Consider the following 505,000-nt stretch of genomic DNA (forward strand, 5'->3'; position numbering starts at 1 on the left):
AGTGAAAACACCTGGGTTTCAACTAATGCTAGGCTCGTTATTGAGTTCATTTCTTTTGAAAAAAAATAACTAAGTAAGAAAAATAACAAGCAAAGAATAATGCAAGCCTGGAGCTGTTTTTAACCCTTTAAGGGGATTTGTTTAAAACATAGATACCGTTTGTATATTATACATATATAAACACGCTAAGAAAATCCTGTATAAAACGATATTGCTTACATTTTCATCACATGCTTGAAGCCTTTCAATTATAGAGCAACTTTAATTAAAGTAAGTAGTGTTTAGAGGTTGTATAAATATGACCGAGTAGTTAATTTAATTCATTCTCCTTCCAAGGCTTTAAAGCGATGTCCTCTGCTTCTCTTAGCTTCTGTTTTGGTTCAACCTATCAATGTCCTACTGACCCGGAAGCAATGCAACCACACCCTAATAGCAATGCAACTACACCCTAATAGCAATGCAGCTACACCCTAATAGCAATGCAACCACACCCTAATAGCAATGCAACTACACCCTAATAGCAATGCAGCTACACTCTAATAGCAATGCAACCACACCCTAATAGCAATGCAACTACACCCTAATAGCAATGCAACCACACCCTATTAGCAACGCAACCACACCCTAATAACAATGCAACCACACCCTAATAGCAATGCAACTAAACTCTAATAGCAATGCAGCTACACCCTAATAGCAATGCAACCACACCCTAATAGCAATGCAACCACACCCTATTAGCAATGCAACCACACCCTAATAACAATGCAACCACACACTAATAGCAATGCAACTAAACTCTAATAGCAATGCAGCTACACCCTAATAGCAACGTAACCACACCCTAATAGCAATACAGCTACACTCTAATAGCAATGCAGCTACACTCTAATAGCAATGCAGCTACACCCTAATAGACCCTTTTCACAGAGGCATGATTGTAGGATAAACACAGGTGTCGCTCATCACGCTAAGTACGGGTCTGCTGCTTTACAAGGGCATTGTGGGTAGACTAAACTAGAGGCTAAAAGGAGCAGACCCATAATTAGTGTTATGAGCGACACTTTTGTTGGTCCAACGATGGCCCCTTAATGAAAAGGGTGCACATCGCAGAAGCAAACAGGTTGACACCTACTGGAACAACTTTCACCATTGGGGTACGCAAAGCCTGGGGATAGGGTTGTGGGGCTAGAGTACAGGGACTCATAACACCAAAAGGTATTGGGTTCGATCCCCAATGTCCGCTGCCTATAGAGCCTATAAGATGACTAACCCCTACCTGCTCACTAATACATCTACTTTGTGACTGTATGCAGTCGCTGTGGATAAAAGCCCTTTTGAATGACTGGATTGAAGAGAATGCTGCAAGTATATGGCATCTCGTCATTTCAGTGGGTCAAAGGGGATATTGATTATAGGTTTTAGGAGTATAGGTTTATAAGACATTATGGGCAGTGGGGACAGTAACATGAAGCATCTCTTCAACATTGTTTTGGGCTTGGAATCCAACTCATTTATCACAGCTTTCTCTACAGCAGAGTTCAACAGGAGTTCATCCCTCTCCACAGGGTAGAGGGTGGAATAAATAGAAGGGTCCAAACTAAATGAAACATAACTTCAAGATGATATAGCGCCCCCGCACACCAAGCAAAGACATTTTTGATTTGGTAATTAGAATTAGAATCGATTTTTTTCTCTAATGGCTGGTTTGTTGTTGTGATTTTAACACAACTTGTCTTGAATGAATAATTACATGATAAACCAGCAGCAGTGAACTACAATCAATACATATGTTACAAGCCTGACAGAAGTGCTATGTTAAGCAAACAACTTATTCTTTCATTGCTGTTACAGTTTCCAATTACTTAATTAATACCTCTACATCGTGATACCTGTGGAGGGATTTAATGACTTGAGATTGATTAGCCTCCATGAAAATTGAATTCAGAGAGCGAGGCAGTTCATCTGGATACACTTCAGATTAGCTTTGCACGCGGCGATTTTTTAATCCATACATTTGATTTGGTTAAATGCGTATAAATACGATTTCAGCCATAGAAAAATCACAAAATAAACGTAGCCTTTAAAAACACCTCTCCTATCAAGAGAAAGTTGAGTCCAAAAAAACAAAAACAAACAAACAGCAGCTGCAGATAGCCTAGCCTAGCGTCAGTGGCACTCTGGTGCGGTGCTACCAACCTTTGGCTCTTTTCCCGCTCAAACTGTCGGCCTCCTGCTTCTTCTTCTGCTGCCCTCCTGGGCGGGACAACAGGTTGAGGTGGGGCTCCTGGAAGCGCTCCGCTCCTGGCACCTCCTTGTGAACGTGATAGGACAGGTTCCGCAGGATGCATACGCAGTTCTCTACGGACTACAGTTAAGGGGAAAGATAGAATAAACAAATAGAAGATGGGAATATTACTTTAGGCACAGGGCCAATTTTAGGATTGTGCAGGATTGCAGCTTGATTATTTTTGGAGCACTATTTGTATATGATCTTGTGTGTGTGTGTGTGTGTGTGTGTGTGTGTGTGTGTGTGTGTGTGTGTGTGTGTGTGTGTGTTGTGTGTGTGTGTGTGTGTGTGTGTGTGTGTGTGTGTGTGTGTGTGCGTGTGTGTGTGTGAGAGAGAGCCTGCCTGTGTCTATGACACAATTACAGACAATTACAGAGTACAAAACCTACTGTGCTCAATAGAAATAGAATATGTTGTAGGCCACCATTAAAGTTAAAAGCATCCCAAATAACAACAAACAACATAATAGCTCAAAAGCGCAATACAAAACATCCCACAAAATAATCCCAATACAACAACACTGTGTTCTACGAACAACAAATGTAAAGTACTTTCACAACGCATGTAAATACTTTTACAACAAATGTAAACTACTTTTACAATCCAACGAAGCAGCTGCAGTCTGCAACTGTAAAGCCATCACAATTCTGTGCTGCTACACCCCTGTTACCCCATGGCATCGGTCACTCTGTTCTACTCCCATCAGTGTCCACGCCGTTTACAAATCGTCCAAGACAACAGTATTTGTATTAAATAACAAACTCCATAAACTGATCCATAAATCGCCAACGTGCATAATGCATATCATATCGCTACCCAATTGAGTCACATCCCCAGCATTCAGGCGTGTTCCGACTGAGGGACATCTGGGAAAGCAGCTCAGTGTTTTGGCTATGCCCACCCATCAGCGTCGACTAGTTAGGAGCGGCTCAGAAAGCTCCTACCCCAAGGCAGGTACTACCTGGGCCACTGACTACGCCGCTAAACTGTGAAGTTGGGCGGGTCCTCTCGCCCAAGCCACACCCATAGGGGGTGTGGCTTGTCACAAATAAAAAAAAGTCCCTCAGTTGGAACGCGCCTTATGTCTCCCGTTCTACCCAAGCCTATTCACGGGTCGTCATTAAAAAGTCCTCCAGAGTCAATTAACGGGTTGGTGGCCGGGGGGGGTAATCCCGGGGGCTGACCTTGTTGTCGGTCTCGCCGTTGACCACGGCCGAGTGCAGCGCGTGGAGCAGCGCATCCACCAGCCCCTCACACTCACGCAGCCGCTGCCGCGCCTCCGCCCCGTCAGAACTCACGTTCCTATGGAAACAGCTGCGTCAGCCGTGCGTCTGGATCTTTTCTTTTTTTTCCGCTTGGCTCACTTTATTTCCATCGCATTGTGGACTCGACCGTGTGTGTGTTTGTTGGGGGTTGAATTCCTCGTTTTTTATATGTTGTTCTAAAAATGTTCTGGAGGGGGAAAAAGGACTTTGGTCTGGAACATTGTGTTTGGAGGGTGCTATGGAAACCGTTTATAATATGATTAGGGATTATTATAATGATCGTAGGACTATATTATTATACAATTATTATAGGTATAATTATTATTAGACAGAGTAGTTAATATAATAATAATAATAATAATAATAATAATAATAATAATAATAATAGTAGTGGTCAGTTCATATAATTATCCTAACAACAACATCATCACCATCATTGCCTTCATCATTATCATCCTCATCCTCATCACCATCATCCTCATCATCATCCTCATCATCATCAACAATGACAACATCTTCATCATCAGCCTCATCACCATCTTCATCATCATCAACTGCATCCTCATCATCGTCACCTTTCTCATCCTCAGCCTCATCATCAGCATCATCACCACCATCCTCATCATCATCATCACCATGTTGTGAAGAGCAGAGCTAGCTCCGGTAGCGGCAGTACCTCAGGCACCCCGAGGTGTTCCTGAACACGGTGGTCCACTGGGTCTCGGTGGGGGCCGACGTTCCGCCCGGGTCCCGCCTCCAGCCCGACTGCGGGATGATGACCTCATCAGTGAGCGTCTGCAGGCCGTTGTTGATGACGGCCATCTTCAACGGCTCATGTGAAGAGAGGTTCCACAAAGTCCCTGCATTAACCAAAAGGCATGTCAAGGTGTAGAGGGGTTACCACGGTCAGATATGTGACGATTATAATCACACTGGTTGACCGCGATCGTTGACCGGGACTGTCCTTCAGCAGACTAACGTTCGGCCCGCATAGCAACGACACCGTCGTCGCTATGCGGACAGAACTGTGGGTTGTTGATGGACAATCCCGGTCTGGGCGGTCAAAGCATCATAGCCGTCTCACCTGGCTTAGCTAAAACATCACAATTTCTTCCTTGTATTGATTCGGCGATTTTATCAAGCCGACTGCTATTGTTGCTTAAAGAAAGTAATAAATAAATTAAAAGTGTTTGACCCCCCCCCTAACAAAATGTTGTGGCTTCAAAGCCCAACGTCTCCAGCCTACCTCTACACATCCTCGAGCCAGAACCCCTAAACCCTACCTGCCTCTGTGCTACACCGGTGGTTGTCAAGCGGTGAATGGAGCAACGTTAAACGTTCCCTAAATGTTAACGGCTATCCCATTTGGCAAAACGCGAAATCAATCGCTTATTTTTTACTGCACAGAAAACCCCGGGCCAGAATCAGCTCCACCACAGGCAGACACTCAACAACAAGCCTCCCTGGTCCCCACGCCCTCACATCTCCCCCCTCCTCGGGTACCTGTGACCAGCTCGCGGACCTCCATGTTGCTGGACTTCCTCAGCAGCCGCACCAGCGCCGGGATGCCGTCGCAGATCTTGATGGCCACCTTGTTGTTGTGGTCCCGGCCGTAGGAGATGTTTCGGAGCGCGCCGCACGCCTTCTGGTGCACCTCGGCCCGCGGGTGGTCCAGCAGCTCCACCAGCAGTGGGACCCCCCGCAGCTGCCGGACCTCCTGCTTGATGCGGTCGTTCTCGTAGCACAGGTGCTGCAGGTAGGCGGCGGCGTTGGACTTGACGGGGTCCATGGGGTGGCCCAGCATGGAGATGACCTCGTGGAGGTTGGGGTCCCGCCAGCAGGGGTCCCGCCGGGCGCCGTCAAGGCTGACCATGCTGCTGCGCTTGGCGTGGCTGCCGCTGTGGGGCAGCTGGAGGGTCTGGGCCCGGGACATGGTGGGGTAGAAGGGGGGTGGCTGCACGGCGGCGGCGTCCTGCTGGACAGGCATGATGCCGTCTTCGTAGCCGCCCCTGGAGGAGGAATGACAAAGCACAAAAACACTTGTTTATTGTTTGGGTACATTGAACCCTGAAATATGATTACCGGGAACTACTCCCGGGCTTCAATGAAAACACTGCGTCAAGGCATCAGGGCCTCATCAGATCACCGGAATCGTGCTCCACAGGGAAGCTTCACAAAGCGTTTCTTTTGTTTCAATAACAATCAATGCGGAAAGGGGGATTTCATCGCTTATGAGTGAAAGTGGTGAGTTGGAGAATTGAAGCGTGGTCATTTTTGTTTTTGGACGGAGGCTGTCGGACCCAATGTGTCTGGCGTCCGTGGAGGACCTTCTGTGAGTCATAACGGGAATGTTTCCCAGGCAATTAAAAAGTGGACAGGAAAGTCGTTAGATGCGGCAGTGATGGAACAGAGCGATGAGTGCAAAAGTTGTGCGAATGTTACTTTTTTTAATTCGGACCGTCTTTCACCACAAATGGTGGCTCAATGCTGGAACTGTGTCCATCCTAGACCCCCTTTAAGTGTCATGGCTACTTTACTGCATTGCCGTCCCATATCTCACTCGGGTTGTGTTGTGAACTGTGTGTTTGCGTGTGTTCTTGTGTGTGTGTGTGTGTGTGTGTGTGTGTGTCCGTGTGTGTGTGTTGAAGCCTGAGGGGGATGAGATTGAAACCAAAAAACAGCCAGACAATTTTCAATTAAATCCTAAATATCGGTAATTAAAACTGTTCAGCAGTATCATGGGATGTTACCCCGGGCTGTGCCTGGGACAGTATTATTTTCTATTATTTTCGGGGCATTAGGAATAGGCGTGTGCCGGGCAGACGCAGGTAAAAGCTTGTGCTTTATCGACGTTGCAGCAGTGTGCCATTGCTGATTGATTCCATGGGCCTCTGAAGCCCCGGCCCATCTGTTCACTCAGAGACACAGGGCTGACTCAGCTATTAGACACAACAGAGGATACACTCGTCTGTCTGGAGGGGGGAGACATACTTCTGGAGTGATTTGGGTGTTTTCGGTGGGCTTTCAGGATATATTCTGCATTCATGAAGCCTAGCTAGTCGTATTCGTATTGACAATTATACATTGTATTCATATGCTATTTTCATAGAGGAAACCAATGATGAACAGACCCTGCAACACAAAGGCTATAGCCTCAGTCAAAGCTCAAAGTCAATGTTGAAAAGCCCACAGTCCAAAAGCCATTAAGTATCCCTTGTTCCCAAGAATATACAGACACTTTTATGTTAAAGGTGCTCTAGGCAAGATTCGGGAGTTTTCAAAGAGCAGAAGAGAGCAGAAGAGGGCAAGTTTTGAGACTTGAACTCTCTCCTCCTTCTTAAGTTTCTCCGCCATTGAGAAGTGCCATCAGGCAAGACATGCAAGATGGATTCCCGGAACCAATCAGTGAAGAGATACCCTGATTGGTCAGTAATGGGCCAGGGGCGGTCAAATATCCAAATTGTCTCATACAGATGCTGTCGCAGTCTCCTCGAGACATTCAGATGTTCTCACAGCACATTGCACTGACTAATAGCTGACTGGTGGCTCGTCCATATTTAACTAATTACTGAAGTAGCTGTTAAACCTTACCTACAGCATCTTTAATCAAAGAGCTAATTTTATTCTGCAACATAACAGTCACTCACTTCTGCCCCTAGTAAGTTAACACTTTACAAGACATTTTACAACACTTCCGGCAAAACCTGCGCGGTAGGCCTATAATTCAACTGGAAGAAAACGACAGTAGCAAGTACTCAAATCAAGTGATGGATATTCCTCCAGTCGCCATGGTTACCACAGTAGCGCCAGCAGCGTGTGTGTGTGTGTGTGTGTGTGTGTGTGTGTGTGTGTGTGTGTGTGTGTGTGTGTGTGTGTGTGTGCGCGCGCGCGCGCGCGTGCGTGCGTGCCACAATTACCTGGTTCTGGACGGTTCTCTCAGAAGCTCCATGGTGGTGATGGGCCTGAAAGGATAGTTTCCTCCCAGGGTTTGATACCCGGCGGACGGTGGGTGGTCCACCTTCACCTCCGTTCTGTTCTCCTCGGCCCGCTTCTCCCCGAGCACCTCGCCCTCAGGCTGGCTCCGCAGGCCCATGTCCCGGGGGAACGGTAAGGTGAAGTGACCCCCGGCCTGGTAGTTCCTGGAGGGCCAGTAGCCATGGAGGCTTCCCCGCGACAGACTGCCGTAGACGCCCGCCGAAAGATCCCCCCCGAGGCCCTTGAAGTTGTCGTTGGTCGAGGGCAGGTTGAAGACGCTGCCGCTCTGGGCGTCCGCAGCGGCCAGCTGCTGGATCTCGCCGGGCCATGGGAGCGTGGAGGCGGAGGCGGCAGGGGCGCCGGTTCTCGTGCTGGCGATAGCGGTACCAGGCGGAAGGGAGAACTGGGTATGGGGCATCTGACTGGGGGCGTCGGGGGGAGCATCTGGTCCCAGGGGAGTTAGCGTACCGCTGTCGTCGGGCGTGGCGGGGCTCAAAAGTGGAGCGGATGATTCGGGAGTTTCCGCCGACTCGCCATCCTGCTCGACGACGTTGGGGTCCTGAACAAATCACACAAGGTTTGCTAACGTATCAGAGTTGGCCGTTGTTTTAAATGAAACAGTCAAGCTGTTTTTTGTTCAGTCGTCACTGCAGATATCCTTTCCACCGTGGCAGAAAGTACCAGAGCTCAAAAGAAAAGACTGATCTGAATCATTTTCTTGAATTGTCATTCCATCATTAAAAGTGTAAACCCCTTCTCGACTAGCCGTGATCCATCACTCGCTTTCTAGCACATTCCTGGCTGTGTACGCCAGCATTAAATATTGCATTCTCCTTGCCTGCCTTCGAATAATGAGTTTCCCCCGTTGGAAATGAGTTTATATTGGACTGTGATGAAACAAGATGAGGTCCAGCCACTGTTGAGAGGTGGAGTAAATTGCGGGAAATTTAATAGCCCGGTTGAATGGATTTACATTTTAACTCTTGGTGTGAATTGATTTGTTAAAGCACATAAATTAAAGATAAATAGTGTGCCGCTAAAGTAGATTGTTTACATACAGAACCACACGCAAGCACGTATACAGATGTAATATGGATAGGCCTGTATATGATTTGACATCATAGTCTTTTTATGACAATCTAGTTTCTTATTTGATTTATTTTTCACTCCATCTCATTGACACACGCACCAACATACACACACACACACAGACACACACACACACACACACACACACACACACACAAAAATGCAGACACTAATCTACACATAGCTGCACACACACACACACAGACACCTCTACAAAAAGCTACACACACACAAACACACACCGCTACACACACACAAGCAGACACATCTCAACACATCCCCTCACACACCACGCAAAACACAGCAGGAATGCACACACACACACACACACACACACACACACACACACACACACACACACACACACACACACACACACACACTGTGAGTGTCCGACCCTCAACAGTGTTATTTGTTCCATAAAGACTTCATATAATCTATTAAAATGATCCACCTCTGAGTCTGTCTGGTGTGGAGTGTCATTCTCAGCTGAGCTGTCGTTGGTGACCGTAATCATGGAGGTGTTGGAGGTGGGGGTGTCCAGCTCTTCATTGGCTGTCGGGTGGTCGAGGTCCTTAGCCTCAAGCAAGGTGAGCTGTGGTGGACCCTCGGAGCTCTGCTCCTACACACACACACACACACACACACACACACACACACAGAATACATACGCACACACACACACGGCATACATACACACACACAAACACACACATGGCATACACACACACACACACACAAGACATACACGCACACACACACACACAAGACATACACACACACACACAGCATACACACACATTCACAGACAAGGCACACACACATTCACATACAAACGCATTCACACAAACGCAAACACACACATACACATACACACACACACACACACACGGCATACACATACACACACACGCACACATGCACACACACACACACCCACACAGAAAAGAGAAAAAGAGAGAAATGAAGTGGAGCCATGACGGAATTTGAACTGCCAATCCTTTGCGCCTGAGGAACGAGGTGACGCAGGGAGAGACGATCACGGTGTGTACAGCACCACCCCCCCGTACCATTCATCCACGAGGGGAATGAGGAGAGACACGTAAACACTGTGATCCCGCCGCCGCAGCCCGGCACATTATAGAAGCATCAGCATCTGTGAGTCATGCTTTCATCCACACCGTTATCATTCATCTCGAGGAAAAAAAGACCTCTAACGTCGTACGTCACTCTGACATGACGTGGACGTTCAGGCACCATGTCATTACTCCCAGGGTTATGTTGTGTCTATTGAGGGTCTATTACTTCTGTTTTGGATTGCTTCCCCCTAGGTGCTATTGGTGTTATTGGTGCGTTTGTGTTATCTATTCTTATTTATTGTGTGTCAAATTATTCGGTTTGATTTCTTGATTAGGTGTGATATTTGTAGTATAGTGTGATATTGATTTATTTTGACACTCCGGCATTTCAAAGGACACTTAAACAGTATAGAGGCAGGAGCATTCAACTTGAAAGAGATATTCTCACAGTGCATTTCACTCTCTAATAGCTAAAGAATGGCTCGGCCGCTTCTAACAAAATACACTCAAATGATAGCTGTGAAATCTGAACTACTAGAACTCCGACCATGGTTGATTTTGTACTTCAACACAGCCATCAATTACCCCTGCTAAAGTAAACCTCCCAATGTTTCCGTTGTTAGTCTACATAATACCCAACCGGCAACAAATAAAGCAAAAATGATTAATATTGATTTAATTTGAGACTGGACATCTCAAAGTGCAACCAAGCCATTAAAGCTGCAGTGGGTACGATTTATGCGTTCTGTGTGTGAGAGAACAGGAAAGAGTGGAAGAGAGCCAAATCTTTAAACTAGACTACCAAAAAAACACCCACTCCCTCTCTGCTCCCTCCCATCCTGCTTTTCCTGGCATTGTGAAAATCGGCATTTCCCGCACATCTGATTGACCGGCAAGATGGATTCCCTGAACCAATCTGATAGGAGACGCCCCGATTGGTCGGAAAAGAGCCGGGAGCGGTCTTAAATCCGAATTGTCTCATGGTAGGCGCAGTCCATTTGAAGACAGATGTTCTCAAAGTGCATTTCACTGGCTCGTAACTGATGGATGGCTTGGCTTTTTCTAACAAAGTACACTCAAATAACAGCCTTTGAATTGTACCTACAGCACCTTTAATGAAAACATATCTAGATAAAATAGTAAAATAGCTGAAAAAAAGAGAAACAACACAACTATATCGACCAAAACTTTTGGCAGATATAATTGTGTTGTTTCTCAAATGGGGTGTGAAATGGGGTGTGAAATGTGGTGAGTAAACACTTGTCTATTTGGACAGTGGGGCCCCTCCATTAGGCAATAAAGAGCACCAGAACAGCCTTATCTATCCCTAGTCAAACACCCAGTGGTAGCCTGAGTCTGAATGTACTACCTCCCCAACCCAACCATTCATTCATGTTAACAACTTCCATTTCTAAATTCCTTTTGATCCACATTTACATTTGAGGCTGCAGGCTTTTTTTATATATATATAAAGGCCTTCAGTGGGGCTTCTAACAACTCAAAACCTAAGAACAATCTAAGCGATCCCGACTTTCATATTCCTACCGATCATTGATTGCATCAAGAGAGAGGGGTTGGGGGGGGGGGGGGGGGGGATACAGAGCATACAATAGGTATGCAAATACCCGGACACCTATTGTAATCACGTTGATAATCCCTTATCACCGTCATTTCAAGGCGGCTGAGAAAGGCATTGAAAGAACACAAGGAGGAGACAGCTAATCCCTCTCTGGTAGCACTCCAGGTCCACAGGGCAGCCCAATTTGTTATCAATCAGCATAAATTAGTCCCTCCAAAAACAGCCACTGCTTGTTTGTAACCAAAACGACGTGTGTGGGGGGGGGGGGGGGGGGGAATAAATAAAAACACGATGTCAGCCAAGTCGGAGCGGGGAAAGGGATGCGGTTACTACGCTGCCACGCACGCCCCATCAATCCATCTCACTTATCCCCGGGCTGGGACGGAGGAGTTCCGACGGGCCAGCCGCTGTCACTCGAGGGGCATTTCATCTCACAGGCAGACGGACCAGCGACCCTCCTCCGTCCGGACGCAGCACTCCGGCTCTCCGCACTGCAATGCAAACTTGCCGTGCACACTACCGTCTCCTATACCGGGTCCCTTCCCACCCACTAATGCTGATCACTTCCACTCCAAAACTGTCATTCACGTGACTTGGCTCCGGGCCAGCCTTTAGACGTATGCGTGCAGATAGCATGTAAATATCAACAGCAACCGTGCACAACGCGTCTCCCGTGCACGGCGCCACAGCGCACACACAACACAGTGCCTTGTGTGTGCGTTCACACCCCACACAGAACACGTCCGGATCCACGGCGTGCACTCAGCACAGTATTAACATGACATCATTTATTTTCTCTGGAAGCCTGCAATGTCTGCACACACACCACACGCGCACGCACGCACAGACACACACACACACACACACACATTAATTGATTCACACACTAATTCACACACACACAGACACACACACGCCTCAGACACATACCTACTCAAGTGCACACCTGCTAGAGATATTGGCACCATGCCCCCTACCCCCCCCCCCACTCCTACTATCCCCCCACACACACACACACACACACACACACACACACACACACACACACACCCCACACCGTATCCCCATCCCCTGCTTACAAGGAGACTGCGCCGAACAGCAGTAAATGTGAAGGGGGGGGGGGGGGGGGGGGGGGGGGGGGGGGTGACAGAAACAGCACATTGCTGGGGATGGCTACTGCTCACTGCAGATAAAAAAAAATACCATGCACACGGAGGAGAGGAGAGGAGAAGAGAGGAGAGGAGAGGAGAGAGGGGAGGACGGGGAGAGAGGGTCCGCATTAAAAAACGAACCCCCCCCCCCCCCCCCCCCCCTCCCCCTTGTCCACAAACACACTTACCCCCTTCACTTCAGCAGGCATGGCAAAAGAGAACAACAGACAGCGGGTGTCCCGTGCGTGTCTCCAGGCGGCGGTGGACCGGGTACGGCGTCCGGCCCGGGCAGCGGCTCCCCTCGGCACGTTCTGCGGTCACTCTCCCTGGAAGCCTCCAGACCGCGAGTTAAGCGCACCACGGCATGCTGCGTGCCCGCACCCTGCTAGCTAGCGCACGTCTAAAACGCTTTTCCCTCTCTTTCCTCGCTGCTCGCTCGCTCCCTCTCGCTCTGCCTCTCGCTCTGCCTCTCGCTCGCGCTCTCTCTCTCTCTCTCTCTCTCTCTTTCCCTCTCTCTCTCTCTCTCTCTCTCTCTCTCCCTCCCTCCCTCACACGCTCGCCCTCTCTCGTTCACTTCCTCTCTCTCTCTCTCTCTCTCTCCTCTCTGTCTCTCTTTCTCTATCTTTCTCTTTCTCTTTTTTGGTGTCTCTCTGTTTGGCTCACATGCTCTCTCTTACACACACGCGCACACACACACAAGCCAGACACACAGGCATGCTGACACACACACACACACACACACACACACAAAGAGACACACGTTAAAACAGAGTGATTCTGGATGATGCCTCTTGCGCTGCGCTCACGAAAGAGATGCTGAATCAACAATTAAAATCAGACAGCCCCATCACCCATTACCCCCCCCCCCCCCCCCACTCCATCCCTCTGCCCCCCCCCCCTTTCCTCCTCTCCTCTTTGATCTAGGACGGTACGGAACTCCGTCCTCTGGTGCATGTTTGTTTCAACGTGTGTGTGTAAGGGGGGGGGGGGGGGGGGGGTTGGTCAATCAAACGGAGCGAGTGACGGTGTGACCAGCGCCATCTCTGAGGGTCACCACCTCCTCCTCCCCCCCAACGACAGAACCTATATGCACCACCACCCCCCACCCAAACACACACATGCACACACACACAAGCACAAACACATGTGCACACTCACACACGCACAAATACACACACTCTCTCTCACCCACGGATACACACACTCAGACACACACACACACACACATATGGGCACACGCACTCACACACACACACACACACACACACACACACTCTCTCACTCACACACGCATGCTCTCTCTCACTAACACACACACACACACACACTCTGTCCCACTCACACATACATACACAGGCCATTCCTCTTTTTGACTCCAGCAGCAGCAGATGCAGCTGGGTGAGTGTGGAGTGTGGAGAGAGAGAGAGAGAGAGAGAGAGAGAGAGAGAGAGAGAGACAGAATCCTGCACTGGCTCGGTTCTGTGTCGACCACGTGCACCACTGACAGGGGCTGGGGCTGGGAGGGGGGGTTTAGAGGCGTTGTGGGTGACATAGAAACAGAGAGATGCATTGTGCGATAGCAGGGCCAACAACGGTATAACACAACACAGAGACAACACTCAAGGCGGACAGGGCTGTCGCTCAGCTTTGTTTGTGCCAACCCAAAAGAAAAACATTTTTTCTTTGGTTTTTGTCTGTTTGTTTGATTTGTGTTCCTTTTGTTGGTGGGGGGACAAGAACAAGCATCATTGTCTTCGTCTGGGGTTTGTGGAGGCTGCTGGAGCTACACCACAGGTAACTGCAGGTCAGCGGACGATGGGTGAAGGGAAGTACTAGACTTTAGGAGGAATGTAGGCTTTCAAATTCACTTAAAGGACGATGGGAATCGCGGATCTGATTAAAAGCAATGCAAATAATTGTCTTTTTCTTTGGATAGCCTTAGTAGTCCCGTCTTTATTGCACAGCGTACCATTCTCTTACCCTGGGGAGCCAACGAATCAAAGTATAGAAACAATGTGTAAAAACGGCTGCTTTGTTTGAGTGTAACACGATCAACTCTACTTTCTGCCTTAATGTTAACTAAAGCCTTGATTTTATAACTCCACTGCAGCGGTTTCAGCTTAATTGCTCATATCCAAAGTCACCATTGTACTCCTAGGGTTGCTGTTCTTGTAATGTGCAGTGTGTGGATGTTTGGTGCGCTGCCATGAAGTAAAACTATTGCTCTCGATTTACTACTTACTACTTTAGCTACTTTAGTTCACTCTATTGGGACTCTCTGGGAATCCATCATTCGATTCATAAATCCAATGACGCGTTAAGGTCCTAAATACATCTTATATATGGGTGATTATGCCACAGTTGGGGAAAGTTGCAGTACCCCATCAAAATCAAGACTAAATTGTTCAGACTTTAGATACGTAGAAAGATTATTTCTAAGATTATTAACATAATTATCCTAATTTATCAGTGATTCTATCTGGAGGTCCCTGCCCCTGATTCGAGTTTGTAAAAATACAGAGTTTTATTTACAACCTGAAATAGTCTCTGAGGTCTGAGCACTCCTGTGTCTGGTGTGTTGCTGCAATTTTCTCCACTTGGGTACCCTCACCATGATCATCATTTCTGTTGAAAAACCACTCGGAAGAGGAAATGAAAAGTCCAAATACAGTCTACACAGGTGTGCAGATGACAAAAGACATCCCCTGTTGGCTGTATGAATTCAGTGAGCGCACGTGAATAATAGGTCATTATGAAATCTACTTGGGGTTATTAAATATATAGCAAAATGCAAAGTATGAATAATACAATAGAAGGTCGTAATCCATTCTTTAATCCTCTCCCCCCTCCTGTGGTTTGATTGATCTAAAAGGCTAATATTGTCCAAAAGCAAATTGGCGAAATGCAAATGCATACGCACCATTTGCATATGTTTATTTATCCTCTTTTCTATTCACGCCACCCTCTCATTTATTGTGCAGATTATAAGGCAGCGTACCATAAGTGAACGACTATCAGTGTGATCAAAGCTGACCTACATCAGGAGAGCCAGAGAATGTACATGGCAAAGTTTAGAGTTTATAGCTGCATAATCCATGACCACGCACAGCACAGCAACTTCACAAGTACTTGAACATGATGTTTTTCATGATCATCCATTCTGATCCCCAGAAAATGATGTGTTTTACAAACCACGCAGAAAGATTAATGAATTCCAGCTTGTACAAGGTTTTTGTGAACCCCATACTGTGTGGTACGTTTTTTTAGATCGGGGATGTGTATCTGACGACCCATTTGTGTGAATAAAGGTTGATTTGACACAGAATTAAATAAAACATATTTCAAAGTTAAGTGTTGTACTACACTGACATCGGATGAATATCAAGTGAACTAAAACCACCACAGGACCAGAAATGGAGAAGTGACGGCGGTAAGGAAAACCTAAGAAGATGTAAAACTAGTGATCATTAAGCTCGACCGATGGCGATTAATAAGTACAAAAGCACATTCTATTCAAACAGACAGGAAACGGTGGGATGTGCGATGCGCTCGGCACACACCTTTCTCCCTGTCGTAAAGTGGACCTGATCTCCATGTGAATGGTTGGGGTCTGGGATGAGGGCCAGCCACCTCCTACAGAGAGTGTTAGCAGACTACTAATGCCCCGCAGAGCCCTTTGATATCTGACTTTGAGACCAAGTTATGTACTGTACACACGCGCGCGCACACACACACACACACACACACACACACATAGACACACCGACCCGACACTCGTACACTCACATGCATACATACAGACACACACACTCTCTCATACACTCACTCATACACAAACACACTCACACACTCTCATACAGATACAACCATGTGCACACACACGCACACACACATACACACTCTCATACAGATAAAACCACACACACACACGCACACACACAGACCCTCAAACACATACAAACACCTGCATACACACACACACATACACACACACACTGTCATACACTCACACAAACACACACTCATACACTCACATGCACACACACACACACACACACACACACACACACACAATCTCTCATAAACTCACACACACAAACTCTCATACACACAATGACGCACGCACATACACACACTCATAAACATATGCACACACACACATGACATAACACAGAAAACAAAATATGTTTATATAGACACACAAACACTCATACAAACACACACACGCACACAAAATCACACAAACACCATAGGGTACTGTCATGGTTTTCTTCCTTTCTCTAAGATCCGGCTCATAAAAGTTATATCATCCATACACACACTGACACACACACTAACAAAGCATGGTCACACAGACACACACACGCACAATGACAGGCTCCCCCACAGGGGACAGTCATGCTCGTATTCCTTTTTATTTGACACAAAACCAACTATGGACGCATACACACACACACACACACACACACACACACACACACACACACACACACACACACACAGCCACACACACAAACACACCCACACACACAAGGCTTTGATGAGATAATATCCGAGCGATACGTTTGGCCTGTGATAAATCACGGGTGTAGAACCCCCGGTCCACCACCTGAGGGGACCCACCGGCCCGGGCTGCTTTATCCAGATCCTCCTGTCAGCCGTCCCTGCAGAAGCACTTCATCATAACAAGCAGGACACAGATACAGAGCACACCCTGCCGCAGCACCGCCACCGCCACCGCCACCACTATCACTACTACTGCCACCGCCACCACTATCACTACTACTGCCACCGCCACCACTATCACTACTACTGCCACTGTCACCACTATCACTACTACTGCCACCGCCACCACTATCACTACTACTGCCACCGCCACCACTATCACTACTACTGCCACCGCCACCACTATCACTACTACTGCCACCGCCACCACTATCACTACTACTGCCACTGCCACCACTATCACTACTACTGCCACCGCCACCACTATCACTACTACTGCCACCGCCACCACTATCACTACTACCGCCACCGCCACCACCATCACTACCACCGCCACCGCCACCATCACCACCACCGCCACCGCCACCGCCACCACTATCACTACTACTGCCACCGCCACCACTATCACTACTACTGCCACCGCCACCACTATCACTACTACTGCCACCGCCACCACTATCACTACTACTGCCACTGCCACCACTATCACTACTACTGCCACTGCCACCACTATCACTACTACTGCCACTGCCACCACTATCACTACTACTGCCACCGCCACCACTATCACTACTACTGCCACCGCCACCACTATCACTACTACTGCCACCGCCACCACTATCACTACCACCGCCACCGCCACCATCACCACCACCGCCACCGCCACCGCCACCACTATCACTACTACTGCCACTGCCACCACTATCACTACCACCGCCACCACTATCACTACTACCGCCACCGCCACCACTATCACTACTACCGCCACCGCCACCACTATCACTACTACCGCCACCGCCACCACTATCACTACTACCGCCACCGCCACCACCATCACTACCACCGCCACCGCCACCATCACCACCACCGCCACCGCCACCGCCACCACTATCACTACTACTGCCACTGCCACCACTATCACTACCACCGCCACCGCCACCATCACTACCACCGCCACCGCCACCGCCACCACCATCACTACTACTGCCACTGCCACCACTATCACTACTACTGCCACTGCCACCATCACTACCACCGCCACCGCCACCGCCACCACTATCACTACTACTGCCACTGCCACCACCATCACTACCACCGCCACCGCCACCGCCACCACTATCACTACTACTGCCACCGCCACCACCATCACTACCACCGCCACCGCCACCACTATCACTACTACTGCCACTGCCACCACCATCACTACCACCGCCACCGCCACCATCACCACCACCGCCACCGCCACCGCCACCACTATCACTACTACTGCCACTGCCACCACTATCACTACTACTGCCACTGCCACCACTATCACTACTACTGCCACTGCCACCACTATCACTACTACTGCCACTGCCACCACCATCACTACCACCGCCACCACTATCACTACTACTGCCACCACCACCACTATCACTACTACTGCCACCGCCACCACTATCATTACTACTGCCACTGCCACCACCATCACTACCACCGCCACCGCCACCATCACCACCACCGCCACCGCCACCGCCACCGCCACCACTATCACTACTACTGCCACTGCCACCACTATCACTACTACTGCCACCGCCACCACTATCACTACTACTGCCACTGCCACCACTATCACTACTACTGCCACCGCCACCACTATCACTACTACTGCCACCGCCACCACTATCACTACTACTGCCACCGCCACCACTATCACTACTACTGCCACCGCCACCACTATCACTACTACTGCCACCGCCACCACTATCACTACTACTGCCACCGCCACCACTATCACTACTACCGCCACCGCCACCACTATCACTACTACCGCCACTGCCACCACCATCACTACCACCGCCACCGCCACCATCACCACCACCGCCACCGCCACCGCCACCACTATCACTACTACTGCCACTGCCACCACTATCACTACTACTGCCACTGCCACCACTATCACTACCACCGCCACCGCCACCATCACTACCACCGCCACCGCCACCGCCACCACCATCACTACTACTGCCACTGCCACCATCACTACCACCGCCACCGCCACCGCCACCACTATCACTACTACTGCCACTGCCACCACTATCACTACTACTGCCACCGTCACCACTATCACTACTACTGCCACTGCCACCACTATCACTACTACTGCCACTGCCACCACTATCACTACTACTGCCACTGCCACCACCATCACTACCACCGCCACCGCCACCATCACCACCACCGCCACCGCCACCGCCACCACTATCACTACTACTGCCACTGCCACCACTATCACTACTACTGCCACTGCCACCACTATCACTACTACTGCCACTGCCACCACTATCACTACTACTGCCACCGCCACCACTATCACTACTACTGCCACTGCCACCACCATCACTACCACCGCCACCGCCACCGCCACCACTATCACTACTACTGCCACCGCCACCACTATCACTACTACTGCCACTGCCACCACTATCACTACTACTGCCACTGCCACCACTATCACTACTACTGCCACTGCCACCACCATCACTACCACCGCCACCGCCACCGCCACCACTATCACTACTACTGCCACCGCCACCACTATCACTACTACTGCCACTGCCACCACTATCACTACTACTGCCACTGCCACCACTATCACTACTACTGCCACTGTCACCACTATCACTACTACCGCCACTGCCACCACTATCACTACTACCGCCACCGCCACCACTATCACTACTACTGCCACTGCCACCACTATCACTACTACTGCCACTGCCACCACCATCACTACCACCGCCACCATCACCACCACCGCCACCGCCACCGCCACCACTATCACTACTACTGCCACTGCCACCACTATCACTACTACTGCCACCGCCACCACTATCACTACTACTGCCACTGCCACCACTATCACTACTACTGCCACCGCCACCACTATCACTACTACTGCCACTGCCACCACTATCACTACTACTGCCACTGCCACCACTATCACTACCACCGCCACCGCCACCATCACTACCACCGCCACCGCCACCGCCACCACCATCACTACTACTGCCACTGCCACCATCACTACCACCGCCACCGCCACCGCCACCACTATCACTACTACTGCCACTGCCACCACTATCACTACTACTGCCACCGTCACCACTATCACTACTACTGCCACTGCCACCACTATCACTACTACTGCCACTGCCACCACTATCACTACTACTGCCACTGCCACCACCATCACTACCACCGCCACCGCCACCATCACCACCACCGCCACCGCCACCGCCACCACTATCACTACTACTGCCACTGCCACCACTATCACTACTACTGCCACTGCCACCACTATCACTACTACTGCCACTGCCACCACTATCACTACTACTGCCACCGCCACCACTATCACTACTACTGCCACTGCCACCACCATCACTACCACCGCCACCGCCACCGCCACCACCACCGCCACCGCCACCGCCACCACTATCACTACTACTGCCACTGCCACCACCATCACTACTACTGCCACCGCCACCACTATCACTACTACTGCCACCGCCACCACTATCACTACTACTGCCACTGCCACCACTATCACTACTACTGCCACCGCCACCACTATCACTACTACTGCCACTGCCACCACCATCACTACCACCGCCACCGCCACCATCACCACCACCGCCACCGCCACCGCCACCACTATCACTACTACTGCCACCGCCACCACCATCACTACTACTGCCACTGCCACCACTATCACTACCACCGCCACCGCCACCATCACTACCACCGCCACCGCCACCGCCACCACCATCACTACTACTGCCACTGCCACCATCACTACCACCGCCACCGCCACCGCCACCACTATCACTACTACTGCCACTGCCACCACTATCACTACTACTGCCACCGTCACCACTATCACTACTACTGCCACTGCCACCACTATCACTACTACTGCCACTGCCACCACTATCACTACTACTGCCACTGCCACCACCATCACTACCACCGCCACCGCCACCATCACCACCACCGCCACCGCCACCGCCACCACTATCACTACTACTGCCACTGCCACCACTATCACTACTACTGCCACTGCCACCACTATCACTACTACTGCCACTGCCACCACTATCACTACTACTGCCACCGCCACCACTATCACTACTACTGCCACTGCCACCACCATCACTACCACCGCCACCGCCACCGCCACCACTATCACTACTACTGCCACCGCCACCACTATCACTACTACTGCCACTGCCACCACTATCACTACTACTGCCACTGCCACCACTATCACTACTACTGCCACTGCCACCACCATCACTACCACCGCCACCGCCACCGCCACCACTATCACTACTACTGCCACCGCCACCACTATCACTACTACTGCCACTGCCACCACTATCACTACTACTGCCACTGCCACCACTATCACTACTACTGCCACTGTCACCACTATCACTACTACCGCCACTGCCACCACTATCACTACTACTGCCACCGCCACCACTATCACTACTACTGCCACTGCCACCACTATCACTACTACTGCCACTGCCACCACCATCACTACCACCGCCACCGCCACCATCACCACCACCGCCACCGCCACCGCCACCACTATCACTACTACTGCCACTGCCACCACCATCACTACTACTGCCACCGCCACCACTATCACTACTACTGCCACCGCCACCACTATCACTACTACTGCCACTGCCACCACTATCACTACTACTGCCACCGCCACCACTATCACTACTACTGCCACCGCCACCACTATCACTACTACTGCCACTGCCACCACTATCACTACTACTGCCACTGCCACCACCATCACTACCACCGCCACCGCCACCATCACCACCACCGCCACCGCCACCGCCACCACTATCACTACTACTGCCACCGCCACCACCATCACTACCACCGCCACCGCCACCATCACCACCACCGCCACCGCCACCACCATCACTACCACCGCCACTGCCACCACCATCACTACTACTGCCACCACCATCACTATCACTACTACCGCCACCGCCACCACTATCACTACCACCGCCACCACCACCATCACTACTACCGCCACTGCCACCACCACCATCACTTGTTCTGCTGCTGCTGCTGCCACAGCCACCAACACTCCTCCACCACCACCATCGCCACCACCACCACCATCACTACTACCGCCACTGCCACTCCGACTGCCACCATCACTTGTTCTGCTGCTGCCACAGCCACCAACACTCCTCCACCACCATCGCCGTCGCCCCACCCACCCCCACCATCAACAGCACTACCACCCCCCCTCCACAACCAGCGACTCTCCTCCTCCACAGCCACTATCACTACTACTGCCACCGCCACCACTATCACTACTACTGCCACTGCCACCACTATCACTACTACTGCCACCGCCACCACTATCACTACTACTGCCACCGCCACCACTATCACTACTACTGCCACTGCCACCACTATCACTACTACTGCCACTGCCACCACCATCACTACCACCGCCACCGCCACCATCACCACCACCGCCACCGCCACCGCCACCACTATCACTACTACTGCCACCGCCACCACCATCACTACCACCGCCACCGCCACCATCACCACCACCGCCACCGCCACCACCATCACTACCACCGCCACTGCCACCACCATCACTACTACTGCCACCACCATCACTATCACTACTACCGCCACCGCCACCACTATCACTACCACCGCCACCACCACCATCACTACTACCGCCACTGCCACCACCACCATCACTTGTTCTGCTGCTGCTGCTGCCACAGCCACCAACACTCCTCCACCACCACCATCGCCACCACCACCACCATCACTACTACCGCCACTGCCACTCCGACTGCCACCATCACTTGTTCTGCTGCTGCCACAGCCACCAACACTCCTCCACCACCATCGCCGTCGCCCCACCCACCCCCACCATCAACAGCACTACCACCCCCCCTCCACAACCAGCGACTCTCCTCCTCCACAGCCACTATCACTAGCCTCCACTCCCAGCACCACCCAACGTCGCCACCAGCCCCACCGACCACCCTCAGCCCTCAGAAACCGCCTCCTCCCCCCCCACCACTGTGTGTATCTGTGTGTATCTGTTTGTACCTGTGCGTATCTGTGTGTATCTGTGCGTATCCGTGTGTATCTGTGTGTATCTGTGTGTATCAGTGTGCATCTGTGTGTACCTGTGCTTTAAAGTCGGGGGCGAAAAAGAAAAACTCACTAACTAAAGATGCGATCGATGGCACGTATCTGGGTCAGGCCGGTGGAGGTGAAGCGTCTGTCGCAGGGAACCCGCGGTGACGCGCCGCCCCTCAGTGAATAATGAGGCAGCAGACCCCCCCCGCCCCGGGGGGGCAGCAGGAGTTATGGAGTACACTGCCGATGGTTATCTAGAGGCCCTATGATAAGCGCTGGCGTTGGCGGCCAGACATCCCTCATAATAAAGCCGGCGCCAGATAAACAATGATCTTAACCGGCGTCCCGAACCCTCAGTCAGCATCAGGGAGGACATTAAGACACCACCTCAGAGACAGCCTTTAATTACATCCTTTAAGGTAGAACCACATATTGTAAAGCATGGTGGTGTATTGAATAGCAAAATGTAGTATAGTATAGTACAGTATGGTAGTGTATGACTAGTACCATATAGTATATAGTACAGTAGTGTAAAGAATATTACCATTTAGTATAGTATAGAATAGTATAGAATAGTATAGTATAGTACTGTATAGTATAGTATAATACCGTATAGTATAGTACCATATAGTATAGTAACGTACCGTACCATATAGTATAGCATAATATAGTACTGATGTGGTGATATTGCGTAGTATAGTATAGAATTGTAAAGTCAAGTGCAGTATGGTTAATATAGTTGTGTCTATTGATTGTATGTGTGTTTTTCAACCTTGAAGCCTCCAGGTATTGTCCAGTTTCTGGGGCCGCAGCAACTGAGCAGGAGAAGCTGTGAAGAGAGCAGTAGAGCAGCATTGGCTGCTTTCTCATAAGAGAACGTGTGTGAAACCAAGGGACGCTGTTTGATGTTAGACAGAGATCCCACATCAGGGTGCAGTGATGAACTCAACCATCCTAGCTGATTACCATTGAGCCCAGGATTCAGGGAGAGAGAGAGAGAGAGAGAGAGAGAGAGAGAGAGAGAGAGAGAGAGAGAGAGAGAGAGAGAGGGAGAGAGAGAGACAGAGACAGAGACAGAGAAAGAGAGAGAGAGAGAGAGAGAGAGAGAGGGAGAGAGAGGGACAGAGACAGAGACAGAGAGAGAGAGAGAGAGAGACAGAGACAGAGAGAGAGAGAGAGAGAGAAAACTGCAAAATATACCAAATAGTGAAAATCCCTAGCTACACTATATTTACATTAAACACCCTTGTGTATCAGCAAGAGTATCCTGGAATTGATTTCTATCTCAATGACAAAATCCCAGATGAAATTTATTCAACAAGCCAAATTACATTTAAGGAAATCCCTCACCTCATTTCTTATGTATAGTAAGGATCTGAGACATTTATATATGTATAATATATATACATAGAGAGAGAGAAAGAGCGAGAGAGAGAGTGGGATTATATATATGTGAAATTGGCAGGACTCAGCAACATCACAGTGGTCTCCTTCAATATTCAATATATATATATATCTGAATCTGTGGCCATGGCAACGATGGCTACTCGTTCAACATGGCCACGCTACTATCAGATCTGCAGCCTCATAATCTTGAGGGAGCACGTTTGCCACTTTGAACATCATCACCCCTTCCCTGTACGGCCTCATGGTGTTCATTACCAGGGGACCCTCTGCAAGGGCCACACGAGGCAAGGCCCTCTTGTGGCACATACACACATTTGTGCATACACATGCGCACACAGAAGCACACACACACACTCACATAGAAACACATGCACACTTACACACACACACACACACACACACACACACACACACACATAGACACATGGATGTACTTGCAGGAACACAAATGCATACACGCCCACACTCACTCACATAGAAACACACGCGCACTTACATACACACACACACACACACACACACACACACACACACACACATGCATAGACACATGCATGCACATGCAGGAACACACATGCATACACACTCACATACACATGCACACACACACACACACGTACACACCCACACACACACCCATATATGGTACTAGACACATGCATGCACATGCAGGAACACACATTCATGCACACATACAAGCACAGGTGCATATACACAAACACTCCAAAAAAAAGAAAGAAAAGATAAATACATGGGAACAACATGCTTGCGCCACATGCGGAGGGAGTGCGGCGGTAGAGTGGAGGTAGCATGCTAGTTAGCGGGCTCCCATCCATCTCTGTGGTCTCTGCAGCCTCAGATAAAGACTGTTGGCTGCTGCACCTCCGCGCTGCCGCCGCTTAAACAATTAGCTTAATTATTATTCTGTCCCAATGGATATCACAAAGTATTGATTTAATGGCCATTCTTCATTTGTGTTTGCCAGGGGGCCAAAGAAAGGTTTTAAAAATAACTCAACCTTGATGTTTAAGTATTCAGTCACTGTTCACTGTGGGTCCATACCGTGCGGTGGCTATACGTAGGGTACGGCTATATAATGAGACAGCATATATTGCAGGATTTCATTGTGATGAGGCAGAGGCAGTGTGTGAAAGAAATAACATTCCCGTGTATGTTTAAAGCCTGTGTTGATCTCACTATGGAATAAGTGTGCCTTTGTGCAGTACAATCAATTATTTTTTTCACATTCATTTTAATAGTGATTGTAAATAACCAGTTTGAGAGAACAAATAAGTGCTATTTTTGTGATGGTAATGTAAAGTAATTACAGTAGCCATTGTGGCGACCTGTTGCGCGGGGTTTTGACTGAGCTTAAACAGACCCATTAATTAGTGCTGAGAGTCACTGCAGCAGCATAACTCCCTGCTACCATGGAAACTCTGGTTTAACCGTTTGAGTGTGTGTGTGTGTGTGTGTGTGTGTGTGTGTGTGTGTCTGTGTGTCTGTGTGTGTGTGTGTGTGTGTGTGTGTGTGTGTGTGTGTGTGTGTGTGTGTGTGTGTGTGTGATTATATTTACGTATTTATTTTGACAATAATGACATTATTAGACAATATTTACATTGCTTGCAAAGTGCTTTGTAACTGGAAAACGTTCTAATATTGAGATACATGAATAACTGAAAGACAAAGATAGATCAAATAACAAATAACGTATTCATGAAATGAGACACACAAAAGATATAATAGAAATGTTAACAAAGAATAGCAGAGATGATGAATCAGAAGAACCCATGACAACAGCTCAAAGTGAGTTTGAAAGGTATCTAGGAGGCTACTGGAGGATCAAAAACCCCCCTCTGGTCAGCAGAATGTCCCCTGGGGCTTGTACATCAGAATGCATCATGGGATTTTCAGTCTGCGATACTCTGCCATTTTGAGAGGACTAAAGAGAGTCTTAGTGTTGTAAAATCCCACATTAAAGTAAATGGACCAAAACCTAGGATAACTTTTGCCAAGTCTCTTGAGAAAAGCTTTTGCAGTTTCAAACACAACAGTGTCTTCCCATGAAGATAAATCATTTCACGATTAATTACTAAACATTAAGATGCTCAAATGCTTCCAAACTGGAGGCAGTCTTTGTGATGTGACAAATGAACTGACAAATGTACTTACTGTAAGTCGCTTTGGATAAAAGCGTCTGATAAATGCCCTAAATGTAAATGTAAATGTAATGATATAATAGTCCTAAAGCTGTGTTTCGATAGAACTCCCTGGAAAGAAAGCAGAGGCAACTTGGAATATGTCCTTCTTGTTTTTTTTGAATATTGGTTCTGAACCATTGCAATGACTAGGCCCGCCTTAATACAAATATGTTGAATCAGAATACCTCCTTTTTTTCAATTAAATAAAATCAGGATACCACAAGTTTGATAGGTTAGGCTCGATTGAGATTAAGAGACATTGGTGAAGTGCAGCACAAGCTCATATTTCTCACTAAACTGTTAGTGTTTGCACTCATTTAATGTTCATGTTCACACCAAAGAACATACACGCATAAATTATTTATAATGATTTCATTTTTATGTTTTGTGCTGGTGGGAGTACACAAAAAAAAAAGTTTGAACCACTGAAACTGTAGAATCCTGTAAAAACTACTACTACTGAAAGGGTAGGATTTGGGGGTAATGCAATGTCATGTGTTAGAGCAGTGAGTAAAGTCTCGACCTCCATAATGAAGACACAGGGTGCAGCCAGAACCAAATAAACTGCAATTAAAGGTCCATATTTCACCACACAAATTCAGCAGAAAGCGCTAATAGACATCAATGTAATTAACGTATCAATCATTTTTATATTAGAAAAAGGAAAGATTGGAAAATACATCAGCAATATTAGATAACCACCAGATTTAGTTTATTTAATCTAGTCGTACGCTCTGGGCAAAGGCTACTGTAACTTCTCTACAGTGCATTCATCAACTCAATCAGGTTTGAACGCAACAGTGACATCTACTGGACTGCCCCTTCTGCACCCTGCATAGTCTCTGTAGCCTACATAACTCCTGAGTTCTCTCCAGAACCTTTATATCCACAACACACGCGAGCATGGATGAAACATCATGTCATTTCATACATCACTGTATCCTCTCAGAATGCACTTGTTAAATTATGCATAGGCCTCCACTACATTCATTTTATGTGAAATCATCCGCCTCCACCACGAGTACGTTTTTCCTGTTACGTTGTCCCATTTAGCTGGTTGTTGATCGGTCGTTATCGTAGTTGCAACGGGAATGCCTGCGTTCTCGCAGATTATAGAATAACAATGTCCCTGACTGTGGTGCAAGCGAAGCGATTTCACTCTGGATCAGCGGTGCATTGAGCACAACATGCCATAGAGGCTTTCAGTCTGAAATCCCGTTAGAGACAAGAGTTTTGTTTTCAACAGCTGGCTCTATTGAGACAAATTTCACATTATAAATGTTTTTCTTGAACTGCAGCGATAGTCGAACAAGAGCTATGCACTTGATGAGATGAATTGAGTTAACTTGAGAGAACAATCATGTAAAAAAATCCAAGTGAATCCAAATTTGTTTTATCTAAAATTGTATTGCTTTTATTAATATAAACCACTACAAAATATTACCAAACAGATAGTGTTTCATCGACAGGCAAACAGTATAAATAGTATGATTGTAACATTGTTCCACAAAATTCCTATCAAAACACATAAAAACGAACAGGTTAGGTCGTGTTCACAGTATCTCTTTTCCATCCAGTGACTTCTCTCAGAGAGCTTCCACTATCCTGAGAAAATCTTGTTTTGAATGTAGCGTTTTCCCTCACCAAGTCACCATCACTTGTCATTCAACACACACTCACACACACACACACACACACACATGCGACCCCCCCCCCCACACACACACAAACACAATCACACACACACACACACACACACACACACACAGGCATAAACACACACAAACCGCAGTCTTGTCAGGGCTCAGGAATCAGTGAAAAAACATTCACACAAGAAGAAGAAGAATGTGTATCCTGAATGCACCTTCCTCACACAACCCACCCCCCAGCCCACTCCGGAATACTATTATTACGATCATCATAAATATTATTACTTTTACTTCTCTGTAGAACGGCGAATCGGGACTCACTTTGCATAGCTGTGTCGTTTAACACCCCGGCCATTAATCATCCCCTCATCACTGGGAGATAAGAAAATATGAAACAGATTTTAATCATCTACTTCATGGGGCCCGGGTCCTTCCCGCCGTCTGGGTTGAAGCTCAGCGAGGAGCGCTTGGTGGTGCCGTAGTGCGACGCGTAGTTGGAGGTGGAGGAGGCGGAGGAGCCGGTGGAGGAGGACAGGTTCCGGGGCAGCGTGGAGGTGGAGGAGGGGTGGAAGGGCGGGGTCCGTCTCTCGGGGCCCCCGCCGCTGTAGTGCGGCGAGGAGGAGCGGCCCTTGCTCTGCAGGCTGGAGCTGCTGCTGCTCTGCAGCGGGGAGCTGGAGGTGTTGGGGCCCCGCGTGAGGGACGAGGTGGAGGAGCTGGACAGGGGCCCGCCCCGCGTCAACCCGTAGCCCAGGATCCCCGTGCTCATCAGGAACTCCCGGGAGCCGTAGGCCGGCGGGGTGGGGCCGCGGGCGGAGGGGCCGGCGGGGGGTCTGCCGCCGCCGCCGCCGCCGCCGTCGTCGTTATCGCCGCCCACGGCGGGCGGGAGGCTGCGTCTGCTGGGGATGTCGTAGACCCCCAGGTCGGCGCCGTAGAGCCCCGGGTCGTGGGGGTGGGCGCCCTGGCTGCGGGCGGACTGCGTGCGTAGCATCCGCTCCCTCTCCTCCAGCTCCCGCCGCTCCTGGATGGACGCCATGATGGTCTTGGAGAGGTTGTCGTAGCGCGCCGCCGCCGACCGCAGCGGCGTCAGCGCCTGGGGGGCGGGGTCCCGGGGGCCCGTCCCCGCCGCGGGGGACGCTGCCGCCGCCGCGGCCCCCCCGGGGTGATGGTAGGAGGGCGAGTGCTCTCTGGGCGCCAGCCCCTGCATGGAGGGAGACGGTTCCCGCGACGACAGCCCCTTGAGGGAGGGCGAGGGGTCCCGGGGCTGCGGGGAGCGTCCGGGGGTCCCGGCAAACACGGGGCTGTAGGTGAGCCGCGGCGTGGCAGGAGGGGGCCCCTGCGCCTCTGCCAGGCAGCCCTCGGCCGCCAGGGTCATGAAGTGGGGGTGGTAGCTCATGGAGGGGATGCCCCGCTGGGCCAGCCACTGGGAGTCCCCCTGGTGCGGCAGGTTGTCGTAGGAGAGGCTCACGCTGCGGCCGGACAGCGGGCCGGAGGGGGCGGGGAACGGGAGGGCGTCGGAGGGCGTGGCCGGCGAGGGAGGGACCTTGGGGCCGTGGCGGGAGCCGTGTCTGAGGGTGAGGGAGCGGGTGTTGAGCGTGAGGGAGTTCAGGGAGGTGGGGCCGCCGCCGCCGCCGCCGCCGCCGCCGGGGGTTTGGAAGAGGGGCTGGAGCTCCTGGTAGACGGACCGCCCCGGGCTGGTCTTAGAGCCCGTGGGGGAGGGGTTGGGGGCCCTCAGTGTCCGGTCAGGGGGCCCGGCGGTCAGAGCCAGCTGGACGACAAACACACCGCGCAGACGGTGTAGGAAGTGAGTACACCTACAATGGCTTGGTTAAAGGGGACAGATTCTACCACCAGGTGTGAGTGTGATTAGCCATTACAAGCCGTTGAGAAAGTCTGCCTCTTCTGACATCACAAGTCCACCTAGATGTGTGCTGGATAGATCAGTCTACCAGTCTACCCAGTGGACTGTAGCAAACGTTGCTCATCTATCCGTCATACATCTAGGTGGACACGCCCACTTGTGATGTCAGAAGAGGCAGATTTTAAAAACAGCATGTAACGGCTAATCACCCTCACACCTGGTGGTATAATATGTCCCCTTTAAAATGATTGGGTTCTATACAAACAAAAATCGAAGCACACTTGAATCTCTCGTTAGCGTCAATGTCAGGTAACTCGGCAGAGCATTAAGCTGGGAGACCGTTATCTGTTTTGTGAGTGTGACAAACGGGACTGATCCTCTGAGGGACTCAAACCTGCTCAGGGGAGATGGGCGAGGACCCCCTGGAGACCGCCTCCAGGACCGGTCTCAGCTGGGGCACGGTGGGGATGGACACGGGGATCATGGTCTTGGTGTGGTGTCCCGTCTCTGGAAGTCAGAACAGTGTCACTCCAACCACCTTACATACAAGCCTGATTCTGAACTGCACTGGGTGGTGCTGTTACAAGTAGGGTTGAACGTTTTGGGGAAATAATCTGCCAATATTGCGAATTGCGATTTAGTTCTTTATGTTCTGTATAATTCACTAAACAAACAATAAATCATTCTATAGTACGACCAGCACAACATTGGAAGCAGTCAACATATAAACTGCTTTTTCCATTAGGCCAGGGCTATGTTTGGAAATGAATTGATGCATGAATTGATATTTATAACCTCTTTATTTAACTATTACTATAACTATAATATGAATCTGATCTCCAGTCAGTAACAGTTGCAAAAATGTGCAAATCGCGTTTATTATATTGCGACGTCAGTTTGAATTTGATTAATCGTTCAGCCCTAGTTGCAGAATTGAAATGGGGTTCAAACCTCCGACCTGGAGCCATTAGCGACCTCTAGTGGCTCAAGAATTAGCTGTAACTGTCGCCTGAAAACGCGGGACGCTTCTGAGCGACATCTAGACTAACCAAGACAACACACTCGGCTACCAGCCAGCCGGTGGACACTGTGACGGCTTCTACATGACCCGAAGTACCGTCAAACTAATCTAGCGTTGAGATGTCCCCGCCCCCCCCCCCCGGTGTGGGGGTCCAGACTATGTGGTCCGTTGTGTTGTAGTGTACGTACTGAACATCGTGTCGGACGGGGGGGTACGTACCAGCTGTCCGCCTGCCGTCCAGGTGGCTAATCAGGGGACCGTGGTCCGGTTTGGCGAGCAGCGAGGGTGCAGTGGTGATCCGGTCGGAGGCCGCTTCCTCCAGAACCAATCCTGAGTAACGCTGCAGGGAGGACACACACACAAACAGACACACACACACACACACACACACAACCAAACAAAAAGGGAGTAAGCCACAGCCCTGTTAATATGCAGAGGGTTATGGGCTGTGTAGGTGTGTGCGTGTGTGTGTATGTTCTTTCAAAATTACTCTTGAGTGATATTGCGGGAAAAACACACACTAACAAACACACACACACACACACACACACAAAACCACTCAAACATTGAGTAAGCCATGGCCCTGTTTATATGCAGAGGTTTATGGGCTGTGTAGGTGTGTGTGTGTGTGTGTGTGTGTGTGTGTGTCTGTGTGTGTGTGTGTGTGTGTGTGTGTGTGTGTGTGTGCGTTAGTGCTTGCTTGAGCGTGTGGGCATGCATACTTTAATTTGGACATTGTGGCCCTGGATGCCATTATCCCGGACTTTAACTGGCATCTGAAGGTCCATCCCGGGCCTCACGAAAGGAGGGCGAACGTGGATGTTAGTTTTCTTGCAAGGCCTGGATGTGTATCTGGTGTGGGAGGCAGGGAGGCAAGGGCAACATTATGAAAGGGAAACTGAAACTTGAAAGTGAAAGTGAAGCTTGAAAGTGAAAGTGAAACTTGAAAATGGAAGTGAAACTTGAAGGTGAAAGTTGACCAGGAGAGGGTAAAGTGATACTAACGTACTGGGGAGTGATGGGACTGCAGACCAGGTATTCCAGGTTGCTGCAGCAGCCTTGTGTAAAAGGGTTCACCCCGCCTTGGAACTTGCCGGTGACCTGAGGAACAGCAAATATAGTGGCTTTATCAGTAGGAGAGATAGGAGGGGGCGTGGCTCTGTCTGTAGAGGAGAGATAGGAGGGGACGTGGCTCTGTCTGTAGGGGAGAGATAGAAGGGGGCGTGGCTCTGTCTGTAGAGGAGAGATAGGAGGGGGTGTGGCTCTGTCTTTAGAGTTGAGATAGGAGGGGGCGTGGCTCTGTCTGTAGAGGAGAGATAGGAGGGGGCGTGGCTCTGTCTTTAGAGTTGAGATAGGAGGGGGCGTGGCTCTGTTTGAAGGGGATAGATAGGAGGGGGCGTGGCTCTGACTGTAGAGTAGACATATAGGGGGTGTGGCTCTTGAACCCTGCCCAGGATCCAGGTGAGTCAGTGTCAGGTGTTGTCAATCACTAATTAATTCTCTTTAAATACGGCAGTCGCTAAGTCTTCCTGGTCTCTCTGAGTTTGATAAACTTCAACATCTGTTCAGCCACCATGCAAGGCACACTCTTGCTACAGTGAACCCAGGGTGCATAGAGTCTTTTTGCGCACACATCTACGCACAACATCTACGTAGAACATGTATTAAGTTATGTATTATGTTATGCATTATATTATGTATTCATGATATGTGTTCTGCAGGGCCAGCCCACCTGCTCGTTGGTGGTGCGTCCTCTGGACACCAGGAAGAGGTGGAAGCCCGTCAGGCCCAGCACGGGGAGCAGGAACAGGCCCGAGATGCTCACCGCCACCAGACCAGGAACACCGTCAAGGAGCTCAAACGCTCAGACACTCTTAGTCCGGTGTACATGAGGCCCCGGAGCGGAGATGTCCTCGCACACAGAGTGGAAGGGGCAGTGCGGGAAACGAACATGTATAAATATCACCTGCTAAATCTAGAGACGCATAGATTTAGCAGGTGTAGTCTATAGGGGGGTATGCATCTCGCACACACATAGGCACACCCAAAGGACATTCATGTAGGTAAGATTTAACAGCCGTTATTTTAGCGCCAGTTAGCTTTAAATGGCATTGAGATGTGCCAGCTATTAGTGAGTGAAATACTCTGTGGGAATATCTGTTTATCATTGACCGCGCCCTGCTTCTGTATAAGACCATTTGGATTTGAGTCCCCTCCAACCTCTGTTTTGACCAATCAGGGGGACGGATGCATGTGCTTGAAATGCAACACTTCTCATAGGCTCGGACAAGTAGTGAGGGAGGGAGCATAGAGGGAGGAAACATTTTAAAACATTTTGTGGTTTCAAAATCCTTCACTTTTCTGCTCTCTCTCCCTTTAAAACCCTTGAATCTTAACAACAAAACTTTTAAGTGCACACAGAAGCAAACGCACACACATAAAGCACATGCACACACACACACACACAAAAACACAACACCGACTGCAATAGGATACGTGACGACGCAGTGCAGCTCCTGCAGGTCTTCCCGGTGGGCGAGGACGTAGAGGAGGCCCGAGGAGAACACGGCCACCATGTGAACGGTCAGAGACAGCAGGAACAGGAAGAAGTAGCGGTAGTTGCGGCGGCCGATGCAGTTGTTCACCCAGGGGCAGTGGTGGTCAAAGTCCTACCGGGCGGGACGCACGGGGGAGAAACGCATGGAGAACAGATGGAGAGAAACTACGAGGGAATTTGTAGGACGTGTATGAAGGGTTTTTTACTTAAATGAAAACGGACACGCTAACAAATAAATACAAATAATAATACAAAAATAATACCAAATTACCTGTGAAATGTTATAACAATTATTTAAAAAGCAACAAAGCAAAAGACTATCCCTTTGTGATTGTGGAACAAATTAGTGTATGGATTAGAGACAATTAGGGGTGCCGTTGAAAGCAGTCCAAACCGACAGAGAGAGCAGGACAATGTATGTCTTTAAGGATCAAGAGGGGCCAGCCATGGTGCAGTGTAATTAAACTGTGTGTAACCCAGCCTGTCCGGGCTCTATTCCCTCCGATTTCATTAGAACAGAGACCACAAAGGATCTAGGGGGACAGGGATTAACCTGATTAATGGGATTTCTTTTTTCTCTCTCTCCCCCATCCTCCCTCCCTCTCCCTCCCTCTCCCTCCCTCCGCCAACCACTGTCCATCACTCCCTCCCCTCCCTCCTCAAATCCCCTTTTATTTACTCCTCCCCGCGTGCTGTTACATTTTCACTTCTCTTCCATCTCTAATCCCCCTCCCCCCCTGCCTTCTTCTTCTACACTATTAATCCTCGTTTCAGATTTCCTCACCGATTCCAGCCAATTTCCATCTTCATTTCACACCCTGTGGTTTAACGTTCGTATTTTTCAAACTCGGGCCCCTGCCAGTTCCTCTCACGGTCAAACTAACGTTGTTGTTATGCTATTGATTGAGTGTTGAGTGGAATTCACCGAATTTGAATTTTGATTAATATTTTTGCCCTCCCACTGACTACTTTGCACTCTGTCCCAGTTGTCTCTGGTTAAGAACCCGGTTCGTCTGGGTTACAATCGTCGTGTCTTCACTCACGACATCGATCCTCCCGCATCGATTGTTCTCTCCGCCTCACCTTTTGTAGGGCAGCAAAAGGTCTGCTAACTGAATGGCTCTCTCCTGGTGCATTACAGGGCTTTTGCCTCAGTGTCTGAGTGATGTACAAGGACAGGCTGCCTCCCCACCACACCCTCCCCCCGTCCCCACCACCACCTTAAAGGTGACATATTACACCACCAAGTGGGAGTGTGATTAGCTGTTACAAGCCGTTTTGAAAATGTGCCATCACAAGTGGGCGTGTCCACCTAGATGTATGATGGATAGATGAGCAACATTTGCTACAGTCCACTGGGTAGACTGGTAGACTGATCTATCCAGCACACATCTAGGTGGACACGCCCCACTTGTGATGTCAGAAGAGGCCGATTTTAAAAACGGCTCGCAACGGCTAATCACACTCACTCCTGGTGGTGTAATATGTCCCCTTCAAGTCTCCCCCAGACTCCCTGTCCGCCCACTGACCTCCACGCAGTGGTCACAGACACTGCAGTGGGAGCAGCGCGGTGGCCGGTAGAAGTGGCAGGATGCGCACCACTTCATGCGCACCTGCACGCCGTTCACGTCGGCGTTCTTGTACAGCGGCGCGCGGAAGTCGTCGTCCTTGTCCTCGTCCTCGTCGGCTGTGGGAGCACGGGGGTAGAAAGCGCTCGCGTTTATCAATGGCCGACCGTTGGACAGAGTGTCTTTTCTGAGTTAAAGCCCGGTGGAAAACGGTGTAATAAAAGCAAAAGGGTTTGATCTTTTGTGAACTTTTGCCAAAGAAAACAGTTGCATCTGTCCAATTTCTAGGCTTCTTCACCACCATTTCCTAACCGAAAAAGCAGCAAACTTAACCGTTTTTAATTGTGCTACAGTAACAGTGATAGAAACGACAGCAACAACAACAACCCAAGTGAAAGCAAAATGTTGGTCTGGGCTTTAGATGTAGAGTGAGCATGTTAGCTGATAGCTTGACTACTGTACCCATTGGGAGTATGCCCGCATCCATGAAGGTTGCCATGGAGAAGTTGGCCAGAACGAAGACGAAGAGGATGGCACAGCATGGCGGCAAGGCTGGGGAAATAGTCCGGGCCAGCCACGGGCACCTATAAATACACACAAAGAAATGGTGTTAAAGGAGCATGTGGAGGCATTTAATGGTGGACCAATGTTTTCAGTTGACAGTTTAGAGCTAAAGTAATGGCTTTTATAGAGAGGCCCCAGCATGTAGCTCATTATAGTCGCTTGCCCAGTTGCAACTGCTTTCCTCTGACAAGTTGATGGTGTTTCTGCAGAGGATTTCCGCATGCATCTATAAAATTCACACATTTGATATACCCTTGGATTGCTGTGTCCATGGTATATGCTATCCTACCATATAGTCAAAGATAAGATTTTCTTGTTGTGTATCATATTTCTCTATATAAACATGGTCTATCTTGGTTGGTGGATTTATTGTCAATTGGATTTGATAAACATGGTTATATACAGTAAGTACGGCTTTTGGAAATCTATTTGTAATGTAAATCAGCTCATTTCCTAAACCATTGGAAAATAGTAAGCGGGGGTTTTCAATTATTGTTATTATAAAACTAATTCAACCATGATACAATAGAAAATGGTGAAACTCAAACCAACCACCAGCTATGCTTTACTAGAAAAAATAATATTGCTACTTTTTAATAATGACTTTAAATTTTCTTCTACCATATAGTACCCTATTATTTTCCTATCGCCTTTCATTTCCCTCTCACAGCGCCACAAAAAGCCATGATCAATGTGCGGTTACCACCTGCTAAATTCAATATTTCATGCTGTTATCCATCTTTTGAAACCAAGTTATATTTATCACCCGAGTACACTTAATATAACAAAGTTGCTAACACCGCCACAAAGAGAGTCTTGGGAACTTCAGGAGTAATATTTCAAAAAACGCTCCAAGTATTCACCGGTTGGCTCTGAATTATGTATACACTAGTTCCCCCTTAAGACTCTAAAACAGTCACCGGTGAAAATATACAACGTATATATATAAAGTCAGCATCTACCGGGCCCAGGGCCTTGCAACAGTGGGCTTCCTATAGAACAAACCGTCATGTGTATGTTTGCCCCAGAGGCTCACGGAAAAAACACTCTATTGTTCGCCCGACAGCAATTGCTGTGGTTCGCTTTTAAAAAATCATATAAATAAATGCTGAATGAAACCAAATGGGGGACATGATTCTCTGTAGTCTGCTGTGTGAGATTAGATACCAGTGTGCTACTATAATCAGACTCTGCGGGACCGACCAGACGAGACACGGTTGACTGGATTATGGTAGAATACTAGAATAATAATATGATATCATGATAATGATAATATCAATCGTTCAACACATGATCCCAGGTCAGGATTGATCTACCTGAGTTACGTTGAAGCGACCCCTCCCTCTCACTCAACACACATAGAACACACACACACACACACACACACACACACACACACACACACACACCCCTCCCCCATGTGGGGGTGGGGGAGGGGTACCCCCAGAGAAATGCCTGGTGATGCCGCGCCAGATGCAAACCCACTAATCCCAGGATTATGAACTCTGGATTACAGATAGACCAAGGCACTGTGGACCCCTCCCACCTCTCTCCATCCTTTCCCTCCCCTCCAACTCTATGGAGACACATTGCATGCTATTATAGAGAGAGATAGATGGACAGATAGAGAGAGACAAAGATTGAGATAGAGAGAGAGAGAGAGAGAGAGAGAGAGAGAGAGAGAGAGAGAAAGAGAGAGAGAGAGAGAAAGAGAGAGAGATTGATGGATAAAGAGAGATGATTGATAAGGGATGAAAGTTGAATATAGATAGAGAGAGAGAAAGAGACAGAGACAGGTAGAGAGATAGAGATAGAGAGAGATAGAACAAGGTAATATAAAGATAGACAGATGGATGGATATAGACAGATTGATGGATAAAGAGAGTTGAACATAGAAGGAGAGAGAAAGAGAGATAGAGGGAGAGAGATAGAACAAGCGATAGAGAGATAAATAGATGCAGATATAAATGGATGTTATAGGGTTGGATGATATGGATGGATATAGGTGGATGAATACATGTAGGGATGGATATAGGGGGGGATGGAAGGGAGGGATTTGCATCCAAGTTCACTTACTATTATGGGCACGATTGACGTGTGCTTAAACTGTCATCGCTCATATAATTTACATTAAGCTGTGCAACACACACTTTGTAACCCACACTCTGTAACCCACACACACACACACACACACACTTACACAAACACAATAATGCATTCTGTGTGGCGGCCTTTGAGTTCATATTCCAAAGCCGTCCACAACATCTGAATAACAAAACATAGAAAACGGGACTTGGCTTAATACACAACGGTAAACATAACACAAAAATAAGGCTAATGATTGCAAACAATGGTTTTATGTTACCCAGTTTTCGTAAACAAGCAAAGGAGGTGATGTAGTTTAAACTACACAAACTGTTTTCTCCCATTATGCAGAACAACCCACATGGGAATGTGATTTTGCGGAATTGAATGCAAAACACAAGTGCTCTCTCTTCTAGTATCCTCTGATTGATCCCTGAATGTTCAACAACCAGGTCCAGCTAACCGGCTCACCCCGGCCCAGCCGGTCCCAGGGGTGTGAGTCGCTCTGTACCTCACTCTGGGTCACGAATGATTCAAAATCAATTCTTGTTTCAAAACGATTCCCGATCAAAAAACGACTCCCGATTTGGTACATAGTGGTGCAAAACGAGCCTGCTTTGAGTGCAGCGAGGAGAGGCCTTCAAATGATGGCATGAAAGCAGAGTAGTGTAACCTTATGCACACTTGCATAAGGTTATGTCATTTTTATATTTCAACAGAGACTTGTAAAAACAGAAAAGCAAACCTAAGACGAAATAACAAAAGCGAATTTCGGAAGTTGTGAATCAATTCAGAATCCTAGAAGGTAAGAATCGTGATTCTAAAATGAATCAATACTTTTCCCCCTGCCTCTAACAGGATCTATTACATTACATCTTTCTACATCTCTCTCTCCCTCACTTTCAATATATCTCTCTCCCTCACTCAATATCTCTCTCCCTCACTTTCAATATCTCTCTCCCTCACTCTCAATGTCTCTCTCTCCCTCACTCTCAATATCTATCTCCCTCTCTCTCAATATCTCTCTCCCTCTCTCTCAATATCTCTCTCCCTCACTCTCAATGTCTCTCTCTCCCTCACTCTCAATATCTCTCTCTCCCTCACTCTCAATGTCTCTCTCTCCCTCACTCTCAATATCTCTCTCCCTCTCTCTCAATGTCTCTCTCCCTAACTCAAAATGTCTCTCACCCTCAACATTAAAGTGAGACGTCAAATATATTGCATAAACAGTAAAAAGTACTCCACTCTCTCCTTCTCTCTCCAACGGTACACAACACTGTAGAGTACATGTACAGAGCTCATGCAGTCCATCTGGACTAGTGCTGTGTGTGTGTTGGTGGGGTGGGGGGGGGGAGGTAGAGAGACAATTCATTACACTGCAGCGCGGCGAGACGGAGCCACAGCAAATGAAACCGCAGCAGTGAGCCGAGAGCTGTGCATTAAATCACCCGCCCCCCCACCCTCTCCCTCCCTCCACCCGCAGCCCCCCCACTTCTTACACTGGATTGCTAAGCCGCTCTGCAATCTGCACACCGCCCTGCAGCCACGCAGTGGGTCAGTCGGTCAGGCGGGTGGCCGAGAGACATGGACCTCTCACATCGCTCGCTCTCTCTCTCTCTCTCTCTGTGATGGGTGATCTCATTACCGGGCCCGAAACATCCCCACTGCAGTATTTATGTGTGTGCCGTTGTGTGTGTGTGTGTGTGTGTGTGTGTGTGTGTGTGCGTGTGTGTGTGTGTGTGTGTGTGTACCGGTGTGTGTGTGTGTGTGTGTGTGGGGGGGGGTGTGTGTGTGTGTGTGTGCGTGTGTGTGTGTGTGCGTCAGATTTATATTCATTTGATAATGGGCCAACATAATTTTTTTCGCTGGAGATGAGGAATCAAGGGATTTATTAGCCACATTATTTATCAAAATGACATTCATTCTTACTCTATGCATTTATAGATGAGGTTTTTTGGGTCAGAACAAGCAAGATCTTTGCTATCCACGGCTGTGTATATTTCAACCTACTGTATTATAACATATCCCCCCTATGTGATGAGATGGGCTGTTAATGAGATGAAGGTGCATGTGACAAACATCCATCCCTGCTCTAAAACATCCATCCCTGCTCTAAAACATCCATCCTTGCTCTCAAACCACAAAGCACCAGAGGCCTGTTCCAGCTGGAGGATTTGGACACGTGGAGGCTGATGCCTGTGACTGCTTGTAGGCTGTTCTCATGACCTGATGGGGGACTGGAACCAGGAGGTGATATTTTGGATGATAGGCATTCCAGTGCACAGAAGAAGCTGTTTGTCTTGATCATATCTGCTCTCATGAGAACTGCTAATTCACGTTAACATACCGTGACTTCTTTGTTTTATCTATTGCCCTGGGAGTAATGTCCCACCTTTTTATTCGTTTGGGTTATGTTCTGCACCCGACTGAACCACGTAAACCCAATAAGGATGCTAGGGTTAATCTGGAAATTTAAAGATTAGATGGCGGATAATCAACAGACATCAACTAAGCAGCAGCATAAACATGTATTTCAGCCAAAACAGAGAATATATAGACTCCACACATTGCTCTTTGGTTGATGATATGACTATAGATGATTGATGATTCTACCCAGATTATTAAGCTTGTAGAAAAAGGGAAAGAATAACATAAGAGAAGTTTCCCTTTACTAACTTTAAATATTATAAGGACTTTAAGATGACTTTGCACTTACTTTGTCGTCCTGGTAATATGCATCATTGTAGGTAATATTACAAATGATTGAATGCACCCCTATAACTATTGACTTATATCCTATAATGCCTATAATATCGCTAAAGTCAGGTCTAGATAACTGAGTTAGGCCTATATATGACTTGCAATGTATTACATAAATACTACAATATAGAATAAAAAGTTAATCCTAAATATAGGTAAACATTATGTCCCATAAACGCATGCATTAATCTCAGTGCACTCTGCAACCCCTTTATTTTTTTTGCATGACAGCATCTGGACAGTTTTTAGGCTGAGGTTCAACTCTGAGCACAGGGTGCTACAGGCGCTCACGCTTCGACTCTGATTGGTCCCAAGTTACAGTTTTACATTGTATGGAATTTTTGTTTGAGAACGTTTTTCTAGCATGATTAAAATAAGAATAAGTAGGCTCAATTGGACAAATAAATATTTTTTATTCCAGCTTTATGATGCACAATTGGGCTAGAATATCACACCCACGTGTTATTTCGGACATGGCCAATTCGATTATCCAAACGAAAGTTAATAAATCCATCATATTTGCGATAACTTACGTGAAGACGAAGAATAAAGTGGTGGAGCCGACGAGGAAACAGGCGGCTGCGGAGACCGGAATAAACGCGCCTGGCTTCATCCTCTCGTCCCGTCCCGTCCACACTCATCAGTCGATCATTCCAACCGACACATTTGTCTCGATGTACACAAATCCCTGTCGTCTTTCATTTCTCGATAGACCAAATCCAGGCGATAACGCATAATCCAAAAGAGACACATACAATGAAAAACTGCACACTCACTCTTACTTTAGCATTTTATCGTCCAGAAAGAAACAGCCGTGGATCGACCCTCTAGGTCTGATTTAAAGGTGGAGCTTTTGAATGACGCGCACTAGGCCTACTCTCTTGAACTCTTATCCCGTATAATGCGTCTCCATATAAGGGAAGGACGATGTGTTTATGAGAATGATCAGATTAATCTGGCCACTTGTTTGAACCTGATTGAAGCATTTCTTGATACTTAAACATGAGGCTTTCAACTTTTTTTTGTTGTTTAAATGGTATTTTCCTCATTATCTTCTCCCAAATCTAATTTAGCCAACTTGTTTTAAGGTAGCGCTCGTCTTTAGAGTAGCGTCGGTCAATTATTCATGAAGTTATAATTGAATTGTTGCTTAACAATCCGTTAAATTTCCACATCACACATTGTCTCGGACCGCCCTGATACAACTTTCTATGTTGGGTGAGCTGGAAAATCTGAATTCCTGTGGGACCTCTGAATTAGACCCATCCGTTTAATCACCCCCGGCATAATTGCTAGGGCACAAACGAGGCCCCCAACCATTACGCCTGAATAGCTCGTTACCCGCCTCCCTATATCATTTCAAAAGCCAACCCAAAGACAGCCTTTACCTACAGTACAATCAAACTGTCAAGGTGTGGCCACACACACACAGAGACACCACCACCACCACCATCAAACCACTACTGCTCCTGGTGGTGCCGCTCATCTGGCAGATGGACGTCGACGACATCATCGAGTCCGCCGTCCGTGCCCTCATGTTCCTGTTGGGCATGTTGGGCAACAACTGGCTGGCCGTGCGCTCCATCCCGTCCCGCCTTTCCGCGCTGCGCACCAACGAGCTGCTCTTCCTCAACCTGGCCGTGTCCAACCTCATCACCAACTACCTGGTGGACCTGCCCGACACCATGGCCGACATCGCCGGAGGCTGGTTCCTGGGCGACGGCTACTGCGGCGTGTTCCGCTTCTGCGCCGACCTCTCCGAGACCAGCAGCATCTTCTCCACCCTCTTCATCAGCGTGTACTGGTACCAGAAGCTGGTGGGCTCCCTGAAGCGCGGCGGGGGCCCCGTGCAGCTGGACAGCCTGCGCCTGGTGGGGGGGCTGCTGGCGGGCAGCTGGGCCGTGGCCGTGGTCTTCAGCATCCCCCACTACTTCTTCGTGGCGGTGGAGGGCGGTGGCGGTGAGGGCGGCGAGAACGGGAGCTCCCTGGAGTGCAACGACGTGTTCCCCAGCGAGGAGGCCAAGCAGACGTACGAGGCGCTGTACCTGACGCTGGCCAACGCGCTGCCCGTGGCCGGCATCGTGTACGCCACCGCGCGGATCGTGGTCACGCTCATGCAGAGTCAGAAGCGCATCCAGGGCCATGGGGGGAACCAGGCTGCCTCCGAGGAGGGCCATGCAGCAACCGCTGCTGCAGCCAGCATCAAAGCTGCCGGTGGTGAAGAAGGGGGTGGTGGTGGTGGTGGTGGTGAGGTCAGGGTGGCCAAGCCTGCGCCTAAGCCCAGCCCGGGCTCCAGTAATCAGGTGCGGGCGGCCAAGAGCGTGGTGGCGGTAGCCAGTATATTTGTGGTGTGCTGGGTGACCCATCTGCTGCTGCGCATCTCCAGCAACATCCAGACCTCCCCCATCGTGGTGGAGGTGGCCAGCTACATCGCAGCCTCCTACACCTGCATCATCCCCTACATATTCCTGTACGGCGTCAAGAAGCTCTCCTGCTCCTGTTGTGGGGCCAAGCAGTAGTAAGACAGAGTGCTGTTATCGGTTCAATAATGGCACTGATTTTTCTTGTTTAGGATCTTTTGTTTGTTCGAGTCTATTTTTTATATTTAAAAAACATTTTGAACATTAAGCACTTTTATTCATAGCTCATAACATAATTACTGATATTTATGTACTGTTGAACATAACACATTCCGCAGTTCAAGAGTCAACTCTTGTGAAAGTTGCAAGGGATTATTGTTTATAAGAAATAAAGGAATGTTTGGCATGAGAACGTGTTTCTAGTTTAAAGGAGGAAATTTAGCAACATAACATCAAGACCTAATAAGCTAATTGAGCATTTTAAATTAAGTCAGCGCTTAGTCGACTCAGTAACTCGCAATAACCAGCAGTCTACTGCTTGAGAACTGTTTGAAATATAAAATAAAATCGTTATTTATTCAAGACCCTCTTAAGAGTTTTAAGAGCACAATTCAGAAAAGGGCAAGGAGACTCAAACAGGTTGTAATTATCAACACTGAAAACTTCAAACAGAAACTTTATACAGAAATGCAACAACAAACACAACCTAAAAATGTTAATATGCCTCATCAGAGAAGTAGAAGCAGAACAAACACATTTGAGAGCTCGACTTGGCCGTACACTCAAACATAATTATCCAAAGCAGCTATTCACAAGGGCACTTGAATTCATGAGTCACTTAGAAAAGTATCACTATATAAAAAAACAAAAGTTGTATATAAAGAAAGCGTATTGTCCTGCTTGGAAAAGCGATCAAAACAACAGTTGAAATTGCTTATGCTATTAAACTATTGAATACTTTTCTTGTTGTTGCCAATCAATAACATTGAAGTCCAATCAAGGATGATAAGACTAAACATCATCTTCGATTAACGCCCATGTTGATGTTCATTCCGAATTATGCATGATTTTATTATGACCTTGTATACCTTAAACAATGTTGTTTGAAATCAATGCAGTCAGCAGTGTCTTATTTTCCAAAGCGATAGCCGCTTACTTCTCTCATACACACGCTTCATTGTATTTATAAAACTGGATCGACACAACAGCCTTTCAGTGTGCCAACTGAAAACCCAACTTGGTCGATGACAACTTAAGCATTTTCGGGAAAAGTGAAGTAAAAATGGAGAGAAAAAGTCCTTTGTGCAAGATGTGGGTAACCCATCGAGAACAGTTTATTGTACTTTGGGGACCGGGCCCCCCAGGTCCGCAGGGGTCTCCTCGCCTGCGTGTTCTGCGGGAGGGGCGGGGGCTCACCGGTCAGTGCACCTTCTGCAGCTTGGACTGCAGGGCCTTGAAGTTGCCGATGGTTTGCTGCAGAGCCGAGTTGGGGCTGAGAGACTGCAGCTCCACCAGGTAGCCGCAGATGTTATCCAGGCACACGTTGGTGAAGCGCCGCCTAGGGGTGGAGACGGGGGCGGACGGATGAGGGGGAGTTTAGGTCGGAGCCCCGGTATGACCGAGTTCTCAAACATCATTTCAATGACATGATATCTATTTAGAAGTAGATGCATTTAAAAATGAGGATATAACCCAAAAAGTGCAAGAATCATTGTGTAAACAATGATTCAAAATACAAAATAAAAAATATATATATATGATTTATTTGTCAATATTGCATTGTATGCAATAAATGTTTGAATTTTAATCAGGAGAGGCCAATATCTTATCATTTATACCATAAAACACGAGGAACCTATAGAAAATGTTGGTTTAATACAATCTAGCTAAGTGACCATTAAACGTGAGGCTCTTTCTTTGTGAGTCTCTGGGGTCTACTGCAATAGAAACAGCAGTACATCTCTAGTTGCACAGTAAAACTTTATTGATCACTTATAAAAAAAAACAGGAAAAACTATCACAAGGGGAGTGCATGGTGGTCTGCGGGCCGATGAGTTTCAACCAAGCAATCCCTCTGATTAAGCAAAATAATTAGGTTCTGGGTGAATCGAACGGCGCTTTTCCATTAGAAATGTGGCTTTAACTCAGTCTACCGCAACGCAATTTCCCTTCTCTTACTTCCTATGAGCTGTGTACCCGGGTACACGGTCCCCGGAGAGAAGTAATGAGAAAATTATAAAATGAACAACATAAAGTAAAGGAAATAAATATAGATTTTTTTATGAAGAATTTGACAAAGCAATATCCAAAACATCAGAAGGTAGCAGATATCTCTCCCTCCGGAGTCCCGCCCCCCCCTCCAGAGTCCCGCCTTCCCTCCCAACCCAGTCTCACGGAAATACGTGGCACCGTCACGTCACGTCATTTAATCTATTCATTCGTGATCTGGAGCATGTAATTTCAATTCTTTCGTGCCAAAAGCACAAATTTCAAACTCATTCTAAAAAGTAGAGATGAAGCAGCTACCTTTTTTCCGTCGAATTGTCACAATTTCTCAGAATCAAAAGGTGAAAGTAGATACGGGTGGCCAAAAGCTGTCAGTGTTAGAAATTTGTGCTTTTTGGCACGAAAGAATTGAAATTACGTGTCCCAGATCACGAATGAATAGATTAAATGAGGTGACAGTGTCACGTATTTCCGTGAGACTGGGTTGTCTCTCCAGAGTCCCGCCCTCTCTCCAGAGTCCCGCCCACTCTCCCTTCAGAGTCCCGCCCACTCTCCCTTCAGAGTCCCGTCCACTCTCCCTTCAGAGTCCCGCCCACTCTCCCTTCAGAGTCACGTCCACTCTCTGGAGTGCCGCCCTCCCTTCAGAGTCCCGCCCTCCCTTCAGAGTCCCGCCCTCCCTCTCGCCAACAACAACCATGTTCGCCCCCCCCGTTCCAACAGTCCCGCCATGTGACGATGCCACCGGGAGCGAGGTGAGGGAAGGTACCCCGTGGTTACCTGTCAAAGGCGGGCACTCTGCTGGGGTCGTCCACGTATCCAGACAGCAGAACGTGGATACACTCCACCAGGTGGAGGGGCTTCTTCAGACGCTGCCAGCAGGGGTCCTGCACAGCCAATCAGAGCATTAGCAAGTCTGCTCAAACCCACAACCCTGTTTTTATCAAATCAGCAGCGATCAGGGTCCAGAATTAACACACCAGCCAGAGCAAGACACATTTGACCAATTGGCAGGAACAAAAATGTGCAGGTCATTAAGTAAAACACTAGATACGCCGGTGATTTGTCTACTCTGGCAGGTCAAGTTTTTTAGGGGGATAGATATAGAAAAACTAAAGTAGGTTGGTCGGTACATTTTTTCACTCCGACAGGTAAAATATTTCAGCGTTCTAAATCAAAACAAAAGCTTTGCCTGTAGATTCTAACAAAAACTGACACTTTGGGATCTAGGCGCCGATCTGCACAAACGCTCACGGGAAAAGGTTTTGAACACGCGTCCCGCGAGCGTTTGTGGGGATCCAAACGTCGCAGTTTGTATGGATAGCGCGTGGCGTCGCGTCCCCGCAGACGTACCCGCGTCTTAAACAGCTGGTCGTAGACGTCCAGCAGGCGCTGCAGCTGCACGCCGATCTCCAGGGTAGTGACGATGACGAAGCCCACGTCCCACTGGAGCCGACACACCTCCTGCTCCAGGTGCATAACCAGGAACTCTGGGGAGGGGAGAGGGAGCCATTAGCACACAAAACACACGGCGTCTCAGCACTGAACGGTTCCTGCGAAGCGATTCTCCACCCGCGGGATCGAGTGTCAACGAGTCACTAAAGGCCCGAAAGGTGATTAAGTCAATTACAGAACAATTGCACCGGCTTGCTCAAATTGCCCTACGGAGAGATGGCATGGACAAAAAAATAAATAAAAGAGTGGCGATATCCGACACCAGGGGCTGGGTTTAATCGCGCTAAAGCGATTTGTAAGAGCGAGGAGGAGGAATGACATTTGGAAAGTAGTGAGGAAGTGCGATGTCCTCTTTAAAGAGGCCGGTGCTCACCTAGAGGGAAGTATCTGGGCGTCCCGGCGTACAGCTTTCCCAGAGACACCAGCTTCAGGCTGAGGGACCGCATTCTGTCCTGGGGGCTCATGGCCTGGCTGTCTGCCAGCTCTGCAAAAGAGGAGAATGAATTGATGATGGTTTTCAAGTCCCACTTCTTCCCCTGAGGCTTACGGAGGAGATTGGACAGGCGAAGGCGTACCTTTCTCGATGATGTCGCGCCACAGCGAGTGGATCAGGATGGTGTCTGAGTGGCCCGCACAGTGGACGATGGCCAGCTTGCACTCAGACAGTTTGAAGTACTCGGCGTACCCTGCAAAGAGCTAAGCACAGGAGATAAGCATCACACTCACTGTATAACCGAATACACCGATTAGATATCATTTTTGACAGCAGAGGGTCGATATTGATGGTAATGGTTTTCCAGACACCACTCTCACCTTAGAGATGTGTATGATCTCCAGATCCAACTCGGATATGGCCTTCTTGGCTGACGGATGCTGGGAGTACTGCCTGGCCAGCGTCTCCTGGATCTGGGCTTGGATGCGCACCACCTTTCATGTGTTCATAGAGGGCAGGACGATGTCATCAGGTAACGATGTCCTCATCATGATATGACATCATAAGTGTAGCCTTGACTTTTTGTATTAAACAATTCAGGACATTGAGCAGAGTCTTTTATCTTTCAACTTGTAACAGGGAGTATGAAGTTCACGGCATAAATGACAGTCGGGAGCAGGTAGAAGTCAGGTGCTCCTTGCTCAAGGATGCTCACGGGTAGACTGTAGAGCGTTTTGGTTTCGAACCCACAACCCTTCTACTGGCTGGCAGTCGATCACCCCCTTACCACTAGACTAGCCCTTCCCCCACACTTCTACTTCCCCGCCTACCTCCATCTTCTCCTCCAGCTGGTGGAGGAACTCCCCGTCGGCCCCCTGCGTGGAGAGGGTGGAGGAGCTCTTGGCCGACAGGATGGCCCTGGAGACGTACTCCAGACGCTGCTTCAGGGAGATCTCCGTGCTGCGCGGCCCACAGTCAACAGTCACTTAATCCCGCATTCAGATGCTCACCGCTCAATAAAAGCTCATAGATTTGACACCCATTTGTTTTTCTAAATTAAATCGCAGAGGCTGTTGCAGTCATATTGGTGGGATTAATTGTATTATAACAAAACTGCTTCACTCAGTGTACCACTATTCTGAGTTCTAATGGAAACATAACAAATATATAGGAAACAGGACAGCACCATCATTTAAAATCATATCAGTGCCAGAGCTTTACAAAGATGTACCACCAACACAAAAACAAATGAGTCTTTATTGAGTACCACTTGCCTCGGATTGGTAACAAAGTGTTGAACACTCTAAACGAGTTCGGGGAACGAGGAACCCACCCTTCAAAAACACGGTGTAAATGAGCTCAGGGGTCACCACCCTTCAAACACACCGCGAGGGGCTTCAGAGGGAGACACGAAGCCGTCTCTCACCTGCGCATCTCGGCCAGGTGCGCCAGCACGTGCGCCGCCTTGCCGAAGCTGCGGCTCTTCTCGTAGTAGCGCCACAGCAGGTCCATGTGGCGCACCTCGCTCTGGTCCTGCTTGTTCATGCGCTTCAGGTGGTCCTCCAGGTAGGGCGAGTTCACCTGGGGACCAAGGGATGACCAATCATGATCGAGAGAGGGAGGTCCTTAGAATGAGGAATAACCATGATGATGGCGACCCACAAGTCTTTATATGCAAGTTAAAACGGTGCTGTAGGTGAGATTTAAGAACCGTAACACTTTATAATAAGGTGCCATGATAAATAGCAAAATAGACATTACCTAACCCTTTGTGAATACTTGTTAATTGTTACTAAAATATCTATTTGGCACAAGTTTGGCACACTATTAACTTGTGCCAAATAGATATTTCAGTAACAATTAACAAATATTAACAAACGGTTAGGTAATGACTAGTTTGCTATTTATTATGGCACCTTAAAGTGTTACACGTTATTTGAGTAATTTGTTTGAAATTGACAAGCCATCTGTCAGCTATTATTTCGTCAAATGTGCTGTGAGAATATCCATTTCAGGTTGACTGCCAAGATGTTAGATCACTCCAGGTTCATTTCTGACCAATCAGAGCATCGCTTCACCGATTGGTTCATGGAATCGGTCATGCCAGTCAATCACAAGTGAGCAAAACCCAACCCTCCTCACTTGCAGAGAAACTCAGGGCAGGAGGGTGGAGTTTTTTTTAAAAGCTTGCTCTCTTCTGCATATCTCTCAAATCGATCCTACAGCCACTTTAAACAAGGAGAGAAAACACATGTTTACCTCCAGCAGCTTCTCCGTGAGGTCGGCCTGGATGAGCCAGTTGTACAGGGCGATGTGAAACAGCTCGTCCTGGGACCTCTGGGCCAGGTTCAGCATCTGTTCGAACTGCAGAGGACAAGGAGAACAAAAGAACCGGAGGAGAGGGGTCAGATTCTGCTGGATACTTAAAGGGCCAGTGAAAGCAAATTTCTTGTTTATTGATTTTTAGAAACAGGTTAGTATGTCTTCTGGGATCTTAGACATTGTAGTATCAACTAAAATGAAGCCGTTAGTAGAATATTAGCGAAAGGAGAACTAACGGATGTCAAACGGTTGTTTTCATGACTTTATAGTGACACTGATTCAGAGAGGGAAGAACGCCTACACCTCGCTGTGTGTGGATGTGTAGAATGTCTCCTCCTGGAGAGTGGAGAACGTCATCGGCTGCATCCGAGGGAGGGTTAAAGTTCTCGGACACTCGTATTGCATTGTGTGTGGCGCATTTGAAATACAATACATCGGTCGTTACAGCGCCCACACTCAACGTTGCATACTAGCTTTAAAAAAAAAAAAAAGAATCACAAAAAGGCACAGTGGGCCGTAACCATGGCGATAACACCTCCCCCCGCCAACCCAATAGCCAATTACATTGTTTTCGAATTTGAGCAGAAACAGATTGTGTACAGTTGTGTACACAGACCAATAGCAATACCCCATGCACCCCCTTCGGTACTCACGTGAGCGGTGGCATCCTCATTGCTGAGCATGTTGGGGTCGGAGGTCATGACGGGGGGTCCCGGCTGCTTGGGCACGCTGGGGGACTGGGGGGCGGCCTGACTGTGGGTCACCAGCTCCTGCATGGTGTCCGTGATGCACTTGTAGCACAGCAGTCTGGGGCGGGGAGGGGGACAGAGGTCGGAGGTCAACAGGCGCTGCGGGTCACCCAATGCGTTTTACGTTTCGTAAGAAGAATGTGAGCCCATTGCTGGATACTGAAATGTGCGAAACAAAACTGGAGATAAGGCGGCAGGTGTCCGACGGATCGATGCAAAACCCTAAATAGATGGTCAAAGGTGATGTCGCTGCCCGCACCTCTCCTGGAAGGCCAGGTGGCCCACGTTGTCGTCCTCCGGCTCCCCGTTCTTGTAGAAGTGCGGCCCCAGGCCCTGTGGGTCCTTCTTCTCGGCCGCCGTCAGACACAGCTCCAGCACTCCCTCGTAGAAACGCACTGGAGAAGAGGGAACGTGGCGTGAGCATGCACCCCTCCAGCAACGTGTACATGCGTGGCTGCAAGAGGGAGTGAGTGTGTCCCTACCCACTGACCAGTGGCAGGAGCCACTGAGCGAGTGAGAGAGGGTGTCCCTAGCCCCGTCTGTACTCTGAGCAGAACAGTGAGTAGAACCCTCTCTGTTCTGGGAGCACACCGATGGAGGGAGTGGGTGAATTGAGTCCCTAACCCCATCTGTTCTGGGATCAGATGAGTGGTTTAAGCGGGTCTGCCCTTACCCTGTCTGTACTGGAAGCAGACCAGTGGCAGGTCCGTGTGCTGGCTGATCTGCTGGTAGAGCTGCAGGGACTCCCTCAGGGTCCTCTCCTTGTCCGCCTTGTTCTGGATCTGCCTGGAGCCCTGCAGCAGCTCGTTGGCCTGGGGAGGAAACACGGAGACCCCGTTAACACCGTCCGCACAGCAGCAGAGGAGGTCAGGGGGCCGTCCGGGTACTCTGTCTGAACGTGTGTGCAGGGCTGATGGGAAGTGAAATTATCTGTGCCTGAAATGATCATACATTCGAAGACACCATAGAGGATTGCCTTTCTTGACAACAATAAAAGGAGCGGAACTCGCACACCACGTAGCCGATGCAACAAGTTTTTATTGCATAAAAGTGTTAAGTGCTACCCAAAGTGGTGTGCAAAACGTTTTCAGTCCCATTGAGACCATCCTCAGTGCAAAGATACAAAGGTAAAAGACTTCCTTATATAGACTACGCCTAGTTGGGGGCAGACATGTCAATCAAAAGGTCAGGTAGGTTGACTTGTTGAGTAGACATTTTAAAAAAGGCACCGTTCACCTATTTTCACTTTTCTTTAACATACATGGCCGAGCTCACGCCTGAACTCTATCAGGCCTGTGTGTGTGTGTGTGTGTGTGTGTGTGTGTGTGTGTGTGTGTGTGTGTGTGTGTGTGTGTGTGTGTGTGTGTGTGTGTGTGTGTGTGTGTGTGTGTGTGTGTGTGTGTGTGTGTGTACCTTGGAGCAGACGCTGTCGTCGCTGGTGTACAGCAGCGGGCAGGTGTCTCGGAGGTGGCGGCTGACGGCGTCCACGCTGGCGTTGTCCTTGATGTAGACGTTGATGAGGGCCGTGATCAGCGCCCCGCTCAGCTCCTTGCCGCGGATCACCACGTCTCGGAAGATGGCGCCCTTCATCTGGTCCTGGTATTCCTGAGAAACACACACACACACACACACACACAGTTTACGGCAACATAATAAAAGGCATGCTCATACGGCCGCGGGATTGCAGTACTTGACCCGGATATAATTTTTTATCTCGGCAGGTCCTTTAATAGGCTGTATTATAATACAGTTATGCATTACATAAACTGAATTTAATGGTACGTAATTTTTTCAAATGAAGAAAAGGGGACAGGATGGTCTAGTGGTTACGGTGTTAAGGCTCCCAGCTGAAAGGAATTTCAAAAACACACACGTCTTAGTGTGCTTCTTAATGTCTTTATCTGGCTTCTATGGAAAGAGTCTAACAGTCAGAGCACACACACACACACACACACACACACACACACACACACACACGGACAGGCAGAGCAAGGACAGAGACAGAGACAGAGTGAGCTGGGTACCGTGGGCAGTTCAGAGAGGATGAGGCTGAACTTGTGGTCGCAGAGCAGCTTCCACAGGGCCAGGGTCTGACAGGAGCGGTGCACCAGCTGCTGCAGCTCCTGCAGGGACACCTTCTCATGCACCTGGGCCTCCACTGGGACAGAGAGAGGGGGGGGGGGGGAGAGAGAGAGGGGTGGGGGGGGAGGGAGAGGGGGAGAGGGGGGGAGGGAGAGAGGTAGAGAGAGAGAGGGGGAGGGGGAGAGAGGGGGGGAGGGAGAGGGGGAGAGAGAGAGGGAGGGGGGGAGAGAGGGGAGAGAGGGGGGGAGAGAGAGAGAGAGTGGGGGAGGGAGAGAGAGAGAGGGAGGGGGAGAGAGAGGGGGGGGAGAGAAGAGGTTAGGACGCCAGTATACAGCATTAAACCTTCCCCAAAGTGTAGTGGGCATCTGAATAGACTTTTCAGTGGAAAGTTTGAAATTCTCTTGATTCACTAGAACAACACTGACAATGTGGTACAACTTCTTCAAAGAGAGAAAGCGTGGAAGAAATAATAAAACCAAAAACACAAAAGAAGAAAGCAAAAATTGCAGGCATCAAAGTAAAGATCTTCAGCCATTTGATCAAAGATTTTTCTTTTTTACTTTTCTTCACAAGACCATTGGAGACGAGAGCTTATCAAACGTAGATGTGGAGGTCCACACGCAGGCGTTTCTCCCTTCTCATTGAGACGTCATCACTCACTCTGGTACTTCCTCTGGAGCTCCTGCTGAACCTGCTGGGTGCTGGCTCCGTCGGGCCGCATGAAGCCAAGCAGACGCTGCGGCAGGTTGGCCGGGGAGCCAAAGCTAAGGGTAGAGAACAGGGACTTTTAGTTCCCTGGAAGGGCCGGAGCCTCCACTGGGCTCCAATGAAGATGGCTCTAGATACAATAGGAGCTGCATCCAAGTCCAGGATTAATGAGGTCTATGACCTGGATACAATGGGCGAATTGATCAATGCCTTCCTTCATACACGAAAACAACATATTACTTTTAATCATCTTCCGATTTCCTGCATTTGGCTTAGTTTCCAACGCCGTGGTGAGTACAAGGGTGAAAGAGTAACGCTACTTGTCCAAATCATAAAAAAATATTTGACAGTAGCTTGACAACTCAGTATTCAGAGGGGGTGTCAAGTTGATTTGATGCCAACTTTTCCCACCACTTTAATCACAAGGACAAACGCTCATACTCTTGGTTGGCCTTGCAATTGGCAGTGATCGGATTGGCGAAAGCACAGTTTAAATGTGACTTTAGAAGTTTTAATGGCATGCAGCATAGATTAAAAGTATTAAAATAGGGCCGTGGCATTGAGAATTTTTGATCATTCTTCCCATCCAGAAATATAACGTTATTTTTTATATTATGTACCACTAATCAGTCCCTCCAGAAAAACGTGATTATTCGATCGCATAATTCAACGCATTATCAGCCAAAGTCCGCATATTCATGCGGGGGCCGCATTTTTTCAAATATGCCGCACTTTCGCCACATAAATTGCCGATTTCCGCGCAAAGTATGCAGGGCTTGCATGATTTCATAATCCCCGCATTTTCGTTGCAAAAAAGTCACATACATGTTAGCAGAAAGTTGAAAAATGTTGCGTTTTACTTCACACAAGAGCAGCCATTTCCCCCTGTTGCCATGGGAACGTTATGAAGTGATGTAATTACGCGACGTGAACGTCATCGAAAAGCTGCATTTTTCGCAAGTTCTCGCATTTTTTCGCAAGTTCCCGCAATTTCATCACATAAAATTGCATAAACATGCTGCATATTTCATCGCATTTTTTAAGAAAACGTGCCGCATAATCAAGGATTTTTAGCCGCAACAATCACAAAAAAATGCCGCATTTTTCTGGAGGGACTGACTAATGGTGACCAGAACAACAAGACATGGGGCTCAAATTTGTGTCACCACCATTATAGAGTTTAGCTCCAGGTTGCTCGCGGCGATGCACCATTGGATAATGCAGGCAGTCCTAGAGATGACTGCAGCAAAGTACAGAGTGGATATTTACCTGGCGGGCCCCAGTGAGGACTGGCTGAACTGGGAGTTCTTGTCCAGAAACTCCCTCAGGCCTAGCAGCTCCTGTAGGACCCTCTCCAGGTCCCCCACAGCCACGGTGCTCTCCAACTGGAACAACATCATGTTTGACAATTAGAAACGTCCTCCAAGAAGGTTTCCCAATACGGTCACATCTATTCAGCAGACCATTTCTATCCAAATCATTGTACAAATAGTGCTCAGATAGGAGGCCTTGACATTCTATCAGAATATGAATAACTGCAAAAGTGAGAAAGAAATGTGTCCAGATTTAGGTTATAAAACTGGACAGAATACAGAGGAGGTAAAGGGACAATCAAGACATGGTGAGTACATTTTTTGGATTACTTGCAATATTAGGTAGGATACTTACAATGTTGAGATTCTGGTTGCCCGCGTTGATGGTCTTCTCAACAGCAAGGCTCCCATCCCAGACGTTCCTGTTGGGATAAAATCCAGTCAGCAGAGAAGCAGATGAAGATACAACAGCACCAACATTTTACAACCTTAATTATAAGACAAGATGTACTTTATTCATCACAGATGGGATTCTTGGATACCACAGATGGAATACTTGGGATGTCACAACAGAAGTTCTGGTTAATTATTGCTTTAAAACATTGAGGAGATGACAAATTCAAATCCATAAAAGTCTCCAATAGTTTAACAAAGCAAACATAATCTTTAGACACAAAATGTATAACAACGCAAAAGGTGCAAAACCATCATGATCAACCAGTGAGGTAATCATAATCAACCGTGTAGGCTAAACGCCGGACGTCACACATCTAGAACTCGCAGTCAGCGGTAGAACCCCCGCAGGGCAGCCCCGTGCCTACGCTACTGACCCCAGGATGCGGCTGAAGTAGATACAGATCCCGCTGTGCTTCCCGGAGAAGACGACCTCCGGCCCGGCTGCCACCGGCCCCATGGGCGTGGAGCAGATGTTGGGGTTGAAGTGAGGGCTCATTCCTGAGGGTGGCGGGGACATGAGGAGAACGTTTAGGATGGTGACGCGTGGACGTACAGAACGGTCAGCCAAACAGCCAACTGGATGTCAGAAACTGGTCATGGGTGATTTGTTTGTCAGTGGTCGTTGGGTGAAACTGTACAGTACCGTCAATGAAAGCCGATAGAAAAGGAAATGATGGATAATTGGATAAACATTATTTTTGTTTAGCTTTTGGTTTCGATTAAGTGAATTCAATGATAAAGGAATTGAGATGAAGAAAGATCCATGTAAAGGCTCTAATGATTAAACCTAAAACAAATACCAAATTGTCAAATTTTAACTCACGGGTCAACATAGGGGAGGAGGGATGAAACTCACCCTGTACAGGAGAGCCAAACACGGGGCCCGCCGTGGCAGGGGTCTGGAAGGCAGAGGCAAACTTCATCTGTGCTTCGCCTCCGTACCTGAGTTCAAGAACATTACACGGTTAATCCTTCACACCGTCTCTCCAGAGAGTGACTGACGGACTGAGGGAGTGTGTCCCTTCACTGACCTGAAGAAAGCCCGGGTGGCCCACTGGGAGACCTCGCGGTCACTGGCCGCCCTGGAGCAGGCCAGGATCAGGGAGGTGGCGCAGGCCTGCTCCTCCTGCAACCATCACCGATGACATGGTTAGAGACGCAGGCCACATGGCCGCAAGTACAATACTATTGTCCTGAACTCCATACTCTTAATATACCCTTTTTGACATCAACATAAAAACACAGCTCAAGACACTGATTACGGGTGTGCTACTTGTAGGGCACGGGTAGCAGTGTAAACAAGTGAGAATAGTCCATCTACTAGCCGTGCCCTGGAACATCAATGTAGCACACCCATAATTTGTGTTATGAGCGACATCTGTGTTTGTCCTGAGAAGACACATCTTTGCAAAGGGTCTTTCATAAGATCTTTGGAATCTTTCAAAGTCACAAAAAACATCAATGGACATCTTTGATACGTAATCAAACACTTAAGTTTTGAATCCGTACCCGGTGCAGTTTGAAGAAGCGCTCCACTTCCTCGCTCTCCCCTCCAGCACACGTCACCAGCAGATGCCTCAGCTGGTCCACCGGGCGCAGCTTGTGGAAGATGTGGCTCCCCTTTAGGGACAAATAAACAAGCCATTCAGAGAAAAACAAAAAACAACACTCATGTCCAAAGAGGCAATACTGCATCACACAGCATCAGCTTGAGCAATTCGCCTTTTCGTATTTTAAAGCGTTATTCATATTTGACAAATACCTGAAATATTCCATTTACAAATGAAACCATTCAAACCATTTTAGATAAGACTTGACGATGACAAGACCTGAATGTTTGAAGGCTCTGTGCTAAGATCAAGGCTACACTCCGGTAGCGACTACAGACAGGTACGGTAGAACGCTCCTTGAAGTTTACCTTTGCGGAGAGGAGAACAAACTTCTGCTGGGGAATGTTGTGCTGCTGCACCACCACGGGGGAGTCAGTGAGGGGGATCAGCTCTCTGTTTAGGGGGCTGGACCCCCGGCTGGGCCGCTCCTCGTCGATGGCACTGAGGGCCCAGGAGTGGCCGTCCACGTTGGACATCATCTGCATTGAGACAGAGGGAGAAGAGTACGGTGAGAGACTATTTCAAGCTTTACTAGTCTAAAATGTGACCTTTATCAATTTGATAACACAGGGTGCGTGGACGTCAACTAGCTATTGGTTGCTTCAGATTGGCAAGAAAAATCCCAGGGTACGATTTCTATGCAGAAACTGAGCCATGAACTAAAGTCACTGTAGCCCTTGACCATTATCATGATCATCACATGTGATCCTAAGCTTTCTTAGACTGCAAAGGGGAACACTGTGTTGATGAAGAATAAAAACAGAGGTGTTAATCATCTTCTGACATGATATCAACCTCCAAAGATGGGTTTGGTTAGCGCGTGAATGAAAGTCCTGTGACCGAAGCCAAGCCTCGGAGGTCCTACCTGAGCCTCCATCAGGGGTTTCTTGAAGGGGAAGGAGTCGTGGTTGATGCACCACAGCAGGTCACTGTCCTCGGTCTCAGATGCGGCCATCAACAGAACGCCTGCCATGAGAGAAAGATCCTCATTACACCAACCCCCTCGCCAAGGAGTATAAAGTCAAGGGGCATTTTCTGGCACATCTGCATCAGTTATAGTATTGTAATCCATCATCTTGATGTCAAAGTAAGATACATCATCTTTACAATGCCTTAACTACGTGAAGACTGAATTTGTTTGGGGACTTTTATTGGCAAAGTTGCATAATAATGTGCTTGAAATTCATCAAGCTGATGAAGTTGTCCATTACAGTTCAGTGCTGCCAGGGAGACATTACCAGTAGAGAGATAGCTGCTGCCAACAAAAATTTGCCTGTACTGCTTAAACAACTAGTCGATTCATCTGGTCATTCATCAAGTAAACGCCTCAGAAATGCAAATGTCAAACCTTTTGGGGTCGTAATACTTGCTTTTTCATTTTCTTAACAGTTTGTCTTGTCAAAACCAGCTCATTTAATCCATCGCTTTGGACATCAGGTGATGGATAGCTGATTTGTTTCGTGGCAGCCCTAACGCTCATTAAATAAGGCGCCTTCCTCACTTTTACCAAACGTTAGTGACGCCTTGCGGTACCTTTGCTGTAGAGGGCCTTGTGGACCGTGCTGGGCTTCTGCAGCGTTGACGAGGCCGAGAAGCCCGGGGGCAGGCGCACGTGGACCAGGGCCAGCGTGGAGGGCCGCTGCCCCGCGTTCTTATGGGGAGGGGGGGCAAAGGGAGCGGTGCAGAAGTAGAGGCGCACGCCTACGTCGGGAGAACAGAGAATGGTGAACACCCAAATCGATAAACTCTCCAGCAAAGATTTCTGACAAACGTTGAATCGACAATGACGCCAGGAGCGGTCGAGGCGTCTTACCTGCGTGGGTGATGGCCAGGAGGTGGCAGTTTGAAGACTCTGAGCGTTGGATCACAGAGATCTGGACGATGGGCTTGAACACCGAGCGATCAATGGTCCTGGGAACAGAATACAATGCCATTGATGAGGAGGAGAGAAAGGGGTAGAGAAAGTACTTGAGTATTTTACCGGACACCACCAGCGTGGGGGGAGGATATTTGTTTGTACGTACTTGGCGATGTTTCCAGCCGCGTTGACGATGGTGTTCTGAGACATGTACGCCACGCGGCTCATGCCCTGTCCGTTTGCACCGAGGTCATATACCTGGAAGGATATATTTTACAAAAACATTTTAAAAAGACACTGTCAAGAATTTGCTATACCTGGATGAAAAGTCAGTGAAAAGTCAGTCAATTCAGCGTTCCAGCTGGCACTTTTTCTGAACTAACATATGCATAGATAGCAATTCTCCAGATACAAAAATACTTATATAAAATATAAAATACCTGTAGCATCCCTTTCTCCGAGCGTGTGTAGAGAATGTTGCGGGAGTTGTCGACGGCGATCTGCAGAATAGGGTCTGCGGAGCACAACGACAAATGCACATTTACAGTACTGCCAAACGAGATCAGAACCCATCAGAAACACCCGTCCCCGTCCCCCCCAGCACAAGCAAGCCTCCTCACCGTCTTCTGAGAAGGAGAACTGCAGCACGGAGGGGATGAGGAAGGACAGGCTGCTCTTGGAGTGGTTGATCTTGCGGCAGCGCTGGCTGAACCAGCCCGCCTCTGCCTGGTAGGCCATCTCGTACAGGCAGCCGTCCTTCCCCGCCATGAACATGCGGCCCTGGTCAGTGGCGGTGATGGCGTGGATGTAGACGTTGTCCGTGGGGATGGTGTAGAGGGGGTCTGGCATCAGCTGCATGCCCCCAGACATGCTGTCGTTCAGGCCTGTGGGACAGGGAAGAGGATATAAAGCAAGAGACATCTATAAATAGAGATATTTATCTATATAACCCACATTTAATAGACGTATGCCATAACTGGGAGAGCACAAAATATCACATATTTACAAGACATGATGAAAACTCAGGTTTTGTTTTGTTCACTTTAATCTAGGTCAAATCCAATAGCTGCCAAAGCTGCAGGGCAGGCACAAACATTTCTTTCTACTTTCAAGGCAGCGTTCTGAAACACAGACAATTACTCAAAGAAACCAAAAAGCTGTAATCCGGATTCCAAGTGGCAATTTTCAACAACAATGCAACCAACAAAGGTTTGTTTGTGTGGGACTCACCAGCCTGGCCTTTAGGAAAGCTCAGCCCCAGGATAACAACGTCCACTGACGTAGCGAGCACCAGCAAGTAGTCAATGTTCTGCTGAAACATCCCTAGCAAACGATAGCAATGGGTCAAGCTTGTGCAACCCAAATCAAGGTGAAATTTTTAAAATGTTGCAGGAAATGGGTAATAAACAGTTTATTGGTAAACATGAAATCAAGTAAAATAGTTATTAATATAGAGGAGTTTAAGACTTACCTGGTTTAGGCTTTACCAGTCCCACTGAAAGGATGGTTTCGATGAGGCCGTCAAAGTATGCCACATCCCCTCTGTGAAATAAAAAAAAAGTCTGCAGTTAGGTTTAATGGTGGTGGCATGACGAGTTGAATATATATATATATATATATATATGAAATTTTAAATGTACGCACCCATCTTCATAATTCCACATGAAGATATCATTGTCAACCGTCAGCCAGGCTCGAGAGATCTCAGGAAAAACACCCATCATGCAATTACACTGCATATCTGTCCAAGTTGTTAAGGAGTAACACACCCATCTATGATCATACTGGGCTAGACTTTCGGAAGACTGAAAACGGGGGATTCCAGAGACAAGAGTTCCAATGCAAACGCTATTCATTTGCTTATCGCACATGAGAAAGGATACGGCTGAACTGCTCAACAAGTTCTGGAGGTAGAGGAACTCTACGGACAGCACTGAGCTCTGGGAGGTTCGGTACGCTGAGTAAACCTGGACCCTGCAGGGGGTAGTCCATATCTGACGTACCGGACAGCGACGGAACATCTGCGGTACGAGGGAAAAGATGGATAGACTACTTTTGAAAAACAACTCATGATGACATCTACGGTTGATCAATACGAGGTATGATCACTCACTGTGAGAGACAACTGAAAGAAGTTCTGACAGGTCAGGGAAGCAACGGTCCTCCTGGAGGTGTCTGTCAATAATCCTGCCGGAGTTCTCCAGCGCTTCGGCAAACACCGCGGCGGGGCTGGTGGCTCCGAGGACGGGCGGCATGGCTATGTTTAGCTACACAACTATCTGCTGGCACAAGTTGGGGAACAGAGGAATCAGCTCAGATGGAAAAAATACATGTCACTTCCAGTTTCAAGCGCACACATACATGACTTAGAAACAGCAGAGTTTGAATAAAAAAATGTAGGATCGGTATTTCTCTGTTGTGTACAATTAAGCAGCACGTTAGAACGGGCAGAACGTAGACGCAGGTTGGAGCTAGCCCCAGTCATGCCAGTGGGTAAGCTAACTGCTAAATGGCTAGGGTTAATATTGAACGGCTAAAATTATAAAAATGTATTACCCAAACAAAAAGAAGTCCGGTAGGGCCAACTCCCTTGCCCACAAAGTCACTTCCCGGTTGAACTTGCAGGATTTTGAATTTGCTAACACACAGAACAACTTGTCAAAAACCGCCAATCTCATGCACCTCTAGTGAATTGCTCCTGCTGGAGACGTATTTCCGGAGGTGGCAACGCTCAATTATGACGTTGAGTGGAACACATTACATTTATATCACAAGCATATGAATTTGTGATCGAATATCCACCTCATTTTATTGTTTGGCTTCTGTAAATTTTTCACGTGCCTTTAAATCGTTTGAACCACGAGTGTATCAGCACTTGGAACACATGCTTGAACTACAGTCAACAGTCGCGTAACTCTGACGTCATCATCGTTCAGCTTTAAAATAGCCCGCGACCGCCGCGGTCCTCTCTCCTCTTTCTAGCGTTCAGGACAGCTGCGGGCTGTGATCAACACTGTGATAGACGGCTGATAAAACAGAATAATATGGAAGCTAACATCTGATTGGTAATCTTGGTGTTCTGGCATACATGAAAAAGAAGGTTAATCTTAGAGACCTTTGACAAACATTCAATGCAAGATATTCATTCTCATGAAAAGTATTACAAATCGGTGATGTCAAAACATGAAACTGAACAGAATTTAAGCAATGAAAACACCCGATAATACTTATTTATAGTTTTTAATGAGCACATTTTACAAAAGTTCGAAGATGCGCAATTGGGCGAAAAAAGTTAATCTCACAAAAAAAAGTCACCTGAACAATAATTTACAATATCTTATTTGTTTCGCCAAAAGTATATATTCTTTGTATTTCATAAAAAGCTGTTTAGAGACATTACAATAAAAAATGTTCCCTGCCATTGCATTTCTTTTAGACTTGATTAAAGTGACAGCATGCAGTACATCAATGTAACAATAAAATATTATATTCTGCAGTCAAATTTTACCTTTTCTGAAAAGCGCACAATTTATAACAGATGGTTATCCCTCATTAATTGAAGTTAAATTACAAATCTCAAAATATTGCACAAGTACATAAGAAAATGTTGCATGGTGAGCTGCTACACGTTGGCACCCCCTGGTGGTCTTTCTAAGACTGTTTTCTTTAGCTCAAGCATGGGAATAGCAGCCCTTGGAAGACACTTCTTTGAAGTCTTCAATCTCCCTTCGTGTTGAATGGTCAGATGCGGGGGATGAAACTACACAACCAGGGAGCTGCGCCAGTGGGTAGTTTTACCACAGCCCTCAAAGCTCTGCTTTTCTGACACTACCTCCTTAACTTAATATTACCACTCCATTCACCCTTACTCCGACTTATACAGTTTGACTACGATGGCTTACTGGTTTGTGAAAACTGCTTTTGTCTCACAACAAACACTGGGTTAGCACTCTCCTCCTACAATCAACCACTACTTTTTCCCGTCCTTCGCGGCATACAGCGCCCGTAACGTCTGCGCCACTCTACTATTGAGCTTCCTTCCGCTGGTCAGGGCTATCTTCCTGTAGATGATGTCCGCCTCCTGCACCGTGCCCTCCCGCGGCACCAGCTTCCCCGCGTCCCTCAGCCGGCTCTCGGCCCACGGCCCGCCGTAGGAGCCGGTCATCCAGTGCACGGTGTAGCCGCCGCTGGTCCTCTTGAGGACCCTGGCTATCTGCGGCCGCTCCCTGTTCCCGGGGCAGCAGAGGGCCACCACGTCCAGGACCTCCGCCCGCGACCCCGCCGCGGATCCCGCCGTCTTTGGTCGCCCCTGGTGGAGGTGAGGGGGGTGGGGGGGCGATGGTGTAGAAGTGACCAAGCGTCGGACCGGATTTAAATGATCGAGTGATGAAACAGGTTGAGGAGGGGTTTGTAAACTACGTTGTGTATCATGTTTGTGTAACATTTGCCGCGTATAGCTTTAGAAATTTGGTGTCGCTCTTTTGTTTCAGATCATAAAATGAGTACGTAGTTTAAATATATTGGGGAGAAATATCGTCAACAGAAGAAAAGCTGATCATCATTTTGATTATTGGTTAGGACCGTTTTCCAATAGTCATACATTTCATAAAGATCCCAGGCACTTGCTGCAGCGACATAAATGCAATTATTCGGTTGGTTCTCTCAGCGACAGAACACAAATTACATAGAATGCCGGTCGCCAGACAAAGAACGCCCTGGGTCTTGACAGAGGAATCGCTAGGGAATCAGCTTCAGCCCTACTATAGTGAGGACCCACCTTGAATGGTCTCTCATCCCCAGTGTCCTGGTCCTCTGTCTCCATCAGATTGGGCTGGTGGGGTTTCCTGGAGGTGGGGCTGCCCAGCAGGGCGGAGATAGCCTGGTTCCTGGCACCGGTGTTCACCTCCTCATCCTCCTCATCGCGGTCTAATTGCTCCATCAGCAGTTGGAACTGAGACGGGCAAGGAGGTCAAAGTATGAGGATGATAGTTTGAGGAAATGCTTTTGGTCTCGTTATAAACATGATACATACGTTACAAATGAGGGTGGGATCTGTTTTCAATTCTTTCAAAAGTGTGTCATACCTTTAATTTACCAGGTTTTATTTACTACGTTTCTTACAATATTTTCTACAGCGCCCGTAGAAGAATAGCATTTCTTTCATAAAATGGCATATACAAAGTTAATGTTTTGATAATGATCTACAGGTCATTAAAAGAGTAGAATTCTAAATTCCAACAAACCAGCATTCCAGCATTTTCGAATACTTACATCCAAGAATTGCCTCACGATATTCCTTTTGACTTGGCCGCTAAGGTCTGAACTGACCAGTCCAGCCTCGAGGAAGTCCACTGTCTGTCGCGGGTTGAAGTGCACGTTGGACTTCCTGTTCACCGCCTTCTCATACACCTTCGCTGGATCCGCTGGCGAGTACTTCTGGATTTTACTGCAAAAAGGCTTATTTTAGTTTGTACATGCCTCTTTGACATTTTAAACAGACACATTCATCCAAAGTGACCTACAGTGAACTGTTTTTAAGATACATGTCGTTAATGACAAGGTGAGCAGTTAGACATCTTGCTCATTGTGGCTCTTTTTAGGGTTCGAACCCACAACCATTTGAATGAGAGTCAAACACCCTAAACGAACCACTATCCTATCCTAATTTGTGCTGCTCTTGTCTAGTTTACCCCAAAATATATTTTAAATCACAATGTGTCCTACCATGATTAAAAAAGGTTATTAATTCAAATAAAAAACTCAAGTTTTAAATGTAGAAGAGGATTGAACAGTGAGTTGCGCGTACAGGGTGTGCTGTGTTCTCCCACCTGTCTGAGAAGCCATAGAGGGTCTTGAGGTGCTGTTTGAGGACCAGCAGCAGCAGAACGCCCTGAGAGGCGCTGGAGAACTCCAGGAGAGGACCGGGGTTGTCAGGGAGACGCTCCATCACCGCGTCCACGTCTTCCAAGTCAGAGTCCGACTCAGAGTCCGACTCCATGGGCTGAGGTGTTTCCCTTGGGACTGCGTCTTCTTCATCACCATCATCATCATCATCATCATCATCATCGTCACCAGCATTCGTGTTAGATCTTGTATTGTCTCGCCCGTCAGCATCATAACAAGGTTTCTTGATTTGAGGAGAATTTATCCTCTTCTTCTTCTTAAGAGCTGGATTTTTGTGTAAAGACTGAAAAGAGGGCAACACCGAACACAGCTCATCGTCAGATCAACCGTTTTATGATTTCCTTCAGAACCCCTTAGTACCTCAGCATGCAAAGTGGCATGTAGACACAGATTACAAACTTGTTGATTTGTCCGTTTGTTGGTACTAACGGTGTAAACTACCTAGCCAGGGCAGTTTATATGTGCTTACTTTTGTTGGACAAAACAAAGACACAGCTATGGGAGCCACTAAACACTTGTTTGGAATAGAACGGATGTCAATGGCTCACTTACTGCCCAATTTCAGAACCCACGTACACCGCGTGAAGGGGTTGAACAAAAATCATGGCTGATTTACATCTCGACGTGGACAATGTCAACCATTACCCCGGGGTCTTAGCTAATACCAGTGGTCTAACAGCAGTTGGCTCCGAGTGTCCCACCTCCTTGAAGGACTGCAGCAGGTTGCTACCGGAGACGGACAGGGTGATGTCCACGTGGTGCATGATGAACAGAGGCTCCTCCTGGCTCTGATAGGGGAAATACGCCAGGTTGTCGGCGATGAACAGCAACAGATTCACCTCCGTTTTCTACAGGAGGAGCGGCATTACAACATCAGGTCAACCAACTTAGAGCATCCACTCTTCACTATGACAACCTTCCTCCAGACCGACTGCATCACAACATCCCAGTTGAAGGGTAAGATATAGTCATTATAATAGTCTTTATCACAGAGGGTAAGGTGTATCTGCGGGTGGAATAATGACCAACGGCCATGACAAGCTACCACAGACCAACTATTTTTCTTGCTTTCTCTGAAGCCCAGCCACGAAATGCTTGGTATTTTTACTTATAAATGTATCATTCTTTGGTGGTTAACTTGATGGACAAGCGATCGCCCCAGCGCTACTTACGGCGCTGTCGTCAAACTGGTTGAGCAGGGAGAGGAGGAAGGCCCTCCTGTGCGTGCGGTTGGTCCGGACCATGGAGAAGAGGCGGGAGCAGAGGGCCGACTGGGTGTGGTCCTCCCGGAAACCTCGGAGAACGGTGGCCTCAGGGCCTGCGATGGCCTGCTGCACCTGGTAGGCCATCTTCATCCCCGCCACCGCCTTCATCTGTACAACAGCAAGAGAGGGAAGATGAAGAGTATAATGAATGAATGAATGAATGAATGATGGTACTTTATTATTTGTCAACGAAATGGAGATTAGAGTTGAAGAGTGCAAATGCTGCACAAAGCTATGGAAAATAACTGTTAAATGAAGGCCCCACTGTCTAAGCAGTAGAAATATATTTATTATTTACCCTCAAGCAGTTGAAACTAAATGGGTTAAAGGGGGGCATTTGTGTGTTGAGTGTTGAGATCCAAACACACAGAGGGGGAGTTTCAACATAGAGCCACTGATACCAGATAATATAATAACCAAAAGGAATCTGTCATAATCAATAATATTGTGCAATACCAAGTGCTATTACAAATATAGCACTTGGAGGTGATATAGGGATTCTACGTCTTGCTGTTGTACTATTGTTTAGTGATAGTTGTTGAACAAAGCTTCAAGGATGCTACTAAGGAAAGTCTCTACTGAGGATTAGAGGACCACAGGCCATCTTACATCATTCATCATGTTTATGATGCTCAGTGGTCAGACCCACTCACATGAATGAAGCCTGTGTATTTCTTGTCGATGTCTACCAGCTGCTGGTCGGCCTTGTTCCTCATGGTGGGGTCTGGGTCGGTTCCCATGGCGATCAGGTAGGGAACACACTGAGAAGAAAATAAGAAAAACAGAAAACAAAGAATTAAGAAGAAGAAGAATTAATATAGTTGTCTCGTCCAAAAAATATATAATTAGTTTCAGTTTTCGGTTCTCATTTTGTTGTTTTTATTCGTTTTTTCTTTATTTTCGTTTCAGAATTCAATAAACACCGGCGGCAATTAAAATGCAGCCCATCCAAGACCGGACTGATGATCATCACGAAAGGCAAACTTATATCCGTTAGGTCTCACAAGACTAGGTCCTGCTAAAATATGAGCCCACCTGCACAGGATGGATGAGGCCCTGGCTGAGCGTCAGCACGATGCCGCTCAGGGCAAAGTGTCTGACGGTGGCCTCTGTGTGGAAGAAGGCCTCCAGAACCTGCCTGAGGTACAGCTGCATGATGGAGCTGCTCATCCCTGACGAGATGTCCCCCATCTCCTTCAGGTCCTCCTGCTTGGACAGTGTCTGCCCTGCAGCAGGAGATAACAAGGAGAGGGAGATGATGACGAGGGCTATCACCAGTTTGCTCAAGGGTTTCACCGCTGTGTCTCTTCAGCTCTATTGAAATAGATATCACTTCAAGATTAAGAAGGATTTGGGTTTTGAAAAATCTAAAGCTAATAAAATAAAAATGACATTAGACTTAACTGATACCCAATTTAACGTTATGTTCTGCAGGATAAAGTAAAATGTTTATTAGGGGAAAACAAAACAGTTGAATATCCACAAACCGCTAATTAAAAAGAAAAAAAGTAAAAATGAAATTGATATATGTAATTACAATATATACTACCTATGGTAATCTTAGAGGTCCCTCTAGGTAAAAACAGCACTTTATCGTATTACATTTAAGAAGTAATTGAAAACAATAAGATAACGTAACAAATTGCAAAATGAGGCATGGAAGTCGGTACGTCAGCCCTGATAACTATGAATAAAGTAGAGTTCACGTAAAGTTTGTCGACTGAAACAACAACTGCAACCCAAACCAAAGGCACTGGTAAACAGATGTCTCACAGTCGCGGTCGGCCTCCAGCATGCGGGAGTCCTCCTCCTGCAGGTAGCTCTGTAGGTTCTTCAGCACCTGGACCTTCAGTCCCACCGCCGCGCTGGGGTCTGACAGGACGGCCGTGTACAGCGCTCTCACCTCCTGGGCGAACATCAGCGCCGGGTGCATGATGAAGAGAGAGCCTGGGGGGTGCGGAGAACCAGAGGGTTAAGGTCAGCGGGTAACTTCAATAATGAGAGACGCATGTAGGGACGCATGTTTGGACGCTACCCTTAACATCTCTGCCCGCATTTCGGCACCTATTGCACTTCTGAGCGTCCCTGGGAGTTAGAGATCGCTCTTCTCTGTTCCTTCCCAAGGTTACTTCCCTTGGGTTTGGGTTTGAGGGTTTCCTTGACAGTTTGGAGGGCTTAAGGATATGAGGGGCTGTCATATAATGTGAATCTTTGAAGCCCTTTGAGAAACCCTTTGTGTGTATAAATAGAGTTGACTAGACTTGATGATCGGTTGCATGTTTTAAAAATAGACAGACTCTCTGTGGTATTCCGAGTGATGGGGGGGTGTTGGATCTACCAAGAGCCATGAGGGCTTTGGCCTGCACCTCCTCCTCCCGATGTGTGGTGAAGTGGAGCAGGAGATCCAGCACCATGTCCTTGATGACGATCTGGACGACAAACAGGGAGACACAGCACATGATATTCACAACACCGCTTGTTTAACCAAGTTTAAGTTTAGTTACTCTGGGCAACATTTAAGAGCTATCATTTGCATGTCATCTGTCAGACATAAAATAGCTGTCAGACGTTTGTGATAGAAATGCTCGGTGAGAATATGTGTGAGCCTATTTCAATTCTAGACCGCTCCCGGCTCATTTCTGACCAATCATACCATCTCTTCCCTGATTCCTTCGGGGGGTTCCAATTACCCTTTTAATCAACGATGCTGGAAATTCAACACTTCTCAATGTTTTCTGGGGTAATTAGTTTCCCATTTTAACTCCAACACTCTGCCATCCCCCGGTCCACCTTGTTGCCGGCTCCCTTGAAGTGGTCCCGGTCGAAGTCAAAGTGTCTGCACAGCGCCCCCACGGTGAGCAGAGCGCGCAGCAGGGCTGCCCGGTGGGCCTCCAGGGCCGGGCAGTCGGGGTCCTCCTGGTGCTGGACCTTCAGCCTGATCAGAGCGCCTACAGGGGGAGGGAACCCCGTGTGGAGGAGGGATGGAACCGAGATCAGGACATAATCATTTAGTGTTTTTTATCCAAAACAGGAAAAGATGAGGACGTAATATAAATATGTATGAAAACGGTTCGTGTGCGTGCGTGTGCGTGTGTGGTGTTTTTTTTTAACCTTATGTGAAACGCCCCTCTTAAAGCATATTTGAATACAATAAAGTTTTAATGAACCTCACCATAGAAGCGATTAAAGCAGGCCCACACAAACATGTAGCTGTGCGTGACCTGGTTCACCACGGCAGCCAGGCAGCTCACACAATGCTGGACCACCTGTAGCACGGCGACACAAGACACACCAGACCGGAGTTGACTGCAGCTCCCCTTCGCCATCCAGGTAAGGGAGGGCTTTAGGGAGACTGACCGTCACTCCGTGCTTGATGATGAGCCTCATGAGGTCTTCCTCTAGGGTGAGGAGGAGGTCTTGGCCGGGCTCCACCATCAGGGGCACCACCAGCTCCAGGATCTTGGCCACGTTGCAGACCACCATGTAGTCGTTTTCCCTCTGAGCAGTGGACAGGAAGGACAGGAACACATCGTTATTCGGAATGCGCCCCTCATGTCTTTCTGTTTAAATATCGATTTATAGATTTGGAAGGTGCTGTTAAAATAGCATGCCCCATTTGAGGTCATTCCCAGAAGAGAAATAAGAAAAGTAGGGAAACTAGTATCAAAGTTTAAACCTGCACTATGTTACCTTTGAACTGCAGCTATTTAATCCATTAAAACATATCTGAAGTAGAAAGTGCAAGAAGAAAGAATCAAACCCGCCAATCCACCACTCAATACATCAAAGGAATGGGAATCATGGGAATATCTTTCTATAAATCGTTGTATTCTGGTCCTCCATCCACAGCTACTAATCAAGGCACTAGAGGCTGCTAACAGGAAAAATATCATAGTGCAGGTTTCAGTCTTTGTTTCTTACGTAACACTCGGTGGCCAGGTAAGGCTGCATGGCCAAGGCATGTTTGACCAATAGCTGCGCTCGGATTTTGCAGAACAGGTAGAGGGTGGTGAGGGAGGAGATCAGGTGGTCCGAGTCCTCTCTGCCCTCACAGTCTGAAACAAAGAGACGGAGCACCTTTAATCCCGACGCCAGCTCTATGACATCTACATGTGTGTATGAAACGAATATAACACTGCAGGAGATTTTCCCACCTTCGTAAGACTCCTTAAACGTGAGGATGTGTTCTACTAAGTTGTCCACCAGCTGAGTGCAGGCCTTAGTTGAAGGTTTAACGGCGGCGTCCTCCTCCGATTTCAGTAGCTATAGAATACAAAGACATTAGAAAAGTCGAGAGATAACAATAACAGCCAAAAACGATGACCCAAAACGATCACGTCAATATCGACGAGAGGACAAACTCACATTTTGGAGTAACTGTTCAAACCATTCATAGCCAGAATCTTTGCATGCCCATACCTGGAAACCAAAGATGAAATACAAACATTAGGGTCAACTATTAAACGTTAGGGTAGGGTTCTTTATCCAACAGTGGATGGTACGTTCCCCTGATGTTTACCACATCTGTGATCACGCGGGTCTTTCGTGCTAGGGCCTCCTTGTGGTGACTTGGTGTTGGGGTGAACCACATCTTCTGGAAGGTCTCATTGACCAGTTTCTGTAGAGATAAGCACAACAATGTGTTATGTTTAACGGTCGACGTCCACATTGCGTCGTTATTCCAATGAGGAGAGGCTATGCGGCCACATGTGGATGCCAAGACAAAACTGCACATTGATGGTCTTTTTTCAGAACATTTTGCATTTTTGGTTTAGTTGCTACAGGTGCTTCAAGTTGTAAATCTCTTTCAACCTGAAAAAATATATAAATATATAAAAATATTTTCTGATAATGCCGTCGTCGTATTTGTCACGGAAACAGTCAACAAAGCAAGGAGGGGGACATTGTCCCTCTTGTCCATTGTGAACTCTAGGATGACCCCGGACTGACCTTGATGCCCTCCTCGTCGTTGACCCTGCGGATCATGCGGACTGAGGTGTCGGTGACCTTGTGGAAGTCCGGCTGCTCCAAGCAGATGTCCCTCAGGATCTTGATCACCCTTTTCCTCACGCTGATGCCTGTGTCCTACGGAGAGCCAAACCACCTCTTCATCATCATCCTCATCATCCTCATCCTCATCATTACCATCATCAGCACCATCGTCATCATGGCTTCATAGCGGTCCCTCAAATGTTGTGGAAAATACTTCTTCAATGCGTTTTTACCAGTATCCTTTCGACAAGCATGTCGTAGTAATGCTCGGTGATCTGGGGCCGGCTGAGTACAAAGTGGCCGACCAGCTCGACGGCGGCCTCCCGCACGCTGGTGGAGCTGTCCATCAGGCGGGCGTGGACCCCACGCCGCATGTCAGACTGGGGAAGGCGAGAGATCACTGCATTTAAAGAGTCAGGGCTCAGAGGCCTCAACAGCCCTTTTCTTTAGTCTGTTAATTATTCATTGACTTGATTTAAATCGATTCATCTCCTGTACTTTCTAACCGTGACACCTCCGGTTCTGGGATTTGACCTTTTCTGGGACTTGACATATATTGTCTTAATTATCAAGAGGGTGGTGGGAGGATGTTTTACCCGTGAGAGTATACTAGGATCCACGGCCACCACCTCAGAGAGACACTTCATGGCCTTGGTTCTGACTGCGATGGCACTCTCCCCCAGCACTCTGAGAATCTTAAGGACAAAAACGACAGCAAGTCTGAAGCACGGCAGCAGACGACACACGCCTCGGCCTTCTACTCTGCTAATAGCCAGGTTGCGACCGGGTTACCTGTGTGAGGTAAACATTGAAGCTCTTCGCAAAGGGTCGCGTCGAGGCCAGACGCCTGGCGATCAGACAGGCGTCCTCGTAGTCCGCGCTGTACGGATTTAGGCTGAGGAATACATTAGGAAACGGAGATCCGTTTATAAAAAGTTAATCGGATCAGAAAGGTACTCACTCCGCGGTAATGGGGTTATTTACCTTGGTGTGATGTTCTTTGCGACTTTGAGGTAAAACTTTTTCCGCTTCTCTGCCCGTCGCACGACGTCTGAGGCGGAGTTGGCATTCGTGACCAGATGTCGTCTGCTTGGCAGCTCCGCGTTCTTCAGGAGGTTCACAGCTTTCTCCATCTCAGTGGTGGCGTCCCGGAACCACTGGGCGATGTAAAAGCTCCTGGCAAACTGGATCAAAACAACGTTTAAAGACAGGGATTTAATTTACAAGTGAAGCATTGGCGCAGTGTCCCCTTTCCATCTATGAAGTCATTGACTTTATTTATCATGCATTATGCATTTCACTGCAGCCATCACTTTTTAGTTCAAAAAATATTTAAACTACTAAGTATCTGAAGACTAAACACCTATCCGCGAATCTGTCAATTAATTTGTTGTCTGGTGGGAAAAGGTAATAACTCGTTTTAATTAATCCCATGTAAAACAAGCCCTTGTAAAAAGTGAACAAATGACTTAATACATAATCAAACGGACCCGCTCACCTCCAGAGACCAGCCCCTCTCCTCATCGTCCTCCAGGTAGGTCAGCAGGGCTCTCTGTAGCCGGAGGGTCTCCCTGTCAGGTACCTGGGCGCCGTCCCACTAAACAAGCAATTGGCCTGATCCTGTTCACATCGATCACGGTACACATTCACAGTGTGGTGCATAACAAGACTTGACATAATCAACATTACCTCTTTCGGGATTTGGTTGGCGGCTGATTTGTCCACCCCGTTGTCGACTGCATCTTTGCGTAGGTGGGCGGCGACGGTGCCCAGGTAGTCCAGCGCTGCGACCCTGAGAGCCATCTCTGTCTGCTTGGTGCTGAACTGGTACACCTGTGGACACAGTGCATCCACCAACCACAAATCACAGAAATCCGTAAGGAAATCTACGGCCGGGGTAGCCAGTAAGCCGAGGCCATCCCATTGTTCTACTTTGGATTCAAGTAACATGTAGGACAACAAGCCAATATGGGCACAAAACGACCAATCCCAAACATATTCCTAGGAACCAACTGCCGGCATGCTAGTAAGATAAAGGCATTACTTGGTCTACTTTGGATTGATCGCTCATGCAGGCGTCTCTACGTGAGCTAGGCCTTTTCTTAGTCCTACTTTATATTGAGTGCTAGCGACTAACCAGGAGTCTCCCCAGCAGACTGAGCAGTAGTTCAGCCGCTGGCCACTCAGGCTTGTTCACCGCCATCAGCAGGTCCTGGACAAAGTTCTCAAACAGCGGCCGGAAATCTTCTTCCCCCTGCTTACTGCGACACCTACACACACAGACGCATGCACACACACACAGACACACACAAACACACACACATGCACACACGACAAACAAGAGTGAGCTATATTTAAGTTATGTTTTATACACGCCTTATTTGAATCCAAACCAAGCATCATCATCCGATATCATCTTCATGATATGAAGTGTGTATTATTATGGGATACGGCAAAGGTTGTCTTACTTCTTGAGAAAGACTAACAAGAAGCTCTGAGCCGTCCTCATGGTGGCTTCATAGGAGTTTATGATAAGCCCATCTTGATCCGCCTAAAATTATACAGAAATATACATCTTATACAGATAGTTGCATTCAACGAACGGTAATATGTATTGAATTCAAATGCGAATGAATACCTGCTTTTCGTGCAAATTCTCCACGTGCTTGCCAGAGGGCAGATGAACCACACACTGGATGAGCTGAAGCACTAAAGCTGTAACCATCTGGATGCACTGGGGCTCCCTATCCACACTGCTGCCGTTAATCCTACCAGAACATTTGAACATATAATAATACACACATTATAGGATAAGATATGATAAGACACATGATAAAACATGATGACACTTGACTTTAAGTTCACCTTAACCTGCAGTCATATAATTACTGATACATAGAAAAATAGACATTCTTTTGATGAGGTGAGCATGTAGCAAGTAATATCTGGCACAGCTACCTAAACTGTCTGAGGCTGCGCTTGCTCGTGGGCAGTTTGGCCAGGGAGGTGAACACCTCTTCCAGAATCAGATGCCTGTGCTTCTTATACCGGGCGAACACCTGAGGAATAGAGGGGGCGGGGCCAAAGCATTGATTGGCTGCTCCTTGAACCTAATCATATTCAACAGAAATCGCTTAAACAAAGCTTGTAGAGATGCAGAAGCTAGGTTAGCCACAATAGGGTGGGACTCACTGCAGTCACTAGCTGGATGCTACATAGCTGCAATTCACTGACGTTCTCGACAAAGAATGGCGTCATTCCCATGGAGGTCACCTGAACGGGGGTTTAAGAAAACAACAATACCGTGTCAAATAACATGCTATTTTTATATTATTGATTTAAAAAAACCACTCTATAAATGTCGTACACCCACTTATATCTCAGTGTTTTTGACAGTACACAAACTGAATTCCTTTTAGTTTATTTTGTATTAGATTTAAATAGTTTCCCTTTAATTAAACTTCAACTGTAGCTCGTCACCATTGCAAACGGTGTACAGGTAGAAGACTAAACTGAGTGACGATAAATCTGCTACCCGTACCCTGGTGCATAGCAAGTCCCAGACCCGTAATCAGTGTGATGAGCGCCACCTGTGCTAGTCCCAGGACGACGCCCCAGTGCGACGGGTCTGCCCCCACCTGCAGCACGGTGGTGTCGGTGAGCAGCTGGGTCCACAGCAGCTCCGACAGGTTGCTGATGATGTCACACAGTTTGTTGTACACAACGGCCACGGCCTTCTGCCTGTAGCTGGGACACTTCGGCCGTTTGCTACCTAGGGGGCACACGACGGGGGCATTGTTTTGACCTATTTAAAGCCAACTCTTAATGAACAAACTTTGTAATGTAAATTGTAGTTTCTCTTTATTATAAGATTTTTTATTCTCTTACTAATTCATATTATATTAATATTATATTAATTCATCGTCTTTTATTGATTCTTGAAACAGTCATTAACTCATAAAAAATAAATATGTCTAATATTAAGATGAGAAGAAGCAATCAAAAGGTTACAATCATGTGATCACGAATGGTGCAAAAGTGTCAAGAGAGTGACCTGGAATGTGCGCGGCATCATGTGAAACCCTCCTTCATCCTCTTTATCCTAAGGAAACGTTTCTAGTTCACCCCTACTGATTCCATCATTCCCAGCCAGGCCTTGACCAACCAACGTCCCTTACATCACCTCCATACAAACACACACTCAACAAACAGCCCCCCTGACCTCCGCGCGGCTCCCCCCTGTGGGCGCAGTCATACTGGGGGTAGACGGTGGTCTGCAGGTGGAACCGGGTGTACTGCAGAACCCTCTCGATGACGTCCTCCAGGTACACCGCCTTGGGCATCTGCGGCGCCGTCATCACGTGGAGCGCCGTCAGGCAGGCGTCGGCCGAGTTGGTCACCCGCTCGATGAGGTCGTCGAGGGCCCCCCGGTCTCCGTCCGCAGCGTCGTCGGCCTGGTGGGATGGGAGAGACAGGTACATGGCATTGGACGCAGTTTAACTATAATCAATTATATTCAATTATATTCAATTCCGTCCAGTATGTGTGGGTGTCTGGTGAGCATGTAAGGGTCCTCTAAGGGTTGGCCATTAAAGGGGATGTAGGCAAGATCTAATAGTTGTTAAGAGAGAGAGCAGGAAAGAGCAGAAGGCAGTACGACCTGTGATTGACAGGCCAGATGGATTCCCAAAACCAATCATGAACGAGATTGTTAAGAAATTATCTGGGAGCGGTCTTAAATCTATATTGGCTCATACAGAGGAAGTCACTAGAAACAGACATTCTCCCATCACAGGCTGTTGGACATTCTCCCATCACAGGCTGCTATGCCCTCTGACAAACTGTTAACGATGCCTGCAGTGGCTATGCAGTGGTTATACCAGGAACTCAGCAGTCGGATGCAGGGGGGGGTGGACACACCTGGTTTGGTTTTGGTCTGGAGCTGGATCTGCTCTCATCCCGTAGTAACAGCCCCCCTGACGCTAACAGTGGAGAAACGTTCTCGGTGACTTACGCGGTTCGTTGACATTGACAGTTTGGCACCATCCCGAATGTTTTTCTCAAGGATGTTCAAAACCTTGACTAACTTGACGGTTGGCAGCTATATAGTAGATGAATGAGAGGATTTAAAAAATAATAACATGTATTACAAAATGCATTATATATGTGACAATCCTTTAAATAAGTTATTTCAATGGCTAAATATTTATCTGTGAACATTAAACCACACAATCACACTATAAACAAGAGTTTCTTACCTTATAAGTGACGCCCATAGCCTTGATTTTGGCCGACTCACTGCTTAGCTCATTCAACTGGTCCTTCCCAAGCAACAGCTCTTGGGGAACCTCATCATCTTCATCCTCTTCATCTTCATCTTCCCCTGGTTAGTGTAGAGACAAGTTAATTTGTTAACATCAAGCCCAACTCTAAACTGAAGCAATTGCTCACCCTGAAGTTATAGAACACATAAAAAAGAATGCATATTTAAAGGTGCAATCTTTAGAATTTAGTGACATGTAGTGGTGAGGTTGCAGATTACATACAACTGACAATTATTTGTAGAATATATCAGTTACAGGGTGTGACTTCATTGATAACATTATTGAAACATTATCAATCAGCAGTGATTACAGATATGTCCAGATGATTTTAGGCTACGAGTTAGTTCAAGTGTTACAACTTCAAATATATGAAAATAATATAAACATATTGTTACCTCTGGCAGTGAAGTCCACTTCCTCAAGGTTCTCAAGAATATCATCCATACTTGCCACAAATCCCTTAAACGTTGGGGAATCGATCATTTCTGTTAAATAAATATGCATTTAATCAGTAACAATTTTCTCTTTACCCATTAGAGAATTAGATAATGAGACCCAAAGTAGAATAACCTTCAGGTGTCAACTTGGGCTGGTATAGTCTACTCCTCTTTTCCTCCATTTTGTTTGTCTTTGCAGCAACTAAACAGGGAAGATCATTTTGATAATGTAGGTCAAAAAGCCTTGTTGCAAATGCTAGCATTGATGACAAACTAGCATGCACAAAATGTAATATATCACTGTAAAATTTTATGAACAGTGCTTCACTACAATACATTAATAGAGGATACAGCACTTTAAATGTTGTTAATGACCAAACTCTCCAACAGAAAAGATTAATCAGATTAATACTAGCCTTTTTATTACAGACATACACCCCCAAGACCCCCAAACCAAACTAATTCTGAAAATGATCCTGAAATAGAAAGAAATCTACCCTTAGGCTAACTTCCCCTATTGTTGTTTGAGGTCGGAGGTATTATTTACTACGTAGGTCTGCATGTCAGCTGCTTTTCGTATGACGTATCGTAAAGGCCGTTGACTTCATCAACAGGATTCTTTAAGCAGCACAAGGCCTGAATCACATGTCCATCTGCCAGTCAACAGTGTGTTGTGAGTCAACTTGTGCCCAAAACAACATGACATTTACACATTCTGATTTTATTTCCATAATATATCGATCAACCACAAGCCAGTCTACACACACGCACACACACACACACACAGACACACACACACACACACAAACACACACTTCCTGTCTGCGATGCATGAAGTTATGAATGAGAATACAGCGAGAGACAGACTGAAACTGTCCGAAACAGGAGACATCCAAGCTTATCCCAAGACACATTGTCCTGAGCTCAGCGGCCCCAGAACAAAGACTACTATTCAGCAGAGAGGAGCTATCACACAACTCTGCCCAGCTGTTGAAACAGCTGCAGGGGAAGCTTAAGTACCTGCTGTGGGGAAGGCAAAATTGTAAAAAAGAAAAAGAAAAGTGCATCGCATGGAGGAGCAGATCCAGCTGCATCACTACAAGCCAGGTTAGCCCCTGAAAAATACTAAAGTCAACACAGTCTCGGCCAGCATTAATAAACTGTAAAAGATTGTCCGTCAAGGTTGCAAACGACCACTGTAGGAGTTTTCTCCGCCGTAAACAAGGCATAACTCGGCCCCTTGCTGTTTCTCAGCCCAGGCGCAGTGCCTTCTCCCCCCCAGAGGTGCTGCTATCATAACATAGTGTGACTGCTGGAACCAGGGATTATACATAGACAGAAGCACTGTGTGAGGGAGTTGACCTACTGCCACGCCCGGGGGGCTTCGGAGAGCCTTCCAGGGTGTCTTCTGGAGGGGCCTCCTCTGGATCCCTGTCGTGTTGCTGACGTTCCCCGAGAGGCCTTCTCTCCTCCTGAAACATGTCCCTCTCCTGGGGCCTCTTTGACTTCTTCTGGACAGCTTTTGACAAAGAAATGTTGAAATGAAGTGAATAAAGACAGGTTCAATTTGGCATTAAGCATTGTCAAATATCGCTTTGCGTAATGCGCAACAAATAATGTAAAAATATAATATAGAATATATTAGAAGGATAAAGAAACAGACAAACAAATAACAATAATAAAGCATGCACTTGGCTATCTATTCAATGAATGCGGCAGAAACATAAGCAGAAAACAAAAAAGTAAATATGAGCTGTTCTGGGATGCTAGGCGGTGGAAACTCTCATTGAAGTCTCACCCTCATTGAAAGTGTCCTGATCCTCTTCGTTAGAGCCATCCTCTGTGGCTCTGGGCTTCTCTCCAGCGGCCCCATGCTTGCGCTTATACGTCTTCACCTCCTTACCCAGCACCACGCTAGGCTCTGGGGCTGGAAGTAGGTGAAATTAGAAACATCCCACCATTAACTTTTTTATAAGGCTTAGCCCCTAGTTTTCTTTTTTGCTATTGTAAAAGGCAACATTCACCTAACTAAATAGTATCAATATCCCTAGCTTTCTAGGTAGTAGTGGTTTAATGGGGAGCATTGCATATAATGCATTGGTCATTCTTTAAATTATATTTAACTATTTGACTGCAATAACACACATGCACACAAGCTATGAACATAATATTTATATACCGCAGAGAACCAAAACCTAAATATCAAACCAAGCAATGCCAAGACCAGGACTAGGCAGCGCTCCAGGTAATAATGAGAGAGGCTATGTCTCCTCCACCTTACCTCCTCTGACCCTGCGCTGGCCTGTCGTGTTTTCCAGGAAGACCTTGGGGTGTCTGGACAGCAGCGTCGCGAGCAGAACAGGAACCTCTCCTTCTGGGCCATCGACCTCCACGCTGTCCTTCGGTTCTCTTCACGGAGGAAAGAGTTAGGAATATGGGATTAGCCTCTGAAGTATAGATCTACATTAAGTGCATTAAGAAGACTTCCCTACCATTGCAAGAAGCGCTGTGGTTGATGAATCTGGGCTGGTTATTTGATCATTTATCAAGCACAAAAACCAAACATTTGCTGCTTATTGCTTCAGAAATTCAATTTGGTTCATGGTACATAATAAAATGAACACTTTTCCTTGGCTGCTTGTCAGAAAAAGCAAGCACATTTAAGACATCACTTTTTACTCTGGTAAGTTCTGATGGGAATTTGCCATTATTGATGGCACTTTATAGACTAAATGAATAATGAGGAAACCCTAACCCTATTAGATGGAATCGACTATGAAAATAAAGGTTAGTTGCGGCCGTAGTTTGGAGATATTTCAAATGCTGACATGGGGCCGGATACACTGGCGGCTGCGTGATAGTGTGGCGGCTAGCGTGTTCGACTCCCAGCCAAAAGGTTATGAGTTCATCCTCCAATGTCCGCTGCCTAAGAAGCCGACACCCTAGCAGCTCCTTAATAACAAGCATCTGAGTCTGAAAGTCACTTTTGATAAAAGCATCTGCTAAATATGACTAAACATTGATAGATGCAAAAGACCATAGCTGACCAGAGAATAACATTATTATGTGATTCTCACACCAGCAAAAGCTTTACATATAATACTTCATTTTCATCACATGAATCCCATTTTAGCATTTGTGATAGCTTAAAGGAGGTGGAAGTAAGTATATGTGCTGGCAAATCAGACTTTGGGTTGCACAAGCAAGACTATCAACGACATGGACGAGTGGAAAAAATAAAGTGGGATCCAGGTTCCTTTCGCATCATGCGGATGGAACGATCACAATTTGGCAGCAGCCACATCGTGATCGTTCCACACCTTGTGTTTGGTGTCAACAGTGCAGGTCTCCGTGGTGGCGTAGTGTGATGAAGTGGCTAATTCATGTTCTGGCATTACATTAGCCTCCCATACCCACTAAAGACTATCTGAACTGTATTCTGATGACCGTCGTTACGGGGACAGTTAATCCACCCTTGGTTGGACACCTCTGCAGTGTGATAATGTTCACCCCATGTCACATGGCTTCGTATCATCCCTGCATAGTTCAATGAAGGTGACAGCCAGTATTATTCATCCACTGACTGTCAGTCCCCAGAGCCCAACCCCGGTCCAGAATCTTGTTTTTCAGTTATTCCAAATATCCAGAAAAGCTAAAATGTAGAGTGTTTTAATAGCTGGCTTCTTATTTCTGGCTACACCACAGAAGACACAAAAAGAAGGTACAAAATGTATTATCTGTAATAATAAGAACTTATGAATGATAATTATTAACACTATTCAGAAGTTTTCTCGTACCATTTGCATATATACTGCAGTTGGAGACCCAAAAATGCATTGGATGAAGTTATCAGACATGGAACAGCACATAAACACCCACATGTCCTCGTTGGAGACCTGGCAGAGGCTGTGGGCCAGCTGGGACACCAGCTTCTCGTCCTGACTGGCCAAGAGACGGAAGACATCTTCTGCTATCCTTCTGCTGTACAGGAAGCTCCGAGCTTTAGTGGCAGGAAGCGGAGACGGCAAGGGAAGGTGGCTCCACACTGAGAATGAGGATTTGAAAAAACATGTCAGAATAAGTAGGGAAAATAGGAGAGGTTGAAAAATACAAATTTAAAAGAGATAGTTGTTTTAAAGACTTATTAGGTCTTGTGATGAGGATATTAACATGCAGGTTTGACCATTGTGTCTATTCATGTTTGTTGAAACAAATGCAGTAAAAAAAATTGATAAAGTTTGACAACACTTATTAATGTTATTATTACTTATTAATATGTTGGTCATTTGGCAAAATCGTATTAATAACTTGAGAAGGTAGATCTCATAGACTTACAGTCTGTGAGACCAGATATTCCAGCTAGTGTAGTAATGGGAAGTTGAGGCATATCTTCAAATTTCATGCTGAGTTGTGCAGGAAGTTATACATTTTGGCTCCACACATATTTTGGTTTTCCTCACATAGAAAATGAAACGACCACTGTAGAAGAAAAGGAGAAAAAGAAAGGAGAAAAATGAAAAATGTAAAATAAATACAAAGAAAAAGCTTTAGCCTGAACATGCCTACTGTCTGTGGAAACACAATTTCAGATAGGCCTAGTAAAGTTCAGCTGGGATAAACTAAACTAGAATAAAGTTGATACACTAATAAAGACCGAGGTATTATTCTTGTTAAATGTTGTTGTTAAAGCAGTGGAGTTTTCTTACTCCAGAACAGACAGAATTGGTCATTCTGCAAAAATTGAGCACATCGTTTTTACCAGAGCAGTGATGTTGGCTCCGAGGTGAAAACTTTATTGACAAAGCTATTGCGTTTATGAAATTAAATGAATTAACGCTGTCTTTCAAACGTTTTGACATTGTGGCATGGATAAATCAAGCTGCCAAAAAGGAGGAGTATCTGCAAATTAGTCTTCCTGGTTATATCTTTCTATTGTATCCCAACCCTTAGGCTACATTCAGGCTAAACAATAAATTAATAGCACTGTAGTAACACTGGTAATAACCCGACTAACGCAGGTAGCTAGCCTTACCCAACCAAGGGCTTCAGTTTGATTGGCTGCTCGGACATAATCAAAATACACGCTGTATGCGGGAGGACCTTTAAACAGTCCGGTGGGGAGGACTAGCTAATCTGGGTACATTATTTTATTATTCTGAGTAAATGTGTTTACCTCAGGGTTTGATGAAATAGAAACATTATTTGAAGGGGGCAAGTACCGTCTCTGGCTGGCTTTCCATTGCATTGCTCAAAACTCCTCCGAGTAATAATAATAAACAAGACGGGATGGGTGTGTTCTTCCTCCGTTTCACAGTAAAAATGTGGACGGAATCACCCATACCGGCCTAATAATCGATCACCGAATCGTTCGCCGTTTAATTTGACTAAATTTGCTCTGGAAAAAAAAAAACACTACAATAGAAAGGATGTCAATGTTGTGGAAAAAATATAAGAGAAAAAACGAACCATCGCAGAATAAATGCCAACCGGAAAATTGTGTTTGCCAATATCTCCCTCCAGCGGCGCGGCGCGAAACTACAAAAGCTGGGTTTTACTGGAACAACTTTCAGGAAAGACCACATTGTTTAATATGCTATCTCTAGCAGATCTATCTATGATAAATTATTACAGAACATTTTGGCCAATGATCATACACTCATTCATAAAGTCATTATATCTTAAGTATTTCTCCATTTAGCATGGCTGGTGTAATTACAATTAAAGCAAGTCCAAGTCGTTCTCTGCATTTAGTAGGCTATGCCTATCATATAATCAATTCAATTATATGGGCCGGATCCTCAAATGCTTTTACATCCAGGTGAAAAAGTAGGCTACAAGGCTAGTCTAGATGTACCATTTTGAAAATGAGAAAAATAGATGTGAATTATTTATTTAAAGGTATTTCTCTAGAGGCATACTGTAGCCTATCTGAATTGGCCTAGGCCTCATGTGTATAATATGTTTATTTAACTTATAATGTTTATTTAACGTCTGTAGGAAGTAAGTCTATAGAAAACAACAGAATTGTTGAAATATTCCTTAAGTCTGTACAGTTCACAATAGCATTGACTTCCCACTCCAACCTGGGAAGTCATCAGACTCTCTGTTTTTCACGAGTCGAAATAGTTTTCAGGGCTGCAGGGTTTCACGCTAATTACTCTGCTTCAATGGATTTAGCCATGAGCCCCCGAACCCGTGACAATCATGAGTGTTGGTTCTCCTACTTCTCTTGCTCTAGAGACCAAGGCATCTGAGCTGAGAAACAGCAGCAGAGCCTCCCACGACCAGGCAATAAGCAACGGTGCCACGACGCTTCAATTTAATTATCCAATTTTGGTAAGACAACGTGCTTTTCATTTTTTTTTGGGTTAGGCTTGTATTATGATCCTATTATGTTAATAATATTTGATTCATGTAGTCTACCGTTACCAACTGAAATTGAGTGATTGATTGTTTGGAATCAATCCACATCATTTTTTACTTTCCTCTAATGTTAGGAAAGTGTTGTTACCTGGGCGTTCTTTGTTTTGATTAAAATATATATGTTATGAGTTAATAACAAGCAATGAACTAGCCTACTACACCTATGCAACAGTGAGGTTGGAGTTATATTATCTTAATAATATTACTTTGTTAAATTGTTGTCATATATATATATATATATATATATATATATATATATATATATATATATATATATATATATATATATATATATATATATATATATATATGTGTGTGTGTGTGTGTGTGTGTGTGTATATATATATATGGCTATGTTCTAATATTTGGTAACTTTAGGTGTATGTCGTGTGACCACACTGACGGAATGCCTCGTGGGGAATTCAACATTTACTTCGCCAGCAGACGCGGTGGCTTCGTCAGAGCTGAAGAGTAAGTCAACCATAATTATCATAAAATAAAATACAAATACGAAAGCTCTTGATTTGTTCTTCGTTGTTCGGTGCTCATCTCTCTCCACGTGTCTGCAGAGCGGTAGGGGTTGCTCTGCTCGTCATCATCATAGCAGCTCTTCTGATCGTGACATGCTGGTACTTCAGGAGACGAAAGGGCTATCAAGTCCTCAGAGTAAGAACGTGCTCCGCGAAAATAACACCATTTCAAAATATCAAAATGTGTCAAATTAATTGGCTACATAAATCACAGAAATTATACAAATTCGGGGTTAAATTGGACAGGGTGACGTGATTTATCAAATGACGTCAATTAGGCCTACATTTGGATAAATCGTTTTTGAATTGTGTCATAGCATTTGCTATTGCCCAACAACTAGGTTAATTGTTTATTGACAGAACTAATAGATAGCCTAGCAATAAAGTCAAGATATTATAGGGAAAAGTGAAATATTAAGTGATAAAGGGCTCGTGTCCATTGATAGTCCTATGCTTATCAATATATTCAAAGAAAATGTTTGATCTACAATTTCATCAACTATCATGGGCCTGTTTCCCACAAATTTTTTCCACATCTGAAAGAATATAATCCTATTACATTTCGACTCCTAAACCATGCCTGTCTTTGTAGACCTTATTTCTAGACATGGACTGGGTCAACAGCAACAACAGCCGTGATCATGTCCTTTCTCTTTTCCCAGAACCCCAGGTCTGGATCCCCGGGGTACACAGGAGGTCAATACAGCGACGCCTCTGCTGATAACAAGATGGCCCTTGTTGAATGTGGCAGCATGGGACTCGTGGTAAGGGAGAATGACGCGCTAAACGTACAACCTCTCCTGTATCACTTAACCTGTCTAAACCGTACTGCTTGTGATACTCACAATATATAGCCCTAGATACATTTAACCATGGGAAATAACTAATAATTAACGTGTCCAAATGAGAAATTTGAAGCATTTAGGAGATTATTTAGTCACCAGACGAGAGGCTTGAAAGATTAAAAACGTGTCAGAAGGGAGGTAGGCGAGTTAGTAACGTGACAGCTTGAGGAAAACAAAGATGACGTCAAAGATACACTGGAACATTACCATTATTTCCATTGCAATCAAAGTATGATTAACGTTGGGTTAAACAGTGCTGCTGAAGAACAAGTAGATATATTGTCTAATGGTTGGTGTTGACCTCTCATGTATTCAGGTCCCCAATGCCCCTCCTGCCTACGAGAAGCTCACAGACGGACCTCTGCCTCCCCCCTACTCTCCCTGATGGCCTCCAACTTCTGGAAGCCGTTGTACATCTAAACTGAAATGACATGTTTCATTTACCCGACTTCATGTTAATATTGCTGCCTGGTTGATATGATCAAGGCTACTAATGATCCATTTTCTGCATACAAAATATGGAATACATTATCAAACGTCACAATATGGGCCTACTGCCAAATCTTTTTCAAAGAACCAGCCTTAAAGGTGACATATTATACCACCAGGTGTTAGCCGTTACAAGCCGTTTTGAAAATCTGCCTCTTCTGACGTCTGACAAGTGGGCGTGTCCACCTAGATGTGTGCTGGATAGATTAGTCTACCAGTCTAACCATGGGACTGTAGCAAATGTTGCTCATCTATCCCTCATACATCTAGGTGGACACGCCCACTTGTGATGTCAGAAGAGGCAGATTCTCAAAATGGCTGGTAACGGCTAAACACACTCACAAAACAGCTAAACAACCCTAACCCTAACCCTGGTGGTATAATATGTCACCTTTAAATGGAGCAATCCACCATACACTGGTAGGGGGACAATTGCATTGTTTATTTTGATGCAGAGATGTCCGCATGTATCAAATGAAAATGTCTTTACTAAATATTTCTGAAAAATCTATATGGTAGAAATAAATGAATGCAAGTCCAAAACACTGTTTATATACTCCAACAGGTCTTACAAAGTCGTTGATTAATTTGAGAATCCTAAAAAGCAAGATTTATTTTACAAAGTTATTCTTTTGGAAAGAAAAAATACAATTAAGACAATTTTAACTGATGGATACACTTGAAAATTGTGATACCAATCAATGTCAATGTCACAGTCAATAAATATCATGAAAGAGTTTAGTATCAAACACACCTTTTTTTCTTCTACTGTACCAATCTACTTATCTATAGCATTTGTGTTTACTGGCCATGAAATAACTCAAACTAGCAATGAACTGATCTGATCAGTCACCTATCAATCTATAAGCAAATGCATTTCAGTAGAAACTTCAGGAACCCTAGAGGCAATGTTATCAGCCCTCCCAGTAAGCATTGTTTAATAGTAGTGTCACAATAAGTCCTGCCATGAGTTGGCGAAAGGTCTGAATTCATTCGTTTGCTTGTGTCTCTACTTGTTGGCTGCAAACGTTTTGTTTTATGAAGCGGTCAGTGCCAAGTGTTCAACGGTGCAAGGCAGGATTACCAGGCTCCCCAGGGGGTTTTCTGCAAGCGAGCAGGCGCTGGCTACTCGAATATACCTGTTCAAAACAGCATCGTCCAGACTGGATTCTATGTTTGTATGTTGCTCTGTTAAGTGTTTGAAGAAAGGGCTTTCCTTGTGCTGGAGCTGTCATAATGACAACGATGGATGACTTGGTAATTTGTTTACCAGGAGCCATTTCAGAAGTGCTGCTAGGGGGAGAAGGGTTTGCCACAGGAGACGCTTGGTGGCTGTTGATCACACCTCCAATGGCCTGACCTGCAGCAACGGGAATGGACCGAATCCTAGGACTGAATCCTAGAAACCGTACTTACAATCGGAGACACGGCCACCGTTGGAACTGCTTGTGTCCGGTGGCCCGGCGGCTGCGGCTGCAACATCGTCAGCTGTGGTTTGACTGATTGGTTGGGTCCTTTCGGCAGGGCGTTGGGTCCTGTCGGCAGGGCGTTGGGTCCTGTCGGCAGGATTACTTGTGGTATAGTGCTGGCAGGTGAGAATGTTGCTGGGATGCCAAATGCTCTCATATGAACTGGTAAGCCATGAATGGCAACCATTGTGGGGTCCATGGTAGTAGGAGTAGATGCCAAAAGGGGTATGCCTGCTGGTGACTGTGCTACAACTGATGCCACAGAGGCTATGGGGTCTGTACTAGTGCAGGGTATGGAAACAGAGGATGTGCCGGCTGTTAAAAGTGAGGATACAGGAGGTGTTGTGGTGGTGTGCAAATGAGTCATGTTAGGTTGTGGAAAAGAGGTTGTAACAGGGGCTGGTTTAGTTGTCCCGGCAGATAATCTCACAGCTGGCGGAGGGATTCCGGGTACCGATGCAATGGTTTTTGTTGCGAAAACAAGGGCTGGCTTGCAGTCTAGCCTAATGGGGGATGTGACCAAAGCTGATGTCCCTGCGGCAGGTGAGGAGAGCCCCCGGCTACCTTGAAACTGTGGCAGAACCGACACCAATTTTGTCACGTTAGGCATCAAAGACGCGCTTAGAGACTGGGCTCCTACGAATCGGACTGGAGTTGCGTTGGGTACCGTGGGGAGCACGGGCAACCCGACAGGAGATGTGCCTAACGCAACGGGAGACCTCAGAGCGGGCACACTGGGTATTCTGGGATGGGGCGAAATGGGTAACGCAGCCAACCTGGGGGCTGCCGAGACGGGCCTCAGCCCCGTGAGGGGAGCTGCTGTGGGGCATTGGAAGTTACCCGTGCTGGGCGCTTGGCCAGAGATGATGAGCACATGGCTGCCCGGACCTAAACCTTGTGGGGGAACCACGAAGCGCGCGTTGTTGAGGAGGATCTGTGTCCCGGCTGCGAGGTGGGTGCTAGTGTTTATGACTATCCTCTGCTGAACTGGGCCTGCTACCGCAGTAGAGGTGGTGCTGGGGGTGGGGGCGGTCACAGGTAAAGTGTTAGTGCTGACAGGGTTATTGTGGATATTTGAAGTGGAGGTAGATTGGTGGGGGACACTAGAAGGGGGTTGGGTCGAAGGCATGACTTCATGAGGTGCACTTCCAACGGGAGGGATGACATTTCGGGGCTGGTTGGCCGTGCTGCAGGTGGTTGGGTTGGCCAAGTTTGGATGTACATTCAGAGCACCAAGGGGGGACTTATTGAACGGTGGTGCACATAGGTTGGGAGCAAGGTCATTCGCAAGGATGTACCCTGTGGAAGAAGGGACAGTAGATGTGCACCTTGAGGTCTCTCTGCGGGGGACTGCTACAGAAGGGGTTTCTATGAGCGAAGAACTGGTTGTCATGGAAGCCGCAGGTGGGACGGGACTGCCAGGAACCAAAGTGGAAGCTTTAAGCAGATGTCCAGTGGATGTTGTGCCTGGTGTGCTTTTGGAAGGGGACTGCAGCACAGTGTCGATGGTCTGTCCAAAGGATTGTCTCTGCCCTGGATGGTTAATCGCAACATCTGCCAACACACATAACCAGGATATGCGTTAAACAATTCCCACTTTTGCTTACCTTTGATGAGCAGATGAGTGGAACGTAATAAAACCAACGTAAAGACAACCAAATCAACCTACCTGATGGTAGAGTGAAGTTCTTAAGGTTTGACAGTGACTCGGATTTCGCGTTGCCCAAATGTTGGCCCAGAGCCAGGACTGTCTTCATTCCTTCCCCGGAGCGGGATGTGGCAACTGTTGGTTGAGCGATACCCAGTGCAGGCACCTGCTTGGGGATACCTCCTATGTGGGTGGTGGTGGGCGACGCGGCAGCAGGCTCTCCGATGAACAAGATCCTCGAGCCAGGAGGCGGTGCTGATAACGGGGAAGTGACTTTTGGAAGGGCTGCATTGGTGGAGGGGCATGACGACAAAGGACTCATCAAGATAAACTTGGTCAACTGGGTTCTCTCTTCAGTACTTGGCCTTTTCAGACCAGGCTTGCCCATTAACGTTTCCTGCGTGGGAGCGGTTGGTGTACTGGTGCGCAAAGACGGCACGATCATGTTGGATTTCACCAGGGAGGTCTGGGCATTTACAGTCTTAACTGCTCGTGGGCCCTTTGTGGGTAGAATAGAAGCAGGGTTGATGCTGTGACCCACTGAAGCAGCTGCTCCTGCAGGAGCAGCGATGCTTGACACTGTGGTGAGAAGTGGTGTTGCACAAGTTACAGGAGACTTTGAAACAAAGGGGCTCCGGGCTGGTGAGTCACCCATGGGTGCAGGGACAGTGACAGACATGGTCGGAGAGGAAGAGGATGTAGATACAGGAGGGGAGCCTTTGGATACGAGGAAGGCTTTGAACTGAGGGGAGATGGTTATGACTGGGCTTGCAGGTGAGGACCCATGTGCACTCTGTTCTGCCAGTGTTTGAACTTTCACTATTCCTGTATTCCCTCCTCTTGTGGTGACGAGAATCGACTGCGAGTCCCGGATACACACCGTCTTCAACTCCTGTTTGGGCGCTTTAGCGCCTTCGGCGTTAGCAAGAATGCTGCTGGAAGTTGGCATGAGCGATTGGATTTGTGTGGCACTCTGGAGACTACAGACTCGTGCCACCTTGCGGTTCGTCGTAGTTACAGTGTTCTGCTGCAGACAAGACACACCAGATGGAGGTAGGGTGTGTTGCGTTGTCCTGGTTTCTTTCAGCGGAGCCACTTGCTGAACTGGGATCCGTCCTTCTGGAATGCTGAAGCCAGTCACGTTGGTGGCCGTACATAAGGGACTGGCTGTCTTCGAAACCAGGGCCTGGATGCTCTTAGACGATTGTGGGTGATGCTTGAAAGACACCTTTTCATTGTTTTGAAGGAGCAGTTTCGAAGGAAGAATCACAACCTGATTCATGATCTTCTCGCCGGTCTTTTGGTCCATAAAGGGCTGCACAGTGAGCTTAACTTGGCCGGTGCCGTCTTGCCTTAGAACATGATCCAGCCCTTCCGTCACCCTGTAGACTACTTTCACTGGGCTCTTTGGTACCGCCATCTGCGTCGGCTTGGCTGGAGGGGCTTTAGCAAGGCTGGCAGATGCTGTGGATGCTACCAAATGTTTGTTTGTTTTTCTCTGTTCTAATGGTTCTGGGTGCGTTGACTGAACGGTCCGGTGAGGATGAGGAGGAGGTGTTTGCAGGGCTGGAGATTTTGCCGTAGTTTTCAGGGAGGGAGGCATGGAGCCCACACATCTTTGAGACTTAGCAATAGTACTCGCGGGGAAAAGGTAGTCAGCAGGACGTTTCATTAAGGTCACTTTGTTTCCCACGCTCTTCGCAAACAGAGTGGGGATGGGCGTGTATCCCCAAGGTAGTCCAATGGTGGGGTGGAGGATGGGGACTCTGGCTCTCAGAGAGACTGGTGCTGGAGCCACCAGCACTGAGTTCAAGTCCCTTGTTTGGGCTGAGTCTTGTTCAGATCTAGATTCCAATCCAGTGTTCGTGGGGGACGTCAGACAAGGGTCCACGTTTGGAGCTTGGCCTCTGCAAAGTTTAAGGTCCTCGCCTATGTTTCTTAGCAAGGGTTTGGGGTGACTTGAGGTACCGTAGATCACCATGTCCTCTCCAGCAGCTTCAGTCCCTAGCTGCGTGGAGTTTCCTGAAAAGATAAAAGCGTTTTTTATATTACTTCTCACAGTTCAGTCAAAAGTCTGAGAGCGTCTTTTGCCTAGAGTCTGCAACCAATTGTCAGGAAATATATGTCCAGTCACAAAAAACGAATCAAGTAATCAATAATGGCTTGAATGATACGTTTTGCTGAATATATTTTAGAGAGAAAGATTATTCAATCACTCTGGGGCTGATTGGACATAAGGCATGTCACATTATTTAATACATTGTGAATCCTGACAACCAGTATGCACCTTTACAAATTCCGAAAAAAAATCAATGGTTAACCACTTACAAAAAAATGTACCCAATATTGACCCAAGCTGTCACGTGGGTTATTTCAGTTTCCATTGCATTAGAATGAGTGAACAACGAGTTGATGTGTTTTATTACCTCTGGTCCAGAAGCCCTTGGGAACAGCATGTTCCATGTCTTCCTCCTCTCTCTCTCTATAGTGATCCGACAGGTCACATGTGACCCTCCCGGAAATCCCTTCTTCCTGGTCCAATGAGGACGAGGACGAGCACGATGATGACACACACTCCTCACGCACAAAGTTACTGTAGTCCGGGTGTTTCCTGAAGTCATCGCATTCTTTCTTCATACGGAGTCTGACAAGCAATGAGAGAAGGAAACAGGAAAAATGGCAATGTAATGACAGTAATATAATGTTGCATTGCGTAAACATACATGAAATACAAGTCCTTATTATTAATAAAGTGGGCTGAGATGGCTGCGACAGCCCAACCAAGGCCGCTTGCTCAGCTGCAGTGAATGCAATCCCATCCCCAAAACCGAGCAGCATACAAAAGCATACCATCCGTCATCAGTGTGACCTGTCCTACCTGTTTCTCTGAAAGGCCTTCACCAGTTTGGGCTCCCAGGGCGAGAGCTCGTTCAGCAGTCTGATCAGCGTGATGTGAAGATCCTTCACAGATTCCTTCTTCAAATACCACCGCCCCTTTTTTTGATGACACACACACAAACCGTTAATCAGACTTTCCAGGATCAAGATATGAACACGATGAATATTTCCCTCCAGAAAGCCTGGAGGTAAGCTGCATTGAGTTGCACTGAAGGACCGATATAGAAGTATTGACGATCGTTATAACGTCGGATCTAACCGATCTCTTCTTGTTGCTCTGCAGTGCGTCGAGCTGGTCCTCCGTCCTGCTGATCAGCTCCCGCAGCTCTTCGATGCTTGAACACACCAACTGGAGGCAGGAAGGAGACGCCAAAACACAAACAAGAAGAGACAGGCCGAAGGAGCCGATCAGAAAAGAGGAAGGGTTTTCAACTGAAGATTACACCAAGCGTTACCCAACAGCAGTCAGGATGGGGTGCAGCAAGTGTCACCGCTAAAGAGCAAGTCACCGTGATAAAGTCATCATGATTTATTTTGGTGATACTGAAAAATTGAGACTACCTTAAATGGTGATTCAACCAGGGGTTCCTGGTTTGTTTCATTTGAAGAAGTTTCGAGTTTCTTCCCTTTGAATAAAAGAACAAAACACAGGTCTTGGTTTTGGATCGGTTAATTCAACTCCCTTGTCAACAGAGACACTTGAAATAAATAGCATCATTCACCGCTGAATTGCATCCTGAAATGACAAACCACAAAGGAAGAAGTCATAGCAGTGTTGCATAACCCCAATCAACATTAACGGCTTCAAACATTTTTAAAAACCACAAAACTGCAAACAGACAACGGCAAAGACCGATGTTCCTCACCCGTCTTGGCTCTGCTACTTCTGCCCTTCCGTGGGACTGCGGGTTCAGCCTGCTTTGTGGTCGTCTTGGCCGACCTCGTCCGACAAAATCTCGGCCTCTCCAGACTCTGCAGCCTTCTTTGCTCCCTCGTCCCCACCGGCTGCACCCACTCTCGCTTTTTCTTTCGCTTTCTTTTTCTAGTCCCTGTAATTGCGTCAGTTGTCTTTTCTTCACTCAAGTTTTGCGCGCTTTCAGATGAAGAGGAGAACGAGGAAGGGGTGGTGGCCGCGGCATTCGCAGCGCTACAGCGACACTTGTGCCGGCCAGATTTAACACTGCTGCTTATAGAACATTCTGAACACGAGGAGGGGGCCTGCTGTCCCACAGGGGTACATGGGCCTCCTTGGGTTTTGACATCTGTGGGTCTAGGGGGAGATGCCAGGTTCATGGAGCTGACCGGGGACCTGCCCATGTAGCAGTGCTCCCCCACGCTGAGGCAAGGCTCGTGGGTCTCGGCCTTGATGGTGCGTCCAGAGTCCCCCGGTAGGCCCGGCTCCTGCTTGACTCGTTTGGATCGCCGCTCAGAGTTCTGTTTCGAATGGACTTCGTCAACGCCGTCTCCGGCTGAGTTTTGGAGGCGTGCTCGCGAGGAGTTTGCGTGTGCTTTCAAATTGGACTCTGAGTCCACACTCGTCCAGACGTCCTCGAAGGAACCCGAGTCAGAGTCCGCCTCCTTCAGAGACGACAAGGTCAACCTTTCGTGTTTCCCTTCGCCGCCTCCGTTTTCCCTTTTGAAATGTGCATGTTTCTCCTCCTCCTCTTCTTCTTCATCATCCTCAAACTCCCCCGTTACCATAGAGACACCGTAACACCCCGTCCCTTTCCGGTCCTCCCCGTCCGTCACGCCGCGCTCAGCTTCCAGCTTGACGTCCACCTTCCTCGCCCAGAGCGCCGGGAAGGGGAAGGCGGGGGGCGTGCAGGGGCTCTGGAAGTAGATCCGCAGGTCGGCCCCGCAGAAGTGCGGGAAGTGTATGTACGCGTTCTCCACGCCGTCGTAGCCCAAGATGGACTCCCTGCACTCGTGGATGGGCTGGGCCAAGACCGCGTCCTGTACCTCCTTCTGGGTCTCGTACACGTGGTCGCAGAGCCCCTTGAGCAGCCACACGCGCTGGTAGAAGGGCAGCAGGTGGAAGGGCAGCTCCTCCAGCGGGCTCGACTTGCCCAGGACGCAGAAGAACTGGTGGCAGAGCCCAAGCTGCTCCGCCCGACCGGGCTGGTCGTCGGAGGCCCCCGTGGCGCGGTACCAGGCCAGCACCCGCTGCCTCAGCTCCCGCTCCCAGCGGCGGTAGGGCAGGGGCGGCTGGCGGTGCACGGTGGGCCGCTTCTGCGGCGCGCACAGCAGCGAAGACATGACCTTGGAGAGGAAGAGGCTGCAGCGGGGCATCAGCAGACTGCGCTCCAGCTCGAAGAAGACGATCTCGGGGAGGTTGAGGGCCGTCTGCGCCAGGCACAGGAAGTGGCCAATGGCGGGCAGCTCCCAGAGGGTGTCCAACGGGTGCGGGAGGGCCTGGGAGAGCAGGCTCTGCTCCCACTCCTCCAGCTCCTTGGCCGAGGTCTCCTCTGCCTCCTTCTTTTCCAGCTCACGTTGCCTGGGTTAAGCCAAAGATACATAAAACGTTTTTCTCAGTAAACAGTTGGAACTCTAAGCACAACCAGAACCCATCAAACTGAATATACCAGTTATATATAATATAATATACCAGATCTTATATTATATTATATATGCTAAGCAACTTAATGTCAAGAATGTAATTGAAATACTACAGCATTGCTATTATTCCTCTCCCGTCCCACCGGCTCACCTCTTCTCATCCTTGACCCTCTGCAGCTCCTCCTGCCTGAGGCTCTGCACCATGAGGGACTCGTGGCCCCCCACAGTGATGGTGGTCAGGCTGCGAGGCGCAGAGCGCCGTCTCGTGGACGTGCCCCCAGAATTTCGCTCCTCCTCCACACCAAAACGCCCCTTGGAGGTCACCGCCAAAGTGGTCTTCTCGCGCAGGGTCCTTGGTTTGGCAGATTCAAAAAAAAGGCTTCTTAAGGTTTGTCACAACAGTTGATTTTGAGTCACGGTGGAGCGAGATAATTCTATACAACAGTAAACTGTTACAATAACAATGGGAAGATTCTCTACCTGTTCGCATCCTTGAGAACAGATGACGTTTTTACCAATTGTGGCAGCCCTTCTTAAATTTAATTAAATATAAAAACGTATCTGAATTATGACTTATTATTATTACACAATAGAAATTTAAATTACAAATTTTGTTGGCAGCATGGTTTTGTAAAGCTATTTCTTCAGTGTTCTGTTAGTTTACCTTGACAGCAGTGTAAGCTTCTGCTCCAGCATGACCTCCAGCTTCTGAGCTTGTTTGGAGAGCCAGTGGTCCACGCCGTGGTAGCGGTAGCAGTTCTCCAACATCAGCCTGAAATCCGCCACGAACTCTGTGATGCTGTCGTACTGCTGGCCGACAAACTTCTCCTCTATCGTCTGTATACAAATGGACTGTCTCAGCCGAGCGAGGCCCCGGCCCCCTACTCCACCGATGCCACGTTGTGCCTCCAAGTGACCGACGGGGAGGACGAAGGAACCAGTGATCCCCTTGTACTTGTCCAGGAGGAACCCGGTGAATATACGATAGGCTTGCTGGACCTCATAGTTCATGTCTTCCTCAAAGCTACCATTGTTGGTGGAGACACAAACCTCAGGCAGGGAAAGGTCACTGTTGGATATCTCTGACATGCAGTCTGGCCCCATCTCGACTTGGTCCCCGACAGCGTTGGCATATTTGCCGCCACCACTAACGCCATGAGCCTCTACCATAATTCCAGTGGCACTGTCCCCGTTACGCAGTGCATCCTTGTTGAAGATCAGGCTGGTGGTTTCAGTTCTGCTGCTGTGCCACTTTGACTCTGATGAGGACATGGTTTGAATGATGAGAGTCTCTGGTGATGGTTCTGCTGATGGCTACACGGTGCAGGGTATGAATGGGCCATAACCCCATGGTCCGTGATGCTGGTGTAACCACCTAAGGAGAATAACAAGTGTCAATCAATGCACATTTCAGATAGGTTGTTTACGCATTTACTGTGTGTTTGCGCAACAACGTGATGTGCACTGAGGTCTCTACTACAATATTACAACTGCCGTGACAGCTACACAAATTGATATGAAATATAATAAAGTATGAAGCAGAGGAATTAAGTACCGTTTTGTTTCATAATGAAAGTAAGTAAACACCCAATGCTCAAACTTTTCTTTCCAATATGCATTGGCCATCTATGCTGGTGCTTTCGAGCTAGCGAAATAAAGTTTCATAATCATTCTTGTTAAAGAATAAGCCATTTATATAGTAATTTCTGGCATTTCTTTCATCCAAAATCGCCTCAGCTGTAACAAAAAGCCCTAACCATGAGGTTAGTTCAACAACAAACCTCAGCGTTTCAGTGCTGCTGCAGACAAGGCAAGATAGCTTTTTAGCAAGCATAGCTACCACAGCAGCTTGCTAGCCGTCCTCACCTGCTATTGTCTCCAATTTGTCGTCTGCAATGCCTCCGGTCGTTATGCATTTCGGACACGACTGTGTTTACTGAACAAAATGAATAGAATACCACACGAGAATCCGATATCGAAAATATCCAGTGGGGAACCCAGAGTTGTCCGAAGACAGTTAGCCGACCATGTTACATTATCCGATTTCAGTTCATCAGTTATATCTGTCTGGAGAAGAGTCTACGCGAACATACAGTTTGAAGACATTGCTTTTTATTATTATTATTTCTGTAAATAGTGCAGCGTGTAAGTTATTATTCAAGAAATGTTCTAAAAAATTATGTAAAGTACTTTGAGCATGCTTCAGGAGTACTTCTATCCGCGTCCTCCCCCTCCGCGCGCCCAATGCAAACGTACGCCATCGACGTAGCAGCGTGACACACACATCTCTAGGGGGATATTGAGCATATATATATATATATACACATATAAAGTTATAAATATATAACAATTTCAATTAACAATGAAAACCATTGAGTCCTTGAGTCAATTATACCCTTCAAAATAATTACACTATATAGCTCAAAAATGGTCGTCTACGTGCCAAGTAATATTTGTATGGTGTTAAACGTTAAATTTAGTTATATGTTACTGCAATTAAAAATATACATGTGTTTAGGCATTTGGTTTGGATTATAATCGACAATCCTATAGTGTTATGAATGAATGAGATAGTGAGGTTCTTTATGTGAACCTTGAGAGGATTTGTCTTAATTCTTCCGCTAGATGTCACCAAACATTAATGCAACACTGGAAAGAGCATCTTCAAAGTAGCCATGTTTAATAATAATACATTTAGCTATAATTTCCATTGAATGTTTTCTACCTTGCTCCGGGTAGCATTGCTGCCTTCAAACGCATTGAAGTAGACCTACTAGCATATAATTCAGTAAATATGTTCAGAAATGTATCCCGTAATGAGATTATAAGTTATCAGACAAAACAAAGTGGGGCACTGATGACAATACAGGCATTAACTTAATTTCAAACCAATAAAATTGCGATTTGCGCATACAAACGATGCCTGTAACGGTACATGCTCGCTTATCGGAGAACAGGGGGTAGCTGCGCCTTTAATTGCAGACTGTAGTCGCTTAAATGTTATTTCGCGAGATTTGCTTGGCGCCGCGACCCCATGTGAGACACCTCCTGCATGAGCCCGTCTACCCCTGCAGAGGAAAGCGCAATGGAGCACTGAACCTTTACATCGTTATCCCCCTCTCCCCAAACCCTTGTTTTCCAAAACAAACCCACGTTTATTGTTTTTTGGGGGGGCTACAGTAGCGTTGCTGCAACGATGTGGATTCAGATTCGTACTATTGACGGGAAGGAAACGCGAACCATTGAGGACCTTTCTAGATTGACCAAAATTGAGTCTTTACGGTTGAAAATACAGGAGATCTTCCATGTTAATCCAGAGCAGCAGCGGCTATTCTATCGAGGGAAGCAGGTAATGGAATTGTATTTGTTTACACAAGGTCATTGAACAATCGATTGTGTGCATTTGTATGATTTGGTGCTTGGTTGAATGTGGCTCTGTGTTGAACACCGTTTCAAAACCCAAGCTTCCTGTTTTGATAGGAATTCGCTAATACTTCTTGCGCAATAACTGGAGTAAAAGCGTGTACCTTCTTCCCGTAAATAAGAGAACGAGACCCTGTGTCAATCGCAATGAGGACCCTTAATATGACAAATGCGCTCTGCGGGCAAGTTGCAACAATGTCTCAAAGTCGTAGACATGTTTGTTTACAATTGCTAGGAACAACATCGCCCTCTGTCAGAACACAACGTCCGGTTTCGACATGAATGGCATGTCATTAATAGCGTACCGCGGAATTTAGTGTTTATTTATGTTATATTTATTCTAAAATCCAAGCAATATTTGGTAAACATGTTAGTGTATCTGTTGCATGTGTATTCGCGAAGGCCTTGCAGCAGATACTAGCCTACGTTGCCCCTGAAGAAACACGTCCGTGAGCGTTCGGGTTGCCTGCATGTATTTATTATGATTTTGTTAATGATAATTTATGTTAGAGGAGGGAACGCTTTGGTCCACGTGCCGCCATCCGAGCAAGTGCTGTTGTGTTTACATCACGCACTCCCTCTGCATTGTCTGCACTGCATGCCATGGTGGAAATTGCTATTGGTGAGCAATGGACGTCCGTAATATCTTTATATAATGTATGTTATTTGTTTGTTGTTAAATTAAACCCTCTTCCACGTAAGCCATTTCCCAGTGTGTAAGTTATGGTTAGTCTGTGTGATATATGAAATGAGATTCAAAAATGTGAAGAATTTCCCACTTAGAGATTTTTCTTTAATGTGATACATACCTTTTAAAATATACCTTAGCCTACTGTTGTTTGTGTAGCCATAGCCATGCTATTTTTATTCCCACATTTTGGAATGAACTTGGATTGCATTACAATAGAAAAACAAAGTGAAAGAGAAAGATGTAGCTTCATAATCTAAACGTTTTCGTCGAATCCCCTGAACTTCTATTTCTACCATACTTAAAATATATACAATTTACGCACAACATGTATATTATATTAAGTGTTGTTAGACGTAATCATAATCCCATTTTGATGTAGGTCGTTCGAATGGGTTAATTGGTTTATTTGTGAGTGATTATCAACTATTATACACACAACTTAAACTTAACTTAAAACTAAATGAAAGGATGTTCTCCACACATAAACCAGTTTTAGTTGTACCGAATTTGGCGGGAATGTTTTCTTAAAACAGATGCTGCCTCTGGTTCAGTATTTGAATACAAGCCATTGTTTATTTTTTTAAACTCCATATTAAATACTATCATAAGCAACCATTTTGTGTTAATCGCAGACAATAATTTAGTGTGCAGTCAGCATGCAAACTGGTCCTTCTTTTCCTATAGAGATAAATGGGAAGGCCTTTATCAAATTTTATGTTTCCTGTCTCCTTGGTTATTCAATGTTTTTTGTTCATTAGGAACAAGCTTATCATGTAGTTTACTGTTGGAGCTGAAATGAGTATCAGTAACGACTGCATTTAGTGGTTTCGCTGTACTCGGATGTAAATCAAAACATCAATGCCGTGGCCTGGTTTCACCATGCTTCCTAATCAAAGTAAGGGGATCTGAGCACATATTATGGAAATGTATGATTTATAGGACCTTAGTTGGGTCCATTGATGGAGGCCATGGATGCAGAAACCCTCCCTACCTTATTATGTATGAAGCAAAGAACAAGCTTTTTGGGAGAAAATAAACCTGACCTGTGCCATTTAATCTTTTGTTTTTGTTTTTGCCAATCCCTTGCATGTTTCTTTTTTTTTTACTCCATGTTTAGAGTTGCCCGGATTGATGTGAAACTTTGATTTAAACCTGCAGTGTATCACCCTAACGGCTAACAAAGAGGTTATGTTTTTGCCCTATTTTCTTTTTGTTGCCTTTTGTCCCATGCTACTTCTAAGGAGATGAAGTGTTTGACCAGTGGTTGGATTTTTTATCTCCTTTTTTAAACAGAAGTTATGGTTGATGGTCGGTTTTCTGAATTTAAAAGTATGTTGTATTGTGATGATGCCAAACTTTTCATCGTAATCTACAAACCTCCATTGTTTGGTACTGTGTTGTGCGGCGTTCCATTGTTCAAAGCGTTTCTGGTTTGCTCTAACTTGACATTCTTTTGTTTGGTCGCTGACTCACCGTAGAGCGTCCAATCAGGGCCAGGGGGAAGTTGTTCTGGCCAATGGAATGAAGGAACACGATTGAATTAAATGCACTTGCTCTGTTGTTGAGTAGTATGGTATTATATGCACATTTAAAAGAAGACCCACCAGTACCACTTTTTGGAATGGTAGATGGTGGACGAGAAACTGGCAATATAGTATTTTTCAACTTAGGTTAAACATGATTAACGCCACACGATGCTTGGAGAAAGTGTACAGTTTTTAAAACTATACTAAAAAAACTTCTAATTGCCAGTGCAATGGACAGTGTTTTCATTGGTACTCATAGTGTAACGCTCATTGTAGTGTGTCCAGTCTGCCAATCAACATGGCACTGCGGTGTTGTGAGGAGGGGTTTGATGTTCTTTCAGACTGGATTTCTGCGCTAACTGCTGCGCGGGTTGAAATCCCATCAGTCTAGCTCCATAGAGAGCTCTGTCTGGACTATTGGCCTCCGTAGCCAGACCATTTTCAAATTCACTCATTAGGTCTGGAAAGTCTGCTCTCCGTAGGCTTTGTTGAGGGGCGTTGCCAGTCAAACTTATTTTGCTGCAGATTGGATGAGCCAGTTAGATCCTGCATTCCAGATGACGTATATTGGTGCTGTATTTCCAACGTTGACGCCATTCATCACCTACTTCTCTTTCTTGGTTTCCCTGATTGGCCAACTGAATTTTGTTCGGATCCTTAGCTGACTGTGTCGGGCTAGTTCTAGACTAATATCTCAAGTCCAAAGCGACGGTCCATAAACCCTTCGAGGTTTATGCTGGCTTTGAAAGGCCAGAAGTCCATAGGAATTGCAAGAATAATTCTTCTATCAGATTTTTCCTTGGTCATCTGTGTGTCATTTAACTGAATTGTAGCATGTTGTAGCAACAAGTTGTGGACACACCCAGTAATATACCAGTAAGAAACAAAAACCGGGAGTGTATTAATAATAAAATGACGTCCCAGTTACCTATTTTATCATTGACAAATGATAATAAATAATGGTTGCTGTTTTTTGGAACCCGAAACGGATATACCAAAATATAAAAAAAAAAATGTTTGCGTTTGTTGACTGCCACTGGCGCCTCAACACCAGCCGACTGAAGCGAGGTACCCCAATACTGCACCAGCTCAAACCAACTTGGTCCAGATCCATACGATATGAATATCTGGTTTAAAAGTCCATGTGTTGTCCCCTTTTAAAGTCTGAGGGCGCAGCATATTTGCCATCTTGTGCATAATGTGCCAACAAGATCAAAGAGGAAGGGCCAAACCCTGGCAGTCATGGCATTGGTCGGGCTCCTGTGGTTGGAGAGGGCAAATCACAGGCTCAGTTGTTTCTCAGCAGAGGTCTTGAGTCACCATTAATTTATGTACTTGGAACATTTGGAATGTTACGGAAGAACCGTCTTTTTCTTCATGGGAGAATGAATGAACGGCTATGTGTTTTTTTGGAGAAAACAAATGGGGGTTATTAGAAAATACACAGGGTTTGTGACGGCTGAAATGATCTATGTATCTCAACAGGCTGGCATGGCATCTTAATTGGGCTGATTCATTGAGGACACGACTGTTGGTCTTGAATGAATTTCCTGAACGCAGACAATGACTCGCTATGGATTTCGGGTGTATAGTGCCAGCCATCAGGCGGAAACAAGTAGCTGCCAAGTACAATTTCACAGCATCCACCCTTCAAGGATACATGCCTCAATTATACGTTTTGTGGGCGGTTACATATGTGTTGATAGCCCTTAGTTTATGGAAAATAATAAAATGAACTAATTGAAGATGTTTATAAATCATATAACCGCGGCCTTTCTGCCTGTACCCTTGATTACAGCCTGTTGACAAGTTGTCTTTGGAACAAGAGGGCGCCAACTTAGCGCTTTTCATTTGTGGTATTATCAACAATCTAGTAGGTTGTCATCTTGAGGATGTTGTAGCGTCACATAGCCATGTTGTTCTTTAATACTGTGACTGGGTGCAATGGATGAATGATTGGTTTGCATGAACCCCCCCCCCCACACCCTGCCCAAAAAAAAAAAACGGCCAGAACTTTATCCTCAGTGGATGCTATTCCTGGGGAGAGACAAGGACAGGCTCCATGCCAGACTTATTTGTCTGCAGCTCTCGTTTTTACCCCAGACTGCTTCAACAATGTAATGGCCGTGGAAATGGGATTTCGGAGCAGACTGGGGCTTCACCGGAATGCTGTCCAAACGATCAGCATTGGTAAAACCGCGAGTCACGCTGTAGTATGCAACGGCCTATTTTAAGGGCCTTGCACAAAAGTCATTTTTTTATGGCCCCTCTGACTGCCACTGTCAACACATGAAATCAGCTTTAATAAAGCAGCGTGTAAACATGCAACTCAGGATGTAAAAATAGTATTAGAGTTGCAACTCTCTTTTGTATTGCATTTGTAATATTTTTAAATAAATATTTGTAACATTTTAACATAGGCAATATATTATTATAAGCTAATATACGTATTATTAGCTGCACTCATCAAAAATGATCACTGCCTAATTCCTAAGTGCTATGATGTGGAGTTACATATTTCCAGGCCTCTGCGCAGTTCTCAATAATTAAATGTGAGATATGGTGCAAAATGAACCATCTAATGGCATGCATATATTAAAAGGCCAGGCCTGCTTATTATGATAACTGCCTGCTAAATTCATTCTTGATGATAATTTGTCATCAAGACAAATTTGACAACAAAAGATGTCAAATTTAGAAAAAAAGACGGAAGACAAAGTACGGCCATTTACACACACACACAGACACAAACACACACACACACACACGTTAGGAATTCATATCACCAATTAAGCATCTTTCAACAGTGGGGAATGACTCGAGTGGGTCATCTTTAGTTATGGAATTTGGAGTGAAGTGTTTCTTGAAAAGGACGGCATATACTTGGTTAGGTTATAAGTATAATTGAAATTCATTGATTGAAACAACCCTCATATGAGACTTAAGCCAGAGCAGCCACCATTTTGCCATTCCTAAACTGCGACAACCATTCCCATTTTGTCTGTTTCGGGATGGCGGCCTATATATTCTTTCATTTCTGATCGCTGCTGCCTCTTTTACGACGGCATCTGCCTCGGTGCAGGGAGCGGGACAGAGGATAATTATTGGAGGATTGCAGGAGGGGGGTTTGGACGCCCTGGAAAGGATTTTCTGCACCAAACAAAAAAACGTTTTCCGACTTCTTAGCAGCGTGGAGCTTTCTGCATGGGTAATGCAGAACATCTCCACCGGCGTTAACGTGTTGTTCAGCCAGAGCTGCGGCAGCACAGCGCTGTGGCTCTGGTTTCTACGGAAACAGATCCATGGGCTCCACAAAATTCTGGCAGTACAGTCTAAAGATTTTGAAATAAAATGTATTTGTCAGATTTAGACATCCAGGTGTCGGATAGCATGTCGATCCGCACGGGAGCCCTGCTTGAATCGAGTGCCGTGAGAGAGAGCGGCTCGCATACATTGTGTGCCATTTGTTCTCCGTCCCTGGTAGTCTACAACCTTGTCAGACACCCAGCCGTCAGCAGCATTTTAATTGTTTTCCTCCTTACCCAGCAGCACGGCAACTAGTGCCAAAACATGACTTCCCGTCAATTTGAAGCAATCCCACAGTGGCGATTTCTGCAGGGTGTGTTTGACTCCTTCCAGCAGTCGGCCTTTCTCTCTTCTTACCCTTCAGTGAAGCAACCCGACGAAACCGAAGTATCCAAATATTGATGTAATGTCTGAATACCCATCCTGCAGTATATACGATTGGCTGGGTATTCAAGGACAGAGCTGGAATAATGTGTCTTGAATGCAATACGATAAGTACACATATTTATTGTATTATATTACTTATTAACAACATCTTTCATTCACGTGTGACATGTGATTTCCCAGCCAACTCAATATAAAACCACAAATTGGGGTCAACAGGCCGATTACATATAAATCTGTTTCAAGCGGTACGGCTCAGTTGAATTGGACGTTAATGCAGAGCAAAGGGACTATTCTGATATTCTGTAGTAACTAATCGACGACCGTGTGATTGCATACCAGACCAGCCGTGTTGCATATGTCATGTTTATTTTAAATCATTGCCTTGAGAAATCTGGATTGTTCGTCTGAATACAGCAGTGGTGCAGGTGCTGGGTTGCGGGGGAGAATTCCATTTCTTCGTTATATTATAAACTTATATTGCATACGCACACACAACCTGAACCCGCATGCCCCTTTCTCACTGACGGAGGGTTGAGAGCGGAGCCACCATTACACACTTAAAAAGACTGATGGGCACAGAGACAGGCAGGTGGGGAAGAACACAATGTAAACACCATCACTGTGGTTTTGCGTCTGATCTAAATTTCATGAGACTATCAAATAACAGGGAGGGATGGAAGATTGCCCCTGACTCGCACTCTCTCGCGCCCTCCCACCCCCCCGACGGCTTTGCCTCTCGCCTACCCTTACCTTCTAATAACAAAAGGGAGACGGGAGGGGGACGGGGGGGCCGGCGGCCATGCTGGTGTTCCACGAACACAAAGGGCTTGTGGCGGAGGAGAGCCCGACTGCGTGCAAGAAACGACTCGACTCCACATCCTCCGATGGGGCACGAGGTCCCGGGCGTCGTGGCGTTGTGCTTACAGTCGAGATAAATGATTGTAGGGGTTATTCTTCGGCCAAATCTGCCATTTCTGTTTTGCTTCCCTTTTTATTATTATTTTTTTTTTACGAATCCATCCGCAATGCCATGATATGAGTCCTCGTGGGATGTGATGGAGGGCGGGAGGTGGTGGTGGTGGTGGTGGTGTTTGATGGGGTGGGATGAGCGGGGCAGTGGGTGGGGTTGTTTGTGACTGAGAGATTGTGCGTACGTGGTTTTTATGGTACGCACACACCAGTATCTAGGATCGGCGTTTGCAGTGGCGTAAATCAATGATGTAAATGGCCGGGATGCCCGGGTAAAACACCAGTGTCTCAACCGCGCTCTTTGCCCCGGCTATGAAGAGGACGAGTCTGCCGCTTCCTCTTCTCGTTTCAGAGCGTTGGTGGAACGTTTGTCCGCCGCTCCGCCGCACTCTCTCATTGTCCTTGAGTAGAGCCCGTCGTAGCCGCCGCGGTCAGACATTTTTCCCTTCGCTCGAACGAGCGGCACAGTTGTATTCAAATCATATGGGTGTCTGCTGGCGGGGTTGGTGGGGGGGGAAACATCCGCAATAAATGGATTTGCATGAATTGATCTACTTGTGAGCACACTGCTGCTTTCCTTGGCTTATGCCTCTGTATTTTCATGCTCACCATTGTGTGTGTGTGTGTGTGTGTGTTTTAGATGGAAGATGGCCAGACCCTCTTCGACTACAGCGTGGGCCTCAACGACATCGTGCAGCTGCTTATCCGCTCCCAGTCGGACCCCCCCGACGGACCCCCTGGCCCCAGAGAGAACCCCCGGGACGTGGCCCCGGGCCCCCGGGAAGGCCCTATGGACAGACCCCCGACGGCGGCCGCTGCTACGGCCACCCCCTGCGGTTCAAACTCCCCGAGTCCCGGGTCAAACTCCGCCAGGGCCCCTCACCCCCCCGCCCCGCCCAAGACCGGCCCCGCCCATGCAACAGACATTACCAGCGTCATCGTCAACAACAACAACAACAACAACAATAAGAGCGGTACCGTCGCTAGCAGCCTGGCTAACGATAATAATAACAAGTGCAACACAGCCAAGCCAGAACCGGCCGTTGCCACCACTAACTTTGCCGATGCTAAACACGGGTCGGGTACGGGGTCCGGGTCCGGGTCAGGGTCCAAGCCGTCCCACCCTGCACCGGACACCCAGCCGTCCACGTCCAGCCGACCCGCGCTGGTGGACCCGGGTATCGGGGTGTACAAGGTGAGAGACCGGACGGTGTTTGAAGAGAAGGGTGAACTGATGGGAAGACACTAGTGCTCTGTAGCAGAGCTAGCATGCTAATCGTGGGGATTAAGCAATGTCGTAGTTTTTTTGGCGGTAATATACAAGGATGTTAGTTCTTATTTTTTTTTATTATATTACTATTGTCATGCATTTATTCCCTCATTAAAACAGACACACACAACTTAGAAAGAAATACGAAGAAGCTCCATTGTGAACGGGCCATGATATGCAACGAAATTTAACCGCACGTAACCAAGGGTGTATTTGGAGGGGTGAGGGATGAGGGGTGAGGGATGAGGGGTGAGGGATGAGGGGTGAGGGGTGGGGGGGGGGGATGTGACGATCTGTCAATCGTGTGGAGCATCATGCTCCATCTAGAATCCTAGCCGGCTGTTCGGTAGGCAGGCTGGTCTAAATGTTAATGCACAAAACGATTCGGTTTTATTGAAACGAACACCTGGTGCGGGCGGCAACAAAGCAGAAAGCGTGTTTCCTATAATGGCCTCCCTGTCTTCCCTCAACCCAGTGCCACAAAGGGAGCGCCACAAACCAGGTGTGTGTGTGTGTGTGTGTGTGTCTCTCGTGTGTGTGTCCGCCCCACAGATCAACGAGCTGGTGGACTGCCGGGACGTGACGGTGGGCGCCTGGTTCGAGGCCAGCGTGGAGAATGTGACCAAGCCCCCCCCGGTCCCCGTCAAGGGCAAGGTGGGCCGGCCCCCCAAAAGGACTAACGGCAAGCTGGAGGCGGAGTCTGGAGTCCAGCCCGCCCCTCCCCCCCAGGGCAACAGCTCTGTGGACGCCGCCCGTAGTAGCGGCGGTGTGGCGCTGGCCGCGGGGGGCGCTACAGGCTCCTCCCCCCTCGCCGCCGGCACTGACTCTGCGGGCGCCAGAGGCCCCGCCCCCGCGCCGACCGCAGAGAGCAGGCAGCGCGAGGAGGACGTGGTCTACCATATTAAATATGACGAGTAAGTACGGTGGCCGGGGCGCCGTGCTGGATTCAGATGAGGTTCGATTTGGGTTGTTCCTCCCAGAGAGAAATTCATGGGATCGGGGGGGGGGGGGTGTCGGTGTCACAGACGACATGGGTGGCACGGAGAACACTTGGTGCATACACGCACGTACGCGTGCACGCACACACACACACACACACACACACACACACACACACACACACACACACACACACACACACACACACACACACACACACACACACACACACACCATGAGACGTCAGGTGTGAAGGGTGTTGATGGAGTGAGGTTTTGGGAGCGTAATGACAAGGAACTTATTTAAATGATGTGCCTTAAATTGGGATGTAAATCAGTTTGGATAAAATCCCACAAAATGTGTGCGTTTTTATTGAGTGGTCGTGTGTATGTACGTGCGTGTGTATATATACCTACATGCGTGTGTGTACATGCGTGCGCGGGAGTCCTGCGATGTTTGCCCGTCGGAGTCGGGTTGCTCCAAATTAGACTCGTCTGTTTCACTTTCTTTGGCTCGAGAGCTTCAGGAGATTCATTCAGAAGCTGCCGTTGCCATGGTAACCCGCTCGGCTCGCGGAGTCCTCACTTCGCTGTCCTTCGCTCCTTCCTCTCGCTCTGTAATTACTGTGTGTGTGTGTGTGTGTGTGTGTGTGTGTGTGTGTGTGTGTGTGTGTGTGTGTGTAATTGCGCGCATGTTTTTTTTTTTCTTCCTTTTTCTCGGTCTGCATTTCGGTTACTATAAAAGGATGTCACACTAGGGAAATAATATTTAGGCTTGGCAAGCAGGAAAATGTGTTTTTCAGATGTGTTTTTCCTCCCCTTATTTCAAATCGTTGTGGTCTAAAGTTCTTCCCAATTGGCAACTGGTAAATAATGATGCAGGGAATATCATTTTATTAAGATAACAATACGCTGTATATATTCCAATCCCAGTGTGTTTACGAATATTCTATAATAGAAATGCTGACGAATGCTTACAATCAGCGATAGGAATCATTTTATAATTTACCTAGTACAGAAATAATCTGAAAAGCTTAATTCAGCATGAAATCCATCAGGCTTTCCCCAATCTGACGTTGAATCCGTCCCAGCCCAACTACAACTGTGCACAAGCAAACCAAATGCATAAAAATATACATGACCCAAAGCACAACTTCAGCCCAGAACATCAACCCAACACACAGACCTCACCCCCCCCCACACACACACACGCACACACACACGAACATGCACACCCAATTATACCGTAAATCGTTTTCCTTTCTCCATTAATGTCACATTTCTTCGCCTAATGATTTGTTTAGCTGCGTTTTATAGGATATTCTTTAGATAGACGGCATGGATTCCACACAATATTATGTGTAGTGTCCGGGAGTCCCCTACTCCACTACATATATATCACAAAATATGTTGTATTTAATTTGATAATGCTTCAAATGAGAAATTTTTAAAACCCTGCACTTCCCCTTCAAGTCATCCACTACACATTAAGAGCACGTTAAAGCATACTGTAGCCTCTGCAGACTAATAAAATCAGACGGATTATTAGCACGCAGCTTAAGTATCACTAACTCACTTCCCTCACAACCTCCGTTCATTTGTATTCATGGCACATTAACACGACACGCTTTTGTGATGCACTTGTTACATTTTGAGTCACACACACATATACCAATATTCTCGGAGACAAGATAAAGACTACACACCGGTCTTTCATCACGGCAATTCCACATGCATACATGTATGGTTCAGGGTGTTCTTCTCCCTGTTTGTATTTGTCTCTCTCTACCCCACAAGCCTTACGCAATTACTAAATACAAAACACCCTTTTATGGGGAGGCGCATCATACGATGTGTGGCCAAAAACACAGTCAAACCACGCATTGCAGAGCTGTTTGTCCGGCTGCGCTGGTCTGCAGAATCCCTTCCCTGTGATGAATGGATGGATTACTTTCATAGTCGCAGCAACACATTGGGTGAGCTGAATCCAGGGTCATTTGTGTAAGTGACAATGAAGCGAAGCAAAATGTAAAGCGACCCCGTTGCACATGTGCAGTGCCCTCGCTGCGTACAAATTGGCCTTGCTGTTGTGCAAAACACGACTTTAAAAAGAAAACACAAAAAACGTAATGCCTGCAAACCGGCCTAACCGGTCAGTTGTGCGGTAATCCCATTTACTCGCGCGCGCGTGTGCGCGTGGGCGTGTGTGTGTTTGTGTGTCTGTGTGCGTGTGTGTGCGAAAACACACCTGAGGGGTGGTCCACTGAAGCTGGTCTCTCAGAGGGTCCCTGGTTACACAGGGCAACAGAAATCTGTTTGGCCTATTCCCAAAATTATGAAAATGTATTTCATTTATTGATAAGCAGGACTGTGAGTATGGTCAGGAGAGTGGGTCGAACCCGGGTCGCTACGAGACTGACATGGGTAGTGTTGCCGTAGGAACGTGTTGAGCGGCCAAGCATTCCCTCCATTCTGGGATTTCAAACCACATGAAGTTTTAAATAATATTGGTTGCCCATTTTTTCGATAGACTCTGATGGAGAGTTGCATGGGGTTGCCATGGACACGATTATACACTACAGAACTACATGAATAGCCGAATCGACCACAGCCTTTATTCACATTGACATCATACTGTTCCTAACTGTATACAACCTTACAGTAGAAAGCAGTGCATGCTACTCCATTCAAATCAGGTTGAATGTGAATAAGGCTTGAGTTCTAATTCCTCACCAAGTGTTAAATCCTGGGATAGATGGGTGATCATCAATATCACTATGGTTACGTTATGCTCTTAGATGGTCTGGCTCCCCTCCCATTCAGAGAGGTTGCCAGTGGCCTGGTTTGAGCCAGTCACAACCATTTATCTAACATGGGGGGGGTTGGGTTGGCGGTGTGTGTCCCGATTAGCGGACCGGGATGCGTTTGAAACATTTTTCGTAAACAACCAAGAACGCTGCTGCTGATGTGGCAGGCTCCGTTGAATCCGTTTAACGACCGTATTAAAGCTACTGGATGATATAGTTTATATTTAAAAGAATAACAACCAACTTCACTTTCTTTTTGTTGATTGGAAAGATCTGTTTGCAGTATCCCATTTACAATTTAGATTGGAAAATGAAAATGAACTGAGAGGTTCAAGACTCTTGCTATTGGAGTCTTGTTATTGGTCACTGTTGTTAGGCCAACAAATGGGGTCACGGCAGAACAACGTCTGGGAAACCACCGCACCAGACTATCCTCCGCATTTGTATTTGTTAATTCTACTAGTTTCTTGTGGCACTGGTACTTTTTGGAACCGCTGTGGATTTTAGTGAAGAACATATCAAAGCTGCAGTAGGTAACATTTGAGCATAAAAAAAGCGCAATTTTTTAAAACAAACAACCCAAAGAAACCCTCCCTCCCTCCCTCCCTATGTTTCTCCATCGAGACGTGTCTCCCTGTTCCACCTGTCAGTGACCTGTGCCCTCCACCCAAAGTACCCTTCTCCTCCCCCGTCCCCAGCTACCCGGAGAACGGCGTGGTGGAGATGCTGCCGCTGCACGTTCGGCCGCGGGCGCGGACCCTGCTGCGCTGGGAGCAGCTGAGCCCCGGCCTCCGAGTCATGGTCAACTACAACCTGGAGACCCCCGAGGAGAGGGGCTTCTGGTTCGACGCCGAGGTGCACGCCCTCAACCAGGCGTCCCGCACCAGCAAGGAGCTGCGCGTCAACCTCCTGCTGGGGTCGGTTGGGGAACGGCCAAGGGGCATCATGGGAAATGGAGTCTTTTTTCTTTCTTTATTGAAATAATAATTGTCTTCTGGGTCATTCGTCGCGGCGAATTGGCCGATTTTTGGCAGGAAAATGTACTCTTCATTCATAACGAGGTCTATTACTGTTGAGGGTTTCTGCATAGTTGTGTAGGACACCATGGGAATAATGATTATGTTGATGATAAAGTTTGTCTCACAGGGCTTTTCAAGAGGAAGACAATCAACTACAATAGATATGCTGTAGATAAGAATAAAAATAGTAAAGTCAATAATAAAAAGGTGTAACAGCTTTCAGGGAAGTCAGTTTAAATATTAATAAAGCATACGACTAAGTGAATAAGCTTAATTAAAGCTATCGTAAACAGGTGGATTTTTAAGGTGATAAATAGCTATAAAAGTACATCTTTATGAGGAAGAAATCTTATAAAGATCATAAGGATTTCGAAAAGACCATGCTCCATGTTGTTGACTCCCGAGCCGATATATCTCGACGTTTCTCCAAAACAGCTCCAATAGCAGAATCCAGAGCCTTTCCTGATTACCGCCGCTTGCATCATCCAGACTCTGTCAGCATATTGCTCCACAGTAGTCCTGCCCAACAGACACTTATTAACAAGAGAATTCTGGTTTCCATCAGTTTTATCTGCCCCCTTTTTCTTCTGCCGTTCCCCGCCCAACTTTCTTTATCACAACCCTCTCATTAATGTGTTACACCCCCCCCCCCTTCTCCCCCCAGGGCCTCAGGAGATGTGATCAGGGACTGTAAGGTCCACTTCCTGGACGAGGTCTACCAGGTGGAGATACCGGGGGCCCGGGCGCTGTCTGCTGCGGACGGACAGTTCAAAAGTAGGTCTTTGGTTCCACGGGACAGGGCAGACCAAACAGTGTCCTATTCTCATTCATTATGGTGATAGTGATGAGGATCATGAATGATGAATTAATGACTAAAGTCAAAATACGTTTTTTCTTTTCCTAAAAGGAAAAATACTGCTGTCCTTTTTACAGCAGTATTTTTCAATGCAGATAACTGAATCAAATCTGGGTTGCCAAGTCAGCAACACCCAAATATCAGTAAATACATAGATGTATTCATGATATAAGAGATTCAAATCTATGCCTGATTTCTCGCAGTACTGTTTTTTTGTTTCAACCCTTTGGTATTATTTCTGCGAAAACGATGTTTGATACTGGGGGTTGGATTGGGCGGGGGGGGGGGCAGCCTGTTTACATAACTTTACGATAAGGCCAGAGTAATTTGGGTATTATTCTTGTCGACACCCTCAATGAAACGAGGATAAAAGCGGTGTTCTCTCGTCTGCACACAGCAGATCCACTATATTGCTTTCAGTTGCTGCTAATACACTCTCCATTATTGTCCAAAAAACGCATTACATACATCAAGTGACAGAGCCTTCCTGTTGCTATGGTCAGCAGATTCTATCCATATGGAATTACCTTGTGAGGGCATTCTCATATATTATTCACGACATTTTTGGGCTGCTATGCGTCGACAAAAATAAAACAGTTGTCCAGGGTAGGGTAGGGAAACTAAATGGGGTGAAGTGCACGTCGACATCGCAGTTTGGTCATTGACACAGAGACTTGCAGTGGGCTATGAACGTTGGGGATGGATTCCCAGTACCTAGCCCTGACCACTACACTACCTTGCTTCCTAAACCCCGACCCTCTTTTTTGGGTTTTGCTGGTGGAACACCAACATCACCTTCATCATTTTGAAGGTGATGTTTAATGATCCATATCGGGGGGAAAGAATATGACAGACAAAGACGGATAGGGTTAGGGTTAGACATCGGACATAAAAATCCACTCAGCAAAAAGCTCTTTCGATTGCACTCCCATGTTGATCATCAAAACGCTCAGTGATGATTACGACGGAGGCAGAATCAAAAGCGCTTTTAAGTGGGAGAGGATTTAAGGATTTTCTTGTTTTTTCTCGTCACGTCAAACACTCACAAGCAGCACGGGGATGAAAGATCAATCAACTCAAAACAAGTGGAAAACAACCGTATTCCCCCAAAAGTCAGAGTACTTCTTACTACCCACCCCACCCCTCACATCCACCTTTTTATTTCATCATCTTGTTCATGTTGTATTCGATTGCTGTGTGTGACGTGTTCAAGCGGCTGTGACTTTGAATTTCCCCTGGGGATCAATAAAGTATTCATCTATCTATCTATCCATCTCTTCCAGGGAAAAGCGGGCCGGAGTGCAAGCACTGCCGGGCGGATCCGGACGCGGAGTGCCGCTTCTGCTCGTGCTGCGTGTGCGGCGGGAAGCAGGACGCCCACATGCAGCTGCTGTGCGACGAGTGCAACATGGCGTTCCACATCTACTGCCTCAGCCCGCCGCTCGCCACTATCCCCGACGACGAGGACTGGTCAGTCTACCGTCGCCGGGGCCCTCCTCTAGTGTTTTTATAGTGTTTACATTTGGGGGTTGGGGGCCCAGGGGAACTAGGAGAGGGTGGGGGGGGGCGGGTGACATATTATAAGGTGACATATTATTCCACCAGGTGTGAGTGTGATTAGCCGTTACAAACCGTTTTGAAAATCTGCCCTTCTGATATCACAAGTGGGCGAGTCCACCTGGATGAATGACGATGGATGACGTTTACTACAGTCCACTGGGTAGACTGATAGAATTATCTACCCAGCATACATCTAGGTGGACACGCTCACTCGTGATGTCAGAAGAGGCCGGTTTTCAAAGCGGCTGGCAACGGCTAATCAGACTCACACCTGGTGGTATAATATGTCACCTTTTAATGATCCATATCTGAAACTAAAGATTTTTTTATTGACACTGTTAGTGTTCCCGTTAGCACCCTCTAGTGGCTGGAGTTGTCGCCACAGCTGTAGTTATTTACAAACGTACAAACGGCAAAAGTGACTCCCACACGAGAATTCAGTGAAACACTTGAACTGAATCAGATGAGTCATGCCTCACCCCTCTCCTGTCTATATATATCACCCGTCATTCGTCCAAGCCCACCGTGCTCCGCTGTTTGCCCACTGTAACTGAGCGGACGCTGTGCCCCCCCCCCCAGGTACTGCCCCACCTGCAAGAACGACACCAGCGAGGTCATCAAGGCCGGGGAGAAGCTGAAGGCCAGCAAAAAAAAAGCCAAGATGCCCTCGGCCACCACCGAGAGCCAGCGGGACTGGGGGAAGGTGAGCCGTTAGGGGGGAGGGGGTTCACACCTGGGCTGTCGGGTCCGTTTTTAAACCAAACCCTGGAGCGTTTCCACCGATAGTCCTGTTTGTTTGGGGGGGCTTATTCGAACTCTGGTGCGAATGAGCTAAACAAATGACCTCTGCTCCGCCAGAAAACAGGGATCCCGGCCCACTTTGTATCAATCAATACAACCACTATACAACTCTAGTTTTACATCCAGGCAGCTCATGATTGTGGCACATTTACATTTATTATTTGAATTTATTTTATTAGACAAGCAATACATTATAGGTTTTCGGTTTCTCTGGTCACTTTTCTCACTAAATGACTACATAGTTTCCATTCCCTTTTAAGTATCACGGAGTGAGCACGAACTGAACCGGGGAGGGGGGGGGGGGGGGTGCACGGGACTGACAAATCAAATTGTAACAAATGAGCGGCTGGTTCGTTTCAATTCCCCTGGAGGTCAAAGGGTGACGCCGTCCTTAGGAACCCACGTAGATTGGGGCTAGCTGAGGAGAACACAAGCCATCCAATTGGATTGAGTGAGCCTTTTATTGCACATGGATACACTACTTATTTTAGCAGCTAGATGAATGTATCGGTCGCTTCTGTTTGTACATTCGGGCCATGTTCCTTTGATTCTTTCTTTCTGTCTTTATGTCTCTTTCTTTCTGTCTCTTTTTTTTCTGTCTTTCTTTCTTTCTTTCTGTCTTCTAATTATGCAGTTGTTAAGCCTTGTCTATTCCCCTTAAACCATGCTTGCTTGATATTATCAAAAGCCGTTATTGTTGACCTTAATATTATATTATTATATTATATTATTTTGTAGTATCTCGCTCCTCTCAAACTGAAGCCCCACTTTTTGATAAATTACTATCGGAATATATTCATCGCTTTCCCACATATGTGTGAATAATATTGGCTCATCCAATAATGTCCTCCAAATCCATTTAATTAACAGGCCTCTTGTGCAAAAGCACCTTGCACCGTTTTTCATGTTAGGTTTGTATTTAATGAGCGCAACCCATTGAAACCAAACATGAAAAAAAAAGGTGTTGTGCAAGTGTTTAGAGATGCCATGGTAACTGGCAGAAGGACTCGAATTTTTATCTATAATTTTTTTTTAAAGATGTGTTATTTAGAATTCGAAGGCCTAATAAAATGGAGGTCATGTTAACAATCTGTTTCCCTGAACACTAACGTAAGAGGGCGGCTGCGTTTGTTCTCGTTCTAAGGTCTCATGAAACAATGGACTGCATTGGTCGCCGTTTAACCTGAGCTTGCTGGAACCGCTAACGGAAAATCACTCACCGCTCTGTTTCTTTTGGGGGGGGGGGGGGGGGGGTTGTTACAGGACGTTACAGTGTATGAGTGTCTACTAATTGAGAACAGCTTGTGTGTTTTGAGTGCGGGGAAGTGCGATGAGTCATCCGTTGAGGGTTCGGAGTAACGAGCTGGGGCTTCTTTGTTGGGAACGGCGATGGTGCTGGTTCTATTATGTATGTTTTCAGTTGTAACGTCGACCTGTTAAACACTTACGTCATGGTGTGATATTACACTACATTTGACTTGAAAGAAATATGAATATCGTGGAAGCAAGCCATCATGATGATGTTTGTTTCATTGCAGGACATTCATTTTCAATCACAAGAGATTCCCTGTTTTTTATTCTCGTTTCTCTCTGGGTAATTGCAGGGTATGGCTTGTGTGGGGCGAACTAAAGAATGCACCATTGTTCCGTCAAACCACTACGGGCCTGTTCCTGGCGTTCCGGTCGGAACCACGTGGAAATTCCGTGTTCAGGTGACCTAATATTTCCGTTTTATAATCAGTGTATTGATCTCGTCTTTGAGTGACCTTTTGAAGAAGTCCTGAAATCAAGATTGTGGACTTAATGTTAAGTAAGTAGTTAAAGTAATTGAATTAAGTAATTGTTAAAAATGTGTGGTTTAAAGGTCAGGAGTGCCTCGTTTGAGTGTTATAGCATATTCTATATTACAAGATGTTTGATTACTTGACATTATTAAATGGTACTTTAGAATGGATAAACATGTGAAATTTCCCCATGATTACACATATTCTATCACCCACCTCTCAATCCCAACTTCCTTAATGATGTTGCATGACCATTAAGGCGTGCTGTGTCACCACCGACCAATGGTGGCCCACCACAGCCCACCGGCGGGCTCTGTTTCAGCAGTAGCTCGTTGCTCCTGTGTGTTCCAATCCTTGAACCTTCTGGAAGAATGTGCGGTTGATCTTTTTGTTGTTTTCTCTCTCTCTCTCTCTCTTGTCTCTCGCTCCTCCAGGTGAGTGAGGCGGGGGTGCACCGACCGCACGTGGGCGGTATCCACGGACGCAGTAACGACGGCTCCTATTCGCTGGTGTTGGCCGGAGGCTTTGAGGATGAAGTGGTGGGTAGTGGTTGATGTCAGGTTTTCCTTCATTGTTTGTGTGTCTGTGTGTGTGTGTTTCTGTGTGTGTGTGTGTGTGTGTGTGTGTGTGTGGTGGTCTGGAAGGTGGCCTGGTCCTCTTGAAGACTGAAGAAGAGGCTCAAGTATTCACTGGTGACACAGGGTTACAGAAATCCAACAGTGTAGAATTATTTTGCGACACCACAGTGTATAAACTGTTTTCATTGTTGAAGTGTACATGGATTTGTTGACTCTTAAGAAAATGTGTTGAATTGTGTGTGATGGGTTGGAATTCAGGACTGACTTGTTCTGGTGGCTGATATTGTCTGCAAAGGCCATGTCTCTATAGACCATTAATTTTGTGTTGTTTATCGTGGTGATAAAATGCCAACCTAACGTCGTAAGGCAGGGGCGCATGGCTCTGTCCTAAGTTGTGTGGGATGGGTGTTAGGCGATTGATCTGTCTCTAAAGAGCATTGTTGTTGTTAGCAGTCGTTTTACGATGCCAGAGATCTGGGTTTAATCTGAACTGGGGTTCCAACTGTACAGTTAGTTGTCTACTGGGTGGTCTGTTGTTTTTTTTTATTCTTGCCATATGGATGGGTAGTTCTTATAGGTGTGTGTGTCTCTGTTACTAACTGTGTGTAAATAATGCTTACATGTTGCTCATCTTTGATTTCTAACAGGACAGGGGAGATGAGTTTACCTATACAGGAAGTGGGGGTCGCGACCTCTCAGGAAACAAGCGGATTGGAGAGCACTCCTTTGACCAGACTCTGACCCACATGAACAGGTATTCCAACTGGATTCTAAACTGCTCATCAGACCTGTTTCACTGATTCCATGTATTATGAGGATCAGTTCCGATGCTCAAAGGAATCACTACATCTGCGTTGCAACCCCGGTTCTATTCCAAACTGCAATCCTTTTCATCCTCCCTCTATTTCAACAAACGTTTCTGTCTTAATTATCTTATCCATAAAGCCAATACAAAAGCCCATACAAAATGTCAGCAGTTTGCGGTTCAGTGAAGCGTTCCATAAAGAACCACCAAACTTGGCAGTTTATCATCACCAATATTACAGTTGGCTTCTAGCTACTAGCAACCGCTAACAATAGCAGCCGCCAGTTGGCAGTAAAACCAGTGTTTATAAAGCCCACTCCTTTTAGTGACAATAATAAAAGCCTACGTGAATACAGTTTCTAACAGAGATCTGCATCAGCGTAACCATGGGCCTTATTCACATGGCAGCCATCTCGGCTCCATCTCAGTTCTTTTTTGGTTCTTACCTCCAGCGAGGGCGGGGGGGGGAACTGAACAGGGAAGCAAGCTAGCAGGTGAACAAGGCTACAAACCCTGTATTAAATGATCCAACGGACCGCTGTGGAACTCCCCGACAGGGCGCTGGCACTGAACTGCGACGCGCCGCTCAACGACAAAGACGGCGCCGAGTCGAGGAACTGGCGGGAGGGGAAGCCGGTGCGCGTGGTGCGGAGCTCCAAGGGCCGCCGCATCAGCAAGTACGCCCCCGAGGAGGGCAACCGGTACGACGGCATCTACAAGGTACGCTGCAGACACAGGGCAGTGTTTATATAATATAGTACTAACAAGGTAGGCTGCGGACGCAGGGCAGTGTTTATATAATATAGTACTAACAAGGTAGGCTGCGGACGCAGGGCAGTGTTTATATAATATAGTACTAACAAGGTAGGCTGCGGACGCAGGGCAGTGTTTATATAATATAGTACTAACAAGGTAGGCTGCGGACGCAGGGCAGTGTTTATATAATATAGTACTAACAAGGTAGGCTGCGGACACAGGGCAGTGTTTATATAATATAGTACTAACAAGGTAGGCTGCGGACGCAGGGCAGTGTTTATATAATATAGTACTAACAAGGTAGGCTGCGGACGCAGGGCAGCATTTGAATAATATAGTACTAACAAGGTCAGGGCGGACACAGGGCAGTATTTAAATAATATAGTACTAACAAGGTCAGGGCGGACACAGGGCAGTATTTATAGAATATAGCACTATGATGGTGCAGTATTTAGAGAATATAGTACTTACAAGGTGCGGTAATTATAGAATATAGTACTCACATGGTGCAATATTTAGAGAATATAGTATTTACAAGGTTATCTGTGGACACAGTGCAGTATTTTGCTGACAGTAGCCACAAGGTGTATGAATGGGTACTCTGAAGGAACAGGATTTATAAAATGTAGCATTGATCATTAGTGCTGTTCCCAATGTATTCGAAATGATACGGTATAATTAGTCTAGACAGTATTTAGAAGTTACAATATTCGTTTTTCAAAAGGGTACAGTATTATAAACAGTACAGTCGTTTCGGTTGAGGCATTGGGTACAGCATAAACACGGTACGGATGTCACCAGAAGCGATGCCGCTACTGCTGTACAAAATGTAAATGTAAAAACACAATGCGTCCTTCTTTACTGTGTCTCAGTGTTGACTGCGGTTGGCATGACTCACAGAATAAATAACTACATGGAGGTAATGGAGAGGCCGGGGGAGCTGCATCCCTTACACTCATCACAGAGAATAAATATATGGAGCACTCGCTCGTAAATACGATGCATTGGTTTTTCAACAAGGCCTAATCCGCCATCGCTATGCAGCAGCTGTGAGTCATGAAATGAGCATGTCATAAAAAAAACATATTGCCATATTTTGATGTTATGTTATTTTGTAAAACCCAACAACCATCACTTTCCAACATCCCTGTCTTCGACCACTATTAAACAACTTTTGTGTGTGTGTGTGTGTGTGTGTGTGTGTGTGTGTGTGTGTGTGCGCGCGCGGCGGACCCAGGTGGTGAAGTACTGGCCCGAGATCGGGAAGTGTGGTTTCCTGGTGTGGCGGTACCTCCTCCGACGAGACGACCTGGAGCCCGCCGCCTGGACCCCAGAGGGCCTGGAGCGCAGCAAGAAGCTCAGCCTGGCCGTTCAGGTGAGAGGGGCGGAGCTTATGGTGGGCTCCTCTGTGGTCGGAGGCGGGACTTAAGGAGAGGGGAAGAGCATCATGAACCGGCCTTACTGTGATGGAGCTAGAGGGAAGGTTGAATAGAGAAAAAACTGCAAATATGGATAACCTTGTTGATGATGACTGGTTAAGTTATAATGTGATTCACTTTTTAACTCATCTAATAATTAAATATATTTCAGTTTTACAGGTTATAATAACAGCTCTATATCTGTATGATGCTTGATGCCGCAAAAGCATATCATTCTGATAATACACACCTCGCTATGTTTTAAAAGATGTAATACTTTTAACGGTTTGTGCATCCGTGTTGATATGAGGGAAAAAAGTGGGTGAAGTGAAGAAGGATAACTACAGGCCTTTATCAGAGAGATGGAATGGTAGTGGTGTTAACAGGTGTATCTCATTAAGTTAATTAAGGGGAGAAAGGCTGCAAGTTCCCATAATTAACGTCATGATGCACTTGTGTTCGCCCCACTAGAAAAACCTCTGTGCTCAAGGCCTATTCTCTTAATATTCTCATAATCCAACGTTGAATAGTAACGTTTTACCATCCCTCCCTTCACAATGTGGGGCAATCCACATGTTTCTCAGCAGTGAATACTCCTAAAGTACTGCATCGATTAAAACCGTATCTGACCCGGGACGCTTTGCACATCCCCCAAGACAGTCAAAACAACATCAAGCTGATTCTGAGCTTTTCTCTTCCACCTGTATTTATGTTCTCTTTCTCTTTCTCTTTCCCTCTCTGTCTCTCTCTGTCTCTCTCTGTCTCTCTCCGTCTCTCTCCGTCTCTCTCTCTGCTTGCCCGGGCCCAGTACCCCCCAGGCTACCTGGAGGCCATGGCCAACAAGACCAAGCGGGAGGCCAGTGCGCGAGGCGGGGGCTCCAGCCGGGGGAAGCGTCACCGAGGGCGGGGCCGGCCCCGGATACACCCCAGGGTGGAGGAGGTGAAGGAGGAGCCGGGGGAGCAGAAGCCAGTGACCATGGAGACGCAGCCGGTGCCTCGGAGGAACGGAGAGGGGCAGAAGACCCCCAGAGCGAGTGGTGGGGGGCTTTTGTTCATTCATACACTCAATCGTTTATTTATGTAGTTATGTATTTGCTTACCTCATTAATTCTCAGCCATTACCTCAGCGGTAATGGTTTAAGGAACGCAATTGTGGTTGTACTAGGCCAAATAAATATAATTGTTATACTCTCGTCTCATAGGCTAAAAGTGTGTGTGTGTGTGTGTGTGTCGGCGTGTGCGCCTGCAGCAGTAGTGACCACAGCCGTGGAGGAGATCCCTTCTAAGAGAATAAAGGTGGAGGAGTCCTTCCAGCTGTCTGTCCAGCAGCGACAGCTCATCCAGGAGGACACGGCCAACAGGAAGCTCTGGGACGAGGCCATGGTGTCGCTGGCTGAGGGTCAGGTATGTGCCCGTCCTCCATTTTTATTAAGGCGAGGCAACTTTATTCATGCAGCACTTTTCATACACGAGGCAGACTCAAAGTGCTTCACATAGAAACATCGTTCATCCAATAAAATGTGATAATAAAATAAGATGGATACGTTTAAGATTTAGCATAAAGGTAAAGCAAACATAGTTAAATAAAAATGATAAAATGGACACGTAAAAGATAATAAAGGCAAAGTTAAGTAATAAAATAAAATAAGTAATAAGTAAAAGAGAATAAAGGAGTAGTAAGACGTATGTGACATCGCGCCCTCAGACTCATTCCAATTTACCAACAAACTAACTTGATAACTTGAAATATTTCAGTAAAAACGATAGATGAACTAGGGTAGAACCACCGGAAGTCACAAAAGACAAACGTTAATTTGATGGCTAAAATAAGCAAAACCAGAGCAGCTCAAACCATGGGCGTCAGTTTGGTTTGAAATGTGCTGGGGACAGAGACGCATTCGGAAGTGCATTTTCAGAAGTGCTGGGTACAATGAGCAAGTTTTTCTCTTTAGTGCAGGTAATGAAAGGTTCTGAAAGACGTCATACCCCCTCTCTTCCAGAAGAGACGTTGGAGAACCCGACGCAGTTGTTTGAGATTCATAATATTGTCTGGTAGCGCACTCATCTTTTGGCCGTGATAATATATAATATACGATATAGCGATACATCCACTGTAGACAGAGCGCATGGTATCCTGTCAGACTCAGCAAGCTGCTCAGTCAGGGCACACCCCCACCCTCCTCCTTGACCCGCCTCTCTCCTCCTCATTTGCATTAAAGCTACAGACTCTGCCTCTGTTTCCCTAAACAGCGCGTTTAGGGAAAGCTTAATGTGTGTAATTCTGCACCACGGCTGAATTTCGGGAACGTCTTCAAATACTGTGTTAGGGGCCCACTAATATCTATATTAAAGCATCCATAAAGTAGCATGCCATGGGACCTTTAATACCTCATTCATTGTCTAAGTTAGGCTGGCGGCTCATACAAATATAATCCACAGCTACAGTGTCGCAGAGAGGACATCTAGTCCCCATTAACAGGCCATCCCTGTGAGCTCAGTAAGACGTTTTTTACAGAAGTGGTAGCATTTGTAGGTTGCATAACCGACAGATCTCAATATCACATGTTGCTAAGAAACAAGATAGTTTGACTGGCTCGGCAGACACACAGGCATTTAATAAGGTTTTGTTGATGTGTAGTGTGTGTGTGTGTGTGTGTGGCTGTTCTTGTGCTGGTATGTCACACCTAGCTCCACACGTCTTATATGATGTGTCTAATCATTTATGGTTTCAAAACACCAATCCAGTATCTTTGGATAAAGGCATCTGCTAAATGACAAAAACATGCAAAATGTATCAACCTTTCTTCGTGTGTGTGTGTGTGTGTGTGTTCATCCGTGCAGAACTTCTTGTGCAAGGTGGAGCAGATGTTCATGTGTGTGTGCTGCCAGGAGCTGGCCTACCACCCCGTCACCACTGTGTGCACACACAACGTCTGCAAGGTAGGAGACCATCGACTCTACAACATCCTGTCATCCCCTGTCATTGTTTGACTTTAAAGGTGCTGTAGATAGAATATAAAGGCTATTATTTGAGTGGGATTAGTTAGAAATGGCCTAGCCATCCGTGAGCTATTAGTCAGTGAAAAGTACTGTGAGAATATCTCTTCTGACTGGACTGCGCCTTCCTCTGTATAAGACCATATCGATTCTAGTCTGCCCTCGCTCCCGGCATACTTCTGACCAATCAGGGCATCTCTTGCCTAATTGATATGTAGGGAGGGAAGGAGCAGAGAAGGAGGGGAGGTTTTTTGTGGTTGTTGCTCTTTTACAATCTCTCATTTTCTTTCTTTCTTTCTTTCTTTCTTTCTTTCTTTACAACTCACAAATCGTACCAACTGAAGCTTTAAAATTCGTTTTTTTTATTAATATTCTTTCGCTCTAGACGTGTCTCCAGCGATCGTTCCGTGCCGAGGTGTACACATGTCCGGCGTGCCGTCACGACCTGGGCAAGGACTACGGCATGGGCCCCAACAAGACACTCCAGATCCTGCTCGACCAGTTCTTCCCCGGATACAGCAAGGGCCGATGAGGTCGTCTTCAGCGGGAAAATATAAAAAATATAACACCCACACGACACTCGCAACCCAACGCTCCCAACAGAGTTCACCTCTTACTTCCCAAAAATACTCGTATAAGCTCCAAGTTTAAAACGCATAGCGCAACAGACAGAAAAAGGAAATAGCCCCAAGTCAAACACACATACACACACACCCACTGCATATGAAGTCATTTGTGTATATGATAGCCCCTTGCTAGACCACATCAGAAAAGGATAAACGTTTGGACCGCCTCCATCCTAATCACCAGCCTAAATTTAAAACCCCAAAGGTCCGGATTGCGCTTTCTTTCTATCCAGTAATTGTACTCACTGCCACACTGTCCGCCAATGCCATGAGTTCATAGTTGTACCTCAAAGGCAATGCATGTCTGCCAGACCATGTGTGTAAGCTTCCGTGTACCACCCAAGCAGTGCGAGGTCAAATTACACTCATTAGAAGGTGTGAGTACTTTAGGCATTCCTGTGCCTAATCTACTAGCAGCATTGTGGGAAGACTCATGTGGCGAAACCATTCAACACTTTTTCCACACCGTTCACAGTTTGTATTTATTTTATAAATAATAAAACGCGTTTAGCATAATTTACCTGTGGTGGCAAGGAAATAAATATTTGTACGGATCGTAAAGTGTTTAATGTCAATTGAAGCACTTTAAAAACATTTGACATTATTTTCTAGCCTCCATATGAAGTCATATTTGGCAGCAAACGATGAGGCAGTATTTTGGAAATGGATATGGATCCATACAAGCAGCAGGTTGTTTTTTCCTTCAAATGTTAAAGCTAGAAAATGGAGCTAAGCTACCACGATTAAGGAACTAAAATCTTGGACAAATGTGAAAGGTTAAGCTAATAAAAACTGACATTTAGGTTGAATGTTAATCAAATTGGTATTAGTCTAGCTAGGCTACTGCTAATGCTGGAGCTTGGCTTGTCTAGCTACTAGCCTGCTCTCTACTTATGAATATTTGTTGCTATCATACGTTAAACACTGCAGTTAAACCCAGGTCATGCAGTACAGATGTAGGCTGTTTATTATTGTGGGATTTTTTTTTTAAGATCTCAATTACAATATAGACAGGAAAAATCTAGTTTGGAGGATGTTCAAAATGAATTGAGTCTCGTTCTTTGATACTCACCAAAAGTTTGTAACTTTGTCAAGCAATCGTGACAAATAACTAACACAAGTAAAGAGTCTGCTGGGGGACTCTAAAGTGTCTGAATCTGCGATAGAAGTTAATTCAATTCCAAGTTACTAAAATGGCTTCTGTCAAATGTATCGTAGGAGAACGCCTTGGCTTTTGTAGGATAAACAATCCAATGAATTATTATAATTTTATTGAATAAAATGATCATAGGAAATATGGAAAACAGCAGTTTTTCATGGAGTCACTTTACAGTCGCTTTTATCCAAAGGGACTTTGAGTGATTTGAGATCCAGGTCATGAAAGGTTACGGCTTTGCTCAGGAGGTGGAGTTGTCTTGTAACCGAAAGGTTGCTAGTTCGATCCCCAGCTCCTCCTAGCTGAGTGTTGATGTGTCCCTGAGCACTTAACCCTAAACTGCTCCTGACGCGCTGGCTGTCGCCTTGCATGGTTGACCCTGCGGTGTGTCAGTGTGAGTATTAACTGATGTAAGTCGCTTTGGATAAAAGCGTCTGCTGAATGCCCTAATTGTAATTGATGTAGGAGCAGGGAGGGAGTTTCTAGGGGTGTCCTCACAGGTGTGCCGCAGACATGTGGACAATACATGGAGGCTGATATTCAAGCACAAGGAAGTTCAACAGATACATCCTGCCAGTAAAATCTCCTGTTGCTTTAAATTGAAACTTTAACGGCATTTTTACCCCAAAAAATGTAAAGGGGATAGACTTCCTTGTCATTCTGATTCCATTTTACAATGTCAATCACCTTGTTACCCTGGGTATAACCAAAAAGAAAAGCATTCACAGAATAACTTGGTTGCACACAATAATCTACTTGATACTATCAAAAAATCACTGCGGATATTCAATGTAATTGTTTGGTTGTGTGACGTCGTCCCAGGTCGGGATTAGTCGTCACAACAGCACACTTTGCAGTTTATGTATTATTATCTACACATGACAATGGTCAAGGCATTACTGACTTTACAACTAGAATAGTGTACAGTAATTATGGTCACAGATTTTACATGATGAATGCAGATTTAGCAGTTTGTGTCATGTAATTTGTCCAAAAAGTACAATAACAGTTTTCAACATACAGTACCTCTCTTATTTGCTCATTGCCGCGTTAATCAGAGCCATCTCACTAGCCGGCATGTCTATTTCAATGGTTCAGCTTTGCATTCTCATGTAATAATACTTCATTGTATTTATGATGACTCTTCGTAATCTAATTGTTTACGTGCACAAAAGTGAGTCACATGGTTGAAACTGCAACTTGGTGATGCAACAATGCCCGAGGTTGACAGAAATACATCATGGAATCTTAGTTAGCTGTACATGTAATCCATTCATTTGATGTGGCTACAAATCAACACCAAACGCCACAGTCGTCAGAAGCTAGATTGTAATTTGGGTAGAGGAGTTCCCCCATGTTATTTTCTGATTGTCTTGTGTAACATCCTGTGTCCCATGCAAGGTTTGCAGTGGGTTTGAAGTCTGCAAACACAGAACCCTTCACTAGTTGATGAATTTTCAGCCGCCCAGGCCTACAACAGGTATTTCGCCAAAGGCCGTGGGTAGGCCGTTCCCGAGGGGGCGGAGTCTAAAGCTGTCCCACACACAGGTTCACATGGACCGAGATATTGACGAGGTCTTTAACTACCCAACTTGGTTCCAAACATTTTGCTAGTCCCGTTGAGGTTTTTTTTTGGCTTATGTTTGGTTGGCTATTTGTTTGTTTTCCGTGGCTATGTCCTCGTTTCCTTTTCTGCAAGTTCTTGTTTTTGTATTTGTTTTTTTTTTAAAAAAAACATGCAAATCCAAAGGATGCTATCGCCTCTAAATCTAACTGTGACGTACTTAACTTTTAACACCGTTGTTCAAGCTTGCTTGACCATTCCTTCTTCTCGGATGGACTGGAGACCTAATAGTCTTCATTTCTGCTGCTGTATGCACCCCTCTCTCTCCCCTCCCTGTTCCCGTCATTACCCTCTGTGCCCTTCAGTACTAACGTTTTTTCTAGACGTCTTGTGGACGCTTGGCTTAAGTGTTGTGTTTTATGTTTTTTAACTATTGCACTCTTTTGACGAAGAAGAAAAAAAACGATTGAAAGACTGTCACGGTCATCCAGTTTCATATACTGTGTAATATTATGTATGTACGCCTTTTGTGTTCAATCATTTTAGCTGAGTCGTTAGTCATGTTGATGTGGAGGTGTCGGACCATGGCAGAGTGTCATCGCGTCATATTGTGATCTGAAATTTTATACATGTTATAATACTTGATATGTACCTATTAAATATTTTGATTCCAGAAAACGACTCTTCTTGGAAGGTTTTTCTTACCTGATTCACTTGAACTGCATTAAGTTGTGCAGTGCCCAAGGTTTTCAGATCAACAAAACGTTTAGTTACTTTATACAATACTTGGCTCAATCAATAAATAGGCAGATTAAATGTATAATATGAACTCTTTAACGTATTGCTCCAATACAATTATACATTTGCGTTGAGCAAGTAGTTGTAGTAATCCACTGATGCAAAAAATAAATTTTATGGCACACATTTGGCATTTAATTCTTTAAGAATGTTTGAATTAAAAAATAAACAAAGTATAGGTATCAGGACAAATATCAGTTATATCCTAGCTTCAGGAGCTTCCTTTCAAATAGTGGATATTTGCATAAGTATATTATTCTAAACTCAAGATGAATGGTATGAATCAGTGGGTGTAATTAATAAATACAATGACATTTTCTATAATTACTTTATTATCACAGAAGCAGGTACCACTATGCGGTTGACAAACTTTAAACTATAATGTAAAGGATTTTAAAGGAATGCTAGTCCAAAACTTCAGAAATATTATATAATCACAACAATTTCTCTTTACTTTAAACAAAAAGCTACAATAACGTCAGGTATACATCACAGAAAGAAGCCAAAACTAAGGCCTCTGAATCAGTCACATGCAACAGCATCCATGTTTTTCACTCAAAACCTTACATATCTAACTTGAATTACTATCCAGCTATAAAGTACCAATAATTGGGGTTGTTGCTCAGAGAGCCTTGTGTACAATCCCAATGCTTATAGTGCAGTGCCGTCCTACAGACGACACTTGGTAACTGCAATAGGATACGTTGGGAATCGGGGATGAAGTCCTGATGCTCGGTTCTAGAACCAGTGACATGAAGGCAAGGCAGCCGTTACACGTGTATCCATCTGACGTTTTTGTTGTACATTCAAGAAACGAAGAATCCTTATTCTCAGTCAATGACCAGGGGAACCATACAGATTTAAAAAAAAGACAAATGCTAAGAATTTAACAAATAAAAGTTTGCAATTGCACGCTCATCCAAAAATCAAAACGAGAAACAAAAAATCCTGCGGTTTCTTCTTCTTAAAACAACACAGACCTACCCATGAACCTTATATGATGGTAGTTTAATAAAGATATACAGATAAGACAGGGTGGAATCTAAATGCACCTCTAACTATCATCTGGGTGGGAGAACAAAAAGGTGTGCTCGTTAGCATCTGGATTACATAAAGGAGACTTGATTAAAACCTTTTTTTTTGTTCTCTACTAAAATTACGATATATAATGTAAACCTATAGAATCAAATGGGAGGTGGGGAGGATGCAGAGGTAACAAGATTTAAAGCACGGGAGGGGCAAACAACGTGGTGGTGGAAACTAAATCTACTTGGGGAGAAGGAGGGGAGCGGGAGGGGCTAAACGGAGTTGGGTCGAGCACAGGGGGGGGGGGGGGTCGTCCGGGGAACTAGTCCTCGTCCGAAGAGTCCCTGTCGAAGGTGTAGGCCATGAAGAGAACGTCAGGACGAGGTGGGACGAGGGCATGGCCCGGTTTCACAATCTCAAAGCCCAGGAAACTGAACGTACGCACTAGCTTGGCTGGGAGAAAATAGATAAGCGTTAAAACAAGTATGAACACCATTCATAATTATTACAGATTTGCAGTTTATACTATTAAAGATGTGGGGTTTATATTACAGATGTGCAGTTTATACTATAACAGATGTGCGGTTTATATTATTACAGATGGTCGGTTAATACTATTACAGATGTGCGGTTTATATAAGGGCGCAGTGTTGTGAATATTTTGCCTGTCCCCGTCAACTTACCACGTTCCTCTCTGTTCTTGTAAAAGCAGACAAACACGCTGTCGACTTTCAGATGTTCTTCAGCATACTCCAGGAGAGCTGCCAAACTGGAAGGAAAGACGACAAGTCCCGGTTAATTAGATGATGCAAACAGAGCCACTGGATTCTTCGCAACACTAGAACATGAATCGCAAGCTACACATTGGCCAATTTCTTTGGTAGAAAGGATTTGAGTGTCACTTCCAACCTCAGAGTACATTAATCAATTTAATAACACTGCCCTGAGAGTCATGTTATAGGTGATGTAAGGGAGCATTTATTGGTTAGAATAAGTTTTAAATAGCTCTATGCTCGGACAGCCATCACTGACACTGAGTGTTTGGTCAGTCACATGGGTCTCACGGTCGCCCTGCAGTAAACAAAACCCAATCCCTGGAATCATTTGCCCACTTTATCCAAATCAGGAGAAAAGTGATTTGCCGCCTTCAAACAAGATTTCAGTGTAGACTAACAATGGTGGAAGAGCCAAAGCTCCCCTTTCCAGCACACCCAGGAACGTCTTACAAAACCAACCTGAAGTAAAGGAAGGGGAAGAGAAAGCTGCCAGGCAAAACACAGGTATCATGGAAGACCCGCATCTATGGTGACGTGTGGGTAAGGGAGGGGAGTGCTCACTGCAAAGACGGATAGGAAGTAGGGCTGGGCGATATACCGGTAGTAAAATTTATACCGGTATATTTTTGAAAGAGATATGTTGTTGAGACAATATCGCCATACCGGTATATTGTATATTATTTTGCTCTTGCCATGCGAGCGCTATTTTATAAGGCCGACCGCTGCTCTCTGAGCCTACAAGCCATGTTCAGCTGCTCCATCCCGCCCCTTACATGTACGTGTTCTCCCACCATGTTACGCATCACAACAAACTTTGAACAAAAACATGGTGGACCCGTAAAAGGGACATGGGGTAAAAAAAATGTTTTTAACGTTTCTCGCGTGCACGAGAAAGTATCTCGTGAGCACTGTGTGTGTGTGTGTGTGTGTGTGTGTGTGTGTGTGTGTGTGTGTGTGTGTGTGTGTGTGTGTGTGTGTGTGTGTGTGTGTGTGTGTGTGTGTGTCGTCAGCGAGTGAGTTGACGAGCGAGGAGAGCGAGCGGTAGCGTGCGTGTCAGTTTAGTGAAGTAGTGAACGAGTCCGGTTGTGTGTAAGAATAAGTACCCAGCCTGTCAAAAATCGGTGGCCGCTTCATTCCGACCATATTCAGACCTATAAGCAGACCGACTGCTGGTCAAAGTGAAGGGTGCTGCCCCCGAGAGCATCGGCCCTGGAGGGAACGTCTCCCCTGTGCGGGTTCCGTATGTTTCAAACAGGCAACACTCTTCTCAATTCCGTGGAACGCTCCGTTCACTTGCATGGGCCCTTCACAACTTCCGGCGGTGTATTTATGTTTGATAATTCACCGTTGCTAAGTATAATTGACCGCTGCCAATGCAAACAAAGGATTTTGTGCCTCTAATGCGTCTTTGGTATCGCTCAACAGTGTTTGTAATAACGCCGTTTACAGAACGGCGTTAGGCAACGCCGTTATTTTTTCAGTAACGTGGTAATCGAACTAATTACTGTTTCCGTCGTTACAACGCTGTTACCGTTACTGTACGTTAAATGCAGTGCGTTACTATGAATTGATTGAATAAACTGCGTAATCCGAACGCACCCCTGGCTTCAAACACAAACTGCTAGTGAGGAGACCGGGTGGGTTAACAACGAGATAAGCGATTATGATTGGCTAAGGCTGAGTCATGTTTCATGGTAGCCAATCGGAGCCAGTGTTTTTACACACAAGCCAGGACACACGTGCCACACACACACGCAAACGCACACACCAAACAGATTCGATGAAGCAGCAGAAATGGCGAGTCCGGAGCAGTAGTAGTATTCGGCAGACGTCCCACAGCCTTTGCAACCAAACAAATTAAGTATATCAGGGCCTTGAATGGGCAGTTCAACCATTTAACACATTAAGGCCAAGGGAAAACTGCTCAGAAAAATCCAAATTCTTTGACAGAAAGCAACTTTCTTAACGCAAATAGTTACTTTCCCTGGTAACTAGTGACTTTTATTATAGAGTAATTCAGTTACTCACTCAGTTACTTTTTGGAACAAGTAGTGAGTAACTATAACTAATTACTTTTTTAAAGTAACGTTCCCAACACTGCTCCTCAAGTAGTCCGGTAACTTTTCAGCCCCAGCGTCTTCGGTTGCTAAGCGACGTCAACGTCTTTGGCAGACTATTTCTCTTCTGATCAACACTACAAATGCTGGTTAAATAATAAATTGTAAAAAGACACACCATGAACTTAAATTGTTTTTTTGTTTAGGCAAGTAGCTGTGTAATCTTGAGATCTTGCTTCAGGGCGAACAGGACACCTCCGATGCGCGTCGGTGTCCTGTTCGCCCTGTCGGGGCTTTTTTCCCCCCGATAATGACCGGCGCTCTATACATTATCCCTTACATATCTGCTGTGCTTCGTTGAGCAAAAACAAAAAAACGAAACCTAAATAAATGGTTGATGGTGAATACTTGTGGCGTGGAGTTAAAACTACACACTTTACCCATTTTATTCAAAATATCGTTATAATATCGTATATCGCCATTCGAACAAAAAATATCGAGATATGAGTTTTGGTCCATATTGTCCAGCTCTAAATTCAGCAAAAACCACGACATTGCAACCAGGGCCTCAAAAGTAATGACTATAATATTCCTGTCAGGGCACACCATGAACAGATACTTGTAACTTCTAGCCTTCCAGGTCTGAACTGTTCTTACCTCTCCTTGCTGCCCTCGGGAAGAGGGTCTTGGGGTATCTCCACGTAGAGCGCATTGTTGCTCAGCACAGCATCCCACTGTATTGCCTTTGTAACAGTGGGGCGACTCTGGAAGTGGAGCATGCCCGGGCGACCGTTTCCCGCGGGCTCTTCAGTCACTGTTAATTTCCTGTCCTGAAAAGGTTAAAGGGAAAGAAAATCAGACTTAACCTTGTAATGCTGAAGCATTAACTTTGTCTGCCTAGTCTACAACACAGAGGTAATTATGGCTTGGGTGATAGACTTTGCGTCATTGTCCATTCCCGTTGTTTTATTGTGGCGTGTAATAGAACAAAAACCGGTGAAAGTCCAATCAGACCTGAAAATATAACTGTTTTCCAGACCCTTAATCCAAAGTTACTTTGCACTGATTCGATTTTGTTGTTGATACATGGCATCAAAGTAAGACGGCAATCCCCTTTTAACTGTGGCGTCCATTGTGTTTGACAGATGAAAAAACGTCTGTGTTATGCCAACATTCACCCCACTGTTTATGAGTACATTGGCACTAGGACCACGGGTCTGAACTCACCGAGTAGAGTGGCAGAGCTGAAGGAGTGTGATCCCGTGCGCCATTCCCTCGCCCACCTGGGATCTTCAGGGGTGGGAGAGGGGCATCAGGAGCACCACAGAGGCCCCGGGCTGCGGGTACTACTACAGTGCAGGGCCAGGCTAGCAACGGAGAAATTAAAAAAGCTAATGATTAGTAATTGGTAATCTAGTAGCCGAGTTAGCCTCTCGTTCGTTATGGGTTAGGGCAATTGTTGACTTCCAAGCCTTGTCTATTATAGCGTCAGTTCTTTTAAGAGAACCTCTTCCTTGTACGTCCAATGTTTTTACCAGGGACAAAAATATAAATTAATCATCTGATTCTTAGGTCATAATACCTAAAATAAATAAATTGGAAAAATGTGTGCAGAACAAAGATGTTAAATTAGTTATTTATCATCAACATGGTGATTTACTAAGAGTTTATTAAAAAAATATATAACCCTCAGATTTTGCCCAATCTCATCTAGCATTTAAAAAAACAGTAATATCTCTTTATTGATTATGGCCCATTAAGCGCCACTTCCGCGATGAAACAGTGGCGTCATTCGTAAACATGCCATAGACCTACGACTTCCGGAGTGGATTCTGTTTGTCAGTCACCATCGTGTCAATGCAAGTGTACTCGACATTGTCTTATTCTCTGTTACCTTTCAATAAAGTATACCCTTATTAATGGAATTTGATTACATTGGATTTCATGTTCGGTGAAATAATTCCGTATTTCTTGAGAAAAGCAGATGTGTTGATGTAAAATTAGCCCAGTAACCGTTACAATAAAATACTATTAACTGCATAGACATGTGCTTTAGTATTTAAGATAAGACCCTCAATTAATTTGAGACAATCCTCAATCCAGTGTGTGTCATCGGATAATTTGTCATGGGCAGTCGATGTTTACCAAAGTAAAAAATCTGTTGTTTGACAAAGCCCTGGATACAGTCAATGTTTGGTTGCTATTTTAAAGTTGTCAGCTCAAAAGCGGATCGTTAACCAACGAGATGGATTGTGTGGACTTGGTCAAAACATCTCCACTTGTATAGTCTTTGATCAATATAAGTGCGAAGTAAAAGGTGTTCTTCCGTAGCTACTAGGCTAACGTTAGCCTAGCCCACCCATCCCCCACAGCTAGCTGTGACGTGCTAGCTAGCTAGCCTACATAAATACAGTCCGTCGCTTCACTTACTTGCCAATCATGTCACAGATACTACTACTTAAATCAGCCATGGCAGCAAAAGTCTGTTTTCCTTCTTTTTCGCGAGCAAAGCAATGACTGTTTAGGATCCGCTGGAGGTTGGATTTTACCATCCGGCCTCGGATAGAGACACGACGTGCTGTTGCTCTCTGCTATGGTCGGCTGTGGAGTGATGCTCGTCAGTTGTTGGGTCCGCTGCTAGACGGCGAGTGTCACATTACGCTCAGTGACACCATCACACTTCCGCTTACAGTATGTCTATTATACTATTCTGTTAGTCTATCCATCCCCCACGCCAAGTTTATTTTTAGCTTCTGTATATATGTATTTGTTTATGTGTGTTTGTGTGTGTGTATATATATGTAAATAAATATGCATATATATGTGTGTCTTTATGTGTTGTGTTTGTTTGCATTTATTATGTATTTATGTATTTATTTTCGATTTGGAGAAAAACAAGCCTGACAGCATATATATAGTTTTACTTCCTAATTTCATGGCAAAAGTGGAAATAAATATAGTGTTTTGAGAGTAAGAGTACCATTGATAAAGACTACTGGTGGCAGGTGTCTACTGACTACTGGTGGTTCAGCAGCAATGTTGCCTTGCAACAAAAGGGTGCTTGGTTCGAACACAATTTTCTCTCTTGTTTCTTGCAACACCAAAATACCTATATTTTAGGTTAATAACTGCCATTGACCTTAACCTGTCCAAGAGGCAGTAGACCTGGAGTTGGTTATTGGACGCTGCACTGTCGATGCCCACTGCAGATGTCTAATTTTGTGTGTTGTACTTGTGTATTGACAAATAAAGAATTGTCCTCTTCTTCTGGCTTGGTCTTCTGCCTGATCGATCACCAATCAATCTTTTTATCTGATTTGCATCGCTGTCAACCAATGCAATCAGGTATCTGTATTTTACGAGGGGCGGTTTTTTTGAGGGACAGGTTTCTAATAACACATAACTGCCCAGTTCCCAACCGTGACTAAACGTAATAATCATGTTATATATTACCTGGACATTCTTCCCCCAAACACATTTACAGAAGGTTTAAACCACCTATGAACTGACTTTGTTATAGAATCCTTGACGTGCACATTTCTCAGTTAAAACCCTCATATACAAACATTGACGTGTGAACTGTCGGTTCATAAGCATCCAATCCAATGAGTCAGCAGATAATTTGATCAATAAACAGACGCAGCTACAGAGTCAACACAAACAGCTAACGGTTTGCTCTCTTGTTATGAACCCTCTCAGTTCTTCATTGAGCTTCAGCAGAACTGTTTGTTCAGCCTTAAGTCAATAGATAGAGCCAAATACTTTTGTCTAACCACTGACAGCAATTAGTAACAATTCCTTGGGTATTCACATTACTTTGAGCATTCCTGAACGTGCCCCAGCACACAACGGTGCACAAAGGCGGTCTAGTGTAGGCATATATTTGTAGACATTTATTTAACATTTATATAGCTGACGCTTCCCCCCCCCCATTATTTTATTTAGTAAAAATGTGTGTGTGTGTGTGTGTGTGTGTGTGTGTGTGTGTGTGTGTGTGTGTATATATGTAAATAAATATGCATATATATGTGTGTCTTTATGTGTTGTGTTTGTTTGCATTTATTATGTATTTATGTATTTATTTTCGATTTGGAGAAAAACAAGCCTGACAGCATATATATAGTTTTACTTCCTAATTTCATGGCAAAAGTGGAAATAAATATAGTGTTTTGAGAGTAAGAGTACCATTGATAAAGACTACTGGTGGCAGGTGTCTACTGACTACTGGTGGTTCAGCAGCAATGTTGCCTTGCAACAAAAGGGTGCTTGGTTCGAACACAATTTTCTCTCTGGTTTCTTGCAACACCAAAATACCTATATTTTAGGTTAATAACTGCCATTGACCTTAACCTGTCCAAGAGGCAGTAGACCTGGAGTTGGTTATTGGACGCTGCACTGTCGATGCCCACTGCAGATGTCTAATTTTGTGTGTTGTACTTGTGTATTGACAAATAAAGAATTGTCCTCTTCTTCTGGCTTGATCTTCTGCCTGATCGATCACCAATCAATCTTTTTATCTGATTTGCATCGCTGTCAACCAATGCAATCAGGTATCTGTATTTTACGAGGGGCGGTTTTTTTGAGGGACAGGTTTCTAATAACACATAACTGCCCAGTTCCCAACCGTGACTAAACGTAATAATCATGTTATATATTACCTGGACATTCTTCCCCCAAACACATTTACAGAAGGTTTAAAACACCTATGAACTGACTTTGTTATAGAATCCTTGACGTGCACATTTCTCAGTTAAAACCCTCATATACAAACATTGACGTGTGAACTGTCGGTTCATAAGCATCCAATCCAATGAGTCAGCAGATAATTTGATCAATAAACAGACGCAGCTACAGAGTCAACACAAACAGCTAATGGTTTGCTCTCTTGTTATGAACCCTCTCAGTTCTTCATTGAGCTTCAGCAGAACTGTTTGTTCAGCCTTAAGTCAATAGATAGAGCCAAATACTTTTGTCTAACCACTGACAGCAATTAGTAACAATTCCTTGGGTATTCACATTACTTTGAGCATTCCTGAACGTGCCCCAGCACACAACGGTGCACAAAGGCGGTCTAGTGTAGGCATATATTTGTAGACATTTATTTAACATTTATATAGCTGACGCTTCCCCCCCCCCATTATTTTATTTAGTAAAAATGTGTGTGTGTGTGTGTGTGTGTGTGTGTGTGTGTGTGTGTGTGTGTGTGTGTGCGTGTGTGTTTTTTGAGTGCGTGCGTGTGTGTGTGTATGTGTGTGTGTGTGTGTGTGTGTGTGTGTGTGTGTGTGTGTGTGTGTGTGTGTGTGTGCGTGTGTGTGTGTGTGTGTGTGTGTGTGTGTGTGTGTGTGGGTGTGTGTGTTCGTGAACGAGTGAACATGTTAATGTTGTATTCTCCTATCCAACCCGAAACCTGCCCTTTCTTGCTTCTTCGTTTAACCGGTTCCACGAGGAATTTGTGTAATATTTGTCCTTGGCCAATAGGGCGCGCACCGGCCATTATGAACACTTGATTTGCATAAACCGCCCAGGCGAACCGCCGTAACTTGTCCCTTTGCGCGATCCGTCAGTTGCTCAGGAAAGCGCCGCCTGTCTGAGAGCGAAGCTTGCAGCTGATGTAGCCTACTACCATGGCAAAGATGGAGAGTGACACCACTATCAGGAGACTAAAAGGACTCGGGACGCCCAATAGTGTATCGCAAGTAAATAACGTTTCGCGGAGTTTACACGGGGGTAACGGTTACAACAGCGACCCGGAGAAGAAGCCCGAAGTGAATCTGTTCTTGCTACGAGAAGGAGTCGGAGCTTCCTTAGTGTTTGTGTTTATTTTGGTGCTATGGGTACTCGTGCATTTGTCACTACAGCAGCTCGTCATTGGGAAGTCGACTGGTGAATTCAACGCAGTAAGGGCTAGGTGAGTTTGTTTAGCTTTTTGTTTTTCTCAACTTCTTATTAGTGCAGTTGGTGGACCGCTAACCTTTCCTCTAGTTCAGGAGTGTATAACGCACACCCTCTAGAAACGCACCATTTCCCCCTCCTTTCAAGGTAACTGTGAAGCCAGGTGTTATACACGCTGTATTGCTGTCAGAACTTGGTACAGGAAGGACCTCTGACTAGGCACAATCCTCTCTATTTCGGACCACTCTAGTTACGATCACCAGTTCTATCCCTCTGGGGGAAAGGCGGTTTTAGTGACTTGAATAACAAGTTATAACAAAGCAATAACCACTGTCAGTGAAAGCCACTTGAAGACGTGATTTTTTTTAGTTCAGAGAATAGGATCACGTCGCTATTCTGTGTGTAGCCCTAATAAGGGCCTGCGGGAAATGACATAATGTAAAAGATAAAAGAGAAACGCAACTGAAGGATGCATTGTGTGACAAAGCTTACCAACCAATTTGTATTTCCTTTATTTCATTCTATGGTATATTGTATTGCTTTTGATCAGTCAATAAACGGCGACCACACCTCCAAAAACGGGATGCAAAGAGTACATGTTCAACAGTAAACAATGCATCTTGAAATATTAAGTGTATACGGGATGATGACCAATATCTTTACACATCAAGCTGCCTAAATTATGTCAAAGATCTTTGTTGAGCCTTTGAGTAACATGGTAGACCTAATATGATATAACAATCCCAGTCAACTAGTTAGTTAGCATGTAATATAAAATGCCGTCCAATATTCAGGGGAAATGTGGTATATCAGTATAGATATAGCAATATATTCCAATTGATAAAATATTTTAAGGGAACCAGTCTGTTATAGTCCTTATGTAAACTCAAACTTAATTCAATGGGATATCTAGTCCATTTTAAAATAAATCCTCTGTGAAGTCCAGATAGACAACCTATTTATTCACATAGACAGTCATTTCTGTCAAAAGTAGTGGTATAGGACAGAATGACCATGCATTATAGTATGAATGATTATAAATTTAGGGAGGCAGGAAATTACTTGAATTGCTTGTAAATGAATCGCTGCTGCGACCTTTCAAGGAAGTTGCAGGATCATGATTTGGTTAAGGTTTTTCATTGTGGAAGTGTAATTTGTTATTTCAGGATGTTCTGCAAAACTAGAAAAATATATTTTATAATGAAATGAAAGAAAGCGAAAACCTAAAGTACAGACTTATTTAATGTGACTCATGCTTATTTTCTCACATTAGCAAGTGTGTGTGTGTGTGTGTGTGTGTGTGTCCGTGTGTGTGTGTGCGGTGCACGCGCTTCTATCACGCATTTCCTGTTTTTCAACTATAATAAATAACAGTTACAGAGACAAATCCCAATGAGCGATCATACAAACTCTTTCATGCCAAACCAATGATTTATTAAAGGGGTGACATTATGCCACCAGGTGTGTGTCTGAAGAGCCATTACAAGCCATTTGAAAATCGGCCTTTTGCTGGGTTTTAGTGTGATCAAAAGTGGGAGTGACACCCTAGATGTTTGATAGATGGATAAGCAGCATTTGTCACGGCCCACTGGGTAGGCTGGTAGACTGACCTATGCAGCATACATCTAGGTTGACATGCCCACTTGTGATGTCACTCAAACACAGGAAAAGGCTGATTTAAAAATGGCTTGTCATGGCCAATCACACTCACACCTAGTGGCATAATATCACCCCTTTAAGTCCATGCTAATGACCTATGCGTCCTCCACCACCGCCCCCCACCTCCACCAAACCCCCTCAACCCCCGACCCCAGGCGGCACCTGGAAAGCATCACCAGCGTGGGCCCGCGGCCGGTGGGGAGCCCGGAGAACGAGGTGTTGACGGTGGCCTATCTGCTGGAGCAGATCCAACACATCCAGGCGGAGGTGGCGGCGGCGGGGAACCCCCATCGCCTCAGCGTGGACGTGCAGCGGCCCACCGGCTCCTTCTCCATCGACTTCCTCGGGGGCTTCACCAGCTTCTACGACCGCGTCACCAACGTGGCCGTCAAGCTGGAGCCCGAGGCCGGGCCGTCGCATCTCATGCTGGCCAACTGCCACTTCGACACGGTGGCCAACAGTCCAGGTACTGAGGGAGAGCCTCGAGGCGTGAGCCATGGTGGATGGTCGGCTTTCGGCTTTTGTTTTGTTGTCCTCCGGAGAGGGATTGCAACGACACCCCTTGTTTATGTCATTAGGACAATCAATGAAGGGGTTGAAAATTGACTTGTAAACGTGTACGCTTACCTGCCAGAGCGATAGAATCTACCGGGGCAAACAATCGGGTGTTCTATTTGTTCAAACTGCCAAATTGATCCGCCATTGTCTGGTGGCAGGGATCATTTGGGATCCGCATTAAACACAGCCACACAACAACCCATAACATTTCAGTTCGTGAGTTTGTCAAGGGCAGTGGTGGCACAGCGCACAATGCACTACGATTCAGACTGCACTTCTAGTCCAGGATTGTCGGGAAGGGTGTCGGGGGTCGGACCCCCTACCGAGAGGTGCTGGGTCCAAACTAATCCCCGCCTGCTCTTAAGTGACATGTATCTCTAAAGAAATGCACTAAGTCATATTGGATAAAGCGCCTAGTAAATAGTGAATAATATCATGATAATAAATCAGATTATTATTCATATAATCTTAAACAGGTAAACAAAGTATTATGTTTGTTTGCGGTATGTGGCCAATGTCAGAGTCTGAGTAATCTTTTATGTTATTAATGCTGAACTTGTGTGACTTTGGAGCCAACATGAATGTCTGCTAGTCTTCAGCCACAGACATCTGCAGAAGGTTTGTGCCGTGATATAAACCACCCTGTTATTTTCAACCACTTAAGAGTAGGGATCATATGAAGACGACAAATTAACCACCACTGTTTATTGGTTAACCGGTATGTGAAGCGGCGCATTGAAATCGCTCTGTAAATATTCCCTGTGGCGTTCAAGGAATTGGTTCTTCACATGCACTGGTTGAACTGTACTCAGACTGGCAAAGGGTTTTTATATCACTCGCTCAATGAACGGGCAGGCATGATGTCTGGAAGACGTGCCGCTGAATATTCATCAGAGCACAATCTGTGCATTTTAAATCCTTCCGTTCTTTTTCACCGCACCATAAGGATTTACAGTCGAATGATGCAAATGTGATAACATGGAGAAAAGCGAAGGGGGAAAAAGAAGACATTCCCCTCCCCTGCATTCATTGGGGTGCACGGATCACCCATGATGATGGGTTAGCCTCAAAAGGTCACACTTCAATATCTGCGTCGCTCTCTCTTTTGAGCATTAAGTGGCGATGACAAGAGGCCGGCACGGCGCCCCCATATTCACCGAGCAGGGCCCCCTTCGTCCACTGCCCCAAACGCTCCGGTCTTTAAAGCCAAAACGCATGACTCCTTCGTCTGAGGTTTAGTCTTCGTCTCCTCCTCCTTCTCAGAACTCCATGCTCTTTCTTCTACTCTCCTTCTTCCTCTCTGCGAATCACGTTACGCCAATGCGCTAATCTCACGCTATCACATGCTTCTCCCCCATCCGCAACTTTTATTGGGCCTTTCATAGTATTAAGAGGCATAATGTGAAGTGGGTTCCTCTTCCTCTTTTTACCCTTCATGTCGGGGGTCCAGTGACGTACATGTCGGATAAGTGTTACCAAAAGAGGAAATATGTCTTGGTGTCCTACGTCAGTTGTCTGGCCGGCTTGCTCATGGTCGATCTATCATTTATTAAATCATTTGGAATTAGGACTCCATCCATGACCAATGATAACAGCATTGAGATGTGATACGATGAAAGGGTGGGATAGAGTACCCCCCCCTCAGAGTTCTAAATGTGGTGGTGATGGCCAATGGGATTGCTGCTGAAGTTTGCGGGTGGTGTGAAACCTAAAATCAGGCGAGATTTGGAGGATGTGGGTTTATCTGCAATCTGCGTCTAAAACTAAACATAGGAGAGAAAACAGAAGCCATACTTAAACAGGAATCCCTGTATAAGTATGAATCTCTTAAAGGGCAAGTAGCCGTCCTGACTAAACCGTTTCTGTAGCTTCATATGCTTATAAGATTGTATATGCCAGATTATACCATAATACCTAAAAACTGCAGAGGTTAATTTACCGAATAGGCAAATGCGTCACAGTAATATCTATCCGTAGTACTAAATGGTTGCAGTAATCTTTATTCATGGTATTGGGATGAAAACAAATACAGTTTTGGGAGGCACCTTGTTGGTCATGGTCTCAGGGTTGTTTGAAGTGTGACACTAGTTTTTGTGTTTGTTATTCTGTGGTTGTAGGTGCCAGCGATGACGCTGTGAGTTGTGCGGTCATGCTGGAGGTGCTTCACTCCCTGGCCAACCTGTCCACTCCCCTACGCCACGGGGTGGTGTTCCTCTTCAATGGGGCCGAGGAGAACGTGCTGCAGGTGACGTAGAGCAAGAGGGAACACCGAGTGTTAACCCGTGTGAAGTATGGGCAAGGAAAGCAGATGATGTCCCTACCAATACAATTAAACAGCAAATTGTGACGTTTTTACTACCCAATTATCGTAAACGCATTAAGAAAAGCATGAAGGAAAGATGACTTATATTGATGTTTAATGCACACTAAATTTTCACTCTGATTATTCTACTACGAGTGCAAATCTGAATCGGCCGTGTTATGGTTAAAAGTCAGATCAGCATTCACAGGGATGAGGGCATGTTTCATTCGAGCCCTGCTAGGTGTTATGTTCTGCTCTTTCGATCACGTTCTCAACTGTCAGGTTGAACAATGATACTGCTTGGTGGTTTATGACTCCGGTACAATGCAGCATCCGAAAAAGTTGCTTAGCTGTTCATCACTCGACACCACAATAGATGCAGTTGTGGTTTGGGAGGTGCTTCCATATGGCGATTGTCAGCCAATATATGTAATGCATACATCTCATTGACAAAGCATATGATAGCTTGACCCTGTATCAAAAAGCATAAAAGGGAACTAAAAGGTTTTTCACAGAGCAAGTCGTAATGAGAGCACTACCATTCAACTTGTGGTCTTGTGGTTACAAAAACTCCAAACTGTTTAATCGCTGTTTACGGTTTGTTCCCTCTTTTTAAGGTTCTTTGTATAAAAAAAAAATCCTACTCATTACTGATCCTGTTGGCTAATAAGTGAACTGCAGCCCGCTCAAGCCTGCGCATTCAGAGCCCTAGGAGTGCGAGACCACAGCCATCATAGACTAATGTTCGTTATTTTCATAGTTATTAGTTACAAAGAGACAATGGGAGTGGATAAAATGCACATAAAATGGACCCATTCAAAAGTTTGGATAAAATTGATGTTTTTTGCTATTAGACGTCATTCTTATTTCCTGGCAAAAATGTCCCGGTTCGAACATCATATAAAACCAGCCCAGAGGCTCTTCAATGCAACAAAGAGCAACGGGAAAGGAGTTATATTTTGTATCTTGGCAATTTAAAGCCTGACTGCATGAAAAACTAGTACATATATTAAACTGCTCTCCACTTCTCCGTCCTCCCTCTCTCCCAGGCCAGCCATGGCTTCATCACCCAGCATCCCTGGGCCAAGCAGGTACGCGCCTTCATCAACCTGGAGGCTGCAGGAGTCGGTGGCAAGGAGGTTGTCTTCCAGACAGGTGTGTAGGTGTGTGTGTGTGTGTGTGTGTGTGTGTGTGTGTGTGTGTGTGGGCATAATGCGGCTGTAGTGCATGCATTATAAGTATTTCATTGTTTGTCTTTGGTTGATGATAAACCCAAGCGGGCTTCATTTGTATGCGTTTAGCATGCCTTTCTCAGAACGCTATCTGCCCGTTGATCTCATTTGTTTCTGGACCTGTAAATCATTTACTTTCCCCGGCCGTTCAAATGACCATTCGACCATGTGAAGCGGAGCTCAATCACATGCCTCACGCACACACACAACGTTGACGTGACGTCACCAGCACAATATGTAAAACAAACTGGGTTTTCTGGGGTTCCTTTCCCCCAGGTCCGGAGAATCCCTGGCTGGTGCAGGCCTACGTGCACGCGGCCATGCACCCCTTTGCCTCGGTGGTGGGCCAGGAGGTCTTCCAGAGTGGCATCATCCCCTCGGACACAGACTTCCGCATCTACAGGGACTTTGGCAACATCCCAGGTGGGTGCCGCCGCCCACGGTGGACCAAGAGCGCAGGGATGTTAAAGAGGGATTAAAAAGGATTGGGTCAGCAAGTATAGGATGTCAACAGAGTGTTTTTTTCTGTCGTTGCATGCATTAAGTACAAGGGCGTGAGTCTGGCTCTCTGTCTCGCCGCACACTTTGTATCAATATATTTGACTTGCTCTCGCTCTCTGTCTCTTTCTCTCTCTCTGTCTCTCTCTCTCTGTCTCTCTATCTCTCTGTCTCTCTGTCTCTCTGTCTCTCTACCCCCTCCAGGCATAGACCTGGCCTTCATCGAGAACGGCTACATCTACCACACCAATTACGACACCGCAGACAGGATCCTGACCGACTCCATACAGAGAGCTGGTAGGCCCACCCGTCAGCCAATCACGTGAATCCTTGCATTTCTGACCGCCTGAGCTCTAATTCCTTCGCTTATTACGATATTATGTCATCCCGATATCATGTAGACGCTTATTAAGATACTTTGTGGACACACTTTTCAAGGTGGCTTCTTTGTTGTGATGTGAGGACGACCAACAGATCTGGATTTGGAAGGTGGGCACCGGGGGGGGGGGACGAGGTTATTTCCTGTCACCCACACATCCTCAGGAATACAAACATGTTGCTTACATCTGCCCTGCTCTGTCCTCCCCTCCCGCTTCCCGTTCAGTCCCCTCAGCACTCTGCCCCATCGCATTACTCATCTGGGACCCGAACACACACACATTTCCACAACGCCGCGCGTCGCGTGTGTAGTCTGCGACATTGACGCACCAATTTGTTTAGTGGGAGGCTCCTCACCCATCCCCGCCAATTAGGACGGAGACAGAGAGGAAAAAGGTGGAGCAGATAACCAAACATGGGCGTGGTCACGGGCGGGGGGGTTATTGCTTTATGCAGGCAGAGAGGAAGCAGGACATGTTTAGTATCTGTGTATATGGGGTGGAGTCTTAATAATATTGCTAAATAAGACCTGCCTTGGCTTGGAAATATAGGGGACTTTAATAGAAGTGCAGGTGTTATATTCTTGAGTTGCAGCATTGTGTAGGATATGAAAGGATGTGATATGACCACATGACCGTCACCGTGACCATCAGACCTCGTATATCCTGTTTTTAAACGTTCTCTTTATTTATTTATTTATTTATTTCATGCGCTCTCTCTCTTTTTCGCTCACTTTGTTTGAATTGCTTTTCCCCCTTTTCTAGGGATTAATAACACTTTGTCACTTGGCTCCTTACTCTAGCATCGTTTTACATGGGAACACAAATATCAGGGCAGGAAGACGTGGGGCTGCATGTTATTCAGAACGAATCTGATACGACGGGCGCATTACCCTGAGTCCACCGGGAGCGCAGCAGTGGTCCATGGGAGCGCAGCTCAGCAGCGGTGAATGTGCACTGAAGGGCTGGGCGCGTTCTGCTGGGTCACTGCCGGCCGGAGCCTTCGCCGCTGAGAGCTGAACGGACTGGGCGGGGGGGGGGGACAATGGGCCTCTGTCCTGGCTGTGTGTGTTGGCGCATGTGAAATGTGATTGTGTGAGCAGCACACAAATATGCAGGCGACTACACCAGCGAAGTAGACCACTAGGAGGAAATTACCCGCAGCTCAGGACCCGTATGCGATTACAGCCACGGTTGCTCTTGTGATTGTAATAACAGAATAACAGTTTCTGCTCCCTCTTCATCGCTTTGGGTGTGTTAACAGGTTTGACTCCGGGGTTACCTTTCTCCCTTCATCTCGGGACTGTAATAAAGCAAACAGGGGCGTCTGTAAATACATAACCGGCTGATAAAAGGGTAGCTCTTGGTGGAGTGTTATACGCCATGAATGTAAATACACTCTGAAAGCTATGGTTATTCGTAACTCTGCAGCAGGTATTTCCCTACGGGGGAGGGGCGGCGTGTATGAGGCAAATAGGTGGGTTCTGGAGGGCCGCCAGTTCCCTGGGACCACAAGACCGGGCTGTGCTCTCTCTTGTTTAATTACATCGCTTCTATGAGTCGTCGTCCCCTCATGGCGTCAACACCCAACTGTTCCCCCCCCCCCCCCCCCCTCAGGGTGGAGGTGCCCGGCACAACTGTTCCCCCCCCCCCTTTGGTCGAACCCCTTTTGTTTTTTATGTTCTCCGCCTGGGTTGTTTTAGCGTCGCTGGCGGCGACCAGGGACCGACTGCTGTGTTCACCACAGCTACAGAATAGGCAAATCCACAGCTTTCGATAAGCCCCGTTGTCTGAGGAGTCTCCTATCCAGCTCTAATGGCGGGGTCTTCAATAATCCGAGCGGGGGGGTTTTGATATACAAAGCTGTCGGGATATTTGCATTGAAACTATTGTAACTGCAGCTCGATCAAAGCTGTCCCCTGATTGAATCTTGTCGTTTTTGTTTAATTCAGCGAGGCTAAACTGTAATCTGTTGTGCGAGTGCGTACAGGACTGTAACCTGATAGGTGTTTGAGCGGCCGCGGGCTCCAACGGCCCTCACCTTGTACTCACCTCGACGTCTCACCCTGCCAACACAAACCCAGCCCATAATATCCACAGCGTATCGTGTTGGCTCCGCGGCCCCTGTAATCCTGTCTTTTGTTTTTCCCTTCCTCCCGTCTCCCAGGCGATAACATCCTGGCGGTGCTGAAGCACCTGCTGATGTCGGAGGAGCTGGGCGACTCCTCACAGTATCGCCACGGCAACATGGTGTTCTTCGACCTGCTCGGTGTGGTGGTGGTCGCCTACCCGGCCCGCGTCGGCACCCTCCTCAACTACGTGGTCGCCGCGGCGACCTTCCTCTACCTGGCCAGGAAGGCCGCGCGGCCGGGGAGCGGCGGTACGCCAACGCCTCGGGGCCTCTCTGTTCTCTCGCTGGGTCTTTTGTTTGTTCTTTCGTTCTTTCTTAGTTTTTTTCCCTTTCTCCCTCACTTAATTTATTCAGTCTCATTCTGAGTTACAGTGCTGTTCTATAGTACCCATAACTCTACTATACCATACGGTGATATACTATACCATACGCTGCACCATACCAGACCGTACTATAGTATATATCGCATTGTATGCCGTAGTTTCTTTTGTCTTTTTTTTTCTTTTACATCGTATTTTATATAAAATAACATCTAACAGCCCTTACTCTTTATTGGACCCATCAATTATATTTATCATACAGATATTGAATCTGTATTTCAAATTAGAACCTTTTTTTTTTTTTGCCTCACCCTTGTTTCCGTGAATCGTAGAGAAACCATAGTAAGCGGTTTGAACTCGGCGAACTCACACCCCCCACTGGCTGACCTCCCCCCCCCCCCCCCCCCCTGGCAGGCTGCCGGTACATGCGTCGGCTGGCGTGCGCGGCCGGCCTGACGGTGCTGAGCTGGCTGGTGACGCTGCTGTCGGTGCTGGCGGTGGCCCTGCTGGTCACCCTATTGGGCCGCTCCATGTTCTGGTACGACCACTTCTACGCCGCCGTGTGCCTGTACGGCCCCGTGGCTGCCGGCACCATGGTGCTGGTGCACACCCTGGCCAAGAACCTCTACTACGGCGTGAGTTACCGCGCACGTGCCCTCAGTGTGTGTGTGTGTGTGTGTGTGTGTGTGTGTGTGTGTGTGTTTGTGTGTGTGTGTACGTGTAGAAGAATTGCACACCGGTTGGGCGTGCAAACTTTACATGCACAACATTTGTATGCACAACCCTAGACTTTTTTCACTGCACTTTCAGTTTTCAGACAGACCCTGACTGACTGACGGACTGACTGTCTGACTGTCTGACTGTCTGACTGTCTGACACAGGTCTTTGGGTTGCGAGTTCGAGTCCCGGCTTTTTTTTGCTAATCCTAGATTGAAAGTAGGGCGTCACAGCGCAAAGAACATGGCAGTAAGAAGAATTAGAAATACTTAAAGCTATTAAAATGGGATTTAAAAACGACAGAAAAATATAATGCCAATAAATCTATATACACAATAAGACCAGTGGAAATGTAGATTAAACTAGGTATGGATAAATAGGGTTTTAAGGAATTATCGAACGGTTTGAGGAAAACAAAACACATAGAAGTCCCTTGTTTTACTTATATGACATCCATCATATAAGTTATAATAGCAGTGGCTGACACACAAGCACACGGGTGAAGCCAGACCACCGTGCAGAGACCTGTTTAAAAAAGCTCTTCCTGTATTGGGTCGCTTCGGCATCCTGTGCCTCGAGGCTTCTTCGGTGGCTGGTTTTAAACAGCTTCTCTGAGCTCACCTAGGGCCGAACCAGGCAGGAGCTGAATGTGAAACACCGTCCAGAGGCTGAATATCACATTCTGGAGGCAGCCCACAATAGAGCTGTTACCTTTTTCCTCTGAGAACGCCATGGAATGTGCACGCATGTGGTGCATCTTAAACCAAACCGGCTCTCTATATTCCTTCTAAGCCTTCACTTTCACCCCCCTGCAGGTCACTGAGGCCGCCTCGCTCAAGATATTGAGCCTCTTCCCTAGTTTAGAAAAAGTATGGAAGTTGTTGTGTGTTTTTTTATTTCCACGTGGCCGTTGACTGATACATGGGCTGCCGTGAGCAGCAGCAAGCCTTGCATCTCGGTTAAGATTAAAGGTCACTGGATCCACATCCTCCGCTACGTGTGGTTAATGTGAAGCAGCAGCTCTTTGTACACGTTGATGCTATCGGTGGATGGAATACAATGGGAACAGTATATCATCTTAGACACACTCTGCTGATTGGCCCAGGAAACATTTGCGACATACACATTCCCGCCGGGGATGTAAACAACATTTTCAAATAACAAGTAAAACAAGAACAGTGAAAGAATTAAAATAAATAGAAACTATAAAAATAAATAGTAAAGTACTATACAACATTGTCCAAATAACAACTGAAACAAGAGAATTTGTGCAACATTTAAACGTTATATATATATAATATTCAAACTAAAGATTATTATTTTTAATTTTTTTTATAGATTTTTGACGATGAAGTAAAGGCGTGTGTGCTTATTGTGTTGCTTAGGCCCTAAGCAACACACTAAGCACACACGCCTTTGCTTCAGCGGCCGCCTAAGCTGTAAAGTGCTGTGTGAAACCCTGACATTTGCTGCCGTTGGGTTTATTGTTTTAAAATCACTCTGTTTCATTTTATTTGGTCCTTGAGTCCACAGCCACGTCATTGTGGTGGGCTGTGGTCTTAATCTCAATAGCTTGTTTAAAAGATAAGCAATACTTAGGCTTCTTAGCAATGCTCATTCTTCTAGGGAATCATTTTTTTCTTTTCGATAATGAATTGCTGCATGTGTGACAGTCCCCAAGTAAATAAAATCTGTGACGCGGGATTCGGGACTCGGTAACGCTCAAGGTCTTGAATTACAGCGTCAAACCCTTGTCTTTCCCGCCGCGGTTCTGCGCTCGTACGTTGCGTCAAGCTCTGTGAAACCTAGGGAGACGGCACAACCTGTGGAGCCGTGCCCCGTTTTGGAGGCGTCGCGACCGACCGACTTCATTCAATAAAAAATAAACAGTCTTCTCAGGTTTCCGTAGCTCCCCCGCTATTGTGTTCCTGCTCAGAGAGGCTCCTGGGTTGTTATTGGAAACCATATGTTTTGATTAGTACCGGATGGGAAAAGCGGCAGATTACCCCAGGGTCATTTAAGGGTTGGGATTCCTCTTTGCTCTTTTCGTAGACCATGAAAGTCGGACACTCTGCCGACGTCGTTTCGAAGACTACGGGCTTGTTATTGGTTGCTTTCTGTAGCGATAAAACAAAATAAATGATTTAGGAATGAAGTACTGTGTGTCGAAACGAAAAAACATTAATTTGTTGTGATGGATTACCAAGGTTGTGTGTGTGTGTGTGTGTGTGTGTGTGTGTGTGTGTGTGTGTGTGTGTGCGCGCGCGCGTGTGCGTGTGCGTGTGGTGAACTCAATAACCTGAAGTCATGTGTCCCCAGTGGATTATTTTTTCCAACCACACACGAGTGGTTTCTGAACATTTCTCAGTGGTGGCTTGGATTAATTGACTGCATTGAAAACACAAAGAGAACTAAACTTATAAACTTGTTATCAGCTTCTTCTTTTCTTTTGCCACTGAGTCTTTTGTAGGTCTATTAATATATCCGGTTGTACAGTTATCTGTGGTAAATGCAAATGTGAAGATGCAGACACTAGCAGTTGGATTTCAGTGGAAAAACTGTTGAAGTACCCCAACTGACTTTTGTCTCTTCAAATTGTTCTACAACCAGGACTCAATTCACGGTCATACCATCCAGGTTAAAGTATATGAATAGGCAGTGTTGGGAAAGTTCACTTTCTTCGTGAACTAGTTCAAAGTTCAGTTCGCAAATTTTAAAATGAACTAGTTCAGTTAAACGTTCATAATTCAAAATTTTGAACTAAGTTCACAGTTCCAAAAAATGAACTAGTTCATAGTTCTTTTTTTCAATATGTTGCTGTGAGCTTTTCATTTTTTCCGGTATTTTGAACATTGAGCCCCCTTTGTGGTTTGTCTAGGATGATATAGAGTGGTTGAATCAAGTATCGTAGCGAAATACAGTTTCTATCGTGTTTTATTGCACATTTAGCGCATTTTGTAAATCCCATTGATTTCTGTTGGAAGACTCATTGCTCGTTGGCGGAAACGGAAAGGGGGGGTGTTCACGTTTGATTGTAGTCTTTTCGCTCGGTTCTAGCCCTACTGATGAGACGGAGAACCGAGCGAAAAGACTACAACCAAACGTGAACAGCCCCCTTTCCGTTTCCGGCCAACACGCAATGATTCTAGGAGGTATTCTACTCCGCTGAGCTATGAGCCAGAGCGCTAACGTTATGGATTGTACATATTTATAATTCGAAATTCGTCTGAGCCTTTATACCACAAATACTCTAGGGTCTATAGCATATAACCGCTTTGTCTGATTACAGTTTAATTCATTTTCCACAATTTAACAGCTCTCGTTTTGAAGAATAATCACCGCGCCATTCGTTTCAATGGGAATCGCGCTGGTCTATACTTTCAAAATAAAGTGTACATATTTATAATATGAAATTCGTCCCAGCCTTTATATGACAGATACTATAGGGTCTATAGCATATAACCACCTTTTCTGATTACAGTTTAATGTAACAGTAAGCTGGCAACACCTCAACTGCAAATGAACCGCACGGAGATTACCATGGCAACCGGTCAAACAACACGGCGATCTGCGCGCGCATCCGCCGTGTTGATCGAGAAATAACCCCCCCATTGAACGAAGTTAAACCGAGTGAGCGTGCCGTTCACTGACACCAGAATGAACGAGTTCACAGTAACGTTCATCAGGCAGTAATACAGTACGTTCAGTTCACGTTCGCCCAAAATATGAACGAGTTCATGAACTTTCGTTCAGTGAACGCGTTCAGGCACAACACTGTGAATAGGGCTAGGAGAGAGTTATACTACAGTAAAACCCGCAATCAAAATAAATCTACCGTAACCTAGGCTGATAAACTTTGTTTTGCCTGGTCTCTCATGAGGAACTCTCTGGCAGCAACACAACAATGTCTCTGTAGAGTGACAAATCATTTCACAACGAGCTAGTAAACAATGACCAACAAACCGTTACTACCAACACAATAATTAACAACACAATGCGCCTACGCTCCCAAAACGGAGGTGGACATGTGACGTTGTGGTGTCCAAGCACTGTTAGGGCGTGGACTGTGTTTACTGACTTGGTTTATAACTGGCCAGTTTTAAGGGTTTTGTGATGCAGGGCTCTGTGTCTTCGGTCAGTTTGTATTGTTGGCCTACAGCAGTCCGTTAAGGGCTTTTACATGATGACTTTACAAGTGGAGCTAATCATTATACTGCAACTGCTACATTTTACACCTACTGCTACTGCATTTGAATCCTCCTACAACAACATTAAAGTCCTTCTACTAGTACTACTGATATCACTACTATTACATTTTAGTCCTACTACCACTTCCACTACAACTACATTATTCTCCTACCTCTGATATTTGAATGAATGTAATATGTTGAAATGTTTTTGGGCAGAATAGAACAATGAGTGAAATCCCCCCTGTGCAGTGGCGGACTCAGAGTGTTTGAAGGGCAGGGGCGAAAAAATAAAAGGGCCACATTCTTGCTGTAGAGGGCACATCGTCATAATTTATTGTATGAAGGGGCACCAGAGGGCACCCATTCATTTTTTTCACATGTAAAGGGCAGCCAATGAGGCACTTTCTCTCGTATTCACCACTCTTCAGGGCACTTTTTCAACCATGGAGGCACCACTGCCTCCGCCCCCTGAGTCCGCCACTGCCCCTGTGTGTGTGTGTGATGCTACTCAACGACCACATCGCTTCGTCTCATCCTTGTTGTTGTCGCCGTTGTCGCCGCTTCAGGGGGTGCGTCTGGTGGAGCTGGCCGAGCTCTACTTTGACGTGAGCCTTCTTCTGTGGTGCTGCAGCCTGGTGCTGTTCACCCTGCAGGGCCTGTGCTCCGCCTACGTGCCCATGCTCATGGTGGCCTTCCCCCTGGCTGCCAAGATCCTCCTGACCAGCGAGTTCAAACACCGAGGTAAGGGCGGGCGAGGAGGCGGGCGTCGGAAGCAGAGCCAACGCCCGCGGTGGAAACTGGAAGCCCGCACGGCCTTGACGCCCTTTTCCCCCCCCCTCCCACCAGATTTCCATGACACCATCCCTTAAGGGATAACCAAACCCCCCCCCAAACAACAACACACTTTCCAGTTCGCTGTCGACGGCCCTTTCAGATCCGTTTCTATAAGCGGAGGGCAGGTGTGTCGCATCAACACTTAATCACCATGGGACCATGGAACCCCATCAGCCAATCACAGGTCATGCATGCAGTAGCAGGTGTTTCACCCATAGAGGGAGCCCTCTAATCCAACCCGTTCCACGAGGGCTGTCGGGGTTCTCTCCCTTCTGATTTAGAGAAACCGGGCCCCATTATTATGCTTCCCATTGCTCCCTCACGGGGAAATTTACACCAATTTAGAGAGATTTAGAGAGAATGGGTGCCGACCTGAAGTCTAGAATAAAAAGGTTGTCTTTTAAACTTGCAGTTTAAAACTGCTTTTAAAGATGCACACAGCAAGGGAAGCGCTTTCTCTAAGGTCACAGGCAACGGCCTGCGTATTGCGACACAGAAAATGCCGAGACTCCGTGTTCCCTCCACCTCTACTGCTGCTACTGCTGCCGGGACCACGACGCGGACCGCCGCTAACTCTCACCTTCCGGCCTCTCCTCCGCAGGCGCCTCCGCTAAATACTGTGTGCTGTACCTGCTGGGGCTGGCCCTGCCCTACGTCCACTTCATGTTCCTCATCTGGGTGGTGTTCGAGATCTTCACCCCCATCCTGGGGCGTAGCGGCACGGAGATCCCCCCCGAGCTGGTGCTGTCCACCCTGGTCACCCTGGCCACCATCTTCCTCTCCTCCTTCTTTGTGAGTGTGTGTGTGTGTGTGTGTGTGTGTGTGTGGGGGGGGGGGGTTAATAAGGGGGCAGCAGGGCAGGAGGTTGATTCATGTAGGGTTAAACCCCCCCTGGATGAGGATTGGTTAATAAACAGTGATGTCTCTGTCTCTCTCTAACTGTCTGTGTGTGTGTGTGTGTGTGTGTGTGTGTGTGTGTGTGTGTGTGTGTGTGTGTGTGTGTGTGTGTGTTGTGTGTGTTGTGTGTGTGTGACCCCCAGCTGCACTTTATCTACCTGGTGCGCAGCACCCGCTGGGTGCTGTCAGGTCTGGGCTCTCTGTTTGCGCTGGTGTTCCTGCTGATGGCGGCCGGCCTGTTCTTCCCCTACTCCGGCAACCCCGACTCCCCGCGGCCCAAACGGGTCTTCGTGCAGGTGGGGAGCCTTCACCTATCACACACACAAACACACGCAGGCTGACGCACACGCCATGAGGAGAAATGTATTTTATTCATTGCATTGTACTTCAGGCCAAAATCGTCGAGTCATTTCATCGCAATAACGACATCGATATAATATATCTAATTTATCAACTATCATTGTTGGGTAATCAAAAGAGGAAGGACTTACTCATATGCTTAAAACGGTTTTATAATCCTGTGAATAATTTTAAGCTATTTATGTAACGTACACCAGTCAGTCAATCTGTTATCTGCTGACTAAACAGTTCTGCTGATTCAAGACATAGCGATAGAATTGATACAGAAGAATCTCTACCAATAGACTTTCTATCATCTCGATCATATATATATATATATATCATGTTTAGATGGTATATTATATCTATACATGTGTGTATATTATAATTTATCATTATACTAAATATCTTCCATTCTCCTCTTCACCCTGTGCTTCTTCCTCATTCATCATCATCATCATCCTCTTCTCGTTCTTCCTCCTTCCTACTACTTCCTGCTTCTTCCTCATTTCATCATCCTCATCCTCTTCTCGTTCTTCCTCCCTACCCTTCCTCCTCCTCCTCCCCCCCTCTTCGTCCTCTTCATCCCCCCCCCCCCCCCCCCCCCCCCCCCCCGCAGCACACCACCCGTACCTTCCACGACCTGGCGGGCCGGGTGGAGGGCCGTGACTCGGGGCTGTGGGTGAACAGCTTCGACTACACGGCCATGAAGTACGTCACGCCGCTCATCCCCGAGCTCAACGACACGGCGCGCACCGTCTGCCGCCAGGACCACCCCTTCTGCGGATACCCCTGGTTCCTGCCCGTCAAGTTCCTCAGCAAGTCAGTGGGCCCGGGGAGGGGGGGGTTGAATTCTGTTTGGGTATTGTTTGATCGACGTGAAGGGCGCTGTGATTGGTAGGATTTAAGAGGTTTAAGAAGAGAGAGTGGTAACAGGCAGCAGGATTTTTAAAGTACACAACGGAACAAAAACATTTCCTCTCTGCTCCCTCCATCTCTACTCCCTCCCTCCCTCCCTCTCTCTCTGCTCCCTCCCTCCCTCCCTCTCTACTCCCTCCCTCCCTCCCTCTCTGCTCCCTCCCTCCCTCCCTCTCTACTCCCTCCCTCTCTGCTCCCTCCCTCTCTGCTCCCTCCCTCCCTCCCTCCCTCTCTACTCCCTCCCTCTCTGCTCCCTCCCTCCCTCTCCCCGCCCTCCCTCTCTGCTCCCTCCCTCCGTCCCTCTCTCTCTACTCCCTCCCTCTCTGCTCCCTCCCTCCCTCCCTCTCTACTCCCTCCCTCTCTACTCCCTCCCTCTCCCCGCCCTCTCTCTCTGCTCCCTCCCTCCCTCCCTCTTTACTCCCTCCCTCTCTGCTCCCTCCCTCCCTCCCTCTCTACTCCCTCCCTCTCTACTCCCTCCCTCTCCCCGCCCTCTCTCTCTGCTCCCTCCCTCCCTCCCTCTTTACTCCCTCCCTCTCTGCTCCCTCCCTCCGGTTCTCTGCAATTGAGAAGTTGAGAAGTTCATGCCCCTTTGATTGACAGGCAAGATGAACTCCTCGACCCAATCAGGGAGGAGTTGTCCAGATGGCTCAGAAAGCAGTATAAGATCTAAGTTGTCACACAGAGTCAACCAGAACAGATCATTCACAGAGCAGTCCACTTACTAATAGCCGATGGATGACTGCCGCATTTCTAACAAATCAAATGATGATTGCTCTTAGATTCTTCCTACATCCCCTTTTAATGTAATGCTTTGCACGTGATTACGTGTCTGAAGATGTGATTCAATTTGAGTGGAATCAAATAAAAAAAACATTTATATTATATTAATTCTCACATAATATGAACAAATGTCCAATTATTTCTTGCACATTTAGATGAAGATTTGTCATTTAGTATGTTTAAGGACGCATTACGCAGTCTTTGGTTCATGGGTCCCTTCCAAAGGGAGTTAAATATACTGAACATGGCGAAAAACAAGCAGTGTTAAGATGGTGTCCCCATGCTGTGTCGTCATGGCGACTCCTCTGCCCTCTCCGTCTCACCCCGTACCCTGCACTCCCGTCGCTCCTGTCCCCCAGGAAGAACTGGTACCTGCCGGCCCCGGAAGTGTCGCCCAGCATCCCTGTGGACTTCACCCTGGTGTCCAAAGAGGAGACGGTGTTGGGCACGGTCAAGCTGACCTTCAGCGTAACAGGTCAGTGGACACCGTCACACTTGATAGTAATCAATGATTATTATTATTTTTTTAAATGTCGCATTTCAAATAAAATACAAGACACCCGACACAGTAAGATAAGTCAAAATAAAGCATCAACTGGACATGTACGGTTTGTGGTTAAATAGTCCTTAATCGTGCTTTTGTAATAGTTCACGGTGATTTGGGATTCCAGTTGAAGGTGACCCTGGAGCTTACGCCATGATGAGGGTGCAAAAGATTTAAAGGCACTTTCACCAAACGTAGTGCTGGTCCGAGGAACGTCAACATAATTAAACTGCTAGACCCAGTGATACGAGTGCTGTTTGTTCTAGGAGCATGTAGAGAACACACAAAAGGGGTTCATCAATGAGGGTTCACAAATGTTGGGTTTCTGTCAGCAGGGGTACTGTAGCGTGCGCCGGAGGTGGAGGGACCCCCGTCAGCGGGGGGGCGAGGGGAAGAGGATCAGACGCCCTGTAGACCCCTCTCCCAGAGGCGCCCTCATTGGACCAACACAGCTGTCACTCACAACGCTAGCTAGGCTTCCGCCCCTCTTACATAGCAGACTAAACCAGCGGAGATAACGCACCGTTGCCACAGAGACTCCTGTGTGCACTTCAGGGTCAGGCAGTTTGATAAGGTCCCTGGGAACATAGGGCCCCCTTTGTTATGTCTTATCCTAACCCCGCCCTCCCCCCTCCCCCAACAGGCCCCAGCCACATGACCCTGTACCTGCTGCCCCACCCGGGGGCCCGCCTGGTCTCCTGGTCCCTGGGGCACGGGACCCCCCCGTTCGACGTGAGCGGGGAGTACTTTGTGTTCTACTCCCACGGTCTGGACGCGCCCGCCTGGAGCTTCTGGATAGAAATACAGGTGCACACTCAACCACACACACATGCAGGCACACGAACACGGACATGCACACGCACACACATGCGCACGCACACACATGCACAGGCACACACACCCAAACAGTCTCACACACACATACTCACCCAAACAGGCTCACAGACAGACAGACAGACAGGATAACGTGTCCCCCTGCTTCCTAGCATATTTTTGTTATCTAATAGTGTGGCTGAAACAGGGGGCTCACTTACACTTTAAATCAGCTTGAAGGAATAGACAGGAACCAGACAGAGCAAAATGACCTGAAGATTGCAATGGCCTTCACGGACCATCATTTCCTGATGCTCGCACCTTGATATCCCCTTTATAATGCCATGAGAAGTAAACAAGCCATTTCTGTTGTCCCTCCCTTCACCCAATGTGGATCTCTCTCTCTCTCCCTCTCTGTCTCTGTCTGTCTGTCTGTCTGTCTGTCTGTCTGTCTGTCTGTCTGTCTGTCTGTCTGTCTGTCTGTCTGTCTGTCTGTCTGTCTCTCTCTCTCTCTCTCTCTCTCTCTCTCTCTCCCCTCTCTCTCTCTCTCTCTCTCTCTCTCTCTCTCTCTCTCTCTCTCTCCCTCCCTCTCCCTCTCTCCGACTCTCTTGCTGTCTCTCTTTTTGTTTTCTCCCTCTCCCTCTCCCTCTCTCTCCGACTCTCTTGCTGTCTCTCTTTTTGTTTTCTCCCTCTCCTCTCCCTCTCTCTCCCCCCCTAGCCGCCCAAGGAGCCGGACCCGTCGGGCCCCGGGGGAATGGTCTCGGTGGCCGTCTCCTCCCACTACTTCTTCGGGCCGGACCAGCGCACGGAGCAGATGGACGCCCTGCTGCGGCGCTTCCCCTCCTGGGCCTTCCCCTCGTCCTGGGTCAGCACCTACACCATGTACCGCTACTGAGGGGGGGGGTACCGACCCATACTGAGGGCCTAACACAACTAAAGGAGGCTGGGGGCTGGGGGAGGGGCCGATGGAAGGGGGTTATGGGCTTATCACACACACACACACACACACACACACACACACACACACACACACACACACACACACACACACACACACACACACACACACACACACACACACACACACACGCGCGCACACAGAAAAACCCACACAATTGGACATGCTTCTAGCCTGCGTGAGACCCCCCCCCCCCCATCCAACCACTGTGTCAATAGCGCTTAGCAGCTAACCGCTAACCGAGGTGTAAGATGCTCTGACCTAGGCCTGACATGCAACCGACAGACCGACCAAAGTCAACGGCGCGCCCTCTCGCTGTCGGCGGTCGCTCTTGTACGGCAAAAGATTACCGGGTGAGGGGAATACGTGAATTAATGGGAATCTATGATTTTTGGTTTCCTACCCTGTATGGCCTTTGGCACTTTAGCTTCTACCTTTTTTTTTCACTTTCCCCATTTCCTCGTTCTCTCTTGCCAACTCCTACCTGCTTCTCCTTGCTCTAACAACTCTGTCCGTGACTCTTATTGTGGAGGAGCTCACTCTTTCGCCACTTCCTTGCTGGTCTCCTCAACCCCGCGGGCAAACTACTGAGTCAGGCGGTCCTTAGGGAAGATGTGCATCACTGGAAGATACTGTTAGGGAGCAAGCAAAATGCAGCTTCTTTTTTAAATTTGCTTTTGAGTTTTAAGTTGTTTTATTTTCACCCTGTAATCTCAAACTTGCATAATCGGGGTGGGAGGTGCTATCTTTAGTTTTGACTCATCTTGACTGTCTTACGTTTATCCCAAGATAGCTAGTTATCTTTCCAATGTTTTTTTTAACAGTTAGCGGTGCCAATGGATGTCTATGAGGAAGGTAGCAATATGGGTGACTCATACTGATGAGCTGTTATTGATGTTCAAAAGCGAGGTGGACTTCTCCCAAATGCAGTGAAAAGGCCTGTGTGCGTTCTGAAGAAATGCAACGATTATCTCTGGCCCTGTCCATACTTGAATTTGCAACACTTGCACTATAACCTTGTTATGTTTGACCTACTTGATCCATTTGTGAGTTAGGGATGGTGGTTAACCTCTTGCATCTCTTTAATTGTTGATTAGGCTTTAGGTTTGTCTCTCTGAATGCACCAACAACCAACTCAATTTTTGAAGTTAATGATAAAGATTGCTTAAATGTAACTCTTGGCACATGTGGAGAAGGCTTAGTTTAATTCAATTTTAAATAGGCAATATGTTTTTAGTTGCAACCTAATGTGTTTTTTTAATAAAGGGTTGCTGTGATGGTTATAATTATATGCATATAATAATTTGGATATCGATAAGAAAAATCTGGAAACAAACACTTTCGGAATTTCATTTTGAGACCCATATTTCTCATCACTTATAAATGAAAGAGATATTATATAAAAGACAAGACAAATTGTCTTTAGACTTTTACACAAACATATATCCGAAATCACAAGAAAAATTGTGTTAATGAAAGGCATTCGTTTAATCTAGGATTTTGAAATGAAGAATAGGCTTTCCAAAAGAATATCTGGTGGAAACTCTTAAATGTCTAATATTAAATGGTATCATGTGGTATACAACAATATTAGTTCTACACAAATTCTTAAAAGCCTGGCGCAAGCTGAATAACATTGCTTGTATTACAATACACATTATACAATGTTTACAATTATCCCATTGGTTTTTATGTGTAGTTCCGTCTTTGAGTTAGTAACTCTGAATGTAGTCCTACACCAGCAAATACAACCTCAGCCACAGTGCATTTCAAAATAACGCACCGTGGTGTAAAAATATACGATTCTATTTTTCTAACTATGTACACTAAAGTGTATTTGTGTTATTATTTGAATGACTTCTAACACGCCTCAAAATAGCCTAAAAATATTAGGGTTGTAATGTCCAAAATATTCTTTAGGTTATGTTGTGCTGTACATTCAAAAATAAATATTACCTATTACAATTCTGTTTAATTTAATCTTTTCTCATACTAATTTAGAATTTAAAAAAAATGTCATGTGTTACCAAGTTGTTTGTTGGTGCCGCCAAAGACATCTTATAGCATATCACTGTAGCGAACAGCCATCTATTTCATTTCAAAACAACTCTCGGTTATCAAAAAACATCACCCCGATTTATGTACTGTAAAAGCAGCAGCATTAATGAATAATTTATTTTTTAAATCTTTGCTAATTTTACCGAAAACACGTCACATGCGGGTCCACAGAGGTTCGCCAGGGCTATACGATGTAAACCACCATCTGTTAAGCAGTTTGCCGTCTAAATAAACTAGTATAGTGATCTGTAATTTATCTCTGGTCCTTCGGTTGCAGACTGGATTAAACCTTGTTTTTTTAATTGCTGTATGATTTCCATACATGTTCTATATGGTTTTCTGATTTCCGTGTATTTACCCGTGCATTTAGCTAAAACTATATCAGAATCATTCATGCATTAGGGGGAAAGTAAATGTTTAGGTGGTGGTGTTCTAATATTTTTTCATGGGTTTAAAAAGAAAGAAAGTTGCAAAGACGATTATCCACAAGACCGCTCTCTTGGAATTCTTCTAAATCCCATATTGTTTGGCTGATAAATAGACCCTGCGTTCTAAATCTGTCGTAGCTAACATTTCCATCGCTTTCATTGTCACTCAGAAACCAAATCTATGCAACACAAAGTGTCTGTTCCTCTCAATGTAGGTCAGCACAGTGTGTGTAAGCACCGATACAAAACCCACAATGAAGACTCTTGTCAAATGTTGGAGACTCCTGTCAAATGCCAACTAAATGTGAAACCTACAGGGTGGGTGTCATTTATGTGATGCCCTGTGATTGATGTTTATTTTTGGCAGCCTTAAAATCGTACGCGTCCTCAAACAAACTAATGTTTACGCTCGTGGACCACCTCTCAACAAGTCTTACTGCAAGCAAGTGCCGCATTGTACAGCTTTCCGTTTCGTTGTTTTAATTTGTTGTGTATGTTTTATTTGGGTGGGGAATGGTGGTGTCCATCTTGGCTCTTTGCTAGGTGCATTGCAGTCTGTGAACGGAAGAGGAGTGACTGCTCTGCTTGGGTTGAATGCTATGTTTTAACTGGAGTTTATTTAATGTGAGCCCATCTTTTCAGGATGGGTGATTCAGTTCAACAGTTGTCCGTTCATCAATTGTGCGAAAGCATCAAAATCATTAACGTTATGTTTTTTTCTTAATCAAAGTTGATCAGCAATGAATGCATTTTGTATATAAGCTGCTGTCACTAATCACATTCCAAATCTTCCCATTCAAGAAAGAATTAACTTTTGCTTATTAAAAATGTTAAACCACTGTGAGCAATTTGAAGAGCTTTCATAGTATTTCTTTCTTATGAAATTGCAGAAAATTGAAGATTTGGGCAATATTTCTGTCTCACGGCTTTCTGTCTTGTTCTTGGGCTGTACCCCACTGTCTATTGCTGTAGCACCATTCATCTGCCGAGCAATGCCTGCATGACTAACATTACGCCTTTCAACTTCCAAACCTCACAAGAATTTGCACTAAGTCTAAAATAAATCGTACAAAGGTGTGACCAACTTTCTAGGATTTTCTGACTAAACGGGCTATAAGAGTACATTTTGATGGAAACATATTTAAGGTGTGAATTCAGAGGACACTTGAATGATGTGAATTTCAAAAGGTGCAATCATCTCCCTGAACGGGATAGCCGTGGTTCATGACAAAAGTTACTAGGTTATCATTGTTGAATGCTGTTATATAAACGGGGACGAGCATGTATTTTTCCAAAGATGGTCATCATACTTTGGAATCATTTGTGGAAACAGCCTGCAATTAAAGCTAGGGTAGGCAATTTGGAGGATCAGCCAGAGTAAGCTAGTTTTTGAAAGTATCCAACTGAAAAAAGCCCACCCCTCCCTTCAGGCCTACTTTCAAAGCCACACCCCAAAACAGGTTACTAGCTCGCTAGCTCTTAGAAATAGTTCTGCCTCGCCTTTTGGAAGGATCCAATCATTCCTTTCGGCCAAATTAAATGATTGGACAGGTTTATTACAGACCTAGACAACCACAAATATTGGATTATTTTCTCTATGTGATTTATTGAATTTCATTCGCGATGTATAGAGCATTTCAATCAATTTAAAAATGCTTCTAAACTAAATTTCCCCTAAGGTTAAAAGTAATAGATTAAAAAAAACATAGCTTTTAAAATTTAAAGAAATAGCATTGTTTGGCCCTTCTGCAGTTAGCATGTTTATTTATCAGACGTAACACAAATATGTACTCTTGCTGAATCTAGCCTTAATAACTTAATAAGGATCTGGATTTAAAGACTAGTAAGCAGTCTAATATAAATCTTAGTTTTACCACTAGATAGACAAACTGATGTAAACTAAAGCCATTTACAGTAGCCGAGAGGTTAAATACTGTGAAATAACTCATCCAATGTTTTAACTCTTTTTTTAAAATAAGCTGCTTGACTGTTTGGCTTTGGGATATGTAAATACAAATGTTCTGAATACTGTAGTGATCTTAAAAGCACTCCCACATTAACTAGTCTTTCATCCACTTTTAATGCATTTGTTTAATGTCTTAAAACTTTCAGCTGTCTTATTTTTTATTTTAACAATATACTGTAAGTTAAATTCAAGATTTTATAACCAATTGTTTTTATTTAATGAAGTGAGATTTTTTTTGGCAGGTGTATCTCTCTGTCCTCTAATAAATTGAGTCATATGGTTGAATGGGTTGGATGGTCATATTTTTGACGTATGGATAAAGATAACGCAAAAAATGAAACATCGCTTGCAGTGAATGATGTAACTTACTTTCGGACATTAGCGAGCTCAAGTCAATACAGCAGTGTTTTTAAAAATAATTTATTGGTCTATATACAAGGGGAAAAGAGTAGAAAACCAAACAGGAGTAGAAAAGGCAATTGTACAAGAGAGCATCTTTACACTGCATTGATGATGTCTAGTATTACTGACCAAAGTGTCTATTCTGAGTCACAAAATAGGCAATTTTAAAACTGTACAAAGGAGTTCACCGCCGAAAGACTGCTTCGAGAGTTTGACTTGGGAGTACCTCTCCCTCTACGGCTCCGGCCACAGAGGGCGTCATTCCTTACAAACTGTCCTGCAGAGAGGAGAACAGGCAGTCTCTGAAAATATTCATTTCCTTAGGAAATGGTCACGTACGATGCCAGTTATGGTTATGTGTTCTAGTGGGGGGGGGAGGACGAAACGAGGGGGAGGGACTGAGGTGCGTGATGTAAGCGCTTGAACCAAGCAACTAGCTACAACAAAAGGCCTCTGAACTTTTACTCTTTGGTTCACCGATTTCTCGTCGTTCGAGTTCCGCCTACTCAACTGTACAGTAAAACAGCCCAGCATCGATGGAGACCGTAAACGTAGGCGTCCCACAGACGCATGACGCAACCGTAGCCTTGACGAAAACAGTACATGAGAATCAGCAATACTGTAAGTTTTCCGCTCAGGGCAGGAAATCGCAAACCAAGAAAGTCACATGGATGCAGGAAAGCGAACAACTATTCTATAGCACATAGTTCCTTGTGTTGTTCCTGGAACAAAAAAACATTAAAGAAGAAAACAAATTTTGGTCTGCGAGTGAAAAGTGACAAAGATTTGACCAGACAGTTAAAAAAAGTAAAATCAAATAAAAGCAGGATGAAATGAAAGAAAAGAAAGCAGAGTGTAACATTTCAAACAATTGCACAACATAATACTGACGTATTTGCGAGAAGACTTCTGCTTTTTGCTCAGAAAGATGATATTGATCCTAAATTGTCTTCAAGGAGAGGGTTACCTTAATCAACCAGTCATAAAGCAAACTGAGCATCATCATCATCATCACAAGGATTCCCTGCTGAGCATTAATTCATTGACTCAATCATCCATCAGAAATAATACCAATAAATAATACAATTAATAATGACTCAATGTTAAAATATCAATTCCACGTGAGCTTACCTCACCACGACAAATGATGGTTCAAAACTCAATACATATATGGAACATCAATTTCAAAACACACAATTTTGAAAACGTTTGTGGGGACACAGCCATGGGGCCTAATAAGCATTTTCAAACACACACAAATCTGAACATGATTATGGGGACCCACCCCGTGGGCCCCGTAAGCATAGTCAATAGCAATACACTATTTCATAATTATTGTATGTTATAATGGGAAACCGCAAATTTTGCTGTTACAATGAAATCCTAACACATTTATGGTCTCATAATTTCATAAATCTGAAAGTTCTTTGATGCCCGGTAGCTTTCCTTTGAAATAGATATTGTATGCTGCGATTGGTTAACCCTCCAGAAGAGGGCGTCAGTCACAATTTTTCTTCTACGAAGGGGGTAATAGAATTATGTGTTTACAATGTCTTTAAGAACAACAAACGTCAATGGTTCATCTCGAAGAGAAAAAAAAAAAAGCAGATACTCCATTTGACAAGCGAATAACAAACAGATATCAATACATTGTGTGGGCATTATGTGCGCAGGGATAAAGCGAATAACTGTCACAATTTGGGTCGTCCCCAAACACGCTTGTATTGCACAATGTCGCTCTGATTGGCAAAAAAATAAAAAGTGAGGATTTTTGTTTTTATACCCACAATGCACTTCATCATTATTGAGGACTCTCTGATCAGTTTTCAGTTGAAGTGTATCACCGAAGAAGGGCCTTGCCTCAGCGTCACGTTTGTTAAAAACTCCACAGGCTACGGAGTCATACGTTGTGGGATGTTGTTTGTACCTTTCAGACGCAAACATATGTTCTGAATGCTGGAAAAACACGCACCTGCCACATACTTTAGTGGAATTATATCTGGAAATAAAAAATGAAACAAAGAATGAAACATACGTCAATCCATTATTTTAAGGTTTCAATAAAATTAAAAAGGGGGCGAATTCATAGAACAATATGACATGCATTGTTACATGATTGGAGAAAAAAGGAAGCAACTTGAAATCATGAGGTATGAAAGTGTGGACGACCACACACACACACACACACACACACACACAGACACACACACACACACACACACACACACACACAAACACAAACACACACACACCAGTGCTTCGAGTGAGTGGCCGTGAGACATCTGTGCACATCGAAGATCAAGGATTTAACTGACGGGCCGTCCAGCGAGGGGGGGGGTCAGATAAGGATTAGTGGCGGGGGAGATTTGAGGCAAATTAGGGTCAGAGAGTGTCCAGTGACAACACGGTGTGTGGCGAATAAACATTGGTGGGAAATCTGGAGGATGAAGAGAAAGGAGGTGTTGTCCTGTGCCTGCGGTCCTGAACATACACACACACACACACACACACACACACACACACACACACACACGGTCTCTCAGTCTCTCTTGGTAAGCCATATTGAGGATAAAAAATGACAACAGCTAAAAAGGAGCCCGTTGGTTTGCCTTCTTCCACCTGTGTTTCTAGTTGGCTATCTGTGTGACTGTGTGTGTGTCTGTGTGTGTGTGTGTTCTAGTCTGTTTGGGCTTCTGGTAGCAGGCCGGTGTAGGTCTCCAACAGGCCTCTAGTGTTGAATCTATAGAGTGGATAATACTGATTCAATTAACAACCTGCGCCTACTGCGGGATTCTTCCTGAACACAGACCAACAGTAACACACACAGTCGCAGTCAGACCAACAGTAACACACACACAGTCGCACACACACATTAATTCCAATCCTTCCTAATTCTGCATCTTCCACCTCCGGCCGTTCTTTCTTCTTTCTTTTACCTCCAGGGTCCAAAGTTCAACAATAGTTCAGAGTTCAGGAGTTCCCCCCCTCTCCCTCTCTCCCTCTCTCTTTAGTGTTCATGACAAGGTGCAGTCGTACGCCCCCTCGTCGTCCCCCAGATCCTCCGCCTCCTCCGGGGGCCCGTCCTCGGCGGGGGGCCGGGGGAAGCCCCCGGGGGGGTCCAGGGAGGGCATGGCCAGGCCCAGCGAGGCCGAGCTGGATCTGCTGTCCTCGGCCCGGGCTGAGGCCCCCCCGCCCATCGCTCCTCCTCCTCCTCCTCCTCCACCACCTCCTCCTCCGCCGCCGCCGCCTCCGCCTCCTGCTCCTCCTCCCGCCCCTCCTCCCGCCAGGCCGTCGGCGCCGCCCCCGCCCAGCTTGGACCCCCCCGGGCCGGTGGCCTGGAAGGCCTCGGTGTGGACCTGCTCGGCCGCCGCCTCCATCAGCTGCTGCAGCTGGGGCCGGATCAGGCTGAGGAAGGGCTTGAAGCCCAGGCTGGTGGGGGGGAGATGGGGTGGGGGTGGAGGGTGGAGGGGGTGAGAGGGTGTAGAGGGGGTGGTGGGTGGAGCGTTAGGTTTTGGGTTCACATGATTGGGAGTCACGGATATCGACACTTTGGGTCGTGACCTTTTCTCCCTCCTCTTTAGTTGTTCAAAGTATTTTTCAGGTCAAAGCGTTCCTTAACCAACGTCCACCTGCCGTCCTCTGTCAGTGGAGTCATCCCTCTGGGATGCATTACGGTTACTTTAGATAACGTCAAAACTAGCAGTACGAGTCGGCTCCATCAATAAAAAACACATTTCTCCTTTAACATTTAGTAAATAAAACAACATGAGGAGATCGGAGCAACGCTCTGCATACTGGGTACCTACCAATCGGTGGAGGCCCACGAGTCCACAGCCAACAGGCCGCTGCGGACACTCTGCACCGTCTCGGGCGGAACCTCGGGGCTATCCAGGTAGCCAATCACCTGCTTGATGACATTGGCCTCGCGCAGGATCAGACCAATCACCACGCACCACTCCAGACAGCCCGCCTCCATGAAAATATGGAGCAGGTACCTGAACGATGGCGAGGTGTACAGTATGTTAGGGTACGGCTTCTCCATTATCGAAGAAAATCATAATCAATCAATAATCAGTCAATATTGAAATCACAATTTTTGGAGTTTGAAAACCTGCATTTATTAAGCATCTCTCTCCAAAAAAAACACTTTGTAACTGAGAACTTTGAAATTTCCCCTTAACAAAAATGCACAAAATGTTAAAATAGAAAATGCTATAATAGAAAATAATGTTAAAAATAATAATATCCAGCTGTGCATCTTGGCAATTTCTATAAAACATTGAATGTATAAAAAGTTGAATCTAGATTATATTAGTTTGGAGATCCTTTGACCCAAAGATGGAAATTGTGATCAAAACTGGATTAATTACACAGCCCTATGTTAGGGTAACGTGGGCATCCTGGAAAGCTGGAACAAAGCGGGCCAGTGACGGAGGGGTTGTGTGTGGTGGTGGTGGTGGTGGTCCTCACCTGAGCTGCACCTGGGAGCGGTGGGGGCCCTTGCTGGCCAGCTCCATGGAGATGTGCTCCAGCTCGGTCTGGCTGAGGCTCAGGGTGGAGGCGTTCTCGTCCACCATGGTCCAGTCCCCGTCCACCACGGAGCTGTTCTCCGTCAGGTCCGTGGCCGAGCCGATGCTGTACTCCTCCACTGAGGGGGGGGGGGGGGGGGGGGGGAGTCAGAGAGTTAGAACATGGGGGGAGGAGAGGGTCTAAGTTTCCCTACTCCAAGCCAAAAGGAACCGAGTTCGATACCCTTTCGATGAAGGCGTCCTAGAGCAAAAATATCTTCTCTTAAATAACATTTACGCCATCAACATATACAATTATTTTAAATTCGATAATCAGAAAATGATTCATAAAAAACATTTTAATCAATATTAATACATACGCAGTCTTAAAAAGTGTCTCGGCAGGGGTAATCGAACCCCTAACCCATGGCAATATCCACCAAATCAAACTCTACAGGGGCCTCAGCGATGCCTCTATAGACCCCGGGGCCCCCCAGACAGCAGAGGCCTCAGCGATGCCTCTATAGACCCCGGGGCCCCCAGACAGCAGAGGCCTCAGCGATGCCTCTATAGACCCAGGGGCCCCCAGACAGCAGAGGCCTCAGCGATGCCTCTATAGACCCAGGGGCCCCCAGACAGCAGAGGCCTCAGCGATGCCTCTATAGACCCAGGGGCCCCCCAGACAGCAGAGGCCTCAGCGATGCCTCTATAGACCCCGGGGCCCCCCAGACAGCAGAGGCCTCAGCGTTGCCTCTATAGGCCCCGGGGCCCCCCAGACAGCAGAGGCCTCAGCGATGCCTCTATAGACCCGGGGCCCCCCAGACAGCAGAGGCCTCAGCGATGCCCTCCTACCTTTGTTGGAGAGGGGCGAGAGGAAGGCGTCCTGGGTCTCGGGGGTGAGGCGGTGGAGGGAGTGGCTGGAGGAGGAGCCGGTATCCATGTCCTTGGCCCCGGGCCCCAGGGCCTCCAGCCAGGCGCGGCCCCTGGGGGCCGCCGGGGGGAGGGCGGCGGGCCCCGTGTCCATGTCGCTGTGCAGCAGGCTGTCCGCCGACTGGGACTTGAGCAGCGTTGTGCTCAGCACTGAGCAGGAGAGAGCAGGATTAGTAGTAGTAGTTGTAGTAGTAGTAGTAGTAGTAGTAGTACTGGAGTAGTGATATACAAGATCACTGCTAGGATTATACACAATTAATATATCATACCCAAAGCGGGTGGTGCTAGATAAAGTTTTTGGAATTTCGTCTGAAATAGACTTCAGTCCGATATGAAGCGAGCTGAGAACAATAGTTCAATATCATTCTATAAAGTATTCTACTTATATGAACCGTAATACGCCCGTGTGCTTTGGGCTCTGAAGATTAGAAGTACTGTAGAATAGACATACTCTCATATCAAAGACTATCAGAAGTACTGTAGTACCAAATAAAAGAAGTACTGTAGCATACAATTAGATAAATACTATAATGCCACAGATGAGATGTACTAGTTTCTTTTGACACTCAGTGTCAAAGAAAGCCTTCATTTATAAAGGTCAGTGCACCTTAGACATTGATTCAATGCCTCCCTCCCTCCCCCCCCTCCCTTCCTCCCTCCCTCCCTCCCTCCTCACCGGCGCGGCAGCGTCCGTTCTTCAGCGGCGAGCTGAGGCTGCCGGCGGGCAGCACGGGGAAGGGCCACAGGAAGTCGCGGTGCAGCGTCTTGAGCGCGCCCACAAAGTCCTCCACGCGGGCCACGCGGTTGCGCTCGCGGCACAGCCAGCCGATGAGCTCGAAGCCCAGCTGGGCCGAGAAGCAGCCCAGGTCGCGCAGGCGCACCTGCTCCAGCAGGTGGCGCGCGTGGCGCCACAGCATCAGGTCGATGTACATGTTCTCCGCACACTCCACCTCCCGCCTGGCCAGGGGGGGGACAAGGGGGTTAATTAACGCTAACGCTATTTTAATTCATTCATAAAACAATTAATCTAATTAGAAGACCAGTAGGAGAGGGAGATCTCAAGTAGAGCTGGGAGTGATCCTACCTTCTTCTCTGCGTGTGTGCGTGCGTTTGTGCGTGCTTGCGTGTGTGGAAGTGCCCTCTATGTCATTATCAATCATGGCGTGGTGAGCCACTGGCCTTACCCTTTAGAGGAGGGTCCGGTGGGCATGCTGAAGGTCTTCTGCAGGTTGAACTTGCCCGTGGTGATGCAGTCGGCCGACTGGGACAGACTGATGCTGCGGTTCCTGAAGAACTCGAAGCCACCCGTTGAGCTGGGTTCCTGGACGGGGGAGAACACAGGAACACACGGGGTCTTAATGTCATTATTATTGATGGGAAATTGTGTGTTTGGTTAAAGTGTGTTGTGTTCTGTTAAAGTGTGTTATGTTTTGTTAAAGTGTGTGGTGTATTGTTAAAGCGTGTTGTGTTTGGTTAAACAGTGTGGTGTTTTGTTAAACAGTGTGGTGTTTTGTTAAAGTGTGTTGCGTGTTGTTAAAGTGTGTTGTGTTTTGTTAAACAGTGTGGTGTTTTGTTAAAGTGTGTTGCGTGTTGTTAAAGCATGTTGTGTTTCGTTAGAGTGTGTTGTGTTTCGTTAAAGTGTGTTGTGTTTGGTTGAAGTGTGTTGCGTGTTGTTAAAGTGTGTTGTGTTTTGTTAAACAGTGTGGTGTTTTGTTAAAGTGTGTTGCGTGTTGTTAAAGTGTGTTGTGTTTTGTTAAACAGTGTGGTGTTTTGTTAAAGTGTGTTGCTTGTTGTTAAAGCGTGTTGTGTTTCGTTAAAGTGTGTTGTGTTTCGTTAAAGTGTGTTGCGTGTTGTTAAAGTGTGTTGTGTTTTGTTAAACAGTGTGGTGTTTTGTTAAAGTGTGTTGCGTGTTGTTAAAGCGTGTTGTGTTTCGTTAGAGTGTGTTGTGTTTGGTTAAAGTGTGTTGCGTGTTGTTAAAGTGTGTTGTTAAAGTGTGTTGTGTTTTGTTAAACAGTGTGGTGTTTTGTTAAAGTGTGTTGTGTTTTGTTAAACAGTGTGGTGTTTTGTTAAAGTGTGTGGTGTATTGTTAAACAGTGTGGTGTTTTGTTAAAGTGTGTTGTGTTTGGTTAAAGTGTGCTGTGTTTGGTTAAAGTGTGTTGCGTGTTGTTAAAGCGCGTTGTGTTTGGTTAAAGTGTGCTGTGTTTGTGTTAAAGAGTCGGCCTGCTACCTGAGTGGTGGGCGTCGGGGGCGGGGTGTCCATCTCCCCAGAGCCAATGGCCTTGAGGAAGCGGATCATGTGACGACAGAGGTCCCACTTGCCCTGCTCCAGGGCCGTGTTGAAGAGCAGTGTGGCGTGCTGCCGGCTCACCGCAGGCACCTCCATGTTCTGCACAGAACCAGGGGACAGGTGAGGGAGGGGAACAGTACCGACACCGCCCTAGAGCAAGCATGGCAAGCGTCAGGCTTCAAAGTTGCGCGTCTGCAATTAATTTAGCTTTATGCGGGCTCTTGAAAAATATCCTAAAACGTATCCTCTGAATGATATGTCAGCTAGCTAGACGCATAAGCACAGCCATAAACAAGGTTTCATTTAACTTGATTATGACAGTCAACGTAACAATGTGTAGTTTAATTTGCATCATCACAATAATCATAAAATCTGCAAATAATCTACAGATTATTTAGAAATGAACTTAAAAATAAACATACATATATATATATCAATAAATAACAGAACATCAACATTTTCTAAAACAATAAAATAATAAAATAGTTCCTCTCTCAATCTCCAGGTGGTGCTTCAACCCCCTCACCCTAGCGACCCATCCCCCTGTTCTCTCTGTGTCCCCCCCCCCCCGCCCGGCGTACCTGCAGGATGATCAGGTAGGACGCGGCCGTGTCCAGGTCCTGCGCCATGAGGCACTCCTCAAACAGGTCCTTGGGGTTGCCCACGGCGGCGAACAGGTAGTTCCACAGGGCGTACTCCGTCTTGCGGGCGCAGTGCACGATGGTCTGCAGGAACAGGGGGAACTCCGTGATGAACTTGGCCACGGTGGGCAGCAGGGGGTCGGGGATGGGCTCACGCGACGTGGCCTCCTCCTCCAGCACCACGTGCACCATCAGCTCCATCACGTGGGGGAAGTAGGGGAGGCCGGCGCACGACTGGGCCAGCAGCAGGGCCTGGGGGAGGGGGAGAGAGACGGGGGGGCGAGCGGGGGAGGGAGTGACAGGGGATCATTACGTCGACAGGGTAAACACCCCCTTTAATGAATTGTCTCAAGACAGAAGCCCTTCAGTCAATCAAACGGAACCCACCGATTAGACGACACACAAACAAAAGGCATCCGCCCACCGACCAGACTCCCAGACCCAATCAATCAATCGGCTCTCCCGCTTCCAATCCATCGCCACGGCAACACAATCAGCGCCCTCTCTCGGGGGGGGGGGGGGAGCGTACCTGCTCTCCGAGGTTCCGCACCAGCAGCTGCCGCAGGATGTGGTGGAGGTAGATCTGCGAGGTGCGCTCCACCGTGCAGTAGGGGAACAGCGCCTCCAGTGGCTCGGAGGGGGGCGACGCCCCGGCGCCGCCCTGCAGCCCGTCGTACAGCACCGTCTCGTTGCTGGCGCCCAGGACCAGGGCGTCCTCGAACAGCACGGCCAGCGGGTAGATGTTGATGTGGAAGGGCAGCATGATGCGCCGCGAGAGGAACGAGTGCGGCTTGCGGTGGTCGCGCGGGAACAGCGGCAGCCACACCTTCATGCCCGCCTCGCCGCACGACAGCCACAGCGCCTCCAGCAGGTGGCGCTTCTTGCGGTTGGAGCGGCACGTGGTCCACACGTTCTCCACGCACTGCGCCAGCACCACCGGGGGGCAGAAGGAGAGCTGGGGGGGGGGGTAAGGGAGGGGTAGGATGAGACACAGAGAGACAAAACGAGGCAGAGAGAGAGAGAGAGACACACCGAGAAGGGAGGGAAAGATTGCGATGGAGAGACAGACAAAGATTTAGACAGAGACAGACAGCCAGAGAGAGAGACATAGATTCAGACAAAGAGACACAGAGAGAGAGAGACATAGATTCAGACAAAGAGACACACAGAGGGAGAAGGAGAGAGAGAGAGAGAGGCACAAACAGACACAGAAATAAAGACAGAGAGACACACCAAAGTTTCGATTCAAGCGTGAGTAGCTCAACACTCAGTAGGGGGGTTTTGAAGCCCCTACACGGCCTTGGGCTCTGAAACTAGTAAAAGAGGAACTCTTTCATTTAGAGACTGAGGAGATCAGGAGATAGTGGTGGTAACCATGGCGATGGGAACTTTGGGGTCAGATCTACGATTCTAAATGTTACTGATTGGGCAATGGAGTGGGTGACACATGCCCATAGGTCGTTTATTAATGAGTGCATGAAAATAAATACACAAAATCGAAAGATTGTCGACACTTTTCTTTTCATTTAAATGATGTCCAACACATGCGGTGTGCGCCTTTTTACCCCCTTTCCATTCAAGGCTTTATTCCCGGCCCAACGCCCCTCACGTTGACCACCAGACTGTGGACCCCCAGGTGGTGACTCACCAGCTTCTTGTTGTTGGGGGGCGTGTCCTTGTCCCTGAGCTGGGGCCCGGAGCGGTCCCTCTGTAACATGATGAGCTGGCCAGCCAGGTTCAGCATGATGCTCTCTGCCACGCAGGCCTGCAGGGCGAGCCACAGAGTGAGTGACTGACGTGGGAGGACGACACACACCCATACTGACGCATGGTTCGTATTGATGAGTGTGACGTCACCGAGCTCAAGTTGGGGTGTGTATTAGAGCACACGGGCTTTAGTGAGGTGTGTGTAACATAACCTGAGTGAAGGATCCTCATAGTCTGTCAGTGACTGTGGAACACATCCTTAGCTAGATGTGCGTGTGTGTGTGTGTGTGTGTGTGTGTGAGAGAGTGAGTGAGTGAGTGAGTGAGTGAGTGAGTGAGTGAGTGAGTGAGTGAGTGAGTGAGTGAGTGAGTGAGTGAGTGAGTGAGTGAGTGAGTGAGTGAGTGAGTGAGAGAGAGAGAGAGAGAGAGAGAGACTGTGTGTTTGTCTCTGTGTGTGTGTTACCTGCTGCGGGGCTTTGAGGGTGATGCCCGTCTCGGTGCGGACGGAGGTGAGTGTGACTGAGACCACCAGGGCAGGATGGGGGATGTAGCGGGACATGGACAGTTCCTGGAGCAGCTCCACACTGGCTGAGGGGTTAGGACTGGAGAACACACACACACACACACACACCTCAAAATACATGCCCAGTGCAAGTTACGAAGAATTGCATCGATTTGTTAGATCCTTAAAGTTCACACATTACACCACCAGGTGTGAGCATGATTAGCCGTTTGGAAAATCTGCCTCTTCTGACATCACAAGTGGGCGTTTCTACTTAGATATGTGCTGAATTGATCAGCCTACCCAGTGGACTGTAGCAAACGCTGCTCATCTGTCCGTCATACATCTAGGTGGACACGCCCACTTGGTGGTAGAATATGTCCCCATTAACGTCCCCCCCAGCACCCTTATGAGTGGAAGCTACAGGCTGAAGGCTATAGTGAGGCACCCACCCGCTGTTCCTCCGCTCCAGGCTGTAGAGGCAGATCGAGCAGTCAGCCCGGAACAGGATCACCATGTCCCGGAACACGTTGATCAGCAGCGTATCTGCCGGCAACCGCGTCACCGAGGCAAACGCATTGTCCAGGTTGGATGACCGCAGGTACAGCCTCAGCTGAGGGACGCACGCACGCACGCACACACACACACACACACACACACACACACACGTAAATGTAATATGTTAAAATCAGTGTTCCCTTTTCGATGACCTCTTCAGATGGACTCAGAGAATTATTTTAAATGATGATTGAAAAACAGGGTTTTTCTTTCTGGGCCATACCTCTTCCTGCTGGTCGATGAAATTGTAACACGCCACCACGACAAAGTCCTTCCACCAGGCCAGACCCCCTGTGACGGTCATGTTCTGTTCCTGGGCACACAAAATCAATGAGGTTAGTTTCACAGGTCCACTACTGCAAGACTCTAGGAAACACGCACAATGAGAGAGTCTAGACAATTCAACAACATGGATGGAGTTAATATAGTTTAACATCATACTAATACAGTTCAATAACATAGATGTAGGAAATATAGATTGACATCATACTTAAACAGTTCTAAAATAACAGGGATGGAGTTAATATAGATGAACATACTAATACAGTTCAATAACAGGGATGGAGTTAATATAGATTAACATCATACTAATACAGTTCTAAAATAACAGGGATGGAGTCAATATAGATTAACATCATACTAATACAGTTCTAAAATAACACGTATGTAGAGAATATGGATTAACATCATACTAATACAGTTCTAAAATAACATGGATGTAGTGAATCAGTGCTGGGTTTTGTTCAGGCCAGTGTTTCCCTCAGCAGGCCCTCAGTACCTGGGTGATGTTCCCAAACAGCTTCCACTTCCTGCTGTAGAGGGAGTAGTGAGCGAAGCCCCTCCTCCCAGCCACTGCCATGCACTGGCCTGCAGAGTCGATGGCTGCAAACTGAACAGCCACACACACACAGAACAGAGACAGTCACAAACACACACACACAAACATATCAAAATATGCTTGGTAAAGCTGTATGTTTTTTTTTTCAATGTGATGAAAACTGTTCTTAAAATGTCCGTATATCCTAAATAGTCAACGGTACGATAACACAGTCACAGTCAAATCTAAAAGGGCCATAATAGTAAAAATTGGGGCACATAATAATCCTTCTTCAAACAAAATGTTCTGAATTCAAATAAAGCAGTCGGAAAGTCCAAACACTTTAAAAGTTGCTTGCAACATTCGCCTGATATGACCCACTCACCCTTCACATAAAACAGAGAACAGCTAAATATTTTTCCACTCACCCGGATTGGCCAATTGCTCTCTAGGTATGTGCAGTGGATCTAAGGACAAAAAAATTAAAACCCACATTGGTGTAAGAAATAACAGTCTTCATATTCTTCCCAAAGTAAACAGGATTGAGCCAGGCTCAGCAAGGCTAAGACCTAAAAGAACCCATCAACAGATCTATTTCACAGAGGGGTCATCGTAGGACAAACGCTGGTGAAATATTTATAGCGGTGCTCTTTTTATGTCCCTGGTACATATAAAGAGCAGCACTATAATGCACTGAAGTAAAGATAACACATTAACCATTGCTGTTGCTTTGACACACATAGATCATACATGATGGGGGCTGAACCTGTGAATAACATATCATCACCTAATCTAGTTAGCTTATCTTTATCTTCACTAGTTTAGTCTACTCCCCCTGTAGACTGACCCACAATAAGCGCTACGAACGACCCCTACTTTGGCCCTCAAGATGACGCCCCTCTGAGGAAAAAGGCTCCTCGACCTCGTGCTGTCGCCCTACCGCCGCCACAATAAGAGCGCGCTCACCTGGATGACGTGCCAGTGTTTGTGTCCCAGTAAAGTGCTGAGGCCCTGAGAGAGAGCTGCGTTGGGGCCGGGCGGGGAGTGCAGCGGGCTGCCGTTCTGGGGCTGGGGTTGTGCGTGGGGGTGCGGGACGTGGGGGTCTGCGCCACCGCCGCCGTTGTTGTTTGTGTTGTTGTAGTTGTGTGTCTGCGCGGGGTCCCCGCAGGTCAGGTAGAGGCGGTCTTCTCCGTGGAGCAACACCTGCTCCTGGTTACTCTGAGACACCGAGGAGGAAGAGGAAGAGGGGGAGGATGAAGGTGGCATGCGGGTGCACTTGGAGGGTGTTCCATTTCCCGACACTACTTTGTTTATTGTTTTGGTTTAATGCCGTGCCGAGACCCAGGACCGGGTTTTCCACTTCTTGTTTCAGTAAGTGAGAAAAACAAGCAATGAGAAGTGTGAGAGTCTTCATGAGGACATGAAACAACAACAATTAGATCTTTCCAACCACTAGTTAGCAGCAGTGAGGCGGAATGTATTTTTTTGGTCCACATTGCAACAAAGCCTGACTTGTTTCCTTATTACAATGCCATGGACGGCGACTCATGACTCTTATGAGCTTATCAGTAGTACAACCCTTCAATTCATTCGCCAACCGCATAACTCTCGAGGAACTGTGCCCCTATATCAACCAGGGAACAGCAAGTGAGCAATTAAGTTACACACTTTATATGACATTAAATAATACACGTGCTGTTTTGTATTTTCAACCAGCCGTGTTCTGCCTTACTGGAAATTTAAGGAAGGAAGTAACTTCGTAAAAAGACTTGCTGAAAAGGATCAGCAAACATCTATAGCTTATGTCAGCAATCTGCTGCGACCCCTTATGCAAATCAGGGGACCCAGAGTGGGCACCTGACACCAAGGTTGGGAACCAGTGCCTTAGCCATCTAATGAGGGCTCAGAGTCGGGTGAGGCCTTCCAATGTGGACCTATGGTCATACACCTGAGACAATCACAACGTTGAGGTGGGGTTTACACGTGGTGCTCAGCTCCCCGAGGTTCACCGCTGTGCTCTCCCAAGGGGAGAGCAAAGTACAACATAGAAGTCCTGTCTGGGTGTCGCGTGGGGACACTCCCAGGTCTGTCCCTCACCGTGCACGGGTTCACAGTGAGGGCACTCTTGATGAAGTGGAACTGTAAGATGCCCACTCGCGGCGTGGAGCAAGGAGGGGGTGGATCCGCCATCTCCTCATTTAACTCTTGCCCTCCCTCCTTCTCCTCCTCTTTCTCCTCCGCCTCCTGTTGTTGCTGCTCCTGTGCTCTCCTCCTCTTCCTCTTCTCTGGTATGCTAGGGACCACCCACAGGTGGAAACCCTCGGCTCCCCAGCTCTGTGGAGGGGAGAGAGGGATATGGTTAAAGAAGACAGCATGGTGGTTTACTCTGAGGTGGTAGGAGGGAGGGAGAAAGACAGAAAATAAAAGTAAGGGAAAAGAAAGAAAAAGTTAGAAAGCCAGAGAGAAAGAAAGAAAGAAAGCAGATTCTGTTTTTAAATATATGCATCATTTAAATTATATTGCTGACGCAACAAAAGTTAAGCCATGTAAAAACACAAACAAGTATATGGAGAACTAAGACAAAACCCACAAAATCCATCATAACACCAACACAATAATGCAGTTAATTGAACATAACAAACCATGACTCACCATAGAGCTGATTTTAATTGGTTCCTTTTTGGTTCCATCAGAACGATACCTGCACCCGAGAGATTAATCCAGGTTATTACGTTTAATCATCATTCATGTATCCACTGTGCGTGCATCTGTATTCGTGTGTGTGTGTGTGTGTGTGTGTGTGTGTGTGTGTGTGTGTGTGTGTGTGTGTGTGTGTGTGTGTGTGTGTGTGTGTGTGTGTGTGTGTGTGTGTGTGTGTGTGTGTGTGTGTTGTATGGTGTTATGTGGGTGTGCGTGCGCATGCATGCATTGCGTATGTATTCCTGGGCACGTATGTGCGTGCACACACGTGCACACTCACGCAAAGTCCTCCCCCAAGGTGCAGATGAGCTGCGCTCCGAACACGCTCCACAGCGACAGGCCCCCGCATTCCCAGGTCACCATGACAACGCTGTAGTCCGGGGACCAGCGGATGAGCTTGACTGGGCCCGTCTTGTTGTAGATATCTGGAGGGGACCATCCATGTGGTTTAATAATCATCATATATATATATATATATATGCACACACATCACAAATCATGTGCTACCTTTACTTTCAGCTCTTGAGATTGCAGGAGCTCTATCAACAACTGGAGGAACCTTTACAGCTGGTTCTTACCTCCCAGGTGAAAATTATCATTTCAAATGGGAAAACATTACATAATGATTACACTGCAATGTAATGTGCAATTGGAATCACATAAAGTAGTATAAAACACTGTGCCAAAGTCTCTTAAGTATCAAATTCTAGCTCGGGCTCGACATTTCACAGACACTAGAAGGTCAATGCTGAATACGGTTCAACCTGCTGCTGTGTTATGTGTAAGGCAACATGCTTGTGCATTCGTTGGCCACTAGGGGGAGCCATGGTACAGCGCTGGCCGCCACTGGGAGAGACGGGAGATGCAATACCTGGGTAGTGTTTTGGGGTGAGCTCCAGCTTGTGGGAGAGCTGCATTGATCCAGTCGTGGTGTCGATCATGTACACCAACACAGTGCCACTGGATCCCCCAACACACACACACGCAGACAATGATGGCATGACGGAGTTAGTATCAATTGCAGGTTTTTGAATAGTACAGCCCAGTTACAAAGTTTAACAACAGACAATTTGAGCACGATGTGGTGCCCTTTGAAAGGAAAGTTGAAAGTCTGAGGTGACAAGTGTGGTCATCTATTAACAAACACATTTTTATTTTTATTTTTACGATCAGTTTCATGAGAAAACAGTAGTTATTCAGAGTTGAGGAACGATGCTCTGAATACACACACACCCACACAACCACACAAATCAACAGATGAAACGATAAGGCTGTTTGATCACTCATCGTCCTACTCAAGCGAGACGGATTACTGGTTTGTTTGGTTGCCCTTTATTGCCTGCCTTGATTTTGGGGGGGAATTCTGTTGCATGACAATAAAGACAAACGATATATAAACAGAACGGAAAATCGTGGCCAAAGATTATGATGCAGGAGGCAGATTCGCCAACAAGGCAGACCGCATACTCAACAGGTCTGTGAGGAGAACACAGCGTCTCCAAACACGACACATAATCCCTTGCGACAAGACAGGCGGTTGAATACGACCATCTTCCCAACAGTGGGAGTTTAACAAGGTTAAAACCTACTACATTGTAAACTTGGCGCAATAAAACCTCCCGGTGACATGGATGTCCTCTCAAACTTCCGTCTTTTCATATCCACAATTATGTCTATAATGAGTGATGATGTTGAGAACAAGAACACAGTGTCGTCATGGTCTGTCCCCTCCTGCATGCATGGAGACATCTACACGTTTGCAGGAGGGAGGGAGATCCGTGTAGGGATGAACGATTTCGGGAAATAATCGAATTGCGACTATTTCTACCAATATTTAGATTGTGATTTAGAATGCGATTTTTCTCATGTTCTGCAATATTCACTAGACACAAGCAATAAATCATTCTATAGTATGACCAACACAACAATAGAAGCAGTCAACATATAAACTGCTCTTTTCTTTAGGCCAGACCTATGTGTTGAGATGAATTGACGCTCTCCAGTCAGTATCAGTATCAAATCGCAGCCTTTTCGATTTTGCAAATCGCGTTCTATTACTTTGCGATGTCGGTTTGAATCTGACCAATCGTTCAGCCTGGACCCTTGCATTGCGTTTTATCCTTCATTAATATACACATGCATAAATACACACAAACAGTTGTAGCAGCAGCAGCGTACCTGGCACAACCGAAGGCCATCAGCCGGTACTTGTTGTTGACCGCCACACACGTCCCGTCCATCACGTCAGCCGCCCAGACGCCCTGCAGCTGCTGGGGGAGGGGGGAACACACACACACACACACACACACACACACACACACACACACACACACACAGTCAACCAGGACCTCCAGCCCAGAATCACCTCTTCAGGTGTTTGTACATCAGGTGCTGCAATGAACATCCGTTGGGGAACTGTTACCTTTATTTGGGATCAATAAAGTTCTACCAATGTCATTTTAGGTGAGAGCAAGAGAGTGCGAGAGAGAGAGCGAAAGCGAAAGCGACAGGGAGCGAGAGAGAGCGCAAGGGAGAGCGAGAGAGCAAAAGCGAAAGGGAGCGAGAGAGAGACAGAGCGCGAGAGAGAGCGCGAGAGGGTCGAGAAAGAGCGCTAGAGTGCGAGCGAGAAAGGGAGAGAATGCGAAAGAGAGTGAGCAAGAGCGAGAGCATGAGAGAGTCAGAGAGAGAGCAAGAGCAAGAGCGAGAAAGCGGCGCGAGAGAGAGGGAGAGAGAGAGAGAGCGAGAGAGGGAGCGAGAGAGGGAGCGAGAGCGCTTACGTCGGCGGTGACGGTGTTGCCGAGCGGTGTGATGAAGCCCAGCCGTCCGTCGCTGAGCACGGCGGCGAAGCCGTCCAGGGTCACGCAGTACTCCATGCACTTGATGTGAACCTTGTCCAGGTCCAGAGACGGACCCCCTACACACACACACACACACACACACACGCACACATAAGTACCTTGCACGCTGCATTCTTCCTGTGGGGACGTGAGGGGAAGCACCAACTAGTAGAGGTGATGAGTGTGGATGAACAAATTAGCTGAAATGACCGTGTGATGAAAAGGAAATGGCTGCAAGGATGAACTAGTGTGTGTGTGGATGTGCACATAAAAGGTATGTGCACATCTATGATTTATGAGTATAGATCATATATCCTTCTATATTTAAGAATATCCTTGTGTATCACATAGAATACATTACAACATTACGTAGCGTATAGCAGCATTGGCATGTCAACTGAGGCTTGTAAAATTATAGTGCGTGTGTGCGTGCGTGCGTGCAGTGTACCTCTGGCGGACTGCAGGTCCAGCGAGAAGGGGATGGTGGTGAGGCTGATGGCCTTGCGCCCGTTGCTGCCCAGGCCGTCCCAGTGCAGCACGTGGAGGTATCCGTCCGCCGTGCACACCAGCAGGTCGTCCTGGAGGGACTGGAGGCTGGCCGAGAGAGAGAGGGGGGGGGAACGGGGTTATAGACCTGTTGACATGTGGCTTTGCATGCTGGCGTTCTCATCTCAAGACAGGACGCCTGGAACGGGGTGCTCAAAATGTGCGTTTTTCCACCAGAGAGAGAGAGGGCGGGATTTTGGATGGAGCAAAAGCCTTTTACGCGTGTTCAGAGGCGCAAGCCGAGAGTGAGGGCGGGACTACGCGTCGGAAGGAGCGATATCCGTGTGTTATATGGTTTAACGAGGAGAAAGAGGGCGGGACATCCGCGTGTGCTTCGGAGAGAGCGCTAGCTCTTTTCAGTTTCAAGGTTTTAAAGAGAAAAAAAGTATGAAAGAAACAAAGAACAAACGAAAGAACGAAAGAACGAAAGAGCGAACAAAAGATCGAAAGAACAAAAGAATGAAACAAAGATAGAAAGAAAGATATCCGTCAACCGTTAGATGTGTCAGATATTGCCGTGTCAAACACTTTGTCAAAAGACTTTCGATTGATTTGCCTCGTCTTTGGTGTTGTTGTTCTTATCATGCTCGTATTCATCTGGCTCAGGGGACTGAGGCATATACGAGCGTACATGCCTCATAGGAAGTAGGCGAACGGAAATTGCATTACGGGAGCCGGGGCAAACAATGGCAAGTCGTGACCTTTTCCCCGCCTGCTAGTATGCATTTATCTGCATAGGTATTTGGTAGGCGTGCTTCTGTCCAAGGCGGAACCATAGCCTTACAGTGCCGTGAGTCCCTCTATTACAAGCATGGGGGGCCCTAGAGGGAAGTGCCTCCCTACCAGTTGAACGTACAAATATATAGAGAGTGTGTGCATTTCACCTTACACATGAAGCGGTTGAGTAATGAAGAACGTGAGAAAGAGAGAGAAAAAAAGTAAGAAATTATAGTGAGGGCCTGAGTGGAGGACGAAGAGGAGAATGAGGAGGAAGATGCTGGATGAAAAGAACCAACCGATGTGTGTGTCTGCGTGCGTGCGTGCGTGCGTTCATGCGACTATGTCATTGATTGTGAGTTTGCGTACGCGCGACTAGAAACCACAAATCAATGCCTTGCCTTTCACAACAGCATAGCTCATGGAAACATCTCGGGCATCAATTGCGGTAACGAGAGGCCGCGAGATGAGGGGCAGGACAAAGAAGTAAGAAAAAGTGACAAACAACTTGGCACTGAAAGGAGAAGGAGGAGGAGGGCATTCAGATTCGATTGACAGCTCCTCCGGACCAATTAAGCGGCCGCTTTGTGTCCATAATGATGAATCAACTTTAAAACATCTCTACGCTATGCCGGTCTTTGTCATCCCATGAAGGGTTGATAATAAAGCGGGGGGGTGGGGGGGGGGGGGGGGGGGGGGGTGAGCAATGCAGGAACAACAAGAGAGAGAAGAGAGAGGGAGGGAGTTTCAAACAAGAGCGGAGAAACGCTACGGAGGCTTGGCGCGAGCGCTCGTCTTTCAGAGAAAGGGAAGAGATTAGGAGTGGGAGGATGTAGGAATAGCAAAGGGCAAAGCGAGAGAAAGACATGGGTGAGGACGGGTTTTGAGTGAACGTCGTTGGGAGCTAGAGAGAAAACGCTACAGAGATGACATAACTTGGCTGCGAGATCCAAGAACCTCGGGATGAATAATGACTGTTGTTGCGTTTGGATATTATAAAGACGGGTCACAAAGTAGGGGTCACGGTGAAAGTTTTCTCTGTGATTTAATAAAAGGCACGTCTGCGTTCAACATAAAAGGCTGCGTCTTGTTGCTCTTTCTCTGTGTTTAATTAAGGGACTCGTTTTAGAAGAGGGACATTTTAATAAAGGTGAGTGCATCACTTGAGTAATAGGAGAAGCCAGGGTGTGCTCTGCTTGTAAGTCCAGTGGAATCTCTCTCCCTCCCCCCACCCATCCCTGTCTGGAACCAGAGCCCCCACAGGACCCGCCATCCCATTGGTTCAGAGCTCTGTCTGGAACCAGAGCCCTCACAGGACCCGCCATCCCATTGGTTCAGAGCCCTGTCTGGAACCAGAGCCCTCACAGGACCCGCCATCCCATTGGTTCAGAGCCCTGTCTGGAACCAGAGCCCTCACAGGACCCGCCATCCTATTGGTTCAGAGCCCTATCTGGAACCAGAGCCCTCCCAACCCCCACCATTCCATTGGTTTCCCGAAGGGAAGGTGTGGTGATGTCATTTCAGATTCTAATTGTAACAGGTCGTGCTCTTTAAAATATTCCCCTCCGGGTGGGGAATGTCTTTGGTTTATTTGTTGCCGCGGTAACCGTAGGTCATTATAAACAGCGGCCGTCTTTTATTTTCATTGAAGGGTGGATCGTCTCTGGCAGAGAGTTAATGAGGGGACAGACAGAGAGAAGGACAGGGAAAGATAGTGAGGGGACAGACAGAGAGAAGGACAGGGACAGATAGTGAGGGGACAGACAGAGAGAAGGACAGGGACAGATAGTGAGGGGACAGACAGCGAGAAGGACAGGGACAGATAGTGAGGGGACAGACAGAGAGAAGGACAGGGACAGATAGTGAGGGGACAGACAGAGAGAAGGACAGGGACAGATAGTGAGGGGACAGACAGCGAGAAGGACAGGGACAGATAGTGAGGGGACAGACAGAGAGAAGGACAGGGACAGATAGTGAGGGGACAGACAGAGAGAAGGACAGGGACAGATAGTGAGGGGACAGACAGAGAGAAGGACAGGGACAGAAAGTGAGGGGACAGACCGAGAGAAAGACAGGGACAGATAGTGAGGGGACAGACAGAGAGAAGGACAGGGACAGATAGTGAGGGGACAGACAGAGAGAAGGACAGGGACAGATAGTGAGGGGACAGACAGAGAGAAGGACAGGGACAGATAGTGAGGGGACAGACAGAGAGAAGGACAGGGACAGATAGTGAGGGGACAGACAGAGAGAAGGACAGGGACAGATAGTGAGGGGACAGACAGAGAGAAGGACAGGGACAGATAGTGAGGGGACAGACAGAGAGAAGGACAGGGACAGACAGAGAGAAGGACAGGGACAGATAGTGAGGGGACAGACAGAGAGAAGGACAGAGACAAATAGTGAGGGGACAGACAGAGAGAAGGACAGGGACAGATAGTGAGGGGACAGAGACAGACTGAGACAGATAGTGAGGGGACAGACAGATGGTGAGTTATGACGGGGTGTACCTGGTGATGGGAGCTTCCAGGTCCACAGGTTTCTTCATCTCCAGGGTCAGAGCAGGGGCGCACTGTTCCTGCTTATAACCAGGCGTCACCTTGACACGGGGACTCCCTCTGCACACACACACATACACACACAAAAGACACTTCAATGAGTAATAAACACCACATATTGTGCTTTATTTCCTATGCATGTACGTTTAATACCTTCCATGCAAACATAGTAGTCTGACGTTTACATTTTAACTGGCATCAGGGTAGGTAATTATGGGTGCAAATGGACATGAAGGTATGTTGGCTATTGTAAATCACTGCCGGCCTGCCTTATGGGCAAACATGTCAACAAGCAAACATCCTATGGAAGTCGACTGCGGGCTTGGAGCGTCCCTTGAACCGGGTTTCCTTGTTTGTACAGAATTTGAGGAAGTGATTACGGTGGCTCTCTGTTTGGCCAATAGGAATGTGGGATTGGCCTGCATGTGATTGGCTAATTGCACAGCGACCGCAGACAGGCTGAAACAGGCGTTTAATTACTCTTAATTATTGTCATAATTGACATCATGACAATCTAAATACACACAGACAAACACACACACACACATGCACACACGCACGCACGCACGCACACCACTATTTTATGGTTTTGAGGTAAGATTAAATCGGAATGCAATTCTAGCCACGCCACATTGTGGAACAGAGATTGCTACCTACACATGAACAAACATGTTAACAACAATTTAAAAGATAACATTAACTCAAACAGACATCTTAATGGAATCCTAGCCCCATGCCACACTGAGGAAACATTCTTTGAGTTCACTCAGTTAAGGCTAGGGCGAAGTTGAGCTTAGGTCCAGACTTGTCTAAGACACGTCTTGTTGAGTCTACCAGCAAGCCCAAACATGGACCTGGGAACCGTATCTAATCGCTCCCTTTGCTCAGGGAGGATTCCATAGGCATCGCAGACAGGCCATGAACAAAGCTAAACAAGACGATCATATGCTTCATATCTAGATCCTTATTTTGCATCCTTGTTAAAGTGCGCTCCAAAAACATAATTGGAGTCAGAGTGTGTATCTGGCAGTTCAAGTGACATAGAACACATAGTAATAATATAAATATTATTAGTGATAATATTCTTGTTATTATACGTGTCATTTGTTTAAGACGTTCAATTAGTACATGTATATGCAGCATATATGTCGTTATTCTCTGGCTAATCGCCGATTTTCCCCTGAATTTCAATAAACTGGAACATTTACAAGAGAACAGAAAGTATGGAGGAACCATCTGCTGCAGCAGCTTGTGTAGCCAGTGGATATCGCGTTCACATCCCCTTTGCATGGGTAACAGCAAAATCATGTTTTTAAATACATCCCAAATGTCCCACTTTAGTGTTCCAACTGTCATGTTTTTAAAAGGCTACAGGACATAACTGCTTTGATTTTTATTTAAAAACAGATGAAGACGGAAGAGTTATATTTATTTTAAGAATAATGGAAGCGGTATATTATAATGAATAGTTGGCTTCCAAGTGACTTGCTTGTTGTTGCATATAGTAGAGGTAGCCATTCAACCTGCATTTAAATACACCCAAACAGTGATTAGCCTCCACGTGTTCCTTTGTGCGTTAGAGTAAAGTGTGAGAGTGAGTAAGTCAGTGAGTGAAGTGTGTGTCTCTCACTTTGGGTAGACGGCCTCATAGAGGTATTTGTCCTCTTGTCCTCCCAGTACATCAAACAGGAGGATGTATCCATTAGAGGCCTGAGGACAGAGAAGCATAATGATTAGCATTTCCTAAGATGTCTTCCACACGTTGGTTCAAACCCACCAATGATTGCACAACCTACAGGTAGGTCTAGATTCTGTAACACTATCACATTAACGATAAAGGAAAGGAAATGGTGGGTAGGGACGGAGGAAGTGTCAGAAACTATTAACTGACATAATGTCCGTAGCTTGTTATGGATGCTTGACAGACAGAGTGTGAATGGGCCTGTTTTCACTGTGGCTTAATGAGGCGAGGGTAGATGTAAAAGGCCTGTCCCTACAGGCCTTTTTTTCTGCATGGCTCTGGGCTCTGCGCTAAAAGATTTAATTAAATGGGGAATGAAGTCCTTTGGGACCTGGTATCTGTCCATGAGCCTTAATGGGACTTACACACGCAGGTATGATATGGCAATTTTTACTGTTTTACCGAACAAACTACACCGTGACTGCCAAACCAATTTTAGCAATTAAACTATTATGCTAATTTGGGGTGGGGTTTGTCGGAAACCACTATATGGATTAGCATAAAGTCATTGTACTTATGTACTTATTGGCTTATGTAGTGTGACCTGCCTTGCCTCAAAAGGGTTGGTGCAACATGTGGCAAACAATGAAATAACAATTAAGAGAACTCAGAAAGTGCTCGTGACTATTCAAACCCAGTCAAATCAAATCCAAATAAACTCGAAAGCCAAACGTAGATAATAGAATCACATGCCAAGCGCACTACAGACACACGAAGACACCACAACATTTTGAAGGCCATATCTGAGACAGATCTGAACTCTGGGCCTGGAGGCTGACACCCGAGACCAATTTCAGTCCGTCAGTCTGACGTCCAGTCCAACGTCAGAGTCCCTGAACCAAAGACCACAGCCGCTCTGTTGTTCAGTCAACAATAACCGACAACATCAAATCTTTAACGCTAACACTCAAATACAAACCAAAATGCTACCAATACTTTTCAAACATAAACAAAATTGTTTTTTGTTTTGGTACCCATAAATTCAATGTCATTGAGTATGTATGTACCGGCATTGTCGCCTGGAGGCCTGGTGCCAATGTCCTGGGATAACCTGTGACCTTTTACACGTGTGCGCATCATCGGTGGCAGGTTGACAACACACAGCCACGGCTCTGGCCAAAACGTGGACCGCAGAAGAAGAAGAAAAAGAAGAGAGAGCCAATGATGGGGCCTGTGGGGGAAGGGGAGAGGCAGGGTTTGGCATGCTAAATGGATCCACAGGGGACACTTGGCTAGGAGGGAGCGGATGCAGACAGAGAGAGAGAGACAAACACGGACAGAGAGAGAGAGACAGAGAGAGAGAGAGAGAGAGAGAGAGAGAGAGAGAGAGAGACAGAGAGAGAGAGAGAGAGAGAGACATAGAGAGAGACACACAGAGAGAGAGGCACAGAGAAACAGAGATAGACAGAGAGACACAGAGAGAGAGAGAGAGAGATAGACAGAGATAGACAGACAGAGATAAACAGACAGAGATAGACAGACAGAGAGAGAGACACACAGAGAGAGAGGCACAGAGAAACAGAGATAGACAGAGAGACACAGAGAGAGAGAGAGAGAGAGAGAGAGAGAGAGAGAGAGAGAGAGAGAGAGAGAGAGAGAGAGAGAGAGAGAGAGAGAGAGAGAGAGAGAGAGAGAGAGAGAGAGAGATAGACAGAGATAGACAGAGATAGACAGACAGAGATAAACAGACAGAGATAGACAGACAGACAGACAGAGAGAGAGGCACAGAGAGACAGAGACAGACAGAGACAGACAGAGAGCGAGAGAGCAAGAGATAGAGTGACAGAGAGAGAAAGAGAGACACAGAGACGAAGGAGCTAGATACGAGACTGCAAAACACCTCCAAAGGCCAAGAGATTAGGGGGGGGGGGGGTCTTTTGCATAAAAACATGCAGAAGATCTATTGACATTAAGTGGACGAGAAATCTATTATTACTGTTTTACAGTGATTACTATTAATTTCGTAATGCATGTGATTAATGAGTAAGTAGGGGTAGGGATGTAACGGTATGAAAATTTAACCTCACGGTTATTGAGACCAAAATTATCCCGGTTTTCGGTATTATCGCGGTATTTTTAACTACCCAAAATATGCCCATACTTCAGATTTAGTCCTCTTGGAAGGTAGGGATGGTCAACGATTGTGGAATAGTCGGAGTCACGTAGAATATCGAATAATGAATGTGACTATAGTTATTTATCACACGGCTCTTCTCAATGCTGTTGAACGCTCCGTTCACTTGCATGGGCCTTCAAAACTTCCGGTGGTGAATCATTTTTTGATAATTCACCGTTGCTAAGCATATAATGACCGCTGTCAAGGAAAGTTCTTTTTTTTTTTCTATCGTATCACTCCGCAAGTGGTCCGGTAATTTATCAACCCCAGCGTCCTCGGTTGCTAAGCGACGTCAACGTCTTTGGCAGACTATTTCTCTGCTGATCAACACTACGAATGCTGGTTACAAATAAATTGTAAAAAGACACACGGTGTGAAGTTATTTTTTTGACGTGTCTAGTTCACCGTCATGCAGACTGTGTCCAGTAAAATAAATAAATAAATAGCGATTTAGGCTGTTTTCGGCGCATGTAGGCCTATCTGCTTAAGCCCACGTTGAAATAATTTTAATGTTGAATGTTGATGGCGCAGTTGGTGAAATAAACAGATTGATTTCATACAAATCATAAAAGCCTCTCCCTGTGTCATTGTGTGTGCGTGTATCCAAGGTGCGTGTGTGCGTGCGTGCGTGGGGGGTTCTTGATTGACCGATTTTCGAATGTTATTCGAATACTTCTCAGCGACTATTGAATAGTACTTTTGCCAGAAATGAAGGCTGATGGATATCTTGAGCGCTGTCGTCTCCTCCTTCAGCCATGATTCTTCCAACTGAATCGAAACTTGAGCACACGGTTTCCACACCGCGATAATATTTTTATTTGAAATGAAAACGGTAATTGTTATCAACAACATTTTTATCGGGGTTTAACGTTACACCGGTAACCGTTACATCCCTAAGTAGGGGTATGGCCATCTTGCACAGGGATGCCTACAGGTAGCATGCAGACATTAGGGTTTCAAACCTAGATCCTTGGCCCTGGGAACCAACACACTCTAATCAAGAGAGTATCCTGCTGGATATGCTGCGAACGGCTTGAAAACAATAACAACATGATCTAACATGCCTTTCCATGCCAAGGGATGTGAAATAGGTGTTAAACGGTCGCAACAGATTAGTGATGAGATGTGACAAAGCGTTCAGAGCATCGGTGTGTGGGCTGAAGCAGCCAGCCAAGTCCAACCAAGCTGTTACTGTCCGCTTCTGAGGGAGTACTTTAAACACAAGACCATCACAAAGTCTCTCCCTCTCCCACTAATATATAACACACACAGAACCATGCAATATTAAACCTCTTGCATTTGTGCTATAGAACCCTTATTCTTATATTCACCTAACCCTAACAAATTTCACCATCGCACCCTAACGGAATATGGACAAAAAATGACGTAAGCATAAATACATTTTGCCACCCAAAAAAAGGCAATTTAGTTATTTATTCCTACATTTATTTATTTAATTAGTTATTTATTTACGCTTATGTCATTTTTTGTCCTCCATAACGGAAAACAGCTGGAAGCGAAATGATCAATTCCCTTGTGAGCTGTCCCATCGGGCTAAAACCTGACCTTTCAAACTAAACTGTGCTGTACAATGGAGAAACACAAACATCGGAGAATGCTGTTTGGCACCCCCGCTTCCCTGTGCTTTATTGTATAAACGAAGGAGTTATAATTGAGATGTTACAGCGGGGGAGGCTGGGGTGAGGGGTCACGGTATGTATGCTCTTCCTGCTATTGTGCTGCTAATGCCAAGCTCACACGACCAGACTTTTAAATCTGATCAAAATCCCAGCCGAGGAAATGAAGCTCAGGTCTTACGACAAATCAATCTGTTTAAGAAGTATGCTGCACACAGCAGCACACACTAGCCGGTTTAGGAGGGACAGAGAACTACCCAGGGTTCTAACACCACGAGATTACTACAGGAGAAAGAATCAAGAGTTTGAATCATCACGTACAAATATATGGGAGTGCAGCACAAGGCAGATTCCGACAAAATCAGCATATTGAAACAACCGAGTATCCCGATTTTTGGCTTCCGGAATACAGAACCTGTATAAGTAACTGTAACTTTAAGTTTACCACACAAAGGATAATTTTACAGAATCACATTATGTATCGTACAAGCATTCAAAAATTGTTTTTAAATATCGTGAAGTTCCTGCTGATTCGCCCGCCCCCCCCCCCCCCCCCCACACACACACACACACACACACCCGCCTCCAACAACCATCTCATCAGAACAGGCAGAGGACATCTGTCACGCAAACACATCCAACACTGAGCTCCCAGCACAACACTTTAACCACCCATCTTAGAAACAGGTTTTCTTCATCACCAGCAGCTCTGGTAGCGTGAGGCACACTCCCGTCCTCATAACAGTGTTTGTTTTCAATCTTTGCCTTGTATGATCCTTCAAATAATAGAAAACATGGTTAATTACAGTATAACCAATTGAAGGCACATTAGGTTTAAAAATAAATCCTAATAATCATAAGGCTAGTGGCAGGGAAACTTAGGTCGTTACAAAAAAACAACAGCCTAATTTGAACCCTGAAATCACTGACGAATTTACAACGACCGGTGGTGTTTTAAACTAGTTAAAGAGTGAGGCCTTCCTAACCCGTAGGTCTTTGACACAACACACCATTTAAAAGCACTTTCACACCATTAGCAAGAGCTGTGTAAGCACACTGGCGCTTCTGCGATAGGCAACCCGGTAGAACGTGAGCCAAACGTTTCATCCCCACCAAGTTTCAACTGACGCTACAGTATGGGAAGCGACAGCCCCATAAAACCCCATAAAACCTCCACATTCAATGAGACAGCGGTCATGTGATCGCTCACTGGAAGAGGGCGGCCTCGTGTACATCTGCCGCTATCCCTTTTCCTGCATGGCCTTGTTCCATTAAGAAAGGTGTTGGCACTGGCAGTGGATCAGACGGATTGGGGGGGAGGAGGGGGCAATTGTATAGGTAATATAGACACTATATATAGAGACACTAGTATGACTAGTGGTCGACTGCATCTTCAAAGTCTTGGCGGTTACAGTGGGCGAGAAAGCGCATTAGAGCATGAAGGACTTAAGGAGGGAGGGGAGGGGAAGCCCTTTTTTGGCAAGCGAGTCTAAACTAAACTTCAGTAGTCTTTATTGCCTTTAACGCCCGCCCCCAAACTGCACCACCCACACCCCGCTGCCTTTCATGTGGAGCCGGGACGCCTCCAGAGACATGAAAGCGCCGTTCACATGGTGCGTTCGAGGGGCCGATGATTAGGGTGACTTTGGCTCGTCTCGTGGGATCAGAGGAGGATCCTGCGATCGAGAGGAAGTGGGGGAGATAAAGCGTGTGGGTGCCTCAGTTTAGAACCTTGGGATGCATGCACACGCACACGCACCCACACCAATTCTCCCCAGGATAACTTTCTATTCGCTACATGGTCTTTACTCACTAAATGACGCTATGGTCCATTACGGCTTTGCCAAATGTAGCACGTTCCAAACCATTAACCCCACCGCCATTCAGTCATTAGAAATTACATTTGAATGCTAGCGGGTTTTTTTTTTAACCAATGGGAGGGAAGCACCCGAGTTCTGTTGTCGCACTGATGGAAGAAGGTGAGCGAGGAAAGGGAAGCAAAGCAACAGTTGGAAAGGAAGACTTTGGAATTCTTTCCGTTAAGTCTTGTATGCAGAGCGACCAGCTGTGTGTTTTCCATGTAGAATACCGATTCAGCAGAAGGAATGTTCTATAAGGAAGATTTTCAATTGCCGTGTCTTACATGTGGGTGATTATCTCAGAGGACCAGAAATACAGTATAGTTGATTTTATAGAGCCCGACATATTTAATGGTATCGGTGTATATGTTTGCCGATATGAAAATTTAAGAAAAGGTGTGCATTTATTCTAGTATCTTCTACAATACAATATCATATTTTCAGCGGACTGATTTTCAGGGATTAGGATTATTGTTATTTCCATCTTCTGTAGCACTAAACTATTCTAACAAGAATGGATACCGCTTCTGTGGATTTACTATATAAACAACACTTGTTTTTAAGATGGGAAAGTGAAAACTCTGCTCGACAGCAGTTCTGCGTAACTTGGACGGTGGTGGTTGATTGGGCCCAGCTTCCCTAGTTCGACTCCTCCGGGCGGCTCTGAGGTCACGGAGCGAGCTCGGAACACAGAGGGAACAGTCTGGTCTCGGATGAGGACCAAGACACACAGGAAACTGAGAAAATAGCAAGGGGAAGGCTCGCTGTTGGAAGGACCCGCTCTCTCTGCTACCACACACCAACACGAGAGACACATACATGAATACATTCAGACACACACACACGAGAGTCTAAAGATAGACCTAGTCATGGTTTAGGATAGTTATTACGTTAGCCACTGGGCTTTGGAGGGTGGCTGTGAGCGCCAAAGCATCTGTCTAACAGCTGGTGGCTCCAACGAGGACTATTCAACCGGCAAATCTGCTTTTTGTCACGTCCCCGTCCTATTTACCACCAGGACCCCACATCCACCCGTCCCCATGCACGGCCAGCCCTCAAAGGGCAACAGTCCTCAGCAGACAACAGTCCTAAGCAGACAACAGTCCTCAGCAGACAACAGTCCTCAGCAGACAACAGTCCTCAGCAGACAACAGTCCTCAGCAGACAACAGTCCTCAGCAGACAACAGTCCTCAAAAATCCCAACCATAAATTTCGTAAATAAAGCAAATAAAGGCTTGCATCCCGATTTGACAAACCAAACTGTCACTGCGCTTTATTGTAGATTTTACAAACCCAAATACTTCACATCTGCACCGTTTCCGGTGATTTTCGTTCAAGTGATAAAACATGCATCCTCACGCATCACTATGTTAAAACCCATATGCTCATTTAGGCTATTTGCATCACTTCTTAACTGACAAAAAACAACGCAGACAGACGTTTCCCACAATGTGCTTTCAGTCCATGAACCGTAATTCAAAGCCTCTGCATCTGAATGAATTGCTTGCAAAATAAAAGATGCCCTGTTTTCTAAATCCATCACAAAGTTAAAACTAAAATCTGCATTATATCCAATTACTCAAAGACTGTGACTCAAACATCAGCTGACTTGCGATGCGGCATGGTTGCAGCTCCAAGGATTATTGTACTATTGAAACAATTTCCTTATGGTTTCACTCCAGCACCGGGCGGTACATCTAAGTATTTGGGTTGTGGGCAAAGATGCGCGATAAGGTGTGGCTAACACTGCGGAGCAGAATATTTATTGTATTTTGAAACACACAACCCAATTTTAACGCTCCTGCGGCTTTTAGAAAAGCAGAAAACACTAGTCCCTAGAAACCACTAGTCCTTATTAAGATACTAGTCCCAAGACACCGCTTGTCCTCAAAATAACTTGTCCTCAGAAACCACTAGTCCTTATTTAAATATCTGTCCTAACACTAGCGAGTCACTAGTCCCCAGTAGCCCCCCTGTCCTCATAAAGTCCCTTAGAAGACACCAGTCCTCAGAAACCACTAGTCCTTATTAAATCAATTTTCCTAATAAGCGGCTAGAACTTATAAAAACACCAGTCCTCACCGAAGCACTAGACCTTATAGAAACACTACTACTCAGAGAGCACCATTTCACAGAAAGCACCAGCCCTCAGACAACCCTGGTAATAGTGAAACAGCAACAACTTAGTACCCTGGGGAAAGTCCATATCAAGAGGCGGATATTCAAATCCCTGCCTGCTCCGCCCTTGGACTTTCACAGCACTTTCCCTGAAGGATAGCTTCATCTACCACTAGAGAGGACGGTAGGCATGCTTCACCTGCATGCAGTGAAGCTTGCACCAGTGAACCGTTCTATGAGTGCAGAGAATTATGCATGCATAAAAGTCCATGACATTGCTGCAGCACTGGACTTGAAAAGGACGTTGGGCACTTAACCACACAGCTCAGCACAACGTCTTGACAGGAAGATAGAGGGCATCTGCAGCTGTATGGTCCGGAGTCAGAAGGGAGGTGCAAGGTCAACCAAAGACCTTGGTGTTATGCTATGGCTCTGGAATGTCAAGTCTAATGGGATTTACACACATAACAGCTGTGTGTGTTTGCTCGTGTCTGACTCCTTGCCAGCCTTACAATCTGTGGGTCAGCGTACCATGTTAGACACTGCTGATTTAAATACCTTTAGCGCACGCCGTGGATGAAGCTGGCCAGCGTCCAGTTACGTAAAGATCCATTGGATGCATGGTTGTTTATGCATGGGGTAGACGGATGTTTGGCGGGCATGCTGAAGTACTACTTGGATCGATGCCATAATAATATAAAAGTATATGCAAACTAGCACACTGTGATTAAAGTATCTAAAATTATATATGCAAAGATAATTATGGCCCCATAAAGAAACTGCAGAATGCCCAGAAATACCAAGAAAAATATGCTGCCAACAATTACAGAACTGAGAGGTTATGAGCAGGGGAATATTTTTATCCACACACGGTGACACATACAAGGTGTTGCATACATATTTTCCCTTCGATTCGTAGCCAATAGTCTCCTCAGCCAAGAGAGATGGCAACAGAAGTCACACAAATACAGGTTCTTTGTGTTGTTTTGTAGATTTTATCCCTTTGCAAAGTGATCTGTGGGGATGTGGACTTTCCAACTCAAACTGTGTTTTGACCTAGAATAGAATAGCCCGAGAATAGAATATAAACATACGCCCCCAAAAGAAAACAAGACTGCTAACCTGCCGGAACACCTCAAAGCCTGGCCTGGGGTAAAACTCAGGGGAAGCTAGCATTTTAAAGTATTAAATAGATATCTGCAAACTAGGATTGTGGATGTGTATCCGAGATCGTACAAGCAGATCTCGGTTCATTTTCTCTAAATAGGCCTGTGTGATGGAAATCAACCCAGGCAACATATCCGTACCCTGGCTGCAGCTGTGAGTGGCTTCCCTGCATGACATTTCAACGGATAGTGCAATTAAGGAAGCCAAACCGCACGGAGGACGGTCACAAGAACCAGGATGTGACTGGGGTTTGCCTGGTATTTTTAAACGCAGGCCTGCACCTTGCTTTACTTTGGCTAAGCACGGTGTCTAAGTTATGGCTTTCCCCCAGACACATTCATAGCATTCATTCATGTGCATTCTGGCCTGATCGTGAAGGGCTTCACATTATGGGAGTTTCGGAGAATGCAGAGAGGAAGGAACAAGAGGAAAGAAAGGGAGGGAGGAAAGAGGAGGATGCTATATCTTAATAATCCGCCAACTTATATAAAACGGAACTGAAACCTATGCGCATGCCTTTGAGTTCAAGTTTGTTTCAATGGATATTTCACACCTCCACTATTTTTTACGCCATGTTGTCACCTTCCAGCCTACATTATAAATGCATCTCCCGCTGACATACATCCACAAAGTCGTTTCCCTAGTGATCCGAGTCTGTTGGAGCATAAGTTTACGTGTATTCACTGTACCGTCTCTGCCCAGTGAATCCTCTGTACTCTCTGCCGGCTGGCCCACAGTTGTTCTGCCCTCATTACTGGGCTAGCCGTGCCCTCGGGGAAAGGTACACACTCTGGTGACCGGAGAGGTGGGTCTGTGCCTTGTTGTGACGAACTCAAGGACAGCCAGCCTTGTTTTGGGATGCACAGGCCGCTGCGTCTTTCTTCTCCAATGGGAATCAACAAAGCGGGCGCCTTCACAAGAGATGGCTGCAGTTCCCTTGGATGTGCTGTCGTTTGATGCACTTGATAAAAGCACTTGCTGCTTGAGTCTAGCTGCTCTCATAACACAGCGTGCACAAGCGAGCACCCGCGAACGCGAACACACACACACACACGCACACGCACACACGCACACACCGTCTGATGGAATGCGTTTCGAGGGAAAATGCCTATGTGTGGTATGTTTTGATGCACCCCCCCCCCCGATGCGGGTCTGGGCTGGTTGGCTGACGAGAGTGTCGAGGATCACATTGACTTCAGAGGGCCTCTGAGAGATCTGCTGACTGGGCCACTTGGCGAGACATCGGCTCCTCATGAAGAGATGGGGGGGGGGGGGGCTGGAACCCGATCTGACTGTCTGCATGTATTAAAGCTTTTTCCACAAATCTAAAATCAACCCCTATCATCGGCTCGCATTGGCATTGTAAAACCCCAAACGGCCTTTATTTTGCAGCGTTACTCTTTGGATGCAAGATTGGGGTACAGGCTTTGCAGGCATTCTTTAGTGAATAAAGGGATCAGAATGACTACATAATGAATAATCTTTAAGCTTTTGTTTTGGCTTGGTATCGTTTATTCATCAGAGTTCACACACTGAAACATGATAGTCTTGCTAATTGGGTTTTCTAGTTGGAAGAAATAAATAACAGATGCAGGCATGACAAAACTGATGAGATATCGGGCTGTTTCGTCTGGAATGCCCTCACAACTTCATCCTCATCCTCCCTCGTGCGCTACAGTCTTCCTTTTATACATTATCCCCGGAAGTATGTGATCCGTCACCCAATGACATTTACAATGCACAAAAGGCAACGAAACGTCAAAACACCCACACCAAAACACACACACACACACACACACACACACACACACACACACACACACACACACACACACACACACACACACACACACACACACACACACACACACACACACACACACACACAAGCAGAAGGAATTAGACCTCCCAACTCTAGATGTGGAACCCTAGTGACCGTAGTCATGGCAACTATCGATGGAAACCCGAGGTTCATATTTCCCGCCTTACTGGCACACCGGTGGTGTGGCATAAGAGGTGGGTTGAGTGACATGTGCACAAGAGAGATACCTCTAGAAGATAATCCCGTCTAATTTGTGACCTGGATCTCATGTTCGTGGCTCCGACCGTTCTTCAGAAATCGTTAGCTCAGGTACGGTGTGCTGCTTAAGGTCGTCACGGCAACTAGCCTATACAATGTAGAGCAAGTATAAATACATGGGGAAAGGGGACATTGTTTACATTTAAAGTGCTACTACTAACTTGCTTATTAATCAAAGTCAGGGGTACGAAATGTAACTTCCCCATTTCTACACAGAACAGCTGAGGTTGCTGGATTAAGTTCTCTGCCTGTAATCCGGTCCTTGTATAGAACAGCCACAGCCAGCCGACTTCCTTATGAGAAAGAGGTCAACGTTCTTCAGACGCACCAGCTGGCTACACAACCTGCCATAATGTATCTATTGTAACATCCAAACACGTGGAAACTTCTCACTTAACTTTGTCAAATGCAACTAGGCATGTCTAATGAGACAAAGGAAATCAAAGGCAAGTTTTTTTACTGTGTGTGTGAAATCCCTCAATATGAATAGATTTCCTTTGACAGTGTTAATACAGAGGGTAAAGTATGTTAGCACAGCAAAAATAAGTGAACACGCTAACAAGCCACCATTTAGGAATAAAAAGCAGATGGCTGTTCTATCACCACTTTCCAGGCCCTCTAGGCAGGCTCTGATAATAACAAGCTTCAAAGTATAAACTAAAAAAACATTTATTTTCCCTCTCATTGGATCATCTAGCCATGCTTTTCCACAGGGGGTTTCACTTTTATAGGTTAGTCTAGCCACATGGATACACAGCTCACTCTACGGTTAAACCCGCACAGCCAGCGGGACAGAGCCAGGTTATTCTGCCCGTTGCGGCTGCCTTGCTGCACCACAACATCTGCTCAGCTCTTGGGTTGGGGACAAACGTTCAAGCCTCGGTCACGCTGCTGGGGCCATCGGTCATCCTGACAACATCACATCGAGACCTTACAAATCACCTCCGTGGATGGCTGCCCTCAGCCTGCGCTCTCTACCCGTCACTCAGCCTCACCATCCTTCAGGTCCTAGACCACGGTCAGAACACCATTTATGCGGGGTGACAAAATCAGTTGACCCGCAGCTTCTGGGGCCCGCCGAGCCATACAAAACTAAACCTGGGTCTATACAGAATCGGAATTGCCCCTTAGTGGATGTCACGTCATGTTAGTTTCCGTTTTCGTAGTTATTTCAACTGCTATTGGTTGACCGCAATTCCGGATGTTTATTAGTTCAATAGGTGTATATATAGTTGTAGGAGTATTTGTCGCACACATCAACAAAAGCAGGGCTGGAGAAACACTTTTACAACTAAGATGGATACAACTTTTCTACTGAATTCACATGTATGGTAAGCAGTCCTGTAAGGGGGAATTGTCAGTATGAAAAATCCATTTGACCTGTATGTGCTCAAGTAATGCAGAAACATGAAAAGAGCGAGAAACAGCATGAGTCTGATTTCTGCCCAATAGAGAAAGGGAGGTGAACTTCCAGTGTTGTCTCGGTATTTGAGCGCAGTGCTGCACGTTGCTCATGAGGATTTGTATATCCCAACTTTCTGTGAGATATGAATCAGTTACACTACCTGAGTAAACGTTATCATGCTATGACCATCCCCAAGCAGAAGAGACAAGGACATCAATTCCCACAACAAGGCTCTGCTAGAACAATAGATGCTATTCATTTCTTCCAAGCCAGCAGGGATGCGGCTGCCAAAAAGCCTAACTAAGCCCAAGTTCTATTCAAAAATTAAACGCAGTACGTTGGGACCATGAGCCTTTAAAATCAACAGCTCAAAACAATCGTGTGCTTGTTGTTCTCATCTGCGACCCCATTGAGTTTAAAGGTATCTGCTGGCAGCATGTTGCACCAGGAAAGTCTCTTGTTGCCATTACTGATTCAAGGTGAGCGTTACGTGTCGTTTCTATTGAGAGGCATGGTGGCACTGACCTCCGACACGCTCTACAGACGATGAGCGGGCCGGCTAAACATACGTTTACGACGCAGGTGACAGTAAATAGAGCAGACAGCATACAATAAATCACCACATTCAGCATTTCACAGCTCTCCGGGCCACGGCTTTGGTTTTGTGAGGGCAAGGTGTTTCTGGTTGATATTTCTGAGGTGTTGAATTGGAGTCGTTCACTCCAGTTGCATATTAAATACGTGAAGCTTAGGATTCAGACCGGGCTGCGATGTTCGGCTGGCTTGAAAATTAGATTACACGTATGAAGCATGCATTCAGATCAGCTGTTCCTCTGGACCTCAAAGTTTCAGTCCAATTCCGTAACGTCCGTAACATTTCCTGAACCTTTCCACTGAAATATTGATATATATATAGAAATATATATAGAAATATGACCATCTCTCTGCAAGAACCAGAAGGTCTGATCATAGAGTGTGAAGTGGAGGTTTATGCACACCCCACTCCTTGGCCTACTTGAACGTAATTCCCTCTGTAGGACTGTCCGTCCTTTCTTTGCGTTTTTCCCACTGAGTTTTGGTAGTTGGAATCTATGCTCCAAACGTGGGCCTGTAATCGAGGCATTCATAGCTCAACTCAACTAATCACCAAATACTTTCTGTCCCTGTTGAAGCAAGCGGGAACAGGACAAAAGATAATACCTATATAATACTGCTCTCTGTATCCGTTTGAAATGCAGTTCCTAATTTATTCCGTCTAGTTTGAACTCCCGGGCTTTATTAAATGCTGACACGGTTTATGGACTTACAAAGATAACCAGGCTTTAGATTTATCTGGCGCCCATCTGATAAAAGGGACCGCTGTTCAAAGACCATTCGATGTACACTGAATAATTAAACGGAGGCCGTGGCGACTTGTTAATACTTGATCTGAGCTCTGCAAATGGGGATTTAATATAACGAATCAGTCAGGAGGATGGAGCGAAAGCCAACAAAACTAGCTGGCTTAGCCCTTTTTCTGACCGCACACCCTTCAGGGCACACACACCCACACACACATACACCAGTACAAGGATGAAGGGAAACAAATGCAGCTGAAAGACGGGGGGTGGGGGGTGGGGGGGGCTCGAAACAAAGGAGATAAGGGTAGTGTGTCTCCGTCTTCCTCTGTGTGAGTGAGCGATGGGGGCACGCCAAGTGGAGCGTTGTGTGCGTGTTCGGAGGAGCCGTGCACTCACCGCCACAGCTATCATGGAGTCATCTGGTTTCCATTCTGCACACTGATAGGAGCCAAACTGGGCCGCCGCTTTGGCCGACTCGATGTAGCTGACAATCAGGACACTTGGCTGTGGAGGAGGAGGAAGAAGAGGACGGTAGAGGTTAATAATACACCATGATACCGCCGCTCAGTGTCATTGTAAAGGGCTTCTCCAGAAATGAACTATTTCGTTTACAGTCTACATCGCTGATGAAATAAATACTTGACGGTGGATTTAAAAGATAATACATTCTATATATTTTGATGAAGATGATGAGGATGAGGTTTCACAGCATGGATAGATCAATCAGGACTTCTGCCAATACTAAGCGCTTTATTCAAATCCTGCATCGTTTTCCTAATGATAACAATCAAGATTGTGCCCTAGAGTCAATGCAAATAAGGAATCCTGCTGGCGTGTTTTGTTTACACCCGGCCGATGCTGTAAAAAGTGGAACAGAAAAACCGCACTCTATTACATGTTTCATGTGCTTCTGTTTGAGACTGCCAACCGTTAAGCCCCGCTGTGCAAGCTCAAGAGTAAACAGTAGACAAATGTTGGCTGACAAACACTGGAAACAGCTAAAGTCTACCAGAGGTAAAAAAAAATCCATTCAGACGATATAATCTCAAGAACGTGAGGTTACTTGACTGTCCTGTCCCTATTTCTAGACCTAATAAGAACAATGACGGTCCTAATAGTTCAGTTGATCTACAGAAATAGATTAAAGAAAACCAGTTGATGATTTTAACACAGAGTTACTTTCGGATGAACAAAAGCAACAGGTCTTAAACAAAATAAAGCCAGAGGAAGCTTGTATTTTTCTCCACTAATGATGTCTCAATTGAATGACACCTTGCCCACTTATGCTGTCTATGCTTGTTCAACATTCATGTGCAGAATTTCCCCAGTGCATAGGAGATATGCTGAATGATTTCCTCAACCATCAAGTTTACGAAACGATAAACCTCCCTGACTCTGAGGGAATGACCAACCTACTGAAAAGCATATCATATTCCTAACCTGTATGCCACACATATCTGAATCAACTTTATACGATGGTTAGCTGCAATTCCATTAAACAAGTCACTGACTAGACTAGATCCCTAGAGAGGACTCCCCAACCACTGGTCACCCCATGGGCATAGGCATATTATTAAAGATCCAACTTGTGATGAGCACTGTTTGGATTGGTTTCAGTGTTGTTTATCTTCTCTGAGAAAGACAATTCGAAGAAACCTACGCTGTATCCATGTCAAACCACCCGACTTCACTGAACTTCATGCATCAAGTCATGTTGCATTCGTAAAGAAAATGTTAATCCCATTTCCCGCTTCTCTATATTTCTAAAATATTTTTTTTAAATCCTTTCTAAAACAAGCATTGTTTGCAATCTTCTCCTCAGGTCTTGACTGCAGAGGTAGGGCAGTAATGCAATCAATCAAAGGGCAACACACACAACCTCCTACCACTGTAATTAGAGACCAAGCACAGAGTAATTGTACCCGTTGGTGTTCCTTCCACAACATTAAAACTTTAAATTGCCAAAGGAAAACTACTGTGAACTCGTGATGAGAGTTGAGCTCACTTGAAAATTGTGCGACCAAAAGAAAAGACGCCTTCCACTTGAAATGAGAAGGGAGTCTTTTCATCCATTCTGCATGACGGAATCTGATTTGAAGCAGTCCATTCAAAAACGCAACAAGCTTGATTGAAATATAATGAATGCAAACTCTAGTGTGTGTGCGTGGGGGGCATTCACTATGTGAATGGCTATTTCTATGTGAAATAGCCATTCACATAGTTTGAATAAATCATTTGCAGCACTCATAATGTGGCTAAATTCGTGGTGGCGAAGCAAAGAAATAAGGTCAATTTAATTCATGGGTATTGGTGATTGGGGCTGACATACACAAATACCTTGGTTAATTAAGTTACAGGAGACACTTGATAGAGGGCACGTGGCAAACTGGGGCAATATAAAAATGCCTCCTTAGCTGAACAATGCTGCATTATCTAGGTCTCTGGAATAATCTCAACGTGTGCTTCTTTCTCTATTCTGTAAGAGACCGGAACTGCTTCGGGCCCTATAAAAAAAAGGGCCTGAGGCAAAAACTAACTAAGAGTAGAGTAAGAGTTGTTGTATGATGGTGGTTATTTTTTCATAACTTGCATGGTGTTGTTAAAATGGAGAGGCCAATATAATTTGCTTTCCAGAACATCTCCAATCAAATTAAACCCCAAAAACGGTTTGGCTGGGTCTGCTGTATTGTCCACCTAGTAAATAGCCACAACTTCAACAGAATTGACAGGATGCCTTGGTTTAAAGAAAACCAATATACATCTTGGCAGAATTTCATTCGGTGGCAATGACTGTGTAGGCTGAAATACACAAGCTGTAAATGCCTAAAAAAGCTTTCAGGATGCAACATGCCATTTTGGATGCTTGCTTTTGATAGTGATCAACTCGTATCAAGCAAGAAGACAAGAGATAATGGCTTTTCTAATGATCTTTAAACGGCTCTCCGGTTATAGTTCCTAACAGTGAGAGAGCAGAGAGACAGACAGTTATGACTTGAAGTAATGCAACAGGCAGACGGAACAGATGATAAGGCCACATTGACCTCAAGAATAATCAACACTGTTCTACGCGAGTGGACCAATTCAATGCGAGAGGTCCGTCAAAGTAGAGGCCCCTTAGAGGCAGAGACTTGGTTTGGACAATATGTAATAATCCTGACATTGGTGAAAGGGCGAGTGCTCATATTCTACGTAGAAGGAGAAATCAAACACCAGACCCATCATACAAAATCCTCCCAACAACACATAATTGCTGAAGGTTTTCCACACTTGTGTCCTGCGGACAGAGGGAGCTTGTTCTGAGAGCCAGTGATGGAACAACAAGGAGGTTGAGCTACCTTTCTGCAACAGGCCAGCATTCAGGAGCTGATACATACAGAGCAGGAGCACAGTGTGGAGGACTCCAACCTGTGCCCACCCACCCACTTATGCTTCCCACGCTCGCCGTCTCCACTACATCCACACACAGTAACACAATAAGTCCTGTGGGAACTAAGGATTACCCGAGGACACACCATTGCATGCACTCACACTTTCATACACACTTACTCTTGCAGATCGACACACTCTTGCATAAACACACACACACATACTTGGATCATAATCCCACATAACAACTCACCCAAACACTGTCCTACTGTTCCTAGATATGTCCAGTATCTCTCTCTAACACACACACACACGCACGCAACCACGCACACACACGCAGACACACACACACAGGGGAAGGAGGCAGAGCTGATGCAAAGCCACGGTGTTTCACGGATAAACTGTGGTGCCTTAAAAAGACGACCCTGATTGGGGCAGGTCTGGCCATAGCATGATGGGATGACAAGACATAGGTGTAAATGTCTAGTGATAAACATTGTGGAGCACCGACGGCACACTGTTGATGACGAGCACTGTTTGTCAATGGGGCGAATGAAAAGCAATGCAAACGCATAATATATTAGCAGGTGATGGTTTGGAGTCAGTCAGGTTATCAAGTGCCAGTATCCTGGAGTTAACTGTAACTGCTGACATGCAACATCCTTAGAAGGATTATTATCTAAGCATTGTTTTCTGTTGGAGTAATTGAATAGTTTTGTCATTTTGTATTGTGAAAACTTGTTTTCGATGCAGGCCAACTTCTAAAAGGTAATATCTAATTAAACAAAGGTCTAATGAAGACTGACAGGGTCATACATATTGAATTGGGAGGCCAATAATAGGGAAACATAAGATTTATTCCTGAAATTCTAAATACCATATTTAATAGACCAAACATTGGTCCATTTCAAAATGATACAATGTTGGTCTCAGGAGTTGAATTAAACTCTAGCTCTGCCGATCGAAAGACATCAACAATCACACAATCAGAAGTAGGAAAAAAAAAGAAAATCAGAATGAATTCTACTGGTTTCTATTTCGAGAGGGAAGCAGTCTGGGCCTGGTCATTTATTCATTTTAAATACAATGACCCATGGTATTGTGTGACATACAAGTCAATTGTTTCAGAATCTATAGCCATTGACTTATAATAGCCATTGCCTTGAACATGCGGCTTCAACATATTGTAGATCTGCAGGTAGAGACAGGACCACAGCAGGTCAAACAAATGTAGACATTCCAACGGTGTGGACTTTGTTTGAGCTGAGCTAACGTAACATCATGGATGTAACAGATGTGAAAAGGTCCTGGCCCCGAGGAAGGGAAGGGAACTGTTTCCAATCCACACTCATGTGAGGAATCTTACGACTGCTCCCCGACTTGGTTCACTGGCAGACTAGACTCCCATAGAGGAAGACTAGAGTAAGCAAACCAGGGGCACTTCCTGTGTGCGTGTGTGTAAATAAACAATGACCCCTATACATTGTGTGGTAATACAATAGTATAAGAGCAATGAGGCTTATAGCACCATAAAGACTTCCACCTCCATGTCGGATATGTGAATATCTTACAAAGGTGGTTGGGGGGGTTGGCCAAAAGAAGGAAATCATATTATCATATATATATATATATATATATATATATATATATATATATATATATATATATACCATGGTCCACATATTTAAATGTGGACCATGGTCCACATTTAGAAATGGAGTAATTTCCCCAGGCCTCGCTAATATGCTCATCACAGATAAATACTGTGGAGTACTGGTATGCTCTACCTAACGCTTGTCCAACCATTACGAGAAAATATGTTAAACATCCACTTCTCGAGTTACCTCGAAAGCTCTAGGAAAAGCGAAATACGTAGGCTTAAACGCTTAGACCCTCCCTATACCGCTCAACGAACTTTGAGACTCTCTTTCACTTGTTCACTTGATTCGACATTTCCCAAATCAGATCTTCTGATAAATCGCAATGCTTGGAATGCAATTCTCAGATGCACAGAGCAACGACATTCTGCGGTCATGGAAGTCCTGTAGGCCTAAATATATAAAGTCAAGATCCAAGAGCAAAGCTAGTCCAAACTGGGCTATACGAGGTTTACTGCCCAGGAAACCGCTACGTTCATAGAATTGATAGTATATAGCCTATTTGAATAGGTTGTCCCCATACAACGAAGAATGTCCACGGCTGACCATGGATGACCATGCTAGTATGAATGTAAAGTGCGAGGGCTCTATTGTAAACATTGGTACCCAAAAATTGTTTGACTGTAAACAACAAGTCCCTTCTTGTGTTTTTATGACAGAAAGTCAGCACTACAGTCGTTTTAAAGCAGTTGCTTACCCGGCTAAACCAGATGCTGAGTTGAGTCTCCGACAAAACCGCAAAGTAAAACCTCTGCGTGCTGGGCTGGATGTAGAAGGGTTCCTCTTCACTTTTAAGCGGACAAAGTAGCCTCCGGGGCCAGCCGGTTAGAAAATACATGTCGGCCAGTCACTCTGCCACGACGCTGAAAACAGTGTCGCAATGACAGATCAATGGCCTCTATTTCCAGACAACGATTTTAATCCGTGTGGTTCATCAACGGCGGCTGGTACGAGAACGACTTCGGCGGACGGTGTATGGTCCGTTGTCGACAGGGGTCCTGCTATGGTTCCATGGACACCGATACAGATCCAAGCCAGCAGAGCAAAATGCTATCCAGGCTAACATTCGCGCTTGCCAACTTGAAGCTGGTGAGCTGTCCAAACCACGGGCTGTCTCCAATCGAAAACAAAGCTGAGGACGTCTGCGCCCGAACTCTACTTAATAAAACAATGTCCAAATATCGAGAGCGGCCAGATGAAACGTATTTCCTACTGACAAATCAATTCGTATGGTCTCTGAAACGATAATGCGTGTCTTTAATAACGGTAAAGCCTTCAGTCCACTCTTCTGTTTCTCTCGCAGACGCCATCTTTACCAAGTATGTCTGACTGGAATCTGATTGGCTATCACGGAGAAGTTTGCGTCGAACGAGATGTTGATGTCTGACGTCATTTCGTGGCTTGTCAATGACATCTGGTGGTCAGGGTGTGTTACTTTCGACAATGTTGGTGTGGTGGAGAGGTGTCTGAAATTGTTAAAAAAAACAAAAACCATCGAACAAATAATCTCAAACCACTGACAATAATAAACCACTAAAACAGCAGTTTTGCCCTTCATATTTCAGTCAGAGGAGTTTTGTACTTATTTGATGACTCTATTATATTAGGTTATAATGTCTATGTGATGATTATTTACTATTAAAAAAAAGGATACTGAAATTGAGTAAACATTGTTAAACATTATACATAATCTCGAGCAAATAACCCATTTATTGCTTTAACGCAAATGACTGTCACTATGAACCTTGAAGCCGATACATCCAAGATACATGAAATGCATTATTTGATAACCAAATCATTTTATTTCATAATTACCTATTTCTTCATTGCATATAATCCTCAAACCAATATTACTATCCCATTATTTATTTTCCATCTGGGTTTAAAGTACTATCCTAGCTTATCTTATTCGTAATGCAATTCATCAGAATTACCTGCGGTCCTTTATATACATGTAAGACATCAGACAATATCCCCGCTCCCAAAAGAAGCGTTTCAGACAGGTCATCATTATCACAGGTACAAAAGAACAGCAGGAAGTTGCAGAACAACATTCGGCAGACCACTAGTGAACGTGTGGTGGTCAGAGTTAGGGAGGGCCCCTTGGAAGAGGTTGTTGAACAGTTGGTGTTTCATTGTTCTGGACCGTCCAAACCTTTTCACCTAGTAGGGGAAACAAAGAAAGTATAAGAAAATAACTTGTGTGGAATAGATTACATTAGATGGTTAGTTTACCCATTTAGTTAGGACAGCAGCACACAATAAGACAATGATACATACATACAAAGACAGGAAATAACAACGGTAGGAATACAATCAAAACATAATACAATTTTATGGAAAAAAATCACAACTATATAAATGATACTTCATTCATATTAGATTTACACATGGTTAATATTAAAGTACTGGGCAGTACAAATGTGCATTGGATTATATCAGTGAAACGATATAATAAAAACAGTAAGGCTTTACTTTGGGGCTTGTATTGTTGTCCTCTGGTGGTGGACCTCTCCTTTGAGCAGTCGCAACAGCATATTTCACAGCAGTCTTCTAACGAGACATCTTCACAGACAAAGCACAGAGCTAGAAGGAAAGTTTAACCAATTAAAATTACTCTTGAAATGCTTGTATTTTGTAGAGATCGTTGTATCTTTTTCTCGCAAGAGCAGGGTGATACTAGATACTACAACATGTAACCCTGTACAACCCCTATGAGGTTTAGGGTTTCAGCGAGCTATCTCTTCTTAACCTTTTTCTATTTTGAGTTTCCTCTTAATGTATATGCAATTATATTCTTACATTCTTATAACAGTGTTTATTTTCCATAGCTTAATAATTAACCATGATATTTACTTCCATATTGATATAATATAATATAATATAATATAATTGAATAATAGGCTTCTTAAAATATACATACCACTTTCAATTAGTCACGCCATAATTTAACTTCAGTTAAAATGTCCATGAGATAAGTGGTAAGGATATGGTAAGAGGGTAGGCTACACATGTAAAAGCCTGAACGCTTCAGAAACATATACACCAGATGTACGGGTAATTATGGGCGTGACGCCACGGCCGTGCCCGCTTGTGACGTATGTTTAGGTGACACCTTTGACAAAATGATATGTATTATTTCGTGCTAAATAAAACCTTGCTATATAGACATGTCTGTTTTATAATTTGAACTTCTTGACATATTTGTTTAACAACCTGCTCCACAAGAAAATCTGCTGCATGCAGCGCTCAACTATTGTTCTTCTTAGAACAATACATTTCAATCTATTTCGCATAAAAAACTTATAGCAAACCAAAAACGTTCGATTTATGTAATATTATTATTATTAATAATAATAATAGTTATTATTAAATATTTTGTTATTTAAGTCAGTCAGTTATCTTGCCTACATGCCTCCAATTTGAATAACGTAACAAATAGTTGAGGGTTATTATATTTTACTTAAAAAATATCTTACGATTTTAAAAACATATCGGTATGATACTTTTTTAACTACGTGGTTTTAAATCCCTGACAGTTAAAGTTCTAACTGAATATAATATTAAGTATTGAAGGGGTGGGGGGTGATCTAGTATTCAAGAGGCTCTGGCATCACTTGCTCGGGTCTGGCCGTTGGGCCATCTCAAGTAGCTAACCCGTAACGCACTGTTTTCTCGGCAACATACTTCGGACAAGCAGGTTGGTCACAGTTCCATTATATAATAAATAAATGCTATGGTTCATGTGCTATATGAATAAATTGCCCAATTATGAATTGATGTTTCCGAATACCGTTGTCATTAACTTCCCAAGCAGAAAAATAAATCTTAAGAAGCTGCCAATTCTTCTGTTAGCCAGTTAGCTGTAGCTCTTTTTCAAGCTAGTTGGCTAGACAAGATGTACACCTTAGCCCAAGTTGTAACGCTCTGTTATTACTGTGTATCTCATTGTGTTGCATGCCCTGATAGTGCGACATGCTAAATGGTGTTCTTGATTGGCCACATGTATGTAGATTAAAGTTTATTTAAGCAGAAATGGGTGAACTTAGGGAGAGCTTGACAAGTCAAGAACGTTACTAGTTTATGGGAAAGTAATATATAAATAGAACAAATCTACATGAACATTGGTTGTTTACACAACCTTGACTGCAAAAAACCTAGTGATCGATTCAGTGTTTCGGTATGCTTCGATTTGTTGTTTTGAATATATGGAGACCCATTCGGGATCACGGTAGACTGGACATGATGGGACGAACTAACGAAAAATAAAGCTTGCAGCTAACAAATCTCAATGCTAATGTCCTTAGCAGGGAAAGGGGTTGGTCCTTTTTGTTTGCACAGAGCCCCATTTAAATGTACTCAATGTCATCAGCATCAGTTTACGATATAAACGTTCCCTGCCATGACGGATACACTAAAACGCTACGTTTTATTCGTAGGATGTCAGCATGGAGTGTGGCCCAGCCCTGCCAGACAGCCTGGTGCTGGAGATCTTCCTCCATCTACCCCACGATGCTGTGCTGAGTGCTGGCCTTACCTGTAGACAGTGGCTGGCTGTCTCCCGAGATGAGTTCCTGTGGAGAGAGCTGTTCTACAGCTACTACCGCATCCCCCGCACAGTGCCTCGACACCCAGGTACCTCAGCCCTCTCAGTGAAGTCACTTTGGCCTTTAATTCTTCTGACCTCTTAAAGGGGCACCTGTTTTAATTTACCACCAGGTGTGATGACGTTGATGAGCCATTACAAGCAACAAAAAAAAACATTCAACATCACCAGTGTCATGGAGTGGAATCTCTTGGAGTGGATACTGGTGAAGATTATTTTGTTTGAGTGTGTCAGCCACAAATTTAAACAGTTGCAATAGCACTTTCGTGGTTTGGAATCAATGTGCGTCAGTACCTCGTTTCTGGACCTCATCACAGTGATGCGCTATACATATGCCTTACAAAATGTCTTATCACAAAGATCCATGAGCTTTATTGCCATTGTTTACATATGTGGCAGGTGCCTTTGGGCCAAATGCTCTCATGCAGAATCTGCACAACGAAGGGATTTGAAATTATATTAGTAACTGATGTTTTAGTGAAAACAGGAGGCTTGTCATGACTGGTTTGATCAACCGGGCCAGTATTTTCAGTTAATCAACAAAACCTTTCCGTTTTAAGAAGTAGATCTTTTACATTACAAATTCCATGAGCAAGGAATCCAACTATCAGTGACCATCAACCCTGCTGTCATGATGTCACACGATCATTCAGCTGTTTGTCTGTGTGTGTGTGTGTGTGTGTGTGTGTGTGTGTGTGTGTGTGTGCACATGCGTGCGTGTGCGCTCGTAGCCTCTGTGTCTTGGTACAGGGAATTCAAGCGCCTGTACGACTGCATCCCCTGCGAGGAGGTGCAGACCCTGACGGAGCACCACGACCAGGTCCTGCACCTGGCCTTCTCCCACAGGGGCCACCGTTTCTCCTCCTGCTCCAAGGACTGCACCATCAAGGTGCGTTAGAGTAGTACGCCCTCTGCTGAGTTGTGCTTACCACTTCATACGCTAACGATGAAAGAGACGACACTGCACTCTGTCCCGTTGTTGTTTATAGAAACTGGGTCATGCAGCTCTTGGGAGTTATTGTAGTTGTTTTCCATTTAGAATGTATACTGTTTACTAATGCTGTTCTCAGCCTCACCAGTCAGTGGTTTTGGTTTCAAATGTTTCTGCCAAATGGTCAGTGAAATGTTATTTTTAACCAAGAAAGGTGAAAAATATTCCAGCCGGTAAAATATACCACTTTACATGTGGTACTTCCGAGTTACGATTCCTTCTTAAATGTTCTGCTGTTCCATTATGACCCTCTCACATGCATTAATAGAGTAAAAGTAAAACAAATGTATTTCACTTTTTCTTCCTCTCACATTCAGCTATGGGACACGGAGCGACCCGATGGCATCATTTCCCTGGTGCACAGCTCCAGTATGCTCCATTTCAACTGGGCATACACCCAGTTCTCCCAGTTCAACGCTGACGACAGCCTGCTGCTGGTGTCTGGGGTCTACCTGGGACCGCACCAGTCCTCCTCTGGGGAGATCGCCGTCATTAGTCTAGGTGGGACATGTGCACACACGTCACACTACACACACGTCACAATACACACACACATCACAGTACATACACACATTACAATACACACACACATTACAATACACACATTTCACCACACCACATCACCACACACACATCAAAATACCTACATACACGAACAACACCACGATGCACACACGCTTGTCACAATACAATACAGACCAGTTCATCGCTTTTTATATGATCATGTGGGTTTTTTCTTAATTCTAAAATAATTTGTTTAAAAGTATAGTTATGCTTGTTATAATGCCTTTTAGTCGTCATCCAGTGTGTGTAGTGTTTCGATGGCAACATAAGAACCTGATTATCAACCTGTATTTTACTGCAACAAACATAATTTGTATTTATGTAACGTGTGTGTGTGTGTGTGTGTGTGTGTGTGTGTGTGTGTGTGTGTGTGTGTGTGTGTGTGTGTGTGTGTGTGTGTGTGTGTGTGTGTGTGTGTGTGTGTTGGCTGGCCTTGTCATCCCATCAATCCCACCAAAACACACCATCATCACCACAGACAACTACACGCTGCTGTCGCGCGTGCGGAACAAGCCCTACGACGTGTTCGGATGCTGGCTCAACGAGAGCCACCTGATCTCTGGGAACCTGCACTGGATCGGCAACATCACCTCCTGCTCCGTGTTCTGGCTCAACAAAGCCTTCCAGGTTTTTTGCCTCCACCAATTTACACATATCGAATGTCAGTTTTAATGGCTGCGTCTTTAGTTCCCCGCGTCAGTCCTCTGTTGTTCAGAGCATAAATATATCTTGAATATCCGATGACTAATAACTTGAAGAAAGAAAACAAAAAGAAATTCGACCTTCATCAGCTGCTAATGAGATGTGTAATTATTTTGAATACCACACCACCAACGTAGCCCTCTGCTGCTTTACATTTTCCTTTGATGTGGGATGGCGGGATGTTCCCGGAGGGGATTCATTATTTCATTATGGCTAAACCTGGCTAAAGCAGGGAAACTCTACCCATCGGGCCGTCCAGTAAATGTTTGGGAATTATCCCATTTTAGTTTCAACAACACTGAATTCAAACCTGTTTCTTTCTATTCCGTTTGTACCGTTCACCCCTAGTTTTGGGTGTAACCTGTCATTTGGTTATATCTTATTTCAGTGACACGGCTGGACCTATTTTACCTTTTATTAGTCTGAATGTTTGACTGATAGTTCCTTCAAGGGGATGCTTGTGCTGTGATACATGGTCAACTCTTCATTTAGGATTCACCACACTCACCACCTAGGAGATAACCACTGTAAGACCGCTTGGAAAGCCGATGGGCGGGCAAGTGGTTGCTTATTCGGATGCCATCTGTGGAAGTCTCTTAAAGGAGGAAGAAGGGGCCCGTGGGCCTCAGACACAACCCCTTTCTTGGTAAAGATGAAAGCTACTGAGGACTTGGCTCTTGAGGGGTAATGTCCGGCTCCTTTGACTATCGGAGACCAAAGTAGACCAAGAATCCTCCTATAAGGGATCTGAACCTATAGGTTTATGAACCACTATGGCTTGTTTTATAAAACAGTATTGACATAATGGCGCTATTCAGCATAGGGCACAAACGTCCTCTGTCTATTTGTTGTTTTGTATTGGTTGTATATATATATTCTACATATCTTGACGATAATTGAGCTAACTTGTTTCAGCGGAATCACATTTTGCTTATTACAACATAGAAACGACATCCAAAGACGAATCCGACTAAAAGGGGAACATCCCTCTCCTAGTGATCCTGAACCACGGCTGGCAGTGTGATCAGCCAGTTCCCCTCCTTCATCCCACAGGACATCGAGTCGGAGAACGTCAACGTGGTGAAGCGTCTCTTCCAGATCCAGAACGTCAACGCCAGCACGGTGCGCACCGTCATGGTGGCCCACTCGCGTCGCCACGACAACCCGGACCTGCTGCTGGACTACGAGGCGCAGTCCCTGGCGCGGGCCCAGAGCCGGGCTCGCGCCCCGAGGGCCGGGCCGCACCAGACGCTGCACTTTGACCTGGGCGGCACCGACAGCGAGGACGACGGCAGCGGGGAGGAAGAGGAGGAGGAGGAGGAGGAGGAGCGCCTGAGGCGCCAGGGTCCCGCCACGCCGCGGCTGCCCCAGCCCACGTCCTCCGGCCTGGAGGTGCTGCAGGTGGGCCGCTGCGAAGTCGTGGAGCCGTTTGGTCATAAATGGTCACCTCGCACCGATGTGATTATCACACAGTTGTTGCAACAGCGAGTCCTTTTTGTTGGGTAATACAATGTACAAAGGTAATGTTCATTGTAAAAATTAAATAAATGCACCACTTAGAACAGTTGAAAAAATAAAAAAATCCAGTACTACTTTAGAATGATCTACAGGAAATGATAACAAGACACTTGGGTTAAAGCTTCTACTCTGGCTTTACCGGGGCCAGACAGTACTAGTCAACCAAACAGCAGTGGCGCCATCTGCTGTACAAACAGTGTACTGCTTAAAATACCCAAATTCTACAGCAGACCCCGGTTAGTTTTCCTCTCACTCGCCCCACCGTCTAATCCCCGGCCGCTCTCTGTTCCCCTGGGTTCGCCCAGCGCTGTCGGGGGGCCGGCTCCGCCGAGCTGGAGGCCGAGGCCACGGTGGCCCGGATGATGGGCCGCGCCTACACCAAGACCCCCGACCCCTCCCTCATCACCGCCTCGGCCCCCGGGGAGGGGGAGGACAAGACCTACCTGCTGTTCACCACCGGGAGCCTGACGTACTCCCCGCACCAGATAGGTACCGCCCTAAAGCAGGCTGGATCACATGACACATATGCATACCTTGAGGAGGGCATGGTTGTAAAGGCTTGTAAAGGCTGATCACACTCACACCTGGTGGTATAATATGTCACCTTTAAAGCCAGTCATAGTGTATACACCTATACATTGAGACATGGTTAATGTTGTAAAAACCGTAATGGTGTAAAAAACAAAAAGCGACATGTGAGTCATTCTAGCAGGTTGTTCTTGAACCAAACTGAGTGGCAGTGAGTTCACACGGATGCAGGGTTGATGTGCTTTCATTTTTAACCTTTCCACAATCTGTGTCCGTTGCATAGTCCCTCCCCCTTTGTTAACCGCGTGCCTCCCTCCCTCCCAGGCATCAAGCGCATCATGCCCGACCAGATGAGCACCAGCGGGCCCGTGCTGGGCGGGGAGCGCAGCTCAGAAGAGTTCTTCGACTCTCTGGACCACGTGATCGACATCCACGGACACATCATCGGCATGGGTCTCTCGCCAGACCACAGGTAGGGCGAGGGTCCTTCTGCCTCTGGGGGCTTCACATGGACGGCCGCAGATACAGCATGAGTCACATGCATATCAAATGCAAAGATAGTATAACGTTATTTAGCATATGGGGGTCATAGGTCATAGGTACAGAAGATGAGTAGGCAGATGGAAGAAGTATTTGATTGTGTGCGTGCACCCAGAGGTGACCCAATAGGCGCTGCTGACTCACAATGATGACACAAAGCTACTTATCGCTGCTGATTCAAATGTTAGTAGCAGGCAGCTTCTTTGTGCTCGGGTCTATTTATTTAAAGGGGAATTAATCCCCTATTAAAGCAAGAGAAACACCCAGGAGATTACGAAAAGGGGATTTAAGTTGTACATATTGACACAAAGTCAACACATTGGTTCATACAAGGAGCCTGTGCCAGGGGCGTTGTCATTCCCACGGCGCGCTCGCAAGCTGGGGTGCAGTCGATGGGAAGACAACTCAAGCATTTTTTTGTCAGGAAGTAGCAGAACGCTAGCATTTTACAGAAATGTTCCCCCCGTTCAACAACTTCATACATTTTAGTCAAAAGTATCAAAAGAAAAAGACACTGTGTGAGTCCCGAGCAGAACGGGTTCAGCCGACGAAGGCTGATAGGGGTGTACTTACTCTTGGATGGAAATACAAATCCAGAGGAGACTTCAACCTTCACAGATATCTCCTCCGGATTTCCATTCTTATTATAGTGCAAGTACACCACTAAGCCATTTCCACCTGAATGGCAATCCCTGTTGCTTCATTCTGTCTGGGTAGAGCGCGTACCATATAGGCTCAGTCCTGATCGCAGTGACCCGGGTTCGGATCCTGCCCCTTGGTCCTTTGCTGCATTTCCTCCCCTCTATCTCCCATACCTTCCTCTCTATCTCACTGTCATAGAGCATAAAAATGCAAAAATAAATTTTTAAAATCTTCATTCTGCCGTCTACCCTGGTACCAGGTATCTGTACGTGAACAGCAGGGCGTGGCCGGCCGGCTGCGTCATCTCGGACCCCATGTGCCCCCCGCCCATCGCGGAGGAGATCGACCTGCACGTCATCGACCTGAAGAACCTGCGGGAGGAGAAGATGATCCTGCGCTCGCACAAGGCCTACACGCCCAACGATGAGTGCTTCTTCATCTTCCTGGACGTCAGCCGGGACTTTGTCGCCAGGTCAGTGAGGCCGCGGCTACGCTTCTCTGGCGTAAGACACGCCTCAGGCTTGTGATTGCTCATCCACGGTGCTCGTGTCAAGGTGTAATTCCGGCGGAAATTGAACCCAGCGTTTCCTCCAGCATGAAAACCCATAAAATAAGCCTTCAAGACACCTTCGTTTGTTGATAATCTAATATAGAGCTTGCTCAAAGTTGCCCGGAGCAATGTAACAGCCCAAATACCTTTTGATTTTATTTGCTAGGGGCACAGCGAACGCTTCCAAATCGCCATTGTTTTAACCACTATCATTGCTCAAAATAGCACCAAACCTCTGCAGTAGCATGATTAGGGTCCCTACACATAAAACTAAGCATCAACAACTAAGTGAGCATACCGGAAGTGTATTAAAAAATACTGTGTGCCAACTCTGTTCCTTACCGGTAGGTCTATGTTGCAGGAAGTCCAGACCAAGCTAACAATTTTTACTTAAAAGTCTTCCCTCTTGATACTTGGCTGTTTTAAATTTGTTGGCACCTCTATTATATTATTCACGGTAGCCGGAAATCGACTTGTGTGGACTATAATGCCGTTATAGCGTTGTCACTAGTCATGTTTCCAAAAAAGGTGAAGCGAATCTTTAGAAAATTCGCAAAAAATAAATTCCATCAAGTGGTTGGAGCGGAAAACTACACACATTCCAGGGCTTGCCGTATCCTTTTGATAACAGCCTCTCTTAGGTCCTGATATATAGTGGAATTGCGTTGTTTTCCATCTAAAATAGCTGTAATGTTTTTTTCTTCGATGACAGCAAGGAAAAATTTTACCTTTTCAGCGGTCCACACGTATCTATTATTCACATTGGCCATCTGTACCACGTATTTAAAGGATACATTGTACATATTTATAATTCGAAATTCGTCACAGCCTTTATACCACAGATACTCCAGGGTCTATAGCATATAACCGCGTTATCTGATTACAGTTTAATGCATTTTCCACAATGTACCAGCTCTCGTTTTGAGGGCTGAACAGACAATTTGACTGGAATTACTTAGTAGGTGTCCATATATCAGGGACTAATGGACACGGTATAATTAAAGGATATGCAAACATAGACATCATATATATATATATATATATATTGACGCTACAAGTTGATGTCGGCAGGGTTGCTATGGCCGGACGTTATGCGGAAATCGGACGGACGTTGTCAGTCCTGTGTGTTCAATGTTCGCTACGTCACAGCTGTTTCGAAAAGTGTGTTTCCATCTCCCTTTTTGCGCATTTACTCTCTTTCGAATTTCTAAAAAATCACCTCAAGCAAGCAGATTAACGTTTTTGCGAATTAGAGGATTTTTATGCGAATTTTGGTATTTCCATCACCGTTTACTGATTCGATACTTCAAAATTTGCTTAGAATCAGGGGGATGGAAACGCAGCTTATGACAAAATGGTACTGCTAACAAGCTAGTAGAGGAAGTCCTTCACTGCTGTGGATCGATGACTTGTGAAAAAAAGCACATTTTCCAAATTACATAATAACCTACATATAATTTGCAATGTCCACTATACTGCAATAAGTAAATGAGGGAGTGTTGGTATTTTAAGTAGCTTCAAACAATACTTTCACGCCTCTTTGGGCAGTAGCGCCGAGATCGTTTATTGGCCTGTGGCATGTGCCACCGCGACCACTGACATACCACGGCATATGCCGTTCAGGAACGGTAACTGCCGTTCAGGTGGACCGGTAACTGCCGTTCAGGTGGACCGGTAACTGCCGTTTAGGAACGGTAACTGCTGTTCCCAACAATGGTATATGACACCAGCACCTCCTCCGTATAATTTCAAGACAAGTATTGCTGTAAATGTAAAGCTATATATATTTGGTCTTTATTGACACTATATCACAACATAACGCCGTAAATAAAGGGATTTATACGTTTCTCTTGTCCATTCTGTTGTTGGGATATGTGTGATCTGTTTGTTGCTTTTGAAATGACAGATGCTTTTGAAAAAAGCCAGACTTACTCCGGTGACGGTAGTAAGCCTAGCCTTTAATCATCTAAACAGCGATGTTTTAATAATTTTGATTGATTTCATACAAATCAACAAGCCTCGCCCTGTGTCGTTGTGTGTGCGTGTATCCGAGGTGCGTTCGTGCGTGGGGGGTTCTTGATTGACCGATTTTCGAATATTATTCGAATACTTCTCAGCGAATATTGAATAGTATTTTTGCCAGAAATGCACATCCCTAGTACTTACCATTTTACATGACTGGCATGCCAGTGGAAAAACGGTAGGTGCCAGTATAAACTGGTAATTACCATTTTACATGAGTGGCGTGCCAGTGGAAAAACGGTAGGTGCCAGTATAAACTGGTAATTACCATTTTACATGAGTGGCATGCCAGCGGAAAAACGGTGGTTCCAGTAGGAAATGGAACCTTCGATTAACATAATTGGCTTGCCAGCGGAAAAAACGGTTGGCCTATATGCCATGATACCACTGGATCATGTTGGTATAGAAAGGTTTATGACACTGGATCAGTGTTAAATGATAGGAACCTGTAGGCCTACTTTAATTTTTTGGTTAAACACCAATAAGAACTAATGCAAAACTTTATATTTGGCCTATTGAATAGTTATGAGCTGAAGCAGTCATACATTAGGCTATATAGGCTACGCTACTAGGACACCGTGATAAAACACGAGTGGAAAAATGGATGACTGTCTAGCCATAGGCTACAGTGCCACCCCATGGTAGATATAGGGACCTGCCTCTATAGCTCTAAATCTCTGTTATCGATTAGTCAGACCTGTTTAGGGGGCTAGGCTAACTACCGTCACCGGAGCAAGTCTGGCTGTTTTCAAAAGCATTTGTCATTTCAAAAGTAACAACAAACAGATCGCACATATCCTAACAACAGAACGGACAAGAGAAACGTATATATCCCTTTATTTACGGCGTTATGTTGTGATATAGTGTCAATAAAGACCAAATATATATAGCTTTACATATACAGCAATACTTGTCTTGCAATTATACGGAGGAGGCGGGGCGTGCTGGTGTCGTATACCATTGTTGGGAACGGCAGTTACCGTTCCTGAACGGCGTATGCCACGGCAGGTCAGTGGTCGCTGTGGCACATGCCACAGGCCAATAAACGATCTCGGCGTCTCTCTCTTTGGGGTTCTCCATAATCCGGCCGATAAGGGTAGTTCAGGAAACCCCTATTTGGGCTGAGAAATGTTGTTGTTGCCTATAAATCTCTCTGACTCTGATTCCCCCCCCGCCCACATTGCAGCGGTGCGGAGGACAAGCACGGCTACATCTGGGACCGCCACTACAACATCTGCCTGGCGCGGCTGGCCCACCAGGACGTGGTGAACTGCGTGGCCTTCAGCCCCGCCGACCAGGAGCTGCTGCTGTCGGCCAGCGACGACTCCACAATCAAGGTGTGGCGCTCGCCGCGCATGGTGCGCCTGGCCCGGACCCCCGGCCCCCGGCGCAACCTGCTGCCCTCCTGGTTCACCCGCTACAAGACCCCCGCCACCTCCACGAGGAGCACCGCCGCCGCCACCGCCACCCCCGCAGTAGAGGAGCAGGAGGAGGAGAGAGACGGGTGAGGGAGAGACTTTAGCACCTTGAGGTGTTCTAAGGGGGCTATACATACACGCCGGGTATATATATCTATAGATATATCTGTAGCCATATCTATATATAGATATATCTATGATATATGGGGTCTGAATGTATGATTTTATACCTCGAACGGTGCACTCCCGTCCTAGAGCAGTATTTTGGCCCGTTTAGTCCACTGAGACACTGGATGTGACTTGAGGCGGACACAAGGGGGCGCTGATGCAATTTTACGTTTGAACGGCCATAGACTTTGACGATTTTTTTCTGGGATGAAGTGAAATGGAACACTCGTTTCAATGCTGAAAGTTGATGCCCGGAATGAGCTTTTTTGTAGCCACAAGCAGAACGCTTCTGCTGAACTGACCCGTGATGAGGGGTTTCCCAGACATTATAGCTATATATATATATATATCTATATATATATATATATCTATATATATATATATATATATATATATATATATATATCTATCATAGGAATATGCTAAATGTGTTAATAATAATGTGTTTGTGGCTTTCATATCCTGCCATTAAAAGGCAAAGTGCAGTAACTGAAGACTTGTTAAAAAAAAAACACGGTGTGACATTAAATCAATATTAATAACAAATAAATAAATTGTGTGACACATTTTCGCTCTGCAGCCCGTAACTGAGCGGGCCTAAAATGTCACAGAACGGCTGTGAGAGAGGCGGATGTTGGACATTGCGGTCTGCCTCTTATCTCCCGTGTCACTTCCCAATGTTTATACGGCCCCACGATAGATGATGGATCACTCATATGGTAGAGTTGGCAGTGGGATTTATTTGTAAAGGTTACTCACATGAGAGCTAAGGACAGTGTAGCAGCGTCGACTCCCAACTCAAAGGTTCCGGGTTCAATCCCCCGAATGCCCAGGGGATTGAACGAGATGCCCCTCCAACATACCTGCTTTACTACAAATTGCTTTGGATTAAAGTGTCTGATAAATGGTAAATAGATAAACATGCCCATCAAGCAATTTCTATTTTCATGACTTTTTTGTTGGGACTTTTTTTTGGGACGTATATTACGGTTTGAGATAAATGATTGTTAACCATATTACGGCCAGCCATATATGTTTCAATACATCCAAACAGATGTTGACTTGCACTAAATTGCTAAAACACTCCTGCCCCATAATATTGTATAGGACTGATTGGGTCCATTCATGCCATGGGCGAGTCTTGGCGCATTTGTATCCTTTGAAGACTTGAAAGCCTAAGGGAAACTACCTGCTAATCCCTGCCCACTATCAAATTTCAAAAAATGCTTTCTCACTGTCAGACACAGAGGGGCGGAGCTATATGGATGTTCAGGCTTTCGCCCTGTTGCAATCTTTTTGGAGGTGGTGTAGCCAGAATGTTTGATTCACTATCCCTGGTAACCCATAATGGCCTAACCCTAACCCTATCCCTGGTAACCCATAATGGCCTAACCATAACCCTGGTAATCCATAATGGCCTAACCCTAACCCTATCCCTGGTAACCCATAATGGCCTAACCCTAACCCTGGTAACCCATAATGGCCTATCCCTATCCCTGGTAACTCATAATGGCCTAACCCTATCCCTGGTAACCCATAATGGCCTAACCATAACCCTGGTAACCCATAATGGCCTAACCCTAACCCTGGTAACCCATAATGGCCTAACCCTAACCCTGGTAACCCATAATGGCCTAACCCTAACCCTGGTAACCCATAATGGCCTAACCCTAACCCTGGTAACCCATAATGGCCTAACCCTAACCCTGGTAATCCATAATGGCCTAACCCTAACCCTATCCCTGGTAATCCATAATGGCCTAACCCTAACCCTGGTAACCCATAATGGCCTAACCCTATCCCTGGTAACTCATAATGGCCTTCCCCTAACCCTGATAACCCATAATGGCCTATAACTTGTAACTGATGCACTAGCATGTGTTTTACTGATGGAGGGGGATTGGAGTCCATATTTAAAACGTATCCTGTTATCCCTACCTGATGGATTGTTACACAGAAACATATGTAAAGTCGTCCTTGGAAACTGTTTGGAAGAAGGCAGAAACCTTCAAAGAAATACTACATTGTGGATGGATGATGCCTCTGTCAATCACGTAGATCACATAGTACCTCAGAGATGGATGCAAATTGGTCCAAACCATTGTATTTGGTGTTCGGCCACAAACGCCTAACGTGAAGCCTTGCCAGATGGATTCACATTAATTCAGAAGGGATTTGGACCAAGATCAATCCATAGCACTACTATGTAACCCACTAAATCCCTTTTCCTCGAAAATAAGTTGTTTTATTGTTGGAATTTGCTTAAGGCAAGAAGTCTTTACCAATACCATTGTTCTCAAGCTTTCAACTTCAGTCGCATATGTTGAGGTTGTTAGCCCTTAACCGATTCTTTCTCAACAGAAGTTTGTACGAACATCACTACATTGCTTCACTTCTGCCTTCAATGAAAAATGTCATTTGGAGCAGGTCCATACATGCATAGCTTAACGTTTACTAAGAACTGAAGTGAAATAACCATGCGTGCTTAAGTTCAACAAGAGTTCACAGTGAGTCAAACATCACGCTTTATCATCCGTGGAATTCCTTTAGTCTGAACAAAACCAGCCACACCAAGGTTTGGCTCCAAGTCATGCGTACCCTCCTTGAGATGTGTTGTCCTTCAGTACCCATTCAGCCCAGTACTGAGAGGGTACTGGGTTTCATGTTGGCCCGCATTCATCTGATGTTCTCTTCTCGAGGTCCACTCCTATAGCAATATATTGGGCGTTTTCGTGTGTTTTACTTTTGCATGTGAACATCTCCCATATTATTTTATTATCGGGTATTGACAGCCATATGTGTAACGTTTCTTGTTAATACCAATTAGAAATGGAGCACAGCCTCAATGCCCCGTTGTGGATCATGGCTCAATTTAAATTGAGTTTGGAACTAATATGAAACCAAATCGTATCATTTGGAAATATTTAAAATGGAATAGTACTTGAAATTGAGCACAGGAACTGCACTTTGGCTTTCATGGAGTAAAAGTCATTGAGGTTTAGCACAAAGAAGACCTTAATCAATGAAGACGGCAAAGTCCTCGGGGTTAATCTGTAATGGGGGCGAATAGTATTTATCTTTTTCCCCATAGTCACCATGTGCATGAATGCATGACTTTTTATTTATGATATTTCTTTCACATTTTAAAACCATTTAACATCCATCAAATGTTATGTCCTGCGCTGGGATCCAAAAGTACAGCATAGGGCTGTTGATGGATATTTCTTCCACCAACCAGCATCGTGCTGAATCATGAGCAGTACAGGAAGGCCATCAGAGGAGCAAAAAGGGCATAGAGGACTAAGGTGGAGTCAAGTGACCATAGCTCTGGACCCAGAACAAAGACACGACTGCAATGGGAGGGCCTACAGTTAGGCCCAGTCCACCTGCTCACTACGAGATGAGCTGAACCCCCCACCCCCACCTGAGTGCCAAGCCAATGGATTGCCTACATTCACTGTAGCCAAGGTGAAGTCCTCTCACAGGGCGCCAGGCCTGTACGGCACAAGGCCCTCAGGGGCTGTGCTGACCCCGACAGCAGAGGTCTTCAGTGACATCTCAACCTCTCCCTCAGCCTGTCTGGTCTCCCCACTTAATGCAACAGGACCACCAGTGTGTCCTTATGCCCAGGGGAACCGCCTCCTGCGAGCCTTGACCTCAGTCATGACGCAGTGCTCTGAGCGGCCGGTCAAGTCATTTATCTGCTCCTCACTGCCTTCCACCTCGGACCTGGACAAGCGCTGAATGGGATTTGATTTTTATCAGTGTGTGTGTTTTTGTGTGGAATTCTCATTTAAGGGTTTGTTTTTCATCCATCAGATCTGCTTTTTTTTGGTTTTGTTTTTGTTGACCATTTTAAATAAACAGCCTGAGTTTGCTCAAATATGAGGCGAAATGTGTGTGTTAAAGTTGCTGTGAAATAATGAAATAAACGGCAAACAGCAACCACCTGATCGCTAACATCAATACCATTACAGCACTTACTTACTTAGTCTCAGTTGTATTGTCATTTCATCACTTTTTAGTCTGTGACCTTACTTTGTCAGAGGTAGGAATGACAAACATTTTTATCTGCAGTGATAAAAGCAAGCCCTGTGGTTTGTATTAAAAGCAGTGGGATAATGCCCCGATGCTCAGTCATTACTGTAGATGATTGTATCTATTAGTTGAGATGAACAACGGAAACATTTTTCAGCAAAAAAATACAAAGTGGCAAATACAAAAAGCATAACACCTTTTATTTATTAGAAAAAATAACTGACTTTTATACGTCTGTGAATTGATTAGTTTAATATTTAGTCGCCAAACGCTATCTAGGAAATCACACCCAAACCATTCTGCACTTCAACTGAAAGTTTTAGATTATACAGTATATTTGCCATTACAAAAACGTTGCAATAAATAAATTGTGTATCAGCAGGTAGGTTGGATTAAACAGTGCAGCCTGTTTCTGCAGGCTGCAAAACCAGGTATTAAATATTGAATCTTATATGATTCTCTGGTGTTGAAGGTACTGTATCGTCACTCAAATGATATCTATAGAGGGAGTTTTTTACAGCCAATAACTTGTTCAGCTTGACACTCCAACTGCAAATAACTTTCAAACATCCGCAACCACCATAAAACCTAACAATAATAATACTAATTTATATTCATTAATATAATATAAGATCCATGTTGGTACATTGTGGAACTATGCTTAAATAACCAATATATTTGGAATATAGGTCAAAGATTATTGGGCTATATTTTAACTGATTAACTTGAGATACTTTCTAACGCAGTCCTCGTTTTGAGTACACACTTTGGAAACCCCTTTCCAACATGTATTATTTAGTTGGAATTTATATGAATGGTTAAGGGTTACACTTTAACTTTACCTGCTGTTAGCAAATCCTAATGACTTTTTAGCATATGCATATATATATATAATATATATTTTATACGATATATATCAATGAAGTCAAAATATATAGTAAGCATTTATGTATAGCTTACATGGATATAATATAATAATATTCTAGATATCTTATTTATATATAATAATCATTAGTCTCGGATTTTATTTTGGCGTAGTGCTTCCACAGTCTACCCCCTAGAGGCCGGTCAGGTCTACGATGGCCTTAATGAAAATGGTGTCATTGCGTAAGTAGGAGCTCTTGCCTGCCAGCTTAGCCAATGGACAGAACAGAGGGCAGCCACTGGCAATGTTCATCTCACTGATTGGCTGCTGGAACGAGGTGGAGGTGACGTCGGGCCGGAAGGCGTCGATGATGTGCTCCCGGTTGTTCTGGTCCAGCAGCATCAAGGTCACCTGGGTGGGAGGAGGTCATTCATTGTAAGACGTCACATGGGTTTTGGTGTAAGGACGCATGAGCAAAGGCAATGTTTACCAAACATCTTCACAGGAACAATGGGTGTGTGTGATTCTTAGTGGGAAACTTTCCTAATGTTGGCACTAACAACAAAGTCATAATGGTCTGATTAAACTTAACAAAGGTGGGGGTTGGATTAACAGGGGAGAATGTTATGGGTTGGCCAAGAAGGAGACCAGCCATGGCCAGAGACTTTCATTTGCAGTGCACTATTTGGGGTTGTGGACAAGAACGCAAGACCACTAAGAATATACACAATAAAGAACTGAGGTGATGGACTTGGCCTCAGTATTAGGCACTAGGCTACAGGGGCGATACATCAACCGGAAGGAGAAAGGGAGCTACCTCTAAGTGCAAGGACAATTAATACCAAGTTAAAATTAACGAGTAGCTAAAGTAAAGAAAGGTTTATCATTTGCAATTATTAAATGGGTTCATTTTTCCCCTCCAGCTGACTGCACCGACTTTGACGTTGATATGTAAAGGGTTTCTACGCACAAATAAAGTAATTGTAACTGATCTCCGCAATGGTGTTGGATGAGGCTTTAGATTGATTGCACAATGCATGCGCCAACGCAGTGCAACCTCACCCGGCACCAGGGTCCAATCGGTCCGACTCGGGCCAGGCGAGGCAGCTCAAACCAGCTATCATCCAAGCACTCCACAGTAATACAAAGACGAGGAGGAGGACGATGAGGATGAGGATGCCTACCTTCTGGCTGAAGGGCCACTTCAGCAGAGCGTCGCACTTCCCCCTCATCACCACGAAGAAGAGGGAGAGGTGGGTGCCTCGGCCCGTCCCGTCTCCGTTCAGGTAGAGCCTCAGACACATCTTGTAGCCGTACTTGCTGGAGTAGAACGCTGCAAAACGGAAAAGGGGGATATCAAGACGTGTGAAGGGGCCGCGATCAAAACGTGCACAACCGGTGGCGTGAATGCGTGCCGTGTGTGCATGCATACCACCGACGGCAGTGTCAGCCCCCTGAAAAACTGAGCAGTCTCTGCGCCAGAAGGCTCGGCACGCACTGGCGGTCACAGTGGAGACGTGAGGAAAGGCATCTGTCCGATAACCAACGATTAGGTCGGAGAAGATCGGACGTCGCTCGGGATGTCCTTGCCCCCGATCGTTTTTTTTTTGGTTGTGTTTTTGTTGATCAATTTAAATAAACAGTCTGAAATTTGTGCATTTTAATTGCTGTGAAATAATGACATAGATGGCCAACAGTAACCACCCCAAAGGGCCAGGACTTCCCGAGCGACGTCCGATCACCCCCGACGTAGTGACGATAGCGTCTCTCTCTGAGCACGGCGTCGTACCTGGCGAGAACATGGCGGGCGTGCGGCCGGCCAGCGCGTCCTGCCGGCGGCGCAGGAACTCGGAGATCTTCCAGACAAAGACGCCGTCGAACGTGCAGGACTGCATCTCGCGCAGCAGCTGCTCCGTCTCGGCCAGCTGCAGGTCGCGCATGGTCAGCATGCGCTCCAGCTGCCGCACCTTGTTGCCCAGGTTCTCCATCTTGTCCTGGTCCAGGCGGTGCTGGTGGGAGTACGCCTCCAGTGTGACCGAGTTGTGCTCCACCTCGCGGTTCAGCACGCACACGATGTGCTCCAGGGCGCTCACCTGGAGAGGGTAAAGCGGTGGTTTTAGGGGCTTCCCTTGGGCTGGAGGTGATTTGTTTTATTCAAACAGGCTATGAGGTGATGTCTGGTGGTTTTGTTGGCAGACGCTGATGATAGGGGATCTACAGTGACGAGTTTGAGACGTTTCAATCTTCGTGCAGTACACATTATTATATGTATGTATGTATGTATGTATGTATGTATGTATGTATGTATGTATGTATGTATGTATATATATATATATATATATATATATATATAAAAACACAGTATACATTTTTATGGAAATTGTTGGCATTATGGGCAGGAGAGACCAGAGAGACCAGAAAGCTGGTCGAGGAGAGAGGGAATGACTTGTAACGTAGCCAGGGTCAGGATCAAACCTGGGTCGCTTTAAGGGGTATTGCCTACATGGTTAGTGCAACGGTTGTGTTGTAATGCCATGAATACTATTCAAAGACAAAGATCCGCGGTTAACAGAAGTTTGCCCTTCCTTGAATGTCCTTTGATCTCAAATTCCACAGGAAGGCATTCTAGTGATACTGCACGCACTTGTGGTACACAGTGCGCTGTATTTAAATGAAAAAAACGCATCAAATGACTTGATGTTCTCAGATATACAGAAATGTATACCTGCAGCAGTAATGCAGAAAATAGAAATCAGCTTATTGGATTGTTACGTATTTTAAGTACATAAGCTGCCCCCACATAGCCACAAGGGGAGCAGGACCAACATATAAGCTGCAATAACTACTCCAGCCACAGATGGCAGCACCTTTAGACAGGTGAGGAAGCCGGAGCCAATGCGTTACATAGGCCACGCCTACTTCACATAGACCACGCCTACTTGATACAAACGGGGAGCGGGAGTCAGATGAGATCAGAGACACATGGCAGACCCGTTGACAGCCCCCGGGGAAAGCCGCCCAGGGCTGGAAGATAGCTCTGTGGTATCGCTCTCCACGCGTGTTAAATACAATTCCCTCCTTTTGCTTCATAGTTACCATACCGAAATACTTTAACAAATAAAGTGAGTTAAAAGCGACCCGGATTTAACTACCTTCTTCAAGAACACGACAGGATGTCAATATGGCTTTTGGGGTGGGAGAGTTTAAAATAATTGTTTGCTGAACGTCGACAATATTAAAAATATGTTGTGTCGGTGTCAACTGTTTCATCAACTGCAGCCGGGAGTGTGTGGTTAGCGGGGGGGGGGGGGGGGGGGGTCAATCAGCCTCCCCTGGTCTGAGGCAGGCTGATTAGGCTCTGGGGCAGGCTGCATCCCTGTGGTGCATTGATCAAGGAACACAGGATGAACCAGCCCTAACCACACACCTTCAGGGGAAGGGTGCCGACATGTCAATGTTTAACATCCGCTCTGCCTGGAACCATGGGTCCAACCCGCTCGTAAACCGGTTTGTAATACAAACAACCTATGTCCTGGGCGGTGCAGCACTCAAGCACATTCACGGGAGTGCCATGAGGCAATAGAGCTTGTACGAACCAGTTTAACAAACTGTCACAGGCAGTGTGGACGCTAACCACTGACATGTCAGAGCTCTTCCTCCTGAGTGTGGGTGGCGATGACCTGGTGTGTCCTGTGTGCCTTGCTCCCCCGTTGCTCCCCCGTTGCACCACAGGTGTGACGCCTCCCCCCCTCCCCCAGAGTCTAAACAGCCTGTGGCCAGGCTGCCTGAACCAGCCATCCACCACAAACAACAGCAACTTACAATAAGTACATTTGACATAAGAAGCAAAACAATATATCACACACACACACACACACCTTCTTGTCCAGGTCGACGGCGGCCGGAGTGGCCCTGGCCCCCCCGTGGGCTCCCTCCTCAGGAGCCCGGTACAGGCAGCCAGGGTCCTCCTGCCAGTCCAGGGCGGGCAGGCCGTCGGCCCGCCCGTGGACGAGGGACAGCACCGTGGCCAGCAGCAGGCGCAGGTGCTCCACGGTGCTGGCCTGCTCATGGTCGCTGGGCTTGCCGTTCTCTATCTGGGGACGGAAGGGAGAGGAAGGGAAGAACACATGGGTTGACATTTTGTTGTTCATTTTCTTGAGTTGAGGTTGAGCTTTGGGGAATTTTCTAGCATTGCACTGCGTTAATTGTATGCAGATCCATAATAAGGTCTCAACGATGTAAATTAATTCCTTCTCATTCATAGATATCATTGACACGTTTTGCATATTAAAGCTCGCAATGTAAATTCAAAGCATGCAAAACATCAACTGTGAGGCAGTGAGTAGATGCATGGGCTGGCCTTTGATAACCTATATCCTTCTTGGCTACGAGGCATTCGCACGAAATGTGCGATTGAAGATAAAGGTTTCGCAATGTGATGTGAAAATGATAATGGCAAGTTCTCATTTGAATGTTCTCTTAGTTGCATTTTTAAATCCTCTGGGTGCTTATTTTTGTATTTCGTGAATGTGTGCACAATTCAGAGGAAATTTGACACAGATTAAAAGGCAATCTTAAGGATTGATCTCCAGAAAAGAGGCAGAGAGTTACTGAATTAAATTAAATGAATATATACTGAATATGGCAGTTGAGACCCACAATAACCGTATCAAAGGAACTGGTTCTTGGCAGCTAAAGGCCAATGATTACCATTTCAAATGAACCATCTGTTGGACCTACCACAGCTTTACAGCCCACTTCGCTGAAAGGACAGGCCGTTTTTGACTTGGCACAAGATCTGCTGTGGTCGTTGAACTGCAGATTAGAGAGTGGGTGGGGGAGAGAAAGAGTAAAAAGAAAAGAGAAAGAGTAAGCACCATCATCAAGATAACCCAGCAATGAGTTCACAAGCTGCTAAACATTAACCCTTTCTGCAATGACAAGCCCACTGTTAAAGGATAATTTATTTTACAACCTGGACCACCTTGCCTGTCAGTCACAGGTGTGTGAATAACACACTAATGGACATTTTCCGCCTGTGGAATCTCTTTACCACTCCTCACACCCCAACAACATGTACCATTTCAAGCTAACATTTTGGCTTAGATTAATTGACTTGCCATTCAAGTCAATGGAACGCCAATCATTTGTCCTATCAGGATTTATCCATTTACTTGAGCATACATTTACTGCATATTGGTGGTCCTCTTTGACTCAACTGATAGAGCAGGGCATTAACACTGAGAGGGTTATGAGTCTGATAGTTCTCCTCACTCCCTAAGGTCTTCACCAAGATCTTCAACCTGTCCCTGTCGAAATCCATAATCCCACCGTGCCTGAATTCAGCCACCATCATCCCACTGCCAAAAGAGCCTGTCATCAGCGACCTTAATGACTACCGCCAGGTCCCTCCTACACCAGCTATGAGGAAGTGTGGTGTGTGACGGGTCCAGCACCCACCTTCGACCCACACCAGTTTGCCTACAGAGCAAATAGGTCCACGGAGGATGCCATCGTCACTGCTCTTCAAACTGCACTGAGCCACCTCAAACACCACGGGAGCTATGTGAGGATGCTTTTCATTGACTTTAGCTCTGCCTTCAAAGCCATCATCCGCAGCAGACTGGTCACCAAACTCATGGACTTAGGACTCTCCCAACCCGTCAGACCGTCAGACTGGGCCCTGAACTCTCCACCCCATCACACTCAGTCAGCACCGGCATCCCGCAGGGCTGTGTGTTGAGTCCCCTCCTCTACACCCTCTACACCCATGATTTTGCCCCCTCCCTCTTCACAAACGCCATTGTCAAGTTTGCGGACGACACAACTGTGGTTGGACTTATCTCAGGAGGAGATGAGACAGCCTACAGGGAGGAAGTTCAAAGACTGGCAGTGTGGTGTTCAGAAGAACAAAGGAAATCATCATAGACTTCCGTAAGAACAGTGCAGGCCCCCCCAACCCCTCCTCATAAATGGGTACTGTGTGGAAAGAGTTTCAGACTTTAGATTCCTGGCCACACACACATCACAGAGGATCTCTCCTGGACTATAAACGCAACCACAGTAGTCAAGAAAGTACAATAACGTATAACTGTATCTCCAGGCTGCTGTTTGTGTCTTTTGCACCTTACTATAGTGCAGCTTTTATCTACCTCAAAACACTGGGAATATTCTATTCTGTAAAATGTATACACTGTCTGTTTGTTTATGTTGTGTTCATTTGTTGTTGTCTTTTTGCACTATTATGAGATTATGTCATATGTTGTGTGGTAAATATATTAAAGGAGACATATTATGGTGTTTTCCCAACAAGTAAACATAGTATACGAGTTCCAGAAAAAATGTTTTTGAAGCTGTTAGCTGGAAATAGCTTTTAGGGAAAAAAAATCTTGTCTACCGCTATTCCCCTCTGTTTCAGCCCCTTCAGAATGCACTGTTTCTGTTGTCTGTAGCTCTAATGCAAATGAGCTCCTGCCCATTGACCAGTGAGCTGTCAGACTGAACCACAGCTTTGAGGAGAAGTGATTGTTGCCGTTTGCGGACTCCTGGAGCTCTATATGTATATAATATAATGTAAAAATAATATTATTATTATTTATTACACGGGTCTTCTCAATGCCGTGGAACACTCCGTTCACTTGAATGGGCCCTTCAAAACTTCGGGCGGTGAATTATATTTGATAATTCCCTGTTGCTAAGTATAATTGACTGCTGTCAAGGAAAGTACATTTTTTGGCCGTCTTTCGTATCACTCCGCAAGTAGTCCGGTAACTTATCAACCCCAGTGTACTCGGTTGCCAAACAACGTCAACGTCTTTGGCGGACTATTTCTCTGCTGATCAACCCTACAAGTGGTGGTAACAATTTTTTTTTAAAAAGACACACCTTTTGAAGTTTTTTTTTTTTGGCAAGTAGCCATGTAATAAGCAGGATAATGTATAGAACGTCGCCAGTCATTATCGAAAATAAGCCTCTTCAGGGCGAAGCAAGACACCTTCGCTTCGCGTCGGTGCCCTGTTCGCCCTGTCGGGGCTTATTTTCCCGATAATGACCGAAGTTCTATACATTATCCCTCAATAATATATAAGTATGTATATAATACTATATCTAATATCATGGCCAAAAGCTATGTGCGTCTCGGATGATATTTTGAATCATAAAGACTGCGTCTGATGTCTCTGGTACTTCCACAACAAGTAAAGACTCGTAGTGGGGGTTATATCGGCCATGGTTGTGAAGTATTGGGGGAAAGGAACTTTGGCCTTGAATCTCTGAAGTCCATATTGAACCGCGACATGGAGGAGAAAGGGATTGTGCTCCCGGAGCTGAGCTGCCGGACTGCCGCCAGAGCTTCGGCGGCAGTCTGGCAGCTCCATCAGACTCCCTGCCAGGCAGTCCCATGGCAAACTGACAGATTAGACATCTATGTTTGTATGGAATATCCCTGTTTCTGAAATGTGCGAACATCTCTGTCCAGCGCTCGTCTACTGGTCCACAAAATCTTAGCTATGCTCTGATTGGAGGGGGATGGGGAAGTGGGAGGCAATATTCAAATGTGCCCCCTTCCTACGTAGGAGGGGGCGTCGAAACTGACCCGCCCGTTTGGTAACTGTAGGCGGGGTACTTTCAGGAATGCATATCTCACTCAAAAAATCATGTACAGACTTTTTTCAAAGTTTGTATGCCTGTGGGAGCACCAGAGACCCAAAACAACACCCCAAATCCCAGGAAAAGTGTTGTTTTCATAATATGTCCCCTTTAATAGCACATTTGGAGTATGGGGAAACGCACTTTCGGTCCTCTATGTAACTTATTGCAAGGTCGGTCTGACAATAAAGTTCACTTTGACTTTGACATTTCACAAGCCCCTTAAAAAACATCCTGAATGTACCATTTGAACTACAAAAAAAAAACTGGACTACACTACTGTACAATACCGTTGACCTCAGCTGCTATTCTTATTTAACCGTTTATTTTATCTTTACTTGTTATTTGTATATTTTATCTTTATTTGTTATACATATGTTTTTTAACTTTCTTATATATTCAAACTGTGTTGTTGTGAGTCACATCGTCTGGACGACATTTCAATTTCGCTGTACTATGTGAAATGACAATAAAGAGAATTCTATTCTATTCTATACCGAGTACCGGGATTCAATAACGACCTACAAACCTTTTCTCTGGGGATTTTCTTCTTACCGCAATCCTTGCACTGCAGAGGAAACTTCACACAGGTCTCATCATGGGCCTGCAACGGAACAAGCCAGGGCATCAGTCATGTGTGGCCGTGGTGCAGTACACGATTACGTCTGATCACACCCAGTGAAACGTTCTCACGTACCTTTATTTCGTTGTAGGTGAAGCTCACTTTGCAGTACTTGCAGTTCAACGTTCTCGCTTCACATTCTCTGTCGGCGTGCCGTTCCCTATCTATGCGCAGGATTAAGTTCTTGCAGGCCTCGCACTGGACCTGTTCATATTCACAGAGGCCTTCGTGTTGCGCCTGAAAGGAGAAAAATACAATGATTGTGGTTTTATTCATCTTTTCTATTTTGCATCGGTGTATTAAATAAGGTGCTGTAAGTAGGATTCAAGAGTTGTAAAGAGAGAGACAGAGCGGAAAAGAGCCAACCAAAAAATGGACAACAACCAAAGAAAGTAATCCAAACCACTCAGGGAACAGATGCACAGATTGGTCAGAAATGACCCGGGAGCGATCTAAGATCTAAAACGACTCATACAGAGGCCGGAGTAATCATCTCAAAACAGAAACTGTACGCAGTTGAGGTAGAAGGGTATAGGTTGGTTGAGGTGTGACCTTAATCTCACACATACTTTAAACCTACAGTCGCCTGCTCCAACAGGCTCATGCACTGAATAGTAATAACATAAGCATGCACCTGTGCATACACATTCCCCCTTTTGGTTCCTTATGACACTGAGGTTTTTTGCTGACTACACCATAAAGTAGCGATTTAGAATAAATTAAACCTTGGGGGCGCCCCGGTGGCTCAGTCCTGATCACAGTGACCCGGATTCCTAACTATCTCACTCTATAATAAAGCATAAAAATGCTAAAATAAATCTTTAGAATAAATGAAACTTTGAAGCATTAGTGAAGGTGTAGTAAATAGTGACTTACTACTATGGAGTACATTTATTAATTATGAAGCATTGTTCATTCATAGATACTCATGAGTAAGATATTTATAATCTGATTAAATGATTGATAAGATTATAAAATAATGGTTTATCAAGTACCAATGCCGCAGTACCAAGTACTGCGGCAAGTAATTAAAGCAGTAAGGCATTGATAGTCCTCACCTTAGATAAGCTCACACAAGATGTAACTCATGCTTTCTGTTTACCTGAACTAAACATGAATTACAGCATTTAGTGTTTCAAAAACATGAACATGTTAAATAGTTTGTAAATCCTCAGTTTATGCTTTATAAATGTTCTTATAAGTCTTTTTCTCATTATCTTCATAGCTAATGAGGATTCATGTATGAACACTTTATAAATGCTGAATTCACAATGAACTCACTATTAACTACTGCTTTACTAAGGCTTCAAACTGGCAATCATTCTAAAGTGCCAACCACTTCAGAATAACTAGATAACTTATTCTTTATGTTTTAAATCATGCATTAGTGTTCGGGTGGTAGAATTCTCGTCTGTTTCCCACCGATGCAAAACACTCTCAAATGTTCCATCTGGTATAAATAAAGCTCAGCTCTTCCCTTAACCTCCTTGGTTAAACTTCCAGTGAGACGTAGATAGTAAAGTAGGGGTTAACATATAGGACAGTATCGATGCTTATATTTCCTATTACTTAATGATAACCCCCAAGACCTGTGAGAAATGACTGTCGGAAATAACAAAGCGACACCACACAGGGAAACCATCAACAATTCTCACAAATCCACTTTTTGCGGGCATTGTACGTCCATGAATCCGCCCCATTGTGCATTGTGCTAAACTCGTGGTACTGGTAAGAAATCCCCACTTGAATATAGCATTGAAACCCGGCAGTTCCCTTAACACACAATGATAGCAGGCCATAACCGCCTGCTATCATTGTTAGGAAATGGACAACATTCCCCAAGTGATGAAGTATCACGAGTCAATGACCCAAATAACCATTTCACTTTAATTGGCACTGTTACACCAGTTCCTCTTCCACATCACCAGTAATCATGATTAGACGTACATTGCATGTTCTTCTGGTGTTCCCCCCCCCCCACACGGTACTTTTCCACTGTGTGTTGTTGACATATGAGCTACTAGGCCTGGTGGGGGTTTGGTGTGGTGGGGACTTTCCAGCCTGCTGTGTTACGTTTCACTTCCTTTTCACAACGGCCAGTTCACCCGTAACAGAAACTCACCACAGGGCTGCAGCCTCAGCTCCTGAATCCACCGTGAACTTCTATTTTCTGTTCTTTTTCCATTATATGTACTAGGAATCTCCATTTCAAACAAAACCTCCCTCAATTTCATAAAAGAAAGTCAACAGACAGAGTCAACAGAGAGTTATGTTTGTTTTGTGCTTTTTACCAAACAGAGCAAATAAGGCTGATTGAACTCAATTAAAGCCCAAAAGAAACCAAATTAATGCCAGACGTTTTAGGACCATTTTGGGATACATCTTTTCCGTCTCACCTCATACTCTTTCACTGAACCCGTCCAACTGCATCCTTGGTGGAGACACCTGGCTGGCAGGCTGGCGATCTCCCTGCCAGCAGCATTGTCTGGGAAAGCCTGTCGAACGAATCAGAGCAAGAACACATCGTAATCAACAAGAGAATACTCGCATACAAGAAGTCTAGCCCTGAGTAATTACTACCTACGTGTGGTCGCTTTGTTCTTCTAATAGGAAACTAAAAGGGAGTACTTTTAGTCTATGCAGAAACGGGCAGGGGGGGGGTTCCCCCTTAATTGTTGATTCAATTTCCTTCAAGTGGATGAACAAAAAGTCCCTCACGGCATCCGGTTCCTGTTTGCATTTTTATTCTTATAAAAATAGATTATCTCAGTTGTCATGGTTTAAAGACAAAGCAGTTTCACATGCCGGCAACTCCACACAGACTGAGAATAGGTGGATATATTTAGGCAAGAAAATAGTTGACATGACAGAACATGTCTATTAGAATTGATTATAATAAATAAATATAATTGAGTTTAAACTTGTTTTCATACTCTGTGTGTGTGTGCGTGTGTGTGTGTGTGTGTGTGTGTGTGTGTGTGTGTGTGTGTGTGTGTGTGTGTGTGTGTGTGTGTGTGTGTGTGTGTGTGTGTGTGTGTGTGTGTGTGTGATCATGACAACAGCAGTCAAGACGTCATTGCTTACCTGGTCGCTGTTCAGAATGGACATAGGCTCCTCGTATATCTCCTCCTGGCGACAGGCTTCACAAGGCTTGGGACCAGAGCTAACAAATAAGACAGGTTTATCACTTTACAGCACACTAGCATGCCATGTGGGTCGCTCGTTGGGAAATTACAGCCAACTATGAAAACAATGTCCATCGTTGATGGATTACACAGTTTAGCGTTACAGCCCTGATAAGGCACAGATAAGATCATATAGATGCAGTTGTTAAGTCGTAATTGAAGTACAGAACTCCAATATTCAGTTTAGATGCTGTATGCTGTAAGAAAAAAGGGTTTCCAGTGTTATGAACACTTTATTATTGGTTACATTTGTGTGTGTGGGTTTGGCAGTTTGAGGTAAAGTAATGATAGGGTTTGAAGAAAATAATCAATGGGCAGGGCTGGATACTGGAATAGCAATACAAAGTTGTATTTATGATGGTTAAAATGTATTGAGATCTTCATTCCAAACCCTGACTGTCCCTTTCCACAAAATAATGAGTATGATAACCTGTATGACGGATACTGATTCTCAAGTAGACATTCCAGTGTGTTTGAGTACTTCTTGGTAAATCAGTGCTTTATCTTGGTTTTAAAAAGGAATGAGCAATTATTATTGATCATGCTTTACCTCGAAGCTTATATTGATGATCATTAAATCATATTTAGCACTCTTCTGTTTACATGAACATTAAAGATAATCTATCAAGTTAGACTAAATGAACCTTTCCGAGTTAAGATATCACGGTAATACTACAATTCTACAAATTATATTGTTCGATTTGAATCTATCATAATGTTTATTTAAAAGAAGATGAGGTCATCAAAATAATTAGATCATTTCAACATTGCCCTAATTTGGTTGTTTTGGATAATTTCCCTTCTCGTCAACAAGACTGGGACTTTCAGGGTTATTCAAGTTCTCATGAGAAGAAATAAGGAAGCTTATGACATTCAAGCTAATAATGAATCGCCCCTTAGCTAGTTACTGGACTGAGTGGAAGAAAAGAACACAGTTACTGTGTGAACCTAAATGCCCCCTCAAATGATAGAGCTAGGGGCTTTTTGGTCCCATTTAACTCTATAACTACACCAGCTATATATCAGCTCTACACCACCTTTAAAAACACCATCTAATACTTAATTTGAAGACCAGGTTCTCACAAGTCACAATTTCCACAAATTGTTTATACATACAGGGGCTGCACAATATATATCAATGTTAAATCGATATTGGGATGTGAGACTAGACATTTAAACTCATATTCATATTGTAAGCTTGGCAATATATATATATATATATATATATATATATATATATATATATATATATATATATATATATATATATAGTAAAAAAACTCTTTAGTTTCACTTGAAACAGGTTTAATAACTTGGAGTTGTTAATAAAGTGAGAAATACAAATTTCATTTATAATATATTAAATTCACACAGGAGCATAAAAAATAGGCTTTACCATTTCGTTATTTCGTATAGACTATTTATTGATTGATTTACCAGAAAACATGATATATGGTGATATATATCGTTATCGGGATATCAAATGACCTTAATCCGGATGGAAGATTTGACTAGATCGCCCAGCCCTAGTTGAAGTAGGGCTTATTATAGTTGCGGCAAGTTAGCTCTGCTCTATTCCATTCCCACGCACGAGACTAATCTAATTGAAGCGTTCCATTGGACGAAGGGGTCCCCTGTGTGCCTACAACACCAACATATCAACCAATACACCAATGTATTAGTAATCAATTCACAATACATTCATGTATTAATAAACAATTAATACGTCAGTGATCTTTTTTGTTTTTTTTTTGCGTGAAAAGGGGTTAATGTGAGAAGCCGACCAAAAGGGATGCGTTGCGCCCCGAAGGAACGGGACACCGGTCTTCGTATTAAAACAAGCGCCAAGCGTCACGTGATCGTGTGACAGCAGCAGCACAGCACTAGCACACGCCAGCGGCAGATCTATCCATTAAAGAACAGCCCTGAGGTCAACGGAGAAACAAATAAAAAGCGAAGTCAGGTCCGCCGTCCCGGGCCGGGGGGGTTGTCATTCTGTCTGAGCATGCCCAGGAACAGGTGCAGTGGGAGAGGAAGAGGAGAAACAAAACAAAAAGGGGGTGGCTTTAGCACACAGGTGGGCAAAGACTGCCCCGGGGGGGGTCTACCTGGTGAGCAGGCGGAGGCAGTGGACACAGAAGCGGTGTCCGCACATAGCCTGGACCGGCTTCCTCAGCACCTGGCGGCACTGCTGGCATTTGTACTTGTCCTCCATGGGCACCGACAGCACGCTGAGAGGGATGCCCGGCAGGGAGACGCATGGTGAAGGGCTGCAGCAGTCTACCGAGATGTGGGCCATTGTTCTCCATCAAACGCACCGGCTGAGCCCTGGGGCACGCACAGACACAGCACGGAAACAAGGTCAAACTCAGTTCTGTTTATTGATTGTAATCAAGTGTAGGAGAAGACAATAACTTCAGCAACTGGGGAGCGTTAAGACGCCAGGTTCAACTGGGACAAAGGTGCGAAACAGCGCAACGTTAAACTGGACAGCGGCCCGTCCCAGCGGCACAACCGTCCTGCTCTACAACAAAGATCCACCATAAGTCCCTCGGGGGGGGAAACGCAGCTGAGCTCAATCCCATGTAGCCATCCTTCTGTGCAGCTGTTAGACCTTATGGGAACATACACCGCCCCCGAGTATCCTGCCAGCTCCTCTGTTCATTCATCCCGGCTTCTCCTCTTAACAACGGCCTCTTATCCCGCAGGGCTCTGTCCTGCCTACTCCGTTAGCCTGCATCCTGTCCAGAGCCACTCAGGCCGCGGCTTTGCTGTCTCCACAACTCGCCTGCCAATGGACTGTATTGCTTGCTTGCACAAGAGGTTCCCTTTTAAAAGCGTCAGCAGTGTGCGGTCCGCCGCTGCCGTAATGTTTCTATAGTGTATATCTGTTGGTCTACTCTATTGGGAGCACTCACGTTTGCAACCGTCCCTTCCGAACAGAGTTTTATCCACCTCTGCACACACACACACACACACACACACACACACACACACACACACACACACCCCTGCTTTGTCTAGTCAAAGTTCAAGCATGTTTGGTAAGGTCAAAGTTTACCCTTAGATAGGAACTGCACAACCCTAGGTCCAGTCATCTCCACCCACCATACCATGCATTTGGAAAAATGCAATGGGTGTGCGACTCAAATTGAATCAAGCCTGTTGTTTCTTTATATTCCACCTATACTTGACTGTTGCTAGGGACTCAAGCTCCCCCTATGGGGCCGTCGCCCTGGGAGCCACATGTTACTATGACTTCCCGCTACTGCCGCTGCCAATTACATGCAGCCTCTCTGCCAGAACCAGAGACAAAAACAAAACACAAGCAGGGGGAATTTAGGAAACCTAACCACCCATGACCAAATACTCAACAAAGCAATGTTTTGTCCACACACACAAAAAAATAATAATACCACAAGACAAAAAAGAGGCAAAACTATCCCTTGGAGGTTTCTACTTCTAGTTTGTATTATAAATCCCCAATTCAATGACGTTACAAATGGTGAAAGCAGTTGGGAGTCAGGCCATTGTGCGAGATTGTTGTCATGGGACAACCAACCATACAACCAACAGAAATCAGCCATCCCCAAAGGATTCAGGTGGTAACAGAATGCCTACAGGATACTGGCCAGGATACACCCGTTTGCACAAACACAGCTATTCTGTAACTACAAGGCGTGCAACTTGAATGAAGCTTGGTACAACTTATAATTAGTCTATACCACAGGCATGACACACAATGTTAACCCGTAGGGAGATGACATTTCTGAGAGGAACCAGGGGGAAACATACAGAATCACAAGCTAGCAAATTCTCTAATATTATATACCATGTCATGGAAAAGAGAGGAAATTATTCTGTACATAGTCACCATCTCACACAAAACCAGTGGACCACATTGCATGAAACCTATGGACCAATGAACATACACCCCACACTTAGTGGAAGCAATGATGAATGGCCTCTTGGATGGATGGCCGATGACATACACACATTAGCATCCGATAGTCTACAGAGTACACACTCACATTCTTATACTTAGAACAAAATTCATTAAAATAGTTTACAAACAGGATTAGTGGGTGTGAAAACCTGGGCACTTTATAGACACAATTAGTGTGTTTTAGAAAAAACGTGTTGACTGATTTGTTCATAAATGGGCAAGACTACAGAATCAACCACCATCAGTTGAAATTGATAAAATAGCCTCTTTCCAAAGTTTCAATGTTTGTAAAGTAATTACAACATCAGTAGTGCAGCCACAATATACAGAGAGATACTCAACACTGCAGTTATATTTTAGTTAGTTTAATTAGTAATATGTAAATGTGATTTGTGTGTATGTGTTTGTTCATTAGTTAATGCTGTAAAAGTTATTATATAACATTAGCATAACTGTTAATCAATAGCTTATCTTACAATATCATTATTATCGTAGTTAACATGAACAGCATTAGTGAGTGATTACTAGACTAGATTATTATTACTATTAGGTTACGGTTAACTAACTGAGTTCTTTGTTACTTAATTCTTATTACTGCATTTACTAATGAAAATGAAAAGATTAACCTTATAAAGTGTGACCATGTATATATCTGAAACAAGTTAGAACTCATTCTTACTACGATTCGTAACAAAAATAACGTGGAGGTTTTTATTATTTAAAGGGAACAACTTCCTGGACTGGTAACGTCTACTTTACTGCTTTCTTGCCACATGATCCGTAGCATTGTTGTGCTTTACAATGTCTAAAACCAAACACCTAAACCGTGAAACTATCCAAACGAACTCAACTACGCTTTATCGAAGTCCTTAACCATTCAAACACGTTTTAAACGCTTTCAGAAACAGGCTTTTACAACCTTGTGTGTGTATACCACCGACTCCCCTCACTGTACTTCGCGTGATCTCTGGCGCTCTCGCAGTATGTTACCGCCATGGCAGTACAGCCTGGTTCATGAGGGCTTCTCTCCGCCGCCCCAGCAGCGCGTAAACAAGGTAGGACAAGGTACTCACCCGCAGTCCAAAGCAGTCCGTGTCGCGTCCCGTGCTGTGCATTCACATTAGTTCGTGCTGGGGACGTTACTGGTGTTCATCGACGCTGTAACCGTTGGCAGCGGGGAACGTTTAGTAGGCGGATCGGTTAAAAGTTGAATATCAACTTCCGCCGAGTAATTTTAGCGTTACAAAGAACGAAACTGTCCGGGGATACATTTATCGACTGCTTACTTTTTGATTTAGTTTTGTTCTTAGGGTAAATTAACGTGTAACCTATGACGTGGTGGTATTATTTTAAGTCGTTTAATCATGGGGATCCCCAGTCTTGTAACCGGGGTTATTTGCAACCGGGGTTCTTTCAGAAGGGCTAGGACTCGGGAGAGTAGGCGTTCGCCACATGGATATAACATATTCTACTCCACGCAAGAAAGAAGCACGACCTCAAACAATGCTCGTAGTTTTTTTTTTGGGTGAAAGCAAACACTTATAGTGTGTTCGAGACAAGAGGGCGACTTCAGAGAGCGGAGCCTACCGCCACACGCTGCTCTTCGTCACCCTCAAAAACGCTGGCGTCGCTCTTTATAGGTCCACGGAAACGACTGCCCGATTTATTTGCGCCTGCGCAGAGCACACATACACACACAAGGGGAGAATGTTCCGGGTAAACACTGTGGGACGTTTCATAAGGGTCAGCCCGTACACAGCGCTGTCCTTGAAAGGTATTATGTGGTTATTATTCAGTAGTTATTAAATGCTTTAGCTAAATATAGGAACGTTGTGTATCATCGCCTAATCATGCCGTCTGTTTATGATATAACACTGTTCTAAATAGTGAAGCATAGTTTGACAGTGTTGAGTGCCACTTCACATGCTATTAAGAGGATATCGATAGCGATCACATACTTTACAACTTTAACTGTAACGTCATGGGCTAGAACAATAGCATGGTTGCAATTAGGTGCACATTAGTTCACTTGACCCTATCCCTACTGTCTTTCCTTTTGCTACGCGGACCAGGCAGGTGGTTGTGATACACCGAGACTAATGCCTGGCTCTACCCATCCATTTCTCGTTTAGCCCTGTGTGTACGTCAACAGCACACTAGCAGTGAGTCTGCAGACGGCTACTATGGCGGTCTGTACCCCGGACATATTCCCACCACCGTTCTCCAGAAAGCCCTGTTGGCTGTCGGCTCAGGGGTCGCTGCACTGCAGAATCCGTACAGGCATGGTAAGATACCTATCCTCCCATTAGAGTTGACAAGCATTGCTTCACGATCCTCTGGACTCGTCACTGCATACGTTAAAAGACAGGTTAACCTCTTTTTGAAAATGTTAGCATTTGGCTAATAAAATGAGGATGGATCCAATTCAAATGTATTTTAATGTGGTCATTGAAATGGCAATTGGTGAAAATGTAAACATTTTATGTGGGTTCAATCAAATCTCCAACGCTCTTAACTTCTTATTAATTATTAGGAATTCTAAATCATTGTCTTTGGCAGTGATTTATAATTAATTTAAATAATAAATGTCTTGATCGTGCAGACATGGTGGCCGTCCTTGGAGAGACCACAGGGTATCCGGCTTTGATTCAACTCAGAAACAGAATGAGAAACGATCCAGAAGGAGACATAATCCTTACGTAAGGCATTTCACCTCGTCCATTTAAATCAGTATTGCTATTATTGACCTGAGTGTCCTTATTTGAGTCTCCCCTCTTGTGTTATTTTTTGGAGATAGAGAAAGGCCAAGAATCCGTCTGTCTACGCTTGACCTGAACAAGATGGCTTCCCTGCCTGACGGCTCGTTTGGAAGAGAGTACCTCCGATTTCTTGACGACAATGTGAGTGACGGTTTTAAAACGATACCTCATATAATTATAAAATATTTGACGAGCAACCGTGAGGATGACATACTAAAATCACCCTACCACAATATATATATCATTCCATTTTGAGTATTCACCTGTCCTTCTGATAAAAGACTGCATTCATTCTTTTGATTTACGTATTGTTGTGCATATCTTACAGAAAGTGACGCCAGACTCGCGGGCAGATGTGAAGTTTGTTGACGATGAGGAGCTGGCGTATGTGATGCAGAGATACAGAGAGGTGCACGACCTGTTGCACACGATATTGGGCATGCCCACCAACATGCTGGGTGAGTCTGGCTGTGGACACACTGTGTTAGAATCTGAAGCATCCCGAGGGGTTGTTTGTGGAGCCGAACCCTTGCTGCCTAGATAAAGAGATCTACAAAAACATTGGACATGACTCAACCATATCTGTTGTTGACATTCTCAGTCTGGTCTGATCTTAGTGTGTAGCTTATGGTGGTGTTTTTCCTCTTGTGTGGTCCAAGGTGAGGTGGCCGTGAAGTGGTTTGAGGCGGCTCAGACCGGGCTGCCCATGTGTATCCTCGGAGCCACGCTGGGTCCGCTGCGTCTCAGCTCAAGGTACAACAGCATATTTTTTATTTTATTTTTTTACGATTTTCTTTTTTGCATTTTTATGCTTTATGATAGAGTGAGAGAGACGGGACGGTATGGAAGATAGAGGGGAGAACACGCAGCAAAGGACCACGGGTAAGAATCAAACCTGGGTCGCAGCGATCAGGACCAAGCCTTAATGGTACGCGCCCGGAGCACGTACCATTAAGGCTTGGTCCTGATCGCTGCGACCCAGGGTCGATTCGGAGTATATCAGCATATACTCTGTGTCGTTGTTGTTGAAAGGAATATGAATGGAATGCAGCATGTCTGCATGACATAAGGTGTTGTTATCACATAACTATGAGCTAACTCATGGCTATGAGATAACCACAAAAATGACTAAAACTTGATGAAAACATCTCATGTATTTTGTGTATGTGTGTGTGTGTGTGTATGTATGTATGTATGTATATATATATATATATATATATTGTGGCAACCCGGTTCCTAAGTGTCTGGTCTCACGGCAAGTACCACGCTCGGAATTCAAGGGTAAGCCGAAGTCTGCGTTTATTTACAGACGGTAGATCAAGGCAAGAACAACAATGCTGAGCTAGGGTCTCCGTGAGCCTCGTAGTCTCTGGGGCCTCCGTGGTCGCCTCCTTTTTCGGTCTTACTCCCTCTCTCTCGGAGTCAGTCCTCCGCTGCCTTTTGAGAGGTCTGCCCGTACGTGTCCTCCCTCCGGTCAGGTGTCCCTCATCTGACTGATGAGGGTGAGGGGTGAGTTGCTCTCTGCCGCCGGCTAGTGGATGGCGGCGGCACACGCCCTCCACCACTAGCCCTCGGACCCTCCTGGTGGGGAGCGGGTTGCCACGATATATATATATATATATATACATAAATATTCTCCCCTGGAATTAAACTACTGTTCTGTCATAAAGGCGATCCATTATTGTTCAAAATACACAGAAGAATACTCTACTCTGTTTGTTCATGCAAGGATTCTTCATATCAGATTCAATAAACAAACTAAGTGTAACAAACAAAACAGCAGATAAACGTGAATCGGGACAGTCCTGCACCTTGCCATGTTGTTTGCCACCTATTGCGCAGTAGAGAAACGGGCTGTATACGGTGTTGATGGCTTCCTTTGCCCGTGTTCCTCTTTCCTCTCAGTCGCCTGGGGTCCCTGTTCAGCTCCCTGGGCCCCTGGGCCCTTCAGAACGGCCGGGAGGCCCGCTGTGTGCTCAGCATCTTCTATGAGCGGCGCTGGGAGCAGAGCCTGGAGGACCTGAGGGAGGAGCTTGGCATCCAGCCACCGCCCCTCCTGGGCAGGGCCTCCCCCTGAGGCCGGGGGCACATGCCTCCTCTAGACAGGCGTCTAGAGGACTAGAAACCTCTCTGCTCGAAGCATGATTGGTGGGTTTAACAATGGACGTGAAGGGTTCTTCAGTTGACAAACTCGAGCTGTGTGTTCATGGTGGTGTCCATTGCAGAAGGGTATTTTTGTGTCTCAGTCGTCCTTTATGAAAGGTGAAGAACAATTTGAAGAATTGAACAGAGCATAGTGAAATTTGAAAAAAAGTATTTTTAAGATTCAAGAGTTTTATTGGTAACATGCATGAAAATGTTCTGTTCAGCTTGTTATTTATAGAGCTCTACTCATTTGCTTTTACTTATTTACTTTTGTTAATCTTCCTTATTTTTTCACCCTTGGATGCTGGGTGCATTACTACAACAAGGTCTCTCATAAATGTGAATTATTAATCTGCAGATATTTGAAGTGATTATTCATTACATTTATTTACGTTAATGATTGAGTTCTACCAGTCAATGTACCACAGTAATACCATGTACCACAAGTCATGAATTTGTATGGTTAACTAATGACTAAATGTCATAACAGACAATATTGTTCATTTTCGTGTCATCATGGAATTTAAACAGCTTGTTTGAATATAAAACATCTAAACTTTGACACCCCAATTTGACTCTTGGTACAAATCGATCGATTACTCAACCAAACTGAAAATATTTACCGTATTGCTAAAGTGTTCAGTGAAATGTTCAAGTGGTTTAAATCCTAATTTGACAATGCTGCCACCTTTTGGAATTCTGCAGCCACTGCAAGAGGGATGCTTTCCATTTGTAGGACACTGATACTTCAAGGTAAAAACAGTTTAATCGGCTGCTCATAATACAGCCGTAATGTCTCAAAACGCCCTAACTAACACTACAAAGGATTTATTGTGAGGATTTCTGGACCAAGGTGTAAGAAATAAAGACTAATCAGATATAATTTAATGCTTGGTCATATTTTATTCCATACCCCGAATCAAACCAGCACATTTCATTTAAAGTCTTTGCCCCAAGGTTAAACCAACCCAAATTTAGGAACATGATGGTTACGTTTCTAATGCAAATGTCTTCATAAAATATGGGTGGAGGGATTCAAGTAGCACAATTACATCATGATAATCAGAATATATATTTTTGCACATATGCGCATATTTCTGTTAGAAATAAATGTCAGATTTAATAATTTATTCCATGAAATATTAATAAACTTCAGTTTGGCGGTATGGTCCCACCCTTTAGGCTAAGAATTGGGGCCAACTCACTATACAATACCCCATGGGGTATATCATATCTCAACCGTTTATGTAGGTTACATACGATACAGAGCAGAACCAAAGCAGGGGGAGGCCGGGTTGGGGAAATCCAGCTCGGCACACTTGCCAGAGGGTGCGTGTGTGAGGCTGAAGGGCTTTAATTGACCAATCAGTGTACGTGCGTTTGATTGGACCGTGTTGCTGTCAGGTGGCGCATGACTATGAGTGTACCGCCAGAACTAGCCACGGCCATATCATTGCAGTAAACATACAAAATGATTTACTGTGAAATGCATGACAGTTTAAATGATATAATGGCAAAAGCCTATGGAGCTGTAGTTACTTCCCTTTCTTAAAAATCTTTTACAATGTGAACAGATCAACGAACCAGCATTAATATTGAACATCAATAAACAGTAGGTAAGCACATTGTCAGTAAGTCCACGTTTCATTTCATGCCAAGATTTCATAATTTGATCAACAGACTAATACAGATAATCAATAAAATAGATTTAAATACAAAATAAAATACTAAACTAAACCTGTCCGCCCATTGACAACGATGCAACATTCATTTCGGAGCAGCGGCACCAATCAGTCCATTCATAAAAATCCTAAGTCTAGCCCAAGATATTATTAAACACAAATAAAATAAACCCCAAGTGGCCGCAGTTGCGTGTCACTGCAGCAAGGTGGCGCTTTGGTCCGCCACGGCGCACGCGACCAGCAGCGGTGCGCTGAACGGGTGCGTGAGCGAGTGCAGCACGGTGCCCGAGTCGGGCTCGTAGAACAGCAGCGTGTGGCTGGGCCAGTCCAGCAGCACCCCCACCCTCCGCGGCCGCCGCACCACCCGCAGCGCCTGGTTCTTCCCGGCGTGGCAGAAGGAGTAGTCGCCGTCGTAGTGCGACAGCACCCAGGAGCGGTCGTTGTAGCCCAGCCGCGGCCCGTTCCCGGGGCCCTTGCGCTCCATGCTCTGGTAGCACACGCCCACCTTGAAGGCGCCGCTCTGGCCCACCTCCGTCACCCAGCTGTGGGTGCCCGTGGACATGGCGGCCGCGCCCAGCACGTTGGGCCAGTGGTCGAAGCGGGCGGGGTCGTAGGCGGGGGAATCACGGGGGGGCCTCTTGGAGAAGGTGACGGTGCGGCCGTCCTCCGAGAGGGCCAGCAGGGGGCTGACGGTGCGCGGGTCGAACTGCAGGTCGGCCGGGCCGTACGCTGAGGGGGGGCGGGGAGGAGAGGAGGGGTTTGATGAGAAGGGTTGTGTCACGATGCACCCCAACCCTAACCCTCTTTATGGAGGCCATCAGAGGAAATCCATCTTCAGAATGGATGAAATGTTAATGATGGACTAATAAAGACGGTATCAAGATAGTTTTCCTCTGATAGGATCTATAAATATGCACCCTTTGTTTGTCTTTCTAATTTTATATTTGTTTGTTTTTCTAACTAAAGCGACTTACAGTGAACTCACATTACATTAAGGAGCAGTAAAGCGGTTTGGCATCAAGCATTCCCACAGGTAGACAGGGATTGAGCCCAGATCCATTTGGCCAGGACCCAAACCCCCTTAAGCCACTATGAGTCTGACTATCCTGCCCCGCCCAAACGGCAATGTTTTGATACAGATGGAATCATGGGGTTTAAACGTTAAGCGTCATCTGGTTTTAAATGTTCCTGATGACTGAACTACAACTCCCATGATTCCATCTGGTGTGAGTACAATACATGACATAACATTGATTTAGCAGACACTGTTGTCCAAAGTGACTTACAGTAAGTGCAACGATGAAGATAAACCCCCAAAAAGTGCGTGAAACTTGCTTTTAGGTGCTACGGTATAGAAGCAAGAGATAGAGACAGAGAGACAGATAGAGAGATGAAAAGCTTTTATTATTGTTTTTCAAGGAGGTTTCAAAGGGGGCCCTTACCAGCGGGGCCCAGCAGTACGGCGCTGGCCCACAGGCCCCTCAGCAGCTTGCTGTCGCTGCAGGCCGTGTTCAGGTTCAGCTTGTCTGTGTCACAGGGGTCCCCAACTCCCTCAGCCTCCTCCACTCTGTTACAAACACACACACACACACAGGACATCAATCCCACATCAATCAGGGTCATGGGATTTCCTCATGTGTTGAGGAAATCCCAATGATTCAAAAAACTAAAAATGTAATATGTTATTTAAAAGAAGCATCTCATCTAATCACCTTTCGGTTATTTCCTGGCCGGCAGTCTGGAAGGCAAAAGGAAACAGGGGGATCATTAACGTAGTCAACGACGTCATCTCTCGTGACCATAAAGCTATATGTGCAACTCCTACACTGCTCGGAAACAGACAGGCGTTAACCATTAACCGAGGCCTGTGCGTGACCCGCGTTGGGCTTTATGACCCAAAGAAAGGACAAGACAAACAAGAGTGAGCTCCCCACCGCGAGCTGGGCGTCGGCCGTGTGTGTGAGGACGTGCACCAGGCGCGAGCGCGTCCGCCCCAGGCCGCTGAGCGCCCGGCTCCAGTGGGAGCGCTGGGTCAGGAGGCCCTCCTCCACCCGCTCCTCCTCCCGCTGCACCGCCTCCAGGAGCCGCTGCTCCTCCTCCTCCAGGGCCTCCCGCACCCGGCTCCCCTGGGCCAGGATGTGCTCCCGGGCTCTGCTGGCCTCCATCTGGGGGGGGAGGGAGGAGAGAGAGGAGAGGGAGGGAGGGAGGAGAAGGAGGGAGGGAGGGAGAGAGGAGAGGGAGGGAGGAGAGAGGAGAGGAAGGGAGGGAGGAGAGGGAGGGAGAGAGGAGAGGGAGGGAGGGAGGAGAGGGAGGGAGGGAGAGAGGAGAGGGAGGGAGGGAGGAGAAGGAGGGAGGGAGGGAGAGAGGAGAGGGAGGGAGGAGAGAGGAGAGGAAGGGAGGGAGGAGAGGGAGGGAGAGAGGAGAGGGAGGGAGGGAGAGAGGAGAGGGAGGGAGAGAGGAGAGGGAGGGAGGGAGGAGAGGGAGGAGAAGGAGGGAGGGAGGGAGAGAGGAGAGGGAGGGAGGAGAGAGGAGAGGGAGGGAGGGATGAGAACCAGTTGGAGACGATGCTAGTGAATGCTAGGGACTTTTCCAACAGTGTGATTAAGTTGAATTTGGTTTTGGATACAGCGTCGATTTCAAGGCAACATTTTCGAAATCTAGTTGTAGTGTGTTAGGGGACTTTTGTTTTGACGTTACATCAAAATGAAAAATGAAAAATGTCTTCACACAGCTTTATAACAACATTGGAACATTGTATTGCGCTGTAAAGGGCGATGTGCGGGAGCCTTGTGCAGGTTAGTGATAAGCTGCGGTGGAAGTAATCAGCTTCACCTTTTGTGCAAATATAAAAACAACAATAGTCAAATGAACAGAGGCAGGCGACAGACGACAAATGACAACAGATAGATGATAGCGATTGACAGAGACAAACAGGCAGACAGGCAGACAGGCAGACAGACACAGACAGACAGACAGACAGAATGACAGGCAGACAGAGACACAGACGGACAGTAAGGTAGGCAGAGACACAGACAAACAGGCAGGCAGACTGGCAGGCAGACACAGACAGACAGAGACGCAGACGGACAGACAGACAGGAAGACAGAGAGACAGATAGACAGGCAGGCAGACAGGCAGACGGATAGATGGATGGAATATGACACAAATTAATTATCACAAATTTGTCACAAATGAATGAGACACACTCTCTCTGTAAATCTACTCTGTCAGGTCTCAAGAGGATGATGGGAGCATTCTTGGAGCTTGAGTGGCACTTTATAGCTTATTTTCCCATTGCACCCAGACCCATCACTTCCTAGAACAGGAGTTCCAACAGTTGAGCTGTTTTCTTTATTTAAATGAACTTATTTCAATTTGTGTCTCACCGGCTCTTCAGGGTCATGTCATGGTTGACTCTTGGTCTCAACTATACTGCCAATTATTATTATTGTGCATAACCTGCTAGTTTTTCCCTCTTTCTCTTCTTCCGATCACATGTGTTCACCTTCCCTGTCCACCAGAGAGACCCTCCTCCTCATAGAGTGCATGGGTGGACGGATAATTACAATGTCTCCATTCATGCTATACGGTGCATGGATGCGTACTAACAATGTGTTGATTCTCGCTACATGGTGCATGGATGCATCATAACCATCTCTTCATTCTTGCTATATGGTGCATGGATGCATCATAACAATCTCTTCATTCTTGCTATATGGTGCATGGATGCATCATAACAATCTCTTCATTCTTGCTATATGGTGCATGGATGCATATTAACAAAGTCCTTGTCTAGGTGTACACCTGTCTTGTGCTTCAGCCTTGATTGTGACAAATCTCTGTATACTTTTAACTTTAATCATATGCAGTCTGAACTTTTTCTAATGCGGGTATTAGTAAAGTTATTAATAGAAATACTGTGAGTCTGTCATCCCTCAGGTCCTGATGTAAGATGCATATTAATCCCTGAGGATAAATTCCTAGTGTCAGTAGTCATCATAACTATACAATGATTAGGTTTCGAATATAGACCCACCCTGACCAGAAACCAGCATCTCTGTTAAGTCGTTGTAGGTATTACTATGTTTTCTTGTCACATGAACAAGCATGACTTGATTATCATGAATGAGTAATCAGGGGCACCAGGACTTCTTACCTGCAGAGCTCGTTCTTTGGCTGCTAAAGTATGGTTGACAAAGCGCTCAATCCGCAGCGCCTGCAGCTGGATTTTCTCACACACGTCGACCAGCTGGTTCTGTTAAGGGAGAGACGGGCACATACTGTACTGTAATGCATTGCTTCACACACTGCGCGTCACTGTAGGCTCCTGTCATCCTGTCACAAAGGGGCAAAACTGAAACTACATCCCCGTCAGTGCACACCCTTTAGTTGAAATGGTTTTGCCCGGCTGTATAATTTCATGAAATCAAGCTAGAGTAAAATTAAATGTTCAGTGCCCCTCTTAATTCTAGTTTTCACATTAATACATAACCTTGCTTTAAAATGTGACACTGAGTTGGACACAGCTGATGACAGTAAGCATGGTAGGCTCTTTATTACTTATTTCACTGAGCGCACTTACCCGGACGGCCGTGACTCTGGTGGTCAGCTGTGTGACCGAGTGTCCGTGGCAGGAACCCACGATGGCGCAGTGGGAGCAAATCAGTTTCTGCTCCGAAATACAAAACCAGTCCAGCTCTGATTCATGCTCCACGCATAATTCAGACTCGACCGAGAATATCCCCGACTCCGTATCGGAGGTGGTGCACGCCGATGTGGCACGGACGAAAGGAGGCTCGTCTTTCGTCGGTGCTCCCTTCGTTGGTAGGTTGTTGTTGAAAGAAGATGGGGAAAAAAGTTGTGGTTCAAACTCCATATTTCTTAGATCCATCTTCGAACCGTGTTCTCTGCTGTCCAGGTCAGCGGATACACTAGCGATGGTGCTGGTTTCTGGTTTTGTGCCCATGGCACAAAAAGTAGGGAAGTAGTCTAGGTTCAGACTAGGGAGCAGGTGTGTGGGGAAACCGGTCCGCGCCCGGGCTCCTATAACACAGGTGTAACAGGTATGCTAACGTTAGCCATGGACACGGAAGTAAGCGCCACTCCAGAGGTCAATCTGGAAAAGCTCGTTTATCAGCCTGTGACAAACGAAAGCATGATCACTATGGAAATGGCCCTGCCGGTGTATTTGATACCAGTGTGGGACTTGAAATACGTTTCTTCCCAGTTTGAAATCTTTTTTGAGCTCATCCATGAATCATTTTATAGAAAGGATAATACAATAATTAATGCCAAGCCTTTTAGTCATTTAATTGATAAGGGATTTTCTTTCTTTAAATCTTTTGTCACTAATCTGAACGGATAAGTCAGCCAAACAGATACACATAGATTGATGTTGAATAGATGGATGGACAGACAGACAGACAGACAGACAGACAGACAGACAGACAGACAGACAGACAGACAGACAGACAGACAGACAGACAGTCTCATATTATAATATAATTTTCTTGATTTAGTATTGCTTACACCCGTCTTAAATCTGTATATTTGTCTAGGTCTCCAGTCATTTACCTCAGGGTGCGCTGTAACTTCTTAACAGGCAGCTCCACTGATGTTATCACTGCAAGGGCAATCGCCCTTGCAGGCTATCCAGCCTGGTGTTGCTTATCGCCAGCAATTCCTTCAAGGCAAAGCACATTTATTTACATAGCACCCTTCAATACACAAAGGCCATGAATTCTTAACCACCACTACAATTAGATTTAATTTTCATATTTTATTTATAATCTATAAATAAAAAAGTTGCAAAAATATGGATTTATCTGAATATCTACTTAAATCATCATATTTCCTCACAGGTGCAGCGTTGTAAGCTGATATGTTTAGATGTGTCCTTCAGGTGGAAATTCTCAAAATAGGGGTTGGTAGTTAAGTGGATAAAGTTTGGGTACATAGCGACACCAATATGTTTGACATGGCTTTTAGATTAATCTTTACTCCTGTACACCAGAAACACTTATTTATATTTTATTTCACTGGTGGAAATGCTGGCAAATCCAGTCATTCATTTGCTTTATGCAATTGACCCTGAATAATTCAGACCACCTGGTTTAAATTAAAATGGAATGTGTATAGCCCCTTTACGTTTCATGAGGAGGAACCCCCACAAGTAACCTTTGGCCTCTCAGATAGAGTTACCAATAGATACCTAAGGGTCTTTAAAGTGAGTCTCTATCCCCAACTGTTCTCCAGAGGGTAACTACAGAGTGAGAACTTAAAGGTCTGAAGACAATCCTGCCCTTTTTTTGACCTTTGGGATGAACCATTTAGAGGAACACAGGAGCCCCCTTTGTTAAATTTTTAGTTCCAGGTAAAGAGACAGTAGTTCTTTGTCTTAAATAATATAAGTTAAAAGGTTTTACCATCAAGTTCTGTGCGATTAGTCTCAAATGCAATGAAACAGTATAGTCATTGAATGCAATCCTAAACACATGCCTGTTGGAGTGATTTATGGAGGACACGGGTGGCGTATCTGTTCTCTCTGGAAAGAAAAGGAGAGGACAAGTTGAGACACTCATGCTGCAAGACCTTCTACTAACTACACCCTTGCTGCAATTACATTGCAATTCTTAATCTGGACATCAGCTCTCCAATGCTTGCGCAAGGACTTCTGCAATCATTAGCAACTATGGAGCTGCAAAATGGATTAAAAGTGGGTTTGTCAGCAAAGCATATGTCACAAAGAGTATGTCAACATTGTGTGTTTTGATTTAGACAACCACTTGTTAACAAATCACCATCTAGTGAACAATACAGCTCTGTTGTATTCTTAAAATGTACCTTGTTATGTTCCTTGTTACCGAATTACAACTTGGCAACATCGTTAGGCAGTTCTACATTCTACGTTACTATAGGCTCCTCCGTATCTTTTGTGATCCATTTTGCATTTGCTATTGAGTTATGATGGAAATTAAGATTTAGATACAGTCAAAACGTTTGCTGTATCTTACGTGATGCCGTAAATAGCCTTCATAAATGAATGAGAAGATGCCAACTTGAACGACATGGCTTACAACGAAGTAGTAGATGTTTCCAAAACTCAACACATGCTGGGGATGTAGAAATATTGTTCTTCTACTAAATAATAAAATACACGCTCCTGGTGACGAATGGAGTATATTCTAGTTACAAGCATGTTTGCCCTGGACTTTCTTCTGTAGAACTGTGCAGGTGCTGTCATCTGCTGGACAGATAAATAATGATGGGGTCCTTCATGATGCACCCGAGCAAAGGTCGTGCTTTCTTTGGTTCAGTGTGGAACTCATTGTCCCGTTCTCTGCAGTCCTTCCCCCTCTGCCTTTTATCATAATAAATCATTCAAATAATACAAAAAAAAAACTAACTAATGGGAATGGGAATTGGAATGTACCACAATTAATACGTTACATGTCATAGTATTTTGGTCATGGAAACTTTTTGCGTTAATTGATGTCACCTGTTCCAGGCTCAACAGTAGTGCCCTTATAAACGGTAGCATGCTTCAAGTAGCCACCAGGTGGTGCCGTTAAAACCATTTACAAGGCATTTATATATAAAAAATGGCTCTTAGAAAACGTCTATAACCTCAGCGTTTCTTTGCGTACGCATTGATTTTAATAAGTTGTCGTCACCATTTGTATGCAAAATTGCCTTTATTTTCCATGATCTCCATTTTCATACATTTGTTTGTATAATAAATAGACATGAGAAACAGGCTGAAAATTCTGTCCCCTTCCCATGTTGATTCTGCACCATTTTTTTTCTGCGCACTGCAAACATGTTTCATAGAATTTACAAACTGAAAATTAAAAACCAAAGCTTGACACAAGCTGAAATCACTGCTACCGGCCCTTTGTTCACCCCATAAGTTACATACATGTATGAGCCGTGTTCGGTGTAGCAAACCCCAGAAACAAAAATATATATATAGTATTCACAGTTTAGATATTTACACTTTTTAAGATTACAAAGGATATGGGCAGAAAAATGAAGACGTTTCCACAAGAAACAATCTTTCAAAAAGGTAGGAGACATTTTCAGTACGTAATGGACCTTTTTTCTTGTTTAAATAAACCACCTTTTAACCCTTGTTAAACTTGGCAGATTCCTTTTACAGATCCCTGAAAATATCTTCTTAAATACTCAGTCTTTTGTCTAAAAAAACTTAACAAAAAAATGCATCATTAAAAGTACTACATTTGTGAAGTAAAAAAAAGAAAATCAAAATCTATACAAGAGATCATGTACAATATTAACATCAACGGTGTTGTGGGGGAAAAACACAAAAAAAACAACTTAGAATCTTCCCAGCTGATGGAGGGCAATGACTGACTTGGTCGAAAAAGGAATCCGATTGGCTAGAAATAACAGGAAGCTGAAGTGCAAGCCTCTAGTGCATTGACGTCCATGAAGAAGATCCGCCTTCTTAGTGACGCATTGTTAAAGAAACAACGTTAGAGGACAGACGGACCGAGGAAACACTGATCAAAACACTGGTAGTAAAGCGGGGGGGGTGAAGGAGAGGGATTAGGGGCTAGAGGAAGGGGTTAAGTTGTGAGAGAGGATGGAGGTCTACAGGTAGAGGAAGGGGTCTAGTTGTGAGATGGATGGAGGAAGAGGAGGTCTAGGTTTTGAAGAAGAGGTGTAGTACTAAGAGGGTTGGAGTAAGAGCTATCAGGGTTGGGAAAGGAGACTAGTTGTTAGAGGGGTTGAGCGAGAGGTAGGGTTTTTAAGAGGGGGTGGAGGAAGCACTACAAGATGGAGCAGGTTCACTTGTGAGACAATCATCCATAACACCTCATTAGGAAAGAACAAACCAATAGATGTATACACAGACACACACCTCTTCATGCCAAAAACCACTAACCATGGTGACAATGGGCGACTAACTTGTGCATGCAACTTAACATTGCTGTCTGACACGACAAAAACACAAACACACACAGACACACACACTCAAATGGCACTTAACATAATTTCGTCATCTTTTTTATATTTTTTCATACACCGTTTTCTTTTTCAAAAGTGACAAATATATTATTTCCTCAAACTGTAGAGTGTTAAATTAGACTGCAGACTCCGATTCATCCGATTCTGAAAAATCGAACCCTTCAGCCACTATAACCTACAGGGTTCTCTCAAGTCTCTTCTTTTTTTAATCCAAAATGAAAATACTTAACCTAAGTCTCTCAAACCGTAACCTGGCAACAAGTGAACACTCAATCATGAACTCAACAGAAAAAACAATCACGTCTTTGAAAAAAACAAAAACTAGATCATAAAACATGTACAGAAGAAACAAAAAACACTGGATATCCGTTAATACCATCAGAGTTGGTTTTAGTTTTGCACCTAGAATCCTTACCTTTGCATAAACTTAAAAAGGAAGCAGCGATACTGGCTGGTGACTGTGAGAGATAGCCTAACATCCCGTACAAAATTTATGCGGTTGTTGTTTTTTTCTTTTGTTGTGGAGGTTGTGGTGTAGTTTCAGAAAACGGGTGCATCAGAAGAGGTAGAGCCAGAAACCAGCACGGTTTCTTCACGTGGAGGGCCAGTTGAACAACGTTTGAGCTTTTCCTTTCAAGCCCCTTCATGGGTGCCACTGGTTGAATCTGGGGAGACTCTGGCTTCAGGATTGGGGCTTTGGGGGGGGGGATCTTCCTAAGAGCGTGCGTGTGTGCGTGTTTGTCTGTGACACCGCGTTTCTAAGCAGCTCTCCATGCTAAGTCTATGTGCTGTAGGACATGTACCACATGTGGTAAAGCTGACGTGAGTTAAAGTGATAGTACATTCAGACGTACGGAAAACACAAAAGGGCCTTACGGGTTCGGGAGACTGCTGAATCGACTCTTAACCACGTTACCGAGTTCATTAAGAATGTGCCAGCAAAGCCTAGTATCTCGGGCCAATTTTTCAGTCAGTGGCAGTAGTCAAACTATTTTCTTTTCTGTACCGTAGCACCAGAAATCGTAAACAATCTTTAGGGAAATGTGTGTGCCCGCGTGTGTTGGGGAGTCAAATACATAGAACTGATCCGTAGCCACAAAATCTTTTCTTTTGGCATGGGGGGGGTCTGTGTGAGTGTCGGGTTAGTGGGGGGGGGGAGGGGGCAGCAAGGGGACAGTGCTTCTTGGTTGGGTTCTCTCTTTTCTTTCTCGAGACGTCCTTGTCCGTAGAATGGACAGCGAGGGATCAGTTGAGGGTTCCCCTGCAGTTCTCCGCCCCGCACAGACAGGGGATCTTCTCGTCCTCTATGGGGAACTTGTAGTCGTAGGTGATCTCCTCGTTGACGTTGATGGGCTGCCGCGAGTAGATGACGATCTTCTTCTGGGCCTCCACCGTGATCACCTTGGCGTAGCAGTTCGGCTACGGGGAAACACATGGTCATGTAAACGACCTGCAGATATATCGGTTTGCCCGATTTTATGGTCACGGAGATAGATATATATATATATATATATATATATATATATATATATATATATATATATATATATACACGTGCCGACAAGACGTTAGAAATGGTGTTGCTGTAAAAATGTCATCACCTTTTTATAAATCCTCTATTGTGGTGGTCGAATGTTGATTTTTTTATACAGAGCCCATCCATGTAAACAATCATGTGAAGGTTAACAGCTCCTACACACAGGTTACTTTACCTCATGATCTTAAAAAGGTGACATATTCTACCACCAGGTGCGATTGTGATAAGCCGGTCCAAGCCGTTTTGAAAATCAGCCTCTTCTGACATCACAAGTGGGCGTGTCCACCTAGATGGGTGCTGGAAAGATCAGTCTACCAGTTTACCCAGTGGACTGGGTGGGCTGGTAGACTGATCATCGTTGCACATCTTTCCGTCATACAGCTAGGTGGACACAGCCACACATGTTTGAAGAGGCAGATTTTCAAAACGGCTTGTAACGCCTAATCACACTCACACCTGGTGATATAATATGTTACCTTTAATGCGATGTTGCTGTGGCCTGGAGCATTGGTGGAGGTTGAGCAGCATATCCAAGGAGCTGCTCCACCCCCAGGATACCACAATATGTATACACGTCTCGATACAGATATTACTCCCCAATATCGGTTATCAGCCCCCATACTCCAATATCGGTCGAGCTCTACATCACATAGGAACACAACACTATTCTCCCTCGCGTCGTTCAGACCATGGGGCGTGAGGGTCGTGTGCTGTGGGGTCTTACGTTGCAGCTGTGGTTGATGAAGCGGGCGAAGTTGCCGCACTTGGTGGCATCGATGATGGTGTCGTGGTCCACGCGGAACATGTAGCTGCTGCCGATCCCCTCTTCCTCGTAGCGCTTCTCCCGCATGTCCGCGATCACCTGGGACACACACACACACACAGACACACACACACACGTTAGCCTTTCATGTAGTGCAATGGGACAGGGGTGTTTAAGGGGTGAAAAGGGGTGTCGTGAAGGGAGTGAGGAGACTGTTGTTTCGTTGCCAACATGAACACTCCGGACTGGAGTTCTGGTGATAGTGGGTAATAGGTGGTTTAGCAAATGGCCTCCTCGGCCAACACTCGAGCCGCTGCCCACCTGTCGGATGTTCTGGCCGACGTATTCGATGACCATCTCGTCGGCGGCGATGGGCTCCAGAGCGAACAGACCCCAGTCGTGGATGCCCGACCGACAGAACCGGATCTTCTTCTTACGGAACTGGAGACAAGAGTCGGGGAATGAGGACGTAGGGCACACTCAAGGGTAGTAAGTACTCTATTAGTACCAATGAGTAAAGTAGCACTTATAGTTGACACTCCCACCCAGAGTGTATTGATGATTCATTACTCTACCAATCCAGTACGATGGAATAGAGGAATGGATGATTGGAGCACAGCATTAGTTTTACCATTCACTGGTTAAATTTGAGTAAAACATTTAGTTGACCTGAAGCCGGTTGATTTGAATCAATTTGTATTACCTCAGGCTGGTTGGATTTGAGTTAAACATGTGTTTTACCTTAAGCTGGTTGGATTTGAGTTAAACATGTGTTTTACCTTAAGCTGGTTGGATTTGAGTTATACATGTGTTTTACCTTAAACTGGTTGGATTTGAGTTATACATGTGTTTTACCTTAAGCTGGTTGGATTTGAGTTATACATGTGTTTTACCTTAAGTTGGTTGAATTTGAGCAGGTCGCTGTCACAAGCAAACGAAGAGAGCAGGCGCCGCTGTTCTGACCGCCGCTCTGAGCCCGACCTGGTGGACACGTGGACCTGTGCAGGAATGCTCATCCCCTGGGGAGGCAGATGGCGGGGGTGAGGAGTCTGTACCATGTTTACCGCTCCACTAGATCATAATGGCTCATATGATCAAGTTTAAAAAAGGGATGCACCAATGACGACAGTAGGTTCAGATACAGGTGATACACCAGAATTACATCAAATCTCTCCGTTCAAACATCCATGGCAAAGGTACATAGAAATGTTTCCAACATCCAAAATGAAAAGAAAAATATATATTCCGACACATTGCATTCCGACAGGTGAAGCGCTAGGGCCGCTTATGTAAAGAATCATAATCACGATTATTTGGGTCAATATTGAAATCACGATTATTCAAAACATGATGCATTCATTCAGCCTTCCTCTCCAGAATAACACTTTGTAACTGAGAACTTTCCCCTTAAAAAAAATACACAAAATCTTCAAATCGAAAATAATGTACAAATACTTATCCATCAGTTTTGCAATTTCTATAAAACATTTATAAAACAAATATAACTAAAATAAATAATAGTTTCAACCCGATTATATTAATTTGGAGATAGTTTGATTCAAAAATCGTAATAACGTTCGAAATGTGATTAATTGCACGGCCCTATGAGCGCTGAACCCTATCCCCGGGCCCCTCGAGACCCCGGGGCCTCACCTGGGTGTCGGCGGGCGGCTCCTCCGACAGCAGCCGCGTGCTCTGCAGGTACTTTATCTTGTCCTTCCTCTCGATCTTGTAGTAGCCCTCGCTGCGGGCGCAGCCGGTGGAGTGGTCACGCATGCCGTCGTCGCGTCGCTTGCGCTTCACCGCCGGCACGTTGGTAGGTGCAGAGGAGTTAAGGACCACCGCGCAACCGTCACAGAACCCACCGCCTAGCTCACTTCTGAGAGGGCGGCTCTAAATACTAGCGGGTTTGTTGTGTGAACGGCGGCGAGGAATCGTGCCGCCGATGGACATACAACCCTGATGTTTGACAGGAGAGGACACCTGAACTGGAATAACTTCAAATACGAAGCATGAGCGGGATTTGGGGTTTGTGGCTTAAAAACACTGAACCCCTGCTACAGCGTCAGAACCTCAAACAGTTACTCATTGCTTTTCTGTTTCACCTTATAAAAGTAACATGCATTTGCTACTCATCATACTTCACAAACTCATTAGAAAACATCCCCTTTTAGCTCTCACCACTATACACAATGCGGTAAATGCCTCCCCGTAATGGCCAGAAGAGGGCGCCAATGACAACCATCCCTTCATGAGTAAAACACAAACGGCGGGAGGAGCAGTGAAGGATATGAGGGTGGTTGACCCACAGCGTGTCGTTCAGCCAGTCGTTGCAGTTTTCCTGCTGCAGCATCTTGTCGTAGGTGACCTGCAGCAGGCGGATGTCCTCCTCGTCGATGCCGTCGTTCCAGATGTCGTACAGGATGGTCACCTCCTCGAAGTCGCTGCGCAGCGCGAAGCAGGGCCGCGAGGGCGTGGCCGCGGGCGACAGGCTGTCCAGCAGCAGCTCCTCCCAGCGGCGCCGCGCCCGCCGCGCCGGCTGCACCGACGACAGCTGGTAGGGCGGGAAGCCGTCGTCGTCGAGGCACGCCTCCGCCTTGACCGCCGCCGCCTTCTCTTCCCGGAAGTCCAGGCCGCGGTGGTCCGACAACTGGGGGCGCTTCGGGGGCAACGCCGCGTCGGTGAGGAGCGACCTCGCGTGGGGGTCCGGCGGCAGCGCCGGCGACTCGGCGGGCGGCGTTGGCTCCGAGGGGAACTTCTTGTTCTTGGGCCGGCCGAGCTTCCTCTTGCTGGGGGCCAGGAGGTCGGGCGTGGCGGGGACCTCCGCGGGGGGCGGGTCCTCGGAGAGCTCGGCCGAGTCCTCCGCCGAGGTGGACAGGGCGGGCGGCGGGGGCGGCGGCGGCGTCGGCAGGGGGGCCGGCGGCGTGAAGGGCGGCTCCTTGAAGAGCGGCCGCTCGTCCCGGCTCTCCGACGAGGTCTTCCTGTGGAGCGGGGCGGGGCTCTGGGAAGACAGGCGTGAAGGTGAGGTCGCGGCCCGGCGTGCGGGGGATCCCCGAGCCCGGGACGGGGGACTGGGCGGGGTAGGAGAAGGGGCTGCCGAGGACGTGGGGGGAGCTGAGCAGGAGGCTGCCGCCCGTCAGCGGGGCGTCGCCGCCGGGCGTGACCGGCACCACGTCGCTGCTCTGCGACTGGAGCGGGCCACGGGCGCGGCCCCCCGGCGGGTCGCGGCCCGGGGTGCGGGGGGACTCCTCGTCGTCCGTGGACGTGCGGGGCCAGCGGGAGACGTCGTGCGGCACGGGGCCCGCCGGGGGAGGGGGAGGAAGCGGGGGGGAGGCGGCCTTCTAGCGCCGGGTGGGGCGGGAGGGGGAGGTGCATGAGGGCGGCGGGGTGGGGTTTGGGGGGCGGGGGGGTCTGTCTTTAGGGCGGGAGGGGGGGGGGCTTTCTACAGGGGGTGCCCGCCGCCGTCAGAGGCTTGCCTTGAACGTCGTTGTCGCTCTCGCTGAGGGAGCCCGTGGGGGTCGGGGGTCGGAGGACGTAGTCCTGGGGGGGGGCGGGACTTGGGCGTCGGAGCGGCGCCTTTGGCCTCCGCATCGGGCGCCTCTGCTGCAACACAGAGAGAGAGAGAAAGAGACAGCGAGAGAGAGAGACAGAGAGAGAGAGAGAGAGAGAGAGAATGAGAGAGAGAGAGAGAGTGAGAGAGAGAGAGAGAGAGAGTGAGAGAGAGAGAGAGAGACAGAGAGAGAGAGAGAGAGAGAGACAGAGAGAGAGAGAGAATGAGAGAGAGACAGAGAGAGAGAGAGAGAGAGAATGAGAGAGAGAGAGAGAGTGAGAGAGAGAGAGAGAGAGAGAGAGAGAGACAGAGAGAGAGAGAGAGAGAGAGAGACAGAGAGAGAGAGAGAGAGGAGAGAGAGAGAGAGAGAGAGAGAATGAGAGTGAAAGTGAGACAGAGAAAGACAGAGAGAGAGAGAGAGAGACAGAGAGAGAATGAGAGAGAGAGAGAGAAGGAGAGAATGAGAGAAGGAGAGAGAGAGACAGAGAGACAGAGAGACAGAGAGAGAGAGAGAGAGAGAGAGAGAGAGAGAGAGAGAGAGAGAGAGAGAGAGAGAGAGAGAGAGAGAGAGAGAGAGAGAGAGAGAGAGAGAGAGAGAGAATGAGAGAGTGAAAGTGAGACAGAGACACGAGAAAGTGAAAGTGAGAAAGAGAGGAGAGACACACACACACACACACACACACACACACACACACACACACACACACACAGAGAGAGACAGATGAGATACAGAGAGAAAGAGAGCATTAGAGAGAGCCACAGAGCATGAGAGAGAGACAGAGGGTGAGTGACACCAACCTGGTGTGTGTTTGGGTGAGGGTGGCCTGAGGCGGTCCGGGCTGATCGGCCCAGGGGGGTGGTCCGTCGCCCTTGGGGCTGGGGGGTCTCCGTTTAGACCTGATCCTCAGCTCCTCCGCGGGACTGGCGTCGTTGCCGGAGTCGTCCTCGGGACAGGGGCCCGTGGGGGTCCGCGGCCGCCGGGCCTCCGACGCCACCTCCGCCTCCGCCTCCTCCTCCTCGTCGGAGGAGGAAGACGAGGAGGAGGAAGAGGACGACGACGAGGACCGCACCTGGAGCTCCTTGTCCCCGTCGTCGGCGTCGGCCACCAGCTCCTCCGTCTCCTCGGCCTCCTGCTCCTCCCCCGAGCTCGACTCGTACTCCGACGAGTCGCCGCTGGCCGCCGACGAGTCGTAGCTGGCCTTGGACGACGCCGAGCTCTCCACCTCTGGGGGGGGGGGGGGGGGGGGAACAGAAAGGGCCGCGGTCAGACGACGGACGGACCCCGCATGAAGGAGTCGCACGGGGACTAATGGGGCGACGCTGAGGCTACTTGATTATGGAAATCATAATCGCGGTTATTTTGGTCAATATTGACATCATGTTTATTCAAACGATTATTTTTGAGTTTATAACCAATAATCCTGCTGCATTTATTCAGCATTTCTCTCACGTTCTCACTGACAACCCTTAAAGAAATACAAACAATGTTCAACCCGAAAACAAATGTACAAAACCTGTACAAATAGGTATCCAGCTGTTCTGCAATTTCTGTAAAACATTTATTGAATAAAATAAAGATATCTTATAAAAAAGTTTGAATAATAATAACATTGTTTCAACTCGATTATATTAGTTTGGGGATCGTTTGGCCCAAAAATTGAAACCACGATCAAAATGGGATTGATTGCAGAGCCCTGAGGGGCACCACGGTTACCGTCGTCGGACGAGTCTGAGGAGTCACTGTCACTGCCGCTGGACGACTCGGCCTCTTCGTCCTCCTCCTCCTCCTCCTCGGCACTCTCCTGTAACAACGAGTGTGAGGGGGCGTTAAGGTGACAGATCCCTTCGGTTTGGAGCGTCTTTGGTCACATGTTCAGTCAGGTGGTTCAAAGCATGGGTGAGACCGAGCGTGACCCGTCGCTTACATTTGCAAAGCCGTCGGCGTTACCCGATCGTACCTTGTCTGACGATAACCTTTGCGTGGCCTTGGCTTCATCCAAGTCCTCCTCCCGGTCCGACAGCGACTCCTCCTTCTCCGACGTCTCCACCTGCTCCTCGCCCTCGCTGTCCAGCTTCAGGGGTCTGGAGGGCCGCCGCTTGGCCGCGATTCCGTCCGCATCCATTTTGGAATCTTCCGAGGGGAGCTCCGCGGGGTCTCTGTCCCGGTCTGAACGGAAACAGGAGAGCGTGATGAAGGGGAGTTCACAGACGTCAAAACAATACCCACTCCACAAGCCATAATTAAATCAGCTGACTGACGGGCCAGACTGGTGTTGCTGCTGAAAATGAGAGGGCGCCACAAGATGGTGCCGTCGAGTCACAACGGCATTAGGGACTATATGGAATAATATCTGAATCCTGTTCATTTTATTGATTAAATAAGGTTTATGTAGCCAGATTATAGATTACAACTGGACAATTGCCTCATGCATAACACAAAACTCAAACAGCCCTTCAAAATGATCAGATCTGTAATGAATGCTGACAGAAGCTTAATAAAGCTGATCCTAATTTAAATATTTAACCATAACGTTCATGTCGTTTGCCTTTTATGACGTTTATTCCTAGCTAATGAGGAACCAATTTCAGTTGGTTTGTTGGGAATGGGATGATTGGCCTGGGGGATGTTGGGTAAGAAGTCTAGGGTCCTGATGGTCATTGGAGACCAATAGCAGCTGCATCATCTTGGACTTTAAGCCTTGGCCTTTGGTCAATTAGAGAGGGTGGGCCGCTGAGCGCGCTAGAGACCGGGTCCAACCGGTTGCTAGTCCCAGATTTGGAGGGTTGTTGACATGTGGGGGAAAAGTGAGCAAGGGGAACCTTGTGGCCGAGAGAATCGTAAGAAATCTGCATTGACAACAGGTGTCCTAACCACACCTAATCGGAACATGTGCATACTGTATAATAACAACAATACAAATCCATGGCTAACCTTCATCCTCCAGCTCGTCGTCCACAGGAGTGGACGGCCGCACGCGCTTGTTGTCCCCCGAAGCGATGGGATCAGGCTTCCTCTTCACCTAACACCCCCCAGACACACACACACACACACACACACACACACACACCACCGATCAGCAACCCAGACATCAGACTCCTCTCCCGCACCCCCCCCCGGTGGGGCCTTTGTTTTGGCGGGCAGCGGGCGAGGCTCACCTTGAAGGAGGGGAGACGGATGGCGCCCCGCAGACAGATCCCCATGCCCATGCCCTCGTAGCTCAGCGCCTCGCCCTTGTTCCAGTTCTCCAGCAGGCTGGAGCCCAAGGGCTCCTTGGGTTTGGGCCTCTCCTCCTCCTTGCCCTCGCCGACCTTCACGGGGGTCAGGGACGCCTGGGGAACGAGAGAGGCTGTTAAACTGGGGGGGGGGGTTCTACGGTCTGTTGCATCTGTGGTCCACAGGGTGTAAGGTATGAGTGTACTGACGCCTATTCAAACTATATGTATTATTATACATCATATTAAGTATTATGTTCAGGTTTAGTTCCTCATGGGTCTACGCCAGAACCCCCCTGATTCTATAATATGCAATTTTGTAAAGCGTCCATATTCGACTTTGCTTGGCAAATTCACTAGTCAGAATGCGCAGCAACAGAATGGTCACTGAGAGGGAGAAAACAAAAAAGAGCTGCGACAGAACTTAGGCAGGGTGTCAGCGGGGGCCGTCGGGGGCCGGGTGCCGTACCTTGGCCGAGCGCTCCTTCTTGTCCCACCAGTCGTCGAAGGCCCGGAATGCCACCACCTCCACCATCTTGCGGTTGAGGTCCCTCTTCATGATGGCCTTCAGCTCCTTGACGATGACCAGCAGCACGCCGTCCACCGTGGCCTTGTGGGGGTCCTCCTTCTGGTCCTCGTAGCCGGGCGGGGGCACGGCCGGGTTGAACTTGGGGATGCTGGGCTGGGGCCAGGGCTGCCCCGGGCTCCCCGCCGGCGTGGCCCCCATGGAGACATGGGCGTAGGGCCCCCCGAAGGGCACCGAGGCGCCGCCGCCCATGTAGTGCGAGTAGGGGTAGGCCCCGCCGCCCGTCTGCGACATGCGGCTCAGCATCTGGGTCTGCATCTGGAAGGACATGTGCACGCTGCCCCACTGCGGCAGGCAGTTCATCAGGTCCATCTGCATCAGGGGCATCATGCCCGGCGGGTAGGGGCCCATGTGCGGCAGCATGTGGTGCGGGACCCCGGCCAGGTGCGGGTGGGCCCCGGGGAGGGCCAGGTGGGCGTGTTGGAGGGCGAAGGCCGACTGGTGAATGGGGAACATGGAGTGGCCTGGGTGCATGGGCGACACGGCCGAGTTCACCACGATGCCCTTCGCACACTCGCTGCTGTCGAGCGGCGAGCCGCCCGGCATCTCGTCCTCGGAGATCTCCATGTCCTCCCCCGAGGAGTGGTTACCCTGGAGGAAAAAACACAGTGAGGGTCCGACCATGATTACCCTGGAGGAACAGACACAGTGAGGGTCCGACCATGATTACCCTGGAGGAACAGACACAGTGAGGGTCCGACCATGATTACCCTGGAGGAACAGACACAGTGAGGGTCCGACCATGATTACCCTGGAGGAACAGACACAGTGAGGGACGGCCCTTGACCCTGATTACCCTGAAGACAAGACAGAGAGGGACAGCCATTTGACCGTGATTACCCTGGAGGACAAGAGACAGTGAGAGTCAGCCCATTATAACCCTGAGGACGGGACTTTTTTTTTCAAGTTATTAACTTATTATGGTTCTTGTTTTATATTGGTGGCCAAACTGTTCATAGTAGCTTGTCATTTAAGAGCATCCTCATGACTAAGGAACTCATGTTGACCTTTAGTAAACTTAGTCGCACTAATTCACAAATCTGTCCAGTGTCTCAACAGCTTTTCAGACAATATTGAGACAGCCCATAAATGAAGTTGAAGTTGAACTGAAGTTCCAAATCACACTTTGGCCAGAATATCATTCATATTTATAATATAATGATTGACATTCACTCATGAAACGAATTTAAAGCAACCTTTGAATATACCACACATGATATCAGCATACACACACACACATGCACACACACACGCACACACACATATCTCAGTTCACATATGCACTTATCTTTTACAGCCACACAGAATGGCCAAAAGGACCCATAGCTATATAAAACAAAAAGTTGTGCAACCTTAACCCAACAACTTGCAGCTCAAAATCAACATTATCATCTATCATTAAATAACTATGAGATAATGCATGAATTATAAATGTGTGGATGGGAAGGTGCCGACAAAGGCCACAATTAAAGGGTTAGGTCTTGTCCAAGGCAATCCTTACATTAAACGACACTGGCAGAACCAAACTTCAGCAGGCTTTAAGTTGTGCACGGGAGTGGCCACTAAATGGATGAAAGAAAGGTTCGCTTTTGTGATACTAAAGAAAAAGAGTGAAATTTGAGACACAATGCCACTGTGGCCCAGCCAGACTGTCAGACTCCGTCAAACCAGGAAGTGTGTAGCAGCCTCGGGCCAACGGACAGATTGTGTTTAGCTCCAAGCGGGCATGCTTTTGCATACGTTAGAAAGAGGAAATGAAAGCATCCTATTCCACAAAAGCAGAACGGCTCACTTTTCTTCACCAAGAGGGTATACAGCGCGGTATTTACCCTTCAGTCACTTTGTAAACACAACAGAAACCTGCGATGCACAGGTCCATAGCACCTAAGCACCTGCTGATGGTGCAATAAGAAAAGTCAAAACCATTATTTTTGAAAGAGCGTCTAATTTTGGCAGTTCAGCAACAGTTCAAAAACAGTTCGCTGTTCACTTCCTCTGTGCCCTACGCTACTATGGCTAGGCTCCAGCTGGTAGGTAAACAAGAGTACCAGGCCCTTATGGCCAAATGATGTTGGCTACATTAGCTGTCTTCAAGTGGTTAGCACTAACCACAATACACAATGTTACCATTGAGATTAGGGATGCACCCAGAGGACATTTGTCCCTTTGGATGATATCAGCCAAGGTATTACGGCGACGGTGGCGGTTGCGGTTGGACCCTATTAAATAAACCCTACATAAATAACTTAATGTGCAACACAACAGAGTGCCCAACGAATGCCAACACTGTGAAAACACTGAATGCCGACTTACCAGATCAGTGTTTTCCGTGGGGGTGTGGTTTCCAAAGGGGCCCTCCTTGAGGTCGTTGGTCTTCTCCGGGACCGGAGAGCACGGCCTCTTGAGCAGGGAGGCTGAGCCAGGGACGGGCTCCTCGTCGTCCGACTCGGGCAGCGGCGTGGGGCTGACGTCCTCCAGACCCGTGCTGGGGGGCCGCGAGGTCCGCAGGCCGGCCGGACACGACGCGCCCGTGTACGAGGGGACGGGGGACAGCTGGGAGGACGAGGAGGAGATGGGGCTCCCCTCCATCCGCACCTCCGTGTCCGAGTCGCGCTCCGCCAGGAAGGGCAGCTTCGTCCGCTTCTCCTTGAGGAGCATCTCGATGCGGGAGTCCAGGCTGTTGCGCTCGGCGTCCAGCGTGGGGGTGCCGGGCGAGGGCCGGCGCTCGGGGGTCCGCGGCAACGGCGGCGTGCTGGGCGGGGGGCCCGGCTCCGGCGGGGGGACGGGGGGCGGCGTCTCCGGCCGGTTCTTGTCGGTGGATGGCGTGGTGGGGGCGACCGGCGGGGGCTGCGGCGGCCGGATGTACTCGCCGTCCCGCTGGCCCGGGTGGTGAAACGAGGACTCATTGGCGGGCGGGAAGGCGGGCGGCGGCGGCGCCTGGTAGGCGGGGTAGGACGACTTGAAGCCGGCCGCGGCCGGCGGAGGAGGGGGCGTGTAGGGGAAGGGGGAGGCGGTGGCCGGCGGCTCGGGGGGCGTCACCTGGTGCGTCTTGTAGGACGCCGGCTCCGAGGACGACGGGGTGGAGACCCGGTACGTGTTGCTGCGGTACTGCGGCTTCTCAGGCCGGCGGTTGTAGGCGTCCTGGAACTTGCTCTCGTGGCGGCGCGACCTGCCGGAGCTCTCCGTGCGGCTGGCCTGGTAGGCGGGGGTGGACGTCCGGCTGGAGTAGTTGGAGTCCTGGGAGAAGGGCGTGCCCGACTGGCGCGGCGTGTGGGGGGTCCCCTGGGACTGGGGCGTCTCCTGCCTCAGGCTGGAGTACGCCGTGTCCATGGAGAGCGGCGTGCTGCTGCTGTTGGCGGCGGCGCCGCTGCTGGCCGCGGTTCCCCCCGTCGTCCCCGTGGACCCGCTCTCCGACAGCCGGCGACTCGGTTCACAGTTCTGCGGAGGAGGGACGACCAGAGGGGAGAGATTCTCAGTCTGGCTTGAGGCTCAACTAACCGACCGTTGCAATCACGTACCAAAAGGAACCCAGGAAGACTTTATGTACCGGGATTAGACCAATAAGCATCGTCAAAAACAAACGTCAAGGCTGTTTTTGCCGATGCAATCTTAGGATGAAAAACGGGACAACCGAGTCGTTACAGCTCAGGTGTTGCGCTTGTCTCAACTGTACAACATACTATCAAAACTAATCCTGAGTAAATCAGACCTTAAGAAGAACCAGGTGATGGATTTGAGAAAGCATATGTCCTAAATAATGTAGCATATGCACAAAAATATATATATATATATTATTGAAAAGCCAGTGCTACATCTTAGAACGCACAGACCATTCCACGGACCCATGTTTAAGCGTCTACCTGATTTGCAATCATCTAAGCAAAATATTTTTTGCATTCATTGTTAAAAAAAAGAAGTGTTACCAGTAGCGCTTCAGCGAGACTGTGAGGTGAGACATCGCTGCCATCCTCCACACCAACGGGTAGGGTCAAGGGTGTGTAGCTGCCGTTCAGTAGGAGCTGGAAATACCGAAGACGATTTTCACCTAAATCGAATAATTTCAGATAGAAATTCCAAACAGTTAGTTATGTGTGGCCAATTTGTCAGTGATCTTATGTTTAACCTTTTAAATGCAAGGTCAAAAAGGTAGAATAAGTAGTAATCAGGAAATATTGGGATAATATCATGTAATGCAGCCGTAATACTTAGCTTTCTAGTGCAGGGAATGTGAAAAACGCATCATTTCATTTAGAAGAGAAAATGAAAATAACTAAGAAGATAAATAACAAAAAAAAGATGAATGACGAAGATCTAGATCTAAAGTTGAACTGTCAATTGGAAAACATTCTGTCTGGCTTCAATGCAAAAGTTTAAATTAGTGCTGTCACTATAGTGTGCATTCATGCAATGTTTTGTAAAGCTTACTTACTTTATAGACATGTTACAGACAAGCAATTACACACAGCATCCTAAACAGACCCTGTCTCTTTAAGAGAAACCACTACGGGATGTTACATTCATGACAGGCTTTCTAGTCGTGTAAACAAAAGTGAAGACAAGACCAGTTTCATCAAGTGAGGAATTTGAATCATGTAGAACTACAGTTATAATAAAATTATGTTCTTTAAAATAAAAAACCTGACAACAATCCATACGGAATGGAGGCATTGAAGTATTGCCAGTGAATGCTTAAATCGAGTTAAAGTAATTGTAAAACCAAAAATAGCCCATCAATCGCGTTTAAGTTATATTACATGGCTGTGACACGGCTAGCGAAATCAAAACATCAATTTTCCAATAAGCAAGAAAGCAAACAAGCTTTGATCATGCATTCATATAAAGAGATCCACTAAGATCACACACACACACACACACACACCATAGGGCAACACCACACCGAGTGTGGAAGTGTAAAACTTAACAAAATTCTAGTTACGAATGTTAACCTTAACCCACGACAACTGCCATTATAATAATAAGCATAACTTGAACCATTAACTTAATAAACTATATTGATAACCATCGGATTTTGAAACGGTGAAACGCTTGTTTACCTTTCGGGTCTAGCTCCACGTGGATAATGTTGCCCATGACAGATGTGTTGTGAAGAGTCTGAACAGCCAGCTTGGCTGCTTTCACGTTCTCAAAAACAACTTTGGCGATTCCCAGATGCTTTTTATTTTTGGGATTGTATAAAATGTCTACTTCTTCGAGGTCACCGTATTTCTTGCACATCTCGGTGAGAAACGGCTCCCGTATGTTGTCATTCAGCCTCGCAAATGTCACCTCCTTTGGAGGCACGCGACCGATATAACATTCATCGATCTGGAAAATAAATCAATCGGGTTATTGATAGGTAATCTCAACATCATGAAACCACCAAGTTATTGGGACTAAAAGTTGCAATAGGAGCGCTGGTGTAAAACACCGTCCCCTTCACTCACAAATTACAATCAATAGTTTAATTTATGAATGTCGATTGAAAGTGTATACTTTTGATCAACGTTTGACCATGAATTACCAGTTCGCAGGTATTCAATATTCAACTCAACAATCACTTTTTAAGGATCAGCAGGGGGGTGTGTCTGTCTACTTCACTTGAATTCATTTGACAGCCCCCCCCCCACCCCCCACAAAAAAAAAAAAAAAAACTTGGAAAATCATTGCATGGATGCGCCAAAATACTAAGCTACCTTAAACGTTGGGACCGGGAGGTCCGTTTCTTTGTATTTCGTCCATAGACGACCGATCCTCGGGTCCCGGACTGAGTCCAGTGGCAGCATCCCAGAATTCTGCAGACGGGGGAGAGTTAATATTATAACTATACATATAATAATTTATATGGGGAGGGGGTCATATTGTTCTCGCTCCATTCAAAACTCCGGAACACGCTAGACTAACTTTTTGTGCCAAGCACTGTTCTACGTAACTTATACACAAGCAATCCGACATGAAACGACTGCCCATGTAACTCAAGTCACATTATAAGGAAGATACAGCAAGGCATTTTTGGCGTCTAACTACAGCGACTAATGCTACGTTAACCTAGCATGGAGTTATTCTGCAACGGTTGCAACGAAACGCGGATGCAAACGGCGTACTGACGGGCATGTTGAAGGTCTGTCCATCGTAACGATATAGTTTGTGTTGTCCCTTCTTCAATGCTGGGTCAATAATCAACTTGTAACTCCTCCAATGGTGACTTCGCTTCTCCCCCGAACTGCACACGGGATGATCCATGCCGTTCGCCAGACCTGAAACAGAAGGCAGCGTTAATGCAACCAGAGTCAAAACGCGGTCCGGCTGTCGTATGGTCACATTGTGCAAAATATTTCCAAATGCCTGACTTTTACTGAACGTTAATAAGCACGGCGATAACCAGAAATAGGGATCAAACGTATCCCAGTTACCGAAACAGACATTAGGCTGGAGAAAGAAAAAAGAACAAGCTTACTTGAACTCTGCTTTCTACCATGATCCTCGTTCAGTCTGTTTCTTTCCCCTGGCTTGGACATGATTTGTCCGAATAAATGCTTTCTATTGGTAAAAAAACAATATCGGTTTCCTTTCGTGGCTTACATTACATGATTTAGCTTGAGGAATACTGGCTCCTTTTAGGCGAGAGCCAACACATATTGTGCCTCTAGTCGGTAGCTTCTGTCTCTCCCACAATACACCGCTGAGCTTGCCCACCTCCTGTATTAGCCACACTTTCGTCAAAAAACGTAGCCTAATTACTATCCGTTATTTATGGTTGCCATAGCATCCAAGGAAGTCGATGTGTAATATGGGTTTAGAAATGTTATATTCACGCATAAATTCAACATGTATGCCGACTTAATATATTTTTTGGGCCTCAAATCTCAAATTGATTGTTGGTGTTGAATCTGCCGATTGCATTTACTCAAATGGCAAACAAGCTAGATACAGGGGGCAATATTTAGTAAACCTGTTTTATAGCAGGATAACGCAAGTATTATGCCAGAGAACACGGTATAACCCCCGCATTATTTCATATTTACAAGCTTTTACATTAAACTTAGTCGCCCTTCTATTTGGGGGGTTGTATTGACTCGAGGAGCATGGCACTGAACGGAATACCTGAGCCTTGGGAATACTGCCTAATTATTTTTTCTCTAAATGCAAAGTGATTACGTGTAAATACGATTTTGCGAAAGAGCCACAATCAAATCGCCTATCTTTAAATATTAGCGTTTTTGTAAAAGGTTTAGTCGACCCTTCTAAATATAATCAAATGCCAAAGATCCAATCTATTCTATCCCATTTTACAATTCACCACGGAAACGTGAAATTATGGCAGGTTAACCACTTTGGATTTGGACGCAAGGATATTCCCAGAATGGGGGGTTGTTTGTCATTGCTTGATATTTTGCAGTGCTTGGGCAATTGGCTGGTTAACAGTGGAAGCTCCGACGGCCAATCAGAATGAAGCACCATCTCAGCATTCAGCTATTAGAGGCAAGGCTCAGGAATCCTTCAACAGAGAGCAGAGAGAGAGGGGGCTGAGCGCTCTCGGCAGCCATTTTCCTGAAACAGGACTCAATGGCCTATATGGGTTTCCTTTGTTCCAAAGGGGATCTTATACTTGATTTGCTCATCTCTTATGGACTATGATAAAACTATGATTCCTCCTTTAAAGGATTGAGAAGAAGGAAGATAAAATACTGGATGTAACCCCTTTGACATTTTGAACCTTTTTTCCTCTGCCTGGAATCCATCTTTGTTTTAACTAGGCCATGGCACACCCATATATATATATATGTAGTGTTTGTTTCTAAAGTAAAAAGAAAAAAACATGTAAATAAACAGCTTAAAGATTTGGTGGAGTTGGATAGAGTGTAACACTAAAATGACAATGTGTGATGGTATACTTAATGGCCTTATAGGATAGAAATGAGTAAGTTACATTCTTTTATAAAAAAAAAAATGTCAGTTTTATAGTTAAGCTATGCATTGATGTGAGGCATGCAATGGCTGTTAGTAAAAGTAAATTTCAATTGTCCGTTTTAATGAGCTGTCATGAAATTCATCATGAAGGAACAATGGCATGTCTGATCACGGGCATACTACTATTCAAATATCCGTTGTAGGTTGTTTGCAAACGCTCCCTAAATATCACTTGTGGGCCACAGGCAATCTACCATCACCTTTGGCATTATCGTTTGTATGTGTTTTTAAATATTGATTATTCTTTAATAACCCTTTTAATTTCGATATACTAATGATTTCCTCTTTCAGCAGGGATATCCTGTGAATTCAATAGACCTTGGCTTAGGTGCATTTAACTACCCTATGTCAGCGTGCTGTGGTGACTTCAGCAGTGCTTAACGGCAGGCTCTGCGTTTGGCATTACAGAACCAAATGTGTTCACTGACCTTCCCTCAAGGGCAAATTAAAATGTCTGTAGAACACCAACCAGGCAGTTGTTTGCGTATATACAATGACTCAAATGTCCTGCTTAGTCCTACAGTAAACCCATGGAGAAAACATCAAATATTTACCTTTTCATTTTGGGGAAAAGCAGTTAACAGGCCTAAGTACAGGGTCAGAAGAAATGCTCTCAATTCCATCTTCGGATCCTCTAGTAATGGCATTAGGAAATGGTGGGAATTCATCTCCTGCAAAGAAACACATCCATTAGCAAGAAGAAAATATAGCTGTTTTCAAACGTTTCATTAATACTAGGCACTGCCTATTGACCAACGAATATGCAGAACGCTTCAAGCAGCATCTGAGCTATATGCACAGTATCATTTTTCTGGAAGACAGGATTGCAGCCAGTGTTAACCTCGTCCATGTGAAGATATCAGACCTAGACTACACACCATTTAAGATCAACAAATGAAGGGGGTTTAAAGGTAATGGATTTTCGTGCTGACTCTTAATGTTTATATTCACGTGTAAATGTTGGAATATATTTAAGTATCAATGAAATGGAAGGGGACGGGAATGAATTAACTAAAAAATAAACTGTTTGTGTGACAGCCTATTTTAAATCATTTTATTGGTATTGTAGGAACTTACAGTTAGGTTTTCAAAACATGTAATCCAGAAGAGAATCTTATTCGAGCTAAACCCTTATTGGATGTGAAATATCTTGTATATTTCACTGCATGGCTTCCTTTGTCCACAGAAACCCTTTAGTCTACATTTGTTCAGTGTGTTCTCTGCGTTTCAAAATGGCTCCTTCACACAAAGGAGAACACTGTGCTGGAAAAGTTCCTGCGCCATCACTGGGTGAGGCTCGATCTTTCCAGGACAGTAATGTATCCTACGAGCCACTCAGTTCGTAGGATCGTAGAGAAAAACATAGCTTCCATTTTATAATTCATGTATGGGATAAACTTCTAAACTAGAAAAACAGAGAAAGAAATCATTTCGATATCTGTGTAGAAAGGCAACATTAGGCATACTCCGTCTCGTCGACTTGAGGCAGCTGCGGGCGGCTGACTGGTCCAAACTGGTTTTGGCATCGACGGACAGTTGCCACGCGAGCTCGCAAGCTGCACCCCACTGCCATATAAGGTCATATAAAACACCGTTAAAACAACGCAGATATTTTTCCTCAGGACACTGAAAGAGATCCGTGGTCCTGCGCCTTCTTTGCGTCTGTGGCTGTCTATTCAAGGACGTGGTTCGAATAGAGTTTGGTGTTGACAAGCCACGGATACGCAACACCCAAGAAGGAAGTAATTTATCCAATTCATACAGGGAAAACGAAGACTGGGAAACTGGGGATAGTGTGTGTCTTTTAATTCTTCCTGCGATGTAGGCCTATTCTTAACCTGAACATTTTGTGGAGCCTAACGTTATTGCGCAATCTTTGTTTGCTTCCCGTGGCGTCGAACCCATAAACCGCGGGCCACGTCATTTTATTGAGCTGTTGATCTGTGTGTCTTTTCCAAAACAAAATGCCAATTTTGTAGACGTGGCTTTAAGTGACCGTTACGGTAAGATCAAAGCTAAATCGTTACCACGTCAAACTGCCTCTAATCGGCACGACGCTATTTATTACTTTGTTTTCCAAACAGTATTTTTCCATTGGAGGCCTGTTTTTCTAGTTCAACTGCCTTCAGCTGCATTCCATAATGCCTTTTCAGGCCACGAGTTAAATTCCCTATGACATTGGGGGCAAACACGTAGGCCCACAGCAATGCGGAAAAGCGTTAAATAACACGTATATGCCTACTTATCTCGGGTTTGTGTGTTATATGTATATCTTCGTCCACCAGTCTCATAGGTGAAGGGTTACAAAGCTGTTTACAGGGTTATTTTTAGGCCTTCCCCACTCCCTAGTGGGTTGGGCCAGCATTACGCAAATTCAGACTGGAAAGAATTAAGGCTGGAATATTCCACAAAGGAGTGGAGTGGCCCCGTTCTGCAGTACAAAGTTCTCCTGCTCTCTCCTCTCGACCAACAGCCCGCAGGTACTGGTTTGCTTTTCCTGCTAAAGCCGACATACGAGAATAAAAATACAATTAAGTGCATAGTTAGATTGGCTCCCAGACCAATTGTTTATAGATGTTTGTATAGTCTACAGGGGTGCTTGCTCTGCAGATCTGCCCTTGTGAAGAACAGTGGATTCATTAAATCAGTGATCTTTTAATATTCTGAATATTTGAGGCTACATGGAGTATTTAAGGATGTTTACAGGCTGGACAACGACGGTCTTCTACGACTTCTTGTTGTTGAGGTCTGGTGTGGTCGATTTACAAGGATTGACTATTGTTGAATGCATTTTGCAATGTCCTGAATCTGCATATTAGGTGAAAATATATCTTTACGTCCTTACTATTTGCAATTTGTCAGTATTTTGTATTGCGTAGGGTTAGGTCTACACAATTACCTTTTTTATTTTACTGTTTTATTGTCATTACATTCAGGAAATATTGTAATAAAATAGGCTGAACAACAAATTGCTCTCTTTCCTGTTGTAAGTATCAAGAAACTCAAAATCCATCCATTTACTTTTATGTTACAGCTGTTCAAATGAAATGCATGGTTGTAAATGTTATAGCCTTCTAGGAATATAACTGTCGCAGATGTTCCAGCCAAACCTGAAGAAGGCTTAGAATTAAGTCTCCAAGTTATTTAATTATTAGTTTTAACATTCACTCGATAAAACCAAGGAACACCAGGATGGTTTCAGTATCTAATTGTCACCTTAAATAAAAAGATAATATTTAAACATTCCATTTGGGTTGAAGATTTATATTAGGACAATATTCCATAAATTCTTCTGCTGTATGTTTATGTATAAACAAGGATATGTTTAAATCAAAATGTATATAATATTCAGTGGCTAGTAATACCAGTTAATGTATAAATCGATGGATCTGTCACTCACTACATTAAACTGTATTTGGGCTTCAGTTCAGACCACTAGACACCTAAACCAGATGAGCTAGATTTTATTTTCTAGAATGAAATGTCTGAGAGATGATAGTTTCAGGTGAAAAAATAGCCAATTACAGTGGTTTGTAGCCCCCCCCCCCCCCCCCCCCCCCCCCCCCCCCCCCACACACACACACACACACACACACACACACAAACACAGGAGTAAACAGTAAAGAGGGAGCTCTGGCGATATATGCTCAGCTGCTCACGTCTTGCTACAAAAATGACATTTAGTGGGGCAGATAAGGGAACAAGAGATGAGCGTGCGTGTGTGTGTTGTGTGCATCTGAAAGCAATTGGAAACAGTTCATGCAGGAAGAGGAAGCGGTTAACACAATGAGATACCAGGTATAAAAAAAAAAAACTCATGGCTTTCTGAAAGTCGACAGTTTCTTATTTTCGGAACGAACCATCGGTCTTCACCATGAGGAGGCAAGCAGAGTGGTGGACTTAGTGATACAGACGTTATTGAGGTCGCTTTGAGGAGACATGACGCAAAATGGTGCAGTGCCGAGCAATGAGACCGTGAAGATCCACGAAGAGCTGAAGATTGTCATTGTTGGAGATGGGGGCTGTGGGAAAACCTCTCTTCTCATGGTGTACGCCAAAGGTGACTTTCCGGAGGTAAGATCCTTTGAGCTCAAGCCCTGGCTCTTTTCACCCACCATGAGGAGGAATTGTTTTTTTTTATTCACTAAGTATTATATATTTTGTATCAATATACAAACATCATGAAAGCAAATAAAACAATGGTGACTTTGCAAATATGTTTTTTATTATGAACAATCATGTTCTTTTAACTTGACAAAAAGGTAGAATATCAATGGAACAAATATGAGCATAGCTTAACGTCTTTCATCTATTGATTTCCCCCAAAAAAACAGAAATATGCCCCTTCGGTGTTCGAAAAATATGTCACAACTATAACTCATGGTGGGAAAAACATAAGGCTCAACCTTTATGACACTGCTGGTAAGACTCCCTACGAACAATAAATAAAGATATGACTAATATCGACTACATATTCTGTCCTCAAACATATTTTATTCAATACATATTTGATCATTATATTGTGCTAATGTCTTGGCATCTGTTAATCGTACTCATATTGCCAGTACGCTTTCGATAGTAAGCTAAATCAGGAAACCAAACCTGACCAGGCTATTGGGACATTGACCTGGGTGTGGGCTGTAGCTGTGTGACATTCCACTGCCTATAGAAGCATCGGGACTCGGTTACACAGTTCCTCTAACTTTGTCTTGCTGAGATATTGTGTGGTGGGTTCTTCCGGAACACGTCCGCCATAGTTTTGCAGCTTATCTTTGCACATTTGCAGCAGACGCTTTAGAAGAATATAATAGGAAGCTGGGCAGGATGTGGTTATGAACATACATATCTAATCACAAGCTGGATCATAAAGATCATGTGTTTCCCTCCCCGTCTCTTCAATACCCATTTAATAGAGGCTTTATTTGCATTTCTTAAGGACAGGATGACTATGATCGCTTGAGACCCCTGTCCTACCAAGAAGCCCATCTGATCATGGTCTGCTATGATGTCACTAACCCCACAAGCTTTGAAAATGTCTTGATCAAGGTAATTATGTGTAAAGGTTAGGTTATGAATTGTTTTATAGTACCCATAGGCCTACAACATTGATCTCAAAGTACATAATCTATTAATTGTTCTATTATCCATCAGTGCTATTACAAGGCTTACCCTCTTTTTTTCATAGCATTTTAAGCATACCAAAACTCGTCCAATAAGAGATTTAGCTAAATAATTGTCTTTTAATACGTTGCTACATTCTTGACCTTTTACAGTTATAACAGTTAATACAGTAAGGTATATTTCACCAACTGTAATTGGGCTCAAGTAGAGGAGAGTAAGAGGAAAATGGAAGATGTTTAACAGGTGCATAATTACTTACCCCACAAAATCTTCACATAGTGGCACCCAGAGTTGAAGCACTTCTGTAAGGACATTCCAGTGATCCTGATTGGCTGTAAGACGGATCTGCGTAAGGATAAGGAGCGCATACGGAAGCTTAAAGCGGTGGATCAGACTCCTATTACGTACACACAGGTGAACGGCACCATCTAACAAATAAACCTTTGTTTCGTATGAAAATACCTCAACTGTGATGTCTTATTGGTCGCACAATATATATATATATATATATATAAACCTTTATAAGTTGTTAGAAACTATTATATAATTCAGTTAGTAGCCTTTTTATTGGAAATAATAGTTGGCAATGTAGGAGGGTTGGACCTTTAACTATTTTCTCCATCTATTTCCTTATTTTATTTCCCTGGTCCTTTCCGTGACAGGGCGAGGACGTTCGACAGCAGATGAACGCTGAACTGTATCTCGAATGTTCCGCCAAACACCAGGAAAACGTTGAGCAAGTGTTCCAGGAAACTACGAAAACGGCGCTGGAGGCCTGTCGTAAAGCGCGGAAGAGGAAAAGGAAGAGGCGATGTGTCGCAATGTGAATTGTGAAGACAGGACCTATGGGAAGTGTATGAGAAGAAAGACAGGCTAGAGGACTATCAGTATTGAACATGGCCGATAATAAGCGTGACTGTGGTTTGGCCCCTTGGAGGTATGCCAGGCATGTTTACAAAGAAGTTAAAAAAGAAACAAAGTGGCCGTTATATTGAGGTTATCCATCAATACGGTTGACCAATGACGTTGATCGATATCCTTATCACCAATATCTTGATTGCATGGAGCAGTTGGTGTATCCCTAAATGTAATGTACTTGTAAATGTATCAAACATCCTCTTTATTCTTATACAAGATTTTTGTACAATTTTTTTTGTAATTAATTTTCAAACCATGCTGAAATTAAAAGGCTCTTTATGTTGTATTTTAAACAGTATTTTGCATTGAAACTTTTATTATAAATTGTACTGAACCGAATAATATGCAATATAAAATGTAAAAAAAGCTAATGCCCAATGGGTATTCATCTGTAGCTACATATTTAAATTATTTGCGTAGAGTATTAAATGTTTCATCACAAAGAACAAATAATTTAAAATGACATTCAAAGGAATGGACATTGGTTCCTTTTTTTTCCAGCCCTAAATGGTCTGCTCAATAAAAGAAGAGTAAGTATTGAAAATAATAATGACTTTAATGTCATTTTAATAACACAATGAGGGTTTGAAAAGCATAACACAAACACAAATCATTAATGTTAAATCAACCATGCTGTGTTTAACTAGTTAATTTTTCATCATAAAATGAAATGGCTTCAAGTTTAAAACAGGTTTTATTCATTTAAATGCAATGCACAGAAAAATGCCTCTTACTGATAATGGTCAGGCACATTTTTCAGATTTGAGGTGAGTGAAGCAGGGTTAAAATAATCATTAGCTACATTGATCTATTCAGGACATTAATTCCGTCCATTAAATGTGAAAATGTGGTCCAAAATTTTGTTGACAAAAAACAACCTCAACCATCACCAAAAAAAAAAAGTGACATTTAAACAGTAAACAGTATTAGACAACACGAACACCAACATCTTTGGATATTCTACACAACAAAAAAAAGTGTTGAATTAAAAAGCTACCGGGACGATAAGGCAGTAGAGCCCAGCAACTACATGATATTCCACATTAACATCATCTGAAAACTAAACAATAACCCTGGACCATAAATCAGGAGGTGGACCCTTGAAACAACATATGAGTAATAATAGGTGACCTAGGTTTATGAACCATATTTGTCCTGTTAGACTATTATACAGTACGAGTAACAACAGCAGTTGTTTGTTCAATATAGTGTTCTGCAGGCAAAATGTACATGATTTCATCTATTTTCACGACAATATTTATTCATCAACAAAATAAATGAATGGATCAACTCAATGCACACATATCCTTTCAACACATTGTTCACCAGGCTATGACGAACCTGTAGCAGATTTAATAAAAAAAAAATAGCTTTAGAGCATTAAAATAAGTGCTTGTTAACAATTATTTGACCCAAAACAAGTTGACGCATACATGGCAATATCTGCAAGGAATGTATTTCATCTATAAACCCCGATCTCTTAAGCACAATGTACCAAGATGCCTGAAGGGAGGAGGGGAAGCAGCAGCCCTCAGTCTCAGTGTACCATCGACACCTAAAAGGTTGTGTGGACGCAACAAGGGTGCTAGGGAAGAAGTGATCAAATCAAATTTCTTGAGGACTTTAACCATGTCCAATTTATTTGATGCACAGAACACTTGTTTGTACCTTTTTTCGGGGGGGGGGGAAGGATTAGCACTGTATGCAGTGCAATAATCAGTTGCCCCACCTAATGGTGGTGTAAGCAGCGGCCACTGGACAGACATAGGTCTTTGAAGGCTCATGATATAAAAAAGGTCACGACACAGAAATGCTACCCAGCCTCTTCAATTGCATATCATTGGAGGAATCCCGATTGGTTTAACTTCCTACACCATACAAAAAAAACACTTAACCCATACACAAATAAAGATTATTAAAATAAATTAGAATTCTTATCTACACAAACAACCAAGAGTTTGCAGTGGTCAATCTATAATGTGTACAGCCCACTTAACCCATACACAAATAAAGATTGTTAAAATAAATTAGAATTCTTATCTACACAAACAACCAAGAGTTTGCAGTGGTCAATCTATAATGTGTACAGCCCACTTAACCCATACACAAATAAAGATTGTTAAAATAAATTACAATTCTTATCCTCACAAAAAAACAAGAATTTGTAGTGGTCAATCTATACTGTGTACACCATTTAGTTAATGTGCAGCAAATACCTTCTATAGTGATTAGAATGCATAAATCCCCCAACCACTTTTGCTAGACGTTCATTCATCAATGCCTGAGGAAAACTGTGGCTCCCACTTCCTTTTCTGCAAATCGTGTCTCATGCCTTCAATTTGACATTTATTGGCCATTTGGAACAGTTGGATCTTTTTCAGAAATAGCTTAGTCTGTCTTTTGCACCTTTTCGTGATTTTGCTGAACTTTCTGGTGGACAACCTTTACAGTGGTGAGGAAATTACCCGTGAACAACACAAGGAACGTGAGGCCCAACATGAATACCTGGGAGAAAAAGAAATGTAGATTGTTCAACATTGTTTGTTTGTTTGTTTGTTTGTTTCAGCAAGTGAACTGACAAATCTTATTTCTTAATAATGTGTACAAGAAAAAACGTTGAATGGACTTTAAATAGAACACGCTGATCTTGATGAATATCAATGGATGATTTAAAAAAAAAAGGCTGACTTTGGATATCAGGACACATGAGTGCGAATCCTGTTCATACCAGAATATTAGAAGTTTTTCAGTCAAATGACATTTATTTGACAGAAAAACATTTATTAGACTTATGATATTTTAAGCCATCTGGGGAGTAATTTCTAGGCCTACAAACGACTGTGCCATTATTGTAAAAGATGGAATTACACAAGATCCTCAGTGTCAAATTCTGACCCCGTAGCACAAGGACGAACATGCTATGCTACACATTTGATGATAAAACAATTTTACTTTAACAAACACCTGTGGTTCAGGAGTTCAACCACAGCCAGTTTGACCATTGTAGAATGGACTCTACATATAACGTACCAAACAGCTCGCACTACACAAGCATTGTTTTTTTAGAACATCCATAGCATTCAATTGAGATTATCCTGACATTGATGATAAAATCCCACTATTAAGTACTCCACTCAATAACCCTAACGTCCAATTCTTACCTGCCACTCCTTACAATCTTCATGTCCGGCCAAGCGAAACAGAGTGATCGAGTTGTAGAGCTGCCAAAACTGTTAGAAAAAGATAGTAAATGTTATTAAATCCATGCTGTATATGAGGAGGACAATTTATTCTAATCCTTGACACCACTCCCAATTTTATCAGTTTTATTCATTTAAAATGAATCATGCACTGTTCTCGGCAATCATTGGATCTATTGAAACCACATTTTATTCTGTTTTTATTAACTAACAGATGCAGAACTTACATGGCCAAAGAAAAGGAAAGGCAGGACAAAAGTGAGTCCTCGCCACATCCAAGACTGGAAGCCCTCTGCAGAGAGACAGGTGAGGTGTTAGGGTACAACACCAGGACCAAAGGGACACAATGCAGGCCATAAGAGATGCATTACATGCGAGACGATCACATTTCATTTCCTGTACGGATGCATTGAAACGTGATTCAATTGTGCATCAGTGGGCTGGCACAAACACTTGCTGAACACTTCCCTTTTCCCCTGTTGCCATGAGTTGTAGATGTCTATCGACAGACCAAAAATATCTTTCTTACCTACTGTTAGATCCAGCTGATTTCTCTCCCCCAGAGCTCGTAACCGATATAAACAGCCGCTCTGGTAGTAGTACTGGAGAAACTGAACGAAGCCTGTGGACAGCAAAGAAAAATGAGCCATTGGTGACATTCACTTAGCCGTATAACTCTACTGTAATTGAGGGGTGTTTACGGGTTAAAAAGGCCATAGTGCAATAAAAGGTCTTCATTTTTAGTTATCTAGCCACCCAGTTGTTAAAAAAAACAACTGTTATTGATAACATTATTTGAATCACTATCGATCAACAATGACTACAGATCCAGATCATTTTAGGCTATGAGCCATTTGTAATGTTACACATTGCGACTTTAACTGAAGTTAATGACTATTCAAACTAATGTTATCCAATACTAGATTCCAATTTTAGTTCAGAGTCCTTGCCAAGTTTACGTTAAGAGTTGAACCAGTACGAGTACAGCATCACATTAAAACATTTTGCAGACATGATCCATAACCTTGTACAATCCATATCAACGTGATCCTTACTTTGAGGGATACAAATATTACTTACTTTGATATATGGAAAACGCCAGGAATTGGCTCCTGAACATCTGGTACATTTGTCCCTCTGGCCTTTTAAAATACAAAAACATAATTACAAACTTGTAAACTACTTGTATATTACCCCCAAAAATGAAAGATATACTTTCCAATCTTACCATGTGAGCATGACTCCCGACAGAAAGGTGGACACATAGTGATGAGATACCCACCAACCTTTGATTCTACAACAGAACGTGGAAATACAAATGACAGAGTACACATTCCTTTGGGATTAATTAACAGTAAAGCCAATTAATTACAACATTTTCTTATCTTTCACCTCCCCAATGCTCTGTGTAACCATCTGCCTAATGATTGCCAAATCAACAAACAAGCCACTGAGCTTATATCCCCTCCCTCTGCTCACTCCCTCCCGAAATTTCTCTGCCATTGACAAATATTGCATTTCACAAGCACGTTATTGACAGGCAAGATGAATTGCCCCGAAACAGGGAAGAGCACCTATAAAGTGCAACTTGGGTACTATGAGCATATGCAGGACTTGTTTAACTTGTGTTCAGGTCACTCTTGGGAGTTTCATCGTGGAAGTCGACAATAGGTAAAACGTCTTTCAAGGTTTCGACCCAAACCAAGTCAGTAAAAGATATTTGTGCTATAATTAAGGACACAATGAAAAGAATGAAAGTGTGTTGAAATTGACACAACTCTTTTAACCAGATGAAATGAGGACTTTCTGGTACCCACCTAGAGCCATTACACATAAGGATGCTCTCCCGTATGGTTAACGTGCAATAGTACCACACCAACAAGAAGTTGAAGAGCTCATCTGTGACACTGGAACAGAGAAGACTATGAGACACTACGTCAAGGATAAGGCAGAGAGGTTGGAGCGCCGGGATCAATATCACTTACCGGTAATTTAAGAAGAAGAGACAGGTTATGGCCCCGAACAGGAGTATTATTGTCATGAAAACTTTAAACTTCTCATACTCATCTTTGTATGCAAATCTAGGAAAAAATAAGAAATATGTAGTTAAATGACGAATATCCCATAATCGTGAAAGATGGTGGATTGACATCTCCAGAAGTTTCCCATACTTTGCCTGGTTGCTGAGAAGGGTCACGTTTACATTTCCTAAAACTAGGCTTAAGTACAAGCTGAAAAACAAACAATCAACATTAGAAATGAGTAAACCAATAAGCCAAGCACAGAACAGAGAAAATGTGTGTGTTCTTACCCATTCTTCTTTGGCAAATATGATTCCATTTCAAAGAACACATTCTCCTTTTCTTTGATTTGAATCTTGATGTCTTTTAATACTTCCAATTCTTTCTCGTCACACTTTGGTATACTCCTGTGAAGAAATAACGTAATTACCATAAAGTAAAATAATTAAAGATTTGAAACATATAAGTGGTGGTGACAAATCCTTCATAAACATGTTAACAAGTGGAATCCAAATTCATTAACACACAAAACAGATAATGTTAATTATGAAAGACATTAGGCATTTTTTTTATTTTAACAGAATGATGCACAGCACTAGCTGAAGTCCACGTATCACAGCTGTGACTTGGGTCCTCTCCAGTGAATGAGTGTCACCGACTACTACAAATCTGAAATTGTCCAAAAAGTATATACTTACTTATTCAGAATGTGCCTTATGTCTTTGAGCGATTTCCTTTGTTTACTGATGCCGCTGCTGCATGTGGTCTGAAGACTAGTGAGTTCTTCTAGTTTTTGTCGGTATACTTTGTGAGTTTCCTGTAAGGTAGAAAACATGTACAACTATCAAGAAAATGAAAGCTAACATACCGTCCTAATATTAAGATATGCCAGGAAATGCCAGGCACAGTAGCAGTATCCCTGTAATCATTCAGAAATGTTACGTCATTAAGGAAGCTTATGAAACTCAGTTTCCTCTACATTGTTTGTTTAAAGTTATATATGACATGTTTCCCTTCCTCATTAAGCAATCCTATTCAAATCCAAAAGGATAAAATCCCATCTCTCCTGTTTCACTTAGATAGATAATCTTGCGGGAATCATATTCACGTTGTCTTTAACAATTATTACGTTTATTCCTTAATTCAATGTTTTCTGACAAGTAACGAAAATACCGATTTTGATGATAAGTCAATATTAAACCATGAACGTCAGCAAGGTTTTGGAAAATGTGATAAGAGAGAAAATATCATCAATAATATCACGCATTTTGTGTTGAACTGGGTGCCCTAACAATATCAATGTCAGACATGTCCTCAAAATGCAGAAAAGAGAAAAGTATTTCTTAACCCTAAAACGTTGGCAAACTGGTTCTACAAATCAGCCAAAATAAATATTTGTTCATTGTGATAACATGATCAAAGATGATTGTATTTGACATACTCGCATATATGCATTCCATGTAAAACAAACATGTTTACTTGCACATGTGTGTTGCAATTAAGACAGCGAACATCACGTTAGCTAGGAGATTAACCTTGATGCAACTGTTCAGACAAATATAGCTCATCAAGTGAATGTATGACCTTCGTTTGAAAAGCAATACATATAATGGAAAGTTTTGTGATGGAAGTGAAAAAAAGTGTCAGCCAATGCTAGCCGCCTCCTGTCTACCTAATGGTAAAGCTAGCTTACATTAGCTCTTAGCTAGCGTGAACGTACACAGGGGAACAACTCAAGGAAAAACAAATCTCATTTTGAGATGGTTCAGTGCAATCCAACACTTTTATATTTTTCGGAGAAATAAGTACAAATATTGAGCCGAATAAGTAAGCTAGCTGTTTATATCTGATCGTGACACCCACAGTGCAGTGATGATGCAGTGACAAACATGCTATCAGTGAACCAGTCAACGTCCCTCAAACCCTTCAGATCACACTCGCCTGTAGTTGTTGATATTCCAACTCGATTTCATCCCATTCAGTTTGTAGTCTCGGGAAAGACATGGTGGGACGGAGTCTACGATAGATAATGCAGCAGATGACTCAACACACTCTTCTCCCTTCTCGGAAGTGCTGCGTTGGTTTGTGTTTTGTCGGCGTGTTTGCGTATGAATGTTTAGGTTTTGGGGAGTTTGCGTAAGAATGTGTGCGTATGTGTGAGTTGCGAATGTTTGTTTGGGCCTGTATGTTGCGTATGATTGTATGAGCTTTTTGTGTAGTGTACCACACACACACACACACACACACACACACACACACACACACACACACACACACACACACACACACACACACACACACACACACACACACACACACAGCGGGTGCTTCGGACTGAGCATGCGCTCTTTCATCGCCTCATATACGTGCTTCTGAACTTTGAACTTTTATAATATAATACTACTATAACATTAGAGACACTAAGCTAATGGCATCGGATGTGGGTCTCATTGACCTGTACCTAACATCAGTCCAACAAACCAAGGAGAGGGGGCCGGAGTATGACAGGGCCTGTTGCTAGGTTACCAGCGACGCGTAACATTGGCCAGAAGGTTTGGCTCTGGTCCGGTTCTGGTCCTCATCTGGGGGTAGGCTACCCCAACAGCATGTTGCCGAATTTGGTTAAAGAATAAAGCATGGCTTTGGAAGACAACTCGGCTATTCCTGAATTAATAGGCGTTCGACATTTATGAGAGGTAGGCTCCGTCATTCATATGTACAATGTCTCTAGGCCTGAATTACTTGTGGGTTCTAAACTAGTTAGGTGGACCGTCGACGGTCGACGATGGTTATGGAGATTGATCGACACAGTCCAATCAGACACATGCGCTTTTCAAAAGAGTATCAAAAATAGGGTAGACACTTGAGAGTTTATGGATTAGCCATAAAGATAAAAGAAAACAGTTGCAAATAGTGTGGGGGGTTCAGTGCTGGTTTAAATAAATGTTAGAGAAATTGCCTTTCAAATTGGTCTGTATAATATAGATTGAATGATGTTGTATTTTTGCTGTCCTACCCATAGCTCATGTCCTTTTTTTTATTGCATGTTATCTATGATGTCTTTATATTAAGTTATTCATGTAGGTCTACCCCAAGGCATGCCATTTCTGAAGAACACCAACAAAGTCCAACCCCTGGCCAAGTTATGGGACACGAAGGCCCAGAAAAACGGACAGCGTAAAACAGTGTACTCTGTAAATGGAGATAAATACACCGGGGAATGGCAGGACAACAAGAAACAAGGTAAGAGGTGTAGGCTAGCAAACTGAAATAGCCCATTATAAAAGGAAGTCACTAAGGCTGCATAGAACATAACCTATAAAATTGAATTTATACAAAGGAAAAGGAACTCAGATTTGGAAAAAGGCAGCTGCGATCTATGATGGAGACTGGAGGCTTGGAAAGCGCGAGGGATATGGCACTTTCAGCAAACTATGTCCAAAAACCAACCGATATGCAAGACTCTACTCTGGTGAATGGAAAAATGACAAAAAACACGTATGTATTGCACCATATTTCCCTTTATACAATGCACTATATTGACACTCCTTGAAACACATGAAAACTATGAATCTCTTTAGGGACAGGGAACATTTTACTACAGTACGACGGCTGTATATAAGGGCGAGTGGAGGGATGGCCGGAGGAGTGGCCGGGGGAGAATGCACTATGACAACGGAGACATATATGAGGGGGCGTGGCTTCACGACAAGCATCACGGACTGGGGATGATCCAGCTGGGTAAGGGCAAGCTCTTCAAATGGAATGACATGTAGTTGATTGGTGGTGACCTCGCAGGGAAAGGTCAAGGTGCGTTTCTTTTTACTTAAAGCAAACGGAAACCGATATGAGGGCAGCTGGCAGGACGGAAAGAAGAATGGCCAAGGAAGGTTCCTATTCTGGGAGCGAGGTCAGATTTACAAAGGCCTCTGGGTGGACGGAGTCTGTAAATGTGGTACACTGTCTGATTACGGAAGAGACGACGCTCCAATGCCATCCAAGAGTCCCATCCCAAAGGTATGGTGGGAACCACTGGTTGGAACAGGTGTATTTATCTAACTTCTTCCCATTGTTCTGATTATTGTTAATCATTTTTGTGTTTAGGTGGGGCTGTTGGATGCACAGTCGGTTTTGATGGAGGCAGAATCAACTTTCATGAAAATGTTCTTTTAATCATTGGTCTTTAGAATTAAGTCAGTGCCTTATTCTCAATGCAGCAGTCTGAAGGACGCCATGAGATAAATGTGACATGTAATAAATTGACTGGTTTTGCCAGAGAAAAGTGTTTTCTCAAAGCAAGTCAACAAAAAAATAAAGACCACCTAAAATACAAAGTCTGTTGATTCAGTGTATTGGTTTTTGGTAACATTCAAATTGTGCAATTCCAATGCAAAATATACATTTTCACCCTAACAGCCAAAGGCATAACTTCTAAATTGTGTTATCAGACATCAGGTTATAGAAATACAATTCCAATGGATCTTGAATGCCTTTTTATTAATTCATCAAATGTGTTAACAAGGAATAGAACTTTATGCCAACATACATTATCAAAAACATCGGTCAAAGTTTATGGTAAAAAAGATACAAACTTTACAATAGTTTCCCTCTTCCAAATATAATATTTTTCTTTGTTGGTATGACAATACTGAAATATGGAACATATAGCATTCACAGATTTAGTATAAATCAAATGTCATATAGGTAACAACTATTTATTAAAAGAAAAGAGACGTGTTTTAAACAAATATAACGTTTGGCAAATTTTAAGTTTTCATACGGCAGGCATTAGATTAGACCACTGAATTGGGTGGCAAATAACTACAATAGTAAACATGATAACATAACGAATGGCATCTTAAAAAAAACGTATTTAAGCTGACAGCTACGGTAATAGATGTGAAGACTTCTTTTTTTCAGATAAAGAAAATGGAATTAATTGTTTTGTCGTTTCATTATTCAGACATTTTACTTTCTACTGGTAATCAAGAGCACTGTGGACGACTTGTGTGCAGTTTCTTAGGCTGCCTCTTCACAAATGAAATGTCGTGGATATGGACAAGCCACATCCAAGCTTGTCAGTTTATCTATGGGAAGATGGAGCTGGGAGCTTGCATGATAGAAGGATCTCCTCTGTGGTCCAGTTCATTTTGTAGCCTGGTCAGATTAGACAGTTCTTCCAGTTCTTGAAACTGTCGATCAGTCTTGTGACTAACCAGGGAGCGGTAGAAATGCACAGCAAAGACAATGAAGATAAAAGCAAAAGGAACCATAATAGAGGTGGAAGTAATGGCGGCAGCTCTCCCAGATGAAATAGTACTATTTGCAGAGTCTTTGCTCTTGACAGGCAAGAATTTGACCCAGCAGAGCAAAACCACCTCGGCTAGAAAAAGCAAGGTACCTATGACAGTAGAAAAAGCCCATGCGAGCTCAATATGTCGGTGCATTCTCTCATGTGGGGACTCCTGCACAGAGTTGATGTTGTGCACATTGCTGACCGCCTCTATATTGGGCAAAATACAAGTACTGACCATAAGAGCAAAAAGGTGAACAGCTACAAGCACCGTGGTGCAGGCACTGAATGCGATCAGCAGCCCAGGCGGATAAGAATAACTGTTTTCCAGCTGTACTTCCACCATTGCCACCTACAAAAACAAACAACATTATTATCCGTGTTGACGACCACTTTCAAAATTTTGCAGCGAGCCACGGACATTACGTTACCATTGCAAATCCTGAAAGCAGAGCCGATGTCCGGCTGGAAGCCTTTAGTTTTGCTCGACTCAAGTACAGTTTCCTCCACGACAGGGCTTGCAATGAATGCTCGTTCAGACTCATTGCGTTGGTAGGTTTACGTGGGCGACCCGGCAACAATGTATGTACGTGAATTAGTTCAATACACGACCAAAGGGAATGCACATGTCAAATGTGTGACATTTATCCACTTGAACTTCGAAGGTATAAGGGTCCTCCTATTTTATTTAACTGTTCTTTTCACTCTCCAGCGGACCGACTGAACGTAGACAGTAGATAACTGCACCTTGGATTACCCACAAGTCCCTGCGACTCCAGAACATCCGCTATTACTGACAGGTTTCGGTTAGAATAAGCCTAGAATAAAGCCTACAATATTATAAGTGCACAATGTCAGGGATAAACATGATCATATCTTATACTCGACAAAAGAGACCTAATGTATTGTGTTATGCTACCTTTACAGATATAATAGCATATATACAACTTTTATCTCCACCCTTACTGATATTGACATCCCTTAATTAATAAACTTGTTAAATAAATATATATATAGGAATGTATTGTGAAGCACAATTTAAGGTTACGTTTGATGACATGAGTGAAATGCTTTAAAATTAATTGCATTGTCCGGTTAACGACTATAAAGCCAGACTTCCTCTATAGAGGGAAAAAACCCGAACCCCTGTTAGGAGGTGCAATCGTGTGAAGTAGTGAAATGATGGAGCCGTGACGTCGTCCTACAATGTTATGGTTCTCCTGGTGCGGTGACGTAATACCACAAAAACATGGTTCCGTTGTTTTGAACCAGAAAGCTTGCTAAGCATTTTTTTTTTAAGTAAATGCGATTTATATTGCTCCCCTCAAAGTCAGTGGAAGCCCCCTCCCCGCCCCCCGTGCCAGATGATGGCTCAGAGCATGGAAACGTGTGCGGAATCTGGACGCCAGCTGGTGTGTAGCATCCTATCTACAACCTAGCGTTAGCTGTAATGGGCATCACATAGACGGCTAGCTCATTATTTAGCCGAGCTTAGACCAACGATGTTTTTAAAATTCCTATTAATGCCAATGTTGTTTAAGGTGGTTAGCGTTAGCCTTGGTGGAGCTAAGGCAGTCCTGTGTGTTGTTCATGAGTTGTATGATTAACGTTAATTGGATACATTAATATTTTAAAGAACCACACAAGTTGTAAGCATGAATTAAAGCAAGGGACTTAGTGGTTCCTTTAAACGGCTAACAAACCTTACTCTGTGTAATAACGGATAACTAAACCAGCATACTATGCCAGCATGATTGTCTGTCAACAAAGATGTGAGACATTTGACATAACTCAACGTTACAGGACAGTAGTCTTTCAAATCTAGAAAGATGTTTTTGACTATGAAATGGTTATCCGCTAAGAATGTATTGATTTTCTTTGGGTTCTGTCTCCCATGTTTCCCATTGTTGTCATGCTTTATTTTGTATTGCAGCGCTCCATCTGCCGGAGGATGTACGATGAAAACGAAGACTTTTCTGACGTGGAGGAAATTGTCAACATCAGAGGATTTAGTCTAGAGGAAAAACTCGCCAGTAATAGATACAATGCAGACTTTGTCCAGGCGATGGAAGGCAAAGGTAATACACCACCTATTACATTTTTATTCAATGATACATAATAAATGACACACTTCAGCTTTCTAAAAATACATGGGAATTATGAACTTATTGTGTCACAGATTTCACCTATGAATATGTCCAGCGAGAAGCTCTAAGGAGCCCACTTATATTCAAACTCAAAGATGGCCTTGGGATCAGGTAACACAAGTTTAATATTGCCATTGCAACGAATGGCTATACAGTAGGTCTAAATTAAGCTGATCTTCTGTCTATGATTTGTTTCAACTAATACAGAATGCCTGAAGAAGAATTTACCGTCAGTGAAATTAAAGGTTTAGTTGGTAAGTAGTTCTGTCTGAAAATGTGTTCTGTCCATTTCTCATGGTCCAATCATCTTCAGATTACAAAGACTAATAAAATATGTTTCAACCAAAGACCATGGATCTATTTCTCATGGTTGTAACATTTTCAACACCTACGGAGGAATGGAAAGAATAAACATTTCCGTGTCAATTATGATTTGGTGGAATCCCAATCTATTACAATAAGGTTTTATAGACTAAGAGAGATTGATGAAAGTTGTGGTATTGTAAAAACAAGACAATTGACCCAGCACAGCAGTTTTAGTCCACACCTGAACTTAATTAGTTTCTCAAGCATGCAAAGACAAACAAAGGGCCATTAGTTCAACAAAGGGTTTTCAAATTGGTTCACTGTAGTCAGATATTATAAGTCTCCGTCATAAAGACTATAATAATGGATGTTTAACAACTAAAACTTTAATTAAACATTAAACACTACATTAAAAGTAATTTTTTTGTCGATTATCTCCGAATTGGATGCCCCAGGGAATGTGCGGATAGCAGCTGTCACAGATTATTTCCCACTGACGTACACTTTAAGGTGAATATCCCTGATTGACTATAAGTACAGTGCTCTGCGTCTTCCTCAGGCAGCCGCCGCTCAGTGGACGTCATGGACGTGAGCACGCAGAAGGGCTCGGAGATGACCATGGCGCAGTTCGTCCGCTACTATGAGACCCCGGAGAAAGAGCGGGAGAAACTGTTCAACGTCATCAGCTTAGAGTTCAGCCACACCAAGCTGGAGCACCTCATCAAACGCCCTACTGTGGTAAACAGAGAAGGTCCCTCGGAGTAACAGCGCCATTGATGACTGATGGTCAAGTTTCAATAATGCAAACAGAGTGGTCCTTTAATAATGTTTACACTCAGTGCACCTCCTTTAGTATTTTGTAAACGTATCATCTCTTTTAATTCCTATGAATCCTCTTGTACAGTTGCCACGGTGACACCCTCACTCTATTTGTGGTGTTGATAAATTACATCATCATATCCTAAACTCATCAGATCTTCTCCTATCTTATGATGTTTGAGCGTCAGACGGTATGGTTGTTCACAGAGAGAGTGTTGATCCGCTTTGTCTTTCCCAGGTGGACCTAGTGGACTGGGTGGACAACATGTGGCCGTCTGAACTTAAACAGAGACAAACCGAGTCCACCAACGTTATCTCAGAGATGAAGTACCCTAAAGTGCAGAGGTGTGTACGTTTTGGGAATCGCTTTATTTAGTCGCAAACTTCAAGTCTTGGCTAAGCACTTTGTGGTTGTTGTTGAGAGTTTGTCTTATTTTGAATGATTTTCATGACATGATATTGGCAAGAAATGGATTGTGGAGCCATTTTGTTTCGTGCCCTACTGCAAGTGTGTTTAACAATCTTTGTTCTCTGTAAGTGCACACAGTGGTTGCTATAGCAGCCATAGCATCACTGCATGGGCACGTTGAAATTACCTAGCTACCACTGTGATGTAATGGCACCCTCCCTTTAATTGCCTCCCTCTGGTTCACTCTTCCCATTGTTATAGACGCATACACATGCCGGGGGCAAGGAAGTAATGATACAACAGTAACACACAATAAGTTTAAAGAGTTAAAGGTGTTAAAGGTGTTCACATTTGACCTACTTTCAGTGCATCATGGTTTTGATGCACTAAGAAAAACATGAAGTCCTGAAGGACTGCTGGATTAGATGAAACTTGATAAATATAAAGTATACACTACATTCTGGCCTATGATTTGACCACATCTGACTGTAGTTTCTATACATTTATTTTGTCAAGTTACATTCTGATTGTCTTATCTGATTGTCTGAAGAGATCTAGGAAATGGGAAGGAAATCGAAAAGAATGAGAATAATAATTAAGGACTAGTCTATTGAAGTAAGGAAAGGAAATCTAGAAGAACGAGGCAAAAAATATAAATGTATTGAAAGAAAGTGGCACTGATTTGCGTACGTTGACCTCAACATTTGAAACATAAAAAGGCCTTAATTAAAGCCAGTTAATTGCTTGATTGGCTTTAATAATGTCTAATAATTATTCATAAGTAGAACATAATGACTGAGATTAATGAGTTATTGTTTGTAGGTATTGTCTGATGAGTGTCAAGGGCTGCTATACAGACTTCCACATTGATTTCGGAGGGACTTCGGTATGGTATCACGTCTTCAAGGGAAAAAAGGTAAATTATTCTTGATACTTACTTAAGTACTGAATGTGTCTATTTGGTTAAGAAAATAGATCAATCCATGATACACACTTTAATCCACATTTAACAAGCCCTTTCCTGTCCGTCTCAAGCTTGATCAGGTTATGTTATGTCTGAGTAAATGGGAGAAGAGGACAAGCACACTACTACTGCACTAATTTAAACAATCCTGCAGAAATCGGTGTAGAGACCAGATAGAGGGATTGATAGGAACCGTTAGGGTTAGGAACCCTGACCCTTAGGATAAGAACCTAGTGGGATAGAAGGCGTAAATATGTATCGAATGCATCAACGAGTATACATCTCACTTACATTATCAGACTGGAGTTCGCCCAATCGAACGCACATATAATAGCTTGTATAGGATGTGTCACGACTCGTTAGACAAAACGACACTGGAATGTGGCGTTGTCACAACTGGCAAAAATGCCACTTCAACCATTCATTTGAATGGGGGTAATGCGTTTAAGATGAGGCGGTGGGGGCCCAATGGGGTTGCGAAAAAGACGCAGCTGGACAAAACGTGGAACTGAATCAACTTTTGGAGAAATGGGACCCGATGTCGCTCCGCGTTGGCAAGAACCGAAGACGCCCACGGAAAGAAGAACCTTGTTTCCTGTGTAACGTTAGCATTGTATCACTCCAATGTTTACCAAACAACAGTGGAGATTAAAGAGAGACCGATCGCTGCCGTGTTGTCCTTTCCAGAGCTGTACAACCCTGGCATAAAGGAGTGGTTTACGCTCACAACGTGACCTCACACAAATGGGCCCTGAAGTGACGCTCCAACATTGCCGCAGCAGTTTGCGGTAATCGCCGCAACGCCTGATTCTATGTAAATGAACCCTAAGGGCCAGAATAAGTGACATTGACCTCCAGTGTGTGTTTACCTCCAGGTTTTCTGGCTGGTGCCCCCCACCCCTCACAACCTGGCCCTTTATGAGGACTGGGTGCTATCAGGCAAGCAGAGCGACATCTTCTTGGGGGACCGGGCTGACGGGTGCCAGAGAGTGGAGCTGAAGCAGGGACATACCTTCTTCATCCCCTCAGGTTAACACTTATTCATTGGGCTGGACCATTTGTTTATCCTGAGGTTTACCCTTACCCTAATACTGACTCATAGGGCTGGGGTATTCGTTTACACTTTCAGGGCAACTGAACATTTGTTTATCCTGAGGTGATAAACAAATAGCCCTAATCCGTTATCCTTCCTCATAGCACTGGAACACTTGTTTACTCTCGCAGTTGAACTGAACATTTGTACATCCCCAGGGGAACTGAAAGGTTTGCTTGTGCTCTTCAAAGGTTCAAAGGTTCGAAATCTGAATGGAGTAACAGTATAAATACATAAATATAAAAAACATTTGAATAATTAATATTGAGGTCAGATCCATCAGATCCAAACTTTGTAGAGAATAATAAAGTAATAATAAAGGCAAAGAAGAACACTGCCTAGCAGCAAATAATAATAATAATAAAATATGAATCTAACCAGAATTATATTCACTGTCTTCCCTTGACATACAGGATGGATCCATGCTGTCTACACCCCCGAGGATACCCTGGTGTTTGGAGGAAACATCCTTCACAGCTTCAACATTCCCATGCAGCTCAGCATCTATGAGATAGAGAACAGGACGAAGGTAAGCGCCTGATAGCGGACTTTTGTTTACTGCACTTTTGAAAGACTAAGCAGGGAGATTAACACCTGTTGCTTTAAGATGCAGCTTTCACACACAGTTCCCGGTAAATGACTGGGATAAACTTTAAGGCACTGCTTGTGATTTTCAATATTCACACATGCAGCTACGTCCTCAGCGGGGTGTTGTGATTGGTTTGCCCGGCCAACACTGCTGTACCGGCAGTGTCCCGGACATGTTGCTAGGTCTCGAGGTGGCAAATTATCAGCAAAGATTTTCTAGGATTTTGATCCCTGCTCCAATTCACACATGCCTCCATGCAGGAGTGTACTGGAACATTAATGGGACAGACTGCATGTGTGAAAGGTGCTATAGATAGCATGGGTGCCTTGCAGCTTATCACTGAGCAATGAAAGTTAATCGGCTCCAATTTCCTTCAGTCCCGGCAGTGTATAAAGGGATGTTATGCCTGGGTAGCTACAACCCCTTGCTTAAGGGACAAATTTCCCAAGGAAACAATTACGGTTACAACAGCAAGTATGGGTGAAAAAAGCTTTCTACAGAGGGTGAACACTGAGCACATGTATAGGAAATGTATTTGTTCCTGTCCACACCAAAACACCAACACACAACTTTCTACAGTGACATTTTGGTTTGGACGGGAGGCAAAAATGAAGTGAAGTATTTATTATAGGTATAACTGATCTTTAAAGTTTGGCTGTGTACCTTGTGTGTGTAGTGAATAGCTGTCAGTACTCACTTCCCATCCTTGATCCTCAGGTGAACTCCAAGTTCCGCTACCCGTTTTACCACGAGATGTGCTGGTATGTGTTGGAGCGGTACGTCTACTGCCTGACCAAGAAGTCCTACCTCTCCAAGGAGCTCCACAGAGAACACACGCTTCAAGGTTAGAAACACACATGAACTCATTGATACTGGAACAAGACTGTGCTCTTCTGTTTTCACCGTCAGTTAATCTACTGATTTTCATTTCCAATGTTTTTTTTTTGAGGAATTAGGCCTACAAAAATGTCCACCGGAAGTTACGTTAAATTAAGTTCCCAGAGCCCAGAGGGACCTGCATTTAATTTACAGTGATTACAATCAGGGCATTTGGCAGACACTTTTATCCAAAGCGACTTACATCGGTAAATACACACATTGACAGCAGAGTCAACCATGCAAGGCGACAGCCAGCTCGTCAGGAGCAGTTAGGGTTATGTGTCTTGCTCAGGGACACATCAACACTCAGCTAGGAGGAGCTGGGGATCGAACTAGCAACCTTTCGGTTACAAGACAACTGCTCTACCTCCTGAGCTAAGCCAACCCCAGTGAACTAAATATTAACATTTCTAAAGCTATAATCAGCAGGTTAAAGCGTTTTCACTCATAAACGACTAAAACAACTGCAGTCACTGTATCAAGAAGTCATCGACTTCTTAATCAATGCTCTATTCATTTCAGCACCTAACACCTTCTGCATGTTGCAGTGCATTAGTTAGCCTAGACCAGCTTCACCATGCTTCTCCTCCAACGTCTCAGACTCTGAGGTAAAGATGAGCACAGCGAGCCCGCCCTCGGACCCCCCCGCCCGGGACGTGGACGAGAGCCGGGCCAGGGACCACCAGGAGGGGGACAAAGCAGACTCCCAGGAGGACAGATACATCCACACGCCCGCGCTCCCCAAAGACCTCTCCGGAAGACCCTGCGGCCCCGGGGCCCCGGAGCCCCGCGGCCGACACACCCACCTGACAGAGTTCGAGTTGGAGGGGCTCCAGGCTCTGGTGAACAAGCTGGAGGCCCTCCCGGAGAACAAGAGGTGTGTTCCCGAAGGGCTGAAGGATCCGCAGGCGCTGCTGGAACACATCAAGGTACGTGAGCGCGCCCGACCACGCGGGACGCCACTAACATTTGACCAGCAGTGCTTCAATGCTACATGCACGACCCCTCTAACCCATATCTCGGAAAAATGACAGCGCGTCGTGTGATGTGCTCATATACAATTTGTGTGGGTTTTAATTTTAAATTATTTGCATTTGTGGCGCTTAAATATTTCTGGGAATCCTGGTTAATTTTCTTTCTCTTGAGAATGCGCGTCATGTTAGTCGTTGCTATCAGTCCTGCTAGGTGCCTAGCAGGACTGATCTTCTATCAGGGGAAGCTGGGTTTGGAACCACCATCCAAACCCAGCTTCCCCTGATAGAAGAGCAGTCCTGATAGCAGTTATCGTTGCTTTGGGTTTGGATGCCGGTTCTGTGGAACTCTACAAAACAACTTTGTAGGGATTTCATCTTGCATCTTTTTTAATCTCTTCCTGCTGGGGACTGAAGTCGTTTTTATCTAGTGCAGATGGGCGCTCGTGTCCTCTTTACCTACGAGTGGTTTAACGCACGGCTTGGGCGCATCCCTGAAGGGGAGAAACACACAAACGGGGTCAGAATGATAACACCATGTGGTGCAACTCCACTAGATTTGGGGAGGCAATAGTCTAGTGGTTAGGGTGTTTCGTAACGGTTTCATAACGGTTTTGATTTGTATCTTAAGGTTCCCAGTGAGAAGTCATAAATAACATGTAAAAAAAACACACAAAGCGGCTTTGGATGAAAGTGTCTGGTAAATGATGAAATAGTAAAACATAAACCATTTAATGTCCTAGGTTCTCCTAAAAGAGCATGCAGATGACGACCCCAAACTAGCCATCAGTGGGGTTCCCGTGGTCTCCTGGTCAACTGGCACCACCAAGGTAACAGGATTTCCATCCCATTCGTGGGTTTTGAATTTACTTTAATGATGATTCTGACAGACAGATTTGAAGTTTAATTTTTCATCTCCGATTTTTTGGACTTTCTTTTCAAACAAGGCTTGCGTGTGGCTCCCAATGTAATCTGGGCTCTAGCTAAATAAACATAGACATCGTTTCACAACAACTAGAAGCTCCAGACATAGAAGCACAAAAACTAGAAGCTTAAGACATAAAATAACTAGAAGTTGTGCTGCTAGTGGTCCACAGGTCAGCAGCAGTTAGCATCCTCTAGCTCGTTGGCCAACGAACCTAACCCTAATGGAACCCAACACCACTCTGCTGGTCCACTCCACACACACACACACACACACACACACACACACACACACACACACACACACACACACACACACACACACACACACACACACACACACACACACACACACACACACACACTCTCTCCATCCCTCTAGCCTCCGCCTCCGCCGACGCCCAACCGCCCCAAACCCAAGATGGCCGCCTCTCCCGCGTCGCCGGCGGTCAAACTGCCAGCGGGCCGCTCGGCGACGGGCTCCCGGAGACGCCGCACGCGCTGCCGCCGCTGCGAGGCGTGCACACGCAACGAGTGCGGTGCGTGCCACTTCTGCAACGACATGAAGAAGTTCGGCGGGCCGGGCCGCATGAAGCAGTCCTGCATCATGAGGCAGTGCATCGCTGTAGGTTCACTACACACACACACACACACACACACACACACACACACACACACACACACACACACACACACACACACACACACACACACACACACAGAAATAGAGCGAGAGAGAGAGAGACACAGACAGACACATATAATATACAAACAATATACCCACACATATATATATATATATACATATATGTATACACATATATATACAGACAATACATCTATATATATACCCATATATATTTACACGTATATACATATACACACACAGCTCACATTGTAGAACCCTAACCCTCCCACAGTCTGTGTTAAGTAGCCCAGCAGCTAACCCGTGGTGGTGCCTGTGTTGCGCCCCCCCCAGCCCGTGCTGCCCCACACCGCCGTGTGTCTGGTCTGCGGCGAGGCGGGCAAGGAGGACACAGTGGAGGCCCAGGAGGACAAGGTCAGCCTCATGCTCATGGAGTGCTCCATCTGCAACGAGATCCTCCACCCCGCCTGCCTGAAGGTACGTCCACACCCACCAGAGGTGTGTCAGCTCCGGGTCCCTTCAGATCTCTTTGCGCTTGTCCCGGCCCGAACCAGGTTTCGGGTTGACAGCTTCCTTTTGTTGTGATTCCCGGCTCAGGTGAACGACTCGGGCGGAATCGTCAACGACGAGCTGCCCAACTGCTGGGAATGCCCCAAGTGCAGCCATGCTGGGAAAAGTGGGAAAGTAAGCAACAGAGTGGGAAGTGAATGATCTCTTCTCCTCCCTCTCATTTCTCTCTTCATGTGGTGTGGTGAGCGTTCACGGGGTCACTGGTGACTGCTGGTGTGTATGTGTGTGTAGGTGACAGCTCAGGTAGAGGTGGAACCCTGCATCCCCTACTGACCCCTGACCCCTGTCCCCTGACTCTGACCCTAACATAAAGGTATAAAGTTGTTCTTTGTTTCCTCATCCTTGGCCCTGAAGCAAAAGAGGGGCCCAGGGTTCAAGTACGCGTCCAATCTGCCCGGGTCGCTGCTCAGAGAGCCACGCCTCGACCTCCGGGACATCAAGGAGGAGGAGCCCGACCCCCACGCTGACGTCGCCACGGCAACCGCCGGGTGCGCGCTCGGAGGAGAGGTGCCTTCCGTGAAGAAGATGTTGGGGGATTGGGAGAGGAAGGACGGCTTGAAGAAGCCCGGCGGAGGTAGTGGGGAGGAAGATGATGAGGAGGAGGGGGAGGAGCCTGTGAGGAAGAGGCCTCCTGTGATGGCGCAAGAAAGGGAGGAGCCTGTGAGGAAGAGGCCTCCGATGATGTCACAAGAGGGGGAGGAGCCTGTGAGTAAAAGGCCACCCATGATGTCACCAGAGGGGGAGGAGCCAGTTAGGAAGAGGCCTCCTGTGACGTCACCAGACGGGGAGGAGCCTGTTAGGAAGAGGCCTCCTCTGATGTCACTAGAGGGGGAGGAGCCTGTGAGGAAGAGGCCTCCTGGGATGTCACCAGAGGGGGAGGAGCCTGTGAGAAAGAGGCCTCCTGGGATGTCACCAGAGGGGGCGGAGCCTGTGAGGAAGAGGCCACCCATGATGTCACTAGAAGGGGCGCCCCGGCCGAGGCTTGAGGGCAACCCACTGAGGAAGAAGAGGAAGCTGTTCGACACAAACGATGAAGATGTCATCAAGAAGAAGGTGAGTAAACGCACACACACACACATGCTTATTTATCTAACCTCTTGTTGTCTTTCTAAAAAGGTGTTGTTGATCCCAGATAATTACAATAATGTATTCAGTTTTACAGTAGTGTCAAACAATAGGGATCTTTGGCTTCAAGCACTCACTGTGCGAAACATGAGGATCCCAAAAGCCATGAGCAAACTAATCCTCCTTCCCCTCCCAGAAGAGGCCTTCAAAGCCCGACAGCTCTGGCACCCTGACGCTGTTCCGGCAGATCAAAACAGAACCCGACGACGGTGACTATGGCGACGGGGACTCCGGCGACCACGGGGAGTTCCTCACAAAACAGGACAGGTACCGGGACCCGCCTCACGTGAAGGAACCCGCCACGGACGAAGACGAAGGAGACCCACAGGACGAGGAAGAAGAGGAGAAACCCGTCAAACAGGAAGTCAATCCGGGCGATGCAGAGGTCAAAGTCAAGGGCCTGCCCTCAGCTGTGTCCAGAGTGAGCGACTGGCGCTCCTCTTCCTGCGCTTCTCGGCCGGGGCCCAGCGAGGCCACCGGCGGCCAGGGGCGGGGCCCCGGTCCCCTGAAGGGCCGCCTCCAGCGCCGGCGTCTGCCCAACAAGGAGCTGAGCAGGGAGCTGAGCAAGGAGCTCAACCAGGAGATCAACCCCGGGCTGGCCCCGCCCCCAACGCCGACGTCAGCCAATCGCGGTCGAAGGCCGCCGAAGAGGGAGAAGCCGTCGACCGATGGCAACTGCCGATCGATTAAGACAGAGGAGCCGCCGAACCCCCAGCAGACCCTGACCAATCACGGCGGCAGGACGGTGAAAGCAGAAGAGGCCTCGGCCAATCCGAGCCGCAGACCGGCGATCAAGAGTGAACCCCAGAGCGAGGGGGAGGAGCCTAAGCCACACCAACCAAGACGGGCGCTGCACAGCAAGGATGCGACCCAAGAAGCCGGCAGGTTCTCCCCTCCCCCGCTGGGCTGCAGTCGAACCCCGGCCGTCCCGCCCAGACCGACCCACCCTGTGCACAAGCTCCACCCCCCTACGGAGCGCCACGTCATCAGGCCGCCGCCCATCAGCCCCCCTCCGGACCGCCTGCCGCTGGCCAACGGCCGGACGCACGCGCTGCGGCGGGAGCTGTGGAGGGCGGTGTTCGGCCAGCTCACGCACGGCGAGCTGTGCACCTGCATGCGCGTCTGCAAGACCTGGAACCGATGGTGAGACGTCAGTCCGGTGCACCTGACCACTTAAGGCTCAGTTATGGTTCCACGTCGACGGATTGACCACGCAAACGCTTCGGCGCAGTCGTGAACCTGTTTTGGCTCTGCGTCGGTTTTTGGTGAGCCGACCAATCACAGCCCTTGCTGCTTCGTCGCCTCGACGCAAGGTTACGACTTTTAGGAGGCGCACGTCAGGAAAGGAGGGTCCGCAAGGACGTAATGGGTCCGTAAACCACCTTGAGTTGCGTCGACGTGGAGCCATAACTAAGCCTTTGCACCCGCGAACACATCAACTGCAGTAGGCAATAGGGGGCAATAGGGGGCCATTCAGTGGCCGTTGGTAGGGGTAGAAGGTGTGGGACGGGGAGAGGGTTATGTGGTGGCTCTTTAACGCTGAGATCGTTAGGTATGCTTGAGCAAGATGGCTCACCCCCTACCAGCTCATTAATAGCACACCTCTGAACCTGTATTCACTAAACTGCTAGGTTATCAATATGAAGTTAGCTTATCAATATGAACATAATATATATGAAGTATGTCAATCAATTTGAAGTAAGTTAATCAATATTAAGCAAGGTGATCACTATGAAGTAAGGTTATCAATATGAAGTTGGGTAATCAATATGGAGGCGATCACTCTGAAGTTAGCTAATAAATATGGAGGTGATCACTATGAATTAAGGTTAACAATAAGATAACCAATATGAGGTCATGTAATCAAAATTAAGTAACTTGATCACTATGAAGTAAGGTAATCAATATGGAGGTGATCACTTTGATGCAAGGTTATTACTATGGAGTAAGATAATCAATAAGGAGGTGATCACTATGAATTAAGGTTATCAATATGAACAACCAATATGAGGTCAGGTAATCAAAATTAAGTAAGGTGATCACTATGAAGTAAGGTAATCAATATGGAGGTGATCACTTTTATGCAAGGTTATCACTATGAAGTAAGGTAATCCATAAGGAGGTGATCACTATGAAGTAAGGTAATCCATAAGGAGGTGATCACTATGAAGTAAAATAATCCATAAGGAGGTGATCACTATGGAGTAAGGTAATCCATAAAGAGGTGATCAGTATGGAGTAAAGTAATCCATAAGGAGGTGATCACTATGAAGTCAGGTAATCCATAAGGAGGTGATCACTATTAAATAAGATAATCCATAAGGAGGTGATCACTATGAAGTCAGGTAATCCATAAGGAGGTGATCACTATGAAGTCAGGTAATCCATAGGGAGGTGATCACTATGAAGTCAGGTAATCCATAAAGAGGTGATCACTATGAAGTCAGGTAATCCATAAGGAGGTGATCACTATGAAGTCAGGTAATCCATAAGGAGGTGATCACTATGAAGTAAGGTAATCCATAAGGAGGTGATCACTATGAAGTCAGGTAATCCATAAAGAGGTGATCACTATGAAGTCAGGTAATCCATAAGGAGGTGATCACTATGAAGTCAGGTAATCCATAAGGAGGTGATCACTATGAAGTCAGGTAATCCATAAGGAGGTGATCACTATGAAGTCAGGTAATCCATAAGGAGGTGATCACTATGAAGTCAGGTAATCCATAAGGAGGTGATCACTATGAAGTCAGGTAATCCATAAGGAGGTGATCACTATGGAGTCAGGTAATCCATAGGGAGGTGATCACTATGAAGTCAGGTAATCCATAAGGAGGTGATCACTATGAAGTCAGGTAATCCATAAGGAGGTGATCACTATGGAGTCAGGTAATCCATAGGGAGGTGATCACTATGAAGTCAGGTAATCCATAAGGAGGTGATCACTATGAAGTCAGGTAATCCATAAGGAGGTGATCACTATGAAGTCAGGTAATCCATAAGGAGGTGATCACTGCGAGGTCAGGTAATCCATAAGGAGGTGATCACTGCGAGGTCAGGTAATCCATAAGGAGGTGATCACTGCGAGGTCAGGTAATCCATAAGGAGGTGATCACTATGAAGTCAGGTAATCCATAAGGAGGTGATCACTATGAAGTCAGGTAATCCATAAGGAGGTGATCACTATGAAGTCAGGTAATCCATAAGGAGGTGATCACTATGAAGTCAGGTAATCCATAAGGAGGTGATCACTATGAAGTCAGGTAATCCATAAGGAGGTGATCACTATGAAGTCAGGTAATCCATAAGGAGGTGATCACTATGAAGTAAGATAATCCATAAGGAGGTGATCACTATGAAGTCAGGTAATCCATAAGGAGGTGATCACTATGAAGTCAGGTAATCCATAAGGAGGTGATCACTATGAAGTCAGGTAATCCATAAGGAGGTGATCACTATGAAGTCAGGTAATCCATAAGGAGGTGATCACTATGAAGTCAGGTAATCCATAGGGAGGTGATCACTATGAAGTCAGGTAATCCATAAGGAGGTGATCACTATGGAGTCAGGTAATCCATAAGGAGGTGATCACTATGAAGTCAGGTAATCCATAAGGAGGTGATCACTATGGAGTCAGGTAATCCATAAGGAGGTGATCACTATGAAGTCAGGTAATCCATAGGGAGGTGATCACTATGAAGTCAGGTAATCCATAGGGAGGTGATCACTATGAAGTCAGGTAATCCATAAGGAGGTGATCACTGCGAGGTCAGGTAATCCATAAGGAGGTGATCACTATGAAGTCAGGTAATCCATAAGGAGGTGATCACTATGAAGTCAGGTAATCCATAGGGAGGTGATCACTATGAAGTCAGGTAATCCATAAGGAGGTGATCACTATGAAGTCAGGTAATCCATAAGGAGGTGATCACTATGGAGTCAGGTAATCCATAAGGAGGTGATCACTATGAAGTCAGGTAATCCATAAGGAGGTGATCACTATGAAGTCAGGTAATCCATAAGGAGGTGATCACTATGAAGTCAGGTAATCCATAAGGAGGTGATCACTATGGAGTCAGGTAATCCATAAGGAGGTGATCACTGCGAGGTGTACCGGTGCAGGTGCTGTGACAAGCAGCTGTGGCGGCGTGTGGACGTGCGGCGCTGCAGGTCCATCAGCCCCTTGATGCTGAGCGGGGTGATCCGCAGGCAGCCCGTGGCCCTGGACCTCAGCTGGACCAACATCTCCAAGACCCAGCTCGGCTGGCTCATCCACAGACTGCCTGGTAACCCCACGCACCCTACTGGGCTCTGAGGGGAGTCGGGAGGGGGGGGGGGGGTACCTTGGTTCCTGGTGGAGAGTTGGTTCCTGGAAGTAATTAAGATAAGATAAGATATACTTTATTCATCTCAGCAGAGAAATGTAGGTGTTCCAGCAGCCAGCATACATACACAACACAACACAACACAACACATGTATACATACATATCCCACCTAAACAAAACCATGCACCCACAATACCTAGCCTAGGATAGAAAAAGTGGAATGGATGGTCCATGTGCATAAGTAGAAGAAGCTGTTACTCAGACATCACAGTACAAAATGTGTGCAAATATACAGGTGTGCAAATAAACAGGTGTGCAATAAACAGGTGCAAAAAAGATAAATAAATAAATATATATGTATAAGCATATATAAGTATATAAAAGTTTGATATATATAAGCAGCACAAGCTAAAGTTTAAATGAATATTCTTATGTCCTTACTAAAAAGGGGAGTAATTATAAAGTGTAATTTTATTGTGGGAGGAAGTGGAACTTGATCTCTACTACCCACAGGCTTATGCTACTTTTGGATGAGCCGTTTTCTTTGTGCAAATGTGCAATGTTTCAGATTGAAGAACAGCATTTTGATGAAATCGATAGGATTGAAGCATGCTAGAATTCCTTCCCTGGTCTTGGCCACAGAGATCCAGTTGGATCAGTGCTTGTAGCGGCGCTTGGAGAGTCATTGAGCCCATGAACCGTGAGGTCTGAGCTCGGAGTCCTCCTGAATGAGTTCTTAAAGCCTGTCTGTGGGTGCTGTGAGGTCTGAGGGTGCTGCTGCTGTCTGGGTGCTCGTGGGCGGCGGCGGCGGCCCTGTGCACCTCCAGCGGCCCCCTGCTGAGGACCCTGGACGTCCAGTGGGTGGAGGGGCTCGCGGACCCCCAGATGAGAGACCTGCTCTCCCCCCCCACGGACAGCAGACCAGGTGCTTAACAACTTTACAACACGAGCTACATGACCAGTGATAGGGCTATGATTGGACCGTAATACAGCATAACAACATTTATGTTTCAACGCATCACACAGCAGAATAAACACTTTTTTGTGAACAAATATGAGATAAATACTGTACTTAATATCACTCCAAATTTCCTCTCCCCCCTCCTCCGGCCCGCCCCCTTTCCTCCTCCTCCTCCTGTCCTCCTCGTTTCATCCACCGTCTCTTATCTCCTCCCTCTCCTGCCCCTGCTTCTCCTGTCCTCGTCCTTCTCCTTCATCTCCTCCACCACCCCCCCACCCCCCACCCTCCTTCTCTTCCATCTCCTCCTCCTCTTCCTCCTTCTCCTCCTCCTTCTCCTCCTCCCACCACCTCATCCTACTCTAACCACCAAACCCCCTTTTCCACTTCCTCTTCCTCCAACCAACCCCCACGCCCTTCCTCCTCCTCCCTCCTCCTCCACCTCCTCCTCTAACCACCCCCCTCCTCCTCCACCACCTCCTCCTCCACCTCCTCCTCTAACCACCCCCCTCCTCCTCCACCTCCTCCTCTAACCACCCCCCTCCTCCTCCACCTCCTCCTCTTCCACCTCCTCCTCTAACCACCCCCCTCCTCCGTCTCCTCCTCCTCCTCCTCCTCCTCCTCCTCCTCCTCCTCCTCCTCCCTCTGCCCAGGCCAGTGTGACAGCCGGAGCCGGCTGCGTAACGTGGAGGAGCTGCGGCTGGCCGGGCTGGACATCACGGACGCCACGCTGCGGCTGCTCATCCTCCACATGCCGGCGCTCACCCTGCTGGACCTCAGCTACTGCAACCACGTCACCGACCAGTCGGTCAACCTGCTGACCGCCGCCGGCACCGCCACAAGGGACTCCCTCACCCACGTCAGCCTCTCGGGTGAGGAGACACCACACGACACCGCACCGCAGCACACCACAGCACACCGCAGCGCAGCGCACCACGAGGAATGAGCTCGGGCTGCTTCTGGGGCAGAGTGTGTCCAGGGTCAGTAGGGGTCAGTAGGGGTCACTAGGGGGAGGACTGCACCTCATAAGTCACCACAAAATGATGGAACTCACGACCAGACCACTTGAAATGTATCAAAACGTATCTATGTTTCAGTATCTGTCCCTTTTCAAATGAACCTTTAATTAAATGAATAGTAAACCAGTGCGTTTGGTGCTCTCTAGTGGTAACATTTACATTTACATTTAGGATTGCATTTAGCAGACGCTTTTATCCAAAGCAACTTACAATAACTACATTAGTCAGGAGAAAGAGAAACAATATATCGCTGATGGTACAGTCGAAGGGTCCGTTAGGGTTGGTGAGGTATGAAAGGTTCTTGTTTAGGCGTACCCCTATACCTTGTTAGGCCTCCCAACCCGTCCGTACCCCTATACCTTGTTAGGCCTCCCAACCCCTCCGTACCCCTATACCTTGTTAGGCCTCCCAACCCCTCCGTACCCCTATACCTTGTTAGGCCTCCCAACCCCTCCGTACCCCTATACCTTGTTAGGCCTCCTAGCCCTCCGTACCCCTATACCTTGTTTAGGGGGTACTTGATCGTTTCCCTGGGTAAAGGGACATTAGTACCCCCTATCGCCTATTGACAATTACTTCAGGGAGGAAGGTCCTCCCTCAGCCTCCGTTGACTCCCATTCATTTCCCCGAAAGTACTGGCGGCCGGTGAATAACATGGGTTTCAATGGGAGAGAGGAGGAAAGTCCTCCTCTGAGTGGGTCTGACCTTAAGGCGTCTGATTCGCTACGCTATGAACCAATAAGCAGGATCCCTGGCTGGTGAGCAGTGTTGCCAGATTGGGCAGATTTCCCACCCAATTGGGCCACGCTGTCGATAACAAACCCGCTCTGCCTGCATTGCCGCTCATTCTAAGAGACGCAAAGCAGGTGAAATCAACTGAAGGGTAACAAGATTCTAACATTTGCGAATAAAGTGTACAATGGAAACAGAGGACATTGTTTAATTACAAAGCATTTCATTCATTAAGTTACAGTGCTAAGTTAGCGACCAAAGAAAAGGGTAGACCACTTTGCAAAATCGAGATCACCAAAAGTAATGGCAACGTCAGTGTTGTGGGTGCTACATGGTTTGCTAGGTACTCATGGCTTACTGGTAGCATTACTAGCAATCGACTGTATTGTTGGCCCTGTTTGCTAATGAATAATGGCAAATCTCCAACGTGGGCTGTTCATGATTTCACTGATGTGAAAAATATTGATAGGGCAACCAAACGCCATGACAAGTGTCAAGTTCACGTTGGTGCTGCTATGCGACTTTCCTTGCTAGGCACCATGCCTATAGATCAGGTTGTTTGAAATAATGTTCTTGTTCTTTTACTAGTTTGTTACTCTGACCGTTCTGTTTGATATTGTGGAAAGGGTGTGGAAATGGTGAATGATTCAGAGCATGATGCATTTTAAATGGCGTCACTTTTGGTCTTGAGTCTTTTCTTAAAACAATTGTAACTGAAAATAAACATAGCTAAATTACAACCAATTACTTCAGTCATTGACGGCAAAAATAGGCCCAGATTTTTTTATTTACTTATACTAAACAAGAGTAGGCCTGATTTGACTAATGGGCTTTGCATCCTTTCCTTCTGCCCTTGTAGTCTATTTCAAAGACATGCTGCCCACCAGCTTTCAAATTACAGTGATGCCACTTGTGGCTTTGTATCAGTTTTATTCACACAACTATCCCTCCCTACTATTTTTTTAGTTCACCAAAACACAACTTGAGTCTCACATTCTTATGCCACCATACACCATCAGTGCAAGCAGGCCAATGGCAACCAAGCGCACAGTCCTTCCTCCCTCACTTTAAAAACCACCAGCCGCCACTGGTATATATATATATATTCATTTATTATGTGTGTAGTCTGCAACAGGGTCACGGACCAGTGCCTGGCGTACTTCAAGCGCTGCGGCAGCATCTGCCACATCGACCTGCGCTACTGCAAGCAGGTCACCAGGGAGGGCTGCCAGCGCTTCATCGCCGAGATGTCCGTGAGCGTGCCGTTCGGACTGCGGGAGGAGAAGCTGCTGCAGCGGATCAGCTAGTCCGCAGGAGGAGGAGGAGGGGCTTGTTTTTCTACCGCCAGTCATTCGGATGAGTCGCCGTGAGCCATTTCTAGAGTCAACGCTCCCACCTTGTCATGTCACAAATCGGGAGGGACCACCCATCCGTCCTAAGTCTGAGTGGACGCTCCCACTTGTGATGTCACAAATGGATGTATGTTGAAATGGCTCATAGAGACTGTCCTACAATACGCATGCATAGTGGTAGTACGTACTATTTAACCTGAGTAGCAGTGCCATTTTGGCCAGGATACGTACTTAACACAGGCAGGTTGGATCCCTGATGCATAGCCTGGAACAGGGTTAGGGAGGGTAGAATCTTAACCCAGGCCAGATCGCTGGAACAGGGTTAGGGTAGAATCTTAACCCAGGCCAGATCGCTGGAACAGGGTTAGGGTAGAATCTTAACCCAGGCCAGATCGCTGGAACAGGGTTAGGGTAGAATCTTAACCCAGGCCAGATCGCTGGAACAGGGTTAGGGTAGAATCTTAACCCAGGCTAGATCACTGGAACAATAGAAGCCTGGGAGGGTTAGGGTAGAATCTTAACCCAGGCTAGATCCCTGGAACAGGGTTAGGGTAGAAACTTAACCCAGGCTAGATCACTAGAACAGGGTTAGGGTAGAATCTTAACCCAGGTTAGATCACTAGAACAGGGTTAGGGTAGAATCTTAACCAATGCTAGATCACTGGAACAATAGAAACATTAGAACAACATCCATTGGTTTGGATGTTTCTTTGTCGTTTGTATTCCTAAAACCTCTGCACCTTTCCAGCTTTTCTTTGTTATATTGTATTATAGAATGACAATGTATGTACGTTTTGTTGTTCATAGAGTTAACTGTTCTAATGCAAGGTTATTGCATTGTTGAAAAAAAATATTTTTGTATCAGAAAGTATTTCATATCTTTTATGTGCAGTATTTGATGCACTGTTGTACCTAATAGTAATTAATAATTACTGTAATTATTACTTTATGTTGTTAAAATTTCTTATCGACTTTCATCACTGATTTAGATTTTTATTTGTCAAGGATATTTTTTGCTGATAAAATACTTTTTTTTATGTGGTGCTTATTTTCCAAAGTTTGTTCACTTGTAAGCCAAATTTGCAATGTTCAATAATGGACACATACAGAGTAATACTAATTTAAGACAGGGCAATAAAAAAAGGCACTAATACATCTAATAACAAACATTTGTTAAAGCACATTGCGTTATTTTCACTTTTAAAGGTTATCTTGTTTTTTACACAAATCTGTAAACGATTCAACATTTATAACAGCATTAATAATGTTTATGACTTTTTGTTTTCTAGCTGTGGTTATTTCTGTTCAAGGTTGACGGAAGACTAGCAACTACAATTACCTCCTTAACTGGAATATCTTTTTTGAGTTATGAACGGGTGAAGGGGTTAATAAATGTAGTCATGTCTCCTGAAGTTTTATAAGTGTTACATAATGTAATAGAAGACATTTATCCGAATGAATGGTATAACATAATATAGTGCATCTATGTGAATGAGTGGTATATAATGTATACATAAAGTTTTTATGAAGAAATAAACACTACCCAAGATATCTTTTAACCAATGTCTACACTTAGTTAACTTAGAGTTTCTGTTTTTTGTTTATTTATTATTTCAACAGTTTCCCATTCATGTTTCTATGCCCAAAACTGTGGAATGAATAATTTGAATAATAGTTTGGCCGTTTGGCCATGTGCCAGCTATGTATTGGGTGTTTTCCACAAAATAATATAGAAAATTAAAAGTAAACTCTTGAATATGTGAATTGTAAGGTTGGTATAAAGACAAAGCACCATTTCTCCTGGCTGGATTAAAGTATTGTATTTATTATTTGAATCTAATAAATCATTTTTTTCTCTTGTTTTAACAAAATAAAATGTTCCACCTTCCAAAATATAAATATCCTGGAGCATGAGACGGTGCTGATGAGGTTTGTTCCACCGCGTCATAGCTGCCCACGAGTGACATCTTGGAGAACCAGCAGCAGGGACAGACAGGCTAACACAGTGACTGCGCGTTGTTGGACAAGTAGTCACCTTTGTAATGGACTAGGAACGGAACTAACGTGAAAACGAAAAAAGCGTCTGATGCAATTTTCCGGTGTCACCTCAGAAAAAATGCGATGCATGACACAACGGCAACAAACCCAGCTCGTCTAACTCAGGGGAATACATTCTGATGCTTGTTTCTTTTTTTCTTTCTTCTATCTTCTATGCTAATTCAACATTGGAAAAACATGTTATAGGTCTCCCGAAGAGAATTGGAAAAAAAACTATACATTTAATAACTTATCAGTAAACACCGAACTACCAATGCGATTCACTCAACAGGAATAAGCATTGTTCTTATGTCAACATGCCGCAAGTCATAAGTAGATTTTTTTTTGAAAAAACATTAAGTAAACTTGATTTTATGACATAAACAAATCTTAAAATTGCATAAACAGGTTAACGTAAACCAGGTGTTGGGGAATCTGCCCCCCTCTTTCAAAGTCTGAGACAATCTCGACAACATGACAAAAAAACTATAATATAGATATAATTCATAATCTCAGAAGACAGATTTTTAAAAAGCACCTACTTTGATACCGATAGTAGTTTGGAAACACAAATGGACAACACAAACAGATGACATACTTTAGACACCTCTTGAGTACGATGGCATTGCTTGGTGTAAATTAAAATAATAAAAAGAAAACGTAGGCTTTTAAATCAGGGCATCTGATCATAAATAAAATGTGAAAGAAAACCAACAGAGCAATGTAAAGCAATCAAACTAAATTAACCAGATTAACCATTAATTAACATAGTTAACTGGGCAAAAGCATATAGAAAAAAAGGAATTGACGAGATTGAATCCAAAGGGTTTAAATAAAAATAAATATAAACACATATCAATTATCTTATGGTGCTTGCTGGTCATGAGATGCATATATCGGAAAACGTACAAAGAAACCTCAAATGTTAGTTGTCTGAAGGCATGGAGTTTGGCCCTCACCGGGTACATGGTGATTCAAGTCTAGACACATGACAGTTTGAAACACACATACACACACACACACAAGTGTGTGTCGCCGTTTTTTATATTAAAACATTTGGACAACACAGAGGGGGAAGTGGGTACACAGAGTGGACATGAACGTGTAAACTATGTCCACTTCCATCCAACCCACGGGAATACCTTTGTACTCTTCTCATCGCCAACAACAACAACAACCACAACAACAACAGATCCACTTCAATTGTCCCATGGGGACGTGTCATCTAGAACAACAACAGAGGTGAGATCCCAAACACGGCGCTGCGTCTTCCACAGTACAGTAGCGTGAGGTCCGACTGTTCCAGAGACCGACGAGCAAAAAGTGGGAGTGTCCCAGTGCAGCCAATGACAGTCAACTGCAGTGTCGGCCAGTAGGAATGGAGTAGACGGGGAGCGGAACTGGGAATAGATTCGGAATCAGTTGAGAAAAAAAAAAAAAACAAGGTGATGATCTTTAGGCAATTTCGTTTCATCCACCCCAAACCCTAAGAGATCGGGGAAGTGTGGGGGTTGGACCAAGTGGACATGCTAATTCTAACCAATCAGCTCACGGCTTCAACGTGTGGCCCCAGGGGGTCAGGCGACGCCGTGGCGTGGCGTGGCGGCGGCCGTTTCTGTCCCGTTTGGGGTTGTGTTTTGTGCTCGGTCGGTCTAGGACTTGAAGACGTGCACGGCGCGCACCACGTACTGCCTGCAGATGGGGCACTCGCTCATGCGCTTGCCGCACTTGGTGCACGTGACCATGTGACCGCACTCCAGCAGCACGCAGTCGATGACGGCGTCCATGCAGATGCGACACAGGTTCTCGTCCGACGCCAGCGGAGAGCGCACGCCGTCTGAGGGAGGGGAAGGGGGAGGGGGAGGGCCAGAGCTGTTGTTTTTCATTTCAAAGAGGGGGCACTGCATGATTATTATTATTATTATTATTATTATCAGATCCTTTATTTAACCAGGTTAGTCTCATTGAGATTAAAATCTCTATACAAGAGAGACCTGGCCAAGATAGACTGCAGTACACAGTTCCAACATAAAACACAAGACAAAATACAAGTTCAATACTAAGTGCAAAAGTGATAATACATGAAGATCATTGACTAAAACAATTGCAATTTCCTATGGATTCCGAGGTCAAACTCTTAACAACAGCTTCAAATTCCCTGAGAGTCACTAGGTCCTGAAGCTTGAGCTGCCCCTGCAGGTTATTCCAGAAAGATGGTGCAAAAACCTTAAAGGCGTTTTACATGATGGTGTAGTGGCTAGGGGGGTCGGAAGGGACAGGGGTTCAATCCCCGATGTCACCGGGCGTTTCTGTAGGCATGCTCGAGCTAAAACGCCTTTATACCCGAAAGGCTCAGCCATGACATGCATTTCATTCACTTGCAAGTAGCTTTGGATAAAGGCCTCTGCTAAATAACTGGGTGGTGAATAGGAATGGGCTGGTGATTCAGCTCTAAAGACTAGAGCTTTAAATACTAAAGCTTCAAGACAGCTTCAGTATAAAGGCGAAGGCAGGAGGGGTCTTAACCGAATATGTAGGGATTGATAAGACGTTGTAAATGAATGACATGGTGGTACGTAAAGGCTTTTGTCTTTTGAGATGTAATGAAAGACAAAAGAGGAACAGCACCTCGACACGAAGTCGGAGAGTGTCCGGGGAATTAAATGACTAATTAAGAAGGAAATGAGCAGGAAGCTCCTTATATAACGAATGATGTTGCGTTTACATCCAGGAAGACTTTGGGAGGGGCTCCTCTACAATATGACTAGATGCATTACAACAACATTACAGCACAGTGTGTCAGTGCTAGGAGAGGAGGCCTTTAGACCCGCGGCCTTACCTCCAACGCCACTGTTGCAGATGGACGGGGGATAGGCTACAACTTGAAGAAAATACAAACAATTATTATTATTCTGGCGCAATACCCAACTTTCAACAATTCCACCATATAAAATACTACATAATTATTTTCAGTTAATAAATAACGTTTGATTGAATATTTAACAAAATAATCAGGGTAAAAAGTCTTACCTGCTGTTATAGGGTTGCTGACATTCTCCACTAGAAGAGAGAAAAACATCTCAGGTCACAATCTAGCAACGGAATCCAAAATGCTTTTACCTGTTGCCGAACTCTGAGCAAGACTCACTTGTTCAGTGTTCACCTAGACTCTGCATAGCCTCACCCCTTACCCCAACACACTTCTCTTAAGCACTTATTGTTATTGTACGTCCCGACCCTTAATGTACGCACTTATTGTATGTTGTACGTCCTTGCACTTCAAAATAGTACTTAGCATCGTGTCGCATCTTATCCTAGCTATCTTTCTTGTATAGAGGGAATGGGTTAACCTAACGATTGTAAGATCCAAGTGCTTGGCACTTGGATCTATGAACCTCCTTCCTGTACTGACAGCATTATATTGTTTCCCTTTCTTCTGACTTATTGTAAGTCCATTTTGGAGAAAAGCGTCGGCTAAATGCCCTCAATGTATATGTAAATGTCGCGATATGTGTGCATTTATAAGGGTGTGCACCCACTGGGGGGGGGGGGTCCTTACTGGATTTCCTGTTCTGCAGGTTCTCTCTGTACAGCCGGTGGACGCGCTCCAGCAGCTCCCACTTCTCACAGCAGCCCGAGTAGTTGACGAAGTTGCGGGCCAGGATCTCCTTCAGCTGGCGTACCGTCAGCATCTCGATGGCCTCCTCCGTGTCCAGGTCGGACAGCGACGCCCGGATCCTTCTCTGGGTGGCCGGGCTCACCTGAGGAACGAGAGACAGGAGGAGTGAGGATGGAAAGAGGTGCTCTGGGGTTTGTTATGATGATGGGAAGTATGGTTCTCTCTGTGTCTTCTTGCGCGGAAATTCTTATTGTTAAGCTCGAGTTCGCTTAATGACAGCTGGATGTCTAGGGCGTTATCTGAGTAAATTAAAGTATTACCGGTGGAAAGTCGTAGGGAAACATGATCAGATTTTACTTATTGAAAGTGGAGCCACCTTCCACAAGTCGGCACTCACAGCAAAGGTAACTTAATCTCAAATGGTTATTTTTTTCCTTTGTCAAAAAAAATAATCAGCTAAACTAATTTTGTCCTATTTTTAACAATAAGGAATGTTCTTATAAAAATTGAGAAAGAAGACATTAACGGGGGACATTTTGGAAATGTGTTTTCGTAAATAAGGCGATTCTCATTTCCTGCAGCCGTGAATGTGGTTACCTCCATGATGTGTTCAGCCTCCTCCAGGTTGAGCAGGGAAACGGTGGGAGTGCTCCCGTGGCCCTGCAGGGAGGGAGACGGGGGACACCACTTGAGTAGGGGACATCGATCCGGACAGACATAACGTCAGGATGAACACGACGCAGGGAAAGAGGGTGAGGTCATGGGTTTTAATATCGCATCGATCAAGCACGAGGCCTGCTCCGCAGACAGCCCCGAAATCAATAAAAAGGGAATTCAAAACCATATTTCATATGGTCATTATACAAAACGTTTATTATTACTAAACTCGTGGAAATAAGGTGTTAGCTCCTCAATTTCTCAGTTACGCTTGAAACACTTGATTAAGGCAGAGGTAAGTTAATCAATATCTAGGAGTTATAGTTTGATTGATTATCTTGATTTAAAAAAAGGTTAGTTAATGAATGTCTACGAATTATCTTGTGATTTATTATTTTGATTAAAAAATAGGTTATTTAATCAATCTCTAGGATTTATAGTTTGATTTATTATCTTAATTCAAGCAGGGGTTAGTCAATCAATGTCTAGGAGTTAAAGTGTGATTATAATTTTGATTCAAAAATTGTTTATTTAATCAATGTCTTGGACTTATAGTTTGATTTAATAAGAGGTTGGCAGAGGTAAGGTAATCAATGTGTCTAGTAGGGATGCTTTATAGTTCTCTACTCAGGCATAAGTCCATGAAATGCAAATACAAGCAGTGTGGAGGTCAAATGTGTGTGTGTGTGTGTGTGTGTGTGTGTGTGTGTGTGTGTGTGTGTGTGTGTGTGTGTGTGTGTGTGTGTGTGTGTGTGTGTGTGTGTGTGTGTGTGTCTGTGTGTGTGTCTGTGTGTGTGTGTGTGTGTGTGTGTGTGTGTGGACCCTTCACACTTCCATTTCACAACAAAATGCTGTGATCAGCTGCAACAACAACAACAACAACAACAATCCCAGCAGCGTAGCCTAATCAATAAAACAAATCAATAAGTGGTGATTAGAGGAATGATACAGAGCTGTTGTCTCATGCACAAGAAGCAGTAAAAGTAATAGGAGTAGTAGTAGTAGCATTAGTAATAGTAGTAGTAGTAGTTACATTAGTAATAATAGTAGTAGTTGTATCATTAGTAATAGTTGTAGTGGTCTTAGTAGCATTAGTAATAGTAGTAGTAGTAAAAGTAGCAACTTAGGTCGAACAACAACAGTTAGCCAACTCAGTGGCTAGCTGCTTCCAAAGTGAAGGTGTTTAAGAGAGATTATCACGAGGCGTTCCCTGGCACGTTGAGCCGCGCGGAAAGCAATAAGCTAATGGCTTGAAGAAAGCACTATGTGTGACATCACACCTGACCACGAGCCCCTATTTAATTACCAATGGGGCCCAGCTCTCTCTGTCTCTCTCCCATCTGACCTCCTCTGATATTGCCAGTGAAAGCAAGACGTTGCTCCGTATGGAGCTCAGGGACGTCGGCACTAATGGCTCTCTGGCTAATTCCAAACGCATGTTCACCACCCGAGGACTTTGGGGGGGGACAAGGAAAGGTTACATGAAGGTACGCTGTGGTGCCTGGCCTGCCTGGCTACAGCTGTGGCACATACAGGATCAGCTGGGGAATTACATAAGCAGCTCAGTGTAACGCACCTAAAAACAGGCAGAGGAATTAAAACCTGTGCAGTCTGGTCTGGTTGCATATACAGTATATACATATACTGTGCATACAGCACACACACACACATATTTGTACAGAAGGTTTGCTACACCAACAAGGTGTTTTTTTTCTACCAGACACAAAATGTACATCACCAGGACAAACATGGAGTCTGATAGATATGTACATGTACGTATGTGTATTTATGCACAGTGTGTGTGTTTCTTATGTACAGTCCGTGAGCGAGTGAGTGTGTGGGTATGTACAGTGTATGTACAGTGTGTGTGTGTGTGTGTGTTTGTGTGAGTGAGTGAGTGAGTGAGTGAGTGAGTGAGTGAGTGATATTTCCAAGATATTCCAAGATATTTTTGTGTGAGGTGAAAAAAAATATCCCTCACACTCAATTTTTTCCGTCCCCTCCAAGCTAAACAAGCGACGTCTCTTCGGAGCTGTGATTTTCTTAAATGAGCCGCGGCAATGTTTCAAGTGAGCTCCTAATGCTGACCTCTTCCGATTGGCCCCTGGTGGCCCCAGGGTCTCAACGAGGTCCGCGCCATCTCAGACCATTGTGTGCGTTCGAGCCCGCTCTCTACACACGGTCAACTTGCAGTAAGCATGCCTCGTGTTTCAATTCAGACACAGGTCGCTCCCTCTCACTCGGAGAGTGTGTGTGTGTGAGTCGGAGGCCAAACGGGAGAGAGATAAGCAGAGTTACGAAATAGCAGGCGGCTGGCGCCGCTCGAAATGGCTGTTATTTCAAATAGCACCTTTGAATCTGATCGGTTAACCGGTTTCAACCGGTTAATGATGGTGGTCGGTCGAGAATAATTTACATATTCGCCCTATCCCTAGTGAGTGAGTGTGTGAGTGTATGTACAGTGTGTGTGTCTGTCGGTGTACAGTGTGCTCATGTCCCTACCTGGCTGGCCGTCACATAGCTGCTGCTGGGGCTCAGCCTCCCGGGCGACCCCGACACCGACGGGACGGCCGACAGGGGCGGCGAGGCGTGCACCGAGGGGGGCAGCGAGCGCACACTGTCCATGTCCACCTCCCCCGGCTCCCCGTCCTCCTCCTCCTCCTCCTCCTCCTCCTCCTCCTCAAGCACCTCCTCAAGCACCGCCTCAAGCTCCTCCTCCAACTCCCGTGCCTCCTCCTCATCCTCCAACGCCGCCAACTCCTCCGCCTCCTCCTCCTCTCCCACCTCCACCTCCTCGTCCTCCTCCTCCAGGGGTCCGGGCGTGTCTCCGGCCCCCTGGTGGCAGAGCACCAGGTCCACCAGGTCCTGCTTCTCGCGGCAGGTGTCGGTGGGGATGTTGCGCAGCAGCAGGTACTGCCGCAGCTCCTTGACACGCAGCCGCATGAGGCGGGGCCGCTGGAAGGCGGTGCTGCGCAGCAGGTGGCAGGTGGAGCAGCAGCGGAGGTTCTCCTGCAGCACCGAGCACGGCGCGCAGAAGCTCTTCTTGCAGTCGCAACAGATGTGCTGGGAGATGGAAGTGTGGGGGGGGGGGGGGGGGGGGGGGGGGGGTTCAAGAGTTAACAGTTTTCCACTGTTTAATCCCTCTACCGCTTCCATTACCTCCTTCTCATTGATTTCCCTGTCACAGCAGCTCCCATCAGCCTTACTCAACTCACACTATCTACACTATCCAGCACCTCCTCTATGCTACCTTTATCCCCCCCCCCCGTTATATAACTCCTCATAAAACTCCTGCACCGTCTCCAATATCTCTACGTGGTTCTCTGTTACCACCCCCAGCCTGTAATTTATTTCATGGATATAACTCCTACCCGGTTTCAGGGGGGGTGGGGGGGTTGAGACAAAGAGGGAGTATATTGTGGGAGGAGGGATCAGTGTGCAATGGTTTTCGGATTAAAGTTCTTTCCTGTTTTTTCGATGTTTCTCCGAAAACCGTTTAGCAAGTGATGATTTAAGGAAGGCGAGGACAAAGGATGGAGAACGGTGTGGAAACACATTGGGGTCTCTGGTCTATTAACAGAAGAGATTTGAGGAGCATGTCTTTAAGGAGCAGGCAGGGGGGTTCAGGTCCAGGTTAAGTTGTGCGAAGACCGGGCCGCAATACTATCCTGCCAACCCGCCATACTCTGTATCACTTCCTTCCTTACTTCTATTGCCAAGTTCCATGACTTATGATAAGAACCAAGATTTTATCCAGTGCTATTTACACCTTGCATTACTAAGAGCTTCTACCGTCAGGTTTAAAACGATTATATATCAATATGGATGGAACAGCATTTAATGACTTGATAATCTTCACTTGGAGTTTCATGGATTGTGATTTGGGTACATTTAGTTTTTAATGGGGCGAGTCTTTTAGAACCACACACTCCCACAGCGAAGGATCGTTATCCATACACTATTCTTTTATAGAAGACATCTAAAGAAGAAGTAGAGCCGCCATGAATGTATCTGAAAGTCCAGCTGCTGTGCTGACATTTGCCAGGCGCTTCCCGTCTGCTTTCAACAGTTAAATGGTCTGTCGGATTAAACAAATACAAACGGACAGGGTACAGAAAGGTCAGGCCGGCAGCGGGATTCTCCCCGTCATTCATGTGCAATACACCCACCAAGTACCCACTCCAAGTACCCACTCCAAATACTCACTCCAAATACACCCTCCAAATACATAGTCCAAAAACATTCCAAAAAAACACTCTACTAAACACAAACTACAAATTCCAGATATGCACTCCAACTACATTTCAAATACACTCAAACTACAAAAAATAGGTAATTTCCCCAATGATCGACTATGTTTAAGCGGCTATGTTAATCAGCTCACTAGTGCTATTCAGGGACCACGATAACATCTCTCCACGGCCAAACACAAGGTGTGATGGGGCTGGCGTCACGCTGGCCGAGGGGACAGCTGTCTGCTCTGACGAGAGGTGTAGGCAGGGACGGTGGAGCCCTGGTTAGCCTGCCGCTGCCTGGGGAGGTTCGGATCATGTTTCTGCACGGTTATTGGAGAGCAGATAGTGATGAGGTAATGCCTTGCTTCATCGTGGAGCGAAACCGGACTCCAGCGCCATCGTTTTGCGTTTTTTGGTGATACTTGGTAATAATTTCCTATGCGCACATACATCGAGTTACTTGTTTGTGCTTTGTGGTCTAGCTACGGTTGTTTATTTACCTTTGATCTCCTTGACAACTCATCTAGTAGCAATACAAAGATCACCACAATCCTCACCACCTCTACTATTATCAATACCACCTCGATCACCACCACATGTATCACTACCACCTCCATCACCACCACCATTATTACCATCCCCTCAATCCCCACCATTATCCCCATCACCACCACCACCATTATCACTACCACCTCCATCACCACCACCACCACCATTATCACCATCACTATTGTCCCCACCACCACCACCACCCTTTCTCCTTACCTTGCGTCTGAAGACGGAGAAGGCCAGTCCGCAGGCCTTGCAGAGCTGCCCAGCGCTCCCTGAGCTGGTGGGGGGGTAGGTGGAGTACCCGGCGCTAGGGGCGAAGCGGAAGGGCCCGGCCCCGGTCCCGAAGCCCGGCGGCTGGGCCCGGACCGTCCCGGTCCCCATCACCTCGTTCAGCAACCCACAGCATGACGCCCACATCGAGGACGCCCCCGCCTGTGGATCACACACACACACACACACACACACACACACACATGCACACGCAAACACACACACGCAGGCAGACACAGACATAAACACACACAAAAAAGCTTTTAGTTTGTACCGATTTCAGAACAAAAGGAGAACCACATGCTGAACATGGTGAGGGTTAGAATGAGAGAAAGTGTGGAGAACGTGTGTATAACAACAGGTCTATAACAGTGTGCAGAGAGAGTGTGTACAGCACCGTGCATACAGTAGAGTGCCGACAGCACCGTCATGATAGATATTTATAACCCAGGCCCAGGGTTGAGCAGAGTGCTGTATCCCCCCGTCTGCTAGCTTAGCTTGTTGAAAATATCCTTATCATGATGCACACAGGGGTGGGACAAGCAGCGTGAGTGAATGAATGAATGAATGAATGAATGAATGAAAATAGGTATTTCTAAATAAACATTAAAAGGCAAGAAATGAAGAAGGAAGGGGTAATAATAGAGGGAGAAGGAGGATGGCCAGGGGGGAGTACACTACAGTATACTGCTTGCTCAGATAGCAAGCATCATTAGGGGGGCTCACCACAATGAAAAGGATTTTAATGAGTTTTCTCAGGCGCCCGCTAAACATTCTCCATTCACTCGGAACACCATGACTGACGCAAATGCCGAAAGTTGGGAGGGATGACCGTGCAGCAGCAGAGCACCATTGCATGCTAGCTCCCATCATATGCATGACATCATGTGTACCAGAACATGTGCACGTCCTCTGTTTTACACACTAGGGCTCGTGCTCTCTTCCAGCACAACCAACACCATCAGGACCACCAGCACCACCAACATTATACTATACTATACTTATACTAATGAGTGTGTGTGTGGGAGCGGGGGGGGGGGGGGGATCTACTGTTTCAGGCACCAAGCAAATCAATAACTGACATCAGCATACTGCATGGTCTGTCCCCAGTGTGTGTGTTTGTAGGAGTAGACAAGGTGGGTTACAATATGTTATTCTAGAGTACCATTGTCAACATTTTGTGTCTTTCCACCACATTACTATGGAATATGGTTTGTTTTAAGGATAGTTGTTAGGCTTCTAGGGTTGGGGTTAGTGTACAAAGCAAGTGCAGATTTGTATGCTTAAATAGGAGGACAGAAATGAAGGGAACAAATCTGAACGCTCCACAGACCTCCTCGACGGCCATGATAAGGTTGCGTATTCTCATCATCAAAGTGATCTTTGAAGTTGACTACTGAGACTACCTAAGGTAAATCACTGTCCAACTAGACTCCATTTCTTAACACAAGACAGCAGCTTCATGGCTTACTGACAAGTCAGCAATCATCATCCTCAATAAGTCTGATGGGTTCTCTCTAAGTCACTCCTAAACTAATTACTTTCTCAGGGCTGCGTTCCACCACTTCATATAGTAACTATGAACCATGCTCGGCCCCCCTACCACTTGATCCGGAAAATAAATTATAATAGACTTGCATCTAAAGGAATCCTCTAAAAGCTTTTGATTTAAATCATATCCCTAAGTAAGTACCATAGGTAAAACAGATCATAGTACACTATGTGTTTGTTCACTACGGACAGAATATAGACAGAAAAACAAATAGAGTGTGATGGGAATAATTACGTTAAGAATATCCCAATTGAGATGTAAAAAAAATACTCTTTGTTCTTCTTATTTCTGTTCAGCTTGTGCTTCTTATGCCAGCTTAAGCCCACATCCTTGCTAGATCTCCACCCAGGAGGCCACCATTGATGTCAGCTCACTGTACTTTAAACGTGAGCTACTGAGCTAGCTTCCTCTCTCAGGCTGAACCCAGGAGGCTACTGTGATAATAAAGATCTCTCTGCTCTCTAGTCTACCACTGAAGTCAGCTAACGCTACTGTGAGCTCGAGCAAACCCACTTCCTCCCAATATGAGGGCCTGGAGTGACAAGACAAGCGTCTATCAACAGTCTTTTCAGTCATTTTCAAGGCACAAGAAGCTTTGAAAACCAAGATGCTTGCAAAGTTGTACATAATTAATTGCGCTTAATGCAAGTTTGATGTTTGCGGTCGATGGTGTGTGTGTGTGTGGGGGGGGGGGTAATGATTCAGGATTAGTACCGTGTACACAGAAATCAATATGTATTCACTAGGCTTTCAATTGTACTTGGAGGGGGGTGGATGACAGCTGTGGGAATCATTTTAGTTGAAATATTTCATCTATAGACTGCTATATACATGTTAAGACAACCTAGGAAGATACAGCATCCCAACTGATAAACAACTCAACTAATGTCTATCAGATCCCAAACCATTATAATTCGATGCTGTACATATCACAGATATAAATACAGGTTTAATTCCTATTTTATAAATATGTCACTATCTTTCCACTCTCGGTTTCCTATTTTGGCAGAGGTTATGTTTTGCTGTGTGTTCTGTTCCCCGTGGTTAGAAAAGATGCTTTTCAATTCAAAATAAAATAAGAAATAACAGGTTTAAAACATGTACTGCAACTATAATTCAAAGTCAGTTTTTCATCCATATTTCAGCCATATCAAAATAGCTATTCAATCTTCTACAGCTCAACAAATTAATAATTATTCTAATAATAGTCTGTTGCCCCCAGTTGGTTCGGCCACAACTTAATATATGATTACCTTGATATATTAATAGTAATAATAATAATACATATTATCATGTACAAATATCATTATTATCATTATTATTATTATTGTGGTGCGCTGGTGAAATGTTACAATCTATATTTGGTTTTATTCTAGGTTTGAACTACCAAAGACAACTAAAAGGCACATTATGGCCATCTCCATCAGTGTTTCTTTTTCTAGAATCTCCCACAATGCTGCGCGCTAAAACGATGTCAGTCAATAGCTGTGTCTTGACAAGAAGAGAACCCTGCAGCTCACTGAAGCCTCAGCAGAGTACGATACGTTTATACCACATTAAAAGCGGATTAAAGGTTTAGGATGAATGAACGTTGCACTATTGGATGCCCACTGCTCGTGACTCAGGCGAACAATAACAATGATGTTCAAATGAGGAATCACAATTAGTGACAGTGTGCAGTAAGCACAGACACACACCGAAAGATGCAGGAAATATGGCATTGGGATATAAGCTCACATTGGAAAACCGGAAATGCACTTGCAATGGAGACCATTTGTTCGTTTGTAAACTTACGCTTGAGAATTAACGAAAGCTTTCACCGGCGATTCGGTAATCCATGAATACAAATAGATTTCCAGACTGTGACAACTTGCATTGACGTTAGGGTACCAAATTCCCTACGTCTTGCGTATCGTCCGAAAGTTGCAATTATAATAGCATCGTTTCATAATTTAGAAATACTGTTCGCTCAGAAGAAATCGTCACCATACCTTCATTGCAACTCCCGGTTGAGGAATTTGCCAAGTAATAGCAGAATGACGACCATTGCAAGGGCAAAGGGAATCAAACCATTACGTATTCCCTCTCTCTACCTCCCTGTGTAAAAAGATGAGGCATGACGTAATGTGCAAGGGAGACTCGACCAATCACCGATTCTACCGAGGGTCGGTTTTCTTAGTCAGCCAATCTCCGTAAAGATCTCACCAGTGGGCGTGACACACGCTGTGCGTAAACACGATTGGAGTCTGATTCCCAAGACGATTTGACAGCATGAAGCCAATAATACATGATGTTTTATAGGATTTTGAGCATGGCTGTCTTATAAGATTTCAAGCCCGGTATGACAGTACACAGTGTACTATTCACTAAATGTCTGATGGGGTAACCTCCATCCAGTCGTCGCTATATGAAAATACCAAGCAGTCTATTTGGATTGAAAAGTTTCACATACTTATTGTATCACATATCATTATAATAAAGGTCACCTACTAACAGAAAAAATAAATTTTAGCAACATTGACTATTTTTCTTTACCATATTTCCATGCAATTTTCCATTCTGTGAATATTTGTATAATGAGAAGGCAAAACCATACATATATATATTTTTTTTTTTGTGTTCTTGTGCTTGCAGAAATAAGCATAAGAAGCATCAGATGTGCATCAAATTATGTTTGATGTCCATGTTGTCTCGTGACCGTGTCGGCAATTACTGCAGTATTCATATGAGGAATGATGAGGACCTACATCTCGTATGCAGCCCGCAACACGGGGTTTCCAGGAAAGACCTTTATCTACACATAACATGCCACCAGGGAGCAGCAGATAGCCGTGATGCGGGAGCAGTACCACAAATCACCACAGGATAACACTACTCTACTCAGGGCCGGGGGGGGGGGGGGGGGGGGGGGGGGTGCGTACTACAGTGAGAGTTTCAATGCGCGCTATCAATTAATCGCCTGTCCCCTCCCTTGTCCGTTCCATTTGGGAACATGAGACGTAGACATTATTAAACTATTCATTCTGTTTTGCTATCTAATGACAATCTTCATGACAACTATATAAGCAATAATCAAAGATCACAACTGGCCTAATTTAAAAAAAAATCCTAATGAATATAAATAGGTCTACCTGAAGTTTTCTATTCATCTGAAGTGTTAAAACGCTTCCAAGTTCTGCATTCATACTGAAATATTAAATTAAACTCTGCATTGCATATTCCTTATGCATTTGTTTTTTTTTTGTATAACGGAAATACAATCAATCACCGTCGGTTTACCTGGCTGCAGGCCTCATGGACCTATTAAAGAAGTGACGTGCATGAACATGGCGGAACGTGAACGTTTTTGTCTTTAAGGTCCATGGTTTTACTCAATATAAAAGAATCAACCATCATATTACATACTTTACTATTGATTGGCGTTGTAACGTCTGTCGGCATGACTTTGCTCAGTTTTAAACGTTGTGTACTGATAAACCAGCTCTAGATAAGGGCAAGTGTTGCCTTCCATACAGTGGCAATACTGTATGTGCTTCTCGTAAATAAAAGCAAAAGGATAGTAGGTGATAGGCATCAAGGAAATAAAGGCATACAAACTTCACAATCGTACAATTGTAACAGCGTCATGAGGTGTGTCATTCACGCGAACTTTCCGACGTCGCGAAAATGTTCCCCATAATTTCCAGTGATATGGACGCACCATTGGTTTTAGTGGCTGACGCCCCCGTGAGAGAAGCATCGGAGAGATGCCAGCGAACCCTGACGGCGACCACATGTCTGTCACTCTGAATATAACTCTCCGGAGCTCCTTTCATCAATGAACCACCGTGTGCAGCGCCAGATGCGTAATGTCATTTAGCAAGACCTGGTTTATGTCTAGCCTTGCTTTCAGCTTGTTTATATCTCATGAATGAGCCGGCTCATGAATGAGCCCGATCGGCGTAGGCCCAAGACAATGTGGTTTTTTGTTTGGGGCTTAAAAGATCAGAGGCCTATCATGAGCCGAGAAAAAAGGGGGCCACTAATGGTAGCTGGGCCAAGTGGCAACTTGCACCACAGCCACATCTTCAATGTAAGATCCCCTCTCAGGGGACCTACGAAACCTCTAAGCCCCAGGGCTCAATGGCAGGTAAATTCAGGCCTGGTAGTAGTAATAGGTAGTAGGGTCACAGTACGATAGCCGATATGGTAGTAGTAGCTACTAGGTGGATTAGGTCCTAGTAGGATAGCAGATAGCAAAAAACAGACATAATAAACCGTATGTGCTTATGAGATGAGCCATGTATAATCAAAGAGAGATATGACATACGAAAGTACAACGAAAATCTACTTAGACAATAAGCATGCATTCGCACAATTTTCAACTATTATTAACTATAGTTAACTTTAACCTTTAAGTTAGTGTAAGAATAGTGAGCGACACCGCCGGACTCCTTGTGGACGTAATGAAGCCTCCCCATCTCTTCCCTTCATGGATGATGAGAGCCAGATATACAGAGGTTTATAACCTTCTAGGGGCCAATTGACAGACAGTAGTATTGTATTGGCAAATGGTATAAATGAGTGACACGTGAATGTCCCTCAGGATGAAGTCCTTTGTTGACCTTTCCTTCAAATGGGATGGCTTATGGCTCCTTTAACCATAAGGTAAATACACTAATACAGCATTTAACACTTAGTCACGTTTGTGACAATGCTTGGTTAACCTTAACATATAAGTGAACTGAGAAAAAGACTGAGGTCATTGAATATAGAGAGATAACAGCTTCAGTGGTCATCCTAAAGCCAGCTCTAATCTAAACAATGGATCAGTAGCTCCTTGGAGAGGGCTATCAGGAGGGGAAATAAACTGGTTTCAAACATGTGGGCAAGATATTATTCATACTTCCTTTAAACCTCAGTCATTTTCTCCCATAGTACAAGTACTAGCACAAAGGGTAGGTAGTATGCTACTAGATAGGGTAGATAGTAGGCTATCTTGTTAAGGGATGGATATGCTTACAGACTGAAAACTGCTCCAACCTAGAACATTTTAGCCAATGGTTAATACATGATTATCAATATGTTGGGTTAGGTTTAGAGTAGGTTAACCCTTCCTACGGCAGTGAAGGCCTCTCCTATGAGCTGCTCTCCATGTTTCTTCCACCTCTGGTTACTTCTGATACACTCTTGAAGGCTTAAAGGTTGTATATTTTGTTCAATGTGGTAATTTGCATCCCTGTATTGAGGGGCCTTATAACATATAATAATACATAGATAATAAATATACCCAATAACCCTATTTTACGCTGCACATTTTGCATTATTATGGAAGGTCACGGGTCATAACCTCATTGCATCTTCACATTTGTGCTGTTATTTCATGTTTGGATTGCAGATCCCTATGGTGTTTTCTTTGTTCTTGTTGTTCTTATCTTCCCTTTAAGACTTCCAGTTTGTTCTTGTTTACCCCCACCCCCCTGTCCCCTGACTGTCATTGTGATGAAGAGACATGCAAGCCAGCCTATACCCTCTCTCACCATCCTTCTTCCCATGGTCCAGTGTTCTTTAGACTCCCAGTTTGACATCCACAGACGATGTGGAGCCAGTCTGGGTGGCCATCCTCTTTTGCACAGCAATCCCACGTAACATAACCAGTAACCAGAGATTGGTGTGTGTGTGTGTGTGTGTGTGTGTGTGTGTGTCTGTATTTGATTTTGTGCGTGCGTTATTACTACTTATGAAGCTAGTTTCTTAACGGATTCATAATCCAGGTTTTAAACATCTATCCAAATATAGGTATAGATGTATAGACAAATATAACTTTCATTTTAACAATGGGTCTTTAAATTAGGAAACCGTGAAAATCTATCCGAGTGCCGTAACCTTCTGTGTTTATCTGGTCATATATCAGCGCAATTGGATCAGAAGATAAACAAAATAGAGTGATGTTACAGGTCATAACATGAAAAAAGTAAAATTATAGTTGCTTCTTCCCCTTCCGTTTTAGTTGTATTCCCTTGAGGACTTTAAAGGCCAGGAGATGTCGCCAAACTCTCATTAAGAGGAGAGCTGGATGACAGTTCACCAGCCGCACCATTTGTTTGCTGTGGATCAATTGAGACAGGGTTAGTAACCTTAACCCTAACCCTGGCAACAAACCACGGTACGATCAATGATACCCACCGTCCCTTCAGACCCCTTGCCCTTTCGCGCGCGCACACACACACACACACACACACACACACACACACACACACACACACACACGCACACACACAGACACACACACACACACACACACACACACACACACACGCTTTCTGTGTCTGAAAGTTCTGCTTAAAGATGTTGTTCTAGCCAGCACCACTAGATGCATGGATACAAGTTTGAAACCACATCCATTTAGTTAACGACATTTATATAGTTAACATCTATCTGGCTACAACACAACATATTATTATCAGCCATCAATCTGTATTGTTAGCAACATCTATATATTTAACAACATTTACTGAGCATTTATATAGTTAACAACATCCATATATAACATCTATCTAACAACAAGTTAACATAATAAATATAATATAGATGTATATAACATAAATATCTACAACATCGACGTAGTTAACGTCTATAGTCAACAACATCTAGTTGCTTTTTTTTGTTAGATTCGGTTTTTAAACAGACAGTGATCAGTCGTTTATGAGACACAAATCCATCACATTACATCCTTGCCTCACGTATCACTTTTTTAAAGCAATACACTAATTAAATGAATTATTATCCCTATTAATGACAAGCCGCTGAGCTGTTTACACTTAACGCAGTATAAAAGCTCTAGGTAAGATTCAAGAGCTATCATCCCAGATCCATAACCTTCTTTGTTTATCTTCACATGCTTCACACAAGTTAGTGTCATTGGATTATGTAATAAACAAGAGCAACTGCATATATATTATACATTATTCCCTGAGTGTCAAAAGTGCAATTAGATATAATAACATTGATATCAGGGGTTAATGAGACATTAAGCAAAAAAATGGTTAATCCCCTTGTGCATCACAATGTTATAATTAATTATAATTATTAATATAAATGATTGCAAATATTATCACTGCAAAGAAAATAATTTTCAAAGGTTCAAATGGTAATGTAATTTTTGTAGGTTCTCTAAAGGTGAGACTTTTTTCAAATCAGAAAAAAAAGTGGATAACAATGTGGAAACAGCCAGTAACTGACCCTTGACCCTGAATTACCGTACATTTCTGTTGGCAGGTCTTAGCCTGGCCATTAACTAAGGACGTGCTTTGCTTGCAGCTGTATCAAAAGTGTATTAAGATCAGTACAATACAATATGTTTCTTTTTTTTAAATGTACATTTTACAGTCATATTAGCAGACACTTTTTCCAAAGCATTTCATTATATAACAGCTAAGTCAGACAATATTAGTTTGGCAGTTCTTCTAGTTGAATGCTAGAACATTTTCCAGCTCGCTCTCTGATTACATTGAATCGATTACTCCCTAACTCAATCTAAATACATTGATACATTCACAGAGCTGCTCGTCTGAAAGCGAAAGACTAAGAAGACGAGCATTACTCTCTTCACATTCATAACCTATGTTTTATGTCCGTTTGTTCCCAGATCTAGCACACACATCTACCATGCCCATTATTTTATAGACACACACAGGGACGGCCTATTTTGGGGGGGGCTAAGCCCCCCTAAGATGTTCAAAAGCCCCCCCCTACAATTTTTTTTGTTGTCAAGGAAATCGTAACATGCCTGCACTTAACATAATAAGCCAGAATATGAGTTGAAATAAATACTAATACAATTAGAAGTTGTCTTTAATTTGGATTAAAATAGTTTCCGAGAGCGCATTAATGGATACATTTTCTAACCTATTTTCCTTGAACTCACCCCAATATGTGGAACTTATTTATATTTTTAAAAAGGAGGACATCCTGAAGACTCAGGAGAAGGAAGCAGGAGGTCTTAAGGCAAGTAAAGAAAAGAAAGTGAGCCAGAAAACAGGCCCTGATAGATGCTCTGCTGTACTCTCTACTGTAATAAACGATGAATTAAAGAACCACTTTAAAGATGTTATGAAAATTCGACTATGCGCGCATGCACTTCAGACACTGCTAGGGGCTAAGCCCCCCAGCCTCTAAATCCTAGTGACGTCCCTGGACACACAACACACGCACGCCAGAACACCAATGAACGCACATGCACACACACACACGCATACAAACATGCGCATCTCATATCCATTGCGCATAGCCGATTATCCGTAACATTACCATTACAAAAGAATTTATTTGCACCCTAACAATATCTGTTGGCAGTATAATGTGTTTCCATTCTCCACTTTGTTCAAAATGATCAGCATGTCATTCATATTCAGACATTAAATAATTACATAAATATCAGAACCTACAGCCGTTGTTGTAAACACATCATAGTGTTCACATGCTTCAATACATGAGAGCCATAGCTTATCTCAATGTATTTTTCTCTGGTGCTTATATATCCATTTAAACACCAACTTTATTTCTGGGCAAAAGAGATGGATACAGGATAACATGCCATGCGAGATTACAAACATTACAAAATTCTTAAAGTGCCATTTAAATCAACAGTATATATCATATAATATAATGAGCCATATATATAATATCATATAAAAAACATTTGAAAATTCAGCGTCATTTCAATAAAACACTTTAATCTTTCATGCTGCATCAAGCGTGTCTCTTTTTCAGCCCTTATTATTTCTGTGCCATCTAATTTCTTACCTCTTTCTGAGGAACTGATTCTGTAGTGTGGTTCTGAGGCTGACCAGCCAGAGCTTAAGTGGCCTTTGATTTGGTTGTACGTGTGTGTGCAGCTGTAAGGGGAAAAACCACAACCTCTTTTACTCAGCATCAGAGACAACTGTATGTTTCTCACCAAAGCTTCTTTTTAATTAGTTCTCAACAAAAAAGGGGGGCAGCACATAATGAGAAAGATGTTGTGCCCAACCTTATTGGAAGGTACAAGGACATGCACAATCCACTACTGAGGTATCCTTTTCTCACTGAGGTCTTCCTGGCACACAGTCTCATACCACTCTTCCTCTTGACATGCTGGCTGGCTGACTGGATGGCGTCTGTTGACTTGCTACTGGCAGACTGGATGCCATCTGTCGATGCGCTTGGATGTCTGTCTGACCGACTGGATGTCTGACCGGTTGTCTGAACGCAGACGGATTACAATACTATAGAAAACTCAATAATAAATAAAAAACAATTACAAAAAGAAAAGCGACACAAATCACCTTTAACTGAGTCTCGCCGCTACACAGTTTGCTCCGCCCCTCCCCAAATCCTCCTCTTCACCTCTCTCCTCCTCATCCTCCTCCTCCTCCCTCTCCTCGTCCTCCCGGAGACCCGCCTCCCCTGTCGTCGCCCTGGGGTCGCCGCGGCGCCGCTCGTGGATGGTGGGCAGGCTGCCACGCAGACCGTAGCGCCGGCGCAGGCCCACCAGCAGGGGCTGGGGCACGGTGCAGATGTCCACGTTGTTGCCCAGGTCCACCCAGGCCAGGCTGGGGAAGCGGCCCGCGTCCTTCAGGGCCTCCGACAGGTCCTTCAGCACGGCCGCCGTCAGCCGGTTGCCGTTGACGGCCAGCGTGGTGAGGCCCGGCAGGCCGGCCAGGCCGGGCAGCAGCAGCCGCAGCCCGTCGTCCCGCAGCTCCGTGAAGCTGAGGTCCACGGCCGACACCGCCCCCTCGCCGGCCCCGACCGGCCCACCCGCGCCCTGCAGGTGGCGGGCCAGGCGCCGGAGGTCCCGGCCCGACAGGGGGATCCCCGACAGGTTGACAACGTCGCCCGGCGGCTTCTTGTCCAGGGTGGTCTTTAGGCTGTTAGGGGGTACAGGGAACAGGGATCTTGATTAAGCCAATATTAAAGGGTAATTCCGGTGTAAAATGGATTTGGGATATGTTTTGTATGATTACGAGTTGAAACGTTCGTTTTGGAGCATAAAAAACGCATATAGACGCTTTCTTCAGTTGGCTGTTTTTAGCCGATTCTATCAAAACGCTATAAACTTGGAACGATGGGGGCACTGGTTATGGTAAAAACTAAAGCGCTATTTTAAACCACTTAAAAGGCTAAAAGTAGCCCGACACTTTTTTGGTAGTATAATAAGGGTCTTAACATATAAAACGAGGCATTGAACACAGAGCTTGCGTGTTGCTGATGGATGTCACAATCTCTGTGTTCGTCAATCTACCTATCGAGCCTTAAAAACAAAATGGCGTCGACGGGTGATCTACTGATGGTATTGTGTGTATAAAATGTCCTTTTTAATAAACAACCTGTACACTTACAAAGTTCTCAATGCCTCGTTTTATATGTTAAGACCCTTATTATACTACCAAAGAAGTGTCGGGCTACTTTTTGCCTTTTAAGTGATTTAAAATAGCGATTTAGCTTTTACCATAACCAGTGCCCCCATCGTTCCAAGTTTATAGCGTTTTGATGGAATCGGCTAAAAACAGCCAACTGAAGAAAGCGTCTATATACGTTTTTTGTGCTCCAAAACGAACGTTTGAACTCGTTACATTACAAAACATATCCCAAATCCATTTTACACCGGAATTACCCTTTAAGGCAACATACCCTACACCGGCCAAGGAATTTTTAACCAAGAATTTATGTCTTCTTTGTCTTTGCCCGACAGAGACAAGAGGGGTGAACTGATCTTCCGCCACACACACTCTTTCTGTGTCTATAATTAAATCTTTTTGGTTAAAAATTAATTTTTGCATTTTTTTTCTTGAAGATTCCATGAGTTAAAGACGAAGGTATTGGAGGACACGCAGCAAATGAACACAGGCAGGAATTGAACCCGGGTCCATGTCGTTTGGACTGAGCCTTAATGCTAGCAGCTCTACCCAGTGAGCCAACCTGCAAAATTGTCATATGGAAATATGCTTTAATGGTTTTAATGGCATAGGCAAAATAAATGTGAACGAAACTTAAACATAGGTGAAAATTGTGAACTTACACAGGTATTTCTAAAACGTGTATGATTGTATAAAGCTATTTCAAAACTAGTAAAAAGTAAAACGTTTGAAATTGGAAAGCCGGAAGGGTTGTTTCCGGTTAATGTTTACATTCCCTGAGTTATATTCCCAGTGAAGGTCATATTCCCGTAAAGCAAAGCTCCCTTCCCCCATCTATCCTTCTCCCTCTCACCTATCTAGTTCCTGTAAGTGATTCAGTTGCATTAGTGCATACAAATATAACAACAGCCCTGCTTACTGAAACAACACACAACAAAACATGCTAAAAACATATTTTACGTTTGCTGTGGATCCAACTTCTTTCGTAGATCAATCAAAGTCAAACGGCTTAATCTTTAACCGGGAGATGCAAACATTGTTGTCACAAAGGCTTGTGTGCGTGACAAGCTAGTTCCCTCAATGGATGACAGATGTACAAGTCTTCTGATTGGTCGCCCTTTAGCTCATGCTCCTGTTTTATGGCAGCTTAGATAGCGCTGGCTCACGTCATTAAAAGCCCAGTGCCGCTCCACGGGTCAGGCCGTCGATGATTGCCTTGCAGTAAAGAAGAGTAATGAAATTCTTTTTTTTCTTTTTTGATATCTTCAATCCGACCGCTACCAAATGTGCTGAAGGCACACATTTTAAAAAAGGCAATAAAAAAGATGGGTTTGATAAATCTGGAAGTCAATACCAATGGAAGACACATTATGAACCAAATCAGGCAATCAGCACTTCTGTTATGATTCACAGCGTAGAAAAATATGAAATCCTGCACTAAATCTCTTTCCCAATTACTTCTAACTCTGAATCTTTGTCTTCGTTTGGGTTAACAGAGTTGATTGTTAACGCTTTTGATATTCTAATAGCATTCTGTCTGTGCTTTATGTTCTGTTATGGTGTACTGTTATGTTGTACTGTTGTGTTGTTATATTGTGGTGTACTGATATAGTTTGCTGTTGCGCTGTACTGTTGAGTTGTACTGTGGTGGTGTACTGTTATGGTGTACTGTTATGATGTACTGTTGTGGTGTACTGTTATGATATACTGTTGTGGTGTACTGTTATGATGTACTGTTATGGTGTACTGTTATGGTGTATTGTTATGATGTACTGTTGTGGTGTACTGTTATGGTGTACTGTGGTGGTGTACTGTTGTGGTGTACTGTTATGATGTACTGTTGTGGTGTACTGTTATGATGTACTGTTATGGTGTACTGTTATGATGTACTGTTATGGTGTACTGTTATGGTGTACTGTTATGATGTACTGTTGTGGTGTACTGTTGTGGTGTACTGTTGTGGTGTACTTTTGTGGTGTACTGTTATGGTGTACTGTTATGGTGTACTGTTAAGATGTACTGTTATGGTGTACTGTTATGATATACTGTTGTGGTGTACTGTTATGGTGTACTGTTGTGGTGTACTGTTATGGTGTACTGGGGTGGTGTACTGTTGTGGTGTACTGTTGTGATGTACTGTTATAGTGTACTGTTATGGTGTACTGTTATGGTGTACTGTTATGATGTACTGTTGTGGTGTACTGTTATGGTGTACTGTGGTGGTGTACTGTTGTGGTGTACTGTTATGATGTACTGTTGTGGTGTACTGTTATGATGTACTGTTATGGTGTACTGTTATGGTGTACTGTTATGATGTACTGTTGTGGTGTACTGTTGTGGTGTACTGTTGTGGTGTACTGTTATGGTGTACTGTTGTGGTGTACTGTTGTGGTGTACTGTTATGATGTACTGTTATGGTGTACTGTTATGGTGTACTGTTATGGTGTAGTTATGATGTACTGTTGTGGTGTACTGTTGTGGTGAACTGTTATGGTGCACTGTTATGGTGTACTGTTATGGTGTACTGTGGGTGACATGGGTGAGGAGGGGAGATGGGTGAGGAGGGGACATGGGTGAGGAGGGGACAGGGTGAGGAGGGGAGATATGGCAGGACTGGTGGGCGCGCGTGTTTGGCTGTGGGGGAAACAAACAGCGTGACGCAGGCGGTGGGAGGCTGTCAAACCAAACCAGTGCTCTCCAAACTGGGCTAATTGCTCAGGGACCGCCTCGTCGTGATCATCATTAGCAGATGCTTTTTCATAACAATAACTGTGTGACAGTTTGACTGTTGCGTAACCAGACATGTGCGGGGGGGGCGGGGGGGGGGGTTGTGTGTTGTGGTTTTGCAAAGCCTTTTTCCGCAGTATTTATATTTTTGCTAAGCTGTCGTTTCGCAGTTCCTTCTGACTTCATTATTTATTTACCGCTTCCACTTTATTCCTTTCTTCGTGGATTAATCACTGGTCATAACCACCTATTATAATACGCCCAGGGGGTCTGACCCACCACGGCCTCCCAGAGCAGCAGAACAACGCCGGGGCCATAAGCTACGCGCATTAACACTCCCACGTCAGCTTACATGCCCAGAACGTTCTTCACCCATCGGGTATGCAGTGTTTCTTACATGGAAGTTCATTAAAACAGGGAAAGTGCATTTATGCGGCTCATGGGCAAACTTAACTCACTTTAACTCACTTTAACTCGGTTGACCTCCGGTTCGTCCAATGTTTCCTCCTTTCTAAACATCTCTCATCTGAATTAATTCTCCAACTTAAGTTCTTATTTCTGTCTTTTTCTTGGGCAGGGTTTAAGTCTCGGCCGAAAGGTTGTGGGTTTGAACACAGTGTGGTGTCTGACTTAAGCCAACCGACGTCTACTTGCTCAATCCTCAAGTGGTTCTTCAAGTAAATTCCCTGTAATTCACTACGGAACCTTTGCAAGATGAGTAAACGAGACAAACCCGTAAATGATCTAAACCAGGGGTCAGAAACCTTTTCAACATGCAGGGCCAGTTTGACATTTACTCGTTAATGAGTGTGCCTTAAGCAACAATATATTAAAAATTAAGCTCAATTATGACACAGCGACCAAAAACATTTCCAGAAGACCTGGAATTGTATTATTTCCATATAGTCCACAGTCATGCATCAACATTTTAATGGTTTTTTTGGTTGTTATATTTGCAACATGGGCTTACAAATTATAATTACATATGTCCCATCTTAAAACACCATTTTCAGAAACTCATTCAAAAACATATTTGCACTGTGAGCAATGTAAAAAATGAGAATTTATGAGAATGTTGGAACCATCCACATCAATATCTTTAAGACATGTACAGATTTGCAAAACCATGTGAAGGCGATGCATACAGGCCACTTGCAACAATATTTTTAATATTATCTTCTATATTACTCACAACATAGGTTTAAAAACTATTAATTGATCCCATTTCAGAACACTGCTTTCTGTAACTAATTGAAACATATTTGCACTGGGAGGAAATGCCCCAAACCGAATAAAGTTAAAAAAAGAAATCGGTAGTAATGATTATGCTGCCGCATTGTGCGGTGAAATTTTTTAATAATAACAATAAAATAAAAGTAAAAATTAAGTGTGTCAATGATTATGCTGCCCCGTGCCAGTGGTGGCACGCGTGCCTAGGGTTGCGACCCCTGATCTAAACGTACCCAGAAACAAACAAACAGTTTGACTTCAGCCAGTTACTCTAAATAAAAACACTGTCTAACTAACGATGGAAGTGTCCAGTAAAAAAAGGGGTCCCGGAAAAACAGCGGATGTTAGGACAGAAGGGACGGAGGGACGGAGACATGGACTCACCAGGCCTGAGGCTTCCTCCGCGGCACGCTGTGCCGCGTCCACTTGGAGTGCGGCGTCAGGTGGAACATCAGCTGTCTGCACATCTTGTTGGTGGACTTTAAGGACTCCCCCTCCTGCATTGGGTCAAGAGCCCGTATGGATTAGGGATAGAACAGAAAGAATACTAATGGGGTCCCCCCCGCATACAAGTGTTCACCTCAAGGAGGGAAGCAATTAGTAATTTGTAAGCACTCGTCATTTGGGCCGTGTCTGCGAATTCATATGCATCGGTCACGGCTTGGGAAGGGAGCTGGACCCAAACGCAGAGACCATCAGACCCAGAAGGGTGGTATGCAAAAGGCAGCTTAACTTCATGTACACAGACACAAACACACTCACAACAATAATGAAGAGGCGACGGAACTTTAATACAGTACATGACCACACGTGAACAGAATGACTCATTGTCGTGTGGTGCTGGGTCCGGATCAAAACAGTACATGAAATTATATATATTGGAAGAACCTCATTATTTCATGTTGTTGCAGTGTTTTGTGGTTTTATTATTGTTGTTTGTTTTTAACGAATTTCACTGTGGTCACGTTGGACCATGTCTTGCTTTCTACTTCGCCTCCCTCCGTCGCTCCCTCACTCTCTCTCTCTTCCTCTCTCCCTCTGTCTCTTTCTCTCTCTCTCTCTCGCTCTCTCTCTGTCTTCCTCTCTCTCTCTCTGTCTCTTTCTCTCTCTCTCTCGCTCTCTCTCTCTCTTCCTCTCTCTCTGTGTCTCTTTCTCTCTCTCTCTCTCTCTCGCTCTCTCTGTCTTCCTCTCTCTCTCTGTCTCTTCCTCTCTCTCACTCTCTCTCTCTTCCTCTGTCCCTCTCTTCCCTTTAAACAGATTGAGTGAAGCAGAGCAGGGTAAATCTAATTAATGCTACAACACAACAACAAGAAAGAGGCAACGCAGCGAAAGAGAGGGGGAGCGAGGGGGAGAATAAAAAAGACAGGCCGTTGAGCCTCTGGCGACGAACCAACCCACTCCTTTTCCTTGATGATCCAGCCATGACCACGCACACACATCCTCTCATCCTCTGCTGTAAAAACCTCAGAGATTGAGGAATGAATGTACTTCTAAAGGTGCATGACGAGACTAGTTTCCAGAAGTGCTTCATGTTAACAACAATATGAACATTTTAAGAAAAAGGAAATTGGTTTGTTTCTATAAAGTCTTTATACAATGGTTGATATGGTTGTAATGCCCGGGCTCTACTAATATACAGTATTTTATATAATTTATAATATATCTGATATTTATAATATGATATCAGCTTTACAATAAAATGTTTCTTCTTCTACTACTTATGTATATTATATACTATATATTAAATAATATAATGTCAGATATCGTTAGCCTCACAGCATAATTGCCTAAGTCATATTTTAAGGTTCATCTTGTGTCAAAGTAAATAAAAAGTAAAATAGATGACTCAGGCAGATAGTGCTTATGGAATGTAAAGAGCAATCTGATTGTCTTAGCATATAGCCAATGCGGTACAGGGAATCAGCAGCATTAGGAGAGTGGAGTTGGATATCACAATTTGGCAAAAATGTGACTTGGGCAATTATCCTATAAGGCTAACGATATACAATAATACGGTTCTCATGACTGGGCACTCTAAGTGGGCCGTTTCCGACTATGGAGGGCAGGCTCACACCAATTCTAGACCTGTATAAGTCCTTAATGGACGGCAGGTTGGCAGTAGTTCTGGACCTGTATAAGTCCTTAATGGATGGCAGGTTGGCAGTAGTTCTAGACCTGTATAAGTCCTTAATGGACGGCAGGTTGGCAGTGGTTCTAGACCTGTATAAGTCCTGAATTGACGGCAGGTTGGCAGTAGTTCTAGACCTGTATAAGTCCTTAATGGACGGCAGGTTGGCAGTAGTTCTGGACCTGTATAAGTCCTTAATGGACGGCAGGTTGGCAGTAGTTCTAGACCTGTATAAGTCCTTAATGGACGGCAGGTTGGCAGTAATTCTAGACCTTTATAAGTCCTTAATGGATGGCAGGTTGGCAGTAGTTCTGGACCTGTATACGTCCTTAATGGACGGCAGAATGGCAGTAGTTCTAGACCTGTATAAGTCCTGAATTGACGGCAGGTTGGCAGTAGTTCTGGACCTGTATAAGTCCTGAATTGCCGGCAGGTTGGCAGTAATTATGGACCTGTATAAGTCCTGAATGGATGGCAGGTTGGCAGTAATTCTGTACCTGTATAAGTCCTGAATTGACGGCAGGTTGGCAGTAATTCTGGACCTGTATAAGTCCTGAATTGACGGCAGGTTGGCAGTAATTCTGGACCTGTATAAGGCCTGAATGGACGGCAGGTTGGCAGTAGTTCTGGACCTGTATAAGTCCTTAATGGAGGGTAGTTTGGTACCAATCATTTTTGCTGCATTCCCTTTCAGTCTGTTCTCCTTCTGATTGCTGGCCGATCCAAAGCAGACAGTGCTGGATGTGCAGAGAACTGGCTGGATCGATGCAGAGCAGAACTGGATCAGCAGTATCGTCGGCTGGGCCTTTTTGATGATTGTTTCTTAGTTGGACAGGACACCCACTTTGGGTCCTGTGAGATGGTAGCTTCCAGGCTCGTAGTCAGGCTCGTCACCGTCCCAGAGGAGGCTGATGACCTCCTGAGGGTGATAGATGACCTCCTGAGGTGAGAGATGGACCCCTGATGTCAGGTGAACCCTAAAGTTGAGAGACGACCTCCTAAGGAACCGATTATCTCCTGAGGAACCGAGGAGCTCCCAAGGAACATCTGACCTCTTGGGGAAGCGATGACCTTTGAAGATGCAGTCGTTGTTGCGGAGGGAGAAGGGCAGAGAGGACAGCATAACCCCCTGGGGGGCTGCAGGGCTGATTGTCCGGGTCCTGGATGTGTGATCCCAGCCTCACTCGCTGCCTCCCATCTGTCAGTTTGTGACCCACAGAGAGGTGGGACAGAAACAGTGCAGTACTCATAAACTGTTTACCAACAGTCTACTCGCTGGTAAAATTAGCAGGGGGGTTAGGAGGGGAGGGCTTCCAGGGCGATGGTGTTGGAAGTATCTATATCAATACACAATATATAACATAATATCATATTTACAATTCAATATACTTCTAATAACTATGCTTATATTATTATATAGTATAATAATATAGGGATAGGTTCAGATAATTATACATTATATAATACGTAGTATATATTATCAGACGTACAAAATAATTTGGTTCTAATGGCTGTGCTGTTTAACATATTATATAATGTACGGTTAGGGTTTAATAATTATATTGAGGCGGATGGCTCACAGACAGGTCCACACACACACACACACACACACACACACACACACACACACACACACACACACACACACACACACACAGTCAGGTCTTATCCAAGTTCCTGCTGTCTTGAGTCTCCCATAACACCTGCTAACTTCCTGCTGTCTAGTCTCCGACAGAACCTGTACAATTTCTGCGGTCCAGTCTCAAACAGCACCTGCTCACTTGCTTCGGGAACACACTGGAATACTCACAGGAATTTCCCTGAGGAGGTTAGACTCAAACGCTTCTTAAACGGGAGGTTTTAAGCACCAACTTGGTGTTAGTTGGTGGCTGTTATATTAAATAGCTACCTGAGTTGCTATTATATGATATAGCTTTCTGATAGCCTGACTGAATGTCATTGGAAGTAAAAGAAGAGAGAAGGTGCTTTAAGGTAGTAAATGGTGGTACATGTGATCTTGCCAAGTTTAATTACCAAATTGAGCTGATTAAACACCTGCAGAAGAAAACGTGGTCGCTTAATTGCTTACACTAAGAATGCTTCTCATATCAAATATATATTCAAATTTGAATCTTTTAAAAATAGAATGTTACACTTGCATTTTCTGGTCAGCAAAATGGGCCTATGTTGGGCCTAAGTGGAAAAAAGGGGTACGGCTCTTCTGATAAGCAAAGCAATAATACCAAGTAAATATAGAGACAGAGAAAGTTAGGTATCCGATTCTGTGATATAGCCTTTCAAACAACAATGTTTAGCTTACAGAGTGTTTTCTAGGCTATACCATAGGCATTTCATTGCTATAATATTAGTAAAACAATGACATCTGGAGAATACATTTTGGTGCCGACTTGAGCAGAGATAGGTGGGACTTGAATACGATAGGCTGATATTGGAAAATGACTGGCCAATCACAGAGCGAAAAAAAACATTTGTTTTTCACCTTGATTGTTCGCAAAGTAATTTCCCTGTGGGAATAATAAAAGTACATCTCTAATTAGCTATCTCGATATTTATCTTCTTTTCTAACTGAAATACAATTAAGGCAAGAGCAGACATTGCTGCGAGTGTTAACTTGCCTTGCAAGTTCATTGAATCAAGAAGTTAACTTAATTAAGGTCCCTCTTTCAGTGTAAACAGTGTTCATATCCACCACATGTCGGCCCGATTTAGCTGCTAACAAAATTGAATGATATGAATTTTTTATGTTTAAGTGACAATTTATGCATATCTGTATCCATTTAAGAGACAACAAATAACATTTAACAGATATTTCAGAAATACCTAATAAAAAAACGATGAAAAATACCATACTCTACGGTATTATCAAAGTAATATCACAATAGCTCCCTCTTGCTTGGAGAAATGTTGTTTAGCCCTTGCAATAAACAGCACCGAACTGTTGTTTCCTTGATGGTACCTGAAAGACCAAAAAGTCTGGGTTGTTGTTATATTTATAGCTAAACAAAACCCTTGTGGTATTATAGTATATATTTGTGTGGTGAACTATGAAGTGTTTTATTAGTTTGTCAGTGTATATTATACAATTCATTCTAAAATTAAACTCTAAAATTGTATTTTTCTCGTTCTATAAGCACAGAAGGCACAATTTCAGGAACCAATACTCATTTACAAATGCCTCTTTTGTCTGCGGGCTTTAGAAAACAGCTCCTTTCCTGGAATGCATCGGGACCTCAAACTCCCCTTGCAGAATACAAATGCACCAGAGAACTCTGGCTGGTGGCTTCGGTAAATGAGCCAAAGTTGTGTGTTGAATAAACATGCTTATTGACTTGTGCATATTGCCTGTATTCTTGACCCCCGCCCCCCAACACCCCCCCATCCCCGTTATGTAATGTTCAATATTTGACCCTTTGGGGGGGGGGGGGGGGGGGGGGGGGGGATATACGGACCCTTTTCGGGCAGTGCATGTCCCTGGCGAGGTGGAGCAGCAGTTCGTGGGAGATGGGGTCCACCAGGTGGAGGAAAGCTGCGTTTTTATACAAGATGTGGTTGAGGGACGTCGCCTGGAGGCCCAGATCCTGGGGAGGGAACACACGACACAAACCATGGGCACCCGTTACAGACATGGCTTTTATTAATCATTTGAACCCCCGTCCTCCTTGAATGCAGAAGAGATGTTAAGAGATGGATAGATGGATCATGTTGAAGTACTGTGTAATACTGCCATGTAACACGCCATTCATCCTGACCCTCGCCCTAACTACCTAGGATCATCCCTGTGCGTTGATCAGCTATCGTCTGCATGTGTGTGGTGGCTTAATGAAACCAGGGATTGGCTGGTGTGGTGTCTTGGTCAGGCTGAGTCAGGGTTAGGGTAAGTTAGGGTTAGGGTTAGTTAGGGTGGCGTCGGAAGGTTTGGTGTCTTGGTTAGGGTTAGTTAGGGTGGCGTTGGAAGGTTTGGTGTCTGGGTTAGGGTTAGTTAGGGTGGCGTCGGAAGGTTTGGTGTCTGGGTTAGAGTTAGTTAAGGTGGTGTCGGAAGGTTTGGTGTCTGGGTTAGAGTTAGTTAAGGTGGCGTCGGAAGGTTTGGTGTCTGGGTTAGAGTTAGTTAAGGTGGTGTCGGAAGGTGTGGTGTCTGGGTTAGGGTTAGTTAGGGTGGTGTCAGATGGTGTGGTGTCTGGGTTAGGGTAAGTTAGGGTGGGGTCAGCATGTGTGGTGCGTTAGGGTTAGTTAGGGTGGTGTCAGCTGGTGTGGTGTCTGGGTAAGGGTTAGTTAGGGTGGTGTCAGCTGGTGTGGTGTCTGAGTTAGGGTAAGTTAGGGTGGTGTCAGCTGGTGTGGTGTCTGGGTTAGGGTTAGTGAGGGTGGTGTTTGTTTGCAATATTAGGTAGGCTCTTTCTGTTTTCAGTGAGAGGATGTGCAATATATCAAGTGCTGCAGGTGGTGTTTTAGGCTTCCGTGTCAACATCAGTGAGTTCAGAAATATCCTTTATAGTCGGGGCAATGCATGTTCCCACATACAACTGTCACACACACACACACACACACACACATACATACATCCACACACACACAAACACACACACACAAACATACACACACACACACACACAAACACACAGGCACACACGCACACACAAAAACACATACACACATGCATGCACACACACACACACACACAAACACACACCACACACAAACACACCCATACACACATGCATGCACACACACACACACACACACACAAACACACACGCACACACACAAACACGTACATACACACAAACACGCACATACACGCACACACACACACAAACACACAGGCACACACGCACACACAAACACACACATACACACATGCATGCACACACACACACGCACACACAAACACGTACATACACACAAACACGTACATACATACATGCACGCACACACACACACACACACACACACACACACACACCTTGTACTATGCTGTTACACTGACGATTAAAACAAACATATTTTAAGATGACTAAATATAAACAGAAGAAATTTGAGACAAATACAAATTGTTCCCACGTCTACCTACTCTAGGATAAAAGCTTTGTAGAGGAAACTCTAAAAAGCATAATGTAACCAGCACACCACGCATTCATTCATTCCCAGCCTTTACCCCCCTCAAAAGGTATTTTTAAACCAATGAAAGGGAACATATAACAGCATATAAACTATGTATTGAAAGAATATACATAATGCATAAAGTATATCATATATGCACTCTGTGAACTGACATGGTCATGGTTCCTGAAGGAGAACAATGGCGTCTTGTGTAGCACTGTAAAACACGCTCCACACTCTGACAGCCCTAATACTTATGGGATACGGGCGGCCGGCTGCGGAGGAAACGTCCCATCAGCATATTCCCCTTTTCCAGCTCTCAAGCCGGATTTATTGTGGGATTCCCTGAAGCTGGGCTGCCCTCCAGGACTGTGTGAAGCAGACTGCAGACTGCTACCGCTGGCCTGGATGTCATAGAAACACTGTGAGCTGGGGATGGTCCTGAATGCAGATTGGTTCAATCGACGACTCAGTATCCCAGGCCCCAGTATACGACACGATCGATTCTTCAAGATGTACCGTTGTATCAGCAACATCTCCTTTGGAATTGCGTGTTGCATTGGATGGCATGATGAGCGCGCTCTGAGAAGCTTTATAGGTGTCTCTGATGATGTCTGCCTTGTCACTAAGAAAGTACAGTGGAAAAAAGTCCCCCCCCCCCCCCACACACACACTTAGACACACACACTCACTCTATTCTGACTATTACAGATACATCTTCCAGGTCTGCCCACTCAGACTCCCATCTGCTGAGAAAACTGCTTGGTTGCTGCTCATGCAACATTAAAGAGTGACCAAAGCTGAAGCCCATTGGCCCACAAATAAAAAAGCTATTAGAGCAGTTCAGAGTAAATTCGATAATAACTGCATCTCAGCACGTTACTCATGCTATCTACATCACTGCATGTTATTTATTCTATCTGCATCGCTGCATGTCACTTATTCTAAATGCATGGCTGCACTACTCATTACGCCACACTTTACATATTCAATGGGTTTGTTTATTTGTTTTTGTTTTCTTTTTTTTAATAGCTTGATGGATTATCACTTCAGAAATTTCAATATCAGCCCATACAAATGAAGTTAAAGGGCCATAAACTAGAGACGGTATGCTAATCGAGTTCTGCCTCACAGATATTGCTTCTTGCTCCTCCTGATGGCCTCCCGGGAGGGATGGCGGCTCAGCTGCTGTGACATCCACCATCTCAAAGCCCTACCTCCAGCTTACCCCAACAGCACTAACTGCACAGATCTGCAGCTAGTGCCAGTGTTATGGTTTTTAGTCAGATGGGAGGGAAAAGAGCATTGCATAAGCCTCCTCCCAACACGCGGCATTGATGGCATTGCAATCAGCAATCCGACTCGTTATAAGCTCTCGTAGAGAGTTTGTATTGAAGGAACAGGGTGTGAATCTGGGTCTTACTTAAGATAAGATGTAAGGGCCTTTTTAGGAGGCCATGTGAAATCAATGCATTGTAACAGGCTGCCTCACAGATGATGATGAAATGCAATGAGGTGAAGTCATTATGAGAGTACAAACATGAGTGCATTAATAAAAGCGTACGGCATCTAGTCCATCCGAGCTGTGGAAATTAAATGGGAAATGCCAAAAGGTATATATTTCGCATGGAATCTACGTGGGGAATTTTTCTGTCATGGTAACAAATTTCAGCCAGCAAACACCTATTTTCTATTTTTGTGAGCTAGGTGGCTGACAGCAAAGTGTGTGTAATCACAAGCTACAGGGATAGTGATTCTGAACTACACAACAGCTATGCAATATTCTACATCCAATCCATGCGTGCATTGCTGTTGATTCCAATTGTGTGTGATAACAAAAACCTTCACCATATCAGACTTGCTAATTACTGGCTGGGCAAATAGCTGGCTGGGTTTTCCAGTGATTTTATTTTTGTAGAGGAGTTGAATGCAGCACTTTGTGATGGTTTGAAAGATGAATTAAGGATCAATAAAAACAGAAGACATAGGACAATGCACATTTTCACAAATTACACATGTTTTTATTTAAATATTACTAATACTATGTTATTTTTTGTATTAATAATTCAAATTCATATGTATATACTTGTTTACTTAGGGTTAGCCCCAGTGTTTATATATATATGCAAATGTAGGGTTTCAAACGTAAGTTCTGATAACATTATGGTTACAATTGTGCACAAACATGAGCTTGCTTTGCAGAATATTGACACTTCCTAACCTTTAATTGCTAAATACTTTATAATAATTTAAACTTCCTCACCTTTCTCAACAATGTCAGCACTTCGGCTGCCTGCTCCGTCTTCTGGTCGCCCAGAAGCGTTTGCATCTCCCGGATCCAGGCGACTCGTCGCACGTACGGACTATGGTTGGTTTTCCGCAGCAACCCTGGGAGCTTGTCCGACCGGAGCGCGAGGTACGGGAACGCGAAGCCTGCTCCACCTCCGCCTGCACTTCTCCCCGAGTCTCCGCATCCCTCCGTCCTCGGACGTCTCCTCTTGGACAATTGGCCGTCAATGTCCAGGCTACTTGGTCTGGTTAACTTAGAACCCATTAACCCTCAGAGAAGACGCTTTGATGAACTCGCAGACAAATTAATTGGGCGCAATGTAGCCATAACTAGCACGTTTCAACTTGGTTTGTGAAACAACGCGACACCAACCGCTTCCTAACCCTCCTCACCCTGTACGGTGGACAAGAAGTCGCTGTTCTTTTGAAAAGCCCTATCTTAAAATAACGTTTCTTTTCAAGTTTAGTAGTAATTTCTATTGTTATAACAGCAGGGTACCAAGATGTGTTAGCCGGCGGTACTGTATATAGTGTATACAACACAGACAAGTCCAGCTGTACAGGCTACTCTGCTGCTGCTGATCGCATCGTCCAATCACAGAGTGAGTTCCGTCTAGTAGTCTAATCTATTCATCTAACCATATTAAACATCTTCTCTCTGTTCTACATTTACCCAACTCGATAGAGAGAGGGGATTTACACCATATCGAATATATAGACTAGTAATACTTACACTATTATGCTCATGCTAAAAAAAAACATTACAAAATGAAAACTAGTAGCCAAATACTACTTTACTGTTTTTATTTGATTTAAAAAACAAAACAAATGCAGATAGTTTTTACGATAAGTAGCACTTGATTAAATAATTACCCCAACAGTCTGTTTCAAACGAAATTGTATATTACTGAACACCAAAACACTTAAATTTGCAGATGTACTTAAATACACTAGTGACGTATTACCCAAGGTCAGCCAAATCATGCCCTGTGATACAATCAACGCCTACAGTAGATAAGGTGCTTTAATTAGGTCTAAGTAAGTGAGGAGTGTGGAAGTATTCCTGCCCTCAGAGTTGTCTGTATTGAGTTGATTTACGGACAGGGTGAGTTAACGTTTAATCGCTTTGATATTCCCCACTTTGAAGGCTACATAAGGGCCTGTTGATTATTGCTGGAACCAGGTGACAGAAAGAGAGCTTTGCCAAAAGCCCACTCTATAGCATTCTACACAAGCCAAGGTAAGAGAGCTTCTTATTTCTGCTTCACTGCCTGAACAGTGTCCTGTGGTGTCTTTGTTTAAATGCAACGCTTTTCTATATTGTGGAACAAATGGAGGAAGGCCTGTCCTCATTTTTATTGTGTGCTGTAGTGATTGCATGTAGTGAAACAGACAGTTGCACACACAACTAGGGCAGGAGCCCGCGAGGTGTAGTCCTGACTCCACCGTGCATGACACCATCATGTTACATGACATACATGTTATTGAGTGTGCTATACATATCTAGCATGCCTTGTTGAATTCCACTGTACATTGTCTTCTATTATTGCGCCATTCTATTCTATTCTATTCTATTCTATTTGTCTGCCAACAAAGCTTACACAGTGCCTTATGTTTTACAGGTTTTCGGCGGTTCAATCTTGGTGGTGTTTGTTGTTCCTTTTGATTGGTGTTCAGTTTTCGGCGTCAGGACATGGTTAGTAAGACGGTGGTGTTGGCCCTGGCATTGCTGCTGGTGGCGGCACTGGCCACCTTCCTGGGTGTGTTCTTTGGAGTTAACGATGGCAGTCCTTCAGAGGGGGGTTTCTCCACGGCGGCCGTGGCCGCAGACGCCGGGCGCTGCTCCGAGATCGGGAGGTGGGCTCGGTCTTTGTTTCAGCACTCATTCACTTACTTGCTTGCTCGCTCACTAACGCACTCACCCACACACACACACCCACTCACCCACTTTCACCCTTACTTGCTCACTCAACCACTCACTCACTCACTCACTCACTCACTCACTCACATACTCACTCACTCACATACTCACTCACTCACATACTCACTCACTCAAACGCTCACATACTAACATACTCACTTGCTCCCTTCCTCACTCACTTACTCACTTACTCCTTCGCTCGCTCACTCACTCATGCACTCCCTCACTCCCTCACTCATTCACACACTCACTCACTCAGTATCTCCCCTACACGCTCACATACGACGACATTTCCACGTGTTCCCCAGACTGAAGCTCCTCATTTGCATGACCTCAACAGCACACCCTAGGGTTACGTTGAACAAACCAGCTCTTGATGCTCTACGTTCAACATTCTGTAAACCTTCCCATTCACTATCTCCCATCACCTGTCCAACTCATACCCCAGAGACATGCTGAAGAAAGGTGGGTCTGCGGTGGACGCGATGATCGCCTCCCTGCTGTGTGTGGGCATCATGAACCCTCACAGTGCGGGTATCGGCGGGGGGCTGTTCATGACCATCTACAACGGAACCACGGGTAGGCCTTCGCGTCTTACCGATGCACCCCTCTACCTTGAGTGAGCATTATGGCTATGATATATGGATGATATGTTTCTATTTGCAGAGCAACATCCACCTTTAGTTAGGCTGTAACATTACACAATGATTACATTTAAACTCTTTCAAATCATTTTCATTTTTTATGTCGACCGACGTTATCAATGAATGGACTTTTCTCACTAGTCTAAAGCATAAACTTCCCTCTCTAGTCTAAAGTATAACTTTCTCTCACTAGTATAAGTATAACCTTCTCTCACCAGTTTAAAGTATAACTTTCTCGCACTAGTCTAAAGTATAACCTTCTCTCACTCGTCTAAAGTATAACCTTCTCTCTGTAGTCTAAAGTATAACCTTCCCTCTATAGTCTAAAGTATAACCTTCCCTCTCTAGTCTAAAGTATAACCTTCCCTCTCTAGTCTAAAGCATAACTTTCTCTCACTAGTCTAAAGCATAACCTTCTCTCTCTAGTCGAAAGTATAATAGTTTTTTGTTCTTGCTTCATAAAGGCACAGTGGAAACCATTGATGGAAGAGAAGTTGCTCCTGGGAATGCCACTGAAGGCATGTTTGGGACCGACAAAGAGTTATCCCGGACAGGTAATGCGTAACCAGTTTTATTGATCCAAGCAAGGTTTTGCTGAAGGGTAACCAATAGGACTTTGAGATAACATGACACAAAGAATGTTTCTCTGAGGGGAAACCATGGAGACAAAGGGGAATGATAGATCTAAATTAGAAATAATGGGCCCTATCTTGCATCTGGCGCAATTGACTTAATCACGGGCACATTTGTCGTTGCTAGTTTGCAACTGGCGCACAGCGTTCTTTTCCTCCTGCGCCACGCGTCGGTAAATTAGGGAATGATCTTGCGCCCAAGGGGGCGGTTCGGCGAAAGGAGGAGGCGTGTTCTGGCGCAAACGTTCCCTGGTGCTATTTTGCAGTTTCAGAAACCACTTGCGCCACAAACCAGGATATACCTGGTTTAAAGTCAGTGGCGCGTTGTTCAGATGCTATTTTAAGGGCGCATGCATAATGTTGCTTGTGCACCTCGCACATACACTTTGCTCTCATCTACCTAGCCACACATTCTTGGTAAATAATTTGGGAAAGAACAGCTGATACAGCGGTAATAAGTTGTACTTTTAAATAAATGCATCTGCAAACACCGTACAGCAAACACATATTTTCTTGACACAGACATCGTGTACATGCTCATAACTTTTAGGATTGATGAGTATTTGATCGTGAGAAAACATTGTTTTACCGCGAGTGAGTGTTAAAAAGAATGAATGAATGCGGGCACGAGTGAGTGTATGTGTAAAATAATTAATGAATGCGGGCGCGCATGTGTGCGTCCATCTGTTTAAACACACGCAAACTAAACACGTAGCGCATAATACAGTCCATGGCAGTGGCGGACTCAGAGTGTTTGAAGGGCAGGGGCGAAAAAATAAAAGGGACACATTCTTGCTCTAGAGGGCACATCGTCATAATTTATTGTATGAAGGGGCACCAGAGGGCACCCATTCATTTTTTTCACATGTAAAGGGCAGCCAATGAGGCACTTTCTCTCGTATTCACCACTCTTCAGGGCACTTTTTCAACCATGGAGGCACCGGGGGGGGCAGTCGCCCCCCCTGCCCCCGCCCCCTGAGTCCGCCACTGGTCCATGGCAATGTATATTAACGGGGGGACACATGCATATTAGGAACACAAGTCGATAACGATAATTCCTACATTACTGATAAGAAACAATGTTTATAATGTATTGCGTATATCATTAAATAGAACCACAGTTACCGCATATCATAAATGTGTTAAGCTTTCTCTGCCGAAATTCATTTGAGGACGCTGAAATTGTGGAAGAAAACCTTATTCCATGTGTGAATTAGGCCATATTATTTGGCCATAAACTGAGCCATTTGAAGTTTGAAATTCATGTGCTGTCTCATCGGAGACTGCAAACGCGCTGTCAAAATATCAACTCGTCAAATTCAAATGCGCGCATAGTACTTAAAGGGGATAGGAGCTGGCACTCTCATTGGTTTATTGCACGTTACCCCCAAACCACACCTACGGGTAATTAGGCTACTTCAGACCAACCCTTTTTAGATTTGCGCCAGGCGCAAGTCATTTTTGCCCCGGTAAACTAGCGACATCGCCATAGAACCGCCCACAAAGCTACTTGCGCTTGGCGCTTCTCACTTGCGTTTCAGACTGTTAAAATAGGGCCCAATGTGTTACCTGTGACGCTGTCTGTTGTTTTTAATCATAACATTGTTTTCTTTAGGCGGACTGGCCATTGCTGTACCAGGAGAAATTCGAGGTTACGAAATGGCACATCAACGTCATGGCAAACTACCATGGAGAGACTTGTTCCAACCGGGTATTGAACTGGCAGAAAATGGGTTTCCTATGGGTCGTGCGCTAGCTGGTGCTATCAAGGAGTACAAGGATGCCATCTTAAAGGACCAGGCCTTATGGTGAGTGGCACTAGCTGACTTCTCCATGACTCGGTTTGATTTAAAGTCTTGCACGTCTATGTACGTCTATAGATTGTCCCTGTCTTCTTTCAGTGTGGTGTTTTGCGGGGCTAATGGGACCTTATTGAAAGAAAACGACACAGTGAAAAACCTCAAACTGGCAGAGACCTACCGCAGGATAAGCGAAGAGGGGGCAGATGCCTTCTATGTGGGACCCATGGCTGAAGCCCTTGTGAAGGATATTCAGGCCAAAGGTACGGACACCTTTATATAGGCCTTTATAAAACGGCCAAACGGGTATAACACAATATAAACAATGTTCCTCCGTTAAATACAAACTGTGATATAGGTGGCATTGTGACCTTGGAGGACCTGAGGAATTACAGGCCGGTTCTGGATGAAAACCCCTTAAAGGTCAACGTCGGGGAGTACACCATGGTGACTCCCACCGCCCCCGCCAGCGGGCCGGTCCTGTCCCTGCTGCTGCTCATCTTGGAGGGTAAGCCGGTGATATGGTGTGGTGGGTCCAGACTCATGTAGGAGAGGTGGCCTAGAGGGGCGGGGAACATTCAGCCAGTGCACAGAATGTAAATATTATTATTAAATTCCAGGTGAGACTCACATTTTTTCTTTAGGGGGGAGGCCTGTGCCAATGTAAAATATAAACTATATATATTTAATTTTTTGAAGTATTAAGTTGAATAGGTGAATGATATGTATAGGACCGCCATATCAGATGGAGCATCATTCACACTATTTACGGTGACTTTTGGGGGCAGCCAGAGAAGTGTTATTGATTGATATAAGGCTAAAGGCTCCTCACTTGGGTGGAAAATATCTATATATTTGATCTAATTGACAAAACTTGTCTTGCGTCTTGTGTGTCTATGCAGTAGAATAACACTGAGCTATGTTACGGGTCTGTGCACAACGCCTTCCTGTATCTGAGCATGACGGAGAAAGGAATGATTGACACGTTGTAAAGATTATTTGACTATTAGAACCATTCGTGGGTTCAAACATTTGTTTAACACGCCTCAAATCCCGTGACTGATGGTGACGCTTCTTAACTGTCATTTATTATCTCTCTGGTCCTCAGATGGCTTGTGGTTTTCTCTCTCCATGAAACAAGGGCACATAGCTCTTCAGTAATTCATCTCTTCTGAAACGCCCACTCGCTCGCCTTGGCCTCTGCTTCCCTCACAAACCAGACCAATTTACCTCTAATTGGACACAAACAAAGTAAAAATTCTGCCCGCCGTGTCAGTAGCTGTGACTGGGTGAAAGTTCCTTCCGGAGGAATTACACCATGACATCCTCTCCCTCCTCCTCCTCCTCCCCCTCCCCCTCCTCCTCCTCCCCCTCCTCATCTCCCTCCCCTCCCCCTTCCCCCCTCCTCCTTCTCCTCCTCCCCCTCCTCCTCCTCGTCCTCTACCTCGTCCTTCTCCTCCTCCCCCTCCTCTCCCTTCTCCTCCCTGTCCTCCCCCTCCTTCTCCTCCTCCTCCACCACCACCCCCCCCCCCCCCCCCCCCCCCCCCACTCACACACACACCTTAACTCCCTCTAAGCCCAGGCAGCCCTAATACCTCACATCAGCCGTGGAGGTTGATATGAGAAGAGCACGCAGGCCACAGGAAGTCGTTAAAATAATCTGCGTTCTGTCGACCTGAGCAGCGACCTGAAAGGTTTGTTTTGAATGAAGACGACCGCTGAAGTTCCACGTCTTTCCCCCCACAGGCTACAGGTTCTCGGCGAAGAGCGTGTCAAGCCCCGAGGCGCGGGTGCTGACCTACCATCGCGTGGTGGAGGCCTTCCGCTTCGCCTACGCCAAGAGAACGCTGCTCGGAGACCGCCACTTCCTGAACATCACCGACGTACGGCCAAACTTACGACAGACTTCAGAATCGCGTTTACCTTTACGACATATAAAGCATCTACGCGATCATGGTATCAAGCATTATAAAGTACGCAGCCTACATGACCATGGAATCAACCACTATAAAGTCTTTTGTCTCCTTTTCCCAAAGCTGATCCAGAACATGACCTCCCCCTGTTTCGCCAGGGGCCTGCAGGATCGCATCACGGACAACACCACGCATCACATGAACTACTACGAGCCTGAGTTCTACATGCCCGACAACGCCGGCACCTCCCACCTCTCCATCGTAGCTGAGGACGGCAGCGCCGTGGCGGCCACCAGCACCATCAACACCTTGTAATGAGTTAGCATGCGTAGCTTCTACTGTGGCAGCAACCCCAAAACAAACCTTCCCAACCATATTATAGGGATGTATTATTGTGTGCTGTTATGTTTTTAGATGTATTATTTTATGTTTCTATGTGTTGATTTATCTTATTGTGTGTTATTGTGTGTTTATTTGTATTGTTGTGTGTTATGTATATATATGTATTTTTGTGTGTTATTATGTGTTTATATGTATTATTTTGTGTTTTTATGTGTTTATAAGTAATACTGGGTGCTATTTTGAATTTAAATGTAATATCGTGTCTTAATGTATGTTTATATGTCATTTTGTGTGTTCTAGTTTTGGCTCCAAAGTCATGTCCTCCACTGGAATCGTCCTCAACAACGAGATGGATGACTTCAGCTCCCCAAACATCACCAACGCCTTCGACCTCCAGCCCTCACCCAGAAACTTCATCCGGCCTGGTACACACAGACACACACACAGTACACCCCTGACCTAGCAATTCCTTTAAGGCAAGTTCACACACACACACACAAACACACACACACACACACACACACACACACACACACACACACACACCCACACACACACACGCATACGCGCACGTGCACACACATACGCGCATACACATACACACACATACATATGCACACAGAGTAACCCGCTCACCTAGCAACTTCATCAAGCAAGGTACGCCTACATACACGCACGCACGCACGCGCGCACGCACGCACGCACGCACACGCGCACGCACTCACGCATGCACACACACACACATTTGTACCTCAACAAGCAACTTCATACAGCCAGGGACACACTCACAAACAAACACACACGCACACACACACATACACAGGTCACGCACATACACACAAACACACACACACACACACACACACACACACACACACACATACATATTTTCTAAACGACCACCTAACCCCAAGTTGTTAGTTTGTTTATTTAATATACAGTGTGGGTATAGCTATAGAAAGCAATATCACACGAGAAGGACGGCTTTTAGGCTGCTTATCAGCATAACACTGATTATCTTTGGCACTTAGCCTGCGGCCTTGTACCTACGACTGAATCCCAGCCGCGCTGATATTCAGTGTAACAAAACAACCTTGGGGTGTGATATTGCTTTTATACAACCCTTCTACAAGCACCATTTATGAGTTGACAGTGATAGCCGACAACAAGCAGACAAACAGTGATAGCCGGCAACACATAAACATGTCCCTGCACACACTAGCTAGCTACGTTGTCTGGGTCTACACGTTACAGCCAGCCCACTACTTTGTGTCATACACATTTATTTGTATGTTTCCATTAATGCACAGCCAGGGAAATAAGAGCGTTGTTGCTTCGGTGGTGTGTGTGATTCCAATGAGATAACAGTATGATTGTCAATGTAATTAACACTTGTAAGAAACACCTGCAAAGCGTTAATGTGCCAGTGCTGTTTTATACTCTTTATTGTCATTGATGGATTGGTTAGTTGGTCGGAACCAACTGTTGTGTTAAGTTATTTAGTGATTCATTAGTCGTGTTTTTGTTAATTTAATAAACAGTCCTGTTATATAGTTAAATGAGTAGGCGAGTGGTATTATTTGATATAAAATCGGGTAATATAGTCATATGATGATTCAGAATTAAATATAAAGTCATGTTATATAATAATTCATGAGTGGTTTGTTTGTTAATGTATTATAAAGTCTGGTTATATAGTTAAATTAATAAGTGAGTGGTATCATTTATTATACAGTCTGTTTACATAATTATTCCTGAGTGGTATCATTTAATATACAGTCTAGTTCTTGCTGTATAGTTATATAATGATTCCTGAGTGTATATGTGTGGTTTGGATGACACCACAGTTTATTCTGTTTGTTATTCTGCTTGAGTAAGCAAACCAGGGCAGAAGGAACAGCTGCTGTTTCAGGCGCTGGCCCCAGGGGCTTTATTGTTGATGATGTCACACGTTTTATTGCCCTTACAATCAATCCCAGAGCAAAATAATACATTTCATAATCAATCACGATCAATTAATTCTCCTGCATGAACTCATCAAAATGAATTCACTAATTGAAATGAATTATGCTCAAGGTTGATTGAGGATATTCCATACAATCTAATTGAATAATAACATAGTTGTCATGGTCTGTGTGTTTCCCCGTCTTGTTTTGGTGTGTTTCCTGTTTTACCTTGGTATCTCTGTCTTGCTTCTCCCCATGTTCGGTCAAGTTTCCCTCCTGTGTGATTATGGCTCCCTCCCCTAATGCGTTTCAGCTGTTACTTGCTGCGTGCCCTGTGTTTGGTATTTAAGCCCTTGTCTTTCTTTGTTCCTTGTCGGATCACTGTGGTGAGTTGTGTCCTGTGTGTTCCCTGTGTTCCCTGTGTTCCCGGTGTTCCTGGTGTTCCCTGTGTTACCCGTGTTACCTGCGTCACAGTTGTTCTCGGTGTTCCTTGCCCTTTTGAGTTATTTTGTCTGCTATTGGGTCCTACCTGCCTGCCTGCCACCCGCTAAATTTGACAATAGTAATCATAACAATACGGACTCATTGAGTGAATCCTATCTGTGTTCACAGGGAAGAGACCCATGTCGTCCATGGTTCCTACCATCCTCCTGGATAAGGACAACAGAGTAAAGATGGTGGTGGGGGGCTCGGGGGGCAGCAAGATAACCACCGCCATCGCACAGGTGCGTCCCTACCCTAGCCGCCGTTTAGATAACGCCCTCATCCATCACACTGGTGCGTCATTAAAATGACATCATTATCTTGTGTTGGGTGTTACAGGGGGCTACAGGGGAATCCATAAGGGGCACGGAGATACCCTTAATACCATATGTGTTAATATCTTGATACAGAGTGACTAAAGGTACCGTCCACCACAGAGATACTGAAACGTTATGTCATGTTCTTGTGTGTTTCTGCAGGTTATCCTGAAAGCGCTGTACTTTAACTTTGATTTGAGGACAGCAGTAGGGGAGGCCAGACTCCATAATCAGCTGAGCCCCAACGCTACCACGGCCGAACCTGGCTTTGACATGGTGAGCGGAACACAGAGTGCTAACATTGTAGCTGTATGTGAAACCTAACTGTTGAATAATGCAATGAATTGTAATTCAACAAAGTTAACAGGAACCAGCGGCGTAGGAATGAGTTTAACATTGGGGGGGACACATATCGGAAACCTGACAGATCCGGTATAATTTTTAGGTGGGACAAATGCGCCTGTCTCCGATATTGGAGGGGACACCTAAAGGAGACATATTATGGTGTTTTCCCAACAAGTAAATATAGTATTTGAGTTCCAGAAAACATGTTTTTGAAGCTGTTTGCTGGAAATAGCTTTTAGGAAAAAAAATCTTGCCTACCGCTATTCCCCTCTGTTTCAGAATGCGCTGTTTCTGGTGTCTGTAGCTTAAATGCAAATGAGCTGCTGCCCATTGACCAATGAGTTGTCAGACTGAACCACAGCATGTCTCCTTCTCCGGACTGCCGCCGAAGCTCCGGCGGGTGGTGCTCGGCGGCAGTCCGTCAGAGAAAGGGATTGTACTCCCGGAGCTGAGCTGCCGCCGAGTTCCTCCCGCCGGAGCTGCTCGTCTGCTGGTCCACAAAATCTTAGCTATTCTCTGATTGGAGGGGAGTGGGGAAGAGGGAGGTAATATTCAACTGTGCCCCCTTCCTACGTAGGAGGGGGCGCCGAAACTGACTCGCTCGTTTGGTAACTGTAGGCGGGGTGCTTTCAGAAATCCATATCTCATTCAAAAAATCATGTACAGACTTTTTTCAAAGTTTGTATGCCTGTGGACCACCAGTGACCCAAAACAACACCCCAAATCCCAGGAAAAGTGTTGTTTTCATAATATGTTCCCTTTAACTGTTAGCTTATGCTTATTACAACATGAATTATTGTTAATGAATGGTTAATTATTGTACCATTATTGTAAGTCTCAACATCAGCATGAAATAGACAGCTAAAATTATAGCTACATGATAAATAAGAGGGGGAAATAGAGCGCTAGCATTGCAGCTGTATGCTAAATAACACTGGGGAAGCTGTTTGAATGAGGGATGGAGACGTTCAACTCTGCGTTGTTTTTGGTGTTGATTTGAAATGCTGTGCTTCATTTTGCTCAAAAGCTTAGTCTACGTTTTAGTCCTATTCTTACCAAAGTATAGGTAAATCGATCTTTCTAGCAAATGCTCAAATGAAGTCTCACCATGTTATTAATGTGCATATCTCCCTGTCGCCCGCGACAGAAAGTGCTGGAGGGCCTGGCCCTGAAAAACCATGAGACGAAGGCCCTCAAGTCAACGGGGGCGGTGATCCAGGCGGTGGTTCGCCATGGCAACCGCCTCCACGCTCAGTCAGACCCCAGGAAAGGGGGCTACGCCGCCGGGTACTAGTCAGGTTAGATGCCTACCCCCTAGCTTCATGAAGAGGATGACTCATCGTGGAACAAAAGCAGGACCAGGTGTGGATGTCATCAGTCCCCAAACAGCAGCTCAGTCCTCGGGGAAACGTGACGACAACTTTACATTCTGTGTAACGCACCGTGCTCCTTGTCTCCGCCGACACATGGATTATGACTTTGTTGTAGGTTCGCTGTACTTCAATGCAGTTCCTTTTTTTTTTTTTTCATGATTAAAATTCACATGTCATTACGTTTTCTTTTTAAAACTGCGTAGTTTGACTAAAGTGGTTTAGATCAAACATAACTAATATTTAATGTGTTTTGAAGATTGTCAATTTTGCTATGATCAAAATGTCCCTGCCATACTCATGGTAACTAATAAGACACTACATATTTCACTTTCTTTTTCACCAAGCATTATAGTTCTGATTATGGTGTAAATAAAGAACACCATCCAATGACATTGACAATTTATAAATATAACTATTATATCGTAATATAGTACAATAAAACACCCATATCCTACAGTCACCATTGTGCCATGTTTATAGATATTCTGCATTTATGTTGGAAACATCCTCTGAACACAACAACATGTGTACTTATATTCCAGCAGGTTTACCAAGCACACCGCCGCCTAGCAGTTGCGGTGTTTACCTTTTAATGATCAACAGAATCCGGGAACAAATATTACTGTATACTTTTTATTACCTGAAATAACAATCCATGACCCTTGAACTATGTATAATGCAGGTGTTGCTAGGCAACCTAGGTGTAGTCAAACAAGCCTATAGCCTGTCCACACACTGTAAAATGTATAAAGTGTAAGAGTTATTTAAATGTTACTGTGTTTCTGTAAGCTAACAATAAAGAAGTTGGTAAATTTTATATTAAGCTTTTTATGTTGCTTTGTACCAGTGGTGAGCACATGTGTCCAAACCTTTTTCCATAATACTTATATATAATGGAATATATATATATATATAAATATATATAAATACATTTCTTGGATAATTTTATGGTATGATGTTATTGTGTTCATTAATTGTGCTCTGAAAGTTCCCTCCTTCATAGCTGATCATCTTCCCAGTATATATCACATAGGCTTTGCTTCGCAGTATGTATATGTCATTTGCAGTAGACCGCCTCATTATTAGGTTATACGGTTAAGATTATTCTTTTTTTTATCTGCAGAGGAATTACGATTATAGTCAGTATTGTTCACAAAATTGACGGAAGCCCCTTTAAAATGAAAGGTCTCAACCAGCCGCCTGTTTCATTGAGTTAGCGTAATCCTTCGTTTTCATTTCAGCCCAGTGGACTCACCATGTGTTCTAGGGGCCTGCTCCACAGAGGAAGGAATTTGCATGTTTTCATGATTTACTTCAAGTGGCTCGGAGGTATACACTTGAGATGATCCCTAATTCATAAATTTGTTTAAAATCAATCTCATTACTCTTTCTTTTATGCCATCAAACAAACAAATGCTAAAAATGGAAACACGATCCTAACATCAAACTCATCCTATAGTATTGTAGGATTATAAATGTAACGTATTTGGTTGGCATAGCAACAATGCGGTCGTAACTATATAGTAACTATATAGTGACTACTACATTGTTTACATTGTGCTGTGTTGTCTCTATATAGTAACTTTACCAATAATAAAATATTCTACATCTATATCTATCTATTACGTTAACAAACTACAAACAAATACGAAAATAGCAGCTGCCTGACCGTGGTATCAAAAAAATTAAATAATGACAATAGCAAATACTTTGATAATAAAAAAAACAATGTTTAATTGTTATCAGGTTACAAAAATATAGTTCATTTCAACAAAAATGAATCAACATTTCTTAAAAAAAAATGGAACTTCAGATTAAAAAAAAAAAAGATTTTAAACAAGCATAAAATCTTTGTGGTGGTTCATCTAAAACCATCTTTTAAACACAACATCCTATTCCATCATGTTAAACTATCTTTAAAACCCAACCTGGGGCTCCACCATCTTAAACCATCTTTAAAACACAACCTGGTGCTCCACCATCTTAAACTTTCTTCAAAACACAACCTGGTGGTCCATCATCTCATACCATCTCTTAAACCTGGTGGTCCATCATCTCAAACCATCTCTTAAACCTGGTGGTCCATCATCTCAAACCATCTCTTAAACCTGGTGGTCCATCATCTTAAATCATCTCTTAAACCTGGTGGTCCATCATCTCAAACCATCTCTTAAACCACAACCTGGTGGTCCATCATAAACCATCTCTTGAACCTGGTGGTTACGCGGGGGGCTTCCAACAAGCTACTTCCAGCCTTTCAACCCTTGGAGGCAGCAGACACAAGTTTCATTCTTCCACACCCATAACATTAGCATTGACCTCTCTCTCTGTTGGAAGTGTCCGCGGCAACAGAGGCTTCCTCAGTAGCCCGATGGCCGGCCCATCTTCCGTCGGTCGGAGACGGCGGTGATGCAGCCGCGGTGCTCCGCCACAGCGTTCACCACGTTGAAGAAGTACTCCCAGTCTTCCACACGGTGACCCAGAGCCTCCAGGCCTGCAATCACCGTCTGGTTACGGGCGCATCAGCAACACACACACACACGCAAACACACACACGCACACACACACAATACAGAGCATTAATGAGCAGGTAGGGGTTAGACAGAACAGAGTCAGGTCATTAAGGAGCAGGTAGGGGTTAGACATTACAAAGAAAGGTAATTTAGGAGTAGGTAGGAGTAAGACATTACAAAGACAGGTCATTAATTAGCCGGTAGGTATTAGAAAGTGCAGAGACAGGCCAATTTGGAGTAGGTAGGAGTAAGACATTACAAAGACAGGTCATTAATTAGCAGGTAGGGATTAGAAAGTGCAGAGACAGGCCATTAAGGAGCAGGTAGGAGTAAGACATTACAAAGACAGGTCATTAGGGAGCAGGTAGGGGTTAGACTGCACAGAGACAGGTCATTAGGGAGCAGGTAGGGGTTAGACTGCACAGAGACAGGTCATTAGGGAGCAGGTAGGGGTTAGACTGCACAGAGACAGGTCATTAGGGAGCAGGTAGGGGTTAGACTGCACAGAGACAGGTCATTAAGGAGCAGGTAGGGGTAAGACATTACAAAGACAGATCGTTAAGGAGCAGGTAGGGGTAAGGTATTACAAAGACAGATCGTTAAGGAGCAGGTAGGGGTAAGGCATTACAAAGACAGATCGTTAAGGAGCAGGTAGGGGTAAGGCATTACAAAGACAGATCGTTAAGGAGCAGGTAGGGGTAAGACATTACAAAGACAGGTCATTAAGCAGCAGGTAGGAGTAAGAGGGTTAGGGGTTGGAATATTATTGATGATAATTATAACAAAAAAAATTATAACTACAATCATTATAAAAAAAATAAAATTAACTCACCTTATCGAAGCCTAGCTCAAACTTCAGCCTGTTCTTTGAGTCCACAAACACCACCGGGGCTGCGATGGCCTCCTGCAGGCTCATGCCCAGCCAAAGGTGGTTCATCAGGGACTGCATGATGGGGAAGTCATGGGAGAGAGGTCACAGTCTGGTGACTGTGTGGATGCGGAGGTGGCCTATGTATGTAAACTAAGCGGCTTGAGGATGCTTTACCAAGGCTACCGCTGTAGTGATCATGCTGCCCCCGGAGCCTCCGATGACGAGAGTCTCCCCCGAGGACGACTCCAGGATGGCTGGCGCCATAGAAGAAGGGGGCTGCTCACCTGGAACCAACACACACCGAGGGAATACAGTTTGTTACAGGCGTATTGTTTCATATAATGTATAATAGTTCAGCGAAAATAAGTCGTATGACGGTTGATGTAAAGGGCAACCTAATGATTAAAGGGCAAGAAAAGCATGTACAGATTTGACACATAAGGTGAATAACATTGGCAAGATTGTGTTTAACTACCATCCCTGGGAAAGGTTTTGGGTTCAACCCCGAATATCTGAAATCAATGTGTGGTCAACCGCTTTGGACCAAAGTGTGGTCAACCGCTTCTGACCAGTGACCAGTGTCCAGTCTATTAGAAGGCTTTAAAGTTGGCAGTGTTATTGTTGTTTGGGTGTTTGATATTCAGCTGAAAGGTTATGGGTTTGAAACCTAATTTCGGCCACTGACATGTAGTTACATCCTTTGGTATTCCCATGACCAGCAACTGATACACTTGTGTGTATAGTTTCATAGATGTAGCACACACTGTTTATTTCATCTTTCTTCCCATGTTGTGCATTTAGATAATAAAAAGGATATTATTTCAATTACTTTGTTCTTTTTAATGAACATACTGTCCTGTACTTTCTGGTGTGACACCCTCATTTCCTGTCCACGATTTATAAAGTTTATCTTTACTTACCCTCAAAGACATCAAACTCCCATCTAATACAATCCATCTAATATAATAGTACTTACATAATAGATAGTATTGCTTTGCAGCGTAAAAGACAGTGTTGCTTCACCTGCTCTAACTGAGTCCACTCGTCCACAGAAGTCAGCCAGCTCATTGTTCAGGATGATTCCGGTTCTGGGGGAGAGAATGGCCGAGCCGAACCTATGGAATTAGAGAATAGAACAAAAAATACATAAAACAAAACATTTATATAAACAAAGATTATTTACTACACCATCACACACAAACACACACAAACACACACACACACACACACACATACACCGACACACACACACACACGACACACACACACACCGACACACACACACACACACACACACACACACACACACACACACACACAAACACACACACATGCACGCACATACATACAAGAAGACAAACAGACACATACACACACCGACACACACACAGAAAGACACAGACACCCGCAGACACTGGTTATGTAGTAAGTAGATGCCGTTTACGTGTGATTTTTTTATGTGGGAAGTGGTGCATTACACTTCAGAGGAATTACTGTAATGGACACTGTGACGCCATTGAATGAGATATCCACACCATACTTTAGACACATGTTAAGAGAGGTGTCGTATGTGCCTGGTACTTTTCCAGTTCCTGCCACTTTCAAAAGCGGGCTTTGGAGATTTCCATTTAGAGCATTAGCTTAGCCTTTTTTCATTTTTTCGCATTTATTGACACTGTGACATCCTATTTGGAGATATTGACCCCAAAATTGTTCACAGTTCTAACGAGGGGTGGCCTCTATGTCCCCAAATAGTTAACAGCTACTGACCACCTCTCAAATGTAATTGTGATTGATTGACTATAGAATTTATTGAATTTCTTAAACATTCCAATTGGAACAGTGAGTAAGGCATGTCCATGGAGCATGTGTTTTAAATTTTGGGTCATTTCGATTTTTGGTTGGTTTTGAAGGGGATATATATTATGCCACCAGGTGTGAGTGTGATTAGCCCTTGCAAGCCGTTTTGAAAATCTGCATCTTCTGACATCACTAGTGGGCGTGTCCACCTAGATGTGTCCTGGATAGATGAGCAACGTCTGCTTCATTCCACTGGGTAGGCTGGTAGACTGATCTATCCAGCACACATCTAGGTGGACACGCCTACTAATGATGTCAGAAGACGCAGATTTTCAATCACACGCACACCTGGTAGTATAATTTGTCCCCTTTGAGAAAAGTTTTTCTGAAAATTGAAAAAAGTTCCATTTTCTAGCTCACATATGAACTTGAAAATATGTGAGCCAACTCACAAATGGTTGATGGTGCTGGTGACAGAGACAGCACTGCCGTCCTCCGCCAGAACAGACACGTGCGTGGTCCCGAAGCGGTCCACCAGAGGCTGTGCGTTGTAGTACTCGTCGTTATGAGTGCCATCCGCAGAAATCAGGTCCCTTATCGTGTCTGCGAAGGCCCCATCCAGTAAATAAGATGCGTTCTTTGAAGAGCGGGGAACATCATGTTAAACCTCCAAACGTGATTTGAACATAACAACATTTTATTTCATATTTCATCCATACTTTGGCAGATTTAATGGCAGGGTCACGGATGACATGCTTTTGTCCGTTAGCAAATTTAGCCGCCTCTACGAAGCGATGATAAGTCTGGATTCTCTGGTCCCCCTTCATGGAGTTTGAGGTGAGGTTGTAGCCTGTGGACAGGGTGTGACAAAACAACATTTTAACTGCTTAACTTGCTGATTCAATTTCTAGCTAATTGTTGTAGTAATGATGGGCAGCACAAAATGGTAACTAATTGGTCTATCAAGGATGCACACAACAGACCTTTCATTACGTTCAGAATGAAGGCGAGCACCGCGCCCCCCGCAGGCGGTGGAGGGATGAACATCCGGGTTTCTCCGAGCGATATGGGCCATGCGTCCGCGACCTGTACCTTGAAAGATTTCAAATCCTCCATTGACAGAGTCCCACCTAGAAGAAATACGTGACGATATGAAATGTTTGTCACATACTACAAGTTTGGTGCGTTCCTTAGAATCTCTTTGACGTATTTATTTTCAAAATGGATAAATCGTAATTCCACCCGAACGTTGGGAGATTTCTCATTCAGGACGGGTTTCCATTTCAGTGTATCTATAGATTCATGAGTGACAGTTGATTGCATTTCATCATGCATACAGTGCCCCCACGAGACCCAAATTAACCCGGTCAGATGTCAATTAAGGTATTTAAGATCCGATGGGCTTGCTGGCTTCCGGACCCTGAACCCTGACCCTTTAACCAGCTGCACTGACCTGCCTCCTTGACATCCTTGACCAGATCCAGCCCTATCTGGCCATTGTAGAGGGCGTCGGCCCCTTGCATTGCTATGGTTTCCAGGGTGTCAGCCAGCTTTGGGAACCTTAGGGTATCCCCTACTCCCAGAAAGGTCTTGTCCTGTTTGCAGAACAACTGGCTGGAAAAAGCACATGCATAAAAATGGGACACAATTAATGTTATGTTAATTGGTGTTTAATATAAACAGATGCATCAGTGGAAAATCCAAGCACCTCCTATGTCATACTGTCAGTGGCGTTTCTGGCCATTCGGACATCCTGTGCGAGACCCAACCCCCCTAACCCTAGAAAAGCCCCTGCATACTGTGACCTGACGGAGGTACAGTGACACAACGGCTGTCCACTGGGATGCCCATTATGCTCCAGATCCCCAGTGTGGCTGTGTTTCATTATGCCAAACCTTTCTACACAAACCACTTACAGCAGTCTTGTGTGTCTATTATGGGATGGAGACCCGTACCTTCAGTGTTGTCGTGGGTCACAAAGGGCACTTTGCAAAGAGGCTATACAAGTTATTTTGAGGGGAGGTTGACTTCAGGGTACACGGTGAGAATTAGAAAGAGGAAGCTCTTATCCGTCACAAACCTCTGGGAATGTTCCCTAACATCAGTCAACAATTGGTGAAAACAGATCTGTTGTAAGGGCCGGATAGTGTATGGCTGGGTGTGAGACTCCTAGCTGAAAGGTGCTGGGTTTGATCCCCAATGTCCGCAGACTACCTGCCATCCTAGAGCAAGCCGCCCTAACCCAGCTGCTTCTTAAGACCTTAATGATCCAAAACAGGGACGGATTATGAGTCAGTGGGCCACTGGGCCCAGACGACCCAAGCAGCACCAGCACAAATCAGCAGCAATACAAGAGCTAAAAGCACTTCACACTATCATTCACGTGTATATTGAGGACTTACAACAAGTCCAAACCACACACATAGGCTACGTCAAAAAAGCATAGGCTACTTAATCTGGACTTTATAAACGAATAGCCTTTCTATTAACACCTTGCAGTCTCTCATAGCCTGACGGTTTTTTGACGATTGCAAGCACCCGATAGGCCCTTGCAGTAATCCATCCTTGATCCAAAATGACCTGAATTCACTGTAAGTCAATCGGGGATAAAGGTGTCTACTACTACATGACTCACTTATACATGTAACGCAGCGACGGGACAGAAACCGTCCAACCACCGTGGTTGCGGGACCAATCAAAGTGCTGCTGTACCCACCAGAGGGAGGAGTTTCGGATGAGATGTCTGACCAGAGGGATGCTCAGGAGTTGTGCGAGAAAGGCTGGGACGGGCACTCCGTTGCGGGCCAGTTTAATGGTGGGCTCAAAGAGCCGCGCCCAGGGGAGGCGTCCATGGAGCTGGTGAGCATGCTGGTAGCCCCGGAGCTCTCCAGGAACGCCGATCCACTGGCTGCCTGAAATATAGATTCATATATATCATATATATAGTGTATATATATATATAGGAACATATATATATATATATATATTATAGGAACACACTGGAGTACTAACCCTGGCATTGTTGAGGTATAAATATATATATATATATATATAAAAGTAACTGGCATTGTTGATAACAGGTAAAGATGGACAATCACTAGTCAATAAATTGACCTGTTGTTCTCCATTTTTTGGTGTGTTTGAATACATGCAGCATTTAATGGAAATATCAATACCTATTCTAAGATCTAATATGACTGCAGTATGATTCAATTACAAATAAGCCCAAATATATGTTTTTTTAATAGGATTACATTATGAATGCAATGGGCCATACCTGAAATTAGTAAAGACTTGGTGGGACAGTCATCGAGAAGGTTTGCCTTGAAGGACTTTGGAACAGTTTCCCTGGAGCTGTAGACTTTCACCTTGCCTGTAGGGGTAAGGGTTACAACCACATTCATAAATACGGTGAAGAGATATTATACTCTCTCTCTCTCTCTCTCTCTCTCTCTCTCTCTCTCTCTCTCTCTCTCTCTCTCTCTCTCTCTCTCTCTCTCTCCCCTCACCCGTGTACTCACCGCTTATATCCCTTATTGTAAAGATCGCACCCCCTCCCAGTCCCATGCTCTGAGGGTTGATGACTGACGTGCACAGAAGAGCTGCAATGGCGCCATCTACCGCCGAGCCACCCTGGTGCAGCATGTCCCTAAAACACCGCAGAACTGTTACCGTTTGAAGGGGGGTAAAACGACGGTAAGATAGTCAGCATGCACAAGCGTACACATGCGCGCGCGGACACACACACACACACACACACACACACACACACACACACACACACACACACACACACACACACTAGAAGATCGGTGGGCCTATGAAGGTATTATTGTAGCAAAAGTCTTTAGCACACGTAAACTAAAGTCACAAATGTGTAACAGTAAATTTGAAGTTGTCAATATTTATTTTGCATGTGTACACTAAAGTCACAAATGTGTAACAGCAAATTTGAAGTCGTAAATATTTTTTCTACCAGTGTAAACTGGTAGAAATCACAACTTGAAAGAGTCATGCACTTGACACTTTTGCTACAATCATTCCAGCGCAGTTGGTGTAAAACACATTCAGACACCAGTGTTTCATAATCTGAGAACATGCACAAAAATTGTGCATTCGTAAACCCAAATGTGAACTAATGCATCAGAAGTTGCACATCTGTGAAATATTTCCCACAAATGAAATTATATAGATCGCTATGTTCAATGAGCATTTTAATAAGCGAGCACAAGTCCATGATACAACTGCTTGAATCTGCTGCTACGAGTCTCAGCTGTTGTTTTTCTTGCGGATGCTTTTGCAACAAGTCTTTGCTGCACTTGTACCCTATGTGGTACAAGTGCAGCAAAACGCGATTCGTATCCGTATGACGCAGAGCATCCGTGGGCGGGACAAAATTGCAGCATTAACCAATGAAAGTCGCCGGCAGGGGGACATTTTCAAACTACCCTGGGACCATCCATTATTTTTTTTGTGTTTACAAAAAAGATATTTACAACTTCAAATTTGCTGTTACATTTACATTTTACATTTACATTTAGGGCATTTAGCAGACGTTTTTATCCAAAGCGACTTACAATAAGTACATTTATCATAAGAAGTGAAACAATATATCGCTGTCAGTACAGTAAAGATGTTCATAGAGCCAAGTGCAAGTACTAACAATCGCTAGGCTAACCCATTCCCCGTGTACAGCAGTGATAGCAGCTACTGCAGATGTTACACAATTAAGTACTATGAATAAGTGCAATGTCGATTAAGTGCGCACAATAAGTGCATACACTAAGTACCAGGACGTACAACATGATTCCTTGCTGATTCCTTGGATTTATCGCTGAACTTCCACTCACACACCACCGCCCCCCGTCAGCAAATCAGCGCAAGGCCGGTGTTACACCGAATTCTGCGACCCACCGAAAAGTGTGACCCCAGGGGGCGCTGTTGCATATTTTTTGCAATATGCACGAGTTTGAAGTGTAGACAGGTATGACAAAAACCTAAATAAAACATAAGATCTCCCCCAAACCAATTACCTTTTTATTAAAGGTGCTTAATAAATACATTTGTTTTGTACGTTTAGTACGGTCCTTTACCGTTGCTTCTTTACCCATAAAAAGCTACAGTCAGTGTTAAATTACGCTGATTTACCTTTGAGCATTTCCTATTATAGGCTACTGTGTAAAATGCTGTTTAGAATTAATGTTAGTATCAAGAAAATAAAGACCCACGGGTGGGGGGAGATCTTATGTTTTATTTATGTTTTTGTTATAATGCAAACGTGCATGTTGCAGAAAAGGTGAAACAGCGCCCCCTGGGGTCACACTTTTCGGTGGGTCGCAGAATTTGGTGTAACACCGGTACGGGGTGATCCCGGTATAAAAAAGTGCCCCAATCCGCCCCCCACACACGAATGCATTTGATGAATTTGAAGTTGGCAAGCCGCTCGGCACAAGTTTAACATATACTCTCTGACTGACCAGCACATCAGAAACCATACCTCTTGTATTATCATTATTAAAAAAACATCAAACATTCACTATCCAGCGTCCACCTCCACTAAAGGCAACCGAAACTCTCAACATGTTGAAGAAACTTTCCCCAAACCAAACTATAAAGACTCCCCTGAGAGACCAAACAATCGAGTCACTCAGCATCAATGAACAAGTGAGTAAAGAATGATGTCCACTCTGCGTCCTTATTCCTAGAAGTGGTTCACAACATTATTTCAATAATTCACTTAAACCTATAGGCCTAATATTCCAGCATATAATTGTACAATGTCAGGATGCCTTATGTCTCATGTGAAATGAATTGGTAGGCTTGATATCAGGTCAACACAAGGCAGCCCGATAGATTTTACTTTGAAGTGATCTTCTGTTGAGTGTCCATTCTTCCATATGAGTAGCATATCTGATCAAATCTCTTAATCCGATTAACCCTCTCGGAGGCTCACCCCATGATGTTTTATTACAAGATGAGCGACGGTTGCAAATGCTCTGTTGTTTAACAATAGGTTATATTGAAATAAGATTGAAGCTACAATTTACTTAAATATACTTAAGCAGTAAGCCAACTAAAACAATCTAGGCCTACAATATTTTCCAATCGATCAATATGAATAAAGCCTACTTTTTTTTTTTACATAGAATAATGATTTCGTTTGTATAGGCTAGTTAAATTACGTTCAATTAAACGTCACTCATTTACTAGGTTGGTTTAGTTTTTATCTGCTTACCTGCCAATGTCGGAGCAAAGTTTGGAGTCTGCAGCAACAGCTGCGTGTTTAAAGGCACCCCCCGAGCATCCCTGCTCCGTAAAGTAGGCGATGGAGAGACAAGTGAGGATAACAACCAAAAATAAACCCAGGCAGCCGAGCAAACTCCCCTGCCATGTCTTTATTTTATCCATTATTACTGTTGTAAAACGCCGTAGTCCTACGCATTGAATGGACAATCGCAGCCTATACACCGCTTATAAACATCCTAATCCTCCTCTCCGTGATTACTCCACCCCTCAGGGCTTGTGAAACATCAAGTCTAGAGTATAATTAATCATAAGGGCGGTGAGTGTGCGGTAAATTCACGAACCGCTTTGCCATTCAACAGGTAGGCCTATTTAAAACACCCGACGTAATGTTATTTTTTTAAGAATATTGTGTAAAAAGACTCGTTTTATCCCCCACCATATGAATAAAAATGTCTCCCCATCCCCCCAATATCTGAAAATTTAAATTGTATTTATTATGAATATAGATCTTAATATTATAATAATTATAAACTTAATGGGGACATATCATACCACCAGGTGTAAGTGTGTTTAGCCATTACAAGCGTCTTCAAAATGTGCAGCATTGTGACATCACAGGTGGCGTGTCCATCTAGATGTGTGACGGATAGATGGACACGCCAACCTGTGATGTCACAATGCTGCACATTTTCAAACCTGCTTGTAATGGCTAATCACACTCACACCTGGTGGTATGAGATGTCCCCTTTAACAAGTTTCCATTATTACCGGCTCTTGATGCACCGCGGTGCTTCGTGTGGTTTGTCCAGGTTATGTTGCCGTACCCTAATTATAGGTAAGTGTTATGATAACGATAGTTTTATGACCGATTATCTTTCGCAATGTTAAATTCCTGTTACAAACTTAGCTAGCTACAGCCGTCCTGTGCGTGATTTTTTTCTTTGTAGGATAAGTCTGGGATTCTCGCCTCTGATTTGTTAGAAGGGCTCTCCTTTAGATCTGTTTCGATTAGTCCTAGTTGTTTGCGGGAGTTTAGGGTTAGGGTTAGGTTTAGGGTTAGTTAACCGTTAACTGTTACCCTAACCCTAACCATAACCAATCGGAGGAGAGCCCTTCAAACCAATCAGAGTTGAGAATCCCAGACTTACCCCGTGGAAAAAAAATATCCTGTGCATTAGAAAAATATCGCTCCTTTAAAAAATAGTTCACTGGACACTTATTGTTTGGTTTAAAGTATTTACAGAGCTATATAAGAGCTACGAATACAATTGGGAACTAAATACAGCTGTATATAAATCAGCGGTTGAGAAATTCTCCGAGCCATAGCCCCCCCCCACTCAACAATAATGAACCCCCTCAAAGGCCTTGCGTGACATTATTGGTCGCTAATAAACTCCCAGCTGTAAAATAGAGTGTGAAAGAAACTAAAAATAACCCTTGTAATGCACCGCAGTCTTAGTGTCATTGACACAGGAAAAGCATGCTTACGTAAGAAGACGGCTTGCAGATGTTGTGGTCTCTTCATCAGCCTTTGATATATTGGAAAGAGGCTTCGTATTTCAACAACAAGACACTGCACAGTGTGATGGGGTTATAATAGTTGTAGATTGTTTATTTATTTTTTCTTGGAGGGCGTTGACCTCCGAGGTCCCTTTCCCAGCCACTGACAGGGGGAACAGCTACATACCAGTGCGCAGTGGCTGCTTCGCCAAGTGGCCAGAGGTGTACAAAGTCTTCCACCACTTCAACCTCTGAATTCAACTAGCAAATCTTGCTAAATAGATTGGACGACTTCAGTGCACCCCCAGAGCAATGGGCCGGTCCAATGGGTCAACCGCACCCTCGTCCACCAAGCTTGTGACTCAGGGACTTGGGCTTCCATCTTCCCCTGTACTGTGTCTACCGGAGCATAGCCAGGAGCCAACCAGATGGGTTGCTTTGACCCATGAGTGGCCAGCTTGGTCGATCATAAAGACTGCGTCTTACGTCTCTGGTACTTCCACAACAAGTAAAGACTTGTAGTGGGGGATACACAATGGACCTTGAACTACAATTTTTTTCTTGGTTTGAGTTGACTAACCACAATGCACAATGATGGATGTCTACCACTTCCATGTTAAAGTTTCACCCCTATCTTAATGATCCCTGCGTTTTTAAGTATTACCACATGTAATAGCAGAATGTAGTTTTGTTTGATTTTGTTGATTTTTCTTTCTCCGTGGGGTTTAAATGGGCCAGCACACACCCTGAGGCACTCAGAACCCCTTCTGGAACCACATTGCTCCAAGAACAGGGGGAGAAAGATAAGAGAGAGGACGAAGATGGGAGACGGATAAGGAGAGAGTGAGAGAGAGATGGAGACAGAGGGAGTGGGAAATGAAAAGGAAAAGGATGAGGGATGGAGAGAAAGAGATGGGCAGAGAGAGAGAGAGAGAGAAAGAGAGAGAGAGGAGAGAGACAGAGTGTGAGAGAGAGAGAGAGAGAGAGAGAGACATAGAGAGTGAGAGAGAGGAGAGAAAGAAAGATGAGGCGAGGAGGAGGGAGAGAGGATAAGATTAAGAGACAGGGAATGGAGAGAGAAAGATAGGGAGTGAGATCTAAAGAACATGCAAAATCAAAATGGGGAGGAATTAATTTCCACAGAACAATGACGGAAAAAAAAATGAACATTGCAAACAGTAGAGTTAAGCTCACATTCAACTCAATTATTTAGCATAAGTGCTCTGAGCTCTCCAATCCTGCAGTTGTGAATGACTCTCTGGAAGAACCAAATGCAGATGTTTCCATCACCTGCCTGAGTGACTCCAGCCCCGTAGCACTGACCTCCTTCATTATGAAGGACTCAGAGCGGCTTGTCAGGAACCACATCTGCTCCACCACTTCCTGTTTGTAGATAAAAGCTCAGCATTCAACACTATTGGGCTCGCTAAGATTGATCATGGCTCTTAACACCTTCCTTTGTGAGTCATGTGGATCCACGACCAACTGACGGGAAGCGTAGCATCTGGTCCTCTGCTGATCACAAGCTCTTCCAGAGGGGGCCGATGACTCGGAACGCACCGTCGGCTGTCGTTTCCCCTCAGCGCAAAGTGTCGACCACACTGGAAATCATGGAAGATCGTAAAAGACTCATGCCACCGAGGAGCATGGACATGGCTGCCGTCTGCTAACGTTGTCGACGCCGTTGTTTCCCCCCCAGGCCATCAGGCTTCTAAACCAGCCACAGGACTTGTATTGATCATCAATCACCTGAACACTGCTGCACATTCAACACTATTGGGCTCGCTAAGATCGATCATGGCTCTTAACACCTTCCTTTGTGAGTCATGTGGATCCACGACTTCCTGACGGGAAGCGTAGCATCTGGTCCTCTGCTGATCACAAGCTCTTCCAGAGGGGGCCGATGACTCGGAACGCACCGTCGGCTGTCGTTTCCCCTCAGCGCAAAGTGTCGACCACACTGGAAATCATGGAAGATCGTAAAAGACTCATGCCACCGAGGAGCATGGACATGGCTGCCGTCTGCTAACGTTGTCGACGCCGTTGTTTCCCCCCCAGGCCATCAGGCTTCTAAACCAGCCCCAGGACTTGTGTTGATCATCAATCACCTGAACACTGATGCACATGCTCTGGTCACTTTTTCATTCAATGTAGATTACCTAAATGCAATGTACATATTCATGGTCAACCTCAACTTAGAATTATAATATGGAATATTTATGTTATTTATTGATTATTCATACTCTCCATACTACTTTAACCACCAGGATACATATAGTGTAACATTTTTTATTATGTATTAGTCAATATTAGTCTTAGCTATTAGTCTTATACTTGCCATAATTTAGCTATTTTCGGCCCTATTTACGACTCTTATAAATAATTTAATTTATTGCTAATGCCTTCCATGTATTTCTTGCTCGCCCTGTCATAGTATACCCTCATGTCTCTCTATAAGTGGGTCTGTATATCATAATCATCATCCTCATCATAAGCTTACTGCCGGGACAGCTGCTGTGAAAGACCCTGGGGTGCAGAGTATGAGACAAGTGCAGTCCTGCCTTTCTAAGCTCCTTTCACTGTCTTTCTTTCACTCGCAAGAAAAACGCTGCAATGTATATTTTACACAGTAACGCCCATTTTAGGTCTCTATTTGTGGTGGAATCTATTATTTAGATCTACTGTAGGGTAAGATCATACAGATTTAAGTTGGTATGGTGGGTTTTTGATTATTATCGGACGTAAACGAACTAGGAAGGACTAGGAATAAAGAAGAAATAAAGAATTGTTACGTTTTTATTATTGAAAGAGTATTCCTAAAGAGACAATAAGGGCACAAAACAAACGTCACTTCGTCGATTGCGTCCTGAAACCTCATTGCATCCCTTTGAAATAACAAGAAGTACAGTACAGCATACATCAATAAAGATACATTATAAATCTATTTCAAGAGTATAATAAATGTAACTGACATACTCAACTAAACTAGGCCGTTATTAAATAATGTTAATTCCAAGCAATAAGGTTTTGGGGTTTATAATCTATAATGTCTTTCATTGAGCATCATCAAACTGTAAACAAACCCTGACGACATATTGATTCCCTCATGTGAGATTATGGGTTGCAGTGACGTGGAACATAACAGGTTTTTTAATTGGTGCCTGAGGGGGAAAATGCGAACGTATGCTGTGTGTCGTTATTCCGATTCATAGATGGTCTAAATACAGATCGGAGCGCCAGATTGCCTGTTATAGTGAAAAAGGTGGGGAATGTTTTGGAACCGGAAGTTCGTCGTCACAGGAATAGTAGGAGACTTGGTGTTGGCTAAGTGGGGTGTAGACGTGGGCTATATGAAGGAGGGTTGGAGAGCAGTTTATAGGTGTAGACTAGTGTGTAGGCTATATATGTAGGAGGGGTGTAGACTAGTGTGTAGGCTATATATGTAGGAGGGGTGTAGACTAGTGTGTAGGCTATATATGTAGGAGGGGTGTAGACTAGTGTGTAGGCTATATATGTAGGAGGGGTGTAGACTAGTGTGTAGGCTATATATGTAGGAGGGGTGTAGACTAGTGTGTAGGCTATATATGTAGGAGGGGTGTAGACTAGTGTGTAGGCTATATATGTAGGAGGGGTGTAGACTAGTGTGTAGGCTATATATGTAGGAGGGGTGTAGACTAGTGTGTAGGCTATATATGTAGGAGGGGTGTAGACTAGTGTGTAGGTTATATGAAGGTGGGGTGTAGACTAGTGTGTAGGTTATATGAAGGTGGGGTGTAGACTAGTGTGTAGGTTATATGAAGGTGGGGTGTAGACTAGTGTGTAGGTTATATGAAGGTGGGGTGTAGACTAGTGTGTAGGTTATATGAAGGTGGGGTGTAGACTAGTGTGTAGGTTATATGAAGGTGGGGTGTAGACTAGTGTGTAGGTTATATGAAGGTGGGGTGTAGACTAGTGTGTAGGTTATATGAAGGTGGGGTGTAGACTAGTGTGTAGGTTATATGAAGGTGGGGTGTAGACTAGTGTGTAGGTTATATGAAGGTGGGGTGTAGACTAGTGTGTAGGTTATATGAAGGTGGGGTGTAGACTAGTGTGTAGGTTATATGAAGGTGGGGTGTAGACTAGTGTGTAGGTTATATGAAGGTGGGGTGTAGACTAGTGTGTAGGCTATATGAAGGTGGGATGTAGACTAGTGTGTAGGTTATATGAAGGTGGGGTGTAGACTAGTGTGTAGGCTATATGAAGGTGGAGTACAGACCAGTGTGTAGGCTATATGAAGGTGGGGTGTAGACTAGTGTGTAGGTTATATGAAGGTGGGGTGTAGACTAGTGTGTAGGTTATATGTAAGAGGGGTGTAGAGTGTGTAAGCTATATGAAGGTGGAGTACAGACCAGTGTGTAAGCTATATGTAGGTGGAGTTGTGGGCTAAATGTAGGTAGGGTGTAGTAGTACTATAGTGACTATAAGTAGGTGGAGGTGTAGGCTAAAGTATATGAAGGTAGAGAGCAGAGTAGTAGGCTATGAAGGTAGGGGGTAGAGTGTGTAGGCTTCATGTAGGTGAGGTGTAGGCTATATGAAGATGGGGTGTGACTGTGTAGGCTAGCATATCTAGGTGAGGTGTAGGCTATATCCAGGAGGGGTGTTTAGTTACTGTCTCTGCAGCAGGGGGAATGAACGCTCCTTCATCTTTTCTCCCCTGGCTACTCAGATCAACGGCAGGAGCAGCGCGTGCTGCACACCTACACCACGTGGGCACCGTAACGCCTGAACGGTGTCTCCCGCCTAAACTAGAGCAGCATCGTCCATCAAGCCCAAGACAGGAGGACGCAATGAGCTCCTCTCTCCCAAAAAGCGAATCAACCACTTCTCTGCTGAAATCGTCGGCGACAAACCGCAGGTCTGCGCATTCTTCCGAGGTAGGGGCTCGCAGTCACCGGAGCCACCGTAATCAGCACCATCATCACCCTATGGGAGGAACCGGTGGCGGGGTCGGCCTGCCACAGGACTCGGGTTGGGGCGATGACTACGAAGCGAGCGCACGGAGACCCCTCTGTCAACCGAGACACGAGAGCTCCCGAGACGGTGGGGATTCGCGGGCACAGAAGGTGCACACGCACCGACAGCAAACGGTGTCGCTCCTGCTGGAAGACAGTTCCGATCACATAGACACGAGGAGGTCGAGTATGGATCGGAATCAGAGGGAGACCGGTAGCAAGTCGTCCAAGTCCAGACAATCGCAGCATCATCATCATCATCACCACCACCACTCCACGCGCGACACCTCCAGAGTGGAGCTGCCCCTCCACGCCACCTCACGCCGGGAGAGGAGGTCATCGCCTCCGCCGACACCTTCTTATCACGAGCACTCCGATGACGCCGATTACTTTTTCGAGTCCCAAGAGAGAATAAACGAGAGCTCATCTTCCACGAGCTTTAACCGCGACTCACCACCTGCACTTGCCGCACCGATTCGGCGGACCGGGCCCAAGAAAAAACAGTCGAGCGCCCTGTCTGAACATGACTCCACCCTGCACCCCATCGTGAAATCCGTTTTTGGGCAGGTAAGCAGTGTGTGAATGACTGTGTCACTGAACTCAGCTTCAACTTTGGACATTTTGGGATATTTTGGGCTTTTTTTATTATTATTTTGTATTTATTATTCAAACGACGTCTCATTCTGGGACGTTTTGACTCCTTTAAAGTAAGAAAAAGTCATCTAAAGGCCTGTGTCAAAACGCTTTTTTTTTTTTTTGCATATTGCGAGTTGGGATAATATAGTATCATACATTCACATAGGCTACTAAACCGTATCTAACATCTTGTTTATTTAGCATCACTGTGGTTTAGTAGATCTTTTGAATACATAGATTGAAAAGGAATGGCCATAGAACCAACTGTGTTTTTATAATCTGAAAAAAAAACACTTCTTCATTTCCAATAGTTTTTGTTACCAAATAAGTGTTAAGTTGTTAAGTGAAGGTAATATGCAACCATCTCAAAACACTTAATTGGAGTCTCTCTGATTACAGAGCAATGATCAATGAAAGCTTTCTGATTGAAGGCTTCAGAAGTTAATGGTTTGACAGGCCATGAAGCCCCATGTAAGCCCTGATACCGTAACCCTAACTTACCCTAACCAGTAACCACCATCAGACCCTAACCACCATATCAGATCCTAACCCAGCCCCATTCTTAAGCCCCATATGAACAACATCTTTATCATGATGATCACCTGAGCAGCAGAGAGTGGAAAACCCTTTGGCAACAATGCTGTGTGATGCATGCACACATGAGCACACACATGCACGCACGCACACACACACACACGCACACACACACACACACACACACACACACACACACACACACACACACACACACACACACACACACACACACACACACACACACGTCGTTTCATAATAATAAACAGCGAATAAATAGTACCTAACACAGCACCACCCCTCCTCTTACACAACACCACCTCTCCTCCAATTCAGCACCGTCTCTCTCTCTCTCTCTCTTCTCTCTCTCTCTCTCTCTCTCTCTCTCTCTCTCTCTCTCTCTCTCTCTCTCTCTCTCTCTCTCTCTCTCTCTCTCTCTCTCTCTCTTACAGCATTGATAATGAGGAGCTCAAGAAAGATAATTATGTCCCCATGATGATTTGTGCCAGAAATAAAACTCACTCCATTCAGGCCAGAGCCTCAATCAGTGTTCAGCCTCAACCCAGTGGTGAGCCATATGATTATTGAGAGTTATCAACACTGAGCACATACAGTGACTGCAGCTTGAAACCATACTATAATTCATCCCTACTTTTAAATCCCGACTTTTAAGGAAGGGTTTAAGGATTTCAACTTGGTTTTTCTAAAGAAAAAAATGAAATAGACGGATAAATAATAAATAATAAAGACACCAAGACACACTAGATACATACACTACACTATAATACATTTAACAGGATATACAGGATATTGGTTTAGCAAGCAATGACAGCAAACAACGTTTCAACCGATGAGGTGCCAACATCAACAGATACTGTGATGGTGCATCAAAAGTAGATCATTTCTATTAATAATCATACAAGGTGTGTGTGCGTGTGTACTGTATGCGTGTTTGTGTGTATTGAGGCTTGAGTGCATAAGACTGATAATGAAAGCAAAGTGGACATCAAAGAGCAAAAAAAAGCTTGGAAATGGAAAAAAAGCATAGACGCGTGTGTGTGAGTGTGTGGGGAGGGGGAGAGGGTCAAATGTGTGTGTGTGTGTGTGTGTGTGTGTGTGTGTGTGTGTGTGCGCGTGTGTGTGTGTGTGTGTGTGTGTGTGAGTGTGTGTGTGTGTGTGTGTGTGTGTGTGTGAGAGTGTGTGTGTGTGTGTGTGTGTGAAGGAGTGAATGTGTGTATGTGTGTGATCTTGCACCTGCTCACTGTGGTCCTTACAACCCCCACCCCCCGTGCTTCATGTTATATGATTACTTTGCATCTTTAGTCCTAAACCCGGCTGTGGTGCCTCAGCGACCACTCCGCAGCTATTTCCCTCTACCAACTCCTATATTTTTTAGATTCTACTTATGTAACACAAGGTCTGTAACAGTCCCTCCAGAACTCATCCACTCCCAGATGGAGCTAAGAATAGCCTGCTGCACAAGACCCATTATAAGAGCCCAAGGGAACTGAGCTTTTCATGGTGCGTTGGTTAAAATTTTCCTCCATTGATATCCTTTGGCTAACATTGTACCTGACTAACATGGCTAACATGGTAACTGACTATCAGGCTACCTGAATAACATGCTAACATGATACCTGGCTAACAAGCTACCTGGCTAACATGGCTATCATGATACCTGGCTAACATCCTACCTGGCTAACATGGCTATCATGGTACCTGGCTAACATGCTACCTGGCTAACATGGCTATCATGGTACCTGGCTAACATGGGCCCTGGCTTAATCATACTCAAACATACTGATATTCTATACTATATATACTCATATGCTGATAGTGTTGCACATCCATTACCCACAAAATAATCTAAGAATATATCAATAGTATTTCATACGTATCAACAGATAACAGCCACGTTTCTCTCCATACGCTTGCTTCAGTTTCTGGAGGGAGTTTGAAAATAGGAATCACTGTGACCCATTTCTTTAAATATATTTATGTATTTTTTTTGTGAACTTAAATGACCTCATTCCATAATGTTCCCTATGGCACGACAGATATATTCTGGTGGTTCAAAGAAGGGCAATAGGCCTACTAGTTTGCTTTAAAGGTCCCCTTTTTTATCACCGGGTGTGAATGCTATCACCCATTAGAAGCACTTACAAAATCTGCCCTGCCCTGTGACTCTGTGACATTACAACTGGGAGTGTCCACCTAGATGCATAGTAATTTGGTACAGTCCACTGGGTAGTCCAGTAGACTGATCTTCCCGACTTACATCTAGTTGGACACTCCCATTAATAGGCCTACAGTAAAAACAAATAGGGCTACAGTAAAGCATAATGTAGGTCTAAAGCAACAAATAATGTAGGCCCACAGTAAAAACATAATGTAGGCCTAAAGCATAACATAATGTAGACCTACAGTAAAAACATAATGTAGTGCTAAAGCAAATCATAATTTAGGCCTATAGTAAAAACATGATGTAGGTCTACAGAAAAAAAAGAATGTAGACTTACAACCATCTAGACAAAGTACAACCCTCCAGATGATTGTTAGGAAGTGAGTGAAGGTTGTGGTTGAGTAGTGACGGTAATATGAGCTAAAAAAAGTCAAGACAATGTGAGGACGCATCCTGTTCCCACCAGTCCCTCTGACTGCCAAGGACCTCTTTTGTATTTTATTGCTTGCCCTTCTTTTCCAAATCCGCCAGATCCCCATTTTTTCTGCATTATGTTTCTCTCTAAGCTTACTCATTGTTCTTCGGTCACATGGTTTCCTTTTTACACCTCTTCTTTATCTCACCATTTTAGCTCTCTGTTCGAGAGAGAGAGAGAGAGAGAGAGAGAGAGAGAGACATAGAGAGAGAGAGGAGAGAGACAGAGTGAGAGAGAGAGAGAGAGAGAGAGAGAGAGAGAAGAGAAAGAGAGAGAGAGAGAGGAGAGAAAGAGAGAGAGAGAGGAGAGAAAGAGAGATGATGACGTCTGAGAAAACCGTATAATGAAAAGGAAGATTTGTGCGTTAAATGGAGAGGGCAGCGATGTCGTAGGTGCAGCGTCATGTGCTTTTCAGCCTTTGGAGTATGAAGTCTATTAATAGCCACAGATCTGTAAGTTTTTGTGTGGTCTTTCAGGGCAGGCAAAGGAGGCGATGAGAACTCTCACAAATCCACTTTTAAGATTGGGATTAGACCATGAAATGCAAGAGCAACTGAGAGTGTGTGTACGTGAATCAGTGTGTATAATGTATGCATATAATATATACATTAATTACATGGCTTTGCTGAATACTAGATTGTGGTTTGTGAATTAGGGCATTCAGCTGTCTTTTATTTCTGTTCAACAAACCGCTGCTATGATTGCAGTGACTGTTGCTATGGACCCCATTTCCAGCCATCAGTTCCAAATACAATGCATTTAAAAATAAAATGAAAATAAAGAAAATATACACCTACAGACAAACATTACATTAAAAACATAGTGTAAGCCTAAAGTGAAACATAATGTAGACCGCAAGTAGAGAGCTACAGAAGAAAAACAATATAGTCCTAGAGTAAAACAATATAGGCCTACAGGAAAAAACATAATGTAGCCCAAGAGTAAAACATAATGTAGGCTTGGAGGGAAAGATACTATAGAACTACAATAAAACATGTTGTAGACCTCAGAAAAAAAAGAATGTAGCTCTGCAGTCAAACATAAGGTAGCCCTACATATGATGTAGGCCTACAGTAAAACAGCGTAGGCCTGCAGGAAAAAATAATATAGGCCATCAGCAAAAATATGATGTAGGTCTACAGGAAAAACATAATGTAGGCCTACATTAAAAACATACTGAAGACCTAAAGCAAAACATACTGAAGGCCTACAGTGAAAAAATAATGCAGGTCTAAAGCAAAACGTAATGTAGGCCTACAGTACCAACACAATGTAGGGCTAAAGCAAAACATAATGTAGGCCTACAGTACAAACACAATGTAGGGCTAAAGCAAAACATAATGTAGGCCTACAGTACCAACACAATGTAGGGCTAAAGCAAAACATAATGTAGGCCTACAGTACAAACACAATGTAGGGCTAAAGCAAAACATAATGTAGGCCTACAGTACAAACACAATGTAGGGCTAAAGCAAAACATAATGTAGGCCTACAGTAAAATTTGAATGTAGGCCTACAGTAAAAACATAATGTAGGTTTACATTAGAACATGATGTAAGCCTAAAGCAAAACATAATGTAGGCCTAAAGCAAAACATAATGTAGACCTAGAGTAAAAAATAATGTAGGCCTAGAGTAAAACATAATGTAGGCCTAAAGCAAAACATAATGTAGGCCTAGAGTAAAACATAATGTAGGCCTAGAGTAAAACATAATGTAGGCCTAGAGTAAAACATAATGTAGGCCTAAAGCAAAACATAATGTAGGCTTGAAACAAAACATAATATAGGCCTACAGAATAACATAATGTAGTCTTTAAGTAAAACAGTAAAACAATCAGGACCTACAGTAAAACACAATGTAGGCCTAAAGCATACATAATGTAGGCATACAGTAAAAACATAGTGTAAACCTATAGTAAAACAGATTGTACGACTACAGTAAAACAATGTAGGCCTAAAGCAAAACAGAATGTAGTCCTATCGTAAAAACATAATTTAGGTCCTACAGTAAAAACAATGTAGGCCTAAAGCAAAACATAATGTAGGCCTACAGTAAAAAAATAATGTATACCTAAAGTAAAACATAATATATACCTAAAGTCAAACAGAATGTAGGCTAGCAACCATCTAGATAAAGTGCAACCCTCCAGACGATCGTTAGGAAGTGAGGGATGGTTTTTGAGTGGTGACGTTATCATGAGCTGAATACCATCAAGACAATGTGAGGGCACATCCTGTTCCCGCCAGTCCTTTGACTCCTGCCAAGGACCTCTTTTGCTTTTCCATTCCCAATCCGCCCGATCCCAATGTTTCTGCATTAAGCTTTTTTGTCCTTCATCGATCACATGGTTCCCTCTTTACACCTCATCTTTATCTCACTCTCCTAGCTCTCTTTCCCAAAAAAAGAGAGAGCGAGAGAGAGAGAGAGAGAGTGAGAGAGAGAGTGAGAGAGAGAGTGAGAGAGAGAGAGTGAGGACATAGAATAGAAGCTGACGGCTCCTGTGTGACGTCTAATGTGTTCTGAAGTTCACAATGAGCCTCCAGTAAGAGGCTGATTCATCTGCCAGCACGCACGCACACGCACAAACATGCACGCAAACATGCGCACACGCATACACACGCATACACACAATCACATGCACATGAACATGAAAGCGAGAGACGGAGATGAGATGGAGAGACATAGAGAGAGAGAGAGAGAGAGAGAGGGAGAGAGAGAGAGAGAGAGAGAGAGAGAGAGGGAGAGAGAGGGAGAGAGAGAGAGTGAGAGAGAGAGTAAAGACTGAGCCAGGAGTATGGATGTTAAAATAGACTGAGGACATTCAAGTTCAGAAGGATGAGCAGATTTCAGTAAACTAGGAAGGATCTTCAGCCATATGTTCGTATGTGTGGCATGTTACGTTTGTAGTTGAAGACATGAAAGAATACATGATTATTAATATGACACCCAACCCCCCCTTCCCCTCCTCTGAGGGATTTCACTCAGGTCCTCTGCAGTGTGAGGATGCAAATAATGTATCGATTTATTTTGCTTGCTTGTCTGTGTGTGCGTGTATCTGTGTGTGTACTTTTGCAGCCCTGCATTCATCTTTGTGTATGCGTGTGTGCGTGTGCGTGTGTGTGAGTGTGTGTGTCGACAACCCCTTGTACAGTGAAAGCTTAACAGCACTTGGTGACTTGCATTGTTTTTGTGAGTCTCTGTGTGTGTGTGTGTGTGTGTGTGTGTGTGTGTGTGTGTGTGTGTGTGTGTGTGTGTTTGCTCTGTCGCAAAGGATGGACAAGAGAGTGAGAGAGAGGTAACGAAAGGGACGGAGATGGTAGGAAGAGGTGAGAGAGATGAGAAAGAGATAGAGGAAGATGGTAGAAAGAGAGAGAGAGAGAGAGAGAGAGAGAGAGATGGTATATTTTTAGCTCTACAGCCCCAGCATCCTCGTGTGTTAAATCGAGTGTACGCTTGAGTGTGTGTTTGGATTAGCGTCTCTCGCGTCTGGCTCTGGGGAAGGTAATACGCCACATCCCCCTGCACAGCCATGGTTAAAAACTGTGCAACAGAGTGAGAGGGAATTGGAGAAGAGGGAGAAAGAGAGACGGCGAGAGAGAGAGAGCTGGATGGGGGGAGGGTAGAGGAGAGGGAGGAGAGATAGACACTGGAGTAGCAGAGGATGGAGAGCCAGTGAATAAGCAAATCTTGCATTTTTTACTTTGTGGCACTTGCCTCCCGCTTTTGATTTCCACACACTCGCCCTCCGCCTCGTCGCTCTGCTCGTCTGTTTACAACACAGTTCCTCCTTTCGGTTGTTTCAGTTGAGTTTGCTCCCTTCCTCCCTCATCTCCTCTCTTCTCGACCTCTTCCTCTCCTCTCTCCCTCAACTATGGACGTTCTCCCAGAGCTCTACTCCTTTCTCGCCATCCCTTCTCCTCCTTCTCCCCCTGCCTCTCCCTCCGCCCCCCAATGTTTTTACTCGATGACCCACTGAACCCCTCACCCAGCATCCCTCCTCCCCCTTTTTTTGGTTTGTTTTCTGAACCTCTTTCATCCCATGCATGCCCGACACACGCGCCGATGCCAACACAAACGCACACACATGCGCACACACAGAGACACACAGACACAGTTAGGGAAAACACACAGGGAAACAACTACATTAATAAGCAAAACAAGGAAGGAAGGAAGGAAGGAAGGAAGGAAGGAAGGAAGGAAGCATCGTTACAATGGGAAACCGCCATGTTAAGTCGCTTAAAGAAGTCTCCAGGAAGGTAAGCTTGTTCCTAAAGGTTATTGGAGGTTGTGGTTGTTTATCTGGATGGTTGTTGTAGTTTATCTGGGTGGTTGTTGTAGTTTATATATAGTGCTTTTTGTCATTTATCTTGAGGGTTCTAGTTTGTCTGGACGGTTGTTGTAGTTTATCTGGATGGTTGTTGTAGTTTATATAGAGTGCTGTTGTAGTTTGTCTGGACGGTTATTGTAGTTTGTTTGGATAGTTGTAGTTCATCTGGATAGTGGTAGCTTCTCACAATGAACGTTATAGTTTACCTGGATGGTATTTGTAGTTCATGTGGACAGCTGTTGTAGTTTATCTGAAAGGATGTAGTTTATCCAGAGTTAACTCAAAGGATGTAGTTTAGGATGGTTGTTGTAGTTTTACCTGGAGGGTTGTGTAGTGTAGCATCACCAGAACTGTGTAGTGTAGCATCGGCAGAACTGTGTAGTTTAGCATCATCAAAACTCGCAGCAGGGCTGCAGAAGATTGTGAAGGTCATCTGTAGAAAAAAGGATAGAATTTGAATGTTCATATATGTGTGTTTGAGTATATGTATGTGATGCATGTGTGTGTGTGTGTGTGTGTGTGTGAGATTCATGTGTGTGTTTGAGTGTGTTTGTGTCGTTGTGTGGGATTACATGCATGTGTATGTTGTGTATGTATGCATCTATGTATGAATTTAGTATGAATTTATAAGTCATTTTGTTGAGCTCTTATGGAATTGAAGGACAATAGGAAAATTTTCTTATTTGCTGTGATGAACAGCTCAACCACTGATTTTAGTTTATGTAAAATATTTTCTTTTTGAGTCGTTTAGTGGCTCAACCCGATTGTCCAAATTGCACCATTAGTTTGTCAGGCATCAATTAGTGCCTAATTATTCCATTATTCCAGTGAATTTATTTCTGGAGAAATTTCTTGAAATATTTCTGGTGATATTTCCGAAGATATTACCGAGAGACATTTGGGTATCTTTCGGCAAAACAAGCAAATATATAAATGCCCGGGGGGCTGTCCATTTCCCAACCTCTCGGCGGTCTATTTTTAAACCCAGCTTAGCCTTCGAACGCTCGGCTCAGCAGCACAGCAAATGTTAGTATCTGGTTTGTTATTAGTTACTCTGATGCTCTGACCTCTTTCAGCTGCCTGTTTTTAATTATCCTGTAGCTTGCGAGATAAAAGCCATTGTGAGGACGCGTGCATTTTTGAGCACAGCGTGATGCTATCTAATTGCTCGTTATAATTAAACAAGTTGAAAGGCTGGCCTTCGAACCTCCCCGTCAGACTAGATGATGACTAATTACAACCAGACAAATAAGTTATTACGTCAAACGTGCGTGTTTCATCTCGTATATTTAATAGGACACGTAGTGCGTCATCGAATCCTTGCTAATACGCTACTAACACGTCCTTGTTTGTGTTCGTTCATGAAACCTTCTGATGTCACATTGCTACTCCAAACTAATTCCCGGCTTCGGTTGCCATAGCGATTGATTTTTTTCTTTAAGTTCCCTCAATCCCGTCCTGTTTTGTCTGACTCTAAGACCGCGTTGTCCAAAAAAAACCACGAAGCCCACGGACCCATGGACCCCGGATCGACCTCCGGAGTTCTCTTCTGTGGCCCTTTGAGGGCCGGCTATAGCTATAACCCCCCCGGACACATGACTACCGCCTGCACTAGAACAATACGCTCCCCTTCGCCTAGACGACCTCGCTACTCATTACAGCTGTACCCCGGGACATGACACTGACAGACACCCCCCCCCCCCGACCCCAGGACAGACCCCGCTGTCCCAACTCCACTCTCTCTTGTTGTGTCCTCACCGTGACTCCCTGCTGTCAACAACCAGAGTCATGGTGTTTCTACCGCTGTTTCTGCCCCCTCTCCCTCCTCCGCTCTACCCCTGCTCTACTCCCCCCCTACCATGGCCCCCCAGGACCCGAAGAAGAGCTACAAAGCAGTGAGGAGTGAGGAGGGAGGAGGAGGAGGAGGGGGGTCCAATCTAGAGCCTCTAATGGCTTTGGCCCAGAACGGCGCCACCATGCACACCGTTCTGGGGCCCGCCTGCATCTTCCTACGCAAGGGCTTCGCTGAGAACCGGCAGGCTGTACGTAAGTCCTGATGGTCACGTGCATGGAATTGTGCACGCAAAGTTCATGCAACGTGCATGCAACGCGCATGCAACATGCAACCATGACCAGGCGAGGGGTGCAGACGCTCCCTCTAAAACGACGCCTTGTTTTGATTGATGGATGAAGGAGCAGATTTGACTTTGAGGCGCTGTGCTCAGGGAGGCTGAGAGACCTCTGATAAGGAGTCAGTGTGGAACGCTATTTAGCTTTGATGACTGGAATAAAGAATGTTTGAAAGTAAGTGTGTGTATGTGTGTGTGTGTGTGTGTGTGTGTGTGTGTGTGTGTGTGTACTGATGGGTAAATATGTGCAAGGTTGTGTGTAATAGAAAATGTGCGTGTGTGTGTGTGTGTGTATGTTTGTGTGTGTGCTGATGTGTAAATATGTGCCAGGTTGTGTGTGACAGTGAATGTGTGTGGGGATGTTTCAGAGTGTAATCATGCATGGTAGGGGTTCCCAAAGTTCTTCACCTCCAGACCCAAAAGACAAATCAACATTTATAAACTACTGATTAAAAAACACCACAAACCATTAATTTGAAATGTATGCAGTGTTATATAATGTTTTTCACCAGCGCATTACGAACTTGCGCTATGAACTTGAGAGATGACGACATAGAAGCACCAAGGCAGTACCCTCCCTATGTCAGCTGGACGCCGGCGCGGTCAAGTATAAAATGTACACAGAACGACGGAAACAAAAATCACAGCAATATTACAATTTGCTGATTCTATTGAAAAGTTCACCACCTCATAAAATATGTATGTAACATTATTTAACACTTTTAAATAGACAAATATGGTGTACTGTCCTTTCTATTTCTCACCCCTTTCTCTTCTCCATTGCTCAGCCCATCCCTTCGTATCTCTGCGTTAAACCCCAGCAATAAGCAGCGTTATGATTCATGTTTACTGACAAAAAAACTCTAAACTGAAAGTCTGAGAGTCATCCCAACAGCAGTTTGAAGCACCTTTTTTTTATGTTTTAGGATATTAAATGGATTTTATACGCTCTGAATCAGCAATGTGATGCCGGTAACTGTAGACGTGATCCCCAGTATGAATGCTGTGTGCCTAGCGCTGTATACCTGCCCAGGAGAAGGACGAGAGTCCTGGCAGGCTCTGTGTAGGCATGGGGCGTGGTTTTAATAACATGTCAGTTGTCCGCCCAGATTGTGCCCAAATGGCCTTCCACTCACCTCTGCAAACCGATCAGAATGCACGCCTTACGACCTCAGGAATTTGGTCTAGCACATCAGATCACAATGAGAGCAGGATCAGACCCGGAACAGGCCATACCTGAGAGTGAATGTCCTGGTGTGATTCGAGGCTAAAAGTCAAATTCAAACAAGAAGTGAAACCGCCATAAGCATGACTTAGATGTGAACACGGTTGCGATGCCTTTGTCAATGTAATGATCAGCAAGGATATTTTTTTTATTTTTGGTTTGTTTTTACACTTTCTTCCTCCACTCGATATGTCAACTACTATATGCTAGCTAGCAACACACTAGTCACCAACTAACAGAAACACCCTACAAGCAATTCCAATGCAACACAAACTGACTTATTTGACTCACCTTCTCTTCCTATTTCCCTTTAAAAGTCTACTCATTGCTGGCTACTGAGAATGGTTTCTTGTAAATGTCACTTTTAAGCTGTGCACTTCCCCAAGTAAGTTGAGGCCTTGCATCTGCATTTCTAAAGGCTTGGGGGAAGCCCATGTAATAAACTTTAGCTTTTAGGTTTCGACTTCCCGATCGAAACTGGGGGAATCACAGAAGTCACACTCATTGTTAACTCAACCAGAGAGAGTAAGCATGTTTTCAGGCCGCAGTTCTCAAGAAGAAGGGGGGGGGTGGGGCATGTGGTAAATTACCACATCATTGCATTAGTAGGCACTCATATGCATATTTTTTGGTGTTTTTATAAATAAATCCAGATATGGAACATAGTGTGAAAAGTAGTCCACCTTGAGAATATGACCACAATAAATATTCTAATAAATTTAATTTTGCCTAAAAATAATTTTTCCAGTGCATAATGTGTCCAGTATTAGTTACGCTGTTATTTTTTTGTTCTGGTGCATTCCTCTCCTTCTCTTACCACACTCCAAAACCTAATATCTCACATCGTGATAACAACAAAAGCAAGAATTCCCACTATTGATCCCTCTTTGAGATGGTTCTCCACTGACCATGTGATCCTCCACAGGACAGAGAGCTGAGACCAGAGGAGATGGACGGTAGGCCGAACCAAAATACCACAGCTCCCCGTCCAGTAGGCTGACCAAACATCACCCGACCCAGTGGTTTGCCGTCGGGCGTGGTCTGACCTCGCTGTGCCATCTGTTCCCTTCCCAGAGTTACGCGAGGCCTTCAAGGAGTTTGACAAGGACAAAGACGGCTTCATCGGCTGTAAGGACCTGGGGAACTGCATGCGCACCATGGGCTACATGCCCACCGAGATGGAGCTCATCGAACTGAGCCAGCAGATCAATATGAACCGTGAGTGTGTCCCCATGTGCATGTGTTTTTGTGTGTTTCTGTGTCTGTGTTTGTATGGGTGTGCGTGTTTGTGTGCATGTGCGTGTGTTGGTGTGTATATTTGTGTATGTGTGTATGTGTGTGTGTGTGTGCGTATATGTGTGCGCCCGTGTTCATAACTGCATCATTGGCCTTGTATTATTTCATTAATGGAATTTATTTCATCATAATTTTGCTTTCTGACAAAGAGCCATATGAAAGATGAATAAGAGATACAAGTATGTTCTTTGGTTGCAAGACTAAGCAGTGTAAGAGACCAAAGTTGCATACAACATCAAACTTAAATAGTGAAGTCATCCCAATTTGACCTTGTACTCCGGTACACCAGAGGAGAGCAGACATCCTCATTAACGTTACGAGCGACACATGCATTCATCCCTCTATGACTCCTTTATGAGAAGGCTCTCTTGGGGCCTTTATGTATACCAAGTACCCCAACTTTGTACTCCCCGGCTGGAGTACTCGGTTGTCCGGAGTTGACAAGTTTGAGGACGAGAGGAAGCAGTGCCGCTTGTTGTTGGGAAATGCATTCTGGGATCCTTTGCCAACACAAGTCACCTCCTGATGCATCCTGGGTAGAATGGGCGGAGCTAATACATCCGGGCATTTTGAATGTTATTAGTTAGATGCTGACTTTTGAATGGAACATGAGTTGGGCTGCGAATGATGGCGTTTCACAAGCAAAGACAAGATTCAAGAACACAAGGCTAGACAAGAACGAAAGGGAATCGAGAGGGCTATGGTTTCCTAAGCCGTGTTTCTCTTCTGTGTAGTGGGCGGTCACGTGGACTTTGAGGACTTTGTGGAGCTGATGGGCCCCAAGCTGCTGGCTGAGACGGCCGACATGATCGGAGTGAAGGAGCTCAGAGACGCCTTCAGGGAGGTGAGGGTCGGACAGGGCCGAGGCACCGCAGCCATGGCGCCGTCAGACAGACTAGAGTCATGGTCTGAAGTCACGCTTTGAATGTCAAGGCTGGAATCTGTTTCATATGTGGATTTATTATATATTTTATATTATTCACATCCTTTGAGGTCTTTTGTGATTCAGAAAGAGTATCTCAAAATAGCTGATATTATGTGGAATTGATTTATTCTGGATATAGGTTTAGATGTGCCAGAAAATATAATACATTTTATCTTAATCTGGATCATGCATTTGATTTGAAGAAAAAGTGTGCCATTTTTTAAAGGTCTTATTCTTCTTCTTTGACAGTTCGACACAAATGGTGACGGCCAGATAAGCACAGCAGAGCTCAGAGAAGCCATGAAAAAACTGTTAGGTCAACAGGTGAGATATGAACAAATATTCATGTGCGGATAAACAGAAGGTAGTAGTGTAATAAATGTGTACAGAACTTGAAGCATCTTTACATCAGCTATTTTAAATATACCTAAAAGGAACAACAAGGAGCCACGGCACAGGTGGAATCGTGTGATTGGAATCCCCGCCCAGTCTCTGAAAATTAGATTTCTGCCATGAAACCAAATGGAAATCCAGCATCCATGATTATCACTCTAACACATAATTGTCCCGTTGCTATGACGTCAGGTCGGCCACCGAGACCTGGAGGACATCCTTCGGGACATCGACCTGAACGGAGACGGACACGTTGACTTTGAAGGTGAGAGGGCGTGGCCCGTGGCCCAGTACCTGTAGAACATCCCGTTGTGTAAAACTGATAACTTAGCATTTTTTAATTTTCATTTCGTATATATATTTACCGGGTGAATTTATACAGATAGTTTCAGTCTGTCAAGTTCCGTTCTTTCACGTACAAGCCCCAACACACACACATACACACACACGCACGCACCAACACACACACACACACACGCACACGCACACGCACACACACACACACACACACACACACACACACACAAACCAGGTGGAGGCACAGCATGCGTCTGAAAGCATGGAGTGGAGTGTGTATGTGTAAGAGATTATCTCCATACTAAAGGATTATGTCACCTCTCAGATTACCAACACACCACCCGATATAGATGTTAGTGCTCCCAATTCCTCACTGTGTGGAACCTAGAGCTTCATTCACATCTTAAAGGAATACCAAAGTGGTTCATGTGTGATCCGTTAGGTTAGCTGCTAACAAATTAGCAGTAATGGAATATTTACCATTTTATTCCCTTTACATTTGGATATTATCTTTTTCCAATACTATTATTATATTTATGCTTTTGTTCGTTTATAAATCACAGAATTTGTGCGGATGATGTCCCGGTGAGTTGGAGCCTCTATGTAATACATGTTTGACACATGTATTATGCGTGTTACACGTATTACATATATGAAGAAGCCTCTGGAAGAAGAAACCAGAGGAGAAAACATATCAATATACCCTGGCCTGGAACCACAACACTGAAGCACATAAGGTCTGGCTGCGACGGGCAAGAGTAGCACTGCTTCATGTGACTACCTCTACTAAACTTATGCATCTTAAAAGACTTACGGCAGAATGCACTTTTATTGAGGAGGAGATGGATTTCTATTGCTGTTTGTTGTCGTTAATCTGTGTAGACGGCAATATGTTGGTTTGACCTGACTAGCGCAATAGAAATTGCCATTATGTTGAGACGATGCCAGCCCACTAGCATAACGTTATAGGTACACATGGGGTACGGGAATAGCCTTCTCTTTTTCATGTTGTTGGAAATACCGTGTTTTGTGCATTTCATGTTCAATTTAATAATCCATATTTTAGCAACTATCAACCCTTTGAAAATAAAGAGCGGGGCTGTTTAAGATGTTTAATGTAGCACTGATGCGCAACGTGTTATTGTCATTCCTACTGTGATATTCATGTCATTTTTGACATACATAAGATCTTCTTTGTGTGTATGATTCCTTAAAGCCATGTATGTATGTATGTGTATTGCTCTCTGTTTTGCTGGTTTTGTCACTGCATGAAAGGTGAAAAGGTATTTTTATGTTAACGTTTGTCTGTTGAACTGTGATGGATGATGAGTAATGTTACATGAAACCTGATTTAGGCAATTATTTGTGCGAAGGACATATTATGAACATATTTTTGAGCAAAAAAAGAGGGTTCTGTTAAGCGTGCTATATTTAGCTGTAAGTGTAAGCGTCTTATGGAAAATAGTGCTAGAATCGCTCATACAAAGCTCCGACATTGCCATGTTCATTAATTTATTTCTCCTTTGGTTAATTGTTAATAACCGGCTTTGTGAGCAAGTAGCAAGTCTTCAGCTTCCTTTAGGCATCAGTCCAAAATATATCGTTTTTACTACTCATGAAATGTGTATTGTCTGTCTAATGACTATTGAATTCAATGGAAAAGGTCAGATGTCAAGGGAACCTTTTACCAAAGGGAGATGGTCCTCGCTGCTGAAACTACTTTAATATTTTGAAACTATGCATGTAAGAGACAACTTCAAATTGCGACGATTCGAGACGATATGAAAATAAAGATTTTTATTTGAATGAAGCAGACACACTTTTTCTCTGTCAGAAATGCTTGGGTGGCCATGATGAGAGGATTTTTGGCAGGGTAATGGGCTTAATAATGAGACTAAAGTGATAAACAAAAAGTTAACCTTGGCACTAGCCTTAAATTATGTCAGGTTTCCAATCTAACCGAAGTAGACCAGCGGTAACTTGAGCTGAATTTACTGATTAATGAATTTTCAACATATTTCTGATTTGGAGAAATGGGTGCATGAATGGGTGTATGAACGTGTGCATAAATGTATGTGTAAATAGGTTTATGAATGAGTGTATGATTGTTGTAATTTAGTCCAAGACCAGGGCTTAATTAATTAAATCCTGGTTTCCTAACCTCATGCTCAAAGAGGAAAGCCTAACTACTATACTATACGACAACCTGGTTTCCTTATTACATTAATACTCGTCTCCTCTATGTAGTCTCTGGAGGAACATTAGTCTCCGAGATCTTTAAAACGGTCCATGCCTTCTAGAGCAACATAGGTCACCAACCCTATGAGCCGCAACATCTGCTAGATTCGCCACGCGACATATTCTGCCTTTGGCCTCCTGCCAGGGGTTTGTTCTGGTAGGGCAACTTTGACGAATAGAGAAATTACTCAGGAATGAATTTTACATTTATCTGTTTTTGTTCTTCTGGGTATCGCTAAATGTCGTACGTTCTGTTTTTTTTCATACTGTGCTGTCCTCTTGGCGGGGTAGACCTTGCAGAATGGATTTTAAATATCAACGTGTTCTACCCGGGAAAATCATCAAATCAAAGTATAGTACTACTGGTAAAACACTTATTCTGAGCTTAACTACAAAAATATAGTCATTTTGAATAACTTTTCTATGAGTTGCTATATATGTTAGCAAGAAGAAGAGGAGGAGCAGGAGGAAGCAAAGGACCTCCAAGTCTTAGTCCAGCACCAAGAGCAGAGTTTGAGAAGAGGTGACAAAGAGAGAGAGAGAGAGAGAGGGAGAGGGAGAGAGAGAGAGAGGGGGAGAGGGAGAGGGAGAGAGAGAGAGAGAGAGAGAGAGAGAGAGAGGAGAGAGAGAGAGAGAGAGAGGGGGAGAGGGAGAGAGAGAGAGAGAGGGAGAGAGAGAGGGAGAGGGAGAGGGAGAGAGGGAGAGGGAGAGAGAGAGGGAGAAAGAGAGGGAGAAAGAGAGAGAGAGAGAGAGAAAGAGAGAAAGAGAGAGAGACAGGGAGAGATTTTACAAACCAACTTTATTTACATATTAGTTATATCACATGAACAATAATAAAGTGCAATTTGTGCGTGTCTCTTCATTTAAAAAATAGATTATCTTTTAAAAATGTGTGCAAACAGCAAGTCATCCTCCACAATAGAACAGACAATGTTTTTATAGCACCAGCGATTTTTAAAAGTGTCCAAATCTCCAATATTCTTATAAAATGTGTACTCTAGCCACAGCCTGGCCCTGATGTTGCAAAGCCAGATTGTGCGTGAATCCTGTCCTTCTTTGTTTTTCACACGGTTTTTTCTACTAATGTAGATTGCCATTTTTGCTTCCCCCGAGAGATAATTTAATAACTGCCACTTGTCCTTTCTTTGTTTTTCGTACTCAGCCCCCATGATAAAAACATTCTCAGAGAAATTGACACCAAACAAATTAAAAACCAATGCTAAGAGAGTGTAAAACTGTGCGAGCCTCTTGCACTCAGTAAAAACGGGAAAAACAGTCTCACAGAGATTACAAAAAGGACACGTGCTCAAAACAGCTGGATTAAGAACAGAAATAAAAGAATTGGGGGCGATGGCGCCATGTAAAATTCTCCACTGGAGGTCGGCAGTCCGCTTCTTGAGGGGGGGTTTATAGAACAACTTCCACTGTGGGCCGGGCCCATTGCAGCCCCCTAACCTGTTGGTCCACACAGTGGGGGGGCGGTTGCTCAGCCCGGCTTGGTTGATGCTCTTCACGCAGTTTGCATAGACAGTTTTTTTATCAGCCCTGTTTACGGAGAGCCTATTTGGGCAACAGGGAGTGAGCAGGGAGCCTGTCAGCTCCCCTACCACGGGGCTCAGGTGGACATCAGGGAAGGGGTCAGCGGGGTCTGGTGTGGCTCTCCCTAGGTTGTAGTCCATCAGAAGTCTTTTTTCTTTAATAGACAGCCTCTGTCTCCAGAGCTCCAGGAGTCTCCCAGCCACTCGGTGTGATCGAAGGCCCAGCAGAGTGCCCAGGGCCCCAACATTGTCCAGCGCTGGCCCCACTACATCAAACAGCTGCTGTAGGCAAACGATCCCTGAACTGCACAGTGCCCCCGTCAGGCCGGGGGTGGTACTGTTGGTGATGTCCAGCCTGGCCCCGTGGATTAGTGGCTCCTTTAACAGCCAGTACAGAGAGTTAGCTTCTTGACACGTTTTATGACAAAAAAGGGCCCATGACTTAAAAACACCCTGATAAAACGGAAGTAACCCACTTAATCTTAAGAATTTAGAATCAGTTAAAAACAGATCAGTATCCAGCTCCAGGTTACTTACACGTCTGAGAATGCAGCTGGCCACATTCCTCCATACCAAGTCTGTCGGACCAGACAGAAACTTTTGTAAAAACTGAATTCTAAAAGTGGCTGTTCTACCGGCCAGGTGGATGAGGCCCTGTCCCCCCTCCTCTCTAGATAAAAACAGCACTCCCTGTGGCACCCAGTGCAACCCATCCCAGAAAAAATCCACCATCTTTCTTTGAATTTGGGCTAATAAGCCTGAGGGAGGGTCAACACATGCAAGACGGTGCCACAGTTGGGAGGCTACTAGATTATTTAAAACCAAAACTCTACCTCTATAGGACATATGCGGCAGTAGCCATTTCCATTTTTTAAGTTTACCTTCAACTTTTTCTGTGACTTTCTCCCAGTTCTTCTGGGCTATGGTTTCCTTCCCAAGAAAGACACCAAGGTACTTTAAACCATCCCTCTTCCAGGTCAAATTTTGGGGAAGAACTGGGAGACCGCACGCCATTCACCGACAGCAAGCGCCTCGCTCTTTCTCCAGTTAACCCTCGCTTCCGATGTAGCTGTAAAGTCACTAATGATACTTGTTAAAATGTCCACATCTCTTTGGTTCTTAGTAAAAACAATGACATCATCAGCGTATGCAGATAAAACAACATTCTCACTAAAACCAGGTAAAATTAGACCTTGTAGGTTGGAGCGTATTTTGCTGAGGAGGGGTTCTAGGGAGAGTGCATAGAGCATCCCGGACAGAGCACAGCCCTGCCTGACGCTTCTACACACTCTAAAAGGAGCACACAGACCGCCGTTAAATTTCAGCACACTCTCAACCTCACTGTACAAAACTTTGATCTTGGCTATGAAACCAGCGCTGAACCCAAATTTCGCCATAACTTTCCATAGGAAGTTGTGTTCAACGCGGTCAAATGCCTTCTCCTGGTCTAGGGAAATCAAACCAGTATCAATACCAATAGACTTAGAGACCTCCAAGACATCCCGAATCAGGTAGACATTGTCTACCATGGACCTGCCGGGCACACAGTACGTCTGGTCCCGATGGATAGACTGCTCCATAGCTTCCCTCAGCCTGTTGGCGAAGGCTTTGGACAGAAGCTTGTAATCCACACAAAGCAAAGACACAGGCCGCCAGTTCTTTATATCCTGCAAATTCCCCTTTGTCGGTAGAAGCGTAATGACTGCTCTACGGCAGGACATTGGCATGGAGCCACAGGCCAGGCTCTCATTAAAAACATCCAACAAGTCTGCAGATAAAATTTCCCAGTACGCTTTATAAAATTCAACTGTCAGACCGTCGATGCCCGGAGCCCTCCGCCCCTGCATGCTCTGCAAGACGGCTAGAAGCTCCTCAATGTGCAGAGGCCTCTCTAGCTGAAAGTTGGTCTCCATAGAGACCTGAGGTAGCCCACTGCAGAACCCCTCCAGTGTGTCCTTCTCCTCATACTCCGAAGAGTAGAGGGAGGAATAAAAACCAACAGCTCTCGCTCTTATCTGCCCTGGCTCCGTCAGCTCCTGGCCTGTGTCTGAGAGCAATGTGTGGATTACACGCCTCTGTCCGTTCTTCCTCTCCAGGCCGAAGAAGAAGCTAGAGGGAGCGTCCATCTCAGAGATGTTCTGAACTCGGGACCTGACTAGCGCACCCTGTACTTTGGTGTCCAGCAGGTTAGCTAAAGCTAGCTTTTTTTCTTTGAGGATTTCAATATATCCCCGTTCTCCAGATGACTTACTCATCTTTTCCAACTCCACTCTTGTGAGACATTGAGGGTGTGCTGCTGACATAGAAGTTGAATTTGAGTCTTTCCATGGTCCCACCATTGCCTAAGACTACTAAAATCTCCCTTTGTCTGCCTAAAAACACCCCAAAAAAACCCCAAAACATCCTTAAACTTTCTGTCCAATGTTAAAACAGAGTTAAAGTGCCAATGTGCGCTTTTTGGCTTAAAATCTCTAATTAGAACATGACATACAATCAAGGAATGATCACTAAAACCAGTGGGCAAAATTTTACACATTTTAAGAATGTTAAAATGATGCTTAAAAACATAAAAACGATCAAGTCTAGCTGAGGAGATCCTACTCTCTCTGAGGTGGGACCATGTGTACTGTCGGCAGTCTGCATGCGTCCTTCTCCACACGTCCACCAGGCCATGAGAGATGACCAGCTGCCTCAGTGCATGTTGAGAGGCTGGATGTGGCTCTGCATGGTTGCGATCTAACGTCTCATTTTCTGTACAATTGAAATCCCCACCCAAGAATAAATAGTCCTCCGAGTTGCAACTATTTAATTCATTTGTTATTTTTTCTAAAAACAGCTTCCTCTCTGTACCATTGGTTGGAGCATAAACATTTATAAAAAACACATTAAATTGTTCAAACCGAGCTTTAATTAAAAGCAACCTCCCCATGATGACATGCTCGACCTCCATGGAAATTGGAGAGAAACTCCTAGAGAAAAGGAAGCCCACTCCTCCACTGAGACTAGTGTTGTGGCTCAGGACTACATCTCCTTCCCATTCCCTTCTCCAATCTACCTCATTTTGAGCACAACTATGGGTTTCCTGTAAAAAAAGGACATCAATTTGTTTTGTTTTAAAAGTCTCATAAATGAGTGCCCTTTTTTTTGTCTCCCTTGCTCCATTAACATTAAGACTTCCCATACTAAAAACTCAGTCATGAGTGGGATATTTAGAACGAAATGAAAAAATAAAAGTAATAAAACCATTAATTTAGTTAAGACACACATCAGAGTTTCTACGCTCATTGCTGTTCATCTGCCTTCTTGCTTTCAGCACCAGTTTCCTAAGTCTGTACATTTCTTGGTCTGTAATGCCAGATTCAAGTCTGTTGTTAGCATAAAATCTGGCAGAAACATAAAATGCTGAAATAGCTGGGAAATATTCCTCAAGCTTAACTCCTTTTACATTTTTGGTGTCCTGACGAAAGGACTTAATTCTCTCCGAAGAATATATTTTCTTTTGCTGACTGCAACTTAGCTTTTCTATGTGCAAGATGTCACTGTCATCTGAGAGACATTCCTCTCCACTGTCACTGTCTGTTTGTGCAGTTTGTTTTTTCCCAGTCTGCCTGTCTTTCCCCAACTTGCTTGCCTTTGAATCACTGCTTTTGTTTTTAGCCTTCCCTCTGCGTTTTGTTGCAGGCTTTGGCCTTCCTTCTGCTGCTTCCTCCTCCACCATTATCTCCTCTTCTTCCACCCGTTCCGCCCATGAGCTGCCCTCTTCTCGCCCCTGCATCCCACTGGCTTCAACTGCCTCACCTTCTACTGTTTCCCCAGATTCAGCTGGTTTACCCTGTGATTCGCTAATATCACTCACCACTTTCATACTTTCTCCTCACCACTTCCTCCTATTGTCTCTATAATTTCCTCACCCATCCCCTTTTCTTCCATTTTTTTGTATTTTTTAGTTAGTTTTTCCACACTCACCTCACTCTCACCCACCTCCACCTCACCAATGTGCACTCCTACACCGTCCTCAGTGTCGCACACGGTAGCCCTGCTGACCGTCGTGCACGGTGCGGCGATCGGCCACCCGAAAACCGCACTCGGCCCCGCAACTGCAACTCCCTCCGTTGGCGTAACCGCAGCCGCGGAACCGAGCTCCGCAGAGATCCCCCCCGCCCCGCTCCAACCGGCGGAGCGGCGGAGGTCTCCCCTTCCCCCCTGGGAGAGGAAGGGGAGACCTCTCCCACAGCCAGCCCGATGTCCTCCACGCTACATGGGAAACTGGCACCAACTTTGATGCCATGTTTCCTCGTGAGCTGAGCGAACTCGCCATTTACCATGGCGTCCACACAAGACGCCGACCGGCGATTACGCCAGCAGGCACAACCCCACACACAAAACCCCAAACCCCCCAGAAAAAGTGTCAATAAAATAACTATCACCAGTGCACTCTCATTAAATTACAAACAAAAATGAATCAAGATTGAGTCGCACACACTCCTGACTTACTCACACAACTCGCTCCCAGCATGCACCAGAGAGAGAGAGAGAGAGAGAGGGTGAGAAAGAGAGAGAGAGGGAGAAAGAGAGAGAGAGAGCAGGAGAAAGAGAGAGAGGGAGAGAGTGAGTGAGGGAGAGAGATAGAGAGAGAAAGAGAGAGAGAGGGTGAGAAAGAGAGAGAGAAAAAAGGAGAGAGAGAGAAAGAGAGAGAGACAGGGAGAGAAACAGAAAGAGGGTGAGAAAGAGAGAGAGAGAGAGAGAGAGAGGGTGAGAAAGAGAGAGAGAGGGTGAGAGAGAGAGAGAGTGAGGGAGAGAGAGAGTGAGGGAGAGAGAGAGAAACAGAAAGGGGTGAGAGAGAGAGAGAGAGACAGGGAGAGAGACAGGGAGAGAAACAGAAAGAGGGTGAGAAAGAGAGAGAGAGTGAGGGAGAGAGAGTTTGCTAATACACAGAAACTACAGATACCCCCATAGATTTTGTGATGCAGTGCATTCTTTGAGGGCATCCTCTGCAACAGCTTCCTGTTTCCTCTCAGGTCAGTGCTTTGCTGAGCATGGAAAGCTGTGATCCCTAACGAAGGGCACACACACAACAGTATTAACTCCCATATAGACCGCTCACTTTATCACACATTACCTGAGTTGTGAATTCTCCTGGATGAATGAACGTCTTCAGATTGACTTTTGATCATGTTTAGTGTAATGTTGGACCACTCCCTTTGGCTAAACTAATGTATAAAATGGCACTCTGTCTTCCATCAGGGTGACCTCAGTCACTGCCATCAAGAAGGCCTGCTGTCACAGTGCTTTTTGCTGTGACACATGATTAATAAAGGACGGTCTTGGTCTACTGCTCATGCTCTACTGGACTCTAGTGTGCAGTAGTAGGCAGTCAACCAGATGGGAATTACATCTCTACAAATTAAATGTAAACCAATGTAGACACAATCCGTCAATTAGCAGTCCTTCCTGTAGCCTACATGTATTCCTACTTCTGGCCCACGTGTAGTTCTGAGAAGCGATGTCCTGGAGGGTACTAAAAGGCATTATGGTGACATAACAATGAATGGTTGTAATAACAATGAGGTGCCCGCATACTTGGGAGATACATATGGGAGATACGCTGTATCTCCCATATGTTTAATGGTGCTGCAACGTGTCAACCCGGCTGGGTCTTCCTCAGGCAGAACAATGTTATCCCTGCATCACCGTTGCAGCACCATTAAACATATGGAAGATACAGCAGAATTAGGTGCGGGCACCTAATTCTTTTAAGTTCTATCCAGCCCCTTTTGCCCTGCACCTCACTGGTGGGGATGTGCAATCTACCTCTACTGCGCTATGTAATAATAATAAAACTCTATTTATAAAGCACTGATTAGGAAGACTCCACAGCAGACAGGAAAAAAATGAACAGAAGTATCACCAATAGTCTATTTTCAGTCACAATGTTTCATTATGGCCTCAAAATATTTTATATGTATAGCTGATTGATCTGCAGCGCTGGAACGCCATCTACAGACACACTAGAGAAACTGCCAGAGAATAAAACATAAATTCATCTTAGAACTTCACCTTAATTCACATCACACCGTATTGGCTCAGGGTATTGTTTTCCTTAAATTTAGGACTCTTCTTGGCAATGGTCTGGGGGCATTCAATTTGTATAGTTTGTAGACCTAATACAGGTCGGTGTTTAGTAAGTAATACAATAGATAGTGTTTAGGTGTATATAGGTGACGGTGAGAAACTTGTTAACTCAACCCCAGTGCAATAAATATTTTTCTAATACAGTTATAATGGCTGACCTTAGGAAGCCAGGCGCACCAGGTATATTGAAGGTTCATAAACGTCCTCAGTCCAGAGAGCCAATATAATCTTCCTCCAACTGTTGGTTTGGCGAAGCCTTGTGGAGAGAAAAACTAACGCAACGCCATCTTGTTACAGTACGTAGTTTAAATGAAAGTGTAAGCCCGGTAAATGTAAATTAATAAAAAATGTAAATTAATCACAGGTATTTTTCTGCATGAAAACATATCAAATAAGCCGGCAAGACATTTTTTCCCATCGATCAACCAGTATAACGCTAAGAGCCTAAATGGCTAACGGTGCCACCCGGAGTTTAGTAAAAAAGACTATCAAAATACCAACTGTCCCCCTGCCAGCTCCTAGGAAAATCCTCTCGTAGTGGTAGTTTGGTTGAATATAAGTTGATTATAGTTTGTAAAATGTTTGGAATAGTTTGAAACTTTGAAAAATACCCAGACAACAACTTTCTCAGCAGCATTGAAATGTCAAGTGAGATCTCACATGGAGCATGCCCGGAAGGGACTACAGGGAGCGTCTTCACTCACATGTGCACTGCAACGTGTCATGCGAGATTGTAGCAACATTTCCGAGAATAAATATTTTGTCTATGTGCAACTCCTTTCAGTTCCATGTCAACACTTGCTAGATATTGTTTTTAAATATTAATCATATAAATTATAAATTCCAAAACTTTTCTCCTTGAACCGAACTCCTGTGCATTCGGTAATTGACTTGTATAGACTTCCTGTAAACATGGACCTACCTGTAACGCACAGACTTGTAAAACAGCCCTTTTTTATTTATAAACCTCCGGTACGCTTACTAAGTTGTTGATGCTTAGTTTTATGTGAATGGACCCCATTCATGCTACTGCAGAGGTTTGGAGTTAAAGCATGCAGATTTGGAAGCGTTCGGCACACCGCCCCTAGCCAAATGCTAACGTTTGGCACGTTAGCCATTCGGAATGTTAGCATTGCTCCGGGGAAACCCTATACTGGTTGATCAACTAGAAAAAGTGTCTGGACGGCTTATTTGATCTGTTTGCATGCAGAAAAAGACCCTGGGTTCAATTTAATAAACAAATAAAAATGCATGGCTCAATATTTTTTTCCCTTAATTCCATCAGGAATTTTGAAGAATGAAAAAGGGGAATACTTAATTGAGAACAGTGTGTCTTTTTTGGAAAAGGTTATGAGAATGCACTGCATACGGTCCCATACACTTGTTGTGGAGGAATATATATATTTTATACGTGTTTATGTGTTTGGTTATTCGTAACTACTTTAAGTTCCTTATTACAATTATTATAAATAGATACAATATATGCTAGTGAAATTTATGTAATTATTGTAAGGTAAATGTTTAAAAAAGTTATATTATGCATGTGACGTAGTAGGTCACAGGACCTGTCTGTTAACACAGAAAGTAGATCGCGCGTCAGACGGCACGGTTGTAAAAGTATTGTAACGAGCTGGGTTAATGTGGTTCGGTTATTATGCGTTCAGCAGCAATGCAAATGTTCTCATGTGTTGGGTTATGCACTAATGTTATAATGTGGGGGTTAATAAGGGATTGTCTCGCGAGAAGGGGGGGGGACAACGTGAGGGAGGGTCCGGAAGCGGGGGGTGGTGGTAGTGAGACCTGTGTTACGGCGAGATGTACGAGTGGTCGGCCAACAGTGATCGGAGATAAACTGTGGATTTACCAAATAAAGAGCAGGATTGTAAGCCGGACATCGACTGTTTATTCAACGCTGCACCACGTGAGGTGGACGTTACACTGGTGTCAGAAGTAAAACGACGGACTGGTTCTTCTCCGGTGTTCGCCGTTATCCTAGCATCTTGCGGACCCACCGGGGTGCTGCTGTTTGTACTGCCAACGGACATGGCGCACGGGAGTGGAGCGCGGCCGAAAGTTAAGGAGGAGGAGGGGAGCTACGGTTATGCCCTTGCGGGGGGTCTGGCGGCGGAGTTTGAGCGCGCTGCGGAGACCAGGGCCCGCTTGAGGGAGACAGCGAGGCGCATGGCATGCAACGCGGGAATGGGCTCCACCGACCCCCGACGGAGCAGAGGATATGGCGGAGGCTCCGTCGCAGGCACGTCAGCTCCTCCAGAGCATGACAGCAGAGGGAGTGCACAGCCTGCGTGTCAGAGGGGCGGTGCCTATACTTCCCGGGCCCCGTGTAAAACACCAAAGTACTCTGGTAAGGCAGACTGGCAGGCGTTTCATGCCCAATTCGAACTGTTGTCACAAGCTGCAGGCTAGTCGAAGGATGATAAAACGCTACAGCTAGCGTTATGCCTTACGGACGACGCACTGGCATGCCTGTTACTGCTCAGCCCAGAGGAACGAAATAATTATGAGGCTCTTGTTGGGGCTCTGCAGAGGCGTTTTGGACATTGCGAACAGCCCGGTCTCCTACGCTCTGAACTTTCCATCAGGCGCCGGTGGCCTGGGGAGCCCCTCCGTGTGCTAGCTAATGACATTGAAACTCTTACCAGGAGGGCTTATGCCAACATGCCCCCGGAAATACAGACGGAGCTTGCCAGGGACCAGTTCGTCCAAGCCATAACTCCCAGGGAGCTGCGCATTCAGACCCAGCTCGCCCATCCCCGCTCCATACAAGAGGCTCTGGAACTGGCTCTGGAGAGGGAGATTGTGGGGGGCGGGACCATGGGAGGCAGCCCTGAGGAGAGTGGTCCTACAGTGAGAACCGCTGCATGCACTGATGCAGCCGAAGTAAAGCCTGCATGGGTGGCTGAAATTACCGAATTAATACAGGCTGTCTCCATGCATTCGCCGCAAAGTGCCACACAACCTCGCCAACGCCCCCTGGTCTGCTGGGGATGCGGACAACCTGGCCATCTCCTCAGACAGTGCTCCAAGCATTCCAAAGACCAGGGAAACGGCCCGGGGCCCATATAGATGGGACAGTACGGACCCCGGGCACGGTGTCCCGTGCTGTTGCCGCAAAGGATGGAGGGGCCCAACAGCAGAGATGGGGGAGAGGGGCCCCACTCCCCCCTGAAGCAGACGATTACACAGAATCCACGATGGTGGTGGGTTGGACTCCCTCGGGGAATTTCTGCCATGTTCCCGTCACCATGCACGGGGCCCCACATACAGCCCTTGTGGACACGGGCTCCACAGCAACACTGATGAGGCCAGATGTAGTTCAGGGACACAGTTGGAGCAGACTACAGTGCAGCTGAGGACAGTGACTGGTGAGTTGGCCCCTATGCTTGGTAAGGGGAGGATGACGTTGAATGTGGGAGGTCTGTCAGTGGATTTCACTGTATGGGTGGCGCAGGTGCAGGACCCCTGCATACTGGGGCTGGACTTTTTGAGGGCTGCGCGCTGTCTGCTGGACCTGGGGAAGAACACATTGACATTTCCCGAGGGCCCCAGTGTTAAGCTGATACCGCCCACCCAGTCCCCAAAGCCACACCCCCTTGTCAGGACAGCCATGGAGACACACTGCCATGACACAAAAACCCCAGTAGAGAGAAATACCCCCCCTGTTAGCAGCTTCCTGCCACTAGTGCCCCATGCCCCCAGCAACGGTCAGCCCCCCTCTGCACATGCCGAATCATCTTCCCCAGCCCAGTCAACTACGGTGGGGGAAACGGACAGGTTGTCGGCGGTGAGAGGGATATGGAGACAGAACTGTGGCCAATTGGAGTAATGGCAGCAGGAGGAGCTGTGGAAGGTGTTATCTGACTTTATGGACATTTTTGCACTAACAGACAATGAAGTGGGCCTGACACACCTGGTTCAGCACGAAATAGACACTGGGGATGCACGGCCGATCAAGACGCGTCCCCGGCGTCTCCCCATGGCTCACCGTGAGGCTGCAGACAGAGCGGTTGAAGAGATGCAAAGAGATGGCATTATTGAACCGTCGGACAGCCCCTGGGCCTCGGGAGTGGTGATGGTGTCGAAAAAGAGGAGCACCAAGATGAGATTCTGCGTGGACTACCGCTGAACAGTGTGACAAAAAAGGACTCATATCCATTACCCAGGATCGATGAGTCATTGGACTTGGTGTCTGGCTCTTCCTGGTTCTCTTCACTAGACCTGCGAAGTGGATACTGGCAGGTGCCCCTCAGCCCTGAAGCAAGACCAAAGACTGCCTTCTGTACGGAAGAAGGAATGTACACATCGGGTTGTGGCAGTTCCGGGTCCTCAGTTTTGGCCTGTGCAACGCCCCAGCCACCTTCGAGAGACTCATGCACAGGGTGCTGGCTGGCATCCCCCGTCAGAGATGTCTGGTGTATTTGGACGACATCCTGGCCCATCGGAGCTCCTTCCAAACGGCCCTGGAATCGCTGAGGCTGGTGCTGCAGAGAGTGGCGGCGGCGGGCCTAAAATTACACCCGAATAAGTGCAGCTTCATGAGGAAGGAGGTGGAGTTTTTGGGTCACAGACTGGGGGGAGAAGGCATCAGCACACTGGAGGAGAAAGTGCATGCAGTTAGAGACTGGCCGACACCAACTGACCAACGACAGCTGAAGAGCTTCCTTGGCCTGGCCTCATATTACAGAAAGTTTGTGCGAGGTTTCTCCTGCATAGCTGCCCCACTGCACCACCTGCTGCAGAAGGACAGGGACTTCACCTGGACGCCACAGTGCCAACAAGCGTTCAACTCCCTCCAGAAGGCACTGACCGAGGCCCCTTTCCTCACCCCCCCGGACCCTGGGTTGCAGTTTACTCTGGACACGGATGCCAGCGACTTGGGAATGGGTGCAGTGCTGGCTCAGGCGGGGCCAGAGGGGGAGAGAGTGGTGGCGTATTTCAGAAAAACCTTCAACAAGGCTGAGCGCCGCTACTGCGTCACACGCCGAGAGCTCCTCGCCATGGTGGCGGCGATTAAGCACTTCAAGTACTACCTCGGTGGCCGGCTCTTCACTGTCAGGACAGATCATTTGGCACTGCAGTGGCTGATGTCCTTCAGAGAACCAGAAGGCCAAGTTGCACGCTGGATTGAAACGCTGCAGTCCTATGTCTTCACAGTGGTACACAGGGCCGGAGCCAGCCACGCCAACGCCGATGCCTTGTCCCGCCGCCCCTGGGCACTGGTAGGGTGCCAGTACTGTGAGCGGAGAGAAGCACGTGAGAGAGAGCTCCGTATCGAGGAGGAGACATGCCCCATGCACGAGGGGGCCGGACCAGTCTGCCGCGGAATGCAGATGGTTGACGCGGCCGAGTGGCAGACACAACAGGAGCAGGACATGGACATACAACCGGTGCGACAGTGGGTTGAGGCAGGAAAGAGACCACCCTGGGAGGAGGTGACTGGGAGCTCCACTGCATCGAAAGGCATGTGGACTATGTTTGAGGCGCTGAGAGTGAGGGATGGAGTGCTGCAGAGAGCCTGGAAGGAACCTGCTACGGGAGAAGAAAGGTGGCAGGTGATAGTCCCCAGTTCACTGAGAGACGCTGTGCTGAGAGCATCCCATGGGACTGCAGGAGCGGGGCACTTCAGAGTAGCAAAAACACTCCGCCGGCTTCGTCAGGGGTTTTACTGGGGGTGGGTCAGAAGGGACGTAGAGGACTTTTGCCGCCGCTGCGACCTCTGCGCGGCCTACAAAGGACCCCCAGATCAGTCCCGCGCGCAACTACAACAACAGGCGGTGGGGGCTCCCATGGAAAGAGTAGCTGTGGACGTCATGGGCCCATTCCCCCGCATGGACGCAGGCAACCGGTATGTTTTGGTCGCCATGGACTATTTTACAAAATGGCCTGAGGCGTACGCAATACCAGATCAGGAAGCAGAGACGGTGGTTGACGCTCTGGTAGAGGGCATGTTCAGCAGGTTCGGGGTGGCAGAAACCATCCATAGTGACCAAGGGAGGAACTTTGAGTCGCGGGTCTTCACCGCCATGTGTGTGCGCATGGGCATGCATAAGACCCGGACCACAGCCCTGCACCCCCAGAGTGATGGTCTCGTCGAGAGGTTCAATAGGACCCTAGGAAAGCAGCTGGCAATCCTCACAGCGGAACATCAACAGGACTGGGACACGCACTTGCCCTTCGTCCTCATGGCCTACAGGTCCGCTGTTCAGGAGTCCACCTCATGCACGCCTGCCCTCCTCATGTTGGGGCGGGAGATACGAACGCCAGTGGAGATGGCCTTTGGCAAGCCCCCTGACACCCCTGCTGTTCCTCCAGGGAGAGAGTATGCCAGGAGACTCCAGGATCGGATGGAGTCCGCCCATGTCTTTGCCAGAGACCAGCTGGAGAAAGCGGGCATGAAACAAAAAGGATCTACGACATAAGGTCGAAGGGAAGACACTTCCAAGCTGGAGAGCTGGTGTGGGTATATCGCCCCCGCAGGAAGAAGGGACGGTGCCCCAAGTTGGACTGTCATTGGGAGGGGCCTTGTCAGGTGGTGGAGCGGCTGGGTGAAGTAGTGTACCGGGTCCAGCTGCAAGGAAGGAGAAAGAAGGTTGCGCTCCACCGAGACAGGTTGGCCCCGTACAGAGGGGATTCTCTCCCTTCCCCAAGCTCGGAGTCCCAGGTGTCCGCCCGGAGGGGCGACGGCGCAGCCGCTGCACGCGGCTACACAGGGGCACACGAGCCCTATCGAAGTCCCATTTCCCCTGCACATACCTCCCCAGAGACAGTGACTAAACCCCCTGTTCACATCCCTCCTTCCCCCTTCCCACCACAGTTACCTTTCACTGCACAGGGGCGTTGCCCCAACCACCCGGCAGAAGCGCCTGCGTCCCCCACGCGGCCGCGGAGACAGGGACGTCGGCCGGCCCGTTTCAGAGACTTTGTGTAGTCCCTCGGGACGAGGGGCTTTGTTGGGGGGGAGCTGTGTAACGAGCTGGGTTAATGTGGTTCGGTTATTATGCGTTCAGCAGCAATGCAAATGTTCTCATGTGTTGGGTTATGCACTAATGTTATAATGTGGGGGTTAATAAGGGATTGTCTCGCGAGAAGGGGGGGGGGGGACAACGTGAGGGAGGGTCCGGAAGCGGGGGGTGGTGGTAGTGAGACCTGTGTTACGGCTTAATGTACGAGTGGTCGGCCAACAGTGATCGGAGATAAACTGTGGATTTACCAAATAAAGAGCAGGATTGTAAGCCGGACATCGACTGTTTATTCAACGCTGCACCACGTGAGGTGGACGTTACAGTATGTTATGGCTACAACAATTCTGTTCATGGTCCAAGGGGGGCCCACGGTAATTGGTTTATTTACAGTTGTACGATCAAGTCAATTTCTATGTAGTTAATCGTGGGATTTAAATATTGTTTATCGTCCTTTTGTAGTTTTCACGGTATCAAACGGTGTACGAGGAGAGCAATAAAGACAAAGACATCAGTATAAAACGTGGCCATTATTCCATTGGACCGGTGCAGTTAAACTTCACAGCACAATATCAAATAGTATCAGTGCAACGATTAGCAATGGAAATCGAAACAATCCAAGAAGCAATTAGATAGCTCGTTAAAATCCATTGTCCAGTAGTTTATCTGTTTACAACTGTTTTGAGCCATATTGGAGAGATCCTCTTTCTCTTTCTCTTTCTGCAACAACAGGTATTACGGGAAATCACAATCTTCTTCTTCACTGTCAGCTGAGGGTTGGGATGTGGATGTTTTGGTCGGATGCTATTGGGATGTTCGCATGAATATAAATCAAATTACACCGTACCTTTCTTTCAGTGTTATCATCAGGGAACACTGATGATGTTAGCTGTCCAGTAGAGAAAGAGTGACTCTTAAATCCAGTGTATGTCATAAGAATTTAAAGAAAATGAGCAGCTTTCTGAGAAACACATCGGTAAGGGCGAGATGCACAAGGTGAATGAAAATAACCCTTTTCACTTCATCTATTTAACATCTATCTATTTAGTTATTGACCAGAAACCTACATTCATTTCTCAAACCAAGATTTCATTTGGTTACTTAAAAGGTAATTCTCAACAAACACAAATCTCAAACTCACAAAAAGTGCTGGCTTTAGAAAGGTATTTAAAAAATGTATTTTGTTCTTTATCAGTTTGTCCTCATGCCCATTTCATATTATGTTATCAATATTATACAACAATTAGTTAGCGATCAAGTAATTTGATTGGACAAGAGGCATTCCATGAGTGCTGATAAAGAGTATAAAGGGACTTTTAACTATCACTCCGCTAGGAGTTCTAATAATAGATAACATAATGTTAATAACATTAATGTTATTAACGGTCTTTATGTAGCTTAGATTGCAACAAACTTTGCACCGCAAAGATTAACATGTTTCCAGATATAACATGTGGGTTGAATTACGAATGGTATGAAAAGTAGCAAGCTAAGTTTTTATGTGTTGTTTGGCAACAGTTTATTCCCAGTCCAGTTGCGGATCTATTTGTGTTGCCGGAGCCAAATGAATCCTTAAATAAACAAACAAACGGCTGTGATTATCTACGACCGAATCACAGCCGTGCTGATAATCAGTACAACAGCACTCCCTCTCGTGTGATATTGCTTAAATAATAGTTAATAGCCTAATTGGGGAAAAATACATTGCATTCCTACCACCTTGATCAGGTGACCTTCCTCAGGTCGGTCTCCAGGCTAGGAATACAATGCTTCTACAATGAGGTCTTTGCTAGATGGGGGGGTGCATCCCCACCTTTCAGTGGATGATTAACTAGTCGCAGAGGATAAAACGGTTGGTGGACTTCAAGGTCAGCCAAGCTTCCTTTACATACAATACGTCATTCTCGGATCGAAGTGGTGTCGCTGAAGATTTTTATTTCTAGAGAGAGAGAGGCGTGGCAATCAGAACCATAAAGCAATGCCTCTACGCAACACCCGAGCTACCGAACCTTCAGTAGAAGAGCGAGAAGCACGCATGGAGGAACCGACAATGAGAGACAGTGCTGGTAAGTGTTTATATGCCACTCTTAAGTAATTATATGAAGTATGGTTGTAATTAAAAAATGTCTTGAGATTTACTTATTGTGCAGAAATACGAATTCGAATCAGTCATTAACTTTTAAATACTTCTAGTTTTTTGTTTTTCTTACTGCAGCAATCACTTTTATTTTAAGTGTTTGAAGGTAAGAATATTATGAATAACAACCCAGTGATAACATGGTTTAAGCATTTAAGAAATGGAGTTCAAGTTCTGAATAGCGCATTATAAACAATCTTAAATTAGATAAGAAAAAGTAACAGATTTAATGTATGCATGTTGTTGGATTAGATTTTTTTGCACTAACTTGTTAACGTAAAAATGTATGATTTTACTTTAAAAAAAATCTGGAAATGGTATGGCTTGTATTGCTTCAAATTTGAAATGATAGAAAGAATCAAGGGATGCCATTTATAAATATCTATTATTTACTCATAACTAATTAGTATTTTATTATGACGTCATATTTTATAGAAACAGACCAGCAATCCACAATCGAGATTTGATATAAGAGGACTACAAAGTTGAAAGTATACTGAGAGATCGACAACGCATAACAAAACTTAAATTGAAGTGAAAGTAAAATTGAACTGCTGACCTCTTGGAACTTGGATTGTTTATTCTATCGAAGCAAAATAAAAACCTTTCTACAAACCTTCAGTTGATCATGGACTATGTTCACAGAAAATATTGGGGACTAGAAAATATCTGGATTTGGGCACTTCTAGTTAACTACAGTTCTACACTAGAGAAGCCTTTTACTTCTCACAATGACACATTTCCACATAAACAGACTTAACTTTGTGACAAAGTAATACGTTTATTTTGTGTTCCCGATCTTAACATTAAACATTTTTGACCAAGCTTTCTTGTCACCCCAACAGGCCTACAGATCCATAGATGTAAAAGATGCCTCGGCCCGCTTCATTTCCAGAGCAGTGATGGCTCTAAGCTGTCGCTCAGGGCGGGCTGCCAGTATGCAGAGAGACAAAAGGATACCTTCCATGAAGCCCTGGCCTTCAGCAACCGACCAATCGCCATAGAGGAGAGAATCCGCATCCGCGTGGAGAGATGTGACCAGCACTGGCAAGGCGCCCTGCGGTTGGGCTTCACCGTCAGATCTCCGTCGTCGTTTGCTTGGGACGACAAACTCAGCATAGCCAATCCGGACGGCCCTCGCACCGTCCTCGGTTACTGGGCACGTCAGCTGCCTACCTGTCACTCGTGGCCAGGGGCCGAGCTGTGCTTCTGGGTCAACTCCCGGGGCGTGTTAATGTACAAGGGACCCGACCAAGTAAAAAAAAAGCTTTACGGCGGCGTAGACGTGGGACGACCTCTCTGGGCCATGGTCGACTTGTACGGCCAGACCAGGGCGGTGCGTTTGTTGGGTGAGTTCTCCTTCATCACGGTGTTGTGGGAGGTCAAGGAGGTCAAGAGCAGACCTTAACTTGCGCTACGGTAATGGGGTTGTTTCTACAGGTATAGCCGCATCGCTTTCGGACGACAGTTCTATCCTCTGAGACTTTGGGGGGTTGGGGGGGCGTTGGCGGAAGCGAGGAAACATAAGAAACGTTTTAGTTTCGAGCAGCCTAAACTGCTGCGCTATTACAGTAACAAGGTGCACGTTTAACTCTATAACCTAAGCTAACGCGTCAATTTCATAATGATTATTTTTGTTCCTATTCCTCAGGATCCAAAAAGAAAAAAATAGGATTTAGGATAAAGAAATCCTGCCCGGCAACCCCTCCCCCGGCTCCCAACGAGGGAGACAGCTGCCTGTGTGTGGACCGAGGGCAGCCGTGTGAAAGGCCTCGCCAGTCGTCCTCAACGTACACACAGCCACCAAATAGCCCCGGTGAGTTCCTCTAAGTTCACTCTCTGAAACTCTCTAATGTCCACTTCAATAATAGCTCCTACATGCACCTGCGGGGTGAGGGCATCTGTCGGAACCTGTCTCCCCTCCTTCTTAGACCTCTCAGCACAAAACACATTTAGTCATATCTCAGTGTCGGAATTCGATCTGAATCCGAGGATTTTCTAACATTTTACATGATGGATCGTTTTTCAGGTCTATCCTGTTAAATTACACCCTCCGTCTGCATCACAAGGCAACTCAAAACATTCCTGACACATCACATTTAAGGAAAATGTACAACAAGGTACAAGGTTCGATCCCCCATGTCAAAGGTATCCATGGGCAAAAATACCCTCTACTGGCTAGCCGCCATTGCTCATATATATATAGCTTCTAAATAGGGTTAGTATCAGAACCTTCAATAATACTTGTATATGATAGCTCTCAAACTGTACCTACAGTACCTTTAATATGATTTGTATATATATATATATGTAATGGCTCATAAATCTTATCCACAGCACCTTTTACAATTATAATAAATATAACAGCTTTAAATCTTATCTACATCACCTTTTATAATACTAATATGAAGGTATAATAGCTCTTAGCCTCTTTAATTGACAGTTGACAAATAATAGCTTCTAAATCTGACCTACAGTACCTTTAAAGCAGGGGTCTTCAATTAAAATTTAACAAGGTCCAGTTACTAAAAATTCCTTCTAAGAAAGGTCCGAACCTCTAACCTACCACGTCCTAATAGCCTACTTTTGTCAAATACAATCAACACGGCATATTTCCTTATCCTTTCAGATGTATTTATTTTCCATTTCCAAATAGCTTACTTTTAACCATGAAAAACAAGTAAGACAAAGTAACGCATATTAACATTTTAAGTAAACAAAACAGGTAGATTAGGCCTGCATTTCAAGTAAACATAAAAAGTGCATAAGGCCTACATGTCAAGTAAGCAAAACAGGTACACCAGGCCTACATTTCAAATAAACACAAAAAGAGCATTAGGCCTTCATTTCAAGTAAGCAAAACAGGTACACTAGGCCTACATTTCAAGTAAGCAAAACAGGTATCCCATCTGTAGTGACTGAGACAACCTTTGTTAGATCAATCCCCCTCTTGGACAGCATCTCCTTAATAGCCTCATCAATATCTTCTCGTCTTGTGTGTGTCTTAAGTGGTGTTAGACCCAACAGGTCCTCACAGATCTCTTTCTTGTCTTGGTGAAAAAATCGCAGATAAACCAAAAGCTGGGCATTATCCATTACATCTGAAGACTCATCAATGGCTAAGGATGGGGCACTCTGAACAGCCGCATCAAGCTGTGACAGTGCGTCATCATAACATTTCGGATTTTCTGGATGTCGTCGCAGGGATTTGGGATTTGCTTTATTTTTTCACACAATTCATCCCTTTGTTTACTTTAAAGTAATGTCTCGGCAGTGGCGTTCAAGCACTCCTTCACAACAGTCACGTCACTGAAAGTTTTGTTATGTTGCCCCAAAATCCATGCAATCTTAAGTGAGCATTCATTTGCACGTTGCTGGCCTGTTAAAGAGTGTGTGAAGACTCGAGTAGACCTCTCATACTGAGCTGTCAGCTCGGATATTTTCCACGCTCTTACTTCTGAGGATACTTTTCCTCGAAGGATCTGTGTTTGGATTCATAATACCGCTGAATATTCCCGCTTTTTATTAATTATCTCACTGAAATACAAATTGAAAGGCAGAATAGTCCGTAGTACAGCATAAAAACAGCAAAAAGTAATGATCCTCACAGAGCGAAGATCATGCACTCACTGAACGCCCACCCTCCCTCCGTCTGTCACGGCATGTGCGTAATAGCATCACTCAAAATATAGCCAATCAAATCGTATTTATTAATGTCTTTATTAACATAATCATGCTTTGTATAGTGAAATATTTTAAAAATAAAAAATCATTAAAAAAAAAGAAATCGCATTATTTTAAATTGGTCATGGGCCCGGATAGGACCGCACTTGGTCCGGACCCGGACCGCGGTCCGCCGTTTGGAGATGCCTGCTTTAAAGGATATTGGGCTTGTTTCATGCAGCCAATGATGAGGGCATGTTGGAGCTTATGACATTTTGACAGCATGAATCGTACAGATATGGAATGGGTAAGACGATCAATATAATGAAAACAGTTTCAACGTTGGCTTTTTTCCAGACTCAGCTTCACCTGAGATGTGTGCGGTGTGCCTCGAGGATTGTGCAACAAGCGTGACTCTTGTGTGCGGTCACCGGTGCCTCTGTTCCAGCTGTGCCAATCGGATTATAGCAGAGTTTGGGACGTGCCCAATCTGCCGCCAGTCCATATGAACTACATGTCAACAAGAGACTGCAAGGCTTTAGCCCCCAAAGAAGATAATGTAGAACAACAGATCTTGTTAAATGGAGTTTCATTTCTAACAGACTCAGTTGTTGCAGTCGGATCTGAGGTTCTTGTCATCACTTTGTAAATATCTCTAGGCCTACATAATTAATCATTGTAAAATACATTTGGGTTAAAACATGCAATACGTTTTGCAGGAAAGGGAAAAAGTAGGGTTTGATATGCTACAAGAACTTTGGGAGTGCCTAATTGGATGTTATTGGAAGGTTGGACCCTTGCATCATCTTGTGGCAGGATTTTCAAGAGCAGTGACCACCCGTGTGCTACTCAATAATGTTTAGGATATATATGCACCAAAAAACATTATGATGATGATGATGTTTGATATATAGCCCTACGTATATATATTTTTCTCAAAATGTATTATTATTTTTGTTGATGTTAATATAATTGAAATGTTGCATTCATTTCAAATTACTAAGTCATAAAAATGCATATTAAAAAATCTCTTTTGCAAACTTGTATATCATTAACTGTATTTTTTTGAATTAGCGTACCTTACATACAGAACTCTTCATAGCGACTTGGACTCAGTATTTAAAGAAGGATAGGCCTACAGAGTTTGCCACTGTTGATTACTTCTAAAAATGTATCTAAAACAAAATATTTAACCAAAACATTTTAAAAAAAGGTTGTATTAATCATCCAATCATCCACGGCTGCAAAAGCGGGTATTCTAGGAAATCACGTGGCAATCTTCTGCAGCCCCGGTCAGATGAGTTGAGGATGTTATGACTTGTGGAGATATCATCTGCACTTTTGGTCGGATGCTATTGGGTCATTAGCATGAATATAAAATGAGTGACACCATACCTTTACTTTCATTATGAGTGCTATCAGCAGCTGCCCAGCAGAGAAAGACGACAGAGAGAGACGGCAAGGACCCTTTCACTACATCTTTGAAGTTATTGACCATAAACCTATATTGTTCTGTCTAACCAAGATTTCATTTGGGTATCCGAAGATCAAAACAAGTCATCCTCAATAAACACAAATCACACAAAAAGTGCTGGCTTTAGAAAGGTATTTTAAAATGTATTTTTGTTCTTTATCAGTTTATCATAATGCCCATTTCATATTATGTATTTAATAATAATAGCCCTCATGGGGGAAAACAACATTGCATTCCTACCATCTTGATCAAGCATGGTTGAAAATAGAAAATGCTCTGTTATGGCAAGCGTTTGCAAAGTCTCAGTAGTGGTCTTAAACCTGGTTAGTATTCTATCCCAAACATTTGTCATAATCGCGGTCTCCAATTTATCAAGTTGAACGTTTGCGCATTTGCGTGCACTTGTGGACCAACTCAATTCTGACAGATTGGGGAGGGGGAATGATAGTGGTCATCATCATTTTTGTGAAATTAATATTCATGAACGAGTAACGTATGGTCTTTCAACAATTTCAAGTCAATAATATAACAATTGAAGAAAAATATTTGTTTCCTGTGATGCCCCCCACTGGTTGTCAATGGTTGGTGCCCCTGGCCCACTGGCCCTTATGGATAATCCGGCCCTGGGTGCGCGGAAAGCTTCCAAATCTGCACTTTTTAACCACTAATATTGCTCCAAATAACACCAAAACTCTGCAGTAGCAGTAGTAGACTAGAATCCCTAAACATAAAACAAAGCATCAACAACGTAGTTAGCGAACCCAGAGCTATTAAAAAATACTGTTTTAAAAGACTTACCAACTGTGCCCCTACCCGGTTCTCTCGTAGGAATGTATGTAGAACTTGATTATTGAATGCAATGCAAAAGGAAGGAAAAAAAACGTAGAATTTGTTGTTTGTGGCAGTTTGGTTAAATATAAGTTAATAATAGTTTGTAAAAACTTTGAAAAAGTCCCAGACAATAACTTTCTCAGCAGCATGGAAATGTCACGCGAGATCACACACAGAGCATGATCAGAGCCCGTCTACGGAGAGCCTTGGCACTCTCTATTGAGCCCCATTGTATCGATCTTGGTTGCAGTTCCATTAGAATTCCACTGGGGGTGATCGCGAGCGAGTGCAGAATGAATGGGGGTCTATGGAGCTAGACGGCTGAATGTATCTCTTTCACCTGCTTGCCGTAGAAATATCGCAGATTTTATTGTACTTTCCTCCAGTTCAATTTAGATTATAGTTCAAAGGTCGAATGAATGAGTTCTTATGTCCTTTCGATTTCTTACAGGTTGGGCCGTTGTTGGCCGTACACGCTAGCATTCTGCTAATGAATGCTGATTGGTCAGGGACGAACTTGCGACTGATTACGACCAGAGACCCCACTTGATGGCATCTGAAGCTAAAGCAGAATCAGAAACATTATCTTAAGGAGGAGAAAAAATATTTTTATAGACTAAATATGCAACTCCTTTCATAGAGTAGATATTGTTTATAAATATGAATTATATAAATTATAAATCCCAAAACTTTCCTCCTTGAACCGAACACCGATGCATTCGGTAATCGACTTGTATGGACTTCCTGTAAACATGGACCTACCGGTAAGGCACAGACTTGTAAAACAGTCGGACTGTGTAGGGACTATAGTCATCCTACTGCAGAGGTTTGGTGCTATTTTGAGCAATATTAGTGGTTAAAATAATTCAGATTTTGAAGCGTTCGGCGCACCGCCCCCTAGCCATTCGGGCTGTTAGGGTTGCTCCGGGGAAACTCTAGCCCAGTCTCAGTCCGTCAAAAACCGACGCTTGTTCAGAGGCTTATGCCGTTAACTACTGACGCAAAGGGTAAAAAAGACAGACAGGGGGTGCGGCCAACACAGGGGGAGAACACACAGCACAACACCTGTGGCTAGGACAATAAACATGCATGGCTCACAAAATTGTTCTTTTTATTCCATTAGGAATTTTGAAGAATGAAAAAGGGGAATACTCATTGAGGAATGTGTTTATTTTTGGAAATGGCAACGAGAATGCACCGCATACTTTACAGCACAATATGTAACAATCATCCGCCTAAGGCGAATTGAATAGTGGGGAATAACCCCCAAGGCTGAAGGTCGACTACACGTGAACACTCCAAAAAGACACTGCCGGTGTGGGTACCATATTGACTCGGCTGCCAGATCGACTCGGGGTCCTGCGCTTACAGATAACGTATCGACACAAGCCAACGGACAAAACCCCGTTTATAAACCTTGTTTATAAATGGGGCTCAATCATGGACATCAAAAGAAGGCTCAATCCGTTTTGGTTTTGATTTCACTGAACCCAGCCCGTTCTTTCGCACAAACAAAGCCATTGGAAACATGTCTAAAAGCACTGATGAATGCATATGTAACCCAGTTCCTGTTAGGGACTCTTATTCTGAAGGAGGAGAACGGAAGTGTCTGCGTGTGGGTCACTGTTTTGACTCTGTGTTGGGAGCGCTGGAAATAAAGTGGATCGCCCCGTTCAGTGAATGGTGTTAACCGATTATTTTATATATTACCCAAGTATAGGCAACAATAATTTGTACATTCGATTATTATACATAGTTAATCCGGTACCCACACCGGGATTTATGTTTTTATTAGCGGTTTATTTGTTTGTGGCGAGACGACCGTCACACACGATTAAAACAACATCTCGAGTATGGGATCTCAATCATGGGTTATTGCCCAATATCCCGAGATAGCAAACCAATCAAATTAAAAATTACAATCATCCTTGGAGGTTCACGTGTAGCATGTACTAATTATAATTGTGCCATCCTCGGTATGTCTGTTAATACCCTGACGGCCAGCTAAACTCTTTCCCAAAACACCAAGACTCTGCAGACGTATGTCTCACTTCCACAGGTTTATTGGACGCACATGGGAAAAGGTGAAACTGTAACACACAAATAAAGGGCAGAGAAATCAGAAGTGTCTTACAATGAAAACTATACAAACTTGACAAAATAATGATTACTACCTTAAAATTAAATCAAAATACGTACCAACGATGCTATGTAAAGCACAAGATTTTGGCGGATGTAATTAAATTGTCCTGGATTTACATTTTTCAACGGAACACTGAACCAGCTAGACGCAAAATGAATTTACTTCCTGGAGTCACGCGATAGGCCGATTGGAACCGCGTGTCTTAAAGGGAACGCGTCCTGAATAGAAACGCATACCTGCAACATGGAACTTGTACGCGTAACAAAACAATAATATTATCAGTGCAATGATCAGTAATTAAAAATGAAACGATCCAATAAGAAATTAGAGGTTAAAGGTTCCATGACATGCTATTTTATGGATGCTTTCATATTCACCCCTTGCAAGCACGTGACCATGACCACGTGACGACGCCATGACGGCGTCGATTCCATACAAGTGCAACGGACCACACATATTGCGCTAAATTAAACTTCGGTATGATCCATGCAGCTAACAATATTCCCCATTTCATGTAATTCAAGGATAGACTGCACAACGAATGAGATTACCTAATTCATATTTGTACATTCAGTTTAAAAAACAACCAGAAGGCAGGGATTCTCTGAGGATTTGCACACAATGTAGATAAGACACTATTTGCCGGTAGATCCATTTATACATTTTATTGGTTTCTGATTGTGGCAGATAATTTAATTCACATTGCAGAAATGTTTCGCTTCAATTCATTTTCTTACATTGGAGATGACAGTAGTTGCAAATGCAAAGGCAAAATACATATAACAGCAACATTACCTTGTAATTTTTACAGAGATTGAGGGAGAAATTGAGGTGGATTTCAAGAGCGTTGAAAGGGACATGACAGGAGACAGAGAGAGAAATCAAGAGGCCACATTGCCAGTGGCAGGTGATTCAGTGGCAGGTGATCCAGGGGCAGGTGATCCAGGGATGTGTGTGCCGAGGGCCAGTCAGTCAGGGGTCAACAGTGAAGTAATAACTTTGCCAGGGCCAGCTGCTCCAGGGACTGCTGCTCCAGGGACTGCTGCTCCAGGGACTGCTGCTCCAGGGACCAGACTGCCAGGGACTGATGGGGCGACTGTGGAGGACCTAATAAGGCAACTAGAAAAGGAAAAATTATTGAGAAGGAGAGCAGAGAGGGCTCTTGTAAAACGAAAAAGAATCAATTTGGCACTAAGAAAGAGAAACAATTCAGTCAACAAGAATTTAAAACAAGTGTTTAATTCCGACCAAATTAGAGCCCTTGGACAGGAAAATAGACAAATACGGTGGGGAAAGGAGACAATTAAAAAAGCCATACAGGTTAAATTTACTGCTGGCACCACTGGTTACAAAACCCTCCAGCGAATGCATATTCCGCTGCCCAACATCCGGACGCTGCAAAGGAGGATGCAGCACGTAAAACTGGAGCCAGGAGTTTTGGGCGAAGTGTTTGAGATGCTGAGGCTGAAGGCAGGTGGTATGACGGAAATGGAGAGAGATTGTGTGCTCACCTTAGATGAGATGTCCATTACTCCAGGCGTGGAGCTCCATTTGGGAACGGGGAGGCTATTTGGCAATGTCACACTGCCTGAGCACAAAGGACAAGCGACACATGCACTGGTGTTTATGCTGGCTGGAGTTACAACACGGTGGAAACAAGTTGTGGCTTACCACTATAGTGGCAATTCCACCAATGGAGCAGTTTACCAGCCCATCATAATCAACATTGTTGAAGCAGCGGCATGTGTAGGGCTTCATGTACTGAACATCACCACAGACATGGGGAGCCCCAATAGAGCAATGTGGAAGTCCTTTGGGGTGACCTATGACAAGCCATGGATCCAGCATCCTGTTGAGCCAAGCCAGCGCCTCCATTTCATGCCTGACGTTCCTCATCTCGTCAAGAACTTGAAGAGTGCCATTGTCCGTGGTCACATCATCACCATACCACAGGATGTGGTGGAAAAGGAGCAGCTGGCATCGAGTGAAGTCTCTGTTGCCCCCTTAAAGGATCTGGTGTCCTTCCAGGAGGGCATGGCACTTAAGCTGGCACCCAATCTGTCCAGAGGTGTCCTGGAGCCTAGCCATTTCGAAAAGATGAAGGTGAGTTCAGCAATGCACGTATTCAGCAAGTCAACAAGTGCAGCCCTGAGGTACATGGTGGAGGAGGAGCGCAGACCACAGTCCTACCTTACAACGTCATGGTTTTTGGAGAAGATGGACCACTGGTTTGACCTCATGTCATCCCGCAATGTTGTTTGTGCCCTCAGTCATTTCAAGATGGAAGAGTATGAAAAGGCCATCAGCTTCCTCCGCGACTCGATCCATCTTTTTCGGGGCCTGAAGATCGGTCCCCAGGGCAGCTGGAAACCAGTCCAGACTGGACTGGTGATGGCCACAACAACAATTCTGGAGGTCCAGCAAGATCTGTTGAGACAAGGGCACAAATTTGTTCTCACAAGCCGGTTCACACAGGACTGCCTAGAAAATACGTTTTCTTGCATACGTCAGAGGAACTCCGTCCCGACACCTGTGGAGTTCCACTATGCACTACGGGCTGTCACTGTAGGGCAGTTCCTCTCCACAACACATACTGGCAGTTACCTGGATGATGCATCAGACCACTTGGCGGACTTCCTGGACACCCAGAACAGCAGCTGCAGTGCTTCTGAGGTTGTGAGAGTGGAGCAGCTGGTAGACCCATCACCACCTGACATGACAAAGACCGAGTCCTGTGTCCTCTACCACCTGGCAGGATACATAGTGAAGAGGGTTATCGGCTTCTCACTCTGTGAGGAATGCAAGTGTGCACTGGTGGAAAAAGTCACCAACATCGCAAGTGAGAGAGCTGTATTACTTGAATTAAAAGAATTTAAAAGGGGAGCATTATACCGTCCATCCGATGAGGTGTTCACTCTCCTGCAGAACGTGGAGCAGCTGTTCCGTTCTCAGACGAGTGATTCCCTCATGCAGTCCTCCAATGTAGTGGCACAGCTGGAAAGAGAGGCCATGGGTCTGGACAGCAACCTTCCCTCATGCCATGAGCTGAAAAAAAAAATCTTGTCAACATATATCAGGCTGAGGTTAAGGATTCAGTCAAACTGCATCAGGGCTGAGAGGAAGGTAAACAAGCATAATAAGGGGTATCTTGGAAGCAAGAGTCAGACTAAGAAGGCAATTTCAACAAAGCAGACTTCCTCACCTGAGGTCATAAGATCTAGGCCACTGCCAACCGGCTTACTGATTGCCATGGATGTATTTGGCCTCTCCATTCCTGGCCCACCGTCCGCAGCCCCCAGCCTCCTCTTATTCCAGCAGTCACAACAAGCAGCATCTACCAGCAGCCAACGCCAGCACCAGCCACCACCATCAGCAAACGTCGTCAGCCGCCACCACCAGCATCCACCAACAGCATCCACCAACAGCATCCACCAACAGCATCAGCAGTCACACTAATTTCTGTGTATAAAACATGTAAAATCTCAAAATGACTTGATTTTTTTTGGTGGAATAATGAGTTTTTCACCTAATAAGGCAACTAAAAAGGAAAAAATAATGAGAAGGAGAGCAGAGGGCTCTTACAAAACAAAAAATAATCAATTTGGCACTAAGAAAGAATCAATTTGGCACTAATAGACGGTGGGCCGAGACGCCGTATCAGCTTTAGTTTTTGAAAATAATGATCCCCATGGAGGGAGAACCTGGATCTTTGAAGTTTTAAAGTTTATTTTTTTCTCAATCAGATTTTCCTTGTTGGTACTCGTAATTCTTGCACATTTTTTCATAATCATAGTTTAAAGTTCGTTAAATTTTCAGGCAAACGCGGCAGCCTACTATGTCAGTGGAACCAATGGCACGCAGCGCTACAAATCACTTGATGTTATTAAACCAATCAGACGGAGATGCTAGGAACAGCTGTTGATCTAAACATTTACCTGGTGGACACATCACGAAATATTATAAGCTAAATAAGAAGCTTACACGTGTGTGGGTAAGTATTAATGTTGTTGGAAAATGCTAGCTATGTGCTAGTTATTTGTATAACCTTTGCGAGGCGGCGTGAGCTTCACGCGTGAAGCGTAGGAGACCTGAATCTATATTTCAATATCACTGACTATTCTCATCGAGTTTATATTAACATTATTCATGTCACACGATGTGAATAACCCAAATTGTTGGAGGTTAAGCTGTGGCAATTTGGCAGCTGGCCAGCGTCATTAAGAGCTTGTTAAGCCACGCACTCAGTATAAGTGTGTGAGTATAAGTAACGTTACTGGTTATTATATTGGTGTTGCCGTTATACCCAGAGAGAGGGATAACAGAAGGAATTTAAATGATCTAAAGACATGGTTCTCTGTGGTATACCCCAGTCAGCAAATTTCAAACAGTGAAGTAAACCCCCCTGAAATGTTGTTGAGCATAATGGCATGTTTTAATAGTTAGGCTAATAATGTATTGATTCATTAGATAAAAATGGACCTTTCTGTCTAAGTTTAAATTGTATTTAAACCAGCTTCGTGCCATATCAATTATGTGAAAGATGAATTCAACTAATGGAGTAACAATATTTCCACTAGGTGATACTCCCATGGCAGACAATGAGAAATGGTGCTCAAACCATACACTGTTGGTGAGTTAACCTTTATTCTAATATCTAACTGTTAATAAATCAGAATGCTTGGTAACATATTTACAGAAACAAATAACATTAACATGAACAGTACTCTTGTTTTCACCATGTGTTCTTGAACACGGCACTGGTTGATGAAGGGTGTTAGCCTCTCATGCTGGCCCTGGAACCACTAGTCATCTTCAAATGACCTATTGCCACAGTTTGTGCATTGGCACAGGTTTGTACATGGCAGCTCATGCATTTTGCAAGTGCACCTGCCCTTAACACAGTTTGTTTTTTTTACAAGAGCAGTGCACCAGTTCAAGGATTGCCTCTGGAGCTGGGGGAAGGGTCATCCAGTCCACTTCTAAGAATTCTCCTGCCATCTTCCAGCCATGACATTCAGGGGCAGGAATATCAGGCCTACAGTCAAGGCTCCTTCTGTGGACTGCAGCCTGATAGTTAGCACGCTGGATGTGCTTGTCCAAGCAGTCTTTGTTTGGAGGTAAGTCTCTCTCAGAGCACTTTCCTGACTTGAACAGCTTAACTCTTGCCTTGTTAACATCCATACACTCCTGATCATACAGGTCACATGTGAAAGCCTCCACTGCCTTGCAGAACTCTGGGGATGGAGAGAAACTTGTTCCTAGTTCTCTAAACAGGGTGATGTATTGTCTCTGGGAAATGAGCTTTTTATATGCTTTGGTTTTCCCCACCCCATATATAGCGCTCACAGTGTCACATCCAGAGAATGCATGCAGACCCACAAGCGCATCACATTTGTCTTCCCCGAGGTGGGCATGAAGCCTATTGATGTCAATAATATGTGGATTTCTGCCTTTGACTGTGTGAAAGTACAGGTGACCATCAATTTTGCTGCAGAACCCAAGAGCCAGCACAAAGACATCGGTGTCTGGGCTCTTGATTACCAGGTCACTGCTGTATTTTGCTGCATAAGCTGCATGCAACAAAAGTCTGGTGTCTGCTTCCTCCTGACTTGTCTCCAGGTCTTGAACCCGCAGTATTTGAAGTTCGTTTTTGCTTCCATTCATCTTTATAGCATGACATTTGTCCCCATGCCCAATAATGACTGTCGTGTTTCCTATTATTTTTTTTGCAGATGTGCTCCAGTGATGGAAGAAATACTCCAACAAGTTTTCTTTATTTTGCCCACATGCCAGGAATTTTCTCCACTGTTTTGGTGTTTTTTGATCATCACCATATATTTTAATTTTTTGATAGCCTTCTTCTGCTCGCCTGTTTCGCTCAGCATGTTTGATGCTATGGTGTTTGTATGTGTCACACACAAAATGGAGCTCTGTTGACTTGGTTTCCTTGGCTGAGTTGACCAGTGTCCTCAGTACATGGTCAGCATATAGGCCAAATGTTGGCTGTGGCTTTAGCTGCTGCACCAGAGCCATAGCATCCCATATCCAAACGGAGCCGTCTGGAATGTCCCTCACTGTTGGTGGTGGGCTGATGTCCTCCTCCAGTGTGTGCATCAGCTTTGCTTTGTTCGTCTTTACCAGAGAGCCGTCAAAGTTGGCAAGTGATTATGGCAAAGGACCCAGACTGTAGGAGAGCATTTCATTTATGTTTATTTGTCTGACATTTCCAACAACAATTAATCTGGCAAACAGGTTTCGGTGTGATTTCAGTGCGATTTCTTTTCCTTTGATGTTTGTGCTTGTACTGTGGCCAGTATCTTTGAACGTTTTCATTTTCATTTTCTTTATAGGGTCATGGAATGATCTCTTTGTCGTGGCAATCCTTGTCTCACACAACTCAGTGAGAGCTTTCATACCTCTTTCTTTCGCCCCCAGTAAATCTCTGGCAACACTGTCTGGTGCTTGTTGGCCAGAGGAGAGTTGTTGAAGAGACTCTCCAGCCAGTGAAGAGTCGAAAGGATTGACCATATTTTGGACAGTGGCTGTAATGCTCATCACATCAGCGTGGTCCCTCTGCATTATGGCGCTGTCCAGCTCAGAATGCAGATGTAATACTGGGCACTGTCCAGCCATTGCTTTACATTCATGTGTGATGGCTGCCCGCTCATGTTGTGTCAGGGTCCATCTGTGAACTGCACCTTTGTTTAAAGAGAACCCACTGATGCCTCCTTTTGTCTTTGAATCGCGATTGGCTGTTTGTTCAATGACCTGATCACATGCAGTGCCAGCAAAACCGTGCTGTTGATGTCTTTGTGCCACAAAGTCACCTGAAAGAAGCTGCTGATGTGCTGTGAGATGTGTATCTTCCAGACTGGACATCTCGACCCAGTATGCTGTTAAATACCTGGCGTAATTCACCTTGTCGCATGCAAAAAACCAGGGCAGCATAGATTGCACTGTTGACAAATGAAGAGTCCAGTTCCCCTCTCTGGTTGCTCTGATGAATAGAAGCAGAACTTCCACCATTTCAATGTAAATGCTCCAAAATGTGAATGTCTGGTTGGTTGAGCTTTTATTGACAAATCCTTCATATGCTTTCAGTAACTGCAGAAATGCATCAGATGTAAGCATGGCATTGAAATCTTCACTTGGAAACTTCTGATGCAAATCTGTTGTAATTTTCAGAGCTGCAGCATGATCCTCTTGTGTGAGGGTGTCAAGGTATGCCTGCCAGCGCAGTCTCTGGAGTGCTTCCATCAGAAGTTTGTGCGCTCTTATGCTCCTGTTGTATTGATGGCCTGTGATGACTCCATCAATGGACCCAGCAGCTACTACTTCAGATTCAATCATTATATCCTGAAAGCCGGCATCAGCAAACATCTTCCCAATGCAGGAGAGGAATGCCATGGCTGTGTGAAACTCTCCCATCCTTATGACAAGTCTTTCCATGTAATAACTGGTCTGCCAGCGGATCTCTTGGGCTTTGGCATATATGGCTTGATCCATGACTAACACTATTTCTTTTTGTTGCAGGCTGTCAGCGACAGCAATGGAGTGAGTCAGGATGGTGTGGACAGTAATGAGATCTGTTGGGCTAGCATCAATGACCGGTAAGTAACCTACATTTGTAGAGGGTAGGATTTTGTCTGTCTTTAACATAATGTTAAAACCTGTCCACCCAGGAGGGATTTTCCCCTGGGGCTCAGGCATTTTCATAAGATAGAATGCAGCATCAACTATTCTTGCAGTTGTTTGAGCATCTCTGTATTTGTTCTGCTGTAGATCTACTTTAAATGCAGAATTCTGTGGACCAGACCTCTGTCCTCTTGTGTATGCAACAAGATTAGGTAGTGGAGGATTAACAGAACGCTGTCTTGTTCTCTGTCTTGATGGCCCAGGTAAAGAAGCTGAATCATCAGCCATTGCCTGCTGGATAATTATGCCATTTGTGTTGTGTGTGGTTCCTTTGCCAGAAAGTGTCTCCTCTCCGAAGTCGTTATTATCCCAGACAAGTGTGGCAGGAACTCCAGCACTTATGTTTTCTGGGACATAAATTTCTCCTCTTTCTATCTGCTGGTGAGCCAGAGCTGTATCGTGCTCAAGGACATGGGAGTTGGATGAGCTGTGGCCAAGACCATTCAACAGGCCTATGAGCTGTGCTGAGCCAGTCATGTGCCGGACTGCCATTGCCAGAGAGCACTGTTTTGGCATGAGCCACCGTCCTTTGGTGCTCAAGGTAATGATGTCCTGACAGGTCGAGACTATCTTCCTTCTGTCTTCCAACATGACCTCAACACGCTCATTGTCTGACGGTTCCATTGAAATTCCACATGTCCATGCGACAAAGTTAAAAAGTTGATCTGGTACCATATTTAGGGCACTCTCAAGTGTCAGGTCCTTTGCTGTTGGAGGCCAAGGGAGCTTTGGTGAACTTTTTGCTGTGTTTCGAATGATATCTTTGAGTGTGAGAGCGGCATGATATAATAGCCGAGAACTATCTTTTGTGAAGTTGCCTGTATTATGTTTTGTGTGACTTGACCCTGGTGTGTCTGCATCATTGCCCTCAGATTCACTGTTGGATGAGGAGGAGGAGGAGGCAGCAACTTCCTGAAGGATCTCCTCAGCTGTCAGATCATCAACATATACAAAGTATGTTGTTGATGCTTTCTGAAATTTTAAGAAAGGATGCGACTTCTGAAGTCTGGCCTTTAGAGAATGTGCCTTGTAAGATGACACGGTAAGTCCTTCCCTTTGTCTAACAATGTCTTTAAACAGCATAGTAAGCCTAGAGAGTCGTAGCACCTCTCTTCCTCTTAACAGTCTCTCCTCAATCACTGTCGCACAGAAGTGCTTGTATGCATTTTCATACAGGTTGCGCTCTGTCTCTTTTGTTTTTTTAGAAAGATACCTGGTGTAGTCCCGGAAGCAGGTAAAGTGATACCTTGCCTCACTGGCCACCAAGTCCCTGTCCCGAATGTGGAGAAGCAGACACTCGTCTTTCCTGCCTTCAGCTGCAAGAAGCAATTTCCCGGCTGTGAGTGTTTCACATTGCATTAGTTTTTCTTTAATTCTTTTCCGGGTGTACGATTGGTGTTTGGATTTGTCATGTTTGCAGATAATGCACTGAACTGGCAGAAGGTGTGGTGCCCGCTTGGATGTGCAGAGGTCAGAGGTGTGTGACCTCAGAGCCCGGGTCTTCGCTGCAGTTCCCTCACCATCCTCTGCTTCTTTTTCTACCCCTGGCACTAAAAGGCAAGAAGCAGACAACACATTTAGGCCTCTCTTCCATAACATTAACAGATTAAAGGGATGGTTCAACATTTTGGCAAATTTGCCCATTGCCATAATCGCTATAGTCATAGCAGTAGGTTCGTTAACCTTTAATTGTCAGTGTAAGCTATTTTTAGAACGGCGGAGCGAAGCAGCAGGCTGCTCAGAGCTACACTATGGAGGCTAAGGGAAATTCTTGGTTTCTCTCATCAAACTAATCAAATACACAATCCAACCACTCAAACGCTCTGGACAATCACCACGCTATGAGATAATAACGAAACGTTACGAGACGGAGTTGTTTAAGAGGTAAATTCATGCAAAACCGCTGATGCGAGTTGCGTTCAGGGACAGTTTTTCAGCAAGCAGTCTCTGCATTTACCTCAAACGGCTCCGTTTCATAACATTCCATTATTATCTCATAGCGTGGTGAATATGCAGCTCACAACTTGTCCACAAAAGCGTTTTGGGATTTTGTATTCGATGAGGGAAACCAAGAAATCCCATGAGCCTCCGTAGCGTAGCTTTGAGCAGCTCACGGCTCTGCTCCGCCGTTCTAAAAATAGCTTGCACCAACAATTAAAGGTAACGAACCTACTGCTATGACTATAGGGATTATGGCAATGGGCCAATTTGCCAAAATGTTGAACTATCCCTTTAAAGATGTCAGGCTACTGGCATCACAATTATTATTTTGACCCTCAGTCACACTTCCAAAAAACTCTTTAATTTACAGTTGGGGACAAAACATCAGCTACTCTAAAAATAGGCCGTATGTGTGTGTATATATCAACAATCAACCTCAGTCAGTTCTTATCAAAAATACTAAATTCTATTTTTTTTTATTGTTTACCATTTTTATTGGCAAATAAAGAAGAAACAAAATTACCGACTTTCAATATAGTAAATGATCTGAGGTGGGAAATCTTTTGTATGTGTAAGATTGGTAACTAACAATTTTGTTTTTCTCTAGTTGAGAGAAGAAGACGACATCTGGTTGAAACGTTGCAGGCAAGTATCCAATAAATGGGGGGCTTTAATCAAGTGTGCGATTTTTTTTTTTCTTTTTAATATTGGTAAGGCAACAAAACTTATTTTGATGCATTAGGTATTTTGTAGTGTCAGATTTTCACTTTATCTCAATTTATAGTCAGTGGACATTTTTATCCCATTGACCTCCCGTGTGTGTGTGTGTGGCACCAGGCATTAAACTGAAGGAATCTCATTCATATTGATTATGTTAATTTTGTTAATAACTTGGATATAAATTATTTTTTTCTTGTGTTTAGACAAAAACTCAGATGGTGTCTCTCACCGAAGCGGGCGAGAGACACCATCAACTGGGACGAGGGGGCGTACACCCTCTCACACACCTGGGATTCCCTGCTCCAGAGACCACCCAGGGTGGAGGGGGAGCAGCCAGCTCGGCAGACCTGTCCGAGGCTAACATTATGTGCTACAGGGGGCTCAGGGGGAAACACCAGGAACATCCAGCGAGAAAGTTGTTATATCCGATTTTTTTCCACCCACATAACTTATGTCATACGAGTTACAAAGTTTGGTTCTCAAATGTAATTTGCATAATGTAATTGTGTTTTCATATTGTTTTTATTCACAGATTCACAGCTGAAGTTCAAGATTCACATTGACATGACTATTCTTTTCTTATTGGACACCTACCCTCTTTTTCTGCCTCCTTGTAAAATAAAGGCGCCTTTTCAAATCTTCTCTGGGCTCGTTTTATGTTTGTGATGTTGGTGAAGTGGCTGTAGCAGTCTCTGTGGTAGCCACAGTTAGCTGGAATAGCAGCAGGTTCCTGAAGTTTGAGGTTCACAGTTAACTTATTTGAAAGGACAGATAATGAAAGCACACATAATAAATAAAAAGATATATAGTCAAAGTTAATTTCCATTTTCAGTCTCTTGGCAAGCCAAAGCCAGCCATATAACTACTATATAGTATGACGACAAACCTGGGTTCTAAGATTAAATCTCAGCACTGCCTCTTCTGCCACAGTACTCTCTCTGGTACCAAGGTCTTTCCAGAGAAACAAGGCAGCAATAAATTTCCTCCATCCTGTGTCTGTAAACGGGGTTACAGGACCGTCTTTTTCCGAAACATGCATACAGCACTCCATTGTTTGCTAGCTAACGTAGTTTCAACAAGAGAAATGTAGTGTGGCTAATTGCGAAGTCATTTTTGTCGGATTGACAGGTGGAAAGAACTGTACTCCGATGCCGGTACTGACAGCAGTTAAACAAAATATCCCTGGTAACCGCCAGCAAACAAAGAAAAAACTTAAACCCCCGGGAAATTTCGAGGCTTGTCATTGGACAATAACTACAATGACATCATACATGTCGGACCCCGAGCATAGCTGCCCGCTCAGTTTGCCGGAACCAGTAACTCAGACAAAGTTACCGATAAACAAAAAATGTGCAAGAGGTAAGAGTGCCAACAATTTTTGTTTAATTTGTTGAAAAATGAAGATGTTGTACACAGAAAATTACGTCCTCCCTCGGTGGGGATCGTCTGAATACACGTAATCTCCCCTTGGCCCACCATCTATAAGAAAGAGAAACAATTCAGTCAACAAGAAGTTAAAACGAAAAAGCCATACAGGTTAAATTGACTGCCCATCATAATCAGCATTGTTGAAGCGGCGGCATCTGTAGGGCTTCATGTGCTGAACATCACCCTTTCCACGATATAGTTAAACAAACAGTTTTTTCTACTAGCTATCGCATCATAAAACCCGTCCTTAAATCAACCTAAATTATCCTAGCAATCCAACATAAATAACTAACTAACTAAAAGTTAGATTCACTACTGAACTTTGTAATTGTTGGTGTAGATACCATCACACGGCGAAGTCGAGCTAACAAACCAGCAGGCAATCGGTCGTCTACCAAGATAAAAAATATATATAATTACTCTGTGCATATACAAATAAATATCAGTATATTCCTCATAAAGGTCCTGATACAATATAGACAGCTGAAATTTCAAAAGAGGTAGCTATTTAATCAATTTACCCCTGGAGATACCTTCACAGATGGCGAAGTTGAGCTAACAAACTAGCAGGCAAACGGTCGTCTACCAAGACAAATATATATATAATTACGCTGTGCATATACAAATAAATATCAGTATATGCATCATAAAGGGCCTCTGATACAATATAGACAGTTGATAATTCAAAAGAGGTAGCTATTTAATCAATTTACCTCAGAAGTTACTCGGCGGCCAGCAATGGAAAAGAATAATCTCCTACGCCGTAAAATGGTTGTTTGGAACTATTCGAGGCTCCATACCCCGGAAGTAGGCACTACAACGGAGTCCAATGGAAGTGTCGCCACTCTGTTATATCTACCACTCTGGTTTTAGCCACTGGGGGACTATAGGCAGGCTAGGGGAACTCATATTTATGTTAGAAAACCTCATAAAGAGGGATTTTCATGCCATGGAACCTTTAATATACATCGTCCAGTAGGTTATCTGTTTACAACTGTCATGAGCCAGATTCGATAGTCAAATAGTCAAGACAATCAAATGGTGAGGATACACAATACCACCCCCCACCCTCCCCTTCCCAAATCAAACAGGCAACTAAAGCAAATTGATAGACATAAACAACTAAAACAAAATAAACACACAACTTTCTGTTAAATGCTTGCAGTGACAGATAATATTGTAGAACACACACACACACACACACACACACACACACACACACACACACACACACACACACACACACACACACACACACACACACACACACACACACACACACACACACAAGCAAGTCGTAGGGCATCAGAAGCTGAGGATTGGTGCGCAAGGCTTAATTTTGAGGATGGTGTCTATAAGCGTGGGAGAAGGTGTGGTGGAGTAACTGGGAAAACGTTAACGTACAAAATCTCTTATCTGCAAACTGAAAAAGTAGGTTGAAGGCAAGTTAGTAGTTAGTTGTAGTTTTCAGCATGGAGCACTGATAATGTTAGCTGTCCAGTAGAGAAAGAGAGTGACTCTTAAATTGTATGTCACAAGCATTTACAGAAAATGAGCAGCTTTCTGAGAAACACATTGGTAAGGGTGACGTGTGCAAGATGAATGACAAGAACCCTACACCTTCACTACATCTTTCAAGTTATTGACCAGAAACCTACATTGTTTTGTCCAGCCAAGATTTAATTTGGTTATCCTAAGAACAAGTTATTCTCAACAAACACAAATCTCAAACTCACAAAAAGGCTCACAAAAAATATTTTTGTGCTATATCAGCTTATCATCATGCACATTTCACATTATGTATTCAATAATAATCGGCCTAATGGGGGAAAACTTCTTGCTTCTAGAAAGGTCTTTGCTAGAAGGGGGTCGCACCCCAACCATTCAGTTGATGATTAACTAGCTGAAGAGGTAAAAACGGTTGGTGGACTTTCAATCAGAACCATAAAGCAATGTCTCCACGCAGCACCCTATCCACTCAACCTTCAGTAGAAGAGAGAGAAGCATCCATGGAGGACCCGACAATGAGAGACAGTGCGGGTAATTGTTTCTATGCCACTTTAAGTAATTATATGAAGCATGGTTGCAATTAAAAAATATATATTTTTTAATATTATGAATAACAACCCAGTGATAACATTGTTTAAGCATCTAAGAAAAAATAATAGTTGGATATGTTGTTGGATTAAATAATTTTTGCACTAGCCTTGTTAATGTAAAAATGTAACGGGTTCGAATGAATGCGAGCAGGCAGAGTTGTCATCTCTCAGCGGGAGATCGTTTTATTGTCTTTTAACGGAGAACACAAATACTCGAACTATAACTAAAGGTCCTTTCAGAGTCGTCGCTTTGTGGATTCTGGTATGCTCCACTCGCTCTGGATCTTGGTGGTCCGTTCGCTCCTGGGTTTTCCTTCCTCACTACAACACAAAGCAGGCACATAAGTACACACTCCCTGATTGGCCTGAGTGCAGACACCTGCTCGCAATCAGGTCCAATCCCCCCAGCCGATCCTGTGCGCTCCCAACCTGCCCGTACTCCCCCTGCAAGCCAGACGTCGCACGTCCCCCCACAAAAAACGTATGATAATGGAAATTGTATGACTTGTGTTGCTTAAAGTAATGTATCATTTGCTATATAAACCTACTAATTAGTATTTAATTATGTATGATATTTTATATAATTACACTGACCATGATCCAGATTTGATATCAGAGGTCTATGAATTGGAAAGAAAACTGAGGGATCGACAACGCATAACAAAACTTAAATTGAAGTGAAAGTTAAATTAAGCTGATGACCTCTTGGAACTTGCATTGTTTATTCTATGGATACAAAATAAAAACCTTTCTACGAACCTTCAGTTGATGGACTATGTTCACAGAAAATATTGGGGACTAGGAAATATCTGGATTGGTGCACTTCTAGTTAACTCCTGTTCTACATTAGAGAAGCATTTTAGTTCTCACAATGACACATTTCCACATAAACAGACGTAACTGTGTGACCAAGTAATACAATTGTTTCACCTTTCTTGTCACCCCAACAGGCCTACAGATCCCTAAGTGTAAAGGATGCCTCGGCCCGCTTCATTTCCAGAGCAGCGATGGCTCTAAGCTGTCGCTCAGGGCGGGCTGCCAGTATGCAGAGAGACAAAAGGATACCTTCCAGGACGCCCTGGCCTTCAGCAACCGACCAGTCGCCATAGAGGAGAGAATCCGCGTCCGCGTGGAGAGATGTGACCAGCACTGGCAAGGCGCCCTGCGGTTGGGCTTCACCGCCAGATCTCCGTCGTCGTTTGCTTGGGACGACAAACTCAGCATAGCCAATCCGGACGGCCCTCGCACCGTCCTCGGTTACTGGGCACGTCAGCTGCCTACCTGTCACTCGTGGCCAGGGGCCGAGCTGTGCTTCTGGGTTAACTCCCGGGGCGTGTTAATGTACAAGGGACCAGACCATGTCAAAAAAGAGCTCTTCGTTGGCGTAGACGTGGGACGACCTCTCTGGGCCATGGTCGACTTGTACGGCCAGACCAGGGCGGTGCGTTTGTTGGGTGAGTTGTCCTTCATCACGGTGTTGTGGGAGGTCAAGGAGGTCAAGAGCAGACCTTAACTTGCGCTACGGTAATGGAGTTGTTTCTACAGGTATAGCCGCATCGCTTTCGGACGACAGTTCTATCCTCTGAGACTTTGGGGGGGTGGGGGGGCGTTGGCGGAAGCGAGGAAACATAAGAAACGTTTTAGTTTTGAGCAGCCTAAACTGCTGCGCTATTACAGTAACAAGGTGCACGTTTAACTCTATAACCTAAGCTAACGCGTCAATTTCATAATGATTATTTTTGTTCCTATTCCTCAGGGTCCGAAAAAAAAAGAAAAGGATTTAGGATAAAGAAATCCTGCCCGGCAACCCCTCCCCCGGCTCCCACGGACGGAGACAGCTGCCTGTGTGTGGACCGAGGGCAGCCGTGTGAAAGGCCTCGCCAGTCGTCCTCAATGTACACACAGCCACCAAACAGCCCCGGTGAGTTCCTCTAAATTCACTCTCTGATACTCTCTAAAGTCCACTTCAACAAAGGCGTCGATTACGCCGGGGACGCTGGGGACGCGTCCCCACCAGATTTCTGCCTTCATGCACCTGCGGGTTGAGGGCATCGGTCGGAACCTGTCTCCCCTCCTTCCTTGATATCTCAGCACAAAACACATCTTTTCAAATCTCAGTGTAGGAATTCCAGTGGAGGATTTTCTAACATTTTACATGCTGGATAGTTTTTCAGGTCTACCCTGTTAAATTACACTCTCCGTCTGTATCACAAGGCCCCTTTTACATTCTAGTGTGTGTGTGTGTATATATATATATATATATATATATATATATATATATATATATATATATAAACTCTTAAATCTTATCTACAGCACTTTTTATAATAGTAATATTATAATAGCTCTTTTTAAGCTTGTTTTAACCGTTTATATTTTCTCCTAAATTAAAAATTCAGCTCCTTTAAAGCACATTGGGCTTGTTTCATGCAAATCCAGCCAATGTATTATGAGGGCATGTTGGAGCTTATGACATTTTGACAGCATGAATCGTACAGATATGGAATGGGTAAGACGATCAATATAATAAAAACAGTTTCAACGTTGGCTTTTTTCCAGACTCAACTTCACCTGAGATGTGTGCGGTGTGTCTCGAGGATTGTGCAGCAAGTGTGACTCTTGTGTGCGGTCACCGGTGCCTCTGTTCCAGCTGTGCCAATCGGATTATAGCAGAGTTTGGGACGTGCCCAATCTGCCGCCAGTCCATATGAACTACATGTCAACAAGAGACTGCAAGGCTTTAGCCCCCAAAGAAGATAATGTAGAACACAATCTTGTTAAATGGAGTTACTTCTAACAGACTCAGCTGTTGCAGTCGGATCTGAGGTTCTTCATCATTTTGTAAATATCTCTAGGCCTATATAATTAATCATTGAGTGAGACATTTGAGATAAAACATGGAATTTGTTTTGCGGGGGGGGGTTCTTGCAGATAGGCTGCAAGTACTTTGGGAGCGCCAAAGTATATTTTCTTTCTCAAAATGTATTATTATTATGGTTGATGTTGTTATTATTCTAATGTTACATTAATTTAAATTTACTAATCCATAAAAATGTATATTAAAAAATCATGTTTTCCATCGCTTTTGCATAACTTGCATACAGACTTGGACTCAGTATTTAAAGAAGGATAGGCCTACAGAGTTTGCCGCTCTTGATTACTTCAAAAATGTTTCTAAAACAAAATATATAGCCAACACACAAAACACAGGTTGCACTAGACATCCAAACACGAAAGTGGCTATTCGACTATACCTTTGCACTATTCTTGTTCGTTGTTTGAAAAGAGAAAGTTCTATGTGATTATATTTAATGTATTTTGTTAGGGTTGATACTTGCAGGCAATGTAGAATAATAACAATGTATTTCTTCGGACATGAGCCAGATTGGCTTTTTCTCTAAGGCTGCAAAAGCAGGTATTCTAGGAAATCAAGTGACAATCTTCTGCAGCTCTGGTCAGATTAGGTGGGGATTTTATGAGTTGTTTAGAAATCACCTGACAGTTATATCAAACCTTTAGTTTCATTATGTGTGCTACCAGCTATGAGCACTGATAAGTTCAGCTGTCCAGCAGAGATAGACGGCAGAGAGAGAGACTGCAAGAACCCTTTCAATACATCGTTCAAGTTTTGACCATAAACCTATGTCCTTCTGTCCAATCAAGATTTAATTTGGGTATCTGAAGATTAAAACAAGTTATTCTTGTTGTGTGCCGGCTTTAGAAAGTTCTTTAAAATGTATTTTGTTCTTTATCAGTTTATCATTAAGCCAATATCTTATTTATTTAATAATAATAGGCGTCATGGGGCCATACAACATTGTATTACTACCACCTTGATCACATGACCTCAGTCAGGACGGTCTCCAGGCTAGGAATACAATGCTTCATGTCCAATTCCAAAGAAATAAGACAAAGAACTTTGGAAGCGCCTTATAGGATGTTATTGGAAGGTTGGAACCCTAGCACCATCTTGTGGCAAGACTTTCAAGAGCAGTGACCACCTGTGTGCTAGTTATCAGGAAAATGAATAATGTAAAAGCAAAAAACAAACATGACAATGATGATGTTTTATATATAGGCCTATGTATATTTATTTTCCCCCTCAAAATATTGTATTTTTATTATTGTTGTTAATGTAATTATTATTCAAATGTTACATTTATTTCAATTTACTAATTCCTAAAAATGTATATTGTATATAAAATGTATATTGTATATTAAAACAGACAGAGCAACTGAACCAACACATTTTAACACAGGTTGTACTAGTCAACACGCAGGCTACTTGGCTATTAAACTATAGTTTGTGAACAAAGTTCTTTGTGATGGAGTTTTAAGTATTTCATTAGGGCGTATACATGCAGGCACTGTAGATTAATAATAACAATGTAGCCAATGTAACAATTTCTTAAACGCAGGTGTGTTGTGCGTTCAGTGCGTCACGTGACTGCTTTCAACCTGCTGGAGGCGTGTCTTTAACTTCTCGACGTAACCCTACACGCCCAATCAGCTGTTTCCTCAAGTTCGTCCAGTGCAGATAACAGGCAAAACTTTCTCGAATTTGCCTCCCAAGACAAATCGAGGTACGGTCAGCGACGGTTCACTTGTGGGTGTTTTTCTTTATCTTCTCGCTCAGTCCTGGGGAGGGTAGCGCGGGTCAGCCATGTCTTTGGCTGATCAAAGTCAACAATGGTTCCCAACGAGCGCCCAGGTAACGGTGCTCCAGGCCAGAGGACTCAGGATAAAGGGAAAAAATGGCACCAACGACGCGTATGCCATCATGCAAGTCGCGAAAGACAAGTTTTCCACCGAGGTGGCCGAGAAGAGTGTGGCGCCAATGTGGAAGGAGCAGGCCAGCTTCGACCTGCCTCCAGCCCACCAAGGAAATGCCGAGCGCGGCACGTTACGCGTTCACGTGATGCACCGGGCGCTTGTTGGTCCAGACAAGCCGCTGGGGCAAGCTGTTGTCAATCTGTTGGATCTCCATGAAGTCAAATCCAGAAACAAGACAGAGTAAGCGTTCCAGTACAAACAAGAGATTGAGTGCACATTATGCTATGTATATCACACACACACACGCACACACACACACACACACACACACACACACTCACACACACACACACACACACACACACACACACACACACACACACACACACACACACACACACACACACACTTGTGAAACTTGTTACAGTTTGTAAAGTTGAACACATACTTTATGCATGGCTTCTTATATGTCTCTCAAAGTTAATTCTTTAATTTAAGTTGTGTTGTGTATTGTCTCCAAAACATTGACCATTCAAGTTGTGTTGTGTTAAGGCTGCAAAACAACTTTCCTTCAGTTCTTTGGTTTAAATCCAGCTCAAGGCCAGCCTTGCATTCCTGTCTGCTTCGTGGCTGAAAAACAAACTATGTGGGCCCGGCCGGACTTGAAGTTTGCCGTGAAATGTTGCTTGTTGTACCAGCTACCAGTTTTTTTTTTTATGTTTCCATAGTAATGGTTAATCGTGTTTTGCATTCCTTCTAGTCAATAAGGTCATCCAGTAGTGAATCCATTGAAGGGTTATAACATGCATCCAGTCAATGAATGTTCTTTAGGCTGCTGATGTTGTTTCTAATGGCAGCTTCAACTTACTTCAAGTTCATTATAAATGAATTGGTTCAATGAATATGTTTTACGTTCAGCGATGTGAGTTTCAAGAAACCTGTTAAAGGCTACATTTTTGTGGAATATTTCTTTACTTTTTGTATGCGCCAGTGCATTTATTTTGTCTGTTTATTATATCAGCCTGTGTCTTTTAAAAAAGACAACCTCCAAACATAATGGCATAATATCGATTAGCAATATTCTTAGAGATTAGAGATAAGTTATCTTAGAGATAACTTATTTGTTCTATATCTTCTAATTCAATTAATGGCAATACAAACTTTCCAAGCAATGGCTCAAATAAGTTTGTTAAAAAAAACTAAGCAACTTGATTAACTTGATCTCCCGCAGACGGATGCCTGCATTACCATAAATCCAATCACCAGGCTAACAATTTGAGATCCCCCACCAAAGATACAATCACTTGTTTTAATGTGTGTGCTTTCCACACACACATTAAGGAACATTAGTGAGTGATGTAAACACAATGCAACTCATGACCACAGCGGAAGAACCTCAGGAAGTACCATCTCCCTGATGACTCTGCACTTGTGTCTCTATGGCAGATGGGTTGGGACTTTTTTGTTTAATCTCAAGAAGAGTTTCTTCTCTGTAATGTCAGACTCTGCACCGAGTGCATCAGTCGTTCCAGTGAAGACAGACGTTTTCCTTTTGCCTGGTTGTTGGTTGAATAGCAATCCTGGCCAACCTATCCCCCAACAATAGGAGGATAGAACTTTTGAGGATAGAGTTAACTTCTCCTCAAACATGAACACACCGCCTTCTATAATGCATTGTGTTGCAACCAGATAACTCTTATATCTGGTTATCAGGGTCTCGGCAGGAAATGGTGAAGGAAAATCATTAGAAACCAGAAGTAAAGAGTGGTGTGTGTGTGTGTGTGTGAGCTCATCCTGCTGAACATTAGAACAGGACAATGTGTCTCTTGTCTTGACAGGCAACACAGCGCTGTCACCCGAGTCCTCTGGGCGTTACGTGACTACCTGGCTACGCCTGGTTCTTTTGTTGCTTCCTCCTCGTGTCATTACGGTTCCTTTTTTATCCTCCTATTCAATGGTAAGCATCACTGAATAACAATGGGTTAGAAAGGTGTGTGACGAATCCTCGCACTGTGCCTATTTCTGCACAAACATCTCTGCAGAAGAGAGGCTTACTCACGGTTCATCCTTATCTATTGGCTGAGGGCCTAGGAAACAACCTTTCACAACTGCCCTTCACATGGACAAGCTATCAGAGGAACTCTACTTTACCTTTGACATCTGAAATGCCTTTTCTTTGGTGTATTTGTGTGGCCTGCGCTGTGTCGTGTACCGGCCAGTAACTCATCAGATTCCTGCAGAAGGCGTCTCCCTTAGTCATGCGTAGGTGTCAAATTGAACGAGGAGGAGACAAGTGGGGTGAGGAGCAAAGAGGTAGGGTGAGGAGGAGAGGGCAGAAGAGAGAGAGGTAGGGTGAGGAGGAGATTCTCCCCTGACTCAGTGGGCGGTGGCGTGATGCAGACAATGACTAATGTGTTGTTGTGTTGGTAGTAAAGGGTTTGCTCTGCATACCTACGTGTTTATTATGACTGACAGACCTTTACTGTAATGACCCTCTGGTCGAGAGAATAGATTGTTCCCTACAATATGACATTTACAACGTTTCCCTACAATAGCTGGGGATGTAGAAGTAGAGTATTGATATATTGTTGCTTGAGCCTATAATCACATTTCAGTGGATCCAACTCTTCTATTGTATCTAACTCTCTTGCTAGAAACTACAAAGATAGGAACAGGACCTTCTTTAGTTTAGTCCAAAAAGACCAAACATTTATGTGATTTATGACTAACGTGCACCAACGCACGTGCACACACACACACACACACACACACACACACACACACACACACACACACACACACACACACACACACACACACACACACACACACACACACACACACACACACACACGTATCCCACCCCCCCATTTCCTTCCAGGCTTCGGTTGCTTGTTTGTTCAGCTCTGTGGGGGATGAACTGCTGGCCTCAGCTCTTAACCCAACAGCCCCCTTTCGAGCTGACTGTGTATTTTTATGCTGACAGTATATATTTCTGTCTTGCAAGGTGGTGAAATTATTTTGGCCATTTTGAAGGCATACAAGACACTAGGAGCGGGAGTGTAAGTCTGTACACCTAAATGAGAAAGCCGAGGGACTGATTGGATGCTAGTTATGTACAGGTAGATATAAATGTAAAGTCAAATTGGTTTTCTCCATCTGGTTCGTTGGGTTCTGCACATCAGCTTCATTTATTTTTATCACAGCCATCATTTTTGTTGGAAGTGATCTGAGGTTTAAGCAAACAAATCCACCCACACCCATGGATTAAGTGGGTGTGGTGAAAGTGTAACTTATTCAATTGAATAAAAAATCAATAATGAAAAATAATGTAATTAATTGAAATTGATCCACATATGGAAGCCAACGAGAAGCCTAGCGCGATTAGCATGTGTCACACCACGAGCGCCCAAACCTGTCCTCACAGACCTGCTCTCCTTCTCCTCCTCCAGGTGGTTCAAGCTTGTGGACAAAAGCGGCAAGGCGGACAAAGAGCGAGGGGAGGTGCTGCTGGACATCCAGTTCATGAGGAACAACATGACCGCCAGCATGTTCGACCTCTCCGGCATGGACAAGTCCAGGTCCCGCCTGGGGAAGATCAAGGACAAGCTGCGGGGCAAGAAGAAGGACGGCAGCGGCCTTGACTCGGTTTCGGCCATCGTGCCGTCGTCGTTCAGCCAGGTGCTGACTGACAGCGAGGAGGAGGAGAAGGTGGAGGAGGAGGAGGAGGAGGGCACAGCGGGCGTTGAGGGGGCTGTGGGGGACACCAAGGGGAAGAGCGGCAAGAAGAAACTCAAGCTGAAGTCGTTGTTCTCGCACAAGTCCACCCTGAAGAAGAACATGTCCCAGTCCATGTCGTTCCTGGGCCCTCTGCCTGAGAAGAACCAGACGCTGTCTGGCAGCCGGCCCTCTGGACTCAATGTGGAGCCCTCAGAAGGTCAGAGGATCCAAGTGATCCAAGCTCTTAACTTCTACGCTCATGTCTTTTCGTAACAACCGTGCACATCCAACTCTTACATGAGAGCTAGACTCGTACTTGTTAGCTCGAGTTTTGCATTAGGGGACTTCAGCTTCAGGTTGAACAAGCCTTTGTTCAATCGAATCAAATCATGATTGATTTTAATGTGAGTGTTTTAAACTTGTTTCAATGTATTTATCATAGTGTGAGTTTAGATTCAATTTGTTTTATTGATATACTTTGTACTCGGGTCTCTCTTGAACAAGAGACCCGGATCTTCAATAAAGGTTTGTCTGGAACCCTTCCCATTTTGTTTTTCTTTCCCTTCAGGTAAGAAGAAGTTCAAGTTTGGGCTCCACAAGCGTTCCGGAAGCAACGACAGTAAGTCCTCCCAGGCCTCCGCCTCGGTGGCGGACCCGGCGCAGCGCGGCGGCCCTGATGCCCCCAGACCCGGCGGCAATGCGTACACGGAGGAGCCCACGGCCCGGGCGGGCTCCAGGGCCAGCTCCACCTTCAGCCTGTCCAGCTCCGGCCGGGGCTCCATGGAGGACCTCCACCGGGGCTCCGTGGAGGGGTCGTTCAGCTCCTACGATTCCCTCAGAGTCCCCAGGCCGCAGTCCTCCCCCTGGCTGGGCACCAAGGCAGCCGAGGAGGGAGAGGTGGAGGAGGGGATGGAGGAGGAGGAGGAGGTGGATGTGAGTGAATACGAGCAAAGGAGAAGGAAGCAGGAAGAGGAGAAGGCCAGACAGGAGGAACAGATGAGGATATAGAGAGGAGGAGAGAGGAGGAGGAGGAGCAGAGGAAACGTCTGGATGAAGAGAGGATGAGACGAGAGAAAATGGAAAAGAGGGAGGTTTGAAGAACAACAGCATAAATATCAAAGAGATGAGGAGATAGATTTAGGAGGGAGAGGGAGGAAGAGGAGAGGTTTAGGAGAGAAGAGGTGAAAAGAAGAGAGGTGGAAGAGGAGAGAGAAAGAATGAAGAGGATGGAGGAAGAGAGGAAAGCACAAGAGGAGGAGGAGGGAAAGTTTAGGATGAAAGAAGAAATGGTCAGAATAGAGAAAGAAAGAGCAGAGAGAGAAGAGAAGGAACGACGGGAAGAGGAACGGACCAGGTTGGAGAAAGAGGAGGAGGAGAAAATGAAGAGGGAATGGGAGGAAAAGCAAGAACGGATTACAATAGAGAAAGAGAAGGAAAGGTTAGAAGAGGAAATCCGAGAGAGAAGAGTGAGGTTGGAGAAGGTGAAAGAGGAAGAGGAGGAGGAGAGAAGAGTTAGGGAGGAGGAGGAGGAGAAGATGACCATGATACAGGAGAGAGAAGAGAGACGACTGAGAGAAAAGGAATTGGAGGAGGAAAGATTTATGGATGGAGAAGGAGAGAGAGGAGGAGAGAAGGGTAAGGGAGGAGGAGGAAAGGTTGAGTGAGATGCAGGAGAGAGAAGAGAGAAAACTCAGAGAGAAGGAACTAGAGGAAGAAAGATTTAGAATGAGGGAGGAGGAGGAGGAAGAGAAGGGTTAGGGAGGAGGAGGAGAGAAGGGTTAGGGAGGAGGAGGCGAGAAGGGTTACGGAGGAGGAGGCGAGAAGGGTTAGGGAGGAGGAGGAGAGAAGGGTTAGGGAGGAGGAGGAGAGAAGGGTTAGGGAGGAGGAGGCGAGGATGAGTGAGATGCAGGAGATAAGACTGAGAGAAAGGAGTCTAGACAAAGAAAGATTAGGATGGAGAAGGAGAGAGGGGAGGAGGAGAGAAGGGTTAGGGAGGAGGAGGAGGCGAGGATGAGTGAGATGCAGGAGAAAGAGAGAAGAGTGAGAGAAAGGGAACTAGAGGAAGAAAGATTTAGGATGGAGAAGGAGAGAGAGGAGGAGGAGAGAAGGGTAGAAGAAGAAACGACTAGAATAGAGAAAGCGAAGGAACGCCAGAAAGAGGAAGGGATCTTGATGGAAGCGGAGGAGAGAAGGAGGAGAGAAGTGGCAGAGGAGGAGGAGCAGGAGGTCAAAAGGCAAGAAGAACGGGAAAGATTGAGGAGGGAGGAGAGTCTTCTTGAGGAAGAAAGGATCAAGAGGCAAGAACAAGTCAGGCGGGAGGAGCAGAGACGGGAGGACGAGAGGAGAGGGAGGGAAGAAGAGGGAGGCGAGCTAGAGGAAGAGTTCATGACCAAAGAGACGGTGAAAAACACGCCGTTTGGCCCCCCCTCCCCCCACAAACCTTATCTGGGTCCAAACTCTGCGTTGACTAACAAGAGCCCTGGAGGAATAGAGTCGGCGCGTCGCAGGGTCCCCGTGCGCTCCGCCCCCCCCCTCCGAAGACGACGGCCCCCCAACGCCTGAGGGACCTCTCGCCCGCCGCACGGCCGACGTTCCGACCGCCAGGCAAAGGTGAGTGTGTCTCTACATGGGAGGGGGGGGCTTCACACTCTTCACAAACACACCAGGCCTATTCTTTACACGATGGACTTTCGTTCATAGCTGCACATATAGTATCTGCCTAGTAAAACTAGCAGTAAAACGCTAGTCGTTAGGAGGCCTATCTACCTTAGTAGTAAAACAAGGTAGTATCGACCATTTGAGTTATTGAGGCAGAAGTCATATTTCATATTTACACTGATGTATTTTTGCATTTGACACAGAAGCAAACACACCAACATTATGTACAATACACAAATATAGAGCTTAGGTAAAGCATATTAAAATGAACGTAGAATTGTATATTATTATAGTATGAAGTTTATAAACTTGTATATATATTCTCATTTATTTAGGCTGAGGTTATGCTGCCAAAGCAAAATTCCACTGCTCACTAACTTATCTAACCAGTATAGCATAACTTCAAAATCAAATGCTAACAACCAATTCTAACTATGCAACATTCACTACAATGACCACATTGTTAAGAAATAACATTTTGAAATCAAGCTCTTGATTCTGCTATGAGATGCCCCAAGCGCATGTACAAACAACACTGGATGTTGCTAGCTGTAGCCAACTGTCGGTTACATAACTACTGCATGTGTTTTGTGTTTTGTCTGCTTATTGATGCCATGCTCTGCCTGTTCATTCTGCGTGGTGACTCTGAAATCCACACTTTTAAATTTGGAATAAAACAATTAAATGGAAGTAGAGTCAAATAGGGTAGCATGACAAATGTCATTGTCAGGTTCTGGTGATTGCTCCATTTTGTTTGTTTTCAGCCACTCGTGTTTCCCAATCCAATGCTTCCTCAAACTGTCCTAGTTTCTGCCTATTCAGGGACTATACTTTCCGGTGACTTTCTCCCTGCTGGGTGAAGCAATGTCACTCATAGGACTACTGTTCACGACGGTTCTCCTTTACTATTATCAGGGAATGTTCATCTTCAAATGCTGACAAACTATGCATTTTGGTTTATGTTTATGCGTGTGTTTCCATGTGCACGCCATTTGTGCGTTGAGTTACATTAAGCTCATTATGTATACCCTAAAAATGATGATGCATATTTTTTATATGCAAGTAATTACCGTAATATCTATATACATTTCACTTTTCTGACCCATTCTGATAATTTTCTAGATCAATTTAAGCACTTTGCTATATGTTTTATAAGTATACAATAATGAATGGCTGGATAGGAATCATATATGCATCATTGTGTCTTCAGCGTTCCAATCACAGTCCCATTTTTGCCAAATGTGACAACAAACCTTAATGAATACGAACTGAAAAACAAAATAGCATATAAATGAACGTGTTCTAATCACTGAGATAATCCTTTTGATTACTCATCACAATTGCACACGAAAGGAAAAAAAAAAACATAACGGGCACTAAATCTGTTAGTTTCTTTGCAAGTTGTCCATGGCTTGTCACTTGACACCATGAAACCTGACGGTAAGTGATCTTCAACTGCTTGTTTATGCATCCTGGTGTCTAGCATCTAGGGCAAGGTGTCATATTTCCTATGAGGAGGTCCTGAGATCTCTGTTCATCTCACTACGGGCGGTCCATGATAATAACATTATAACAGCCTGTCCAGTCCGTTAGGTACTGAGATTGTGTAGGACAAAGGTGTGTTGCTACTCTTAATCAGAAAAAAAAAGAGTAGCAAAGCCACATAAAATGCAGTGTAATAACTAGTCCGTAGACGGACAGTATAATAAATCTGACCCTACAGTAGAGTCAATAGACCTGAAATACCTGTGGAGATTTGATTTCAACCGTTGGCTTGTTGTCATCCATTACGCCGTCTCGTGTACACGTTAGCATAGCAACGGTACTCGATACTGCTGGTGTGTGTGTGTGTGTGTGTGTGTGTGTGTGTGTGTGTGTGTGTGTGTGTGTGTGTGTGTGTGTGTGTGTGTGTGTGTGTGTGTGTAAACTTGGCGTCGTTACAATCATCTAAACTTGGCGTCGTTACAATCATATGTGATAGCACAAGGTGTCACTAGCGGTATGTTAGGGGAAGTGGTTGCCTCTTGCTCTGAGAGGTGAGATGAAAAGGAAGGCTGAATTCGGCCTGCAGAGGTACCGTGAAAGAGAAGGAAATGTGGTTGTGTGTGGCCTTTTCTTTGGTTCATTACTAGTGCATTGCCTCTCAAGTTAACCCTGTGTGTCTTGTGCATAGCATTCTGCCGACCGAGTGAAAGGTTTTACGTTTTACTACTAGAAATGCTTACGGCTTCCGCTATTAATGAATTCTACATTAACTCAAACTAATGTACGAAATGATGTACTAAACAAATAAACGTTTGTGTTGCGTGTCCGACTCACACATTTTCTAACGCCAGTAACACCTTCATTTTACCAAATGACAAACCAAAAATATTAATGGTTGATGGTAAGATATTCTTGGTTAAATATGTGTGTCAGTCGCTTCTATGTATGTAATATATATTCATGACCTACTATTAGAACTGGTAATAATTATTATGCAAGTAATGTGCTTCTACTGGGATATCCTCTCTACTCCTAGTCCTGCATCGCGACGCACCCCCTCACCACTTTTCGAGCCGTCCAACCCGTTCTTTGAAGAATCGGAATCCGACGAGCATTTATCGGGGAAGAAACGCCGCGCCCCTCCACCGCCTAGCAACCAAGAACTTCTTCATGACAAACCAAACAACCTTTCTGTCTCCACCGTCCCTTCTGTTTCCCCTCTTGGGGGAATCAAGACCAGCATTCATCTGGATGAGGGCTCTGATGGCGAGAAGGACCGCCTGCGTGCTGCTCGCACAGCTCCTCAACCTCCTAAACAACACGGACCCCGAATTGAACCGATTGCATCCAAAGAACAAACTGTTCAAACTGTCCATGCGACTGGAACCTTTGAGGCACCACAGCCATCCAAAAACACCAAAGGTCCAGCTCCGGCTAAACCGAACCCAAACAGAACCAAGGTATCAGCGCAAGTCCATGATGGGAGGCCAAAGCATGCTCCGAGACCTGCCTTGTCCCTCAAAGATACCTGGAAGAACTCTAACATGTCTGGTCCTCACACAGTGACGGAACAAAGACCCAGCATGTGTGGAACAAACCCATTCGACGAGGAGGATGAAGAGGACGAGGCCCGGACTCCTCTCGACGCCGATGGTAGTTCTTCATCCAAAGTTAGATCGCTGAAGGCGGTCCGAGCGCCACCGCCCCCAGAGGACAAAGAAAGCAGCCCCGTGAAACCGAGCAGGAACGCGTGTTCAGAAGCCCGAGTCACGGCCCCCTCTGGCGTGAGACCCATGGGCCCGCCCCCAACCGGAGACGCCAGCGAGACCCAAGCCCCCGTGCAGCCTTGGAGGACAGAGGCTGTCGCGGAGCAGGGAGGTAGGGTGGAGACGGCCGTCTGGCCTGCTTCAGTCGGGTCGGAGACAGGCACCGGGCCTCCTACACCCTCACAAAGGTGAGACCTCAACAGCTCCGGTAGCAGTAGCCTCTCACCCCCCCCCCCCCCCCCCCCCCCCCCCCCCCCCCCCCCCCACCCCCACTGCATGGGTGTAGGTCAGAGTCCACACTATAAGCCTACCAGTAGTTCCCAATGTATTCGATGCACGATAGATGGTGGAAAGGTACTCGTTTTGTGAACTAGTATTTTACTCGTAGTTGGGTGTGTCTGTGATTTTACGGTGCCTGGTGTTTTTCAACCATTTAATATGGTTAGTGTCACGGTATTGAAGGTCGATGAACCACCACAATGAGTTTTCTATGTACTATTCTAATCAAGCGCACTTAGCTTTGTTTTCCCTGAAGAGAGTGCTTGACAAGTGGCAGTGGGTGTGTTCGATTTGTACTGCTTCTGAAGCCTACAAGGTCAGGTCGCCCACTACAATGGTGTTGTTGGTTTTGTACTACAAGAACACACTCATGTAAAAAAAACTGCTTTTTAAAAATGTGCTTTATGAGCACATTTCCACTCTTTTCTTCCTTGATCTTGTAATCAAATAACACTCTTTATAAAATGAGTTATTTTATGCAACATTATCTTTAAGGAGGAAGAACCTTTTTTTAAATATTTTAGACACACACACACACACACACACACACACACACACACACACACACACACACACACACACGCGTTTCTCTCCTCCCCTTGAGTGCGATGGGTCAAGGGCTCATGTACCATGGAGCTCAGATGTGTCCATGTCATTCCAGAAGTCATCCAGTAAAGCCTCTCAGAGTGTGGGAGCAGCAGTCTGCCGTCTCGTCCGTCTCAGCCGCTCCAGCCTCTAATACACCGTCGGAGATCACCCGGGCCGGTCGGAACGCTGTTGAGGTGAGCCCTGGGAGCGTGTTGACCATGTGGTGGTTAATGATAATGCAGGTTGCAATCAGGAAGATGACACTGTCCTACATGCATCCCATGGTATACCCCCGTAAGGGTTACTGAGGTGAGTGTGGGATTAGATTATAAATAGCCTCGTAAATCCCATTAGCAGCTGTTAATGTTATTACTATTTTCAGCGTAGGTGTAGTTAATTTAAAGCGTGTTGTGCTCATTGCGACCGTCTGGTTTCTAGGTGAAGGAGGAAGAGGCCAGGGGTCCGTTCTCTCAGCTCACCCGAGAAGAGCTCATCCTGCTGCTGCAGAAGCTCCAGAGCCAGCTGACGCAGAGGGACCACAAGATCTCGGAGCTGGAGCAGTACATAGACAACCTGCTGGTGCGCATCATGGAGGAGGAGCCCAGCATCCTGATGTCCATGAACGCCCTGAAGCACTGACTCAAGGCATGTCTGACTCAAGGCATGTCTGACTCAAGGCATGTCTGACTCAAGGCATGTCTGACTCAAGGCATGTCTGAGTCAAGGCATGTCTGACTCAAGGCATGTCTGAATCAAGGCATGTCTGACTCAAGGCATGTCTGACTCAAGATATGTCTGACTCAAGGCGTTGGTGTCTAAACCCGATGCATGACTCCATATGATACAGCTGATGTCTAATCATAATGGCATGATACCATTTATTTAATACACTAGATGTCTAATCATGACGTCATGACATGATCTTTTACAGTTAATGTCTAATCATGATGTCGTGAGAGGATTTGATATAGTTGATGTCAAATCATGATGTCATGAACAGATCCCTTACAGTTGATGTCTAATCGCCGTACACGATACCATCTGATACAATTGTTGTCTTATCATGACGTTATACCATCTGATGGTTTGTTTAATTATGACATCATGATACCATGTGAAACATTTCATGTCTGATCATGACATCATGAAGGCAGCACTCCGAACCATACAAGGTTGATTGGTTGTCTACATTGTCTTAGAGGGTAAACTATTTCCACCGACATGAAGGAGAGAATCACTTGAAATCAAGCAAATGTCTAGAAATACCATTGACTCAATATAAACCAAATGTACGCTGTGTATTATAAGGGATTTTTAAAGATGATCTTATAAATTAGCCTTCTTAAATATGCTTTTGATTGACCCTTGATTATTTTTGTATATGCCCAGAAATAGGCCCATATACCACATTTTCAAAGAACCTTAGAATCCGTTTACTGTTTTTTGGTGTAAAAATGTATATACGCAAATAAAGAAATGCATTAAATAAGTGTTCCTCTGGTTTATAATCACGTGCGTGAATCACAATCTGATTTTATATCAGAACTTAATAACTGAACTTAATGAAGTGCACTGCGATGGGGGGGAACTCAAACATTTACTGGTGTGTCTGGTTCTGCCTGGTTGCCCGAGACCTTGGAGATGGAGGTGTTCAGATTTGAACGTGCAGAATATAGGCTGAAGACCAGGGCGGAGACCAAGTGGCAGGAAGAGATGGGTGGGTAAAGTTATTTTTCATGATTATGAGGACCTTCAAGTGGACCCATCGACTAGGGGACGGGCGGAGGACTTGTGTTGTTTAAAATCCCTGTGAGGGTCGTAGGGAAGCCCTCCACTGGTTGTTTGAGAGTTAATACTGCCGACTGTACAGCACATTATATGGGTCTTCTTTCAAGGTAGGGACAGACTTTGAGAGACTTTTCATTATTTGGTTTGCCTACAAGAGAACCGCCAACTGTTTGTCCAGGCAGATTCCTGACTGTGCCCCGCTGAGCTGTATTCTCGTGCAATACAGGTGGTTGATGTAATTACCAAAATAGACCAGCGGTCGGCAGTATCCGCTTCGACGCATCTTTCTTCTGAAAAGACTAGAAGAAGAACAACACCAGCCTATTCACCGACGTTAAAAGGACGTTAGAGGAGAAATTTGTTTACCCCTCGGTTCCCATGTGGCGTTTTCGTCAACACGTTGCACTTTGAAGAACGTAGTAGTCAGAAGTTGGTAGTAAGTGAGACATGCTCCGCGCAGCTCGGACGTGTCCACAGTGCGGCTCGTCAAGTGTCGTGCAGGATGATCTCTACGCGGAGTCCCAGCTCGTCTGTCAGGACTGTGGCTCTGTGGTGTCCGAAGGACTTCTCGTCACGGACACGGGCGCGGGCACAGAAGGTATGCTACAGTCTATTTATGAACAACACATGGACGTCCAACATGCATGTTTTTTAAGTTAGTATTAGGAGTACTTCAATATTAATGAAGTCTGATACTATGAACTTGTTTTTGGCACTAATCATAAATAGAGAGTAAAATAGAAATGAAAACCAATTAATACTTCCTGTCATTGTGATATGGAACACATCAATATATTGTATTTTCTTTCATCAAGGCTTATTGTATAAAATAAATTAACTTTGTACATAACCTTCCTTTTAGATGTTCGGTATAGTCACAGCACAGCTGTGTCAAAGGTGCCCTGCAGAAATCTGATAAAGGGTAAGTAAGAGTATTAAAGTTGGCCTAATACAAGTCTTGTTTTATGGTTTTATGGTGTCATGTTAAGTGGGACAACATATTTATTATATTATTCCTGGATGTGTGTGTGTGTGTGTGTGTGTGTGTGTGTGTGTGTGTGTGTGTTTGCGTGTGTGTGTGTGTGTGTGTGTGTGTTTTAGTGATGGATTCAATGATTCTCTTCCTTTATTCAGTTCGCATAGGTCAGTTCGCCAAGAGAGTGGTCGAAGTCACACGTCTTCCGGTAGAGCCCATGGGACCTATGAGATCGAAAAATATGAATGGGTTTCAATGGAGAGAAAGTAATTATTTTCTGGTCCCAGTCTTTATATGCCCTGGATTACACATATGTTGTTTGTGGATTGAAATGATAGTTTTTCATGCAAAGAAAACGAAAAAAATTCACGAAGAAGTTTGATGATGTTAGGTTTTGTGTGAGGCCGCTTTGTGAACTACAGCTCTTCGCTGCTCTCGACACGAATGATTTACGTCACCACCCTCACTTGGAACTCCGGTACTGACATGGCGATCTCTCTGCTCCACTTCACCGCTTTTTTCCAAGGGGAGGATAAAAGCATCGAAAGAGGTGAAAACCATTATAAGTCGGGGCATGTGGAGAGCTTCAGTTATGCCGATGGGGAGATTGTAGGTCTTGTCCACGCCAGTCGCAGGGAGCGTGACGTCACATACGAGACGTGTAGTCTTTCTCATTTGGTTTTCTCTACAGCCTTTAACTGAACAATTGCACAATAAACGGTCAAACTCTTGACATGAAAAATTATCATTTAAATCCAGAAACAACATATGTGTAATCCGGGGCATATAAAGACTGGGACCAGAAATTAATTACTTTCTCGATTGAAACCTATTCATATTTTTCGATCTCATAGGTCCCATGGGCTCTACCGGAAGGGGCGTGACTTCGCCACTCTAGAAGAGTCGTTCAGAATCGTTCGCTCGTTTGTTTGTTCAGTCGAGTTTCCGGTGAATCGAATCATGGAATGCACGGTTCTCAGCTGAGGCAGTAAGACTCTGCTCCTCCCTCGTTCTCATTCTCAAACGATCGTGGAAGTCGGTCATCAATCAACACAACATTACAACTTTAACCAAATGCAGCGGGATGGGGGGTGTAGTTGATTATTGGATGTTTAACATATCAGCAAGATAATAGACTTGATTTAGCAATGATGGTGGGGGTCCCAAGTGGAGAAAGAACCATGAAAGAACGAGACAGATTGACGAGACATTCAAATATTTGATTAATCTGGCGGGACACAAAGTACAAAGACAGCATGCATTTACCATTCCATTGATATTGAATCATATTAACGTGCACTCGTTCACTAAGCCTCTTCCGTCTTCACCACTCAGTCAGTGAACAAACAGCGAAGAATCAGTTTGGTTCGTTCTTTTTAAAGATTCGTTCATTCGAACTGATTCGGTCACCAATGACCCATCATGCGTGTGCGTGTGTGTGTGTGTGTGTGTGTGTGTGTGTGTGTGCGCTTGGTTTTGTTATTAACATTGTCTTTTTATATTCAATGATAATGCAACACATGATCATTCGCGCCATCCTTCCTTCAGGACTGCAGCGTGTGCGAGCGTTGTGCCGCATCCTACGGCTCAGCTATGAGGTGGAGGAGCTGGCGGAGGTGTACTTCAGGAAGGCCTACACCCATGCCAGCTTCATCCGCGTCACGCTCGCCAAGAAGGAGGCGCTGGTGGGCTGCTGCGTGCTGGTGAGCTGCAGGCTGCGCAACTGGCCCCTGGCCCTGGGTACCATCAGCGGCCTGGTGGAGACGGACCCCGCGCTGGTGGGAGGGGTCTACAAGGAGCTGGAGAAGATCCTGGACGTGGAGATCCCCAAGAGCAGCATCACCTACGTGCTGGAGGCCCACTCTCGGGAGTGAGTACTGGACCCGCTCGTAGCGTAGATGGGATGGATCGTATCATAGATGTGGTCAACATTATCATAGATGGGATGCATCGTTGAACATGACAGGTCAACAGTGGGCTTATGTTTTAGTGATATGCAGATGATTAGTTGTAGGATGATTTATAATTGATCTTGTTCTCTTCAATCAGTTTAAAGGAGAATTTCACCGGTGGAGACATGAATCTGTATTCAAAGTGGGTCATATATTTAGTTGAATAGTAACATAAATTTCCAATTTCTTGCCTTCTTGACCGAGAAAAGGCAGACATTGACTTTTTGGCGCAAATTGGATGAAACATTATTTCATTCATGCGTCTATTTTGTTGACCGATGGGCATTAACCCAGTCTCAGGGTGAGCATTGCATCAATACATACCGGGACAACTCCACCTCTTCCATTTCACAGAAAGGCTTAGAAATGGTTGCCAGTATGGGATTAAGAATAATAGGCCTTTACAAATTATATGTATTTACAAAGTTGTACATAGTACTGGGCAAATATTTCCACTTCCTCCCGTTATGACGTTACTGTTCTATGATTCTATTATTTGGGAATCAAACAGCTACGTGAACAGCTCCGTAGTCCAAAAAGCTATCCATATTGTTCTCTAAACAACCGCTCTGCTTTATGAATCTAAAAGCCGTCTGTGTTCTGGCCCTCACTCTAACTGATCCCTCCAGGTACAAACTGAGCAGCGCTCACGTCCCGGAGGAGCTGGCCGAGACCTCGGTGGACCTGGCCAAGCGCTCCGTGGCGCTGGTGGAGCTGGCCACGGACAGCTGGATCGTCACGGGCCGCCACCCAGTCCCCATCATGATGGCGGCCATCTTCATCAGCTGGCAGTCGCTGAGGCCCACCAAGACCCGCCTGCGCTACTCCCTGAACCGCTTCTGCCGGCTGTCGCACATGCCCCTGAACAAGACGGCGGCGCGGCGCGTGGCGGAGATGAAGGAGGTGCTGTGCCGGCTGGGCCAGGAGATCCCCTGGCTGAGCGGGGGGGCCGGCGGGGGGGCCCCGGACGATGTGGCTCTGCACGTGGAGGACATCCTGCGGCACCGCCATGCCCTGCTGAGGGAGGCCCTGCGCACCCACGAGGAGAGCCTGAGGGCCGAGGAGGAGGGCCAGGGGGCTGAGGAAGAGGAGGAGAGCCGGGGGGCTGAAGGGGAGGAGGAGAGCCGGGGGGCTGAAGAAGAGGAGGAGAGACAGGGGACTGAAGGGGAAAGACAGGGGACTGAAGGGGAGAGCCCGGGGGCCCAAGAGGACAGACAGGGGACCCAGGGGAAGGGAATCCAGCCCAGCACCGTAGACCCCCCACCGCGAGCCCCCGGCCATCCGCCTGCCGGGACGGCTCCACCGGCAGAGCCGTGCACACTGAAGGCCGTGAAGGGAGATCCAGAGGTGGGAGGCGGTGAAACGCAAGGTATCCAGGAGCAGCGGCCGGCGGTCCACTGGGGCAAGAGGGTGCTGTTCGCCCCGCCGTGCGCCCGCCACGCTAAGATCTGTAGGACGGAAGCTTCGCGGTGGGCCGAAGTGAACGGAGACGAGGAGATCTCCGACAGCGAGGTCGACTCGTACATACGCAGCCCTCAGGAAGTGAGGGACTACCTGCAGACGCAACAGCAGCTCCTCGCCACCACCGAGGACCAAGGATATTTCGGAAAGAAGTGACGGATGTTTCTGGGAATGTTCAGTGCGCTCTAATTCGATTATTTTTATGCCTACACTGATGGGGGAAATACTTTCTATGGATTAATATTTTTCAGTTTGAACATTTGCTGCTTTTTGTTTGATTTGTGCGCAATTGCCACTAAAGTGAGTTTTTCTGTTTTTTTACACTTACCTTAAAATAAATAACTATTTTTTTTCATTGATGGTACCACAAAGATTTCAATGTGTTTCCAAGGTTTGAGCAGTGTTTTGTGGTTTGGGCAGCATGTTGAACCTAATATTGCTGTGACATCATATTTTGCAGTCCAGGGGTGTTCCAAACAGGTGACCAGAGGGGTGCTGGTAGCCTTGCTGTACTGAGAACAGTTAGACAACATCCATTATACACTAGAAAGCAGCTCAGCGAAAGGGAATATGCCCTTGTGGGTAGTGGTGCCGAGATGATGCCTCATGAAACGTCAAAGCCTCGCCGCCAGATGAACCACCAAAGAGGTTCGTCCTCGAAGCTTCAAATGAGTACGCTAGGGACACCTAGTAGTGAATGAAATTATGATCGAAAGTTTCCTGTGAACCCAGCCTAAAATGTGATGTTTGCTTCATACAACATCAAAACATTTGGAATTAAAGTAATTTCAGTGATACGTGTGAGGGTGCCGTTCATAAATATCTCCCGAGCTCATGGTAGAAAATAAATCATTTGACAGATTATAAGTAGTCATCCCAGGCAAAATAGGTCTTATAAACTACAGTCGCCTACTAATAATTATAATAAAACTGCTTGGTGACTTAGTGAGTGATTAATTCAATAGCCATTAAAGTGATCTTGGCACTGGGTTGTGTCTTTTTGTAAATGATGTGCCAATTGTGAACCCATATCGCGGAACAGCCCGAGATGAAGCCTCGAACGTCACACGCTACGTCATTTCGCCTATGTGAATCCTACTCGATACGGAGCTTCGCTGGGGGCAGGAGCCGAGGTACTCGACACACGCCCCGATGCCTCGACGCAAACCATAACATCACTACTTGTGGGAAGACACTGGGGTAACAATTACTACATGTATACGCATTCTGGAATGTAACGCTTTAATATGATATTCTGAAAGAGTGATTGTTATGTAGTAAATACATTTAACATCATGAATACTTTTACACCAGAATAACTGAGTGCAGATTCATGTCTATAAGTACATTCAAAATGAACATTTCTGGGATATAGAAAATAATCAGCAATAATGAGTCACTGAAGGGCATATGCCTGATTGTCTGATATAGTAGCACCTTATCAAGTTTCATCATTCCAAACTTAACGATAAGCATATTGTATTTTTACATATTCTGAAATGATAATACTTCTCTTGATGTTAACGAGTACGAGTGGCCAAGTTAATCACTAATCTGTTTCGTATTTAGATTAAGTCTGGCAGTGTCCTAATACTAATGTTATATAATCATTCAGGGTACAGAACCAGGCAGTGGCACTGCGTTGCTAGATTTTGAACTGAAAACGTCATTAAATGAATACTGACCGTTTCGCTTCACAAGTCTCACGAGATGTTAGACAAGTCTCACAGACTAGAAAGTAGCGGTAGCCCTCCCTAGTGGACAAACGTGGAACACACATATGGGCTGATGGTGTGTATGATCTATGACGCTTCCACCTTAAATAGATTAGACTGTACTTTGCTGGGCTCCTAATCATGCTAGTACTTTATTAAAAGGTAATTGGATCAGACGAGTCTATGGGAGCAAAAAAAAAAAAAAGTCACAATTATACAAATGGATTTTTATCACAAGGCAGTAGTGAACATCCATCCGAACGGGGTCAATAGATTAACACAAAAGGTGTCAAATGTCACTGTTTTTTTTATTAGCGGATATTACAGCGAAAAGGTATCTTGTGTATAGGTGAAATGCCAGGGGCCGAGTGTAAACACAGGGTGTAAAATAATTGAATTTCCAAGCAACCAAACAACATGGCTGACTCCGGCTTCTACTTGTCTTCTCCACATAACTCCAGCAGGATCTTGCGGTAGTCCCCGGATGTGTCGCCCTGCCGAAATCAAACGAAATCCCAAGCAAAGCTTTAAAAAAAAGTGAAGCACAAGAAGCATAGTACCAATGCAATCGTCTAAAGTCAACACCTGATTTGTTAAGCAAATAGCCTTCTCTTTGTCAACATTCCAGACCATGGACAAACGTGAATTGTATCCACTTTGAAGTGTATTCATAGTGTTCTTAAAATGATCCTTTCACGTACACTATTTGTGATTGCAATCACCAAGAAGAGGTAGCCTGGCTCGGCCCGCCTAAGTACTTCCGCTCAATTTGAATTTCCCTTCAGTACTAGGTCTGGGTCTGCGCTATGTTAGTGGGGTTTCTCCTTCCAAATTTTCTGCGTCCAATCAGCGATCAGAGGGAGTGGCTGGGATCAATGACGATAAAGTCAGCTCGTTGACGGACATCTTCACGCACGATGTTTAGTTAGTTAACAGCCTGCGTAACGTGATTCCTGGCCAAACGTTAGCGATTGGTTAAGGCAGATCCAGAGTGGCACTGGGCAGATCAAATAGTTTTAAACTTCAACAGACACCCACCTTCAAGTGAGTTAACGTTTGTCAATTGAGTAGGTCCAGACTCTCTGTGCAAATGAAATGAAGTACGAGAGTCTGGTAGGACCAGGCTAAAGAAGAGGTTCAATGGGACTTAATTACAGATATATGAATGATAGACAGTTGAATAGTCACCTTGATAAAGGAGTAGAGGGTCTTCCCATACATCTTGAAGAACTCCACCTTGATGTCCAACATGTCGATCTCGGCTCGTGCCACCATGATCCTGATGAGGACGCTGTCTGTGGTTCCCAAGCCCTGGGATGAAGAGGGCGTTAAAAACTGGTAATTCAACTCACTACCAAGAAGAACACTTAACTCTCTCTCGCTCGCTCTTTCTCCCTCTCTCACTCTCTCTGATTGATTTATTGGTTAGATGGCTGGGCAGGTGGAGAGGCTGTGCTGGACTTGGTTTGTCAAGTTCATTATATGTTAGCAATTCTGTGGGAATTGACCTAGCTCACATAGTAAGCCTTATTTTGAGAACTGAATTCAGCTCAGCTGTGTGATTCAATTAGAATGGCATTGATGTAAACCTATCCCTAGTCAGACACGCTATTATGTGTCTGCTGTGCTGTCTTAGCTTGGGTGGTTTTTAAGTGACCACAAATATCACCATAGTCTAAAGGTATACACTGCCTTGGGTCATTTCATCCATTATTTCCTTGTCTCGGGAGGAATGCGGCTGGTGGATTTGACATGCCATTTTTAGTGGAGCTCTGAATATAGAAGTAGGGTTTAATGTCTGGGGTGAATGGCATTGGATGGGCATGGTGGATGTGTTTCTGTCGGGATGGGGTCGGGTACGAATCCAGCCTGGACTACATATCAGGGAATTCAGATGGGTTAGGGTTTGGTGAGTTCAGAGGAAATTATATATAAATATATATACATATGGACAGACATATTGACACACAGACACACACATTATTACATAGTAAATTCAGAGGTCAAAGTCCTACCTTCATTGATTTGTACAATCGCTCAGCGAAGAACGCTGGCTTGTTCTTCAGACATTTCACTGCAATAAAGAAAAACACAAAAAAACAAACTTTTAACATTGCAATCATCTTGCTGAAATCCGCCGTCCATTTCAATAGCCAGCCATGTCGAGCCCTGCAATGTTGCATGAAATTCCCCATACACCACAACACTATTCTACACTGTCTCAGAAGGTCCACCCTCTCGTGCGCAGCTGACAACAGCATGAGCGGCTTCCCCATCCACACAAACCGAGGAAGTGGCATACCCTCAGGTTCGGCAGGGACTGGCCAAAACTATGTTTTTTTCTGAATGACTTATTTTATAAACCAGGACCAAATGGCATTATGACTGTGTTCCAGATCTTCGACACAATACCAAAACGTTTCACTCAAAGCAGCGTAACAGACCTATGGCCAAGAAGACCTCCTCCAGACTGCCAGACATCTCGCGCTTGATGCTGTCCTCGATGTCCCTTCCAGACACCTTCTTGTACTCCTCGAACACTGCAACACCCAGGGGAATGGGGTGTGGGTTATTTTATATTCAGTGTTATTTTATACAAGCGTTATTTATGTAAAGGTTATACAATATAAGGGCTATTTTCTGTAAGGGGTTATTGTAAGTGTAAGTGTTATTAATATAAAGGATATATAATATCAGTTTTATATAATACCTTTGAGCAGGTGGTTCCGGTTCCTGACACAGAGCACAGTGAGGAACTTCACTTCATCCGTTCCCCAGCGAGCCTCCCCTGCCTCGAATATATCCTAACAGGACCCCAGGGACACGAGCGTCAACCACCACCACCCACAACACAGCCGACATTCAGATACTCAGAGTGGAGCTAGTTAATCTACCTTAGCGTCCAGGACCGCCAGCGCCGGGTCCACAGCAGTGCCCTCGTCCCGCCCAGCCTGCCCAATCGGATCACAGCAGGCAATGTTATCACTAACACCCAATACATTAACTTCACATCAATTAAATCCTGCTAAACCCTTTTGTTTAGCCCTGAAAACCCTTTTTCCTCCAAAAATGGTTTTAGAAGCACGGATAATCTCTACAACAATTCAATGGGCCCTCGCCACATGTTAATCCTCAAATAAATCCCACAAGGCGTTTGACTAGCATTGGTCAACAAAGTGAATTCAAAATAAGTACGGCGTGCTGTGACACTTTCATGAACTAAAACATTAGTTTATAAAAAATATGCCTTTTATTTTGTGGGGTGAATATTGTATCATGTTTGAATAAAAATACTTTTTTATAAGGAATTGAACAACATGGAGTTATATTTATTGTAGACTACATTTATGCAAAATGATGCTAACATTTGGCATCACGTTATGTTCACTCACCGTTAGCAAGGACACCAGAACTCTCTGGAACATTCCAGAAGTGTCTCCACAAACATCATCTTCCAGGCTATTGTCATATTCTAGAAACAAAAACACAAACACACAAAAAAGTCAAATGTTTGCCCTTTACAAATAAAGGACACAACAATAGCCTGCAAAGGGTTAGAGAGCCATTACTATCATTAATAATTGATGTTGCAGTTTGCTTTCAAACTGTATTTCTCTGTCTCATGCTAAACAAAGGCAAGGAGACTGATGCATAATATCCAATGTCAGATGTCAGATATATTTACACACACATTTTACATCATGAAGTTATATTTTCATGATGGAAATGTATTTCATTACAAATTGCTGTGATGTATCGTATAGCACTTTGACTGTAGTAGTACAATATAAATTAAGAGGATTAATCATCACCATCGTCATCTTACACAAGCTATGTGCACCAATAGACATTTGACACATAGTGGTTTTTCATGTTAAACAATAATTACAACAAGATATTCACTTTTCTTGTAGACCAGATTGATTATTTTGACTTCCTCAGTTGTCCTTGATGCTAGAATATCAATGAGAGCGGCCTCTTCAGTTCCGGCACCCTAGGATCAGAGATATGGTATTATAGATTGTTATTGGATACACAAACATATAATACACCTGGATAAAACCAACGCGGAACAAACCATTACCAATGCTGGATGAGTGAGATGGAAACACAATAAAATGCCTTTACAAAAACAAAATACAATTGATGATAGAAGTCATATGGACAACCTAAAAAGGGAAAAAAAAATCATAACAAGCTATAACAGAACAAAGATAGTTTTATATTGGTTGAAATAACTTATTTTCCACCAATAAATGTAACTTTCCAATAGTCAATTCCGATAGACCCTTTCACAGAGTATTCATTGTACGCCAAACACAGGTCCCAAATTGACCATGGACCATCTGCCTTTTGTACACAAAAGAAGCAGGCATGTAATTAATGTTACGAGCGACCCCTGGGTTCGTCCTACAATGACACGTCTGTGAGATGGGTCTCAGTAGAATACAGTAGAATATCATTGAGACCTTCATTGAGGTCCTCAGCTCATGGGCATCGTAGACGGGCGCCAGCATCAGAAGACCGAGGACCACCTTCTGGAAGTTCCCACTCAGCTCAGAGTCCAGGTCATCGGCTAGGTTCTAACAGTGGAGCAGTGAACCAGTGACAATAAGTAACACAGAAAAAGCTCTGTTTATGCTTTTCTTGAAGAGATGTCGGCCAATTCTCGTTAATTGTTGCAGTTCTTATTCAGATTACTCGTTTTCATGGTAAACAAAGAAGACAAAATAACATAATAGGTCTAAGACTTAAAGTTAATTATACCTATGGTAAGTGCTTAAACTTTGTTAGAGGGAGTAAACAACTTGCATGAATGAAGTACTACTAAACCAATACTACAATAGCACAAAATTCAGAATTATTCTACACATGTAACCTTCCTCAAGGTGGGAACCATGTCTATTTGGTGTGTACATATAGAAAACGATCATTGGTGCCGTGTTTCCCACAGGGCGTGTTCTGCAAGGAGAAGTGGTAGAACAACCTTATGGCCTCAGACTGGAGACTGTTGACTGTGACTCACTTTTTCTACCCACGGGGATTCTCACTTTAAATCTTTTCCCTCTCGGTGGCTTCCGCATTCCTTTTCTGACATATGAAGTAAACACTGCTCTGTTAGTGTATCGAACCAGGTGACCCAAGGAACCCTCATTTCCCCCTTTACTCGATAGGTGTCCTTTAGAAAGACAACCTTTGTCCTTGACTCTGTCTCTGCTAACGCTGCATTGTAGGCATGTGTTTCCTTTCACACAAATGGTTAACTACTCACATTCGTATCTACAACACACGTTGAGCCACACCCATTGTCTGCCTTTAGGAGTACAAGCTCTTCAACAGTTCTGTTTGGTCGTCTGCCGTGGGCGGGGCTTCACAGTAACACAACTATTTAACGAGGAGTCCAACCACTCACCTTCCCCACTTGCTGTTTGTATTGTTCTTTGATAAGTTGCCTCTGGGCGATTGTACGGCGGGCAAGGACCTCGATGAGAGCAGCCTCATCAGTGCCTGCACATTAACATATAAAAACATCCCCCCCCCCCCCCACACACACACACACACACACAGTCTGTCAGCAAGTATAACACTGCTGTTTTGAGTATCAGTTCAAATGGGAGTCTGAACAACATTTCCCTCCCACTCTCTACCATTGCAGCAACAATGAAACCATTGAGCAAAGAAAATGTGTAAAACTCTAACCAAAACTTTTCAAGACACAACTCAGTTCCTATGCCGACTGCAGTGTCAACAAAAAACAGAAACCCAATGTCTGCAAGGTCGGCTGCATTATGGAACAATCCTACAACCGGTCAAAAGTTCCATAGGAGCTGCCCGTTTTCTAGCCTACATGCACACAGTTTAGCTTGTAGTTAAGCAGAACTGTATTCGCCCGTATCCTAGCTACTAAACATGGTTGCTTCTGCGTTCACCACAGCCATAAGCAGCACTGTGTCAGTGGTTTGCCCATTTTTACTGACCTAGTGGGAAGGTTCTTTGTCTTTGACTACATCAAGCTAACATGCTGTCTGGAACAGTTTTGACTCATCCAGCGGCCTACCTTCTGCTGTCAATGAGTCCAGCAGGATCATCAATCAAATCCAGGGCCTTGTAAAGACTGGTGAGACCAGGCTCTTACTTTGTAAAAGGACCTTTAAAATAGGGACTGCTGATGAAATGTAGGCAATTTGCTAACTCTGAAACAGTCAATGACCATCAACCCTGTGAAATTAATAAATAAATAAAGAACATTGAATCCTACCAAAAAAAGAACACTAGAAGCTTATGGTTCCACCTCTATCGTTTCCTCATCATGTGTTCCATTCCATTCCCATATTTAAGTGTTAAGGTTAATTCTCATAAAGTTTCCGTCATGTTTATTCCATTCTCATAGTTAAGTGTTAAGGTTAATTATTATATAGTTTCCCATCATGTGTATTCCATTCCAATATTTAAAGGTTAAGGTGAGTTCTTAAATCGTTTTCTATCAAGTGTATTCCACTGTCATATCAAGGGTTAAGGTGAGTTCTTAAATTGTTTCCCATCATTCTATTCTCAAATTTAAGCTCTCATTTAGGCTCTGATTATAATCCTCCTGAAAAGATGAGGTTGCAGAGATTAGAACAGAAAGGCTTCACGAGAAAATGCCTAAAATAAGCAAAAAGGACCAATCAATAATTATTTCTCCTCAGGAAACAACAACACCAGTTAGTGGAGACTGGTTCCTGAGTGTCTCTTACCGGCCCCCTTCATGGCTTCTCTGAGTCTCTTGATATCTTCCTCCACTTTAAAGGCAGCAGCCTCTGTAACTGCCCCACGCTGACCAATCTGTTAACCAACACAACACTGCTCAGTCCTCATGGGATAGCCTAGTTGGTACTTTTATTATGACGACATGACTCACCTTCATCTCACACAGGTTTGCAATATTTACATTCTTTACTCATGTTAGCTTTCGTGGGCTTTGATGTGTGTACATCAAGTAGTGACTTTTGCTTTTGAATGCAGTTCTATTCTTAAAAATGAGCTTCACTGCAATTTCTCATAAGGTTTTGACGGCTGTGATTGGGTAGTTTTTACGATGAATGCATGAAGCCATATGCAAAGATTATTTAAAATTCAGTCCAACACCATTTACTACATGCCACTTCCTCATTTTCAAACTCTTTCCTAGTCGTCTGTGCTTTCTACTTACCGCTGCCATTGTGCTGAAAGCTGATTTAGCGGTCCAACTCGAGAGGGATTCTGCAAGTAACGCAAAAGGCAACTTAATCAAATGTGCGTTCCAGTCTAGCAACCCTCTGGCCTGGCTGCTGGCCTAGTTAAAGCAGGGTGCTCTCTCATTAGACAGAGGATAATATGCCTCCAAAACAGGAAGCCTCAATACAGGATCGGGTTATGAAGCCTGGCTAATATCTTACGTCTCACGTTTTCCTATTGTTAACCCCAAGCAATAATTAATGCCATCCTCTTCGGGAAGGGCTTTCCTCAGTAAGGAGTTCTTTGATGGACATTCTTGAAGTTATTTAAGTGGAAAGACAAAAGGGTTTGTGGAGAAACAGCTGTACATATTGGAGCGAAGAGAACTGCTTATTGGTTTATTTTAGCAGATGCACTTGAGAATAATTATAAAGACATATTTATAGATTGCAATGTGCTGACAAGCCAGTACAAGCAGCATTGTATTGATGAGTTCTGCAAAATACCATTTGGTTTTTCTTTTTGGTTTCATCACATGACCTTTGCCATTGCTGAATGAATAGAATAACTTTTTTAGGTTTAATGAACAGCAAAAAGTTTATTTTTAACCTGGGAAGAAGGTTGGGCTATAGTTCATCAATGTTTTCTATGTCAATAGATGTTAGAGGGATTCTACACTTTTTTTTTTCTGACGCTTATAGAATCAGTTAAATTATTCTTCTGAATTAAAATATGAATTAAGTTACATATCATGGCATCCTCATTGCCTTTATAAACCAAAAAAAATGTAATGTACAACACCTTCTATTCAATACGGAAATTAATTTGGCAATGAAGAAGAATGAATGAGCAAAGGATCAACCATGGATCGAAAACTCAAATCAACTTGGTATGTTGTAATTTTTCTCCATTGTGGTGATCGTTGACTCGACTTATGTTTGCAAAGTAGGTTTTGAGTTCGATAGAGACACAAGTCTATATCTAACCGTAACCTCACCCACCAACCACATTAGATAACACAGATCACATATCTTCTAAAAAAAAAGTCGATAGTTTATTAAACTTTATAAAGAACGATTGAAAGGAGGGTATCAGTCAATGACTAAGTTAGTACGGAGCTTGGAACATGGACACGCCCTTAAAAATATGTTGCAATAACTATATTTATGCATCGATTTAACTTTTGACAAAACGAATAGAAAGATGATAATTCCCAAATGATAATAGATTACCTCTTCAGAAGACGAACAGTAGGCCGAAACGTCAGAGGGTTGAGGACTGGACGAGTGAGATCCAGGAAACCAATTATATAACCTTTCATTCTCAGGTCCCGCCCCTTGCTCAGGGATCTGCCATCTCAAAACGCACGCACAAACACACTCATGCACAAACCACCACACTCCTGCAATCGCCTTCGCTCTGGCTTTTACAACGAATGACAGAAGGGGTTGCTGCAGCTTCTCGTTGAACTACATTACCCATAATTCCTTTCTAACATTAGCAGCAACAGCTAGGATGCTGCGATACTGCTGGTAGCAAAAGACTGCTGGGGTTGCAGGGCTGACTAGAAATCCCTTTCTGCTATATAGAATATGTCAGTGGCTCCCATTGGAATAAAACTAGACTGCAGTTTAAGGTCGATTTCATCCGGAATTATTTAACCAACCAACCAATCAGGTTACGCAAATACGTTGCCTTACGAAAAAAAATACAGTTTTGGTGGTAAATAGAAACAATGAATTAAACCCCTGGGTAGTTGTAAGGCTACCCAAATCTATTCTTGAAATAACTGTTAACTGACGATGGGAAATTATTTGCGACGTCTTACAAATTGCACCACGGACACAAGGCACTCGAATAAGTGATGCTCCGAGGATAACCTGGATAACCTACACGAAATGTCCTAGCCGTCAGTAGCTAGCGCGGAGCTAGCCGTCAGTAGCTAGCGCGGAGCTAGCCTGCTGATGCTCAAGAGAGATGGAGAAGGAGCCAACGTTGATAAAGAATCAAGTCTCCCAGGGATCACTGCTGGACTAAAGGTGTGCTTCAGTTATATAACCATCAACGGTCTGTCGCTTGTTTACCACAACGCTGGTCAGGCAGATGGACATTGCTCCTGATATGTTTGGGCTACCTGAACAACATATGTGAAGATACGACAACACAAACGCTACACGTTTCGAATTGAACTGGAGACGTGAAGCTTCGGGTGTGTTAAATTATCCTTCCATCGGGATTTGGGGGACTAACTATTGGGGGGGAAATATCTTAAACTGGAAGCAAGAACGGCATCTGTGCAATTTTCAAACCATAATATCTTCTATCAATCGACATCATGAGGAAGTTCTTCGATTCTCGTCGGGAGTTGGTCAGTTCTGGACCTGGTTCTGGAGGTGCTGGTGGGGGCAGTGGTTCCAGCCATGCAGGTGGGAATTTTATTGGACGAGCCTTTACAATCGGACGGCACCAAGTTACCGTTGAGGAGATCATTGCAGAAGGTAAGAGGGATGGTGTATTTGAATCATGTGTGTTATTAAGATGTGTTGCCTATTAAGTGCATTCCTCAGGCAAAGAGAAGATTGACTACTCTGAACATTGACTACTCATACACATGAATGTCCTTTTCGTATGATTACAATTAAAGGCCTGTTGTTTTCTTTCGTCCTTTGTCTCTTTATAATTGTATATGCTAAGGAACATTATCAGTTCAATAACATCCACCATCTCTGAATACATTATTTAAAGGTGCTGTGAGCTGACATGGCAGAAATTGCATATAGTTTTCATAACAATGGTCAAATTAGTGTCATCTCATGAAAATAAGAATTGTTATGTTTTCTTTACCTTCGATTTAACACTTTATATCTACACAGGGAGCGGGTCCTTTTTTAAGAGGGGCCACCATGTTTGAACTGCCATGTTTCTACAGTAGCCCAGAACTAACAGAAGGCTCTAGAGAGAATGTGTTAAGCGTTTGGTACTAGAAGTCGTAGGAAGGAGGGTGGCATGTTGCTCCCCATCCCTCAACCCATTTTTGATACTGTTTCGTCACTGTAGGAGCGTTTTCATCAGCAAGGTTGTACATGAAATGATGACACACACCGTGGCCTTATACTTTATGTCTTCAAAAAGCTCAACCCTCTCTCTGACGCGGGCATCAACATCAACTGCCGGCTGCCAGACGGCGCTCCACACATTATAACACACCATGGCGTTATATATGTGTATAGAAGCTTAACAGTCTTACACGACAACATCAACATCAACTGCTGGCCAGACAGGGCTCCACACAACAACACAAAACGTGGCGTTGTATATTAGTGTCTGAGAAGTTGAACCTTCTCTCAGGCTCCTTGTAAAGGCAGTGAAGACGAGCATGCTCCGTTCTTACACCAAAATCCAAGTTTAAAATTGTTTAGTGAAGGGAATTTGGCTGATGTGGGGTATAACTCTTTCGGAGACAGTTTGTATCCAAACCGAAACTGATGCAATACAACTGCACAACGCCATCTTATCAAAGGCCATCTATATCCACATACCGCAGTGCAAATTAACATCGGCTTGAAAAGCCAACTGCTATTAAGATGATTGATCAATAAATATATCTATAACAGGTAATTATAGGCCTATGAATGTGGTTTCCTGTACCTGGACCGGCCGAGTCTAGCCCAAAGGCTTAATGGCAATGACTCAACACACCAGCAACCTGCATTTTATAACCGTGTTGGACTATTACACAAATTGGCTAGATGGTGCAAACATTCACCACAGAATCTCCAAGCCTACTCATTATCCACTTGCTCCAAACACAGATACTCCACACATTGTACACTCATGACACACATATTTCGACAGATACTTGTCATTCTCAGACCATTCAAGGTATTCTGAACATGTCATCCATCTATAGTCTGTTCAGGTAATCGACGTTCCCCACGTGTTGTCATTCGCCACGTACACAATTTTTTCTGTAAATTCTCTTGAGTAACGGAATCTGCCACATCGTTTAAAGAGTTAAGAGGCAAGAGGTTGTGATAGAAAGCAAACTCAATATTCAAGTCAATACTAATCTCCCAAAGGTATGTCCTCTAATGAACAATGTTTGCTCAGTGTGTTACATAGCAGGTTGTAGAGTTGTATCCGTTTTCAAAATGGCAAGACAGGGTAACCCACAAAGATGCTAGATACACGGGTGTGTAAAGCAGACCTTGTCCTGGTATCATCATACCAACACTGAACGCATGTTGGCCTGATGGAAACATCAGGCGTCGTAGTAGCTGGGCAGCCTTGTTGCCAGTCCATTATCAGCCTGAAAGAGCCATTCAATTGCTCTTCAATGCCCCAGGTTAAAGGTCCCTTGATGGCCAAAGTGATGAGATTAGTACTAGAATTAAATGCAATAATATGTGTATTCCTTTCGGACCCTCATTGTTATTCTTTATTTGCTGGAAAAAAAGGTTTCAAACTACTTTAGTCTGCTGTTAATTAAAACATATTTCATAATGATTTTATCATTTCAATTTTCATGCTATGCAAGATAAATGATGATATTTTAAAAGAGGATTAGCCAAAAGTCTTGTGCTCAACAAAACTCACTAATACAAAGCAAAGCATGAACATCTGTACTTCCAATACATACACATCATAGTACCCCATCCATTCCTCCAGTTTAGTGTTTAAAAAATAGTTGTATTTTGCTTGTTAGGCTAGTTATAGTAGAAATAATGTTCTATTGTCTCAGACCAGCATTTTTGGAAATTTGAATTACCTAATTTTGGTGCCTGCCTAGCTTTTTCCAATGTCATCAAACATTTATGCATGCTATTTACCGCATTGGCTTTGAAGTTATTTATTCGCTCACTTGTATTATGGTTTCATGCAGACCATATCATATCCCTCCAACCCTCACAGATTATGAAGGGTATTGTGGTGTGTGAAAGATAAGGAACAACTATCTATCTAGCAACACACTCCTCATCTTATCCTTGTCCTTATCTTAATGATTCCAAAGATTTACATTTTAATTGAAAAATAATATTTTATTAGGGAGCCTCTATGCTTATTATGTTTGTATTGTGGACTGGCAGCTTGGTTGATGTACAGGGCTTCTTTTATTCTTCAAATGATTGCTACTAGTACCAAGATTTCCTGCAATAATGTTTCCCTCATGTCGAGATAAAAGTGATATATTGTCTGGTTAAATATGTTACCCTGTTGAATGAAGAGAATTTGTGGCCTAATCCCTACCAGATGGATAGATATGAATGTAGGCCTCACAATAAGCCTAGCAGCAATGACATAACTTATACATTATGTTATCTGGCGCACCATTCGGAAGTGATTTCAGTCGATGCTAGTGGGTGTAAGGCTAGTTTTTCTTACAGTTTATATAAAGTCACAACACATAGGTTATGGCCTTTGGTTATTATGTTCACTAATTATTTTCTTTTAGGTCTTCAATATTTTTAGATATGGTTCCTTTCTTTGTGTTGCTACTATTCTACGGTGTACTATTTTGTCATTCAACCCTCTGCCAGGGGATGCTGTGCTGCAGTGAGAGACTGGTGGTTGGCCTCACATGCTTTTTGTTCCAAAATAACTAACAGTGAACTTTAGACCCATGCCCCAAATTGAGCAGGTAGGGTTAAAGGATCCTCCTCAAGGAGGCCTACAGGTATATTGCAGCCATTGGGAGTACTTGATTACAGTACTAGCCATCCTGTTCCACCCCCTATCATATATATTATATATGAAGACTAACAAACCAAATGGGTGAATTGTCTTTTGCCTCCAGGGGGGTTCGCCATAGTGTTCCTGGTACGCACCAATCAGGGAGTGCGCTGTGCCTTGAAGAGGATGTACGTTAACAACGAGCACGACCTGCAGGTGTGCAAGAGAGAGGTCCAAATCATGGTGAGTTCCTGGTTACACAGAGAGATCTAGATCATGGTGAGTTCCTGATTACACAGAGAGATCTAGATCATGGTGAGTTCCTGATTACAAAGAGAGATCTAGATCATGGTGAGTTCCTGATTACACAGAAAGATCTAGATCATGGTGAGTTCCTGGTTACACAGAGATCTAGATCATGGTGAGTTCCTGGTTAAACAGAGATATCTAGATCATGTTGTGTTCCTGGTTAAACAGAGACATCTAGATCATGGTGAGTTCCTGGTTAAACAGAGATATCTAGATCGTGTTGTGTTCCTGGTTAAACAGAGATATCTAGATCATGGTGAGTTCCTGGTTAAACAGAGATATCTAGATCATGTTGTGTTCCTGGTTAAACAGATATCTAGATCGTGTTGTGTTCCTGGTTAAACAGAGATATCTAGATCGTGTTGTGTTCCTGGTTAAACAGAGATATCTAGATCATGGTGAGTTCCTGGTTAAACAGAGATATCTAGATCATGTTGTGTTCCTGGTTAAACAGAGATATCTACATCATGTTGTGTTCCTGGTTAAACAGAGAGATCTAGAACATGGTGAGTTCCTGATAAAAGAAAGAGATCTTTGCCTAACCACAAACTCTAGGAAAAGACTAGGGCCGAACCCTTCCAAAAAGATATGTACAAAATGGATTGGTATTTCAACTACAGATATAGAGCATAACCTTTCCTTTTAAACTATGGTCTTGACATGCTATAATATCCTAAATTGTTTTACAATTTTGACATTTGACACTTATTCAAACGCTTTTACCCAAAAGACGCACGTGCAAAAAAAGAAACAGCTACAAAATACACAATTGCACAAGTCTTTTCCTTAGATGTTTTTAGAAGAGATGTTTCTTCAGATGAGTTATCCCAGAAGAGATAATTCTTGAGGTCTTCAGATTTATTCTGGATGATGAACACCACAACCTTATTCCTAACAACAAAATAATATAACTTTCCTAGTTGGATTTCAAAACCAGAAAACCCAAGTGCAGATGATTTTATGTTCTCTCCTGACATCAGTGTAAATAGATAAACAAACATTCTGACTGCACTATATGTCGGTGAAATCTCCAGTCCTGATACATTGAACGTTTCAGAATGTTCTTTGGTTTTATCAGGTGCCTCTTTTGAGAACGCAGCTGCCCTGTTATTTACATATTGTCGACATCACTAATGAAACCACAGTTAGCCTGTGTCTTTTAGTGACAAAACACTATTGTCCTAAGGAAAACTCAGTTTAACAACCAGTCAGCTGAGGTTATTCATTTGGGTGTTTGCACATACTCAATGTCAACCAACATCGGCAATGTATATTTAAGCGTCAATTCACCTTTCAGGAATTAGTATTGAATGTTACATTATCTGTTTAGTTTACTGTGTTCACTTTAACATTATATTACAAGTTCTTGATAGGAACACACACACACACACACACACACACACACACACACACACACACACACACACACACACACACACACACACACACACACACACACGTGAGGGGAATGTTGACATACAGGAGTTTTTCTGGTATAGATGTATGTCAAGGGGAACTAGATAACACCAGTTAACAGATGGGGTGGCTAGATAACACAGCCTGAAGAAAACAAACCTTATAAAAACGTGTAAAAACTAATCAACATAGTATCTTTTTTATAGGTATAAAACTAATTTAAGCCAGTGCCTGCAGTTTCCAATCTTGCTAGAGCTCTATATCTATACAGATCATACCCAGCTCATAATTTCTTGTTTCTTGTATTCGCCTGCTCTTCTTGCAGAAAGATCTCGTGGGCCACAAGAACATTGTTACTTATTTGGACTCCAATATCACAGCCATGGGAGGAAGAGAGGTCTGGGAGGTGCTCATTCTGATGGACTACTGCAAAGGTAGGCTGTCCGTCTCTCCTGTCCTCCTATCCACAAAACACATTCCTTGTTTAGTTAGAGACATACTTCTTACTCTGAAAATATGGGTATGTATACTGTATACATGCTTATTATATACATATTTAAATATTTTCAAATGTGTTATTTTCCATTTCTCAAGGTGTTAACTCTATATATCAATGACCTATGTTATATTTTTTGTTGAGTTGTGTTCTTGCATTATCCCAATGGTTTCCAACAATGTTCAAACCAGAGCAATCTGTAGATTTACTTAAGGTGACAGTCTGTTCCATTTTGAGAGGTGATATGTTAATGGTGACCTATCCTCTTTAACTTCCGGGGAAACTCGGTAAAACAGATATCTAGTAGAGTCCTAATTTATTGATAGACGATATTTCAATATCGATCTCTGTTCCTACGATGTGCTATGACATGTGTCTCATACCAGCCACCATCTAATGCCATGTTTCCCACACAAAGACTTTTCTTGGGTGGGTCATTTCATTTTTGACTTTTATTTATCCATGTACAGCTGCAAGCAGCACATGGATTTGCTCTTTCTCTTTCGTTCTCGCTCTCTCTCTCGCACACCAACACATTGACAAGGGACCATCTGTGAATAGCCTCCTCTCCCTGCACGGGCTGAATCAAAACTTGATCATGCGTGGGAGGATTGTCACCGGCATGGCGGTGAAAACAACAAATCCCATGTTCCCACGCTACTTCATGACGTTATCAACTACGTCTTTCGCTGGGGTTTGAGGGAGATACGCCTAGCTGCAAAAATTACATATCATACCTTTGAGCTAAGGTCTTCACGTCAGTGTCCTCTGAAAGTTCTGTTGTTTTTGATGCTGGTATTTCAGCTGAATGTATGAAGGGGATGTACCCTGCTTCATAAATCGGTTTCATCAGTGTAAAAATAATGTTTTGTAATCTCACCTGTGACCAGTAGATGCAGACATTTTCAAGATGTTCCCAGTCTTGAATCTGTTACCTCAGACAATTAGATGTATGACTTAATTCTCCTTGCATTAGCAGCATCCTTTACAAAGCCAATACCAGAGACAGCCTACTTTTGTGCAATATGTAGGAAGCTTTGTATGCATGCACAATTCCTCAGGATGAACATCTTTCACGCTTTAACTCATGGGGTCGAACCCTTTTGATTTAATGCAACAACCACAACTTGCCCAATTTGACCACTATGAAGTGTGCATTTGCCCTTGCCCACCAGCTTGTCATACCATGCAGGACCCTGTCATCGTTGCATGCGACCGCTGTGTATTCTGTACTGTAATCCGAGAATGTCTTCTCAGGTGGCCAGGTGGTGAACCTGATGAACCAGAGGCTGCAGACGGGCTTCGCTGAGGCGGAGGTCCTACAGGTCTTCTGTGACACGTGTGAGGGTCTGTCCCGTCTGCACCAGCGCAAGGTCCCCATCGTTCACCGAGACCTCAAGGTCCGCCATCTCTTTTTATAGACATATCTGGAGAATTTGTTAACTCTTATACACAACTGTAGTTCTTATAACCGTCTGTATTTCTTATACACATCTGTAGTTCATGTATACACCTCTGTAGTTTTTGTATACAAATCTGTTGTTCTTTGCATACACTCCTGTGGTTCTTGTATACACTTCTGTAGTTCTTAATGTACCCCCCTGTAGTTCTTGTATACATAGGAACACATGATGATCTAGATCAATATAATCAATGTATATTTCTATAATGTAAACAGATCAGAGCAGATGATGCTCTCTAGATCAATACCATCCATATATTTCTCTGGTAAACGGATCAGATCAGATAAAATTTTTGATAGAATATAATCTAGATATTTCTCTTATGTATAAAAAGGACCAGAGCGTGTTAACTCTGTTAAACAGTCATATATACATTCTCCCACAATCGGATGGTGAACTGTCACGGTGTCTAACCATCTTTATCTTTAGCGTTGTTATGAATGGCCGTGTCCTCTGTTGACCTCCAGGTGGAGAACATCTTGTTGCATGACAAGGGCCACTACGTGCTCTGTGACTTTGGCAGCGCCACCGATAAGTTCCAGAGCCCACAGACTGAGGGAGTGGCCACAGTGGAGGAAGAAATCAAAAAGTTTGTTCATGATCATTATATTAATAAATGCATCTTAAACTCTGCTCAACTGAATGATGTATTATGGTGAAATAAGCACAATAAGCACACACTTTTAATGATGATCTTTGGCTTCCAAAGAAAAAACTTTAACATTTGTCATTCCTATAGTTACTTAGTCTGTTGTTTTTTGTGTGTTTTAGATACACAACACTATCATACCGTGCCCCTGAAATGGTGAATCTGTACAACAACAAACTCATCACGACTAAAGCAGATATCTGGGTATGTATGCTTCCAAACACTCACAATTATTACAAGTATAATACAACTCTCACTTAAGCTGCCTTCGTTTTGAGAATCACTTCTTAACTACAAAGGTTAACTTTTGTGTACTTTTTCCTTTGATGGTGAACAACATGCAATAGTCCTTCACTTGTATCTATTGTAGTTGACCTACATTTTCTGTGTGTGTGTGTGTCTCTAGGCGCTGGGCTGCTTGCTGTATAAGCTGTGTTTCTTCACTCTGCCCTTTGGCGAGAGCCAGGTGGCCATATGTGACGGCAGCTTCACCATCCCCGACAACTCTCGCTACTCCTACGACCTGCACTGCCTCATACGTCAGTGTTACAGTTAGCATGTCGCTTTGGTAGCATATTCATTCACTAGCATCATGATCATGTAGCATATTGAATCATTAGCGCAATGATTAGTTAGCATATCGATAAATTAGCATAATGATTTGGTAGCACATTGAAACATTAGCACAATGAATAGTTAGCATATCGGTTTGTTAGCATTCATTTTAAGAAATTCGTTTTTTGCGTGTATGCTAATTTGCATAATGATTTGCATATTTAGTGAGCATAACTATTTGTTATGTTTGCAATTCAACCTGGTTACCGTGACACCATCGGTTATTGCTGACTTGATAGGGATGCCATCAATACACATTCCTCTCTGAATCCCACCGACGGTTTAATCCCACCCCTCATTCCGTATTTCTTGGCTGTACGTCAGAAGCAGTCGTGTTGTTTCAGCTCCGCATTCTACTGGTGGTGGGCTTTGATACCAACTGTTGCTTGATGTGACTTATCTCCCTGCCTCTCACACACTGCCAGCAGAGCAGTCTGTTCCTCATACACCCTGTTTTAGTCATGGTCACCATTACCTCACAGCGTTCGCTGCAAAAGCAGGCAAAGATGATTAAGAAGGCTACGCCCACTGTCCAAACTAGGTCTGGATGGTTGGTGAGCTGATTGAAAACAGACCGCTCCGTTCATGTGCTCCCAGGCGGTGTGGTGTGCAAGGGGCCTACACTCTTTACAGCTCCCCTCTCTAAATCCCCCTTCCTCCCTCCATCTTGTTCTTGTTCTTGTTCTTCTTCTTGTTCTTCTTCTTCTTCTCTCTAACTGGCGTCTGTCAGGCTACATGCTGGAGCCAGACCCTGACAAAAGGCCTGATATCTTCCAAGTGTCCCACTTGGGTTTCAAACTGTCTCAGCGGACCTGCCCTGTTCAGAATGTGAAGGTCGGTGTCGAGGGGAGCGGTGCAAACACGTCTTGGTTCCTTCGGGATTGGTTTTCTAATGGGCTTGGTTTTCTAATGGGCTTTAATGCATGATCTACTACACACACAAAGGGTTGGTCTGCAGTTTGTATGCTTCAGCCAGGAACACTTTGTGCAAAAACAGAGTTGACATCAGTGAAACCTAGCAACTTTGGGAAAGACACCTCCTAAATACATGTATAATTTAACTACGTAACTAACTTTTTGGAATTTCCATTACATTTTTTTATTCAAATAATTCTTTATTGTTCTCCGAAGGAAATGTTTTTCAGTTACTACATGCGACATCTAACATGAACAAGATGCATAACGACCAAGGAAAACAACAATCTTCTCATGTATCTAGAATTCTCCGTTACCGGCCAACCTTCCTGAGCCAATCAAAGCGAGCGCAGCAGCGGCAGCAAAGAAGAGCCAGACTCAGATCAAGGCCAGGTGAGCATGAGGCTAGCTTTGACGTTCAACGTTGGCATCACATATATTGGCATAAGACGCTGGCTTTACCTGTAAGCATTCAATGTTGGCTTTCAATGATAGCGTTACATTTTTCATGCCACATTTAGCATTACATATAAAATTCAATGATGTCATTCCATGTTATCATTCCATGTTAGCGTTCAGTGTTAGCAATACATTTTAGTGTCAGTGTTAGCATTCAGTGTTAGCATTCAGTGTTAGCATTCAGTGTTGGCATTCAATGCTAGCATTCAATACTAACATTCAATATTAGCATCCCATTTACACACTATGGAGGGCTCTGTAATGCTAACACACTGGGTGTCTGGGCGCAGACTGACGGACCCCGTCCCCACCACCGAGACCTCTATCACCCCTCGCCAGCGGCCCAAGGCGGGCCACGCACAGACCCCCGTCGCCGGCATCCTCCCCATCCAGCCCGCCGCGCTCACGCCCCGCAAGAGAGCCAACATCCCCGCCGGGCCAGCCCAGCCCATAGGCACGTACCCACCACCCCCTCCTCCCCTGGGTTCATCATCCAGTGACGTGTGATCATGCCTTGAGGGAAACTATGGGTGGAACATATTGAGGGGTGGTTGCTGCTGATGCCTGCATGTCTCACTGCGTTCATGTATCCCACCTTCCAGAACCACCAGTTAGAGGAGGTTTTGACCCCCCCGCTGTCTTTTCTCTTCTTTTGTTAGGTGTTCTTATTAAGTGTTTACGTGAGTGTTTTGTTGTTGTTGTGTTTTTTTGTACATATTTGGCCTGGCAATAGTTTTAATTATGAATTTAAAAAGGTTTTTATACCAACTCAGATCAGTCTTGCCACAGAACCTTGTTCCCAGGGACTCTGGCCTTTATTGTTCACTGTCTTCCATGAGTTAAGAGTATGTCTGGTGTGTTCACCACCACCAGGAGTCAGCCTGGACCTGTCGCAGCCGGCTGCAGCTCTCCTATCACAGAAGGCCCCCACCAGCCTGATGCTCAACAACTCCATCCAGCCAGCAGGGGTTCCTCAAAAACAGGTACACCTCCTTTTTATCTCTGTCGCTACAAGCTATGCTAAAGAAGCTGATTTGGGGAAAGTGGAAATTAGACCCCAAATCTTCCGGTTCTTCACAATTCAGTGTTTGAAAGCTTGTTGTAGCACTTTATGGCTTCCAAATGTCCCATGAAATAGAGCTTATCTAACCTTAAATGATGCTGATCACAGCCTCACGGTGCCTGCTTTATACGTGTAGGTCTGAATCTGTATTTTTCGAACAAGTCGTGAATGCTTCAAAAACCCGAACCCGTTTTGCTGTCATCATATTTGTCCGCGACAGCCGGCACCCCCAGCGCCCGCTGCCGCCGTTACCGAGCTCCCCGCGTCGCCTGCCGCGCCCAAGCTAGAGCCTCAGCCGACTCAGAACCGAGCTCAGGTCACATGTCCGCCCGCGGCCGCTCCGGCCCCCGTTCCCCAGCCACCACAGCAACAAGCGTCCCAGCCTCCGGCCAGCCCGGCTCCGCCCCAGCGACCGGCCCGGCGCAAGCAGGCCGGCGCTCAGCCCTCCCCCAGCAAACCAGTGGCCCCCCAGCAGCCGGCTCAGCCCTCACCTGCCCTAGGGCCCGCCATGGCCCTTGCCCCAACTCCTGCCACTGCTCCTGCCACAGCACCTGTCCCCTGTCCCGTCCTGGCTCCCGTTCTGGCTCCTGTCCTGGTTCCGGTCTCAGCCCCAGTCCCGGCTCCTGCCCCGGCTCCTGCCCCGGCTCCTGCCCCGGCTCCTGCCCCGGCTCCTGCCCCGGCTCCTGCCCCTTGTCCCGTTCTGGCTCCCGTTTCGGCCCCAGTCCAGGCTCCCGTCTCGGTTCCTGACCCGGGTCCAGTCTTGGCTCCTGTACTGGCCCCTGTCCTGGCTCCGGTCTCGGCTCCTGTTCCGAGCTCTGTCCCGGCTGGAGCCCCAGAGCCCGGCTCCCAAAAGGCTGATACGGAGAAGAGGGTAACCGTTTGTTCCCTGACCCTAGTACCAAACCCCCCTGCATACCGGATGCACCCGACCATGTCCACATCCCACAGCTATACCCATCTTTCTGTTGGTTTTGCATCCATCCCTTGGTTGTTTTTCCATCCGTCCGTCTCGGGAAGACCTCATTGTCCATCGTTCCTGCCGCTGTGGTTTTGTCATGTCATCACCAAAACAAATAATAAAAGTTATTTTCAATCACCATTTTTGTCTGCATATTATTTTTTATTTCCATTTTAATTTCTGTTTGGATGTATTTATTCATTGTTCATTCATTTAGTGATTGGTGTATTCTTTTCCCACCATGCATTGCACCTCTTTTTAAAAGTGGAACGTTACCTGTGTGTTTTTTCACAACAGGTTGTGACTCCGCCCTCTTCCTTAAATTTGGTCCTGGAGGAACCAGCTTTGGCTGCGGTTCCAGTGAACGACTCTTGTCAACAACAACAACAACAACCACAGGATACTCTGGGAGAAGCTGTGCCGAGCCAGTAAACACTACCCCCTCATCACCCTCACCTCTGACTGATGCATTCACTGGCCAATCAGAGAGGCTCATCAATGCTCCGACATATAATTCAAAAAAAAGAGTCATCATCTCATGCTACCTATAACCCTCGACTCTGCAATGCGTTATGTTACCATAGAAACCATATCAACCGTCGAATCACATCATCGGCATTCAGCAAGACCCTTGGATCAAGTGGGCCTTGAAATACATGGCGTGAATGTGTGTCCCCTCAGACCAGCGGGTCCGTCTGGCCTGGCCGAAGGCGCGGCCCAGTCCAGTGTGGTGCGGGATGGGGTCCGGCCCGGCCCAGGGGACCGACGGTCTCCCTCCAGCCATGGCTCAGCCAGCTCCACCCCCTTGCAGCCCCAATGGAACCCCTTCGACGACCACGACAGCTTCTCTGGGCAGGCCGTCGGCCTCCTGATCAGCACGGATGACGTAATGCCCACAGGTCAGTAGGCACCCTCACACTTGCTTGAATGATTCAGGTCCTCTTGGGTTATTTTTTTCTCTGTGGCGAGGGGTGGGGTGAAATGTCGATTTGTTTGGGGTTTCAGATGTACCTTCGGAAAGTACCCTGGTGACCCTTGATGAACTGATTCCTGGCCTGCAGTCTTCGCCTACTGGGGAAGGTGAGCTACTGCGCTGTTCGGTTCACCTTTACACTGCCAAGAGGCCTTCTGTTTAAAGCCATTTCAATAACTAATAATTATCACAAGTGGAGTGAGTGTTCACACAGGTGTATAATGGACTGATCAATACCAGCTTACCAGGGGATAGTTTGCGTATCAACACTCCTAAAGTGTGTTCTAATGGCTCATCAACAAAAACAATTAATAGGGGCCCTTTAACCTGCATCTTATTTGGCTGTTGATTTCTCATAGCTACTAAAAGCCAATGTGTTGCTCTTAAGTTGAAGCCTTTGTTGGCTGTCGAGTATAGTAATACATTAAACAGTTTTCCATGTCGAGCCATATTTCCGTCTCAGGGTTTCCTCCAGATTAGAACCAGATGCCTGGGGAGGGCCAGCCAGCCTCATTCATTATCAGTTTGTATCAGCTGTGCCTTGTCAGCACTGCATATCTTCAACACTGCTCATTTATTAAATTGGACACAGGACACATTTCTGCTGTCCTCAACCCATCGTAAACCAATGTCAGCTTCCTCGTCTCAAAGTAAAAAAAGTCATGTTATGTTAACGTTACATGCTTTAAACACAAGATCGATTGGAATAGACGGCGTGTCTTACTTCCCACTCTTGATTGAAACCTAGAAATGAACAGAGCCCTCGAGGCAAGACAACAACTATTGTAATCGGTGGCCTGGTTCAGATTCCTCCTCTTATCCCCTTGGTGGCTTAATCCTTCTCTCTCTCTGTCCTCTCTGGAGGCCCTTAGTCTCTCTCTCTCTCTCTCTCTCTCTCTCTCTCTCTCTCTCTCTCTCTCTCTCTCTCTCTCTCTCTCTCTCTCTCTCTCTCTCTCTCTCTCTCTCTCTCTCTCTCTCTCTCTCTCTCTCTCTCTCTCTCTCTCTCTCTCTCTCTCTCTCAGGAGGGAGGGAGAGGGAGAGAGAGTCTTGAGATTGTTATTTCTGGCTTTGATCAGTTGTTACTTATTCAATATGATAGTTAATAAAAAATAATACTTATCTGTTTTATAGATGAACATAATGTGTGGATCTGGATTGCAGATATTTTTGATACATTCTCTTGTATTGTCAATTATTTAGTAAACTACTTTGAACAGTGAATCTTAACGCATTGTTTTACCCTCTAGGTGAGAGAGCGTCTGCCGGTCTTCTCTGTGGTGATTCTGTGGCCTCGCTATTGTCCCTCCCCGACCCCTTCAACGGTCTACAGCTGTCAGACACACCGGGTAAGAATATCTACAAAGTGGAGCAATATGCTCTCCTGTGGTCGATTTTAAGGATGAGTAAAGCAACACAAGGGCGGTTTTCAAACTCTTAAGTGCCCTCCTCCATGTTGTGTCCTTCATATTGTTCTCTTTGTCCTCCAGCAGAGAAACTGATCGAAGGACTCAAGTCTCCAGATACATCCTCCCTCCTACTTCCTGATCTACTCTCATTGGCAGATCCCTTCGGTGGCTCTTCGCAGGACTCTGCCAAAGGTAAACCCCCATTTGCTAAAAATGTATTGGGTTTCATCATTTCATCATCATCAGATTTGTCCCAGACTGTAACCAAACCTGACCCCCACCCAAACCTGACCCCCACCCAAACCTGTCTATCCAGCAGAAACCTCGGCAGCAGACGACTCCCTCCTGGGCTGTTCCCTGACCTCCGGCGCCTCCTCCTCCACCTCCTCTGACCCTACAGGAGGAGCAGCGGGAGGAGGAGGAAGGACCAGTGGCTACTCCTCCCTCTCCTCCGCTCCCACCTCCGCCGCCGCCTCCGTGCTCGACGAGTTCAGCCTCCTGACGGGGACGACCATGCAGCCCCATGCAGGTAGCTGGTGGAGAGACGCCTAATGCTAATGCTAAACTAAGGCTAATGCTTGATGCCTGTGCTTATTGATAAGAAATGTCAATGTATAAATTAAGATTACGACTTTTTCTTTTTCTTGCTTGTATGTAAAGTTGTGAGTCTATGTGATCGAAATACACTAATCTAAACAAAAACCTTACGCTAACGCTAACCTTATGCTTATGCTAATTAGTCCTTGGTGTTAGCCACCTCCTCCAAGGACAATATAATAATCCTCCACCTGTTGTAGTGTCCCTGAGTGTGTACAGCTTGTATGTATAGTGCTCCAGTCAAGAGACTGGAACTGTGATCCCATCCAAGTAAAAACATGACTTGAATGTGCATGCATTAAAAGGACATTCCACATATACTAAGATGATTCATTATAACCGTAGTGCAATAAGTCATGTTGTTGAAAATGGCTGAGCGCTGGGTCAACCTGTGCTATACTGCATATGGTCAGAAATATGTTGCTCTTCAAAATATGGAAAACTTGTTGGATATATGTTTCAAAATGACCGTGTGTATTGAAGGTGAATTGGAGAGATTGAACACCTGCCCTGATGAAACCGTTTTAAACATGTCTCCTTTAGACTGTCTACTGCTGTCAGACTTTGACACCCAGGGGACCCCCGCAGAGGTGGGGGTCATGGAGGATGAGTTTGACCCCATCCCCGTCACCGGAAGGAAGAACTCACAAGGTAAGGAAGAACCCCCTCCTCTTCAAACTCACTCACACGCCGTCTGGAAGACTCTGACCTCAACCCTGACCTTGACCCGACCTTGACTCTGATGCTAACCCTGACCCTGAGGGATCACAGGTCAGTCAAGATCAATGCAAGCACATTGTTTAATCATCAATGACTTGTCCCAGCTATGTAAGGAATATAAGTTATTTTGGTTTTCAGTGATGAGATGGGTATTATATATTATTAAGTATACTTCAATGCATGGATACCTCATGAATGCTGTTACTATGTAACGTTTATAAGGAACGGTGTTACACTTAACTTTTCTCTTGGCCTCTTGTGACTTATGCTTTTTTGGCTCCCCTCCTCCTTTCTCTCCCCCTCCTCCCGCCTCTTACGCTCTCTCCTCTTCCTCCTCTCTCTCTCTCTCTCTCTCTCTCTCTCTCTCTTCCCCCCGCCCGTGTCTGTCCTCCTGTGCTGCGGGACAGTTTCCGAAGGACATTCCCGTAGTAACAGCGGCGGCTCGGAGACCAGCCTGGCCGGCATGACCCGCCCCATGATGCTGGTGGACCAGCTGATCGACCTGTAGACCACGACCCCCCCCATACATGTAGACCACCCCCCCAACCTTAGACCACGACCCCCCATACATGTAGACCACCCCCCCACCCATAGACCACGACCCCCATACATGTAGACCACCCACAGACCGAGACCACCCAAACATAAAGATCACCCCCCCGCCTGTAGACCAAGACCCCCATAAAATGAAGACCAACCCCCCCAGCCGTAGAACAAGACCACCCCAACCTGTACCCCCCGCCAATGGACCAGGACCACCCCAACCTGTACCCCCCGCCAATGGACCAGGACCACCCCAACCTGTAAACTACCCCCCGCCAATAGACCAGGACCACCCCAACCTGTAAACTACCCCCCGCCAATGGACCAGGACCACCCCAACCTGTAAACTACCCCCCGCCAATGGACCAGGACCACCCCAACCTGTAAACTACCCCCCGCCCAACCTGGAGACCCCCCCAGCATGTGGACCCAGACTTCCCCAACATGCATGTAGACCAACCCCCAGCTGTAGACCAAGACCCCGTCAATGTTTGGGCCAACCCCCAGCTCTAGCCCAAGGCACCCCCCCCCCCCCAGCATGTAGACCAAGATGTCCCCCCCCATATGTAGACCAGACCAGGACCTTCCACCTGTGGACCAAGTTCTCCCCCCACCACCCCCATCCTCCCTCCATCCTCTCCATAGCTCTAATAACAACTACAGAAATAACATCCACCCCCCCACTGGCTGTCTATCCGATCATTAATAATAATAATAATAATAATAATAATGATACCCCTCGTAGTCGAAGTGATCTTTCTTCTTTAGTGCTTCTAACTCCTCCTCCTCCCCATGCTTCTTCTTCTTCCTCTTCGTCTTCTTCTTCTTCTACTACTATGACATCGGTCACCATTGCACCCCGTGTTGCACACCCTCGTTCGTGAATCAGAGATCGTCCGTCTCCGGTCGCCCTGGCGTCCATTTTGAGCTCCCTGTTCGCTTCCGTCTCTAGTTAGTAACGTCTTGTGAAATGCAAAAAAGAAAACAAAGAGAAAAAGAGTGGCCTGCGCACTAAACTTCACCAAACAACGTGACGATAAACGGAGCGTGAAGATGAACGGAAACGCGAAGACAAACCGTTTTTCTTGAAGTGAACCGAAACGATGCAATCTTGTTTTTTGTTTTTCTGTGGCATTGCATTGTTTCTCTCCGAGTTGAACGATAGACGATGAATCTATTTACCTATTATATAAATGTATCTATCTATTATAGGATATTAGGTATAGTTAGATATCATGTTTATGATTGTCCTTGTTCGGTTTGTTTATCCTTGAGTGATTTGCACATCTGAAGGGAATGTTAGGTATGGGTATGTTAGTTACTTTAACATTGAACGCAGCAAACAAAAAACAAACGTCAATTATTTCCCCGAAGGGAAACTCCCATTTGCTAACTATTTGTTTACATGGGCTGATTTTACCACAGCCTTAATGTCTCCTGAGAGGCAGTTGAAGTCGGACCACATCGCCATTGGCTGACTCATACCATATGTTGATTATCCAAAACTAGCGGCCAAAGTTGAGATTGTAAATATCTAATTAGATGAGGAAAAGTCTATATCAAAAAATGTAGTTTGTTGATATCCGCCAACCGCTTCTGAGGGGAGCAGAGCTTCTATTTTGAAAGTCATTGACAGACATTTCATGTCTACTATTTCAACATTGAGAAATGGCGACTGTAGCTTTCCAAAACAGATCATGTTCCTATCCGTTTACACCAACACAGTTGGACACAGTTTTGAGGCTCTGGGCTAGGTGATGTGAGACTGCCCTGGACAAGCCCTCGTATTCGCTTGAGGCTTAAGATTTCAATAGAATATTTAACTTCACATCTCATAGATCAATAGAATATCTAACTTTACATCTGTATCCTGTATCTCATAGATAAATAGAATTCATTCTGCAGCTTACAGTTTACAATATGGTATTTGTTCGTGTTGCCTCATACGATTTATTTTGCTCGGTGACCTGTAAGTTTGAAACAAAATTACAAACACTGTTCATTGTTTGTATAGCAATGTGCTGTATTCGTAGGAATTGCATGAAACGCAGATGAAAAAAAAAAAATACAAACAAGTAACATTCTAATAGAAGGATTTCAAAGTGTCTCTGTTGTGCGTAAAGAGAGAATCTGGTCCTGAATCCTCAGCACTAATGGAAGAGTGTAGTTGTTTATTTTTATTGTTACAAGTATTTTTCTGACTTAGTTTTTATCTACTCCAAAACCATTCATTGTTGTGCAACATTCCTGTCATTGGTTTACGTCTGCATTATGTAAATATGTATTTGCAATCGGTATGGGGACATGTGATTGGTCCATTCCTATGTTTATATATCAAGTCATCGTCCACACTGAGTGTCATAAAACTTTACTTGTGGGGTAAAATATATATATATATATATATATATTCATAGTTTACTGTTAATAAATGTCAATACGATTAGAGTGTTAGAGAATGAATGTATGAAATAAATATTAGTCTATAATGAAAGAAAATATGATTGCTTACATAATTATAATTCAATAATATTGAAAAACAGATCACTATATATAAATATATGTCATTCCTCTTTGTGGAACTGTGTAGTGAAAATAATTTCATGAGCCCTGGTCTGAATCCACTCACAAATGGACACAGCTTACCCTGCTAGTCTTTAAGTTACACCTCCTTCCATTCTGTATATCAAGTTCAATTTATTTTGGGTTAACCAAAACAAAGCTGACCCTGTTATTCTTTAAGTTACACCTCCTTCCATTCTGTATATCAAGTTCAATTTATTTTTGGTTAACCAAAACAAAGCTGACCCTGTTATGCTTTAAGTTACCCCTCCTTCCATTCTGTACTGTATATATAGCTCACTTCATGATGGGTTAACCGACACATGGCTTACCCAGTTATTCTTAAAGTTACCCCAACATCCATTCTGTATATCAAGCTCACTTCATATTTTGTTAACCAACACAAGGCTGACACTATAACCCGTCCTTTTATTCTGTATATAAAGCTCACTCCATGTTGTGTTGATATGATAACTGATGAGGGATTATATTTCTGATCAAGATGGAAAAAAAGCCTGCCTATTCGCTCCTTTCATTTGAACTTCCATCTATTTCATCTACCGTCTATTCCATTTGAAAGTATTTTGAGTATTTTGTGTTTTTAGTGTCCACACAAGAGTTCATAAAGCCTGGCGTTGGTGTGGGATATCCTGTTAACGTGTGTTGGTGTAATATTGCTATGGTACATGTGTGTGTGTGTGTGTGCGCGTGTGCGAGCGTGCTTTTGTATGATTGAGTTGTTGAGAGATGTTTAACGTGTACGGTGGCCACTACATATGTTCTGAAACCTTGCTGTGTATTTTGGATGCAGCTGTAATTATAATTGATTTCTTGAAAGCACATCCCGTCCCCCCACCCCAACCCCAACAACACAAACACAGACACACACACACCCTAAATTCTTTCTCAGGTAGTAATAACTCTTTAATCTGAGGGTTGCACAAGAAGTGGCACTGTCTATACCTTGGTATGTACGCTCTGTTGCAGATTAAACTTTGTATGGCGTCTATGGCAGTACGTATTGAAGCTCTATATGTGACGTCACCTACAGACTATACTCCCTATAACGTCCACGGTTGTACGTATTAAAGCTCTATGTGTAATGTCATATACAGACTGTACTCTGTATAGAGTATGTATCAAGGCTCTATATGTGATTTCAAATACAGACTATACTGTATAAAGTCTAGTATAACGGCAGTAGGTATTGTTGTTTATGTGATGTCCCATAGAGACAATGCTCAAAATGCTTTGGAAGTATGTATTGAAGCTTTTTATGTGATGTCACATATAGGCTCATGTATCAACAGTAGCTAAACACGTCCTTGAAGGACCCAGCCCTACAATATCAACCAATTAACATCCAATGAGAGTATAGAATAGGTTTTCTTTTCTCTTTCTTTTTCTGCATTTGTTCCATCTGCAATAAATCGAGTGAAGCCATGAATGAAATGATAGATCGATGAATGGAGTGATTGTTCAATATTACTGTTTTACCACCAAACTTCAAACCGAAATGTTGCTCCTCCCGTCACAACCTGTACCCAGACCCTCATGGATGTTTTCCTACTTTATGCGTCGTTCTTTTTTGTGAGGTATATTAAATGTTCATTTAAAAAATTGGATTGGGTTTTCATGTGATTACTTTCTATCCGACAAGTTATTAATTTTTTTGCTTTAATGAGCGAATATACTGCTTTAGACGAGTGGCCTGTTTATGTCTCTGCAATGTCATTTAGACGTTGTGCTGAGATCAAAGACAGCGTTGCACTCTGGCCAGACAGTGTGTCATAAGAAGCTTGTGGTTCCTCAGCAATGTTTCATGTAATGATGAAATAAATGAATTCATAGGACATCTTCCATTTGGTTAGTGACCACCATCAGTCCATCTAACATTTGCTGTTAATATCTGTCCTCAATTGAATAAAACGGTTCTAAAAATAAAAATAAATGGCTAGAGACAAGTTTTTTTACTCAAAGGTATGGTAGGTACTTATTTGTACCTCTAGTGGAACTACTATATAATCAAATTCATTCAAATTCAACCAAACAAATGGCAGACTTTTCGAAATTCCCATAATTCAGGTTAAAGTTGCCGTAATCATTTTCCAAGGAAAACCAAGCTTCTGTCATAATTCTTTGGACCTATTTATTAATGTTTTGTTATCGATTAACTATTATGACCCCCCCCCCCAAATCACATATTAGGTCATGATGCCCTCTCATCATCACATTAGGTCATGATGCCCTCTCATCATCACATTAGGTCATGATGCCCTCTCATCATCACATTAGGTCATGATGCCCTCTCATCATCACATTAGGTCATGATGCCCTCTCATCATCACATTAGGTCATGATGCCCTCTCATCATCACATTAGGTCATGATGCCCTCTCATCATCACATTAGGTCATGATGCCCTCTCATCATCACATTAGGTCATGATGCCCTCTCATCATCACATTAGGTCATGATGCCCTCTCATCATCACATTAGGTCATGATGCCCTCTCATCATCACATTAGGTCATGATGCCCTCTCATCATCACATTAGGTCATGATGCCCTCTCATCATCACATTAGGTCATGCCCCCCCTCATCAGATTGTGAGATAAGGTTATTATGTTCCCGAGTTGCTCCTTCTGGAAGCTGTTGGTGAAGACTTCTTCTGAGTTGTTGTAAATTAAGTGTTTGTAACCGTGTACTCCTAATTCTATTTTTGTGAGACTAACTAAAAGAGAAACAAATGGATGGCAAATAAAATACACATGTGAACGTTGCCGTGTTGAGTTCTGATTTAGCAGTTTTTTGTTTCATGAAGACTGATCTCTTCATAATGAAAAGGGAAGAACTTGGCTTTCACATAATATCAATTTATTCAGTTGTATAGAAATCCTATTTTGAATAGTGAAATACTATATGAATCTGAATGAATTGAGTTCCAAAACGTTCCATAATCCTCAGATGAAACAACCCAAAATCCTCAGACTAAAAGCAACAATTAGGTTAAATGACATGTAGCATGCACAATACATGGAATGGAATCCTAACTAATCATAGTCAATCCATGCAGACTACAATTAAAAAAAGAAGAAGACTTTGACCGTACAACTCTGCTTGACGTCTGTCTTGTCTCCCGCAGACCAGCAGAGGGCGCCGGCTCCTCTGCCAGCCCCCAGCGGCTCCATGCAGGCTGTAGTGGAGCTTGGTCTGACCTCCGCGCCTGAGCGCAGCCTGCCACCCGCCACATCACGTGCAGAAGAAGAGAAACACTCCCATCACATACCAGATAAAGCCACCCCTCTTCTGTTTCAATCTCCCCGCCGACAATCGCCGTGGCCACCGAACACCCCGCTCTGCCCCGACATCTCTTACATCCGCTGCCCCCCACCCAGTGTCAGGTCCCCGGACCCCCTTCCTGACAGGTTCCCACTGGCCCCCTGGGGTCTAAAGCAGCACTATGCAGAGGGGGGTCCCGCTGTTAAACAACTGCAGCGCCAAACCCCCGGCCCTGTGCCGCCCGCCCCCCCGCGGAGGGTCCCCGACATCCAATCACTCGTCAGTGCCCCCCGGTGTCTCACCGAGGCTCCGCCCCCTTACCTGCGCTACATGGCCCCGCCCGCTTTCCAGCAGCCAATAGCGGCGCACCGCGTGGTGTCCAGCGTGGGTCAGCAGGCGGCCGTCGGTTCAGTGGCGGTTGGGCCGCTTTATGCCTGGCTGATAGGCCCATGACCCCCCCCTTCCCTCTCAGACCAGATCCTCCCAGGACCCCAACCTCAGACCAGATCCTCCAGGACCGCCATCTCAGACCAGCACCTTCTGGACCCCCCTCTCTCAGACCAGATCCTTGTGGACCCCCTTCTCAGACCTGTTCTTCCTGGACCCCCCTCTCAGACCAGATCCTTGTGGACCCCCTTCTCAGCCCTGTTCCTCCTGGACACCCCTCTCAGACCAGATCCTTGTGGACCCCCTTCTCAGACCTGTTCTTCCTGGACCCCCCTCTCAGACCAGATCCTTGTGGACCCCCTTCTCAGCCCTGTTCCTCCTGGACCCCCCTCTCAGACCAGATCCTTGTGGATCCCCCCTCTCAGACCTGTTCCTCCGGGACCCCGATCTAAGACCAGCTCCTTCTGGACCCCCATCTAAGACCAGATCCTCCCAGGATCCCCCTCTAAGACCAGATCCTCCCAGGATCCCCCTCTAAGACCAGATCCTCCCAGGATCCCCCTCTAAGACCAGATCCTCCCAAGAAGTGTGTGTTAGCACTATACAGGAAGGACTTTTGTACAAGAAGAAGTGTGTGTTAGCGCTATACAGGAAGGACTTTATACAAGATGAGTGTCTTAGCACCAAGTACTTTCATCTCTCCAAAAATAAGAACCAAACAAAAAAAATGATTTTGGTTTAGTGACCAACACCGTCTTCAGGTACCTCTGAGGGGTTAGCCGTGTTGTTCATGGACCCTAGCGAATACACTGCCTCCCTGGCCATCACCTAGAACAAAAGCAAGCAGACACGCAAGACATGTTTCTGATTCTGTCTGTAGAGTCATGACCTATAGTTATTTTTTCTTGTTTCTCTAAATGACTTAAAACTAAGGGAAGCCAAGTAAATTGACAGTATATCTTAATGAATTATTATGAAATAATGTATTTAAAGACTAATGGTACTATCTGTCTTTATAATTATTGTTATTATTCATATATCATTCAGCTACAATGTGACCCATTCTCATTTAAAAGTATAACGGTTGATTATACTTAATATGTTCCTCATAATCTGGCCCAATCAATCTATTTATCGATCAATGATATAGAACTATATCTATGTCGATGTAGTTCTAGATTTGAAGTTGCGAAACTCTGTTATACCATTTACACCATATACATCACATATAGATGTGATAAAAAACAGAATTCCACAAACTGGAAAAGGGAGATAAGGAAGCTAGTTTTATTTCCAAGGTCAAAATATGTTTGTTTTTTACACTTTATATTATGCGTCACGTTTACGTTATTTTTTTTGTATATGCATATGTCATCAAACTAATTTTATATCCAAATTAGTTTACGATTTTTAATTTGACTTATTCAGTGGAGAAAAGGTGATGAGATGCAGAAGCCAGCCTTTTAAGGCTTTGAAGAAGATTAAACAAATGAAAATGGCTTCTCTCTACAATGGCTTTCTCCTCTCTCCTGACCACTATCTTTACATATGTGTAATGGATATGAGCACATTCAAGAACTGTGGTTTGTGGTTTAGATTGATTTAAAAGGAGTCACTCTTTATAAAGGTAAGGAATGCCATTGTTTGCACAGCTTATGCAATATCATTGAAAGCAGTTTATAAGTCTTAGTTTCCAATAATAAAGGGACAAAACAAAACCCTATATTCTTGTCCTAAGCTACTTGGCAATGTAGAAGGCGTGTATAAAACAAAGGATTTGGGGTAGTGTCATTAGGCTGTCAGGTTATATTGTGCTCCCAGGTGACGGCTGGTCCTACTCCCTGCATTCTGCCTTCTAGTCCTGTGCACGTGAAGTGTGCATGCTTCATGTGCACAGCGGATGAGCTCATTTCCCACAGGATTGTCTGTCTTGATGGGTCTCCTTCAACAGCTAAAACAGAAGCTAAGAAAAGAAAATGGGGGAAATATCAAATGGCTATGAATCTTAGGATTCAATCATTTAGAAAAAATAATGAGGCAATATTATTTTATGGCGACTCAACCATTGCAAAAGAAGGAGCGGAAAGATTTGGAAATAGACTTTGTGTAGGACTTTCACGTGCATATAACACTTTAAATGGCCAATATAAAAACGTAAAGACCTTCCCTGATTCTCTGCGTTGCGTAGAGCAGTCTGTGAGTGGATTTCTGTTATAACTGAACCACGGTTAGCGGTTTCGCCAGGAAAAAGGTTTTAAGTGATGTCTAAGCACAGATGGTGGCCAAAATGTCTGTTCTTTCCTAACGTTAAATTTTATACGTTCATTAATGTTGATAACCAATATCAGTTTATGATTCTTATTGTTTCAACCCACGGAGCTTGCACTCTTGCAGGCTGCAGCTCACTTACTGGCCAAAGGGGTCAGTAATGAAAATGAATTTCGGATTCTTACACGCAGTACCTTTAAAGGTCCCATGGCATAAAAATCTCACTTTATGAGGTTTTCTAACATAAATATGAGTTCCCCTAGCCTGCCTATGGTCCCCCAGTGGCTAAAACTTGCGTTCGGTGTGAAACGAGCACTAGGTGTTCTGCTCGCCTTTGAAAAAACGGAGGCTCAAGCGCACTGATTTGGAATGTGGTTCCATATGTTGTCATAAAGGATCTAAACTCCTCCCCTTTCTCTCCCTGGCCCGCCCAAAGAATTTGGCCCGCCAATGAGACACGACCGTGCGAGCTGACCGCTGCCGAGGCGGTGGTCCCTCGGCAGCAACGCTCCGGCGGGAGACAACCGCGGTCAACAATCCCTTTCTCCTCCATGTAGTGGTTCAGTATACTTCAGATTGATGTGGACGTGGAAGAACCCTACACGGTCATTTGAGATTCATAATATCGTCTGGAAGCTCACACAGCTTTTGGCCGTGATAATATATATTATACAATATAAATATCCATGTATAATATGATTTTATTTAGATATAGAGCTCCAGGACTCCTGTGTGTTCTAGAATATTAACAGAACACGGCTAAAGGCTGTGTGCGCCTCGCCATACACCCCTGTAAACAGCGCTTGGTACCGTGGCTGCAAGCTGCTCAGGGCCACACCCCCACCCTCCTCCTTGACCCGCCTCGCTCCTCCTCATTTGCATTATAGCTACAGACACCAAAACAGCGCATTTGGGGGAAGCACAATGTGCGACTGGCTCGGAGTGGCTCTGCACCACGGCTGAATTTCGGGAACGTATTTGAATACTGTGTTAGTGGCCCACTAATACCTATATTAAAGCATCCATAAAATAGCATGTCATGGGACCTTTAAAGTGTTTCTCTCTATGCATTGCTCGTTGCGAGGATTTGTAAGGACCACCCAAGCACATGATGCACGACTCAAAATACACAACTCAAGGATAAAGGCTGAACATTAACACAAATATGCAGACGAGAGTTTTATTCTTTTACATTTCATTCATAAATTCACAGTTCATTCATACATTCACTTTTACAGTTCATTCATACATTCACTTTAACAGTTCATTCATATGTTTACCTTAACAGATCATTCATGCGTTCACTTTTTCAGTTCATTCTTAAGTTCACTGGGCACACTGCAGTTGGATTGCAGTATTTTGTCTATGTGTGTGTGTGTGTGTGTGTGTGTGTGTGTGTGTGCGTGTGTGTGTGTGTGTGTGTGTGTGTGTGTGTGTGTGCCAACCCAAAACTACTTGAAATCATATAAAAACTGTTGGACCGGCCAGGCAAAGTTTACATGTACAAAATAATATACTTATAAAAACATTTGGACACGCCAGGAATGTTTTTCATAAAACATTCAAAGTCAATTGCTAACCCTTCCAATTTGAGTTTCTGGATTACTAACCGTACTAACCGATTGAAAACCGTTGGAAAATTGCAAACCTGATCGCAACTCGAGGGAAGGACAAATATTGCAACTATTCTTATAGTTGCAGTATTATATAAAAAATACAAAATATCTGGATTACTTTGTGTTCATTAAGAAACTGTGCTCACTCCTAGGACCCAAAGCAAGCTGCTCTTCATCTGTAGGACCAGACAGACACATGTCTCAAGCCTTTCATATTCTGAAAAGAAGAAAGAGAGAAAATACCACACTATTAGCCTCTGGCATTTCAATGTTTTCCCCCCCAATTTTTATTTCCATTTTTTCCTTCCAAAAGTATTTTATTTTCAGGCTGCTGGAAAGAAACAATATCAGCCAGATTTCAAGTCTCATAATCCAAATCTTATAACTCTTTTCCTATTGAACTAGATCACAACTGGCCTGAAACACTAGGACCTTCACTACTGACCTCAATCACTAGTACATTGACTATTGACCACGTCCACTAAGAGGTTCACTACTGACCTTGATAACTACTACATTCACTACTGACCTCGATCACTAGTGCATTCACTACTGACCTCGATCACTAGTGCATTCCCTACTGACCTCGATCACTAGTGCATTCCCTACTGACCTCGATCACTAGTGCATTCCCTACTGACCTCGATCACTAGTGCATTCCCTACTGACCTCGACCACTAGTGCATTCCCTACTGACCTCGACCACTAGTGCATTCCCTACTGACCTCGACCACTAGTGCATTCCCTACTGACCTCGACCACTAGTGCATTCCCTACTGACCTCGACCACTAGTGCATTGCCTACTGACCTCGACCACTAGTGCATTCCCTACTGACCTCGACCACTAGTGCATTCCCTACTGACCTCGACCACTAGTGCATTCCCTACTGACCTAGATCACTAGTGCATTCCCTACTGACCTCGATCACTAGTGCATTCCCTACTGACCTCGATCACTAGTGCATTCCCTACTGACCTCGATCACTAGTGCATTCCCTACTGACCTCGATCACTAGTGCATTCACTACTGACCTCGAGCACTAGTGCATTCCCTACTGACCTCGATCACTAGTGCATTCCCTACTGACCTCGATCACTAGTGCATTCCCTACTGACCTCGATCACTAGTGCATTCACTACTGACCTCGATCACTAGTGCATTCACTACTGACCTCGAGCACTAGTGCATTCCCTACTGACCTCGAGCACTAGTGCATTCCCTACTGACCTCGATCACTAGTGCATTCCCTACTGACCTCGATCACTAGTGCATTCCCTACTGACCTCGATCACTAGTGCATTGCCTACTGACCTCGATCACTAGTGCATTCCCTACTGACCTCGATCACTAGTGCATTCCCTACTGACCTCGATCACTAGTGCATTCCCTACTGACCTCGATCACTAGTGCATTCCCTACTGACCTCGATCACTAGTGCATTCCCTACTGACCTCGATCACTAGTGCATTCCCTACTGACCTCGATCACTAGTGCATTGCCTACTGACCTCGATCACTAGTGCATTCCCTACTGACCTCGATCACTAGTGCATTCCCTACTGACCTCGATCACTAGTGCATTCCCTACTGACCTCGATCACTAGTGCATTGCCTACTGACCTCGATCACTAGTGCATTCCCTACTGACCTCGATCACTCGTGCATTCCCTACTGACCTCGATCACTAGTGCATTCCCTACTGACCTAGATCACTAGTGCATTCCCTACTGACCTCGATCACTAGTGCATTCCCTACTGACCTCGATCACTAGTGCATTCCCTACTGACCTCGATCACTAGCGCATTCCCTACTGACCTCGATCACTAGCGCATTCACTACTGACCTCGAGCACTAGCGCATTCCCTACTGACCTCGATCACTAGCGCATTCCCTACTGACCTCGATCACTAGCGCATTCCCTACTGACCTCGATCACTAGCGCATTCCCTACTGACCTCGATCACTAGCGCATTCCCTACTGACCTCGATCACTAGCGCATTCACTACTGACCTCGATCACTAGCGCATTCCCTACTGACCTCGATCACTAGCGCATTCCCTACTGACCTCGATCACTAGCGCATTCCCTACTGACCTCGATCACTAGTGCATTCCCTACTGACCTCGATCACTAGTGCATTCCCTACTGACCTCGATCACTCGTACATTCCCTACTGACCTCGATCACTAGTGCATTCCCTACTGACCTCGATCACTAGTGCATTCCCTACTGACCTCGATCACTAGTACATTCCCTACTGACCTCGATCACTAGTGCATTCCCTACTGACCTCGATCACTAGTGCATTCCCTACTGACCTGGACCACTAGGACGGTCTGGGCGGGGGGCGGGAGGGGGGCGGAGCTCTGCAGGGGGGTGGTCCTTGCGGTGCAGGAGGCAGAAAGCCTGATGTTGGTGATGGGGGCGTGGCCAGGCCAAAGAAGTGCACCTGGGGTGCGGGGGTGGACGGTTGGGGGGTGGTGGCTGTGGGGAACGCAGGCGAAGGCAGGGCTCTGTTGGGCGGAGGAGAGTGAGGGTCCTCCAGAGTGCAGGCGGGGGAGGTGATGGAGGAAGGTGGGGGCGTGGAGGGCAGCGGGGGCAGCATGGAGGTGGGGGACGGAGGCATGTCGGAGTAGAAGGCGTCGTTGCCCTGGGAGACGGCGGCGTGGGCGTAGCTGTGGGGCAGGGTGTAGATGGGCATAGACGGGTGGTTGTAGATGGGGTAGCGAGGGCCCACGTTGGGTTTGGAGCCGCGGGTGAAGTTGATACACCTGCCCTGTAGATTGGTTCCAAGAAATGACAGTCAGGGTCATGCGATCGTCTCTTACAGAGACGATTGCATCAGTCAGCTTCATAGATGGTTGTTTTTCTCAAGCTCAAGAGGCCTTACTTATACACCATTATTCTTCAATTTCCTGCAGTTGTCCTCTAATAAACCCAGATAATACTTATCAGATCCCAAATCGCCCTTCTTTGACGGCTTTTGAATTGCAGCCCTTTGTGTGACTACAACGATTTCCCCAGTTGACACGTGTGCCGAGCATTATTCTTATGAAGATACTGTGTAGCTTCAACATGGCTGCTGGATACTATTCCTATGAAGGTTCTGTGTGGAGCTCCAACATGGCAGCTGAATATTATTCCTATGAAGGTTCTGTGTGGCGCAGCCTTTGTTTGGCAGTGGGAGCACCGAGTTCTCCAGAGATGGAAAGAGGAAATGCCGGGGCTAGTCTTATTAGTGGGTGTCGGGGAGGAAAGCAGGGTGCCTGCCAAGCTGGCCCTGGTAAAGCTGGATGGAGCTGGGGGGTAGACAGCTACTCCTGATGGCTTTTACAGACAAAAAACCCTTTTTGAAAACCCTGGAATGGGATTAATCCATGCTAAATAATGAGAAGCTGCATCATACTTTGACTTCCTCTCTCCTCCTCACTCTTCTCTTTCTCTGATTGGTTGAAGCCTAGGGATCTGTGCTCAGGTAGTACATTTATTAAGTTAGACGTTTACTGTTTTTTGTTGAGTCTAAGGCTTAGGTTGCAGATATATCACCTTCTTTCTGAAGAAGTTATGATTTAAAAGAATTCTGCAGCCAGCGAGTGTTTGATGTAGTTTTATTTTGCTTCTGTGTTGCATTTCAAAGATGTTTTATCTGTATCACAATTGCCGTAAATTTCCTCTAACAAGCCAAGATAATACTTCATATCAGGGATTACAAATCTAAATTCTTTTGATGGCTTTTGCATTGCAGCTCATTGTATGTCAACTATTCCCCGATGAATATTATTCCTATGAAGGTACTTTGGAGCTTCCACATGGCGGCTATTGCTATTGCTTCTAAAGTTGTGAATTAAGGGTATTCTGCCCCCCTAAAGTTTGAAAGGTTATCAGATATTTCTTGCATGCCTGGATGGATGACAAACACACACCAACATGCACCAACACGTGGCAGCACACACCAAGACACACCAACCTGAGACCACTGGTCAGCCCTGTTGTTGGTGGTCAGCTGTTGTTGGGTGGAGTTTCTCGTTATCTGTTAAACACGTGAATTCCTCACCTTGTCCCCTGGGTGCGGTCGCATCACAGAGACCCGGGCGTAGCTCTTCCTAAGCAGAAGGCCCAGCGCGTCCAGCTTACCCTAGCCAGGAAACAAAACCAGACCCAAATGACCATCCGGTTCCAAAAACCTTTCCATTTTATGTATAGGTTGGAAACCAAACTAACAATACAGCATATGGGATATATGAGCTTGACTTCATTGCAGCTTGTAGTGCTTCTCCACTGTACTGTTTACTGCTTGTTAGTGTTACACAGTGCCATGGGTCTGTATCTAGTCGGTATTGCTCAGAGAGAGACGTGTCCCACAGAAACAGATTACATAAGAGAGAAGCACGAATTCCGAGAGGAAAATATTTAGTTGTAATAACCTAATACAGCTGACTAGCGTGTGTTGGACCGATTTTATTTAGTGTGTCCTTGAACACAGCAACATGAGAAGCAGAAACACTTGAAAAAACACATGCGCGAAATGGACCTATTGTGTTTGGTTTATAGAAGTATTGTTTTTATGGTTTATATTTTATGTGTGGTATTTATGGTTTATATAAGCATGGTATGAATGTTTTCACCACACTTATATACAATCAATGGCAACTTCGTAAACTACACTATAAAACAGAGTTTTAAACAGACTGCATAAAATACACTGTGTACAACAGACCAAACAATTTGGAAGAGCCTCTATTGGATTGAGATCTTATGCAGGAGTTGTTTAGGTCTATGTACATGTATGTCTATGTATGTCTGGCCACGAGTAGGCCTACTATGAAGTCATCTATATATAGTGGAACAATCCACCATACTCAGCTACGACACCCTGGTGCACACTGTTGCATGCACATTAGGTTATTTCTTATTTAATTTTTCTGTTCTTGGCTAACAGGAGTCCAATGGGGTGTGTGCCTCTGTCGCTAAGGTCAAACAACCAAAGCAGAGATTGGTTGCATGGGCTGCTTTGTTCTTTCCTGTCAGACTGAAAATCCACAGAACTGCTTTTGCCTTGAGTTTTGTTTGGTATTCTCTGATCACTATCTGTAAACTCCAGGCAAAGGACTGTGGTGTGTGAAAATCTCTACAGGTCAGCAATTTTTATAGACTGCAGGCCTCATGTCTGGCACCAAACATCAGGCTCTTGGATCTCGTTTAATCGAGCAACAGATGAAGACAGAATTTGGCCGTTTGTGTTTTATGTGCTAAGTGGCAGCCAGGCCATTTTGGGTGTACCTAATAAAGTGACCCTTAATCGTTAAGCCGTTTCACATGTTTCTGACATCACAAGTTGGCGTGTGTTATGTTTGTACAGACCACTCCACAGTCACCTATTTCGTGTACTGTGAAACCTGGTAATGTATTCATCATCATTCTCGGGGGGAAACTCCCATTTCTTTTGTCACAAGTGGAAATAGTTTTCAAGTTGCTTGCAATGACCAACCTCACACCTGGTTATAAAATAAGGACCCTTTTACATCTCAATAGGCCAAAAATGGCCTGACCAAAAATGATGACTCCACTTAGAGCATCCTTTCATAATTTACATAAATACAACATGTTTACCTTGATGGGTGAATACCATTTCTGAGGATGGACGGGTCTGCGCACGCCGTTGTTGAAGGTCCGTGGAGGAGGAAAGTCAAAGTTTTGTTCAGGCATCACCACGCGAGCGTTCTTGGCCTTCTCTAGTTTAGCCCCCTCCTCAGTGGACCCCTTGTCCCCCCAGTACACCTGGACATGAGGATATAAGTTGGTTTACTTAACATCTGGCAGACATTGACGTTATTCATATTCACATAGGCACACTGGGATTTTTCATTAGCAAGGTTTTTGTTTCATTCATACTATTTTTGTCAAAACCTTGAATGAACGATGTTAAAGACATTATTAGTTCACAACATTGACTAAACTGTTAACTGAGTCTAATATTATTTCTTATATAACAGGCCTTATTTCAGAGACAAGTTGCGGTCTTTTTAATAGGCCTGTTTAAGTGAAAAGCCGACTCCACCACATCACCACAAACTCTTCCTAACACACCAAGCCATCTGGTTTTAAAAAAAGAAAAGAAAAGGAAATCTTTTAAATCTCTGTTGATTTCAGTTGGAGCTGAACACAAGAGGTCTTCTCGGTAACCTAATCTACCGTGACTGTCACGGTCAGGACCTTCACTTAAACATTCAGAGTGGGGACATTTCATCCTTTGCTTCTTATTTAATTCTCTTTAAGTTATTGCTGATACTTTTTCCACTGGTAGTTATTCCTAGCTTTGAGCCTGACCTCCTTAAATTCCTGCTCCCTGTTGGATTAACTCCACTTCCCTCGCAAGGACTCCTTATCAGCCAATAAATCCTGCAATAGTTTGGAAAGGTCTCTGATGAAGACAGAGACCATCTGCTCCTCGCAGTTCATCTAAACTGGAGTGCGGTAGAAAAAATTGACAAATTGTAATGTAAATGCAACCGATATTTGATATAATGGCTGTATGACCTACTTCCATCCTTTTGATGCCTCCCACTCCACGCCCCCCGTAATACGAGGCGTCCACGGTGGGCCATCTCTTCTTTGGGTATCCTTCGTCATCTTCATCCTTAACGAGAGAAAACAACTTATCGTATTGACGAAATACTTGACATGCTAATGCTGCATATCAGCTGTATCAGCCGGAATACTAAATAGAAGTACACGGAGTACGTTTGTTTATGTGTCCGAAAACTTTAGTTATGGCAAATTTTCAATGATGATAGTTTAATGTAATTACAGCTCATAGCTGTTATACTATATTTCCCATTATGATATCATGATGATCTTTTTGTTAACTTTTTTCTGAAAGTTATTATTATTACATTGCTTCTAATCTGAAAATCTGGTAGCGTTTATTGAAACACGAATTCAGAGCATTTCCATGAATTGTTAAAAATGTGTCCAACCCAGCATCTCCAGCCTCCAGAGAGGACCATCTAAGAGGAGTGACTCACAGAGCTGTACTCCATCACCGCAGGCGGGGGGTCGTGGAGGATCTGTGGACAGCAGCATCAGGATAAACAAACTGCTGTCCTATATATATATATACATATAATTTAATCTATATTTATGATATATGTAACCTCAGCAAAAACGTTGAGTGCAACTCTGAAGAATGTTTTGATTTTCCACTTCGCCTCATGTCAATTCAATTATAAACATCTCACATCTTCTAAAATAAAAAACAAACCATGATTTGCTGACAATTTTGCCAAAAAATAAATGTCAAATATTTTTTTTGTTCTAGTCCCGTGACTCGACAGCAGAGAAAACACAAGATGGCCGACCTACCACGGTGCAGCACAGAGGCCAGAACCACCAGAGTAGAGCCAGGATGAGCAGCAGCATCAGGATCAGCAGAGCGATGGCTATGAAGGTCCCATCAGACTAGACAGGAGATACACACTGGAATCATTTCACTGAACTGAGAAGCTTTTTGTTATCGGGTTCCTTTATCAATTTTTATGGCACCTACATTTTAGTACGGCAATGATCAACCCTAAACGTTGTCATGAGAGTATCATGGAAATATGAAAGTATGTATATGATGAAAAAATTGATGAATTTACCAGGCCGAGGATATTTTTTCATCTACACATCATAGTCTTGTTATGACTACCCAAAGATACACTGAGAATGGATTTCAGCGTTAAGATAACCAAACTCATAATCATTTCAATTATCAATGGGACAACATGTTGTTCACATTAGCTTTCCTTTGGACTGCCTCCAAAATATGTGAATGAATTACATGTGTTGGAAAGAATCACTTGAGGACAGATTGGATTCGTTTTTATTGACCTTAATCTGCCCCATTGGGAATCCTTGTGAAGTTGATCCAATGTTGTAGTTTCACAGAGTAGGTCTACTAACATATCTAGCATGTGTAACTCTATGTGTGTTGTTGTAGCTCCAGGGAGTATGTCTACTTACACAACTTGTATTTGTCACTAGTGTTTGTTGTTTCACAGAGTAGGCCTACTTCTGACTTCTATAATGCAATTGTAACTTATTATTTTATTAAATTGTCCTCCATTAATTCTTTAAAATCCTGTTTTCATGTGTATTTTATTGATTCTTTTAAATCCAGTTGTTAAATGTATTTTATGGACTCTTTTATTGTTATTTGATCGTATGACATGTTTTTATGTGAAACACATCGAGTCCGCCTCATGTACGAAATGGCCTATATAAATAAAATTGGCTTGACCCCTTACACAGCTTGTATGTTTAATTCCTAGTGTGCTGTTGTTGTTTTTGTTGTTGTTGTTGTGTCACAGAGTAGGCCTCTTTACAAAGCCAGTGTAACTAGTGTGTAAGGAGATCTACTTACGCAGCTTACTGCAGTGGTTGTCACTGCGCTGGAGATGAAGCTCAGGCCGTTGTTCATGCTGACATGTAGAGTAGCAGTCCTGACAAAGGTCAGTCACAAATTTATATATTACGTCGGCTATAAGAATTGAAAATCAGTGATTCGGAATAGCTACTATGACCTCAATGATAGTCATTCAAGCTACTATGAACTCATTGTTTGTCATTCAAGCTACTATGACGTCATTGGTTGTCATTCTAGCTACTATGACCTCATGGTTTGTCATTCTAGCTACTATGACCTCATGGATTGTCATTCTAGCTACTATGACTATTGTCATTCTAGCAACTATTACGTCTTTGATGGTCTGATGGTTACCGTTTCGCTACATGTGATTATTTTTTATATCACATGTAAGTAGCTGGTCCTTAATTTAGCCCCTGAGATCCAACATTCAGTTCCATGTCTGCTTTAAGTGAAACCAGTGTCATTAAATATAACACACATTCAGCTGCTTTGTGTGAAAAAGTAGCTGGTCCTTATTTTAGGCTCCGATATCCAACATTCAGTTCCTTGTCAGCTTTTAGTGAAAGCGTTTCATTAAATTTTAACACAGGGAAGTGCATTGACACAAACATCTGGATCGTGAACACAACCTATTGAGTGCAATAGAATAGAACGGATTTGAGCGAAAGTGAGTATCATTCCTGACACAGCATTCATATATACCAACAAGCAATTACAAATAGAAGAAAAATTGTAATAATGTTCAAAAGAAAACATCAACAATCTAAACAGGAGTGTAAATGCAACTGGAGTGTAAATGCAACATCTGGAGTTTTCACACAATGCTGCATGCTGATGTAAGTCGCTTTGGATAAAAGCGTCTGCTAAATGCCCTAATTGTAATTGTAATTGTAATTGAATTCATCACATTGATTTGATGTTTAAATAGAATGAACTCAGTGACTTACGTCCCCTCTTCGTCTAAAACAGGAGCTGGACACAGTAGATACGTGTCTCTGACCACCAACGGTCTCTTCACTGTGGAATGGAAACAAACGTTATCAAACAACTCCCCATGGGAGCATTGTTGGAGTGTGCATGGGTGTGTGAGTGTGTTTGTCCTTGTGCTTATATGTTTGGTATTATGTTTAGTATTTGCTTTTTATTATATTTGTATTGTTTGTCATTATTTGTAAGGACCCCCTCGAAAATGAGATTGTACATCTCAAGGGGCTAGCCTTGAAATAAAGAATAAAAAAGTAATGTATATATTCATATATATATATATATATATATATATATATTATAATATTATCATCCAATATCGTTTGAAGGGTCTCTATTTTTCCACCAGGTGTGATGTCTATTAGCCACTTCAAGCCTTTTAAAAATACTCCCATTACTGGCATCGCCAGTGGCAGCGTCCAACTATCAAGATGTACGATGGATACACAGCTTGCTATCGTTGTGCTGTTTGAGCGATAAGGAGCTCTGAGTGATGTAGCAGCTGAGGGGACCTGGGAGGATGCTTTAAGGGGGTAGGGGGAAGGAGGGACGCTGGATATATAACCTTATCAGCCTTTGGAGGACCTCAGCCCTCCCTTGTCTCCTCAACATTCTTCTAAACCAAAACAAACCAAATCAAATGATTTCAGAGTGAAATGTTACCTAACCACTGATGGACTTTGTTCGCTTCACTCCAATGGCTGTGATGCCAGTGTTTGTCAGCCAGTGTTTTGTTGACGCTCACCCCATGGCAGTTCTTCAACTGTTTATGCCTCGGTCAGTATATCAGGGTGTAGTTTCTAAAGTTCCAGTGGGAACACTCCAGACTAATGCCTATTCCATCCCCTGGCATAAGAAGAAGGATACAATTGCAAAAGGGGGTTATATTCCCTGACTATTAAACTGCCCTCTCAGCATAACGTCTACGCTTCACTGCCAACTGTTCAAATATGGTGGTGCCGCCGGGCCACTCCCACTGGAGTCTCTTCAAAACAGAGCAAATGCGAAGCAGACTCCAAACGAAGCTCCTGGTCCTCTCCTTGTGTTGTTAGGCAGTTTTTCTGCTAACTCATCAGAACTGCTCCGTGGTTTCACTCAAAACAAAACAAAACAAAAGACCGGGCAGCTTTGAACGGACAACAGGATGTGATTAAAACTAGATAAAAAATAAAGGAAAATCCAGTTGTTTGGATGTAAGAAGAATATTCGATTAATTTATTCAGATTTGGTCTGGTAGTTGTTGTGAATTTTGGCAGGTCCTTGTTGTTCAAACTTGTTTTGATGACATCCAACATACATATATATTATACTGCTTTTGGGAGATGCTCTATTGGCAGAACTTTAATCAACCAGCTGGATCAGAATCCATGATTCTGTTCATGAGCCTGGTTCTATAGAGCGGATCCTTTGAGCGGTTCAACTCACTCAGTGTCAGCGTGTCGTTGATGCGGAAGCTGCAGAGGACCTTCTGTACGTCCCGTGCGTGCAGGAAGCCGTTGCCCTTGACGACCACCTGGAAGGACTCTATTGGGCACAAACAGGAGGTGTCAGGCGTTGCGGGGTGGTGAACGTTGTCCCACAGTTCAAAATGTGTTTGGAGGAACAAGTTCAAGTTCAAGTTCAGGTTACTTTATTTTGTACCCAAAGGTAGATTTTGTTTGAAGTAGAGAGTCCTCATAAACACAAATAGTAAAAAGAAATGCAGGCACATATCAAAAATTACAAAAGTTCTTACAGGTCCAGATTCAATATGAAGTAAACCAAACAAATAATAAAGCAACATAATAACTCAGGAAAATTGTTAGGTTGAAAAATAAAACATGAAGTAGATGGTTAAAATATGAATAAATAAGTACAGAAATTAGTCAATAAAAACAGCAATAAATAATCAAAATAGCTAGGACTTATTCCTCAGTGTAATGGCTCCCACTACCTCCTTGACAGACGCTGGACGGCTCTACGGCCAGGATTTCGATGCATGATCTCTTCAGGATCTTGAGGGAAGAACGGAACACGACCCGAGTGTTAATGCTTAAAACAATACAACTGGCTTCCGAAGTACAGTTCATGAAGAGTTCAGCCGAGTCTTACAGAGTCGATGATTCCTGGTAGTGCCTGGAAGCCGTCGTTGACCGGGAAGACGTGATCCTTCCCGTCGGCTATCGTCCACAGCTGGAAGGGAACGTTTGCAGGGCAACGTGAACAGACTGTACCTGATTGGTCCCCTTTGATGGGTTGTGAGGTGATGGGTTGATCGGTTTACCTGTGTTTCATTAAAGTCCTTCACTCCCACACAGTAGACCGTTGCACCCAGCTGGCGTGCTCTGCTGGCCTGACAAAACACAACGACGTCAGACACAATCACACAACGATGATTAATGGCTACTTTATAACACACATTGGAATAAGAAGTTAAAAGCTGATACGTTGGCATGTTTATATGATCTACACTGTAATACTGTAATGTGGCGGTTTGATCTTCCTCCCTTTAGGATATATTATGGCTGCTTCTTGTGACCTCTAAAGTGAGTGAACAACATTCCTACCTCTCTCTCTGCCAGGTCAAATTGATCCTCTCGGAGCTCGCCGTCGGTCAGTGCGATGATGACGCTGGCGGTCCGGTAACCTTGAGGGAAGCGCAGCAGACATGTAAGTCACATGTTAGTGACTTGGAGGAAGCGCAGCAGACATGTGCGTCACATGTTACTGACTTGGAGGAAGCGCAGCAGACATTGTAGTCACATGTTATTGAAGGGCGGCAGACATGTCAGTCACATGTTATTGACCTGAAGGAAGCGCGGCAGACATGTTAGTCACATGTTATTGACCTAAAGGAAGCGCGGCAGACATGCTAGTCACGTTATTGACCTAAAGGAGGCGCGGCAGACATGCTACTCACATGTTATTGACCTAAAGGAAGCGCGGCAGACATGCTAGTCACATGTTATTGACCTAAAGGAAGCGCGGCAGACATGTTAGTCACATATTTATAACCCGGAGGAAGAGCAGCAGACATGTCAGTCACATCATTGTGGCCTGGGGGAAGCGAGGCAGACATGTCAGTCACATGTTAGTAACCTGGAAAAAGCTAATAATAGCAACCAGGAGGACGCCCAGTACACGTTAGTCACATGTAAGTAACCTGGAGAAAGCGCAGCAGTCATGTTAGTAACATGTTTATAACCTGGAAGAAACACATGTTAATGATCAGGAGGAAGCACAACCGTCATGTTAGTGACCTGGAGGAAACGTGGAGACATGTTGGCTTAGTGGTTGAATGCCATGAACAGCATTAGAGTGATCCTAAAAACAGAGCCACTCGCGTGGCTATCAAACTTAAAACAGCTGATGCATGTGTGTCCCAGACATTAAGAAACTGGTAGATTTATTATTCTCACCATCCCCTGTTGCATAGTAGATCTGTTCACTGGCCTGAAGGTAAAATCACACAAAGGTTTCCTTCAACACCAATGAAGTTAAATACACCCTTATATTGGCATGAGACACACCATTATCCTAAAGACTTACTACATAAAACAAGACATACTTGATTCATCCCAGATGTTGACTTTAATGGGTGTTACCGCAGCATAAGTACAGGACAGAGAAGTATTAGAAGTGAAAAAAAAGACTTGCAAAAAAACGACACAATCTTAAATCTGACTGAAGCGTTTACCCGTTGAAAACCTTTGTGCATGGCGGTGTCTCCTCCTGGCTGGACCATGCGCAGCTGCTCCAGTCCGTGGCCTATCCTCTCCCTGCAGCTCACACACACAAGACCACAGGCGGCAGGACTACGTTTAGTGAGCAGTTGGGCAAAGAAAGGGGTTTTGTTTTAATTTGTGTTTATTTATTTTCTTGCCTGTCTTCAGTTAGTTCCATCACAGTCCTTCCTTCTTTTGAGAAAACAATGAAGGACATCCGAAGCTGAGGACTAACAAGAAAACACATCCACCATTTGAATAAATAAATCACAGGACACAAAGTAGAGAATGGTTCTCTCATGTTAATATGTTAATAGGTACAAGTGGTATTCAATCTTCTTTTTAAATCTTTATTTGTTTGTTATCTTGTAGTTAATCAAACCGACCTGATGAACTTGTGAGCCAAATGGTCCACAAAGTAATAGATCTCATTCCAGTGGTGCTGCACACTGCCAGACCTGGGAGGACAAGGCTCATTTATTCATTGATGACCTCTTTAAACCTTTGGGAAAATGCTTATGAAATTAAGTACACCACTCAGTGTTGACAGAACGATGCTAGATTTAATACAGCGTCATTGCGCTCTGCTTATGATGCACACAAAATCTAAATTGAAAACCGAAAAACATATCCTGTCCCTATGGAACTCTATAGGATAACATCACAGAAGGAATGAATGGTTGATTAAAGCATTGTTGTGATTTTGCTTTGAGTAATCACTGTTCATGCAGCCAGATATGTAGACTGAACAAATTCTCAGTCTCTCCAGGTAAACATCTGCACATTGTTCTGGGGTTCTGTTTCGGCTCTCTCCTTGTGTTTCCATTCCTACTACCATACGACTTCCCAGAAGACACAGAGAGCCAAGAGCTCCTCTCTCTGGAGCGTCTGGCTCCAATGGAGAAACGGTTTCTGAGACACTTCTTCTTATCGTTCAAGAATAATTGTTTGGAATAAGAGTGATACGTAAGATTAAGAGTGATACGTAAGATTAAGAGTGATACGTAAGATTAAGAGTAATGATTTAGATTGAGAGTAACGGATAAGATTGAGACTAATGGTCAGACAATAACCTGGTGTATTATAGAATGGAAACACATTCAGGGTTAACATACGGAGCATTTTTCTTTCAACAACGTTTACAGCTGTCTCTTGCTTTGAGGTCAGACAATAAAAAGGTGATTCAGACAGCAGGTTTCTGCCTGGAGAATCCATCAACAACGAGATGTAGTGATGTCACAAATAGCCAGCTTCTGACGGTCAGTTGCTACGCAAGCTGTGCCGAATTGTTGATACACAAGATGTGCCAAAAATGATATGATATTCAGAGTTCCAACATTCACAAAGGGCACTGATTGTGACTGTCAGTTAGTACTCGAGCTGTGCCAAATAGCAGATTTTACATTGATGAAATAAAATCCCTGCGTCAAAAGCCAGAGAAAGCTTTTATCTTAAGCTCTTGTTTCCATTTTATCTACACAATTATGATCTACATTTTGTTTCATAAAACCAGATTTATTTAATGTTCTAAAAGTTATGTGAAATCAATTGAAATACTGCTCATGACTGAAAGTGGAAAAACTAACAACATGTGTTTCTCTTTGGATGACATATGTCGAATGCTCAAGCAGTAGCTTCATTATTGAGCGAACAAAAAACTGTAATTCAGTTCTGTTCAGCAGCAGACCAGCAAGTATGGTTTCCATCCTTCCACAGAGCCCACAGGCAGCTCTACGTGGCATCATAAGACTAATTTATTAAATACTTAGGAATATTCCCTTTTAGACTAGCAATAATCCTAACCCTAACCCTTTTAGACTGAATAATTTATAATCATGAAGCTATCATTAGCTTGAGGCTATCATTGATAAGCCTAATAGCTTCATATGCATGAAGCTATTATATTTAAGCATGAAATGAATATCATTGATAAGCATTAAACTTAGCTATCAATCATTTATAAGCATGAAGTTATCATTAATAAGCATCAAACTATCATTCATAAGCATGAAGATATAATTTATAAGCATGAAGCTATCATGAATAAGAATCAAACTATCGTTCATAAGCATGAATATATAATTGATAAGCATGAAGCTATCATTCATAAACATCAAGCTATCATTTATTTGCATGAAGCTATCATTTATAGCATGAACCCACCTCCATCAAGCTATTTATAAGCATGAATCTATTATTCCTAAGCATGAAACTATCATTTGTAAGCATCCTGACTTCCACTTCTTCTGATCTGACAGTTATAATATTCTAATAAATACACTTATTCAAATGAATATTGAATATACTTATATATATATATATATGCATAGACACACACACACACACACACACACACACACACACACACACACACACACACACACACACACACACACACACACACATATACAAACTCTTTTTTATGCATATATCTACTCTCTCTTGGCCCCAACAAACACTGATGGCTTTCCCAACCTCAACTTGGAAGAGGTTTGTAGCCACGTGTCGGTGTTTACACCAACACCAAATTCTAGAATCTAAAGCAACCACTCTGCAGCACAAGAAGGAAAGGAAAGAGGGCATCACGCTTACTTGTCCAGAACAAAGAAGAGGTCAAATCCCCCATAGCAGGAGGATCCCACCGCCCGCTCCTGTGCATATATGCTCTGTATTGCACAGCCTGCCACCAGGAAAGATGCAAGTATTCCCAGTACCTGCCTGCACCAGCCCCAGGGCATTATCCCCTCTGACTGCCTCCCCACTGCACCTCCCCTGGAGATACAGAGAGAGAACAGCAGCAACTCAATGAGAAAAGTTAAAAAAACTTTCTTTCTTGATTTCTCTTTAAGTCGTCCCTCGACAAACGACTTCAGACTTCTGCATCAGTTCCCCATCTCCACAGCAGCAGATGTGAGTTGAGGAGAAGGAGGAGGACGAGGAGGAGGAGTGAAGGGTATTGAGACCAGCAATGTTTTTGTTTCTCCTCTCCCCACACTTGAATCTCTTTAGCGGCCGGTAACTGTCTGAGCTCTGCCCTTAATATCTGTGGTTTATGTTAAAGCTCAAACCTTATTTTCTTTAAAGGTATTCTTGTGAGTTTATTTTATTCGGTTCTTTGGGTATTCTTGTTTTCATCCATTTGAAAGTATTTGTGTTTATTTGTGTCAAAGCCTGTGCACCATTGCCACTCAGTGGTACACAATGGAACTTGAAATAGTGGATAGGAAGGCTAACGTTTTAAATAAAAGAATGTCATGGATAAGAAACAATTGTACATTCGCTCATTGCAATACTGTTCCTCTATAGCTGTCTTTTATCGTTATAGATAAATAACTGTAACTTACATAACACTAATAATAATACATACATATTACATACCAAAATTAAGGACACAAAACCGTCAGGACAAAAAAACGTAAAAATTAGAAATATGTAAATAAGTATCAAACAACGAATTGTTTTAACTTTTAAACTGCCTGGCAGGACTTGCTGTCTTCATTTTTGACTCCTAGGATTTTTGAGGAGTATCCATGTATCAGTTGTTTATGTGTTTGTTTTACAGTAGTACTATACGGGTGGATCTTTTTAATTTGTGGAGAGTGACTTGGACATTCGAGGAAATGTGGTAATTGAATCACTGAGGACTTGAGTAATCTAATTCAACCATCCAGTAACATAACTACGACTGTTGCATGCTGGGTAACTGGTGTACATATCAGTGACTTGGCCCTGAGTAGACCATGTGATCCCTTCAAAGAAAATCACCTCTTTAGTCTTCAGACTTTAGGCTTTACCCATGTTCTCTAACATCTGTTCTCTAACATCTGTACCCCTGTTCTCTAACATCTGTTCTCTAACATCTGTACCAATGTTCTCTAACAGCTGTTCTCTAACATCTGAACCCATGTTCTCTTAACATCTGTACCCATGTTCTCTAACAGCTGTTCTCTAACACCTGTACCCATGTTCTCTAACATCTGGACCCATGTTCTCTAACACCTTTACCCATGTTCTCTAACATCTGGACCCATGTTCTCTAACATCTGGACCCATGTTCTCTAACAGCTGTACAAAAGTTCTCTAACATCTGGACCCATGTTCTCTAACATCTGGACCCGTGTTCTCTAACATCTGGACCCATGTTCTCCAACATCTGGACCCATGTTCTCTAACATCTGGACCCATGTTCTCTAACATATGTACCCATGTTCTCTATCATCTGGGAGAAAGTTAGAGGACATGAGGGGATAGTTTAAGGGCTTGGCGGCTCAAGTGACTTGCACTATTCAGCAGAGTATACATCTTTATGAGGCCATGTTACCTGGGCACATGGATCATGCTTTTTCCTAAACCTTAAGCCACTTCAAATTCATGTCCACTACATTTATAAGTACACTACTGTGGAGTGTGTGTGTGGATGATGGCTGGTTTAAGCAACCTCACCTGGCCCGGGTCTGACTTATTGAACTCTGGGGCTGGATGAGGCTGCACACCTGTCACCCATTGAGCAATCGATGTGCACAGGTTAAACCAGCCATCACGCACACACTCAGGGAGATCTCCTACATCACAGCATGGAGCACCAGGTTATGTGTCCTTATCTGCAAACCGTACAATAACCCTGTGTCCTTGTACGGAGCAGCCCAGTAAAAGTCACCTAGGTGGAGTGTGGCAATGGACTTCATCCACAATGGATTGTTACAACTACATTTTTAAAAAAAAAAAATTTCGGTTCACTTCATGGTAATCTGATTAGATAAAGAATCTAGTAAGACTTTGGGGATTGGTCTTAAAGAAGCTGTAGGTATGATCCGAGAGTTAGGAAAGTGAGGGAAGAAAAGAGCAGAAGACAGTGGGATACTGAAACTAAACCACCGAAAGAATGTCTCTGCCTTCTGAGTTTATGTCGCATTACGGGCAATGAATTCAAATCATAAATAGTCTAGAACAATTTAATAGGCTCATTGGAAATCTAGGAAGTTTGAACCTTTGGGGCCAGGCCTAGGCTAATCATCAGGCTGAAATGGATGAGCCTAAAATCAACTGTTTGTCTGTATTTAATACCTGCATTGTATCTCATGCAGGCCTTCGACCTCAGTTCTCAATCCCTTTTTTGCTGCATTATGTTCAAGGCACGCACGCACGCACAGATACACACACACACACTCACGCATGAACACACACACACACACACACACACACACACACACACACACACAAACACACACGCTGGCTGTGCGCCCGGTCCTACAGTATTGTCAGCGAATCACTGCTGCAGAATGCAGACATGTGGAGAATCAGCTCTGTGTTTATAAAAG

At 44.9% G+C, this 505,000-nt stretch overlaps 34 protein-coding genes and 2 long non-coding RNA genes across 50 annotated transcripts in view; 18 read left to right on the plus strand and 18 right to left on the minus strand.

Annotated features, from left to right (window-relative positions):
• arvcfa (ARVCF delta catenin family member a) overlaps positions 1-12,637 on the minus strand; it is a gene marked incomplete at both ends in the record, with an annotated part of 17,527 nt that extends 4,890 nt beyond the window's left edge. Inside the window, 7 exons of the mRNA XM_079735674.1 lie at positions 2,196-2,368; positions 3,475-3,592; positions 4,232-4,415; positions 5,059-5,564; positions 7,473-8,089; positions 9,074-9,241; positions 12,617-12,637. Of these exons, the coding sequence (XP_079591800.1) occupies positions 2,196-2,368; positions 3,475-3,592; positions 4,232-4,415; positions 5,059-5,564; positions 7,473-8,089; positions 9,074-9,241; positions 12,617-12,637 (1,787 nt within the window). The remainder of the gene's footprint in view (positions 1-2,195; positions 2,369-3,474; positions 3,593-4,231; positions 4,416-5,058; positions 5,565-7,472; positions 8,090-9,073; positions 9,242-12,616) is intronic.
• Positions 12,638-29,017: 16,380 nt separating this feature from the next.
• Positions 29,018-42,341, minus strand: LOC307075171 (palmitoyltransferase ZDHHC8B-like; the record flags this gene model as incomplete). The annotated part of the gene is made up of 11 exons (XM_079735675.1): positions 29,018-30,373; positions 30,861-30,973; positions 31,707-31,827; positions 32,210-32,339; positions 32,497-32,588; positions 33,220-33,307; positions 33,954-34,156; positions 35,574-35,731; positions 36,075-36,196; positions 41,555-41,657; positions 42,323-42,341. The coding sequence occupies 11 exons, from the start codon at positions 42,339-42,341 to the stop codon at positions 29,018-29,020; spliced, it is 2,505 nt and encodes an 834-aa protein (XP_079591801.1).
• Positions 42,342-42,514: 173 nt separating this feature from the next.
• On the plus strand, positions 42,515-43,540 carry ora5 (olfactory receptor class A related 5; the record flags this gene model as incomplete). Its single annotated transcript, XM_079735676.1, has 1 exon — positions 42,515-43,540. The coding sequence occupies one exon, from the start codon at positions 42,515-42,517 to the stop codon at positions 43,538-43,540; it is 1,026 nt and encodes a 341-aa protein (XP_079591802.1).
• Positions 43,541-44,010: 470 nt separating this feature from the next.
• nup155 (nucleoporin 155) lies at positions 44,011-61,288 on the minus strand. Its single transcript, XM_079734632.1, has 34 exons — positions 61,147-61,288; positions 60,704-60,869; positions 60,474-60,611; positions 60,235-60,331; positions 60,062-60,132; positions 59,821-59,913; positions 59,211-59,474; positions 59,031-59,104; positions 58,757-58,848; positions 58,546-58,643; positions 58,266-58,433; positions 57,598-57,698; positions 57,041-57,211; positions 56,632-56,742; positions 56,154-56,248; positions 55,979-56,064; positions 55,497-55,620; positions 55,022-55,088; positions 54,623-54,738; positions 53,306-53,409; positions 52,588-52,721; positions 51,977-52,168; positions 51,237-51,375; positions 50,823-50,958; positions 50,468-50,621; positions 49,752-49,856; positions 48,919-49,073; positions 48,323-48,452; positions 47,873-47,986; positions 47,635-47,755; positions 47,433-47,543; positions 46,958-47,094; positions 46,385-46,491; positions 44,011-44,939 (listed from the first exon to the last, which is right to left on the minus strand). Exons 2-34 carry the CDS (start codon positions 60,843-60,845, stop codon positions 44,801-44,803), a joined length of 4,086 nt encoding a protein of 1,361 aa, XP_079590758.1. The 5' UTR covers positions 60,846-60,869; positions 61,147-61,288; the 3' UTR covers positions 44,011-44,800.
• A 555-nt stretch (positions 61,289-61,843) lies between these two features.
• On the minus strand, positions 61,844-81,900 carry LOC307074078 (nipped-B-like protein A). Of its 2 annotated transcripts, none has more exons than XM_079734080.1 (41): positions 81,732-81,900; positions 80,848-80,991; positions 80,392-80,557; positions 78,794-78,921; positions 78,311-78,439; positions 77,879-78,031; positions 76,646-76,714; positions 76,471-76,560; positions 76,010-76,134; positions 75,766-75,852; positions 74,974-75,205; positions 74,390-74,523; positions 73,944-74,024; positions 73,710-73,810; positions 73,390-73,519; positions 73,220-73,302; positions 72,889-73,021; positions 72,441-72,584; positions 72,250-72,348; positions 71,736-71,935; positions 71,544-71,646; positions 71,348-71,446; positions 70,985-71,131; positions 70,710-70,844; positions 70,279-70,377; positions 70,125-70,178; positions 69,914-70,022; positions 69,681-69,814; positions 69,117-69,257; positions 68,932-69,025; positions 68,550-68,707; positions 68,098-68,188; positions 67,533-67,706; positions 66,795-66,985; positions 66,413-66,520; positions 65,667-65,867; positions 65,196-65,342; positions 64,419-64,777; positions 63,862-64,036; positions 63,368-63,541; positions 61,844-62,899 (listed from the first exon to the last, which is right to left on the minus strand). In XM_079734080.1, the coding sequence occupies exons 2-41, from the start codon at positions 80,912-80,914 to the stop codon at positions 62,561-62,563; spliced, it is 5,583 nt and encodes a 1,860-aa protein (XP_079590206.1). In that variant the 5' UTR covers positions 80,915-80,991; positions 81,732-81,900; the 3' UTR covers positions 61,844-62,560. The 2 variants fall into 2 exon arrangements, with proteins under 2 accessions (XP_079590206.1, XP_079590205.1); XM_079734079.1 differs by having other exon boundaries at positions 81,686-81,900.
• mlana (melan-A) lies at positions 81,602-84,834 on the plus strand. Its single transcript, XM_079735069.1, has 6 exons — positions 81,602-81,649; positions 82,751-82,848; positions 83,314-83,406; positions 83,505-83,601; positions 84,128-84,229; positions 84,627-84,834. Exons 3-6 carry the CDS (start codon positions 83,318-83,320, stop codon positions 84,693-84,695), a joined length of 357 nt encoding a protein of 118 aa, XP_079591195.1. The 5' UTR covers positions 81,602-81,649; positions 82,751-82,848; positions 83,314-83,317; the 3' UTR covers positions 84,696-84,834.
• A 560-nt stretch (positions 84,835-85,394) lies between these two features.
• brd10 (bromodomain containing 10) lies at positions 85,395-95,580 on the minus strand. The gene is made up of 10 exons (XM_079734552.1): positions 95,237-95,580; positions 94,035-94,745; positions 93,522-93,722; positions 91,681-93,308; positions 91,376-91,440; positions 91,074-91,163; positions 90,795-90,910; positions 90,343-90,560; positions 87,938-89,938; positions 85,395-87,822 (listed from the first exon to the last, which is right to left on the minus strand). The coding sequence occupies exons 2-10, from the start codon at positions 94,640-94,642 to the stop codon at positions 86,186-86,188; spliced, it is 6,564 nt and encodes a 2,187-aa protein (XP_079590678.1). The 5' UTR covers positions 94,643-94,745; positions 95,237-95,580; the 3' UTR covers positions 85,395-86,185.
• Positions 95,581-96,431: 851 nt separating this feature from the next.
• On the plus strand, positions 96,432-125,274 carry uhrf2 (ubiquitin like with PHD and ring finger domains 2). 2 transcript variants are annotated; one of them, XM_079734753.1, is made up of 16 exons: positions 96,432-96,719; positions 104,313-104,867; positions 105,495-105,856; positions 109,386-109,604; positions 110,371-110,480; positions 111,846-112,032; positions 112,702-112,825; positions 114,528-114,635; positions 115,142-115,246; positions 115,933-116,039; positions 116,648-116,810; positions 118,084-118,221; positions 119,073-119,301; positions 119,514-119,668; positions 121,106-121,204; positions 121,647-125,274. In XM_079734753.1, the coding sequence occupies exons 1-16, from the start codon at positions 96,567-96,569 to the stop codon at positions 121,791-121,793; spliced, it is 2,961 nt and encodes a 986-aa protein (XP_079590879.1). In that variant the 5' UTR covers positions 96,432-96,566; the 3' UTR covers positions 121,794-125,274. The 2 variants fall into 2 exon arrangements, with proteins under 2 accessions (XP_079590879.1, XP_079590880.1); XM_079734754.1 differs by having other exon boundaries at positions 119,517-119,668.
• A 445-nt stretch (positions 125,275-125,719) lies between these two features.
• On the minus strand, positions 125,720-131,869 carry oaz1b (ornithine decarboxylase antizyme 1b). Its single transcript, XM_079734655.1, is given in 6 exon segments — positions 125,720-126,884; positions 127,115-127,200; positions 129,922-130,094; positions 130,492-130,578; positions 130,580-130,631; positions 131,695-131,869. Coding segments are annotated over 6 exon segments (651 nt in total). The 5' UTR covers positions 131,817-131,869; the 3' UTR covers positions 125,720-126,753.
• Positions 131,870-134,856: 2,987 nt separating this feature from the next.
• On the plus strand, positions 134,857-159,946 carry ermp1 (endoplasmic reticulum metallopeptidase 1). Its single transcript, XM_079734100.1, has 15 exons — positions 134,857-135,172; positions 136,971-137,281; positions 139,491-139,618; positions 140,725-140,830; positions 141,184-141,330; positions 141,610-141,702; positions 143,950-144,162; positions 144,648-144,868; positions 149,707-149,881; positions 150,576-150,766; positions 151,015-151,167; positions 151,830-152,032; positions 153,268-153,383; positions 154,096-154,259; positions 154,984-159,946. Exons 1-15 carry the CDS (start codon positions 134,889-134,891, stop codon positions 155,158-155,160), a joined length of 2,682 nt encoding a protein of 893 aa, XP_079590226.1. The 5' UTR covers positions 134,857-134,888; the 3' UTR covers positions 155,161-159,946.
• Positions 159,947-160,103: 157 nt separating this feature from the next.
• Positions 160,104-203,174, minus strand: ric1 (RIC1 homolog, RAB6A GEF complex partner 1). 2 transcript variants are annotated; one of them, XM_079735248.1, is made up of 27 exons: positions 202,570-203,174; positions 197,245-197,352; positions 183,015-183,094; positions 181,337-181,444; positions 178,012-178,157; positions 177,504-177,640; positions 176,905-176,993; positions 175,598-175,686; positions 175,007-175,151; positions 174,679-174,727; positions 174,124-174,360; positions 172,993-173,244; positions 172,455-172,493; positions 171,988-172,098; positions 171,433-171,522; positions 171,104-171,264; positions 170,613-170,751; positions 170,092-170,208; positions 168,973-169,398; positions 168,384-168,695; positions 167,743-167,901; positions 166,700-166,836; positions 166,192-166,472; positions 165,438-165,665; positions 164,548-164,725; positions 163,884-164,072; positions 160,104-163,506 (listed from the first exon to the last, which is right to left on the minus strand). In XM_079735248.1, the coding sequence occupies exons 1-27, from the start codon at positions 202,708-202,710 to the stop codon at positions 163,092-163,094; spliced, it is 4,563 nt and encodes a 1,520-aa protein (XP_079591374.1). In that variant the 5' UTR covers positions 202,711-203,174; the 3' UTR covers positions 160,104-163,091. The 2 variants fall into 2 exon arrangements, with proteins under 2 accessions (XP_079591374.1, XP_079591373.1); XM_079735247.1 differs by having other exon boundaries at positions 176,905-176,996.
• Positions 203,175-205,455: 2,281 nt separating this feature from the next.
• fbxw5 (F-box and WD repeat domain containing 5) lies at positions 205,456-220,048 on the plus strand. Its single transcript, XM_079734800.1, has 10 exons — positions 205,456-205,572; positions 206,312-206,507; positions 207,210-207,367; positions 207,787-207,970; positions 208,512-208,660; positions 209,789-210,136; positions 210,559-210,742; positions 211,106-211,253; positions 212,223-212,435; positions 215,722-220,048. The coding sequence occupies exons 2-10, from the start codon at positions 206,321-206,323 to the stop codon at positions 216,041-216,043; spliced, it is 1,893 nt and encodes a 630-aa protein (XP_079590926.1). The 5' UTR covers positions 205,456-205,572; positions 206,312-206,320; the 3' UTR covers positions 216,044-220,048.
• Positions 220,049-220,342: 294 nt separating this feature from the next.
• Positions 220,343-237,762, minus strand: traf2b (Tnf receptor-associated factor 2b). Its single transcript, XM_079735240.1, has 11 exons — positions 237,498-237,762; positions 234,587-234,806; positions 232,378-232,456; positions 231,690-231,788; positions 229,369-229,530; positions 229,201-229,275; positions 225,765-225,839; positions 224,903-225,118; positions 222,814-223,117; positions 222,209-222,357; positions 220,343-221,435 (listed from the first exon to the last, which is right to left on the minus strand). The coding sequence occupies exons 2-11, from the start codon at positions 234,775-234,777 to the stop codon at positions 221,217-221,219; spliced, it is 1,569 nt and encodes a 522-aa protein (XP_079591366.1). The 5' UTR covers positions 234,778-234,806; positions 237,498-237,762; the 3' UTR covers positions 220,343-221,216.
• A 198-nt stretch (positions 237,763-237,960) lies between these two features.
• On the plus strand, positions 237,961-241,260 carry coq4 (coenzyme Q4 homolog; the record flags this gene model as incomplete). The annotated part of the gene is made up of 7 exons (XM_079735242.1): positions 237,961-238,198; positions 238,557-238,709; positions 239,027-239,123; positions 239,222-239,324; positions 239,512-239,641; positions 239,843-239,936; positions 241,089-241,260. The coding sequence occupies exons 1-7, from the start codon at positions 238,132-238,134 to the stop codon at positions 241,258-241,260; spliced, it is 816 nt and encodes a 271-aa protein (XP_079591368.1). The 5' UTR covers positions 237,961-238,131.
• Positions 241,261-243,203: 1,943 nt separating this feature from the next.
• On the minus strand, positions 243,204-248,607 carry bspry (B-box and SPRY domain containing; the record flags this gene model as incomplete). Its single annotated transcript, XM_079735241.1, has 7 exons — positions 248,585-248,607; positions 247,593-248,053; positions 247,167-247,265; positions 244,945-245,175; positions 244,723-244,748; positions 244,453-244,577; positions 243,204-243,739 (listed from the first exon to the last, which is right to left on the minus strand). The coding sequence occupies exons 2-7, from the start codon at positions 247,974-247,976 to the stop codon at positions 243,204-243,206; spliced, it is 1,401 nt and encodes a 466-aa protein (XP_079591367.1). The 5' UTR covers positions 247,977-248,053; positions 248,585-248,607.
• A 2,123-nt stretch (positions 248,608-250,730) lies between these two features.
• Positions 250,731-268,444, minus strand: LOC307074626 (histone-lysine N-methyltransferase SETD1B-A-like). The gene is given in 24 exon segments (XM_079734864.1): positions 250,731-253,420; positions 254,263-254,400; positions 254,623-254,742; positions 255,195-255,320; positions 255,955-256,121; positions 256,594-257,299; positions 257,301-257,630; positions 257,632-257,709; positions 257,711-257,737; positions 257,740-257,850; positions 257,852-257,904; positions 258,650-258,707; positions 258,709-259,076; positions 259,566-259,653; positions 259,810-260,018; positions 260,784-260,871; positions 261,008-261,181; positions 261,534-262,241; positions 263,964-265,088; positions 265,574-265,695; positions 266,705-266,975; positions 267,344-267,442; positions 267,756-267,904; positions 268,105-268,444. Coding segments are annotated over 24 exon segments (5,550 nt in total). The 5' UTR covers positions 268,166-268,444; the 3' UTR covers positions 250,731-253,246.
• Positions 268,445-273,293: 4,849 nt separating this feature from the next.
• On the plus strand, positions 273,294-275,955 carry rhof (ras homolog family member F). Its single transcript, XM_079734866.1, has 5 exons — positions 273,294-273,692; positions 273,953-274,040; positions 274,555-274,664; positions 275,019-275,153; positions 275,402-275,955. Exons 1-5 carry the CDS (start codon positions 273,558-273,560, stop codon positions 275,564-275,566), a joined length of 633 nt encoding a protein of 210 aa, XP_079590992.1. The 5' UTR covers positions 273,294-273,557; the 3' UTR covers positions 275,567-275,955.
• A 145-nt stretch (positions 275,956-276,100) lies between these two features.
• Positions 276,101-283,064, minus strand: tmem120b (transmembrane protein 120B). Its single transcript, XM_079734865.1, has 12 exons — positions 282,820-283,064; positions 281,577-281,695; positions 281,169-281,285; positions 281,029-281,088; positions 280,843-280,938; positions 280,675-280,764; positions 280,086-280,151; positions 279,938-279,999; positions 279,387-279,479; positions 279,085-279,149; positions 278,819-278,887; positions 276,101-278,162 (listed from the first exon to the last, which is right to left on the minus strand). Exons 1-12 carry the CDS (start codon positions 282,880-282,882, stop codon positions 278,046-278,048), a joined length of 1,017 nt encoding a protein of 338 aa, XP_079590991.1. The 5' UTR covers positions 282,883-283,064; the 3' UTR covers positions 276,101-278,045.
• Positions 283,065-283,955: 891 nt separating this feature from the next.
• Positions 283,956-285,087, plus strand: morn3 (MORN repeat containing 3). The gene is made up of 5 exons (XM_079736005.1): positions 283,956-284,121; positions 284,219-284,376; positions 284,460-284,619; positions 284,711-284,895; positions 284,983-285,087. Exons 1-5 carry the CDS (start codon positions 283,977-283,979, stop codon positions 285,049-285,051), a joined length of 717 nt encoding a protein of 238 aa, XP_079592131.1. The 5' UTR covers positions 283,956-283,976; the 3' UTR covers positions 285,052-285,087.
• A 315-nt stretch (positions 285,088-285,402) lies between these two features.
• On the minus strand, positions 285,403-286,917 carry orai1b (ORAI calcium release-activated calcium modulator 1b). Its single transcript, XM_079734767.1, has 2 exons — positions 286,603-286,917; positions 285,403-286,523 (listed from the first exon to the last, which is right to left on the minus strand). The coding sequence occupies exons 1-2, from the start codon at positions 286,714-286,716 to the stop codon at positions 285,966-285,968; spliced, it is 672 nt and encodes a 223-aa protein (XP_079590893.1). The 5' UTR covers positions 286,717-286,917; the 3' UTR covers positions 285,403-285,965.
• Positions 286,918-287,535: 618 nt separating this feature from the next.
• On the plus strand, positions 287,536-305,955 carry kdm2bb (lysine (K)-specific demethylase 2Bb; the record flags this gene model as incomplete). The annotated part of the gene is made up of 21 exons (XM_079735850.1): positions 287,536-287,583; positions 288,105-288,249; positions 288,351-288,429; positions 288,526-288,576; positions 289,188-289,362; positions 289,682-289,788; positions 290,675-290,768; positions 291,692-291,845; positions 292,323-292,438; positions 293,216-293,342; positions 293,978-294,306; positions 295,092-295,178; positions 295,655-295,897; positions 296,252-296,395; positions 296,516-296,602; positions 296,834-297,541; positions 297,750-298,756; positions 301,736-301,899; positions 302,703-302,864; positions 303,551-303,769; positions 305,774-305,955. 21 exons carry the CDS (start codon positions 287,536-287,538, stop codon positions 305,953-305,955), a joined length of 4,428 nt encoding a protein of 1,475 aa, XP_079591976.1.
• A 1,930-nt stretch (positions 305,956-307,885) lies between these two features.
• Positions 307,886-320,988, minus strand: rnf34b (ring finger protein 34b). Its single transcript, XM_079734043.1, has 8 exons — positions 320,914-320,988; positions 317,314-317,532; positions 314,816-315,376; positions 312,254-312,316; positions 311,597-311,798; positions 311,068-311,097; positions 310,877-310,918; positions 307,886-309,874 (listed from the first exon to the last, which is right to left on the minus strand). The coding sequence occupies exons 1-8, from the start codon at positions 320,917-320,919 to the stop codon at positions 309,690-309,692; spliced, it is 1,308 nt and encodes a 435-aa protein (XP_079590169.1). The 5' UTR covers positions 320,920-320,988; the 3' UTR covers positions 307,886-309,689.
• A 7,241-nt stretch (positions 320,989-328,229) lies between these two features.
• lrrc75bb (leucine rich repeat containing 75Bb) lies at positions 328,230-343,052 on the minus strand (the record flags this gene model as incomplete). Its single annotated transcript, XM_079735834.1, has 4 exons — positions 328,230-328,809; positions 333,640-333,752; positions 338,854-338,982; positions 342,762-343,052. 4 exons carry the CDS (start codon positions 343,050-343,052, stop codon positions 328,230-328,232), a joined length of 1,113 nt encoding a protein of 370 aa, XP_079591960.1.
• Positions 343,053-344,480: 1,428 nt separating this feature from the next.
• ggt1b (gamma-glutamyltransferase 1b) lies at positions 344,481-354,423 on the plus strand (the record flags this gene model as incomplete). The annotated part of the gene is made up of 12 exons (XM_079734926.1): positions 344,481-344,644; positions 345,157-345,287; positions 345,817-345,906; positions 347,600-347,792; positions 347,886-348,046; positions 348,142-348,291; positions 349,530-349,666; positions 349,820-350,007; positions 350,339-350,463; positions 352,597-352,709; positions 352,947-353,060; positions 354,277-354,423. 12 exons carry the CDS (start codon positions 344,481-344,483, stop codon positions 354,421-354,423), a joined length of 1,713 nt encoding a protein of 570 aa, XP_079591052.1.
• A 1,835-nt stretch (positions 354,424-356,258) lies between these two features.
• On the minus strand, positions 356,259-366,105 carry ggt5b (gamma-glutamyltransferase 5b). The gene is made up of 12 exons (XM_079734462.1): positions 365,922-366,105; positions 363,208-363,335; positions 362,964-363,059; positions 362,403-362,598; positions 361,140-361,300; positions 360,670-360,816; positions 360,406-360,536; positions 360,139-360,323; positions 358,910-359,001; positions 358,061-358,170; positions 357,848-357,958; positions 356,259-357,009 (listed from the first exon to the last, which is right to left on the minus strand). Exons 1-12 carry the CDS (start codon positions 366,092-366,094, stop codon positions 356,863-356,865), a joined length of 1,677 nt encoding a protein of 558 aa, XP_079590588.1. The 5' UTR covers positions 366,095-366,105; the 3' UTR covers positions 356,259-356,862.
• A 6,291-nt stretch (positions 366,106-372,396) lies between these two features.
• cabp1b (calcium binding protein 1b) lies at positions 372,397-387,484 on the plus strand (the record flags this gene model as incomplete). The annotated part of the gene is made up of 8 exons (XM_079735677.1): positions 372,397-372,990; positions 382,451-382,621; positions 384,859-384,889; positions 385,008-385,151; positions 385,964-386,073; positions 386,404-386,478; positions 386,740-386,812; positions 387,408-387,484. 8 exons carry the CDS (start codon positions 372,397-372,399, stop codon positions 387,431-387,433), a joined length of 1,224 nt encoding a protein of 407 aa, XP_079591803.1. The 3' UTR covers positions 387,434-387,484.
• Positions 387,485-405,666: 18,182 nt separating this feature from the next.
• On the plus strand, positions 405,667-410,511 carry LOC307074352 (E3 ubiquitin-protein ligase NEURL3-like). 2 transcript variants are annotated; one of them, XM_079734466.1, is made up of 4 exons: positions 405,667-405,795; positions 406,712-407,215; positions 407,518-407,682; positions 409,887-410,511. In XM_079734466.1, exons 1-4 carry the CDS (start codon positions 405,708-405,710, stop codon positions 410,036-410,038), a joined length of 909 nt encoding a protein of 302 aa, XP_079590592.1. In that variant the 5' UTR covers positions 405,667-405,707; the 3' UTR covers positions 410,039-410,511. The 2 variants fall into 2 exon arrangements, with proteins under 2 accessions (XP_079590592.1, XP_079590593.1); XM_079734467.1 differs by lacking the exon at positions 409,887-410,511 and adding an exon at positions 407,896-408,005.
• Positions 410,512-414,434: 3,923 nt separating this feature from the next.
• Positions 414,435-417,001, minus strand: LOC307074354. 2 transcript variants are annotated; one of them, XR_013811786.1, is made up of 6 exons: positions 416,870-417,001; positions 416,582-416,725; positions 416,168-416,404; positions 415,489-416,057; positions 415,296-415,372; positions 415,013-415,096 (listed from the first exon to the last, which is right to left on the minus strand). It is a non-coding gene; the product is annotated as an uncharacterized lncRNA (long non-coding RNA). The 2 variants fall into 2 exon arrangements; XR_013811785.1 differs by lacking the exon at positions 415,296-415,372 and having other exon boundaries at positions 414,435-415,096.
• Positions 417,002-417,856: 855 nt separating this feature from the next.
• LOC307074355 lies at positions 417,857-420,031 on the plus strand. 2 transcript variants are annotated; one of them, XR_013811788.1, is made up of 5 exons: positions 417,857-417,968; positions 418,555-418,607; positions 418,902-419,094; positions 419,177-419,596; positions 419,710-420,031. It is a non-coding gene; the product is annotated as an uncharacterized lncRNA (long non-coding RNA). The 2 variants fall into 2 exon arrangements; XR_013811787.1 differs by having other exon boundaries at positions 419,177-420,031.
• A 737-nt stretch (positions 420,032-420,768) lies between these two features.
• On the plus strand, positions 420,769-424,373 carry LOC307074353 (uncharacterized protein). Of its 4 annotated transcripts, none has more exons than XM_079734470.1 (8): positions 420,769-421,036; positions 421,163-421,426; positions 421,511-421,587; positions 422,063-422,213; positions 422,545-422,714; positions 422,878-423,011; positions 423,093-423,229; positions 424,221-424,373. In XM_079734470.1, the coding sequence occupies exons 2-7, from the start codon at positions 421,172-421,174 to the stop codon at positions 423,155-423,157; spliced, it is 852 nt and encodes a 283-aa protein (XP_079590596.1). In that variant the 5' UTR covers positions 420,769-421,036; positions 421,163-421,171; the 3' UTR covers positions 423,158-423,229; positions 424,221-424,373. The 4 variants fall into 4 exon arrangements, with proteins under 4 accessions (XP_079590596.1, XP_079590595.1, XP_079590594.1 ...); XM_079734469.1 differs by having other exon boundaries at positions 420,769-421,009; XM_079734468.1 differs by having other exon boundaries at positions 420,769-421,426.
• A 3,340-nt stretch (positions 424,374-427,713) lies between these two features.
• On the plus strand, positions 427,714-430,571 carry LOC307075174 (E3 ubiquitin-protein ligase NEURL3-like; the record flags this gene model as incomplete). The annotated part of the gene is made up of 4 exons (XM_079735678.1): positions 427,714-427,801; positions 428,811-429,314; positions 429,617-429,781; positions 430,420-430,571. The coding sequence occupies 4 exons, from the start codon at positions 427,714-427,716 to the stop codon at positions 430,569-430,571; spliced, it is 909 nt and encodes a 302-aa protein (XP_079591804.1).
• A 1,828-nt stretch (positions 430,572-432,399) lies between these two features.
• On the plus strand, positions 432,400-444,587 carry LOC307075175 (uncharacterized protein). The gene is made up of 7 exons (XM_079735679.1): positions 432,400-432,873; positions 436,086-436,570; positions 436,922-437,358; positions 438,343-438,909; positions 441,426-442,450; positions 443,203-443,323; positions 443,568-444,587. Exons 1-7 carry the CDS (start codon positions 432,524-432,526, stop codon positions 443,766-443,768), a joined length of 3,186 nt encoding a protein of 1,061 aa, XP_079591805.1. The 5' UTR covers positions 432,400-432,523; the 3' UTR covers positions 443,769-444,587.
• A 669-nt stretch (positions 444,588-445,256) lies between these two features.
• On the plus strand, positions 445,257-449,661 carry brf2 (BRF2 general transcription factor IIIB subunit). Of its 2 annotated transcripts, XM_079734463.1 has the most exons (5): positions 445,257-445,515; positions 445,780-445,839; positions 447,442-447,763; positions 447,943-447,987; positions 448,475-449,661. In XM_079734463.1, the coding sequence occupies exons 1-5, from the start codon at positions 445,365-445,367 to the stop codon at positions 449,460-449,462; spliced, it is 1,566 nt and encodes a 521-aa protein (XP_079590589.1). In that variant the 5' UTR covers positions 445,257-445,364; the 3' UTR covers positions 449,463-449,661. The 2 variants fall into 2 exon arrangements, with proteins under 2 accessions (XP_079590589.1, XP_079590590.1); XM_079734464.1 differs by lacking the exon at positions 447,943-447,987.
• A 1,649-nt stretch (positions 449,662-451,310) lies between these two features.
• anxa4 (annexin A4) lies at positions 451,311-459,528 on the minus strand. The gene is made up of 13 exons (XM_079734465.1): positions 459,451-459,528; positions 458,214-458,263; positions 457,759-457,846; positions 456,435-456,529; positions 455,491-455,604; positions 454,925-455,015; positions 454,414-454,493; positions 453,916-453,972; positions 453,732-453,825; positions 453,466-453,561; positions 453,037-453,095; positions 452,210-452,332; positions 451,311-451,515 (listed from the first exon to the last, which is right to left on the minus strand). The coding sequence occupies exons 2-13, from the start codon at positions 458,220-458,222 to the stop codon at positions 451,456-451,458; spliced, it is 966 nt and encodes a 321-aa protein (XP_079590591.1). The 5' UTR covers positions 458,223-458,263; positions 459,451-459,528; the 3' UTR covers positions 451,311-451,455.
• A 259-nt stretch (positions 459,529-459,787) lies between these two features.
• Positions 459,788-484,281, plus strand: aak1b (AP2 associated kinase 1b). Of its 5 annotated transcripts, XM_079734458.1 has the most exons (20): positions 459,788-460,716; positions 464,013-464,131; positions 465,939-466,047; positions 467,367-467,509; positions 468,040-468,161; positions 468,344-468,425; positions 468,628-468,760; positions 469,567-469,670; positions 470,056-470,144; positions 470,501-470,664; positions 471,084-471,193; positions 471,494-472,144; positions 472,529-472,659; positions 472,913-473,130; positions 473,237-473,311; positions 474,452-474,550; positions 474,692-474,802; positions 474,927-475,139; positions 475,751-475,858; positions 482,174-484,281. In XM_079734458.1, the coding sequence occupies exons 1-20, from the start codon at positions 460,554-460,556 to the stop codon at positions 482,761-482,763; spliced, it is 3,534 nt and encodes a 1,177-aa protein (XP_079590584.1). In that variant the 5' UTR covers positions 459,788-460,553; the 3' UTR covers positions 482,764-484,281. The 5 variants fall into 5 exon arrangements, with proteins under 5 accessions (XP_079590584.1, XP_079590580.1, XP_079590581.1 ...); XM_079734454.1 differs by lacking the exon at positions 471,494-472,144; XM_079734455.1 differs by lacking the exon at positions 471,494-472,144 and having other exon boundaries at positions 474,930-475,139.
• A 1,906-nt stretch (positions 484,282-486,187) lies between these two features.
• Positions 486,188-502,501, minus strand: LOC307074348 (anthrax toxin receptor 1-like). Its single transcript, XM_079734461.1, is given in 19 exon segments — positions 486,188-486,798; positions 488,903-489,360; positions 490,639-490,719; positions 492,195-492,362; positions 493,126-493,221; positions 493,610-493,651; positions 493,947-494,042; positions 494,989-495,067; positions 495,942-496,011; positions 497,404-497,502; positions 497,912-498,066; positions 498,068-498,150; positions 498,242-498,310; positions 498,525-498,604; positions 499,377-499,410; positions 499,655-499,736; positions 499,841-499,912; positions 500,069-500,140; positions 502,275-502,501. Coding segments are annotated over 18 exon segments (1,974 nt in total). The 5' UTR covers positions 502,421-502,501; the 3' UTR covers positions 486,188-486,798; positions 488,903-488,910.
• Positions 502,502-505,000: the final 2,499 nt, after the last annotated feature.

This window comes from Pollachius pollachius, assembly GCF_949987615.1.
Source record: "Pollachius pollachius genome assembly, chromosome: 4".
NCBI lineage: Eukaryota > Metazoa > Chordata > Actinopteri > Gadiformes > Gadidae > Pollachius > Pollachius pollachius.

What these genes read in the sequence shown, in the direction of transcription:
- nup155 (XM_079734632.1), bottom strand. Translation starts at nt 60,845, where the DNA reads ATGCCGCCCGTCCTCGGAGCCACCAGCCCCGCCGCGGTGTTTGCCGAA. An exon ending in CGGAGAAAGGGATGCTACAG is followed by an intron (nt 58,849 to 59,030) that starts GTATTTTATATT and finishes ATATCCTTCCAG; the next exon opens with GTATATGACCTCGGTGCAAA. An exon ending in GCCCAGATACTTCCCTCTAG is followed by an intron (nt 47,095 to 47,432) that starts GTGAGCACCGGC and finishes TCCCCTCCCCAG; the next exon opens with AGTTCCTGGTTATGCACCTG.
- LOC307074078 (XM_079734080.1), bottom strand. Translation starts at nt 80,914, where the DNA reads ATGAAATTTGAAGATATGCCTCAACTTCCCATTACTACACTAGCTGGA. An exon ending in ACGACGAGGAGGGCATCAAG is followed by an intron (nt 70,378 to 70,709) that starts GTCAGTCCGGGG and finishes TTATCTCTACAG; the next exon opens with AAACTGGTCAATGAGACCTT. An exon ending in AATACACAGGCTTCATTCAT is followed by an intron (nt 65,868 to 66,412) that starts GTGAGTGGGTCT and finishes GCTGTTGTACAG; the next exon opens with ATGAAGGCGGTGGCGGGGAT.
- mlana (XM_079735069.1), top strand. Translation starts at nt 83,318, where the DNA reads ATGTCGTGTGACCACACTGACGGAATGCCTCGTGGGGAATTCAACATT. An exon ending in GGCTTCGTCAGAGCTGAAGA is followed by an intron (nt 83,407 to 83,504) that starts GTAAGTCAACCA and finishes ACGTGTCTGCAG; the next exon opens with AGCGGTAGGGGTTGCTCTGC. An exon ending in AGGGCTATCAAGTCCTCAGA is followed by an intron (nt 83,602 to 84,127) that starts GTAAGAACGTGC and finishes CTCTTTTCCCAG; the next exon opens with AACCCCAGGTCTGGATCCCC.
- brd10 (XM_079734552.1), bottom strand. Translation starts at nt 94,642, where the DNA reads ATGTCCTCATCAGAGTCAAAGTGGCACAGCAGCAGAACTGAAACCACC. An exon ending in AGGGTCAAGGATGAGAAGAG is followed by an intron (nt 93,309 to 93,521) that starts GTGAGCCGGTGG and finishes GGCTTAACCCAG; the next exon opens with GCAACGTGAGCTGGAAAAGA. An exon ending in AAGTAGCAGAGCCAAGACGG is followed by an intron (nt 91,441 to 91,680) that starts GTGAGGAACATC and finishes TTTTATTCAAAG; the next exon opens with GGAAGAAACTCGAAACTTCT.
- uhrf2 (XM_079734753.1), top strand. Translation starts at nt 96,567, where the DNA reads ATGTGGATTCAGATTCGTACTATTGACGGGAAGGAAACGCGAACCATT. An exon ending in TACCATATTAAATATGACGA is followed by an intron (nt 105,857 to 109,385) that starts GTAAGTACGGTG and finishes CCCCGTCCCCAG; the next exon opens with CTACCCGGAGAACGGCGTGG. An exon ending in TGTCGCTGGCTGAGGGTCAG is followed by an intron (nt 119,669 to 121,105) that starts GTATGTGCCCGT and finishes TCATCCGTGCAG; the next exon opens with AACTTCTTGTGCAAGGTGGA.
- ermp1 (XM_079734100.1), top strand. Translation starts at nt 134,889, where the DNA reads ATGGCAAAGATGGAGAGTGACACCACTATCAGGAGACTAAAAGGACTC. An exon ending in GGAGGTTGTCTTCCAGACAG is followed by an intron (nt 140,831 to 141,183) that starts GTGTGTAGGTGT and finishes CCTTTCCCCCAG; the next exon opens with GTCCGGAGAATCCCTGGCTG. An exon ending in TCTTCCTCTCCTCCTTCTTT is followed by an intron (nt 150,767 to 151,014) that starts GTGAGTGTGTGT and finishes TGTGACCCCCAG; the next exon opens with CTGCACTTTATCTACCTGGT.
- ric1 (XM_079735247.1), bottom strand. Translation starts at nt 202,710, where the DNA reads ATGTATTTTCTAACCGGCTGGCCCCGGAGGCTACTTTGTCCGCTTAAA. An exon ending in TATGAGGCCGTCTACCCAAA is followed by an intron (nt 181,445 to 183,014) that starts GTGAGAGACACA and finishes GTGTGTGTGCAG; the next exon opens with AGGGAGTCCCCGTGTCAAGG. An exon ending in GAACGGACGCTGCCGCGCCG is followed by an intron (nt 165,666 to 166,191) that starts GTGAGGAGGGAG and finishes TCTCCTGCTCAG; the next exon opens with TGCTGAGCACAACGCTGCTC.
- fbxw5 (XM_079734800.1), top strand. Translation starts at nt 206,321, where the DNA reads ATGGAGTGTGGCCCAGCCCTGCCAGACAGCCTGGTGCTGGAGATCTTC. An exon ending in CCGGCCTGGAGGTGCTGCAG is followed by an intron (nt 210,137 to 210,558) that starts GTGGGCCGCTGC and finishes GGGTTCGCCCAG; the next exon opens with CGCTGTCGGGGGGCCGGCTC. An exon ending in AGCCGGGACTTTGTCGCCAG is followed by an intron (nt 212,436 to 215,721) that starts GTCAGTGAGGCC and finishes CCCACATTGCAG; the next exon opens with CGGTGCGGAGGACAAGCACG.
- traf2b (XM_079735240.1), bottom strand. Translation starts at nt 234,777, where the DNA reads ATGGCCCACATCTCGGTAGACTGCTGCAGCCCTTCACCATGCGTCTCC. An exon ending in AAGTGGGCTGTAAAGCTGTG is followed by an intron (nt 225,119 to 225,764) that starts GTAGGTCCAACA and finishes TTCCGTCCCCAG; the next exon opens with ATAGAGAACGGCAAGCCCAG. An exon ending in CCGTCGACCTGGACAAGAAG is followed by an intron (nt 223,118 to 224,902) that starts GTGTGTGTGTGT and finishes TACCCTCTCCAG; the next exon opens with GTGAGCGCCCTGGAGCACAT.
- rhof (XM_079734866.1), top strand. Translation starts at nt 273,558, where the DNA reads ATGACGCAAAATGGTGCAGTGCCGAGCAATGAGACCGTGAAGATCCAC. An exon ending in CAACCTTTATGACACTGCTG is followed by an intron (nt 274,041 to 274,554) that starts GTAAGACTCCCT and finishes GCATTTCTTAAG; the next exon opens with GACAGGATGACTATGATCGC. An exon ending in TTGAAAATGTCTTGATCAAG is followed by an intron (nt 274,665 to 275,018) that starts GTAATTATGTGT and finishes ATCTTCACATAG; the next exon opens with TGGCACCCAGAGTTGAAGCA.
- tmem120b (XM_079734865.1), bottom strand. Translation starts at nt 282,882, where the DNA reads ATGTCTTTCCCGAGACTACAAACTGAATGGGATGAAATCGAGTTGGAA. An exon ending in TGGAATATCAACAACTACAG is followed by an intron (nt 281,696 to 282,819) that starts GCGAGTGTGATC and finishes TCTACCTTACAG; the next exon opens with GAAACTCACAAAGTATACCG. An exon ending in CTTATGTGTAATGGCTCTAG is followed by an intron (nt 280,152 to 280,674) that starts GTGGGTACCAGA and finishes GTTCTGTTGTAG; the next exon opens with AATCAAAGGTTGGTGGGTAT.
- morn3 (XM_079736005.1), top strand. Translation starts at nt 283,977, where the DNA reads ATGCCATTTCTGAAGAACACCAACAAAGTCCAACCCCTGGCCAAGTTA. An exon ending in GCAGGACAACAAGAAACAAG is followed by an intron (nt 284,122 to 284,218) that starts GTAAGAGGTGTA and finishes ATTTATACAAAG; the next exon opens with GAAAAGGAACTCAGATTTGG. An exon ending in CCAAGAGTCCCATCCCAAAG is followed by an intron (nt 284,896 to 284,982) that starts GTATGGTGGGAA and finishes TTTTGTGTTTAG; the next exon opens with GTGGGGCTGTTGGATGCACA.
- orai1b (XM_079734767.1), bottom strand. Translation starts at nt 286,716, where the DNA reads ATGAGTCTGAACGAGCATTCATTGCAAGCCCTGTCGTGGAGGAAACTG. An exon ending in TGCTTTCAGGATTTGCAATG is followed by an intron (nt 286,524 to 286,602) that starts GTAACGTAATGT and finishes TTGTTTTTGTAG; the next exon opens with GTGGCAATGGTGGAAGTACA.
- rnf34b (XM_079734043.1), bottom strand. An exon ending in AGGCTGAACACATCATGGAG is followed by an intron (nt 311,799 to 312,253) that starts GTAACCACATTC and finishes CTCGTTCCTCAG; the next exon opens with GTGAGCCCGGCCACCCAGAG. An exon ending in CTGCAACAGTGGCGTTGGAG is followed by an intron (nt 309,875 to 310,876) that starts GTAAGGCCGCGG and finishes CCCCTCCCTCAG; the next exon opens with ACGGCGTGCGCTCTCCGCTG.
- ggt5b (XM_079734462.1), bottom strand. Translation starts at nt 366,094, where the DNA reads ATGGATAAAATAAAGACATGGCAGGGGAGTTTGCTCGGCTGCCTGGGT. An exon ending in ATCCGAAACTCCTCCCTCTG is followed by an intron (nt 361,301 to 362,402) that starts GTGGGTACAGCA and finishes TGCTTTTTCCAG; the next exon opens with CCAGTTGTTCTGCAAACAGG. An exon ending in ACCAGCACCATCAACCATTT is followed by an intron (nt 359,002 to 360,138) that starts GTGAGTTGGCTC and finishes CTAATTCCATAG; the next exon opens with GTTCGGCTCGGCCATTCTCT.
- LOC307074352 (XM_079734466.1), top strand. Translation starts at nt 405,708, where the DNA reads ATGCCTCTACGCAACACCCGAGCTACCGAACCTTCAGTAGAAGAGCGA. An exon ending in GACAATGAGAGACAGTGCTG is followed by an intron (nt 405,796 to 406,711) that starts GTAAGTGTTTAT and finishes TCACCCCAACAG; the next exon opens with GCCTACAGATCCATAGATGT. An exon ending in CAGGGCGGTGCGTTTGTTGG is followed by an intron (nt 407,216 to 407,517) that starts GTGAGTTCTCCT and finishes CCTATTCCTCAG; the next exon opens with GATCCAAAAAGAAAAAAATA.
- LOC307074353 (XM_079734468.1), top strand. Translation starts at nt 421,139, where the DNA reads ATGCAAATCTGTTGTAATTTTCAGAGCTGCAGCATGATCCTCTTGTGT. An exon ending in CTTATGACAAGTCTTTCCAT is followed by an intron (nt 421,427 to 421,510) that starts GTAATAACTGGT and finishes TTTTTGTTGCAG; the next exon opens with GCTGTCAGCGACAGCAATGG. An exon ending in CAAGAAGCAATTTCCCGGCT is followed by an intron (nt 423,012 to 423,092) that starts GTGAGTGTTTCA and finishes TCATGTTTGCAG; the next exon opens with ATAATGCACTGAACTGGCAG.
- LOC307075175 (XM_079735679.1), top strand. Translation starts at nt 432,524, where the DNA reads ATGTCTTTGGCTGATCAAAGTCAACAATGGTTCCCAACGAGCGCCCAG. An exon ending in GAAGACGACGGCCCCCCAAC is followed by an intron (nt 438,910 to 441,425) that starts GCCTGAGGGACC and finishes TAAATATGTGTG; the next exon opens with TCAGTCGCTTCTATGTATGT. An exon ending in CCTCCTACACCCTCACAAAG is followed by an intron (nt 442,451 to 443,202) that starts GTGAGACCTCAA and finishes ATGTCATTCCAG; the next exon opens with AAGTCATCCAGTAAAGCCTC.
- brf2 (XM_079734463.1), top strand. Translation starts at nt 445,365, where the DNA reads ATGCTCCGCGCAGCTCGGACGTGTCCACAGTGCGGCTCGTCAAGTGTC. An exon ending in CTGCAGAAATCTGATAAAGG is followed by an intron (nt 445,840 to 447,441) that starts GTAAGTAAGAGT and finishes TCCTTCCTTCAG; the next exon opens with GACTGCAGCGTGTGCGAGCG. An exon ending in GACATGAATCTGTATTCAAA is followed by an intron (nt 447,988 to 448,474) that starts GTGGGTCATATA and finishes TGATCCCTCCAG; the next exon opens with GTACAAACTGAGCAGCGCTC.
- anxa4 (XM_079734465.1), bottom strand. An exon ending in AGCTGAGGACCTCAATGAAG is followed by an intron (nt 455,016 to 455,490) that starts GTCTCAATGATA and finishes CTCTGATCCTAG; the next exon opens with GGTGCCGGAACTGAAGAGGC. An exon ending in GATTGTACAAATCAATGAAG is followed by an intron (nt 452,333 to 453,036) that starts GTAGGACTTTGA and finishes TCTTCATCCCAG; the next exon opens with GGCTTGGGAACCACAGACAG.
- aak1b (XM_079734458.1), top strand. Translation starts at nt 460,554, where the DNA reads ATGAGGAAGTTCTTCGATTCTCGTCGGGAGTTGGTCAGTTCTGGACCT. An exon ending in AGGCTGATACGGAGAAGAGG is followed by an intron (nt 472,145 to 472,528) that starts GTAACCGTTTGT and finishes TTTTCACAACAG; the next exon opens with GTTGTGACTCCGCCCTCTTC. An exon ending in GGATGACGTAATGCCCACAG is followed by an intron (nt 473,131 to 473,236) that starts GTCAGTAGGCAC and finishes TTGGGGTTTCAG; the next exon opens with ATGTACCTTCGGAAAGTACC.